This window comes from Lutjanus erythropterus, chromosome 5, assembly GCF_056507025.1.
Source record: "Lutjanus erythropterus isolate fLutEry1 chromosome 5, fLutEry1.hap2, whole genome shotgun sequence".
NCBI lineage: Eukaryota > Metazoa > Chordata > Actinopteri > Lutjaniformes > Lutjanidae > Lutjanus > Lutjanus erythropterus.
Genome location: NC_139321.1, coordinates 31,755,852 through 32,332,567, shown reverse-complemented (window position 1 = coordinate 32,332,567; position 576,716 = coordinate 31,755,852). Strand labels below are relative to the sequence as shown.

The following is a 576,716-nucleotide window of genomic DNA, read 5'->3' as shown; positions in this document are numbered from 1 at the left end:
GGATCATTGATTTCTTTTGCTAGTTTGGGTCCCACACCAACAAAAAAAATTGTTAAACCCACTAACCACATCATTTTTGGTCCTTTTCTAATATTCCATATTCCCCTGATATTATTTTAGTTATTTTCTAACGATTTATTATAATATTCCTTCTTGCATATCCTCATTATATGAGTTAATTTATTTTTTATATCTTTTATATTTATTTTCTGCTTCTCTAGTTCTATATTTTATGAATTCTTTATACAGTGTGTTCTTTCTTTTGCATGTATTTTGTAAACCCTCAGTGATCCATGGCTTAACCGTATATTTATTCTTCTTGTTTACTTCTGCTTTTGGGCAGTTTTTGTTATATAGTGCTATGAATGTATTTAAAAATGTGTCATAAGCTACATTAACATTATCCTCTTCATACAATTCTTTCCAGTTTTGTGTTAATAGATCACGTCTTAATGCCTCTATAGATTCATCCGTCCTCACTCTCCTATATTTAATTTTAGTATAATCCATATTCTTCACAATATCACAGTCATAAATTGCAAATACTGGTAAATGATCACTAATGTCATGTATTAATAGTCCAGTAAGTGTGTTTTTATCCATATTATTAGTAAATATGTTGTCTACTAAACATTTCCTGTATCTTACCTATATATGTTTCACGTATACGTTCCATACCATCATCAACAGTAACTGACATGCCTTCCAACACCTTGAAAATTGAGGTTTTTAACTATATAAAGTGCCACACCTCCTCCTTTTTTGTTTTCCCTGTTTATGTAATTCATTTCATATCCATCCACACCCTTCTCAGAGTTGAGCCATGTTTCAGATAATAACACTGAATGGTTTCTTGAATTGATGCTGTTAAAGTGAATAATTGATAATCCATGATCAGTTTTCACCTTTGTGTTAAACTGTTCCTCTGTATAGTAAGAACAATTATTGTTTATGTTGTTGAAAAAGTTATTTACAGGGTCAGTATTTTGTTCAAAGTTATACCTATGAGTTGTATATTCAATAGTTTTCAGATCCAATTTTTCATATTCTGTAAGGTGTTCTTGTAGATGTTCAGTATCTCCATGTGAAGATGTATTGTGTCTGCCAAGTCTCATGGAGTGTAAAAAGTGCTCATGTGCTGTTTGCACATCTGAGTTCATGTGATAAAGTAGATAAATTTACAATCAGTTTAACGTCTACAAAATCATTAAAGCTGCACCAGACTATGATTTTACAATCAAGAGATTTTATGTTTGATCCATTTTTTTCATTTTCAGTTGCTGCCACCTGCATTTTGTCCTCATGTTATATGTTGTTTGTGTGTGGATGAAGGGACAAAACTAGGCTTTCAAAAATATCCATGTTGGTGTGGACAAGTCCTCAATCAACCCAGTTTAGGATTAACCCAATTCATAACAAAAAAAGACAAACACATTAACAACCTTTTTAAGATTTAGCCTTATTAGAAGTGGAGCTCTTGCAGATTGTCCAACTTTCATTTCTTTATACAGGAAATGAGCACCCAGAAAAATACTTAAGCAGATACGGCAAGGACTTCACACAGAAACTTACATTTCAAATTAACTATTTTTATTTAGAACAAAATGTTTGTTTCAGTGGTCTCTGTAGTTGATGATGGTGATACAATACTCTGATACTCTCATCCTCATACTTGATCAAATTAGGAGCTCCACATAAAAACCCTTTAACGGGGAAAAACTGTGAGAAACCTCAAGAGGAGAGAGGAGGATTTCCTCAAGTTAAGTCAATGTTGTTTATATAGTGCCAAATTATATCAGATTGTATTAATTATTATCTCATTTATAATATTGTTTACAGAGACCAAACTATTGGTCCTGTCCTCCTGTGTGATTCAGAAGGGACAGAGGAATTTGGAGGATTGTAGCTCTCTAAGCAAGAACTACACAAGAATTTAAGTGTTTCTCAGTAGCTGTCTTGACACTTGCAATAATGGAAATTACAAAAACAAATCAAAAAACAAATCTCATCTTGCCTGGTCAGACCTGTGGATCCCCTCGTCTCCTGTGTCCCCATTGGAGACAGGTCTGGATGAGAATATGACAAAATATTTACATACAAAATGAAAGAAATCATAAAAGTAAAAGAAGAAAAGACAATGTATCAAGACACCGCCTTACAGTGGCCAGAAGAATATCAAGCTCTCTTGGAGAGAATTTCACAAGACTGACCCTGTTTCAAGGCAGATGTCTGGACACTTACAATGAGAAAATTTTAAAAAAATAAAATAAAGATAAAGCATCTTGTCTCACCTGCTCAGACCTGCAGACATCCTGACTCCTGTGTCCCCCTTGGAGAAAGGTTTGACTGCACACATTACAATTCTGCTCCATCAAAAAAAATACTGGTCACAATCATCTTGGACATCGCAAAGCCAAAGATGTAGCAATCTTGCATGAAGATGGCAAAATTCCTGCAAATGGAAATGTTGACATGCACAACATCTGAAATCCTGAAATTAAAAGATGAAAAGTCCTGCGTCTTCTTTGAAGAAAGGTCTGAATGCTCATATTATCATTCTGTTGCATCCAAATAAATGCTGCAGCTTTGTTGTATTCCTGTAAACTGATCACAATCATCTTCGACATCGCAAAGCCAAGGATGTGGAAATGTTTCCTCTGCAAAATAGCATTGGGAGGAACTCGTTAGGACGGAACATTTGCACGTACGGAGAGAAATCCTGGCATGAAGATGGCAAAATTTCTGCAAATGGAAATGTTGACATGCACAACATCTGAAATCCTGAAATTAAAAGAAATAAATGCTGCAGCTTCGTTGTATTCCTGTAAACTGATCACAGTCATCTTGGACATCGCAAAGCCAAGGATGTGGAAATGTTTCCTCTGCAAAATAGCATCAGGAGGAACTCTTTAGGACGGAACATTTGCACGTACGGAGAGAAATCCTGGCATGAAAATGGCAAAATTCCTGCAAATGGAAATGTTGACATGCACAACATCTGAAATCCTGAAATTAAAAGAAGAAAAGTCCTGCGTCTCCTTTGGAGAAAGGTCTGAATGAACACATTGTCATTATCTTGCATCCAAATAAATGCTGCAGCTTCGTTGTATTCCTGTAAACTGATCACAATCATCTTGGACATCGCAAAGCCAAGGATGTGGCAATGTTTCCTCTGCAAAATAGCATCGGGAGGAACTGGTTTTGACGGACAATCACTTGCGACGAGATGAATCCTGCCATGTAAATGAAGTGAAATGTTTACACAGAGAAGAACAAAAATCATAAAAATAATTAAAAAACTATGTGTCAAGACACCGCCTTATAGTGGCCAGGAGAAAGAGAAGCTCTCTTGGAGAGAACTGCACAAGACTGACCCTGTTTCAAGGCAGGTGTCTGGACACTTACAATGAGAAAAATTACCAAAAAGAAAAAAAAAAGAAATACAAACATCTCATCTCACCTGGTCAGACCTGCAGATCTCCTGACTCCTGTGTCCCCCTTGGAGAAAGGTTTGACTGCACACATTACAATTCTGCTCCATCGAAAAAAATGCTGGTCACAATCATCTTGGACATCGCAAAGCCAAGGATGTAGGAATGGTTTCTCTGCAAAATAGCATCGGGAGGAACTCGTTTGGACGTAACATTACATGTGATGAGATGAATCCTGGCATGAAAATGGCAAAAATTCTGTAAAGTCCTGCAAAATCAAATCTTCACATACGAGAATAAGATGGATCCTGTTTCAGAACAGGTGTAAAGTCAACATGAAAACACACCACACTAAAGTGGGCAAGGAAAATCGAAGTTCCATTATGAAGAGTTGCATAAAAAGGATCCTACTCCAAAATCAGTGTCTTGACACTCAAAATGACGGAAACTGTAACGACAAAATAAAAAATAAATCTAGTCTTACCTTGTCAGACCTACAGATGTCAATGTTGTCACTGAAGAGAGATTTGAAGTTTTGGCATTTTCTCCTGGTGTGACTTCCACTTGCCAATAACATTTCCTGACATCCAAGAGGTTGACATTGTGCAGTGTAAAACAACTGCCGTGTCTAAGTATTTCCCGAAGCTAAATCACTCGACAAAAGCTAATCATGACAGCCATCAAACAACAATCAAAATGCTAAAAGAGGCATCTTCTTCCCCTCCACAAAGGATGGAGGAATGTTACACATGTGCCTGTACAAACTGCAGCTATCAGAAAGTTTAGAAAAATCTTCAACAGCAAGAAAAAGTATGTCCAACCCAACCAGGTCCACTGTCTGACTGCCAAGTGTTTAAATCACAACCTTCCGTGTGTGTGAGTGTGTGTTCTAAGTTCTACTGTGATGTATCACAGTAGAACTTAGAACACACACGCACACACATCAAAAGATCAAATGCATACAGAATTCTGGACACGCGCGCACACACACACACACACACACGCACGCACGCACACACACCCACACACACATACATACATGTTTTGCAATGGGAAATTGTGATTTCCCGGAAGATAAAAGAAGAAATTTAAATAATAACCTTTCAGTTATACATATTTTATTTTGATTGGAATCACTGTCCTTAAAGGTGACATTTGATGCAGTCTTGCACAAACATTATGGAAATGCTTTGGGTATCTCCTCTTACTGTCCAATTTAATCTATAGGCCAAAATATGTTATATTTTAAATTTGGTTTTATTGTAGCATATGTGCAATATTATATTTGTGTACAGTTGGATTGTGTGTGTGTGTGTGTGTGTATAACACACATATATAAATTATGGCATGCCATTCAGGAAAGGAAATTATATATAGAATTTGAATATATGGAACGATTGAAACTTGAATATATGGAATGAAAGTCCGAATATATTGAATGAAAGTCTGAATATATCAAATGAAACTTGAATATATGGAATGAAATCTGATGTCATCCTACTGGCGCCACCTTGTGTTTTCAATGCGTGTTATCGCTTAGCTTGATGCTAACACGTAATGGGAATTACAATTAACATGCTAACTGCTTTAGCATTGTGATCATGGTAAGATTTTCTAAACAAACTTCATTTGACTTCACATGATAAACATAAAAGGACACGTGTGCTCATACTGTCAGTCATATATTCCCTCTGTGGAAACAAACTAACAGCTGCTGACTTAAACTCAGTCTGTTACTCTGGCTTCAACACTCCACACTGATCAGCTTCAGCAGCCTCAAAGGGTCGAAAGTGGCTTTAAATACAAGGTGGAGACATTTGAGAGGCAGTATACATGTATTTATATTTTTCTGTTTTAATAAGGATTTTCTTATGGCACTAATTTGAACAGCTAAATGTAGCGGTTTACTTTTAGAAAGTATTGTATTTATCTCTTAGCAATAATGCAGCTTAATTGAAAGTCATGAAGACTGACTGATGTGATGTAGTCTGTTATACATCCCATAGAAGTATGATGTAAAAAGGAAAATCCTGTTATTCATCATAATGAGAAACTAAATTTTAATGGCATAACAATATTTGCCACAAGAAGCAACATTTTTCAATTTAAATAGATTATGGGATATGACTGAATCAAATAATAGACACATGCATACATTTAAATAACAAAATATTGTTTATTTTGCATCAGTCTGACAATGGCACTATAAATCATAATAGTCGCTATATTCAAGCTTTCATAGAACTTTAAAAATTATTTAATTGTAATTATTCAAAGCGCAGCGTTTTGCCTGTCTGATTATGTTTACTTGCTCTGATTTTGTTCATTAAGTCCTCTTTCCTTGCTCTTTGTGCTTCTACCATGGATAAGCAGGCTACGCAGTTAAATTATTTATTTTCTGTCTGTCTTTATGATCGCGAGTCTGTCTGGAGTGCAAACTGCGATTAAATGTGTTAAACGCTTTTTAGACGCTTTTTTTTTTGTAATTAATTAATTGAAATTAATGTGTTAAAGTCCCACCCCTACTACACACACACACACATATATATAATTATAATAAAATATAATGCTACAGCCAAATATTTCAAATTTTGACTTATGAGTCCAGAGCACCTGCTCAAATTTTCCTGCACCCCCGTTTTTTGGCTGCAGTTCTTCCATGAAGACCACCTCTGGCCAGACTTCTCTGAACAGTAGATGGGTGTACCAGTGTCCCACTGGTTTCTGCTAGTTCTGAGCTGGTGGCACTGCTGGACATCTTCTGATTTGGATGGGAAGAAAGCATAATGTGTCTTTCATCTGCTGCACTAAGTTTCCTTGGCTGACCGCTGTGTCTGCGGTCCTCAACATTGCTCGTTTCTTTGTGCTTCTTCAAAAGAGCTTGAACAGCACATCTTGAAACCCGAGTCTGCTCTGAAATCTTTGCCTGGGAGAGACCTCGCTGATGCAGTATAACTACCTTTGTGTCTTGTTGCTGTGTTCAGTCTTGTCATGGTGTCTGACCTGTGACTTGAAACCATCTTCCACAACTTCACCTTGGTAGGAAAGTTTGTCTGTTCCCAGTTTTAAGCCTCCTACACAGCTGTTTCTGTTTCAGTTAATGACTGTGTTTCAACCTACATATGAAATTGATGATCATTAGCACTTGTTTGGTATAATTGGTTAATCAAACACCTGATTATGATCCTACAAAACCCCTGATTTTTTGCAAGTGTACCCAGAAGAATTGATGCTGTTTTGAAGGAAAAGGGTGGTCAAACCAAATATTGATTTGATTTAGATTTTTCTTCTGTTCACTCACTTTGCACTTTTTATAAATCACTTAAAAATAAACAATTAAATGTTATATTTTTGAAAGCATTCTTACCTTACAGCATTTCTTCACACCTGTCTAAAACGTTTGCACAATACTGTATACATATAATACTGTACACAACTTTACTCACTATCATGTAACTTTTAGACTGTACTGCACTGTCGGCTATATGTTGCTTGACTTTTCAATTTTACTTGAATAGTTAGAAGTTTTAGCTTCCCTTACATAATTTTATTTTCTATTCTTAACCACCATTGATTTCATGTTTGGTTCTAACTCTGTACTGTTTGTTTTAATGCTGCTGAACATTTGCCCTTGAGGCAATGAGGGTCAATTAAAAGTTTCTCTTAATGTTAACAAACTTAATTCTCAGTTCTTCATGTTGTAGCTAATCAAAGTAAATTATTAAGTCCTTTAAAATTGAACTAAACAACTGAAACCTGGCCAGAGAGTGTTTTAACTTTGGTGGGGAGGTGATTTACTCTTTGGAGTAAAACATAAACTGAACCACTAAAACTTTCCCACAGATCCTAATTTGATTGTTTCGGTGAAGAGGGTTTACTCAGGCCAAATTTTGAGAGCCTGAACTGAACTGAACTGTTTGTTTTTTTTGCTGTTTATTGCTGAAGACCTGAAAAGTTTTTTTTTTTTTTTATGTTGAACTCTTAAGAGTTTCAGAGAATATTTATTTTGGACTTGATTGAAAATGGCTTTATCTCTGATTAAATGTGGTTTTCATTGTCCCATCAATTCACTGATTTATACTGAACTAACTTGAAAATAGTGAGCAGGGGTAGAAGTAATGACAACTACTCAAACTACCATGATCTAAACACCCTTTCATAGACGAGGCCTCTTCAACAGTTTTTCCTGCAATTAGAAATGTAGTTACCCACATCCATCTTTTTTAGACATGTTTTCTTCTATTCTTTCAGTCTACTGACTGACGTTTTCTATTCTTTCAGTTGATCTGTGCTGCAGACTGTCATCACTGACTTAAACAGCCTGACTCTGGCCTCTTTGTCAGCAGCTGTCACAGGTAGGTTATTTTTAATACTATGAAACAGAGTTATTAAACATTTCTGAAAATAATTACTATGATTGTGGTTGGCATTATTTTCATACCTTCAAATGCATTCTGTTCTTAGTCAATCCTTAATTCAGGTTCATTTCTCATTGTTACATTTGCATTTTTAAATCATAGTTATTTATAATTATTAAAAATACAACTAAAAGTTTATGGTTTTATAGCTCTGGTATGATCTGGGACAATAAAGTAAAATATAATGCTTCCATAACTTGTCATAACCACTGGTGAGAGATCAAAAAAATGTGTTAATATATATATGCTGTTCAAAGAATATCAGCTGATATATTTCATGTAATTATAGAAGACAAAGATGAAATAATAATGTGGAAGGCAGGAATAATTTAAAACTGTAGTAATTAAAAAAAAATATGTATGTTTGCTGCAACTTTACTCACTGTCATTTAACTTTTAGACTGTACTGCACTATTGGCTTGAATTTATGTATGTTGCTTGACTTTTACTACCACTGATTTCATGTTTGGTTCTAACTCTCTGCTATATGTCCTAAAGGGACAGTTCAGCAAAAAATGAAAATTCAGTCATTCACTACTCACCCTCACGCTGATTGAAGGTCTGGTTTAGTTTTTTTTTTTTTTTTTTAGTCCACAAAACACTGCTAGGACTAAAGGGAAAACAGTGTTGCAGAATCTCCCAAACAGTTGAAGTTAATGATGACCAGTTTTCAAATGTTAAAAAAACCCGACAAAATAAAAATATGAAATGCCTCCATACTGCTTGTCTAGTGTAATCCAAGTCCCATAAAGCCCTGACATGCCAAGTTGACTAAAAAAATATTATTTACGTCATGTTTTTAGCCTAAATCCTCACTGTAGATCCTGGGTTTGGAGCCACATTCGTGTGTGCACTGTCTGAACTGGGTGTGTGTGGTGTGACGATGTGCAAACAGCATGTTGGGACTTTAGGAAACTTGGATTACACCAGATGAGCAGTATGGATGCCATATATATACACATGACATGACATGACACGACATAACATAACGGCTGCTGCAGGGAAGCATGCATGCGCATATGAACGCATGTTCATGCGCAATGCGGTTATCTTCTCTGAGCTCCATTCTCACCTCTGTCAGACAGAAAGTCACAGAGCAACCCTGGATGTGTCTGTAAGCAAGACACAGACAGACAGACAGACTGCAGCTCAGCTAACATCAGACAACTCAACTGTGAATGAATGATATCAAACTTGGAGAGGAAACACAAGTTTACCTGATTACTGTTCACCCCGTTCACTCGGCATATGTAATTTTCTCTTTAGTTCTGCTTCTCATCAATATTGTAAACACTGACACTAGATTTGCCACGAGGGAAAGGTGGGGCTCTTGCGTACCTCGCGGGGCCCTTCGCAACTTGTGTAGTGTGTGTGTAAGGGACCAACCAGCTCTGACTCAGGGAGATGGTCAGTCAGCAGTGACGATTTGAATGAGTCCCATTTAGTTTTCAGTAAAACCATGTCAGTTAGGTTTCTCTTAGTATAGTGCGTCTATATCGTGATGACATCAACAGCTTTTTATGCAAACTGTTGATTTGAGAGCAATCAGATTATTAAGTACGTCTGACTTATTATTATTTAATTGTGTTCATGTAACTGATTTTATCAAGTTTGAAGCCTGAGTCATGTGACACCTCTGTAGAGATGATAAACTTTGCTCAGTTGTGTTCAATGAGTTGGTTTTGTTCACACTGACTTGACAAATATAGAAGTATATAATATGATTTACAACATAAAATCTGTCTGTATCTTGTATGTTTACTTGCAGCAGAATAAGTTTAAAGCATGTAGGATAACTGGCTGTTGTATGTTGTGGTTTGTTAGGAAACTTGTTTTTTAATCACATCACCTTGGTGACAAAATGGTGACATCATAGACAAGTAAAAAGTGCAGCACACAGTGTTACTGGACCAAACTACTAATATTGTTCTACTAGAGGTCAGTGGGCAGAAAATCTGTGAATACAGCCTTCCAATTCAGTTAAAGCACTAGTTAGGCCAGTGGTTGTTTTCATTATTAGGTTTTACTGGGCTTCAGCCAGTGCAAGAGGGCGTTTATATTCTGCAGGCACAGCGAAATGTCACATTCAATCTGTACACTTTGTTTTCAAAAGGTCATAATTAGCGAGCAGTTTTGAAACAATTATGGCCAAAGTGCACCAATTTCCCTTGAAGCAAAAACATAGAATTACTGATGGAGAGTGAAACTGAACGGCGTGTATGTGTGAAACATTTGTGGTTTGGTGTTATTCTAACTTCTTAGTCCAGTATCAAATGCTTTGTCTTTGTATCAGCAGCAGAAGTCAAACGTAGTGTGAAAACACTGGCTGACTCTCCACCTTTAAATGTTTTTATCTTATCTTAGGTGACTGAGCATGAATGCTGTTAGATTTCAGTAATTTAACACTTTTTCGGAGCAGCTGAGAATAATTAGAATTCATTAGGCAGGTTGGAGGGAGTTAGGTGATAGGAGGGCACACACGAGGGAAATTAAACAGCAGCTGCAGAGAAACAGGACTGTGTAATTTATTCAGCATCATCATACCTGACCTGATCTGCCTGCCAGTTCAAAGATTTGGAAAAACAGTCCACCAGTTGTCACCAGGTGCTCTGTTGGCAAAGACAATTTTTAGATTTTTTTTTTTAACATTTTTTTTAGCACACAGATCATACAAAAGAGTAATGAAACGGTTTAACGATACTCTTAAACATCTGTTCTACAGAATTGGTTCAAAGTCAGAGTGGTAAACACCTTAAAATAAAACTGCTTTTTTCCCAAACTTTGTATGGATGTAAATAGTTCAAAATCCATGGTACACATTTCTAATAACTGTACGGTTAATTCACTTTTGAAATATTTTTCCTCTCCCACAATTTGTCACTACCAAAATGTGATAATAACTGTAATAAGAAGACTTATGTTGACATATTATGATTTTTTGCTTACGTGCAGTTTTTTTCTTAAAAAGTATAATTAAAAAAAAATTTAAGTGGACGTTTTGAGATTCATTGTATTTATTCTTTGTAAGGGGTATACAATCAATCACACTGATTTTAAAAGTTGAAGATTCATTAGTTTTAATATACACTGAGCCAAACACTGTTGTAGCCTTTTAGTTAAAATCCGTTTGTTTTTTTTGTTTTTTTCATTTTTCACAAAACATAAACATGTTTGGTAGTGACAGTTTTATAGTGTTATATTTCAGCTGGTATTCAAATGATGTCACATTATAGACATGGAGTTTTTACTAAAATACTGAATAATTGTCATAACTGGGGTATGTGTATTCTCCCACCATCTCAGTGTCAAAGCTCTGGATGTTCACTGGTGTAATCTGGGATGCCCTCCTGTGGAAGTTTATCACCATCTCCTTTGTCCCCTGGCGTTGATATGAAGATTGTTAAATTCACAGCGGTCGACAAAGTCAGTGATGACCGCTCTGTAAACAGGTGCAGACACATAAAAACAACAATTTGAACCAAAAAAGCTAAATCGCAGAAAATAGGTGCTCAGTTGTGACATTCCTTAAAATTACACCCTTTTCAGGCTTTTGAGGACTATTACTTCAAAATGATGGGGCCTATGTACTCACTGTGTAGCCATGAGAGAGAGAGAGGGACACGGACAAAAATCCTGATCAAGTGCAGGGGTGTAGAGATTAAAATCAGCCTCAGCCCCCCAAAATCATGTTAGAGTAATTTTCAGCAGTTGAAATTTAGGGGTTAGTGTTCCAGACAGCCGCCTCCCAATTCACGGTATCCTACAAATGATGATTTTATACATATTAAGTTTACTGCTATCTAAAATACTACTTTGGATTTTGGTTGTGGGACAGCAGTTTGCACCAGTTAAGTGAAATGGTCCATTTAGTTGTGTGTAAAATAAGAAATGTTTCATTTTTACTTTGCTGTCATGAAGAGGTCAAATGAGTGATGATAATGTTGTTGTTGCTAGGGCGGTCTGACCAGTTGCTATGCAGCAGCTTCAGCTGTTGTAAGAAATGGCTCTGGTTAAAGTTTGAAAGAAGGGAAGGAAAGAGGCTGATGTAGCCACATGGGTATTACTATGCCCTTGTGTGTGTACTTCTATGTAAGCATGTATTTGTGTACTGGGCATGTGTATATGCATCAGATGTGTGACTGTGCTTTTCTTTAGGATAAATGAATGCATGTGATTAAAGCATTTCTTTGTGTGCCTATACCTTTACTGTTTCTGCACATATACATATAATGTGTGTGTGTGTGTGTGTGTCAGTGTGCTAGTGTGTGAGTGTGTGTGTTTGTTGTAGTATGGCGGTCTCACCTCAAGCCTGAACCCAGCGCAGCCGCGGGGAGGGTTGGGCATTTATGAAGGAATTCTGTAATTTTCAAAACTGCGGTTTGAGTTTCACTCTTTTTAACAAGCTGGTTTGGGCACTGATAATGGAAAACGGCTGCACACAGAAACGGAGCAAGAGAGCGAGCGAGTGAGAGAGAGACTTTTGGCAGCCTTTGGACTCACTTCCCATTTCTCAAAATATGTTTTTGCCGTCTGCTATTCTGGGACTTTCTGCATTATCATCTCTGGCTAGTTAGACAGTAAACTGTGGACAGCAGCAGGAGATTCAGGATATAAAGTGAGCCCGAGAAACATTAAAGTTCATAAGTGGAATCCATCAATCTCTCTGAGTGCCACGGACATCTTGACTTCAAAGGCATAAAGACTTAGAGTACAATTTGAAAACTTGTCTGCCATTTTATTTACAAGTTTGTGTTGCTTTAGTGGGAACTACCTCTGAAAACAGGATTAAAGTGAGAATTTATTTTCACCTTGGCAGCTCTGTAATGGTAACCTTCTTGTAATGATTCCCTCAAAATTGACTGAACTGAATTTTCACACTTGATGTTTAGTGAATGTGGTGAATGTGTTTTCTTTTATTTGCTTGCCAGGAGGTTTTTAATGAAATCCTTCACACCAAATGACACTAAAAACAATGTTTTTCCCCAAAACGAATTTATTCATGTTTGTTTATCTACTGTGATATAAAAACCATCTTTTTATAGTGATCAGTTAGACCTGAACAAACATGATGAGTCCAGACCAGTTGAACTGTTTGAAATCAAAATTCTAATAAAGCTGTTATAGTAGAATTTTTAGGACCTACGTCAGACTTGAACTTTGATCCTTTCATGTGCTGTACCAGCTCTTAGATGTATGTCACTTTGGATAAAAGCATCGTAAATGAAACTGTAAATTGTAAATTGCAGAAGAGGGGAAAAGTAATGTACAATGTACCAGTGTCAGTGTACAGCTGAGCGTCGCTCACTGCTGACACTTGTTTTTTTGTGCTGATTATACTTTTTCTTTCTTTCTTTCTTCTATTTTTTATTTTTCTCCGCTAAAAGTGTTTGTGCGGTAAAAACCAAACTGACAAAAATCCACCAAAATTGGCAGGAGGGTTCAACTTCCACCCACTGCTCAGACAAAAATGACACTTTTTGGCCTCAAGTTGTCATTGTAATGGTAAAGTTTTGGGTTTTTTTTTGCAATTATCTTGAAAATGGCTTGTTGTAGACTAAAAATTCTTTCACCTTTTTAATTGTTTAATTTGTTTAATTTATCTGCATTTTTTTCTCAATTAGTTGTCTGCTTCAAAAATATCAACTTAATGACTGTTTCACAGTTTTATTCAAATTATTTTATTTATTTTCATAAACTTGTCTTCGACCATGGGGTTAATCATCTTGAAAAGGAGTCGGCATCATCTACAGACTTTGCTGATTGAAAGTCATCAAAAGAATTTTGATTTGTCACTTTCATTGTCACCTGTCTCCTACTACAACACAGTCATGCCGGTACTCTTGCAGCTGTATCAGCTTGCTTCATAAATGCATTTTGTAAGAAACAATCGCTGTGTTTCAAGCAGAACATCTTGTTCCACATCTGGATGCCAGGTAGTCTGACCCCCCGCCGCACCTAAACACACGCACATTGCCACACACACAAATACACACACATCGGTCCAAGCGACCACGGGGGCCTGTTAAGCTAACGGGAGATATTTAGCCCCCAGACTGGGAAAATAAAAAGTGTAATGTAATGGAGCCAGCTGTAAAAGCACTGAATGGTACAGAACAAAATGCAACAGGACATTGCCTAAACTAGTGTGACTTAGTGTAACCAAACCTGAGACTGGACTGATTCAGGGTCAGCTACGGCCTCAGCTCGCCCACTGATGACATCAGATGTCAGATAAAAGGTTGTAACAGGAGTGTGTGAGACTCCCTGATGGCAATGACACAATGAGATGATCTTGCTGAAAAAGGCATCTGAATATGAGTCTTTCAGTTGTGTTTTTTTTTTTAGTTAGGTAGTTGTTACCTCTGACAAGGAGGTTCTGTTTTCTGTGCTGTTTATCATTTTGTCAGCAGAGGGCAGATACGTTTTTCCCACTTTCTTTAACATAGCTAGCTATTTGGCAAACACTTTAAGATCCAGGTGGTAGTGAAGTTCAGTAATGACACAAGGCCAGTGTACTTTACTGTAGGACCAAAGGAGCCGGAGACACCAGCAAACTGATGCCTGTTATTGGCTGTAAACTGGACAACTTGTTTAACTGTGGTGGAGAGGAGTGCACTGAACAAACTGCCGTCCATTATGGATAACCCTGACCACCCTCTACAACACCTACTGGACAGACAAAAGCACTTTCTTCAAAAGACTGGTTCAGCTAAACTGTCACAAGGACAGACACAGGAAATCTTTCCTGTCCAGTGCAACAACTCTGCACAACACCTCACCTCTGTCTGACAGAAAGTGACTCACTCTTTTGCTGCTTCATTAAATTTGCTTATGGCTCTTTTGCACATTCTACTATTCCTTCCTCATTGTGTTTGTACTTTATAAAAAAAAAAAACTTGTTTATAAAAAATATGCACGTGTCTAATGTAGATAATGTAAATATTTCTATTTTATTATATCTGTGGTGTATAGTATATTCTATTATATTGTGTATTACATAGATATTCTGTGGGTACGCAAAAGCTCTTCCTACTATTTTGTATTGTGTATTCCAATTTATTTTTGTTTCCTAGTATACTCTTTTTCTATTGATATATATAATTCACTTTTCTTACATTAATGTATATTACTATGTAATTATTGTCTGTGTAACATCTGGATAACCTGCTGCTTTCACAAAGGATATTCCAAGTTTGAGATGAGTAAAGTACATCTATGTATTATCTGTACAAAATGTAATTGTAGCAATATGATGATTTGAGTCCTCTGGTGTAGCTGATATATGTAGCTTCCTAAACTTCATACAGAAAACAGTCATTATGGAGCTCTTGTGGACAGCGGTTTCATTTGAAAACTGGTACGTAACATCACCACTATTGTAACAACTCTTAATATAAGGTGTTGCCATGGAAATGTAACTACACACATATCACGCAGCTATATATCCATCAAAATGTGACTTGTCAACACCACTAGCAATACTAATGAAGAAATGTTCAAACTTAATGCTTCAGAACAGAACTTCAAGAACAAGTAATAATATTGACGTGAAGTTTGCACCTGCAGATTTGCAGATCACAGAAGAGTGGACTACTGGCCTTGGTGGAGGTCTGTGCTCTCAGAATACCCTTCTAGTTATTCAGTGTATTTGAAGTATCATTTCTTGATTTATTTTGCATAAAAGAGATTAAAATAAACTTAGTTTATAACTGCTTATACCTATTCCACTCTTGCAGCTCTTAAACTATGAAATGCTTACATTGATAATGTGTACAATTTATTTTCATTGTCTGTGCCATTACATAAAATTGGATTTTTTAAAACATATATATGAGGGTTTGAACAATGGTTGGCCATACAACATGAGTTTGTACGTATTATGTAAGCCATTTGATTGAATTGCCTTTTGGTGAAATACTGTGAGGGACTTGAAGTTCTTTTTAATGAACAGTTATGCAGTGTACTGTTTATGTATATGGCTCTTATTGTGAAAGGTTGATAACGGACAACAGGATCTGTATGCAGTGCCACTGACAATGTTTAAAGTGGTAACAAAGTTTGCAGTCTTGGTTCAAACTATATAGAGCCTAGTGTTATTTCATAACCTTCATAGGTTAAGGCGCAACCCATAACCCTCTGCTAAAATACACTATGCACGTCCAATTGGTCCTTCTCATGTGGCTATTTTTGTCCTTCTGTCCATCCATTATCTACAACCGCTTATCTTTGGAGCTGGGGATGGAGCCTAACCACACAAACACTGGACAAGAGGCGCAGTACACTTGGGACGAGGACATTTAGGCAATTTAACCTAATCTTCATGGCCTGAACACATGCAGTAAAGTGTCTGTACATAGAATTTCCCCAACTGTCCAGGTGTGGGTTTGAACCTCAAAGAGAAATATGTCAGTGCAACAAGCTGAAATAATATGGAGTTCTCGGTTTTCATGACTGTTCATCGTGAGTGATGAGAGAAAGAAAGCAGCTATGCGAGGAAACCTTCTTTCCTAGCGAGCATTTAGCATTAAACTTCTCTTAAACTAACTCTAAGAAGTGATTTTGTCACATTTATGAACATATGGGGGCTGCAAAATACAGCATGTGGAGAAGGAGGAGAAGCTCTGTCTGCATGTACAGTTGAGTATTTACTTGCTACTTGTGCCTGTGTGGGCCACTGGCACTGCTTAGTATCTTCAGTGCTGCTGTAAATAGTCTGTGTGTCTGGTGACTTTCTGAGGTGTTGTTTTTGTTCACTTTCCTGCTCTCTGTTCTGAGATGTTTCATTAAAAACATTAAAAATGAAAGTTTTCATAACAGCTATATTATTAACTTTATTTCTCACCCTGCCACAGTCTGAGGTAATGCAGAGCAAAGAGGAATTTTACGAGCACTTAACACTAATGTTACACTAATGCTGCAGTCATGAGCTCATGTTCTCAGCCCCCCCACCTTTCACACTCAGTCCATATATATCTCACTTTCTCTCACTCCCTCTGCACTCTTAAAGGTGTTGAACTCTGTTACAACCTTGGGTTGTATAATTTCCTGGCTATGATATCCTGTAAGTTCAAATATTGTTTATTTTATTGCTTTTTAAATGGCAAAAAATATTTCCTGCAGCCTAAAAGATTTAATCTGAATTGTTGTAAGATGTGTTTTATTTGCATTAATTTTATTCATACATTTTCTGTCACATTTGTCGCTCACTGCTTCTGTCTTTCAGCACACTGACACCTCTACAGTGCAATTTACAGTCCAAAAAATTCAAGACACTCCCTTTTGTCACACTTATAGGATTTTATTACCCCAAGTGGACATTTCCTTCCTTTCATTAATTAAAAAAAACTTGTTTTATGCTATACGGATGGAATATGTCATCATTCTGTGATTCTAAAGGTTACCGTGGCCACATCAGCCAAAAGTTTATTTTCTGCTCTCACTTTATTCTCTACCAAACCAAACATCTGTCCTGAGCCTTTTTCCCTGATGAGCTTCACCTTTGGAAAAATCTGTGGAAAAATCTACAGGAGAAAGTGTCTTTCGGTAGGCAGTGGACCAAAAGGGGAGTATGAAATCATTCAAAATGTAAAAACACACTAGTACAGGTGCTTCACCACAGTACTGGATCTCACTAACATTGACTGGACACTAACAGGCAACAGTGGTTATATTTTAATTTTTTTTTTTATTTTATCAAAGTTATTGCTATAGGGATAATTCAGTAATCCCTGAATACTGGTAGGGACATGTCCCTATCGTCCCTGTTCGATGCCCTTGGATATGTAAGGTTGCTAGATCAGTCAGTCCGTCAAAAACAGTGCATGCGTTTGTGGGCCTCCTGGTGGCTGTGGTGTCCTAAGCAACTGCAACATGCAGTGATGATGCTGATGCAAAATAGTGTTGATGTGCATGTGCACTTGGGAGGCGAGGTCTGGCATTAAAATGGCTAAATCACACAAGTAAACAGCTGCCAATTTGTTTACATTCATGCAATTAGCATCCCAGGCACTAATGTGCCATTTTCAGCATGTAGGTTGCAGCTTGAAGCACTGTTGTTGTTTCCTTTGGACTTGAAAAGATGGATAGCGGATGCTGCAATGCCAACTAAAACCAAGCAACCAATGGCAGGCTTATACCAACAGTGTGCATCCGGTGAGTCAGACTATAAGCACGTGTTCATCCTGGTATGCTACATCATTGGTGACAAGCTGTGTTATTTTATTTAAAATAAAAACAAAGAGCCACAGGCAGAGACATTTTTCAGATTTTTTGGGTTCATTCAGTAAAGTTCAGTCAGGACTGTATGACTGTAACACCTCACTCGCCCTCCATACTGCTTGCTAACCAGTAAATTTCTTTTTATCTCGTTCTTTCTTTCACACAGAAAGTCGCACACCCAGACCGAGACCCGGAGTTACCTCGTGTTTGTCCACCTGTAAATCAGTGTCCTGGTCCGAAGTTATCAGCCCGGCTTAACGGGCTGTATTTATTGGCTGTGAGTGTTGCTGCAGGTCCACAGGAATTCCACAGAATTACTTTGAGAATGACTTACTGCCTATTACTCTCTACGCACGCACACTCACACATTCACACATGAAAGTATGAAGTCACACATATAAGCCCATGCAGAGAGCCATTAATTTTTTATACTGTTTACCATTCCTGCAAAGGCCTAATCAGTTGATTTACAGGCTTCTTCAGATTGTATGTATTTCAACATTCTCCTTTATATTAGATTCAGGTTTCTGTTACATTTTACCTTGTTTTTATAGGCCAATTTAGAACCACTGAGCTGCCCCCCATTAATGCCTCAACATGCGTTGCAGCTCTGGTCCATAAAGCTTGTTTTAATAAAACTTTTTCTACCCACTCTGATGACAGAAGAACCACATGATGGTCTGCGTTCAGAATAACTGCTGCTGCTGTTTCACTCACTGTGATACTTTAACACTTGAATGATGCAACAAAAGTTTGGGAGGATGAATTGTTAGATGGATAAATGGAGTGATCACAGTTAATAAATCAATACATAAAAGAAGGAAGGTGTAAAGGAATTCTGACTTAAATTGGAACCAGGTAAATCTAATTAACCAATCTTACTTGAGTTATGGTAGTTACATGAGTGCAAGTTGGTCTGATGTATTCAGGTAAATCCCTGTATATTTTTAAAATTAGTTTAACCTGTTAGGCTCATTAAATGTCCACACAGGACTGAGTGGACCATTCACTGTGTCGTGTAATTATAATAACCCTAATCTGACATGAGTTTAGCATTTAGAAAATTAATCTGAAGCTGCTATTACAGCCCAAACCTGCAAAACTGCAGGCTTATTAACAGTTAGCTGGTTCATAATCAAGATCTTTCAGGGTGAATTCAATCCATTAGCTAATTTTCCAACCCTGTTCCCTAAAACTAATATTTATATATCACTAAATTGTTACCTTCACCTGCCTATATGATGCTCACAGGCAATGTTTCTTTAATGTTTCTTTGACGCATTAAATGTATACAATGTGCTGGATTCACAAGGAGGTAGTTGGGGTGGATAGTAGACATTCAAAGTGTGGGACGTTAACACCACAGTACAGATTGCGTCCAGACTCTTGCAACAAAAGTAATCCAGTTAAGGTAAAGATATATCTAAATTTTAGGTAGGTTTAGGGAAGCACTGTTCTTTTGGCTTAGGAAGGGACTGTGGTAGGTTTTGGCAACTAAAACACTTTGTCCGCCTGACTTCAATCCTCTTGCAGCTGCTTGCTCCAGTGGACCCATGCATGTGCTGACACACAGAACAGAGTCTGCTTTACCTGCTGTCTGCTTTTGGATTTCATCACAGTTAAAGTTATGGAAAGATCATCATTTCAGTGAAATGTTTATAACAAAATTCATGTCATGCCCACTGCTGTCTTTTGAAATATGCTGCAGGTGGTGCTTGGTTTGGCTTGTCCGTTCAGCAGGAAGGAATGACGGCCTGTGACCTTTTTCATATTATGGCACAGGCACATGTGCAAATCTGCCTCTTCACGTTGCATGGACTTCAACTTTGGTGAACTCTGACTGAAATTGCAGACTCAATCAATAGCAAAGATATGTGTCATTTGCCACAGCAGCCTACGGCTCACACTTGTCTCGGACTTCCAGGCCTTGGTTGCCTGTGCTTATATAAAACAACAAGAAAACTGAGCTGTCAGGTAAAGAGTGAGGGTTCACCTGTTTCCTCTCTGCTCTGGCTCCAGTTTGATCTGATGTTTGTGAGCCCTGTGTGTTGAATTAGACAGACTCAAACAAGGTAGCCCTGCCTTAAGCATTACCTGCTTTATTGTCTATTTTAAATGGGACAATAATTTTCAAAACCTGACCTCAAAATACTGATTGAGACCATAAGCTGAGATAATAAATAAAGAGGGAAGAAGGGTCATTTTGCCATAAGGGTGCATACAATCAGGCTTCTTTTTGCAGCCAATGCAGTCACCCCCTGTCTGCCATTAGGCAGAGTGCAGGTTTAAGACACTTAATGGCTTCACTTTTTAGTCCTGGATGCTTGTCCACTAATTCAAGATCAAGAGGACCTTTCCTGGTCATGTACCGGTTTATTTTCACTTTATTTTCTTTGTTACAGTATATGCTTTTTTTAGTGGTATTATTACTGCCTTAGTGGTAGCATCCAAATGAATAAATGAAATAAATAAATAAATAGTCTAGCTTCTCCCCTTGCAACAAGAAATGAATGCACCTCCAGCGAGTTGTTAATTTTAATAGAGTGAATGCTGTGTTTGTGGGAGAAAAAGTTTACAATTCCTAAAGGATTTTTCTCACTGACTACAAATTTCGTGATAAACACCATTTTGCTCAGTCAGTGTTGTTTGTTTCAAGGAAGTACTTATTTTAACTTATTTTAACCCAAACACTGATGTTTTCCCAAATCTAACCAAGTAGTTTTGTTGCATAGGTCTAACCAGACTTCACCGTCACCTGAAATGTCTCCCAGCAAACTTTGTTCTGAATGTCTTACTGAATTAGATCTTCACATTTTACTATATCGCAGACATTTCATCATTTTTGGGTGTGAGAGCCTACAAAACACCATCGCAGTTGATTATGAAAGAAAGTTTTAATAAAATGAAGGAAGTAAGTTGTTGAGCTTAATAAAAAAAAAGCTTTTCATGAGGGTGAGAAAGTGAGAATACAGCCAACACATCAAACTGTAGGGTTGTACCTCCAACATGCAATAAAGCAACTAAAAGCAATAACATTTTTTTTTCACTGTACTGGCTTGATTTAGAGATGACACATATAATTTGCACATTTACAGCAGTCTAAAAATGACTTGTTTTTAGTACTGAGAGAACCAGACATCACCAAATGTTCTTAGTGCTCAGAGCTCACACACATGTAAGTGACATTTAAATGGTGAAGTTCTCCCATTAAAGTTAAGCTACATTTGAAGGGCAAATGTTAAACTAGTTTATCATGACACAATATGGTTTGTTTCAGTCAAAATGTTTATTTTCTGTATTCTTGCATAACAGTTACACCATGTCAAATTATTCAACGCAGATGCACAAGTCCTACGCTACAAACCACAAATTAAGAAACTCATACATGTCTTTGATCTGATTGCTTGGTTGATAGACAGATGGTCCATCCAATCACTTGCCAAATGATTTTTGAAAATGCCTAAAAGTTTGTTATGGAAGAGCTGGACTTGGCCTGCACAGAGCCTCGAACCATTCGACACCATTTGGATGAACTGGAACACAGACAGCTAATCAGGCCTTATCATTCAACATCAGTGTCCAACATCTGCAATGTTTTTGTGTCTGGATATGAGCAAATCTCTGCAGCCAGGTTTCTAAAACCCTGTGGAAACCTTCCCAGAAAAGTGGATTTATAGTATAGTGGTTACAGCTACATATTGATGGGCTACATATCAATATAGCAACATTTTGGAGTGAAATGTTCAACACATCAAATATGGATGTAATGTAGTGTAGGTTGGTTAGTAACTGGCAGTTCATACTGACCTTAGCATTGTAGAGGGAAGTGTAGTTTTTGTGTTTGTTTGTTTACTTCTTATCTTCATAAAAGCTTCCTTTGTGCTGGTAACTGAGAAAACAACAGGAAACTCATGAACGATATGATGCTGCACAGCCCTGATCTCCTTCTCCACCTCTGCTCCTCATCTTTGCACACGATCACACACACACACCTCTGCCTTTCACAGCCACACTGAACGCACGGATGACAAAGCATCACTTTCTCCCCTCTTTCCCACTCGTAAACACACACGCAGACGCTGTGTCTCTGGAGAGATGGACATCTCTTGTCTGATCTCATTCTTATTTTCCCAGAGATCAGCTTCCTTAACGCCACACCTCTCACAATAGAGCTCCTGTCTGAGCCTGCGATAGGCCATCTCTACGGTGATAGTTACCGAGCAACGGCAGTGAAAACATCCTTTCTGTGATGCCAAAGTGTCTTGACCCCTGAGATATAGTAGCATGCGTGCGCACAAATATGTGTTGTAGATGCATAACGGACAAATTGCTTCAAAATATGGATGCAGTCAAAATTACACGGAAAGGTTAGATGTTCGGCACCAGCTGGTTGTATTATTACAATATGACAATTAAAATAAAGTTAAAATACAGCTTAACGGTCGCATTCAATATAAGTGATAAGAATTATTTCAGGTATCCAGGCATCCAAAAGAAAAGTCTTCTTCTTTTCTTGAAACACAGTATTCATCAGTAAAAAACATGAGCAGGGATGTTAGAGAATATCTGGTTCTTTGACACAAAGTAAAGTCAGGTACAAGTTCCAGGCCTGTGTGAATAAAAACCCAAGTAGAGAAATCAGCTATGACTCCCATTCAAAATTTTGGCTTTAAAAGTTTAAGAGTCTAAGATTATTCATTTCATCAACAAAAAACTGCATGCCTTAAGTACATTAAGTAAGTAAGGACATTCTTCAAAAATGCACCTATTTACAAATAACTTTTAGCTTATCTGATGGTTAAAAAAAAAAAACCAACGTAGTCCTTAAAATAGATGGATGGTTACTTTAATAGATTCTATCTAATTCATTATGCTTACATTCTTACATTGAAACAAAATACTTGTCTTCCAGCTCCTTACTGAGTTTAGGAATTCTAGTGTCGTTCACTCTAAAATTACAGATAACCTGCCTGTACTTTTGATTTTGAAACATCAGATAATTTTCCCAGTTTAAGATCTTGTTTAAATTCCACATTAATATCACATGATGTCATACATCTGAGCTCACTTTACCACCTTTGTTGCTGCATGGCTCATGGCCAAAAGCTGAACATGAAAGGATGGCAGAGGAGACACCCGCACACCAGTTTAGCTGGGCCAGAATGCCACAGAAAATGTCCACAGGCTCAGATAAATGCAAAAGATAATTTAATTCCGACAATGGTGCTGAGACAAAAGGTGCTTACAGAGCAAAAAATAAAGTGTGCCTAAAAACATCAGCACACTTATCAGTCCTTGACGAGCACTGATGTTTTCTGCCATTCTTTCATCTTTGCCTCTGTGACACACAAAAGATGTGGTCACATTTTTGTTAATGTTATTACCTAGGGTCAATAGTTACTGTATAATTATTCCAGCTCTTGTTGATATTTTTTTTAAGTCTTAAAAGACTTTTATTCAGTCTTTGTGGATTTTTCTTTTGGGGCAATACCCAGAACTGTCAGTAGGTGGCAGCAGGGCATTGGGCAGCTGTCTGAAACTCTGTTTTGTACTCTTGTTAGCTCTCCTGTCATTCTGCTACAAGAGGGCAATGCAGCAACAGCCTAACGTTGTCCTGTCTGCTCATTTCACACCCAAGAATTACTTTTTTTGGTGGCCCAAGTTGGCACATCAGCATACCAATGACTTTGCAGAAGCTAAATATTACACTTTAAACATTCAGCAGTTTAAATCAGTTCATATTTTGGATTTTAAGCTCATTTTGATAAATTAAGCCAATATGGCACAACACTTTGCTTCCAATTGCAACCAGAAATCATACTGAATTCATTCTAGCTCTTAGTCATGCCTCTGATTGGTTTCTTCTCCACAGCTTTGGTATCAAAGTATTGACAGCCATTCACAATTTAAAACTGATGTAAAAACATGATTCCTCAGACAAAAAATGAAAGAAACAATATAACTGTCGATAATATAAACCTCTACTGCTGGAACCACGACCTCCTCCCAGGTTGCAACACTATAACGTCACTGCTCCAAAAAAAAAAAAAAGAAAAAAAGAAAAAGAAAAAGAACAAAACAGACCAAAATGCCAAACTTGGTTGCTTTTATTTGTAAAAAGGTCTATTACATGTTTTCAGGAAAAAAAAAACCTGAACAAAAAACTGAGAATGTAAGTGGAGAACAGGACAACAGTGTAAATATTGGGACATAAGACACAGTTGAACAGCTGCTAATGTGCATTAATTCATTGTTAATGGATTGTAAAAGGCAAACAGCTTCCCCTCAACATGTACACAAACAATAACAGAAGGTTAACACACTCTTTTTCACTCTCATTAATGCAAGAAACAGCTCATTAATGCAAAAAACAATCGCACATGCATGCACAAACACACACACACACACACACACACACACACACACACACACACACACACACACACACACACACACTAGGATTCTGGTATAAGGACATTTACTTGTCCTTCGTTCTTCCAAGTCTGTGAAGTCCTCATGTATACCACTGAGGTTTCCTTATATTCAGGAAAAGCCAAAATACATGTATACAAACACACACACACACACACACACACACACACACACACACACACACACACACACACACACACACACACACACACACACGCACACACACGCACACACACACACACCGATGATACCCCAGACAAATGTATGCATCAGACAGATGGAGACAAAGAAACCTGCACAGGTACTGATAACTCACGCATGAAAGGTTGAAAATCACCCACACACACCTCTGTGTGTTTGTATGTTTGTTTCCATGGCTACTGCTCTTTGATCCTGGATGCAGCATCTTCGTTTACACCTGAGACTGAAGATTATTAGATTAGTGTTGCATTTTCTGTCTTGTTCTGTGTCACTGAGCAGTGTGGTCACTTTGTGTGTTTGATTATTTTAACATGTGCCGCTGTCCTGATTTATTTTCATGGTAACTCAGGATGGTGCTAAATAGAGCGACATCTTGAAGAACACAGAGAACTGGCAGCCAGACGCTGTGAATTAAGACACACGTCACCTTCATTCTCCTCTCTTCTAGCCAAAAACTCTAAATCAAGTCCTCTTTGGTGTTAAATGCTGCACCCTTGTCCTGTTCATTGTGGAGACATCAAACTGCACAATACCTGAAACCTGAACTAATGCCACAAAAATGTTTGTTATTCTTTGTTTTAGCTTGTTCCTGATGCTGTTACAAAGGCTTTCCCATCCTGCCAAGTGCAAACTTTCACAGTAAACAAAACACAGTGTCACATTTCTCATTATTTGAGACTGCAGGATGTAACACATGCAGAGAGAGAACATGTGCTAACCTGTATGTGTGTTGTAGGTAAGACCAGCTGCCCACTAGACAATTGGAACCAACCTTTCCAGAGTCCAGACTTTAGCCATTATGGAGCTTTATCGACCTCCCACTGTGAGAGAGGTGGCACATCCCTGTTCACTATAAATTCTGTCCAACATGTAATCCATGTTTACTGTAATCCCAGTCCCTTACTAAAGTTTAGACCTTGTCCTGGATGTCTTTAATGTAAATCAAACATGTTTCATATTTTTTGTTGATACTCCTGCAGTCAAAAAGGGCAGGTCATTACTTACGTTTATGGTGCAAATGATACCAGATAGCGTTATCTCCTGACGAAACGAGATCTACTGGGTGTGTGGCCCTTATATTTGACGGAAATAAAATTGAACCCCCCCTGAAATTGCAGCTAATACAACACTTGTTTTTGCCTCATGGTTGGTAAATAATACGTGGTGATCAGGAACAGTTTTTCTTTATTTTGACACCAGGAAGCCCCAGACCTGCCCTCTCAAATAGTCACAACAACCAAAGCCACATGCATGCAGAAATATAACTTCAGAGGTAAACCGTATGGAAAAAAAAAATTCTGTTGCCATCACTAGGAAATGTTTGTTTTATATGGATTATATGTCTTATTAGGTTGTGGCCCCTGTCACATTTTTCTCATACAACATAATTATCTAGTATGAATCAAACAGAGCGGCTGTGGTTGAGGTGGTAGAGTGGGTTCTCTGCAGATTGCAGGGTCTGCAGTTCAATCCCCACCTCCCCCTGGCCACACGTCTAAGTGTCCTTGGGCAAGACATGTAACCCCGTATGCTCCCTTGTCACTGTGGAAGCACAAGCCGGTCAACTCCCAAACTGCCAGATAAATATAATGCACGGCAAATTGATTCGTCCCGCCCCTTTTTGCTTTTACAGTTGAGTGAACTTGGTGTCTCAGTCAACTTCCTTCTTTCCTGTTTTTCTGTTCTATGTGCAGTATACAGTATAATAAGTTTCATATTACACAAAATTTACTAAGAACCTTGTATCTTGTTTGACATATTACTAAAAGGTTTCAGGTAAAATATATTTTCCATATGGGAAATGCACTTCACTTTATCACACATTTGCTATATCTTCGACATCAGATCTTACCTGAACGCACGCAACTACGTGCCAGAAAGGATTGCGCTTTCTGTCCCAGACCTCTCATTTCTTCGGTCTCCACACATTTCCCTTTGAAATGAAACCTTGTGCAGAATCTTGTAACAACTGTTTCCGAGACTCTAAAATGTAATTTTCATAAACGTTTATTTGCAAAGTTTTTAACTAGGTACTGCAAAGATTTCAGACAGCAGAATGAACTCTGTTGATTCTCTGTTTTTACTGGATTATGTTTCATGATTTCATTGACTGACTGATACAGATATTTTCTTCTATAATCTTCATCCTCCTCATCCCCCCTTTTCATCATTCATCTCTTTCTCCTCTTCCACCCCCTATTTAACTTCATTTGATTGTATTTATATTTGCTTTTTTACAATCGCCCTCACTTTTCTTTCTTGCTACATTGTTTACCTCATTACATTGTTGCTGTCATTGTTATTGGTATTGTCAATCACACTGTCAAGCCCTTTGTGTCCATATGTGGTCACCTTATCCCTGCACTTACTGTTACTACTGTATATCACCATGTCATGTCATTTTTGCTCTCACATTCTTCACATTTTATTCAGTCACATGTCACTCGTTTGGCTGCTTTGATCTTGTTTTCATGATATTTTATGTGCTTAAATGAATTCATTTATTTTCGTTCACCAGCTTGTTTACTCCCTCTGCTTCATTAGACTCGAGAGTAACTGTTGTTGTGGCAGCGCTGGCAGCCGTGCAATTTAACTAGTTCATAATGTGAATTTTAATGGAGAGATACTTCATGAGCCATTTGTTTATATTACCTCAACTCTGACAAAGCATAAACTTGGCCGTCGAGATTTCCCTAACTAATTAGACTAAATGTTCCCCCCGGCGGTACAGTTTTGGATTAGCACAGCCTCCGAGGAAAAACTATGACATATGCTTGGATGTATGTTATTTGTGTTTCTCTAATTGGGAGTAAATCTGGTCGAAATCTTTTAACGTGTATCCACCCTGCCTCTTGAACTCTGAGTGCTTACATCTGGGTGTAATCTGTTAGTTTTTCTTTGATGACGATAATCAGTGGAATGATGAAACCTGAGAGACCAGAACAAGACAGAGGAGGAGAGAACAGTTCAAAAAGGTATAACAGAAATAAACTGTGAGAGAAGAATGTTTTTTTTTAAATATGAAACAGGTCAAATTTAGCTTTTGAGCTCAGCTTTTAGGTAATTTAACCTGACTTTTACTCCTTATTTCTGTGTTTTTGCCATACAGGAATATGACAAAGCTGAAAACAGTCATGCTGGGAAAAATATAGTTAGATAGAGAGAATGAAAGACAGAAAGCTATGTAAGTCAAGAATGAAATATCTGGAAACAATGCTTTCTTTAATGGCAGTGATCAGTCACACGTAATGAAAACACAAAGAAACAAGTCAGTGAGGAAATGTAACATGAACTCCTGATTATAGAAGGTATTTGAATATACAGCATGTATGGAGGAGCTTTTTTAGGCCCCTGCAGCTGCTCATACATTTAATCATTTAATGTTTCACCTGTTTTATGTTGAATATATGCACATATAGTCATGCATTTACATGCTGCTCACACACAAACACAATCCTCTGACCTCTTTTCTCTGTATTCATTCTCTTGTACAGACATGTACTTTTAAACTTTGTCTTATTTCACAACATTAACAGGTGTGTATTTTTCTTAATGTTAGGGTTAATTTGACTAGTCTGCTCCTTCCATCTTCATTTTCCTTGCAGAATTTCTAAGTGAAGACCCACTGGAAGCGAGTCAATCCAGCAACACCCATCACTCCTTGCGTGTCGCTGTGGGCATGTCAACGCTCACAAGCTGGCTTGCTCGTTAGCATTGTGTAAATAACCATCTCCCGCTTTCGCCATCAATTTTCATGACTCTGTGACAAGCAGCACTTCATTTTGGTTTGCACATACCAGATGATGGATTCCAGAAACAACAATCACGATCTTCTCCTCCACAGATATTTATACTCACCTGCTAAAGGCTAAACTTCCTTTCTCACAGTTACATTACCCTTTCTCTTTCTTTTTCTACAATGGTATTTCAAGTTCTAACCTTTTTTGTGTGAAATTAAAAATTTGGACTTGTGATCCTCTCTCTTTTCACGTGACATTGGCTGGTCCTGTGATAGCCTTAAAAAGCGAGCCATTTGCGATCCATAGAAAAATGATTTGGGCAAGTTTTGCTTGACATTACGTTTTTGCATTTAATATAAATTTGGGGTTATTATTGAAGGTTACTGGTTTGTGTACTACTGTTTTGAGACCTCATGTTTGGCAGTATGGGGGTCACCATCTTGGTTTTTTGAACCAGAGCATGCACAGCACCGTTCACAGCGTGGAACCCTAACCCTAACCCACTTTTTTTTTTTTTAACAATGGTGACCTCCTGGTGGACGTAATAAAGGTCTTCCTCATATCATAACTAAACAGTAAACTAAAATATTTTTCTGAAAATATTTTAGTCAAGAAATATACAATATAGTAACAGAAAATTGATCCAGATTTGATCAGAAATGTCCAGTTTGACAGTTTGATCTGAGTTTTGCAAGCCCTGTGTGTTGCACTGGACGGACTCACTGAGAATGACACAAAGACCAGTGTCAGTCACAAAGTAGCCCCGCCCTAAAGCATATCATGCTTTATCATCTGTTTTACTCTAAATGGAACTATAATTTACAAAATGAGCATGCTGTATTGAAGAAAACTTGAAACTAGCAATGACTGAGACCATGAACTCATTAGGAAACGGTTTAATGAGATCATAAGTAGGGTCTTTTTTTTTCTTATAAGAGTCCATACAATCGTACTTCTTTGTGTAACCAGTGGAGTCGCCCCCTGCTGCCCATTAGAAAGAATGAAAGTTCAAGGCACTACTGCACTGGCTTCACTTTTCAGACCTGAAAGCTCCGTGCACTTCTTCTTCAGCTGTCTATGATTTTGAGGTTTTGGGTTTGGATTTGGAAATTAAAAATGTCTTTTTAATCCTTTTAGATCACATCCTCATTCAGATGAGAGGCCGACGTTGACTAAAGATGGACCTTAAATGAACAACTAAGTGTAATTTGCTTATTCGACTTATTTCTAAAAGATTCTAACCCAGCACTTAGCATGACCATGATTATGAACTGTAATGTAATGGCAGTGATGTTGGTAAACTGCATGCTCAATTTGCCCACCAGGGAGATGAGACGATAAAATTTTATGTCTTCAAAAGAGCCCTGCTTTTGTTTCTGGCTGACCAGATGGGTGTATTTTTAGTTATCTGGTCATCTCTTTTGTATCCCCCCACCATTTGTGGAAGACTTAGACTGTATGTGGCCTCTGTTAACCTCTAAACCAGACCTACCACAAACAAATTGAGCAATCATGAGCCGATTCCAAGCCGATAAGTAAAGTTACTGGAAGTTTAAATATAAACCTGATCCAGTGAGGCAGAATGACGCCGGGCAGCTGTAACTTTTCTAAATATGTTGGTTGTTGTGTCAAGACTCTGATCAGCCCTTTGATATACCAGTTTCTGAGATACGGATGTAAACTAACCTCTCTAGTATCAGAGAGTGTGATACTCTAAACGCATTGACTGGGTGGTCAGGGAACTCCCTGAAGGAGATATCAGATGATAAATGGGGCAGAAATCCTGTTTCGTGTCTGGTTATTCCATCTCATCACCTCCGTCTTGAAATTACAGAACATGATTAAATGGTCTCTCTCTCATATCTTTTACCTCTATGTGCACTTTGTTCTGCGTTCATCTCTCTTGATTTATGAGCCCCAAAAGTCTCTAATAATACTATTTTTCCACTTGTGAGCTTCAAAGTTTTTGCCACTTTTTTTTTTGTTGTTGTTGGCTCACCATCTCATTCTGTTATGTGTATCCCTGCCAATCAGATTGCAGACTTCAGCACGAGGTACCAGCATGAATGATTCCAGTCATGTTGGGCACAGTTTCGGGAAGTTTCTGGTCAAATGTACGGGTAAAACACAGCCTCATTTTATTGAATCGTTATTGAAAATATAATCCTCAATGCCCATGACAGGAGTTGGCAGAACATTGGTGGTGATGGTGGCTGAAAACCTCTCATCAGTGCTAGATTTTGACTCTGTCATTTTAAATATACTGTATAAAAAGATGGTTATAAGTGAAATATACTACTGAGGTAAAATACTGGACTGCTGGAGTCTCAGTAGAGTCATATGGTTTCACAAGTCTTGGATGAGGCCTTGTTTGGCTTAAAATAATATGTTCCTGGCCACTTTGGTTTGATGATATGACGGTGCACTAAAAACCTGCTTCTCTGGATGAGTTTACACATTATCTTTGGCTTAAAATGACTGTGTATAATGGAAGAAATCAGCTACATTATTAGGGAGGTTTTTAAAGGGGAAATATTATGCTTTTCCCTATTTTCTGACATATATATGCTATTATGTTACAGTGCTGGATGTTCATATTGAACGTGGCCAAAGTGTCAAATAATGAGATAAACATATGTTTTACCTAAACCCTGTGAGTAAAACACTCAGGGTTCAGACTGCTCTAAATGCAACATTTCCAATGGCTTTTTCTATTTGCAGTGATGGGCAGAAATTGGCACATTGTGGATGTTTTTGCACAGTCATCTGCTCCAGGCACAGCACAGCATGCACAAAACAGCCACCCACTCAGTCTGTCTTCATTCACCACTCTGCTCATTATGTTTGTGTATCAGAAAGATCGGTTAGAAAACAAAGGTTCATATATTTTGATTTTCCCTCTGATGTCGTGTGGCTGCTCAACTCTGTGATTTGCAGAGTTTCTGATGGACAGTTATCTTTACCTGTTGCTAAAGTAGCTAACAGCTACTGCTAGTTAGCTGTGCTTTCCTCCACTGTTAGACTCAGCAGCATGTAGGCTAACTGAGCTAACTAGCAGTTAGCAGCTAAAGTAGCAAACCACTAACAACAAGTAAAGCTTTGTCCATGCGGTAACTCTGTGAATCACAGAAAATTGAGGCAGAGCACCCAGAGGACATCAGAGGGAAAACCAAAAAAATATTTTCTGCAGAAAATATGATCCAGTTTCACCAAAATCAGTGAACAAAGTCAAAAAGTTGTGTGCCAGTAATCACTCCCCAGAAACACTCCACTGCCTCTCCCAGTTTCCAATCTAATCCTTGTCTCATTTGTGGTCTGATAAAAAGAAAATTTATTCAAGCCACTATTCACATTCAGCGCCCCACATCTCCACTTTCCATGTTTCGATAGTGCTCAGAAGCAATGGGTGCCGCATATCTTGCATACAGAGACCAATCTCTTTGCTTACTAGCCTACTAGTGTGACATTAGTTATGCAGGGAAAAGGAAAAATGACACTGCCATAGACAGGACAGCATAATGCAGACTCATAGGAACATATGACATATAACATATTTCACTTGTGTGCTATGCCTCAGCTCAAGTCAACTCTACTCTGCTCTTCTCATGCGTCTTTGGTTTTCCATTGTCAGCAGTTGTGGATAGTACCTGGAACATGGCACTGTTTTTGGTATCACCATGATTGAGGTCCCAGGCTAGCTGAGCAGGTGCTAAATGGTGGCAAGTAGTACTTGCTGAAGAATCAAATTTGACTTATGCAGCTCCACTTCTCTGGACCTTGTGGCACTTCACTCGAGGAACGATGCTAGGTAGAGTTTGGGAATAAATATCAGGATAAATCAATGAAACTGGCTGACTAAAAAGCTAGCTAACTACCCAACTAATCTACATAATTTTTTTGCTAGCTAGTTACATATGACTTTGTCTATGACTATGTCACTTTGACAAGTCACGCATATGAGCCTGGCACATAGCATATCTACAGGAAAAGGGAAAGAGAAAGCTGACTGAGGTTTTGCTAGGACCAAGCTAACTCAACTGTTATTGGAGCACAGAGCAAAATTGGGCGGGACTAAGGATATGTCAGTCTGACAGTGAAGCCAGAAAATAGACTATATTGATAAATAAATCATTGTACAGCATGTAAATGACAAAACACAGAACAGAGCAGGAAACCACAGAAAACATGATAACATCAGATGTGAAATGTGTTTGTGTGTATGCATTATAGGAATGATTATTCACAGTACATGAACAGAGAGGAGTACAGTGTGTCTGTGAGTGTGTGTGTGTGTGTGTGTGTACGTGGTGTGTTAGCAGGTGGTGTGTGTGTGTGTGTGTGTGTGTGTGTGTGTGTGGGCTTTCACTTTGACTTTTCATTATTTAAAATGGATCTAAAGCAGAAACATTCCCTTCCTATGTGGTCTGTATCACTCAACAAGCAGAGAATTAGACTCAACTTCATGTCTACACAGTGAGACGGTGTGTGTGTATGTGTGTGTGATGACGTGTGTTGGCTATAATATGTTTCTGCATCTGTGTTTTAATCTGCATTTGTATATATTAGATGTATGTGAACGTGTATGCCTGCATTGTGGAGGTCTTATCTTCAATTGTGCATATGTGAGAGTGAGAGCCTCCCTTCTTTACATTCAGAGATACAGTGTGTTGATAAAGCTTTGAAATTGAGCCAAAAATGTGAGGCAAAAAAAAAAAAAAAAAAAAAAATCTGCTGTTCTTTTTAAATAATTTCAGCTGCGATGGAAACATCATTAGTCATCCAGACATCAGTGCACATTATTCTTACTCTGGGGGAGGCGGGCAGAGGGGCCATCATTCTTCTAAACATTTTCCTGTACAAATGTTATGACAACCATGTCATTTTTCACATATTTTTAATACCGCAAACACTCTTAAATATTCCGTCTTGGGGAAGATAATCTGTTGGTTTGAGTTTTTGACAAAGCGCCAACAGTTACAACAGCTTTGACCTTCCTCGCTGTAGAGCTGACCTCCGTCCTGCCTGTTCACCTTTTCCTCTCGGTTTCTCACCTACTCTTCTCTTTCCTCCACCATTCTTCACTTCATCCCTGATTCAAACTGATGTTTCTTTGGGTAATCCTGTTGACACCTCCTGTGTGAAAATGTGTTTCTCGCCACCCTGTAAAAATAATAACAAAACTATTTCCTCTCTGTTTCAGGGTGAGGTTGTCACAAAGCCTTAAGTCATTACATATTGGAGTAACTTTGCCAATGAACAGTCCTTGGATAAAAGTTTGGTCTGTGGCCAACAAGTACTTTATTACTTATATGATTAAAGAGCTTCTCATTAAAAATTTACACGTTTCACCCAGCAAAGGATTTCCTCAAGAAATTTAAGAATGTTGGAAATATAAATTGTATTTTTTGCACATCAATGATTGATGTAGATTTGCTAGCTAGTTAGATATCTATCATTTTGAACTAATTAGCTAATTTCAGATGTGGCTATGTCACTTTTACAGGTCCCCAAGCAACATCTTTTATCTATCTTCAAAGTTTGGTTTTCTTTTCATCATAAACAGGTCTAGCATGTAGCAGAAAACAGAAAAAGAGACAGCTGACCAATGTTCCAAAAGTGTGAGACGTAAGAAGGATCAATTGGTTCTCCACTTCTTTTGTTATTTTTCTAACTGTTAACTATTTTTTTTTTTATCTCTCCTCTCTCTTTTTGCTCTTCTGTTCCAGCTTTTTCTTAATCTCTCTGCTGACTTCTCCCTTTCCTTCCTCCCTGAACTCCACCTCTCCCTCAATTTTTAACTCATCTATTCCCTCTCCCATCTAGTACCAACACTTTTCTTCTTGTAAGTTCATAAAACTGCAATCATTTGTTCTTTATTGGAGCCATCAGGCAGCTCAAATCAAGGGGGTGGAAGGAAAAAACGAAAACACATAGGGAGAAAGTCAGAGAAGGAAACTCAGAGACAAACAAGGAGCTGAAACAGATAATAATCAGCGGGCACGAAGATGAATCTGACATTGGAGAAACACAGAAAGATGGAGGGAGAAATGAGCACACAGATGTGAAGATGATTTCTCCTGGGATAGGGAAAGAAGATCCACTGCATTCACATCCAAAATCAGACACATTACAGAGATTTGCAGAGACGGGATGAAAGAAAAGATAGTAAAGATGTCTTATTCAGAGAGACTTCAGCTGATACAGAAAGAAAGATGCTTGAGTGAAAGACAGAAATACTGAAAGAGAAAAAAGAAGACCTGTCTTTGATCCTTCCCAGGCTGTGGCGACACTCCTGGTAATCTGAGGACTTGACTGAGAACACTTCATGTGATTGGTGTAATGTTAGCCTCTGCGACCTCCCCTAAGCACTTAACAAGGAAATGACCGCCACACTCTTGGTAATTTGTGCCAATTAGCTACCATGGCAACAACTGATGTAAGGATATCAGCTGTCCTTTAATCAGGGTACTGACATGGTCTCAGGTAATGCTGAGAAACGTGAGAATTTATGTACACATAATGACTCATAAAAACACATGTTCACCCACAGACAGTTTCTGTTACAGTAGACATTCCCATGGTGACCTCACTGAAACAAAACATACCAAAAAATAGGTTGTCAAAACCATATGCATGTAATTTATGAATGAAAGTAGGGTTTTCTAGTTTTCCAGGGTAACACAAATAACCTCAGAATTTAGAAGAAAATGATTTCTTACAACTTGGGTCTTATTTTTGGCCATTATTTCTTTCTATTATGACAACACTGTTCCCCCAGAAGTAACTGCTAAGATCTGGAAGCTATATAGGAAGCTATATATATATATATATATATATATATATATATATATATATATATATATATATATATATATATACATTACATTTATTTAAAGTCAAAATATCACTGAGAGCTGGCACTCATTACAATGGTTTACAACATGAATATTGTTCAATTATATACAAACACTAAAATAATTCAAGTAAAACAAATACAATCAGAGGTAGTGTGGTGACTTGAATTCACTTAGGGAAACCAGAATATTGATTTTTAGGGTGTTTTGTAAAGAGCTCCAGGTGGTCGGGGCACCAGGAGTACCTACAGTGTCTTGATATGTTGGGAGTGAGAACAGACTGTGTGGACATACACACGTGTGCTGGAAGCCACATATATAGCGAAGCTTCAGCAACTTTTGTCTTTTTCTGTCTTTTCACAGAACTTTAACCCCAGTTTCCAGGCTCCTTTGAGCAATCCATGCACCTGACCACCTCCATACTGTACATAGTTTTTCTCACTCTTTATAGTTCTAGACATCCAATCTAGATGCTCATGTCTCTGGTGTGGACAGGCTGTATATTTCAGAGGACAAGTGAAAACTTTTAACATGCTTGTGGGGTCAGAGGGAAAGTCAGGGGATCTCCAAAGTCATCAATATCCATCCTCTGGGCACCATGAATGCCTGGATGAAATTTCATGCCAATCCATCCTGTACAGGCCACTGATTTTTCAGTGTGGACCAAAGTTAGCCACCCTGTAAATCTCCTGAAAACACACCTGCTGCCAGTGGTAGAGGATGGGAAGGTGGAAGAGCTAAATTGCCTACAGCAGGCAGCGCTGCAGCATTGAAGGACGGGGTGATGTTTGACAGCCTAATAGGGACCATTATGATAATGAGGCACGAATAATTGAACCACATATGAAACATATGATAATGCACCTGCTTGAACTACCTTAATGCTTCATATATGATGGCTGAAATTATGACATTAGGTTGTATTTCCCTTATGAACTCTTAGAAATGTGTGTGAATATAATTTGTCATTAATGTATATTTCTTTAATGTTTTATAATATATTAATCATTTGAAAAAATGAACTTTCTCTGTATTTATATTGACAAACAGTCTGTATCAACTTCTCTTCCACTCTGTTTTGCATGATTTGCCTTTAAGCTGAATTTAGCTGTGAAACTGCTGGATTTCATCACACCCAGAGGGAAATAGCTGTAAGGCATAAAATTGGAAGTGTTTCACTGTGCACGAATCACACCACTACCATTATTCAAAATGACAGTTAAAACCTCTTGGAGCAGGTTTCTGCCGTTATCAAGGGTTGTTACTGGCTCCTGTCCCTCTTCTTACTTTTCAAAACACATTCACATGCCACAGGAAGCAACAGGGTTTACGGGAAACGTGGTCCTAATTTATGAGGGAAAAAAATGTTACAAGTAGCACCTTTAATATACTTTATGAGAACCAACTTAACACAATTGTTCTAACACAGTAAAGCCGACCCATGTGGTTCATAGCTGGACGAACGCCGGCTTGAATCCCTCTGCTCGCTTTGGAAATCTGTTTCAGGAAAGAATGAGTAATGCTCTCATTTCTTTCAGCAGTATGATATTGGGATGATTGCGGCAGGTAACCCCCAGCAGTAAAAGCAGAGGACTACGGTCAGTGATGGCAAAAGTATGCATGTTATTTAGTCAAGTAGGGGCACAGACACTTGTGGAGAAATGACTGGAATAGTATAACTGACAATTCAACTTCTTTATTCAAGTAAAAGTGAAAAGGTACAGGCTTTAAAATGTACTCAAAGTATAAAAGTTAAAAGTAGGACATTTACTGGCTGTTTCTTTGCAAAACTAACTGAATCCCATTTTTTCTGTGGTTGAGTTTACCTCTCTTTGTCATTATTTTCACCTCGTTATATCACGTCTTTTATGTTTTATTAAGTCTTTCACATCTTTTTTTGGGTCTTGTTTTGTGTTTTATGTGTTTTTCATCTTATGCTGTTTTTGTCTTTTTCATCATGACATCTTTTTCATCTTATGTCTTGTTAATTGTCATTACATCTTTTTTTTTGTCTTGTTACATATTTTACATCTTGTTATGTTGTTTTCATCTTGTTATGTCTTTCATGTTTTTTCTCTTGCTGTGTATTTTTAACATGGTTACGTCTTTCTTGTCTTGTATTTTGTTTTCTACATTTGTCTTGCGTGATATACACTGATAGATGCACCAAAGATCTTTTGTCTTTTGTCTCATTCATTCAGTCTGAAATTGGTCTTGATGTTCGGAAGGTAGAAATTAAGCAAAATGAAAATAATAATTCCCTTCAAATGCATTAAAACTAAAGTAATGAGCCTGTGTAGAAAGTGTGATGTTAATGTTGTAGAAAGTAAAAATAAAAAGTTGTCACTAAAATAAATACTCAAGTGAAGAACAGATACCAGAAAACTCTACTTAAGTACAGTAATTATTTATAATAATAAAGTATTTGTACTCAGTTGCTTCCTACCTCTGACTATATGGCTGTGGTTGTGTGGAGAAGAGGTTGCATGTTCAGCAAGCTTCCCCCGAATAAATAAAGGTTAAAAAGAAAGTCAACATGCCGATGTTTCCAGTCCAGCACTGACTCATCCCTGCTGGGGTTGGTCGTCCTTGTCAGCTTGTCTGGTGGCACGAGGCGAGAGCAGACGGATGACAATTCAGCATTTTTTGAGTGCTGTATACCTCCTCTCTTCCTCCTCGTCCTCTGCTCCTGAGCTCTCCACATGGTTTTAATTTTCTGCCCAGGCCGCAATGTCAGAAATCACTACATCTTTGGAAGTCTATCGCAAAAAGTAGTTTTGTTTTTCATCTATATTTAGTCTGCTTTTCAGTTTTTCGATCCACTACTGACAGATATTAAACAGATAGAAAAGGGGGAAAGAAACAGAGACCCCCTGAGGTGTTTCCAGTCTGTCTTTATCTCCACTGTGCTTCTGTCCATTGTGGCAGAGGGGAAGTGGTTTCTGCAGTGTGGGCCATGTTGGCTACAAACACCAGAGACAGACAGATAATTACACTGTCAGGCTGGGGAGATCCTGCCATTGTGCAATCCGTGTGCGCGCGTATGCAGACACATACATGCTAATGTGTTATTTGTTTTTAAGTGATAAAATTTGTCTCTGTTTTATTTGATCAGAAACCTTTTCACACTGAACCAGTCTGGGTCCAATAGCCTGTTTAAACCCTTTTAACCCGCTCCTCTTGACTCTGGCCTTTGTAGTGCTTCACACACATATTCTCGGGCTAAATCCCAAGTCTGGACTTCCCTGGGAGAGCTCCGACTCTGAACCGCACGCTTGCTAAACCGAGGCGAGCTGGGAGATGTCCCTCAGAAGAAAATGAACAACTCCAGGACGGCTCCCATGAGAATTTCTGGAGCTCTACATAAATTATGTGGCTTTTCAACACGTGACTGTCAGTGTTTCACCACACTGGGTGGCACTCTAACTTTCAGGAGACAGTTGTGAGGAACACTGCGAATGCTTCATTGCAAACCTTTGGAGAACATTTTGTTAACACAGAATCCAGTGGTTACATGTTTTTCTTGGTATCAAACTTGTGGAGCAACACTACCTAAATGTATAATTTGATAAAATACATATAATTTGGTCTTAAGCTGACATATAAATATTTTGTATCATACTGTACATGCATTTATTTATTTGAATCCTGAGACTACTGGTTAAAAAAGATATTAAAATGCTGTTTTTCTTTGACAGCTGCATTGAAGTGCCTTTATAGCTCCAGGCTGATTCAGTGAGACTGTTCAACAGCCAACAGAGAACTATGCAATAAGCTGCAAAAATGAAGCTGAACACACAGGCTATTAAAGCGATAGTTCACACAAAAATGAAAATTCACTCAATATCTATTCACCCCTGTGCTGATGTGAGGATGGGTGAAGATCTCCAGTTCACAAAACACTCCTGGAGCTTCAGCGGAAAATAGCGTTGCAGCCAGTGACTTCCTGTCAGGCTGTGCAAAGTAGGATCAGACTGAGCTCTGCAGGGGAAGACAACTCTTCACTGAAGACGAGCAAAAGTTAGAGAATTCTGATCCCATAAATTGTTTTTTACACTAAAGGAGCTTAAATGTGCTGTTCATCCTGCCCCTGGAAACAGCTTATTTTTATGGTTTATTTTTATGAATCATGCCAGTTATGTTTAATGTTGTAAACATTATAAACTCTTTCAAATGTGTCCAAAGCATTTACAACTAAATTGCAGCTTTTTAATACACTCAAATATCTGATTTATCTGTAAATCTTTGCACCACCGACCTAATTAGGTTGTTTAGTTAGTTAAGTTAATAAGTCAATTTAAAAATAAAGAATATTAAAGAAAGATAAGTTATGGGCCTCTTAATATTTATTCATTATATCTGATTAATAACGTTATTATTAAATTAAATTATTAAAGTCAGTTATGTGTTGTTATAAAATATAAGTATTTAAACCCCTATATGCATTTTTGGCTACAGCCACAAGGGGGTTCAGTGACCCATCTGAACTAATGCAAACTGAGCCTGTGCCTATTATCAGGGAAGAAAGTTGGTTTAAGTCAGGGATACTAATAATCGTTTACAGTGCCTTGCTCCGTAATAATAAATACAGAGGGTAAACTAATTGTGTGACTGACTATTTTTGTAAAACATTCGTTCTGGTTTAATTCTGTGGTACAGTAACCTGGATAAGCACTTTGGCACTCTTGCGGGTGCACAAATGACAGGCAATGAAAGAAGTAGACGCACAGACATAAGCATAGATATATAACTGCATTGGTCTTTGGATTGTACATCAGTGTCGCCGCTGGTAATACTTCTCGTACCTGCCTTACAGTACAGACCCTGTGTAACCCCAAATCAGATGGGTTGTTCCAGTGCCAAGTGGGCTGCTTGGGGTGGGGTCCTTCCAACCATAAACATTTTATACGTAGACAATAACTGCATCAGTTTGTTGCTGTATTATGTCAAAATTGACACCATATTGAACAGGACAAGACAGACTTGTGATCATCATCATCATCATCATCACCGTCATCTCCAGTGCCCTTGAGATCTGAGACACACGTTGCTTACACTGGTTTCTGTTTCTCATCACCACACCAAGTTCATTCACAGCCATTCCAGTGTCCCTAGTCAGACGATCTGAGTGTGGTGGACTCCTTACTGCAACAGCTGAGATGGGAGGACTTCCACCATAAATCTAAGCTTTTGTGGGGTGGTTCCTCCACAAGAGGCTCTGGACACGCATGAGAAGTCTTGTGTGTGTTCTGCTAAGACGATCCAGGAACTCTTTATTCATTGTCCATGTTTCAGTGCTGTAAAGAAGAATACTTTCCACATGGGCTTTGAAAAATTTGATCTTCATAGCTCTTGAGATGTTTGCCTGCCATACTGGTTGCACTCCAACCCTGTCCTTTCCCTGTCATGAAGTCTTTTCTGCTACTGACTACATATGATCTTAGGTATTTGAAGTCGCTGATATTTTTTAATCAGTACCGTTCATGGAGCGGACAGATGGATGATCCGCTTTTCGTTCAGAATCAGACATTCTGTCTTCTTGGCGTTTAGCAGGAGGCCCACATGCCTGTTCTTGTCAGAAATTCCTTGGTGGGACCATCAATGCTCTGGACAAAACAATAGGTTTCTCATACATCACTGCTATTGCTTTCACAAATCTCCTTTCTGGAATCATTCTTGTCAGCATCAGCGCTGATTCTTCCATCTGGATTTAAACCAGCCCGTCATTTGTTACAGTTGTAGCCACAGACAACTTGGATGACCTGGTGGTGGCAGGGGTTTTAACCCTGGTGTGACTACATTGTGTCTTCATCATTTTGTGGTTTACAATGGTGTACTGAAACGTGATGCGAGGGGCTAACGGGTATTTCACCTTGACCAAGGGTGACCCAGAACTATGTATTGCATGGAGCTACTTGAGGCTTAGATGAGACCACATACACAAACCTGTGAAGAAATATATGTAAATGGGGGATCGAAGACAATGTAATGATTAAAAATGAACTAAGGATCGATATGTTGCAAAAAATGCCTCTGGGTGCTTGCTGTCATGGCTAAACTGTTTAGTATTTTGGACTTGATAATATTTTGGATGATTCTGCACTAAATAGAGCCAGGAAAAAATGCATTGCATAAGGTAAGACTATTTTGGTATTATTTTAGGCTTATAAAGTCTTCCTGTGTCTAATGTATGTGACACCATAGCTTGCATAGCTAGCTCAGCTGCGTTTGTTTTTATTCATATTAGAGATGATTTATGGTTTGATTTATTGTGCTGTTGACTTTTAGTGTCCCTGTACTGTAAAATCCTATTGTGATGCAGGTGAATATATGTCTTAGCTAATTTTTATGATTACTGTGTTTAGAAGTACCTAAAATGACAGAAACCATGTTAGAGAAAAAAATATTTGCTGTTTACTTTGATGTTTGAGTTTGGCCGATGTCCTGTCTACTGGAATGGAGCATGTGGGATTTATGACCTGTACTGCAGCCAGCCACCAGGGGGTGATCAAGATGTTCTGGCTCCACTTTTGGGGAGCTCTCATGTTGACCACTCTATTAATGTTAATGGATGCCACGAGCCTGTATGGCTCACTTCTGGAGACACGCTACTAATTGGCATCTGTATCTGGTTTACTGTCTGGTTTTGCAGTTTGGGAGTTTGGTCTCTATGGTAATCCTCACAATACTCCATGACTCATTTAGCATATTAGTCAAGATATGAAAATGCACAATCAGTGCACCATGGAGCCTGTCTCACCCTTTGTCCGGCACTCCTTCACACTGTGAATTAAGAGTTTTTTTTTTACCAGTCCAGAGCTGGTGATTGTTGGAACAGTGGAAAGACAAACAAACATGTTTCAGTGAGTTTCATTTTGTTTCTATTGAATTTGAATGAAGCTGATGATGGTGATGATGTTAAACAGTTTTGTACAGGGCTTCTGTTTGTTGTTGGGAACAATAAAGCAGCTGTTTCTGGTGAAAAAACCTAAAAGTTCAAACAGCACCCATGATATTAGGGCTAGTTAAAAATATTAGAGTACAGGTCCAAGGTTAATGCATGGACATGGTTAACTAAGAATGTAACAGAATAAACCCAGACAATGTCTGAGAGTCACAACCTATAAATAGGTGAGTATTTCATTTTATTATTCTCTGTGCTCTCCTGGTTTCTTACATTCTTCCTTCAGACCTAAAGTATGTCGCAGGCATCACTTTGGGGCTTTGGTGTGGGTCCCTGAATAACAGAGCAGAGTTATTATTGTTATCCTGGCTAACGGGGTCAGTGACTTGTCTTGCTCAGGTTGTGGAATGAAAAATGTTGAAAGACCTGATCTAAGCCATCATTTGTGTATCTAACGCTCAGAAATGCAATTTTTCTGCCAAGCAGCACTCAGTCACAAAGATTTAACCAGCCAGCCCCAAACAATGGTCTCCTGTCAGCCTGATCAAACACTGGTAGGAAAACACAGAGTGGGTGCTTTCAGAACTCACAGCCAGGCTCAGGCCTAGAACAGTTAGTGGGCACACACACACACACACACACACACACACACACACACACACACACACACACACACACACACACAAATGTATAGACATCCCCATATCAGGTATGTGTCAAACATGCATGCATGCTTTCAATTCAAGACACAGCAGCCATGCACACTCACATGCATGGATGCACACATGTACTCCAGTGGTTGTGGTTGCTGTCTCCCCTCTAATCCTTGTTTCACTGGTGTACAAACAGCTTCACAGTTCTGCTCGACCCCTGATCGAGGTGCTCTGAATTGTTTGGGGAGCTTTAGTCCAGCCCAGAGTCATAGTTCACAGGAAGGTCAGTCTCACAGGACAAACAAGAAGCTGCTAATTCCACCACTGACCACATGTTTTTGACTAAAATAAAACATTAAATGGTATAGATCCAAAATGAGCTAATTTTTTACACTTTTTTAATGCATTATTATGGTTATAGGCCATTGTGGTGTAAATTCTACTCTTGAGTCTGTTTCTTGTTAATACTGCATATATTAGTCCAGAAAAAATCAAAAATTCCCCATTAAATCTTATACACTGGACCATTAATGTTACAACACAGGTAGTCCTTGATAAATGATTTGTTTAAGAGCAGTGGGGTTTAATTATCACCAAGCTTTTTAGCTGTACCAACAGGTTACCTGATATCCTTAGTTATCAACAGCAAGAAAGAATGCAGGTCTTACCTGAATGACAGTGAGCTTAAGTTCATTTTTTCTGTTGGCCCACAACGTCACTCACTTGACTGGGTGGGCTGAGCCAGGCCTGGCAATCCTCTTCTTGAAAACTGAGCTCAGGATTATTTTCTGATCATTTAGGTGAACAAATAGACACAGACAGAAACTAAACCAAAATACTTCAGGTATAAGGGTTCTTTGTCCATCACGATCTCAACAAAAAGTTGCTCTTGTTGCCGTTGTCTAGAGCACATCACTCTTACGCTTCCGTAACTCTGCTCATAGCTCCTGGCGTGTGCCCTCAAACCAATTCATATTACATAAGACCCGCCTTCTCGAGGCTTGGCAATCAATCAGAAATGACAAATGATAACCTGCCCTGACATATAACAGCTTTCAACAGCTTCCATAGCAACACAATCTTATCCTGAATCTTCCTCAGTGACAAGGTGATAGACAGATATATACAGCTGTATATTCCAGAAGAGCCTGCGCTGTGCATTCAGTATGAATGACATGTTATGAAGTGCTGCACTGCAGAAGGCCACAATCCTCAAATTGGGTGTCAGTTACCCAAACTGCATTGCTTCACACTGAGCAATAGATACACCACAAAAATAGTATGGTGAACTAATCTAATAAAGGACAACTGAAGCAGGACTGAAAATACTTTGTTGGCACATTAAGCTAACTATGGTCTGTACACAGAAAAATACAAGCTAAACTGAGTGGGCCTTGTTACAAAAAGTATTGTGTTACACAAAACATTGCAAAGTAAATGCTCTTACACATGTGTGGTCTGTAGGATAAATAATAGGCCAACATGATGGAGTATTTATATTTCATACAATATCTGTCAGGTTAGCATAGTTTAGCAAATTGAAGGGATTTGCTAGTCAGCTGCCTCCTCACAGCAGCTGACATCTCTCTCTCTCACCACTTCATCTCGTTGGTTGTTCAGCAGAGAGCGAGCTTCGAAACTTTGATGTTGAGTGACACAGTGATCCCTGTTTCCCAGTGTCTGCCAACAATCCGAGCAACAAACTGTGACTGTCTGATTTATTGTTGCATAAACTCTCACACTGAAAAAGGTTATGCAATGACTTACTACAGTGGTGATTTTGCAAAATATCCACCACTGTGGTTTATACAAGGGAATGGCTCAAGTGTGAAAAATGAAATATGATTTAAAATGTTGTAATCCATCACATTAGGCGATGGTGTTCTTCTGTGCAGCCACAGCTATTTCAGCTTTTTAATGATCCGATTTCTCTGGCTGAGAGGCTAGCTTGGCGTGGCTAAAGTAAAAATATGTGTTATGTGTGCAGTTGTTTCATTTTAAAGGGGTAGTTTGGATTATTTGAAGTTACATTTTTAGCCATGCAAAAAAGGCCTTATTAAACAAACCAAGATCAGTGTAAGTGATAATATTGTGTGCTATATTTAGAATATTTTCATTACATTACTTTGCCGATATCCTTTTCTGATGGGAAACTGGCCAGAAAAGGCAGATTTTTTTTAGGTGTGCCTTTTTTAAGTGGCTAAAATATGTTTTGTTGCTGACCTTGTCCACAGCAGTTCATCTCATAGCTTCCATACTGGTACTCCTCTCTGCTTCTCCTAATTATTACGTCTTGTATCTACAGTAGGCAATAAACTAAGTTACCTAAATACCTTATGTACATACCCTATATCAAATAATCTGAACTATCCCTTCAAAGCAACACTATATAACTTTTGAAAGAAGAAATAACACTTAAAAAGTTCAATAAATAGACAATAAAACACACCCTGGCTTAGCTACAGACTTTCCTCACCTGCTATGACCAGTAACTTATGGTGGCTAATTGTAGCTAATGTTAGCAAATGTCAGACGGATAATTCTGTGTAAATGGCTTTGGCAAAAGTTAAAGGCAGCTTGGCATACAGAATGACATGAAACACTCAGTTTGGCTTCACTTCAGGTTACTCATCAGTCCTCTGTCAGATGAAGCATCCCGTTGTGCATCATCATCTGTGTTTTTGTGTTAACTCGTGTGCCATGCATGGCTTTGCCGTGGCTTATCTCGTGTATTTATCCAGCGCTGATCCACTGGTGCTCTGCCTGGAAGCTGTAGCCTAGTCAGGAATTCAGAGTTGTGACAAGGTTTACGTTGGCCGAACCGCCTGAAACTGGAGCTGAGCGCCGCAATGCAGTCAAATAAATCATCTAAAGAGAGAGATGGCCCAGAGAAAGACAAACAAATAGTTTTTTTTTTTTTTTTTTTTACAAAACAGTGTTTCCAGCAATGGGTTTTTTGGCAAGAGACACTGAGAGACAGAGTGAAAGAGAGAGGGGCAGACAGGGAGAAAGAGATAGGGGTCCACTAACTCTAAATGCATGTCAGGTACTCTTTAAGTGAATTTATAGTAAAGACTTTAGTTGAAGATTGCGTTCCTCTGCGTCATTATGTGGTCAGCGGTTTCATTCATACCCTCAAGCTGTATAGCACCAGTTAGACAGCCGGTCTTCTAGAGTGTTTAGACAATGGTTGATTTTCTAGGAATCATCAACTGAATGGGGTCCAGGGAAAGAGACGAAGACAAACTTATAGACCGACAAACAGAGTAAGGACGACAGAGATAGAGGAGAGGGAAGATAGAGGATGGGAGAGAGATGTCGATGTGGCTCCACAAAAATCTGACTTTTTCGTCCAACAGACAGTTGCAAAATTTAAAAAAAAAAAGAAAAGAAAAAGAGAGGTGACGAGAGATGGATAAAAGGAGAGAAAAAGTAAAGAATTGTGAATGACATAGCAGAACCCAGGAGGCTGTGTAACAACAAGAGGTCTGATTGGAGCAAATTACTCCTCTCTTTTCCAATCAGTTTCAGCATGAATGAATCTGTTCCCTCTGGACAGCAGCCATCAAAGGCTCAATACAGAATTTGGAAATCCCCTCCCTCTCCTCAACAGTTGTTGTTAACGTGTTGACGTGCACAACTTCTGATTGTTGCTCAGTGGCTAATAGTTGTGTTTTCACTACACGGGTTACATGTGTATGTATGACAACCTCGTCTTCTGCCCAGTATATTTACATTCTGCTAATTTTCTTTGCTAGATATATTTTGAAGGAAATAATAATTGATGCTTTCAATCACTTTTTTTCTGTTCAGGAAGAGTAATATGTTGGACCAAAGTCACAGGGACACAGAGGCTGACTCAGGCTTTCTAAGGGGCAGGGGCAAAGGAATTTAAAAGGACCCCACCTGCATGTGGTGGGGCACCAGCTCACTGAAAGTTGTGATAGATTTATGGTCAAACAGTTCCAGTTCCTGGTTTAGATTAAAATTGATTTATTTTATTTTGATTTATTTTTTTTCTTTATAGGCACGTAGAGGCCAAATAATTCTAAGGACAGCCTATATGGCGCTGCATCGTGTTGCCCCCATCGTAAAGGCACCTTAAAGGGAACCTCATCACATTTTCTGCATTCGAGGGCAGCTAAAGGACACTTTATCATGTTTTCATGCAGAATATTTTTGTGTCATTTTTTTGAGCATGGGGACACCAACCAGGGGGAGACATCTTTATTTTCATTAAATCTTAAAAAAGTAAAGAGGTCCTATTGTGTCTCACTCTTCAAATGAGCATAGTCTCTTTCAACAATATATTTAAAGGTCCAGTGTGAGATTAAGAAGGAATAGATTAACAGAATATGGCAGAAATATAGTGATGCCTGCAGGCAAATCCTCTTAAATTAAGGCAGCCATGTTGCACTGCCATGTTTCTACACCAGCCCAGAACACTGGCTCTGGATAGGGCAATTTGTGGCCACCATAGGTTTTCCTAACTGTTTGGAAGGGGAGAGTGAGGCAAGGTGTTTGCAATCTGCAAGCTCACCACTAAATGCAACTAAATCCCAGTCCCTCCTGATCTTATCTACATCCTGTGAGTTGCCTAAACATAACAGTTAAGTGTTGCTTTAGCTGTAAGTTGTACTGTCAGAAGGAAAAAAACATATTGTCAGCAGTTTTGTCAGCAGTACTATGATAGGTTTTCAACATAATTCATTCCACTGGTTTACAAGTAGTAGGTATATGTAAATCTGGGGTGTTAAGTATAGTTTCTCATCGCAGACTGTACTTTCGGGTATCTGCTTTATTTTACTGTTTCATGTTTGCGTTCACCTGAGTATGAGTTGTGTTAAGCTGAAAACCCAAATTTCCTGATTTTACATGGAATCTTTATTGTGAAGAATTTATAGGAAGTAAAATGTGCACAGTTGTTTGACCCAGGAGTGAATGCTTTCCCATTGAAGACAAAAGCCAGATGTTAGTGGGTGTTAGTGATATTTTTTGTTTTGTTTGTTTTATTTGATATTTCCAGTGTAAAAGGGGTGAGAGTCCACCTTTGATTACCTTATGATGCAGTAAAGCAACTGTAATCAGTGACCTCATCATCATTTCTTCCTTAGAAATGAAAGATTTAAGAAAAGGAAGCAGCTGTGTTGTGAGCTTGTAAGGTTCAGAAAACAGTCAATGAGGAAATTCTGACAGCAGTCTGAAGAAAGAGTTTAGTATTAAAGGTCAGAGTCTGGCAGCAGAATGACTCAGAAATCATCGGTGTTGGAGTGTCTGTAACATCAGCAAGTGTTTTTAAGACACTCCCTGTTAGCAGGATGCACAATGAAGTGTTAGCAAAGACCCTGGTTGGAAAATGTGCTCTTTAGTGTCATTGCATCCTGAGCAGTTTCATTCCTGCCTCGAGGCTGTGTAGCAGCGTCCAGCAAGTCCTCCTCAGAGTTTAAACAAAGGCTGATTTTGTAAGAAACATCCACTGATGAAGGTCCAGGGAGACAGCGATAGATAGCCTGACTTTTCACAAACATGGTTCACTCCACACCCAATTTGGAAGTGATCTGACTTTCATGTACTGATATAATCCAGCCACAATGTGCAGTGACCCATTTTCAATAAAGCAAGAGCCGGAAAAAGTAATGTGGTCACATAATTAAATAAATGCGCCAAGGGAAACAGTGAACAGGTGTTCCCAGGCCATGAGTGGATTCACAGTGATGTGACTCAATAAATCTGAAATTTCTTGTCATAGCTTGAAAATTACAAAGTTGAAAACATTAAAGGAGCAATATGCAACAATTGCACATCCAAAAATGAATACAGCAGTCTAAATATCGAGCTGATACCAGGCTGCAGGAACACTGCAGGAGCACAACATTATAATATATAACCATCTGTCAGTGTAAAACTAAGCTTATTATCCTGAAAACAAAAAACCACTGCTCCGAAAAAATACTCACTCTGGAGTTTAGTCTCACTGCCTGCCAAAGTCCATTAACATAATGCTCAATTTAACCTTTATAAACATCTATTCCCTCTAAAAGGTTATTAATGATTTGTTACAACCCATAAACAGACATATAGACACAAATGCAAATATTCTGCATCCATTTTTAACTAAAATAATAATAAATGTGAAATAGCTACTAACTAAAACAGTTTATTGTAGCCCAAAAATAGAAATTCGACAGCACTGCAGCTGTTGTTGTCAGAGAAGCAAGTATTTCAACTTAGCATGTTCCATTAATCTCTAATGACATATCATAGTCGTTTTATGATAACTTACAGTAAATATATTACAGATTTCTCCTTTAAGTTTCAAACAACAAAATGTGTAGTTTAGCCTTTTTTAAAATTCACAAAATGTCTGATCTTGGCTTTATGATATGGACATGTGGGTTTAAGATTGAATATGTGTTCCCTCTGTTGGTCTGGTAATCTACTGTTACAGACACTGAACATGTGTGTGTCCTGGCTAATGTGAATGTATGAGTGTTATGATTGAGACTAATTTCACAATTACAGACTCACAGAAATAGTGGTCTCCCCCCACATTGTACTCATGTTATACTTCCTCTCTCTGTTTCTGTTTTGTTCTCGCCTCCTCATTAATCTTTCCTTTAACCTTAAAAGACTTATTTTCCTCTTTCTCCCCCTCTTTTCTGTCTCTCCTCTTCTTTATTTGATTTTGACTTCCTCTTGATGTCCTGGAGTATAAAGAACAACCTCAGGAAACATGCCTTTGATCCCTGATTGGCTCATTTCTAGACCTCTTGGACCAAGAGGATGGAGTGATAAAGTATCGGGCTCTTGAGCTTACAGGTTAATCTTTTGCTTTTACTGGATTTATCAGATGTCAGGCGGGTCAAAATTCTTGTCTGACTACAGTGAAAAAAGCAGTAAAAGCTCACCACCTTTTGATCATATATCATATACCATGTTAGCACTGCAGTACTTGTACAATGTATGGAATTGCTTTCACAAAGTAGTTTTTTTTTTCTTGTAGGGAGTTGTGGATTTCTCTGTGTCCTAACTGAATGCCAACTATCGAATCACATCACATAACAACAAACACTTTCTATCCACACAGAATCTGTTAAATATGCACTTCTGTTATATAATCAATCCTGTTTGCTTGATATCAGATTGAAGACCAATAGCCACTAAAACAACTTCCTACGTTTGTACTTTTTAAATGATGTAAAGGATGAAGTTTTTAACCAGATCACATCCCCAGTCATTTTGTGCACAAAAACACAATATATTAGCTTTTCTTATTGTAAACTAACTACTAACTGCCTTTAGTTCAGTTAGCCATGCAGCTAAGTTAGCTGACCATTGTACTGTGTTCCCTTTTTATCAGAACTCTGTTGCTCTCAAGAGGTGAGGTTTTCTTCCAGTCTGGGAAGAATGGGCCGCTGCAATAGCTGCACGGCTGTGTGTCCCTACTGGAAATATCATACAATAAGTACCATGTTATCAGAGATGGTTAATCACCTTGACAAACCAGCTCTCTGGCGATCTCCCTCCAGAGAGCTGCCAACTTATTTGGGATTTTGTAGTTAAAGGAGGAGGTATAAAAAAAAAAACCCTTCTCATTTTAACTTCACAAATGTTTAGCACCGCTTTCAACGGGAACAAATGGAATAAATACAAAATATTCAGTGCAAAACAGTGTTTTTCATGGCTAGTTAGGACATTGCTATGGAAAACAGGCACTCACTTGCATTGCATTCAGTTAAGACATGATGTGAACAAAAAAGGCAATTTATTTGATGAATCACAATAATATCCTGTCCGTTTTTGTCATCACTCTCTCTTGTTAGAAAAGTAACAAGAAATGAGTAAATCCCTGTGCCTCAAATAATGATTCTTAGGCAAGTTACAACTGTGTGTGTGTGTGTGTGTGTGTGTGTGTGTGTGTGTGTGTGTGTGTGTGTGCACAGCTCCATTCATGTTTTTTTTTCACCACATTGCTGTGCCATTGGTACCAGCCCACAATGGCCACTATCCAAATCTAAGAAAAATAGCCTTCACCTCTGTACATTCTACTCAATTACACGCCATTACATATGTGTAACCCATAAAAGTTAATAGAAAGTGTGATTAACTCAGTGTGCAGCAGTACACTGGCTGTGGTTGGAGCCTGACTGTGCTTCCACTGCAGTAAACTCAATTCAAGGTCACGATGTGCAGGCATCTGGATGTGGGTTAGGAGTCTGAGCAACAGCTGAAAAGATTTATTTGGAATAGCTGATCACTCCTTCTAGTAATGAATTGATAGTCAATTAATTAAATAAATTACTTTTTTCTGGATCACAGGTTGCTTTGGTCCTTGGCGAAAAACAACAATCACACAATCCCTAATCTTAATACAAATTTTTCTTCCCTTACTGCCTGTTTCTTACTTTCTCCACTGAGCTCCATGTTGTGACCACAGTACAGGAGCAATATTACAGAAATGTCTTAACTTGCAGATCCTATCTTAACTGTTTGGTAAGCATAGTAATAAGGCTAGGACCTGATGGAGAAGCTGAAAAAAAGCCATTGAAGATGAACAGGCCCTGAGTCAATGTGTATTACACAAACATCCTAACCTCCCAAAATCTTAAATAAACTTTAGGATAACCATTAAACTGTCCTAATTTTTCACTTCTCTATTTGTAGTAGTACTGAATGTACTTCTGGAACAACTTCTGGGTTTTACTCATAACTTTAGTAAAGTCCACACACAGCTCAGTACACGTTACACCTGCTCGAATCCCCATATCATCTTATACTGTCCCTCCCTGCTGTCGACCTCTTCCCCCAAAACAACAACTTACACTAGCTAACGGTAGTGTTTGCTAACCGTAGCTTACAGTATTGTTAAGTAACAGAAGCTAACTGCAGTATTAGGTAACAGTAGTTAATGGTAGTGTTAACTGACTTTTTAAATCTGTATGCTCTTTTATTGTTTTTCCACAATGGTGCAGCGGAGGCTGTGTCTGCTATCTTAGCCCACCCCCCTTTTTCTTTTATCTGCCAAATAGGCATTGTTGTAATTTCCCCAAACATCTTCTCTACAGATGTTACTAACAATGCATCTGTCTTGAATTTAAGTGCCAGTAGTTTTTCTTGTTCCATCTTTTGTATATTTCAGTGTATGTTTCCATGATTGTAAAATGGTTACAAATTTTTTTTAGCTCAGCGACATGAGAAAAATGGACTAGACCAGGACCAAAGCAGCCTACAAACAGCGAACCGAGGCAAGTTTGATGACAGGAAATAGTCTACAGTACTGCCGTACTGTGTCTCAATTCGTATGCTTCCGTTAGTATACTGTCATGTACTACAGTTTGCACACTATGGACTCATGTGTAGTGTGCAAATTTTAACAGGTAGTGCTGTCTCAAATCGAGGGTGAAGGATGGCCATTGTACCCTTTCCAGAAACGCCAATCACTGCTTCTTGCTTTGCTGCAACCTGCTAAAACAATTACTGACTTGTTTGTTTGTGTTCAATGTCACCTCATTCACCATGAATGTCCTTTTAATTCTGTGATTTTGTTTGCCCTCTGTTTCTCAGGAGGTTAAAAATACACTAAAATCTCTGTCAACGACAAAAATACATGCATGACTTATATCTGTATAATTCAGCATTCACTGCAGCCACTGTAGTATTCACAGCTGCTTCCTCGACTACCTGGGGCACCATGTTCAGTTTGGTAGCCCTGCCTCTTCCATTAAATAGACAAGATGGTAACCGTTGAGGGCGAGAAGTGTCCAGCGTTCCACACTCAACTTTTTGGCTGTTTTGAGTTCAACCTCCGGGTACTTATTTTTGCTCTAAATGTCAATGTGACACACTTATGCAATCAAAACAGGAAGTGTACATATATAAATATGTGAATTGAGACACAGCAATGGTGTTCTTGCTGGGTTTGGCTCCCAGCACCCTGGAACTAGCTGAGCTAACGGCAGTTAGCTAACCCAGAGCCAAGTGAGCTGACAGCTGTTAGCGGTAAGCTAATTGCCTGTAGCTCTGTTAGACCCAGGGAGCCAAACTCAGCAAGAAAACCACCTTGGTACTATACCATGCTAACTGTCTTTGGCTTGGTTAGCTCCAGGCTGCCTTGGTACAATCTTGGTACTGTATTCCTTGTTGGTCTTGGAGGCTTTGTTTGTCCTAACAATTAACAGTTATGATTAGCTACTTTACCAATGTAAGTAAGCTGCTAATGCTAGAATTAACTGTCTGTTATTAGGAAAGCTCTGCTATCACAGAGAGTTGAAGCTGAGCAGCCAGAGGATGTCAGCAGAAAAACCAGGAAACATTTGATCCAAAAAAATGTGATCCAGTTTCACACAAATCAGTATTTTAAATGATAAAGTTGTGCTTTTATACAGTGAGGCCCCGCCCCCAGAAACACTCCAGACTGCTCTGGTGAACAGATGTATTTGTCTTTCATGCTGCATCATAATTGAGAAAGTGTTTGATTGGATGCAAATATAGTATACGCCACTGTGCATGTTTGTATCATTAATTCCATTGAATAGTTTTCCAAGAAAAGCCAAATGCTGAAATTAAAATACAAAGCATATCTACAAAACCACTTTTTTGTCAGCACTGGGTCAGATACTGGCATATCAGTGATGTATAGATCAATATATATGTAATAAAAAAAAAAAACACTCAAACTCCAATTTTGACCTCATGGGAACTTTAAGAAAATTTAAGATATGAACTTTGTGTAATAAGGTGTCAGTAGAGTAAATCGATACTGTGTTGAATTTCATACAAGAAAGCTGCATCAGTAATGACATGAACCATATAGGCCTCTGTGCTTCGTCTGGTGTCTGAATACTGTAAGTTAAGCACAGTTCAAGAGGGGGGAGGAAAAAAAATCACTTTATTCCACAAGTGTTGCATTAAATTCAGTGAGTAAGCCGGGTGGAAATGAGGCTTACAAGAGCTTCAGCCTCCACTGTCACAGGAGACTAACATGGAGCCAGAGTGCATTTAGTGTTTCTTTTTTTTAACTTCTTTTTTTTAAAACTTTCTTTTCACGCCATTTCTCCTTCTAACTCGAACCATTCCACCTTGGCTGCCGGCTACCAGAGAACAGAGGTCGTTAATTGTGCTCTAGACTCACATGCACAGATGGAGGACTGATGCACACACACAGAAAAGTGCACACGGGCATAGACACACACACATACACACACACACACACACAGCGCATACACACACACACACACACACAGCAGAATGATAGTAATTGAAATCCTAAGTGTTGGGTATCCAAGAGTGAAAGCAGGAAGAAAGTCTTAAAACGCTGCTCTCCTGAGCATCCTAAAACGCTTTTATTGACTTTTATTGTGTGTTTGTCTTTGTGTGCATGTGTGTGTGTATGAAAGCTGCATATATAATTTTTTTTATTTTTTCCTGCACAGTGTGTTCTGGCATTGTTGCATGCACATGACACCATTTGGTTGTAAAATATGTACCAGAAGGGCTTGGGTATTGTTTGAGGGCTATCGAGAATGTTTCCCTGAGGATCATGGGATTGACTGAGGAGGCTGGCAGAGCGGCTAAATTACAGAGAACACTACACAGACCTCATCTCGGGGTGCAAAATCACTCTGAAAACAAATGATGTAGCAACATTTTGCATTTTATGAACCCGCAAGCTTATGGCTACAGCCTTAAAGAAGTGGCCTCGAGCTCATTTATTAGAATATGAAGGATGTTTTCCCTGAATGATGCCATCTCTTTCCATTTTCCATAAATTAAAACCTATAATTTGTTTCTCCAAAACAACACCAGCACACAAAGACTTCTAAGCAGTACTCTGAGGCCATTTGATCATATCTACACTAAATGTCCACACACACACACACACACACACACACACACACACACACACACACACACACACACACACACACATACACACACACTTGCACCAAACTAAATGCTTTTCACAGATTTGCAGTTTCACACTCACGGACCCAGCAGGCTAAAATACTAAAGCTCCACCAATCACAGCGCAGAGGTTTTAGCTCTCACAGGGGAGCCAGCCAATTAGAGAGACCGGTAATGTGGCCCATATGAGCAGGGGCTTCTGGGTAGTCCCAGCAGGTGTTGTCTTGATTATGATCTGACACTCTGGTCGGCTGCTAACTAGAAGCATTCCTGACATAGAGGAGTGAGTTCAACAACAAACTCTTGATGTGGAGTTACACTTGTCTTTTCACGTCTGTTCATAAAGATCGTTGACTTTGGGACCACACAAGAATTAGGAACAGCAGCTTCATTAACAAAGTCCAAATATTAAGCATCTTGACTTTAACCCTTGTAGTTCTGACACATCATAAGTAAGGTAGGGTACCAAACTCCGTCCTTTTAGGGTACAGACCGAATCACGTTGGCACTACTGGTTATGTGTATCTGGTTGAGAAAGTAACAAGAATATTGAAAGAGAGAGAAGGACAGAGTGTGGCATTGAAAGCGATTGCAAGTGAAGGTAAACATTTCAAAACTTGACTCATCACTTGCTGCAATATGTGCAATGTGAAATGCAAAGCTGGTGATGGTAACACATCTAACCAAAGACAGAAAGGTTATATTTAAAAGCTGAAGAGCGCACTGTGCCTCAAAGCCACAGCAGCTAACCTTAGTGTGATGGAGTCAGTGCTGATGGGGATTTGTGCATTTTAATATCGTTTTCCTGCATGTTTTAAATCATTTTTTGTGAGTGTTTATATGTTGCCATGTTTTCTTAATGATTTTATCAGTTGTTTTAGTGGAGGGTGTTTTTATATTTAATGTGATTTATTTGAATGCAGCATAGTTTTTTCCTTCTGCTCCTGAAGGCCACAGATACTGACCAATCCCAGGCAGGTGTAAGGGGACTACAAGTGTGGAGTGCAGGAGAACTGGAGATGATAGCAGGCAAGACAAAAGCTACAGTGAAGTCAGAGGGACAGAGGACAGAGCAACCCTTTACAATCAAGCATGTGTTTCAGCAACCATGTTTGGTTAAATACAGGTTAAATTATTCTACTATTCCACTGTCAATGTGACTTTGGAGATCTGATCAAAATACGTTACAACACTTGTTCTCATGATGTGTTATGCTCATCTCCTGTGGCTGTATTTAATTAAATGTCTCCACACCGCTTCTTCCTGCGCCGTCTCTGTGTTTACATTTTATGTCCTACATGGTGTCTGTAAACACTGCTCCCTCTGTTTTTTATGGAGGAGAAAACAAACGTCTGCTATCACTTCCATGCAGCCGCAGTGATAACACGCATCGCTCTGGAGTTTATTTGCAAGAATATGAATTGCTTTTCATTTTCCACATGGGTTTCTACATGCGCTTTCCATTATACACAAGGCAAAATAATATGTTCCTACCCAGTGGTTTTTGCCACACATGAAACAAGCACATAATGAGTTTTTGTTTAGATACTGTTTTTTCCATCTTTTCCCACACTATTACAAAGCTGTGTAAAAAATTGTCCTTATATGTCTTTATCTTTAATCTTCTGTTTATTTAAATATGCTCACCCACACCATGGAGCCACTGTCATTAAAATAAAAAAAATGTTTTTTTTGTTTTACTTTTTAAAAATATGTGTGACAAAGTCAGACAATATTGAGGGAGAAATTACCATCATATCACCATACCAGCAAAAACCAAATGACAGAGCAAGAGTCTTTCAACAGAGGGTGCCAAAAAGCAGCTCTAAAGTAGCCTCTAAATGTGAGCTGCAAAGACAGATATGCTCCAGCATGGTCTTAGAGGAATAGTTTGACATTCTGGGAAACAATAATTTACTTTCTTGCCAAGTGTTAGATTGAAATACTAATCCCATTCTCATGTTTTTGTGGTAAATGTAAGGCCACAGCCTGCAGTCGCATAGCTTTGCTTAGCATAAAGAGTGGAAACCAGCACCACTAAAGCTCATTAGTGTATTATACTTGCCCTCTGACAAGAGATACAGAAGTATCTGCTGCCATATCCACCAGACTACAGAGCACCTTCTTACCTTATGCTCTTCATTTATCCTTAGCGCTCCTCCATGTAAAATAGTTTGTGTTTTTTTAATTACTGGGATTTTCTATTTATTCACATAATCTACTGTATAGAATTTTTGTATATAACATAACATTAACCCTGTGTTGTAAAATGATAAATAATGGCCCTTACACAGAGCTGGCCTGGCTCGACTTGGTTTGACTCGGCATGTCAGCCCAGTTTACCTGAAGACAAGTTCGAGGTGGCTTGAGTTGAACGGCTGTGAAGTGGAGGATAAACTGTTCGTACACATCTCTGGGATAAACGTCCTGTCTCCTTAAATTCTTCACAATAAAGGTCCCCTGTTGTTTTGTCATTTAAACATTTTTATTATGAAGCAGCACAAACAGGAAATGTTTTCAGTCGTGGGTTTCATCAGCAGTAACTTAACACAATTCTGATGCAGTTGAAAGTGAATATGAAATGGCAAATGCAGATGTCACCGCAGCCCGCTTGGGAGCGGCTCTGGCTCGCTTTATCCCTACTCTAGAGAAGATCCATCTCGGGCGCAGCATGGCACAGCGTGGCTAAATGATAATGGAAATGCAATTCGGCACGGTACGGTTTGGCCGAGCACAGCCAAAAGCACCGGTGGAAAAGGCCTATAAGTCTACCTTGTACCTTGTTAAACTGTTTGTCTAATTGTACGAAACAGAATTAAGTTGTGGTTTTGGGAGCATTGTGTTTCTCTCTCTCTCTTTCTTTTTACAATAGCAGCAGAAATTTTTAACCAAATTTCCAAAAGACTCAAAATATATAAAAATGAGTGGATGAAAACAGACTTTATGATAGTTAAAAGGTCCAGTGTGTGAGGTTTAGGGGGATCTACTGTGCTTTTAGTTGCTTGAATTTGTCTGTAGCATGAAAAAAGATTTGTCTATGCGTCTTTTATTGTTACCGGTGCACATTATCAGAAATTTCAATCTTGCTGAGTTATATGTAAGCAGTTTTTTTAACACACATAAACACTTTCTCCACTTTGCTCCTCTGATATATGTTTGGATATGGAAGTGTTATCACTTATATTAGACTCTGTTCCTGCAAACATCAGCAGAGGAGATGTTATCCTGTCACTGCCCCCTCAAGGCATAGATAACAAAACAAAAACCTGCTGCACTGTGAGAGGTGTTTTGAGGGGTTTAGTGAGTAAAAATACCTTTCAAAAAGACACGTCTTTAACAACAACAACATGATGCCAAGGGTATGTGTAAAACTATGTTTCGTTTTATTTTCATTATATTTTCAATCTGAAAAACAATTCAATACAACGTTTTTTCTGACTCTTAGGCTTTAATCACAAGTACACATATATTATCTATTACCAGCAAATTATCACTAGAATTTTTGACTCTGTAGTGTTTCAGTGAAAGAAAACACACAAACAAGCTGCAGTTACATGAAATTTTCCCTCACCAGCAGCCCTTTAAGATCCATCTACAGACAACTGCACAATACATTTCAAATGGCCCTTATCTCTAACCAGGGCCATATGATGCCACAGGGGGAGGTAAATGTCTACTGCCTGGTGGTTTCATCTGAGGGAAGTTTGTTAAAGTCATCTATCCATGACATGACAGTCAGACCTCTAGCTGTGGTCGAAATCAAACACCCCCATCTTATCTGCACTTAAAGACCCCCTCCCCTAACCTCCTTACTTTGATCCTGAGTGATCTAAAGAGAAAGTAAAGAGGGAGCTGAGGTGAATAGGAGGAAGAGGAGGTTTGGTTCATGCAAAAAGGAGAGAAAAAATGTTTTTTCCATGGAAACAGAATGTATTGAAAGAGTGCCTGTTTATTTATTGTCAGTGCCAGCGTACATTTGTTATACTTTGTATGGAAAGTTTAGATGAGCTTGTGGACATTTCCCATGTTTCCATAGATATGAAGACACATGAGAAGGACACTAAACCTGATACCACCCACTCATTAGAAATCACTCTGTTTTTGAAGAACACTTAAATTCCTTGAGTGTAAAGGTTAATGTCTGAGGCTCAGCATGGGATTTTAGTATTTTTTTTCAGTTAGTTCATGCACCACAAATTATTAAAACAGAATAATAATGCTGCTGCAGGGCAGGGACTCTCAAATACAGCATTTTAACAGCCTAACTCAGTCTCTTCAATCTGTGTGCAAAAGACACAGATTTACACTTTCAATTTGACTTTAAAAGTCCAATTTTAATGAACAAATCCATAGTCAGGTGACTTTTGTAATCATGGTTTGAAAAAGGTTATCATGAAACAGTTATCTTTTGGTTAGGTTTAGACCAAAAAACTACTTTAAGTTTAGGAAAAGATCATGGTTGGGTTAGAATAAGCATGCTACATAAGTCAGGTGACCAGGTAATATTAGGTTATGTTATTCCTGTTTATGATCATGTTTTTGGAATCTCCTGGTTACGTTTTGTGCATGTCAATATTCTGGTTTCAGAAATCTGGATAAGGCCTTATTTGGTACCGAACAGAAAGGTTGAGATGGTGAGAGATCAAGATACAACTACACACAGTTGACCAGAAACCTGGATACTACTGGAGTCATGGAGGGTTACTAATAACCTGGTTTCTCATGTTCTATATAAACGTCATATTCCAAATATGATTAAAACACGGGTAAGAATCATAACCATGATACAGGATACAAACTGGTGAAATTTAAACTAAGGGGCATGCTGGTGATTTAGTAGTGAATTCCCATAAAGTCAAAAAAGAATTGTCAGAATCTGTATCTATATCTACAGAGGAGCAATGGACACAGAGGACAGGATAAAGGGAAGACAGACAGTCCACAAGACGACAGAGCAGCTGACAGTGTCACTGAACAACTGTAAACTGTCTAGGCCTTCAGGCTAACATTAGCTAGTAGCATGCTACTGTTTACAGACTGTGAGCAGCAGCATGCCAGTAGACCACATCTCCCTAACTGTTTTTTCATCCAGAACCATTTAGCCTTCTGCTTTTGTTTTTTCTCACTGAAACGCATCGCTGCAATAAACTGTTGCACCAGGTCTCCACTTCATTATGATGCTTCCCTGTGAGATCATGTTTCTCGTAACGTCACGTTCCCAGTGAGATGACACAAGATCATATTCTCTCTGGTACATAATCTTAATGATATAATGAGGCCTGACAGTAACCTGTAGCACTTTGAAGAAAATAAAACAGTAAAACAGTTATTTAATAGTTAGTGTTTTATTCTGAAAATACAAATTGGCAGGTCAGGCTTTAAAAGAATTTGAAGTGCATCTGCAATTTTTAGTCCCAGGTGCCCAAGCTGCTGCCTGCCAAATACCCACATTTTTCAAATTGTGTCACAATTTGCAAAAAGGCTTTTTTAAAACATATATATTTGTAGTTTCCAAGCCCAAGGTGAGATAACCCTTAGTGGGGTTATTTTTCAAACATTCAACAGTTCCTCCAGAGCCACAGACAGACATCATAAACCTTGTTTCAGCTGTGCTCCTCTTGATGAGCAAACTGAACTTCATGTGTAAAATGTGTGGAGTGCCCTTCTAAAAGAACTCCTGGAATGCTTGGAGTATCATAAATTGAGGATATCTAACTATAAAGAGGATCCAGGGGAGTGGGAGGTCTGTAAATTTAAAATGAAGAGGCACTTTAACCAAACAGGAGAGGTCCGCAGCACATAGCTGCATGGCAGAGTGTCAGTACATTCTCTGATTTAGTTAACTGGTAGGTGAAATAATACTGAAATGAAACTGTTCTTCATTTTTATTGGGGAACCGCAGGGTCTCCCTCGAGGACCTCTGATGGGTCCCCAGTCTCCACTCTGACCGTCACTGCAGCAGGAGGATGAAACACATCCACCAGATGTGGCAGGAACACTCTCCGCTGGCAGTTTTATCCACGCAGACGAATCTGACAGCCATGAAAGGGTCAATCCTTTGTGTTAGGTTATCAACACACTGCGTAAGGCTGATGGTTTTGTTCTACCAGGATCCTGGATCAGACTGTAACTGAATACAGGTGGGATTTCAGCACACGGACACATGTGACAGCAAGATAAACATACGTTTAAACACAAAAATGAGGAGCTGCACACTGGCCGCAGAGGGTGAGGTGGCATTTTAAGCACACGCACACACACACACACACACACACACACACACACACACACACAAACACACACCTACCTTTGCTTTTGCCCCACATCTGAAAGTAATTCTGGGTCTGTGTGTGTGTGTGTGTGTGTGTGTGCGGTGGGAGGCCTGCCGGATTCCAGGGCGACCCCCCTCACCAGGACGGCAGAGGAAAAGGGGAAGGAATGGAGGGTGGGTGGTGGTGGTGGTGGAGGGGAGGGTGGAGGTAGGTAAGCGTTTTGGGAAACGTGGAGGGAACAGCAATTAAAATCCCCTTTTCTCCGTCCTTTTGATGGAATTCCCAGCGGAGTGGACTCAAAGCGGGATTAATCACCAGCCCTCATCCCCCTGAAACCTACATCCCTTACTCCCTCTTTCTTTTCTCCTTCTTCCATCTCTTTTCTTTCTTTCTTTCTTTACAAGTATGTGTCATTTCCTCATTAATATCCTGGGAAAGGAAATCGAGGGCCTGGGCAAGGCAATGTAAACTGTTTTTTTTACCTCTTTCTTTGCTCAGAGGTTAAATAATTCTAACAAATGTTTAGCTGAAACTGCAAAGATCTGAGCTCTCTCTGCTATCTTCAGTAAACTGATGCAAAGATTATCACTAGATCTGGCTTTAACCCTTTAAAACCCTAACCCTGAACCTCAGAATCTTTTTCTTTGCATTTTTTATTATCTTTTTAATAACATACCCCACAGTTTTTTTTAATATGCCTCCTCCAAACATGCTTCATGGTAAAAGTATCAAAATTCATTACAAATACCAAATTAAAAAAGTCAAATACAGAGCTGACTTATTGAAGATAAAAATCAGCACAAATGTTTTTCGAAGGAATTAGATTATTTAATTTGTAAATTTATTATCTTGCCATCACTACCTTTAAATATCGATTCAACATTCGGTAGAGCGTGTTTTTTGACAGTAAAAAAAACCCCATAGTTTTTAAATTATTTCAGCTTATATAGATTGCAACAACATTAAAAATTTTTTTGTTCCATAGATAATTGTCAGTTTTAGCTTAGCTTCAACTACATTTGCTATAAATGATAGTTGGTGTTTTTTGACAGTAAAAAAAAATCATAAATATGAAATTATTTCAGCTTAAATACAATAGAATAACATATATAAACAACAATGAATGGTGAGTTTTTTTCCAGGGCAAATAGTCAAATTTAGCTTAGCTTCAGTATCTTTACGATAAAGTGACAAACAACCCGTTTGATATGATTTAGACAACAGAAAAATCATACTTAGGAAATTATTTCAGCCTCTATATAATGAAATAACACTAAATCTATCATATTGCCAACGGTGGTTGACAAGAAGTCTTGTATGTCATCGCAAATTTAAATTTAAATTAGGTTAGCTTCACTAGATTTATCGTATAACGACAAACAAACCATTTGGTAGAGCATGTTTTAAAGAAATTATTTGACTCTTATTAAACTTTTTTTGTTGTATCAACTTACATAATTTTGTTCAGTGTGATACCTCTGAGACTATAATATCAAGGAAAAAAAGTGCTTACCTTTTGTTTCGTGATCCAGCCCAGTCTCACTCCCAGCTTGTCAGACACCAACAAAACGTTACCACCCCTCTGTGACTCAGACAAACATGGATGGTCCCCACTTGCAGCTGAAACTGATGCGCTGCGCTTTTCGAGTAACTTCAATGTAAACCCGTCCATGACTGTAAGGCATGGCATAAAGAGTTAGAAAATCCACACATAGAGGAAGAGGAGTGGATGAATACCTCAAACAATCTCAGAACTTTCAGCATTTGTGTCCCATGGGAAACCAAAACTTTATTAAAATAGAAGTGCAGGGAAATGCACAATGTTACATGTGTCATGTGACTTTTGTGTTGCAAGTCGCTTCAGTAACATGTGACTTATGTACGTCACAAGACTTTCATGTTGTGAGTCATGTGACTTTTGTTGCTTGACAGTCACAGTAATGATAACCCCAAATGTGGTCTTAGCCTAAAGCTAACCATGTTGATTTTGTGCCTAAATGTTACCAAACTGTAACCCTTTCACAGTGTTAATCACATCTTCAAAAGGATACTTTCTGACCGCATCTGATACAGCAGCCAGAGAGTACCTTCTGCGTCAGTATTAGACACGAAGGGTTGGTGACATTTCTTCGGTACGTGACGGGTTGGGATGAAAACACACTGCCTGATTAAGAGCGAACTGAAAAGGCATCCTATTTAAAGACTAGTGATTTTCTTTTCGCAGAACATACCAAAATTGAGTGTTAGAGATTGCTCAATCAGGTTGAATTAAGTTCAACACATTTTTCAATAACTTGTAGTGACTCAGATGTGCTCTACCAAACAGTCGAGCTTTCTCTGCTCCCTTCAGTGAACTAATTCAAAGATTATGAGTGGATGTGGCCTTAATAGACTTTCATAGCAAAGTTAACAGTGTCGTCTTGTGTGTGCGAGGGTGTGTGTATACGTGATAATGACTTGTGTGCTTGTGTGCATGGGCACGGGCCAACCCTCTGACTCTTTCCCTTGTAGCCGAATGGCCTTGTTATCAATGTAAGCCATGCATTGTATTACAACCTGTAATTTAGTTTACATTGTGCTTGGGAAAGCAGTAAATTACACGGGTTTCTGCTCAAAATGAATAGCCGGCTGCTCCACAGTTGAGACAAATGTCTTTGCTTTTGCTACTCGAGGCAGAATTTTTTGCTAACAGTGCTCCGAAACATATAATTTTGTCCCAAACTCCTGGCTTTTAAAAGCAAAGTACAGTGAAATCTAATAAGCCACTTTCAAAAGGGGTTTTCTCCTGCTCTGTCAAATGAAGGCTCGTTATTTAGCTTTTCCCACTCACTTTTGGACAACGTTTCTACTTTTCTGCCCCTTTCACACTCATTCGTCTCCATCTGTCTTTCACTCTCCTTCTCTAAAACAAACATCCCAACAACCCTCGGGAAAAAAACTGTGGATGTGCATGCATTTCATCACTTCCATTAATAGAGTGTGTGACTCACAGACTTCTATTGATGTTTAACGGTATCAGTCATCTCGTTTTGGCATAAGAAGAAGAGACTCTGTTATTATGCAGCTTTAGTTTCTTAATAACTTGCACATTGAGAAACAACATTTGTCATCCTGGGAACACACAGGAGTGTGTACACATTTTGATGTATTCTAAACTGTTAATGTCTTGAGATATTTATTACTAATGTAGGTATAAACTCAGATAATACGCAATAGACTGACTCTGTTTCCAGTAAAGATTCACATAAATGATTTCCAGTAGTGTGTGCATCATTTTGGGATTTAACACGTCATCTTCTGGGATGTGAGATTCAAAGATCAGACCATCAACACGACTCAATAAAAACAAGCCCTTCCTTTGACCTCTTGTTAAAAAGGCTCAAATCCAAGTGTGAGAATGTGTTTGTGTGTGTGTGTCCAATCTTCTGGTGTTTCTTTTATTGACTTGATTTGATAAGAGAGGAAAAGATTCTGATCCAGTCATCAAAACTTTAACTGTATAACAATATTTATTAGTATAGGTGCAGAGAAAGTAACATTATTCTCTATAATGTGTCGTAAACTTCTTTATTACGTGTCTTTCTTAAATATTACACATCTTTGTTAAATACTTAATTCTGATTGGTCAATCACAGCATTTTAAGGTTTGTTATTTCTTTATAGCAGGCCGTTGCTATGTGTAACAGACTGTTGCTATGAAGAACAGACCGTTGCTTTGGATGCAGTCCTGATCATAGACACTGGAGGGGCAATAAATTCATCCTTAAATGCAAATTTTCTGTCAATTTATTGATTTTCTTGCAGTAAAAAAAACATGTAATAAGTGAGATAATGTACAGTGAGCAGGTCATTATTGTGAAATAAACCCTTTCAGGATGATTCAAGACCTGCACCATCCTGTCAGGGCTTATTAGTGTGTTCACATGGTGTCATGTTCATTGTGTTTACAAGATGAGTCCTTTTGAATGCCCCCTTCATGTTGTATTCATGACATTGTGAACTGGAAGTTTGCAGAAAGCTCTGAGTTCAGGACATGGTGTACATGACATCTGAGTCGTAATAATGAGTTCACGACTTCCATCTGAAAGCAGCATATTTCACAATAATGATCTGCTGGTTGTACATTATCCCTTACTTATTACAGTATTCTACATCTCTTCTTACTGGTATTTATGAATAGTAGCCTATTGCTATGAATGGCAGCAGCAGCAATATGATCAGTTTTACTTAAATAACATCATTTTCAAATCAATATTTTGTGTCTAATTATTGACTTTTTAAAGGAAGTAGCTGTGTAAAAAGCTGGATAAAGTACAGTGAGTGGGTCATTATTGCAAAAAAACCCCTTCAGGGTGAAAATGTTAAAACCCATGTGGCTCTGCACCATGCATTGCATTAATGAGCCCCTCACTGTACATTATCCCTTACATAAAACATAAATCCATGAGTATATACGATGGGGCAGGTGCTGTTGCTGGTGGAGTAAAGGCAATGAGTAGAAAGTTTAATTTTTCATCTGAATCTCTGAGTGAGTTGTGCAATAGTAAGACTGATGAAAGAATCACAAAAATATTTATAGAGCAACACCAATGACTGATGGGTTCATGAAATGAGGGGAAAAATCATTAGCTAGAAATTGTAACCAATGTGAATGAATGGGATAGTGTGAGAAGAAGGGAGAAGCTAAAAATGGAGGTTCTTGTGGTAAAAATAGCTAGAATTCACAAATAGAGGAATAAAGGTGAGAGACTGAACTCAGAAAAATGTTTATGTTGTTTTCTATGGTCAACTAACATTTCTGAAGACTAAAATTCATGTGAATGCTTATTTCACAAACACAGATGCCTGTGGTTGTGCAGCTTCATAATGTATGAAACTGAAATGAAATAAATGATTAAGGCTAAATCTGTCCTTTCATAGATAAAAATATAAAATCTATTAAGATTTTTTCTCCTTGGAATCTGTTCTTCACTGGGTGAATACTTTTTGACTTTGGATAACTTTCCACACAATCTAACAGCTACAATCTGAGTTCTTAAGCCACTCTCAAGCTAAAAACTGTACTGAACACCCCCAAAATCTAATGGTCAGATTACAATGACATTAAATGAAAACTGATTTTGGTCAGAGGATCATGTCTTTGTTATATTAATAATAATAATAAACTTTATGTATGTAGCACTTTTCTTAACAAGGTTACAAAGTGCTGCACAGAAAAAGAACACTTAAAACAGAAGATAAAACAGCAACAGATTAAAAAAAATCAGGAGCAGAGTGGTAAAACCCAGTGACTCATACTTAACAATTCATAAATGCCCTCATATAAAACAGGGTTTTAAGAATGGATTTAAAAGATTGTAATGATGTAGCCTGAATGATTTCAATAGCAAGATTGTTCCAGTATAACAGCAATTTTTACTGTGAGCCTCAAAACAGAGATCTGCGTCAAAAATAACTCTATATCTGGCAGTATGCTTCATATTTCTACCCACCAAACCAAGTTTACTGCGAAGCAGGCTGGTAGAAGGTGTTTGACCAAAGATCTCAGATTTGTTGTCATTCAGTTTGAAAAGGTTTTAAGATATACAACATTTTATATTGTGTGATTGGCATTAGTTTTCAAAAGTCAAACCACTAGGATAGAGGAGGAAGTGGGGAAAATTATGATCCACCAAATTCAAGCTATGGAGAAAGTAGGCCTAATATGATGGACACTACTACAAAGAAAAGGAAATAAGTCTACAGAAAGGCCTGGGAAATAATTTGTCTGTTGTCTAGCTCACATTTTGTGGCAAAATGTGATATAGAAATGTCTATTTTTTAAGTTAGATAGACATATCAAAAGGTTAGACCTCATCATTGGGAACGTGTCCCACATTGTCCTTCACAAACATGCTCTTTGTCCCACATTCTGACTGTTAGAATCTGATCACTCTACTGGACTGGACTGCAGAGGGACATATAGCTATGTATCATCTGTATAACAGAGATGGGAAAGAGCGTGGTTTTGAATTTCATTTTCTTTTTTTTTTCATTTTCTTTTGCTTTTCTAATAACAATAGTGACACTCAGGTACCATCACTTATTCCACCTCTTGCTGATTTAAGAAAGCTTGGACACGAGGGACAGTGTCCTCCTCTGAGCTCTAGATCAACTCTACCATATTTCCACTGAATTATGACAAGACGAAACCTGTATATGCTGTCAGTCTTCCAGCCTCTGTTTATGTAAGCACACTAACAACCATGCAAAATTAAGAGTCTATTGAGGCTTGGCACATCCCATATTTGCAGGATTGCGGGTTTGGCCTTTGGCACAGGATTAACTCTCTCTTCCCCCAATATTTCCTGTCTATATCCACCGTAAGATCCAGCAAAATCTCTCAAAAAAGAATAACAAATGACTATGAAAGAGTGCTGCTGTATCCATGCACCCCAAACTGCACCAAAACCCCTTAAATCTCCAGTCATGAGAACATACTCCAGATGAAATCTGCCTCCCCCGCTGCTTAAATTGTCCCTCATTTACTTTCTCAACTGTGCTCTATCCTCTTCATCCTCTCATCCATCCCTTCATCCATCGCCTCAGACGCCTCAAATCCTCTCTTCCTTATTCTTTCCTGCTGTTTTCTATATTTCCATCTTTATTTTGCTTTATCTGATCACTGCTAGCCCTCTTTCAATCTCCTTTATCCCCTCCTCCACACTCTTTCCATCCCTCCATCCATGCTCCCAATCCTACTTTAACCTTCCTACCTCTCGCATTCAATCCAAATTCATCTCTGTGTTTCATCCTCAGGAAGCCCTCCTATCTGGATGTTCTGTCTTTTTTATCCATCCATCTCTCTGTCAATTCAAGTCTAATGTAATCTGTTTCCAAAGCTTCACCAACAAAACCGCTTTGTGAAAATTGTTTTACAGATGAAAAATAAGACATATTTTCGTTCACCCATCCATCCGTCCTTCAATCTCTCCATCCAACCACGTCTCCTCGTTGTTTCACACTAAATATTTCCCCGCCTCGATGAGTGCAGGTGCTTTCCATTACATCCACACACAAACACATGCATGCATACAGTACGTGCACACACATCAACTTTGAAGTATGGGGGCTTCATCAGATCCAAACCGCAGGAAGGGAGATGGCGGATCAGAGATAAGCGAGCAGCTTGGAGCCGAGCATGTTCTCTTGTGTGTGTGTGTCCTGCCATGGGAGCTTGACTCCTGGTGAGATGGTGTTGCCTGTTACCAGCAGGCTGGTGGCTTTGATGTTGTGACTTCAGTGTCTCGGGCTTGCTCGAGTAAAAAACAGTGGAAATTACAGTGCAGTTACATTTATTTTATTAGCACTCAGCCAGTCTCATATTCACTGAAATGAAGCTGAATTCTAGGGAGGCCTGATAACGCAGATATAATGTAAACCCTGTGTGACTGGATTCATGCTTTCAGTGAAAGCTGCACCTCTGCACTCCAATCAAAATATAAGGAAGATGTTTTTGCTCTCACAGACTGAATGTAGTATTTTATTTGACAATCTCAAACAGTGTTGATTTCACTAACGAATAATTTTCCTCATATTTTTCATCAACACATTTTTTATCACTGTCATACACAAGATGATAACTACAATCACAATTCCAAAACAGATGACACATTGTGTAAAACATTAATAAAAACAGAAGGAAATGATTTGCAAATACATTTCAGCATAAAGACAAGATATTTAATGTTCAAACTGAATAACTTTATTGTCTTTTGTAAGTATGTACTCATTTTGAATTTGATGCGTGCAACACATTTCAAAAAAGTTCAGACAGGGGCAACAAGACACTTGGAAAGTTGTGGAATACTCTGGACTGATCATTCATAATGTAAAAAGGTTAACTGGTAACAGGATATAATATCATGACTGGGTATTAAAGGAGTGTCCTCGAAAGTCTCAATTGTTCACAAGCAAGGACAGGGTGAGGTTCACCACTTTGTGACAAATTGTGTTGGCGAATAGTCCAGTTTAAAAACAATGTTTCTCAACACATAACTGCAGGATTTCACCATCTACAATCCATAATGTCATTCAGACATTACATTCAGAAAATCTGGATAAATCTCTGCATGTAAGGGCCAATGCTGAAAACTCTCTACCTTGCAAAGCCATGCAAAGCCATAACTTCTCAGTGGCCCAGACTCATCTCTGATGGACTGACGCAAAGTGGACAAGTATCCTGTGTTCTGACTAGTCCATATTTTAAAATGTTTCTGGAAATCATGGATTGCATGTCCTCCACTCTAAAGAGGAAAAGGACCATCCAGATTGTTACCAGCGCTAACTTTAAAAGCCAGAGTCTGTGATGGTTTGGGGATGTGTTAGTGCCCATGGCATCATGGGTAACTGGCACACCTGTGAAGGCCCCACTAATGCTGAAAGGTACATACAAGTTTTGGAGCAACATATGCTGCCCTCCAGACAACGTCTATTTCAGAGACATCCCTGTGTATTCAAGCCATACTCTGCATGTGTTACAACAGTGTGGTTTCATAATAGAGTTCAGGTACTAAACTGACCCGCCTGCAGTTCAGACCTGTCTTTTGCATTATGATGTGCAAAATATGACAACAGAGACTCCAAGAGACATCAAGCAAGTATGAGAAAGAATTTCCCTTTGAGAACTTTAAGTTTCAGAACTTTAACAGAACTCATCAGTTCCCATATCACAGTGGTAAACATGCCCCTGTCCCAACTTTTTTGGCACATGTTGCAGACATCAAATTCAAAATGAGTGTATATTTACCAAAAACAAGCAAATGTATTACTTTGAACATTAAATATCCTGCCTCTGCACTGTATTCAATTGGATCTAGGCTGAACATCCCAATTGTTTTGGAACTGAGGTTGTAAAAGCAGTATTAAAAGTAGTCCATTTACCATATCACAAGACTACAGCTCTGTTTGAGGGAAAAGTACGAATGAGCTGTAGACTTTACAAGAAAGGTTGAAGATGATCAAGATACATTTTGCATAAATATTATGATATTATTAAATTGTTTTTTTAATGCCAATAAAAGCAAATATGTGGACATTTCATTATCGTATTATTGCTGCTGGTAAGTGCATAAATAAACCTATGATCACCACATCCTACAGTTAAGGGGATGAAGAAATGTGGTGTTGCTGAAACTGAGCCTGGTACTGCCCCATTCTCTTCTACAGGGATTGCTGGGGGATAGTCAGAGGAAGAAGGGTCACACATCAAACACACACACACACACACACACACACACACACACACACACACACACACACACACACACACACCTGGGAGCTGCCCAGTTCAAGTGTAATCTTGTAGGGTTGACCATGGAGCAGCTCCTCTGGAGCAGCTGGGGGTTCAGTGTTTTGCTTGAGGGCAATGAGTTTTTGTTGAGGGAGAAGAGAAGGGCAACCCTTGATATTATGAAGGAGAAGAGAGCATGTCTTCTTCATTTCCTTTTCCTGGATGTCTGTGCCTCACCTGACTGCTTCTGCTAAGGGTTTGACAACCAGTTATGGGATTCAAAATGATAACTTTCTGTTCTTACACTCTCAGCTCCGTCCAGAGAGCAGCTCTGGATTTTTCCCTCTTCCCTCTGTCATTCATTTCAAACATGTTTCCTCTTTTTATTTATTTTTTTTTGTCTGCCTGTCCATCCATTTTTTTCTATCTTTGATTCTCTTACTGAGTTGTCCTAGCTTTGTTTAATCTTCAAAATCAATAAGATGTTTCCTGTAAATGTTTGCATATTGACAAGTGGCATCGACCGTAATGATATGTTGGTGTCAAGACTGTTGTTTAAGGACCAATGTGTAGGATTTACTAACATCTAGCAGTTAGCTTTCAGGTATTGCACCCTCCCCTTCCAAACATGCAGGAGAACTTAATGGTGGCTGCGAAAACCTGTGTAAAACATGAAAGGCCATGTAGAGCCAGTGTTTGGTTTGTCCATTCTGGGCTACTGCTGAAACATGGCAGTGGAACACAGCATGGAAGAGGACCCATGGCATTAATTTTTTTAGCCCTTTTGTCTCTGATTGGCTGTGAGTGTGAGTGTAGATTTTGGCAGTTAGGATCACTTTAGCAAGGAAGTTGTGGAGGATGAATGGATCAAACAGAGGACTCTCAACCCGGAGACTGGGCTATGTGTCCTGTGTGAATTCCACTGTTAACTTTCTGTTAGACTTAGATGACTCATTATTTCAGTATATTTATATAATAAATATAAAGGGCTCATTCTAAGGTAACAAAAACACAACAAGTCTTATTTTCAGGTTATTAGACAGTAATGAAAATATGTTATTATATTTCATTTCTGCCCTATTCTGCCAATAAATCTTCTTGAATCTTACACACTGGACCTTTTAGAGCTATCCAGATACGTCATTATTTGTATTTGTATCAACATAATTTTCTGTCCCTGTATCCACTAGGGGACTCGAGAGCACCCCTGGTGCCCTTTTTTTATTTTTTTGCCCCTGTCTCTCAGACAGCCGGAGTATGCCCCTGTCTGCATGTGATTAAAGACCAGAGGTAACCTAATATTCACTGGCAATGTAATTGTTGTGCCTACAAAGCATCAAAATGATTTAATATTGGCATCCACATCCTCATACTGCACTTTTAATCTCTCTCTCTGTCTATCAGTGATTGATTAGGATAGATGCAACCTTCTTTAACTATGCCGAGGTAATCATGGAGCTGACTTTTTCTGAATAATAAGGAGCAAATTTATTTTAGCAGGTATATACTTTTCCATCACATTATTTGTGTTTTCCCCAATGACTTATTCAGATATGGCTGCATCCCTTGGAGCTTTAAGTATTAAAATGTAAAAATAACAAAAACCTGACAAAAAACTCAACATACGTTGAGGTATTCACGTCTCATACCAGGTTGAAAACTGCATGTTTGTAATCATATCTTCATAAATGGAGCAGATAGCAACACAGGGGGAAAACGCGGGGTGGAAATGAGATGCTGATAGGGTAATAGCATTACCACAGATCCTCGAACTCAGTCACATACACATACATACTGCCAGACACACACACACACACACATACACACACACCTGTGATGGTATTCCCTTGGTGGATCAGGTAACATGCTGTAAATTAGCCAGTGATCCATGCTGGCAGTTAAACGGGGCAAACTCAGCTCAAATTTGTGTCAAAGCATTTCACAAGTGCCAACTTTCATTACAGGTTCCTCTGCAGCAAAACATTTCACTCTGCTATGGTACGATTGTGATACTGATCTAAAACTTAAAAATAAAATCATCTGTTAATGTACAAACTGTTTTGCCCATGAGCATTTTTCCATGATGGAATCTGAGCTTCACACAATTATTTCTGTTACTGTAAATTATTAAGATCATATCACGAGAATTTGATATTTTTGAACTCTGAGATTGATATTAATACCAAAATAAATGCTTTCAGAATATGAAGACCTAATTTTAGCTTTTGCTGCTAAATTAACCTAAGACAGAAGTATAGTTTCCCCTGTAACACACCCACATGTGAGCGCACAAACACACACACAGTCCTTTGCTTTGGCATGGCTTTTATATCCGGCCACGATTTACGTCTGTTTTGATTGGCCTTCACAGCAGAGTCAGCCGGGTTTGGAGGTGGCGAAGAGGAATGCGTCCACACCACACAAGTGCGCACACACACACACACACACACACAACGACACACACCCCGATTTATTTTCGCATCACTTTCATATCTGTAAAAACACACGCCCGCACCTCGCAAAAACAGAGCCTGTCTTTCTTTCCCTTTCTCTGTGACACTCACGCAAACTAAAACACATCCGTTAACTTTACTTTCATATCTTAAACTCAAACACACACAGACACATAGCAGGCAGGAATGTGTTGTTGTTACGGTGGAGCTGTCGAGCTGCTGAGCACTCAGCGCCTCCACACTGATAAGACTTCAGCTATCTGATAGAGAAGAATGGAGACAGACAGACAGAAGAGCGCTGGACAGATGGATGGATGAAGGAAGGCAGGCAGGGAGAAAGTGGCGGGACCGGATAGGATAAAGTGATTAAAAGTCCAGATATGTTTATTCAGATTTCACACACTCATAAACCATATTAACTTTTCCAGTAAACACGGTCATTTTGCTCGTTAACACCTGAGCTACAACTGTGTGTTACAGATTTCTGTGTGTACAAAATCAAAGGGCTGACTTGTTATAGAAAATGGTACACATTTGCTCACAGTTCCCTTGTGTTGCTTTTCAACCTCGTCTCCTAGAGAGTATGTTTGTATATTTCGTTGTACTAAATTGTTTGCATTAGGGGTGGTGTGATACAGCAGTATTGATGATAATGATATTTAAGAAATTAAATATTGATATCGTGGACCTCGAAGCTTTGTCTTCCTCCCACAACACCCCACACAGAGCTTTTTCATGATCAATTGAAGCTGGGGTAAACATTCTTTTGGTATCAGTGAGTAATAATTTCATACTAACCTTTCAGCGTATTGTAAGTCAAGTTGTCTGAGACTTCTGCACCTCCTCTTGGCTCTGTTTTCAGCCTTTAGGGAATCTGGCCCACGATGGTAGACTTAAACCAATCACAGGTCATCTACTGTAGAGACCAGGCATTCTTATTGGCCGTTCTACTTGTGCAGCAGCGCGTGTACGTTCCTTTGGTGAGACCCTGAATCAGTGGCAGAAACTCCTGCAGGAAAAGTGTCTAACAGAAAGAGAATATTACAAAGAGTCCAGCTAATGGGCAACATGCTCAGCTCAGGAGCTCACCTGGTTACTTTTGACTTCACATTCAGGTGCGTTCATTAGCGTCTATCGCAGGCCTTTTGCCGGGGGCCAAGAGGACCAGGTGGAGCTGAGACACACAGCCAACAGACAGCTGCTTCTTAATGAATTAATATATGAATCTCTTGCCTCAAGTCACTGCTGACTTTTCCATAATGCTGTAGTCGCTACGACTGAAAACACATGAAATCAATTGTTAGTGAACATTTTACTGATGCACTCAGTATCAACACTGCAGGAGACTGGGCTGTGCTTTTTGTCCATCTTTCAGATATTTCTGTCAAAGTCCTGGTTTTCTCAGTCTGAATAAATGCTGCCAGCGTGTTTGATTGTTGGAACATTTTTACACTAATATTTTTTCAGACAGTTACGTGGCAAAAGTACAAATTTTCATGTATTTGTCAAATTTTGATACGTTCTAGTCCATTTTTGGGGTGTTAAGATTAAGTCAAAAATGTTTAGTCATGTCACATGGTCTACAACTCTTTGTAGACACTTAAAATCATAAAATAAACCAGATTCCTAGAATTTGGGGACTTTACTGTAACTCTGTCTTGTGTTGCAAACTTATTTTCATAACTGAAGAAGCCTCTTGGATGAGAGGCAAAATGTCTTCAAGAACTCTATCAAGTCCAATTGCCTATGACAACCCTTGCTACGAATACCATGACCTGGAGGACTGAGAATCTTCACAGACATATTGCAAAAGAGTACACTTGGAAAGTTCCCGGTATCATCAGCGTGAAATGACCAAATCATTTTTGCTGAAATGTTTATTCTAGCTGCCTTTAACACAAAGGCAGAAAGCTTACTTGAAGCTTGTGGGTGAAGCTCCAGGTCTGTGGTCTGTGTAATAAAACAAAAATAAACATGACAAATGAAGAGAAAAAGAAAACTAGGACAAAAGACAAAAGCTGTGAAGTCTTGTGTGAAGACTTTGTTTTGGACAAAGCAGCTCAGTAATTCTCCGTCAGCCGTCACCTGGTTATTTATAGACCTTATTAGACATCTGGCTTCCAATCAGTCTTCAGTCTCCTTCCCTGCCTCCTTTTACAATTTATCCTTTCATCCTTCTTTCCTCCTCTGCCTCCATTTGTATCACGACCTTTGACTGTTTCTTGTTAGGGAGGAAAAGGAAGAGGTTAACCTCTGCACTGGGTACACACAAACATGCGCTCACGCACACACACACAATTTCAGTGTCCGACAGTCTTTATTAATGTTCCCTGTGGTGTGTAGATCTACAAATCTAGATGTAGATAATTAGCTTTCAGTTTAAATTAACAGGAGACGTCACAGATTTATACAAATGGACTCTGCTCTAATTGAACTATGTTGGGTTAATTGAGGTCAGTGGACAGTCGTATCAAAAAATAATATATATATATTTCTTAAATTTATAAATAGATCATTGGCTATAACAGTAGTTGGTGTAGCTTCCATTATGACTTTGTTGGAGTGTTTTTTATCTCGATAACAGTAAACTTAAAACATGTTGTATATAACAGTGGCACTGTTGCAGCCATATATATATATATATATATATATGTATATATATATATATATATATATATATATATATATATATATATATATATATATATATATATATATACATATATATATATATACACATATATATACATATATATTAGTGGAAGAAGGGTGCACTCTCTCCAGCCCCACACAGAAACAGATGAAAAAATGCTTCAAATATTGTTACACAGACATTATATTAAAGTAATTTTGTACTGAAATACAGTTTATCTTTATAGATTATATTGATGCCGAATTGACAAGAAAATTGTTGATATTTAATGACTTTCATCTTGTGTTTCTAGAACTGTGTGTGTTCGCGGACATGTAAGGAACTGTTAATATAACCGATTTTTTTAAAATGAAGTTTAGTGTAATATTTTCATCAGAGAGTGCAGGGAGCTTTAGCTTAATTGGAACAACTGTATATTTTTGCGTTTTGTCACTACTACAGAGGCACAAGGTAACTGCTAAAGTATGATAAGGTTGTTGGACATTGACTGCTGTTTGCAACTGGCTGATTAATGGTTTAATAATGCATGTATTTATTACTGATGGTTGCTGATTAGCCTCATCATCAGCTAATTGTACTCAGTTGCATTGAACGGTCGCTCTGTGTACATGTATCTGTCACTCACTGCAGAAAGTACAGAACACAATATATTTATTGCTTCATAGTGAAACATCTTTATTGAGTGTGTGCTCTGTATTGGAGTAAATGGCACGTTCAGGTGTTAAGGGAGCAATATGTAACAAATGCACGTCCAACAACTGCAGTCCAAATAGTGAGTCGGAGCCACAGACTGTATATTAAATAGGCTGAAATCCAATTAAATATACAGTCTATGGTTGAAGTCAAACAATAATATAAGTTATGGGCTGGAACAGAAATTTCAAAGGAGAACACTGCAGCTATAGCATTGTTGTTGTGTTGCTGAGTAACAAGTATTTCAATTTAGCATGTTTCCTTAATCTCTGATGGCATAGCATGGTCATTTTAGGATTTATCACATTAAATATATTACAGATTGATCCTGTAATTAAATGAAAATATTATGTAGAACTAGCTGCCAATGGTCGTAACACTCACAGTAAAAAGATGCTTCAATCATTCCTGTCTACTCTAAGACAGGTAAAATAAAGCAGGCAAACATAAAACATTGAGAATATTCAAATTTTAATCCAGTCAAAGAGGTCATTGTCACACCAATCAAATCTATACAGGTGAACACACACTTCTATAAACAAATCCAGTGCTCTTACATTATATCTTGGTGCTTATTTTGAACATATTCAAGTTTTAAAGGAAATGTCAGGTCAAAGTCAGTGACAAACACATACACACAGTTCTGTTTTAAATAAAGTGTAACTTGAACATCTTCTACATCTTTCTTGTTATTTTGGCGACTTTTTTTTTTTTTTACCTTCATTTACTAAACTGTGTTTTTTTCCTGTCAGACAAACGGTTGTAAATGCAGTTATCAGGAAATTTGTGTGTTTTTCTTGTGGTTGGAACTGCCACTGCCCGTGTGAAGACAAATATTATACTTGGATACCAGAGCCATGCAGAACAACCTTTATATATCTTAATTCTCACTTTTTTCTTTGTCTGAATGTCTCTTTTATCTCCCTCAGACTCGAAACCACCGCTCACTGAAGCTGCATTTAAAGATGCTGTATTGATTCCAACTGTCAAAACATTAGCATAGCTGCCAAAGACTACAAGAAATAACTTTTATTTAAATCTTTGGAGAACTTGTCGTCTCAATATTCATGCCAACATCGGTGTGAGGAAATGAAAAAATGTGTAGTGTATCCAGAAAATGACTCTTAAAAACCAGCCGTTACACAAAAACGCACAAATGAGGCCTGTTTCCTGTCTTACTGTCTGTAGATAAATGCTGTTGTGTCTGTCAGTAAATAGCTTAGAGCTGTGGTACGACACACTAAATGCACACACACACACACATACACACAAAGGGTCAGCTGTGCAGATGTGCTGCTGCTCAATCAGTAGTTTAATCACAGAGGTTAAAGTTTAATGAGTTATTATTACTGAACCCTAAATCACACAAACACATGGCAGCCCAGCCATTATACACAGTGTGTACTGTACATGGGTTCAAGACCTGCAGTAAGTAACAAATAGCTTTGCAGCACTGCACTGTGTGGCTTCCTGATTTGTTTCCAGGTCTTTAAATCTGTGCACTCTATTTTTTTTTTCAATTACAAAAAACAACAACAAAAACAACATTTATTAAAGTTTTCAGACACCCATGGCAGAGAACTCTGCTGCCAGCCTTATACAGTGGGGGTGAATATAATATATTTTGTTATCTTTTCGTTAATTCATTTGTTTATGCTCATATTACAACCATAGTTCCAAAAAAGATGGCATGCTGTGTAAAAATAGATAGTCCCTTTTGACCTATATTCCACAGAATACAGTGGAAAGACAAGATATTTAAAGTGGACAAAGAAAACTTTTTTTTTGCTTTAGCTTATTAAGAAGTAGATGTTGATTGACACAGTTCATGAAAACAATTTAAGAATTTTGTGGCATTCATCAATACTTTTGTATTTTCCGTTTGTTCTTAGGTACGATCAAAATTTGCAGCTGCTCCAGAAAACTTGTACAAAGGCCAACTTGTGTTTTGTGTTGTGAAATTTTCATAATTGTTAAGAAAAAGTATTTACTTTGTAAAAACATGGAAGAAAATATTATAAAATTATTTATTCATTTTAAATGTTTACTCATAAAGATAATTAGGTTATTGAGACAGATTCTTTAAACCTATGTGTGGTCCTGGAGCCTCGATATATATGAGACAAAACCATCTAATCCACCTCATCTGCAGGTACTCATCACCATCAGTCTGCTGACCTTCCAAAGAGAGATTTGTGATAGGTCTGACGTATCAAAGAACACAAATTAACCAATATTTAAGATGGATTACTCACAGACAAACATACACACTCAGGTGGGTAAGAACAGACACACGTTTGATGCATCCCACACAGGCTTTTCTAAGTTTCCTGTCACTGCTTTGTTTAAGAACAAATCCAAGACAAAAGTGAGAAAACATTCATGCATGAGGTCAGTGACACCATCTGCGTTTAGATTGGTTTCTCTTTCATCGGTCTGCCACCAGGCTTGACTTTTATCATCTCCATTATCGACTACATGAACGAACAACTCATGCTTTAATAATAATGTCATCTCCTTAAGGTTACACCTCACCTTTGTGAGAAGTAATTATCTTTTTCCCATGCGCTGCACATCATGACAATCATTTATGTCTGTTTGCAAATTCATGCCTCTTTCTTCTCTCCTGTTGTCAAAGTGGTGTTGATCATTTCTTCATGGAGCTATGATCCAGTGTTGTGCCAAAGTGTGTTCCTCCATCAGAGAGATTGTTCTGTAGCAGTGCTCCCTGTGGTTGAGGAGTGGGTTATTGACATATTGATGACGCAACACCTCTGTTTGCCTCAGCCGTTTCATCTTTCGTGTTCAAACTAAATAACTTTATTGTTTTTTGTAAATGTACACACATTCTAAAATCTGTTTTATTTATGTTTTACACAGCATTCCAACTTCTTTCAAATGAGGATTGTACATTTAGAGTAAAAGAAATACAAAAAAAAGTGAGTGCAGTGAGATCTAGAGATTATCATGAGCTACTAAGAAAGAAAGAAAGACAGAAAGAGAAAGATCACAAAGTAAAAGATCATTTCAGTAGATTTTCTTCCAGGATTCTTGAAAGAGTCAAACACACTTTAACAGTATCACTAACTGAGCCTGTCCACAGACATTTGGATCTGCCGGGGCAAAATAAACCTTCTAACACACCACCAGGCTGTTGGTTTGGTGGTGTGTGTGTGTGTGTGTGTCTTTGTGTGTGTATGTGTCTTAGTGTGATATTCTGGTAAATTAGACCATCAATCAAACACAACATGGGAAGCAGCAAGAGAAAAAAAAAATATCCTCGCAATGAAACAAAGGCGCTGGAGCAACATGTGGCATTATTTAACTGCCCATTCAGAAACACAAGTGTGTGTCTGAGTATGCTTGTGTGTACTCGTATTACTGTGCTTGAAAAAAGCATTATTTAACTCTGAGCTGTGGGTTTTCAAGGGACAGAGTTTTATTAGAAACCTGGGGACTTTTTTGACCTGTCATCATAATGTAAAGAGACCATTCAGTAAAAATTATTAGAGTTACTTCTAACTGAAATTGGGCAGGTTGGAAGAAAGAGTTGAAATTAAAGCTCAGTTGGTCTGGAGGGATTTAGGTTAAATTTTTGATTAGAGTTAGATTAAAATAAAGGGCATAAAGAAGGACTATTTGGATTAAAATGAAGTTTAAAGACAAGAGCTCATGTGTGAGCTGGAAAACAGTCCTATAGTGTACCTGGTACATGCTCCTGTCTTGCTACAATTTTTAAATTTCCTGGTGTTTTAAGTCAGCAGAAAGTTGTGTTAAGTGTATTACTGTCAGCAGTTTTGGCTGACAGAGTTTGCTTTGGATAAGTTGAAATGGGTGTCTGGCAATTCATCCCACAGTGAGCATCAACTTTGACTACACACAACCTCAGCAATGCAACCTCTTTGCATATATAAAAGACACAGAGGAAGAAAAACAACACATGAGATAACATAAGCTATTATACATTTTATTTTATGGCACTTAATACATTAATTTATATGCAGAAGAGGTTTTACTATGGTTTGTATCAAGGCGGCCATAGATGTTTTTGTGACATCAGAAAACCTTCTTTAGATTTGCTGAGTTCAGAAGTAGGAATTCCAACTTTGAGAAGTGTTCCTTTATACTTTTTCTCCCAGGAAGTTGGAAATGTTCGAGTTCCAAGTTATTTGGAATGCAGCATTAATCCTACACACTGGTCCTTTAAAGTAACTACAAGGAACTTTCATATTGTGTTAATTTTGGAGGCCCCTGTGGACAAAAGCAGGAGTGTTTCCACCTTAATAACCATAAAATATAATGTGAAAAATAAATAAAAACCTCCTCCTTCTTCCTTTTAATTGGCTACTTGGGAAAATATAAGCACAGTCTCATTTCATTTCATTTAAAGCAGAATCCAACCCAGTGGTAGTCATTAAAAACAACTAAATAACTAATACTCTTGTATATGGTCTTCTTAATTTATATACATATAAAGGATTATTATTAAATTAAGACAGTTTCATAACTAATTAAAAACTCCTTGCAGTAGCTTTAAGTATAGGACAAGGATGGAAAGATGGAATAAAATATGTTAAGTTAGACGAGTTGGTCTAGAAGGAGAACTTAAGTAAAGAAAAGTTTGAGGAGATGAGAAGAAGCAAAAAGAAAGGGATGTATTGGTAAGGGGTTTTCCCCCCTCAAAATGCTTCAATTGCGGTCTGTTGTCATTACACATATGCATAATTATGTGTGTGAGTGTTCAAAGCGACATGGGGATGTTATGATAGCCCCCTTTAAAAGCTGGCTTTCTTTTCTCTTGCTCTGGCTCTGTCTCAGACACACACATGGAGGAAGTGTGTACACAGTGTATGGGGAGATAATAGCTTTGCAGGGGCCACGGTTGAGTGCAGCCAAAGATCTGTCTGGCTAAGAGATACATTAAACCACACACACACACACACACACACACACACACAAACTCACACTCACACACACACACACAAGGGCATACTTCATCACTGACATACAAAAAATACAAAATTAGGCGAGCAGACACCTACGCTAATACCAGTACAAAGCCTCAAGAACACACACATTTGCCAGCATTCAGCCACAGCTGTGTAGCATGAACCATTAATGTGCCATCAGATCAGATCAAACCATTTAAATCGATGAGGCCAAGAGTGGAGAGATGTCCAAACTTTCCACCAATTATTCTCTAATCTGTCCATTGCTGGCATGGAGGGAGAAAAGAGAAATGTAGGAGGGGGAGAGGAGAGGAACAGAGGAAAATATGTGAGAAGAAGAGGGAGCTGAGAGGCATGGACCATAAGGTGGAAGACTAAGACACAAGCTTCCAAAGGTAGATTCCTGTGCACCTGTTGTAAGGCACATTATCAGTTTGTGCATAAATAAAGCCTGAGTTGAAATGATGAAACAAAAATAATAATAATCATGAAATATTGCAAAAAAAAAAAAAAAAAAAAAAAAAATGGTGTTTACAACTGACTGAGGTAGAAAAGTTGGTGTATCGATAAAAGTAAACTGACTACACAATAAAGTGACTCAAATGTTCACTGATGAAAAGATTTAACATTCATATGTTTCAGACATTTAAAGGGAAGCGTTGGCACTTTTCATGTTGACGTCCAGTCAGTGTTAATGGTAAATGTAGTCAATGAAACAATACATTCAATGCATACAATACCAACCAAAAGACAGAATTTTCCTGCTCACAGAACCTGCAGTAAAGCCTACATGTACCAGGATGCACTGAGCTTATGACTTCCATACTCATGTTGCTGATAAACCAACTCGTAATAATTGTAGATAATAACAGAAGTTGATGGAGACAGAAAATACTTTGATTCTCTTTTGCCAGTTTTCTTGGAATTCAGTTAAATTTTGTGCTATATGGAAACCTACTTTGTAACACTAACATTGTAACAGAAAAAAATTACACCAAATTTAATTCATTTCAATAAAAGGAACACCTATTAGTACACCAGTGATCTGTGTTAAGTTAATGATGTAACTTTAGCTGGCTTCCATGTTTGTATTTGTAGACTATTTTGTTCACCTTTCTCTATTCTATTGTAAACTGGGTGGGACTGTATCCTTTTAAAATATGAACATTTTCCATCCACTGACAGATAAATGTTCACATTCACCAGACACTCAATAGAAAATCATTATTTTGCGTCAGAAATCTAACAGCCACTTTCATATTTTACCAGCATTTGGCTGGTAGCTGGTGGTAATTTCCTACCCTGATTGTAAGTGATATATATTTTTTTTACAGTATAGCTTAGTTACTCTAATAATAGAAATAATAAACTTTATTTAGACACACAAACACACAACACACAACACACAAACACATTTTACAAAGTGCTTCACACAAGAAAGCATGGCAGCAACTTCATAACAAGCAGATCATAAAAACAATTTCAGAGTAAATAAATAAAACTTGCAAAAGGGCAGTCAATAAAATTCAAGCAAATAAAACAGATAAAACTAACCAAAAAGGACTGTCTGTAACAATCAAAGCAATTACAACAAATAATTCCAGCAAATAACAGACAGTAAAAATCTAAGCGGATAAAACCTGTAAAACTAGTCAATAAAAATCATAAAGTAAAATCAGGAATAGCTCCCCAGTAAAAGTATTTTTGAGAAGATGACTGATTTTCTCTGGCAGCTTGTTCAATAACTGAGCTGTGACTGTGAATGCTGTCAACTCTAGTTTTAACACAACTACACTGTAACACAATGACACAATTAATGCCAATATCCAGATAAATGCTATTAATCACCCCAGTATTTAAATATGCTTTCCTCTGTGTTGTTGAATTTGTGTGTTGCTTGGCAACCATTCAGCTAAATGTCACTGGAAAACTACTTTGCTTATTAGGTCAAAGATTTTAGTTATCAATAAATTATAGCATTGTTTTTGTTGCTGTTTGTTTATTTTATGAAAACCTGTCAGTTGTATTTAGTAACTGTTTTACAAAAGCTATAAACCACAACCTCCTGGGACTTAATGTTTGATTTAAGGTTAAGAAAAAACTGCCATCATGGTGAAATACTTTAAAAAGCCAGAAATATTATGTAATTTTTTTTTTTAATTCAACATAAATTGTTAGCCAAGAACATCCTGCATTGGAACTGAACATTTGCACTGGATGTAAAATGTCTCCTCCATTATTATCCAATACAAAAGTAATTCCTGGGGAGCCTGGGCTGGAATATGTCTTTGTCTTATGCATGTTTGAGAGAGACTTGGTCAACAAAGAGGAAATTCCCTGTGACAGCATGATATTAATGTGTGCCTTGTTGTGTGTTGTTGAGTGTGTGTGTGTGTGTGTGTGTGTGTGAGCAGTGAAGCGTGAAGCTGTTACTCCGGTCACTAGCCCGGTCCTGAACCACAGAAAGATGCTAATTAGTAGCAAACTGTCTCTCAGCTCATAAAAATACAGCGACTGGGACAGAAGAAAGAGGGATGATGGGATACAGTGAAGGAAGAGAGGAATAAAAGGGGAACGTGCCGATGAGAAGCAGAGTGACAGGAAGAGAGGGAGAGGAAGTTTGAGAGATTAAAAGCAGACAGAATGAGACAGAGGGTTGAAAAGGGCACCCGGGGGATGCCAAGAGAAATGGTGAGGACAGAGAGAAAGAGAGATGGAAAGAGTGGCAGTAGTTATGTGGTGTGAGAAGTTCGGCATTAGCCAGCTCTGTTCACTTCACAAATGCTTAATGTCTCATTCTGCAAAGCAATGAATGTTTTTGGTTTTTCTGCTTAATTCACTAAAATAGAGTGGAGACTCCAGGACGAAATACTCAAGAAGGGATCGTGAATCAAAGCTCTTGAGCAAAATCTCAAACCCTCAACCTCAAAAGTTAATTACATGCATCTTATCCCAATGAGCCCAAACAAAGCCGTCAGAGAGCGGTTTCATACACTCATAAGTGGTGGTTTGTGTAAGGAAAAAGGACGATCACTCCTTCATTTTGAGTGTTTCAATGTGTTGTTTTTGTGGCGCTGCAATTATTTTCACTATTTGTTTGCAGAGATGGAACTTTTCCAGTTGACCTCTTATTTTTAAACATGTCTCCTAACCTTGTGGAAGAAACTGGTAGTCACTTTTCAATTTTCTCAATTTTAGCCAATTTGAAAATCGTGTTTGCGACATTTGAAATCACCCAAAATGTAAAACTGACAGGGATATGTTAATGTTTTGTTCAAATTTTCAGATTAGGCTTTCCAATGAACTAAATTATCCCACTGAGGAAAACTGAGATTCTTCAAACATCAGCAGAACTGACATGTAGTTGTTATTTTTCCAAAATGACTGACAGTATGTATTTAACTGGCAGCTTGGATAATGGAACAAACTCCCCCAGTAAAATATGTCAATTAAAATCAAAAGATGTATGTAGGTCAGAGGTTGTGTCAGACTTTTTTTGTTTATTATTATTGGGCATTTTGACAAAAAAGGTCAGAAAATTCTGTTTGTTTTTAACATTTATCGTTTTAGTCATTTTCATTTTTTAAAATAATGATAATGATGATAAACTTTAATGACAAAACTGATGTAACCCATGTTTTCCCAGAAGTTTTAGCAACTAGCTAGCAATGATTGGTGGAAAACACACTGTTATCTTGAATAAATAATGGATTTGTCTAGGTTTTAATGTTTCTGAATATAACTACACAACTCAACAAAATATATAACATATGTCTAACATTTTAAGAAATTTTAATGCATAAATTGTAGAAATTACAGATTTAATAGCAGTGAACTTTCAAAAACAACTTTATCACAATTACACACAGAACATAATATACACAACTTTTCATGTCAACACCACATGCAGATGATTATTATTATTTTTTTTTTTTTTTTGCAGTGACAGTGATAGGCACTAAAACACAGTGGCTAATATGATAGATGTAAATATGAATGATTCTCTGAATTTGGGATTAGGGTGACCAGGTGTCCCACATCATGTGGGACTGCGCAGAACTTTGATCCCTTGTCTCACCATCCCACATATTGAGACAATGTCTCACATTTTGGTTGGCTCTAATTCTCAAAAGGTAAATGACTCCAGAACAGACAGTTTCGCTGTGACAAAAGCAGGGAACGAGCTGGTCAACCTGTCACTGTCTTTGCTGCCTTCTACGTCTATCGGGAAAAATTGTGAATCACCACAAAGTCTCAAGCTATGCAGATTTAGGCAGAGTATAATGGAAACTCCCACAAAGAAACACAGCTACAACAAAGACTGGAAAATTATTGTGTGCTGCCCAGAGGGCAAAGCACAGACATGCTGCGAGCTACAGGGCGAGATAGAATTGACCACTTATTTTTTAATATGTCTTCTAACTACATGGAAGGAACCGTTAGTCACTATTCAATTTTCTCCACTTTAGCCAATTTACAAATTTTCGTTGTGACATTTGAAATCACCTAAAAATATAAAACTGACAAGGATGCATTAATGGTTTGTCCACATTTTCCGATTAGGCTTTTCTGTGAGCTAAATGATCCCTCTGAGGGAAACTGGGATTCTGTAAACATCAACAGAACTGACATGTAGTTGTTGTTTTCCAAAATGACTGAAGCTTGGATGACTAGCTAATGGAACAAACTCTCCAAGTAAAAAAAAAAACTATGTCAATTAGGATTAAAATCCAAAGAGAAAGATCTATGTAGGTCAGTGGTTGCTTTAGAGTTTTTTGTTGTCTGTAATTTTGATGGACAGGGTCAGAAAAATTCTGTCATAATTTTTACTTGTCATTTTAATAATTTTGTTTTTTTTAATGAAAATGGAACAGTTTTATGATGATGTGAAGTAGCGTGGGATCATGGGGATCATTTTTATCAGTTCCAAATAACCACAATAGCTGACAATGATAGCTGGCTGCCATAAATTAGCCAGATATCATTGTCATGCACATGGTAATATAAAGGTTTTATTTATGTGACATTTAGTCACGTTCACAGATGTTCTTCCTCACTTGTACAACATATCTCATGTTTTCCCATAAGTTCTAGCATTTAGCATCTAGCTAGCAACATGTTAACAGGAAACCCAACGTTATCCTGAATAAAATTGGGATTTCTGTGGGTTTAAATATTGTTTATATATTGATTTAATATTTTTTATACTAAAAATATATTACATATGTAGTATTTTAAGAAATTTTAAGGCTGATATGTTACCTCTCACCATTGGTAATGTTGGTAATGTCCCACACAAACTCACTCTTTGTCCCACATTTGGTTTGTTGGGATCTAGTCATTACTTAACTAGGAGTAACCTGTACCGGTCACAGACACACTCCGAGGCCTTCAGTCTGTACAACGTCCTGTCAGCACCCGGATAGTGAAAAGTGTTGAGCACGCTGTTGAGGTCAACGATGGTGCTGAAATGCTCAGAGGGCAATTCTTTTTTATAGACTTGGTTATCTCCACGATGTTGCTTGGATGTTTGACAGTTTTGCGTGTTAATTACTTAAAGTTATGGTAGATCCCCCTCAACGTTCCAATCTGTCAAAATGATGGGCAGCTTTTAGATTTTTCCATAATTGTTTAAAAAACATTCAGTCAATGATGGAATGTGACCCATGATGTATGTCACGCTGCCAGGAACGGCACTGCTTCTGAAGCAGCGGCCACTTGCGCACACTGGCCCAAATGTCATTCTTCCTATACACACTCATTAGAGAAGGAGCAACAGTAAAATAGCACGTTAATTTAATGACAGCACCAAAAAGACCCCCAAATTCAGATGGCCTCACAGACAGATATGATTATTTTTATCCCAGTCACACAGTGTGTGATGGAGCTTACAGGAATTCAGCTGGCTTGATGCATATTGTCTGAGTCGGCTTGTCTCAGAGAATGACTCTAGTTTTTGGAATATGCATCCAGAGAGCAATGGGGCGGCATCTTGGGAGAAACAGTGCCCAGTTTTACTTTATCAGTGGTATATGTGTCAGACAGAGTTGATTTTCTGTTTAATGTACCTGATGAGTGATGAAAATGTAGATATTTAATCATCCATGTGTACCAGTGAAAACACCGAACCACTAGAAACAAGAAGAAGAACAGTAAAGGGCAAGAGAATAAATCTGTTACCACACTGTTGTCAGAGTGATGAAAATCAGACTGACTTGTGAGTGTGTTCCTTCCTACAGTATCTTCCTATTCTTTGTTTCACTGTTTCCTCTCTCTCTCCCCCTCTCTCTTTACATCTCATATACAAAGTATGTACTGTATATTGTGTCCCTTTTATTCATTTAGTGGATATGCAACACATGGAGACAAAGCAACACCAGATGTTTCCACAAAACCATTATTTTTCTGTTTTGTATGGATTTAGATGTGCTCTCATTTCCTCCTAGTTATTCTCTACTCAGGCTTGTTAATTCTTTTACGTTTAAAGCTGGAGTCGAATGCTGTTTGGTTTTTTCACAGGGTCATAACCTCTAAATCCAACATAGCTTAACTGTATGTGACAGTACTGTATGTGTTGTAGCTCTGTTTTTCATGACAAAAGTGCAGATGAGTAGTATGCAGGGGCATGAACAACCAGAACTTGTTAGTGGAGCACATATGAAATTTATTAACAAGCATGTTGCCAAGTGTAAGTTTATGGGGAGACAGTTAGACCTGCCACTCACAACAATTTAATACATAACTTGCTCCCCTTTGTTTATCAAGTGTCCAGGCTTGATCTCAGCACTCCTCAAATGAGAGAGAAACATTCACCATATTCACACAGAGCTCATTTTCCTCTGATATCACACTCAGAGTGGGAAGCTCGAATGTTGCTCCAAAATGTAGAGAATCTGACAAATTGTCATTATTCCTCACTCCCCACTCTGCTTCCTGATTGATCAGCAACCGAAAAGACAATGGATAGTGAACATTTAGGGTGACATCAGACCATATTTCAAGACACAACAACATATTTGACAACCCATTAATGACCAAATTAATCCTGAAATATCAACACACATTGTGGTCACATTTATTTAAACTTGGAGGTAAAACACACTGGATGTGATCAAGCTCGTAATGTAGGCTAACATTAATGTTAACTGTCTCTCTGTCACCTCATGCATCTACTGTTTTTTCCAACCCAGTTTAGATGAACCCGTGCCCACTTCTGCATGACCAAAGCATCTGCAGTGTATGACAGCCAATGACAACTACAACAGGCTGGAAGTTTGTTTTTCTGTGGTTGATTTAAACAAACGGCCAACCATGGTGCTGATACAGTGAATTATGAGCTGGTAAATACATCGACCTCTCTGGCTGTGTCGGTCCCTCTCAACCGGCCTGCTGCTTCTCAGGAGCAGTCCTCCACTGCAGCTGCTCTTCACTGCCAGAGTGTCTTTGTTTGAGGCAGAGCAGACAGGATGGTTGTTTGCAGGGAGGGCTGCCGCTCCACACACACAAGCTTGGACAATTGATAGCCACAGCCACAAATACTTTGTTTTGCCGATGGTAGTGCCAAGACGGCGATCACAGGGTCCACCGAACAGCGGCTCCCCCAAGAGGAGCCACAGCAGCCTGGGCAAACTACGTCTCAGAACCCATTGTATGTCCCGCCACTGGCGGTTTGTTTTAGAAAACCAACCGCAAGAAAAACACAGACACAACCAGAGCTACACATGATCCAGCTTCTATTCTTGACTGAAACTGTTAACTCACTCCAAATTAACGTTTATCAACGTTTGCCATTACTAAACACTCTGAAAAACAGTAAACTCATGAAAATCAGTGCCAAAAGTTTCCATTTTTCAGTTGTCTTTAGAGCCATAGACTCTGATTGCCTGTCATATGCTGCGCCATGTGGACGTGGGCGCGGTTTTATCTAAACTGGGTTTTGCAGTTTTGTCTAAACTGGGTTGGAAAAACACTAGATGCATCTCTTCACCCAACCTCAGATATGTTCTGCTTCAGTCAGTAAGGTTTGTGACATTATGCTCATTGGAGAACATATTTCTGTGTAAGGTCATCAAACACAAAAGTTTTATCAGCATGAGAAGGAAAACATAAAACAGTGTTTTTTTCTTACAGGCTTAAATAAATGTGTCCAAAAAATGCATTGATATTTCAGAAATAATTCCTATTGTATCATATAACACTATTGAACGGCAATGTTAGCTAGGAAGTGGTTGAATGCTAATATTAGCAGTTGTTTCATGGTAGCTAATGAGACTCCTCCAGGTTTTCACTCTACTTCGTCTTTTCAGTAGCAGATCAGTCAGGAACAATTTGTCAGATTTTCAACTTATAACAGCAGTGTGACATTTGAGTTTGACGCTGAGGAAAATGGCTGCTGTGTGAATGAGAGAAACACAGAGACGCTGCAGTCTGTGGTTCATTTGTCAAATTAATTCACTTATTTTGAAACAGCAACACAGCAGACAGGTGAGAACCTCATTTTTACATTTGAAAACTTTACATTTAGAAAAATTCAGTCACAGATATAAGGCATTGCTTTGTTGTTTGTTGTAAATGTTGTCTGCTTCTCCATTAAGTTTTTTTTTTTTTTTTTTTACAAAATCTTATAAACTTTGTTAGGTTTTTACAAGCTAGTTAGCCAACAGTCAGCCAGCTAACATTTTGCTAATACCAGATTAATGATGTCTCACACAGAGTGAAAACATGTTTTGTTTCACATTTTAACATACAACTATAATACCAGTTAACATCCTTATCTAAGCTAACAGCTTAATGCTCTATTAACTAAACACAAAGTGTGTTCTGTTGAAATGGTTAACTATTGGATGTTTTACATTAGCTTGTGGTTTACGTTAGCTTAGTGAGCCTTGGGGATATTAGTGTTTTTTTATATTTAAATGGGAGCGTCCAGTAAATAAAATTCATCAAATTCACAGTGTCATTTCTTTGCTTTGCTGAATCTGTTGTGTCATCAGTTTTTGTTGAGTCCTATGTAACACCTTTTGTACACAGGCTCGTTGCTATTCATAGGTTTGCTATGCTCACTTTTCCTTAAAGAAACAGATGGGATTATGTGATGAAGGATTGTATCAGGTACTTATTGATAGTCAGTGAATTATTACAGTGGATTTCAGATGACAGGCCCCCATTTTGGAGAAGCAGAATACCAGCATGGATACTGTGCAATGTACTGCTGTAGACCAAGTCAGCAACAAAAGGTATTTTAGCCACTTAAAAAAAGGTGCACCTAAATAAAACCACATCGGTTTAAGTGTATACAAACTATAGGCTATATCTGAAATATTTTTTGTGTTTTACTTTGCTGTCACAGGGGCTTTTCTGAGGGGAAACCGCCATTGTATATGGAATGTATATAAAATGCATCTGATATGGATAAAACTGATTCTTTAGAAATAGAGTAAATTTAGATAAAATTGTATTTTGGTACCAATATTTTCTGGACAGGTTTTGAATGTCCTGTACATTGTGATAGCCATTAATGACTATTTGGCTATTCCCAAATGCTTTCACTTTGGGACGTATTTTTGCTACTGTATCACTGTTACGGCCTGACATGTGAACTCTTGGTGGTGATAACAACAAGATCTAAGTGTATGCGGCTGAAATGGGTTTTCTCCACAGAGAGGCCCGGCTTCTCTCCTTGCTGCTCACTCCTGTGGCTCCCTGGGCATTGCCAGCAGGGAGGAAACCTCAGGGCAGACCCAGGAAACTCGAGGGGGATTTAATTTCCCCATTTGCCAGGAGGCACCTGGGACTCCCCCAGGAGGAACTGGAGTAAGCTGCTGCGTAAAAGAGCTGTGCTTTTCTGTTTGTCCTGCTGCAGCCATCAATCTGAAACTGAGAGCACTTTCAAAGCAGCTTCTTTTCCTTCTGTCCCATCAATAGAGAATGGTACTGTGAGAAAAACATTTTCAATAAGTCAACTTTTGATGACACACAAACTGACATTCATTGATATGACTAAACCCTGTGTACATGTCTGTGTGTATGGTTTGATTAGTGTATAATCACCTGAAATTAATAAGCTTTTTTGTTCTGACTTGATTTCATTGAGCACGGCTGCAACTCTGCTGCCAGAGCTTTCCGTGGCCATTCTTGGCAATACTTGTGGTAATCACAAGAAGCACCAGAAGCGCCACAGCATGTCACAGAGGCAGCAGAGAATACGTGCAGAGTATTTCTGATGGAAGCCATGTCAAGCTGCACAGAGCAGATTGAGACAGGCAGGAAGTCACAGAAGACACAGAAAAGGCATTTTTATTTCATTTTTATTTATCCTTTATTTAGACCTGCTGAGATACTAGATTTCTTCCTCCAGTGTGTACTGGTCAAGATGGCAGCACATGTAGTTTCACATTTCACAGGTTAGAAAACATACATTGGGCTGCACTAACAAAAATTAATTTAATCTAAGATTTGTTCTAATCACAGTTTAGCAAAACTAGGTTTAAAATGAGTAAATTCAGATTTAAAAGTAAGCAGAGCTCTGTTGCACAGGTAAAACCGAAAATCAATTTAGTAAATCTAAGCTTGTAGATGTAAACTGAAATTAAATAGTTTAATCAACATGGAGATGTTTAGCCAAATTAGAACAGATGAAAAATAAAGTGCTGTTGGGACCTTCGAAGTATAAAAGGGGGTGGAAATGTGTGTTCCTTAACAAAATCTTGCATTGTTTGCTTGCTAGCCAAAAAGTTATCAAAACTTTATATTGTTTGCCAGTTAGCAAAAAGTTGGTTAGCTTAGTTGCCCAGCAAAAAGCAGCCAGTTTGTCTAACTTTAAAGTTAATATTGTATCACATTTAAAATTGGAGTTCGAAATTTTGGCGCAGCAAAATTAAATTTAATCTAGATTTAGAGCATCAATTAAAAGTTTAAAAGACAGGTTTAAATCTAATATTTTTCTTTATTTTCAGCTAGTATAAAATGGCACAAAATAAAAGTAAACCATGATGAAACAAATCAGGTTTAGAAATGAATTGTTGTTGGTGTAACCCAGTAATATAGTACATAAAAACAACACAAAGGAGATAATACATACAGGCTGTACCAGCGATATCCATATCACCTGGTCAAGGATTATGTAAAACAGCAACATGTTTCCTTTAAGGGAAGTTTGTAACAAACCTTTAAATGTATTTAAAAATGGGAATGCTTCTGAAGAAATGGTATATTGCAATTCATGCCATGCTCAGGGTGCATAAAAAGAAAAGGCAGTTTTACCAAGCTCTGTATGCACGCTGGGGGCATTTAAAAGAATCCAACTTGTAGATTTAGTGCTATAGTTGTTGGTATGATGGGACGAAAGGTTGGATATACTGTATATGTAGATAATTTACCTAACAGGCAGAGTGAATCCAGTAAATTTGCAAAATGAAACGCCCTGTGCAGACTCATAAAACAAACAAACAAACAAAAAAAACCGTTCAACTATAGCCTACTTATACATGATAGAAGGACAAAAATCAAGTGAGACTTACCAAATCAACAAAATGTGAGATCAGTACTTGGCGTGCAAAATGCTCTGCTTCTGAAACGCTCCCTGTGAGGAATGATTCTGTGTGAAAAACTGTATCAAACATGCAGTCTGCCTGGTGGAATCAAGGCACAAGAATGAGCATTTTATAGCCATCTTCTTCCATAGAGTCTGCAATGTTGCAGCGCAGTGTTTCTACAGAACCCCAGAGCGGGCAAACCTAACACTCTTCCTGGCCATGGTGCTTCTACATGCTTGGAAGGGGAGGGTGAGGTGAGTGGTATTCAGTTGACTGCAATCTGCTAAATCAATGCTAGATGCAACTAAATCCTACACACTGGTCCTTTAACTGGGAAAAAAATTAGACAGCAAATCTGATGTGATAATTGATAAGTCATGTTTTTCCTCTCCTCACCAACGACCATCGGTGTGTGTTTGAGCAGACAGAGGACTGGAAACTTTCAGGTCTGAATATTCATAACAGATATAGAGAGACACGCCATAAATAATATTTTAAATTAGACAAAGGACTTTAAATCTTAAACATAGAATGCATCTTAAACATGTTTATGAGAGTATCTTCTTCAGAATATTCAAATATTAAACTGGCCAAAACCTTGTCTCTGGTGGGTTTCCACCTGACAGGAGAACTGATGTTTTAATTATCTTGAGCCCCAGAATGAGACACTTGAATTACTCAGTTTGGGTTCCAGGCATTACAATATTTATGAACTTTCCTCTGTTCATAATGAACCGAGAACCTGCTGAGGAAAGAGCTTTTTTTTATTTTATTTTTTGACATTTCCAGCAAAATTCTTCAAATGAATTGAATTAATTTAGAGGATACTGATTTAATGAGAAGTTAAATTATTTTGTCAATGTAACTGCAAATTGATGAGTCTCCTCTGTTAGTAAATGGAAGTTTTCTCTTCTGCCAACAGAGGGCAGCAGCACTACTGCAACTTAGAGGAGGGCAACCACTTTGAAAAAGTCTTTTCACTTCAGTGCTGCTCCATCTGTCCCAGTGGGAAGAAATGTGTGGAAATCAGTGTAGTGACTAAGAATAGTTGCAGGATGAGCAGGAACTTTAACAGACTGTGTTAACAAATAATCTAGAAGATTTCCCTTAACTCAAATCAAGTCATATTTGAGAGTGGTCATGTCACCTAAATTATCTGCTGGTATCAATTGAAACTCAATCAAATAAGACTTAATCAAAGTTTGTTTTCTTTAGTTATTATGGACTCCATGACATTATAAGTTAAATTAAAGAGGAATTCTGTGATATATTTACTGTAATCATAAAACATAAAAACATAAAATTACCTTGACATGTTATAAGAAATTAAGGAAACATGCTGAAATACTTGCTACTCTGACAAAAGTACTTCAGCCGGGGTGTCCTCCTTTGAAGTTTCCATTCCAGGTTTGAATGACTGTTTTTGTTTGCCCATTTCACATTAATTAATGTTAAAATCAGAGTTTAAATTAATGCCGAATATTTGCACAATGATTAAATGTCTGTTTATGAATCATAAGAAATGAGTAATATTCTTTTAGGGGGAGTAGATGTTTATAACAGTTAAACTGAGCAAAATGTTAATGGAGTCTGGTAGTTGGAAGACAGGCAGCCACTTAACTCAAAGTCCAGACTATGCCTTTTCAGAGCTGTGGGCTTTTGTTTTCAGGATAACAGGCTTAGCTTTACACTGACAGACAGTTATAAACAGCTGATCAGCTTAGAGTGTAGGACTTGTTGTTGCTTGTTATTGTCACTTTACAATGTTGTGCTTGTCTTGTGCTCCTACAGCCTGCCTGAACTTCCTTGAATCTGGAGAGGAGGGGGCAGGGGGAACCATCTCTCTTCAACCACAGACTGTATGTTAAATAGGATTTCAACCTACGTTATATATAGTCTGTGACTTCAGCTCCCTATTTGGACTTCAGTACTCAGTTTTGGATGTGCAATGGTTACTCCTGTAAATCTTTTTTATATCAATTGGAACTCAGTCAAAAATCTCTTAGTTTTTTTAAAAAAAAATGTTGTTTCAAGACTTTGTGAACTTTATGCCGTTTGTCAACACAACAGAGGATTGATTCCAGAAGTTTAATTACATTTCTGACAAACTTTGACATATGAGACAGATTTTTGTGTCAGCTGCTGTTCAAGTATTAATCAATGAAGTAACCACACAGTGACTCCCCTGATGATGCACTGGACTGTTTGGAGAGATGGCTCATAAAAGACACAAATAAAAACCAGTGTATCATCACAAAAGTAAATCATTAAGATGATATATGGGCCATGACAAAAGAGGACGAGTTGCTGGGAAATGAGCTAAAATATGTTGTGTAATATGCAGGGGAAGAAGTAACAACGACTACTCAAATGATTGCAATTTAGTCTTTCTTTTGGCGTACTTTTACTTTTGTGAGTATTTCTTTCTTACCTGTAATTTCTCATCTTATTGTTAAGTATGTATTACACTGTATAATCTGCTGAGTTACCTTTTAAACCATAATTGTGTCATGAGTATAGTTTGAATAAGTCCAAACCTTTAATCTGCATTTTTGTAGCCAATAAGGCAATGATGAAAACCATGACAAATGTACAACCTACACGCCCCTGTAGACTGTAGATTTTAGAAGAATACTTTGTACTTTTACTTTTACATATTAGTTTTACATATAATTGAGTACTATTTCAGAAAAGTAACAGTACTTGAATACAGATTTTCTCTACTCTTTTCACCACGGATTAAAAAGTCAACAAAAAAAATAAATAAATAAAAAGAAAGAAACTGTCTTTTAATTGTCTTTCTGGTGCGTTTACTAACAGCTCGGACAGATCCCACTCGCTGTACTTTTAAGCTCTGCTACATTTTTGACACACTTTGATCTATCAGACAGATGATCTTTTTTGTTCTGTTAAAACATTAATCAATAAAGTACCCACATAAAGGCTCTACAATTATGGTGCATTTGGAGGATGGCGCATAAAAGACATGACGAAAGAACAGTGTATGATCACAAAAGTAAATCATTAAGATGATAGATGGGCCATGACAAAAGAGGACGAGCTGCTGGGAAATCAGCTTGACTATGTCCTGTAATATGTCTCTGCTGCTGCCATGGACTGACTGAGAGTTTTATTCCTCTTCTGTGTGGGAAAATATCCGAGTTTATACAGCAGCACAAAGTGTTTCTGTGGGGAAGATAAGGACGAGTGAAAGTTTGTAAAGCTCTCCTCGCACTCTCTTCTCCTCTGGTGACATCAACACACACACACACAGAGGGAGAGGGAGAGAGAGAGAAAGAGAGAGAGAGGGAGTATTTTGGGGGAAACCTCAGCTCAGTACAAATCTGTCTCTCACTCTCACAACCTCCAGGCGTACCAGTCTGTGTTGCGCCTCTGCTCTCTCAACTTTTTTTTTCTTCTGATTACAACTCCTCTGCACTGTAACTCTCACTTTTTCTCCCCTGGCTGGCAGCGGAGGGATGTTCTCTGGAAGGAGGTCACACCCGAGCTGAACATTTTCACCTTGGAAACTTGAGGAGTCAGGCTGATAAAACTTCTTCTTCCCGGAGAGTTTGTGAATGGGGAGCTTTTACGCATCGAGCCGAGTGACGCACGGCGAGATGTTTTAGGGAGAAAACTTTTTTTTTTCTTCTTTGCCAAGTGTAACATCCAAACACTCATTTTCTTCTTTTTCTTCAATGGCAAGGGAGCGTTTTAAGGAGATTCTCACTGAACGAGTCTCTGGAGAGAAACTTTGGTGAACTTCTGCAGCAGCGAACTTCCATCACTTCTTTCTTTTTTTTCAATTCTACCGCACAATCGATCGGCCTCTGTTGACCTCTTTCGGGATTCGTACTTCCACAACGACTACTATCACCACCCGCGGATATTCAATTAACTTCGCTTTGGGAGTAATCTGAGTGGATATCATGGCTCCGACCGGGCCGGGGAAGCGGGCAGCGCTCTGCCGGGTTTGGGCTCTGGCTCTGGCGCTGCTGCTGTGCGCTGCCTCGGTGACTGGATGCCCGCACAAGTGCAGCTGCTCCGGGTCGCATGTGGACTGCCAGGGTCTGGGTCTGAAGACTGTGCCTAAAGGAATACCGAGGAATGCCGAGCGCCTGTAAGTGAAATCTTTAATGACATTTAATCTAATCTTACTGTTCTGTCATCACGTATCTTAAATATCATCAAAGTGTGCCCTGTGGCCTTAAAGTGCGCTTTTCTCCCTTTACTTTTCTCCTGCAGTATTCCTGTATGGACAGCAGTTAATTTAGTGCAGCATGCTGTTCATGTAAAACTCTGTTCAAGACTTTTCATCAATGCAAACTTTTGCAAATTGAAATGCATTTCAACTCTGACCTACAGTCAATGATTATTACAAGACAGACAAGCAGTTTTATGTTCAGAGTAACGTTCATTAATGGTTTTATTTTGCATTGAAAGATTCTGCCCTGCTGGTTAACAGAACATTCAACTGACCAACTTATTTTGTTGCCATGATTTGTAAAAAACTACTAAAACGCTTGATAAAGTAACCTGATTTGAAATAGGGCTGCATGATTAGTAAGGGTGATCATTTTTGCATTGAAATTTTAATTTTCACTAAAAAAAAACTATTAAAATCATGATGGTGTGACATTTGTCAGGGTTTGTCCCAAACAAACATGTTCATGTAAATCTAGACAACAGGATTTGTAGGCCGGGGCATCTCCGCAGCACTACAGTACCACATTATAATGCTGTTTGTCACGCAACTTTCTTTTATCAACAAAACTGCAGCTCTTTTAAGAGCTGAATATTGTACCTGCAATTTCCATAATATTTCAAGACATTATGCAGCCTTTAGTTGAAATAAAGTGAGTTAAGGTGGGTGCTGGCTTTTAAAAAACACTTTAAGGGGTATTTAAGCTTGGTAAGGCTGATTAATGGCAAAATAACCCACTATTGCTATTATTGTATACCTCCAAGCTTAAAGCTTATACTGCAGCCACTTTGGTTTGGGGCTGCAGCTAAAGATTATTTTCATCATTGATTATTCTGTCAGTCAGTTTTTCAATTAACCTATCAGTTGTTTGGGACATAAAATGCCAGAGAATGCTGAAAATTTGTTGAAAAAATATCAAAAATTGGTGAAAAATGTTGATCACTGTTCCCCAAAGCACTAAACAACGTCCTCAAATGTCTTATTTTTTTGTCCACATCCCAGAGACTGACAGTGTACTGTTGTAGAGGAGTAATGAAAGCAGAAAATATTCACATTTGAGAAGCTGAAATCAGAGATTGCAGATATTTTTCTGAAAAAAAAAAAAGACTCAAATTGATCCATTGCTGTCAAAATAACATTCACATTCAAAATAAAATTCAATCAGCTAATCTTTGCAGCTCTGCTTTGATTATACACCTAAATAGATGGTGCACATGAAACTGCCCTGGAGTTCAGCAGTGACCCCAGTGAATGGAGGCAGTAAAGAAAACAGCCTTGCAGCAGCTTTTAGAGCGACTATTTAAGTTTTTAAACGGGTCAAAACGAAAGGTGAGAAGAAGCCGTGAGCTCCTTAAATCTTTTTATATTCTTCCGCCCTGCCTTTGCAGCGAGACTGTCCAAAGTTTTTTAAAGGTTACCGAAAGTTTGGCTGCATCCTCAGTGATTTCAGTAGAATCCTTAACAATGATTTTACTCTAAAAAAATATTTTCAGTGCTTTTTTTTCCAAACCTGGTGACAGTTTTTTAAATGATTTTCACTCCTAAGGCAGGGACAGACCCCTGATAGACGCTGCTGCCACCTCCAGCCTGATCTTGACACGTATGCACCCCCGCAACCACACACACGCACTCCCTCAAACACACACACACCTATGCTGTTAAGGTATGGAAGCGATTACGCGTGATAACGGAGCAGCCAAAAGCTCCGCAGGGGATCAACAACAGACCTAACCCTGAGACAACAAACACAATCAGTGGGCTGCAGGGGGACACGGAGGGCTGCGTTTGTGGATATGTGTGTGTGTGTGGTGGTGGGGGGTACAACTGGATATGAACATGTGATTAGCATTTGTGCATGCATACTTACTTTTAGGTTGTTTACATGTGTTTGTTTATGTATTTTTGCGCTGGCTTGTGTGATTGTGTTGCTTGCGTGCGTATGTGTGAGTGTGAACAACGAACCCCATACCTCTTCCATCCCACAGGGCTCCTGTGACCTCCCAGGACCTGTTGGCTTTTACACAGCAATCCCCCGAAGACATTTACACCCTAGGAAAATAAATAATTAGAGCGGGCTGTGATGGGGAGATGGGATAAGGGGGTCCCCTGCCTCTCGCTGGGGTCCCCGGGGTGGAATATTTGGGGTAGCAGCGCCCCCTCCCTCCCCTTTCACTCCAGAAACTATGTGTTTATGTTTCCCTGATTTATCCAGGTCAGTGTTTCAGCTGTGACTTTGGCCCAGAGTTGCTCTTTTCCTCCCTCTCTGCCTGCCTTCATCTTTCTCTCGCTCTGCAGATATATTTTAGGGAGTCTGAGATGGGAAACATTAAAATGGATGAGATTCCAACTCTAAAGGTTATGGCAGATGGGAAACTTTTTAGGAAAGAGAGATGAGCATTATTGCCCTGAGCAGGGATTTGGCTTTGACAGCTGGGATGAAGTCCATGAGGACAACAGATTCTAGTAACCAAAGTGCCAAGTCTCTTAAGTTAGAAGTAAAAATGCCTCATTTGCATCAAAGTTTCCCAACTTCTCAGCTTCAACTGATTTTTGACATTTCCTTAACTTTAGCATTCAGTGGGTTAGAAATACTTTTAAATGATCATATTATGTTAGAGATTCTCATGGTCAATGCCTTGATAAGATCAGTGCTCAAAATTAGGGGATGTCCCGTTGTTCCAGGGACAATAAAAATAGCGACAGTAAAGAAACTTATGATCACAAATGAATGTATTGTGTTTATTTGTCATGCATTTGAATTGTTAGGTGTGGTATATGGCGACGAAATTTTATTTATACACACTTTTAACATCATGGTAAATACTTTAATTTAAATTTAAACCCTATGGCAGTGTGTAAAACAGGAGTAGAGTGAATTAGAATCAGAAAATCAAATACGAGTGAGCATTTGCAACGCAGTTTACAGTGATATATGTATTGATCTCACAGAAATAAACAAGAAACTCAACACAAAGACTAAAAGAATAATGAAGACTGATTGTGGCCAAACACATAGAGTGATTTGAAATACAGGGAATTTCCATGGCAGAGCAGAGTGAGTTCATGATGTGATGCAAGTTACTGAAAGTTTTTAAAGTATGTTTATTATGAAGAATGGAAAAATGAACTTGACAGCTGTGAGACACAAAAAAAAGTCAGAAGTAAGATCCTGTTTCACTTTTTTAATGAGACTTATTTTGTTAACTATACATAGTGGCCAAAAGGGCAAAAGACAGGTGGAAAGCATGACCATGGAGCTAAATTCTGCTTCAGAACATTCACAGAATTATCATTTTGTAACCACTAAAAAGAAATTAGACTGGCGTATATGACGTATATGATTTTTCTGTGTGTGTCTGTTGATTATTTGCACAATTAATCGATCAATCATTTAGTCACAACAGAGTCAAAAAACTAAAAGAAAGCACTCATTACAGTTTCCTAGAGTCAAAAGTGACATTTTCAAGTTGCTTTTGTCCAGCCAGCAGTCTAAAATCCATCAGCTCTTAATTAATTGTCATAAATGTCATGTTTATGAAGCTGGAACTAACAAATGTTTGACATTTTAGCTTGAAAAATGACTGAAACGATTTATCGGTTATCAAAATATTTGGAAACTAATTTTCTTTTGATCGATTAATCGACTATTCATCGTAGCTCTATATGACAACATCAATATTAGGGTAAAAAAGAGACAGTTTTATAGTGATAAAAACTGGCAATCGCCATAGAAATTAAAGGTATAATCTGCAACATTTTCCTAAAGAAAATAATGAATAGACTCATTTGACATAATCCCTTTCAGTCCTCACATATGACCCACTAGAAGTATGTTGTGGTGACTGTATCTGCTGAGACCCTGCCCCCTGCCTGTATTTCCTTATTTTTTCTCATTGTTTTGATGTGGTTGGGATGTTTCACCAACCCAAACCATTGGTATTTGACATCGTGATGCGTTCAGGAATAGCTCGGACAAGTCCTACTGACTCTACCTGGAACCAAAGAGTCACAAATATATATTTAATTTCAAAAGTTTACTTGGCAGCAAGACGTTTAGTTTGGTCAAAGGTGATGCAATGTTGCAATGTTGAGGTAACGGTCTGGACACTGGTATGCATCAGTTTGGCCAGCAAAACTGTGCGCTGATGGACACAGGGGCTTAAAAGAATACTCTGGTGAAAACATGTTTATAGCGTGAAATGCTCACCTTGTAGGCTCTGAGAAGTTTGTAATTTGCTCTCTCATGGAAATTGCAGTCAGCTTGGATTCTCAACACGTACAATGGACTACATGATGACCAAAAAGTCATGGTGGAAAAAAAAGTCCAATAAAAATGTCCATGGAAACTTCCAAAGCTTTAAATCACTATCGTACTGTAGCATAATGACTACTCAGTGTGTTCCAAACACTCATATTTTGGATGTGACATTGCTAAATACAGTTTATTGTGTGGTTAGTTGTTTACCTTTGTAACAGTCAACTCTGTTTGCTTGTGTTGATTGTGAATGGAAAACAGGACAGGACACTGACTTGTTTATAGCTCTTGAAAGTAAAAATTCACCCTGCATTTAAACCTGAGAAATATTCTAATGGTGATACACCTTGCATTTCTGCTCTGATTTTGTTGCTTGGTTGTGTCTCATGTGGTTGGTTGATCTTACGGTGGCAACTAAAGATTATTATTTTCACACTGAATCGATTAGTAGTTTAGTCTATAAAATTCCAAACTGTCAAAAGCCCAAAGTGACATCTTTTAATTGCTTCTTTTGTCCCACCAACAGTCCAAAACCCAAAGATTCTTCATTTACTTCCTTAAACGACAAAGAAAAGCAGAAAAACCTTACATTTAAGAAGCTGGAGCCAGAAAATGTTTGACATTTTTGCTTGAAAAATGACTGAAACGATTAATCCATGATCAAAATACCTGGCAGCCAAGTGATCATTGCAGCTCTTGTTGATCCACAAACTAAAATCGTGTTTCAATGTTTCTTCAGAGACTCGCTGTTTTGCAGAAATGCTTTAACAGTTACATACAGAGAAATCCATAGAGAAGAGGCGGTACAGTTTTCTCCACCAATAGTAGTCTCACCGCACCAGAATACTATGCAACAAAACCACAAGACATGTGGCGTTCGAGTAAGGGACACGACTCTCGCCTTATCTTGAGTGGAAAATCTTTTTCGGCTACCACTCCACTGCCTCTTTTATCGCTCTCTTGAGCCACATGTACCAAATCAAACAAATTCAGCGAAGGTTACTGAAAACAAATGTAGAAATGTACATGACATAGATTGAGGGAAATCGGTCACAAGAAAAAAGTTAAGTACATGACTTCATAGTGAAATAACTTCAGAATATCCTGATATATAACATTGGATGGCAGACTTTTACTTTGAACGACCACCGCTGCCTAGAAGAAAGAAAGTCAGTCAAACAGGAAAATGGTTGGTACCGTAGAGTCACAGAATCACAGTGTGACTCTTGAAGCTTTAAAGTTTGTCCCCACTTGCTCTCTTTATTACACACAGTGTGTAACTTTGAATCCAGCTCGCTTCCACCACCTCCACGAGTAAGTCATGAGAGCAAAAGTCCACCTGTCATAACTACGGAATGAATCTCTTTAAAAACCCCGTTTTCTTCACTTTTGTAAACAGAGCATTTGGAAAGGTTAACGAGAGAAAAACAGTGGTGGCCTCATCTGTTCACTCAACACACACACACACACACACACACACACACACACACACATGCACTCGCAGGCAGCCTCACAGATTACCTCAGGCCAGTCAATTCCGTAATGTCCTCCTTGGGAAGCCACTTGAGACCTCATTTGCATCTAATTTGAGTGGAGGGTTTTGGGGGGGAGGCTTAACAGGCTTAACAATGCTGGGTAAAATGAATTGGAAAACAGGGACGGCTTTTCTCTCCCGTGTCCAATTCACACCTGCCCTACAGGGACCGCACAGACACACACACACACATACACACACATACCCTGGAGTGTTGATTTTTAGAGCTGCAAATTCCAAACTGTTGCCCCAACTGCTGTGAAATGTGTGGAAATTGAATGCTGTAAACTCTAGAGGGGGCCTTCAATTGATTGAGCTGCAATCAGGACATTTTTGTGTTAGTGTGTGTGTCAGAGTGTATCTATTTGCTTCAGCTGAAAAAACTTAGTGTCCCTGCTGCCTTAAAAGTTTAAGTTGACTGAATTTGAAAAGAAAAGTTGAGCTAATTTTGTAATGATTAAAAAAAGATAAACTTCTCTAATGGAATAAATTTGATATCTATTCAGTTTTAATTGAGGAAACATGTTCAATAAGGTTAAGATAATAAGTTGAACCAACAACTCTTCAATCACACTGAAGAACATTATACAGGAAAAGAAAAACTATTTGCTATTTAAGTTTACCAATCTGAAAATAGAAGTTGAAGTAATTTTGTAATAAGTTGGACCAATAACTCTTCAGTCACATTGATGAACATTGCAAACAATTTTTCTTTTAACATTTTCTCAGTTTGAGAAGTCAATTCTTCACTTCTTTTTATGGTCTCTTCAAACTATAAAAAAGAAAGTCTTTGGAGAGTTCAACTCTAACAATGCATGCTAGGAAATCTGCTATTATGTTGATCATATCATGCATCTTGTGCAAGTTGCATGTTATGTACGAAAGGTGCAATATAAACAAAAGTTATTATTTCTGTAGAAACTTAATTAAATGAGTTGATTGAACTCTGTGCAGTGCATTTATTTGACTCATCATAAGTTCTTCAAGTTAGCCTGTCTGAGCTTCTTTGCTTCTGGAAGGGGAGGGGGCAACTTGCTTCAACCGTAGACCATATATTAAACAGGGAATCAACCTATTTAATATAGAGTCTATAGCTACAACTTGCTATTTGAACTAATTGTACTATTCTATTATTTCTCCTTTAAGCTAATGAAAAAAGATGATTAAATTCCACTAAATTCCTGTATGATTTTTACAGCATTCTTACATCTAAATTTTTGTGTTTGATGCTTTTTTTTTTACATGTGTGTTTTATGTATGATCACATCTGTATGTCAAACTGAGTATGTGTATGTTGATGTTTGCAGTTGAATGAGTTCACTGCTGGAAGCGGCGAGCTGCCTGAGCCAACTTTACACAAACTAATTCTGATTTTAACTGCCTATTTTTCTGTTCCCTCGCTAACGGCACTTTGAGGAAGTTTTGGCAAGGTTTTTACGAGCAACACCTTCTCTACTTTCTCTAGCCTCGTCTGGCACGTTCTCTCCGCCTTTCTTTTTTATTTCCCTTCCCAACTCTTCATCTTTATCCCGACTTTGTTCCTCTTTCCTACATCTCTCGCTCTTTCTCCCCATCCCTCTACCTTCCCCTTTTCTTCTTTGCGTAACTTTCCTCTGTTTCTTTTTCTCACCCTTCCCTCACTCCACCTTCTTTTCTTCTCCCTTGCCTCCTCCCTGCTTCTCCTCACCAGTCTTTCTCTGACCTCCACCTCCCTCTCCAGCACACTCTCACACACACACCTTCGGTTTGCCAGCAGCATCTCTCTAGTAGAGTTTTCACAGCTCCCATTTCCCCTCAGCGTGCCAACCTACCACGGAGCACACAACAAAACGATCCTGCCGCTCTGTGTGTGTCTGTGCAAGCAAGCATCAGTGAGTTTGTGCTTTTGTGTGTGGAATGGACACATACACACATGTTCCAGCTTCTGCCTTTGGCTCTTATCAAAGCTGGGTGTTGATTGGTCAGTGGACGCTGTAACCACCACACCCACAGCTATGAAACGGCATTCCATGGTGGGACTGGAATCTTTCTGTGTGTGTGTGTGTGTGTGTGTGTGTGTGTGTGTGAGACCTTTGTTGCTAACCTGTGCATGAAGCAGACCAGCTAATTTGTGCTGACACAGTTCCCGTCCCCTAAATTTAGAATAATTTGATTGGATCAAGAGCAATCTGTAATCACTGAAATACTCACTTGAGTTTTGGCCGACCTCCTCTCAGTTGTGGCCTGGAGCATCCGCCTGAAGTCAGTGCAAATAATATAGTGTTTTATACAACTGCTGGCCACAGACAAGAGGTCATATAGGTCAAAGATTCACTACAGTTGTTTTGATAATTCCCCACAAATCTCTGCTAGCCATGTTTGTGGAAACCAGGGAGCTTATTTTACCATTTTTACACCAAAATTAGTGCATATATGTCTTTATTTAAATGCGGCCTGGTAAAAATGGGCAATTGACCCTTTTCTCATTGACAGTAGACCTGTTTGCCTTTCAGATTTTTCTGATATGCACTGGAGAGCAGGGAGAAAGGTGCTTTTAAAAGTCTCTGTGTGTTCTGTTCTCATTATTTTTGTAGCCTCCAACTAAATCTCTGTGGTTAGATGTTTAGTTTCTCTCCTTTCCCGTTTCATGTTTGCTTTCAGCTGTATAGTTGTGTTAGTAGTTGTGAGTGAGTTGTGTGGTTAAATACACATCTTCATGTTGGTGCAAACTCTGCTGATGCACAGTCAAGCCAAAACATTAGTGTGTGACAAAGGAGAGAAAGAGTTGCAGAAGTTACAGATGGAGGCAGCATACCTTCGCTGTTTCCATTACTTCCTGTGACTTTTGCAGAGTCATTTGACCAGGGAGTGAGTGCCGATTGTACCCTTTCCCAGACAAAAGCCAGATGTGAATGCGTGTTAGGGTTTTTTATGTCCAGTGTAAAAGGGGCTTTAGTGAAATATTTTGTTTGTGCAGTTTCTTTATACATAAACCACTCTGAGGGAAGCTTCAGTCAGCGCACATGATTTGGTAACTGCTGAATAAAAGCCATCATTCAATGAAGAGTGTTCTTTAGTGTTATCGTGGGTATGATGGTGATGTAATACATCTGACGAGCAGTCGAGTGTTATTGCTATAGCAGACAAGTCTAAACTAAGAAGTCAAAACCACAATGAGCTTGCTGTTCTCAAACGGCCTCTTAATGTCACGCCTATCATCTGTGGCCATCTCGTGGTAATCATTTTGTGCCCTTCCAACTATGTTTGAGTCAGTTATGGTATGCCAAATGGCACAAGTGAGGGTAACCAATATTTAGGCTCCAGTTCTAGGTCAGTGGGTGATGTTCTCTTCCCCAAGTTTCTCCAGTGTGCGGGCAGTTGACCTTTCTATATAATGACTTTCAGTCTGCCAAGGAGGCAGCCAGCTGGCACTGACAGCGGGCTCTGCCCTTCTGGGAAACAGAGCAAGCTGGCAGCTTTAAAACATGCTCACATACACTGTATCCACATGTTCTATACACACAAACAATATACACACAACAGGCAGAGAGGTGCACACACTCACTGGCATATGTATGAAAAATCAGGCACATACTTTATATGCAGACATTTAAAACTATGCATCAGCATTCATATAGCTGTACTGCACTTGTGAGGACCCTCACTGACATAATGCATTCCTAGGCCCTATCCCTAACCTTAACCCTCACAAGAATACCACAATCCAACACAGCCTAATTCTAAATTTAACCCTTAAAGGAAAGGTATGATTTATTTTAACCTGAGTCTTGTTTTTGTACAACCCCATTTCTAAAGAAGTTGGGATGCTGTGTAAAATGTGAATATAAACAGTATGCAATGATTTGCAAAACCTTTTCAACCAATAGTCAATTGAATACAGTACAAAGTTAAGATATTTAATGTTCAAACTGCTAAACTTTATTGGTTCATTGTAAAGATACACTTGTACTGAATTTGATGGCTGAAACATGTTCCAAAAAAGTTGGGACGAGGTCATGTTTACTACTGTGATCCCTTAGTGTTTCCCATTGTTGCTTGATATATGACTTTAGGTGCTCAACAGTTCAGGGTCCCTGTTGTTATATTTTACGCCTCTTAAAGCACCACACATTTTCAGTGGTAGACAGGTCTGGACTGCAGGCAGGCTGTTGTAAGACATGTAGAGGGTGTCCTGGCATTGTATTGCAGGCAGGGATGTCCCTGAAAAAGATGTTGTCTGGATGGCAGCATATGTTGCTCCAAAACCTGTATGTATCTTTCAGTGTCTTGGTTGTGGCTGCTGTTAGTCACCTTGGTACTGTGTTCTCTACTAACTAGCTAACTAGCTAATGGCAGCTAGAGCATCATTAGCAGCAGTGCAGTGAAAACTGACTTCTGTGTTACAAGAGAAAAAGTTACAACAACCCCCTGATAGTTTTGTACGAGCCCTAGTAAAGATTTTTCTCTCTGACTAGTGGTTTAGTCGCCCACCAGGGGGCAGCCCTATATATTTGCATATCGCATTGTACCAAAGTAATGGCTAAAACTGTGAATATTGCTAATAGAGAGCAGAGAAATAAGGTGTTAGATGATCAGACAGGCATTAAACAAGCCAACACAGTAAGCACACAGAAAAATTGTGTGTGCACACAACTACTGCAAGTATGGAAGGTCAAAGTTTGACCACAAAGGAGTCCCCTTAACTGTGATGGATGTTTGCAGAGAACAATTTGGGTGATTATTTCACAGTTTGGCTTAATTTTCTTTTCAAAGTAAGTTTTTCTAACCCGAGGGTGAGTTTAAAACAAACCTGTATGATTGTCTGACAGCTTGTGGTCCTGTGCTTTTAGATCTCAGCAATTAACTGTGATATTATTATGGATAGGAATGATGGTTTGATGGCCAAAACTACTAAAATAAGACCCAGGTTCTATGAAACTAGATTTTCTTTTCATCCTCAAACAACCCTTTGAAGTAGTGAGGAGGACTCGCCAAAATGTCCTCAGTCTCCAAAAATATTCTCAGTCTCAAGGTCTAAAAATGAGTCCTCACAAAACCCCACAGATACATGCACTCTTAGAAATAAAGATGCCCACTAGAACCATAAAAGGTTTTTTTGGCCTGTCCCTATAGGAGAAACCTTTTGGGTTCCTGGTAGAAAGGTTTCATTTGGAAGCCTTCTACCTAGAACCCAACATAAAGGTTATTCCAAGAACTGTCTGTGAAAGGTTTCACCCAGAACATGAGGCAATGGATCCATTCTGAACCCTCTCTGGGGCTTCCAGCCAGAATCATCACACCTTCTAAGGGAAAGGAAAGGGAACCCTTTCATATTCCAAGAGTTTTATCTAGAACCCATCCAGGGGGTTCAACCTTGAATATTATAGTAAAAAGAACCCTTGACTCACCTTTTCTTCAAAAAATGGTTCTTTAGAAATAAATTAATCATTTTATGTTGCAATGGTTCCATTCAGAATCCTCTCTGGACAGCCACAATCTTTCCATCTAGAGCCCACCCAGAGGGTTCTACTGAGAACCCTTTTATATGCAAATATTTTATCTAGAACCCACTCACATGGATCCTACTGAGAACCATCTAGAAATTCATATAGAACTCACCCAGGTTGTTCTACTGAGAACCCTTCATAGTCCAAGAGTTTTATCTAGAACCTACAAAGGGGGTTCAACCAAGAACCCTTTCATATTAAACAGAACCCTTGACAAAAGAGTTCTTCGAGGATTTCAACCATCCTTGAAGAACTCTATTCCAAAAATGGTTCTTAAAGCAGCTTCTGAAAGTTCTTCATAGAACCCTTTGTCTAAAATGAGCTCTTGACAAACCCTTTCCTCAAAAAATAGTTCTTTAGAAGCAACTGGGTAGAACCTGAGCCCTTCAGGAAGAACCTTTGTGGAACCTTTATTCCTGAGAGTGTGCATAGACACATGAAAAAAAAGTACATTTATGTTACAAATTGAAATACATACACTTAGATGGAAGCACACAGGAGAGTTTATGCACGCAGCCACACACATGCAGTATACACTCATCATTAGGCACAAACACACACGCACACACTCACACAGTGCACTCTCAAGCTTTCACCGGATTAACCATGCAATTGGTTGCCGTTGGAAACTCTGACATATAACGAGACCGAGAGAGACCGTGTCACATAGAAACTACCCGAAGTCACGAATGACCTTCTGTGACTTTCTGCTGAACAGAAGTCCTCAGCCTGGAGGACTTCAGAGCGTGTGTCATACTATAACTCCAGCCTGGGTTTGTGTGTGTGAGTGTGTGCAGTATGCTTGGAGTCGTTTGATGTTAACAAGCTATGCCACTGTTTTGTTAGGCCACTGTCACCAAAGCAACACATTAAATCCCTTCAGCAGCAGGGACTTTCTTCTCTCAGTGTGTGTCTCTGTGTGTCCCTCCACTAAATATGTGTGTGTTTGTGTTTATTTGTGTGCATGTACAGTTTGAGAGTGTGACTTACACCATAATTTTCCCTTTTCAGTGTGATGTTCAGCTAAGCTGAAAGTGACAGACTGTTTATGTTAGCCTGGAAGCTGATGGAGAAACTGGTCACTGCACTGAGTGTGCATGTGCCTCCATCCCTCCGTCTCTGTGCATGTGTGTGTTCCTCCTTTCCTCCGTCTCTGTGCATGAGTGTCTCCATCTCTCTGTCTCCCCCAAGCTTCGTCTCCATCACTCACTTTCTCTCATTCATCTCAACCTCTCTCGTTCTCTTATCCTCTCGTTCACTCACTCTCTTTTTTTTTTCTGTGTTGGCCTCCGTTGAGGAAGCAGCAGTCCTTGTTCTTGTCAAGTGGCCTCTCAGCGGCCAAATTACCCCTCCACCCCCACCTCACCCCTGCTCCTGCCCTATTCACTTACAGTACAGCAGTAGTAAATCTAGACAAAAGCAATGCAGCCCTATAAACTCCAGCAAAGAAAAGAGCTAACCAAATACAGCGCTGCTTTACAGCCCCTTTGGCTCGTGGCTCTCAAAGAAAAAGATGCTTGCAGGCGACTCCCTAATGTGGTCAAGCCTGCGTGGTTAGCAGCGACACCAAACTATGAGTTTCCTGAGGTTGAGTGGCATTAACATTGAATAGAGACCACGAGAGAGAGAGAGAGAGAGAGAGAGAGAGAGAGAGAGAGAGAGAGAGAGAGGAGTACATTGTGACAGACATAAAACAAAGCAATATATGATGAAACACAGAGAAGGAGACACATTACTCCCCCAGATTTCAACAAAATCTGATCAGTCTGGGATTTTAGCATAAAAGACAGACATGAGCTGGACAAAAATAGAGGAGATGAATGACACTGGATTAAAGCTAAAAGATGGACAGAAGACAGAAAAACAAAAACAATAGTCATGTAGGAAGCTAGAAAGAATGAGAGAAATACTAAATAGAGATCAAAATCAAAATAGCTTGAGCAAGAAGTTCAAGAAGTGAAGTGCAGATGAGACGGAGGGAGCTGTATTGCACATCATTCAGACAGGATTCCCCTTTATGGAGTGAAAGTGAACATCCTTCAGTCTGCTGTAGGGAAAATATTTCACTGACGGATGCCTCCTTTATCATCAGTGTCTCTCTTTCCTCTCTTTTTTTGGGAAAGAACTTCTCCAACCTTTTGTTTGGTTCCCCTTAGCATTGTTAGCATTCTAGACGTTGTGAGTGTCTTGAACAAGCCAAGATTTCTTATCCATTGTGACAAGTGTGTGGTGGGGAACTCTGGCCGGATAAAATGTTAAATGTCAAGTGTCAGAATGTTTCTGAGAAGCATTCGGAGCCTACACCAGAAACAATCTTCAACAGTAGGATCAGTGTTGTGTTGTTGTGGCTGTAAACTCATCACACCAGGCAATCCTTTGTCTTCTTGGCAGATTTGCCTCAGAGGTGTGAGCAAATGTTTGTTTTTGCAGTGTAAATTCTACTGTGGTTGAATTTGATGGCTGTGAATGTACTGCAGGCTTCTTTATACACATATGTAGGAAGCCAGGCTTGAATAATTTGGTTGCTTTTATTTCAAATTTATTTAATCACAGGAGCTGCTGAGTTTAATCAGATTGTTAAATAAGTCAGTAGATGAATCGACTAATCAAAAAGACTTTGAGAAGGATCATGTTTAATTTGAGTTATGTGTCTTTATATGATGGCTCTTGCAATTGTATCCATCACTGGGACAAATAAAGGGAGTGAAAGGTGGCATATGATCTAATGTTGGAAGCAGAAGAAATAAGAAATGCTGGGGAAAATAAAGAAGAAACAAGGAGTCAATGAAAGATACTGTGAGAAATACATATAGAGAAATATATCTAGTTTAAGCATAAGACCTCCAGTTGTTTGATATGAGCCATATAAATATCCCTCCCAGATGTTAGCATGTGTCTTTTCTCACATGCTCTCATTTGTACATGGCAGAAATTGTAAATAGTATTTTTCATTGAAATGTTCCACAGTCTCGCTGTCTGACTGTCTAAACGATGTTGCAAAGCTTTTGCCACACTGCCTTACATAACTCTGGTGCTGACACACTGAATCATTTTATTTATTTATGTTTGGGCTGAAAAATATGAAATTTAAGGATACCAACTTGCTTGTTCACATGCCTTCTGCTGCGTCAGTGTTTGTATGATGTGAGTGCCCAAAACTTCCTGGTGATGATAGCTGCGTATCCCAGAGAGCCGCTCGGTAACAGGAGAGAGTTCACTACCTATTACCATCACCGTGACAGAGATTCAAAACAGCAGTGAACGACTGCACAGGAGACCAGACGTTCGACAGAAACCCCCAAGTTTTCCAAAACTTGTAGACTCTTGTAGACAATACATGGTCTGCAAACAGAGACAGGGACTGAACATGTCGTTCTTTTGAATGTTTTCCATGATTACATCTTTGGATTTTAGAATTTATGTGACATATAATCGCATATACAGTAACTAAGGACAAGAAATTGAATTTTCTTCTTGATTGAATCAAGCTTTCTTCTTGTAAACATAACTTCTTCATCCTAAGTTTGTTACCTAAATATGTAAACTGCAATGTATAAGTTTCCTATCTGTAGAAAATGTTTGTTGTTGGTTATTGATTTGTGATTTATTAATTCTGTTTTGGGTTTTTTTTTGCAATCAGTTTGTTACTAACCAAGCTAACAATTATACTAACTGATTATACTACTGAAGCGTGTGTTGCTAATATAACATGCAACATTACTGTTAATTGCTGTTGGGCTAACTTATATATTTCACTCTTTTTACATGTGGACTAGTTTAATTACCATATTGTGTTTCCTATTGCAACTTCATGTTGATCTTTTGCTGGTGTTAAGCTCTTAGCACAACAACATTGTGATGGACATATATGATAGTGATTCCCATGCTCTGTTTGTCTCATTAGTTGTTGCAGTAGTTTTTGGGTTGATACCATCTAACCAACCATCTAACTGGTAAAAATGATCACAGATAAAGGAATACAATTTAGATCACTGAATATACAAAAGTGTCAGATTTCCAGTAATACCTAATTTATGCAAATTCAATACTGTTTAGGGACCCTTGTATGCAGGAAAATTCAAATAGAAAAGGTGAAAATAACATTTATACTGCATGCAAAAAACTCTGTGGGTTTACTGCATGAAATTAGCATAAAGTGGACATGTCTGTAAAGGGGGGACTCTTGGGTATCCACAGAAGCTCATTTTCATTCAGATATCTTGGGGCGAGCGGTTGAGGTACGCCTTTGAAAATAGCCATGCCAAAATCTAGCTTAACTTTGGAACGTTATTTAGTGTTTAAAACTGAGCTTGCTGCCATCTCTGAAAGACAGTAATGTCCGAGGACCAGGCGTCAACGCTTAATAAAATAATTTCAATATAACGTTATGCTGCCCCTGCCTTTCAAACTTCATATCAAGTGAGGTTACAGTTAGATATTAGAACATAAATGTCTGAGCAGGTGTTGCTGTCACATCCAAAGATTTGAAGTGGATGGACTGCAGCTGTAATGAGGGCTAATTCTGAAGCAGCTTGACGCCTGTCCCCTGCCTCTGGTGACAGACGCACTGGAGAGTGAGCGTGGAGCTCGCAGGAAAAGGAAGAAGGCAATTAGGATTCCTTACGTAACTGGGAGATTTAGAGAGCGAAATTGAGCATACCTATCTTAGACAGAGAGAAAGAGAGGGATGGAGAGCAAGAAAGGAGGAATGAGAAAGTGAAGTGCTACAAGAGATTTGTGGAAAATAACAGGAGATTAGGACAGGAAGCGAACGCATTCGGAAACGAAGCGTTGGACGGAGAACAACAAAGGATGAAAGGGAAAGGATGGAGGGATGGAGAGATAAGGATGCAGCGCCTGATAAAGTGGGAGAAAAAGTACAAGAACAAGGAAATGTCAGAGTGTTGGAGACAGATAGACAGAGACAGAACAGAGAGAGGAAACTGTTTGCAGCAGTTAGTCATTATTCCTCATTCTTGTGCAAAAAAGAGGGTAAAGGTCAAGAAAACAAAAACAGGACAGATTGAGATAGGAGGACAAGGAGAGTAAGACAGCTCACTGGCCCGCAACCCAAAGAGTCAAACATTTTAACTCATGTATTCTGTTAAAAGAGATATAAGTGAGTATAGCAGTGCAACTAGTGAGTTGGAGCCATAGTTTGTATATGAAACAGGTCTATGGTTGAATCATTTTGTTTCCCTGCCTACCAAACCCCATTAACATATTACTTAATTTAACCGTTATAAACATCTACATCTTCTACAGAACTAGTAATGATTTCTTACCACTCACTTACTGATGTGGTGAACATTCGGCGATAATTTCAACTCAGGCGAACTATAAAGAGTTGTTCTATCCCGAAATAGAAATTTCAAAGGGGGACACTGCTGCTGTAGTGTTGTTTTCACAGAAGGGAGTTCAACTTAACATGCATTCCCCTGATTTCTGATGACACATCATGGTCACTTTATGATGTATTAAAGTAAATATATTACAGATTTCTCCTTTAATTTTCACAGTTCACCACAGCGGTGGTCAGTCCAGCTTCTCATTCCACTGAGCTCCCGAGACTCTTTGTCACCTGATCTGTCATTTGTTTAACATTCCTCTCTCATAGTTATTTCTCTGTTTTTTCTCCATCTCTGTGGTGTAGCCAACCAATAAAGCTGTGCTGTAAATGAATCAGCCCCACACACGTTGAACCTGTGTGTGTGTGTAAAGTCAACCAGTGTGCCAAACCGTAAGGTTCACTGGTTTCAGTGGTCTGGGCGAAGACTTGGTCTGTTCCTTTGTGTGTGTGTGCGTGTGTGTATGTGTCTGCCTCATGTGTGTGTGTTGCATGGTGTATTAATTCCCCACACACCTGCTGTTTGCATTCTTGTCTTATCCCGTCGTCGCAAACACACGCACACATGCGCTCCTCATCTCTGCCTGTAATGGAAACAAATAGTGGTTAGAGCTTTTGTGCTAAAGCCTCTCGTTAGTTGTCTGTCTGCCAGCTGGTCAGTTAAATTTAAAGCTGAGTTAATCTTTATGGCTGGTTGGGTGGGGCGGACACCCACACTCCAACAGACCAGGTGCATAAAAATGGCCGCCTCGCTAGCTTGAAGTCATTCAGATCCTCAGCAGCCCCTTTTACTGCCTGAGAGTTTTTAATCATGGGTGCAAAATGTTCTGTACAGCACCGTTATACTAGTTTGAAGTGTAAGGCCCCCTTTCAAACAACTTTTCTCAAGCCTCCCCAGAATTTCTGTGTGAGACAGAGGCCTCACTGCATGGGATTATCTGAGTCCTTACATTAATGCACAGCACACTCATAAGGTAGTAAGAGTGGATGTATTAACTCCTGTAGAAGTGGTGGAGGCTGTTCCAGCTGATGAGTAATCTTCAAGCAGGTGTAAAGCTCGGAGATCATAAATTGGTGCTTTCCACTTCTATCCCCAATATCATTTTTGTAGCTTCAGTGAGAATTAGTCATAAATAGCTCTGGGGGAACATTTGTGCACACGAAGCAGAAGTACTTCCTTGTGATCACATGCAAGCACCTGCTTTTTATATGCGCAGATTTCGAGACTAATTAATTGCCATTGAGGAGCTCCATTTCTCACTCTTTATCAAGTGTTTTGCCTCTTTTTCATTGCAGCTGATGTAACGTCGCCGTCAAAAAACAAAGCGTTTTAATACTGATGTGAACATCAATTATCATGGAAATGGTAGAAGCTTCAAAGCATTCAGGTCGGCCCTATTGATCTCATACCAACATCGGTTGCAGATGCATTTCTGTCCACCCCAAGTCCTGCTCCTTATGTGCTAAGGTTTTGGTTTTTCTTTGAGGTTTTTGCAGGTAAATTAGGAGGGTAGACTTCTCCATCTTGTTGCTCTTAGACCTCCCTCAAGGAGCACAGCCATTTTCAACAAATCAACTATATAGCCATTTACTGAATGGTCAATACCTTAATGCAAGTGTCTGACCGAAAGTTATGCTGTAATTCAAGTTTTATAGCCCAAAATCACAGATAACAATTTGCCTCTGGGGCTTTATAGTCTGCCCAGTGTTCGACACCCTGTCCATAGATCCTCAATTCGGGTTAGGAAAAGCTCTGCCCAAAACAAACCTTTTAACAGGTAAAATCGAACAAACCTTTCGGAGAGATCCCTCTCTCAGGATGAACAGAAGATAAAAGTTGCATGCACAGAAAAACAAATCCAGTATATGTAAATTATACAATGTAAACAGTCCTGTGGAACGCCAAAATACCAAAATACAATCTTGGAACCCATCAGCTATCATCTGAAAAGGGTTTATTTTTTCTTCAGCTTTTTTGAAAATAATCTGCATTTATAAAGATTAGCCTCCAATTCAATTCTCATGGATGGATATCTGCCCCCAGGGGCTACATCATCATCAGACGATAGCCGATGGCTTCCCAGATTGTCTGAGAGAGTAAATCATGAATTAATGATTATTTGCATGACTAGAAATCATACTACACTTTTTTTTTTTTAAATTCTGAATACATTACTGTTGATTGGTGCTTTTTATTTGCCAATTTTATCATTTAATTTCACACCACATCTCATTTTACTCTGGCACTGGCCTTGACTTTCTCACTTCTCTGGCGGAGATGTTGGATAAGGGTAATGCCATCGCTCTCCACCTGGCCCTGTGTCCCCACTGTTTGTTTGTCTCCAGAAGCGGTTTCCCTGGTGAGAGCACAAGTTTCCACTGTGAACAAGAGAAAGATGGAGATAAGGATGGAGAGATTAGGGCAGACGGCAGAGAAAAAAAGAGAAGCGTAGGAAAAATGTAGCCAACTGTAAAAGAGTGAAAGATTGAGATAAAAGAGGAGAGATTAGGGTGAAAGAGAAAAACAGAGGAAGGCGAAGAAAAAGTGTTTAGTCAACTGTGAAACAGTGAAAGATAAGACAAGGGAGATTGAGAGAGCGGGAGACACTAAAAAGGGGAGATTAGAGAGAAAAAGAAAAACTGGAGAGGACGTCTGGGAAAACGGGGGTGAAGCTGGCTGTGAAGAACGGACAGATTGGCATTAAAGAGTAGTGGCTTGGGAAAGGAGCAATTTGGGATAGATGTAGGAAAGGAGGGAGGGAAGAAAGAAAAACTGAAAGACTGTAGCCAAATGTGACAAGTTACGGAGAGATTGGGAGCAGAGGGTTAAGACAGGGAGGAGAAGGTGGATGGAGGTGAAGCAGAACAGAAGTTCTCAGACTGGATTCTGCCACAGTCACTCAGAAGTGAGTGGATACCTAAAATTACAAATCAAGAAGAAAAAATGTGTTTCTTTCATCATGGAAGCAGCTCCTTCCTCAAGCTGAAAATGATAAATCAATGCTGTATTGAGTTTTTCACCACGTCCAAGAAGGCTTATCAAGCTGCCGTGCTTTCCAAGAAACTGGCAGTTACACACACGCTGAAAGCCTGTGACAAGAAGCAGCAGCATCCAGTCTGGATGATGGTGAAGTGGCTCGCTGTCAGAACCTTTATCTGGTCTCTTGAAGGTTCTGGCAAGATGGATGAGGCTCAGTTCATCATGAATTTCCTTTCTTTTTTTGTTATATTTTTTCATATCACTTAATGATGCAGGTTTATCTATGATTATAGTACCAAACCTCGGAAAATGTCTTTGAAATTCAATCAGATTTGTTTTTATTGTTTATGTTTCAGTCATTTCAGAATCTGTCAGGTTATTGGCAGATTGCAAAACTTAAAAAAAAATAGTTTGGCATTTTATGCTTTATTAGATTTTTGACAGGAAATGGAGAATGACATGTAACAGAACTTCCCAGCTGGTCTCAAAACAAGAAACCCCTGTCATCAAGATTGTAAAACTTCAAATTTAAAAATTAAATCATATTTTCTTGTAAAAACTGAATGTTGTTTGGCTGTATCATCGTGAGATTCTTTACCACTTTTTGCAGCACCAAAAATGGAAACACAAGCCTGAGACATCATCACCTTATAAAGTTGTTAGGGTGAATGTTTTAGAAAACAGTTGCCTGGCCACACAACCAGCAGAAACCCTGTCTTCAAATGAGACTTAACGTTCACACATTTTCACTTGACCGACCCTCAGTATTAGAAAATATAGTACAAATTATTTGCAGCCTTTGGTAGTAGCCACATTAGCCACAACATACCAATGCTGAGTTTAATCTTCAGTGAACACTAAAACAGCATAAAACACGGCAAAATTTCCTGGTTTGAAATCAGGTCACAGACAGACGTTATTGATCTATCACTGATCTTGAACTGTTATTTTTTGAACCATCGTTTTATTCATTCAACACACACTGTAGTGTGTAAAACAAGATGGGCCCGGCTCATGTAAAGAAGAAAAAACACTGGTTGTTCCTCCTTTTAGCTGTGTTTTGGTCACCACCAACTCCTGAGGGAAGTGTCTGACTCTTTTAGGTGTTAAATGCTTCACTATGTTCATCAGCAAATCACTAACGGTGTTCAGTGGGTTTATTTATATATTGAGGTTGCTTGCCATTCGCTGCAGTTGTCTTGTCAAAAGCGCGGCATTACAAAATTGTGTTTGAAAGTCCAAGCTGAAAAATGCTGTGTAGAGCTGAGAGCCACTTCTGAGTCTGGTGTTAATTCCTTGTGGGTTAGTCACTATGAGTTATCCCTTTGACAATGCACACAGTAATATGTAGAAGTACTTGTACTAACAAAACAATAGTTAGTAGTAATTTTGTAAGAAGAGATCTTCTCTTCTCTTCTCTTCTCTTCTCTTCTCTTCTCTTCTCTTCTCTTCTCTTCTCTTCTCTTCTCTTCTCTTCTCTTCTCCATATCAAAGAAGGATCCTCAGATACAAACCTCACTTGACCGGGACCTCATTCTGAGAACTTATTTGTTGTTTCTTATGCTTTAGATCACTGTCTGTACTGTAGTGGGTGGGAGCCTTTGATCACCAGTCATTTTATGTGATCTCCCGCTGTATCAGATGAGATATTGAAACTATTCATTACCCAGGAGCCCTTGCTAGGCCCCGTTGCGGACCCTGGACCACATTTTGGTCTTTGGGAAATGCTGCCCTCGCTCACACCAGCCCTCCCTGTCTCAGGCCGGGGTATGGCTCTTATTAGCGGTCCTTGCCATGGCTGCTTGGGGAAGCCTTTTGAAACCTAATATGGTCTTAAATCAGATTTATAAATGTTTAGGTGTATTATGAAAAACACACACGCAGGCCGTCTTGGCAAAACCAGACTTTGTTTATGTGTATGTGTGAGTGTGTGTGAGTGAGAGAGGGCAAGTGAAAGCTTACAAAGTGTGTGTGTGTGTGAAATAAGAGAGAAAATTGTGTGTGTTGTTTGTCTGTGCTCTCTTATGTGTGTTTTTTTTCCCTTGCTCTAATTCCTCCAGTACGACAGCGTTTCAATAAACAGCATACCCGTGTAAAGGGAACCAGTCTGTACACACACACACACACACACTCGGCAAGTCAGTTCATATTGCAGTGTGCATACATTGTGCAGCCATAGTTAAAACAGATTGAATGACAGCCAGGAAACACGATAAGCTTTTAAACTCTGATGATGGAAAGAGAAAATAATTTCATCCCACTTTCTTTTTTTTTGCTGGAAAATTTGCTTCTCAATAATTCGCAACAGCAGGAGTGTGTATGTGTGTGTGTGTGTGTGTGTGTGTGTGTGTGGGGGGGGGGGGGTTAGTGTGTGTGCTTAATTTTCCTGGTTCCTGTACGGTAGGAGTGTTTGTGTGTTTTGGTTTCTGTTTGTTTGTGTTTGTATGCTTGTGTGTGTGTGTGTGTGTGTGTGTGTGTGTGTGTGTGTGTGTGTGTGTGGGCTCATATGCTGTGGGGCATTCTCACGCTCTGTCCTGCTGCCACTTTCACTAATTTGACTCAGTGAGAACACACGTACACACACACTCAGTGATTCCTCACTGAAGTTCACTTGCTTTTGAAGAATTTTTACACCCTTTCAACATAAACCAGAAGAAGCAGAACCATCTGAAAAAGGTTTCATCCAGAACTTACTATCAGAGGTTTTAAAGGAGAACCCTTCTATGGTGTAATGAGTTACCCAGAACCCTCTGGGCATTCTATCCAAAATACTTCCACCTTCAAAGAGTGTTAACAAGAACCCACCCAGGGAGTTCTACCAAGAACAATTCCATATTGCTTGGGTTTTATCTAGAACTCAGAAAGAGGGTTCTACTGAGTATAGTTTATATTCCAAGGGTTTTATCTAGGACCCATCCGGGGGTTCTACTCAGAACCCTTTTAGTTTACAGTATAAAGACCCAATAACAAAGTCTTTCCTCCATAAAGTGTTCTTACCCTTACTCTTACAAAGAGGCCTTGACAAACCTTCTCTTCAAAAATGGGTTCTTCAAAAGCACATTGTTCTGGGTAGAACCTAAACCCTTCACAAAGAACCCTTGTGGAACCCTTTGGAACTTTTTGAGTGTATAATGAAGTCATCTGCACACAAGAAAAAATGTATTATATTAAGTGAATACTGTTAATTCATCATAATCTTATGAACGAACAGATTTGATGAATCAGAATTGTAACTCCTGTGTTTCTCTCTGTAGGGACCTGAACAGAAACAACATCACCAGAATCACTAAAGTCGACTTCTCTGGCATCAAGAACCTCAGGATTCTGTAAGTTTGTTTCTTTCCTTGTGTCTTTCAACATTTTGTGGTGATGCTGAAATGTCTCAGGCGTAGTTAGGTCACTCAGGTTCACGTCCAAAGACGATGGGCCTCTTGCAAAAACATTGTTGTATTCTGGTTCTAAACTTCTGTTGTGAGTTTCTCTGTAAAGTTTGTGTTCCAAATATAAGATAGTGGAAATACAAGAAAATTGGGTAATTTTAGAAATTGTCTAAATCACTCATATGTGCCTCAGATGTGTGATCTTTCCCGTACCTCGGACTAATAGATTTAGTTGTGTAAACTTAATCATACCTCAGCTACGTAACTGGCAGTGAGTAATTTATTTTTCTGGTGCTGTTAATGACCTATTTCGTCTTTTAGGCATGAGGACTTGATGTTAAATCTACCATGTACCAACAAGTCTATTATGACCTCTTTCTTTTTCCTCGCTGTGACCTGTATTCGCTTCTTTACAAGGAATCCCATTAACAAAAAACTGCCATGCTGGAACAATTAGGCAAATGCTATATTTACCTAATAGGCCTGCATATGGCTATAGGGGAAACAAGTCTCTATAAAATAGAGTTTCCCATCCTAATGAGGGATTTCAGTGCAGGAGAGAATGCAAGTGTCTTATCCAAGGAGTCGAATTTCGTAATTACAGAATATTTACGAGGTTAAATAATAGACTAATTGTGAGCTGACATGCCAGTAACAAGCAGCAAGAGCAGCAAGAGTCCCGTTTGTTAAACAAGCTGCACGGCAACAAGATGTTAAACTGCTGCGGGTGTGACGCAGAGATTAAAAAGATGAAAAAATGTTGCAATTCCTGTTTGCAAGAAATTATGAGTCATTGTTCATTTGAAACAGAAAGAAAAGATAATGTGAGTCGGAATTCAGTATTGCATCCTTTGTCCTTCTGAACAACAGTCAAGGAATGCTGACCTGTCAAAGTTTTGCAATATTGGGACATTAAGATATACCAGAATGCCTTTGAAATAAGCAACAGATTTTTGAGATGAATGATACACAAAAGAGGTTTGAATAGAATTGCGGACATATATTTCAACTACTAAATCACAACATGAATACATTATATTTCTCAAAAAATAAAATCATTGCTTTGCAGTTTTACAATGATTTGCCAACATGAAATGAAATGTAGAGGCAAACTGTGCAGGATTTTGCCATGTATACACTAAAATAATACCCCTCAATCATCAACCATGACCCACCAGAAGTGTGTAGCGGCACCTTCATCCACAGAGACCCTACCCTCCGCCCGTGTCTTCTGATTTTCTAATTATTGTTCTTTGTGTGGGTGAGTTTTATCAAGCCAAAACGTTGGTCTATTACGTGCTGAGAATGAGCCTCAACAATCAACTATGTTACTGGTGCGTTTACAAACTACCGTTTACCTTTTTTACAAGAACAGAATGCTCAGAATATGGATAAAGTATCATGAATTGAATAAGTAGGTGTTTACTGGATCAGATGACAAAACGCTTAAAGGATATGTTCACATTTTTTCAAGTCTATCCTGGAACGATACTCACATATCAATATGATCATTGAAGTGTTTTATGTTCACTGGAGCCTAAATGTTTCTCCTGTGCAAACAAAGAGACCCCTCTTAAAGCACAGTATGTGTTCAGCCTGAACTTTTAATTCCAGCCATTCTGATATACCATCTGTTCGGTAATTGTTTTGTTTAGGAGCCTCAAAAGGAGGATGAAACAGCGAGGGCTGGGTACCAAACTTTGCTACTTTTGTGGCACTGACCAAATTGCTTCAATCCCATTGAGTATTGAAAAATGTCTTGTCATTCAGTACCAAATTTCGATTCCTAAGGAATAAAGCACATCGGCATCAGTGAGCGATTAAGCATGCTTGTACCATCATCTAATAATGCTGCGACTGGCTGTCTAACGTTACATGTCACAGAGACATGCAGGAGAAACTACAATAATGTTACGCCCAGAGACAGGGATTATTGTTTTTATTTATTTAGTTTTTTTTACTGCCAGCTACTTGTCTGCAATAATGCGAACTTTGTGCTGTGTGTTAGCTAGCCAGTGCAGCTTACTGTTAGTTTACTTTGGAGTCTATTCACCAAACCGTCCCTGGTGTATCCCCTCCTCATCACCACAAGGATGGATGATCTTGAGCTGAGGCAGAGAACTTTTCTGACATGTTGCTTACAGACCAACTGATAAAAGTAGAGAAATACATAAGTTGAGACGGTGTTTTCAGAGCCAGACTTCTTGGATTAGGCAAACTACTGGTTGTTATTGTGTTCCTTTTGACAGTTATTTATATCTGTATATAGTGTAATACTTTTTTTGGCCTTTGTCTTTATTCTGATGGTGACAGCTGAAGATATGACAGAAAAGGGGGGGGGGGTTGACATGCAGTAAATGGGATGCAGGTGGAAGTCCGGCGGCCACTGCAAAGCACAAATAGCCTCAGTACATGGAATGCACACTCTACCTATACCTTTTTGTTAAAATGATTTTATTTTGTTTAAAACTAGCATTGAAAAAAGCGTCATTCAGTACTCTGTATTTAAGTATTTAAGTATGTTGAGTGGCACCTGGTCTTAGAAGCAGCTGAGCTGGACTGGTCACTGGTCCATTTCAAGGCAAAATTATTTCCTCAGGCAATTTATTGAGTACAGACTAAACATGTAGTTGTCAGAAAATATCTCAAATAGTCATTTTTTCCAAAGCGCAGGCCTCAAATATTCAATTTTCTTCCTTTATGCTAGAAAAATCCATTGACAGAATGAAGTTGTTACTGATGTTTCTTTTGCTTGTCTGACTTGTCATATCTAAACGTCTGCACTCAGTAGAGTGTGACTCCTTGTCTCCTCTCAGCTGTCCTAATTGACTTTAAGGGCTCTCTCACTCCTCTGCCTCAAGTGGCTCAAATGTGTGTGTGTCTGTGTGTTTGTGCATGTGTGTTAGGCCTATAATAACTATAATCACTGTTGGCTGCATGCAGCTTTCCTCCTCACTCTGTTTTAACCAGACCGGCAGATAAAAATACACTCCCAGCACAAACTACGCAGAGGAGTGGAAATTATGTTTATGCATGTGTGTGTGTTTGCATCCTTAAGTGCATTTGTTTAACTATAACCATACTTGTGAGGACCATGGGGGATTTTTTTCTTATGTCAGATAATGTTTCAGGTTTTATATTGTCTTATATGGGAAGAGAAATAAATAGAGAAAGAGCTTTATTTGTGTGCATCATGTGCACTTTAGACAGGGTGAGAGGGACCAAGGAAAAAGGCTGTGTGTGTGTGTGTGAGTGGGTGAGAGAGTGTGTGTGTTTGCGTGTGGTGGACCAGCAGCTTGTTTCATGTGGTTGGTGATAAACTGCTGTGACATTTCCCCACTCTAAATCTCTTAACGAAATGGGGAGGAGATGGCTTGGGAAAGAGTAGATAGTCTGAGAAAGTACACACTCAGATTCACGTACGTGCACGTGCACACACACACACACACACACAATTGCAAATGATACCAAGGGATGAACAAAAGCGTACGTGGTCACACAGAGTGTAGTCTTTACCCTTATCTGTAGTCAAATAGGTATTACTGTTACTTACCAGACCTACACACACACACACACACACACACACAAACACACACACACACACACACACACACACACACACACACACACACACACACAGATCCCTAGTTCTGGGATTCCTGCTCACTTAAGCCTTATGTATGTCCCATGGGAAAACTTTGCATGCAGTTTAAAGCTTCTAACATTCTTCCTCAGGAAAGCTAATAGCTACAGAAACTAAAGTGTTTCTCACTGCCCCTGCTTATATATAGACTGGTAATTATTGATAATTAGTCTTGTGAAAATACTTGACTCATTACATATGATCTGACCTCTGTTAAACACCTCTACCAAACTGACTTATAATTTATATTTAACACCACTATGTCATATCGGCTGCATGTCAGGTGCTAAATGATCTGGTTGTACAACCCCAGTTCCACAAAACGCAGACTGTGATATATCACCTTTTCTTTTAACAACACTCAGTAAGTGTTGGGAACTGAAGAAACTAAGTTTTGAAAGTGAAATTGCTTCTTATAGGACTTCAGGTGCTGAACAGTCCTGGGTCTCCATTGCATTTTGCTCTTCATAAAGTACCACACATTTTCAATAAGAGACAGATCTGGACTGCAGGCAAGTCAGTCTAGTACCTGAACTCTTTTACTAAGAAGCCACGCTGTTGTAACATGTGCAGAATGTATCTTGGCATTGTCTTGCTGAATTAAGCAGGGACGTCTCCGAAAAAGACATCACCTGGATGGCAGCATATGTTGCCCCAAAACCCTTTACGTACCTCTCAGCGTTAATTGGGTGACACCCATGATGCCATGGAGACTAACACATCCCCATACCATCACAGATGCTGGCTTTTAAAGTTAGTGCTGGAAACAATCTGAATGGTAATTTTTCTCTTTAGCCTGGAGGACATGACGACCACAGCACAACTTGTGATCAAATCATTATATTCTTTCAATGAATCATTACACAATGGACAACAAAATACAGAATTTTTGAATCGTTTAGAAAGTTTTCTTCATTCATTTTATTCTTATTTGCTGGCCATGTGAGAACAACAGTAAGCACCTAGTACAGCCTTTGTACTACATTCTTTCTTTACCAAAGAACCAATAAATAATTTCACCCAAACTCAGAAATACTCAAAAACAAAAATTTTGACCGTATTGTACTGCATCAGAATTTTCCAGGTCTTTCATCTTGGCTAGACCGTAGTAGCAGGGCAGCCCTACACTGTGGACCTCAATAATTACAGAATACAAGAAATAAAAATATGTTAATTGGACTAAATTGTTGATATATTACATCTTTAAACTTAGTATCTGACCTCATTAAAACATCTTATCCAGACTGCCTGCTGTAATCTGATTAAACTTTAAACAGAATTTAGTGTTCATCCAAAACCATCTAATCCAGTCCAGCAGTCTGAGTATTCTTTATTCTGGGCGGTCAAACCATTTTGCCACAATCACAGACCCAGCTTGTCTCTGCATGCATACTGAATACGCAACACTTAGCGTAACACTTTGGCAGCTTTACATCACAAGATTTCTTCCAGATTGTGGTGAAATTGAGTAATTCCAAACAAATTTAGATGTAGGTGAAAACTTGTGCTTGATATTGAACATTTGGCCCTGGAAAATTAATGTGGTTTCACCCATTGTGTGTAAACAACAAGTGAAGTTAATATCCCCTGAAGTATTTCCTTATTGTCAGCACAGGCCAAGTGCTCTGAGTGTGCCATAAGGTAGCGTGACATCATTGTGCTTTTTATAATGGTTGCTAAGACGTTCTAATATGGTTGAATGAAAGAGTTATTAGACACACCAGGCCCCACACACATGATATCAATACATGTTTTCTCTCTTTTCTCCATCCCCCTGTCGATGAGTAATGCCTGATACAGACGAATATAAAAACAATACCTCATCTGAACAATATGCCAGCATTGACTCCGTGCACCATGTGTTTGGCTTCGGACCCCCTGTCTTTCTAAACTTCATTCAATAAATCAGCATGCGGTTGATCCCTCATTTGGACAAATAAACTCTGATAGTTACTCAAAGTTATGTCTTGATAGCCCACTCCGGAGTTTACGAGATATGCTTTTATATCAAGATGAAGAAAATGCGGTGTGACTAGAATAAACATGTAGGCTTTTAATGCTGGCTGGACTGTAAATCATGACTGATGGGCTGGAGTCAGGACTGTGCACATGTTTACGTGCGTGTTTGGGTATTCTAGCTACCAGTGCATAACTCTGTACCTATGTTTACTCTCAACATGTCTGACATCGCTCATTAGTGCTGGGTGTGTATGCCCGTCCGTCTTCTGTACAGTATGTATTTGTGCCTGTCAGAGTGTTTGTTTCTGTTAGCTGAGAGTTCAGACTTTTTTCTCTCCAACTGTCATTACTTTTCTGGAGTGAATGTGTGCATTTGTGTGTGTTTTTGTCTGTTTGAAACACACAGTAGGTCAGTTATATTATATATCGCTATAGGCACATTAAAACAATAATAAAAGGCGGAATTTGATAAAGTAAGGTAACATGGGATCATGGTAGTTATATTCACTGTTAAACAACAACCACTGCTATTGAGCAAAAAAACTGAAGACAACTAAATTATAGTTGTTGAGCCTTGAAATTAGGTCAACTAACTATAACTTTACTGAAAAATAAGGCTAACAAGGCATTAACTCATCTAACAAACTTGAGATGAGAGGTGATAATTTGTATACTGGCTAAATAAAACTAACCCTAGTCCCCCATGATGTTAGAGCACTTGGTATGGTCCTTGGCTCCGCCCTCAACCCCAGCCTTTGCAAGACTCAGACCAGGAAGGTAAACTTGGTAGTCAGGTAACCCAAAGACAAAGACAAATGAATTAATATAACTTACAAAAGCAACTAGCTTAACTAACATGGCAAAACAGTGTAAACAAAATGTGTGTACTTCATCTAGAAAACAGTGTACTGTCTGATGATGTGTTGTAATTTAAGTGTCTACAAATGAAAGTAACTGAACATGTGACATAATGATGAAGGTAAGTGTGTGAACCATTCAGCGTTCTTTGTGTGGCTGTGGGCACTGCCTTCACACATTTTAATGCAGAAATGTGACCTATTGCAGCTTTAAGCATGCTGGATGTTTAAGCTGAATCTTAAAAGTTTTTTAGAGACACGCAGCAAAGGGACGCATGTGTAATCAAACCCAAGCCTCTGCTGAGGGCTCAGCTTCTCCCTACCAACTGAGCTACTGAGCGCTCATACTGTTTTTAAGAATATATGATTGGTTTTAACTAATTCTCTCCTGGAATGAAGCACCCTAAAGCTGTCATTGTTCCTGCTGTAAGAATATACAAAGAATGCAGCTCAGAAATACAAACTCATGATACAGACTTAACTGAAGAGAAAAATGGAGGGAATATGCTAACGAGCTTCTTATTGTGTACCAGAGTACCTTTAAATAATAAAGAAAACTAAACTTTATAGGCTATAAACATTAGACATTGTTTTCATTTCATCTGTTTTTAATTTGTCAAAATAAGGTGTAAATGCCAATTTTTAAAGTTTTTGAAATAAAAAAAACCCTGTTAGGAAATCAGGTTAGAATGTAAGTGTGCATGTATCTATGCATGTGTACACATTGTTTAAACATTGTTTTCTTTCTGTGCATGTCCACGATGTCCTATGAATTTAGTTTTTTTGCCAAGTGCATGTTTCAGTCCAACAGATTGCCTGTGTGTATGTGTGTGGGTTTGTGTGAAGAGTTGGTTAAAACAGATAATGGATTAATGGCTGCAGTTCAGCTGCATGTCTACACATTTTCTTTGAAAGAATATATAAAGGAAGGTCAGGCCAAAACAATTCAAAGTCCACATGGCAGGCCAGACATTGTCTCTTTTGATATATCATTATTAACAAAATATCTCTCACTCAATCACTCTTATCATTCTGGGTGTCTTCATCTGTTTCCTCTCTTTCTCTCTTCCTCCTCCTTTCTTTCGTCTCCTGTTTCTTCCTCCCTCCTCTCCTCCTCTCCTCCTTTGCCTCTCACATCAGCCCCTTTTTTCCTTCGATCGCCCCCCTCCCCTCCTCTCTCTCTCTCTCTCTCTCTCTCTCTCTCGAGATGTCACTCCTAACGTCCTCAGACAGAAAATATAAACACACATATCTGTGGAGATGTTCTCTCTCTCCTTTACTCTGTCCCATCTGGAAAACCTTAAATCGTCCCAAAAACATGACAACACACAGAGCAGGGGAGCGAAGAAGAGGAATATGCAGTACAGTGGGAGTGCCACTGGAAAGACAGCCGAGAAGTGGAGAAGGTCTCCACTGAGGCGTTGAAAAGGGATGGGTTGTTAATTGTTTGTTTTGGCTCTTTAGATTGTGACATTTGTAAAATTCTGCATGTCTTAAACCTGTTAAACTTCTGCTTCATGCCAAATTTATTTGATCAGTGAACTGATTGCTTGTTTATACCAGTAATTTTTAAAAAGTGCAAAGTGTCTTTCTCGATGTTTGAAATCTCTCTATTAAGATCTGGCAAGCAGCTGTTTGCACTGTCCAGAAAATCAGATTTATCTGGTGATTTTTCCTTTGGCTTGAAGCTCCAGGTCAGCCTGGAAAGCTGGCTGTGGAGAGGTATTCCCAGGCTACATGCTTGTCCCCCAGTTTGACATTTAAATTAAGACATTTTTAAAAAATGACTACTGCAACTGTGTAATGTTACTGACGATTCTTATCACCTCCTTTGACACTGCTGTTTCTCCCTTGCCACATAGTATTTCTACAGGAATGCTTTGGTTCAATTTTAATAGTAACCACAACTGTTGCTGTTTTCTCTGTGTCTTCATTCTCATTGCAACAGTCATCTGGAGGACAACCAAATCAGCGTTGTGGAGAGAGGAGCCTTTCAAGACCTCAGACTGCTGGAGAGACTGTGAGTATCTGGCTACCTGTTGTGTGAGTGAGAAAAAACAAGTGTTGCAAGCTTAACAAATTATACAAACATAAAAATATATTTCAGATTATTTAATGTGGGGTTGTCTGAGGTACTTATCAATAGTTTTAGAATATTTCCACTGCTTTACTTTGATGTCAGACAGCCTTTTCCAATGGGAATCTGTTATTATATAAGTCAAATATTGCTCTCTCTAAAACAACCAAACTCCATATGTAAAATCAGTAATTTTGCCTAACAGAACACAGGAGTTGCTGGCCTGCTGCTGCCTTGATCTGTTAGCTTGTTTGTGTCATTATGTGAATCTGAACTAACCTCATAAAACACAGAAGTCACACAATAATAGAAACAAACTAAAAGATCAAGGCAGCGGTAGACCAGCACCTCCTCTGTTTTGTGAGGTAAAATTAGTGATTTTTCGAATGGAGTTTAGTTGGTTTGGAGGAAGCGATATTTGGTTAATATAATGGCGGTTTCTGGACAGAAAATGCTGTCTGACAGCAAATTTCCCAAATATAGTGTAAACTGATGTTGATTTTCTTTAGTGGTAGTTGTTTTACTTTTTTAAGTAAAAACACATTTTGCCTCTGACCCTGTCCAGAGTGGTTCATTGCTGAGCTCCCATGCTGGTACTCCTCTCTGTTTCTCGAAACTGGGGGGCGTGCCAACCAACATCTACTGTAGGCAATACGCTGACTATAGATAAGTACCTCATTCCAACCCACATCAAATAATCTGAACTATCCCTTTGAAGTCTTTTGGCATGTAGAAACCCACCAGGCTACAAAAATACACACACCTTAACATCCCGAAATAGGCATTCATGCGTGGCTGCAAATACAAACTCGAACACATGCAAATATTTGACTTACTAAGGCTGATTTTCCATTTCGTCAAACATATACACATCTTTGACTTGCTGTCGTCCATTCTGTACCACAGTCACACAAAGAACGTACCTGGATGATACCCAAATCCATCCACTTCACACACATCCTTGGAATCTCTCATGAGTATTGCCTTGTTTAGTGTGTGTGTGTGTGTCTCTGTCAGCTCACACTAAGGCTCCAGTCAATAGAATCAAGGTGTCAGTGCACAACACAACACTTCCCACACACACACCTGCATGTTTATGAGTCTGTGTTGGAGGGATGACAGGAAGACAGCTCTGTAGGAAGATGTGCTTCCATGTTTCTGCTGCACAGAGCAATACACTGCATATTGCCAGACGCTAGCTCCTAAAAAAACATCACCGTATTTTACAGCTGAGGCTTTCAGATGATGTAACATACCTTCTAGTTGCCATATTAGAGATCTTCAACTGATGAGAACAGCATTTCAAAACTTGGGAACTGGCTGTCTTAATGGTGTGGAATTCATGATGGACTTGATGGAGCTGAGAATTTCCTCACTCATACATCTGTTTTGTTTCTCATATAACATCAGTTTATTAGCCTCATATTTAAGCACAGCAAGCTTTTTAATTTGCCACTGTCTTTCCATAATGTACTTCAGCAGTCTCATAGGTGATGAGCTTTGTCTAGATCCATAGGAGACAATGTAGATGTCTAGAGTTTTACAAGAGCAAGAGGGAGATGTTGTCACAGACGTGTGACAGAGACATACAGAGAGGGACTTAAGTCAATTCAGGTGACGGCAAACTCATCTGACAGTGGACAGAGGAGACACTGAGTGGCAGCGACATGTGCGTCTTTGTGAATGGAGGTCACACATCCAGCAGTGAAAGTTGGCGATGATGGGCTGCTTTAGTGTTAAAAGGCTCTTTAATGTGGTGTGTCAGGGAGGGTCAGATGTCAGGTCGGGGAAGGTGAGAGGGGGTAAGAAACTTTCATTTATCTATTTGAAAATATGCTTTTGTTCAGTCGTTCGATGCATGGCTGTTCAGAGCAGATCTTACTGCTTACCACTCGTCTGATCAACACTGCACTCCCTGGAAGAGTTGTCACAATACCAGAAATTTCAAAATCACTACTCGATACCTCATTTGATTCCTGAAATGAGGTCTTTATATCTTTGGTACTTTCGATACTATTGAATGTTAGTATTGTTATAGTAGACGTGGTATTGAAAAAGTATTGATGTACAGACACTTTTGACAAACTTTACTTCCTTTGGGTCCTCAGCAATGCATCTGCCAAGTGTGACATTAACTGGATAAAGGGCAGTCATACACGTGTCCTAATATCCATACATACAGACAAGCAGAAATTCCTTCATGGCCTGTAACACACTGTGAACGTGGGTGAAGACGTGCTTGACTGAGACGTGAAGCCCTGCCCCTGCTGCTGCACAGAGCGCTGTTACGTGTCCGAATTGAGCCAAATTTGACAGCGCACTTCCTTGGATCACTGGCAGTAGACGTGCCAAGTGTGAAATATATCAGATAAATGGTTCTCAAGATATACAAAGGACAAAATACATACAGACAGAGATCCCTTCCTTTACAGTAGGGCTGCACAATGTGATTAAAAAAATCATGTTGAGATTTTTTTGACAGATATGATTCAGGATTAGTGGAAATCATCATCCCTGCATCTCAATTTTCATTTACACTGAAAATCACACTGTAAATCTAAGAAAAAAGGTACATTTTCTCTGTTTTGGTGGAAAGCATTAAAGAGACACTCTGATTCCTCCTTACTCCTGATTTACTTCAGAGATAGTGATGAAATGCTTTTTAAAATGGTTAGCTGACAGGTTCTCTGATGTTGTGCCTGTCAGGGTGAAAGTTTAGGGGTGAGAGGTCGGGGTGCTGAGTCTGCGTGATTTATGGCGTCACAATGTGAAAAACATGGAGCTTATGCAGTCTTCTCCTTGGGCGAGGACATTCGTGCATGTCAACACATGAATAATGAAGTCATGGATATGGTCGTTTGGTAATTCAAGGAGTCAGAGTTGGCCTGAAATGTCAAGAAGCGATGATTAGCTGATTTTTAGACCTGAAGAAGCATCTAATCCGTGGATACTTTCCAAAATGAAGAGGGGATTTTTCATGTTTTTTCCATGTTTTCCTCACAAAAATATATCAAACCTCTGGATTTTGAGGCACTGGCCCAGTGAGATTAGTTCTTTTCAGTGTCCAAACCATTTCTGCTGGACGTCATTGTGATTCTGACTAATCGGGATAATTTTCCAAATTTTAAAAATATAGTGCCCATGGACTTGTGGTCTGGTGATATTTCAAAGGTTCCAAGTAGAATAAACTCTTCATTATTATTTGAAAGTGCACGAAGGATTCTTCTCTTAAAAACCATAAGCGAAAGTCTTAAAATGACTCATAAGTGTAATAGTAGCCGATTGTGCGCTTTACTTGTTGTAGCAGCAGTTATTTTCTGGGAGCAGGGGTCAATTATTTCAAATGGTGGATATCTCTTTTTGGACTGCAGCTCTCTTTCCGTTGGTGCACACACAGGAGCGAATGTCAGGGTCTTATTATCATTATCACAGGGGTTAAAAGGTTGGTGTCTGTGTCTTCTCCAGCACAGATTCTACTTTGTGACCCCCGTGACCCTCCGCCCGCCTTTTCTTTTCTTTTTCCCCTCCACGCCTCGTTTCTCAGCCAAATGCTTTGGTAGCTTGATAACACTTTCACTCCCTCTCGTCACACTGTCTTCATCTATCTCTGCTGCACCCAACCCCACCCTCCTGGTACACACACTCACATGGACACATCTTTCACCCTTACACACTCTGTCTCTCACTTTATCCTCACACACGTCTACCCGTTGGTCAACGGAGGCCTTTCGCTCTCTCCGTCTTCCTCTGCCTCTCATTCCTTTGTAAATAATTGCCATGTGTTCGTTCATGCTCAGTTCAACTCTCTCAAACAAGGAATGGTATTTTACATGTAAAATATAAGAAGGAATGAGGTATGTGAAGCTGCTCTGCTGTTTTCTTTTCGTGTAAGTCTAGAAACAGTCAATCATAGGAAGAAATGCCCAGATATGTTCATTGGAACCTTTGAAATATTACCAAGACTACAAAACCATGTCAAGTTGGTGATGAACCCAAACTATACTATTAGACTGAAGAAAATTAGATCCAGAGGGTCTTAAATAAGAGTTGTCTTTAAAGCTATAACATGTAACATTTCCACATTAAAATGTCTACAATTGCTAGACATATGTTATATAGTTTGTTAAGTTTTATACTTACATCATCCCAAATCTTTCCAACAATAGTCAAACTTGGAAAAATTCATTCCCAGTAATGGTATGTTTCCTACTGGCCCCTGTTGCTATATGTTTGGGAAAACACATGTTATGTTGAATACCCCAGAGAGTGAGGAAGGAAGTTGGCGAACGTGACTAAACGAAACATGAATAAAACTTAAATATGAACTTGCACATGATCATGATTTCTGCCTGAGTCATGTCAAATAGATTTTCTCTGGCAAAGGTGGCTGTTTAACAATGAAGACAACAACTCCCATGATCCCACTCTACTTCACAACTTCAAACTGAGAGTTTTTGCACAAAACCTTTTGGCTCTCACAACCTTTCTCCTGACTGGTCATTGCAGTTTGTCTGATGGTCTATTTAAGAATTAAATCATCTTTAATTCCTGCTGCTGCTGCTGATTTTTTGGATGACATTTTTCACATTTTATCACCATTTGCACCCGGAATATATCACAGTTCTCCCTTGGAATTTTTTTCAGGCCTGGTGCATGCACTGAAAATAATCTGATCATGACGAGGCGCATGGGGAGTTTATATTTGCTTTTTGTGTGCTTGGTATACATTTATGAAGTGATCACAAGGAAAGGTCATTTGCCGTCATTTTTGGCATCAAGAAAGAAGACCTTTGTACAATTATAGGGGAATCACTGCATCAATACTTTTTGGATGTAAAGACAAGCATCTTATATTTCTTTGGTAATTTTTGGGATTATTTCTGTGATATGGTACTGTTTGACAACTGTATGCTGGCTAAATGTACCTCACACTACTCAAAAAGTATGTATTCAAGAGCGCAAAACCTCTCAGACTTGTTTGTCTTGACTGATATAAGTTGATTTATGTAGGACAGATAAGATATGAGTTTTATGAGAAAAATGAAGTAAGTGTACATTCCTGGGCAAAGCTTTTGCATTTTGTGAATTTTTGTCCTATGAGAAAAAGCAGGCCACTGAGGTTAGGTTTATTTTAGTCATTTGGACACAGTAGTTCACTTTGCATTCTTGTAATCCCTTAAGTGACTGTACAGTCTTTTCCTTCTCATAAAATGACAAAACACTTTGGATATTTACCAAAATATATTGAAAATACATGAGTAGTGAATTACACTGACAAAAGCATGTAGAGATTACTGGACGCCAGGGACCCAAACTTGTTCATCTTTTCACTCCCAGGTCAAAGCACATGTGAGGATGATAGTGATACTTGGCTTCGCAGAGCTTACAGCACGATAACCTGTAACTGATGCACACTGGCACACACACACACACACACACACACACACACACACACACACACACACACACACAGAACACAGCATGATAACCTGCAGGTCGTGATCACAGGAAACCAGACAGACGTTCCCATGAGTTTGACCTTTGATCCATGAACCTGCTGACCTACAAGGTGATGCGGTGGCCTGGTTGGTGATAGTTCAATCAACACAAAAGCATGAATCTGAGTGATTGATGAGTGTGTGCTTTTGCCCTTTTCTGTTTATGCTGAGCTGGGTTCTACAACCCAAGTTGGGATGTTGTGTAACATAGATAGAAACAGAATGCAATCATTTGCAAAATTTTTCGACCTAAATTCAGTTGAATACAATACAACAAGGTCTTTAATGGTCAAACTGATGAGCTTTATTTTTTTTTGTAAATATACACAAATTCTAAATCTGATGCCTGCAACATGTTTCAAAAAAGGAGCATGTTTACCACTGTGATACATCACCTTTTCTTTTAACAACACTCAGTAAGTGTTTGGCAACAGAGGACACTAATTGCTGAAGTTTTGAAAGTGAAATTCCTTCTCATTCTTGCTTGATACACGACTTAAGGTGCAGGCAGCTCTGTCTAGTCCCTGAGCTCTTTTACTGTGAAGCCATGCTGTTGTAACACAGGCAGAATGAGTCTTGGCATTGTCTTGCTGAAATATGCAAGGACGTCTCTGAAGAAGACATCTGGATGGCAGCATATGTTGCTCCAAAACCTTTAGGTACTTTTCAGCATTAATGGGACCTTCACACATGAGACATTTATTCATGCCATGGGCACCAACACAGCCCCATAACATCACAGATGCTAGTTTTTGAAGTTAGTGCTGATAACAGTCCGGATGATCAACTCAGAATGAGTGTGTATTTACAAAAACAATGAGGTTTATCAGTATGAACATTAAATATCTTGTCTTTTTACTGTATTCTATTGAATACAGGTCAAATACAAGCAAATTATTGCATTCTGTTGTACTTGCATTTAACACAACGTCCCAACTTCATGGGAACTGGGGTTGTACAAAATGAAACCACTTAACTTGAAATGTATTTACATTCTTTTTCTCTCCACAGTCGTCTGAACAGAAACAAACTCCAGTTTCTCCCAGAGCTTCTCTTCCAGTCCAACCCCAAACTGGGACGACTGTGAGTACACCTTTCTTGTTTTTCCACCTCTCCATCCAGCGATCTTACTTTCCTCAGCTCTCCCATCCCTCTCGCTGGCCTTTTCTCTGTCTTTTGATGTGTTACGTGATCCATTTGAAAACACGGCCGTGGTGCAATGTCAGAACTTTTATCCGGGATGAGGGTTCAAGTCCCGCGCCAGGTGACACAGTGCCGCTCTGTGCTCCTGTCGAGAGGTGAAAAGGAGTGTGTGCGTCAGCTGTGTGTGTGTGTGCGCTCGATTTTAAGAGGTGAAAGTGCGCCTGGAGTGAATGTTTTGCTTGGACCTGTGAGGAATTTTTATTCGGGAATATGGAGTTTTCCCAGAGTATTCAGGGTGTAAGAGCAGGTCATACTGATGCGGAGAAGCCTCCCACTTGCCCTCCGTCTTTCTCTTTTTCATCTCACATTCCCAGACATGCTCTCTTTCTCTCTTTCTTCGTGTGTTTCAGTCCCATCGGTGCATCCACCCTGTCTCATTTTCTTCCCCTGTACTCTCTCTGTCTGCACTCCTTCTTTCCACTCAGGTTTTCTATTTGTCTTCTCCTCAGAGAGTCTCTGTCAGCTCAGGTTGAAGGTTGAAACACCTTCTAAACTTTATAGCTGTTTGGATTGGGCTGCCTTCAAGTAAAGCTAGAGGTAGAGCCTGCGTGTCTGTGTGTGTGTGTGTGTGTGTGTGTGTGTGCACGCTTGCTTTTGACTGTATATGAGTGCATTTTTTTTTATTATTATTGTATTCATTCTTGAGCTTATATGTAAGTGTGCACATGCACGCACCATATTAATACAGTGTCTCTGGATATCAGTGTGTGTAGTGTGTGTAGCGTGTGTTGCAAGGTGTTAGAATAGGGAATACTAGCACTGGGATATTAAACTTCTCACTTCTCTCATTCTCTTTTATGATGTTTCCATGAGGCAGAACGGCGTTGGAAGCTACTGTAACCTTTCTTTGTTAAAAAGATACACTCTTCTGTGTATGGACTTTTTGTTTTTAGGCCTCTGCACCAGTGACAACTGTGGCAGTATGTTTTTGGGTTGTCCGTCTGTCTGCCACATTCTTCACACAATGTCATATCTTGAGAAAGCCTTAAGGGACTTTCTTTAAACTTGGCACAAATGACCACTCACTAAGCTTATTAGATTTTAGTGGTCTAAGGTCAAGATCACTGTGACCTCATGTTCGTCTCAATCTTGTGAATGCAATATCTCAGGAATTCCTGGAGGGAATCTTCTCAAATTTGGTACAAACGTCCACTTGGACTCAAGGATGAGCTGATTATAATTTGGGTGGGCAATGGTCAAAGATCACTGTGACCTCACAGAACATGTTTGGCCACAACTCAAGAAGTCATATGCTAATTATGCCAACATTTAACACAGTTAGGATAAGATGATGAGGTGATGACATTTTATATCGAAAAAGTCAAAGGTCAGCTTCACTGTGACATCATAATGTCCAGCTCTCCATCAGTCCTCTGTCCTCCTCTGTGAAAATAGTCTCTAAGTGAAGACAGCGTGTTTTTCACTGGAAATGATTCACTGGAATAACTCCTATTTTACCCAGAAACTTACTAACTTGTACAAAATTCCCTCAAACATAGGTGTACACTGCAATGTGATTGGTTGGCGGAGGCACACGACCCTAAGGTGGTAATTCTAATTTTGACATCACTAGACATTTGCTAGACATTTTGACAGGAGTTTTAGGTTTAGGGTTCTTCCGATACTGATACCGGTATCAGTTTGTTTTAACCTGAGTCAGGTCATACAACAATACTAATCATATCACATCCATATAGAGTTAGCAATAAACAGCTGTTCAAAATAACATCAATATATACATTTTTTTTTAAATGTAATAGTGCCAAATCAGAACTCTGTATTGGCTGATGGGAAAAGTTCAGGTATTGGAATAGATATCAGTGAGGAAATAATCTCTATTTAAAGTATCAAAAAGCAAATTAGATCAACAAACAATTAAAGAAATGCACCACTGAATAGTTGAGCTTAAAAAATCCACTGTCTGTGGCCTTGAAAAGTGGGCTCATCTTTTTCCAGAGTGGCAGCTATTGTCAGTTTAAATTGGCAAAATTTATTGCCAAATCTCTCAAATGACTGCTGTTTGTTGATACGTAATCAGATAAGTTCCCAATAGTCGTGCTCGTGTTACAAAATAGCAAAATGTTGTTATGTTGTAATGTTGCGCTCCTATCTCGCTGTACCTTTAAAACTTTGTTGAAAGTAGCAGATTTAGTGGTTCACTGGTGGACATATTGATCACTTGGAGTGGCAGTAGAATATACTGCAGGAGTGTGAGAGACATTTCATTCCACTGTAAATGCTTTAAGTCCAAGCTCACTAAAGATACTCTCCTTTCAAGCCTTCGGGCAGTTTATACTCAAAAAATGGATTCCTTAAAGTGACAGCTCTTTGAGGATATTTAGACAAACGCTGCCTCACTGTGCGTTTGAGTTATTTTTTAAATTAACCATTAAATCTATGGTACAACAACTCTTCTGTCCACAGCACATGTCTTCCAACATTAATCTTATCTGCAGTAAGTAATAGATTGTTTCTGTCCAGAGGAAACCATTTTGTGCAGTTTTTAGGTTTTCAGATCAAGGATGAAATGCCCTTTTCTATAGGTTTAAGTAAATTCTCCATGCGTTTTGCAATAAAGATGCACAACCGTGAAAACATGTTGAAATACTTGTCCAGTGCTTTTCTTTGGAAAGTTATAAGATGCCCTTGTGTGCATTTATTTAAAGTAATTGTGAAATTTTCTCTTTCCACATCATCATTCTTTTGTCATCAGTGCTTGTATTTTGAAACGGAGTAAAGGCATGCAAAACACCCCCGACAAAAACAACAACAGATACAGTTATAAATAATGGTGGTTTGTGATGAGGATAATAAATTAACTTGTACTTTGTGTCGCTCTTTCTCAACATGATCCCTTGTGTTGGCAGAGAAGCCACAGAGAGATGAAACCCTCTCAGCGGGGTGCCCGCGGTGAAACCTCTCTTTAAAACTCTGGACAGACGGATCGGGTGTTTCATATATCTGTGGCGGTGCGTGATGTATCGCTGAAGACAGCAAAGCAGACCGTTATGGCTCAGAGCAAATTGTCATTTACGTCAGCTGTGGCTTCCAGGATCACACACAGGCAGAACCCCCTCATGTGAACATCAGGGACACACACACACAGTGACACATTCAAACACACACACACACTCTCTTGCTGTGTTTACCTCTTTTTTCCAGCTCTTTCTCTTGTTCTTCATGAGTGACAGTCTTATTTCCTGCACTGCCTGGCTTACTGTTCTATAAAACCTCTAATTGGTCTCGATAGCTCTTATTTATCACTGGGCGAATATGGATCCCTATAGAGCTCTCAGACAACTCCGTAAGAGAGTGGAAAGGGTGAACGTGTTCCAAACTTAACATTATAAATCTCATGTTCTTTATATCCCTACTTTGCCATCAGCACAATCTAAATTACAGTGTCTGGAGTTTCCTCCTGCTCTTTATTTATTTTTTTTCTTCTTTCCACTTTTCTCGTTTTTCTCTTCCCATTTTTCGGCACTTTTTATCCCGTCCTTGCCGTGTTTTTTCCCTGCAAATTAAGGAAGTGGTAGTAATGTGAATAGTAAGGTTTGTAGATGAGAGAGAGCATCAGGGACAAAGACAGAAGAAGAAGAAACGGAGGTAAGAATGACGACAGCAAAAAGAGCCTGAAGGAGAGGATAACAGCAGGAGGGTAAGAGGGAGGAGACAGGGAGGTTTGCTGGTGGCTTTCTGGTTTGGGTTCGTAACCTTCCTTTCTGTCAGCCTCGGTTAGATATTAAATGATGGCAGTGTGATAGGAATTACCTCTTAACCCTCCTATTAAAGCCCTGTGGTCTGAGGTTTGGAGACGGGGAGGAGAGGGAAGGAGCTGGACTAGCATTAAGGGAAAATAGGCATGGGTTGGAGGTTCTGCTCTTGAGGAGGGTGGGAGGTAAGCGCAAGAGGTATCAAGCTGGATAATAGTTTTCACCAGAGTCTTGGATTCTGCCGAGATCAACGAAGCGAACGAGTCAAAGAGGTTGGCTTTCAGTCTTATTGGAAAATGTTCTAATTGAGCAGTAAGTGCGGATGGTGAGTGCCTGACAAAGACAGATGAGTGATAGGTATTGGAGAGGTCATGTGAAGGATGATGAAAGGATACTTGTGGAGGATGAATTGGACTCTGAGGCTTCATCCACACGACTACATTTTAAAACGCATAAGTTTTGCTACATTTCCACAAAGGCGGGGGAGGGTGGGATAGATTCACTTCCCTTCAAATATCCAGATTCTTTTTGTATGATTGGTGGATTGTTGCGTTGCTGAATCATATTTTTTTAATTCTACAATTAATTAGCACTTAATCCTTTAGCTCGATGCTAACACATCATGGGAATTCCAGTTATAGTGCTAGAGGAAATTAGCATCAAAATTCCTTATCTTAGTTCACTTCAAAAATAATTTTTATGGACTTCTTTTAAATGCAGTATATCAGTGATGCTGCTGAAATGAAACTCAAAAAGACTCACTGAATGTGAATGTGATATGCTGTGTTTTTGGAAACATGACTCAAGATATACAGTCTCTGGTAAGTGTATGAGGCAACCTTATCACATGATCTAGTGTTAAAAAAAGCAAACAGAAATTGCAATAAATTGTAATATCAAAATGCACTACTTAAGAATAGCGTATTTATGTTTTAGAACATGTAAAATGGAGACGTTTGGAAACGTTGTTGGCCCAGTCAAAGTTTTAAAACTCTGGGTGTGCCTTTCAGTTTGGACAGGCAGAAACAGAGAAACAATGACGTAGACACCCGAGTGCCCTTCCTGAATGGATCAGTCACAGTGTGTCATCCCCTAATTCGTCACACCATACATAACACTTAAGCCCGCGAAGATTATTTGAAGAGCCGTCACATTACCCCAACTTGTCATTTTTAAGTCTCCAGGAAGAACATCGGGCTTGAAGCCACTTTGACATAATGGCCAAACCGTGATGCTCAAAAACTTTCCCCCATTGACTTACACTTACAGCAGCTGTAAAATGGTGGATAAATGTTTTTGAAAGTCACTACTCCTGCAGAAGAGTTTGATCCATCCGGTCCAGTAACAAATGGAAAGGCTAAACGGGCTACATGATTAAATCATTTTAGCCCATTCAAGTTAGTAGAGGCTAAATCGGAACTTAGTCGCTCAGCCAAAGGTTGTCTCTACTGCACTTGCTCTATGGGCTGCACCAAGTGGAAGCATGTTTGGAAGCTCTGACACTAAAGCTGGCTTCATGCACCAATGAGCGGCTCTCATAGGAATGAATGGAACTGTATCCTGTATTCTTTATAGTCCACCCATGTTTTTATCCTGTTGTCCTGGTATCTGACTGCTTCCTGTTTACACCTGCAGGCATATGTCCAGTGTACATGACTGATCATGTGAGATATGTTTTAGCTGTGTTTGTATGGACAGAGATTATTCCTGAAACACTGGCAAAATGCCTATCTGGACTGAAACCAATTTTTGTTCTAAAATTGCATTAAAAAAAGGAAAAAGTATAAGACACATAAAGCAAATGTAGTAGTGTGGATGAAGCCTTGGAGTCTGTGACCCCTCTAGGTGCTCGGTAGGAGGGAGAGGAAAACAGAGATAGTGATGGGGAGATAGATGGACTGGAGTCTGTGGGTTTCAGAGTGTGTAGTCTGTGGTTGTTTCCCCCCACAGTTTGCAGAGACTGTGGTCTCACAGCACATGCACCCACCAGACACACACCGACACACACACGCACACACACACACACAGTAAGATCAAGCTCGGAGGAGAATATATTTGCTAGAAAGGCAATGAATTTCTGGTCATGATGGCTCGAATGGAAAAATGCAAGCCATTGGTTTGGGGGCTTTTGTGCCTCAGTGCACATTTACAGTGTATCATGGAGGTTTACTTTGCTAAGTGACTTGATGGCTGTTAGTCTCCTGTCTAATAACACTGACCCAGACTGAGCCTCATCCTGTTATCTTCACTTTCTGCTCTGCTAGCTCGTGTGCGTGTGTGTGCATGTTTTATGTGCGCGTGCCTGCGCGAAAGTGTGTGAGTGTAAGTTGCGAGCAGGGGCCCCCAGCGCTGGTTTACTGCCAGTGATACTCATGAAGCAGCATCATTCTCCCCCATTAAAGCAGCTCAGGTTACAGCTGATTGGTTTGCATGAGAGGAGAGGGGTGCGATGAAGAAGAAAAATGAGAGAAACTTCAGATATTTCCTCTTTTCCTTCACCACTTTAGCTCCAGCAGGGCTTCAGATGCTGAGTGTTACATAATGTAGGAGGTGATTTTTGACCATGTTTCAAGATTTATGGACATGGAAATAAAAGCGCTGTCTGGCTGTAAATACAGTGTGTACTTCAGCTTTACTCTTTAAAGGGCAGATCCATTATTTTTGCTTTTATGAGGTTGCTTCCATACATATTCAAATACAAACAATGAAATTCTGGTTGAAGTACGTATGTTTTAGCATCACAATGCTATTTTCCCAAGCCTTTTTCATGTCACCTGATGAAAGTTTCTACGTGAGGATGTTCCTACAAATAAAAGCTCTAGGTTGAGCAGCTGGAAAAAAAATAATGTTTATTGTAAATTAGCATATGTGGTACTGTTATAATAAAGTTGACATTTCAGTAAGGAAACTGACAAAAGAACATGTAACCCAATTGGGTTTAGTTTGAAAACATGCTGTAGTCTTGTAAATGTGATCAATTTCTGTGTCTTTTTTTTTTAGTTTAGAGTTGTTTCAGCTTCTTCCTATTTTCTAACACTGCTGTGGACCCCCAGCATCCTCACTGCACCATATAAAATGCATCACAGCAGGGGTACCAGCAGCCAAACATTCAGCCCAAAAGGGTTTCTGGATGTTTAATGCAAAAGAGAAGTGAGTTCCTGTCCAGAGGGATGCTGGTGAAGGATTTTATCCGAAGTGTCCTTGAGAATGATGCTTAATGCCTACATGTTCACTCAGTGTGGGCCAGAAAGGGTAACAGCATTAGATACATTTCTAAAAAGTTGAGGTGTAGCTAAAGGTTGGGACAAAAGAGATAGCTGTGGGGAAGCTGGACTAAGAGAGGGAAGGATGGATACGTAGAGGCAGGAAAGTGACCGGCAAGAGTCTTATGGTCAACAAATGTCCTGGAAGGTTGCCAGTCTAAATCGCTGCACGATTAGATTACCCTTTGACCAAGGCGTTTAACCTCCAAGATGGTGGTGCTCCCAGATGTGAGTACGGACGTCACCCTTCCCAGTTACTGTAAGTACAACTTTACTGGTTCAGTCAGTGGAAAAGAAGCTGGACGGACGGAGCGAGGGAGGAATGAGAGCAGGAGGGAAGGCTGAGGGGAGCCGGGGGTCATTTGAGATGTCTTTTCCTCCTAATTAAGTTAATGGAGAAAGACGAGGAGGTTGCCTTTAATCTTGGCTAATTGTCCATTTAGAGGCGACTGCCATAGTTTACCTGCTGGAATGTTATGGTTAGTGTTACAGGAAGTGGGTGTACTCCGCGTGTCCAGTGATTGGCTGTGACAGACGGGCCTCAGTGGCGATTGGTGGGAATGGTCCGGACGGGTGAACAGTTGGACGTAAACTGCCTGAACTCACGTGTGTGTCTCCTCTGTTTCATCATGGGCCGGTTCACTCATTTACTTTCTTTTCCCTTTTACTCCTGTTTCATATGTGCTCCTTTCTGTTACACACAAACAGAACAAACAGCGTCACTGTTTGTATTGCTGTCAGGAATTGTTAGATTGTTTTCTTGTCACTAGGCTCCAGGCCCTTTGTTTGGTTTTCACGCCACTGGGTGCTGGCGAGAAACAAATAAGTCTCACACACACACACAGAGGCACACACAAGTGCATTTCTCTCTCTCACGCCACCTCTCCTGCTGATTTAACACCACAGGCGCTGGATGCAGAATCTGCGTGTGTGGGTCGTCGGTACATGGCAGGCTTTTTTACTAAACCACACACCCACGACAGAACTTCCTAATAATTAAACATGACTCAGAAGTACAAACCATGGTATGCAGCTACACCACAAGGCTCGTAGGACCTGACACACAAGCTGCACCACAGGGCCCATGCACAGCACATTTCGTGTGTGTTTCTAGCAAGTTTATCAATCTTACTTATGTTCAATCTCACTTGGCGTAATTGCTTTCTCAAAACAAGGGAAAAACATGTCAGTTGGTTGAAATGGCAGTGGGTGTTCTGGCATAGAGCTGCACCAGGAGGCCTATAGGCTCCAGAATGGAGCTGCACCACAGGGCACACACTGATTCACTGAGGGCTGAATACCAAACATCAATGCTTTTATGCTTTTATGGTAGAGATTGGATTACTTCAGTGCTATCAAAAAATGTCTTATTATTCAATACCTAAGAAGTTTTGACAGTTATTGATATTTTTATATAGTCCAGTACTGTATGGAGATTCCATCAGTGTCTTCATTTTAGTTTAGTTGTCCCGCTCAAAGTAAAAACATTTTCATCTTTCATCTTTAAAGTGAGTAATTGCACTGTGATGTGTACTGTAATTTTCATTTTGTTAAAATGGATTTTGGAAAAAGTAGCTTGTTATTAGGAAACCAGTATTGAATCCAAGGTATCGGCACTGATATTGAATTTTATTTAACAATACCTAGCCCTATGTTTGGGGAAGGGATGACTTTAGTATCATTCTGTAGCATCCCTGCAGTGTTCCTTATGTAGTCAAATCCAAACAAGCTGCATCAGGAGGCCCATAGACTCCAGGATGGAGGTGCACCACAGGGCCCACACTGAGATTCACTGGTTTTCGGGGGAAGGGAAGACTTTTTACAGAGGGAACCTGACCATAGCTCCTCTAAAATAAGGCTGCTCTCAGCGGCTTGTGTGTGTTTCAGTGTGTGTGTTTCCCACAGCCCAGACAGCAGTGTGATTTTGTTCCAAGACATATTTAGATAAATACACACTGCAGAGATACTGAAAACCAAGTGAAAGAGAGACAGAGAGAGAAAGAAAGAGAGAGAAAGTGATATCAGGATAATGTGAGAAATTTGGAAAAGCCAGGAGAAATCTCGAACATTCCTTCATTCTTGCCTGAAAATACTGTCTGACACTAGAGTAGAACATGTGATACATTTAGATGCACTTAATTAAACAGGTCACTTTTGGATTTCTGAAGTAAACCTTGTTTCCATAATCAGATTAGGGCAGTGTTTCCCAAACAGGTCTGTTTTCTATTGGGTCGGCAAATGGCAGAGTAAAATGCCTACCCCTTTTCCTCAAATAGTGACAAACAATGTGGAATAAAACTTTGAAACAACACAGTAAAATACAGCTGGGGTCGAGAAATGTAATGGCCACCTCACAAAAGGTGAAAGATATAAGCCAGCATAAAAATAACAATTATACTTCCTACATAAACCACAATGTTTTGAACAGACCATGGTGCAAACACTAAGAAAAAGTATGATTTGTATTTTGAAAAGTAAAAGATCAAACTTAAGACTACTCAGTCCAGGCATTGTGGGAAATATGTGCCTACAATATTTCAGTACAAAGCCTCATTTTGATCCGTTTCCATTTGCCCTGTTACCCATTGATTCCACTGAGCATGTTGAGTACACCATGGTTTTAATCTGACACACAGCTGCATGCCCCAACTGGAATGTTTCAGAAGCAAAGCATTTTGCACTTTGCACTTTGTTTACTTGCTCAGACTTTGTTGATTTGGTCCTTAATTTTTGTGCCACTGTAATGTCTGACTTCTTGCCCGCTCTGGTGGATGTAGTGATGTAGCATTGCTCAGTGGAGTCACGCTGTTAAAGTTACTCCATTACACTTTTAATATAACCTTGACTCTTTCTGTATCCATTTCAAAATAAAAGCCCTCTAGTGTTTCAGAGGACAGTGCAATTTGTTATGAGGTGGTGAGAAACTTAAAATTAAATTAAGCAAATTTGAGGTTTGCTCGTCTGAGTCTCGAGGTGATAGGGATTTAAAGAAACGTGATTTACCCATTGAGATTTCTCTTTAGAGAGCTGATGTCGTGGTCCTGTATTCACAGCTGTGAATGTAATTTTACACCTTTTACAGGTGTGTAGGACACAGAGGCACATTATCACTGTGACAGCAGTTCAGGAGAGTAAAAGAGAAGATCATCACACACGTCACACTGGTATCTGGTGCTGACATACACACTTCTCACTCCACTAACATTAACAGAGGAGGTTTCTTGCTTCTATTGAACATCCTGCTGTTTAAATGACTTTATTTCTCCTGCTTTGACTGCTGTGTGTTAGTGTGTATAGTGTTCATTCTCACACAACAGTTCTTTGCAAAGTTTGTGAATGAGAATGTGTAATTTCAGTTCAGTCCTTTGCTGTGAAAGCAGTCCAGAGGCCAAAAGTTATGAGTTTATCTGTGTTTTAGTGTCTGTGCGTGTCGTCCCATGTGGATAAAACAAGCCAAAGTGTGTGTTTGCAGGGTGAATTCACCAGCCAGGCGATCTTAAAGTTCACGGCAGCAACACCTTTCCCTTTCAGCTGCCTACTGTAGCAGCTAGCCACCTTGCTCGTTTGCCGAAGGGCCAGATCCTATGAAATGTTCGTGGGAGGCTGGGGGCCTGTAGATATATATATTTTTTGGTTTTGTTTTTTGTTATGGCAAAGAATTTTTATATGCTCACACTGAAATAGTGCAGAGGCTGCATGTGGTTGTAATTTAACCCTGCAAATAAAGGTGAGTTGGATGGGGGCTGCTAGTATACACAGTTAAAACTCACCCACTTTCCCCTTGCCCTGTGTGTGTCTATGATTTTGATTGAGGTTGTATGTCTTAGTGCGTGCAATTAGGGTATATATGAGCATGAATAGACAGTATGTAGTGTGTGTGTATGTGTATATTCTTATGCCCGCTAAAAGTGTATACACAGTTTAGTAATTCCCGTCTCTGCTTGCGTCTGCATATTTGCTTATATGTTTGTATACGTCCTGCATTTGTTTGTACATGTCTACTTATATGCATGTCTCTGGCTTTGCTCGTGTGTGTGTGTGTGTGTACATATATTTAAGAGCGAGGCAAACTTGATATGGGGCCAGACACACTCACACAGTGTTTGTTTAATCACAATTTAGGGTTTACATGAGAACGCTAATCAAAAGCAGACTCAGCTCCCTGGAAAGCTGGAGGAGGAGGAGGAGGAGGAGGAGGAGGAGGAGGAGGAGGAGGTTGGAGAAGAGAAGTGAGAGAGTAGGAGGAGATGAATGGGGGAGTCATGAGGGAAATGGGGAGGATGTGAGGGCAGACAGGTGAGGACAGAAGAAGGAGGGAGAGGAAAAGACAGAATAAAAATGAGAAATGGGAGATGAGGAGAAAATAGTGGAGTCGGTACTCTCTGTGAGTACAAGCTTTAAGAGAAAAGAAGCTTTTGTTGATTGTTTTTTTCCTTCTTACAGACCAGACTAATGATCTTCCTCTGATTCGAGATGCTTTAGTTTCCCTAAAGGATGCTTTAGAAACTGGCGTCTGGCCTGCTTCAGTGTGTATCTGTGTGTGCATGTGTTGACGGGGGTGGGTTTCAGTAGTACAATGGAGTCGTATACACACTCCACTCCATCACTGACAAAAGTCAAACCACTAAACAAATGTAATGTCCCCCATAATTACATTCATGTGTATAAGATGATAGAAAAGACAGATTCTTTCCTCAACAAAGCTTTCAGTTTTATGTCACTGTTGTACTTTTTAAAGTGGAACTGCAGACTGCTTGTTTCAAACAAATTTCCAGGGCAGCACAGTGAATTAGTGGGTAGAATGAAAGACTTGTAATGCAAAGGTCAGTGATGATCACCGCAGAGGGAAGAAAAAAATGCAGCAATAGTCAGTCTAACTAAACTATCCCCTGAAGTTCATTTTTCAATATATTTTTGGCATACGTGTCATAATGTTAGAAATCTTTTAAGAATATGTCATAGGTAAGGAATAATGTACAGTCAGCAGGTCATTATTGCGAATTATTACACGGCTTTGTTAAATACTCACTTCTAATTAAGTCAACTACAGCATTCTAAGGTCTGTTATTTCATACCTTTGCTATGGATACAGTTCTGATCATAGATTCTGGAGGAGCAATAAAATCATATTTACATCCATTGAATCATTGTAAATTAATAATTAGTGTCAAATGGTTGTTTTTTGTGGTAGGTAACCATGTAATAAATGTGATAATGTACAGTGGGCAGGTCATTATTGATAAACCCCTTCAGGATGATTCAAATCTATGTATGGGTTTATTTTGCAATAATGATGCTAACTATCGCTTACTTATTACAGTTTGTTTGTACTCTGGCCAATTATAGCATTCTAAGGTCTGTTATTTTTGAATAGTCATTATAAACAAGAGACCGTTGCTATGGACACAGTTCTGATCATAGACTCAAGCAGCAATTCACTGATTCCTATATCCATAAAATCATGTTAGAATTAATATTTTGTGTCAAATAATTGTTTTTTGCTAGGTAATAAGTATAATAGTGTAATAAGTGGGATAATGTACAGTGAGCAGGTCATTATTGTCAAATAAACCCCTTCAGGATGATTGCAATCCCTGTGTGGTCTTATTTCACAATGATGACCGCTCACTGTGCATTATTCCACTTATTGCATGGTGTCCCTGGCAACATTGTCTTATTTGTAGCAATAGATTCAGAAATCAATCTTAGAATGCCGTAATTGGTCAGTCAGAATAGAGTATTTAACAAAGCTGTGTAGACCTGCAACAGTTAATCGATTATGAATTGATTATTGAATTAATCACTGACTATTTTGATAAGCGATTAATTGTTTTGAGTCGTTTTTTTAAGGAAAAATTCCAGCTTCTCAGATGTAAATATTTTCAGATTTCTTTACTCCTTTATGATAGTAAACTGAATATATTTGGGTTATGGCCAAAACGAGACATATAAGGATGTCATTTTGGGCTTCAGGGAACACTGATCGACATTTTTCACCATTTTCTGACATTTTATAGACTAAACAACTAATTGATTCATCAAAAAGATAATCAACAGAATAATTAACAATGAAAATAATTGTTAGTTCTAGCTTTAAAGCTGTGTAATATTTGATTTAATTTTGTGATTAATCATTTTGTAAGGATGTCTCATTTTTCAAGTGGTGAATATCAAATATCAGAATGAAGCTCTTAAAGTATTGTAGCTTTTGAAAGCTGACCTACAGTCTGACTGTTGCTGTGGAGTTTTATGGTGATGTAACTGTGTCTGTGTTCAGTTTTCTCCTGGACTCTTGGAAACTGTGTTTCCAGGTTATTTACTGTAAGGTGACATGTGGTCTTACACACAGTATAAATTCAAGGTCCGGCTCAGTGTGGGGCCACAGAAGTGCTGAAACCGCTCCCTGTCTGTATGTATGTCAGGTTACATATTGTACAGGACTCCCACATGGCTGAGGGTTGTTTAATGCAGCTCTCCACTCATGGGAAAGTTCTGGGAAACTACAAAAATGATGACCTGTCCTCAAACAGTCCAGCAGTAGTATCCAAAAGAATTATGTCTGTATTGGATGATTATGCAGCTCATAATTTATGTTCACTGCCAACATTCAGTGTCAATACAGAAGGTAATGGGCCTTATGTATGGCAAAATGGAAACAGTGTGTTGGATGGGGGTGACTTTCATGTAGGTGACCAGAGAGTTTGTACCTTATTAACTGTAAAGTCTAGCACAGGCCCTGTAGAAAGTTTAAAAAATGTTGGCATATAAAAATAAGCTTCGTCATTGAGCATCGAGGGTTTTTCAGAAACATCCAATGCTAGTAATTTATTAGCTCTGAAATAGGAAAAAGCGTCCTGTATGCCAAATTTTATGGTCAGTGGAGGAGAGAAACACCAGCTTTACCTCGGTATCAGATCACATTGCAAAGTTGTGTTATTGTTGCCAGCTTGTGGTAAGCAGAAGGTCTCTGGAGTCTGTGCCAGGAGGAGGAATAATCTGGTGGACTGTGTGTTTGCCAGTCAGAGTTTCTCCAGGAGTTGAACCTGACTGACTAAATTACTGACTGACAGTCTGATCAATGGTACCATGAGTTCCCGGTGTTTATATTGTTCATAATCTTTGTTATTGAACTATAAATGCAGACCTTGTTGTTTCAAACTTTATTTCCTGAGTTGGTTTGGTTTTGAAGGGATCCGTGATGAAAACCCAGACTTTTCAAATTGTCTTCCTTTAGTTATTGTGAACTGGATCAACTGTTTGGAGTTTGTGGGGAGAACAAAATGGACTCTTTACTGAGTGGATAGAATTCTGAGATTTTAGTTTTTTATGCACTGACATCAGATGGGTACTTGCTATTAAATCCTATCAGGAAGAAAAATACGGTATCAGAACATCTCATTCTTATCTCATGATGGGGTCGACACAAAACATTTCTTTTGGAAAAATGACCAGGTTGTTAGATTAGCTGTCACTGCAAAATTGCAAAATTAATTTTGCACCAATCAGTTATGTCCAAACTACGCAAGCTTTAGATTTTAAGGATGCAGATGTTAAATTACAATCTGGTGTTAAATTTTAAGAAAACCCAACAATTACAGGTAATCGTGGGGCTGCAAATGCATAGATTTTGGACGAGGCTGAATAAATTTAGTGTCTGGTGGTCTCTAAAGGTAAAATTAGTGGGGTTTTTTCTGAGCTGTTTGTAAACTCACTATAAAGATGGTTGAGTGTTGAATTTGATTCCCAGCACGTCAAGTACAGACATTTTGCGATAGTAAGACGATCCAAGCACAAGAAAATAATGAGAAAACAAGGAAATACAGAGGGCGGGGTCTCTGTAGATACAGACACCACCACACACTTAAACAGTGTCGTTAGTGATGATTAAAAGAGATTATAAGAGAAATTATACCTTCAAATGAGAATTTAAAAATGGCAAATTAAAAAAAAAAAAAACTCAGACGTTAGTCATTAACTATGTGTATAATGTGTGTGATTTCTGACATATAGGCTTCAGTGAATGACAGTCAAAGGTTGTGTGTGCGTCTTAGTGTGTGTGTGTATTTGTGTGTAATATTTTAACTTTGTGGGAGGTCTACACAGCTACTGCTTTCATTGTTGACCATTATTATGGCTACAGAGTACATGGTTGGAACTGGCTAATGTCACACACATGGGCACACACATGGGCAGACACATGGAGGTGTCTACAGAGTCATACTTTCTGTGATTGTGAAAGTGTGTGTGTGCGTGTGTGTGTCAGGAGCTAGACTTGTGATTTATACTGTTTAAGTAAAGTCTGATTGTTACAAATGAACTCAAACTGTTGATTTTGCTCTGGTGTAATCAGAGTCTCACTCTCACGCACACAGAATGACCCACAGATACTCTCAGTATACAACTGTCACACATATACACACACACGCACAATAACAGAAACACTACAGATATACACACCGACCCACGCACGGCAGGGACACACAAACAAACACAAACCAGTGCTGTCGCTCTTTCATTCTCTCCTCATCTGTCTTTGTGTCGCACAAACACGTTCACGCAAAGGCTGAACTATCACATGTGTTACATCTGATTCTGAACTGATTTAAGAATCTAGTAGCTGTAATATTTCCTTTTGTCTTTTCCAAAAATGTCTCCTGGTGTGGTGTAAATCCTGCTGAAACACTACTGAGACTATGAACATTTAAATCAATCTAAATCAGTGGATATTTCATGCAACTGTTGGTGGGGACATGAGTCATGGGGCTGCTTCTTCTCGTCACTACAAAGCCTGCTGCAGCCGTGTTATCTATCGCCCTGTCTTGTTCTCCTTCTGTGTTCTCTGCCGGTTCTCTGTTTGCCTGTTGTCGCAAAGTTTCAGAGCCACAGAGTGTCCCCATGGCCATGCTAAAAGTTGTCAGTCTCTGGCACACGGTGCGAGAGAAGATGGAGAGATGCTGTCCTGCTGCCAGAGTGCTGACTAAGAATTACAGCCTGGGAATAAATGACAGAATAATAGATTTGTGTATATTTCTCACTTTTGTAAAGCACTGGCTGCATCTAGTATCTGGTGGAATTGTCTTCTGACTTGTCGCTAGCTGCTTAATTCATATATCATTTCACCCATTCTTCAGAATTGGGACAAATCATGTCAAGAAAACCAGTAAAAACTATTTAAACCAACACTCTAATCCCAATTTTTTGGGGTAATTATTCTTTAAAGACTTATCTATATGAAATATATGTAATTTATCAAATGTTTTGGTTTGCTTCTGCATTTCTAAACTTGCTCTCTGCTAGAAAACATGCTTGTCCCAGACAAAAATTCACAACTTCAAACAATATAAAAAATGTTTAAAGCCTTTAAAATCTAAACATAACAATACCTACTGATAGCACAGGTATAAAGATGTGCTATTTTAATCATCATAGATGCAAAATCAGATTGTTTATGAGAATGTTGAGTCACAGATTTCCATCAGCTCTGTCAGATTTTTATGAAAACATGATTTAATCAGGCATAAAAAGCCTTAGCTATACCCTAAAGACCACTGTCTCACTTCCTGGTTTGAAAAAGGCAGGAATACTGCTCAAGCACTGGTAAGCTTTCTATTTTTTGACAAATTCATTTAATAATATTGCTGTCAGATGTCTCAACCATAGCATGTCAACTCAGATCAAAGCTAAATAAGAATTATAGTTTAAAAATGTGAGTTTGATCAACATTAAAAGAAACTCTTTAAGATGTCAACTGTCAGATTTTCCATCTACATTTAATAACCTATTGAATCACTAGGAGGTTGGCCTGTTACAAGGTTTAATATCATGTTTTTGCATTTGAAAGAGATCCACGACTATAAGTAGGCAGTGGGCCAAACCACTGAGAGGCATAATTAGGAGGAGCAGGCAAACCAAAATCTAGAATCAGTGCAGGTGCTTGGTCACAATACTGAATCACATTAAATAATAATGACTAGACACTGACAGACAACAGTGATTATGTTTGAATTTTTTGATCCAAATTATTGCGAAGAACAACTCAGTAATCCCTGGATATTGGTAGAGAAAATTATATGCCCCTGATCTAAATAAACCAAGAATAATGATGTTCTTACTGTATGCAGCGGCTCCACATCAGTATTTCCCCTTCAGCTGAGTGTGAAATCTCCCTGTCCTGAGTAATTTGAACATCTTTTACTACTTGGTTTTATTGAGGATAATATCACGCTCAGTTCTTACTTTAAAGCAAAAAACATTTTGGAAATAAATCTTCCTGCAGTAAGCTACATAGTGTGACTGAAACAAAGTTTGTCTGTTTGTCATTATGTTACTATGGTGTAATATGCTGGCTATAAAGACTCAACTAACTCGGTCTAAAAGCTGGAAGCTTTTACATCATCCATGTACCGCTGCAGATGAGTCAACAGCAAAAATAACAAACATAAGCTGCGACATGCAACATTTTAATGTCACTAAATCATGTCCACATTGAGGCTGAAACATTGGAATAAACACCGCAGACAAAAAAAAAGCCCACCACAAAGAAGATTGCCAGCTTCAACGCAGCCTCAAAACTGAATTTAACTTTGTGTGCCACCTTGTCGATTTGGCTCTGCTGGATTTCTTTACAGTACAAATTTTAGATGGGGGTGCTGCTGCTCTTCCAGCACAAATGGAGCTGAAGTTTGCAGAGTTTCCGATCTAAGTGGAAGATAATAGATTGAGTTAAAGACATTTGATAAATCACTTCCAACATGATTTTCCTTTCTAAGAAGCAACCTTTGACTGAACAGCCAAAGATCCTCTTTGTAAATCTAAGCAGTGGGGCTAATGGGAAATGTGGTCTTTACTTTAGAAACATTTCCATTAACAATGGAAGCACAACAGAGGCGACCAATCCTCTTGATTTTCATGGTAACCATACCAAGCTGTAGCGGTAAATTTGACAATTATAATATGGAGAACTATATTGATATTAGGGTACATATTGCACCTTTAAACTCATGGAGTGTGAGAAATAACAGAGATTTATTATATAATTAAATCAAGCATGAGTTTTTTTAACTTGAGGTTGGTTCAACTTAATATCTTCAGTTTATTTCAACATCCCATGCACAACTGAATTAATATGAAGGTTATTTGACTAGAAAAGTTTTTTTTTTTTTTTTTAATAATTACTGAATTGCCTCAACTTGTCTTTTCAAATTTAGTCAACTTAAATGTAAGGCACCCTGAAGTTTTTACAGTTTATTCTTACAGTGAGTTAGTGGAGAACATATGGATAAGGGTTAACTGAATTGTCTGAGTAAGAAAAATATTTGAGTCTTGTGCTGTGATGTTTACTGTCACTGCAGCTCAGCCCAGTCAAGACTACTAAGTGCAATACATTTAGATGGTGTGTAACTAATGTCAAAACACCCACACCCATTGTTTTCTATGTAGGTTGGCTCACTGGCAGCGTTTTGACACACATAACCTCAACATGTCATACGTGGTACGCCCACAAAGCAGTTTAATTTCACTGGCTCCTGTTATTGGCACTGCTGGTGCATCTGGACTGATTCTTTTGGTATTGCGTGTTTGACGTGTCATCAGAAGGAAAGCAGCAACACTACACAGCTCAGAGCACAAAGACAAGGAAGCAGAAATAAAACTTATTTCAAAATAAAATTTCAAAATAAAATTTCAAAATGTTTCTAGGCAAAATCAGGTATTTTATCTAATGAACAAAAGTAAATTATATTGTATTCAAAACATAAGAGTTTTTAGTTGGGCTTGAAATGAAAAATTCAAAATGTTCCAGAGTATCCATTTATTAATAATGGTGCCTTGGATCTGTCCAGGCTGCCATCCATTACTTTGTTCTTTCATTTATCAGTAAACTGAACAGTCATTGTTTGTTTTATAATACATATTGTTTCACTTTTTTCTTTTTCTCTTCTTTTTTAAAGTATTACAGGCAGCATTTTATGTATATTTGATTATTTTTCTAAATTCAAATAGTTTTTTTTGTAGTGATGTATAATTATTAATTATATAAGTAATAATATTCTCATAATTATTAATTAGTATTGTCTCTTTGTATCTGGGTAAGAATAGGCGCACAATAGGAAATTCTGCTATTCATATCCAACCCCATTATTGTAGCTCTAAAGAGAAGCAGATTCATTGTTAAAAGCAGGCTGTGGTGGGTTAGTGTGTTAGTATGTGGTGGTAGGACTTGTCTGTCAGAGAGTGGGGAGTGAGTCCTGCCCTGGGCAAATTATTATTGCTTTCAGTTGCAGTTTAAGGTTAAGTTTAGGCTACTGAACTATAGTAAATTTAGCCATGTTTGCAATTAACTCCCAAGATGCAAATTGCATTGTTGTCTATGGACACCAAGCTGCATACACCCAGGTATACTCCACCCTGGGTGTAAATAGACACGTTGACTGTTCTAACTCTGGTGCAAATAGCATCCACCTTATAAAAAATACCAGTGAACATTTACTGTTTCATTGCCCTGATGTCATTTTTGAATTTTCTGAATTTTGTCTCTCCCTAATATCCATATCAGCCCCAGAAATTCTGTATTAGTCGAGCTCTTGTTTCAAAGTTAAGAAATTACAGTATCGTGACAACACTAATACAGAGAGGAACAGTTTGATGGTGGAATGAGAGGTGAGGAGAATGGAGATAGAGGAAATGAAAGACTCAGCAGAGGGAGCACACACACACACACACACACACACACACACACACACACACACACACACACACACACACACAGGGAGAGAGGGAGTCGGCCACATGAATGGGGTGAGAGGAGATTTAACCAGGCCTCCTCTAAATACAGAGCACCGCAAAGCCACTTTAAAACCTGTAGAGAGATATTTATACATCACACACAAATACACACAAACACACACACAGACTTGAAAACACACCGGCAGTATGTGCAGTTTCCCTGTTTGTTTCTGTCTCTCTCTCCGTCTCTAAAACAGGAATACACACACACACACACACACACACACACACACACACACACACACACACACACACACACACACACACACAGAAAACCCCAGTCAAGCCCGAGTCTGTCTCAAACATGACTTTAGACTTTTCTCATGTTATTATGTAACAGTTGACACTCCACCTGTTGAAGTCTGAAGCTTTGGAGTTTAAAACAACTCTACATTTGTTAATTTGATCTGCATTTAAAAAAATACTTACTCTGTTATTTCAGGCACAGACGTTATCTACACATGTCATGTTTGTATCTCAAATCATAATAATTATGTTGCATATGAAGATATGTTTAAAACTGAATCTGTACCCGGACAAATAAAGGCATACTGCAGTGGAAAAGAGGCTAAATTTGTTAAGGAAAATGAGAAAGAATACTGAGTATGGGAGCAAGTGGGAGATGGTTATTTTTAGGTTGAGAAAGATAATTAAAGATCTTAAAAAGCCCTGACAGTTTGTGTATGTTGTTTAAATCAAGTTACAAACATGAGGGTTTATCTTGTTTGGGTTGAAAATTCTTCTCACGGCTGAAAATGTGTGCAGATGTCACTGTGTGTGTTTGAGAGACATAGTATTAGCTGTTGTGTTTGTGCTAGTGTGAACTAAACAAGCGAAGCAGGAATGTGCATTTTTGTGTTCAAACGAAGAAATATGAAACCATGAAAAAAAAAATGCTCTCCCTCTCTCTTTCTCCTTATCTCGACTTCTTTCTTTTCTGTGTGCGAGTGTGTGCGCATGTATTTGTGCTGTTTGTTCAGGAGGAGCATCTGCTTGTGCACTCTGAGCTGACTGGCAGTGTGTGAGGGTTTATGTATGGGCATGCCTTGACTGAGCATGTGTCAGTGTGCTGCTCTAACCATCATCAGCAGCCAGACAGCAGTGTGTCTTCCACAGTTGTCAGATGCTCCCTTGACACTTATAAATATGCTTGTCCTATTTTAGGTGTGTGTGTGTGTGTGTCCACCTCTGTAAAAAAAAGCTGAATGTGACTTGTACTCACAAACTCTTTGAATGGGTTGCACCAAGAAGGACTCAGTTTTAAACCTGATCAAACCGTGGTTTAACTCTGTACTTTATGCTCTATAATTATCTTACACCAGACTTTAAAAGTAGCTTAAAATTAAGGAAGGTTAAAGTTAAACCTCAGGTTAGTTTTTACTCTAAACCTAGATTGTATTTAATTCTCTTGCACCAAAACTTTAAACTCTAATTTAAAATGTGATCCAGTGATAATTTTAAACTTAAACTCAAAAAAAGTGAAGGGACGGACTCAACCCAGTTTTGTTTTATAATGCGTCTCTTCTAGGCTAACTAGCTTTAGCACACAATGTAATGCTTTGTTAACTTTTTTAGCTGGCTAGAAAACAATGTTATATTTTGGTAGCTAGCTAGCAAACAGTGTACCGTTTTCAGAACTATAAGAACTATAAGAACTATATATATTTTGTTATTGATTTCAGAGCAACCAAAAGTTACCAGTTTTCCCCATTTTAATTTGGACAAGCAAGCATCTCCATATTGATTAAACTCTATTTAAATGCATTTTACATAAAATAAACTTGGATTTACTGAACTGAGATTAGTTTTTAATTGTGAAACACTGCTCTCCTTAACTGAAGTTTGGCTAAACTCTGATTGAGAGAATCAACATAATTCAAAAATAAAAAGAGAGTCTGATTTTGAAATTGTTTTCTGTATGGTCTGTGCCTGTATTTTGCAAAAAACAGTTTTCCTCACGTACCCCCCTTCATAACCTCTTGTACCTCTGGTTGTACGTCTATGACCCAGTTTGGGAATAGGGGATTTAAGTTAATTAATTAGTCTTTGACTAGAAACATATGTAATGTGTATATTTTAAAGAGTGATAAAAGAAGTCAATGTATATTTAGAAATAAGAGTAAAGAGAAACACATTGCTCTGTGTGTGTGTGTGTGTGTGTTTGTGTGTATGTACTCAGCCACACACATTGTTCTCTGCAAACTTGTCATCCTGAATTTTGGTCACTTTTACAAGCGCAGCGTCACGCTCGTGGTATAACCCCGTGGCCTTGTGTGTGCCTCAGCGTGCCTGTGATAGGTTTCTGTTTCAATCAAAGACAATAGGCTCCAGCGGCCTGCCCGCTAATTCGTAGCTTCGCTTTATAAGGCCACCAAGTCACCACAGACTCTCAAGTATAAAACAATAGAACTGCTACACATCCAGCTATCATGGATTATATGTGGATTACTTTACTTTGCTACTACTGCAGCAAAGTTGTTCCATCTTTTTGAATCATCATCATCTATTTTCCACAGATCTTGCATTAACACAGTGTAAAGTAAAACTCTTCAGTGAAGCCTGTAGTCTAAGGCTTTTACTACAAACACATCCATCAGTCTGTCAGCTTGTTGTTTTTAGCTACAATAATGGCATCTCCCTCCGGGTAATTTGTATAATTCTGGAAATGCTACGCTGCTGTGATAAGATGCGTTGTCTGTCTGAGTTCTGCCAACATTAAGTCAACGGTGTCTGAGATACTGGTCGAATAAAACAATGACCAAATATGTGACAGAAATAAAATCCCATCTGGGAGAGGGTTTAGACTCCGCTGCAGGTTTTATTTTCAGCTCAGAGTTGGTTATTCTGATTATACCACGACCACATACCAGATTGTTCATTATATTTTGGATTAAATTGGAACCTTGTGTTGGCACTAACTAGAAAACACTAATTTACTGCTCCATTAAGTGGTAGAAGCTGTAACAGCCAAAATAAGTAGTGATCTATGTGTGCATGGTTTTGCATAATAATTTAGAAAGAGGCCTCTGTGCTAAAGCTATAAGTGAAAATAACACACAAATAAATAAACAAACATACACTTTAGGGTCAATCTGGATTAGTATTCTGTATTGCTGGTTTACTACATCCATGATATTCATTCTGGTTCCAGTAAATGACCATTTCTATAGGTCGTTGGCCTAGAAAAACAAAAGGGAGACAGAATCAGCGAGAGGGAGAAAGAAAAACAAATCTGAAGTGCCAGCAGGAGATGATGATTATGGCAGAGGGATGTTTGATGTGTGGAAAAGTTTGTCTCCACCACTGAACATCAATAAACAGCCGGCTGCAGTTACCAACACTGACAAAAGAGAAATAAACTGTGGAGATAGAGACGCATACCAAGGGGAAGAAAGAGGAAAAATGATCACACAACAGATACAAAGACAGGGAGGGAAAAGAGAAAGACAAGATGAAAGAAATTAGACGAAAGAGACAGAAAGACACCAGCTTGGGTTCTGCAGGAAATCAGTTTGCAATGCCGCGAGACAGTAATCAGATTTCTCCTCTGACCAAACAGGAGGTTGTTTCCTGATTTAAGATTACCTCTTTAATTTTTTCCTGGGGTTTGATCATTTGGACTCAAAGCGCAGTGACAAAATGAGCACAGCAGTGAGAGTGTGCAGTTTTTCCTTACTCCATTACTCTGAATACAAGGATGCAGTGTTACATATAATGATCTCTCCTCTTATTTCAGTTGTCATGGATACTTTCAGAGTCTGCAGTATTTGTCATGTACATGCGCACATGTAAAAAGCAGGTGTATGTGGCCAAGAACTGGCTTTGACCAAGAGAAATCTAACTTAAGTAGTATAGTTTCTGTTATTCCTTACCTTGCTTATGAAATGAAAATCAGTTTAGATTTCTTGTTTGTGTGACACTGTGGCAATCACATCACTTCAGACTTCAGAAAACTGAGGTTAATCCACATAAATACATCTCTGTGCACCCTAATAATTGCTCAATCACAATAAAGATGCCTCATGTAATCACCTCAATCAGAACAGACTGATAGGAAGGAATTTTCAATTTAGTTGAGAGGGCTGGTGCCGGTTGATAATTCAGTTAATACAAAATATTAGCACCTTCTAACTATTTTAAGACTTTTCCTCTCTGGTTCTTTCTGTGCATGTTTACACCACATGTGGGTGATGAAGATAAGGGTTATGATGCAGAAAATGATGCCTGAAGTGATTTGTATTTAGCACAATGGGGAATATTTATGAGGACAAGAGGAGCTTCCTGGCAGGTTTAAATGCTGAGATTCTATGCTTCTTGTTTTACAAACTGCCCCTAATTGACTGACAGTATTAAAATATTCAGTGAACAGTTCTGATATTTGTTTAGCTATTTATATTATTTATATTTATTCTTTATTTTCTCTGTATTCATTTTCCTAATTGACCCTTCTCGCATCTTTTTACTCTTTTTTTTTAAGCTAGATGTGGCTCTATATGTCGCTTTTACAGGAAAAGGAGAACATTGACTGAGGTAGCAAGTTTGCTCAACTGTTATTGGAGCACAGAGCAAGAAGCGTGGGACTTAGGAACGTTAAACATGTTTTTTTTTTTTTAAAGTTACTTTTTGGGGCATTTTTGCCTTTATTGACAGTGACAGCTGAAGATATGACAGGAAAGGGGGGTGAAGAGACAGGGGATGACATGCAGCAAATGAGCCGCAGGCGGGATTCGAACCAGCGGCCGCTGCAGAGGACTAACAGCCTCAATATATGGTGCGCACGCTCTACCGACTGAGCTATAGGGGCGCCCTGGAACGTTAAACATGTTAAATAAAACATATAATATTCTCCAATAAAGTTATTTGTTCAATAAAACATCCTTCTGAGCATCTTTACATAGTCATGTTGGTGTAAAAACAGTGCACAATCCACATAAAAAATGTCCTTTTTTGTGAATTCAAAAATTCGCTTTATCAGCCACTGATTAAAATATTTAATCGGTATTGGTTTAAAAAAATTCTTATACTTATGAGAGTTATAAAATTATAACATGGAGGCGCTGTAGTCTGAAACAAGATGACACACTTTTTATTGCTTCCAGTCAACGGCAGTCTTGTTCCCTGCCTTCCACAATAAAGGCCTGTTTTTTTCAGACTTCACGATGAGTGATGCTCTCTTTTGGAGGAACACTGTGATCACATTCACACATTTACACATTTGTACCTGAAAAGTGTCCAGTACAACATAGTCTTGCTGGTTACTCAGCAGTTGGAGTTAATTGCTCAAGGGTAAGTCAGTAGTGGTAATGAGAGAAGAATGAGCAACTGGTTTCACTTTCCTCACCCAGATTTATTCTGCCGTTTGGAGGATCAAACTAGCAACATTACAGTTCCAAGCTTACTTTTCTAACCTTTTTTCAATAGAAGTTTATGAAAAACCTTAATAAAACAACTTAGAGTTTCATATAAACAGTTAAATTGGAATCTGTAATCAGAATTATTTCAATCTGGCAGAAAAAATATTGTCTATGTAACCACAGCTAGATATAAAGAGACACAGCAAAAAGAAGGAGAGGCTGTGGGAGAAAGAACCAGAGAGTGACAGACTGACAGAGAGAGACACAGAGAAAGAGAGCGTGTAATAGCTAGAAACACACAGACCAGAACAAATGATCATGTTGGTGATGGTGAGACGGAGAATGTCTAGGAGGGACACATGCTGTAGTGGGCAATGGAGGAAACAACAGAGCGAGCTCATGAGACAACAACAGAGAGGGACGAAGATCAAGAACCAAAGAGGAGGAGAGCAAATAAATGCCGGCACCAGTTAGTATCAGCGAGAGACCAAGCTAAATAAACGGCCACAGGCGTCAAGTGGAGCCGAGCGCTACTGAAGTCCACACCACCCACTGCATGGTGGCCACTTTCATGTGGTCACTTAAGAGATGATGTCAGTGGCCGCTCCTTGGCGGCGTTTCCACTGCGCTGCTGCAACTGCTTCTGCTCCTCCAGTTTCTGCGAGGGGATTAACGGGCTGATTCACACCAGATTTGCCCGACCAAAGGGATCTAGTAGCACTTAAAGGGGCTATGTGTCACATTTTAGCATCAGTAAATCATTAGCATGATATTTTATTTACCGTAAACACATGTGAGAATCTCTACAAAAGAGGATTAGGGCCACATGTGAAACATTCATTTGAATTCTGAGGATAAAGTCAGAATTTGGAGAAAATAAAAATAGAATTCTGACTTTTAACTCAGATCACAGGTTTTTCACATGTAACCTTTCTCAGAATTTGACTTTAAACTCATATTTCTGCCTTTTTTTCCTCATAATTCTGACATTAAAGTCAAAATTCAAGCTTTTCCTCGATTCTGACACATTTCTCAATATTCTGACTTTGAGTTCATAATTCTCTTTTCTTTAAATTCTATCTTTAGAATTATAACTTTAAACTCAATATGACTTAACAGCCAGAACTCAAATTAAGTTTTTCATGTGGCCATGTGATAGTTCACCCAAAAATGAAAATTCACTCAACATCTACTCTCCCCTGTGCTGATGTGAGGATGGGTGAAGATCTCCAGTTCACAAAACACTCCCGGAGCTTCAGCAGAAAACAGCGTTGCAGCCAAATCCAGTACAATTGAAGTTAACGGTGACCAGTTTTAAAATGTAAAAAAAGAACACAAAAAAACGTCTCCATACTGCTTGTGTGGTGTAATCCAAGTGTCTGTAAGCCGTGACATTAAAATTTGACCCAAAAAGAGACCATTTACACCATGTTTTTAGCCTAAATATCAACTATAGCCCCTTAGACCCGAGCTGTGTGGTCTTTCTCCGGGAGTGTTTTGTGAACTGGAGCTCTTCACCCATCCTCACATCAGCACAGGCGTGAATAGATATTGAATGAAATTTCATTTTTCGGTGAACTATCGCTTTAACCCTCTTCCGTACATCACATAGTCTCTTTTTGAATTTCAGACCCCAAGATATTCATTTCCTCTCTTTTTTTCCTAGAATTTGAGGTACTGGTTACATGTTTTCATCAAGATACATGACATAACTGTGATATAAATCGTCTCGACAGAAGAAAAAAAAATGACTTAAACCCACCACTACAACTGTTGGTGATCAAACTGTCAGTCATGTCACAGTTTTATGACACTGTTTGGGAAGCAAAGACAATTTTCTGTTAAAAAAAAAAGAAAGAAAAAAGATCTGTCGGCCTCTCTGAGCAGACACAGGGTCAGTTCTTTACAATGTGTTGGACACACTGCTGAGAAGCTGTTAGCTGACAAGAGCATGAGCATGTCCACACACACACACACACACACACACACACACACACACACACACAAATATACACATGCATATAAACACATTTATATCACCTCACTGACAAGGTGCTCACTGATCCTGCTGTCACGCATGTATGTGTGTGTGTGTGTTTCTCTTACACCAAAGTGCCTTGAAGCAGCCACAGACAGATCAGACATGTGTGTCAGTTTGTCTGCTAGATTGCACATGCATTCATAGCCAATGAAATCACTCCACAAACTTCAAGAAGTGCACCGATGCCAAACCTATTAAATAATCCTGTTAAATAAAAAATGCCCCCTTATTAAAGCATCAAGTGAGGGTTGGAACAGTTTTGTGCTTTAGTTTGATTTATCAGGATATTTATGCACTTAAGATCTGATATCTACAATTAGGGTCTCGTACCATTTGCTTCAGCCTTGTAACTCGGACATTTGGTGTCCCTCTCTTTCGTCTCCACTCCGTCTCATTCTCTCTCGTCTCTCATTCTTGCCCTCTCTCTGGCATATTTGGCATTTCTTCCATATTTGCCGTGAGTGAATCGAGTCTGAGTCACACAGACATGTGGCTTTCATCAGACTGCCTTTGTAGTGTTATTAAGATGAACGAATGCCCACAAATACACAAACACAGACAGGACAACATATGGATGCACATCGCTCAGGAATCTGCGGTGCATGTCATCAGTTTGTTTTATGAAAGGTGTTCAGGCACTGTTGTAGGAGATAAACTTAATGTGTGCGTGTGGTACAGTAATTCTCTCCTCAATGAGTAAACAGCACACCATCAGAGTAAACACATGTAATTGTTCTGCAAGGTCACTGTGGACAGTGTTATGTCAGATTTCCTCGTCCTCTTCTGATTTATTTGACTTTCTTAATAAAACTCAAGGACGTACCTGGATGAAAAATCATGACAGCTGATGTTCTTGTCCAGATCAACAAGACGTTCAAGCAGCGTTTGAGATGTCGGTGGCCTCAACTGCACAGAGAGATGGGTTCTCATTTCAAACAATGAGAATGCCTTTACTATCATGCTGTGGTCACATTCGACCTTCAAACAAAACTCTGACATGTTTCACCATCAAGCCTTCATCAGTTTGACTCCCTGACGAAGGCTTGATACTGAAACACGTCAGAGTTTTGTTTTAAGGTCTAACATGACCAAGCCATAAAAATGAAGGCTTTCTAATTGTTTTGAAAGAGCGTGCCTTTGAGTTTTTCTTGATTTTGTGTCTTTATCTAAAGTTCACCTTAAGCAAACTCAGTTGAAGTCCAGGAAGCGCTCATACCCAGCATTTTTTGATACCAAAAAGTTTCTTGTCCATGCTTGCTTCATCCAGTGATATTTGGACATCTTCCTTTCCATTGCAACTTTGCACCGATCTGCTGATGAATGTCATTTGAACCGATCAAAAGCTTTAAATGGATCTTGTATTGAACTGTTAAACGCAACATAAATACAGCTTTAACCGTGTTGTTGTGTAAACTGTCCCTCTCATATCGCTGCTCCATCAACATTGACCTCACCTTGACCAAATCAGACAATCAGTTGATAAGAGGCTGAAATCAGAGGACGGCTCAACACAGATTGTCGTTGTTGTTCGATCGGCGCCAGCAATCAGACAATCAGAGAGGGACAAAAAGTCAAGAGGCGTCACTTGCGTCACAACCTCGCAAGCACAAAGCATTGTGGGAAGCATAGAGGCGAGGAGAATTTAACATCGCTGGCTTCAAGAGACCACAGAGATGCCAAAGATTTGTGTGTGTGTATGTGTGTATACTTTACTGTGTATCATATTTTGTGCGCCTTTGAGTCTGTCTCTCTGTCTGTGTTTGTGTGTGTGTGCTTGCTTTTGCTTGTTTGTGTGTGTGTGTGTGATGACATGCAATAATGTCATGGATAGCGAACATAGCTGCGCTCTGAGGCTGTTCTGATTTTAATTAACACTGTCTCGTTAACACACGCAGTCACACACACAGTTACACACTCCTTCCTGGAACACCGTGGACCCACCACACACATATATGGATTATGTCTGAAATGACGGGAATAAAGCTTTGAACACACACACTCACACACTTTGGGGCCCCGATGCCCGCTCGCTTTGAAAACGTTGCCAAGTCTAGAGTGGCAGACATTGTGTGTGTGTGTGTGTGTTTCTGTTTCTGTGTGTGTACAATATGTTTTGTGTGTGTGCGAGTTTGACTCTCATCATCTAAAACATATCAGTGTGTATAATTACAGGCCTCCGGTTGGCCAGAAACATCTTCTGGAGTCAATTGGAGTGTCTAAGTACCCAATTTAGAGGACGCAACAGCGTGCTTCAGCATCATCGTCATCATCCGTGATTTTCTTCATCATTATGATCACCAACATTTGTTTTTCTTTTTTTTGCTGCTGCTTTTATTTTCCCTGAAGCTAAATAATCCTCTGCACTGCTCATGCTATCCACTGAGTGACAGAGTTATGATGTCAAAGTGTGTCTATTAAAATACCACAGATTTCTAGAAGTGTGTGGTGGCGGCTGCATCTGCAGAGAACCTGCGCTCTGCCTGTGTTTCTTTATTTTGTCAGTAATTTGCTGTGCTCGGGACGCTTTACCAAACTAAAACACCAGTTTATGTTGACGTTATTTAAACCAAATATCACTCTTTTCAGAGCTACCAAACTTCATAGGAGAAATCTGTAATTTTACCTCGCAGAACATGGGAGATGTTGATCTACTGCAGCCTTGATTGATTTGTGTGTTTGTGTTATTGAGTGACTTTGCTGTTTTCAAATGATAGTTTGGATTCACCAAAGTCACACAATTAGCGATCAAAGCAATGGTAGACCAACAACTCCTGTGTTCTTCAAAGTAATAATTATATAACAATGGTTTCCCTTCAGAAAAGGCGCCTGATGGCAAAGTAAAGCTATGAAAATATTTTAAATATACTGATAATGAAATTTAACTGATAATTATTTTTGTACCTTTTGCTGCTGACCCTGTCCAGAGCAGTACATTGTTTAGCTTCAAATAATCCAAACTATCTCTTTAAATGCTGTGTTTTAACTTTGGACAACTTTGGAGTAACCATTTCTTATATACAAATGATAATAGCAATAATTCAGTGTTGTGTAATACGAATTCTTGTTGTAAAATTCTACTTAAGTGTTCAGAGGTCAGAGGTCAAAATCAACAGCAAAACAAAAGTTTCTGGGTCTGCTGATAGAGATGTGTGTTTGCATGGTCTGATTTTGGGGACTTGGTAAGTTAAGTTGAACAAACAGAAAGAAAAACAGGTGGGGATTTAATATGTGTCTTCTTAAACTGGCTGGAACCTTTCTCTGTTTTCTCTTTCAACCAAAGGCTGAGTGGCAGTTTGTCAAAGTTAATTCAGAGGGCGATGTTTGTGTGTTTGTGTATGTACGAGAAAAGCCAAAATGAGAGCAGCGAGAGAGGAGTGAGAGATAAATGGGAGAATGTGGGGAGGGACGAGAGAAATGAGAGTGAGAGACAGCGAGAGTAAGTCAACAATCAACAACGGCATAAATCACAACCTGCTCTTCTGTTTCTTCTTCTTGTTCTTCTTCTTCTGCTCTTTGTCTCCACAAACATTCGTTGCCAGGGGCTGACATCCTGGAGAGGCACAGTTCACCTCCTATACCGTGTTTGTCCTGACATTTCACAAGATATAGATCATGTTGGAAATACTCTCACACTCACAAACACATGTGGTTTGAAATATATCACCTGAGCTGTCATGTGGTATTTGTCCTCTCCAGAGTCTTTCACCAAGACATGCCTGGATTTGACAAATATTACATGTACGTATTGTTTTGTATCTTGATTTCTCTTCAGTCTGTGGTGACATATCTGGGAGCTCTTATTTTTTTCAGCCTGGATACAATCCTCTCAGTTGTCTCCTCTGGGATTTTTGGGATAATTGGAGTTCCTTCCAGGCCATTGTCTGTGTGTCCAGTTCAAGAGGTTGACATTCTGTGTCCAATTTGTCCATGATGTCCATGATGAGTGCTCTTATTCATGATCTGCTTCCTGTTTCCCTGTGTGTGTTACAATTTGTAAGTGGAGTAAAAAAAAAGTTTGTGTGTCAGATACCAAAACATTGCCACCACTTTTCCTCTCTGCTAATGAGCTCCTAACTGTAAAGGCTGTGTCTCTCACTGCTAAGTACCATACACTTGTACAGAGAGACCATTAGTGACTACTATAAACACAGTGAGGGTTTTTTTTTTTGAATTTGCAAATTGGAGTGATTTTTACATAATTTACTAAAGAGTGACTCTTAGATAGATTCTCTGAGGATAAATGACAAATACCAGCTCTTTTCATTTATCCTCAGAGAATACAGATATTACACAATTAATGTATCTCTTTAACACTGTAAAAATAATTCTGATAATATATTATATATATATATATATATCATATATATATATAAATGTGCGGCACAGTGGTGCAGTGGTTAGCACTGCCGCCTCACAGCAAGAAGGTCCTGAGTTCGATCCCCCAGCTCCCTGGCTGGAGCTGGGCCTTTCTGTGTGGAGTTCGCATGTTCTCCCCGTGTCTGTGTGGGTTCTCTCCGGGTTCTCTGGCTTCCTCCCACAGTCCAAAGACATGCATGTTAGGTTAATTGGTGACTCTAAATTGCCTGTAGGTGTGAATGTGAGTGTGAGTGGTTGTCTGTCTATGTGTCAGCCCTGCGATGAACTGGCGACTTGTCCAGGGTGAACCCTGCCTCTCGCCCAATGTCAGCTGGGATAGGCTCCAGCAGCCCCGCGACCCTTACGGACTAAGCGGTTACAGAAAATGAATGAATGAATATATATATAAAAAACAAATAAACTTGACTTTAATCCAGCTGTACTTCAGTAAGCTTCAGATATTGTTATTGTATACTGTTATACATTATGTAATATAATATAATATAATATATTGCATGGCTTTGTTACGTACTGGATTCTGATTGGTCAATTACAGAATTGTCAGGTTTGATTTTTCTCTTATAGTAGACTGTTCAAGATTTAAGTCCTGCATCACCCTGTTGTGGTTTATTTTGCAATAATGAACTGCTCACTGTACAATATCCCTAATTGCTGTATATTATATATATTGTGAGTTGATTGAACTCTTAACAGTACATTTATTGAACTCATCATTTCAAGAAAAGAGACTTCACATTAGAAGAACTCACATCAGTTCTGAAAATAAATACTAAAAGTTTAAAGTTTAATTTACTTGAATAAATGAAATTTTAAGTCTGTGTTAAAGGAGCAATATGTACAATTCTGTGTCCAAAAAACTCTGCTGCTGTCCAAATAGTGAACTAAGGCAGGCTGCAGGAACACTGCAGGAGCGCAGGATAAGCATAACATTGTAAATTGATAACAAGAAGTGATGATGAGTCCTACACTGTAAGATGATCAACTGTTTAGAACTGTCAGTGGTCTGTCAGTGTGAAGTTCAACCTGTGATCCACAAACAAAAGCTCACTGCTCTGAAAATACACACACTGGAGCTGGAGTTCAGTGACTGCCTGTCTCACTGCCTGCCAGACATATTAACATTAGCATTAACATATTGCTCAGTTTAACTGTTTTAAACATCTACTCCTTCTAAAAGATATTGATAATTTCTGTTGACTTACAAACAGACACTTACTCATTTGGCAAGCATCCTGCATCAATTTGAACTCTAAGTGGCATGAAATGGGCAAACAATAAACACAAGTTACAGGCTGGAATAGAAATTTCAAAGGAGGACTCTGTGGCTGCAGCATTGTTGTTAGAGAGATTGTTTAATCTTGCATGTTTCCTTAATCTGTGATTACATAAAATGGCAATTTTATAATTTATAGTTAATATATTATAGATTTCTCCTCTAAGTTGATTCCACTAAATTACTGTGTGATTTCTTAGAATGAATCTGAAAATACAAAGAATCAGTTTTTCACATTCAAGCATGATTTTGCTTCATGAATCTTGTGACTCTTTCTTTTGTTTAGACTCTAAATAAGACCATTAGTGGGCTTGCCTTGAGCTGTAGTATAAATCACACTTCCTGTTTGAAGTGCTGAGATAACTGCAGTAACAAATGCTCCAAAAGTATCTCTGGATTTATACAAAGAGAGACTCCACACTAAATGGTTCACTTTGAGGTTTAAAATACTTAATGGGCAATAAAAGCAACGTCTCTCTTCCCCTCTGATAATCCCTCTTTCTCTCTAAAGTGTTTCCTTCTCTTTGTACTACTTAAAGCCACTTCCACCGCGCGCACACACACACACACTATAGACATATTATACACACACATACAGACCCTCTATTAATCACCAGTCTAATTCTGGAGGTAGATGTAGTAATAATAGCAGTTTCAGTACTTTGGCGGCACTCTGCTGGTAAATAGACCATTCTACCTTTCCGGAAAAGGCCATGAGATGAAAGACTCCTGGAGGAGCCACATTAATGAAATCTGCTGAGTGAAAACTGAACCGGGAGGAAGGGCCCTATACCTGGAAACACACACACACACACACGCACACAAGCGGAAGCAAGAGGCTTCTAGGTAAGGAGGCATGCAGATGTAGTCAGAACATACACGCAGGTTTCCATTGGAATATACATCCTGATGTGCACGTACACACACACACAAACACACAAACACACACACCTGACTGCAGTGCTGAGGGAGTTCTCTGCTGTCTTCAATGGGTCACTAAACAGCAGCCATGCAAGGAGAAGTACAGGCTTCCTGTTCATTCTGCAGTGTGTGTGTGTGTGTGTGTGTGTGTGTGTGTGTGTGTGTGGCACTTCTAAGTTAGTTAGGCACTGTAGCCACTTATTATCACAGCTTTAAATATATCCCATAATTAGCCTCCAGCCTAATTGGTCTAATCACAACTCTGACAACTTCTGCTGTGGAAACAGTTGCCATGACAACTTAGTAGGTTTTTTGGTACAGTAACCCCTTTTTTTATTTGTTTGTTGTATTTTGTAAAAAAACAGCCAGTTCATGTAAAATTTGGGGCTGCAGGAAATTGTTTACATGCGAGAGAACTTATTTGAAAATGGAGAAAACTTGGACTTTCGCTCTCGTCTAAGCTCTCTTCTGTATTTGTTTGTTTGTTTGTTGTGTCTTATTAAAGAATCAGTTTGCACCACTAATTGTGCAGTATGTAAACGCCCATGTCAAATCATTTCCCCCTGTTTTCCTTACTACAACTAGGATTTACTTGGAATACGTTTCCAGATGTTTGAGCTGCATAGTTTTAAAGGGATAATTTGGATTATTCAAAGTGGGGTTGAATGAGGCATTTATCGATAGTCAGTGTGTTAGCTACAGTAGATGCCAGTTGGCGTGCTCCCGATTTGGAGAAGCAGTAAGCAATGAATCAGTTGCTGTGGACAGGGTCAGCAACAACAGGTATTTCAGCCACTTTTGCAAGCCTTTTCTGAGAGGAAACCACTGTCAAACAAGCCAAATATTGTTCTCTCCATACCAACCAGACCCCATGGGTGAAATCAGTAGTTTTATTTTGCAGAAGACAGGAGTTTCTGCTCTACCTTTGCCTTGATCTGTTAGTTAGTCGATCCAAACTCTCTTTTTAAAAGACCAAAGTCACACCATACCACTAACTGAGGTCACACAATAACACAAACAAACAGAGCAGTAGAGCAGCACTTTCTGTGTTCTGCGATATAAAATGACTGATTTGGCCTGTGGAATTTGGTTGGTTTGGAGAGAGCAACATTTGACCTATTAAATGGCAGTTTCTCACCAGAAAAGGCTGTCCAATGGGAGAGTAAAGCAGTGGAAATATTCTAAACATAATGTACACCTAATAGGAGGGGGTCGTCCTTTTTTTTTTAAAGTGGTTAAAATACCTTTTGTTGCTGACTTTGTCCACAGCAGTACATTGCTTAGCCTCTGTGCTGGTGTCCCTCTCTTCTCCAGATTGGGGGCGACCAGCGTCTACTTCTAACAGTTTATACACTACCAAGTACCCCATACAACACCTACATCCTTTATTCTAAACTGTTCTTTTAAAGGGTCTGGTCAACCATAAATTAATCAGTGCAGGTGTACTGTCATTTTCTCTCAGTTTAAAGTTCTGTCTAGACTTCTGTTAGTCTCCAGCAGTGGGGTTCAACCTTTCCAGCAAGTCGTCTTGGATTCTGTGTCTTAGTGGATTTCCGTGTGAGATGATTCTGTCAGATTTAATTCTTTTCTTAGTTCACTCTGGGAAAAGGTCACAGCAATGACCTTCTCGCTGATTCACATACTATCCAGTGTCCTCCTGTGTGAGATAACTTAGCAAAAACCTTCAGCTGATGTGGCGCTGAGTCGCACAGAGACGCGTTTGCCTTGACTCGACCTGACACAGCACCCAAAGACTTGGGTGTTCTTGAAAATTGGTCATGGTCTGTGGGGTTAAAGTTCAAGAGCAGGCAGCAGTGCAGACGCCAGGAAGGTGACATATGACTCCCATGATGCCTTGCTGTCAGTGCTGACCCAAAAAGCCATTAAGTGGTGTCTGCCTGTGTACCTGACAGGGGTGAGAAGCACAGACGTGTGTGTGTGTACGTGATGGGTCAAGGCTACGGTTAAGTTGTTGCTGTTCCACCATTTTGTCTAAGTGCTCTTCCAGACAGATCAGGTTGTTTACCTTTAACATGCATGTGCACATACGTGTTCACCTGAGTCCCTAATAGACTTAACTGCACTGACGGCTCTGTGTGTCCAGACGAGGGTCGTTGCATAATTTCTGAACCCTGAAAGAAGTGTTCTGCCCTCTCCCTTCTTTTCCATTCCTTCACTCGCCTCCTTTACTCATGCTCTTCTTTGTATTCCTTCATATAGCACTACAGTAGTTGGTTTCTGTATACTGCTTGAAAGAATATCCATAGTAGATCGTTTGACTGCTTGGTAATGCTTAAAATACCTTACATATCCAATCAACTTCTGCATAAAGAACAATTATTTTGCCTAATGGTGAAGCATTCAATGAGGAAGATGAGGAACTTCTCTTATACCAAATTGGGAAAAAATGTTAGACTCTTCGTATTTTAACTGAAGACTGAAGATAAGAAGTTTCTGTATCATCTGGAAACAGAGCAATAAACCTTACTGAATACTACTTTCAAGTGTCTGACAGGACAACATATATATTTTACAAAGCGTTCAATTCTACACAGCTGCCTCCAGACACAGTTTCCTCTCTGTCCTCTCACCCACCCCACACAGACCAAAACTCATTTCTCCTGACATTTGTTTCCAATCTAAAGCGCCATCCTTACTTTTTCCACTCCGCAGACCTGCAATAAAAGAATTAACCTATGTGCCGAAATGGACCACAAGAGGATATCCCTCCGTCTGTTTTCTGTCTCCAGCTCGTCCCTGTCTGTCTCTCTTGTTGGCCGTGTCTGTCTACCTGTCTACATCTCTCACTTTTTTTCAGAGGCGCAAAGGTTTTTAATGCAGAAAAATCCCACATGCAGATCAGCTATATGTTTCTATCAGGTTTAATAAAGCAATTATTATCTTTTTCAGTTAACTTCCAAAGTCCAGAACGTCAAAACTTTGGAATTGTTGTTCAGTTAGGTTAAAAAACATTTAAAAATACATGAAGTATTTCTTTAACAAAATCAAAAAATCCAGAAGTGGATGTTAAACCTTCTTGGTGATACTGAAGGTCTTTTATTTCATAGAAGTCCTAGAAGGACTTTTGTTGCTCTCTGTTGTTCTTCCCTGTACCTCTCTCTGAGCCCTCAGTATTAACTGTAAAGTGCGAGGCTTTGGTGTCTTCCTTTCCTTTTATCTTTTTATTTCCCCTTTTCTTTTTGTCTGCCTCTGTCCTTTTCCTCTCTGTCCTTTCTTTGGAGGTGGATTAGTGGACATGTGCAGACGTTGCTGCCTTTGCAGCACCACAGCCAAGGAGGTATTATATACTATATAGAAAAGAATATTAGGACACTTTTCAACAATATGCATGAGACTTTTTGATGATCTCTTCTGATTTAAAGGACTCAAAATTGATAAATAATATAAAAATAAATAAATAATCAGATCAACTCTTTTGCCCATTGGTTGGCCGTGAAGCAGCTCCAGCTTGCATCGCAGTGACATTATCATGTGAGTTGTGGCTTCTGTTGCCACCACCTCTCAGAGAGACAAGTTCCTGCTCCCAAATCTCCAGTCAACTGTCCAAACTCATCGACATAACAGATGTGAAATCTGTTTTACGGTGGAAGAGGCTCCAGCACAGAAATATCATCAATTATCCTCCAGTCTTTCATCAGATGACCTCTCTCATTTCTGTGGTGCCTGACAGAGCAGCGTTTGTGGTCACTGTGTACGTGTCTGCCTGTGTATCTGCTCAAGTTTGCATTGAAGTCTTTTTTTGAGTGTTTGTGGACACGTGTTTGTGCATCTGTGCATGTGCTGTCTACATGTATTTAAAGCAATACAAACCCCCTCTATTAGCTTTCTCTCTGGTTTGATCCTGTCATCAGAGATTAATTTGTCATTTCTTCAAGTCATTTAAAACCGTTAGAGAGAAATGAGCACTTTTCCCTGTGGCTGACCAGTACATTAACAGCACAGCAGGAGACTCTCAGCCCCCTCTCACAGAACACGTCTGCTAAGCTCATTTACAGGGACGAGTATTAGCATATGCATGCAGTTGATTGAGTAATAAACCAGACATGGAGACAAATGTCAAAACTCTGGTCCAGGTAGGATTTTATTTTAAAGCGTTTAAGCATATTAAAAGTTAAATTGAAATATTTCCTCAGGCTTATTTTTCCTCTGAGAGCAGGCAGTTCACTCATCTTTGGTATTTTTGAAAATCAAAAGGCAGAAAAGTCAGGACAAAGGAGAATAAGTTTCACTGAGGAATCAATCCTCAATCAGCAGAATTGTCCAATAATATAGTATGTGGTTTCAGAAGCAGGGAAGCTTAACTTCACGCAACTAACTGAAAATAGGCATATTTATAAAAGGCAGACCTCCTCTGGGCTATCAAAAGTCTTTTTGTTTTCAGCTGTAACCGTGCTGCCTCTGTGGGGTAATCATTGCATTCTGCAGAATGCTGGAAAACAATGGTTTAATCGTTTTGATCCATATTCTGCAAAGCTTCATTAAAATCCTGTCAGCGGCGTTTCAGATATCACACGTGACATATGGAAAAATAAACAACCGCTTTGGCCAGTCAACTGTGAGCTGAAATCTGACTTTGCTGAAATGTAGTAATGAGGTTTGTTTTACACCACAGAAATATATGGCACCAGGAACAGGAAAAAAATTAGAAGAACTGAATTTATGCATGGTGACATGGAAAGGTATGATGGAAATAAAATTACAATGTAAGTGGCATTCTGAAACTCAAATGTGCACAATATATAATTGCATTTATTCATTATTTTCAGCTGCCACTGAGTTAGTGTGCATAGCTCTTGTTAAAATCCTTTATTAGTTTGCATTGTTTGAGTTGGGGTTTATGTGGTACTTATCAATAGTGTATTACTTGCAGTAGATGGTGGTCGATGCTCCCAGTTTGAAGAGGCAGGGGGGGGTTCCAACATCGAAGATAAGCAATGTACTGTTGTGGATGGGGTCAGCAACAAAAGGTATTTTAGCCACTTAAAAAAGGGTCCACCTCAAAAAATCATTGGCTGTTTAGGTGTATGCTATATTCAGAAAATTTTCACCACTTTACTTTGTCGTCAGACAGCCTTTTCTGGCAGGAAACCACTGCTATATGAGCCAAACATAGCTCTCCCCAGTGCAGCCAAACTCAATAAGCAAAATCAGTAATTTTACCTTGCAGAGAGGGAGCTGCTGGTCTACTGCTGCCTTGATCTGTTAGTTTTTTTGTCTCATTGTGTGACTTCAATGAATCCAAAATATCCTTCTAAAACATTAGTCACACAATAATGCAAACAAATTAACAGATTGAGGCCGTGGTATTCCAGCAACTCCTGTATTCTGTGATGTAAAATTACTTATTGATTTTGCTTATGAAGTTTGGTTAATTTGGAGAGGGTGATATTTGCCTGATTTAATAGTGCTTTCCTGCCAGAAATGGTGGTCTAACAGCAACATAAAGCATTGAAAATATTAAGTAAGTACACTTAAATTGATATTGATTGTTTTTTTTTTAGGTGGGTCATTTTTAAGTGGCTAAAATACAGCAGGACATTGCTTAGCTCACATTGTGGTCTGCTACTCCAAACTAGGGGTGTGCCAAGAGCCGTCTACTGTAGTTATGACTATGGATAAGTACCTCATACAACCCCACGTCAAATAATCCGAACTATCCCTTTAGTGTGGCAGTACAGTAACTATTTTACAATACATCATAAAATATTTAAACTGAAGTTAATACATTAAAGTAATGGGTGGAAAGCTGTAACCTTATCTATTCAAAACATTAACATCACTCATAAAACATTTTCTTAAATATGATGCTAGTGGTTATTCCAAGCCCAGGGTGCATTATAAAAAAGGCAGTTTTTCCAAGTTCATTAAAGAGTTTCCACCTTCACAATCTGGTGTCTTGAGTTACAGTTTCCATGTCGGGGCATTTTTCCTCTTCACTCAGGTACATGTCATGTTTAATTCAATAAAGGATGCAGACTGATGGATTGACCCTTCACAGCACCACTATCTGTCTGACTGGAGTCAGAGGAGAGGTCGCCTTTATTAGAGGAAAGGAAAAGACTATTTGTGGCCAGGAAAAGGGGTTTAGAAACCTCTGCAATGATTAAGTCCGTATTAAGTTTGTAATGGGACCATGAAAGTGTGTGTGTGTGTGCGTGCGTGTGTGTTTGTGTGTGTGTTACCCAATCCCTAAACCCACCAACATTGTGGGTTTTTTGGGGCGGAGGGGGGGTTTCTTAGTTGGAGGCCTTGAATTCAAAAGCGACTGTGGTTGTTTTAGGGGAGACACTGTCTGTCTGTCTGCTTCTGGGTCTGTCTGTCCATCTGTTTGTCTGTATATCTGTCTCACACTTTCACATGTTTTGTAAGCCTGTGTGTGTGTGTGTGTGTCAGGATGTTGGTTCGTGAGGTATTGTTTATGACTTATGTGGAATGAGAATAGAACAAAACAAGAAAATAACACTGTTTGCATCGGTGTGTTTGTGCCTCTGCTTGTGTGTGTGTGTGTGTGTGCATGTGTGTGTGTGTTCTGGCAGGCTCACCACTGGGCCAGATGGAGAGAGTTTTCTGTCTGCCCCCTCTCTGTCTCTTTCTTTCTCGCGCTCTCTCCTTTCTCTCTAATCACAGTTTTCCTTTAGCTGTAAATAGGCGGGTTGGGAAATCTATATGCACACACACACACACACACTCACACACACACACACACACACACACATACACACACAGCCACACAGATGTACACATATTTTGGCCTGTGCTGCTGGCTTGATGTAGCGTTTTTAAACCTCCCACGCTCATATGATCTAAAGGCAAAGGAAATGTGCATGCGTACACTCAATACACACACATACACACAAACACACAGAGTCAAGCTCATCATGCGCTTGCCCTTGTACTCACCCATGATCAGAGCAAGACACACACTCACACAGACCCAAACCGCATAGAGAGTACAGAGAGGAGCCGATTGCCCACAGCTTCCTCTTTTTACTGTCCGCTAAACTGAAATTGCACACACACACACACACACACACACACACACACACACACACACACACACACACACACACACACACGCACACACACTCTCTCACACACACACACACATCACCAACAACAACAACAGCAACTGGGACTGAAAAAAGAGTAATTATGCATCTAAGTTTTCATAGTCTGTAGATGAGATGCTACATCTCCATGTACCACATGTTACTCTCTATAGAAAATATATTTTGAGGCATATTCAACATCAGTGCTTCTCTTCTGGTGAAGCACATTATTGATGCAAAAATATTCATACTGTGCTGCACCAAAGCCCCACATTCAAACTAACAAAATGAAATAAATACTGAATGTATGCAGTGGATGGAGGTGAAACCAGTGAGAGATGGATGCAACCTGAGCAGTGCAGGTTGAGGTATCAACCCAACAGTGGGAACCAGGACCCAGTAAGCAATGGTTTGTCTGGAGTAAATTTACTTTTAGTTAGTCTGTCTTCCAAGTAACTGTTATTTCAGTTGCTTTTAATGACTCTATTTTATGATGTAGTTAGGAGCAGCTTCACATTGTGAATCAAATACTTTGTCCTCTCTTTGAAGCTACAAAAACAGTTTCCTTCCCAAAACACTGCTAGTCTTTAAATCATCCAAACAGCAGGCTTTTGCAGAGATGGACATCATTTAGTCTAAACAAATATGGTTGCTAAAAAGGAGAGTTAACCCCAGAATCAAAAATCTATACTGGTTTTCCTTTAGTGCTATTTATCCATCTAGATTGTTTTTGTGTCAGTTGCTGAATTTTGGAGATACTTAGAAGATGTGTGCCTTCTTGAGAATATAATGGAACTTGATGGCACTTTGGTTTGTGGTGCCCAAAACACACACACACACACACACACACACACACACACACACACACACACACACACACACACACACACACACACACACAAAACATTTAAAATACTCAACAACAGTGAGCAGTTTCATGTAATTATTTTCTGTTTGAGATCAATCATAGAACCATGCAGAACATAGCATGCATGTAGTCCTGGACGAGAGGCTTGTGCTTGTGACGGTGTGGGATGCAAACATTACTAGTGTCCTCAGCTGAGCTGTAACCTCTCATCCATGAGTAGATGCATGCTTACTTCTGCATGGTGATGTGGTAGGCTAGTGTAGAAGAAGACAGAAAACAGCTCCTTCATAAAACTGCTCACAACAAGGTCTGTGGATTATCTTGAGTGACATGGTCATAATTTCTGGAAACACACATTTGCTGTTGAGTTTTCCAAATATATTTTTGTGGTGCTTTGAACACCACAAACTGAGTGCCATTTAGTACCATTATATGCCAGAGAAGGAAGACATCTCTATGGCTGATATCTTGAATACTCAACAGTTTCTATCAAAACAGGGTAATCTTTTCACACTGCACTTATCCCCAGGCAGAGGGAGCTGTTATCTCCAGACTAGGAAAGCTTACTTTAGAAAGTAGGGTAACTCTGACTTTAACCTAGGGTTTACTGGCCCTGTTTCAGAGCAGGGTTAGCCCTGAAAAGCAGGGTTATCCTCTGAAAACTAAACCCAGGACTAAAAGGTGCTTGTGTGAAACCTCAGTTGCTGTACAAACAGATGTTTAACCCAGGGATAATACAATGTAGAAGTGCTGTGTGAATCTTGTGTGAAAAATGTGCAGTATGAAAAGCCCTATACTGGCACACCGCGAAGTGGGCTAACCACGACTTTGACAAAGGGCTTGCTGTCTCTGCTCTGAAGTAGGATTAGCCCAGAGTTTGTGGGGTTATCCCCTGAAAATCAACTCAACCCAGGGCTAAGGACAGCTCAGCCTATGAAAATGCAGTGTGAAAAACCCTCTACAGGTAAGAGGTAAAGTAATTAATTTTTGATTTGAGAACCGTCCCTTAAAGCAGTGAGCCTGAGGAACTAAGTCAGAATGAAATCAGCTTTATTCTCAGTTTCTCCAACATAGCATAACAAACAATCTCTTTCCTCCTGAGATAGACCATTACACCTGCCTGTTTTTAGGGCTAATGCTAATGTACCTGAACATAATTGCGCACATAAAGATCTTTGACTCCACTAATCATAATGACTGGGACTGTTCGCCCCAGCCGCGCTCGGTCAGGTCAGACTCTGACATCAAACTTAATTGCATGTCATCATGATGCTTTGCTGCAATTTTTCATGGTAAATGATCAAGCTGATGGAAAATTAAAATTTCCGCCACTCAGCTCTCGGGAAAAGAAATCGTCTGACTCCTCCTGTGCTTTTCCTCTTTCTCAGAAAATCTTTATTTGTACATATCTGTCTGTTTATCTGTCTGTCTCTTTCTCTAGTTATTGAGTCCAGATCTCCTTAGAAATGTCTCGGTCTTCAGTTTGTTTAAAAGCTTTCAGCCCTTCACACAGAGAGTCCATTTCATTTAGCCTGGAGGGCCTCTGTGTGTCCGTCTGTGTACACACACTCGTTTTCATTTGACTCTTCCTTTTTTTCTATTTTCTGTCTTTCACACCCTCCAAACCCACATCCCTCCGTCCATAGATGGCCCCTTTGTCACCAGGCGATTCCTCCAAAGAGCCTTGGTCCCACACTCACAATCGGGTGACTCGAACAATGTCTGACTGTATGTGTGTCGATGTGAGTGTGTTTGTGTTATACAATAAGAAACAGTTAACAAGTTGGGTGTTTGTACAGTATGTGCCGCCCTGTATTTGTGTGACTAATTTGTGACTGAGTTTAAGGCAATTTTATAGTTATAAAATGTCACAAAACAATGTTGTTTGGTGTGATTGATTGTGCCAGTTGTCACAGAACTTATGTTGGTCATATTATATTATTTTTTTCATGAAAACAAATACATTTTTATGACTACACAACCAAATGGGATGTCTCTGTAGGGACAGATCGCTTCAGAAAGTTTGGTGGATGTTTCTTTCTAATTTTTCAAACATTTTTGATTCACACTTTATCATACAGTACACTAATAAGATGTAAAAAAGTGGCATATGGTGGTTCAAAAATGAGTCGCATTTTATTTTACAGTACAATAATAAGACACAACAAGCCAAACTGTGTGTCAAATTATACAAAAACTAGAAATAATATGTTCTTTATTAGACAGTATTAGACTAGAGAGTAATTTGGGAAACATTACAAGAGAACTGTGCTGTAAATAAATGTATTGTTTCCTGCTGTTAGGTCCTAGAGGGTAATTACAAGAGTAAACTAAGTGTATTGTTTCCCACTATTATCTATCGACAGAATATTCCTCTGCCTCTATAATTTTGGTCTTTACTTGGTAGATCTGGTTCACATTTTCACCTTTTTTTTAAACAGAGAAATAGACATGGGATTTCATATAGCTCTGTTTTAATGTGTCCCAAATGACCCTCTAATGAAGTCTAATAAAAGTCTAACAGTGGGAAATAACACACTTTAGTTTACAGTAGAGTTCCCTTGTAATGTGTCCCTAATTACCTTATAATAAACTCTAATAATGGTCTAATAAATTGTCTAATACTGTTTAATGATGAACACATTATTTTTAGTTTTTGTCTAATTTGATACAAAGTATGGTTTGTGTTAAATAAAAAACATGTTATTTCTCTTTTGTTTTCATTTTTGAAACCAAGGCTTTTTATGTCCTATTAATGTACTGAATAATTAAATGCGACCCATATGCCGCTTTTGAGCTATAATGCAATGGATTTCTATGTAGCCTACATTTTTCTTTATATCTCTGTGCTTCTATTTAATTTCTTTATATATATATATATATGTATTTATACATATATATATATAAAAATATATATTTTTTAAGTAAAAATACATTTTAAAAAGTTTTATCTTAGTTTCAATTCAGCCATAGCTGAGATTCGAGCTTCTTCTAATTTAATAAGCAGAAATTTTGTAAGAAAAACAGATACAGAACAAACTATAGATGTGTGTGTTTCTGTGTCTCTGTGCCTTTGTACTGGCTTGTCTCCCTGTGTGTGTGTGTGTGTGTGTGTGTGTGTGTGTGTGTGTGTGTGTGTGTGTGTGTGGGTAGCAGCTGTGTCCGCCCGGCCCGGAGTGAATGGCTGTCCTCTCTAAGCTCCTCTAAAGACTGACAACAACACGACTGCTAAACGACTGGGAAAACTAAGTACCTCCATTCTCTGTCATTCTTCTTTTCTCTTCGCCTCCCATTCGCTCCGTCGCTCTGTTTGGTTTTCAGCAGAAGGACTGCAAGCTGCCACCGGCTCTGTTTGAGTTCCCTCAACTTTTAATGAGCAGTGAGGGAAGCTGCTTTCTTTTTGACTCACTAGCTCCTAATCGCGTCTTACTGTCTGTCTGTCTGTCTGCCTACTCTCTCCTTCCCTCACCTCTCCCTCTCTAACCGTCTGTAGCTACCAATTTTATTGTCTCCTCTTCTCTCTTCCGTTTTCTGGCTGCCAGCTGAAAGCCTTGCTGTATTTACCAGCTTAGTTTCCTAATCCCAGTACAAACTACTACCGCTAATGATTTTCTCACTGGTAGCGCTCTGGGTGGCATCGAGGAAAGAAGGGAAGAAGGAAAGAAAAGAAAGAAAGAAAGAAAAAAGAAAGAAATGGTTTTATGCAACAGTTCAAAAGGAGGTGAATGAGGAGAAAATAGGTGTTTTTTTCAGTTCTGCACAGTGCAGGTAGAGAGCAACAGGTAGTTGGTGCCCAGTCATGCATATCCCACAGAGTGTGTGTGTGTGTGTGTGTGTGTGTGTGTGTGTGTGTGTGTGTGTGTGTGTGTGTGTGTGACCCTGTGACCTCAGGTGCCCTGCAGGTGTGCGTCTCTGCATAACGGGGGGCAGGAAAACACAGACTGGGAAATCCTCATCAACTACATTCCTTACTGGTTTAGCTGGGGGAGGGAGAGAAGTGGACAAAGACGTGGTCTGTAAAAGACAGAGACAAAGTTTAAGAGAGACAAAGGAAGAGTTTTTAAACGGTAACTGCAGGGAAAACAATCAAACTACAAGACAAAATTAAATCAAATTTATTGATTTGATTATTGATTGAATGATTTAAAGATGAGAGGCCATGAAAATGAATTGGTTACTGTAAAATGATCTGGTTTCAGTTGAGACCAGAGGCGTTGTGAGACCTGTGTTGTAATGTGTGCACTTTGCTCATGGTAGTATATTGTTCTTTATTTTAAAATTGTAATCCTGCTAATTAATCCCCATCCCCCACAAACCTGCTTGTGTTTTAACTAGACTTTAACAATCACACCCCCTGGCCATTTTTTTCTCTCCTACATAAATAATATTTTGGCTCGGACGGAAGTCGACCTTTACTCTTTATTCTACCATCAGAAAAAACAGATATGAACATCTGTTCAGTAAAATACTTTCTTAAAGATGTCAGTGAAGTGCTAAGCGCTCTAAATAAGGACATTAATCTAGAACATTATACAAAACAATGAAATATGGTCTCCTATACAGAACAAAAAGTAGAATCATCTGAGCATGCAGGATTTAACACTGATACAAATGCATTCAGTGCCATGGTCCATGACAAATATGCCTTGGTCAGTCACCAGTGTTTTTGGTTAATGGTGGTTTATAAAGCATGCTCCACACACATTTACACCTCCGATTGGACTTGGAAATAATTTCTACACGGTGTCTCTGCTCTATCTTTAGGTTTTCCCTTATTTAAAGCCATGAAACACCCCCAATAAAGTGTTTTTCCACTCACAGAGTCCAGTGGCATCCACACTTGGCTGTCCACTTCCAGCTGAGCGCCCAGTCTATTATCGACTGTAGGTTGTGGCCTGATGCACAACCTGGAGAAAAAGTCAGACAGACAGACACTATGATGTATTAAAAGTATTTCTCACTATGACTGTAGAGCGGGCCGATTTAATTGATGAATCCTGCCTTTGAACAACTTTAATCCAGCTGTTTGATCATTTATAAATATGAAAAACAAGTATGTCATTGTGATTTTATTTAAATAACCTGCTAATATTGTAGGTTTATGGGTCTTTATATAGTTTATTAGAAGAACATTATTTTAATATTAGGCCAATTAGCCCATTTGTTTGTTGTGTCTTATTTTAAGCTTTTTAAGCAGAGGGATTGTGAAAACTAATAAGTGGAAAACACATTTAAATTCTTAACTTCACAAGTCAAACGTAGGGAATGTAACTGCCCAGGCCCTTGGCACTAATTCAGCTCTTCTAAAAAAATAATTGAATAGACCTGCTGTAAAGAATAAATAAAGAATATGAAACAAATAGTGATTTTCTTTTGTTGTTGTTGTTTTATTACAGTGATTTAAATTTATTGAAGAAATAACACTACATGCTCAGCACAGCTAGTTCAATCTCTTTGCACCACTTTTCAAAAGAGGCCTGGGTGTTATCCAACATTTCAGTCCAACACAATAATTCAATTTTCCCTTCATTTCTCCATTGTTGTACAACCAAGAGTCAGAGCTTTTCAGTTTTTTTCAGTATCGGTTACCACTGTTAACTAAAGCTAATACACATCGTCTTCTTAAAATTGATTTATTCTCATCACTTCATTCCTGTTTTGTTGCAGCAGTTTCATCAGGAAGCTGAAAAACATGTAGATGGAAAAGGAGTGAAATAAGAGGCAGAAAAAAGCTAAATCAACAGGAGGTGGAGAGGAGGGGAAGTGAATGAATCAAATGAACGGCGCCATTTATTATTTCCATTTCCTCTCTCGTGATTTCTGTCTGTTCATTGAGAGTTAACAGGTGTCGACTGTCAATAACTACTCTGTCTGTGGGACATTCTTACTGTGTGTATGTGTGTGCATGTATGTGTTTGTGTCGCTGACTGCTGCTTTGTTGCTGTTTCTGTCCACACACGAGAAAACCACAGGAGGAGGTGAGAACCAAACATTAAGGAGCAAAAGTGAGCAGCAAATGAGTAAAAATGTAGTTTGTGGAGAGAAGAAAGCATCCTGACTCCTGACTGTGACCTTTAGAGTAATAATCATCCCGCCTATGTGTAGCGTTATAAAGAAATCAATACAAGCTGGCACAACTTTGAGGATGTTTTTGTTATTAATGGCTGAAAATGAAGAATTTGAGCTTAGCTGCTGGGCTGTCTGTTTCTCTGCACTCTTACAAATAAAGGTGCCAACTGGAAACATTTAGGGTTCTTTGGTTTGTCCCCCATGATAGAACCTGTTTTGAAGAACCATTTCAGAGAGTGTCACCTGGAACTCAACATAGAAGGTTAAAACTAGAACAATCTGTACAAAATTTCACTCAAAACCCCACATAAGGGGTTCTACAGAGAATGCCTCTATTATGTAATGGTTCCACCCACAATCCTCTCTGAGGGTTCTATCTGTAATCTTTCCACCTTCTAACAAGAACCAATCCAGGGGGAGTTCTTCTGAGAGACCTTTCACACCCCAAAGGTGTCGTCTAGAACCTATGCAGGGGCTTCTACCAAGAATCATTTTATTTTATATTTGTGTTTTCTTTAGAACCCACCCAGGGGGATATAAAAATACTTTTTTTCACCTGTTACTCTATAACTTACATGAAAAGTGTTCTTAATGGAACCCTTAGTCTTACAAAGAACCCTTGTAGTACCCTTTATTTAAAAAAAAAAAACAATTATTCAGAAGTGAATGGGTCTAGACCTTTATTTCTAAGAGTGTTCTCTGTCTGTTCATCCAACTGTCACTGGGAACTTAAAAGTTGTTAGTGGAGTTAAGTAAGGCTTGTTTAAGTTTCCCTGGAGTGAGAGATCTCCAACTGTGACCCCCCTTTCACACACACACACACACACACACACACACACACACACACACACACACACACACACACACACACACACACACACACACACACACACACACACACACGTTTGCATGCCCGCAGACAACAAAAGGCTTCAGTGGAATCCCAGCAATGCCAATCATGTTACCCTTTCAAACCTCTTCCACTGTCTTTCTCTTTGTCTCTGCAGCCACATTTCCATCCGGCTGTCAACTGAATTTCATGCAAAAAGAGTGAAATGTTCCACAGAACAGACTTGAATTACATTGCTATTCATATATGTGGCGAAATTACATCCTGTATGTAATATCTAAATGTCATATTAAAGGAAAAATGAAATAATTGTTCTTGTTTTATGGTGTTGGACATATTTCTTGTGGTGAATTGGGAGTAAAAAACAATAAAAGTGCTCTTGGCAGTAAAATAAAACACCATCTAATATCAGTGTAGTTAAATCCAGCCCTCTGTTGTTATTCATTTAATTACGTTGTTTCTAGTTTCTTTATTGAACAGAGTACACTTTCAGAAATAGAGATGCTCACTAGAACCACAAAGGGTTCTTCAGCTTGTTCCCATAGGAGAACTCTTTTTTTGTTCCTGATCAAACCTTTTATAAAGGTTCCACTTAGAAGGTTTTAAAAAAGTTGTACCAACCATCTGTGAAGGGTTTCACTCAGAACCTGGGTGAGGTTCCACAGAGAACAGCTATATGGCGTAATGGTTCCACCCAGAACCCTCTGGGAGTTCTATCCAGAATCTTCCTACTTCTAAGGGTGCTAACAGAAACTCCCAGAGGGGGTTCTACCGAGAACCTTTTAATATTCCAAGGGTTTTATCTAGAAGCCTCCAAGGAGTTCTACTGAGAACCTTTCATAGTCCAAGTGTTTTATCTAGAACACACTCAAGAAGTTCTACCATGATCTTTGTTATATTTCCTACAGGGATCTGTGAGAGCCATTTTATATTCCAAGGGTTTTATCTAGAACACACACAGGCGGTTTTACCAAGAACCTTTTTATATTCCAGAAGCTTTTACAAGAATCCACTGAGGTGATTCTACTGAGAACCTTTTTTCTATTAACGTTTGAGTAAGGATCCTTGAAGATCTCATTCTTCCAAAACAGGTGCTTTGGATGACATGTGTTCTTCATGGAACCCTAGTGTTCCAAAGAGCCCTTGACAACACTTTCTTCAAAAAAGTTTTCAAGGTAGAACCTCGGCCAAATAATGTATCATTTTCTTTTTCCAACAAGACATTTTGAGCGCACAGGCTCTGCACACAAATAAAAAACACACTAACTGTTCTCCACAACACACCAGCAGACTTGTGATTTTAAGGAACAATGCTTTTGGAACCGTTATTTCTAAAAATCTTAAAAACAACATCAACATCTGTTTTTTGTCCCCTTTTCAAAACTGTCCACTTTGTCCATCTCTGTTTTTGCCACCAGTTCACTGTGTAGCCTGTCTCTCATTGTATCCTGTCTCGTTTTTATTATCTTGTTACAGAAATCAACTTGTTCACTCTGGAGGTGTGAAGTTGATGAATTAACCACGGTGTGTTTGTGTGAAGGTTCTCCAGTTCAGACATACAGTACATCAGAGAGGGAGGAGGGGAAGGAGGGAAGAAGGAGGCACACAGACAGAGTTAGGGAGTAGGAAAGGGGGAAATAAAAAAAAAAAAAGCTATAGAAGTGACAGAGACAGCTGATGAATAAGCATTCCTCTGAGAAACAACATAAACGAGCGTGTTGAGCCAAACAAACCTGTCTAGGCCTTGATGAGCGATGATCATGAGTCCTTCACCGCTCTGAGTTTGTCATCATGAAGCATCTGTTTACCCAGAACAACGATGCACTAAATTATGAGAAGCAGATCATTAGAATAACATTTTTTTTTGTTTTTTTCATTTTTGTATCAATAAATGTGCCACCTTCAAATTTAAAAAAATCTGACTGAAGCCACGTGTGCAGCAGCTCTGCAGAATAAACCACCAGAGAGAGCACAGTGAGAGTCTTAAACTGCTGTGGAAAATCTGATAGCACACGAGTGAACAAACACTCTAACCTGTTATTATTTAACAGCGACTGTTAAACATCCCTTTCACTGAGCTACTCAGGTGTGACAACAGCCCCCAGGTGTGAGAGGATGTGTGCAGCCTCCTCCTGCTGCTGGAGCACGTTACTGTGAGAATTCATGATGGTCTTCTTTAAAAAAAAAAAAAGAGATAAAAGATAGTAATGCATTGTTTGTTTACCTTTGTTTATATGACAGCGTGTGTTCTAGACTCTAAATCCAATTCACACATTATTCTGTGTGATGTGCATCTAGTGGCTGTCTTGACAGACGTGATACTGCAGATACAATCCAATGTAGATACTCAATGATTGATCAGCCAAGGTTGTTGATTTATGTAAGCCACCTTTTTGAATCAACACTTCATGCTTTTTCCTCAAAGAATCAGAGTTGAATTTTGTCTTAGTTTAAATAGTTTAATTAAATTATTATTTATAAGATATTTAAGGAAGTGGTAATGTGAAAAATGAATCATTCTGGCACAAAAATTGGCAGTGGATGTCACGATTGATTCATTGACTGACAATACAAATGTATATTTATGATCGATTATTTTTATATAATGAGGCAAGGTGCAAACCAAAGTGAAATATAACATAATATTTCTTTTCCCTCCCTTTCCATTGTTGGTGTGCTTTCCATTTTATGTTTTTTTTACATTATGTTTGTTAACAAAATACATTCAGAAATGTGGCCATTGTTTCTTAAGAGTTATTTAAGTCATTTATGAAGTTTGTGGCAGCTTTGAAAAGGCGCCAAAACATTAGTTCCAGTCAGAAAAAAACGAAGAACAACAAATCTTGATGGTATGTAAAGATTATTTCTTCACCTCACAGATAATGTAGTCATAGAATAGAACTGTATTTTAAAATCAACTTTATGTATTCTTCTGTGGACTGACAACATATTTGACTTCTCCAAGCACCACGTGTCAGATCATTTCTAACAAGCACTCTCTCCTGGTCCGGTCTTTTTGGGGGAACGGAATCTGAACCCGCTGAAAGTGAATTTTGACTCAGACACATCGCTGAGCTGATGTCTACTCACAAAGGAGGCCCGCATTGTGTTTTTCGCTCTTGCGTGGTGAAGAGGGAGGTAAAGGACTCCTCTTTTATTCTGCTGCAGCTCTGCGGGCTCTTTTGTATGTCTCATGTATCCCACCATCCACCTGCATTTGTTCATCTCTGCAGGCTAGGTGTCAGTGCATCACCATAGCATCGAAAGTGAGCGGCCATCTATCTGTCTATAGTGTAGGTGTTAGTGCATCACCATAGCTTCACGCATTCCAGCTTGTATGAGCAAGAGAAGAGCTGTATTTGCTTTTCCCCTCTGTTACTTGTGTCTGTGTGTGTGTGTGTGTGTGTGAGAGAGAGAGAGAGAGAGAGAGAGAGAGAGAGAGAGATTGTGTGCGATGCTTGCATGTTTAACTTTCTTGGACTTTGTGGCCCCAAAAGGCACTTTGATATAAATCTGCTGGAGGAGAACAGGCCAGAGGATACATGAGGTTATGGGAAGCTGTGAAGTAGTTTACATACACTATAGATGTGAGTTTTTTGTATGTGTGTGAGTAAGAAACACACGGGATTTCTGGGAGCTGATCAGTTCTTGTCTTATCCACAACAAGACCCAGGTGAGGAAGTGTGTTTTGAGAAGAAATCCTGTGCGTGTGTGGTAGAGAGTCAGTTGATATCTTCGTCCCTGCAGGAGTCTGCAGTTAGTCACCGATGGGTTTAAGTGACTCATGCTAGTCAAGGTTAAAGGCTGGTGGATTTAATTTCAGCCTGCTCTGTTTGCAAATCACCTTATGAGACTAATAAATTAACTAGAAAATAACATTTTCTTGTTTTGGAAAGCAACTACTGGCTTCATCCACTCACATTTCCCTGTGGATGATGCACTGTAAGCTGAGGATCACTTACTCCACCTTTGAAAAAGGCTGTGTAATACTTGCCAGTTGGCTAGTTGAGATTATGCAGGTTTGTGCAGGTTTCAATCCTGGTATTGTGCAGCAACAGATATATGCCGTGTGTGATTTATTATTTTGGCAACAGGCAAGCTTTGTAAAAGTTAGACCTGGGTTTCTTCAGACCACAAATAACAGCACATTTGAATTATAGCCCCAATTTTTAATATTTGATCACAGTCAAAGGTCCAGTGTGTATGATTTATGGGGCTCTACTGGCAGAATACGAATGCTGAAAACCAAGAAACGTATTGTCTGAGGCTTTTTGCATTTTCTTGGTGCTAAATGGTCAATGTTGAACTGCACTTTCTGGAATTTATATTGTCATAGGGTATTGCTGAGTGTTGTCAGCTGTCCCTTGTCAGCTGTCTAAGGTTGGGGGACTTATAAGAAACATATTTTAAAAAGACGTCTGAAGCAGCAGAGGCCGAGATATCCTTGTTTTTGATCCTTAACAATGGCATTCATTTTGATTAGTGTATAATGAAAATAAGAAAATAAGAATCATTTGTTCTTGTTTTATTAGAATGAGGCTTTTGTATGTACAGAGGGTGCAGATCTTCATCATTATATAGACTAAGCTGAACAAATGTGAGGATTTCTCCTCAGAGGACAACATCTTATCAAAGAAATAGGCTATTATTAACAATAATAATAGTAAATAAATAAATAAGTGCATATAAATGGTAACCTTTTCCAAAAATACTGCTGGTTCTGTGGTGTTGAAATTTTAAATCTGAAGCCTGCAGTTCCATAGAAGCTGTTCACCCTTTGTTAAATTGCTTTTTTTATGCTAAATGCAGTGCCTTTGAGGGTTTCTGGACAATATTTGGTGTTGTTTTTGGTTCATATCCCATTAAGGTACATTTTGAATAAATAAACAATGAGTGATTAATTTGCAATTAATCGTGATTAACTACACCCATGTGATTAATCACGATTAAATATTTGAATGGATTGACAGCCCTAGTATAAATATATAATTTACCACTGATATAATGGGCTGGAAAAGTTTGAAAATGCTCCTTGAAAATTCTTAAAAAATTGCAGCCTCACCACTAGATGGCACTAATTCCTACACACTGGTCCTTTAATTCACAGTCTATTGCATTCAGTTGCAGTTGGCCTTTATTGGCCAGTTTTTGTATCTGGCAGTCAGAATGTCCTTCATTCATCCCAGTGATTATACTAGACCATATTAACGCCAGAAGCTGAATTACTTCTCTTCTCCCTGTCCTGCTCTTACCCATAATTCATTCATTTTTTCTCACACATCAAACTTTTTCATTAGACTGTCTTCTCCTCCTCGCTTCCCTCTTTCTCTCCCTCCTCGTTTTCGCCCTCATTTCATTTTTTCAATCCTTATCTCATTTTCTTACCATATTTGTCCTTATGCTGTAACTAAGGCACAGGCTATATAAAATAGTGTGTGCATATAGATGGCTCATTATCTGTTAACTAGCAGCCCCCACACACAAGTGATGTATAGGAATCAGATAAATGCATTAGTAAATCAATAACGCTGGGGCTTAATTTAACCTGGCCTGCTGTGCAGATTTACATCTTGGACTGTAAAGTTATTGGATGAGTTCGGGGGGGTTTATATGTCTTCCTGAGAGGCTTGTTCACAGTAGGCGCTGAGGGACGGGCACTAAGCCAGTTCAGGGATCTGAACCTGTGACCTTCCAGTCATGAGCTCAGTTTTTTAACCTCCAGGCTACCTCCGACTGGTTTGACAGCCAGGATATAAATATTCAGCTCACGGAGGGGTATTATGGTATGCATTACATGACGTTATGTATTCACAGATGAAGGTGATGAAACTGGCAGGCGGATACTACTCTGACATCCCCAACACTCGCAGGAGGTTAGCTGTGATAGGTGTCAATTTCTCTCACCTAGTCTCTCTGTTTTGCTCCATCTCTCTCCTTATACACACACACATCCTCACCTAACTACTCTGACAGCCCTGCTCCCATTAGATTAGTAATGATTTGTTGCTCTCCAATCCAGGGCTGTCAAGGTCTCGCCGTTGGATTGTGGGCGGCGTTTGACAGCCAATACGGAAACACAGATTTCAGCCGAACTGTTTTGCAAATCTTTGCTGAGGGAATTAACTGGGAGAGGATGAAACAGATGTGTCCAAAGTGACTGAGGCTGAAGCAGAGGCCGTGGTGCAAGGATAGAGATTATGAAAGTTGCAACAAATCTTTGAAAAATACTTTCATAAGGGAGAGAGCCCTTTGGAAGGAGGTGAAGGGAGATTTCCAAATGAATTCTGGGTTGCAAATAAAAGGAAAGAAAGGGTCATGTTTTATGTTCCGCAAACCGTTTTACAAACGACACGATAATAGAGAGTATCGCAACCTCAGTTCTGAGAGAAATTAGTTGAATATCCCCAAGGTCATTCATAAAGTACTTCTTCTTCTGTCCTCTTCTTATTCATCCCTTTCTTCTTCATCTTCTTTTTTTGTTTTCTTTTTCTTCTGCTTCCTCTCATCATCTTCTTCTCCTTCTTCCTTATCATCATCTCCTTTTCTCCTTTATCTACTTCTTCGTTATCTTCTTCTTGGTCATCATCTTCATCTTCTTCTCCAACTACTTCCTACTTATCCTCTCCATCTTTTTCTCTTTCCTTCTGATCTTTTTCTTCTTCCTCATCTCCTTCTTCATTGTTCTCTCCTTCTTTTCCTTCTTCTTCTTCTACTTTAGGTAAGTAGGATTCATGTTCATGGATGATACAGACGCAGCAGCAAACAGAATGTGCAAGATCCAGTGCAGCAGGTTAGAAAGACAACTTTAGAGGATATGTTTTCGTCAGAAAGTAGAAAATCCTTTTAATAACTGAGAAGCTGAGACAATTCTTAATCCGTATTACTGTATCTTAATGAGATTTCTGTAATCGCATCAACATGTATTCTGCAGAAATATTAATTCAGGCCATGTAATCTGTTTAGTAAAGCCCAAGCTGATTTGAAAAATTCAAGAGTCAGTGTTTAGAAACTGAGACTGAATACAAAGCAGTAATTCTATATATATATATTTTAAATCATAATAATATATTATAGCACACTTTACTTGTAATATCAGTTTTACTGTGTGAATGATTTTGCATCCCAAGCTGTAAACTCACAGTCAACACATGTATTGCCCTGTTTACTGCCCATGCAATTATTCCAATTCAATTTATATACACTAGTAATCAGATTACTGTGATCCCAATACATGTAGTGGTTTGTTGCTCCATTTACTGCTTCACGACCATCTGTGTAGTGTAATGCCACTTAATAAAGAGTCCATTAGGAAAAGCAGAGCGACCCTGACTTCTTCCGTTATTAGAAACAGAATCAGCTTTAGTCTACTGCACTTCCTGATTTAAGGAACACACACTGACACACACACACACCTTAACCCTGTGGAAGCCTGCAGTTGGAGGTTGTACGTTAGTCTTAATTGATTGGCATCCAGAGCTCTGTAATTAAACCAATAATAAATCAGCTTCTCAGTTAATGAGAATGGCTGAATGTGACAGTTGACCCACACACACACACACACACACACACACAAAACGCACACACACTTTGGCGTTGCAGTTACAGCGTGAGTGGTCTCCGGTGTCGACACCAGAATAGCTCCGTGTCACTGCTATGACCCGTCGTTACCGCGGCGCCCCGGGCGGTCCCACCAATCACGGCTCTGTGTGAGATTCCGTTGCTGGGCGGATGTTTGAACCCTTTAATAACAGGTTGCCGCAGCTAATTTATGATTGGTTGATTGGGCTGTTGGAGCTCCAGTGGGGCTGAGGCATTGAGTCAACTGAACTATCCATCTTTTTAAACTGCTTTTATGTCTTCCTCAAAGACACGTTGAGTCAGTTCTGCTGCCAGGAAGGACAGCAAAGGTCTTTTTTTTAACGTTTTAAGGAACTATTTTGACTTTGCAAAGTACTTGTCACCGTGAAGGAAACTGTTCATCATCATTTTAATTCATCTGCTATTATAGATATCTTTAATGTGATCCATTAGATACCTCTTTGTTGCCAAAAAATTTTTTAAATCAGTGATTTTTTGAGCAGAGCAACCTTTACAAGTGTCCCTCTCCTTATATGTGTCATTTTTCATTGATCCTCCTCTCATCAACCATGGCTATGACTACCTATATGTGTAGGTTTAGGAGTAATTTTAATAATAATTTATTTGATGTTGCTTTCTTAAAATATACATTTAATAGTAGACATACTGCCAAGACACCTTAATCTTTGGTGTATTCTGTATAAGGGTGGATATTTCATGTCACTATGGGGGGGGGGGGTAAATAGAAAACTCCATAGCAGTTCCTGAAGGGATCACCAAAAGTGTTGCCCAAGGTTGTTGTATGCGTAAAAACGCTGTAAAGCCTGCTAGAAACATTTTAACATATCATGTCTTTTTTTTTTAAGTTTTCATTTACTTCCAAAATTATTTAACACTGTAAACCTGAATAACTTAGCATTACTCAGAATAAATTGAGGCAGTCAGTTGGAGGTTAACCTTTTGGAGTTAGTCTGACAAGTGCTCTGTGATTACATAAATTAAAGTTATTGATTAAACCAAATCAATTTTTTTTCAATAAATTCTACCCAGAATTTTCATTCATTCTCATTGCAAATAATTTAACAGACCAGAATATTTTTTGTATGAAAGCCCAGTATTTCATGTTCAGTAAACTCAATATTTATTTATTTTTAAAATCTCTTAATTACCCTTAACTCAAAAACATTGACTTAATGCAACACAAAATCATTACTTTAAAACTTAAAATGTTTGTGTCAACTGATTGCCTTAATTATAGTGAGTAAAGAGGGACCTCCTGTCACTATAGGCATACATGCATACACCACATGACTCCATAAATGCATTTTCTGATTACTATCATTGATTTCCTGTCAGGCAAAGAATAAAAAAGTTTGAGAGGGACATAAAAGTTGGTATCAAGTGCACCATACTTGTCCTTTCCCGCTGTGGAAGTAGTCCTTGAACAGTTTGTTGGGGCAGAAACAAAACTTACTCATCACGAAGCCCTGCGGTGTTTTTCGTTCTGCTTCCATCGCTCTCCTCGATCCTTATGACAGCTTCGGAAAACTCCTGTCAGGTCTACTTTGTCCTCTTTTGTGAAAACCTGCAATTTCAGCCGAACTACATCAAGATACAAACACAAACCAGCAATCTAACAATTGTCAAGTCACATAAAGTTGATATTTTTCTTGTTATGGCTGCAGCTGCTCCGTTGCTGTAAGACATGAAAGGTTTATTTTATTTTTTTTCATTTTATCACAGCGCTCAATGCCCTGTCAGCCTCGAGAAACACGTCGAGTTTGTGGCAGAAACAAACAGTAGAGCCAAGGAAAGAACGGTGATTCAAAATGAATGATGAATAATTTCCAGCCTTCCTTTCCCACTATTATGTGAGAGCCGTGACTGTTGTGTTCACAGGAGCCACTTGTAACATCATTGTGTTCTACAAGTGGATTTAGTGCTGCTCTGAAAGACTTAACCTACTCTCTTAGAAATACAGGTTTCAGAAGGGTTCTTCATGAAGGACTGAGGTTCCACCCAGAACCATTTGCTTCTGAATAAACCTTTTTGAGAAAAAGAGTTCTTTGAGGACTGTTAAAAGATCCTCACTCTCAGATGTAAAATGAAAATGCTCATCTATGTTTCAAATGGTGTTTCTAAATGTATCAGGAATCCCCTCTTCTGCCATGGTTGATCATTTTTGCCTCATCTGTTGAATACAGCATGGGTCTTACATTTGTAGAACCCCAAGACTAAAAAGGGCTAAAAAGAGTTAAAAGAGTTCTCTGTAGAACCCACTGAGTGGGTTCTAGATGAAACTACTGGAATGTAAAAGGATTCTCGGTGCAACATTCTCTGTGAATTCTAGATGAAACATTTAGGATACATAAGGGTTTCTCAGTAACGCCCACTTGTTGTGTTCTTGGTTGAAGGTGGAAAGGTTATGGATAGTGGAACCTTTTACAGATGATTCTAGGTATAACCCTTTATGTTGAATTCAAAGTAGAACCTTTGAAAAAGGTTCTATCAGAACCTAGAGCATTTGTTCTATATAAAACCTTTGAAAAAGGCAACTTAAAAGGGTTCTATGGGGACAAGCTAAAGAACCCTATAATGTTCTAGTTAGCACCTTTATTTCTAAGAGTGTAGCTATGGCAGCACAAAGCCTCCTTAGATGACTGAAACATGGACACACACACACACACACACACACACACACACACACACACACACACACACACACACACAGATGCAGGATAGGCAGACAAAAGCAATTCAGATGAAGGTATTTAAAGGAAGAGGAAATGTCAGTCAACAGGAGGATTCAGGGACTCTCTCACCGAGATAAAATTCTCTCCTCTTTCTTGTCCCTCATAATCACGTCTCTTTATCACTCTGCTGCATTTTTCTGTCTTCCTCTATCTCCTTTTTCCTTTTTCCTTCCCCTCTTCCTCCAACATTTCCTCCCTCTTGGTTGTTCTCGTTCCTCTTATCTGCATTTCTAAGCTTCCCTTCTCAAATATTTTCCCCCATCATGCCTTCCTTCCTCCCTTCCTCTCTGCGCTGTCACTTCTTTCCTGCCTTTCTCTTTGTAAGATTTCACTTTTCCTCCTTTCCCTCAGCGACACACTGTTGACGTTGGCCCCGGCTCATTTCTGTTGCATGGGCTTGTCAGCGGATGACAAATGACTTGGTGCTGCGTAGCGCAGCACGGCGCATTACGCCGCTTCTCACTTTTCACAGACAGGCATGCTTAATAGTATCACTGTGTCGCTCTGTTTGAAAGGCAGAGTTCAAGCAAACACTGATGTTGGCAAAATGTTTGACGACAAATGTCATCATCAGCCCCATTACATCACCAATCAGAATTGCCAAGACCTGAATATAAAAAGAGCAACTTTACACGGTCTCTTATTGGCTGCTGACCTTTAATTGTAGCACCCCTGTGGGTCAATTAGTATAAATTTGAAAATGTCAGAACTGAGTAAAGAGATATATAATTTACTTAAAAGGAAAAGTATTGTCTGACAGTTTTCTGGAGTTTAGTGCTAAATGGTCATTGCTGAACTGCACTTCCCAAAAATTACTTACAGCGGAGCGCTGATGTATGTTTGCCAGGCATACCTGCTGCTTATGCATAAAAAGATAATCCAGGAACTTAGTATGTACTTCCATTAGGTTGAAGGACTTCCAAGACACATGTTTAAAAAGAAAAGTGATGTACTGTAAAACACTGTATCCTTCATTTCCCATGATGCTAATCAGGGGCTAATTCACAAAAGGATTGCATGGCTTCTGATTCTCAAAGCACCGCAAAGGGTGAGATGCACCCCTAACTGTGCTAAGCAAATTGCGTCTTGTTGTTCCGGTGCTGTTTGCATGTACTTAACTTAGGTTTTATGCATTTTATGCATTTGGTGCAAAATTAGCCCAAATGGGGCAAATGAGGCTCATTGTGACAAAAAACAAAAACAAAAAACAGTGCAATTTACTGCAAACCTGTAACAGTCACTTAGCCACGCTCACCACTGATCTCACACCTCATCTTTTTCTCAGTTTATTTTGTGTTCATTATTAGCCCTTTTTGAAAAATACATTTCATTATCGTTTGCCTTCAGTCCGCGCCAAAAATGTGTGTTATTCGAATCTACTTCGGCTGCAGTCCATTTTTGGTGAATTCACCCACGAGTTGTGTGTTTTTGTTAGACCCTCTCCACCTGGTAAATGAGTACGTGTCTCATGCTCTGTCACCCCATACAGGCCTTGTGTCATAAATTTGTCTTCTCCAGGCCCGAACGGAGATAAGAGCCTCAGATGACATTGTACAACTGCTTTCACAGGCTGTCTTGTTCTAACCAGTAGGAGTAAACAGACTTTGATGTGTAAAATTGATAGAGTAGCCCTTTAAGTATCCAGTTCTTCTTCAGCTAACACCAAAACAAACAACTCCTGCAGAACAACATAAACACACCACTTGTAGTGCTGCAAGGAGCAGCGAAACGGACATTAAGTTATGTGAAAACATCTTTAATCATTATTTGAACTGGTCCTGACCCGTTCTTGTCTTGCTTGCTTGTAATGTCAGCGATATCGGAAGCGGAGCTCCTTCTGCCCTTTCCCTCATTATGAGCCACTTTCAGCTAAATAAACAACGTGTAAAACATGTAAAATGCAAATGGAGCCCATTATGTAGTTGCTACTGGCTTTAATATTCTCTCATTTTCCTCCTCCGCCACTGCCTCCGCTCTCTCCTTCTCTCTTTATATAATAACAAATAGTTTGACCTCTGACCCCTTTGTTATGATCCTGCAGATTCAGGGAGAAGGAAGGTGGGAGGGATGAGGGGTAGAAAGAAGTGTAGAGGAGATGAGGCCAGTTGATAAAAGTGACACTTTTAGGAAGAGGGATTCTTGACATTCCTCGGTGCTGCAACAAGAGCACACACACACAGACACACACACACATGCACGGAGAAAGAGTGACAGGTAGACTCCCATAATGACCAGAACAGACGCCACTCTGGGACATCTGGCCCGACTGGAAAACTTTCACCCCTGTCATGTTGCTTTCTGGCCTTGTATCCCCTTCTCTTGCTCTTTGTCTCGCTGCTTTGTATTTCTTCTTCTGTTTCACTGTTACTCTGCCTTTTTTCTTTCTTCCGCTCCTTCTCAACATGTCTAGCAGAGGGTTTGCACCTGGTTGGCTTATTGTACCGTAGACATGCAGACACGCACACAGTGAACCGGACATCCGAAGGTCTTGGTTGTAATTCTTTGCAATTATGTTTTAATTATCTTAATCAGTTGACTCTAAGAAGTTTAAATTCTTGCTCCCTCTAGCAGCTCTTTTTTTCTGTCTTTCTTCCTGTGTTTTTTTATATACACCTCCTTGTTTCTGCATTGCTCTCTCTTTTTTCTATTACCCCGTTTTAATGAAGCAGAGTCATTCAGGAAGCGTCTCAGTCTTCTGTGTCTTAAGAGGATCAGAATGATTTAAAATTGTATCCAGGGCCTCTTTGCTGGAAATATTACCATTTTTGTCTTGATGCCAAATATCAAAAATCTACGGAACTAAGAGACTGTAAGTCAAATTTCGATCATGCAACATCCATCAAAAATGCAGGACTACTCCTTTTCCTGTAAAGGCAGTTTTGAAGGCCTTTAAAGGATACTTATTTTAAAGGGCATTGTATGAGCTTCTTATCAACAGTCAGTGTATTACCTACAGTAGATGGTGCTCGCCGTGGCCCCAGTTTGGAGAATCAGCGGGAGTACTATCATCAATCAATATCAGTTTAAGCGTACACTATACAGGTTCACCGAAGTCACACAACAACACAAACAAACTATTTGATCAAGGGTTTTTTTAGGAGGCTGAGGTGAATCTGAACTAACCCTTTAAACCACTTAAGTCACAGAATAACACAAACAAAATAACGGATGGAAGCAGCAGTAGACTGCCAGGTAAGATGAATGTTTTTGCCAAAGGAGTCAGGTGGCCTAGAAGAGAACAATGTTTGGCTTATAGAATGGGGGTTTCATGTTGGAAAAATCTGTCTGATAACAAGGTAAAGAAGTGAAGTCATTCTAAATATAGCATACACTTTGACCACGGAAGATTTCTTTTAGGTGTATTTTTCTGCTGACCCTCTTGCCAACAGTACATTACTTATCTTCCTACTCTGTATACTACTGTTTCTTCTCTAAAATGAGGGCATGTAGGCTGCCATCCACTGTAGATAATACACTGACTATGGATATGGAACTCATACACACTTTATAAAACCTGAACTATCCCTTTACTGTGGTGAAAATCAGCATAAATCTGTGACTGTAGCAATGAGTTTAAAACATCTCGTTTTTTTGTAGTCTTGGTTGACATTTATGTTTGTTTAAGATAACTTTATGAGCTATAAAAGTATGATTAAGTAGACAACAGTGCTAACCTCTTACTTTTATTTGCTGGTAATAGTGCACTGGTTTCACTAATATGAGCTGAATGTTCTCATTTCCAGCGTTTAACCCTGCAGGATCCACATCCTCAGCAGAAAAGATAATATCCAACCCTGTTTTATTTGCTGTAATAACACCCGACTGGTGTTTTAACAGGCTCCTGTAGGCAGAGACGACAGATCCACTTTCACTGTGACACGAATATGGAAGCAGATTAACGCTGTTGCTGTAATTACTCCGGCCGGTTTGTCATCACACACTCAATCTAGTCGAGAGGGAAAAAGAGAGGTAGAAAGCGTGAGGCAGAGGCAGATTTAATAGATTAGCGCTTTCATTCATGGCCAGGACAATTTCCGCTTGATAATAACACTCATCCAGTGTCTTAAGCAATAAAGAGACGCAGACAGAGATAGAGAGAGTGAGTAATAAAAGAGACGCTCATTTAGCACCATTGTGTTTCATTGTGTCTTTAATTAAAAGAGTTGAACTCAGGGTGGCAGGCTCAATTACTGAGGAGCGCTATCTAAAAAGCTATCGTTGCACACGCAGACACATGCAAAGACCAAATCAGAGCAGGATCTACACACACACACACACACTCTCACATACTTACACACATGGTCAAGTAAATGTGCAACACATGAGAACAAACAGACAAAGTTGTTGCTCAATCTGCTCTGTTTATAATCATGACCGTAAACACATTTTTTACACTGCGCTCGCTGTCTTCTCAACTGTTTAATAACCAGACATGTGGACAGCGAAGACACACAAATATGTACACGCACATGCACAGATGCAGAAACAGACACACACAGAATTTGGATTCTTTTAATGTTCTTATTTCCATACAAAAGAATGTGAATATGATACAGGCTCTCACACACACACATTCCACCCGTCCATGAAAGTTCATATTGGTTAGCAGAGGAATGTATATGTGTGTGTGTGTGTGTGTGTGCGTGTGCGCTTTCCACTTAGCTTATTCTGAATGAGGAAATTCCCTTTGTGTGTTTCTTGTGCCTGGGTGGCATGAGGCACAGTATACTATTTCAGCCAAGTTTTTGTATGAGTGTGTGTGTGTGAGAGTGTGTGTATGTGGTGGGCAGGTCCTTCACTCCTAAACACTTTGTTGTTGTACACAGTTCTCTTACCCAGTGAGCTTTTTTTTCCATTGAAAAGATGTCAGAATAGGTTCAAAAGTGAAAGTTTTCATTGTTTGAAGATGTTGATTGAACATTTACATTTAGACCATATTTCCTCAGGATTTGCAACAGTGACTTTCATCATCCTCTACTAGTAATTAATGCAATTAATATAATAACATCACTTTGGACCCCACTAAAAACAAAACTACATCAAAATTTCTCAGATGGAAGAAAGGAAAAAAATGATACCACACTCAGGATTCGAACATCCTGAATGAAAATCCTGTATTTAGTCCACTCAACCACCACTTCTCTCTGTTAGACCAGAGTTTTTTGTGACATCCCGGTGCATATACTCGGAGTTGACAAAGCACTTGTGCATGCGTGGTAGGCTACAGCAAGAATTACATATGAACCATCAAACACTGAAAGCAGACAATGTCATGTCTGTGGCTTGAATTTCAGACACTGAAGAAGTAAAGGATATTGATGGTGTTTGGGGGGAAAAAGGACTTGTTTTAGTTGCCTCTGTAACTGGCTGAAGATCTGTCAGGATGCTCCTCGTCTTCTTCCTCACCATCTCTTTAAAAAGCTGGGTCAAAGGCTTTCGGGGGTTTGCCAATTATTTTACTTGCCATTGACACAATCCTAGAGAGGTTATTCGTAAGTTGACAATTTAGGTGACCATACCAGGAAAGATGGCTCGTTTGCATTTTCAACTTGTCAGATACAGATGTTTTCTCACCACCAGTCGACTGTGACTCATACAGAAGCTTACAGTACCAGTTTTTGGGCTGAAAGAGACTCACTGGTCTGTCGAGTGACTTCAGTGTAATCCCATCAACAGCTGTATTACACACATTAGGGTTTTGACAGTATAAAGAGGGAGAAAGTCTGCAGATGAAGGAGGTGGGGTGGATGCATGGCTCAAAGAAACACGGCACATTATTAAAAGTTTAAAGGCAGATGATTCTCCATGCACCATGTGGCTTTTTTGTTTTACCACTTCAGTGACGTCACATGATGTATACTACGTAACATACTTATTGTAATCCCAAACTATTGCTTTATCCTAAACCTCCCCAAGCAGTTTTGGTGCCTAAACCTTTCCAAACTGAGACAGTTTCACAAGTTAAATCACATGTTGAGCAGCTTTCTGGCAGGGCCTCATACAGCTGCCAAAGAGTAGCTTGTGCATCAGTACGAGACGCCGAAGGGCATGACAAAGCAGCGCCAGTAGTTGACAATCTGGAAAGAGAATGGGTTTGATGCTCACAGCGTTTTATTGCGCCACATGTGGGTCAATATTGGAGCAGCATGGTGCACCTCATCCAAACGCTGTGAGACACCAAGGGGCAGTGACAAAACTGCATTTGATGAGTTTCAAACTATAGTTTCAACAAAGGTTTCTTACATATTTTCTAAAAATCTTCCAAGTGACACTGAGGACACTGAGTTAGAAACACCTCTCAGAAATATACTCTGTATTTTCAGAGAAGCTTGCCTGGGAGTGCAGAACTGTACAAACTTACGTTAAGTTTTCCACAGTCTCAACATTTTGGCCATCAAGTGAAACTGGCTCACTTTCCGGATCTTGTTTTGTGCAAATAATTAAAAGGTTTTTGCACCTCGCTGTATCTCATGCTGTCAAATTAACCTCTGTGTCCCTCTCTCTTTCTTCTTCCTCCACATCCGTCTGTCTTTATCTTTCTCCAAACATGTTGTCATTCTCTCACTTTTCACCAGCTGCTGCTTGTTCACACTCTGATTTTCGGTGGCCCTCACACACACACACACACACACACACACACACACACACACACACACACACACACACACACACGCACATGGACACACGGACACATGCATGCACATACCCAGAGTGGTTTTGTGCAGGGTTGGTTATACAGAACATATAGATGTGGCTGTGAGCTGATTTGTTGCCTGCTGGCGTGTAAAACAGAGACAGCTCTCTTTGTCTACAAACATGCACACTGTCACAGGCACTGACATCCAGTGGGACGCACTCCTACATGCATTTTGCCCTTATACACACTCTAACCCACGCAGAGTATTGCACAGGCTTGTGCACATATAGAACAATATGGGCACACACACACACTCAACAATTGGTCAGAACCAATCACATATTTCCTCTACTATGGTTTTGGTCAAAAGGCTGCTGGGACTTTTTCGCTGGATAATGGCTGCTCTCATTTCCCCTCTCGCCGTCTTTCGATCTCATCCCTCCTTCTCCCTCTTTCTGCGTATGGTTTTAGTTTTCATCTCTTCTGTCCTATGTCCTTGGGGCATGTTCGCCGCCCAAACTTCTTGTGTGCGGTCTGTTTTCGAGCGCCTGTGTGTGCGCGTCTGTGTTTACGCAAATCTGAGACACTTTCTTCCCGTGTGTGCGAACGGAATCTATTTTCCGTAGCGAGAAAACGAAATGCAGAGAGAGGTAAAACTCTGTGAGGTCTTCGATATATTAGTTCCACTAACCAGGCTGGTTGTGAAACAAGCCAGCTCTGTGATCTGACATCTCTACGGGGAATACACTCTTTCTTTTTATCTCTCTCTTCTCCTCGTCCTCCTTTCTTCTTTCTCTCTGATTTTTTTTTCTCTAAAAATGCAGAAATGCCTCATGAATGTGTATGGAAAAATGAGAAACATATGGGCTCTGTAGAGAAACTCTCTGCCTCCCCCCAGAACGCAAATGTTGGCTTTAGGCTGTAACACACACTTACACACTTAGACCCACACACACAAGTACCCACTCTCAGATTTTGGCACACACATACATATATGTAGCTTGATAATTCCTACCTATATTCTCATGCACATAACGCCTTTTACATGAATTGATGTATTAGAGCAACAAACACTGAGCATTTGCACACACAGACATACACACACACTCATACACACAGTGACGGCATGCTTTATAGACCTATAATGTGTGCAATAATAGGAGTTGAGGTGCTAATATATGTGCTGCGTTTTAACATGAATATCACCTTAACACCTAAGGAGACTTTACAAAGGGGCATGTGTGTGTGTGTGTGTGTGTGTGTGTGTGTGTGTGTGTGTGCGTATGTGTGTGTAGCAGTTTTTTTTCTACTTGTGAGGACCTCATTATTAGCTTTTTGGCAACTGAAGGAAAAGCATGTGTGTGCAATGTAGACATTAAGTGCGTGTGTGTGTTTGAAATCTAAACTGTGTGTATGACTGTGTTTTCAAAGACCACCCAAAGTCATTTGCTTTCTTTAATACTTAATTCTACAGCATAAGGTGATGGTATGGCTGCTTTCATTGACTTCTAGTTATGACTTGTTATGTCAGTTTCTTCATCACCCTAGAGGACAGCAATGAACAGCCACAAGCAGTGGTCGCATTAGACTTTCTCATTGTCATGATGGACAGGGTTGGACAAGTACTGTTATAATCTGTTATTCCCTGTCATTTTTTTAATGATTATGAGACATTCATAACATTTCTTGGCACCTCACCTCCTAATAAAATGAATATCTGTACATTTTTATGCATCAATATTTTTTGATTTCTTTACATGAAGAATTTATACTATACAGATCCAGATACAGGGGTTACAACTCAATATATCGTGATGTAATGCAATACTTCAATGGCTAAATTCCACCAGGCGCGGCTGTGTCGTATTACTGCTGCACCACATCAGCCACAGCTGATCGCAGCCATTCTACACAATGATTATGATTCCACCAGCAGCGTCTCGGCAAGTCCGAGAAGCGGCTCTCCGCTTCACACACACACCAAGTCTATTTTTAACAGAGCAGATCAAACGGACAGGAAGTCAGACACAGAAAAGACAAGAATCCGATTAATTTTCAAAATAAAAGACCCCCTGCAGACTCACGATCATTAAGACAGACAGAAAAGAAACTTCTGAACTACATTGCCTGCTTATCAAAGGCAGAAGCACAAAGAGCAAGGAAAGAGGACCTCATCAACAAAGTCTGAGCAAGTAAACATAATCAGGCAGGTAAAACGCTCTGCTGCTGAAATGCTGCTGATGGCTGGTGGGGCTTGCAGTGATGCAGAGGATGGATCAGAACTGTGGCATAGACGGGCCGTGCTCGGTGGAATCAACTGGTAAGTGAGGTGAAACTCATTTTTAGACCGAGAGTGCTAGAATCCATCTTCAGTTCCTCATGCTCTGCCTTCCTCGCCAAAACTCAAGGCTATTTAATACATTAAGATGACACACATGTTTACATCTGACTTTTCACTATCTGCTTATGAGAAGTTTAAGGCACAGTCTTAAAAAATTGTTACAGGTGTTCATAATATCAAGAATTGGGTTTTAATTTTCCGATCATTTATTTGTTTTACATTGTTTAATAATCTTTCAAGAGAGAATCATTTCATTCTCAAAAACAACTTGATCACAATAACATTTAAAAAACAGAACAAACTTACAGCCTCAAGCCCTCTTTTCCATTTAGAGAGTGCGAGGATATGCATATTTCTTTTCTTCGAACTTTCACTAGCCTGTTATGCTGATGGCACAGTAACTGTATCCTCACAGTAACAGTAGACAAAAACAACAAAGCCTGCAGAGAAAGTAGTTAAAATAAAGGCCTAACAACCAGCTCTGACTGTGCAGTCATAAAAGATGATTCTCAATGAGGTAGTTAAGTGAAGGAAATTGTAGATTCAATGGCCCCTGATTACAGTAGTCATGTACACAGTAATAAATCAGATTTAGCCTCAAGACTCTCAAGAGTCCAGGACAGCCAGACAGAAAAAAAACTAAAGGAATCAAAATCTGTAGATACATTTTACAGCCAGGATTCAGAGCTTCAAATATGATCAGAGAAAAAGAAAGTGAGTTCTTCCCTGGTTTGAGCAGTCAGCGGTCATGTTGACCTCAGACCTCGTGTCAGATCACAGACCTGTGCAGCACCTTTGGCTCCAGTCTTCCCTTGGGCGCAACACTGACCTGACCTGAGTTACATTAACCCAGAAATAACTTGATTTCTCTTGTTTTTTAATGAAAGTGAATTCTTCTGTCTCAGTGGTTCTGTCAGGTTCCTGAAACAATTGTACTTAATTTCTTTTTTTGCTGGTTGTTAAAACACTGACTTATATCCACAACACAAATGTGCGCTGCAGTCTAAGACGATTGGAAAAACTATTTTTAGGAATATTTACAGACTGTATATTTACCTGTCTGTGACTAGACACTAAAACTTAACCTAAAAGCATATTTTTTTATTATATTTTGTGTTATTAAGCTGAATTAAGGATGTTCCTGGCAATTACACACACACACACACACACTTTAATTCATTTAAACCTAATTTAAAGGTAAGAAAACACTCAGAAAACAGTTCAAATTGAGCACAACTTGTTAACTGATAATCTTAAACATTGTCTGAAAGAATGTTGCATATATTATGAGACATTTTAAGCTATTAATCACATTCTTCAATAATCAAATCGTATTTTAAATGTCACTGAAATGTGTGCCACTTTGGTGCATGCAGTTGCCTGCTGAATCTGCAGCTCTGTCTAGTGGCAGGCGGCTGTGTAATATCTTACAGATACTTGCCATTGGACAAAATATTAATAAATATTTTAATCAACAGTATTTCTTTTGCAGATTAGCAAGGGTGATGGCATTTAATAATTTAGTCGACTAATGGCACACATCCCTGATCTGAATCTGCACAGTAACTACTTAGTTAATAAATACATGTAGAGGACTAAAATGAACAATATTTCCCTGAATTGTAGTAGAGTAGAAGAATAGAACAGCATAAATGAAAATACTCAAGTTCTGTACTTCCACACAATTTTGTGGTACTTGAACTGTACTTGAGTAAATGGACTTTTCCAGGCACCTATTGTACCTGTAATTCTACATAAAAATAATGTTTTTTTTTTTAAATTATTATTCAATATCCAGGTAAAGGTAGAATCAGTAGGATTTGTCCCACTTGTTCCTAAACATATGAGGACCTCAGATATTTTGGATTGGTGAAATGTCCCAATCACAGCAAAACAATGAGAAAAAACAAGGAAATACAGGCAGAGGGAGGGTCTATATCTAGTGATTGGAAGGGATTATGTTTATACATGTTTATACATATGAGTCAATACATTGTTTCTTTAGTGAAATGTTACCTTTTAATAATGTCCCCCTAAAGAATTCACATCATTGTATAAATCTCTACCTAGTCAATGTCTGATAGCTGTGTGAAACAAATGTAAAGTGTTTATTAAGTGAGCTCTGTGTGCGTTTTTTGGCTGCGTTTCAGAACTCAAGGAGCCATAAGTTTCAGTATTACTTTACAAACACAGTCGGTCGCTTCAGAAGTCGCCGGCATGTTTTGACGATCCAGACACCTCGAACATTCTCTGCTCTTTGATGAGGGATTCCTGTGGACTACAGGGCAACTATCGCTGGAGGGGGGAACACACACACACACACACACACACACACACACACATGCAGGCACACAAATCTAAACAGTCACGTACACGCCAGCACACACACAGAGTCAGGGACAGTCTCAGAAATGGATAGCTGTAGGGGGAAACACACACACAGGCAGACACACACAGAACGTGTCTAGGCAGGGAGCAGATGGAAGCTGGCTTTGATTGCTCCGTTGACCTCTGACCTCCAGGTGAAAAGGTACCGGAGGGTTCAGCAAGACAAACACACACTCACACACACACACACACACACATACACAAACTCCTTTTTTTTTACACACTCACACCCTCCAGCATTTTGCAGGAAGGTCTAGTTGTCGGGCCACAGTGTGTGTGTCGGCGGGTCGGTGGGTCACGTCCCACCGCATGGAGGTTAGGATCACTACCAGCTGGATTCACTTTGATCTATGAGAGAGAGACAGAGAAGGAGGGAGAGATCAGAGTGTCAAGGTCCTCTCTCTGCCTACCTCTGCTCATCTGTCACTCACCATCATCAGCCCGCCAAGACGGTTAGAGGTAATGAAACAAGGCATGAGTCACTTGTCTCTTCTTGTAGGCTCATATTCGCGAAGATGTATTTATTGTAATTTCACATAAATATTGTGTGATGTAGTCAATTTTAATAAGATAAAAGCATCATTTTCTGCCAGCAGAGGAAAAACACCATTTTTGAGAGGATCATTCCTGAAATTTGGTTCCACGTTTCTTTTATAGTTCCCATTAAAAAGTTGTATTGTGGCAGTCCAGTACTAACTTTAACCCTAACACTAACACTAGCAGGCTTATCTTAAGTTGTGTGGACAAATTTGATCAAGAACCTCAAAACTGATGCCACAGAAACTGAGAAATCCTGACTTTTAGTCCATCAAATGGGTTAAACTCGTGGAACACTGAATCCTTCGTTTCCCATGATGCAACTAATGCTAGATATTTCTCAATAAGACCCTCCCTGCCTGGTAAATGCCCTCTTTCTCAAAGTCTACGTACCCAATTTATAACTAGGAGTGTTGTAATATAGTGGTATTGATGAGAATCGTGAAATCATTAATAATACTCATATGATAATATTATGTTAATAATCTAGCACCTCTTAAACCACGTTTTGGTGATTTAAGAGCACCTTTTCCCCAATTTTGTACAGTTTTGTACAGTTATGATTGCAGACTCTCTCTCTCCACCTCTTTACACTTGTATTTTGAGTGTAATTCATTTAACAAATTAGAGATAATAGATTTTTTTTAAAGATACTACGATAATATTATCATTGTGAATTATTTAGGCATTGATAATCGGGAAGTGAAAATATCCTGACAGCACTATTTGTAAGACAGTTTTTTAAATCAGAGATTTGAATAATATTGAGTTGTTTTCCCAGTTTTGAGCTCCTTCAGAGCCACAGAGGTCATTATACATCTGTTTCGTCACATTTAATGGTGCTCCCCTCGAAGAGCAATTAATCTTGATGTGTAAAATTGATGGAGTTTGACTTTAATAAGCAATTTTCATGAAAATACAACATGAATAATTGCTTTGGTAAACTACCTGTGTGCAAATATGTTCGAGACTTAACAAGATTGCACAATTAATGGGATACTAAAGCAGTTTAGTGTTGCAGGTCCATTAAGTACAAAACTAAGAGACTGATTAGTTGAATGATGAAAATTGAGGCATCACTTCAAACTTTATAAAGCTCTCTCTACTAGGGGTATCAGTGCTAATACCACTTATCTTATTTATATTACTCAGCATTATTTTGTGCAAAAAACATGTTGATATTTGCAGTTTATTGATATTCATATATCATTATTGACTAGTCAGAAAACAGTAGCAGTTTAGTGCTGGTTCTCACTATCCATCCCTACTCTTGTTAATTGTCTCCTGTCTTTTAATATTAATAATGTTTAAGTTGTCTCCTCTTTTTGATTTGTACTATAGCAAGTGATAGGGAGGAGGGGTAACCTGCAACATGGACCCAGGGGTGTTGATGTTACATAAAGCCCTGACACGTCCTGGTGGTGTGGTTGCATGTAAGTGCGAGTGGCAGGACAATATGATTGCTTTGTACTTTGTTGCATCCTCTTTTTTTTTGATGTGCCACCATTTCCACTGAGCAATTTTTTTTTTTAATGAAAATTAAGCTTTTTTTTTGCCCCAATTTGGTAGCATTTCCACCTGGTCTTTAAATAAAATGAACCTAAGTGTGAGATGACATTTTCTTCCTTTCAGAGGGAGGAAACTGGTCATTGGTTTGATTTAAAGATTTAAAACCTGCATTAATTGCTCTATAATGTATATGCAGGGACATTATTTATCCTTCAACTGATATAAAAAGTACATTCTTCAGCGCTGATGAAAAGGGTCTGTGTTTTCTCACACATGCATGTTTCTGAGATGATCACAAACAGTGTTTGTGAAATCACTTAAAACTGTCAGAAAAGAAAGGAAGTGATTTGATGTTTTTTTTTCTCTCCTGACAACAATTTAATTGTCATGTCAAGTAATCAAAACAATATGTTTGTTCTTGTTAAACACACCGAGAGCCCCCCCTTTCCTGACACGTACGCACAAACACACGCCTGCACGGTTTACTGCTGCCCTTATCAAAGCTGCTTTTATACCTTCGCCCGGATCTGATTCAGTAGGTGTGTCATGTTTACAGACCCAGTTCCTCTATGAGCTCCACATGGCCGATGTTTACCGGCAGATGCCCGTTAAATTCTCGTTATAAACCCCCTCCACCCTCGCTAAGCAGCAGACATCAAACGGAAACGGCGATGTGTGACTTTGCGACTGATGGTTTGACCTGACAGACTGATAGAGCCGTCTGGACGAAGATGAGTGTGCGTCTGTGTGCGTTGTGGTAGTTTGACTGCGTGTGTTATTGATGGAGGGATCCTCTTAACTTGCTGCAGCTGTGACCAGAGCCGCATCAGTCTCCACTCAGCTCCGTCTTCATTAAGAGTTTGATTTATGGAGAAATCCAAAAGAACACAGATTTATTTTTCACGCCTAATGAAGTTGAATTTCCACAAAGTTAAAAAACTATTGTGGTTTACCCTTTCGTCCCCGTTCGTTTGACATTCGCTGTGACTAAACAATGCAGATGTTCCTACACCGTTAAAATCTTTTGGGGCTTCTAAAACTCAAAGATAAACTTTTTTTTAACTTAAAGGAGCAATATGTAGCATGCAAAAATGAGTTCTGAAGTCCAAATAGTCAGTTGGAGCTATAGACTGAACAATAAATAGGTTCAAATCCTATTTAATATACAATCTGTGGTTGAACAAGCTCTTTTCACCGACCCACTCCTCCCCACGCAAGATCCACACCACATTGTAAACTGACAATAACAAGCACGAATATCAGCCATTAATCAGCCATTTATAACCGTCAATTGTCTGTCATTGTAAAGTTAACTCCATTATTCTAAAACAAAAAGCCTGCTGCTCTGAACATACACACTCTGTGACTGCCTGTCTCACTGCCTGCCAGATTACATTAATATTTTGGTCTATTTAACTGTCACAATCTGCTCCTTCTAGAAGATATAATGATTTCTTACAACTCCTAAACAGACACCTACTTATTTGGTGAACATTTGGCATTACTACGAACTCTGATTAGCATGAAACAGGCAAACAAAAACAGCCCGTGATATAAATTTCAAAAGGGGACACTGCGGCTGCAGCGTTGTTGTAAGTATGTCAACAAAACATGTCTCCTTGATCTCTGATGACATATCGTGGTCGTTTTATGATTTATCACAGTAAATATGTTACAGATTTCTCCTTTAAGAGTTTGAGTTGGGCTCAAATCTCAAAAATCTTTCCCGACTTTTCTGTTTTTACAGTGTGCAAACTGAATATGAATCCTGGTTTCACCTACTGCTCTATTCACCCACCACAAAACGGTATAAATCTCATGTGATACAAAAAGAAGCGACTAATATATGTGACATTTACATGACTCATTCCCGTGGTTGAGCTCTGCACTTAAACATGCATCCTGTCTGGGACTCCAAAACCCAGACTCATGTTAATGTAATCTCAGCACAGTGTGTGTGTGCGTGTGTGTGTGTGTGCGGACGTCTTTCAGCAGCCCTACCCTGCAGCGATGCAAGTCTGATTAGGTTTTTGCAGTCAAACCCTCTCTATACTCTGTCATTAGTGTCATTTCACTAATGTTTGACTAAAAATACCCATAGGAGCACACTATTAAAACACAGCGGGGCAGTGTTAATCGTCTTGAAACACTAAACCCCGTTCTCTTTCTCTCTTCTGTCAGTCACTCCTGCCCTCGTGCTCACTCTCTAATACTTCGCTCTTGTTCTCTGTCATGTCACACAGACTTTTTTTTTTTTCAAATCTCTCCTTGTCTGCCTCTCATGAGTCCTATTACCAGATGCTATCGAGCTCCCGCTGAATGTGTCCCTCCACTCTCTAATGGTCCAGCTATTACAGATTATGTTGTGATGTAGAGACAGACAGACAGATGGACAGAAAGGGAAAGTGTGTGTGTGTGTGTGTGTGTGTGGTTGTCTGCGTACAGGTAATTACAGTATATTTTGGGAGGAGTTTCTTATGAATCATAGCACTGGCTTTAAGCTAGCTGACCATCGTTATTATTATTAGATCTGTGTCAGACCATCAAAAACGTGTTTTGAGGCAGTATGCCAAATAAAACATATCACCATGACAGCACATTGCCCTGAACTGTAGCTGTGCATTTGTGTGTGTGTGTGTGTGTGTGGCTAGGGTGGATGTTTGGCTGAGTAACTTTGGCCACTAGTTGTTGGAATCCATTAATTTAATATGAGAGTGCAACAACTTACTGACGTTTATGTTGCCATTGGGTGATGTCATTTTCTTCTTTGTTTGGGGAGGAAAAAGTTATTTAAAAAGTAACTTAAAGGGATAGTTCAGATTTTTTGAAGTGGACTTGTATGTTGCACCTACAGTAGATGCTTGTCAGGATGCCCCCAGTTTGGAGAAGCAGAGAGGAGTATCAGCAGAGAAGCTAAGCAATGCACTACTGTGGACAAAAAAAACAACAACTTAGAATCATTAAGAATGATTTCACCACTTTACTTTGCCATTAGACAGCCTTTGCCCACACAAAACTGCCATTATATAAGCCAAATATCACCTTCTCCAAACCAACCGAACTCCATAGAAGAAAACAGTAATTTTACAGCAACACAACATGGGAGTTGCTTGTCTCCTGCTGAGTCTACGTGTTAATTTAGTTTTATTGTGCGACTTTTGTTCGTTAAAAGGATAGTCTGGAATCACCAAAGTCACTCTATAACACATACAAAGTACCAGCAATAGACCAACAACTTCTGTGTTCTGCGAGGAAAAATGACTGATTTCGCCTATAGAGTTTGGTTGGTTTGGAGAGAGCAATATTTGGCTTATACAATGTGAATTTTCTGGCAGAAAAGGCTGTCTGACAGTAAAGTTAACTGGTAAAAATATACTGAATATAGTATGCACTTGAACTGATATTGATTTTTTTTTTTTTCGACCTAATATGTTTTGCTGCTGACTCTGTCCACAGCAGTACATTGATTAGCTTCTGTACTGGTGCCCCTCATTGCTTCTCCTAACTGATTGTGTGCTGACTAATATGTAGCTAACAGATGACTCTTGACAAGTACCTTGTACAATCCCACTTGAAAGAATCCAAAATACCACTTGAAGTGCAACACCTTTGGTTTATGTTGCCATCACTGATGTTATTTTGTTTTACAATTTGGGAGGGAAGAGTAATTAAAAAAAATTATCTTAACACTGAAAATATATGCATGAATTTATTCTTTTTTTATTTCTTTTCTGGAAATATCTCTCAAAAGAGGGATGCTGTGGGCTGCATGCACATGTGTGTCTTGAGATGTGCTTTAGCATATATACTACATGTGTTTGCAAGTGTACGTGTGCGTGCAGTGCACGTGTGTGTCTGTCTGTGAGCTGTGAGGTGTACGGCTGGGTGGAGAACTTCTGATGACACACAGAGTGTAGACAGCTGTGCTCCAGATGTACTCTGCAGAGTCACGTCTGAATCCCATTTGTTGTCTTTATGAATGGTGGACATCAGGACCGGTCTCATCCAACACTGCTGACCAGTGGACTCGCTGACCCCTCAGCTCGGCTACTGATCAATCAAACCGATGAGAAAACACACTGCGGGGAAGTGGTGGAGGCTTGGATGGAATGCCACACAAAGCTGATTTGAAAAAAAAGGCTGTAATTCCTCTCCTCTGATGTAAAAATATATAACTTTAGCCTATAAATTATCTAAAGCAAAGTGAAGTGCAGTATTTTATAGAGTTTTTTTTTATGTCTTAAAACTGCAGATGTAATAGACCGTGCTACCTGCAGTGATAAATGCAGCAATATTTCAACTGTGATGTTATCCAAAAACAGGTATTAAAGGTATCCTGTTTGTGTCTATGTTTACTTAAGATATCACAAAACTTGAACTGTGTGTAACTGTGAGGCCTAGCAACTGCTTGAGTGCATTTTCTTCCCCATACAATTATATAATAATACAATATTTTTTTTTATACCTGGATATTTTACAAATATGTTTAGAACCTCATGTTAGACCAACAGACCAACAAAATGATGACCCACTGACCAAAACAGTGCTCCATAGTGCCATCAATTATTTAAAAACAGCCTGCCTTCTAAATTATCATTTGTATAAATATTTTATACTTTAAGGTTAAAGTATCCAATAAATAGGAAAACTTTATTAGTCTCATTCTTTATTTGGACACTCGTTAGCTTCTACAAAGTGGTTGCTCATCTTCCTCATCTTCCTTGCTCATCCACACAAAACCAACAACAACAAAAAAGACAAACATTACAATTACACAGTATCAATTAGATAAGAAAATGAATTAATAAATAGATCAGAAAATATGTGAAATGGCTCAACACATGAAACCAACATAAAAGCAGCAACTAGGGTTGTAGATTTTGTGCATTTTCCTTAACTGATAGTTGACCACCGTATTGTCACAAACACATGGCACCAAAAATGAATAAAAACGAACAAAAGACTTCCACAACAAAATATCATTCGTGTGAGATTCATCCATTTTTTTTAGTTACTTCTGTTTTTGAAAGAAAATCAGAGCTCTGTGTTGAAAAATGATGTCTTTGTTTTTAATATAAAGCTGTACTCTTTAGTATATTTATCTTTAAGTCACTTTTATTCACAGTTATTTTCAATCAGTGAGGATGGAGTTTGGTGTTTTTGCATAAGGATGATCTGACAGGTCGCATTTTATAGGTCAATCTCCCCATCCACTAACCCAGAGGACCACCTGCCGAACCCGTCTGTCTCTTCACCTAACCATCTGTCTTTCCCCCCAATTTTCTGTCTATATCTGACTGATTGAGCCGTATGTAACCCAACACCCATCTGTTTTGTGTAGGCAGTTAAAAACCAATGCGGTCCAAATTAAGCTGCTTCACGCTACGTCTGACTGACATACTGAGTACGTTGACTGGTATGAGATGACCCAGTACGGATGCTTTGTGGGGGCAGTTAAAAACCAATCCAAGCTGGATTAGACTTTCTTTCACGCTGTGTCAGGTTTAGTGAAAGTCAAAAGTTTGTAATGGCCTAGAAATTGTGCTTACCAGTATTAGTACCCATGAATACTAGTCATGAAGAGACTATTTGAGCAGATGCATACATGAAACATAATACTGAATATAATAAAATGTTCCCACATCTTTGTCTACATGTAACAATTTTCAAAGTCCCTCCTGCGGTTCCTTCTTCTATTTCCAACTCAAGCTTGTAATGTTTCCATAAGAAAATGTTTTTGGTCAAATGTTTTAAACATAAAGTAGGATTTTGGTGTGTTTGAAGTGACTAAAAGGATGTGAATGGGTATGTTTATCATGTAAACATTTATATGACAAAAAGAAATGGCCTTTTCATGATTTGATTAGTACTTATGGCTATTTAGTTATGGACAGATTTCATGCTTTCATTTTAATTAACAGATAAATTAGATAATATAAGACTACGTAATCTTTTATTAGTCCCCTGATGGGGAAATTTGCAGTTAAAGTAGCAAAAGGAATAGAACAGTAGAAGAGAAACAGCAATAACAAGCAATAAATAATAATTAAGAAAACATGCAACATAAATGAGGAAATATTAAAAAAAAAAGAAGGAAACAATGCAAAAAAAAAAAAAATGCTCTTGGCAGTATTTTAACTGACTCTTCCCAAATCCCGCCTTTTTTGCTCTGTGCTCCAATAATAGTTGAGCTTTGTACAAGGCAGAACCTTAGTCAAGTTTCTCCTTTCCTGTTTCTGGTACTTAGACTGTATAGCAATTGTTAGCTAGCTAGTTAGTTAGCATTTTACTCCCAGCATTTTACTGCAGCGCAAGAAGTAATTATGTATATCACTTGCTAGCTAACATAAGATATGAATGTCTAAAGATCATTTTTACAAGTGCCCAGCAGGCCTAGCACATAACATATCTGAGAATAAGAAACCTGACTGAGGTTCCGCAAGGTACCAAGCCAAAAAAGGGGCGGGGCTTAGGAAGGGTAATTTGACCAGCTTACAGTCATTCAACTGCAATGAATGAACAGCGACAGCAGATACAGTATTTCAGGTCTGTCAAAAAATTTTACAGATAATATTTTGGAACATCCAAAGGTGATTTTAATTGCATTTAGTTCTCTGAAACTGATCCATTCATCAAGGAATAATTCATTCTGTTGATTTACAAACATCTTTATTGAAAAAGAAACATGATTAGATTGTAAAACATTCTTGGCAGTACTGAGAAAACTATAATTTTATTATATTCAATATATCATTCACAAAAAAAAGAAGCTTTGGCTTTTTCTCCATCAGTCACCAACTTTCCTCATCTCTCTTTTTCTTTTTAGAGCTGATATGCTCAAAATCTTCTTTGCCTTTTGCTCTTTATCTCTCCCTGTCTTGCTATTTCTTCATCTGTCTTTCTCTTTCCCCCCCGACTTTCTCCTCAGGTCGGGTCTGGTAGTGATCATGCACGCTGATCGCTTCAAAACCAGCAGAACTAATGCAGAGCAGAACAAGAGCTGTGATGTAGACGGTAGAGGAGAGCAGGGGGAGAAGGACTCAAGGAGTTAATAACAGAGAGGCCGAGAGAAAGTGGGAAACAGGGAGAGATGAGAGAGATTGTGTGTTGAGGTAATTCATCGCCCAGAGAAAACAGGCGGGTGTTACAAAGGAAAGAATAAAAGAGCGACAGTAATAATCCAAATATTTGTGCGCTCGGAGGTAAAGGCTGAGTGTGTGTGAGTGTTACATTATGATTGGCCATCGGGTTCCTATTTCATGTACTATAGACCACAGCTGGGACTGTATTTTAAACCATCTATTCATCCATCCGTCCATCGGCTGAGCACTCCATCTAGAGAACGACTTTTTCTGTCCATCCATCATCCCTTCATCCCTCCTTCCGGCCATTTATCAACATATTGATGAAAAGCGCTATAAAGCAACGTACGCTGGGCACGGCTTCTCTTTATTCCCCCTCACACTCTTAGAAATAAAGGTGCTAACAAGAACTAGAAAGGGTTCTTTGTCTTGGTCCTGCAGAAGAACCCTCTTTCTGGTAGAACCCTCTATAAAGAGTCTACCTAGAACCCAACATAAAGGTTTTACCCCAAACTATCTGTGAAAGGTTTCACCCAGAACCCCCTATGACAGGTTCTACAGAGAGAACCCTTCTGTGGTGCAATGGTTCCATCTAGAACCCTCCTTGGGGTTTTGATCCAGAACCCTTCCACCTTCTAAGGGTACTAACACAAACATTTTTATATTCCAAGGGTTTCATCTAGAACCCAACAAGAAGGTTCTCCTGAGAATCTTTTTAAATTCCAAGGGTTCTATCTAGAACCCACTTTCAAGGGGTTTTACCAAGAACCCACGATAGAACACAGTCGGGGGATTCTACCATTCTACCAAGAAATGTATGTATTCCATAGGTTTTGTCTTGAATACAGTCAAAGAGTTTCTACTAGGAACGTTTTAATAGTCCACAGGCCTCCCCAGGGGGTTCTACTGAGAACCTTTTTTATAATCCAAGGTTTTTATCTAGAACACACTCAGACAGCTTGACTGAGAACCTTTTTATATTCTGGGGATTTTACCAAGACCACACGCAGAGAACCCTTTTATATTATAGTACAAAGAACCCTTGACGAACCGTTGATAAGAGTTCTTCAAAGATTGTCGAAATCCTTGGTTCTTTAGATAAATAAAGTTCTTGTTTGACTTGCAAAGAACTCTTGGCAAACACTTTATTCAAAAAGGGGGTTCTTCAGTAGCAACTGGTTCTGGGTAGAACCTCAGCCCTTCAGGAGGAACCTTTTTGGAGACATTATTTCTAAGAGTGTATCTTCATCCATCTATCCCTTCATCCTTCCAGCTGTTCACCCCTCGGCTTCATCCATTCACATTCTGCGGCTGAGCTGATGTGCATTACCTCTCAATCATCCCCTCTGTATCATCCTCCCATCCATGAAACACACCACACAGCTGTACTTCTACGCCCGACTGCTCGTCATTTGTCATATCGTTCACATCGACTCACGTTTCCCTGCTGATAGACATTTATCTACCCATTCAAAACTCTTTTTATCTTCCTACATCCATGTTTCTGTTCTCCGTCTCCGGCCGTGATTCACTCAGAATCCTTCAGAAACTTTGTTTTATCTCCTCAGCGGAGTATTATTCAGGAATTGAGACAGATTAAGGGAAGATTTAACCTTCAATGTGAAAGCATTTCTTTCTTTGGAAATTTACAGAATATCTGAGAGGTTTTGATCCAAGCCTTTATGTCTTAAACGTGGAAGATTCATCAATAGAGCTGCAATCAATCAGTCAACTGAGAAAAAATTCATTCCTTCTATTTTGATGACTAATTGATAAAAAATGTCAAACATTTGCTGGTTCCAGATTCTTGTATGTGAGGATTTGCTGCTTGTCTTTGTCATTTATGACAGTAAATGAAGAGACTTTGAGTTCTGGACTGTAGGCTGGACAGAAAAAAAAAAAAAAAAGCAATTTGCAGATGTCACTTTGGACCCTGGGAAACTGTGATGAACATTTTACACATTTTTTTTTTTTGACATTTTCTGGACTAAATGAATTGACTGAAGGTGAATATGATCAGCAAATTAATCAATAACCAAAATAATTATTAATATCAGCCCTGTTCATCAATGATTTTTTTTTTCTGGGGGAGGACCCACAGAACCCCCACTTTGGTTTTTATAATCTTCCGTATTTTTGAGGTCTTAAGGTTGGCAAATATGATTCTAATATCCATCCTTCATTCCATAATCCACATATCAGCAGTGTGTTTTGTCTCCTTTTTATCCCTCTTTTCTTATTCCCACACTTCTTCCTTTCCCCTTCTTTAATATCTAGCTGTTTCCCATTAAAATAGCTGTGATTAAGTGGTGAGATCGGACTTTTCTTGGCTTTTAGCAAAGATAATAGAAGCGGACGATGACTAGCACATGTTAACAGAGATCAGTAAGAGATAAAGACGTGGAGGAGGAGGAGGAGGGGAAGGTGAAAGTGAAGGTTTATGACACAGAGAGGAGCAGGAAAGTCAGGGAGGAGGGAAGAGATGTTGAAAGATGACGTCACTCGTTCACATTACCTTGTTGTGGAAAGATTTTCACTGTTGTAAAATGTAAGTTATGTAGGAGAATGGAAGGGCAGGTCTATATTATTTTCAGCGTTCTTTACTCGCCACATCGCCTTTTTTCTTTACGTCTCAGTCTATTCTTTCTCTCAGTCTCAAACTCAGTTCACTTCTGCTCTGCTGGCATGAAAGCAAACAACTTGACCAAAGCAGCAAGGAGAAGATCAACATCGCCCTGTTTCTGTGTAACATATGTCTCTTTTTATCGCTGCCAGGGGATCATGTGATCACTTCCGTGTGTCCGTGTGTGACTACATGCTGAAGTCCCTCTGGGATTCAGAATTTTTGACAAAACTCTTTTTTTATGGCCCCACGCCAGCGACAGCCGTGGCCACAGAAATTATGTTTGCAGGTCGTCCCATTCTTGGGAACACAATATCTCAAGAACATTTGTAGGGAATTTCTTCAAACTTGGCACAATTGTCCACTTGGACTCAAGGACTACTCAACTATCAGTCTTCTGCACGCCTCTGTAAAAATAGAATGACATATGTATAGTGAGAATTTCAATTTTGCCAAAAACTTTTATTAAATTCCTTTAATTACAGGTCACTATAGTGGAAAGTTCCACATTAAATACCTTCCCAGTCTTCAACAACTGCTTCAGTTTGAAATCTTACTTTAGCTAGGGACAGTGTACAGTACCAGTCAAAAGAAAAGGAAACACACCTCTCATTATATGTTTTTTTCTTACTTTTTTATGAAAAATGGTAGAGATTATACCAAAAGTGTGCAAAGTTGTCATTAAAGCAAAAGGTGGCAACTTTGAAGAATCTCAAACGTCAAAGAGAAGAGCATAAGAGAAGACTGTGGGTCCACAATAAACACCAAAAAGACCCTCAAAATTGCATTTGTAATCAAAGATTAATCACAACAAAGTCATTATATCTTGTAAATCTTGACAGTGTGTCAGAATCTTTTAGATTCTTAAAAAGCAAAAACATATTTTGTTTTCGCATTTTTATCTTACATAATATTTCCATATAATTCACTCTGCTGGTTGCATCTTGGTTGGCATTTGTGTTGGCATTGCAGTAGGTGCTTCACCGTCTTTTGCCTGGCGAGGATCTGTGTTCACTCTTCTAGTTCTTCCTTTCTTGGTCATTGCAGTTGCTCTTCTTCTTTTGTAAGCATTCCCTCACCCCTGTCTTCTTCTTTGGAGTGTCAGCTTAATCTCCATTGACGTATCAATCATCACCGCTTTGTTCTCGTCTTTTTAACCCGGCATTTGTGTGTGTGCGCGTGCAAGCTCACAGCAGCACATGCGTGCATATGAATGGTGTAAAAATATTAACACGTCACCACGCTCCCCTCACTGTTGTTCATTGATGGTGATTAGTAGCAGGTGTTGGCCCTGAATTCAAAAACACACACAGAATAACACACACACACATGCACTGGAATGATAGGTGTGATTTATGGAGCTGGGACCTGTGGGCTGCTGGAACAACACAGTCTCACCCTCGAAGATAACATGTGAAGCACGCACATGCACGTAATGCACACGTATGCATGGCATAAACACATATAGGCAGACTCACACAGACATCCACACACATGGTGCATTTTTGTGTGACATGGCTGGCTCCTTTCAGCCCAGAGGTGAGCTCAGACATTAAAGATCGAGTGATGAAAACACTCCTCATGGAAACTGCACGGATTCATCTTCAGGAGGAGATACAGGACCTTCACTGCAACTTTTTATATCTCTGGCCTGTAGAAGCACCTGAAATAGCATTCCTGGACTGAGCAGACATATTTTAACGTCAAACTCAGCCTCTGAAATGGTTAATGGCTGTATCATTAATCCTTTAATCTTCTGACAGCTGAAAAAGAGAAGAAAATTGCCTGTAATGTGCTCATGTATTCCATGATTTAATACAAAGAAGAAGTCTAGTGAGAAGAATGCACTGAATAGTGTATAACTGATGATTGCTGGGCTGTATTTTACGAGGCTGCTACTTTGTTCAGCAGTGCATTTACACATAAGGACTCAACTGCCATCTTATGAATGAATAATAACGCACGCTCGGTTCAGTCTCATTGCACAACAGCTCAACAGTTCAAAAGTGGCTTTGGATGTTATGAAATCTATAAAAATTTCTGTCTATCACTCTATCCCGTAAATGTCACACATGCCGTCACTGTCCCATTCATAACATGCCTGTTGTGGTTTTCAGAAATTAACTGGTGTAACAGAATATTGCTCAAGGCAGAGGTTTTCAAAGTGGGAGGCGGGCCACCGCAGGGGGGTTTCACACACTTTCAGGGGAGGTTCAGTGAAGGAACATGAAAAAATATTACAGTAGTTATCAAAAGGAATTCATATAGATCAGACGGTCAAATCTAGTCCTTTAAAAACCTCAACCCGGTCCATGGATCATTTTTAAATATGAAAAAAATTCTAGAGTTGTGATTATATTTAAATAACCTGCTAACATTCTAAGTTTATGGGTGTTTACATTGTTTGTTAAAAGATCAACATTTTATTATGATTAATTTAAATAAATTAATAAATGAATACATACATTTTATTGGGTTAATTAGCTCATTTATTGGTTATATCTCTTGTTTAGCACAGAGGCACTAATGATTTAATTCAGTGCTGTGTTCAAGCAGAGGAAATTTAAATCGAATAAATATCAAAGATGACACAAATAAGAAATACAAAGATGCATTGTTTTTTTCCCCCCTGTAAATAATGTTGTTTTTCAACTGTGAAAACTAATACAGTGGAGAATAAATAAATAAATAGTTGCATCAGTTTATACATTTAAATTCCTAACTCTACAGGTCAGATATAGTAAATCCAAACATCCAGTCTGGAATTGGTTAAAGAGATATTTCAGATACAGTATTGGGCAATTTTCCCGTTTTTTCCCCTTTCCCAGAATCAGAAACTAATAAATTTGCCTGTGGACAGACCTTTTTTTTTAATGAATTTGATGTAGTCTGAAGTTATGTAAAACAGCAATATTGGAATTTGGCTCAATTGTTGAGTGTCTAAGGGATCAAATTAGATAACTGTCCAGGAATTAAGCAAAACTAAGCAAGTAAACCCAGAGGGTGGGTGTTTTTCCGAGCTTTGTCTGAAGATTCGCCCAGTTTCAAACTGAAAATCCCTGGCATGTCTTGTTTTAATCTTTGTATGAAAGGGAAACAAAATGTAACAGGACAGATCTGTTGGCTTGCTACCACACCTCACTTGATGTTAGCCAGGAGCAGGAGGAGAGGGAGAAATTAATAAATGATACATTTTTGGAAAATGTAAATTATTTTTTTGTTTATTTAGATTCAAATACTCACTTCTGACTCCATGATTTCAGTCTGTTGGTACAATGACCAACAAGGTAATGGTCAGGAGTGGGTTTATGTGATTAGTGGGTCTAACTTCACAATTGATTGCATAGATTGCATATTGCATATGTCTAATTTTTTACAGTGAATTAAAAATTTTACATCCTCATGTTTGAGTCCAGCCAATCTCAGAACCCATCACCGGGCATCTGATGACTGTTTTGTTTCTGGGGGCAACAGTCAATGTTTCAGGGCTTCGAGATGCCAAGACTTCCTCTTCCATGTGCCAGTCATTGTTTACAATTTAGTAACTGGGATGTGAGACTGGAGTTGGAGGCTCTCTAAACAGATATCTGCAGATAAATGCAGATACATTTGAAAGAGAGGCAATTAAAAAGCTAAATCAGCGTGAGATGATAGCTGATGGGTTTCAAGATTGCATTTCTTTCAAAACGTTCTGCCTCTTTTTCTCTCTGCATGGACTTTTTACCTGCATGAAACTGACGCCTGCTCAAATGTGACTGGTCAATATTTCTCGGACTACAAACAGAAACCAGAATATTTCTAATACCAAAATATAGTCCCTCACCTCCAGATTGTGCTTTCACATACAGATACCTACCTCATAAAGATAAGGCTCCCACCACAATTAAAAACATTAAGAAGCTACTTGGATTAGCAGAGAAATGTTACTGGGCAACCAGTCACATCTCCATACAGTGGATATAGTGTCACAACAGTAGTTTGAAAACGTACCAACATTTCTGTTTGACAAGCATGAAATGTGGTAAATGATATTATCTGTTCTTCCAGGATGCTCAACTAGCTTAGCAGCTGAAAACAAAAAAAAAACACAGCTTCGTGCACTCCTCATCTCCCAGTCGATGCAGTTTTATATATTTGAAGAACATAACGTTGGCGGGGCAACGGCAAAATTGCCAAAAAACTGATTACGTCCATTTGAAATTCTCTGCAGCTTTTACATGAAAAACTGCGAGTATAAATGTGTTCAAACTGAGTCTTTGAGGATGGCATCCAGTGGTGTGGTAACAAGGACAATCCTAAACATGAAATGACTCCTTAGCTGCACAAAGTCACTAAACAGATGATGCCTTTCACACAGTGAGGCAGAACACAGCGACCCGTGAACTAATCTGGCTGCAGTGTGAACTATAACAACTTATTCAATACTAATTAAGATAGTACCTCAATGTGTTTGTTTGTGTATTTTTTTTTCTCTGAGATTAAGAAAACTAATTAATTCTATTCAAACTAATTTGCGTTTCAGAGGTTGTCTCAACACTTGGATGGAAACGTAGTGATAGAGAGAAAAAGAACAACATAAAGAGAAAGGGAGGTAAACCCTGGAGTCTTCTCACTGAGTTCCAGTCTGCCAAGCTACAGACAGACCATTAGTACTACTGTCAGTACTAATTACTCCCCGTGGACATCACGCTATTCTCCGCTTCGCTTTGTCCCGACGTTCTGCATGTGCACACTCTGCTCAGTTTGACTGTTTTATTCATCTGCCTCCTTTTTTTCTGTCTGCGTTTGTTACCTGCTGCCTCTGTTTATCTGTAGCTCTCCGCAGGATTCGGAGCAGTACAGTTTGAAGTGATAATTTATTTTCTCTCAGTGCATTTCTTTTCTTCTGCCTCGTAATTCTCTGTAGTTTGTTTCGCGCTTATCTTTCAGTCCAGTTCACTTTTCTTCGGCAATTTTCCTTTGCTACAACTTCTCTGTTTAATTTCTGAATCAAAAAGTGAGCTAATTAATTAATTGATGATGAATTTTGAAACATATCCCACAGGAGAAAAATCACTCAGCAAATATGCACATAACACAGACAGAGATCTCAGTAATGATTCAACAAATGCTGTTATGTTAAAGGCATAGTAGGCAACATTTTCCTAAAAAATATTTTAAACCTAATACCTCTCAATCATCACTTCTGTCTGTATCTGCAAAGTCCCTGCCCTCTGCCTGTATTTCCCTATTTAACGTTAATTTAACATTGGTATCTTTCTGGTGTGTTTAAGAGCAGCTCGGACAAATATTATTGATTCTATACTTTAAAGAGAGCTAACACTGTTTCCCAAAGTGAAAAATTTCTCCCTCTGCAAATGACTAAGTTAGATGTCTAGGTTATTTATTAATAACTAACTTAATTTTCTTAAGTCAGCCTTGTTTCTGTATAATTGGAGGACAGATTTCTCCCAACACCTCCTCCTCCCCTTTTAGGATATCCCTTTAAAAATGTTGCTGTGCATAAATCATAAATTAGACTCTCAATCTCTCTGACTGCTGGCTGGAGGAGTGATGGAAGTGACAAAGACATTAGTGTTGATTTTGACCACAGAACATAGGCTGGAGGTGAAGCAACCAGTGGTCTGTGGTCTCATGTGCATCTGTTGTGAAGGACCTTGACATCAAAAAGTTTGGCCTGATCGCTGACACAGGGTGGATCATGACGGTTCAACATGGTGGCCTCTATGGAAGAAGACACACACCCTCTGTAAATATAAACGACTCTTATTTTCAGGTTATTATACACTGATGAAAACATAACTATGAATATTAAATTACATTTCTGCCATGTTCTGACAATAGAGCCCCCTAAATCTTACACACTGGACCTTAAATTCCTGTACTGATGTCAGTCTGTGCACATGTACTTCTATTAATCACTTTTTGGGGACTGACCTGTTCTCACATTGTGGGGACTCCTGTGCCATAGAGGGACAAAGTCCCCTCCTGGTCTCCACAAGGTTAACAATTTATTTATACTGTTGGTAAGATCATTTGGTTAAGTCAGCATAAGCTCTCAGAAGTGAATCAAAGTGAACACAATGTCCTCACAGCCTGCAAAAACAAGTCTTATGTGCTCCAACATGATTAACCATAGCTGCCTAATTTCAATGAGCCATGGTACAACATTATTTACATTTTAAATAAATATCTCCAGTATGTTAATGATATTCATGCATCACTGTTTAATGACAGCAATATATCTTTAATGGATTCTCACATTTAATACAGTTTAACGTATTATAAAATTTATCATCAACATGAAGAGAAGGAAATGAGGAGGAATGATAAGAATATGAGAAGCTAAACAGGCAGAGAGGTAACAACAAACGTGTCACGTGTCCTGCCCTTTTATTCTCCTTCCATAGTTCCTTTTGCACGTTGTGCTCTCAGCAATCCAATTAAGGTGGAAATTCCATGAAAGTATAAAAGAGAAATTAAATAAGGTGGGTTGTTTGTCGGGAAGAACCAAAGAAAGAAAGAAAGGGAAGGAAAGTTGCATAAAAAAGAGTGGAAACTTAACAATTAGCGTGTGTAATGAGGCAGGCGGTTTGTTTGGTGCTAAAGTGAGCGGGACTTTATGGGTGGTTGGTGTTCGACTATGTGGGATTGGCAAGGTGTTGGAGAGGGAGAGAGCTTTGAAGTTTGAAGGGAAAAAAGAGAAGTGGAGGAAGTGATAAACATGCTGTCACTTTGTGAAAGTAGATTGTGGGATAAGAGGGAGGGATGGAGGAGAGCAGAGTGAAATTACCTTTGATTCCTTAATTGTTTTGTGAATGTGAAGTAATAAACCACCTTTTTTATTTCCATAAGAGTCTTACCTTCATATATAAAAAATGTCAAGCCCTGTCTCTGAGAAATGATGTTTAATTTGCATTAGTAATTAAGTTTGAGGGAAATGTAATGCTAAGCAAAATGTGTTTTTTTAATATGTTTTCTCTTAAAATAATGGGGAAATGTTATTAATTAAACACACAATATGTAAATTCTCTTACATTAAAACAATAAAAAAAAAGATGTATGATGACGTATGTTAGTGTCAAGACAAAATTCAAGTTTTATTCATGTTATGTTTAGTCACATGCGCCAACGTCCCTCCTCAGTCTCTGACATATCCCGTCTTCTCTCAGAAGTTATAACAAGCAGATAACAATGGCTAGCAGGAAATACACCTTTGCCTTGAAAAAAATTGATTTCTCATTGTTTAAACATTGTTGGAAACATCTGGAATCTACACAATCTATGATCTATGATCCAAAACATTTACCTGTATACAGTTTATCATTTCCCATCACAGTCACTTACACATACTTCACAGGATGCAAAAACTTAAATGTGATTTGTAGCTTTAAAGCTTTTCATTTTCTAATATTGTATTTCAGGCTCTCCTCCTTCACTACAGTAATTAATGTCCCATGAATGATTTTGGCATCTCTATGTCACAACTTAACAATTGCATGTCTTATGAGACATGTAAAGTTCATCTGTGAAACTAAAGGGAAAAAAGATTAATAGAGAATAGAGGAAGGAGTAACTACTAGCTTATACGTTTGAAATATAAAAACGTTCTTTGTAATAAGTTTTGCAGTCTGACTCCATGGTAACTCATTGCAACTTACACTGTTTGGATTTTATGATGAAAGCATGATGATGAAAATGAGGGTAATAACATTTTAGTGTGTATGTGGTTACATGTATGCCAATTTGGAAAACTACATTATTAGTTTTTTTTGTTTTTTTTTTTAGAGTAAATGAAGAGTGTAACCTTTAAATGAGATTGCCTCCGCTTATAAAAAAGTAGTGATGTTTTGCCAACTCTTGTGAAAATAAAATGATCTGACATCATAAATCAATTTAGAAAAGTACATGTTAGTGGCTACTTAAGACCTCTGACTATTAAATGCTAAATGTTTGGAGCTACATTCATTTATTTAGGAATTTAAGATTATAAAAGACACGCAGCAAGTTCCAATATGCAGAATTACATTCTCTAAATTGAGCATGAAAGTGGCTCTCACGTTTTGGAACGGTGATGACTTTGAGTTGAAGTTTTCAAGTAACAAGACATTAACTGGGTTTCATTCTAAAGGTTTTCCACAAAAAAATACAAATCTGGCTACATAAAAGGAGAAATATGTAATGTTTTTTACTGTAATAAATCATAACAAATGACCATAATATGCCATCAGAAATTGAGGAAACATGCTAAGTTGACATACTCACTACTCTGACAACAGCACTACAGCTGCAGTGTCCTCCTTTGAAATTTCTATTCCAGCCTCTAACTGGTGTTATTGTTTGACTGTTTCACATTATTTAGAGTTCAAATTAATCCCAGATGTTCACAAAAATGAGTAAGTGTCTGTTTATGAGTTATAAAAAAATCATTAATAATCTTTTAGAAGGAGGAGATGCTTAGAACGGTTAAATTGAGCAATATGCTAATGAAATCTGGCAGGCAGATGGCAGGCAGTGACCAAGCTCAAACTCCAGTGGATGTTATTTCAGAGCAGCGGTCGTAGCTTAGTTTTAAAATGGCAGACAATTGACAGTTACAAACAGCTGATCAGCTTACAGTGTAGGACTTGTTATGAATTGTTATTGTCAAATTATAATGTGACACTTGTCTTACACTCCTGCAGTGCTGCTGCAGCCTGCCTGAGCTTCCTCGAGTCTGGGGAGGAAGGAGCACTTCAACAATAGGACTTCACCCTATTTAATATACTATTGATGGCTCCAACTTGCTATTTGGACTGCAGTACTCATTTTTGCATGCAAAATTGTTGCATATTGCGCCTTTAAAACAATATTGATTATACTTCCCCTTTAGAGTTATGTTTCATCTTAAGTAAACATCCTGTAAAATGTGGAAGATAATTTGTCTGTGGTTTTAAATTATCGACCAAAGCATTTTTAGGAAGTGTTTCCTGCCCCAACTGATTGTGTTGTGTTTTGCAACCAAGCGTGTTCGATCTAAATTCTCACTGAAAGGCATCAGCAGAATTTGACCCCCTGTCTGGCCGCTACATGCTGGTCTGAAAGATAAATCCATCAGGTTTACCGTTTCCACATTCAACTGATGCAGATTGATAGTCCTGCACGGAGAGGTGGACTCACACACCCACATGGACACACACACCTACACATAGTTAATCATGTGTGTGAGGGTCCAGTGGGGAGGAAGGAAAAGTCTGGAATACCAGTTGGACTCTGTCTTCCAAGTTTGTGTGTGTGTGTGTGTGTGTGTGTGTGTGTGTGCGTGTGTGTGTGTGTGTGTGTGTGTGTGTGTGTGTGTGTGTGTGTGTGTGTGTGTGACTTGGCCCTTTGCCCTGTCCCTCCACGAGCCACGCGGTAAGAGGTCCTGCTCAGGATTATCCCCATGAGTCTCACACACGCAGACACTTGCTAACCCTGCCAGTCCGCTGTGGGTCATCCACCAAACCGCCTGTCAGCCCTAAAGCCCGCCTCCAGCTGTCAGACGCTTCCTGTTCACTTCCTGTTTCTGTCAGATACAACACAGCGGCCTTCTTCTGCACATAGACGTCTCATTCATTCATCACCATTACCATTCATTCTAATAAGAGCTTCCTGATATAATGCTTTTTTCTACTCTTTCGGTGTCTTTCATCATATACCTGCTGCTACACACCGTCTGTCCATGCATGTGTGTGCGTGTGCTGAGAGAAGCCAGTGTACCCAGTATGCCCAGTAATGTTTAATTGGTGTAATTAACCTGTTACCATGGTAATTAACCTGGGCAACGGTTCTGTCAACATTATAATGACAAACAGATGGCACCACTGCTGCCAACCCTGACACTCGGACATGAACACACACTATCATACACACACATAATCTCACACACACATTCATATACAGACGCAAAGACAGTTACCTGTTCATAATGTATGTTCTTGCACTTTGATGTTGTAAAAACACAGGCTGCATATGTTCATGTAAAACAAGTCACTGTTGCATGCATGCACACAACAGCAGCAGCAATGCAAATACTGCAACACTAAGAAAAATGTTCATGTGCCCAGGATGTCATCTAACATGTGATTGATCTATTATTTTTTTAAGCATTGATTATATCGATGCTCGTATCTATCCTTAAAGCTAGATTTTGTATTGATCGCATTGATATTTTGGGGATCAAACAGTATCTGCAATATACGTTACAACTGATTGTCCACTGACAACCCAGCCTACAAAACAAACAAATTTCCCATAATAATTATATGTAAATTAAATACATTTTGAATTATGAACGGAAAACCAACCTTCTTCCACTGTAAAGGCCAGTCTTACTGCTGTGTGTAAAGACATTCCTGGACAAAGGTGTGGCTTTAGATTGGACCTGATAAAATCAAAGAAGCAACTTGATGTGAACTTGAGCCATCTGACTTGAAAATACCTACCTAAGTACAAATATTAAAGTTATTTAAAAAGTGTGAATCCACACATCAATCAATTTCCCTTCATTTCTTGAATTAACTAATGTTAAAGCTGTTATTCTCATCATGTTAACACTTAATTCCCCAGATCCACTTTATTTGAACCAATCCAACAGTATCCACTCAAGTTGCAGGAAAGAAAAAAGCTTTTGAGGCAAAAACTTGACAATTATTACTGACTTGAAAATCAAGTTATTTGGTCCTACCTCTGAAAAATAAACCTTGTTTTTTTAGCATTAATTCTTAACAATAAGGTTTCAAGCATTCAAGTTTAGCGCTTGAGTCACGGTTTGTACCTTTAAGAAATGACAACTTAACACATATTGAGCTTGGTTGATGTTTCAGGTACAGTTTCCATTCTGAGTATGATCAAATCTCAGTATGCCCATGATGGAAATAAGAAGCGCTGAGAGCTCACACTGCGGCTGCCATGAAAAGTCCCCATATGGAACCCAGTATTAATTGTGTGAGGATTTACAGTGTCACCACCACAGCTTCCCCTCGGATCTCTGTGCTGTTATCCCACTGACAAGCTGCATAAAGGTTTCCAATGGGAACAATACAAATTAAATGATTCTAGACCACATTGTCAGACAGTGTAATCAGCGGAGCATGATGGGGGCTTTGATTTGATTACTTCCTGGTGTTTCTGCCAATCAGGGCACATTTTTCGCTGCCATCGCGGTGTCTGATCCGATCATAAAAAGGCCCTGTCAGAGTTACGAAGGAGCTATTTTAATACATGATGAAGGGGAGGATTGAAAGAGATGGAGGCAGACAGCGAGATGAAGAGAAAAGCAGAAATGGAGATAGAGGAGAAGAAACAACATGGTGCTGATGGACAGACCCAGAGAGGGGGGCGGCTTATCTTGATGAAAAGCAGAACCCCATTAGTTTCCCTGTGTGTTTCCCTATATGTATGTGTGCAAGGGTGTGTGTGTGTGAGATAAGTCTTTATGGGGACAGTTTGATGACTGCTGGAATAGTTAACAGGCGGTCACGCTGCCTCCCTCCTCTCACCTCTAGCACGGCGGTCCAATCAGTTGGTTCCACCCTGACAAAAAGCAGGACACACATATTAACTCAATCACTTACTTTAATCACAGCAGGTTGGCAAAGTAGTGTCTGACACATATTATTTGTTGTGTTTTTGTCATGTGAATATTAGCCCTGCAAGGGGGTATTTACCTCTTTGTTGTATTATTGTGAACAATCACACTTCATCTAATCCTAAAATGCTGTATTTAATGTGCTTTTGTGATCATTTTAAAGGGTAACTACACCCAAAAATTCTGCAAGAGCACTGCATGTCAGCATGTTTTAAAAAATGCAACAGAGGAGTGGGGAGCAACGACCACTGGAGACGCTGACCTCGTGGCTACCTTGTGCGTGAGAGGATCAGAGGACGCAGGCGGACTGACTGAGTAATGCTCAGTGTAGCGTGGACAGCAATTTTGGGGCTAGTAGTCAGAGCTACTGTCAGATTCTCAGCGTCTCATACTGATGCATTTTTTAGTGGCTGTATGAGAAGCTGCCAGAGAGGCTCTTCAACATGTGGTTAACGTTGTGAAACGGTCAGAGTTTGGGTAGGTTTAGGCACCAAAACTGCAGTTAGGTTTAGGAAAAGAATCATGTTTTGGGTTATGATAAGTATGTTAGATTATGTCATGTGATGTGTTGCAAAATGACAGTCAGATTGACACAGGTCACGTTTGAAACTTTTAATAACATTTTGGTTTCACATGAAACACAATCCTCGATCTCCTTGGTGATAGTCCTGTTTGTGTGACCTGTCCATACACCCCATTTCCTTCACTCTTTATACTACGTTGAAAGAATTGTTGTAGTTGTCATTAAATTTTCTATAGTTTTTGAGTTTCCTAAAAATGTCATCAGGCCAGTTGTAACAGATAAATAGGAAAGTCTGATTTAAAGTTCTATCCTAAAAGTCTGGCGTAAGAAAAATAAAGTACCGAAATAATTCAAACTAATGTGTGTTTAAAACCAGGATTTAGAAGTTGATTTATGCAGGGTTCCACCTTGAGTTTAGGGTAGGAGGTGAGCTCAGAAGTTTGTGTGGTGATGACATGATCTACACACACACACACACACACACACACACACACACACACAGTCTGGAGGTGTCTTCAGGGAGCATTTGTGTCAGTCTGGGTCATGATGAGAGAAAGTGTCCACAGGGACAGTGAGGCGAGATAGGAAACAGACTCAGCTTCAGATAAACACAGTCATCCCAGTTGTCAAGGTCGCAGGGTGTATACGTGTGTGTATGTGTGAGTGTTTGCATGCAGCGTCTGTGTGGTTGCTGTATATGTTTGTGTGTGTGTGTGTGTGTGTGTGTGTGTGTGTGTGTGTGTGTGTGTGTGTGTGTGTGTCAGAGTCATTGAGGGCACATCTGGAGAAGTGTCACTACTTTTAAGCTTGATCTCTCTTTCTCCCTCCTCCAGTCATTTGTTTTGTTTAAAACAACATTTCTCTTCTTTATGTGGAAAAGAGTGAAAGTCAACGTTAGCCTTTGGCGATCATTTATGCAAACATTGTCAAACTTTGTCAAAACAGACTGGTTTTGAATTAGGCCTCAACAAACAAATGAAAATGTAAAGCTTCTTCTCATCTTGTTTGTTTTAATTGGCTCTCCTTTCAGTCCACCTGACTCTTTTTTTTATATATCCCTCTTATTCTTTATATTTTTCTGTTATAGACAGAGAATTTGATTAATCAAGAAAATTTGATGTAGGCCTTTATGTCTTTATATCTTTCATAAACTAAATGCTGTCAGGGAACGTGCAGTACGGTGTTTTGGAAATAAAGCTTTGACTGTGGAGCAAAAAACACAATTGATTGTTAATGTTACCAATAATTGATTATAGAAAGTGCTTAAAGTTTACAACCCAACCAGCGATTATTTTCTCAATTAACTGATAGGTTGTTTGGTCTATGATATGTCAGAAATGGGTAAAAGTGTCAAGCAGTGTTTCCCAAAGCCCACAACCTAAAGATATTCAGTTTACTGTCATAGACGAGTAAAGAAACCAGAAATTAGTCACATTTAAGAAGCTGGAATCACAGAATTTTTACTTTGTTTCTTTAAAAAATTACTCAAAGGGAATAATAAATTATCAAAGTAGTTGGCAAATTTATTAAATACTAATACTACTACTAATACTAATACTAAGTAATATCTCTACACTATAAAAACAAAAGAATGGGGAGGACTTAAAATTTCAGGGCAGGTTACTGCAACTGATGTGTGAGTTTTGAGCCCAAATAAGTTTTGAAAAAGTTTGATCAACTACTAATCAATTGATGAGATAGTTTACTTTTCTTCCTTAGACAAACCTGAACCTTTCAGTTTTAAAAAAAATGTATTGTATTGTCATTTAAGTGCAGGTAAATAATGGTTAATATTCCAGTCAAAACCATTTAATTTTCAGGAACCCAAATAATGACAAACAATTTTCACAACAAGCTGTGAAAAATTTTTGAGATACTTTCTTTTAGTTTATAAAACTCAAAGTTTATCTAAAGAAGTGAAGTTAATTATCTCAACTTAAGATTATAGGTTGGCAAAACTTTTTTTTTTTTTTTTAAACTTTATTTCACACCAGAAGAGTTTGAGTTTAGTTGAGTTTGAGTCTGGCATTCTTCAGTTCTTAACCTAGCATTATATTTTGATTTCATGTTGTCAGGGACAGTTAGTGTTATTAATGTCAAATGTAGAGTAAAGAATACTCTGTGGTTTTGCCTGTTGGAGTATTTGTTGAAGTCTTTTTAAAATATCTAAATTTCCCAGCAAGGCTGATGAGGTTGGTCGAATCATATTTTGAAAACTGTGTAATTATTCCTCAATGAAACCACAAGCCATAAAATGATGACTTAACCAAGTCCACGTCACGGTTGTCAAAGACTTTATTTTGACAGCAAGTGATATTTTTCAAGGCGTCTCTCGCTATTTTGCATGATTAACACAAACTGCAGCTGACAGGCAACTTCCTGGCTCAAGAAGTGTGTTTGCATTTCAATGTGTGTGTGTGTGTGTATGTGTGTGCGTGCGTGTGTGTGTGTCTTTATGTCCATATGAAACCATACAAGCAGCGTTAACAAACTAACAACACAAATAAATAAATAAATATAAATACACAGCCCCTGGGATTGTTTATGGGGTTGGTGAGGCAGTGAGGTGTTTTAGCATCCTTGGATGAAGTCGTGGTTGTGTTTCCTGCTTGTCTCCACCAGGTGGCGCTGTGCTGTAGTGTTTCCAGCCTCTTTGATGTGGGGGGTACAGGTGGAGCAGAGATGATACAGCAGTGAGGGTGTGTTGGGTTTGCTTCACCTCAGGGCCCGGCGGACAGACAGCAGTGGATGGATGCAGCAGTGTCGCCTCTGCAGCGTCAGCGCAGCCAGTCAGTCACTTTAAAGGGACTCCAGGTTGTTGATTGTGGCTGAAACTCTGCAGAGAACTAAACTGTGAACAGATGCAGAAGCTTTAGTGTCGGTCTGCTCTGTAAACCACACGGCCCGCTCCGTCTCGCTGTTTTTCAGTATGTTTTATTGTTTCTCTGCAGCTCTGTGCTGTTTTGTCTGTCTCTTTTTTTTCTGTCTTTGCCAAGCTAAGGCACTGTAAGCCTGCTTAATGCCCAGTCATGTAATCCACATGTAAATATGAAACACAATTATACTAATGCCTAATTCCAGTGAGCCTTAAAGAAGGCGGCATTAATTGAAACGGGACATATCTCTTTTGTGTGCACTTTTCTGTTTGTCTTTGTTTGGATGTGAGGATTTCTGGGATTTGTCTTTCTCTTCATACCTTCCTTTCTGTCTGAACATGTGTAGGTATTTTAGTGTGTGTGTGTGTGTGTGTGTGAACTCATGGAAATATTTGTCAAAGTTTCAGTTGTTTAATATCTACCAGACCAACACTCCGAAGCCAGAATTTTTCTCCCAAAGCTCTCGATTGAGTTAGCTCAGTGAAAGTACGTCTTAATGCTGGACAGTATAGACTGTTGTTAAGTCCATCTCGTCTTTTATACACATCTTTGAAGCATATTATGAGCTCTGAACACAGCATGGCCTGTGCCCTTTTCTTCACGAACCTCCATCTCTCTTTCACGTCATTTTCCCTCTTTCTTTCTTCTTTTTTCTTCCTCTCCCTTCCCTTGTCTCTCGTTACCAATAAAAACAATATATTGATGACATCATAGAACTGTAAATCCAATTTGTTGTGCATGTTTAGTGTCCTGCAAGTTCAATGTCCATTTTTCCAAACATTTTTCCTTTTATATTCCAAGGGTTTTATCAAGAACACACTCAGGGGGTTCCACTAAGAACCTTTTTGTATTGTAAGGGTTTAATCTGGAATACACTGAGGAGGTTCTATCGATAATCTTTTTATATTCTGCAGATTTTTATCTAGAACACAATCAGGGGGTTCTATAGAGAACCTTTTTACATTCCAAATTTCCTAGAACCCACCCAGGTTCAACCAAAAAATCTAGAACACACTTAGGGGGGTTCTACTGAGAACTTTTTTTATATTCTTAGGGTTTTTTTCTAGAACCCACAGGGGGTCCCACAAAGAACTTTTTTATTGTGTAGCACAAAGAACCTTTGATGAACCACTGACAAAAACTTTTCAACAATCCTTGAAGAACTCTTTCTTCTAAAACAGGTTCTCGCTCCTCTCAATGGAACCCTTAGTCTTACAAAGAACTCTTGACAAACGCTTAATTCAAAAAAGGGTTCTTCACAAGCAAGTGGTTCTGGGTAGAACCCAGTCCCTTTTGGAACCTTTATTTCTAAGAGTGTGGATGCTGTCACCACAGACATCAGATGGCGATTTTATTGTAACAACAAAACTCTGATCTCTCACCGAAGCAGTTCCTGAAACACCGACTGTGAGGGGGAGCGGAAGACGAACAGATGGACAAATTGGTAGGCAGGCAGACGGAGTGACAGAGAGTGATAGCTTCCCCACACCACTTCCAAATTATAGCGAAAGGAAATGAGACACAGAAAGAGAGAAATAACATAAAAGATAAAAGCAGGAATAAAAAGACAAAAGGGGAGCGAGGCGAGGAGAAGAAGCGGGGATTTCCAGTGAACTCAGTGTGGATTCCTGCAGTCTACGAGGGATTTGAAGTTAAATAAAAATGATTGGATCAAGGTGACGTGTGCTCGACTTGTTGGCAGAAGAGCAAGACATCATACTGTTTTTTTTTGGTCAGTTTTATCTGCATAAGGGTGGCTTTCCCTTTTATGCATATCTGGATGTCAGTAGGCTTGTTTTTCATTATTCTTTTTCTTCTTTCTGGGTTGCATTCCCCTCATCATATTCCTTGGTTTTATTCAGATTGACGCAGTTACATAAACATATGATATCACCCCGAGCCATTCTGGAAATTTTGGGGGCGATACCAACATTAGGGAGTTATTGATATGTCGGCTAATATTCTGTAAAAAAAAATAAAAAGAGTGTAGACCGACATAGCTGTGACAGACCAATATCAGGCCAATAGTATTGGTCAGGCTGTAGACTCATGTGGACATTTCCAGTGCATTCTGGGTGAGAAGACTGGAGCCGTTTTTGATTAGGAAATGACAAAAAATGCTGTCTCAGGGAGCAGCAGCACACAACATCATACACAAATAAAATAAAAACAAAAACAGGACACTCCCGCCACCACCAACAACAAAACACAATGAACCAGTTTGGGTTGGGATCATGGACAAACGTCAATCATTTTCTTTTCTTTAAAGTTCCCACCATTCTCAGATTGGGAAAGAAGTGCAGGTCATGAGCTAAATTGCAGCCTTGCATCGCAATTTATACACTGCTATGCAATGTAAATGCATTGTTTCACAGTACTAAAAAAATGCTGATAAATAGAATAAAATAGCCCCTAGAAGTCACACAAAGTATTCTCTGCAAAACAGAGAAAGTAAACAAAAATACCTTAATTCAAGAAAGATCTGAATAAATCTCAACTCTTCCTTTCTTAAGCCGTGTAATGACTGTAGCAAAATAGCCACCATATAAAAAAAACCCTTAAACAGCAGCTGTGAGATCAAGTGGCAGTGAAGCATCCTCTTTTTCATGGATTATTAAAAACACATAATGTAATTACTATGCATTATGTAAAAGAAGTGCACAATAAAATGAGAATATGTGATACAAAACTGGTGATGCTTTAAACCGTCTATAATGTAATGAAACAGTAGAAGGAGAAAATGCCTTGTTTTGCATATATTTATATTTAATGAATTATGGTGTTGCAGAGATAATCATTTCAACATCTCAGCTGGATCACCATATGTTTCCTCTCTGCCTCCTCCATTCTGCTCAATTTCTCTCTTTTCATTGTGGTTAATTTTGTTTGTCAGGAGAAAAACGCTCAACACTTGTTCCCGGTTACAGTTTTGTGATGTTTTTCTCATGTATTAAAATCTTAACGTTGACAATTTTGCTGAGTGTATACAAATATCCTGAGACCTTCTTAGTCTTTTTTTCTTTTCTCCTGTTTTCTGCATCTGCTTCTATCCCATAATAACACAGTTTATCACTGGGAAAGTTTGCCTTAATAAAGTTCCTTTGACTCTTCATACTTGGTAATTCTCCACCTTTCTTTTTCCCAGTCCTTAACTCTTTTTTATTATCTGCTTGTTACATATTTTGTTCCAAACCTGCTCTCTATCTGCTTCCAAAATGCCTTAGTTTCGCTGATTGCTGAAACAGCGCATCAGCAATATGCCCCTGTGTTGTGAAAACCATTACGGATCAGTTTCCTTTATCTGGAATTTATAGAAAAGATGCTCTATTTTCCAATGCGTTACGCTTGAAATTTGAGGCAATCATTCGCCGCAATTTTTCTTAAAAAGTTCTTAAATTCAAAAGAAAAAGAAAGTTTGAGGTTATCAGAGCTTAAACATTAATTTCATTCACCCCTCTCATTGCATTGCATCGTAATTTTAAATGTATATACAAAAAACATTTAACATTTAATGTTGAATAAAATTCATATTAATTGAAAATTCTGAGTTTAGTAAACACAAAAGAAAGAAAATTGTACCTGCAATCAACATTTTTTAAGTTAATAGAGCTTCTAAGCAAATTTTATTACAATGAATTAATCAGAGCATTTGTTTTTACAGTGGTGCACACATTTATCATCATTAACTGCATTAAAGTGATGACAAATAAAGATGTCATATAGATGTCATAAGTGTTATTCTGAAATTAACCCAAAATCAAGCTGAATCAGAATGTAAACTGTAAATCATTTCAACTTTATTATGTTATGATTCTTTAGCTATCGTTACAGTCAGTTTTTTTTTTTTTCAAACAAACCAAAATCCTTCAGTAACACATGGTCAGATTTGTGAGGAGAGATGACAAAAAATACATACAGAAAGCTGTAACACTTTGTTTTGCTTCTGATAGTGTTGGCTGCTTAAAATGTCGGCGAGTAAAGAGAGAAGTGACAGGAGTGACAGAGAGGAGGGAGGAACGAAATTTAATGAACAAAGAGAAGCAAGAAAGGAAGACAAGTGATGCAGCAAGGAGCGAAAAACAAGGAGAGGAATAGCACTTAAACAGTGTCATTCAGTCATTCAGTGCAAGTCTGATTGAAAGTCGTTCCTCTAATTAAAACTCAACAGTGTTCAGGATTTTGATTTGAACTTAATAGTCTGAGCATGATTAAAGGGTTTCTTCATTAAAGTGAGAAAGGTGTTAAATTCAGTCTTTCTCTCAGTCTAAGCCTCTCTCTTCTCTCGCTCCGTCGTGGTGCTCTTGATTGCCACAGCTGAGGTCACTCAGAAACACGTCTGACTGAGTTTTGAACCTCACACATCATAAAGTCGTCGTGAGTGAACGTCATGCCAGGCCAGATGAAAGTGCTCCGTGCCCCACAAATAACACCACATTTGCACAAGTGTAGACAGAGACGAGGCATGAAAGACACACAGATGACAGACGGACAGACGTGTGGGCAGACAGACAGACGGACCTCTGACTTTTAAGAAGTCAGTATAACAGAAACACAAATAATTTTTCTGTTAATATGTTGTCAAGTTTATTAAAATGTCAGTCAGTGCTTGAGTGAACATACTGTATTCAAGAAGATGTAAAGTAACACGATTACACAATATCTTTGGTACTGTGTACGGTGCTGCGTGTTGATGCGTGCATGTTTTAGAAAAGGAAAAGATGAGCACAACAACTGTCAAGCTGACAAAAGCTCCACTGCAAAAAACTGTTGGAGGAGCAAAACTCGATAGTATGGTGCATTGAACATAGAGTATGGATTTACTGCTGCATGTAAGAACGGCTGGGACGCACTGCAGTGCTTCTGATGGAATCTCTGTCCATCCATCCGTCCATCCATCCATCCATCTTCTGCTACTGCAGGATATTCCAGACATCGCTCTGCCCAGCAATGTTTTCTAGCTCCTCCTGGGAGATCCCGAGGCACTCCCAGGCCAGATGACATATAGATATATATATTTTCCTCCAGCATGTCCAGAAAACCTGTAAAGGGAGGCGCACAGGAGCCACTTCAACTTCTAAAGCAAAACAACAGGGGATATCTGAGCTCCTCAGCTTATCTCTCAATCAGCAATGCAAAGAAAGTTCACTGAGGAATCAACAGGCACAAAAACAAAATCTGCAGTCCAGTTCATCAGACCAAACACTGACACACTGACTGGTTTAAGCAGGGAAGGATATCTGGTAGACATAATGTCTGCAACGTGTGTGTATGCAGGGATGAGAGAAAAAGGCACACTTAAGAAAAGGTGTTTGCATTCCAGGTAGCTACTGTGGCTTTCCATTGCTGTAATAGAGGCACCCTGGTACACACACACACACACACACACACACACACACACACACACACACACACACACACACACACACACACACACACACACACACACACACCTTTACTTACACTCACACTTAAACTACAAAGATTGGAGAAGTGTGCAGGGAATGCTCAAACACACACACACACTTCCACTTCCTCATGTGCTGTTTAAACAGAGAGGGATGAACACACATGCTGTCACACCTCTTTGCTCTAGCGTGTGGCATGTGTGATGTTGCTCCGAACACACACACATGTGATTGTTAGTGTAAACTCCCCAGGGCTCGTTAGCATGGCAGCCCACCTTAATGGGGAGAGGGCATGTCTGGAGGAGCACATCTACAGCCTGATCAGCTAAGAGGGTCTCTGAGGGACCACGCCAGGGCTCCTGTACACCTCAACCTCCACATACATTATATAAAGTGAATGGTGTGACAGTTAGACAGGGTGGATTGATGATTAATATTTAGGTTTTGCTGCACCAGGGTTGCTACTTTTAAGTGTGTGTGTGTGTGTGTGTGCCTGTGGGCAGGAGAGAGCAAGCTGGGTAGGGAAAGACAGAAACAGAAAGAGAGAGAGATGAGTCGTGGAACAAAAGACTAATTAAATCCAATCATCATTCAGCTTAATCCACAGAACTAATTAGTTGGTTGCGTACCTGTCCTCACCCAGTAAAGACACACACCCACACACACACAGATAGACACATACAAACATAAAATGTTTCCTCTCTGACATTTTTTTTTGTTATTATTGCCTTTTTACCTGTCTATCATTTTTTGTGCATTTTATACAGACCTTGTCTCTTGAAGACATTCTCACTCCCGATGCGTCACATACAGCAGCTTGGTCTGTGCCCTGTGCTTCCAGCTATGACACTGTCAGCAGTGTCTTTGCTGGAGGCACCCCTCCAGCGTTATGTTTTAATGTGCCGTTGAAGTTCCGGTCCGACCCAAAGTCAACTGCTTTTTCAACCCCTGTAGGATGCTTTTGTTTCAAATAATGCCTAACTTTAGACAGTTTTTAACATTTAAGAGGCTCTCGAAGCAGAGAACACATTTTTGGCACTCGCACTGGGTATTTGACGGAATTTTGTCTTGAGGATTCTCCTCTGAGTACACTTTTAGATCAAACTAGTATCACTATAAATTTAAATCAATCAAAACAGACAACCACATTTCTTCCCTTGTTGTTCCAACTACCCAAAAATGTGAAAAAAAAGTTCAAATGTTCTTTGCCTCCTTTTGCTGGGGACCCTCCCATCCATTCAAAGGCCCCCAAAGTTCCCTGAAGTCCAGTCTGAACACCACAGGGTTAGAATGACTGTCCAGACTTTAGGCTCTGCTGCTGGGACATAAACCGAGGTCAGTGCAGTGATGTGAAGCAGAGCTTTCACATGTACCTATGAAACTGGAAATGACTAAGTTAGTGCATCTGTCAGTGAAAAAATAGCACAAAGCACCAAATACTCTAAAAGTTATCATGTTATACGCTCAGCATTTTTATTACAGGTTATTACATTATGAGACTATTACTTTTTTATTACATTATATGCCCCAGTTATTACATTATGCAAGGTTATTACTACTGCACGCATGCACATGTACCTTTTCCCCTCTTTCTGTAAAAAGGAAATCTCAAAAAAAAATGTACCAGTACAGCTTTTACCTTTCTCTCACTGAGAGTTTTTCTCAGCTTTTGTGGTGTGTGTGTGTGTCAGTGTGTGAAAATGTGTGTCTGCGCTGTTGGCCTAGTATTTTAGTTTCAGATGGAGAGGCTGATAACATCTTCTGGAGGTCAGCCAGGTCTGAGTCCTCTCTAACTTTTTTTACCTTTCTTGGCTTGTCGAGTGTGTTCGAGTGTGTGTATGTATGTGTGAAGCCTCCTTGGCTCTGACTCGAGAACAGTGGGTGGTTTTCTCTGTTTCCACTTTCTGCCAGCACTTCTTCAATCCCCTGCCTTGTCTCCTGCTTTATTTGTTCAGTCTGTCTTTTACACGTCCCTGTTGTTGTTGTCAAGGATTTACATCTTTGCATCCCACCCTCTAATGTTGTTAATTCTTTATTTTTTCGACTAATTTCTCTTTCTTTTCCATCCTCTATCTCACACCTTCTGTCTTTCTTCCTCTTTCCAGTCTTGCTCTTTCTTTCCCTCCCTCCTTCCCTCTCTCTGTGTCAGTGTCACCACCTCTTTTAATGGGTGTCACCTGCTAGAGTAATGGCCAGGGCTCAATGTGCCATAGCAGTAATTTAACACTGTCACACACATACACACACACATGCACAGTCACACACAGTGATGGATTACTCTGGGGACTGTTGCAGAAGTGCTGTTCGTAGGACGGTCCCGCATGGATATGACAGTAGTAAATTAGAGTGTGTGTGTGTTTGTGTGTGTGTCTGCGTCTGTGTGTGCAGCAGGAGTGACCACTACAAATTCAACATGCTATGAGAGGAGAAAGAGCTCTTACTGGTGTGTTTTTTAACTGGTTTCGCAGACGAGTTTGATTCCAGTTTTATGTGGTCGGGACCTGGCTTGAGTGGACTTTCGGTGGTTGCTGGAAGAAATCATTAAAGTAATAATCTGCGACATGGTAGGGTGAATAAATGTCTGTTTTGCCACTCACCATTAACATCTGATGTGACGTAACAAGGGTTGAATCTTAAAGCCAGTTTGGGATTTTATATTTTGTGATCCAAACACCGGAGGTGGGACCAAGTCATTCTAATGCTGTGAACTCGAAAACTTCTGTTCTCCTACAAGACAAAGTACAGTGAAATTCAATGTCAGACCCTGACTTCATGTAGAATCTGTTGTCAAACGTCACACAACAATGGCAGCACCCATGGAAGCCTAAAATAATACAGACATATACATATAGTGAAACCTGTTCTACAGGTAATATTATGTCAAAATAGGTCATTAATGTTATTAAGTGCCATAAAATAAAATGTATAATGGCGTATTTTAACCTCTCGATTGTTTTTCCTCCTCTATGTCATTTATGCAAGGAGGATACACTGCTGAGGGTTCAAATGAGTGCCACAGAAACTCATCAAATTTTAATGGTCAGCCATGATTTTTGTTTACTTATGGCACTGTGAACCTGGAACGCTTTGTGGTTGGAAGTTGAAAATTTCAACTGGGAAAGTCTGACCTCAGATGTTGTCTTGAAAGAAGTGTAAGTCTCAAGTCTTTGCACTCAAGTGCCAAAGGAAGACTGACAAGTCTTGTGTTACAAGTTCTAAACAAGTCATAATGTAACAAGTTTCCAGCCTCATTCATTTACAAAGTTACTTAGCTGTAAGTCAGTGTAGATTAGCTAAGTGATTTGCTAACTATAGTAAAGGTACAGTATGTAATAATGGATTAGTTGTTAGTGTTGATGTTATAATCTTTGGGCTCAAGTGAAATCATGAAATCAAGTGAAATCAAGTCATTGATATCCAGGAAGAGTTGCAAGTCTTTTTGAGTCCACACATCCGCCAAACACAAAGGTTTTATTTAAATTTCATCCTCTGAGTATCTGGTCGATGGAGTCTGGAAGTACTTTTCCTCTGGCGTACAAGAGGTTCTACATTTTATGTTCCCATTTGTTGCAAAAGTGGTTTGTTTGGGGCAACAAAAGAAAAACTGGGCAGCTGAACTTAGACACACAAACTGCCATGGTTCAACAAACTTAAAAAAGTGTGTGCAACCCATTAAAATTCAGACCCTGTGAACAGAATAGTCCAGAAAAAGACTCCACACTGTTTGACTGACACTGTTCTATGAGAAATGTGGTAGAAAAACACCAGGGCAAGATGCTGAGGACTGCCACTTCCATTATTTGCCCTGGCCTGGTCAGATGATTGATGCATTTTGAGTTTACCGTGAGCTGAGGTTGCAGGAGAGGGAGCATTACGTAGCGGTCGTACCGTAGGTGGTCGCAAACACGGTGAAACACGCGGAAAGACCCAAACATCTGAAGGCTGTGGGTCATTAACACCATGCACACATGCAGTCTCGACTTGAAAGCGGTGGCACGGTGGAACAGAAATGTTTTATGTTCCTTTTCAGCACCTGGTTGGGAAAATGAAAGAGAGACCAAGAGAGACATACTGGGGAGACAGGGAGTGTGGGACGGAAAACGGCTGCCAGTGACTTTTTGTGTGCCCGTATGATGCCTGTGTACCATGCAGGGTTTATCATCCATGCACAACTTTGGAGCTGCCTTCTCCTACAGAGGCTGGCAAGACATCAGTCAGTCACACACATATGAACACTCACTGCTGAAGTGGGAGTTTTTGCATATATGTGACTGTATGCACCATAGTTTTATGCATGTGAGTATTTTTGAGCATGTATGTGTTTTAAAGGAGAAATCTGTAATAAATTCACTGTAATAAATCATAAAATGGCCATGATATGTCATCATAGATTAAGGAAACATGCCAAGTTGAGTACTTGCTTCTCTGACAGCAACACTACAACCGTGGCGTCCTCCTTTAAGATTTTTTTGAGGTTACTGAACTCCAGAACTTGTATTTTTGGAGTTTGATGTCATGGCAGCTTTCCTAAAAAAAGGTGACATGTTGTAAGTTTTTTCTCTGCATCAAAAATCACAGGTTCTTTCGAAGAAAAGAGGGTTACAGACTGGCAGCGGCAGTGTTTTAATTCGTCTTCAGATTAATTAGTCGAGGCATTTAACAAGTTTACACCCACCAGGACTTATTGGACAGCGGCTGGCTGCGGTCTACAGGTGCACTCTGTGCATTTATTTCAGTTTTACATGGACTTACATGGAATTTTACGGACAGTTTCCAAAGTCGCTGCGGTCATTAGTGGATGATGTTGAGGACAGTGCATCCAAAAAAAGAGGGTAAGCATCAGCAAACTACTTGAACTCTGCATCATATTGGTTCTTTAGATGTTTACTTGTATCGAGCGGCTACTTTTCATGATGTGGTATTGGGTAGGATTTCAACCTATTTACTATACGGTCTATGGCTCCAACTTGCTACTTAGACTGCAGTGCTCATTTTTTGATGTGCATTTGTAACATATTGCTGCTTTTAATGCTCGGCTTTTTTGTATGAGAGGGTATTTAGACCAGTGTGTGTGTGTGAGAGTATGTGTGTGACTGAGTGTTTTCAAAAGGTCTTTGACAGTAGACTGACAGCTGAGGAAGATGGATGGGTTGCAGAAACCGGACAGTAGGGGATCTGAAAGGGTCTGTTGATTGTGTGTATTTGTGTGTTTGCTTGTGCATGAGCGTGCATCAGTGTGTGTATGTGTACGCGGCGGGGTGGGAGGGCGAAGGGGAGGGGGACACCTGCTGACTGATAGACATTTCAGTCTTTCAGGCTTTGGCAAGAAGAGATGAGATGACCATATGTGTGTCATAGATTTCCTCTTCAAATATGTATCCATAGCAGCGCCGCAGCACTCGACACAAAACAGAGACAGGCTCTGAACTCCAGAGAGCCACGATGGCTTCCAAATACCACTCGTCACCACCGTCAGCTGTTCGCCCAGTTTCTGTATTGTTCTCAAACGAGCAATCAACGTGGGAAGGCAAAGGATAAATACTGTTTTCACGCTGTCTTAATTTAAGAGATCTGTACTCACGGGACATCACACACTTTGTTGCTTCTTTGTCACTGTCATGCAGTTGGAAAATATTTTGCTACCTCGCCTCATTTCTGCGTGCCAGAGTACGAAAATGCTGGTCTCTTTGGTCTGAATAGTAAAACTTAAAGGGAGAGTCTGGATTATCTGAAGCGGGGTTGTATGAGGTAGTCATTGTATGAAGGAGAATAGATGGCTGGTATGCACCCGGTCTGGTGAAGCAGCAGAAGTACCACTGTAGGAATCACCATTCTCTTTCTCCGTCTCATCAGCTCAACATGTAGTAAACTGCTTCATCTTCTGGCTGAAGTTGCTGATTAACTAATATCTCAAACATTGGGTTGAAGATGGAATCTGTGCCAAGAATCAGGAAGAACATTCATTGCTTTATCTTTTATACAACTTCAAAAGGTTTGACAGGCAGTGATGAAGGATCAGTGATTGTCTCTTATCTCTGATGACAGTTGACTGGTCTCAGATGCAGATGTGTACGAATTAGTTTCCAAGAGTACAGAGTTTAAAATCCACCAACATTCTTTGATTGGTTTGTTTCGTCTGGCCAAGTCAAGCTCTTCTGTGTTTCTGCTTATTGTCTCCATTACAGCTGGATGTATTTACCATTAGATTATATAGAAAACACACGCACACACACACACACAAAACTCAGAAATGTTTCATGTTTTTCCAGCACTATCAAGTCCTCTCATTCCTCCACAAAATTGACCTAGAAATGTTTTGTTTTTGAGTCGGCGCTGCATGATAAACACATTATCATAACTACATGTTGTCAATGTCACAGAAACCACACATCTCCATTTTCAGAATTTTTGTAATCGATAGCTGCTGTGGCTCTGATAGTATTTAAAAAAATACACAATGACACAAAGCCAAACCACTGAAAATGTACTGCAACTACATAAAAAATTAACTGGCTACAATAGAAAAATTGAGCGGATATCTGCATTTCCAGATTATAGGGCTGTAGTGATGCAAAAAAAAAAAAAAAGTATTATGTCAGAGCACATTTCAAGAGAATTTTAATGCTATTTTAATATCTACAAGTTAAAGCTTGGATTATTTGAAGTGGGGTTGTATGAGGTACTTATCAATAATCAGTAACAAACCCCTCTCTCTTCAAACCAACCAGGCACCTTAAAGAAAACCACTTTACCTCACAGATCACAGGAACTACTGCTGCCTCGATTGGTTAGTTTTTAGTAATGTTACTGTTTGATTTCAGTGAATCTGAGCTATCCTTTAACATCACACAATAACACCAACAAACTAACCAATCAAGGCAGCGGCAGTCCAGCGACTCTTGTCTGCAAGGTGAAATTACAGTTTTTCCTTAAAGAGTGTGGTTTCTTTGGAGAGAGCAATATTTGGCTTTCATATCAACAGTGTCCTGTCAGATAAAGCTGCCTGATGGTAAGGTAAAGTGGTGAAACCATTCTAAATATTGCATACACTTTTTTTTTTTTAACATAAGTGGCTAAAATAGGTTTTGCTGCTAACCGTGTCCACAGCAGTACAATGCATTTTCTGTAGTCAAACTCTTAGCTTGCGCTGACAGTAACAGCCGTTGTTAAAGTCCCACTTCATGCATTTTAGACCTCTGATCTGCTGCATTAGTCCAGATGTTTTTGTCTTGAATATTGTACAAGCGAATAAATTTAAAACACAGCTTCATGTCAACCAAAACCATTCCTCGTAACGTCAAATGGCTGAAAAGAGAGCAAAACCTGACTTGAAGCTCAGCAAGGAATCAAACATGGAACACCTACAGTGACTCCATATTTGCCTGGTTTCCACTGCAGCCAGTAAAAACAATCTTTGTGCAATATTTGCAGAACATTTTATGTCTTCAACATATGTTGCTATTCGCCCGAAGAACAGGACATGAGAATATTTTGCTTTGTGGTGTAAAAGTATGATTTTCTGTACCGGCCATCTCGCCGAGCTGTTGGTGTGCGTTGATATATTCCATGATAGACTGCTAAATGAGGAAGGCAGTTAACCTACGACCTGCATTTGATGAGATGGGGATTGTTTGCCATAAATCATCCAGCTATAGTATGTGAGGCTGTTCTGATTATATCCAAGGCTGTGGTGTATTATTTCAGAAGAACAGATTTGATTAAATCATCTTTGGTATCCAAAAATCACCTTTTCATCCATATTACCTGTTTAGACTTTAGTGAATTTTGCTGCAGTAATTGCTGCTAGTGATCAACAAAAGAAATCAAACTTTACATGGCTTTTGGCTCCAAGTGTGCTAAAATGAAAAACACAAATACAGTAAAAAGTCACTTGTCCTGGTCAAACAAGTCTTCTGTCTTGGCTCCCTGGTCCTCTTCCTCTCTCACATCCAGACATTATTTTTTCTCTCTCTCTGCTTCTCTGTGTTGTTTTGTGCCCAAATTTAATAAAAATCAACCCAAAATTTCCCCTTAAAAGAACCTCAGTACCTGGCTACATCTACAGTTGAGATTAGAATCAGCTGTTGTTGGTCTGTTTTACACAACTTACAGTAAATCAGCTATTTCTCAATGTTTCAACGATCTGTGCATTCAAAAATCAGCTTATCAGCTGTTCTGGTATATGTTTTGAGCTGCAATTCTTGCAGAAGTGGCTTTATACTATATTTAAGGTTCTGAACATTTCAAGTTTTCATTTCTGGAACCATAAGAAGCATAATTTTGGTACTGGATGAGCTTGTATGTAAAGAAAATTTGAGCACTTTAGAAACATGTTAATTTCCTGCATATCCTGTGAAAACAGCATGAATTGTGTTCATGGTATGGCCCACATCAGATAAATGTTGTGTTAGTTGTGTGTCAGACCTCATCCGGGCCGGAAATGTCACGTCGGCATGACACGTGCATGACAACAGTGTTCACACCACACTGAAGTGTCTGCCTTGTCTACGCATTTCCAAGTGTCCAGCAGCAAATTAGCAAACGACCCCTCCGAGCAGTCTGCAATTTTCCTTCCATCGACTTCCTTCCTGATCCATTTTTCCATCAATTTGATGCATTAGCACCGCAGTGTGGGAGTGTGTGCATGGTGGTTGTGGTTTAGCAAAGATTGAAGGGGGAAAAAGAGAGTGCTGTGGTTGCGATCAGGACAAATAGGTGTTGCAGAGGGTTTAATAGCGAAGTTGTCTAGTGGCAGTAAATGTACAGTTCACCCATGAAAAAAACTGCAGAAAGAGTTCATAAATTTCCTGTCTTGCTTCCCAGCTGCTGGGTAAAGTGAAGGGAGAGTGTGTGTCAGAGTGAGCTGCTCTCTGGCTCAGAGCACACTCTGCTCTCCCTAGGTTACAAAATGTGAATAAGAGAAGTGTTTAGTGCCTTTTAGTTCGCACCATTGTTGCATTTCCTTGCATATTGATGAAAACGTAGACTTGGAAGGCTAAATAAATGCTTCAGGTTACATTTACGCTTGTCAGACGCAAGTGGGACTTGAAAAGCACAGTGCTTGTGCAGACAACTCTACAGATTAAAATGACAGCCTTTGTGTTGTGTGAAATATGAGTTAAAAAAAAAGTTGACTGACTAGCAGTAGAGACAGGACAGGACTAGAGCTTTGAATGTAACTACAGATTGGACAAATTGGTGTTAGCACTTGTGAAAAACTGTAACTCAGTGGATTCCCTCAACTGGCACTTGATCAGTCAATATTGTCATGGCTGGAAATGACTGCCAGACAATGTCAGTGTCAATGAGTGATTTTCATTCACCTTCCTCACCTGACTGAGACGTGGAAAAAGGGAGCGAGACGCTGGTAGTGACAGACAGTAAGTGCCATCTGGGTAAACCACCATTTACAATCATTATCAGAGCTCAACCACAAACAACACAACACTGCCCTGGCTCCCTCTTAGTCACCGTCTTTGTCTCATACACAAACACTTATCTCCCAAAACAGACAAACACACACACTCACACACACGGTGGTCTCGGTGAGATCAGAAGTGTCTGTCAGGAGAATTTGTGGCAGTGAGATGAGAGATCAGCATCATCAGTAGAGTACATCTTGGAGCCATTGGTTGGCTACCATTTAGAGACCACAGACAGAGGGGTAACCCCCCCCCCCCCCGAATTACACACTCACACACACATCCTACTTCTGCTTGTCTATTTGTTGTAGATCAGAAGTTCACATGAAACAAAAAGAGCAGCGATGCAGAGGCAGCACGTGAAGAAAAGGGAAGAAAAACTGAGACCAAAAGGGTGGACGACGAAGAAGAGAGGGCAAGATGAAAAGGAAATAAGATAGATGGATGAAAAGAGGAGAGAAGAAGAAAATCTGTGGTACAGGGGGGAGGGAGTCTGGGTTGAAAAAGAAAAGGGATGAGGTCCTGTCATCTCCTTGCCTGAATTGTTAGCCACATTGACCCTGAAGATGAAAGACTTGTAGCTTCATCCTGTCGTCCAGACACACACCGAGACACACGCTGAATCACCGCCTGGCATTCTCACACGTACAAACTGATACGCATGCACTCCCTCCTAACACGTACACACACACATGCACAGGTTCCCCCCCTGCTATTTTAACGACTTCTATTGTTCTGCGCAGTGCTTCTCCCTCCATATGACTTCCATATGGGGAGCCGAGGCTGGCTGTGAAAACTACTGTACTTCAGCTCCAATCTATACGACTCTATACAAGCCCCGCGTGGGTCCCACTGAGGTGTCAGGCCCAACGTACAACACATGGTAACCTGACCTTCACTACTACTATGTACCTTATGTCTCACAGGTGTCATTCATGCTATAGCCAGGCGCATGCTTGAAGCCATATGTGGGGCAGCAGTGTAAGAGTGAAACCATCAGTAGCTGAGAGCTGGAATAAATGTAGGTGCATTAAAATGTTAAATCGGTATCTGAAAGCACGGGCTAAGGTGACAAAGTTTCATGACGTGACTAACGTTTCAACACCAGATTGTCTTCACCAAAGTCAAACAAGACAGAGATTCACATCCTCTTAAATAACCGCATCTAATCACACACTCATTCAGCACAGGCTAGAGCAAGAGGCCAAAACACTGCAACAATTATACAATATCAAATACTTCAACAACAATTCATGACCAGAAGAAAGTGCACGTGTGTCAAAATATAAAACACAAAAAAATACTCACATCAAAAAGCATAAATATTGAGAATACCACTCTCGTACTGAGAAATATTGATTGATAATTGATAAAATGGGAAACTAAGAGATGCATGATGTAACGTGCAACTATAAACAGTAAACCCTCACTGACAGTCATAAATAGCCTGGCATCATGTGATATGGCATAATCACAAGTAGGCTTAAGAGATAGTTCACCCAATAATGAAAAGTCAATCATTATTTATTCATTCTCATGCCGATTGTAGGTCAGACTTAGTTTTTTAGTCCTCAAAACACTGCTGGAGTTTCACAGGAAAACAGCATTTCTGAATCCCCCAAACAATAAAATTACACACACACAAAAAAAGGCCTCCATACTGCTTGTCTTGTCTCCTAAAGCTCTAACATGCATTTCACTTGTGTGCACACTGAGACTTGGATTACAGACAAACATTTCGGAGGCTTTTTTTTTAGTTGTTGTTGTTTGTTTTTTCCATTTGAAAAGTGGTCGCCATTTACTTCAGTTGTTTAGGAGATTCTGCAGTGCTGTTTTCAAAGGAAAGTAAAAGTAAATATCTAAACAGTTATTCAGACATTTTATCTGGAAGCAAATACATAAGTGTCAAAATATAAATAATAAATGACTCTTCTCGAATACCACTGTGATAATGAGGAACTCCTCAGCAAAAACTAGAGGGGAGGGCAGCATGTAGAAAAACTTATGATCTAAAAAAGGGACATTTTTAAAGTGATATATGACATAACATCCAATCCAAGTAACCCCTTCCTTCATCTAATGTTCCTCTTCTTCCCAGCCACACTTTATTTTCTAAAACCATGTCATAGCCTTATACATTGATTTTCTACCTTTGACACAGCTACTGACTTCACTTTTTTTCAGTACAATATGGAAATCTATTTGTAGAGACCTAAAATTGCTCTGGAAAGGTAATCCATCATAGTGTGCATCATGTTTTCACGTTTTTGTCAGAGGTACTTGACCCTTCAATGAGTTCTTAGAGGCTCGAACATCTGAGATTTACTGTAAGAGTTGGCAACCAAAGAGCAAGCTGTTAAATGCAGAAGAGAAAGAAGAAAAAAAACCAGCAGAATAATATTTTCACAATGTGCATACAGGTTAATTGTTCATTGATGCAATTCTTCCCGGCAGCTGACGCTCGAATCCTCAAAGTTTGAGCTCTTAGCTGCGTCACTGTTTGGCAATAACATACTAAATTTCTATGTAAATCAGGCAAAAACACGATAGTTTACCACATTACAATCTTAAATTCCTATATTTTTGCTCCAACATCTTGTGGTATCTTTACTTTAATGGTCTATAACGCAGTATTTCATGTGCATCATGTGTATTTGGTGGTGCAGGTTAAGTGTCCAAGTCTTGAGTTGATTAGTGGTTATGTTGATGCTGTTGGACGTGGTTTCTGCACTGCTACGCCTCTGCTCTGGTATGTCTCTGCAGCCATATGTGTCCCATAAAGGTGTCAAGACCAATGCAACACATGCTAACCTAAGTTCAGCCACTTCTGTGGATCCTGTGGGTCACTTTTGTGAAAGCCTTTTATCCATAACATTAGGTGGTTATGACTTTTGATGAATTTCTTAACTTTTTCCTTAAAAAAAACTTAATAAAGCAGCATTTGCATGGCTCTTTATGCTCCATTTAAGTATTACAATAAATTAGACAGAGTTTTTTCTTTGGTGCAACCCCCTGTAGTCCAAGTAGAAGTGGCTTAAGAAATGATTCAGGGCACACAGAGCCACACACACATTCCCCTGGCATGGATACAACAGAGGGGACAAGCATAGCGTACAGATCAGGTGTGTGTGAGATGAGGAGGAAACAACAAAAGCAACAAACAAAAAAACGCCCAAGAGGCCACAGAGATCTGAGAAGGCACATATATATATAGAGAGAAAATAAAAAAAGAGAGAATAAACAGAAGGCCTGCAGACTTGGCATGTTTGTATAACGTCTCAATCCATGCACTCCAAACTTCACTAATATTTGACTCTAAACACTCAAATTACTGCCCGGCTCCATCATAAAAAATGAAAAACAAGCGTATCTATCCGTATTCTTGTAAAACGCAGGAATAGAATGACGAAATTGCAGAAATGGCAGACGGAAAATACTGAATAAAAAAGGGGGGAAAGAAGCCACATTAAAAAATCATAAAGATGTGGAGAGATTGTGGATATGTTGCGTTCTCTCTAGTTATTTATTTATAAGCGTCAGCTGCCTCCGAGCCGCCCCCACCCTCAGACTCAGCCCGCGCCGCCCCAAACTGGAACCAGATTTCTGGGAGGCCGGGAGGTGCTGGATGTTTTTCTGGGTCCTGAAGGAAAAATTGGATAAAGAAGGGGGAGATTTCATGGTTTTGAGGTTTTTGGGACAAAAAAAATATCAGGGGTGGTTGTATTTTTTCTTTTTTTTTTTTTTTTTTTTTGCTCTCAGGGCCTGAGGTTGACTGACAGAGGGTGAGCTTTAGAGTCTCCTTCCTTCAATCAGTCGGAGTTGGATGAACTAATGCAGAAAAGAAAATATTTTCAGAGGTTGAGTTACTTTATTGGCCAAGTACAATAAACATGCAGCGGTTTAATCTCCAGATTTCCAAGTACTGTATTAGCGTATTATTATTTGGCGTTAGTGTCTAAGTGTACATAATGATTGAAGAGTACTGCACTGCTCCAGATTTTTTATTTGAACCTTCCCATACTGGGTATAGTGTAATATAAATGCTACTTTTAGGTTGTTATTACTGATAAAAAATTCAGCCTCTATAATCTTTATATATTACCCGCACGACTCAAATATTTGGAGCCAGTATTAACAAGGCACCACATGTTTAAAGTACATTTTTATTTTGTTTTCACTCGACTATATCCTAAATCAGGAATGCTCAACCTACCTTGCTCAGAGGCCACTTTAGCCAAATGACAAGAGACCAGGGGCCAGTTAATAAACAATAAACAATATTTATTAGACAAAATTAAAATTAAAAGGCCTGTAATTCTTTGCTTTTAAATTAACTGACTATTTAAATTAACTTGGTATGAGGATTGACACTCAGCCTATTTATAAATATATTTTATGCATTTAATAGCTGCAACTGCATTTTAGCTGTAAATGCTTCAGTTACATTCTAAAGAGTTATATATTTTGGGGGCTGATGCTCACAGTAAGGAGTAAAAAATTAAATCGATATTGTGGCTGATATTTTTTATTCATGTGATACCAGTATACTCAGTGTAGACTGTTCTAGGCCGACTGATGTATCTGTCAGGCTTTAATAACATTAAACATAACTGCCCAGAACCTTTTTCATTATGCAGCCACTAAATTGTTGGATTCATGAGCACAAATATGCAATTTCCCAGACAACAGCCAAGGGACATTATTGAAAATTTACGACTATATAAACAAACAAAAAGATTCCCAGTGTGAATCAATTTATCCTCATTGTAAATTTTAAAATGATGAGAGCACCCTTTTGGGAGCCAGATTTGGCCCACGGGGAGCAAGTGGAATATCACTGACCAAAACCATTCATAACAGCGCAGCAAGTACGTGAATTGAAAACATAAAACTATAAAGATTCTGACAATTAATATAATAAAAACACTGAATGAAAACAAATGTGATTTCTGCCTCCCAAGGACTCACAATACTAAAGAATGCTCCCTTTAAATTTTCTGTTTTACTACTTTGGATAAAGTGCAGCATTTCAAGCCCAAACTGTCCGCACACCGATTGTAAAAATAAATGTACCCTGTACTTAAAATAGATTATATTATAAGCCTTTAAAAAATATATACTATATAGATGATGAGTTACAACCTGTTCAGAGACGGTGTTTTAAGCTCGTGTGTCTTTTTCTCGTGGAGCTGACTGTTCTGTGTGAAGGCTTTAGTGAAACTCTGTTGGCTCAGTTTGACACCGGCGAGCTCTTCTGTGGTTTAAGTGGAAACAGTAGGGGAGACAAAGACTGAAAATCACCTCTCCTTTTGTCAGCAGTGATGAGAGATCCTGTCTTTGTGTCCCTGCTTCTCTGCTCTCTCTTTCTTTTTTTAATCTCCTTTTTTTCCTGCTACATCTGTCTTCCTCCTTTTTTATCCTCTGTTCTTCCTTAGTTTCCTTAGGCTCGCTTTCTACTGTAACTCTGATCCCGTCTCATTCATAAAAAATGTCAATTTTTCCACTATCTATTGATGATTGATAAAACACAGCTTCACTTCAGACTGTGCGGCTCAAGAATGCCCTTACAAAAGACAAAATACTGAGCTATGTAGGAGGAGAAAACAATTGTTTTGTTTTATTTGGAAGGCAGGAACAGTGGTTTTTGAGGATAAAATTAAAATGCCTTAGCTACGACATTTGAGTTACACATTTCTGGGTAGCAGACGACGAAAGTCCCCACAGCAAAGAGCTCTCGGCGCCAAAGATACCATCAACATTTTGGATCCCAGTTAGAAATTCTTTATGGACGTTCAGGGGCAATGTAAAATTGTTGCTGCAAATAGAATATAATGGAGATCATCTGTAAAAAACTGAACATTTGGTAGTAAAACGAATTAAGTTAAATGTTATTGTCAAAAATGCCTACAAGGGTTCATTATCTTTTTAAAAGTTTTTCCTCGAAATTACCAAATTTCTTCAAGGGAGCCGATGGCTTTGAAGACATTGTTTGTTGCAATTTGCGATGAACAAGATGTTCTTATAATGAGGAAAACTTAAAATATACTTTTGAAAATAGAAAGTGAAGAGACAAATGTTATAAAACACAAATGTACTGCAGAATATGTGGCAGAATCCCTATAAGTAATTAGAAATTCAATAAATAGAGAAATTATGCATCAACTCAGCTACAGGTATTATTTTTCAACCTAATTTTCCTTTATATTTTTGTATTTTTTTATATTATTTGTCCAATTTTCAATTCTTTAAAAAATATTCAAACTTGATAGCAACACATAATAAACCACATACATAATCGTAATAAGATGAAAAGTAATATTGCACATGGTAATTAACATAATTTCTTATATTAATTGTAATGTTTTACATGGTACATGATAATAGTGAAGAATAATTTTGCACATTTTTGCACAATTACAATTTAATACCAAATTAGAGTGAGGTTCTGATGTGATTGATGTCATCTTTTTGTTAGGGTGTTCAGTTTCTGAACATCCAGCTCTGGTTCTCGTCTTAATTACCGCATTTTTGATGTTTTCCCTTTTGATGTGTTTTTCATCACCTCAATAACAGGAAGAGATAAAGCTGGAGCGTACGGAAAAAAGCTGAATATGATTGAATCCGGAAGTGACACTGTTAGCCGTGTATGGATGAGTGAGTGTGAGTGTGTGTACGCAAATGTGGCTGTGCCTGCTGTCCGTGTGTATGTGTGTGTGTGTGTGTGTGTGTGTGTGTGTAGCATTTGGATCAGAGAGCAGTGTGTGTGTTGGCTGAGGTTGGGGTGAAATGAGCCGTTTTAATGAGTTAGTTACTGTAGCTGTTTCTTCATGTGTGTGAGAGAACGTGTGTTGTGACGCCCACACAGCTCAGCATGAGTAGCTGCGTATCCGTGTGCACACACACACACACACACACACACACACATACACACATATATATATAAACTGTTCAAACATCAAATTATGTCGGTGCAGAAGAGTTTGTGAATTTACAGGAACACTCCAGCTGCATTTGTGCTTTGATTGCCATGTTACTGGCTCTTTATGTGACGCCTGCCAAACTTGTAAAAATATGACTGAAGCATAATGAACGTTTACAAAACTGAATATGTGAGGAATTATACAGTCCACAATAAGTATTTTTCCAGTTTCCTCTAAATTTAAGTTATTGCAAAGAGAAAGGCCAAGTCGACTGGCAATATGGAAGGAAATCTTTCACCAATTACTTTTAAATCAAACTGCAACCAGCGCAGGAAAGTAATTATTATAAAGACAATAAAAAGTTCCCTAATAGAGAAAGTTGACCAGATTTCAAGACTTAAATTTAAGTCAATGTTGCATCTCGAAAACAGCCCAAAGCTCATTTTGGTCCAGCTCTATGAAGTTAAAGGAGTTAAATGAGGAGTGGAGAAGTGGCTGCCTGGACCAAATTTATGTGGACTAATGTTTTTAAGGAAACATTACTGCTGTCTCTGGCTCAAATGAAGTCACAAAAATAATTACTTTGACTCCCTGGTGGCTCAGTTGGGTGATCCATCAGACTCACTTGGCAGTGCTGGAGGATTTTGATCGCTGCAACAAATCAGAATGACACATTTAAAATAACATGTGTGTCAAATGTTTTTTCTGTATAAATGTGTGTGTTATTGGCAACCTGTGTGCACTACACAAGCACCTGACAATACTTGAGTGGGACAAGTGGGTTAGAGTATACTGGAAGTATATAGTATAAAAAAAACAAAAAACAATTCGATCACGCCAGGAGACTGACGATCCTGGCGATGTCTTCCCATGGCCGCATGAGCGCAGATGAACAAGACACTAAGCTGCCATGACTTTTTTTGTTTGCAGACTATAAACGCCAGGAACGACTGTGTTTTTGAACCGCTTCTGACTCCACTACAAGGAAAGCGCCATGTGTGACGCTGCGTGATGTCACTTTGGTGTTGTGTGCTGCTCAGTGTTTTGAGACTTTACACTGACAATTGGTAATACTTTAAAGGTGCAGTGTGTGAGATTTACAAAAACACCTGATAGTGTTTTTGTTGCCTTAGAATGAACCCCTTATATCTGCACACGGTGTGGGTCCTTTTTCATGGAGGTCACCATGTTGCACTGCAATGTTTCTACAGTAGCCCAGAATGCAAAATACACTGGCTCATTTTTTTTCAGCCACTGCACACCGTAAAAATAAATTATCAAAGTTAGAATAAGTTGAATGAATTTGAAAAGACAAGTTGAAGTAATTTTGTAATGATTCAAAACAAATACACTTTTCTAGCCAAATAAACTTGATATTAATTCAGTTGTACTTGAAAAAAAAAAACATGTTCAGTAAACTTACGAGATCAAACACTTGAATCACTGTCGAATATTGCAAATTGAATTTGATTTCCTTTTGCATTTTCTCAGTTTGAAAGGTCTGTTCTTCGTTTCATGCAACAAACGTGCAGCTGCTTCTGTTGCTCCAGCATTAGAACAAAGACAATATGTGAAACTGCTCCCAGTGAATTTAATAAAATTTAAGGGGACTGAATTCAATACTATTGATTGCACTTTTTTCATTATTGTGAAAACAAGCAACCATGACTTCTCTTAAAGTGTAGAAGAGAACAACAGCAAGTTTTCATTATATATGTTTTCTTCAATCTATAGAAAAGAAGGGCCTCGAGAAAGTTTTATTTCTCAAACAAGGCATGCTGCTAATATGCTGATCATATTTCTTCAGGAAAATAATTTAAGAAATTTATTGAACTCTGTACAGTACATTCATTCAACTCATCATTTCAAGTCAAAAGACTGCAAGTTAGAAGAACTCATGTCTGTAGGTTCTGAAGTGTTCTGACAAACTTTTAGAAATTTTAAGTTTAATTAACTTGAATAAATAAAACTTGTATATTTATGTTAACATAATGAGAAAAGATTAGTTGATTCAATTAATTTCCATTCTGCACACTCACTGCTGTATGCCACCAAATCCTACACACGATTCCTTTAATGCAGTTTATTAAACTTTCAATGTAAAATCCAATTAATGCACAGATCAATCACCAACCTTGAATAATTTCAGCCTTAAAATGACTCTCTGCTTATTATTTTCTGTACACGGACACATCCTCACACATCCTGAAATCACACAGACTCACACACTTAGTGAGGTGAGAATAGGGGAGGTGGGGTGACCTCAGTTCATAATCCAGTACAGTGCACCTGGTTATGATGTAAATGGATCATATATCCTTACAGTTAATCATACACTCAGCTCTGGGACATTGTGTGTGTGCATGTGTGCGTGTGTGTGTGTGTGTGTGTGTGTACCAGCTGTAGGACACAAGTAGGGTGGAGGTCATTCATTCATTTTCTGTGAACATACTCTATTAGCTCTCCTTTCATCCTCTCTTGTGTCATTATTCCTCCTCCTTGTGTCTTTTCCTCCATATTTTTCCTCACTTCATCTGTTTCTTTTGGCATGTGTGCTTTTTTTTTACATTCTTCACCTCCCCTTCTCTTTTGACTTCCCCCTTCTTTTTTTTTTTTTTACCTCCTCCTTTCCTCTCCTTTCCTTGATCCCAATCTCCACCTCCTTTTCTTCTCCTTGCCACATCCCTTCCTCTCTCCTTCTGCCCTGCCTGCCTGCCTGCCTGCCTCCTTTTCCTTCCCGAGGGGGACTCCCTCTGCTCCACCCGGAGGCCTGTTTGTTTGAATATGCTTCTCAGCGCAGCGTGCATATAAATCAAGCCTACCTCATGATGTCATGATCACTGAGGTCACCTCAGACGGAGGCTGGCTGCCTGGGCCTCCTCACTCTCAAAGCAGCATTTCTCACATAAGTGTGTGTGCGTTTTTAGCCATACATGGGGGCAGTAACACACACACACACACGCCACCATGTCACAGAGGGACTCATACAAGCAGTGCAGTAGTTTGTCATTGTAGCAATTTACCTCTGTCTGTCTAATGCTCAGCCGGTCCACTTAACCCTCCCAACCTCTCTGTAAGTGACACTGAGAGTTTAATCGGCCCCAGAGGATACTCACTGGCCCATGCTGTTAAAAAAGAAAGAGTAGTATATCTACGATGCGAGGAAATTAATTTTCCACCGGGCAAAATGGTCAAATGCTCGCAACTGGTCCGCTTAGGCTCCACGACTTCTCCCTCGGTGGTGCTTAGCGCTGAGGTGGCCCACCTCCTGCACCGTGCGCGCACCAACTATATTTGGTGAACGGACCCTTTAAGAGGCAGACTTCAGTTTCTTATTGAATTAAATGATCCAATGCTTCACTTGTCCCCCCTGAAACTGCGCAGTCTGTCTCAGGGTAAGCAATCAAGTGCTCTGCTGTTTGACACAAATGATATTTGGGGAATTATGGGTTTAGAAATGGGCTTTTATTGAACCACCTACATAAGATACACTAATTCAGAGGGTCCACTTAACCTATTCAAACGTGCCATTTGGCACCAATTAACATTTAGATGGGCTGATTTATGAATGTCTTTTGTGTGTGTGTGTGTGTATTTTTTATAATCCCACCTCCCCCTCCGTCTCTCCTCTTCCATCTTTCCCTCTTTCTCTCCGTCCTCCCACATTTTCTCCAACAGGTCAAACAAGGCTGGCCTGCCCGGCTCTCTGCATCACTCTCTCCTGCTGCCCCCATCTTTCTTTTCCTCTACCAGCCCATTGAGACTTGACACAGGGATCGTATATTTGATTAGTGTCTAGATGGCCGACGGCGCCACATGTAATCTCAGTGGCTTTATACCTTTAGCCTGTCTAGGAGGAGAGCGTCTAACATTTACTCTAATACACAGACAAATAAATACAAGAAGATGAGTTACATGGTCAAACTGCAACACAAATTAAAAATTGCATCTACACTAAGTGAAGTGAAGTAATCCTTTTTTAAACCAGATTCAATTAGGGTTTAACTTTAAATTATGTGGCACCAAACTTAAAAAGAAGCTTAAAATGAAGAAATTTGCATTTAAACCTCTCCTTAAACCTAGTTTAGTTTTACTCTTACTAACTGTGTTGTTGTCCACTTTTTTAATCTTCTATTATTTGGCCAACAAGTTTTTCCAGAGGGGAAATTAGAGCTTCTCTGCTTCTCTTCATCATAAGAAGGCTTTTTAGCTAGCTACCAAACAATGTAATGTTTTGTTAATTAAGATAAGATGAGATAGAAATAGGAACCATATAAACAAGTGCAAGGAGACTGGGTCAAGAACATAAATACGGACAGTGCATCTGTTCAGACAAAGAGAAGAGAATGGTGAGGGGAAAAGAAACAGCACAAAATGACCTTTTAAAAGATTTCAACTCACTGACAAAAAAATGTCAATATATAATTAATCAAATTTTAATGAAGGAAAATCAGATGACTGGTTTGTTGACCTGTCACATCAAATGTTTATCAATTTATTTTATGTCCCATTTTTGCCTCAGTTATCCAACTTGAAAATGTAACTCAGGGGCAGTGCAGGAGAAGAGGCGTATCAGCTACAGAATTATACCACCTCTGTTGAAAACATTTTTGTAAGAGATGCTCACGGATGGGGAAGATTGAGAAGGAAATGTTTTGTTGCTTTTTGCTGCATTCTTGAGTGGAGTTGCAAGAAATTTCCATATTTCACCTCCTACAAACTGTCAACAATATTTACCTGCAGCGCTAGAAAGCATTTCTGTTTGCTTTTGAATTGCAGATTTTCTTTTTTTTTGCAGATCATGTGTCAACAGTTTGAACAGCTTGATGCCCAAAATATGACATGAAGAGTGAGGTTATATCTGAACAGGGTGTTAGTCGTGGCCGGTAGTGAGTGTGTTGCTGTCAATGTGACTGACTGTTCATTTCCTTCCTTTCTGTCAATGAGAGGGACAGATAGCATCAGTAGACCAAACAAGCACACACACACACACAGGAGCTCAGACGTGCAAACAGACCCTCGTATACACACACAGAGATGAACACACAAACCATGGTGTAATATGTCTCGAGGTGTGGGTTGTGAAGGGATTTCCTCTCTCTTTGGTGCAACTACACTTGGTAGATGTTTGAGTCGAGATAGCAGTGTGTGTGTGTGTTGGGGGGGGTGCGTGTGTTCACAGGAAACGGTGTCCTGTTCTACATGTTTCACTCTCACTGATTTGATTGAGGAAGAGAGATAATAAACTTAGTTTGGCTACCACTTCCTGGAAATCCCCAATAGACTCTACACTGACCCACATACACACACACTGTTTGGGCGATCTCCAATAACTTATACGTAATCATTTATTGTCATTAATATGTATGTATTCATGTTAAAGCAGCTTTTTAACCCGGGCATGCATTCTTTTCTGTGGATGTTCTGCCAATCCTGTAGAGATTTTTGCTGCTTGAACATACATTTAACATAATTTGCCTGCAAGATTTATTTTTAATTTTGCAATAATTATACTTTTAACAGCTGATAGGCATCCAAGTGTTGTCATTGAACACCTTATAATAGCCATCATTAATGAAATGTAAAGTAATAGTCAATTAATCTTTAGTTCAGTTATTTTACTATTAATCAATATAAAACATAATTTTGTATATGTTTTATAAACCATTTATTAAGCAAGTCAGTGCAGTTGCAACTTTATAATAGCCGTCCAAATCATGTTTATATATGGATTATATTAACCATTTACAAAGTATTAGAAACATCAGTTGCAACGTTGCAATAAACATCCAGGTAATGTTTATCCACAACACATTCTCAGCACGTCAAATATGTCAACATGCCAATTGATTTTTAAAGTACAGGTACAGAAACTATGTGTAGGTTTAGGCAACAAAATTACGTGGTGGGTTAAGGAAAAGATCATGGTTTGGGTTTGGCATGTAATAAGCAGGATAATGTACAGTGAGCAGGTCATTGTTGCAAAATAAAGCCCAACAGGGTGACGTAAAGTAACATAAAGCAAAGTAACTTAATGCAATATAATCATCAGTTGAAACAGCCATCCAAAGAATGTGTACAGATGTTTTATTAATATCTGGTCCATCTCTCTATGTGATTTTTTTTTTAAAGTTTTAAATCATTTGGTAATCACTATACTTAATATTGTTTGTTAACAGTAAAATAATTAACTAAAGTTTAATCAACTGTTACTTTGCCATGGTTTAATTCTGGTTATTAGAAACTGTTATCCTGATAGGTTACATGTCTTTTGTAATTTATATATGCCATGCTGAGCTGAAACATGGATTATATTACTTCCCAACCCTGCACACACACACACACACACACACACACACACACACACACACATAGAGAGCGTGCCACAGCCACGATGATGTGATGCTTTGTGCCTCCAGTGGAACTGAACATCAAGTCCAACAGATTGTTCGAGATAGATTTATTTGTTTCATAACTTTTCCATGACGAGACGTCAGATCTCGACAATGAAGTGTTGATATGCAAAACAGCGGCTTGTGTCGTGTTTGTTTTGCTGTTGTCATGGTGACGTCAGATTGCCAAAAGAAAAAGAGAGAAGGAGGAGATGAAATGAAAAGAATGGCACGAGGAGATGGTTCGGTTTGTATCAGTGCACTGAGGTTCTCTCTTATTGAGATCATTGTTCACTATCATGTTTGCTTGTCATGCGCTTGTCTGTTTCTCATTTACAGTTCAGTTTTGTATGTGTTACATTGCAGTTTCTACTTTTGATTTCTGGACGGTCAAATGCTGTTCAGATATACTTGAGTAGTATTATAAGATGTTGTCATATAAACATCATAACATAACAAGATGGGTCTTTTGTGCCAACTGATGGTGAACTGGAATAACACAATAGCTGTTCAGTCTGTCCCCAGCTGACTGTATGTATTAGTGATGAGTCCGTCTTGAGTTAAACTTTCCAATATCTCAAAAGAAAATCTAAGCTAAAAGTTGTGGCCAGTGATTAAAGGGATAGTTCAGACTATCTGAAGTGAGATTTTATGAGGTACTTATTGATAGTCAGTGTCTTAGCTACAGTAGATGCTGGTTGGCATGCCTCCAGTTAGGAGAAGCAGGGTACCAGCATGGATGGTAAGCAATGCCGGTCAGCAAACCTAAAAAAACTCAAAAAACAGCCTTTTCTGACATGACACAGCTGTCATATAAGCCAAATATCACTCCAACCAAAACCAACCAAACTCCACAGGCGGAGTCAGTGATTTAACCTCACAAAACCCTGGAGTTGCAGGTCGACCACTGCCTCGATCCATTAGTTTCTTTGTGTTGTTGTGTGACTTTTGTGTACAGATTCCCCAAAGTCACCAGAATTACCAAAATGCCTTTTGCTGCTGACTCTGTTCATGGATGTACATAGCTTTGGTCCTGGTACTCCTCTCTGATTCTCCAAACTGGGGGCATGTCAACCATTTAATGTAGCTAATACACCCTCATGCAACCCCACTTCAAATAATACAAATATCTCCTCAAGAATGAAATGAGCGGCTTTTTAAAGAGCTACCTTATATTTTAAAAAAGGACAATATATTATGTATCTTTTACTGAAGATGGTTTGTATCTCAGATATTGAGGATCACCTCTGTGCCACTTGATGGGTAGATGAGATTTATGGAGGGAGCTAAAATGAGATAAAGCATGACATGGAAAAAGGGAGGCAGAAGGGAAGAAGATGGAGGAATAAATGGGTGGACAGATGAGAGAAAGCAAAGAGAGCTGCAAGTATAAAACGGAAAAGCTGGTATAAGGAACATGGAGTGAAGAGAGAGACGGGCTGGTGACAGGTAGGAGCAGAAGGACGGATAAATTGGTAAAAGCACAGGTATAAAAGAGGATAAGAAAAGGAGGTGAAAAGGGAGAAGCAGGAGAGGAGGAGGATCAGAAAGAGGTGTGGAGGAAGAAGGGATGAATAGGAAGGCAGAGGAGTCGAGTCCCCCCATACTGAGATCTAATTTCCAGCTGTCTGATAATGCTGCTCTTCTTCGGCCCTAATCTCTACATGGAGGAAATGAGAAACACACACATGTACACACACAGAAACACCCTCTTGAGTAACCGTGCAAATACACACAATGATACACATGTATAGGCTTACAGACAGCACACACACAGTCACTACATGGGGGTACATGTTTCAACATGCGTGTTTATAGTACAAAAACATACATTAGATATACAAACATAACAGTATGTCTACAGAGATGTGTTTTCCCTCACACACACTCTCTGTCTCTCACACACACACACACACACACGTATTCCCTGCTCGGAGCCTATTAGTTTCTTGGTGTCATGAGGTGAGCAGAGGATAATGATTCACAGATCCCCCCAGTATCTGTCTTTCTTCTTTGTGGAGAGAAGAAAGACAGATACCGCGGACAAACTGACAGACGCAGGGAAAAGAGTGGGGGGCCTGAGAGGACACACAACAGGTGTGAAGAGAAGAAAAAAAAAAAAAGCAGACGCCCCCCTTTTCTTTTTTCTTTCTCCGTCTTCCCTCTCTCTGCCAACTCTGCCTTTCATTCGTCCGCTTAATGAACAACGTGTCAGTTTGATTCATGTCCGACAATGACAAATTTGGAGGGCATTTAGTGGGGAAATTATGCAGTGCTACGTCTGAATTGTTTTCGGAGTGCACCCACGCAGGCTAATGAAACATCTCATATAAATGACAATACGTGTAAATGCAAAGACACAAGACACGTTTACTCTCTCTGTCATGGCCTAATTCCTAATTTATGCAACCAGAATTATCTTTGTTCCTGAGTGCATTTAAAAGGAAGTTCACCAGGGTGGGAAATGGTGATTATTCATTTTTCTTTACCAAATAAAAATTATTTTTGAAAGGAAAATGTTTCCTCAAAAGAGGCGTAATCCTGTCTCTGAGTGCCAAGGATCTGCAAGTATTGACATTGATGAGCAGGCAGAGTGTGTGATACTGATCTGTATGCATTGATTGTTCTGAGAAGTACAGAGAAGCATTACAGCGCCATCTACTGTTTACTGGAAACCCTTTTGGTTACTGCAGGCAAGGTGCTCTGAGAGAGGCGGCCTACCTGCTGGGTGGGGTTTGAGCTCTACAGGGCGGCTTTCTGCCCATTCTATTCTATTCTATTTTATTCTATTCTGGGTACCACTTTGCAATAAGACTACCTTTCTAAAGTTTTATAATTAGGTTATTAATTACAGTTTAAATCATTAATAAGCTGTTACAACACATTACATAAAAAGGACAACAGTGACCTGTTGCTTGCCAATAGTGAGCCCACATTTAGATGGACTGTTCAGTCTCAGATCTCATATCTTTACTCTTGTCCACCGTGCATCATTTACACCTGTCAGCTTCATTAGATATTTGTTAATAAGTCAAAAGCAAGTCTCAATAGTCAAAAAGATTCATTTGGCGTTTATAATCAGTGTATCAAATTATCAGATTCATACACTAAGGCTTTGGAAACATTGTTTACCGTGACATTTTCAGGGTTGCTTGCAGCCTTTCTCATTATCATCACAGGTGTTGATATGAGATGAGTCATTAATAAAAGATGATCTACTTTAACTAAACCTTTCAACAAGCCTCCCCTTTGCCAGTTAGAGACTCATTATATTAAAGGAGAAACCAGTAATGCATTTACTGTAATAAATCATAAAATGCCCAGGATATGTCATCAGAAATTAAGAAAACATTTTAAGTTGAAATATTGGCTTCTCTGACAACAAAAAATGAAAGACTGAATGCCAAATGTTCACTGAATGAGTAAGTTTCTGTTTATGACTCATAAGAAATCTTCATTAATCTTTTAGAAGGAGCAGATTTTTATAACCGTTAAATTGAGCGATACATTAAAGGAGTCTTGCAGGCAGTGACTGAACTCAGAGGAGGCCCCAGAGTTTGTATTTTCAGAGCAGTGGGCTTTTGTTTTCAGGATAACGGGCCTAACTTTACATTGACAGACAACTGACAGTTACAAACAGTTGATCAGCTTACACTGTAGGACTCCTCCTCACTTGTTGATGTCAAATTATAATGATGCGCTCGTGCAGCCTGCCTGAGCTTCCTCGAGTCTGGGGAGGAAGGGGATAGAAGAAAACAACTCGTTTCAACCATAAACTTCACATTATATAGGATTTCAATAAATTTAATATACAGTTTATGGCTGAAACTCACTATTTGGACTGCTATACTTGTTTTTGGATGCGCAAGTGTGACATATTGTTCCTTTAATTAGTAGTAAACAGTAACTCAGTCTTACTTAATAGTGAGCTCACATTGATGTATTAAAACTGTGTTATAACTTGTTTATAATTAATTTATTCATGATTAATAAAGTGTTTACAACCTGATTAATAACCTTATTATAAACCATTTATGAAGGTATGGTAACCTATTCTGTTAAATATGATATTGTACTGCGTTAAATATTGCATGTTCATCTACATAAAGTGTTTTTCGTCAGCTTTCCTTTTCAAATAAGAGCTTTATTTCATAATTTCCTCAGTGACTGTGCTTTTGACCCTATCTCTTTCCTTGTCTGCTTTCCCTCAGCTGTAACTGTAATGGCTATTTGATTGCAGCGGCATGCCTGTGACCTGAGTGTGTAAGGGACCGCGGTCGCATGTATTCAAACTGTACATTACCTCATAAAGACGCAAACTGCTGCAGAGTTTCACTGTAATTTGGTATAATTGTCTAAGCTGCAGTGTAGTGTTGCATCTGTGTTTTCTTTTACCGACCTGTGAATCAAACGGCCAAACGCACGACGTTGTAGCTTGACATCGTATCCCGCTGCTGTTCAGTATCAGCACCAACATAATGGTCGGCTATCGTCTAACTTTGATTTATAGGGAGTTGGGACTTATTTTTTTACACTCTCGAGGACATGGGTGGAAGTGTTTTTGGGGGAAGTGATGTCTTTTTTTATAGCTATCGACTGTGAAAGGGGTAATTTAAGAGTTAGAGTTACATTTAATGTGCTTATGTTGAAGTTTCTCTGAGGTAAAGGCCTGTGAGGAAATGCAGTCTCACAGTCATACAGTAATGCACCAGTACAATACGCTGTGTGTTGTATGATTTGGACCTCTTAGCTAGTTGTTGTGTGTTGATGCCGTAGCTTAGATACTGTAATTTGCAGAGCTGGGGTCCTGTTTACTATCAAGATAATGGAGTTGCCATGTGGCTCTGCTCTGTTTGTGTTGCTCATAGCAGATTGTTGAGGTTTTGGTGCAGTTTCACAGGGTGTCTGCTTTTCAAACCCGTGTAGGAGTTTACCACTGTGGCCCAAGGTTCAATTTCCAACGGCAGATTGTATTTATAAACTGAAATGATCACAGACTCATGAGTCATGAAAATGATTTAAAACAATATGATATGATACAGTGCAATACAATGAAATCTGACAGTCTGACGATCGCTTCCCTCACAGGGCCACCCAGCCCGAATGAGGTGAGTTTACTTTGTTTTCACTGGAGAGTTTCAGCATCACACAAGTTACACAAAAAGGCTGTGAATTTGACATTTGAAACAAAAACATATAAGCAAAGAATTGGTAACATGTGGTTTAAAGATGACTCTTATTCTAAATTGACAGGACTGATTTAGCTGATAACTCATCAGCTCTTTCTGCAGCCCATCTAGGACCCTTGCCACGCCGCAGGACTGCACCGTATCTAAAGAGAAATCATGCTGTGATTATTGTCACAGCTGTTGTGATTGCGATATAATTCCCATAATCATAATGATTTTTGCTTCACAAATTTAATTTTCACTAAAACAAAATCACGATGATGTGACATTTGTTGGGGTCTGTCCCAAACAAAATGTTTTCTTACATCTAGACAGCAAGATTGCAGCTCTACAGCACTTCATTAAGGTTCTGTTTTTTTCTTTATCTTTTTTTAATTGGATATTGCACTTGGCCGTTATTTGATTTCAATAATATTTCAAATAATTGTGCAGTCTTTCTGCGTTACACTGCTGCAAAACAACATGCTGCCTGCAACTAACTACTCTTTTAATCATCCATTAACCTGTTGAGCATTTTCTCAATTAGCTGATTAATTGTTTGGTGTAAAAACCTCAGAAAATGGTAAAAAAAAAAATGTCCATCACAGTATTACAGAGCACCATTTGTGTGCTCTGGAGGTGGAGCGGATCGTCCACTGTTTGGAGAGTCGGCAGTTCGATCCCCGGCTCCTCCAGGCTGCATGTGAGAATGTCCTTGGGGAAAATACTGGACCCCAAATCATCCCTGATGGCTGTTTGATTTAGGAGAGCGTGTGAGTGAATATGCAAACGTGATATGCAGTTGTGAAAAGGCCTTAAGCAGTCCCTAAACTAGTAAATTGCTAAGTAAATACAAGTTCATTTTTTAACCTCTTCAAATGTGCTGTCTTGTCTGACCAATAGTGCAAAGCCCCAAAAATATTCATGGAGAACCTGAAAGTGATAAATATTGGTATTTTTGCTGAAATAATTACTTAAGTGATGATCACGATAATTTGATTAATCAACTGATCATTACAGATCTGTTGTTTTCTAACTAAATAATCTAACTTAATCTAAACTTAAAGGTCCAATGTGTAGGATTTAGACATCTGGATGTGAGGTTATAGATTGTAATGCCTCATCCTCCCCTTGATGCCGAATGTAGAGTGTTTAATACGTCATGGACTGTTTCATGGTCAGCAATAAGGCTGTGTGCTTAGTTTGCAACAAACATGTTGCTGTGTAGAAAACAGTATTATTTTTTGTCAAGATTTTTGTGTTTTTTGGCATTGACAATCCACACTGAATTATCCAAAGAACAAAACAAAAGTACTCCTGTTCTCATAAATTGAAAAAAGTGACCTACATGTGTTTATAGGTCAGGACAGGAGATTTTGGTTTGTTTTGTTGCTCAACAGTTCTTGTCAAAGAAGCAAACAGGAGTTCATGATGAGTTGTGTCCAAGCATCATGTGTTTGTTCTGTGTGTACAAAACAGTATTATTTTGTCATGTTATTTGTTTTTGGCACTGAGAATCCACAGTGGATTATTTAAAAACAAACTAATGTTCTCATCTGAAAATGGCAATTTGTGCATTTTTATTGGTTTATTTTATACCTGGCTGTTATGCAGCTAACACTTCTTGCCAAAGATAAAACAGGTATACAGGATGGGTTGTGTTCACAGCATCCCTGGTGTGATGCTTTAGTTTACCTGTACAGTATTTTCAATGACTCCTGCATAATTTAATGTTCTTAATAAGATGCTGTTTGGAATGATTTTCAATATAATAAATGCTGAAGACTAAGAGTAAGTGTACAGTATGTTTTCTATATTTAATCTTAGCGATAAAATTGAGGTACAGTGTGACAAAAATTTGTGCGGCCCCCGGCAACAATCAGGGCTTCTCATGTGGCCCCTTAGGAAAAATAATTGCCCACTCTTGCTCTAGAGATATAAAATGTTTATTCTAAGGTAGCAAAAACACAATGATTCTTATCCTCAGGTGATTATACACTGATGAAATCATACTTTTTAAAGTTATACTCAATTTCTGCCATATTCTGCCAATAAATCCCCCTAAATTTGACAAACTGGACCTTTAAAGGGGCACCGTGTGTCACTCTGTGAAGATGATTTGAAGAAATCTTTAGTCAAAGTACTTTACAGCTTAAACATAGATGGCTTCAGTTGGAAAAAAGCCTCCAAATCATTCACATACCCACAGTATTGCCCAATATCTGACAGAAAATTTAAACGAATAATTATATACATAAAAATAAAGTCTGCCTCTAATTTATTTTCTGTTTTATCTCTTTGGAGTGGTTGCAATGTGGTTGTCAGCCATTTTGTTGAGGTAAAGACATAAACTTGTGAAATTAGCCCGGCCTTGTAAAGACTGGTGTAGTTTTATCCTGGAAAACATTAACAGTCTGGGGCAATTACTTCTCAATGGCTGCCTTCTGCACAGGGTGTGTAAGAACATATCACTGTTTTTGTGTGCGTAAGGAACAATGAAGATGGTGTGTGTGTGTGTGTGTGATTGTGTTGTTGCACATGTACGTCATGTATGGAGTGTGTGCCCATCTGCATGTGAGTGTGTGTGTGTTTGAGAGAGAAAGAGTGTTTTGTGCACCATGTGATAGCAATATGTGCTGATTGTGCTCTCCTGGGCCCTGCCCTCCCAATGCCTCCACCCCAGGTTATTTCTCTAACACACACACACACACACACACACACACACACACACACACACACACACACACACACACACACACACACACACCACACTCACCTCCCATCATTTCACGATGTCCTTGACCTTTTTTTCTCCCTCTCTGCATTTTTGCTTTCTCACCTCTTTTGTCACATTTTACCGTCTTCTTTTGTCTTGCATTGTGTTCTTCTCCTCATCTTCATCTTGAAGCATCTTATGCCCTTTGCTCAAGAACAACTCATCTGTGTTCCTTCATCTTGGTTCTTTTACATCCTCATTTAGTCATGGTCTGTTGGTTCTGCGTTTTTTAATTTATTTACTTCTGTTCCATGTATCCTGTTCTGTGCTCAACTCCATCTTAGGACACCTCCACACAAATACATTTTTATTTATGCATACTTTTTGCTACTTTATGCCTAGCGTCCACACCGCTGCAACGTTTTAGACCCCTGAAATGGAGACTTTTGGAAATGCTGCTGACCTGGTATTAATTTGAAACCTTATTGATTACATTTTAGTCTGGAAGGATGTTACAGAAACTTTTGAAAACAGTGACACATTTGTTTCCTGATTGCTTTATATCAGTCACGACTTGTATTTCCTGATCTGTCACACCTTTATCATGTGACCCTGTTCCAGAAGAAAAAACAAAACAAAATGAGCTTTAATTACAAGTGGTTCAACGCTGATAATGAAATAGAGGCATTGAAATGTTACTTTTAGTAACACTGTAACATTTCATGGTAACATTTGCCAAAATGAGCCAAAAGTCTATTTTTTTTATCTGTTGTCCTTGGCCAAGGTGTTAAAAGGCTTCCTGAAATACCAACAAGCAAACGCAAACAGGGCAGGCAATTTAATGATAAGAAAATTACATACTGTTGTTAAAAGCAGTGCATACACACATGCTCTTACAAATGTCTAACCAAATAAAACTCTGGTCTTACTTTTGGCCATTTCAGTTCTTCATTCATAGTATTTACTGTAGACGAAGTTGTTGATTATTTGTAATATTTTATCTTGTACAGTGTGCTTTGGCAATTGTTGCATTCATTTCATGTTAATTTCCATTTATCATTTGTTTTAACTTCTACTTTAATTTGTTAAATAAGATTATTTGTTGGTGCATTTACTCTAGTTTGCTTCCTTTTTGTTATTGTTACTCTCCTCATCCCATAGCCATCTGGGTAACATAACAATACAAACAGATTATTTATATGAAACAGAGCTAAAACAGGTGTGGACGTAGATAGTTTTTGTTTTAAAACAGTTTTAAAATGAAAACGTATTGGTGTGGATGTAGCCTTACATTCATGTCCTTAGCCATTTGTCACACTGTTCTTCTTCTACTACTCCTCTTCATTCCTCTCTTCTCCTTTCCTCTTCTCTGTCCTCCCTGTCCTCCATCCATTCATCTGTCCTCAACCTTCATTCCTGCCATTGCTGTCCTTTCCCTTCTTCATCTTCTTTCCCTGCAACTCCTCCCCTTCCTCCTCCTCCCACTACCCTCCCACCCTGGCCCACGCCCCCCTCTCCATTAGCAGATTAGATTTAGTCCCATAATGCCGCTGGGCACCATGATTTTACCGGCTCTCATTACTCCTAAATCATCTTTTCCTTCTCTCTCCCTCTCTTTCTCTCTCTGTCTCCCATCTCCTGACTATAATATGCAAACACACACTTCTACACACGCACGCATGCTCACACACATACCCGCCATACGCCGCATGCCAAGGCCTGCACACCGTAACACCCCTGAATTAGCAGCGGCGCTGGTGATTTGTGATGCAGTGTGATTGGGTGGGAGGGAAGAATTTGGTTCAATTTCTGTCTGTCCACATCCATCCTTTATTCCTCTCCATATATTCCCCCAGGGCATGAATGATTTTCATATCACAACGTTTGAGGCGGACTACATTCGCTCGCATGCTGTTAAACAAGGTGTGTTGGAGCAGAATTTTCTGGAATGAAGGAATGGAGCAATAGAATTTTTGAAGGACAGGTCGTTTCTTTTTTTTGTCATGTACAGTAACTGATTACAGAGAGAAAAGACAGATGTGAAAGAGGAGATGGAGAAAAAAAACAAAAAGAGTCGGTTATATTTATGCATGCGTGTGAGCGACCGAGCAGCCATTAGTTCAGAGTGTTCATCATTCCCGTTGTGTCAGCGTCTTATCGTTTATTATGGCAGCGGGTGAGTTAGCTGTACTTTTACCCTATGTGACAAAACTGCTGATCACCACGTCCGTTTTAATCACACCACGACAGCTTCAAGCACATTTACTACATTCATCTACATGCTGCGCTGAATGTACCACACATTTAAATACCATCACGTACCAAGATAATCCACAGGCTATTAGCATTTGAGACATATTGTCCCCAGAATGAAATAAACGCTATTTGAAAAGCTGAGCAAATGTTGTTTTAAAGAAAAGCAGAATGTGGTCTTTCATTTTCAAAATGACTTTTGATCAGATTAATTAGTGTTTTTAAGTTTCACAAGGAAAGATTTGGACTGCTCAAGATGTACAGTTTATGTGAACATGATCAGTCATTTTTAGATTATCTATCCTACTGTGCTCATGATTTATTCATTTCATATGTTCAGGAACCAGTAGTGTGATGAGAGTCTACTATATCTATTTTTTCCCACTGAGTCCTTCAGAGCTTTGATGAACACGCAGGCAAAAAATGCAAAGAGATGCCTTGATGAATAAATTAAAAGGGGCAAAATAATTTAGCTTATATTTCTTTACATTTCCCATCTGTTTCTCGTTAAAACTATATTTACTGCATACTTAACTCTGTATAAAAGCAACAGTTTTGCTTTTTCTCCCATTTTTCATAAGTTGAAGTAAAAATCTAAGACTTAGTCAATATAATCCATCCACCTGACAGATGTGGCGTATCAAGATGCAGATTAAACAGCAGGATTATTGCACAGGTGTGCCTTGGACACAATAAAAAGTTCAGTTTTCTTGTGAAAAAAGACCCTGAATAAACTATGGCTATTTCCCACAGGGCAACAGATACCAAAATTTTCCCCAAGGACAAAGTCATGACCCGTCCTACTCTGCCTCTGATTGGCTTACCCTGATATTCTGACCCTAAGCCTAACCAATCACTCTCTACGCCAACCCAACCAATAAAGGCAACAAGCACAAGCCAATCAGAGGCAGAGCAGGGCAGGTCTTGACTTTACCCTCATGGGGAAAACAAAATTGGTATCTGCAGCTATAGTTCAATGCCAACAAAACGTCTTTAAAGTGCACATTTGAGATCTTTTTACACCAGTGTTTCTTTTTCGGATCAAGGTTTTTATAAAGTTTTGCGTCAGACATGGACACATCTGACCAATCAAACTGCATGTTGCTGATGTTGTCACATTCAGAACATTCAATATTGTGGATTGCTTGTTTCACAGACCTCTGTTTCTCATCATAAAACTACAGAGACAAGACAAGAACTACAGAGACACTGATTTCAAAGACAACATGTAGAGAGGAAGAGCAAATAAACTTCAGTGTGACGGTGGTGTGGATATCAAGCTTCAACAGTCTACATAAAACGTCTTTGTTTAAACTTTGTTTAGAAGTATGAGCCAAATGTGCACAGCTGGAACTGTTTACAAATCATATAATACATTTCACCTACAGTTAGCAGCTGAAATGTTTCCTCTGCTTCTTCAAACTTGGTGAAAAACGTCGCATCAACAAATGTTCAGCATTTTCTTTTCATCCCCGGTGTGAAAAGACCTTGAGAGTGGTCTTTTATTGTGACAGTGCGTGGCACACCTGGGTCAGAATCATGCAGTCAGATTTGAACAAATTTGTGAAAAGATTTGAGAGAAATAAACTCTTTGTGCGCAGAGAAGAAGTCAGCTGATGAGAAATTGGAGCTAAAACAAACTTTTATATTTTTGTTGATGGTACATTGCAGTTTCCTACTAATGATCTGATGTTAAACCCAATTTACTTTTTAACCCTGACTTTACCAGGCAAATTAGCTACAAATCCATTTCCTGCACCTGTTCTGTTTTTTTCAAACCGCAGAGAAAGCCTGCTGGAGAGGAACAATAGCACAGAATCTGGATCCACTCAATCTAATCTCTCAGCCTTAATGGGCACTGCTGCTTTTCAGACACACCCTGCAACACACACACACACGCACACACACACACACACACACACACACACACACACACACACACACAAGCTGAAAGTCATGAACACACGTACATGGAAGTGGTTGCAGGCATGATAACATTTATTCGACCAGTAGACACACACGAGTGTTGTCTTATAGGTAGACACTGACAGTCACAACAAGGATAGGGATACTGTCGAAGTCACACACACACAAACATTTACAAAGACGAACACACACACTCGCATAGATCCCTCTCTTCCAGTTAGCCCTGACATTAGCCACTCGCTGTTTCTAACTGGATCATGGGGCTTACTAAAGAGATTAGGGCCTAGAGACAGCATAGCAACCACACACACATACAGACACACACAAAAAAGTATTTTTTTTTCTTTCTCCCTGGTTGTCTCTTTTATTCCTCTCTTTCTCCATCTCCCCAACTTCTCTCTTTCTGTACCTCTTTCTGGCTCACACACACACACACACACACACACACACACACACACACACACACACTCAACCAGACAGGCCCTCAGGCTAAGAAGACAGCAGCCAGTAGCCATTGTGGAAGACAGTCTGTCAAAGGAATTAGCCTACCACTGCATGGGAAGGGAGGATGACAGTCTGCTCTGTTAGCCATCACAATCACTTTATTTCACCAAGTACACTCAGACAGATACAACCATTGTAAAAGCCTCCTTTTCTTTCTCTGCTTTTGCTTCGCAGCTGCATTACGAAGCACCGAAGAAGAATGTCGAGAAAACTTGAATTGAAAAATGCTTTTCAGACAGGGGAGTTCAAGATGAGGAGCTTGGCAGCAAATAATTTAAAAGGCAAAAGTTTTAACTCTTAAAACATGCTATTTAAATGCTACTAATAGTGGGTCAATAACGTCATTCATTTTCCCAGTTGTTTCCTTTAACATATTATAAAAATGTGTTATTTCCTTGACTGGGTTGCACCTGCACTTTGGGCTCGTACGGTTCAGTCTCTTTGAAGCTCTGTGGGATGTGATTTTCTATGACTGTTTTTTTTTTTTTATAGCTAAACTATGTTGCCAGTTGGCATTTGAGCTAATATGACCCACATTTGTGGGGATTTAGTTCCTTCACAGTTAACCCTTAGCAAACCTATTCATGTATTTTGCATCAAAAATAGCATCCCAGCTCCTCAGAGTCCTAACGAGTTATTATTTCATCATTTTCAAGGATAAACAACGATTAATCTACATAGAGAGGGTGTAAAAATTTCAATATTATATTGAAAATAATAGTAATTTGAGGAAGAGAACAACACTTCACAGAAGTCACAGTTGTGAGGTTGTCGAGCCAATTATTTATTAATTTTTCAAACTGTTAAACTGAATCAGGGTTTTGGAGAACTGTGACAGTTGAGATGATTTAGTTTCCTTTAGAAAAAAAAAAAAAGAATTTTTGAGTGTTAGAAAAAATGTATTTCAAAAATTGAGTAAATCTGTTAATAGAAAAGTGAATAATGCATAAAGATTTCATATTTTCAATTGAAACCATTTAATTTTTAAGAATTCAAAGAACCAAGTTTATCCAAAGAAGAAAACGCACATTAAGAGATTACAGGTTGGCAAAACATGCTTTACTTTATTACAAGATGTAAGATTCTAAGTTTGGTTTAAAACTCATGAATTTAGTTCAGCCAGAGTTTTCTCAACTCTTCATAAAAAGTGGCTGAGAATATTGAAAAAAGTGTTATAGACGAGGAAAACTGGTCGACAAAGGCCAAGAGGTTAAATTCCTTTGTCATGACATTTTTGGTGCTAGTACACCATTGTAGTGCTAATTGTAGTAGAATTATTAGTAAACAATAATCAGATATTTCATATCAGGCAATTTTCAGATCAGCTTTCAGACGTTCTTATGTTACATAATGAGATTTTAGTTCTAAGTGACTAAAGAACCTTCCTCTGCACACATGGGACTGCGTCAGCCTTTACACGGGAACACATTATGTCATCTCAGGCACGCAGGATCCACTAACATCTCGCCGTGCTCAGACTCACATTAACTCGCCTCTCGCCCTCAGCTGTGTTCTCCTCTCAGCATCATCAAAGGCCACACAGCCATCCCCCAAACATGCACTCTTCAAAATAAAGGCTCCAAAAGGATTCTTTTTGAAAGGCTGACGTTCTACCCAGACCAATATTCTTAGGACAAACCCTTTTTTATGAACAGGGTTTGTCAAGCGTTCTTTAGAAGACTAAGGGTTCCTTTAAGAAGAACCCTTTTTGGAAGAAAGAGCCCTTCAGGGATTGTTGAAGAACTCTTTGTACCATAGCATGAAAGGGTTCTCAGTAGAACCCCCTGAGTAAAAAGGTTCCCAGTAGAACCTCTTGGGTGGGTGCGTATTAGCACTAGTAGAAGTTCCTCTCAACCAGCGTGGGTGGGTTCACTAGATAGCACCGGGGTCCCAAGAACTGTGAACAGAACCAGTTCAAGAGCAGCTGTTTTGGTGGAAAAGGGAGGGTTCTGGGTGGAACCATTTCTACAACATAGAAGGATTCTTTGCAGAATTTTTCTTAGGGGGTTCTGGATGAAACTGTTGACAGAAGAAAGAAACAGATCTACCTGAAACTAAAGCCAAAGAACCCTTATTGGTTCTGTTTTGGCACCTTTATTTCAAAGCGTGAGAGACAACAAAGGCTTACTGTGTTTCTATTCTCTTACTTCCTTTCTTTCATACACACACTCAAACACTCACACACACACACACTGTCTCATTTTATCTCACACATCCTCTCTCTGCTTGTCGGTTTCTTTCAATACTAAACACACACACACACACACACAAACACACACTCTCTCGCTGTCTCTTTCTAACCCCGGCACCGTTGAGACACCTGCGCTGTTCTGTTCTGTTTCTGTGCTAAAAGTTAATTGGCCCACCGGCAAAATGGCCTGCAGTAACCTTGACAACGCTGACCTGCTGAGAGACGGATCAGAACTCAGAGATGCCTTACATACACACACACACACACACACACGCACACGGATGTACACACTCGGTGGGTGCGCACACAGACAATCTCAAAGACACACATTGTACAAGGCTGAACATGAAGTACAGAATATGATAATATGGACACACACCCAAAGCACACACACAGTAGTGCATATTCACTCTCACTCTGTGGCATACACACACACACACACAAACACACACACACACACAGTCCCCATCTTCTGTCCAATCTGCTAATTTGTGGTGTATTATTTATGGGTGCTGAGGTGCTCCCCAGATGCTTATAAAGGCAAAACGCCACAGTCAGCTTCTTTATTCACATCTCCTCCTCCTCCTCCCTCCTTCTCTCTATACCTCCATTACCCCTCCATTCCTCCCTTCATCCTTTACTCAAACCTACCTTTCTCTTGATTTTTTCCAATTTTCCCCCCACACCTTTCGATGTTTCCTTTCTTCTGTCCTTCAACTTATTTCTTTCTGTCACCCATTTTCCCTCCATCACCTGCTGGCGTCATGCCCCCTCCTCATTACTTCACCTCCTGTCGACCCTTGTCTTCCCTCTTGTCTTCTCCTCTTGCCTCCTTCCTCCTTTAACAGCTCATCTTCATCAGAACACGTCCGTCCCTGCTTCCATGACGGCGCTTCAGCCTTTGAGTGAGGAGTCCAGCAGGGGTTGTTGGGTTCATCCTCACACTAATGCAGCACCCATCTTCTGTTCCTACATCAACCAATTATCAGAGCGCTTCACCATTTAAGTTAAAGGCTTGCATAACCATTTACCACAGGGTTTAAATATTTAGCCAGCATTTATTCCTGCTTTTTCTTCTGTTTTCACTCTTCGCTTCTTTAATTCAAAATATCTTAATCCAATGCTTTTATTTTATTTTAATACCTGATGTAGCTGCGGATAAACAAGGATTGGCGTATCAAATCAGAGGTTTAGGCAACCGTCTACAGACTAAGGGGCTCTCAAATAGCCTTATGTTGGTTGAACAATTTCCCAAAGAACAAATCCATTTAGTCAAGGAGCTTTGGCCATTCTAAGAATGAGAATCCCCAGCCTAAATCCTCTATCACACATAATGCTTCAAATCCATTTCTCTTTCTCTGAGGATCATTCACTTCACATGGGAGAATCTATTACCAGTTTATCTTTTTGATGCAGATGTATTACATTGTGGATGCATTGCAATTATTCAGTTTAGGTGTCAAGTTTACATGCAAATGCTCAATCAAATGTCACTACAGCTTCTCTACTGCTTGTGAATGAAAAAAAAGAAAATTTACTTTGGAGTAGTTAATCATGATTAAGTAAACCTGATCAGCTTAATCCTTCTTAAACCATTTGACCCAAAGAAACCAAATTAGAGCCCGACCGATACTGGTATTTTGAGGCCGATGCAGATACAACTTGTAGGCTGAAAAAATCCATCTATTTAAAACTTTTATTTATTTATTTTATTTATAGTTTGTTTTTGTTATTGAAATATGCTTAAAAAATAAGAGACCACTCTGGCAAACATTTCATGTCAGTGTCTGTTGAATTCTGTTTTGGGGGAAAATATTATAATTAGTTTATAGAATAAAACAAACATGTTCATATTACTCAAACACACATGTATAATGCTTGAAAAAAAATATCTAATACAAATATAATACTGCTGTATGCAGTATGTTATGTAAAAATGAGAGGGGAAAATTTTTGATGATACTGATGCATGTCAAACAACATACACACCAAAACCAATATGCACCAATGTAACTGTGATTGGCCAATATTGGGCCAATCATATCAGCCAGCCGATATAACTGTATGGTTTCAGACCAAGTGAAAAGAAACATAGTCATTGTCATTTGGCAGCTTTGTGTAAACCACTGACATAGTATACTAGAAATGAACAACACGACAACATGACAGTGAAGTGAAGCTAAAGTAACTTGATCGCCCCCTGGTGGTGGGCTGCGGTATTGGCCATAAATCCTGCCTCCTCAGTGTTAAAATAGAGCACATGGGCCAAACTAAAAATTTCAAAATGTCAAATAAATTTTTCCCAAAGATGTTTTTTTTTAATCATGTTCAGTTCTTACCACACTGATGTTTGAAAATGGGGTTTCACTTCATGATTGACAGCTGAGTTCTGCTCACAGTTGACTCAGTAGGCTGTGTGGGTGGGAACTTGAAAGCGAGTTCCAACCATGACCACTACTGCACGGGCTCTGGCTCCAAATGACATCACCAGTGCAAGATGGCAGCGTTTCGGCTATATTTTTGATTCTGTTGTGTACAGTGGGAAAAAACTGAGTCACAGCATCCATCTTAGACCAAGAACCAGCATTAATGCTTTAGTAGTTCTACCACAGACAAGTCATCTAGGCTCCTTATTCAGTATAAGTGATAGATTTAACTATTCATTGTGTGTATCACTGAGCGTGCAATTATCTGTTGTTGGTAGGGACACAACCTTCTGTTGTTATTCTTGTCAAGGTTTTAAGAGATGAAGAAATAACCTGGTACGTAGCTGACATTGAATCCTTACAGAGCAGATAAGATATCACCGCTCCTTTGGTAAATCCCTCGTTTTGTGATTTTCATGTTTTAATTATAACTGAAGGATTACGACGTCCTCTGTGAGTTGAAGAAAATTCCTCAGCTTCTTTGGCTTTCAGAATACAGCAGATAAGCCAAGAAAAACACTTGAAAATAGTGATATCATCTCTCAGCAAACAGCTTCTGACATGTCAGTCAGGAATACAATAACGCGCTATTAAAGATATTTGATTTAGATACATAGGGCAGCTTTTTTTCTTCCAATAAACACATCAGAGTTGAACACTTGTTTGATTTTATACTGGATATTACCAAAGACACCTGAACAATGGAGCAAGTGGAGCAGCTGCACCCCCACTATTAGACTTGGAGGAGCAAACGTGTGCTTTTGCATCCCTGTCTCTGGATCATATAACTGAACTATTTTTAAACATTTGAGCTCATTCTAATCAAAAATATCTAATAATAATGATAAAAGCGCACATTTTTAATAATATTGGATAGTAGGTGCAATCTCTCCAGCAGCAAACCAAAAAAAATCTCCTCAAACAGCATCATACACACGATAGTCAGTGAATTAATAGTGCTATGAGTCAGTGTGGAACTTAGCAAATGTCTGATCCATCAACCAGCAGCTATTTTAGGGAGAAATCTTCATTTTTGAAACAGTTTGCCTTTCATTCCCACTGTCTTCTCCTGCTAAAATGGTGTAGCTCACCAACTGCGGCTGGTAACGATTTCAGGCGGCAAAATGCAAAGTTTGCGCAAAAATACATGGATTTCATTGTATTTCCTAAAAAAGAGTTTGATGTAATATTTTTCCCAGAGAGCGCAGAGAACTTTAGTTAACTAAAACTGGTTATACATATATTTTTTTTACATTTTGTTATCACTACAGAAAAAAAAGAAATCCTGCCATACTTCCCCTTGCCTGACAGAAATCTTGCACCCCAGTTTTAACTAACTAGGCGTCCATTTATGTTATGATAGTATACATTGATCTCATTACTGGGAAAGCAGCCTGAGTGAGCTTACAGTTAGGTTTTTAAGAGTTGGTGGAAATGCTAACAATCAGATTGTGGTTTGGTTAAGACTGCTCTCTGTCCTCTCTCTTAGATGTGCATGAGAGATACTAAATCTATTCCAATACAAAGACACAGAAATATCTTCCATCTGCCTGTCTCGAATCTTTCTATCCACCCATCCCTCCATCTATCGCCCTCTACTCTGTTTCTATCTTTTCTCGCCTGCCTGTTAATCCACCCTCCACTCCCCTCCATCTATCTCTCCTCCCTGCATCCATTCTAATGCCGTCTCTTGATCCTTTGCTGCTGAAGTTTTATTAGCTCCATAAATGTCCCTAAAAGCCTGCAATATCGCTTAGCTAAAGCACCAGAAGAAAAGGAAGAACTAACAAGAAAAAAAAAACGGAGAGTAGTAATATCGCTTTAGTCCTGTGGATGACAATTCAAATAAGAAAATGTATTAAAACAAAATGGCGTCGGGGACATTAAAGTGAATTAGCCAATTACAAATGACCATGTGTGCACCCCGCTGCCTTAACCTCTCCAACTATTTTTTTTTTTTTCCCCGATGGTAACTCATCTAAATTTGTTGGACGTCTTTCGGGCGTGGGGCCAGAAAAGCTTTTATATCCATAAAGGCCTATGGATCACAGAGAATTGCATTAAGCTGTCCAATTTAATTACAGTATCGACAAAACATAATAGATACTTACAGCCTTACGGAGAGCGATGGGTAGAGGAGGGGAAAGAGCAGAGGGGGAGAGAAACGAAAAGTGCAGACAATGTCCATTTATAATGCTGATGCAGTGTATGTATCGAAGGAGGCGTTTGAGGAATGTGTGCATGTGTGCGTGTGTCTATGTAGACGTGTGTGTCTCTAACGAAGGAGTTGCGAGGGCCCATGAGAGCTTTTGAGAACGCTTAGTTTGATTTAGATGCTACAGCTCCCCATTGGCCCTGATGGCTGTTTCACTGGCAAACACACACATACGGCAATCTGCACACATACGCCCACGCACAGTCTTACACAATGTCACTCGTAAACACACACCTGTCCACACACATACGCATACACTTACTTAGATCAGTGTAATGGAGCGAGTTAGGAGAGTGGCTGTCCCGTCCCGTCCCGTCCCAGCCAGCCCCAGCCTGTCATCCTCCCGTCTACCATGATCAATAGAGGGGGGCAATATTTTTATTCATAAAGCGCCCACTTAATTAAATCACAGGGAGTGGAGCGGGGGAGGGGGGAGGAGGTGGTGGGAGGTTTGAATAGAGGAGGAGGAGGAAGGATGAGACGGGGGGGGGGAGCACAAGACGAAGCAAGGGCAATGAGTCAAAAGACCGATGAAGAATTACAAAGACTGGAAAGAGACAGGCAAAAACAGAAAAGGAAGACCATTCTGTGTGACCGCCAGTAGACTGAAGTACACCAGGAGACAGACAGAGGACAAACTTCAAGGCGATCTGTGTCTGATGGGAAGTACTTTTTTGCAGCAACATTTTCCAGTTGCCTGAAAGTGACATTTATTATGTTATATAAAGAACAAGCTTTCAGGGAACACATGCAGTTTGGAAGAAATGCTAAAAAAGAGAGGTGGCAAAAGTACAAACATTCTTTACTCAAGTAGAAATAGATATTTGTGTAAAAAAGAAAAAAAGACTGATAAAAGAAGAAGTACTAATTCAGCATATTTACTCAAGTAAAAGTTAAAAATGGAATATTCTCAAAATATAAAGTAAAAAGTTGCTCTCTAAGGGGCATTTCTACCAGCTGTTTCTGTGCAAACCTAATTGAACCTCATCTTTTCTCTGTGTTTGAGTCTCCCTCTGTTTGTTTCATCTTGTTATGTGTTTTACATTGTTTTTTTGTGTTATTATGCCTTTTACGTCCTTTGTCATTTTTTGTATTGTTTTGTACTTTGTCATTTTTTACATCTTCCTCATCTTATGTCTTTTCTGTCTCATTGCATCATTTTTTATTTTGTTACATCTTGTTTGTTTTGTAATGAATTTTTGTCTTCTTATGTCTTGCTAGATCTTTTTGGTCTTTTTATGTCTTTTACATAATTTTTCCTCTTGTAACATGTTTTTCATCTTGTGTTATTTTCTTTTGTCTTGTTACATCTTTTTTGTTTGTTTTCTGGTTTGTTTAACGAGGCAAGAGATAATGAGGCAAAATAAAAATAATCAATAATTCCCCTTCAGTGCATTAAAACTTAAGCAAGCCTTCAAGCCTGTTTTGAAAATGTAAGCAGTAGCAAGCACAGATATTTGTGTAATAATGTAGACACTAAAAGTGAAAAGTGGTCAGAAAAATAAATGCTCAAGTATAAATATCTGAAAACCTCCTAAAGAACAATAACAAAGTATTTCTACCTTGTTACCTCCAAACCCTGAAAACTACTGAAAAGAATGAAACAAGAACTTGCAAACTTGGCAAAAGAGAAGAAATGTGAATGTACTCGAGTCCATAGACCATCATCAGTTTTGAGCCCAAACCAGTGACAAAATTTGGCAATGAAAAATCACTTTAAGCAATAAAAGTTTAAAATATCAAAAAAGTCCTCACTCCACAGTCCCTCATTGCAGTCCTACTGTCTGCAGTGCACTGCCAGCGTGTTGGATAATATATCCCCCCAGTTTGTTGGCACAGGCCAGAATCACTCAAGTAGAGTGGCTCTGTAGCCAAGGCTTGAAGACCGTGGTTGTAATGGGAAGGCTCCATTTTTGAATGCACAGAGTTATGTCTGAGCTATATGTCAGTGGCAGTGCCAAAATGCAGCATTTATAGTCAGTACGTTTTCCCAGGATAAATGAAGGTTATTGCTATAAGTTCCTTTCAACTTGCCCAATAAAATAACAGTTAGAGTATCATATACAAAGGCTGAGTTTGAGTTATTTCCACTCAGATGCCACACTGCAACAGCAGACCTCCCTGTTTGCTGTTGTAATGTGATAATATATATATCCATATTCGGTAGATCATATGACTGTATGTCTGCACTCACTGTGTGGTTACCGACAATAATCTGGATGAATCCATTCATTTATCAATGGACTGTTGTGCTCACATCAAGAGGATCCTGGGTTTGAATGTTGGTGTGTCCGTCTGGTCTTTGCATGTTCTCCTCATGTTTGCATGGTTTCCCTCCGGGTGCTCCATCAAAAACTGTCAGCGCCCTCGACCAAGGCACCGGCCTAGAACTTGAGGTCCCAGGCGCTGCCCTCTGCTCCTATCAGAGTCCTTGTTGTGTCACGTCACAAGTGGGTCTGAAGTCTTTTCACTCATGGGCCGTCAAGACCGTCAAGTCTCAAGTCAAGCCCCAAATCCCAAGCATTAACTTTTCAGTCCTAAAGAAGTCCAAACATATACAAACATCCAGAATTTTGTGCTATTCACCTGCTCCTCATGCTTTAGGATCTTATAAGACATGCATGCAGTAACCTTGCATGTCTATAGGTGCAGACAAAAAGCCAGGTTGATATACAGTAGATGTTTGCAGTTCATGATTTAATTTGAAACTCACGTGAACGAAATTTGTGTAAGAATTGATAAGCAAACTCAAAACAATGATTCCTTTGGAATTGTAATTTTGGAATTGATCCTTATTTGGAACTGGTTCTCGATGCTCAACTCTGATCCTGCAACTTGAATCTATCAGATGGTATCAAGTATTTTCAAGTCAAAAGACTCAAGTCCAAGTGAAGTCACAAGTTACTGGTATGAAAATCTACGTGCAAGTCTTTTTTGATTTTGTCAAGTTGAGTCTAAAGTCATCAAATCTGTGCGTCGAATCTGAGTCCGAGTCATGAGTCCACACCTCTGGCTCGTAATACTTGAGATGGGTCAGATGCAGAAAACATGTTTCGATATACACTTGTTTACCATTTCTCTTTAGTTTGTGCAACGTGACAGCAAACAAGACAAGAAAAAGTTTTAACTTCACCACTTAAAGTCATAACATGAATTGAATGAGTTATTCTGTTTTTACAGCTACAGAAATACATTTATACAATCTAACTCCAGGCATTAAACCCTTTCCATATATTTATTGTGACTTAAAGGCAGCACTTAACAGTAAGTTAAACTGGTATAAAGGACACTTTAATAGTTCCAGAGGTTACAGATACCACAGGATATTTAATCACTTCTACAGTACAGGCAGTGAGCTGTAATACCTGCTGCATGACTTTGGTCTTACCCTACAGTAGAGTGCCTTAAAAAACAAGGGGAATATGAGCTAGCCAGCAGTCGATATTTATTACTCTCTTTATGGAACAATATTAAATGCAGTTACAGCCCCCAAGGGAGAGAAAAAGAGACAGACAGAGGGAGAGAAAGTGAGATAGCAGGAAGGGTGGAAAAAGAAAGTGAGAGGAGAGGAAGAGGAGACAGGAAGAAGAGGCTCGAGGTATAACCATTGAAGGTCTCTCAGTTTTCAAAAAAAGAAATTGTGCCACCTCTGTCTTCCATCTCTGTCTCTTTTCTTCCTCTCCCTCGATTTTCCTCTGGTTGCTCTCCTCTCTCTGTTTCATCTCTCCCCTGGAGCCCAGCCAAGGGTCATCTCTCTTTCTTTCTTCCATTACAGTCACTCGTCTTTTAATAAAAGACACACAGAAACACACTCACAAAGATGCATACTGGACACTGTCGGCCGTCCACTCTCACTTGCCTGCTGTTTCTCTCACGCAGAGACACACAAATTCTGCCTGACACACAGATACACACCTTTGCCACCCTCCTTGTCATCTCTGTCTAAAGTGAGACCTCCTGTGATGCCACCTGACACGAGGCCACATGAAATCAAACAAGGCTGTTTCCACTCCCATGCTCGCAGGTTAATGGTGCAGAGTGGCCCTGGTTCATATCTGGACGAGCCTGAGGGTGGATCCGTCTAATATCTGGTGTCTACTGTTACATTAAAAAAGTGTAGGGTGAAATAGCCTGAGAGAAAAGTTAATTTGGTCTGTGTGTACACTCTCAGAAATAAGGGTTCCAAAAGTTCTTCCTGAAGAGCCGAGGTTCTTCTTAGAACCATTTGCTTCTGAAGAACCCTTTTTGGAAAAAGGGGTTTATTAAGGTTTCTTTGAAAGAGTTTCACTGTAAATTCTCATCCAAAGAACAGTTTTTAGGAGAAAGAGTTCTTCAAGGAGAACATCTTGTTCATCAAGGGTTCTTTGTACCCTAATATAAAAGGGTTCTTGCCAAAACCCCCCCTGGGAAGGTTCTAGATATAGCCGGTGGAATATAAAAAGTTCTGTGGTAGGTTGTTGTTAGCACCGTTCAAAGGTTGAAAAGATCTCTGGAGGTTTTTCACTCAAAACCGGTGGAGCTGCATGCTGGTTCACTACATAGCAACAAGGTCCCGGGAATTTTGAACAGAACCGGTTCAAGAACCAGAGCTTATTTGGTGGAAAAGAGTCCTGAAAGGTTCAGCGGAACAGTCTATTAAACAGTCTACCAGAAACCAAAAAGGGTTCTTCTATGGGGACCAGCTGAAGAGCCTTTGTGGTTCTAGTTGGCAACTTTATTCTAATAGTGACAGAAATAAAAAATTAGATGTGTGTGTGCATGTTTATGTTTTTATATCTGCATGTGTGTTACTGAGTGTACATGGGTACAAAAGTGTGTGTGTTAAGGGTTAACACCAGTGCCTAGGGAGGCAAAATGTGTCCCTTTTAACAGTGTGTGTGTGTGTGTGTGTGTGTGTGTGTGTGTGTGTGTGTGTGCATGCGTGCATTAAAGGGTTAACAGTAATATCCGAAGCGGCAAAGGGTGACCTGGCGACTGTTATTATTCTCCTCACATGAATAATGGAACTTAATATGGAGGAGGTGATAGCTGGGAGCACACACACACATAAACACACCCTTACACACCAACACGACCACCGCCACCACCACCACCACCACCACCACTACTACTACTCCAACCCAAGGAGGATCTTGCTGTCATCCTCAATCCTTCCAGACTTCTAGGGGCCACAGGGAGTCACCATGCCCAGAGAGGAGAGGCCTTGGCTGGGGAAACTCTAACCGAGGGTGGGGGGTCTCTGTGGTGAAAGGGGAAGGTCTGGAAGACATTTGGTCAAAATTCAATCAATTATACAGTACTTAGGAAGCCATGACAAACATGGAATGGATAATGGAAGATTGCTTTTTCTTCTTCTGTTGCTCCCGTTTCTTGTTCCTCCCCCTCTCCTCCTTTTTGTCTTCATTTTCTCCTTGTAATCATGGATACTAAACTTAGCTTCCTTGAACTTTTGTGAACTTTCGCATTGTTTGTCTTGTCTCCATCCAGCTCTTGAGATCCCCCAGTTCCTCAAAAGATATGCAGTTGTTTTCATAATCAGTATCACTATAATTCACAGAATTTGTCATCCTAATAGAACTGATGTATAATTCAAACAGCCATCCGTCTCTTTAATAGAATTTTTTGGAGATTAATTGCCCTCTCTCACAAATGCTGCAGCAATAGAGGAGGACCAAAATGGCTAAATCCAATAATTGAAATGTGGGAGCAGATTGCTAGACACTGGTATACAAACCATCCTGCTGTCCAAATGAGCCCTGTCTGTGCCTGCGCGTGTGTGTGTTCTTGTGTTTGTGTGGTTAGTCTATCAGTGAGTGTCCTTTTCAAGGATCACAGGCCAATCTCCTGTTGGTGATAGCCTTGGCTCTGCTCAAAGGTCAGCAGGTATGAGTCACAGAGACATGAGAGGGGGACAACTGTTTACATGAAGACATAACGTGGCTCTGGATGTCCAATGTGTCCAGACGTTAGTAATATAGTATGTTAGAAATTTTTTTTAATATACAACAGCATGTCAGATCATATAAAAAAATGTATGAAAGCCTGTTTCATCAGTCTGCTTCCTACTAGAAAATTAATTGCCATCTATTTTAATAATCAATTAATCATGTAAGTGATTTTCCGATCAAAAATACCAAACCTTTTCCAGTTCCAGTTTCCTAAATGTGATGATTTGCTGCTCTTCTTTGTCATTTATGACAGCAAACAAAGAGTCTTTGGACTTTGTAGGTTGGACAAAAGAAGCTATTTTAAGACGTCACTTTGGGAATTTTACACATTTTTTGGACATTTTAGACACTACAAGATAAATACATTAATTGTGAGAATGATCATTAGATTAATCAATATTGAAAATTAGTTGCAGCCCTAGCAGTTGGGTCCCAAATGAACACATCATTTTCTGCTTAAGTTTGTTTAGATTTCGTTATTCCGTGGGACAACTTTCCGTATTTGTTTTTCAGTCCACTAATTGGGTTTTAGAAACACAGAAAATGTGATGACAGTTGTTGGATTGTTTGCTTTTGTTAACCCGACCACTCTCAATCAAATGAGATCAAGTAAATTGCCAAGTTTTTGTGTATTAAACTTAAAGTAAATAATACTTTTCCCACTAACTCTTTGACTGTTGTACATTTCATTTTATAGAGAAATACTAATTTGAAACCATGTTTTCAGGGGCTTTAAGGCCTTCACTGTTTAGGAATTATACAAAGCGACTTCAATATGATATAAGTTTTGTCCACAAATCTGATTTATCTGTGTGCCTGGTGGAGCTGGAGGCAGTGACGGACTGGGATCAAAAAATGGCTGTGGGATTTGCAACAGATTGGCCCTGTTTTTAAGAGTCCGATCTGTTGGCCCCCCATCACCCCAGTCATTTGGAGCCCTGTTTCATTTTCTTTTAGCACAACTCTGACGTAACATTAAATGTTATGCCCACTCAATTTTAAAGGGACAGTTCACCCCAATATAAAAAAGATTTTCCTCTGGCCTGTAGTGCTATTTATCCATCTGGACGTTTTTGGTGCGAGTACAGTAATAGAGTTTTGGAAATATGAGCCTTAGAGATGTCTGCCTTCTTGTATAATGGGACGAAATGGCACTCGTGGTGCTTGTGGTGCTCAAACTGCCAAAAAACACATTTGAAAAATTGAAAACCAGTGTCTCTTTTCAAAAATCATAACCCAGTTACTTAAGATAATCCATGGTCTCTGTTGTGAGCATTTTCATGGAGAAACTACTTCCTAGTAGAAAGACAGGATTTCTGGTAGATTTTAAAGTAGTCACGGCATATTCTACAGCAGAACAAAAGAAGGTCTGCGGATTATCTTGAGTAACCGGGTCACGATTCCTGGACAGAAACACTGGCATTTTCTTTGGTCCTTTGAACACCACAAGCTGATTTAGTCCCATTATACATCTACAGCTGATATCTCCAAAACACTGCAACTCACACCAAAAAAATCTAGAGAGATAAATAGCACTACAGGCCATGGGAAAAATATTTGTTCTTTTTGGAGTGAATTGTTCCTTTAAATTACCACCCTCACCTTTCACATGCAACACTGAGGGGATCATGAGATGTGTTTAAAAAGTGCAGCTGTGCCAATCTCAAATGCTTTGGGCAGCATGCATAAAATACTTTTTGAATCAAATTCATCAAAGACAAAGTTATTTTATTATTGTTTTTTTTTATCAGCGCAATAGTGACCCATTCTGACAGGCCCGAGCAGCCCATAGTCGGATGGCCTTTCTGGCATTTGCCCACTTTCCAGATGGCCAGTCTGTTACTGGCTGGAGGTGGTGAAAACAGTCAACAATGACTATTAAATTCAGCCTTTTTGGGTAAAAGCATTCACTTTTTTTCATATTTTTTATGAATTCTTGTGCTTGCCAGTGACTACACCAGAATTTAGTTACTGCATACAAATCTGCTGCATCTGGCGTTGGGATGTTCTTCTCTGTTTCAAGCTGATAAGACCTGCTTTGCATTTGTACATAAAAATGTTTCCTCATACAGCTTTAAACAATTACCACACATTTATCAGACCGATACACATTTTAACTATAATATAAACACATTTTAGGGAAATCCCTCCTCACACTTATGCATTCAATCCTGTTGTGCTCATTAAATAAACAAATTATATTAGATTCCCATAAAATGTTGTTGAGATGTCCATGTTTTGTTTACACCTCCCAAAATGTCACACAAACAGTGAAGAGCGCTGGTTGCAGCTTGGACATAAAAAACATTTCCATAACCCTAAAAGCAGTTGCACAAATGGACAACCAGTAACCAGCCATATGATGAAATCTTCATTCAAAGCCTTGTGACATATGAGTTTTATTACGGCGGCCTAAAGCACGGACTGCTGGAGCTGGTGTCAGTCACTCAGCTGGAGTCATAAAGGCCGACTGAGAGACACACAGTCTCATAATAGCTTTTATTTGACTTGGATGGCTTTCCTTCTGTTAGAAGAAATAACAAATAAATATCATGGTGGGTAAACAAAACAATAAAAGATTTATTAGCCATGGAAGTTCTCTGAAATATGACTTTTTAATGTTTTTCTTTATCTTGTTCTCATTCTCGCGCTTTTTTTTCCCCTCTCCTTTTTCGTTATCATTCTCCACTCTGTTTGTCAGCCGACCATGGAGGGCAGGGTGATATAAAAGAAATGCAAATCATAGAGATAATAAGATGGATTTATGGATATAATTAGATACTTAGGTAGATTGAAGGAGAGAGTGATAGATAATGAATGATAGAGAAAAGAGAGTGACTGCGGGATAGAGAGTGATAAAAGCTTTGCTCTCTATCTGTTTCCTATTTGCTGTGTCAACGTCAGCCTGGGAGCAACAAAAACAAAAAAAAAAAACCTCTCAGAAAAATCCCATCCCAACCCAAAAAGTGTCAAAACCTTCAAAACAAGAAGTGTAAACACAAGGAATATTTTCCGGCTGTGCTGCACATTAAAATATCATAATACCATTCCTGTCTGTCAAATGTTTGCCTTTTTTGTGCTCCTTCGTTACCGCAAACGCTGAGCAAAATTGCACATAAAAGCACATATTTTCTTTGCCTAAAGAGTATACAATGCCAGGCACATACTTTTCCCATCAAGGCTCGCGGAGAGAAAAACGGGGGAACGCTCATCTCTTGTCAAACAAAAGGAATGAGCCAGAAAACACAGGGCTGAAAGGGAAACGTCCAAAACGATGAAACCTTGTTAGTTTGAGGAAATGAGTTTTCTGTTTTCCGAGCACGGCTGGCCAATTAACATTCAGAGCTCTAATAAAAGTTGATTGGCTCTGGAATAACGCACAACCAATTTTCCTCCTGTGTACGTGAATGTGTGCGTGAGTGTAAATTAGAGGGCGTAAGCATGTACAGTATGTATGTGAGGGTTTATGTATGCCTGACTGCATGTGTGAGTATGTTTATTCCAGCGTGTACGTGTGTGATTGTCTGCCTGTGAACGCTGACCAATGAGAAGCGGAGTTTCTTAGCTGCGTGACAGGAAAATGTTATGATTATGGTTTGTACATAATTACCTTTCTCCACAGAGGGGTTGGCTGATTTCCATGCTGTGTACTCAACATGTGTGTGTGTGTGTGTGTGTGTGTGTACTGTAAAAAAAATCATATAGGAATTTAGTGCTGTCAACTTAACTTTCCTGATTAACGTAACCTAAATCTAAAAGTTTTTTTTATTCAAGTTATAGTTATAATTTGCATTTTTCCCCCAGAAAAAAACAATGTATAGACTCATATAGACATGATCCCTTTTCAGTCATCACTTATGACCCATTAGATGTGTGTGGTGGTAGTTATATCTGCAGAGAACCTGCCCTTTGCCTATATATACTTATTTTCCCTCAGTACATGTCCTGGTATCTTTCCGTTGCATTTACTAACAGGTCAGACAAATTCTACTGATTCTACCTTTAATTAAACTTAAAATTTCTATTACATTTCTAAATTTAAATAAAAAAATTTTGAAGTCTTTTGACTTTAATTGATGAGTTGAATGAATGGCCTGTTCTGTACTGTGTACACTCATCCTGAGCACGCTCTCTCTTCTGGAAGTCATCACATTTGTAGCCTGGTTTTCCGACTGTTCAGACCAGGCTCAAAATGTAACCCACCACTGGTCCTGTGTGCAGCGTTTCACTTGATGTTGCCCAATCAGAATCTCAACAAAAGACACTGGTGTCGAAAAGCAGTAATGAGAAGAAAGAGGCAGAGGAGAAAACGGTGAAATTAGCTGGGGCAGAGTGGGTGGGGCTTTATGGCCACTGTGGCTGCAGGGTGAATCATTTTTTGAGGGGCATAAGGCCAAATTGAAGGGGCACAGTGGCCATGGCCAAACTCTCCTGACACCTTTCTTCTTATAGTTTGAAGAAAAAAATATATAATGGAAACTGTGAGTTTCTGTTTCTCTAGTACAGTTTAAGATAAGATTTTCCTACCGCCTTACACTTAAAATAAAGTAATAAATAAAGTAAAAAAAGCTACAACACTAGCAGCTGTAAGTTCTGTTTGGAAATGAAGATCTGACTGACTCAAACTGAGAAAATGTAAATCAAAACCAAAATTGTTTTCAATGTGTGTCAGTGTGACTGAAGAGTGTTTTGTTTCAACGTAATATCTTAAACTTATTAAACATATTTTCTCAATTACAATGTTTGTTTGACTAAAAACTATTTGTTGAGAATTATTACAAAATTATCTTAACAAATAGTTTACTTTTACAGTGAGTATCAAAGACAAACAGAAAAGTCCAGGCACTAGTTTGCCGCTCTGTTGTGTGTGTTTCCTATCTTATGCGTAGTCATGTTAAGTGTGTGCAGCTGCTGATTGGCTCTGTGAGCACATGTGTGTTCAGTATGTGTGTGTGTATCCAGCCCAGGCCTGACTGGCAGGACTATAGGGTGATTAGCTTGTCTGATATTTCATACCTCTCCTTCTCTCTCTCTCTAATTACATTGTGCTTTCTGAGCTGATTTTGCCTGCCAGGCCTTCTCCCTAACAAACAACACTAATAGAGTTAAGGCCAGGCTGTTGTGTCATGTCAAAAATCATTTGGCTCATATCAGTATTCATTACAGAGGAGGAAAAAAAAGGGGGGGGACTTTGTGTGTCTGTTGTGCAGTGTGTGTGTTAAAGAGGAAAAGAGTCATCATTGAGAAGAAAGAAAACACGTTGCTTGATGGTGGTATTAAAATATGTCTGTGTGTGTGTGTGTGTGTGTGTGTGTGTGTGTGTGTGTGTGTGTGTGTGTGTGTGTGTGTGTGTGTTCTCGGGTTTCTCAGAATAGACGTGATCGCTTCGTTTTTTGTTTTTTTTTCGCCAGAACAGCCCTGCACTCGCTGTTGGAGGGCTTAAGTTAAAAAAAAAAATCTTTTACATTAAAAACATGCGAGACACACACACACACTCTGGTCTTGTATTCTTTCTTCCTCTTTGCTCATTCTTTCCCTGCCACTGCCTCTCCATTAATCACACACACACACACGCATAAATGCGCACACACACTTCAAGGCAGCAGATGGACTCATGCCAGCAGTATTTCTGATAGTTCCTTTTGTCTTTGAAGCTCTTTGGACCAAATTGTTCCACTGATCATAAATGTCATATCATCCTTCCCCTCTCCCTCCCTCCATCTCTTTCTCCTTCTCTGCCTTTGTACTGTAATTGGCTGTGTGTGTGCGTGTGTGTGTGTGTGTGTGTGTGTGTGTGTGTGGCGTAGATCAAATGTTTGTGGTTTTGTTTATCATTTGACTCCATATATCTTTGAGTGCTTGGAATACCTCAACTAATGTCTCCTCCCCCTGTCTGTCTCTCTGTCTCTCTCTCTCCAGAGACCTCAGCGAGAACCAGATTCAGGCGGTTCCGAGGAAAGCTTTCAGAGGAATCACAAGTGTCAAGAACCTGTAAGCACAATTACTCCCATCTTTCTTCCTCCCACCTCACCCATCTTGTGTTCATGCACCTGCACAATCTGTTCCTCTCTGTTTTCTGTGCTCTTGAGCTTGAATTTTATTATCCCACATTCAAGTTTGACGCAACTGCTGCAGCAGTTAATTTTAATGTTTCCTTTTCAATCCAAGCTCAGCTGAGACAAACTTGTGCTGTTTAAACCTTTATCCAGTAGCTTTGTTTCAAGTAACAATAGCAAAAACAAAACTTTGCATGGAAAAGGGGAAACCCTGGGGTCTCACCTGCTCCCCACTGTCTTTTGTAATTTTCTGCCACGGCTCTCTCAAACTAACACCCGCTGTGTGGCTACGTTAACCCACACCCTAGCCTGACAGCCATGCAGGACAGCCAATAGGGAGACAACGTGTTATGAAAATAGTCAGAACTTAACAGGTCATACAGCTTTTCTGCGTCCCTGAACGGATATAATCAGCTTTGCTTGACATATTGACTGGATGTTATGACAGCATTGGACGGAAAAAATAAAGCAAATCCTGTTGAGCTGATTGGTGTATTCTTGTCACATGTCCTTGTGTGCGTTTTCTGTATTTGGAAAAGTTGAGATTCTTCCATCTTGGTGTTCAGCAGAACTTGTGCTTTGCAACAAATGCACCCTTTGATAGTATTGCTTTCGGTTTTGCTCGTCATGTATTGAAATTAATGATCATTTTTGCATGCAAATGACAAAACATCTGGACGGCCCCTTATTGTCAGTCCAAAATCAAAGCTATCAAAAAGGGGGAAACTGTAGTGATAATACATGAATTTAAAGGCATAATATGCAAAAAATAATGTGTAGACTCCTTTACGTGGATTTCCTTTTTTCTCATTATGTGGCTGTGCTCAGAACACTTGCGACCAACTCAAACTGTCTGTATTTGACATCTTTATCGTGTGTTTATGAAAACTGCTACTGATTCTGTATCTTTTAACCTGTATTATGTTCACAATTTGGATTTTATCCCAAAGAATTGGAGGAAATCTGTGATTCCTTGATATGGCATGAAAACTGAGCTTGAAAGTGCTTTATTTTCTCTTACAAGTGAAACCCCTTGATATATTTTCCAGTTCCTCATAATGTGTCAGTTATTTCCATTTTCCCTGCACCTCCCCCATTTATTTAGCATTCTGCCCTTTTTCTCCTCGCACCTTCTTCTCTACTTCTCTACTCTGCTTTTCCCACTCCCCCCCCCCCCCCCCCCCCCAATCTCTCTCTCTCCTCTCTTTCTGTCCGGAGAGGTTTTGTCCTCACGTCAAGCATTCAATAACCCCCTGTCATTTATTCATGATGTCCTAATCACCAATAGTGTGATCAATACGCTCCCAGATCAATGCCTCTCATCAATAACGGCTGATCAATCCGGCCTGATGCTGCATAGGAAACTGCTAGACAGACTCTTGGGGGTAAACAATGTCCTCACTGTGAGGGAGTTCGATACCGAGTTAGATAGTGTAGAAGCAAAGAAAACAGAACACAGTAACATAGTTTTAGAGTACAGTGACCAGGAGCAGATTGTGGTTGTGTAGGATGGTTCAGGTTTGTTACACAACGGGACAATATAAAGCTGAAAAAAAAGCAAACAGATTTGCTCAACAAATCCTTTCTGTGTAAATTAAAGTTTGCTGTTGTGTTTTATCAGCCATGACTGACATGACAGAGGGAAGGAATGGAGAATAGGAAAGAAAAACAGAGCAGAGTATAATAACTACAAGATGCAAAAAGATAATAACCCATCCTTCTGGATGCTCCCCAAGCCTTATTTCACTACCAGAGCTGTTGACTGACAGAGAAAAACAAACAATATTCTTTGGCTAAATGAGATGGAAAGAAAAATAGAGAGGGAATCAGAGAGTAAGGGCGTGATTGTGATCTTAATATACAGATTGAGCAGTTTTTTTTTAACAAATTCCATGTGTGGGCATTCACATAAAATAAGATAAGAAGTTTACAAAAAAGATTTTAACTTAGAAGTAAATCAATCATCACTGCAATCACTGATGCAAAGAGGGGTCATAATTGATTGCATTCCTCCTGTATCTGTCATATTTATCCTCTGGAGGAGCGATAGATGAAAATAAAACATCATTTATTTCATTCCAGTGTGCCAAAAGTTCCAGAACAGCTACAGAAAAAGAACTAGTGGTGAAATGATTTTCTTTCTTTGCACCAGTTTAAGATCCAAACATAACGCAAGCCAGACTACCTGTAGATGTGGTTGGGCAGATCTGATTACATTCGGCTCACGTAGCATTAACATTTTGCATCGACATGTGTTTTTCTTTACTTGGATAACTTGTCTTGATACAGATCACATTTTAATACGATGGAATGCAAGAGAAAATTCATCACTTTTTATGTGAATAGAGAAATAACAGACCGTAGAATGCTGTAATTGACCAATCAGAATCGAGTATTTAGCAAAGCTGTGAAATAACTGCTGCTATCTGCTGGTGATTATCAAAAGCTCCAGAGCAGCTACTTATTAAACCGTGTGGTGAGATTGTTTCCCCAACTACAAAAAAATATTCATCAGAGTTCTGCTATTTGGCATCCACGCTTAGTAGTCGTGTTTGTAACTATGATTAAGTTACTTTAGAAAGTAGTTCAGTTGCTCTTTTTCCACTGAGGTTTTATGTTATCTTGCACCTCCCAAGCGTACATCAAACTGTGTTTTCTCAACAAAAAGTAATGACTTCACATAGATTCTCACCAACAGAGAACTGGGCCCAGGTTTGGGTTGGCACAGTCATCACAATATTTCACCCCACTTGTAAAAACACTGATTAGCTAAGCTTAGAAAGCACACACAGACAATTACAGCAACTGCTTGAATTTACTTCCAGCACATCCGTACGATCAGCCAAATACATCACCTTAAAATGTAGAGTTTAGTGTCCTTGAACTGTGAAGATCTATGTGTTTCCAGCGCCTTTTCATTGGGCAATCTGTGAATTGATTAATATGCATTTTGCTACAAATCAGTAATTCACAGTTAGGCGACAGGCAAATGTGCTCTTCTGGTTAGTTTCCTCTCCCAAGTGTGATGTAAGTTCAATATGGCCGCCAAAGTCCACAGGAGATTATTACTCTTAAGTTAAATGGACCCGAAAGTGCCTGTACTCGGTGCTCTGTACTGCTGTGTGTGTGTGTGAGGGTGTTTGTGTGTGTATGTAAGTGAGTGAGTGTCAGTTCTCATGGCTGGGTTCCAAACCTTTGAGTTCAGGTTGGCCTCTGATCATCTAATCCACTCTCCCGTCTCACATCGGACACAATCCAAGCTAAACGCCACGCACCACCTTACCTCTTTCACCTCAGATTCACTCAAGTATTTCACAACCATCTAAAGTTCAGTGTCAGAAAACAACCAACTATAGAGCAAATCTCATCTTAGTAATGTAAATGTTACAGCACCTTGCATGTTGATATTAAAGGGATAGTCTGGATTATTTGAAGTGGGGTTGTATGAGGCTCTTATCTATAGTCAGTGTATTAGCTACAGTGGACAGTTTCTTCATGACTTTCTCCCCTCGAAAGCTAACGTTTGCCACGTCTTACACTTCAGGTAAGATAAAGTTGCAAGGGACAGCGATGTTGGTGTTGGTGATGTATATTGTGCGAGACGAGGCATTTAGTTCACTGAGTGGTTTCACACAAAATCACCTACCCTATCAAAAAGTTTAGCTACCTGAAAAAAGTCTGGCTGAATCAAAATCAGTTCAAGAGTACATTATATTTCAAATATTTCCACTGCTTTACCTTGCCAAAGCACCGAAACAGCCTCCTCTGAAGCCACCAGACTTCTTTGGCAAAAACATTAGTTTAGCCTTGCAGGGCTGTAAACAAAAGCTGCACTGATTGGTTAGGTTGTTGGTGTTATTGTGTAACTTTGGCGAATCCTGTCTTACCTTTTAAAACACCCAAGTTGCACAATAACACATACCAATCAAGACCAGCAAATCTCTATTCTGCATTGGTATCTACTGTAGGTAAGATAGGTAAGACACTGACCATCATGCAACCCCATTTCATATATTTTAAACTATCCCTTTAATGTCTTTAATCTGTGTTTATCCAAGGAAGGTTTGCTGAGCATGAAAGCTCTTCTTGGTATTTCCATGCATCACATTCATACATTTACACGCATTTACACCTGAAAGCCACCCAGTATAACCACAGTCTCCTATGGCTCTCCCACAGAGCAGCTCCGATGTACAGCAGATGAAATTTTATATGCGTTTCCAGACTTTTCACATTGGATATGTTCCACTCTAAAATGCTGCACCCTGCCCCTAGCTTTTTAATACCAGACTCTCTTCTAACATCTTCACTTTCTGCCAAAGCTATAAAGTCATATCAATCAAATTTGACGGTAAAATTGTCTCTTCCCCCGTTAAAATGTTTTGCGCTAAATTGCTTTGACCTACAAAGTGAATCATTTTACTTTTTTTTTCTGCCAAAATTAGGAGTGACTCAGACATCTAAAGATGGGTCACTTCTTCCTCCTCCTCCTCTCATCTTCCTTTCTCTAGTTACTCCTCTTGTCACCGCGTCTATCTTACGCTTTCTTCCTCCTCCTCAAATTGCATAACTTTACCTCTCCTCCTTCACCTTCCATCACCTCTTGCTCCCTCCCTTCATCTTCCTTTCATCATATCTTGATCCTCCTAGTGATTTCACTCTCCCTTCATCTATTGTTCGTCTTCTTGTCTCTCCCATCATCTGTCAGTCTTTTGTTTTCCCTCCTTCTCTCTCTTTTTCTTAAATCCCTCTTTCTTTCCTGTCTCCTCTCCTCTCCATCCATCCCACCCTGTATTGTTCACTCCATATGTACTCTCCATCTTTCCCCCACTCCTCCCTCCTTTTTCACCATCCCTCCATTCCCACTCCCTCCTCATAGATAGATAGATAGATAGATAGATAGATAGATAGATAGATAGATAGATAGATGGATACAATTTTTCAAACATGTTCCCGCCTGCACCAGAACCCTCAAAGCTGACCCACACTCGCACCCATGATTAAACACACATACAGTCACTCACTTGTCTCCCTGGTGTTCTTACTTGGCACAGTACTACTGCAGCACACTACATGTTTCCATAGTGATGACTAGCCTAGCTTGAAGCTATCAAAAACTAATACTTTTGAAACTTTTTACAAGCAGCAAAGGCACTGATGACGTTATTCTCACTGTCTTAGAGCGCATCAGAATCCTCCTAAATGTCCAGTTTAGCCTTTGGCTATCTAATGTTCACAATGTAGTATCATCCACTGGCTATTTTTACTTTTATGTCAGTTTAAGCTATTGCCTAGCCTACATCGCTGTCAGATCATATAGTGATGTTCTTTTGTTTGGCAGGATGTGCAGGAATCAAAGGTTATGTCATAGGCTTTGACACTAAGATCCTGCCAGCTGAGTAGACTTGACATTACTGTATTACATTTTAATTTCTGATTTCTTGTGGGAAAAAAACATAACATTGTTTTGTATGTGCTATAATACTGTTCTCACTTCCTCGCTTCCTGCCCCAGTGAATTTATTATTATTAAAGATTTATTTTACACAATGTTTTTGCGGGTTACGCAGTGAACACCCACAGGTACCTGACCCAGTTTTTATTTTTTTGTATTAGTTTTAAATTAATCATCCCCTCCCTTAAATTCTCTCACCCCTAACTTGGTCCATTTCCTTAAAGGCAAAATAGCATTTGATTTTCCCAGAAAACTATGCATAGACTCATGCAAAAATAATTCCTCTCAATTATCACCTAAGACCTACCAGAGGTGTGGCCTGCATCCACTGAGATCCCGCCTGTACCGTCTTACTTTGCTGTGTTCGGCACAATTTATCAACCCAAAACATCAGTGTTTGACGTCCAGAAATGAGACTCAACCATCCTTCTGGTGCATTTACAAACAGCAACTGACTAATCCTACATATTCTACTTTAATATTTCTCTCTCTTTTCTTTTTCGCACCTCCCTCCCCCATCCCTCCCTCCATTAGACAAGGTGACTCCTGCAGTAAAAAGGCTCCAGCCCTCCATTATACCACAGAGTAAAAAAAACGTCATGACATTCTGTCCCTGGTGGACACAGCATCGATTTCCTCGTATGTCTCTCTCTCTGCCTCTCACTTTGTCTCTCTCCATCTCTCCCTCTCACTTTCTCATCTGTCTCACTCTCTCTGTTTGTCAGAGGGCAGGGTCTCTATCTCCATCTCTCTTGGCTGTTCCCTTTCATGCTGCCCAGTGGCTAGCATAGCATCGTATGCTATTTATTGCACTTCTTTCACACACACACACACATGCATACACACATCCATGTGGACCCTTTCGACCCTCCTATCAGATTGACTGCTTTGCTGAAACTGCCAAGAAGCTGGCAAATACGATTACTGTAGGCTCCTGCTAACCTAAGGAGACAGGTATATGCCATACATCTGTGCGTAGGTGTTTGTGTGTACTCCCCTATACATTGTGCTGACTGCTGGTCCTGTCATTCCCCTAAACTCAACCTGTCAGTCAAACTACAGATCATAAAGGTAAATGTAGAGTTAGAGTGGATAGAAATTGCTGCGCCCAAATTCCTGTGATGCGCTCTGTTTTATAGTTTTATCTATGTGTCATATTCTGGATGCTTATCTTATGGTATCTAATCTTATCTAATCCAATTTTCTCTAATTTAATCTTGTCTGATCATGTCTTGTCTGGTCATGTCTTGTCTTGCCTGGGCTTGTCGGGAAAGTTGTCATGTTAACCACACCAGTGAATGTCCAACAACGTGGCTTTTTTGGCATCTACCACCTCTGAGGTCTTTGCAGCTCTAGGATGCAGCTTATCTGTTTTATTTTATTTATTTATTGTCTGTTCTTTTAGGTTGTATTTTATTTACTTTATGTGCTCCATGCGCCAGACATCGAGTCTCATTAGCAACTTGAGATGTAAGAAAGAAATTGGAGAGTATAAACAGATATCTGCGTGTGAATGCAGATGCAGCATGTTGCATGCCTCACATTAGTTAGTTGGTTTTTCTCAGCCTGTGTTGACACTTCATGCAGTGCAGCACAACCACTATCACCCCAGCTATTAGGCTGCATGCTAATAATGAAAAAACATTAATTGAACAGGACTCTGTTCTAAGGCAGGCCTGTTTGTTCATTCTGTGGATCGTTTCAAAGATAGGATATTTTTAAAATTTGCCATTTAAAAGTCCTCACCGCCAAGTGGAGTTAGCTAGAGTTAACTCAACCATGTGAAGAATGTTCAACAATAACATTTGGCCCCCGTGTGATATTTTTCCAAGGACATTGGAAGGTTCATTAAAGTAAAAAAATATATAAACAAGTCACAGCATTGTTTTGTTTCATGTATTGCAAAAACCTTGTTTATTCAGTTCAATTAAAATTTAATTCATCCCTCGGGGGGCAATTCAAGACAAATTGAGACAAGCTGGCTTACAAACATAACAGCATAACATCATGACAAACAATTAATTCACACACATAAATGCAATGTAAAAATGCTAAATATATTTGCATACAGATAAAAATCTAATAAAAGATTCATCACTGAAAATGTGAATTTTACAGGTGTTATGTTGAAAATGACACACCCCTCACCGTCTTTGAGCTGTCAGCATAGTGCCATCTGTCAACACAACATACACTAGGTTCAAATGGCACTTGCAAACATTTGCTGACATATTCAGTCTGAGGGCGGATATTTCATACAGCTGTTGGTGGGGACAACAAATACTGCATGTCCCAGTTGGAGCAAAAGTTACTTTCCCTAGTAATGATTTGATTCAGTTACTGGAAAGGTAATTAGTAAAGTAATAAGTAAAGTAATTCAGTTACTTTTGAAAGAAATTGTGCGGTGTGCAGGAGGCTCTGAGAAGAGTGATACTCTGCGTTTCATGAGTCTGGACTGGGACGTCTTTTGTCATCTCTCAAAAACATGAAACACAAGAGCACACATGTGGTGAATGGATTAAACTGTGTCTTCATCTGCTCTAAAATCATCTGCAAACATTAACATGTCCAGCTAACTAACACATTAGCTTAGCTCTTATCCCGGCTGTCTTCCGCAATCATGGTCTGGCTGGGTAACCAGTCTCAAAGTCCACTGCAATAATTGAGTTGCAGTGCTTCCTTTTCCCACGTTAATGAGTGTATTTCTGTCATCTATCATGTAGATATACCTGCTGTTTTTTCACCAATGTTTGCTGAGGCGTATTCTAGCTTTAGCCTTGGCCTTTTAGCATTAACGTTGTATCATGTACACAGCTGTCAAGTACCTAGACATTTGCATGTTCACAGGGTTCTTGTTTCAGAACGTGTCAGATGTTACCATTAAAATGTCAGCTGGAGACGGATTTCTCAGTCGACACGAAGTGTTAGCACTAGCTTACACCAACCATCTACACTTGAAATGAAATCTGCTTGTGAGGCATTATTTTAACCAACAAAATCCACCGGCGTCAGCAAGAATTGCGAAGCTGCTTTTGTTTATGTCTCTAAGGATTCAAAGACCTCATATTTCAACAATTACTCCCAGTTTCGATGTTAAATCTGCCACCGTTGTCACTGTAAACTGCATAAATGCAGTGCAGGAGTGGAAAGTTTGGCAGGTGTAGCAACAGTAACTACAGGAGGGCAGTGCTTAGCAGAGGGTCAGTTATTGCTAAGGACATGTCCCTACTATTCCTACCCAATTCTGTGGCCTTGATTTGGTCCCCTTCTGGCATACAGAACAGTTTTCACAGTCAGAGGAAAGTGTATTATAAATAATTAGATTTTTCTTTTTGCATCTTTTCAACCAGCCCGATACACTAAACCCCACCCAACCTGTGTCCCAAACAAGTAGCCAACAACAGCAGTAGAATACGATCCATCGTGTATCTAAAGGTTATAGAAGAATATTTAGGAGGTAGCTGCTGAAAGATGTCTGTTTCCAGTGAGGAGAGACAGAGAGGCAGAGATAAATTTGATCGACCGCAGATACTATACGTGTGTCATAGTCATGCTTAAATCACAACATATGTGACTCACTTGTGCTGGGAGGCATAAAGCTGTAGTTGGATTACAGGGAAGCATGGATGCATCAGATAAGGTAGAGCTGTTTCATATGCCCTCACATTACACCTCAGTGCCCACACAGACACGTTTTTTTTTATCTTCTGCAGCCATCACGTCCTCATATTGTACCTTGTTTTCCATCTGCCTGCCTTCTCGCTCTCTTACCCACTTTTTTATTGTGATAGAATTTAATTCATTTTCCCCACTGGGTCCACCCATGCTCGACATCTACACACTCACGGTACCTTCAGGTGCTTTGGAAGAATGTAATATGTAATTTCTTCAAACAATACAACCATACAGTGCATCGGAGTAAGAACAAAAAAGAACCCGCCCCGTGGCTTTACTTCTTTACCTTTCTCCTTCCTGTCATCCTCTCCTTTCTCTTCTCCCTCGTAAAACGCCTCCACGCTTCACGCTTCCCTACCCACAATGCAGTGCAGGATGGCCGTTTGTTTGAATTATGACTACAGCGCCTTAGAGAGAGGTGAGAACATTGTGTCGGCTGCGTGCACACGCACACACACAAGTTTCTGACCTGCGCCGCTGTGTGTCTCTGTCATTGCAGATATTTGCCTTCAGTTGTTTTTATGTTTACCACAGTTCCAACAAAAGATGACTAGAGGAGCCAGGAATATATGTAGTGAGAGTGTTTGAAAATCTAGAAAAAGATTAATAATTTGTTTCATTTTGATCTGTAAATGAAGGTGACAGCAGGAGTGATAATGCACACACATTCATGTCATTTCTTCCCAGCGAAAGCGTACCATGACTTGCACCAGAGATATAATGTGGAAGAAGACAGAAGACACAGTAGCCAGCTTCCGGAAACTGTTTACTCAGATTCCCATCATTTCACCAACCCCCTAAGTTCTTCTTTAAATGGCAGGATGTGGCTAATTCATTAAAGGTCGTGACCAGCCAAGACAGGAGGGAGAAAATGTCAATAGCTTCTGTCTGAATTGCAGCATATTTACCTAGACAGCAGTCTCCTAACAGTCACATTCTTTATCACAGTGTTAGGATTTGTGATCCAGTCTTCATGTAAAATTAAGTTAAAACACATATTCAGGAATCTACAGCCTTCAAAGTGGAGCTGTTGCAGTGAGGGAATCTCCCCTATGGTGATTTAGGCTGGTTCAACAGTGGAATATGTGGGATTAGCACCTTTTTTTGTTAGTATTTATGCAGTTTCACTTGGTAAAATAACTAAGCGTAATGTCATGTGTGGATGTCACCTCAAGTGCTTACTTTCCTTATGGTCCAAGTAAGCTAGCTGGTGGGCGCTAGCCATGGTGACACTACGCTGGCAAGCAAATGAATTCCTGCAGTTTGACCATTTCTTTTCCACACATGGCTTCATCAATACCTCTAGAGCATGTGTATCAAGTAAATTCAACAGTACATGCAACAGTAACACACACACACACACACACTCACACACACACACACGCACAGCTGAGCTAACTTTAGCAGCAGTTCAACATGGCCCTGCCCATGGTAGTAGTCACATTATCCACTCAACATGCTAATACCAAGTTCAACAGATTGTCTGACAAAGTAAACCCTAAAACAACATGAAACATGGCAAAATTTACTGTTTCCAAGTTTGGTCAGTCTATTAGCTTGAACTGTTGCTGGCCTTGTTATTGCTTGTACATGTTTTTGAACTGTTCATTTATGTACTTAGTAGGTATTTCAGTTATTGTGAGAGCCCTACGTGAAAGTGTTGTAAAAAGTTTTAGCGAGAGACAGAAATACTTCTTCTGCATGTTTTCCCACGGAGTATTCAATTAGATTGTAGAGTTGTTCAGGGTTGCCAGGTTTGACTTGAACTTTAACATTAGGCAAATGTGTTCCCATCTCTTTTCACTTTCCTCTTTCTAACAGAGTTATAAAAATGTGAAATCCACTTCAATCAAATCTAAGTTTTTTTTTCAGTTTGTCTAATTCGGTATGCAAAAGAGACTCAGGGTGGAAAGCCATTTGGTGTCCTTGACAGCATGAACCAATCTCAGTTTGGAACAGAGGTGGATTAGCTGGACATAATTATGTGAAAAACATGACATACCTTCCTGTACCCTTGACTATCACTAAAAGCAAACTCATCATTTGCAAGTCATAGCCTGCCATGTACTGTACAAATCATCAGTTACTGCTGGACACATGCAGGAGCATCCTTTGCAGTTGGGCTTAATGATTTTGAAGAAACATCTAATTGTAATTATTTTCATTGATATTGCAATTGCAATATGATTTGCCAGAATTTTCACATCATTATTCCCATTTTCATTGTTGTGTTATTTTTGTCAGGGATCTGGTTTAAACAAATGTGTTTTTTGCAGTAATGTGCAGAGTAATGTGTTGGCCAGGACACTTCTGCAGCACCACAATATTTAATATAAAATGGCATTTTGACACACATTTCGCCTTCAACAAATATTTGAAAATTGCAGTAGACCATACAGTGATTTTGATAACCTTTTGATTAATTGTTCAGTCCTACTTTGCTGATGTCAATCCACTCTGCATTAATCCGACATCAGTAGTACTAAAGGTTTTCCCAACATTTGATCTTGAGATGAAGCCACAACGCAGCAGCGCGAGCAGCCCATGCTTGTCTCACATAATACACAAATGCGTTAGTTTCATAATGTAATTTTTCATAGTAAAAAGAACCAGAGGAGACAGGGAGAGGTGAAGAGACGTATAAAAGCAAACAGAAAGGTTTTAAAGGACTGTTAAGAGCTAGAGGAAGAGAGAGACAAAGTGAGTCCTCTAATCAGCCCTTTATTGTTCACACATTCTCACATCTTTAATCCTCTTACGACCCCTCAACCCTCACCTCTCCTGTGTTCTTCAGTCTTTTACTTTTTCCTTCCATCTAAATCATTATATTCTCAAGTCTTTACTTTTAGCTTTTTCACAACCTCCGACCTCCTCCTCCTCTACTACTCTTTTGGTCCTTTGTTTTCCTCTCTCCAGCGGACCCCCACTTCTTTTATATTTCTTTCATTTCTCGAATCTCACTTTACTCAGTGTCTTGTTTCATGTGTCGTATCCTTCATTAGGTGGTCTTTTTATGTTTTCCCCATCATTCACCTGTACCTTTTCTTTGGATCCTTTCACCAGTTCTGCTTTTTCCTTTCTCCTTTCTCTGTTTGCCCATCTCACCCTCATCTTTCCTGGTATGTTTCTATCTAATGACAAGTGACAAAGCGATAGGCTCACTTGACAGACAGAAAATGGAAGATGGTAAGAGATCTTACTAGCTGACATTGAAATCTGCGCAGATTCAAAGTTTATGCAAATGTGCAGGAATGATGAATATTTTAAGGGACGTTTTGGTCACCAAGTGTTTTTCGACACTGTCCTCCTGAGAACAACAACAGCATCAGTCATTTCTGTCCTCAAAATGTGTTTACATTCAAGTGACGAAACCCTCGAGCTGGGATGTCGTTGTGGAGTGGCAAAGAGGGAAGGGAAGACATCGAAATGGATGGACCCATGTGGTATCTTTAACCACTTATCTTTTAGTTTGGAGGGTCGTGGGGGCTGGGGCTGATCCCAGCTGACACTGGGCGAGAGGTGGTGTACACTTTAGACAGGTTGACAGTCCGTCAAAGCACTAACGCATGGAGACAAACAACGTTTCACACTCACATTCACACCAATAGAGTTACCAATTAGCCCAATCTGCAGCAATTAGCCAAACCTAACTCTAACCCAAACCACGATCTTCCCTTTGTGTGCCTAAACATAACCAAGCCTTAAAGGAGAAAACCATAAAATGACCCTGATATGTCTTTAGAGATTAAGGAAATATGCTGCGTTGAAATACACACTTCTCTGACAACAACGCTACAGTTGTTAAACTGAGCAAAATGTTAATGGAGTCTGGCAGGCAGATTCAGGCAATCTCTTGAACCCAAACTCCAGAGTGTGTATTTTCAGAGAAGTGTGCTTTTATTTTCAGAATAAAGAGTTTTTTGCTTTATATTGATAGACAACTGACAGTTATAAACAGCTGATCAACATACAGTGAAGGACTCATCCTCGCCTGTTATTGTCAAATCACAAATGTTGCACTCATCTTGCAGGCCTGCATCCTGCCTGAGCTTCAGGGGGAACAACTCGCTTCAACTGTAGATCATGTATGAAATAGGATCTCAAACTATTTAATATACTGTCTATGGCTTCAACTCACTATTTGGACTGCAGTACTCGTTTTAGGATGTGCAGTTGTTACATACTGTTTCTTTAGCCACAGTGATCTCACATTATCAGATGTATTCATGTTTTGTAGTGGCAGTGATTACTGACGAGACAAATGATGTCCTCCTGCCGATAATGCCGACTTTTGTTGTGTTAAATTTGTTCTCATGAAGATGAAAGTCAGATTTAAACAAGCTTGCAAGAATTTGCAAGTTATTTCTTTTGTCATTTACTTCACAAAGCCTGCATTTGACCAAAACATACAAAGTGATCTACTGAAGTAGTAAAAGGAGACACAGCAAAGCCCATTCATTATTTATTCAATGTGTCTCCATCACTGTTCATTGTGTAATTTCTTTATCAACAAAAATGTTCTGCATCAGGCAAATGGGAGACATTTTTTGTCATTTCCATTTTGAAAAAGTGTGCTATTTGTATTCATTTTAAAAAAGGATGAGTCATTATTTGTTGATATTTATTGGATAGAAAGTAGTTAGCGTGTCTTCCTTCTCTTCCTCTGTCCTGTCATTAATTACTCAGTCAGTAGTGGTTGCTCACTGATGTCTTCATGGAGCGGCAGGGTTGCTGTGTGTGTGTGTGTGTGTGTGTGTGTGTGTGTGTGTGTGTGTGTGTGTGTGCTTCCCTCTGCTCCAGATGGTAGCAGAGGGAAGCATTGAATCAGTCTGCCAATAGGCCTTATGATAGACATGATTAAACACACTAACTAATTATATGAAGGGAAATTAAATTCTGGACCCCCGTTCTATCCCCTTTAACAAACATCTGAAAACATAAAAGCACACACAGACGCACACAGACACACACACACAAGAACTATGAATGCAACAAATGTAGAGAGCACACACACTAACACAGACACGCAAAGTACACCCTCATCCTAGATTGATACCAATCATGTCAGTGCTAATCAGTGCTTGGTGAACAAAGCTGTCAGAGGAATCCAATCTTATCAGAGATGATGGAATCGTTTACTGTGGATGAGGATGGAAGATGAAGTACATGGCCGCCAATGTGAATTCACCAGTTATTCTCAATTCTTGGAAAATTACAGATGTGAGGTTTCTGGGGCACAGTGGTAATATCTTCTCAAAATTATCATAACACAATCCAGCAGAGTTCAAGACATTTGATCACTTGTCTCACCGTCCTTGTCTTCAGAGTGGTGGGAATCCCCCGTCCTCACATCAAGAAGTTATGAGTCACTGCTGACATGGTGAGACAATGGAGGCAGATTAGTAGAGATTTGGCCCCCTCAATTTTCAGTTTGTAATCCAGTGATTTATTTTATGAACAACCAAAAAGGTAGTTTGTCAGTACCTTCTGAAACGACCCGTACAACCAAAAACAAAAGTTCAGCATACGAGTATTTTCTGATCTGCCAAGTTTAGGCGTGGTTAAATTTTAGGCCCTCTGAGGTTAGGGGAAGCTCCCACACTAACAGTGATTGTTGGTAGAAGACAGGATGTGACACCCAACCAGTCTTCCCAAACTCTTTCCTCAGCGGTTTTGGGTTTTGACAACTTAGAGTGGAGAACCACTATTTTTTTTTTAGCAAGAACAGGGGTCATTTTTAGCATTTTTTTTCCCTATCAGTGCTGTTGTTAAGAGGAGGACAGTCTCACATCTCAATACGACTAGTGCCAGACAGGAATACTGATACTGAAAGACTCTGCAAAACCTCCAGCTCATGTGTTCAGTGACATTTTTTTATGTCTGGTTTTAACATTTTTGAAATTCTTGCTTGCTGCAATATTTCCTCAAGGTTAGCAAAATACCACAGTTATGCCAAAATGCACTATGGTTAAAGTACAGTAAAGGATAGGCAACTGAAACACTTGGTAAAGGTCAGGGAGAGGTCATGAACAACTGTTGTTTTGCTGAGGTTAGCTAACTTAAGATGTTTGTTAAGTATGTTGCTTTTATGGGTCCTCCAGCAACATTACTTGACCATCTTAAAAACTGATTTTCTTTTCAACATAGATTAGCCTTAACATTGCAGGAAGTTTCCACTGGGTACCAGTCTTGCTCAACTGTTGGAACACAAAGTGAGAATTGGCAAGACTTAAGATGGGTCAGTTGCAAGATGTGAACATTTTCATGCAAGAAAATGTTATGTGCTACACACTAATTCACCACTCCAACCCACATTGGCAATGAACATCATCTCTGAATGTACATTGTGAATAGCAGAATTGTCAGATGGTTTGATAGGTAATTACTGATTACTGGACAATACTGCTTGGATGAACAGAATGACATGGATGGATTAAATAAGCCAAGCCTTGATAGAGATCTTTGTTCTCTAGAATAGCTCAACCTTAACCTTCAGTGTTACAAAAAAGAGCAGGACAAAAAATAGTGGCTTTAATAAGTGTAGTCAACTTTGGCAGTACCATGTGTCTCCATATGGCTAATCAGGCTGTGTGCCAGTTTGCTTTTCCTAAAAAAAAAACATGCTTTTTAATTACATAAAACACAAACATGGCACAGCCATATGTTGGTATGATCCCCAGACTCACTGTATTTTAGAGTCCAGTCATTTAACAGATGCTCACACTCACAGCTCCTCTTCTTCCAACAAGTAGCAGGAAAAGAAAAAAAATACTTTGATTAAAAACATGGCTTTTAACAAGAGCACACAACCCAATCAGATAATTTTTTTTATATCAAACAGAACACTTGTTTAGTGCTACACATTGGCAATCCAAGCAATCTTTACCAGTCGTGCTCAATTAATCATATCAAGACTGTAAACAACTTATCCCTAAATCACCTCTAAAATATAATTGGATTGCATCAAAGCAGATCAAAACATTTCATCAGTCTCTGGAAGCCTTTGGAGGGCCGAAAATAATTATGTAGGGAGCCAAACCTGGCCTGTGGGCACTGAGTTGTTTGGTGTTTACTGTCTTGAGTCCAAACTGAACTCCTGCCAGCCGCTAACCACCAGCAGTTGGTCAATATCTGGTAGAAACACACGAAAAAACGTGCTTGCTCTACTATGACCCTGTTGTGCACATCAGAGCTGCCTTGAGGAAATTTCAAAATAAGACTATGTTGATCAAATAAAGACAGTTACAGCATTTTGGCTTTATAGCTGCTTTTCCAGGTATTGTCTAAATGTATATGTCGTTTTTCAATTTGGTTTGATTTACAAATTGTAGTAGTGCTAGTTAAAGGAGGATCAAGTGATCAGATAAGAGGGACCTGAACACGATAAGATAATGATGTAGCCTGACATCACCAGACCAGTTCACAAATTTAAATTAGTCTTAGGCCTTCATTTGTTTCACTCTAAGAACATGCACCACACATTAGCCATCTCACTTATTAACCTCCACATCTCATAGCAGTTATTTTTGCTTTAATATATTTCAGCCTGCTATTGCTATATTCAGTCTGCATCTCCCTTCCTCGTTACGGCCTGTGAGCTGGTCATAACAAATTGGGGGTGTGATAGGTCCCAGGGTCAAATACAAGTTGAGCTCCTAATTTGTTACAACAAAGACAGGAGATGCATGAGTTTAATGGCTAATACGTGGTCTAAGGTGTCAGTGTGAAAGAAAATAAGGCAATGCAAAGATAAAGTGGAGCAGGGCTTGGTGAATGAACCGGTACTGGCATCTGGGTCGGTGGGCTTAGGTAGTTTGGGAACACTGGCCAGGTGTCCCCAGCTACTCTAATGGCCCCTTGGCTTCACCCGACCTCAGACCTAAACAACACACAAACACATTCACACAGTATGAAGGGCCCAGGCTCCGGGGCCGCCACACCTCTCAGTTAATTTTCAATCTCCAATGGTGATTATCAACGGATGCAGACCAAAATGCTTCCGCACTTAACTGCATAGACCAACCAGTCAGAACAAAATGTGTGATGTAGTGAGCCCAGCAGGGCCTGGTTGGTAAATTAAAATTTACCAATAGATATTTAGAATTATATATTAGATAAATGGTTCCAGGTCGGTTAGACATCTGTCTGAACGGGAGGGGGAGCAGGAGGATTTGCCAGAGCAAAGAAAAGTTTTCAGATTTGTCTGGTTCCCAGGCAAGTAACATTCCTCAATGTTAAGCGTGGGTGGACCAGAATAATGATTTAGGCTGGGAATCTAAGGTCATTCAAACATGTTTTGTGTTTGAGTCAGTGAGCTGCATTTTCATTAAGGTTGTGCGATGTCTACCAAATTGACATATGACGATATCCACAGTAAAAAAAAATATCAGAGGCCTTGTTGTTTGGGGTCTTGCAGCAGTTAGGATTGTGCAGAGGTGTGGGGGGGAAAAATATGTATATGTGCTTAGAAACAATCATTATCATTAACGTTAATAACATTTTATTTCTCTAATTCACCTATTTTCACCAATAGTCCCTCTTCTCCGTCAGTTGCGACCTTGCATGACCACAGCCGCAGTTTGTGTAAAAGATAGAGCTGCTTGCAGAAAAGAAACATTGAGCGTCTTGGCCTCTCCTAACTGGTCAGTTTTAATTAGAAAATAATTAACGGGACATGGAGGGTAACATTAGTGCAGTGACCAGCAGCAACGGCTCCTTTATATTTTCTCTCTCACCGACAACTCCTGCCTTGCAGCAACTCTGAGGAGACACACTACCTCAAATACAAAGGTCAGTTGTTACAATGATAGAGCATCGCCCATTAGCTCAACCCTAATTTCCATAATTTAGGCAACAGAAATAAATATTAATTGCCCCATATACAGTATAATTTTTGTGGATTTTTGGTGTGTTTGTGACATAACCTCTGAGCTCTGACTAGATGTGTGTTTATCATCATGAAACTCTGGTGGCGCTGAGTAACTACAGATACATCCACCTGACAGAAAAGAGCATAACGTAATTAAGAGTGTGGCATAATTAAGTTATGAAAAACTTAGAATCAACAGGTAGTTGTGATATGACATGCTGAGATCGGCCCTGCAAGTATGTTTTTAACACCAACCATGTCCCTCACGTGTGAAAATATCTGCGATTTTACAGCGTTTAGCAGCACTTTCCTCCTGGGCTTGTTGTGTTGATGTGCATGCAACTAATCATGTGTGATGGCAGAGAGAGATCATATCATCAGGCTAAAAGCAGGCAGGGGGCTGACAATCTATAGTGCTGAGGGACTGCAGCTGCCTTGTGTTGTTTCCTCTTTGATTTTCTTATTTCATTTAACATTTTAACTCTGGCTTCACGCTTCAGGCCAATTAACTTGCCAGAACACAGGGATTTTTCCTGGCACTGATGTACAGTAAACCTTTTAATGTCTATTTTTCATTTATCATATCTGAAGTCACTGCAATAGTGTCTTTCTGTGACCTGCCGTTTTTTTTTTAAATGCAGCTACATATTGAAGTGCACTTGAGGTGTACTCTAGCAAATACATTTTTCAGACACTCTGAGGACTTACCTCAGATTTTGTTCCCACCATACACTGACACAAACATGCACATATAAAAATAAACCAAAGAATAAGTTGCTCCTGAAGCCCTGATGTAATTTCTGTCGTCCTACAGAGGCAACCCAGCTCCTGCTTTGGGAAACCACCATCCTCAGGGTTAAAAGCTGACATGACTGATATAACAGGTGCCGCGCTGTGCCAACAGACACCAGGGCTATGTAGAGAAGAAGAAAAGGAGATTTAAAACGTTGATAAAAGAAAACAGGGAGAAGAAATGGATTAGCGATGGATAGATGGGGTGTGAGAGGAGAAAAGGTGAAGGGGAATCACAGATGAGAGCAGACGAGAGGGCACTAGAGGAGAAAAAAATGGATTATGAATGGAGAGACGGGAGAGAACATGAAAAATGGAGGAGATGGATGCTGGGAAATGAGGGGGTATAGAAGAAAAAAGTCAAAGAAAAAAAGGATTAGGGATGGAGGGATCTAGAGGAAGAGAGATGAGATGGGGAAGGGGACAAGGAGAAGAAGATTAAGGTGGAGTGATATGCTTTTATCTTCTAGTGTCTGGAGAGTAACTAGCCATTCTGTGTGTGTGTGTGTGTGTGTGTGTGTGTATGTGTCTATGAGGGTGTTTGTGGACCTTGATGATTACATGTGTTCGTCTGGGTGTGTGTTTCTGTAAGAGTGTCTGTGTGTCAGTGTTTTTTTTTTTTGACTGTGTTTAATTACGTCTTTTCCTCCATGTATTTGTGCATGAGTGTTATTAATGCTGCAGGGACATCAGGTTACACAGTCACATTGTGGGGACTCGCCGTCCTTATTGGGACAAAAGTCCCTGTAATGAAAATGATGAGGGTAAGTTTAAGTTTAAGTCAAGGTTAGGGTTGGGTTAGTGTTTTTCTGTTCAGGGATCTCTCTCTGATTCTGCTGCATTGCCCTACAGATTTGGACATCCTGTGGGGGAGTGGGGTAGGGCAGGGATGGGATGGGTTGGAGGAACAGTTTCTGGGGGTGAGAGTGAGGAATGAGTGTTATTAGTAACTGTTCCCCATCACCACCTGGTGGTTCACTTGGATGGACCTGCCTCCCTGTGTGGGAGGCTGGGGTTCAAATCCCGCCCTCTGCACTATGCAAGCAAATCCAAGCATGGTGTCCTTTTGGTAATCACATGACCACTTTGCAGGTGACTCCAGGGAGCAGACGGGCAAAGTGTTGTCTAAGGGTAGTTTTTGGCTGCCACCTGGGTGGGACAGTGTCAGGTACCAACTTGGTCAGACTAGGTCGGCCACATAGTTTACCATGAAATCAAAGAAGATCATATGGGTATATAGTACATATCTAAGAATATGTTTGAATGGCTTGGTGGCTGACCTGGATGAGCCTGCTCCCCCAAAGTGGGAGAAACGGGTTGGTACCCCAGATTCAGCCCAGTCTGGGCATGGTGCAATTTTGGTAGGCCTAGTGCCAGCCCCATGAGTCTAATATAGTTAGCCACATGGATCAGGGAACAGAGAGGCCGGTTGCTGTCTAGGGGTAAATTATTAAGTTCTTGGCTATTATCGGTGTCGGGAAGCGTAAAGCCTCAAGGTGTTCAGGTCGGGTATTCAGTCCAGTTATAGCATATGTGGAAGGATTAGGAGGCAATTTAATTTAAAAAAAAGAGATACATTTCAGGGTGTACCCTATAGTATCTCCAAGTATCCTTTTAGTATCTTTGGTATCCAGTGATGTTCTGGGTGGTTTTGATGATCCGCTGTACAGTTTTCCTGTCCTGGGTCCCACACATCGGCTGATGATGGTGGTGCCATCTGTGGACTTTACAATAGAGTTCCCTCCATGTTGGGGGCTGCAGTCATGAGTTTACAGCGTGAACAGGAGGGGGGTGGGTGTCAATACCGGTACAAATACCAGTATCCTGAAAGTGATATAGTAGTATTGGTAGTAATACCAATAGAGTACTCTATTCAAAACTTTTTTTACACAGTGCAGAAACACAGTGAAGTTTTCTTAATGCTTTATTAGGTGCTTCATCATGTTAGTCATATTCACAATTTTTCTTGAAATAATCTTTTCCCATTTTATTTTTATCAGACACCACAGGCATGTAATAAAGCTGCACTTTAAAACGTTTTGGTTGCAAAACCATGCACATACTTTTTCTAAATCTGGGTGCAAAAAGGGTTGAATTCATATTACATAATCCCTTTCAATCTCATAAGTGATGAACAACTATAAGTGTGTGGTGGTGGCTCTATCTGCAGTGACCCTCTGCCCTCATTTTTTTGCTGTGCTTGGGATATTTCACTAACCCAAAACGTTGATATTTGACGTCCTGATACCAACAGCTCAGACAAATCCTACTGATTCCACGGCTAAGGGTACTGAGTACTGATACCCAGCCCTACATATATGGTATTATTGGGGTGTTAATTATGTTAATTTACAAGTTTCATACACGTGCATGCAAATAAGCGCAGGTGGATCATTTACACAATTATCTGAAATTATGAGCACTTGCCGAATCTGTTGTGGCTCATTTGTATGAGGCCATTGCATGAAAAAAAGTAAGAGAAAGTTTGGATAAGAAAACGAAAATGTTTTTGCATGAGACCCTATGTAATGTTGTCTGAAGTGATGGAAGCACGACTGTCTGTGTGTGTATCCACCTGTCTGAGTGTGTGTGTGTAACAGTCTAAATGCCACTCATCCTTCCTGGTTAACTTAAAAAAAAACCAATACTTTTGAGCGTCTGCCCTTTTGTATCCTTCCATCTACAGTCCATCCATCAGCTCCTCCGCAGAAGAAGAACAAGAAGAAGAGAGGGGGAGGAGAGGAGACAGAGGGATGGATGGATGGGAGGGTGGGAGGGAGGGAGTGGAGGTTCCGGGGTTGTTGGGTTCATGGATGGAAGGATGGTTGGCGGCGGGTGGGTTGGGTGGGGGTTGAATACCTAGAGCCGAACAAATTAAAGTAAAAGCAAAGGATGGATGACGGTGGGGTACAGGGTGCATCTAGGAGTTCGGTGGACGACGCGTCGAGCGAGGGAACCGGGGAGGAGATTGGGGGGGGTTGGAGATGGAGAGAGGAAGGAAGGAGGACGGGAAAGAGAGGCAGAGTCGTGACTGTAGGTTGATTTACGGAGGCTTTCCTTTTAATGAAATTGTTTCAGTGACAGAGCCGGTAAAAGGCCCTTAATGGATTGGCTGGCCTAATGTAATGAAATTACTCCCTCTTTCACTACAGAGAGGGGAAAAAAAAGAATAAAAGAGGACATGGGGAGGAGGGGAAAGAAGGAGGAGGAGGAGGAGGGTGGAAGAGGAGAAAATGCAATTAATATTTACAGAACAGACAAGCAGGGTGGGCTTTAGTAGCTACAGCTCGCTCCCTCTCTTCTTCACTGTGTCTACCTCTCTCTTCCCTCTCTCTCCCGGTGGCCAGTGTGCGCCGGGCATGCAGCAGGGGAGGGAGGTGATAGGCTGACGCCAGGCAGGCCACTTCAGCGCACTGGTCTCTTCTCTCGCACTCTCCTTTTCCTCTCCTCCTCTCCTCAGGGCTGGCCATATCAGCGCCGAGGTGAGAGACTTAACCTTAGCTGGTGTGTGCTGTATCGTCTGGACTCCCTAGAGTGCTTGTGTGAGTGTGTGTGTGTGTGAATCTGAGTGTGTGACGCCGGTGTCTACCTTAAGCTCACTTACTGGGGTATCACCTCACACACACACACCCCCACACACTCATTCACGGAACCTGTCTTTTGTTAGTCCCTCCCCCAGCTGAGCGGAGCTTGCATACTTGCGCCTGACTCTCTCCCATCTCTCCCTCTCATCTGTGTGTGTTTGTCCCTGTCTGTGTGTGTATATGTGTGTGTGCACGGTGCAGGCAACTGGACAGCAACCACATCAGCTGCATCGAAGATGGAGCTTTCCGAGCGCTGCGCGATTTGGAGATTCTGTAAGTAGAGAAAAACCTCTCACTCCGGCTCCTCCATCTCTCTCCTCCTCCTCCTCCTCCTTCTCATCCTCTTCCTCCTCCTCCTCCTGCTGCTGCTGCTCTCATCCCCTCTTCGTCTCCCCTCTCCGCTGTTTCATGTGTTGTCTGTGAAGCAGGGACCCGTCCCGCTCTCTCCTCCTCTCGTTATCAGCTTTGTCTTATTCAGTTTCTTCATCCTTTCATGTAAAAATTTGCGTCTTCCTCTCCTCTCAGACTTACATGTCATTCCTTGTTCTTTCCCCTTCATCTACTTTTCTGTCTCATCTTTTTATCTATCATCTGCTCTGTGTGTTCAGTGTCGTCAAGAGCTTTAACTTAAAGATGGTTTTGTTGAGAAAATGTAGTTCTTTACATGTTTCTGTGTGTGAATTATCTTGTCCGTGAGAGCTGAGGTGCATGTCTCAGTGTTTGAGTGCATTGCTTGAAAGGATGAAGCGAACCTGTTCATTCACGGGCAAATGTGTCGTCCTTGACTTACAATACGCCGACACACACACACACACACACACACACACACAAAGAGTGAGGAAAAGAGTGTAGCAGCCACCTGCGCTGTCTCTGCACCATGTGTGTGTGTGTTAGTGCGTGTGGGTGATTCCCTCTGCAAACGGGAATATGTTGATGCTCTTGTGTGTTTGCCTCCAGCTGTGCGTGTCTGAGTTTTCTCTGTGTGTGAGTGTGTGTGCAAGTTTGTGCGACTGATCTGTCCACATTTTTAGAGCTGCTCATTTGTCACTATGCTCAGAGGTGTGACTGGCGACTGTTCAATTCTGGCTGGTGTTGGGAAAGGTGTCTACTTTCCCCACACTTGTATGTGTGTGCTGGTGTGCATCGTTGTACACAAATATGTGTGTGTCCATGGTGGGCATTTGCTCTCACACAAGCGGATGTTGTGCTGCGTTGTGTGTTGGGCTAAAATCTGTAAAGGTTATGGAGTTTTATCTTGTAGAAAGAATGAGCTGGAAATAAGTTAACAAATCAGGTTTTTTCCTTTGGTTGGCACCAGCATTGGTTCATTTGCCTGCAGGGTTGTTGGCAATGTATTCATATTCTGCTGTATGGTGCTGAGAGGTGAAAAGGTTAGTGGTATTGGTGCTGAATGTTTATTAGAGGGTAAAACTGTAAAGCAAATGAGGCAGGGACAAAGAGAAAGACAAGGAGAAGCACATAGACAAAGACAGACAGAGCGAGGTTATGAGACAAGACATCGAGACACCACAGGGGAGGACAAGATGATTGGAAGGAACCAACCCAGCATCACGCCAAGGCATGTAACAGACCCACTGGTCCATTAGACAATATGTGTCAGTGTCATGTTTTGCCTCACCTAGAAATGAAAATTACATCCGTTCTTATTTCGTGGTCAAATTAGCAATAATTTCTTTTAAAATAAAGCTTGCTGTAAAATATTACAGGTGACAGTCACAGGCTCTGAAACTACCTGGTTAGGTGTAGGGACCAAAGGTTTAGCATCCCAAGTCATCACATAGCAATGTTCAGTCACCGTCCCTCAGCATCTCATACAGGTGCACAAGGTGTACCCTTTAGCGGCTGTATGAAAAAGTCAAGTCAACTCAAATTATGTTTGTATAACCCAATATCAGAAATCACATTTTGCCTCAGGGGGCTTTTCAATCTGGACAATGTACGACACCTCCTGTCCTATAGACCCTCAAAAGAGTAAGGAAAAATTCCACCCCCAAAAACTTTTAATAATGGAAAAAATTGGAAGAAAGTTAAGGGGAAGCCACAGAGGAGGGATCTCCCTCCCAGGACGGACAGACATGCAATAGATGCCACATGTACAGAAGAGAGCAGCAAAAATACAATGTATGAAAACAGTATTTCTGTTTCATAGAATTATAATATATATGTGAAGAATCTGGGTCCAGGAGGACGTCGAACAACCTCAGGTTTCACCCGACCCAAACCGTGTTGAAAGTCTCTTTCAACAAGTGATTAACGTGAGATGCTCACAGTTTGGGTAGCTCAGGATAACACCGTGTTTAGGGTTACATTAACTACATTACATTTGTACGTCATGTGACGTCACTGAGGAGACTCACAAGATGAAAATCGCATTACGCATGTAACATTAACGTTTGGGTTTTCACATGAGATAGGAACGCTGCTTTCCTGGGCGAAATTTGTGTGTTTGCGCCGTCCACCCCAGACTTTATGCAGACATTCTCCCTCTTTATACTATAAAGCCTGGTGCATCTCATACAGGTGCCAACGGGTACCATCCAAATCGCCGAGAGGAAGTGACAAAACAGTGGTATGTGACAAGTTGGGAATGAGAACAGGCTTCGTTAAGCACTAAAACTACCGGTTAGGCCCTGACTGTTTAAAAATGCAGTACAACTGTTTCACACACTTTTTAAATTACTGTACAAATAAAATCACTACATTTCAAAGAGATTATAATACAGTACTGTGTCTGAAATGTAACTTACTGTAGATTAGCTGCTGCAAAAGCTGCAAAAGGAGACATTTTCCATTGAGAGAAAATTGGTTCATTTTCTCCATCTTGATTTCAACGTGTACGCAGCAACAGATGGGTTACCATTAACAAGTAAAGAAAAAATAAAGTAAAGAAGTAAAAAACTAATAAAATTACTGAAGTTTAATTTTTTCCCCCCATATAATGTCATTTCATTTGTATCAGAATGATTCTATCCCAATCTTTTTAATCCATATAAGCAGTTTGCACTGTATTTCCTGAAATCAGTCAATACTGAGTAAGGGTTTCACATGGGAAATGGACAGTCTCTTACATAAAAGTGTGTTTGACCCACCTATACACCCTGACCTCACCTTGCTATTGCAATTAACACTTTTCCGTGATCCCGGGCTGAAAGAACAAAAGCAGAAAAAGAAGAGAAGGCTGACAGTGCTGTCATAACCTCTAGTCTGTCTGTCCCCAGTCACAGATCACAGAGCTAAATGCCTGTTGATCATTAAGTGGACATGGCTGAGGTCCATAGGGAGACAAGAACAGACTTATAACACTAAAACAGTCTTGAAGTTGACATTTGAGCAGAAACAGGAATATGTTGATTCTCATGGTTTTTATGACAGTAGTCAAGTTTTTTTTTTTTTCTTCAGTTAGGCAGCCCAAATAAAGACTAGAACTCTAATTGGCTGCTTCTGGAGGAAATCTGTCTCATTATCACATAAAGATCTACTGTACCCAGCAACAATGTGGTAGACAGACCATTAAAACCAGAGACCATTATGTAAACAGCTTTAAAATCTGTGCTAAGAACATGATATGAACCAGAGCTCCACAAATTTTGTGGATACATGTGTTCTCTTACCAGATTTATGTAACATGGCAAAAGCAGAAACAAAGTCCTAATTTGTTATTGAACCCAGTGCCTCCACTTTTGTGCACAATGTACAATTTTATTTTCACTGAAATCACTTGTGTTTAAAAAATATGACGGGCTCAAGGATGAGATGAAAAGCATTTTTAGCGCAATATATAGCAGAACCCAGGTATTGGTGGTGTGAAAGCTTACAGATTCCCTACAGTATCAGGCGCATCCTGATGAGTATCCTGCTGTTGTAGGTGTGATTGTTCTTGGTGCAGTCTGGGGCTGCCTAATGTGTTCACATGAATGATTAAAGAGAGAAGAAGATACAGTGGAAAATGGTTCAATACACCTTGTGGACCACATTCCGCTTGAAATAAAATACCCTCGCAGCCTTTACAGTTAATCGGATAAATGTTAATGTTTTTATTTTAAAAGAAATTATTAATGTTTTTGTGTTAATATCAGTTTGGATTTATTTGAAATGCTGCAAAAAAAGCACGTTTTACCACCTGGGATTCAACCTTTCCCGATTCCCTTTCAAGGTTTTATTTCCTTTTAGCAAAGTTAGCTGTTTTGATTCCCCTGCCTCACTTTTAGCTCAGCGCACAATGGAAGTGATAGGGGGCAGATAGAGGGGGATCAGCAGTGCGAGATACAACATATTAGCAATTCATAAGACTCTGACAGCTGAGTACTCGGCAGGATTTACAATTCACTGTAAATACGCAGCCGTTCCCATTCACAGCAGACAGCATGACAGCACACAGTATATTCACTGAATGTGACGTTTTAATAAAGGCAGGTGTGTGCGTGTGTCTCTTTGTCTCTTTGTGTGTGTGTGTGTGTGTGTGTGCAAGTATTTGTGCACGTGTGCAAAGAGCATGAATGACAGTAAGCAATTCTGCCGCTGGACTGATCTTCATTTCAAGCATCTTAACACACACACACTCACGCACAGATGTTTGCGTATTCTCGCATATGCATACACACACACACATAAACACAGGCACAGCCCCATCTGTTCAGTTCCTGGGGTTGATTTCGTGACCGCAGTACAAAATGGGGTGATAGAGATAACAGTGATTGGAGGTCATGTGACTGCACCATCAGGTAGGTGCGTATTTCTGTGTGTTTGTGTGTGCACCTGGACACACAAACTGTTGCATGTAAGCGTGTGTATGTGTGTGTGTGCTCTATCATTGTTCTATCATTGTGAGGACCAGTTTGCATTTAAGACCTTCATAGCCACATCTTCTTGATTTGGTTTTAGGGTTCAGGTAAGAATGATTGTTTTTACATTAAATTTAAGATAAGCGCCGAACTGATTAGATGAATAATCCGTTATTTAATCCCGATGCTGGTTCCAGTCTGCTGCTCTTTTTCGGTTTCATATCATTGTGGATTGAATACTTTCGGTTTGGACTGTCAGTCAGACAAAACAAGCAATTTAAAGAGCAATGGGCAGGTCTCTGGGAAATCTTAAAGGAGTGATCTGTTGCAATTGCGCTTACAATCCAAATATCAAGTTGGAGCAATAGACGTTACTTTAAATAGATTGAAATCCCTTTTTATATACATTCTATGGTTGAAGTGTTTCCCATCCCCTCCTCCCTAGACTCAAGGAAGCTCAGGCAGGCTGCATGAACACCCCAGGAACACAAGATGAGTGCAACATTGTAATTTGATGAAAATGATCAAAAGATTTTTTGCACTGTTTAAGAATTTACGGTATGTTATTTTAGAGCAAATGTATATATAGAGATATATATTGTATATCATGCCATAGCCTGAAAATGTTGAAATATTGTTTATTAGCCATATAACTCAGCGCTACTCATACGTAGGAAAGAACATATGTGTGTGCAGGCATACAGTACGTGTGTTTGACTGTGGCTAGGTAGGTGGCAGCATCCTTTTGTGTTTTCCTGTGTGATCAATGTACATCTATGAATGTATGTGCTCTTTTGCCTGTTATTTGTGCGTGTTTTTTTCATCAGAAATTGTTCATTAATGCATGATGGCGCTTTAAGATGATGATTACTTCAAAAGATGTCTGTCTGCACAAGTGTGTGAATGTACTTTTCTATATTTTAATGTGACTGCTAAACATTAGTTATTGTATAAAACACTGTATGTAGGCTGGCAGGGAACTAGACACATTGTGTGTGTGTGCATGTGTGTTTCAGTCATTCGTCTGTGAACTGAACTGAAAGAAGCACTGTGTGTGTCTGTGTGTATGTGTGTGTGTGTGTGTGTGTATGTGTGTGTGTGTGTGTGTGTGTGTGTGTGTGCCACTAACGAATCTCCACATTAATTAATCTAGTCATTTTTAATTAGCTGCTGTTTCTTGGTAGACTAGGCTTTATCTGAGCTGCTTAATATGTTTCACAGGAGCAGTGTCGACGAGTCAAAATCTGAATGTTGGGGCGTCGGGCTCATTTTGAAAATGCTAAATGGATTTTAATTTGTTAGTTTCATTAATCTTGTTATAATTGTTGTCTGGTAATAAAGTGGAGTGATGTTTTTTTTTTTTCATTAAATTAGACAACATGTTCAAATTATGAGACATTTGAAAGGCTTGGATTTATAAAATATTTGACATAAATCAGAATGAAAAAACTTAAATGTATGTGTCTCTGCAAAGACGTAATCATTTATCTTTGTTGGACAAATGGATGTCTATTTATTAAGAATTAATAATAGAATTTTACAAATAGGAATGTATTGTTATATTACTGAATTTTCATTTATTTTGTTCCTTTTATTTTCCTAAAATGCAATTGAATTGCAACTAGTTTTTCCTCATGTTGAAGATATAATCTTCTATAACACCTTTGAGATCCTAAAGCCTCACTGAGCAATGTATGAAATGAAATGTCACATTGAAGTATATCAACCGACAGTCTTGCCATTAATGTGCTAATGTTGATCCAAAAACTAATTTCTATTTTATACAAGATTAAAGGAGAAATCTGCAACATATTTACTCTAATTTATCATAAAATTGCTATTCCGGGCCAGAATAACTGTTGAAGTTTACCAGCTTCGCATTAATTAGAGTTCAAATTGATGCCGAACTAGTAAGTGTCTGTTTATGAGTTGTAAAAAATCATACATAATTGTTTAGAAGGAGAAGACTGACTTAACTTCGATATCGATGGACAACTGACAGTTATACACAGCAGATCAACTTACAGTGGAGGAATTATAGTCGCTTGTTATTCTCAAATTATAATGTTGCTCTTGTCCTGCCTGAGCTTCCTCAAGTCTGGGGAGGAGGGGGCAGCGAGAAACAACTCACTTCAACCATAAATCAGATGTTAAATAAGGATTCAACTTATTTATCGCTATTTAGACTGCTGTACTTTCGGATGCGCAGTAGTTACATATTGCTCCTTTAACAGTTGCCATGAAGTTTAGGGTAAACCTTTTCACGCTGCTGTTTCTCTATGTTTCTATGTGACAGACGAGTTTTGCTTCCTGAAAAGGTTTATGAAGAAAGACGAATATGACTAAAGACACTTTTACATTCACCATTTCCTTTGATATCCTCTCTCTTTACTCATACATCCTTAGATAGTCCCTCTCACTTCCTCCTCTCTCTGCTCTCTCTTTCATGGCTGCCAGGATGAAAGTAGAGGATCGGTGTTGTAAAAGCGAGGCAGTGCTAGGCTATGATTTATTTAGACCCGAAAGGACTGCGGTTACTATCCTTTCCTCCTTTTTTTTTGCTAGGAGAGGCAAGAGACAAGAGAGATTTCAGGGGGTGGAGGGTGTTCACAAAATGGAAAAGGGAAGAAGGAGGGATTTGAAGGGAGTGAAAGAAAGGAGTGTGGTATCGGTGTTGTAAAAGCAGCCAGTTTCCTGGACATCATTTATTAATCTGCTGTTGGACCTGAGGAGAGGGAAGAGGAGAGAAACCAGGCGATACAGAGGAGGAGATGGGAAGAGAAGGAGGGAAATCCAGGGATGAGAAGCAGAGGGAGGCAATAGATTTAGAGATATATTTAGAGGAAAGGAAGGATAAGAGGTATAGGAAGATAAAGATAGGAGAAAGAGGAAGAAAGGGAAAGGGATCAGACAAACGCAAAAGACAAGACCATATTGGACACAAAGATGCAGATGAAAACTTAAGTCAGAGCAAGAGAGAAAAAAAGATGTAGGACTCAAAAGTGTAGAAGACATCAGAGAGCAAATAAGAGATGAAACAGGGGACAGGAAACCAGGAAGAAACACTGATGTGACGTTAGTGGGTAAAAAAAAAACAACAAAGACCAGTGATAGAAAATAGATTGAAAGGATCAGAGGGAGGAGAGCGGGGAGGCATTAATTATTGATGGAACAAATGTCTGACTGACTGACTCAATTTGGCCCTTTGTTGTTTCCAGACCACCAGGGCTGTCAGATAGACTCAGAACAGCGTTTCTCAAAGTAGGGATGGAGATCCCAGCTCGGTCACTGGTGTGTTGATTTTCTGTTTCCTTCTAAGTTTTATCAGTCGGGGTTGAAATGCATGTTTGGCCTCAAAATGCAGAGTTTATCTTATTGGGTTTAATTGAAAGTTACTCAATAAAATATAAGTGCAACATTTTTGTTTATCTTCGTTTGTTTAAAAAAATCTGCAACTTCTTCTGTACACACAAAAGGTTTATTTCTCTCTTTCCTGACTTTCTTCACAGATTTGTTTAAATCTTTAGTGAGTGAGCACTTCTCCTTTACCAAGATAATCCATCCACCTGGCAGGTGTTGCATGTGGAGATGCTGATTAAATAGTGATTACTGCACCTTAGATGTGCCTTAGATGGTCAGAAAAAAGGACCAACCCAACACCCTAAAATGTGCATTTTTTTTTCCTTGAAAAATTTATTAGGCACTGAACTATGGCTATCTCTCCTACGGCAGGGGTCTTATTATCAAAAGAGTCATTTTGTCCCAAAAAGAAAAAGATAATTTGTCTGAAGCCGTAACTAAATCCTCTATTTTCCACTATTAAGGGGAAGTGCTCACTAAGATGGATTTTAACCAATTTGTGAACAAAATTTGAAAGAAATAAAAGTCTTTTATGCACAGAAGAGAATTTTTTTACTTCATGAAAAATGAGAGCAAAAACAAAAGTGTGTTTATATTTTGTTGAATGTAGATTGATTTAATCTTTTTTTAATTTGACTGAAAACAATTTTAGGTTTCAAAGATTTTTTATACTTACCTAGAGTGCTAAGAGCTGCCACTCATGTTTTCAGTCCTTTAATTAGAGTGGGGAAAACATTTTAAAAAATGATAATCAGTAGATTCCTACAGTTCAATTATATTCAGTATTTTTATTTAATGTTGTGTAACAAACGAGCTGAATGTCAAACATTGATTGCAGTCAGTAAATTAATTAACTAAACTGAACCCAGCTAAACAGGTGTATTTGATAACTGCCCTCACAGTAGCCTTGAAAAGTGAGAGTCAGTGCGCTTAACAGTCACCCGTCAGCCATAAAGTCACAATTTAAGCCTCCATGCGACTTGTTATTAACTGTTGTCATAGCTTGGCTTTGAGCCCAACTTGACCCCGGCTGCAGGTCATCTCTTCTCCTGCCTTAATATCCGTCCAGTCATTTTCCACTGGCCTGTAATGAAGATAAACTCCACTACTGCCATGGTGAAAAATTAAAGGAGGAAATTAACATGCTCTGGTGATTTTAGGTAAGCTTTCATAGCCTGAAGATTAGAGGAGTGAGTCTGAGGCTGGGAAGTTGCCAGTTAATTTGTGGAAGTAACTTTTTGGCTTGTCCGCAAAGGCTTGTATTCTAACAAAATATTTCCTGCTGGGTGTCACTTTTTTTGTCAAAATAATGAATGTTTGACTAATTTGCCTAACCATACCTGTGCTCCAGTATGTCTTTATGTTGACAGAAAACAAAAAATGTTTTGTTGGGAGGCATAGAAACAGGCAGGCGATGTGATTTTTGATACAGAAATATTGTGCTGGTTTGAACTGTGTGCCTCGTGGTCAGAGGGCGCACCATGCAGAGCAGGGATGAAGTTTTAGAACAGGCCAAGACCAAAGACTGTATATCACTGTGGAGTTCAAATGTCACTGTTTTGAAACATAAACTGCAGTAGTGGGTGCACCATATCGATTCGTTGACTGACAAATGTAGCAGACATTTGGCATTTACTGTTGTGGGTGTCAATTTCAAACCACGTTATGTAATTTAAGCCCACACACTGGGTGGGGAAATGAAGAAACACTCTCATGCAGAATCTCTGAACATCAAGCATCAAGGGTGCCCTTTAGCAGAGTCTCTGCTCTGCTGGGAGATCCAGCTGTGAGGTGTGAATGATCGGCCAAGTTATCTCTTTAACATTATATTCACACTGGATGATTCTGCATTCTGACTTTTAAGTGTACGCCAGCTTTTAGTGCCTACGTGGGAAATAATGTGCCCCTTTATGCAGAGAGGTCAGGGTGCAGACATCAAGTTGGTGGATTGGCATGTAGTGCGTTTGACTTTAAAATCTGGGGCGGCCGAGTCACACCGTGTCAACGCCAGGCCTCCTTCTTCCACTGCACCACATTGCAATTCGGAGACTCATGTGTCCATAGTGCACACTTTCGGTGGTGGGAAGAGGTCAGCATGGACGCTCTAACCGGCCTGCAGATACGTTGCCCTATACACAGCAAGCTGCAATGCAATTAGGCCTTCTCCGCCAGCACTGAGCTGGACCTGTTCCAGTTTAAGCACCTAATTCAGAGCCTTTCAGAGCATTTCCACCACAATTAAATTGGTTCAAAGCCTGAAAAATTGCCATCTGGAACCAAAAAAGGTTTTCCTTGGGAAGTAATAGATGTGTCATATTCTACAGGAAGCCCTGGACACCTATGACCCAGTCGCCAGGTTGGTGGTTGTCCTTCACTGGACTAGCCACTACATACCGGGAGCACATGCAGTTTAGGAGATGATATCCGTCGCAATCTGCCTCTTGTCAAAGTCGCTCAGATCCTTACGCCTGCCCCTTTTTTTCTGCTGCCAACACACCATCTTTAAGAACTGGCTGACTTTTTACCTAATACATCACACTCTTTGACTCTCTTTGAAACAAGATGATCAATGTTATCCACCTCACCTGTCGGTTGTTTTAATGTTGTGGCTCAGTGTTTAAAATGCGACTGAAACACCTGGTTAAGCTTAACAAAGTATCATGGTTACGGTAAAAAACAAACAAAAAAATAAACTGTTTAAAGCAAAACTGAAACAATATGAAAGCTCCTCTTCTACAGAAAACAGACCCCTTTTTGAAAAATGGCAGCAAATCAAGCTGCTAAACCCAATGTTATTCTTTGTTTTACCAGACGAGTCAATCCATCGACATTCCTCTGCCTGTGCGCTGTGATGCCCTGCCAGGAATTAGTAGCCCTGATCACGTTATATGAAAACAGCTGTCGTTTCAAAGGTGTCCGCACTGGTTCAGTGATGGGACACTGAAGTGCCAAAACCAGTGTCCTTTAAAGATCAAAAAGCGCTGAAATATTCCCTGTGTCATCTACAAACACTGAGATAGACCTACACTTGACTCATTTGTCTTTCATGTAAAATCATGAACAGATTGCAAGCCAGGGTGGCCTTATCATATTTGTCATTAAACACCTATCAGAATCAATTAGAGCCACGCAATAATTCTAAACAAGTGATTTTCCTAATGGCGAATGCTATTGATGCATGACAGCGAGTCTCTTTGTTAAAATTAAACAAAAGGATTAATCTTAATCACTTGACAGCCCTTTTCATCTCAAGACAGGCTTTTGAAGGCTTCAGATTGAAGTTTATAAACACATTTTAAAAATTGGAACTTCCTCTGATTTTCTGCTGATTATTGAAAACAACAAATATAGAGGCTCTTTGGTCTCCGTATCCATTACAAAGGTCAGACCCTGCTCGAAGCTGCATGTCCTGAACAGCTTTTTTAGAGGACTTCCCATTGATGCATGACGGAGAAATGTGCTCTTCATAAAGGCAACAAAAACAAACGATTTCCCTGCTAATATTTCCATCTTGTGTTTTGATGGTCAAAGCTGCGATGCCGTCGCAAAAACCCATCCAGGGAAACGAGAAGACTTTCCTCCAATGCACGACTGAGACAAGCACCGAGCCCATTAAACTCAACAGCCCCGCTGTCGGCTTTCCCCCCTAATACTTTGATTCCACCTTTTTTTGAAAGCCTTTGATGGTTAAAGCTGTATGTGCTCAAACTTGTAAGGCCAATAAACACAGCAGAAGTGGAAATGTAATTATGTGATAAACACAGTCTTTATATTTGGCAGAGGAGCCGCTCGATCCACTTTGTCGGTTTGATTCCCGAGAATTCCTCGTCTTTGCAATCACGTCAGCGCAGATGGTAGGCATTCCTCCTGTAGCGACTAATGACTCTGTGTGCCAGCGTGTGTTTTTACTCAGTGAGAGCTAATTTAATGCCGAGAGCCAGCGCTGAATGCAGGCCAGCCCTCCTCCGCTGTACCCTGAAGTCCTTCCATATTATTGAGTTCATTTGTATCAACGAGGAATGCAGAATAACAGGAAAATCTTCCCTTTGTCACCAAAATATGAATTTGAATTTTGTTTATTCATTTTGTTCATGTACCGTTTGATATTGTTTCATTTGATTTAAACCTTTTGTAGCTTAATTAAGTGCAGAAGCAGTGGTGGACGAAGGTCTTCTGAGGGGCAGGGGCGAAAAAAATAGGGCAATGGCTTAATGCAATGGAAAGCCAGTACCAAAGGCCGTGATACATTTGATCACTTTTTGTCCAATGGACGTGCACTTTATATTGGTTTCTCCACTGAAAAGGCTCTATAGAGGCCACTTTTCCACTGAAAGAGCACTTTTGAGGGCACTTAGTCATGTTTTCTTAATTGAAAAGGTGATCTGGAGGACGCTTTATCATGATTCTTCCACTGGAGGGGCACTTTGGAGGGAACATTACCACATTTTGTCCACTGGAAGGGCACTTTAGGGGGCACTTTATAAGATTTTGTCCACTGGAACAGAACTCTAGAGGTTGTCTTGGATATCAGACCACTCTTGAGGGCATTTATCACGTTTGAGCTGCCATAGGGGCACCCTATGCTATGTTATGTTTTAACAAACACCCTCTGAGTCCACCAGTGCATAGAAACCTATTTGGTGTTCCTTTGTGGCCTGGGGATTTGAGCCACCAACGTGTAAAAAAAATTGTACTGCGGAGTTTATCTCCTCGATTTATTATTCTCTGTTCGGTTGCATTTGTCTGTAACAGTGCACAGTTTGTAGGTTGTTTGCATTCACAAGGGCAAACCAATCATTGCTAATGCCCTGCAATGTCTCAATCAATAATATATAATCTATTTTAAAACACTTACCACACAGCTAACGCCTGATTTGGAATTCCACTGTGTTTTAGCAAGTGTGTCTCTGAATGAGTTAATCCAGTTAGCGTGTGTGTCTGCCAGGCCACATCAGAATAAATGATGGGTCCCTGTGTGATGATGAATGGTAATTTAGATTTAACATAACTGGACTAACGAGCGCGCTAATGACTCCAAAGCTAGCCTGGACAGCTCTCACTCGACGGGCGCTCGCCTTGCATCCCAATGAGCTGGGGAAAGGGCACCCATTTACACACACGCAGAGGGACGCACACAGGGAGGAAAAACATGCAGAAGTGTTTTAATAAATGCATGCATACACAATCATAAATTCACAAATGGTTCTGGCAGGGGAACACACACGTACGCAGCCACACAAAGACACACATACACACAACTCACATGGTGGGGTCGCGTGTGTGTGTGTTTGTGTGCACATTTGTGTGTGTTTCTAAAGAGTCCATTGGAGAGCAGCGATGTCAGGCTAATATGAAGCTGATTAATTAATAATTATTCATAGGCCAGTTTTCAACCAGTTGAATTAGATGTGGTTTTCGTTCACTGATCTCTCGACTCAAGTTTTTTTCTCTGCTGACAACGAGGATTAATGAAAATAGATGATAAGTACTTGATCATTTTCAGATATAAATAGAATTAATCAGTTTCATTTTTCAAAAGGGCCTCTATCTCAGTCACAAAGTGTAAAGACGGTAAGTTTTCAGCAGATCGTTTATCTTCAGATCTACAAGCGGTTTATTTCTCAAGGTGTAGGGAATATACTTTATATCCCACTGCAAAGTCACTGCACTCTGTTGTACTGTTGGACTTTTTGCTTCTTTTCCACCATGGACACCATATCCGTAGACGTTACTCCTTCATTCTTGACTGACGTGTTCAAATATGGGCTGTGACTTTATGACAGTGTGTGTACATTACAAGTATGGATTTCTGAAGCCTCTTGTTGTCTCCATCTGTGTGCAACTCGATACCAACAGAAGTCAAATAATCCATACCTGTTAAGTCCCTGAAAAAAATCCAATATATGTCCATCAGCATTCAGCAGCTATTGAGCCAAAAACTCAATTCTTACCTGGTCACTAATTGTAAGAGTTTTAGTTGAATACCAAACACGCATTTGCACAAAGTACCTACTTGTCATCTGTAATCATTTTGGCAGGGTACGACTCTGTTTTCAATCAGATTCTCGTAGGAAAACATTTCTCAACAGCCTGTTTCATGACATTAAGATTAATTAAAGAGCAGTAGAAATACCAGTGCAGAATCTCCAAATATCAGCTCATCAAGTACGGCAGCTTGGTCAGCAGCCCATAAACCTCAAACGATGATGCTGTAAGTCCCCCTATAACCCAAAGGTAATTTGTTCATTGGTAGAATAGCTTGTGAGACTGGTTCTTTTTAGTAAGGCAGTTTGTTTTACTCACCCGCTATTAATGCTATTAATTTACACCTTTGTAAAATTAGATTTACAAGAAAAGAAAAAATCTCAGTGCACTTCCATTGCAACAGAAACCAAATATTTTGTAGATTCATGCTGGGACTGCTCACAAACATGAAACAGCAAATGTGCTGCAGATGAAAGACCGAGATAAAAGCAAAGGCTTTGCTAATAGCATCTTTAGCATGTTCAGATAAACTTTAAAGGGAAGATGCAACACTGTCTGGGTCTGTAGCCTTGTTTGATTACCTCCCGCAGGACAGCTTACCTTTCTGCTGACGCCACAGAAAAAACACACGAGGGACAAGGCGGTATTGAGCATGAAAGATGGCGAGAATGAATGAGAAGCAGGTCAGATGTCATGGAAAATAATGTCCGCTGAGCTGAAATGAATTCAGTTTTTCAGAAAGTGAAACTGTGGACCGGGACAGACAGGAACTCAGGGTGTGACAAAGAGAGACAGATGGGGAGAGGAGAGGTACGGCAGGATGGTTAGAGAAGTAAGAGAGAAAAGAGAGGACTCACACTGCCATTACATGACATGCCCACACACACACACACACACACACACACACACACACACACACACACACACATATAGAGTCAAGGGGTCTGAGAAGCACTCTAAAGAGCAGAGGAACAGCTGCATATTTTATGATCGCTTTTCTCCATGAAGCACAGTTTTCTGGATGAGGGTGTACCACTGAGAGAGTGAGAAAAAGATAGAGTATGAGAGACAGAGTGGAGTGAAATGTGTGCGTGTGTGTGTGTGTAGCAGAGGGGTTTTGGCCAACCAGTGACTGTCATAATTCATAAGGGGAGACAGACAGAGTTGCTCAGTGCACTGTAGCTCCACAAGGTGACTTTCACTCTGCCTGTAACTCTCTCTAACACACACTGACACACACACACACACACGCCAACACTTTTTTCAATTTTCCTCTCTTCTTCCTCTAACGTGTCTTCCCTCTTGTCGTCCAACCTGTTTTTTTTTTCTCTTCTCAACCTTTTTTCGCCTGCAAGATTCATTTCTCTCTCCATCTTTTCTGATCTCTCCTTCCCTCTCCTACGTTTCATCTCTCCTCCTCTTGTCTTTCTTTCTTCTCCTCCCCTCTTTGCTTCTGCCAGTTGTTCTACTATTTTTTGCCTTCATCATTTCCCACCTCTCTTTCCTCTTATTGGTGGTATTACAAAATCTACTGTGCCAGGTCATTTCACCTCCTCTCTGAACCAATTGGAGTTAGACTACACTGTAAAAAGTGCATTTCAATAACTTCAGTTAATGTAATGTTTTTAATGACTCCAATTCAGCTTTCTGCTTCAGTGATTGCAGTCTATCTTTGTGGATTAACTTGAAATTACATCCCATACCCTGAACCTGCTTTTCTTATTTCAGTAAAAGTCCATCAGTTGGTTTGTCTTAGTGTTGTACACCTGACCAGGGCCGTATCTAGAGGGGAACATGGGAGGCGGGGGGCACTGGTCATCCCAGAAATCTGATTGGCCACCCCAAAAGTTTAAGTTGTTTTCTTTTATTTTTTACAAGGTTAATTTAGTTCAATAGAATGGAGTAGATTTGAGGTACAAGTTCTTTTTGAGTATTTAAAGCATAGTATGGAAGTGTGGAAGTTTTATATTATATTTTTGTGGTGCCACTCTGTTGTGTTGTGATTGGTAGGACTATTTATCTGTTATATAAAAATTAAACACAGGGATGTAGGAAACTGTAAGATACTGCAATTTTAGTCATTAAAGTATGTTAGGAATGGTACATTAGCATGTGCATACATGTGTGTACATGCACATACTTTAACTATTAAAAATGCTTTTCCTGAACCCATGCTATTAGGTTGCTATGGAGCAGTATTTTACTTCCAGGTAAAGCAAATAATTGAATTGGAAAATTGTAAACTTTTAAATGAACTTAGTTTAAATTTAAGTCACATAAATGCAAAATGTTGATTTAGAAGCAATCATATTATTAAGTGCATCTGATTTAAAGCAACTGTGTTCATCTAACATGTTAACTTGATTAAAAAAAAAAAAAAAAAGAAAATAATAACAATTGTGTTACCAAGTAAAGTAATTTTTTGGTCCAACAATTCTCTTTTTTCTGTGCAGTCTGTGACATTGTCAAATCAAGGACGTGCAATAATCATTCAACCAAGCAGTGAGACCAGAATAACTTTTTTTAAACACAGAGAGGAGAGAGGAACAGCAAGAAAAACAGAGTGACGTGTATCAAGCTTGTAAGCTGGAGGCATGAATTGTATTTCCACCCACTGAGCTGTTGACTTCTCAGCCTCACTTCCACCAGCCTCCTAAACTTTCTTCTTTTTTCTGCCACATGCCAAAAACCTTCATGGCTTCACGTTTAAAAAATGGACTTTAACGAAGAAGTGGATGTGTTGGCATGGAAATCAGAGTGTTACCGTTACTCTTTAATGATGTTTCCAACAACACTGTTATAAAGAAATCATCCCATACACACACAAAGACTGCCAAAAGCATGTGCTTCCAAATTACTTGCACTTGGCCGGTTGTGCACACTATATAAGGAGGATGCACACTGGGAAAGCTCATGAAGCATTTTAATGAAAGCAAAAAACAAAATATGGATAATCCAGTCAAGATAGGAAAACAGTTATGATAAGTATTAAAATAAACATTTTAAGTTTAAAAATGAATTTTTTTGTATATTATGTAGATCTTCTTCTAACTGCTCTTGCAAACTGAACATTTGCTGCAGCTTCACATTAAGAGCATTTTCAAAACTTTTATTTTGAAGTATTCACAGGAATTGCAAGGTGTTTGTAAGTGAGTTTAGCAGTTATCAGTATAATTCATCAACAGTGCTTTTACAAAACGTCATCATTGTCAGCACTTTTGACAGCAGTTTGAAAAATGTCAAGCAGTAAAGGAACAGGAAGGAGCAGCCACAGTGAGCTGTTAGATGAAGAGCTGCAGGCGACAGGCTGCACATCTACAACAACGTAACTGGTTCTTTCACTGTTCCCTGCTGTCTGCAGATTCATGCCTTGTGGAGCATAAAATCAGATCACATAATGATGGGAAAAGGCAAGTTATTGTCCAAATTCTTTATTAAAACAACAGTAATTCTATTCTGCTTCCCTCAGAATTGTGCGACCTGTGGTATAAAACCTCATTTGCTGTTACCATCAGTAACTACAGGTGTCGCCAAATAATGTAAGTCATACAGTGACAAAATTGAGTTTCTGCAAATTATTGTTTAGTTTCGAATGAAGTGTTTCATTTTGCAAAAAGATCTGCGGAATTCTGGTACTTGTGTGTGAGGATGTGTGAACTGTGTGTACTGTTTTGACAAAATCAGCCCTGATTTCAAAATCGTGCTTAAGCAATATTAAAAAGCATGAATAAATTTAAAGCCTGTGTCATACTTTCACATCATCATTCAATTTTCTTTCAAAGAGAGTGAAAAAAAAGCATCAAGTAAGTTTAAACAAATTGTCTTTCACTTCAACAATGGCTCCAAATAAAATATATATTGTTTGCTGTTAAGTGTCTGTTGTCTTCAGCTATTGTGAAGAAATACAAAAGCCAGAAAGAGTTTGTATTTCTGCATGTTTGTCCCAAGAGTCATTTAGCTATGGTGAAATACCCTGGCTTTTTTTTTGTGTGTGTTTTTGCCTGTAGTGTAATTTGAACTTACATTATGGCCAAATGGAGTAGTTGTTTGTGCAACTCCACTGGTACAACTGTCAGAATTAAACAAGAGTTAGCGGGTAGAGAAAACTGTGTGTGTTTGCATTTGTGTGTGTGTGTGTGTGCTTGCCCTGCATGTCAGAATATCCCCAGTGCAGTTGGTGTGTGTCCAGCCTCAGCCGCCCCCAGTAACGATTGCATTTCTGTGGTCGGGTCCTGCCTCCAGATCTGTCTTATATCCCCGACGCGTGGGCGCTGGATGGAAGACCCCGAAACGAACCTTTGTTGAACCTAAAGTTTAGGAATACAAAGGCCGGTGTGTGTGTCTGTGTGTGTGTGTGTGTGTGTGTGTGTGTTTGTCTATGTATATGTAGGTGTGTGTTTGTACCAGTTGTAGAGGTTTCTGAGGAAGCAAATGCACTATAAGTGGATGCAAGTGCTGTTGTCGATGCTTGTCCATGTTTATACTCTATGTGTTCAACCACATCTTCTTGTGTGAGAGTATGCCCGTGTCTGTCCGAGTGAGTGTGTGTGAGTGTGTGTGTGTGTGTGTGGGTGTGTGTGTGTGTGTGTGTGTGCATGCATGGAGGGGTCAGAAGAGAACAGACGAGTGCAGCTTTCTGCTGTTCAGTGATTTTGGTTTGGCTGGCCTTTTGGCTTCTGTTTGAGTCAGCGGGCTCAGCAGAGCCATCACACCCTGGCAACAAGCAGCACCCTGGCAAACACAGAGGGTCTGACCTAGAGAGAGAAAGAGAGGGATGAGGCATTGTGGGAAAAAAAGAGAGAGAAAAGACAAGATGGAGGGTCAGAAATCAAGGAAACAAGAGAGAGTGAGCGTCAGAATTTGAAGTTTGGAAATATCTGTGTGAAATCTTCTGGGTGAGGAGGGGAAAGACAGAGGGGAAAAATAAAGCCAAGGGACGCTGGCGGAGATAAGAGTGTAAGGTTACTACTGTCTTCAAAATAATGACAGTGGTTTTAGACGTATTTGTTTGGGATTTAGAGAAAGTAGTTGAGGGAGAACGGGGTGGGGGGACAAGAAGAAAAGGGCCTGAAAAAGAGATAAAGAGAGACTGTGACAGTTGACTTGTTTCCATTGGAATAATGATAGTGGATTTATAAAGCTTTTTAGAGCCTGTTGGATTGGAGAGAGGCACAGAAAGAGGGTCAGAGGGGTTGAGGAGGCAGAAACATGAAAATGAGTAGGAGACAAAAGAGGTGAAGGAAAAAGAGGTGATACAGAAGGAAGGAGAAGGAGATACGGTAAAGTTAGCATTGCGATTCCTGTAAAATTGTTTAAACAAACCATTTAAAGAATCATTTTTTCTTCCCTCAACATTACAAGCGCACCAGCTACAGCAATCTCAAAGGTGAAGGAATGTTCATTTAAAAGCTCTGTTTCTTTTAAATAAAAATACCTAAGTGTAACACAAGACAAAATGATATTTTGAGATGCAGAGATTCCCAAAGCTTTGGCTGTGGCCCCCTAGTGGCCCATGAAGGTACTGCCAGTGGGCTGCGAGAGGACATTACAAAATAAACAAAATAAAGTTTTTCATTTTCAATTTTGTAACAAAATTTGAAATTACTGTAAAATATTTATAATTAAATATTTATATTTAAATAATATTATCAGACCTAATACAACAAAGCCACGGATACAAATTATCTTTTTTTTTTTTTTGTTTATCTGACCTATCAGGTAACAGGTGTTGCACCAGTAATACAGTATACATATAAATGAATAATGTGTCCAATCATATGAAATGCATGGTATAAACTGTATATAATATGTAATACCGTATATGATATCTAAAAAATATTCAGATATAATGAGTATAACTAGTAACATGATGTGCAGAAATAGTAGTAATTCCGATATATGACCAGGGAGAGAAAATTGTGCAAAGTAGTAGTAGCTAGAGCCACTGCAAGGGGACCGTTGATGACCCATGGGAGAAATATAGAGTAAGTTCACCTTGATTCCTCCTTTATTGGTTGCATTATTATTAATGATTGATCATAATGGTAGCATAACTTTTTTCAACTTCTGAAAGTGGGCATGCCAGAAAAGTTTGTCTTCCATCAGGACACACAAATGAGTGAGAGAGTATCAACAAAAGTTTGACTCAAACCATGCTGTAGAGGAGGGGGTGCTCACAACCCTAAACAGCCTCGCAGGTAACACATTAAGTCAGTAAGAGACGATTCACACAGAGGAGGGGAGGGTGGGGGGCGGTAACAGAGAGCTTATGCAGAGGTGGGAATGGCGTCAGATATTGGAAGAGCTGTGTGCCAGCAGTCTGACCCACTCACAATTAATCACATCCCACTGGGTGGCAGGACAGCAAAGAGGAGGAGAGATGGTGATGAGGGAGAGGAAGAGGAGGGGGAGAGGCGATTTAAGGTGGAAATCAAGCAGAGCTGAAAGACAATTGAGAAAAGATGAGAGCGGAGCAAAAGAAAGAGGAGGAGGAGAGTGGAGAAGGAGAGGCAATCTGCAATCTAATTTGTTCCCGTTTAAGGTGTAATGGTCTCATCAGTGGATTTTTATGTACATCTTTCTTCCTGTCTGTCTGCCTCCATCCCATATCGTTAGTCTGTTCTGTCTTTCTGTCTTTCTTTCTGTCCTTTTTTCTTTCTTTCTTGCAGACTTTCATTTTGAAAACGTGCAAATCATTTGTATTTGATCAGAATTCGTGGATGACATTTTGTTCCTAGAACCAACTCAAGGTGTTCTACCCTAGAACCGTTTCATATTCCAGAGGTTTCATCTGGAACCTACTCAGGAGGTTCTAGCGTTCTACCAGAAGTCAGTTTATATTCCAAGAGTTTTATCTACAACCCATCCACGAGGTTCTACCGAGAACCTTTCTGTATTCCAAGGGTTTAGTCTAGAACCCGCTTAGGGGATTGTACAGAGAACCCTTTTTTCTATGCAAGGGTTTTATCTAGAACCCCCCCAAGGGGTTCTACCAAGAGCCCTTTTATATTATGGTAGAAAGAACCCTTGACAAACCCTTGATAAAATAGTTTCAACAGTTCTTGGAGAACTCTGTTCTTTTCAGAGTTCTTTGGATGAAAAGGGGTCCTAATGGAATTAGTCTGCCAAAGAACCCTTGATGAAACTTTTCTTCAAAAAAGGGTTCTTCAGAAGCAAACGGTTCTGAGTAGAACCTCCACCCTTTGGGAAGAACCTTTTTGAAACTTGTATCTCTAAGAGTGTGTACTCTTGCTTACGTAGCATAAGTTGATTTGATTAAAATCGACATAATCAAATTTCAGATTGCAGCTTTTGGCAGCGTTTGTAACTTCACCCCTCATTCAGACTGTCATTTACACTCACTCAAAGAGCCATGATTCCTCACAAAGACACCTTTATGGTTCACTCTGTTGTAAGTCTTCGCCAGGAGCCTGATACATTATTGGACAAAGACTCTTCCTTTGTCCATGAGGCAGTCTGAAAAGCTTGCAGCGCTCAGCACCTACTGGTCTCAGCGAGGAATAATGCAAACATCCATTATTCAGTTAATTGAAGCACTGATACAGAAACGTTTTCTTGCCTCCATTTGTGCAATCACGTTTTCAGCAGAAAAATAACTGACCAGATTTTAAAATGTCAAGGTTTCACTTATTAAACAGTTTGTTTGTTTATTATTTGAGAGAAAAATCACCATTTTGTGTATTACCTGACCCGTCACATGCTCTTTTTGTCATAAATATAATTTTAGACTTGAAATGTGGCAAAGCTCAGGATTTGGTCACTACTAATTATCTCAACCCCTTTAGTGCTTTTTTGGTTTGGGTTGTAAACAGTTGAGCTTTCCCAGGGTGGTTTCCAACGGCAGCACTCTGGAAATGTCAATTTTCTCAGAGATGAGAGGAGTAAATTGCGTGACTTTGGTTGTTCAAACACTCAAGTTTATTAAACTGGCCCACACACACACACAAACTCACACATACACACACACACATATATGTATGCAGCAACACAAGCACTCACACACACACAAACAAAACACACTCAAGCATACACGATTTAACACCAGGCTGCCAGGTTAAAGCGGTAAAGCAGGCATTAAACCCCGTGGGAAAGTTCAAATATGAGACAATTGAACCCCTAAAAGCCCTTAACTCTTACACCTAAAGGCCCTTAAAGCCTGTTTGGAGACCTCTTAGTCCTTTAGAGTTCAATGGTGAAGTCAATAGAGTCAAAAATCACTTCAACTTACCAGCTGAAAGCTCATGATCAAAAGAGATGCACACTGAATGAAGGACAGGAGCATTCACTCGCATATCCCATTCTTTCTCTGTTTCTATGTGTCTCATAGTCTCTGCAACCACACACACACACACACACACACACACAAATGTCCAGTATTTACACTTATAAGGCTTTCATTCACAGAGTTACATCCTTGAAAACCCTGTGTTTGTCCTTGTCCCTTGAATGTACCCTTTTACACAAACAAATGGAAAAAATGCATTCTCAACTCTGCATGCACACACACTCAACTACATACTCCAACAGACACACACACCTGCATATACAGAGGGATAGCATCGGTCTGCGCCATTGTGTGACTCTCAGATGACTGATTACTTCAAGGGTCGGTGAGTCTCAGTGTCTGACTCAGCGAGACAGGATACAGCTGTCCGGCCTCCAACACACACACACACACACACACACTTATCTGAAGATCTACCTATAGACAGATCTCGAGGTTAAATGATCACGTGACCTGTTTGATTGAAAGACGTGCACTCTGAGGCCCCTCCGAGCTGCTCCTTTCCTCCACAGTGAAAGAGTGAATGGCGTGTGTGAAGGGGTTAAACAAATGAGTGACTGAAGGAGTGAAGTGTCTGTGCAGTTTCCCTTTTGCCTCCTCTCCTCCCCAAAGCTGTAATGAGGCCTCAAGGAAGATGCTGAGAGCTCTTCATTCAGCTCCGAGAGTCTTTCAGGCCTTTCGTCAGTTGGCCTCCTTTCAGTGTCTGTGTGGGAAAGCTTGCAGAGAAATAAATTCCTGTTAGAGCTCCTGTCAAAAACACCTGCAGCAGAACACACTCCACATTACTTTAGAAAAACAAAATGATATTTTATTGTTGAGATGAACAAAGTGATAATCTGTCCTCATCTACTCTTTATTGCCAATTATGCAACAACAGCTTAGCCTGTAGTTTCTTTGCTGTTGAATCTAAAGGCTACAGTACATTTCCAACACAAAGCTGCACATATTAGGTATTTATTCAAGTAAATTGATATTTGTGCAAAATAAATAAATAAATAAATTACAAAAATAGTCTTATACAAGCAGCAACCACTACGGTTGAGGAAGTGCCTTATGTTGCAGTTCTGTTTTTGCCAGTGGATGTTTGCTCCAAGAAAACTTTTGTCATAGAATGACTAAGAAACTTGCACAAACTCCTTTCAAAGAACTAGTTATTATAGTTGTACACGGGGGTTTGCCTGTTAAAGGAATAGTCTGACATTTTGGTAATTGTTCTCTTTCTTGCTGGGTCTCAACAGAAAAAAATATATCCCTACCAGCAGCTGGTTGGCTTAGATTACCACAAAGACAGGAAACATTGAGCCTGGCTCTGTCCAAATGCATCAGAATTGGCTCATTCTTACTAATTTACATGATGTATCTCATTAATATGTACAAAAACTGCAGAGGATAAGTGACATGTTTCAGTTTTACAGGGGGCTATGTGCTGCATGGTTGCCTGGCAACCTCACTTTCATGATAAGATGATAAGACTTCAGGGACGGTATTAAAGAAATTCCTTTCTTAAGTCTTAGGTTAAGAAAATCAACAATAGTAACTTAACTTCTGGAGGTGCTGGTAACATCTGTAAATAAATTAAGAATAGTTTTTAAACTTAATGATCCACCCTGTCACTGGATAAATTTAAAGCTGTTTACCACTCTTGATGCCACTCTTTGAAAATCAATATTTAACACTGGCTTCACAGTTTATCTTAATACACAATTTGAATGACAATCAACATTCCTCCCTGATACAATTTATACCTGCCTTAACCTGCTCACCCCGTTTGCTGTTCACCCCATTTTATTTTCTGCCAAATAACATTTTGCATTTAATCTTTCCAATCAATATCTTTTAGTCATGGCACTGGAATACCAATCTGAGTCCTGAAAAGATTCAATTTAGAAAACAGGAATGTCAGCTCGATTTAACTTGATAACATTAATTACAGCATAACCTTTTCTTTTGCATTTTATTTGAGGTATTGATTTTGAATGGTGTTCCACTCTGTTTTACACGTGATGTATTGAATGCATGAGGTTAGCTGGAGGTCTTGTACTTTCCTTGTGAACATTAATTATGATCCACATTTTTAACAGCATGCAGCTCGTACAAAGCACTAAATTTACATTTACTGCTGTATTTCTATCCCTTTTCACCTATCTAATTCTACACAAGTCAGGGACTTTCCGTAACAACCTGAGAAGAGAATAGAAGTTTTCACAAGAACGAACAAGTTCTTACTTAAAACATAAAACATCTTGTGGTTACATTACACTCTATTGGTCTATTGAGGCTCCTTTTGGTGGAAATTTTGCTGAGTATCTCTGCCATTGCTGTGGAGGAAGGAAAAATATTTATAGGGAAGCCCTTTGGTATCACGATTCTGATGGGCTGACTAATACAGAGGTAGAAATACTTTTACAGTTTTATTGAGTGTTCAGACAGATTTATATCACCCGAAGGTGGAGGCTACAGAAAAACATGTCCTCAGGCCACTTTAGAAAGAAAAAGTAATCTTTGTACTGTTTCTACAAACTATCAGCAAAAATAGGAACCTACAATAAAAACTAAGATGTAAGTATGTGAATGATGTTTAAAGGTGCTGTCAGACCACAAGCAATCACAGTGATCATCCATGTGTCCCCGTGAAGTAGGCGCTGCTAGAAGCATGTGTGAGGACAAACTCACAGGGCTAGTTGATGAACTGCTGTAGTTGTCGAGTTAACAATAACATGCTGGTTAGCTGGTAACCATAAGTGTAATCCTGCCGGAGCGCAGCGGTGCAGCGCCCTGCTGCAATTTTTTCTCCAAGTGAGGAAATAGAATATTTGCATATTCGCATTTACATTCTTTTTTAAGCACTTGAGAATCAAATCATAACTAAGATTTAAGGCCGACCTGACTGACTGCAGGCTTCTTTTCCAGCTCTTATATATCAGCAATAACCATTTTGCGTGCTGCCAATGTGCCCTAGGTGTCTCGAGACACAAGGGAGCCAATAAAAACAAATGAACTGAGTCAGTTAAATCAATTAAATATCAATTGAGTTGTCATATTGGTATTTAATTGATGAGGAAACTCTGGTGCAGACTCGCAGTGGCAGCAGAGACAGAAAGAGAGAGCTCTCCGACTGCTGCGTAATATTCTCAACATGACGAAACTTTTCATAAAATCAGTGTAACATTTGTGTGTGTGCTCTGTTACAGGTGACTAATTGTGGCTGAAACAAGCCACAGTTTAAGTGTGAGTGTATGCATTTGCATTTGCACTGCATTAGCGCTACACATCTACCTGTAATGTGGTAGTTGTAGTTGTTAATCACAGATATCTTGCTAAAGAGACTTTGAGTTCACGCAGTTTATTCCAGGGATTTTAAACTGCTGGGAATATAATCTGGCCTGCAAATAATTGTTTTTTTTTTTCATCTAATTTTGTTTTTAGTTGTTTCATTAAAATAAAAAAAACAATTCCATTCATATAATGTAGGTATGTATTTATGAAGGATTGTATGCTGAAATTTGTTGGTACTCTATGTCCAGAAAAATAGTTTGCTCAACAATATTTCTCTGTTGGCAAACACAGTGAAGTAGATTAGCAAGTTGCTGTGTCATTTATGGTCAGTTAGGTCAGTTAGAGCAGTTAGAGCTAGAGTTTTCCACGCATACTTTCTGCCATTTGGTGAAGGCAGACACAAAACCGACAATGCAATGGAAGCAAAAAGTACATTTTTAGAAATATCGTGCTTTCCTTTTCCCCTATGAGGTGACAGTACCATCAGAGGCTTCAAGCCAATTTGAGTTGCTTTGTTCAAAAGATGTATTTGTACCGTTAACTCATATCTCATAACTTTTTGTTTCTGACAAATAGATGCCACATTATCAAACTGAATATAAAAGAATCACGTGGGTTTTCTTTTCCTCCCAGGAAAATCCATTCAGAGTGGTGCTTCCACTGAAATGAATTGATTTTACTTTGTGACCAGATCTTAATCCTAATTCTAAAACCAGCTGCCTCTTTTCTAACCAGTTAGGTTGTTAATTGCATGCAATTGCTGAAACCAGTGAATGCATCTGACACAAGTGCCTTCCCAGAACATAGATGTGAGAGGAACTGTTGCTGGAGGACGTCAGTCTGCTTACTGTCAGCTTGTGTTCATCTGGTAAAACCCTGAAAAAAAAAACTGTGTGTGTTTCTGGAATTTTTGTTTTGTCCCATCAAAGATTTCTATATAATGTTTGCAATTATTACAGGCAGTTTGAATCAATTGCAGCAACAATGCCGTTATAAGTAGGGTCATAAAATTGCTTTGTTGTGCTTTCAGTTTGTGGTTTCATTCCCACAATGGAATATTGATTTCAGAGTAGGTCCAAGTGCTCCAGAAGGTTTTTACCCAGGGGTTCTATCTAAAATGAGACATCAATGCTAGAAAAAGTGAAGTCTAATGTTCTAAGATGACTGGAGAAAATTGAGATAAATTACTGTGTTTTTACATTGGTAGCAATCAAGTTTAGCCTCTGGTTTACAAAATGATAACACTACAAGTAGCTCCTTGTGTATTAGAAAAGCTGGGGAAATTATTATCAGATAGTAGCTCAGTTTTTCAATAAATGAAGTTTTAAAGTATTTAAATTCTTTTGCAGAGCGAGAATAATCATCTACTGTAATGTACAATAAAAGGCACTTAAACAACCATTCAGTAGTGTTACTTAAACGAACATTTATGATACATTTTACATTGTGTTTGGTGATTCAATCAGAGCTCTTCCTTCACTCTGTTCCTTTGCACAGACCATAACTAATGTTAGTGATTACAGGGGAGAATAATCGTATTGAACGCGAAGTCAATATTGGTTGTAATCACAGTCATAAAGTTACATTGTTGTGTTGTGTTTTAGAGGCTGTAGTAATTCAGACATTCTGTCAGTGTATTGATCTGTGTCTGTTAAGGCTGATTGAGCATAATAGAGACTAATAGAAAATTCACTTTATTACACACACACTCATTCAGACACATACAATGGCAGACTTTGTGGAGCAAAACACAATACAATATACAACTGAGCATAACTCAAGAGAAACCAGACAACTGTACAGTAAATAACGCATGCACACATGTAGGGATACATGCTTCTTTACTGACAGTAGTACAATGTCTAAAATAAAACTGTTATTGTTTGCAGATCTAGAGAAGTTTTCATTTACATGTAGCTCACTCAAAGGGACTCCGACAGGACAAACAGATGTTACAGGACACGTTGATCAAAACTGTGAACAGTTAGCGTCTTAAACCACGAGACCGCCTTGTGCTCTTTTCATAGCATCCTATCCTTAAGTTATGACATAGAACTTCATGATCACAGGGGTTTGATGTGGAATATTGGTTTTATGAATGAGAAATAAATCATTTTGACCCACAGAATAAAACATCACTTGGTTCTTCTCCACAGTAGCCACCACATCAGCAGGCTGACATTTTTTATATTTGCACCACTTGCTAATAGATTTAGATTTTTTTGCTAGCAACTGGAACAGATCAGATATGCATAATGACACACATATATGATTATATCATATGTAACATATAACATGTATTACAGGGGAAAGGTGCATGCAGTTTGTTTATTTGTTGTCCACCAAAGTTAAAAATTACATCAAACCTGACAGGGAATGCCAAACTTTCCAAACTTAAATGGATAGTTGGATTATTTGATTGGAGGGTTTTATGACGTACTTATTGATAGTGTATTACCTACAGTGAATGGCAGTCAAGAGCAGAGAGGAGTAGAGAGGAGCACAGAAATTAAGCAATGAAATTCTGTGAGCAGGGTCATCAGCTTTATGTATTTTAGCCCCTTGAAATGATCAATATCAGTTTAAATGTACACTATATTTGGAATATTTTCACCACTCTATCTTGTCATCAGACACCATTCTCTGACAGAAAACCAGCCAAATATCTTTCTGTCCAAACCAACCAAACTCCATGGATGAAATCAGCTACTTTGTTTGTGTTCTTGTGTGACTTTAAAAGGACAGTTCAGATTAATCAAAGTCACACAGTTACTTAAGAAACTAACAAATTCAGGCAGTGTTGGCAGGTAGACCAGCAACTCCCGTGTTCTGCAAGGTAAATTAGAGTCTGGTTGGTTTGAAGAGAACGATGTTTCACTTTCCCATCATAAAAGGCTGTCTGACATTGAGGGAAAGTGGTGAAAATAGTCAAAATCTAGTGTACACTTAAACTGATTCTGACTTTTTTCAGTGGACCTTTTCTGAAGTGACTAAAAAATGTTTCCCTGCTGACCCTGTACACAGCAGTAGATTGCTTAGCTTCCATGCAGGTACTCCTACACCTCCTGCTTCACCAAACCAAGGGCAAAGATAATCTGATGACGGAATATTTGATGCTTAAATGTGATCACATGATCTTAATGCTGACAAAGATTAACTCTTCAGAAGTGTCATGTGTCGTAACTCCTTGCACAACACATTTATCAAAGACTAAAAAGCAACCTCGTTGTCAAAAGCTGTTTTGGAGTATTTATTTATTATTTAAGGTATTTTTCATGCCTGGCTTGATAACCAGGGTCTAAAAAGTAGAGCAGAAGATGTTTGAACCTCTGCAAAATAGCCAGTTAATCTTCTGTGTGTTTCTGTGTGAGTCGCTGTGTGTCCGAGGGAGGAAAGATTGACGAGTAGAGCTCTGACCTCAGTGTGTAGGCTGCAGCAAAGACACATATGATAACATCACTCTCTTTCTCTCTCTCACACACACACACACACACACACACACAAACACACAAGCGATAGCATCTCCCTGGTGGGTTGCCTCTAAAGAGTCTCCTCCATCACTGACTGCAGAGGCCTTTTTACTGCAACAGAGAGACACTGCATCCAAAACACACACACGCGCAAGCATGTTCTGGACATGCTGACTCAAGAATACACACTTAATAGTAGCGCACACACACATACAGGTATGTATACACCAGCAAACACACACACACACACACACACACACACACACACACACACACACACACACATTCAGGGATCATGGATCTATCCTGCAATAACACTGCAGCGGTCACTGCAGCCTATCTCAAATTAAAAAGAAGAAAATAGAGCTGAATAGGCATTTTGTAATAGAAACATTGTGTGTTGCAAACAGTGTTGGAGCAGTCCTTGAGCTCTCTTTTACTGTGACTGCAAAAACAAAATCAAATAGGCTTTTCTCTTATAATTAATCTGCAGGACAGGAAGCTTCCAGTAAAATACGGGCTTTATACATCGGCTGTATTATGCAAAATCTATATATAAGATGAGTTTGGGTTTGTAATACGATGTAGAAATGTGAAGATGAAGAGTAGAAACACCTACTGTCTTAAAATGAATGACAGAACAAAGACGAAATACCACTCTTGAAAAACACCGTACTCATTTAATATCTTACAGTGTTAAATTCAAAACCTTAAAAGAGAAATCCATAGTATATTTAATGTAATTTATCATAAAATGACAATGATATGAAATATTTGCTTCTTCAGCAACAACACAGCTGCTGTGTCCTCCTTTGAAATTTCTCTTCCAGGCCACAACTTGTGTTATTTTTTGTTCAGTTTCATATAATGTGCTTGTTTTGTCATACAGATATGCCAAGGATATTTTAAAACTATTATTATTTGTAATTGTCCTGCTTTTTATATGAATTAATAATTAATCTTTGCTATTTTATTATTTTATTATTCTATTTCTACTCTATTTGGACATCATTAATATTTCATTACATATATTGCAATTAAATTGTAGTTATTTGCAGGCTGGATCCCATGTTACAGTTAGAGTGCTGCGGGAACGAACTAAAACATGCAAATAATTTAGCATTTTTGCACCTCTGGATCTGTCATCTCAGTCAGTGCAATTTTTTTTAATGTGTTTTGGTTAGATGGGTAAAGTCTGTGGTCAACATAACTGTAAGAGATTTGCACGTTATGTTGGTGTAGTTAAATTAAAAACATTATATACTGATATATTTTGTGTTTATAATTTCATTTTATAATTTTTATTTTATTCATGGTTGGTTGTTTCCCACACAGACTCTAGTCTGTAATGTAGTTCATACACTTCCTGCTGCATGATTGAAGAAAGTTTTTATTTTGTTTAGATCGACACTTCTGTCCATATTCTCATGCTCTCTCTCTCTCTCTCTCTCTCTCTCTCTCTCTCTCTCTCTTTCTGCTGTGTTCACACTGTATTTTAATCAGCTGACAATGTGAGCAGCGTTATCTCTCTAAAAAGTGAGTGACACTCACATTCATGTTCATTAATTACAATGTTAGCATGTTCAATGAATGCTGCTCTTTTAGCTTGTTCATGCACTGATAATCTTGCTGAACAAAATGTGTAAGTATCAGAAACTTTTGTTTACCACAGAGCTTATTTTCTGCGCTAATTCAGAATCCACAGGAAAAATCCCAGAGAGGAGCAGAGGGATGCTAACTTCAGGGTAGGCCTAGAAAAATACATCATCCCTGCAGTTCTCTATAGACTGGTGATCTTTTGATGTTCTGTACAAAAGGTTAAAGACTTAAGAATTACCTCAGAGCTCCCAAGGACGAGAGTCTGAACAGCATCCAGTAATATATATCTAGACATCTGTGTTTCTTTGAGCAGCTTATTTAACCTATAAATTATATCTTTACCTCTGTTGCTCCACGCAGCCTCAGAATATAAAGCTGTAAAATAAGTTCTGAAAGCAGACGAACAACAGTCAAAGGTTTTGTGAAAAAAATCTAGCTTTTTTCACTCAATGCATAACGTCACTTTGGAAGCAGCTGCAACATGGGATGCTAATACAAAGCACACAAAGTATTTTCCTCACCATATAACATCAGCTGTGAAACATTTGTATTTGTTGGGACTGCGACTACACAGCCAATGCTCCGGTCTGCGCTGTGTGATTTTGCGGTGGAAGTACAGTATGGTGTGTTGGGATCTGTCAAGGCTGCAGGATTATAAAATTTAGACTGACATAAGGTGGAGGGCAGAACCAGTGGAAAGTTCCCATCTGGTTTTACACTGCAAAAACAAAGATTCGCATCAAACATTGAGGAGATTCTCAGGTGAACAGAACGGACCATCACTCAGTGTCAGACCTCATCACACCATGAAAAGAAACAGGTAATTTCTGTGGGGTTTAAACTCAATATATAACAGTTCTGCATTAAAATGTCTAAAAATGCTCAACAAAAATAGTCCAAAATGTTGATCAGTGTTTCCAAAAGCCCATGGTAACGTCCTCACATGTCTTGTTTTGTCCACAACCCAAATCTATTCAGTTTACTGTCACAGAGGAGTAAAGGAACCAGAAAATATTCACATTTGAGAGACTGAAATCAGAGAATTCTGACATTTTTCTTACAAAATTAGTTACAATTAATCTATTTTTTTTTTTTTTTTTTAAAAAAGGTTAATCATTGCAGCTGTTATTTATTCATTTATTAGAATAAAAATATGCAAAGGTCTAGGAGGTAATGATCTGTTAATAATTGCAATAAAATTTGAAGTTGAAGTGTTTATGTTAGTTAAATTTAGTAAATATTTGCCCAAAATGAAAGCAAGCTGTAACACTTTAAAGTGTATCAAAGTCCTCGCTCGGCACACTGATTTCACTTTTACCGACTGGATCCGCTAAATCTCTGCAACATTAAATGATGGACTTCTTGAAACGATTTCTCTCTTTGCCAAAATGCACATATCCTTTTACGATCACTTCAAAACCAAGAGCATGTACGATTTTTTAAGAGTGCAGCCGTGGCAAGAGGCGTGTAAAATAAGCTGGGAAAAAAACGGCCACATTATAAAACATAGTTGTGGACTTCTAAATGATGTTTTTAGTGTTTATCTTGGCTTAAGTCAGTCCAGTCGCTACTTTATTAAGGCCGAGAGATACAGAGGGGGGCTGAGCGGAGTGAGTGGGAGAATAACTGACAGGGAAATTGCAGAGGGAAATTATTGTTATTTCACAATTAAATTATATATACTGGGTGGAATCACCCCTGACAGGGCTGACCATAGCAGCACTCCTGATGTGTGTGTGTGTATGTGAGAGTGAGTGTGAAACTTTATCCGTCTACCAAGGCCACTGAGGCTATGCTGGCAGGGAGGGGAACGTAGAAAGAGAATCGGAAGGAGGGAGAATTAAAGAGAAAGAAAAGTAGTAACATCAACAGAGCGAAGTAAAAACAGTCTATTTTAAGGCTGAGTGGGTGTTAGTAAAAACACAGCAAACCCCCGCTAATGACCCTATTCAGAACAGTTGTGACGACGGTGTGTAAAACAAACCGTGCTTGATTTTTGTCTGCGAAATCCGAACCCTCGCCATGGTCACGCGTGTGTGTTTAGGCACAAACATATTGCAGATGCTGTGAAAAAAAAAAAAAAAAAACCTCCCATCTTGAATTTGAGCCATTTTTCAAAGAGAACGCCGGCCTTGTCCTTGTCGGAAAGCATTAAAAACACATTGTCAAACGTGAAAAATGAATGGGTTTTCAGTTATAAAAAATGACCGCTCAGTCTTCATCCGTCCTGAAACAATGACTCTTTGAACACACAAGGTTTCGGGTGATATGTAAAGTAAACTAGCCCCTATTTTCTATCCAGTGAAATTAATGATCCATGAAACTTGGGCAAAAACAAAGCAGAGGGTTGCACTGACTTGTGTGGATGTTGGCTCCTGCAAGCCACCAGAAAAATTATACTGCAGTATAAATTTTAGAAATCCCTGGATTTTGTAATGTAACATGGATCTCTAATTTACTCATGTTTTCAGTGGTGAATTTCCTGTAAAAATTTGACTTCAGGCCATTTGAACAGTCTCACAAGTTATAATGAGGGGTCATTATTTTTATATTGTTGTATTTCTGGACGTCTCTGATTTTGATGATAAAATGAAATCAATAATACAACAGATTTTAAAAATATAATTTTCTGCTCTAAGTTTATTCAATAAATGGGAGATCTGGTGCATGACCAGTCATTTATTTGCATTATATCCCTTTTTCCTTTCACTTTAAAACACTGGAAACAATTTATGATCTGTAAATGTTGCAAGAGTTTTTATTTTAAACAATGGTCAATATCCTCATGCATTAGGAACAAACATTTTAGAGTGAAAATTGTTTGAAACCGAACTGTTCTTTCTTTGAAACATCTTGAATCAACAAAGATGAATTTATTCTAAGATTACTACTAATCAACATAAAGCAAAATTAGGTTTAAAATAAATAAATTCAACTATAAAATAAAGCAGAGCTCTGTTAGGCAATTAAAACTATTTTCTGTTTTGTAAATCCAAGTTTATTGGTGTAAACCGACATTAAATAGAGTTTAATCAGTATGGAAATGCTTGCTAACCCACATTCAAATAAATAAAAAATAAATCTGCTGTTGTAACCTACAAAGTGTTGTTAGCTAGCCAGCTAAAGAGTAAACAAAACATTACATTGTTTTCTAAGAAAGTAAAAAGAAGAAGATATGCTGTTTGTTAGCTATCTGAAAAGTTTTAAAAACAGGTTACAATGTTTGCTACCTAGCTAAAAATGTTGTTAGCTTAATTAGCCTAATCATGAGAGTTCAACAGTGAAACCATCCTTTAGCCAAAATAACAGAGCAATATGGCCTTAATCTTTATTTATTTTAAGCTCATTTGAAAGTTTGGTGCAACATAATTTAAAGTTAAGTCATGAGTAAATCAAGTCTAATGATTAATCCTCATTGAGACAGCTCGGTCTCAGGTTTTGTGTTGAAAATCAATGAAAACGTGATCCTTATAGGCAACAATGCCTCTGAGGATAACCTAATATATTTTCTGTCTTCCACCTAAAGTTCATTGCGTCATGACAACATAATATAAGTTGTTAGTCTTTGCCTGGTTTCGTGTTTTGCTGTGTTGTAATCGTAACGTGCATGTGTGCACTGCTTCAGTCATGAGGGACCTGCTTGTGTTCTGATACATACCCCCCTCCCACCGAGTGTTTTGTATATGCAGCTTCACCAGCTTGTACGAGTCTGTCAATGCAATCTGATCCCCCTGTGGATCGCTTTGATGGAATAGTTGTCTTTTCTGCATTTTTTTTCTCCTCTGCTCTCATTTCTGTCTCCATTTCTGTACATGAAAACCACAAAGAATCAATAGGCGTTGTGTTTCTTCAGCACACCAAGTGGGATTTCTTGTGTGTGTGTGTGTGTGTGTGTGTGTGTGTGTGTGTGTGTGTGTGTTTAGTTGTAATGACAGTCAACCTTGTTTTTCATTCTACTTTAGGTCGATACAACATATGAGACAGTGTGCTTTATGAGAGAGCTAATAGTTAGAGACAGCAGTGACCTGCTTCTGAGTTAGAGATTGAACAAACCCAGATCAAGGAGGGTTGTGTGTTTATATATGTGTGTGTGTGTGTGTGTGTGTGTGTGTGTGTGTGTATGTGTGTGTATGTGTGTGTGTGCATCAATAAATAATGAGTTAAAACTCTATGTGATGACTTGGCACAATAGCGGCACCCTGGACAGAGTATCAGGATTTGCAAATGCAGTGTGGTGCAGTTTTGATGATGTTTGAAATAGTACCAGAGATGTTTGTATAATTTCAACTCATGTCAAGTCAGTTTTATTCATTAAACCCAGAATAACAAATGTGTCCTAGTGGGCTTTACAATCCCTACATCATACAAACCCCCTTCTTCTAAGACCCTCAAATTCAGTTAAAGAAAAACTAAACTTTAACAGTAAAGAAGGAGAAACTTTGGGAATAGCAACAAAGAAGTGGTCTCTGCCAGAATAATAATGTTCTTAGTAAACTAAAAATCGTGTCATTTCCTACAGTCATAAAGTGTTCAGTTGTAGGGCTGGACAACATGAACAACCTCAGATATCACAATATTTTGACCAAATACCTCAATATAAAGTTTTGATAAAATATTGTAGGGATGACCATCAACTATTCACAATATATTAACACAATTAATTCATCATTAATTTTAAAAGTTCCTTAGTTAAGGTGGGCGGCGCGGTGGTGCAGTGGTTAGCACTGCCGCCTCACCGCAAGAAGGTTCTGCGGTCGATCCCCCAGCTCCCCGGCTGGGGCAGGGTCTTTCTGTGCGGAGTTTACATGTGTTCCCCGTGTCTGCGTGGGTTCTCTCCGGGTTCTCTGGCTTCCTCCCACAGTCCAAAGACATGCATGCTAGGTTAATTGGTGACTCTAAATTGCCCGTAGGTGTGAATTGAGTGGCGACTTGTCCAGGAGGAGGGGCAACTCACTTAAACTGTAGATCATATATTAAATAGGATTTCAACATTTTTAATATACAGTCTGTGGCTTCAGCGTTTACTGCAGTAGTCACTTTTGGATGTGTAGTTGTTATATATTGTTCCTTTAATATTATGCATATTGACCATGAGTGATTTTACTTTCTCAGACTGTTTAATTTGAAGAATTTTCCAAAATCTGAAGAGTTCAAATTATCCACTATTCCACAAGAAAATATGAAAGAAAGCCTGAAAAAAACATGTTTTGGTGTAGCAGAATATGTTTTTGATTTTTTGATATTCAATTAGCCATCTCAGGACCTCTCAGAAATCATTTTGCAACCCATTCAGTGGTTAACAGACACGGCCACAGGCAGAGGTTCTTGAAAGTATGACTCTTACACAAAAGTCACTAAACTTGGAGATGTTTTTTTCTATTTTCTCAGTGGGAGTTCAGGGAGAAGGTGACAGGGACTTGAACCTGCTTTCTGGATAGAATTTGATTTGATTTGCGTCAGAGTTGTAACCACCAAACCAATAAGTGGCACCATTGGACTTATTTCTCTAACAATCTGTTTTTCTCTTTTCTGTGTCTCTGTCCAGCACCCTCAACAACAACAACATCACCCTCATCCCCCTGTCCAGCTTCAACCACATGCCCAAACTGCGGACACTGTGAGTATAACACACACACACACACACACACACACACACACACACACACACACACACACACACACACACACACACAAATCTACTGGCATATACTACAGAAGCTCTCTCTCACACACACACACACTCTGTGGTTGCACATTAACACATACACACATGCAGAGATATATTAGTGCCTACTTTTTTTCAAACTGAGTAGACTTGCAGTGTGCACACATACACACGCACACGCCACAAACACACACACAGCGTGGCAGCAGGGTCTGTGTGTGATCATCTAATCATGCTATAATAAGAGACCATCTCTTTTATTGTTTCATGACTGTGAATAATCATGCTGCCATTACGTATACACACACACACACACACACACACACACACACACACACACACACACACACAGAGATGGATACAGTGAGAAATATGTGCACGAAACGCACACATACACACAGAGTAATGTTAACGTACTCAATACCACAAGAAAGGCTTGTTTATGCTCTACATTTCAATTTGCTTTGATTCATTAGGAGAAACATCCTTTACTGATGTTACTGATGTGAGCACAGATATAAAGATACACACACACACACACACACACACACACACACACACACACACACACAGTTGTGGCCAAGTCATCCTTTCTGATTGATCAGAGGGGGGCTTTGATTTGTGTGTCTATGTGTCTTTTTGTGTGTTTTTTTCTGTATGTAGTTGTGTGAAGATCTTACAGTTGCCAAGGCAATGGCACGACATCTCAAGGGAGGCTACCCATAATCCTGTGGGACAGTCATGAGAGGCAGCCCATTGGTTGAAATCCTGCTTGCCACACACTGTTAAAAAAGAAAAGTTGAGAAAACTTTAAGCATCCAACTGCAAAGCGTTTTTGGGTCAGCTTAGGTGTGGAAGTTGATACAAAGTGCTATCTGAAGTTTGTCAAACATAATATTACTATTCAGGTCTACTACATGTGCTACGCCTGACTTTGGGTTGTTCGGGGCAGTTCGCTATGCTGCTGTCCTGTAAGCGCCAGGAAGAATCCCAGTGTCTGTGATCAATCATCCAATTACAGAGGCTTCACAGTTGTTGTTGTTGCTTGGCATCACATTTGTTGACTGCATATTACCTTTCCAGATTCGCGGCTCCCCACTGCCATCAGGAGACCTCTGGTTTTAGGCTATTTTAATTTACTTTGTTCTGGTTTGTAGCTACCTTTTCTCAGTCTGGACCAATGCAGGAAAATGCTTTTACTCTTCTGTAGCAGCTAAAACAACACACAGTCTTTCAGTTATTATTATGCTGCAACCTGAGCTTATCTTCACACTGTACAGCTGACTAATATAACTTTATTACCTCTAACTATAGCTTAAAGCACTTTTCTTTGGCTGTGTTTTGATACTTCTCTCACACTGAGAGAGACTCGCTGTCACTTCCCACAACAAACCTGTTAGACAGCATCACGCAGACTTCAGCTCAGCCGGTAACAGACAAGAGTAACAAATCTGTGCCTCATCATGTAAATTAAATATTTAGAATATTACAGCATACGATACAACTTTATTTATGCCCCTTACCGACGCCAATTAAATTTATTAATCTATGTGTTACAGCTGTTTTTTCCTGCTTTGCCTCAGGATTCCCCCCCTGCAGATGCTGCCTATGCAACTTGCTATATTTTAAAATATACCTGGCATACGTATGTCGCTTATAAGCTTTGGATATTGCTTTGAATTTTTTTTTTCATCACATGCAATAAAAAGTTTTACTAAGCACATTTATAGATCTGAATAGTAAGTTTTACAAACTTAAGATTAGCGCTGTGAGTGAATTTCTTCTTTTAAATATGCACAACAAATTAGCCCTTAGTTGAATAAAGTCAAAAAGGGTGTGTAGCTGGTTTTTGTACTTTTTATGCTTTATTAAGTTTTCTGTTTTACAGTGCACTGGGGTTGAATTCCAGCAAAACCAGCATGTACAGACTGGGATTTCCTCTCTGAATCACCAGTTTTAAAAGGCACTTGTGCGGTCTAACAGCCCTACTTAACATTCAGAAATGGTGATTTCCAAATACACAACCCATCAGAGTACAAGCAGGGTAACAGTCACAGAGTTCCATTTATCTTCTGCGGCCATTTTCTCTGTTCAACTTTTGAACAACAGCGTCCATCAACAGCCAATCACATGGCGGGGTTTCTATATTTCCTGCATACTGCTGCAACTCTAGTGGCAATTCGGCTCAAAATCAGCCTCTTAAAATTGGATTCCAGGCGGCAGCACAGCCACACAGCATTGCCAGCAGATTGAGTGCAGACTTACCAATATCCAATATCTTTTAATCAGAAGCCCTCGTCTGCTTCTGTTTTCTGTCAACACTGAGTGACTGTCTCCTCTGATTTCCTCATTTGTCCTCCTCCTCCTTGTTATGTGTGCATCCCATTTCGCATTTCTTCCCTGTCTCTCCCTCCTTATTTTTTGCACTTTCCTCACTTAGTCCACTCTCTCCTCTCTTTCCAGCCTCTGCTGTCATGAATTCGATGTTTTCGCCATCATCACACTCTTTTCTTTGTGATGTCCTTCCTCCTATCAGCTCTTTTTGCTTCCTTTCCCTCTCAGTTTTATTCATCTGACTTATTCTGTCCTCTTGTGTTCCCTTTTCTCCCCCTCTTCTTCTTTCCCCTCTTCATTTTTGTCCCTCTCCCCTCTCTCCCCAGTGTCTCAGTCCACCCTCCCCCTCTTTGTCCTCTCTCCCTACCTCTTCCTCCACCTCCTCCTTGTTGCTGCCACCTCTGTATTAAATTTTGTGTCCGTTCTTTTTTGCCGCCCTCAGATCCCAGAATTGAATTTGCTGCTTTTATAAAAACGACTCATTCAATCAAATGTTTAGAGATGTCCCTGATTTGATTAGCGGGGGAAGTTGGAGAAGAGTGTGTGTGTGTGTGTGTATGTGTGTGGAAACTTCTTTCTAAATTAAATGCCTTACCTCTCCTGCTACCTTAAAGGAATAGTTTAGATTTTTTTGAAATGGTTTTGTACGCGCTACTTATCTGTGCTACCTACAGTAGATGGTGACAGGCACACCCCCAGTTTGGAGCAGCAGCAGGAGTATCGGTGTAGGAAGCTAAGCAATGTACTGCTGTTACATACACAAAATGTCGTTCTCTCCAAAGCTCCAAAGCCAAACTCCTTTGGCAAAAACAGTAATTTTACCCCACAGACCATGAGAATCGCTGGTCTACCTCTGCCTCGATCAGTTAGTTTGTGTGTCCTGTTGTGTTGGTTAGATCAGATTCACCGAAGTCACACGGTAACAAAAACAAACTAACCAATCAAGGCAGCAGTGGACCAGCAACTGCCATGTTCTGTGATGTAAAAACAATGCTTTTGGCAGTGGAGTTTGGTTGGTTTGAGGAGAGTGAAATTTAGCTTATACATCAGCAATTTCCCATGAGAAAATACTGTCTGGTGGCAAGGTACTGTGATGAAAATATTCTAAATATAATGTAATGTCACTTAAAATGTGTTTTGCTGCCGACCCTGTCCACAATACGTTGCTTAGGTCCCTATACTTGTACTCCCGCTACTTCTCCAAACTGTTGCTGTGCAGACTGTCATCTATTGTTGGTCATTCTAACAAGAGATCCAAACAATCCCTCTGATGTGCCTTTATTGTACAGTTGTTTTTACATATGCTTGGTTCCACTTTTTTCTCCAATTCTTTCTCTTTCCACTCATCTATCTCTCTCTCTTTTCCTTCCTTCTTTCCCTCTCTTTTTCTACACTATCCATTTTTTCTGTTAGCAGTAATGATATCACCTCATGGTGTCTCTCATTCAGAAACTTGAACCAGTGAAAATTAGAACTCCCACTACTTCTGTCTGTGTGTGTGGGGGGGGTGGGGGGTGTTTGTGTGTGTGATTCACTGTGCTAAAGATGTGCCCGGTAGCCCTCTGAAGCAAATAAACACACATATAGTACATACCAAACACACACACATTCACAGAAACACCAGTGCCCCTGGTCACCCGCAACCAATAAGCCCAAAAAACGCTATCACAGACTTACAGCTACACACACACACACACACAAACACAGCACTCTTCTCCATACCCCCTGCCTCCTCCCATTCTCCCCTGTGTTTTAATCCTACTTGTCAGTAATTAAGGCTGAGCCGGGGGTGGGCTGGGACGTGGCTATCTCCAGGCGGGGGTTTGACTATAAACTGGATTTATAATGGGAGAGCGGTATTAAAACCCACTGCCCCCGCTGCTAGCATCAATGAGCCCATCTCTGTTCCATAACAGGATTTGTCCTCTGCTTTATTACAAAGGGAGGCCTGTCTTCTGAAAGGCTAGATATCCCGGCTGGCATATAATACGCTGACAAGACATTCTGCTGTTCATCCGCCCTCCTTCTCTTCATCTCTCCCTCTCTCAGTCTCTCCTGAGGTGTCAGATCCAGCCAGTGAAGCCCGTAGAGAGTCTGAGCTCTCTGAAACATCACCTGATGCGTTCAGCAGTACCTTTTAATTAATGCCACAACTGAAATATGAAAGGGATATTAGTGTGAAAATGTTACTTAGAAAGCGTCTTGTGTAAAAATGAGACTCATGATTATCGTTACATTAGATTACTTTAATTTAGGTGAGCCTTTTATCCAAGGTGATTTATGATAAGTGCATTCAAGTATGGAGATACAACCAAAAATATGCAAGAATCATCAAAGTTCATCAACTTCATCAAATAAGCTGAACTGCTTAGTGTTAGAAACAATAAGAGATAGAGAAAGAGTTCTTTTGTTTTGGATTTTTCATGTACAGTGTTAACAGATGAGTTTTGTGAGGAGTTTCTGCTGATGTCAGAGGGTTGGAAATGGTAGCTCATCCTCCCTTGTAGCGAGTGAGCAACAAGCCAATTTATGGAAGAACACAGTGGTAAAGTTTGACCATGTCCTAGATGCAAGATGGGACTTTTCAGCACGGTATTATCATTTCATTTAAGTGGACGGTTGCAGTGTCACAAAATGTAATGCAAAGTGTAGCATAATGCACAATTTACAAAAACATCTCAATAAGTAAAAAAAATGAGATTTGTCTCCAACCTATTTCATTAGAGATCAACTGAATTTTGTTTTCGTCTCTCACATGGTGTGAAAATTACAGTTTTGAATGAAGAAAATCCAGCATTAGTGTCTCTTTCCAGTTACTCAGGATGCAGTTGAGTTCTTTCTTTCCAAATAAATAGTCCCAATGGAAGCTTTTGAATTGTCCCCAGCAAAAGGGACACTGACTCCTAAAAAAAGTTGCTGTTGAGCAGTGTTTCTGTAGAATGTTTTTCAACCTGGTGGTACGCACCAAATAAACAGGAAGCGCACGGGATGGCACACCAACGCGGTCAGCTTCAGTCAGATGGTGCAGCAGACAGTCTGCAATTTACATCCGCGTTCAATTTTTGTTCCCTTAATATATTCAAGATTTCAAACAAAGTGATCACAAAAAGATAAGCTGCATTTGTCACATGACAAAACAGCGCATCATGAACACTGTGTGCATGAGTCATTGCTGCACTTTATCTTCCATGACTTGGAGAAAAATTTCACCCCGGCATCATGATATGAAAATTTTGCCACACGCAACGAGATTCAGTTATAGCAGAAATGTGAACTTAACACATTTTCTTTTGTTTTCAGATTAGATGAAAGTTACCATGGGTAGTTGGAACAAGCTGCCTCAATCCTTTCAATCATTTATTTCTGGCATTGAATAAAAACATTTTATTTTTTGCTGGGGGTTTCCATTGTTCTGTACAGGAAAACACCGCGTTGAGTTTTCAATGCATTGGCCACCACACACAAAAACCTCATTCACCTCTGTGGTACTGGAGAGGAGGAAAGTCAGTGTAGATATCTGTAAACATGGGCATGTAAAAGAGGCAGAGGCATGTGGGAAAATATGCATTTCTGTAATCTTCGTGAACTGAACTTTTAAACCATTTTCATCTTGTGGTTAAGAGGTTCGCAGATCTAACACACATCTCACGTAATCACAATATTTCATGTCACTGAGCGAGCCACTATGAAATCCAAAACACTCCAAAGAAATAATCTCAATTTATTTATTTTCTCCTCTTGCTCATATTTTCATTCTATTTGTCGCTTCATATTAATTTTTCTCTTTTTCACTTTCATTCTTTGTGTCCACACTGTTCGTGTGCGGATCTCACCTTTCCAGAATTATAATCTTCTTCCTTCTCACCCCTGTCTCTGTCTCGCTTTCCTGCTGCTCTGTCCCTGTTGTTCTGTCTTTCTGAATAGCTTGTGATTTAGCCGAATGTGTCCTCCCTCTAAAGGGAGTCATATTGTCACAGACCTTGGGGAAATGAGAGCTGAGGATATTACTCTGTGTTTGTGTGTGAGTCCTGTTTGTTTGTGTGGTTCACCTAAGCAACAGCTTCATGATTCGGGCCAAGGATGTAAGCTGTGTGAGAGATAGAAGCTATTTGAATGCAGACCCAAATACATTTGCTCTTACTGTGCTGATGTGCTCTGTTTGAGAGACTTTTTACCCCAAAACATTTCAGACAGAATAATTATGAGTTTGTTGTGTTGTTTTTTCTTGTCTTGTGTCTCATTTTGAACTGATACCAGTATTTGATTGCACACAATTTCCTAAAAATGATAATCTGTTTTCCTCCATCTGTCTCAGGCGTCTGCACTCCAACAACCTCCACTGTGACTGTCACCTGTCCTGGCTCTCTGATTGGCTCAGAGCCAGGCGGGGCTTGGCTCCCTTCACTCAGTGCATGGCCCCCGCCCACATGAGAGGTCTCAATGTCCCAGATGTGCAGAAGAAGGATTTTGTCTGCAATGGTGAGCTCACATAAAGACACATATACTTGACATTCAACTGACACACTGATACCATTTAACAACAAGACTAACCTTATAAATGATTTATAAATAGGCTATTCATTAGGTTGTACACACTATAAATTGTTCTTCTTGTTCCTGTTAAATACTCAATTCTGATTGGTCAATTGCAGTATTCTAAGGTCTGTTGTTTATTGATCGCAGACCATCACTATGAAGAACAAAATGTTGCTATAGACACAGTTATGATCATAGATGCTGGAGGAACAATAAAATCATTTTGAATCAATATTTGGTGTCAAACTATTGATTTATTGTGTTAAGTAACCATGTATTAAGCAGGATAACATGTAGTGCAACGTTCATTATTGTGAAATAAAGCCCTGCATCACCCCATCTAGATTTATTTCACAATAATAACCTCCTCACTGTACATTATCCCCTTACTTAATAAGCTGTTAAAACACATTACATAAAAATGGCAACAGTTAACAAATCGTCAGCAAAAATGTATCAGTACTCCTGGGCTCTGATCCCAGGGGGGCACAGGGGAGCGTCCACCCCGAAATCTTAAAAAACAATTGTCCACTTTCTATATGTCTCAGCTCGTAGTAAAAGGTTGCATAATAAACAGAAGTGGCTATGCAGCAGTTCTGCTGTTCTCCCCATGTTATAATGAGATCTGCACACTTGTCTGTACCCTTGGGCCTCAGATGCCATTGCTTGCATAGCTTACTTTGTCTTCTCCATCAGCCAGCATGTATACCTATCAACTTGATCGGATATTTGTTTATAAGCTACCTGAATTTAACCACTGTCAGAATCTTTTAAATGTCAAAAAGTTTCATTTAGTATCAAATCAACACCAGTAACAGAACTGATTTCTAGTCCCTGTTGAGTCAGCGAACAACTTGCTTGCTAACGTTAATGCTTTTTAGAAGTTGTGAGATTTCCCAAACTGAATAAATACCTCTCATACAAAGACAACACTGCTTTGTTTGCTCAGCTTTGCTGTAACTAAGATATCTGGGAAAAAGTATTTGTCCATGGACAGATTTATCTACTATGTCCTCAAACTTAACATGAATTTCTAAGCTAGTAGCACTTGTCAGACTCACCAGCACAGCTAATGGACGATGCTGAACAGAATTTTTGAGCGATCCAAATATTTCTAATAACTCCAGAGCATTGTAAAATCTAAAAGTCAAAATATATTGAAGAGAGACAGATTTCCAAAATTCAAAGAAATAACCTAACAAGAGGTCAGAGTCTATGGAGGCCAGCTGTGGTGTCTGCGGTGATTTATTTTCAGGCACTCCCTCCTCTGGTAGGAGGGGCGAATACATGCATTATTTATGCTTATTATCACAGGACATGATGATGTAACTCTCTCTTATGTGAAAGTTTCATTTTTTTTTTTTAAATTGCCCCTGGAATAAAACCCATGAAGATATTTTTGGCACCAGTTTTGGCTCCACGTCAACTCCATCAAGCTGACACATGAGCTACACCACTTCAAGAGTGAAATCGAGCATCTAAAGTTATGTCTTCACTTTAAAATTGACACGGAATCGACCCACATCTATTCAGCAACAGCGATAAAAACATGACATACAGGGCAGATTCAAGTGGAAGCAGTTGTGCTGTTGTGACTCTTTGATGTAGAGGTATACAATGCAGAGAATGTAATAAAGGCCATTATTACAGGCGGCATTGTTATCAACTCCAGACAGCTCAGCATTGAGTTGATAGAACTGAAAGAATTACACCATGTAGAGCGCGTAATCAGCTAAAAGGCCAGTATAAGAGCAGTGCTGTTATCAGCTGTACGATAGTATAGGCCCTGTTTATAGGTGTCTGATTCAGCTCTCTGTGCTAATAGACTGTCAGCCTGTGCTCTCTTTATTAGCCTTTAGTCTCGTCTTTTCTGCCTACATCCTCCTCTTACTGCTCTTGTCTTCATCCCTGTCCCATATTGGAGGTATCAATAACACACCTATCTTTCTCTTGTTCTTTCTTTACTTTCTCCAGCCTCTCTTTTCCCCCCATCATCTCTATTTTGTCAACATCTATCTCATTTTCATGTTCCTGTCTCTCGCCTCATTTGTCTACCCTTCTATCTCACCTAATACTCATATCTAACAATATTTTTTTGCGTACAGACTGTGGCCAGATGATGTTTAGTACCAATATTCAGTTTAAATTGCAATTTCTTCCTGTTTCATACGAAAAGTTGGCACTTTATTCCTGGCAGGGTGTAAATTCTTCCGAAACAACATGGATATCATCATGGGGCACTAAAACACCCTGAAGCTGCTGACACTAATCCCATTGAGAGAAGCTGTGATAAAATATAGAAAATCATCATAAAGAATTTCAGGAATAAAACAGAAGCTAAAATTTGATTGCAAGATTTATAAAGTCTAGCTGCAGGCGTGGAGGAATTCCCTTTTCTCCTCTTCATATTTGGAAGCAGACCAAAGAAAGTGAGCTCATATTCAGCATCTGTATATTTTATCATCTGCATGTCGCTGTCCACAGGTCCAGCACAGACAGAGTCGAGGACTTGTGTCCCTCAGGTAGCCGTGTGTCCACTCAGCTGCAGCTGCAACAACAACATAGTGGACTGTCGCCGTAAAGGTCTGACTGAAATACCAGCCAATCTCCCTGAGGGCATCGTGGAAATGTAAGATGGCTTTATTTTACTTCAATGTTGTATGTTTTCAACATGTGTGCCACGTGTGGCATCAACTGACATGATCATGAAAAGAATTTTCCGTAGTAGTGATGTTTCTTGGTATTCCTACAGTCATCGGACACTTTTTACAATGATGATAATATGGTCGACATCTTTACATAAAAATTTGTCAGCTTTGACTGAGTTTGTGCATGAAGCGTGAAACAGAGTCTCAAACCTCAGCCTGCTGTTGCATCCTGCCAGCTCGGAGACACAACAGCTTGATCCTGTGGTGGAACAGGTCTCTCTGTGTGGCACAACAGTCACTGGTTTCCCGTCGCTTGGCTAGACTGAATCCCATTTCGTCAGTTTCATTTTCATGACCGGTAATTACCCAGGAGCAGCCTTAAATCTGAGCTGACGCATGGCTCTTGTCAACGAACTCCTCCACTTTTCTTGGTAGTCTGCAGCAGTGCATTCAGCTGATGTGATCTGATCACATCCTCTATTTTCTCTGCCTTGTTGCATCACATTATTTGCATTTGGACAACAAAATCATGTAACAATTTGCCTTTTTTCTCATTCTTTTTATATACTGAACACAAGATGTGTTGTTATTATACTGGTTAGGGTTGGGCAGAATACAGTAATCCAATATATTCACACAGGTGTGTGTGTGCCGCCACCTCCCACCTGACTTTCAGCCTGGAGACGTGTGTTTTTTTTTCCCCAGGAGACTCTCGTTTTTCAATGTCTTCTCCCAGTTTCCTCTCAGGGTCACAGTTCTCTCTTTTGTTTCCTGATTTGTGAAAGTTTTTCATTTTTTTCCCTTTTCATTATCACAACCTGTTTTGTCACTGGCACTCTGCAGCTCTGACATCCTGGAAGGAATTCCAGTTTCTTATGAAAAGTATTAAGGAAAAGGTCACATTTTTAAAATGTAAATAAAGAAAATACTCTCACAAAATATCATACACCCATTTCCCTTATTGAACAGAAAAATACAACCATTCATCTTCTGAATTCAAGTTTTGCTCTTTTACGAACTAAAATGAGCTTTAATTATCTTATTAACTCCACAAGAGACACTTCATTCAGACTTGACAGAAAAACAAAAAAACTCACAGAAAACATCTTGGTCAGTCTTTCCTCTGTCCCAACAATCACCAGCTCTGGTTTGGTTTAAATAAATTCTGAATTCACCGTATTAAATGTGAAAATATTCTGGCTGTACAGCCTGTTTTTCTTGCACTTGTCCTTCAGTTAAGTGGGTGTGTACTGTGCATCGCTGAGTAGCGGCTCTGACTCTGCAGACCATTAAATAAGCAAAGTAAAATTCCAATCTCCGATAACCAATATTTCTGTCACCTAAACCCTAACAACATTATATATGCAAATGTGTTTAAAATCGTAGAGAGCTTGTCTATTTTTTATCATAAAATGTAGGAATAACCATTTCAAAATTTTTTATAAGCAACAATGCAAAGTAATGAATGAAAAGTAAACATATAATAATCCAAACACACACATACACACATGCTGTCATACACTTATTTAGACCCTTTGATTCACCATGATAAACTAAATCACACACCTGCTGTGTCACACTGTGAGTTTTGCAGTGGAATCCTGTTTTAGATTGCAGCAAAACTCTTTCTTTTTCAAACACTTTGCCTCCTCTTTCTTTCTTCCTCCTCCTCTCTGTCTCTTAGACACATATTTAAACACACACACACACACTCACACACACACGCCACAGTGGGACGTGTTTGATATCCGTATTGATCGTTGTACCCTGTTTGTTTGTACGGAGGACAGCTGGTTGATTGCTCTGTGAGTAAGGAAGCAATTCTCCCCCGCAACGCTACACCAATACCGCTATACCTCCCCAGCATAAGTAATAGATTCACACTCACATACACACCAACGCACACGCATATATGCATACACACCAGTTTTGTTTGCGCAAACAAAGTACATACTTTTACACGCACACACACACATATTCTGACATTCTGAGAGGGTCAAACGCACACACATGCATAGCAATTGAGCCACAGGCACCAAAACATGTCTGATGAAATCTTTAGGACACACATACACACATGCACACACACACACACACACACACACACACACACACACACACAGAATTAGCATTGGATCCATTATAATAAATGTTGTTGCTGCAGCCAGAAACAATAGAGTATAATAGGATGATGTATTGTCAGTCCTCCAATAGGGACAAAGTCATCTTTCTGCATGCTGGTGGCAAGAATCACTGCCAAATGTGTGTGTGTGCACGCGCGTGTGTATGAATGCAATAGTGCACTTCCAAGTGTGTGTTTTAATCTGTCTCTTCAAGTCAAATATATTCATAAAGCAATTTAACAAAACAGGTTTGTCTCAAGGCGTTTAACTTCATTAGAACGTCAGCAGAGGCGTGTTTGAGTGAGCTCTTAAGAGTGTGTGCATGTGTGTGCGCACACACTGTGCAGCCCATTGTGAACATGCTCACTTGCCAAACCCATCTCCTATTTCAGTTGTCATTTAATCGCCACCTCACCTTATAGATTTTTTATATTGCCTCTCAAAATGTCTTCCCTTTAATACATCCTCTGATATTGAGCCTCTAAGTGTCTTTGCCTCAACCTTGTTTTAAAGCCCCCAGATATAATTTGTTAGCTGTTGTGACTGCAGATTGTCTTTGTCAGTATCTGTACATCCTTGATTTATTTTGACCCCTAAGTAGAAATAAGGTATTGTTGCTTGCCAGGGGGCGTGAGGTCTGGCAATTTAGAGAGGGACATGAGCCAAGAAACAGGCACCTGTAAGTGTTGTGTTGCATTCAAAGCCAGGAGCACGTAAGCATTTCATTTTAAAAACATAGTTACAGGGCAGCAGACACAAGTTGGTGCAATAAATCCAACCAAATTGCCTTTAATCCCAGTAAATGTGATCAAAACTTGGCTTTGAGTCCAAATATATTTGCTGTTTTAGGCTGTGAAGTGACTTACAAGATAGATAGATAGATAGATAGATAGATAGATAGATAGATAGATAGATAGATAGATAGATGTCAAGGGATAGGAGGAGAGAAAGGAAAAGAGAGGGATGAGAGTGGAGGTCAAGAGCAAGACAGGGTGGGGGCTGAAGAGGAGGAGGAGAGGAAGAAGAAGGGTGGATTAGTTCCCATTTATCATTCTGACAGCTGACCCTGTGGCTGGCCTTGGGACCTCACCGCATCCTCCTCTTTTCTGATTTTTCCTCCCCTCTCCCCAGTTGTCCACACTTTTCCAGGCCTCTGATTCCTCGGTTGTTGTCCTGATTCCCCACTCCCTTTTTATGATTTCTCTTCTCACCTTTTGTCCTTTCCCTTTTCATCTTTTCTTTCTCTCCAATTTTCTGCTACATGCCTATGACTTTTTTATTCTCTCCTCATCTCCTCCTCTGAGTCCTTTCCTTTCCTGCTTCCTTTCCACCTTTTCACCACAGCAACAAGGACACGAGAAGAATACATGAGCTACAGAGATGAATGTATTGCTTACACCATCAGGAGAGCAGGAACTAAACTACAGCACATTTCCCCAAATGTGGGCTTTGTGCCTGGTTCTGATGGCTCCCCACATGATAATAGAGTAATACTACCAGTATGGTGTAATGAGTCTGCAGTCTTCCAGAGAAAGAGATGCAATAAATTCCCTTTGGCCCTTAGCCTGAAAATGTTGAGGAATCTAATGTGTTCATAAATAAAAGTCTAACGTTGTGGCTCCATCAAAGAAATTTGTGAAAGATTTAAATAGAAAAATATGAGAAATTATGATTGGAAAATGCAAATTGTTAATGTCCCGCTGCCAGTTACAGTTAAAACAATTGCCCCGTGTGCAAACTGTGCACTAAAACCTGTATTTCACTGCAGTTGAGTGACAGCATGTTTGATATAACCGGTTGTCATGCTCCTGAACACTTTGGCCAGAGTCTCACTAAGCAAACAGGAACTGTGGTCAGCAGCAGTCCAGGTTTTGGTTGGTCCCATGTAAGCTCATTACCGCTGAGCTGCAAAATTCAACCCAACATTTCACACTGAGTGACCTTGACCAGCCCCTGCTGCAAAAGCACCGACCAGCCCACAGAAATATTGTGTAGATGTTGATTGGAACAGTCACCTTCTGAACTTTTTGGGCACTTGTGCTTGGCTGAGGTTGTGGGGCGTATAGGACTTCATGATCTCCGTCCTTGGTGAAGTTAAACACTGAAAGGAAAGAAAATTAACTATAATCTTATGCATGACATGCTGTTTTTCAAGTTGTGTGCAGATGTTCTCATTGTATGTCGTAAGGATAATGTTCTTTTTGATTTTTTGAAGGGATTGTTAAATATCATCTAATTTCCTCTTCTCTCACTCCCTCCTTTCTCTCTCTCTTGCAGTCGTTTGGAGCAGAACTTGATTAAAAGTGTCCCTGCAGGAGCCTTTTCTGCCTATAAGAAGCTCAAAAGGATGTAAGTCTGTCTGCAAACACACTCTCAAACACACACACATTCATGACCATGTATGCCTATGCATTCACACAAGCTGGCAAGCATACAAGCATGCACTGATATGCATGAACATGACTTATCTCACAGTAAGAGCTTTAAGATCTTGTTTTACTGGAATGACACATGGATGCATTAGTTTAAGTCAGCTACAACAACTGTATCATTTGCATAACAATGAGTAATAGTTTCATGTGAATTCAAGCCATCGCAGATGAGTTGTCCAAAGCATCACCAGCAGACCAGCAAAGTTTTTCCTGATCTATTTTTCCGTCAACACAATGCATACGATTGTGGCATGAACACGACAATGTGTATACGGCGTGTGACAAAGAAAGGGAAAGGAAAAAAGAGTGCTGGTCGTGGCGCTCAGAGCAGACAGGTGTTGGCGATCAGAGCAGAGGGATTAAAGTTTCACTGTGAAGTTGTCTAGTGGCAGTAAATGTTCAATATCCCCACAAATAAACACAGCAAGGTTTGTCTTGCTTCCCAGTTACTGGGTAAAATGAAGGGAGAATCTGTGCGATTGAACTGGAGCAGAGTGAACTACTCACTGGCTCTGGAGCACACTCTGCGCCACCTAGGTTATAAAATGCAGATATATATATATATATTAAGTGGGTTTTTACTGGATTCCAGTCTGGCATTTGTGCAATTGAGACAGAGAGTAAGAATTGAAATAATAAATTCTGCAGCAACTTTGACAAAGTATGGATTTAAATGGACAGGATCTTCACTTTCTTGTATTTTTTTTTTAAATAAAGCATTTAACTCAATAACAGAAAAATGTTTGAATCTAGAATTTAAATTAACAGACTTATAATCAGTTACTGATGTCTATAATATTTTCAGATTGCGAGTTATAGTGCTGTAGTCAAAAAGAAGGGTATATATCTCATCTGAAGTCCAAATCAGCCTGCACACACACACACACACACTCTCACAGTTCATCTCTTCTTGTCTCTTTCACACACACCCACAGACATAAAGCTCATTGGTGAAAAATGTCCTTATCATGCAAATTCCTGAAAATGCCATACTTGCAGACTTGTGCAAGGTTGTAAGGTTATCCACCCACCCACCCGACCACGCACACACATCCACACACGCGCTCACAGGCAGAGACACACAGATAGAGTTTTAACCTCCACAGAAGTGTTAAATAATATATCTTACAGCGGTGGAGGTGAATGACATGAACTGCACTTAACATGCCACCACTTCCTATTCCTCCCTCCCTCTCTGCTGTCGCTTCTCTTCTTCCCCTCACTCTGTCCATCACTCTCTATCTCACTTACTTACATATTCAGCCGGTCTTACTTTTTTTCCTCCTCCTGTCCCCTTGCCTTGACCTCTGCTGATGTATTCTCTCATGATCATTTGTCAGACAGTTCTAGGACATTCACATAGCATGAACCCCATTACTGTGTATTACAGTAATGCACTTATCTCCTCTCTCTCTGTCTCTCTCCCCAGTGATTTGAGTAAGAACCAGATTTCTGACATTGCTGCCGATGCTTTCAGCGGCCTTCGCTCACTCACCTCACTGTAAGTATGACACACATACATGCAAACGCACACACACACACACATCCAGACAGGAAAGTAATTGCATTTCCAGACATTTAGCAAATAAAAATGTTGTCACTGTCGATGTTGACAACTGGACCACAATGCTGCAGTGTGTGCGTGCGCGTACTGTATGTGTGTCTTTGTGTTTGCTGGCGTGTGTGTAATCACTGAGGGTGAATGCGATAAGAACATGAAGGACAGTTTAATTTGAATCAATCTGGAGCATGAAAATGAGACAGACAGACAGACAAGAAGGAGCAGACAAGGTGAACTCCACTGGGTGTTAAAAAACGAACACACACACGCAACACACAGGCAAGTCAGTTGAACCAGAATGTCACTGAGAGGCACGACCCCTGCAGTCAAGGCCAGCTGAGGCGTGATGTAGCAAAATATAAAACTGCTCAAGTGAATTAAATGGTTGCAACTGCAACTGGAAGCACATCTTAAATATTATTTTAGTTTTTGACAATCAGAAGAGATAAATGGTCTAATGGTGTGCTTATGCTTAGTGAGAAAAATGACTCTGCTGTGCATGTTTTTATAATCTGACAAAAAAAAATTAACAATTGCGCCATGCTGGAGACAATTTTGGCTCTTTGATTATAACACTTACTCAGTTCTTGTCCCTAAAATATTTTTTCCAACTCGGTGAGCATGATGTCTTTTTCTTGCCAAGCAGTTATATTTAGTGGAGCTACATTTTTAGTGGAATTTAATGGAAGATGTGCTGGTCAAGGGCAAAAGAAATAACAAAGGACATCTTGACTGAGAGCATGGTTCTTCAACAGAGGGCCTGAGACCCCTCAGGGGTCCTCAGAGTTACTGCAGGGTGTCCCCCAAATTATTGATGTTTTTTTTTCTTCAAAAATTAAATATGTCTGACAGCACATATTAACATACAATCAACATAGCAAAGACAGATCCATGACCACAAAATAGTTTTTATCATAGTTATTATATAGGTATCATAGTTTATAGTTTTTTAATTTATCATCTGGCTTAGAGTATTAATTTTAATGATTTGTGTTAAAATCTGTCTTCCATCTATCGATCATTTTTTGTTTTCTCTTTTTTCTTTTGTTGAATGATTTCCATCACATCTTAACTTTAAACTTAAATTGCCTCTGATTTACCTGAAAAATGCATTTCCCGAAAACTGTAAAGAGAACTTTTTTTTCTTTGCTAATGTAAAACTGAAATCTTGGAGACAGAGATGGTTTTCACAGGACAGCATCTAAAGCATGATTAATTCTTGATTTATACACTGTTTTCATCTTCATATCACAGTTATTTTCATGACATACAGACAAATGTTTGTGCAAAACCATATTTGCCACAAGAACATGAAAGCATGACTGCACTAAATAAGATAGAGGGCTGCAGAAGGTGACTGTGAAGGATACTGCTTAATTCTTCAAAACAGCATCTTCGTATCCTGGAAAAAGACCTGAAGTATCACCTTCTTATTCTTTGTAATCTGTTCCTCATACCAGTGACCAGAAAATTAAAATAAAAATGTCCCAAAAGTACACTTTAATAGGATAAAATACCATAAGACGCCACAACTTGCAGAGCCTTTAAGTGTGCTCACAGCCAGCTTAAGACCACATAAGTCTCACTATGTAAGGACAGCCTTGTGTACACTGTAACTAACATTATGTTGTTTTGTCTGTCCTGTCCAGGGTTTTATATGGCAACAAGATCACAGAGCTGCCCAAGGGATTGTTTGATGGACTGGTTTCCCTGCAGCTACTGTAAGTACTGTCTGTGCAGTCTATTGTTATGTGTGTACCTCTGTGTATGTGTGTGGTCTCCCCAGAAAACAATGAAATACATTATTCAGTAAACAAAAGAATATCACAATTAAACGTGGGGTGAACTACAAGGGGAAGAAAGGGGAAGTGTGGATTTCCAACAGTCTCGTATAGCATTTTGTTCAGCTACACGTTCTTTTAGAAAATGCAAAATCCAATGAGCATGTGAAATGTAAAATAAAGAAGAGCCTGCACATGCAAAGGGTCTTATTGCAGGTGATTCAACAGCAAGGGTTACAGCTGCTGTGTTTTTCAACCAGTGTTTGGGAAAACATGAAAAACTGGAATGGAAAAGTACTAGTAAGAGTCAGAAGTTATGAGCATCCTTCAAAATGTGCCATGCTGGATTCAGCCTTAACTCTCGCTCGATGGCCCGTGGCCACGAAAAGTTACTCTGTGGGTGAAGCTAAAACTGTTCACCGCACCACCTCAGCTCCACTAATGTAGACAGAGGTGTGCGTCTTTGCCTCCTTTCTCCACAAATCAACTCAGCTCTTTGGTTTTGCTGACGTCGAGCATTGGGTTGTTTTCTGTGCACCATTCTGCAAGATTGTTGATTTCCTTTTGATACGAAGTCTCATTGTGGCCAGTGCTTAAAAATATTAGCCTGTATCTCTGCCAGACTTTACCTGCAGTGTCCCCTAATCTTACCATCATAATTGCTCCAACTGGAGCATCATAATAATAAGTAGGTTTGGCTGTACTTGTGTTTAGTGTTGTACTTAATCTTCCCTGATTAAGATGATTTGGTGACTTAACATCAGGAAGTCGTATCTACGGTGCCATGATCGCAAGTAGGGCCAATGTTATAGGCCCTTATTGCTTCAATATAAAGTACTGTATGGTGGTAATTTTATGAGGAAGAGCAAATCTTGCTAATCATCACCACAGCACAGTGGCACAGCTATAGTAGAATCCCCTCTTCATGCATTACCCCTCCATCTGTCGTGCACTGTGTGTGTGAGTCTTTCTTAAATGATCAACATGGACTAAACTGGTGCACTGTAATAAAAACTGTAATCTCCCATAGTTCTTCTAACGTTTAGTGTCTACTAGGAGGAGAAAACTATTAATTCTGAATAATTTCTCATGGGCACAGGTTCAAGCTGCAGCAGTGGTTCAGCATGCAGTAAAAATCCTGTCTCCTATAACGGCTACATCAGTACTATATGTGGCATATGGTCCTTGCAAAATGCCGCAGTCCACTGCAGAAACAGCTAATGTTCTGGGCTTTTCCATCGTAAAGTGAAGCGAAGCAAAGAGAATGAGGATGAGTGAATCTAACCCACAAACACCTTTTACGGGCTTAGGTGGATCATTGGGATGCATGGTGCATAGTGAGACACAGAGAGGAAGAAAGGGGGAGGGAGGGCGGATGGATGGATAGATAAATTAATGGATGGAGACAGAGAGGTGGAAGAAAGACATACGGAAGAGGACAGATATAGAGAAACATATACATGCAGGTATGATTAGAAAAGAAATTGTGTGTTTTAATGTGTAATGTGACACAATTAACATTTAGCGTTCCCTGATTGGAGAAACATTTCTCTCAGACCTTGTCATGATGCTGCCGTCATTAAACCTTAAACAGTGAATGGTTTATATTTGTTTATACATGCTTCTGTTCCCTTAATAGGATAATCCATGACTATTTCTGGGCATTTGTGATGGCTTCAGTCAGTGAATAAATAAAGTACTGAATGACTAGTTAATATTCATGTCTTGCCACATCATTGGTCAATCCCACAAAGACAGTGCCTGCGGGTGTTAGCACTTGCTCAGCAGACGTAGGGAGGGAATATGTCTTCGGATATTTCAACCCTGACAGAGGAAAATCTAAAAAAAAAAGTCTGTCAGTTTGCTGGAAATTTTGAGACGCCGTCATTCTCCCTTCTTGTGCGATAATTATAGATTATATATAAACTTTCACAGGTGAATCAAGGAGCATGTCAGCCTGCGATGACAAAGATGTGTTTATTGCTTGGTATAGCTACCGGTCTGCTGTTTATATTGTCAGCGCTGCTTTGTTTTACTGGTGCAGTTTCAAGTAATTAGTTCCCCCGTGAGCTGCCTAATGAGGCGTGAATATGTCGCAGAGCAGCATGTGTGTGCGTGTGTCTGCCTGTTAGTGCGCGTGTGTCCATGTAGAAGTGGGTTATGACGGTACAGGCACTCGTTAGGATGACTTGAGAAGATTAGGCCGAGCTGCTGCAACAAGCACTGACTTAGTCACCCGTCAGACAATAAAGAAAGGTGGAAAATAGTGGAGTGAGAGAGGGACAAAGAAACACAGAATGAAAGAAAAGATGGTCGCACTTTATTTTACAGTAGGCTAATAAGATGTAACAACCATACTTTGTATCACATAAGACAAAAGCTGGAAATAATACCTTCCTTATTACACACTCATTACACTTAATTAGAGGGTAATTTGGGAAACATTACAGCAGAGCTGTACTGTAAACTAAAGTGTATTATTTCCCACTGTTAGACCCTTATTAGATTTTCTTTAAATAAATAAATTGAGGTAGAGACCTCATCTAGTATGTAGCCAATTAAAACTATTTTTTTTAAAAAAGCTCAGACACAAAGAAACACCAGTGATTAACTTACATAAGCGGCAATAAGAAGTCAAAAACAATAAAAGCTACAATAAAACTTTAACAATAAATAAAAGGGTTTAAAGTTTAAGGTGTGTGAATCAGCTAAAACGGAATATCGAAAGTAAAATGTGATTCAATTAAAGATTTAAATTGCCCTACAGACAAAAATTAGGAAAGCTTTAAATTAAAATTCTGCATGTTTCACCATGTTGCAGGTGCACAATATGAAAAACTGGGTTTTCCAGATTCAGTAAGAGTAGCCGGCACCTGCAGTGTAATCCAATGACTTTACCACTTTCTCAGTTTGATCAGAGCCAACAGTAGAAGAAAGCATTGAAGTGATGTAAGGAGGTAAAAGGCCAATAAGAGATTTATACATAACTAAAACCCAGTGTCTTTCACACCTTACAGAGACAGGGCCAGACTAACCTCAGCATACAGGTCACAGTGATGGGTATTATAATTATCTCCATTAATAAATCTTAAAGCAGTTTGATAGTCAGAGGGCTTAAGAGTCATAGCTGAGGGATGTATAAGATATCATCATTGTAAAATACTGATTTAAAAAAGTTCCTTAATAGGCATCTTTCTACAATGCAGGGGAAAAGGAACCAATTTTATTCCATAGGGCAGTCACCAGCTTTGATTTAAAAGTTAACTTTTCATCTATCCAAATAGTAAGACACTTATATTCTGTCACTCTTTTAATATTTATACCATTGCTGGTGGAGATGATGAGGTTGTCATAGTTTTATATGTCATATTTTTAATTCTGATGAACAACATCAATTTAGTCAGAAATATTTTATGATTATTAAGTGCAACTTGTAGAGATGCAGTGTCAGAGGGAATTAACAGCAAAGTGTGCATCATTTGCAGTACAATACGAAACTATGTCATCTGCATAAACAGGACTATTGCACCCAGTCACAGTCAAAGTAATATCATCTATGTAAAGGATAAACAGAAGGGACCCAGGAGTAAAGCTTGTGAGACACCTTTTGCTATTTGCACAAATTCAGATTTAATGTTTCCAATAGCCACACACTGCTGTCTGTCCCTGAGGTAACTCTGAAACCAATTAGAAGCCATATCATCAAATGCAAGTACAACGTCTTTTGTAAGAGCAATACATGATCTTAGTGGGTAATTTGGGGCACATTACAACTGTAAACTGAAGTGTTTACAGTTTTCCCACTGTTAGACCTTTATTCGACTTTATTAGGGGGTCATTTGGAACACATCACAGCAAACGTACTGTAAACTGAAGTGTATTACATCCCGCTATTAGACCCTTATTAGAAAATCACGTTTTTTTACCTCCCCATTAAAAAACAATATGTGAATCAGAGTTACCAAGTAAAAGCCACCATTATAGAGGTAAAGGAATATTTTCTCTATGGGTGACTCTGCTGTAGACTTATTGTAATACTGTAGGCAGATAATGTGACTATTTGTGATTATGATGTGATTAAAGAAGTAAAACTGGACTTGGCAAAACTGCAAATTGCACAGGACCAGCTGAACAAGGTGTGTGTCAAGTAGCAAATATGTGATTTCTCATTAGTTTACTGTACAGTTCTGTTATAACGTGCCTGATTACCCAAATTAGGGTCTAATAAATGGTTTAATACTGTCTAATAATTAACATATTATTTCTAGTTTTTGTCTAATTTGATTCTAAGTACAGCTTGTTATGTCTTATTATTGTTCTTTAAAATTAAGTTCAACTAAAACAACAGAAGGAGAAGGAGTGTTTGTGTGATAAAAGAAAAAAAAAGAAAGTACAGGCAAAAAGCTGTCAACTTGGCTATATTACCTAATGAAGAGCAGGTATGAAAGGACAGACAGATGGAGGAAAGGGTGGAGGTGCAAACCCTTCCTGTCATTTAACTAATCCCTCTATCACATTTCTCATTTCCCTTTCTCTCTCGCTCCTCCATTTCAGCTGTCAGCCCCCTTTCACTTAATTGTATATCTGTGTCACTCCGAGTTAAATTGTTGCCTGTCCCTTCACTGTCTCACTCCATTATTTCCTCCATTCCATCTCCATCCCTCCTTCTTTTCTTCCTTTTCCCCTCACCATCTGTCTCTTCCATCAAAACAAGATATTACACTCCCTCCCAATAGTACATATTCCCTTCCTGCTCCAGAAGAAGAAGAAGTGAAAATATATAAAACCGCAATTTTCAGATTTATGTGTCATGGCCAGAAAAAATATAATCATGACTGTGTAGAGAGGGTTGGAGAGGATATAGGGACGGACAGGGGAAGAAATAGTGAGGAGAAGAAGACGACAGGGGAGAAAAGTTGTGGTTTTGCAGTGGAGATGCATCTGAGGAAAATAAATTATCTCATTAACCGTTCATGTGTTTATCTTTTGTTTTTGCAGTGCACAGAGATAATAAAGCTAAATAAGTAAAACAAACACAGATAAATAACAAATGCTGAATGGTTCTTCCGTGTGTTTCAGGCTGCTGAACGCCAACAAAATTAACTGTTTGAGAGTCAACACCTTCCAAGACCTGCAGAACCTCAACCTGCTGTCGCTGTACGACAACAAACTGCAAACAATCAGCAAAGGACTGTTCGCCCCTCTGCGCTCCATCAAGACTCTGTAAGTATAGCTTGACTTCGAAGATTTTTTCATGGACCCACACACTGAAAATTGACCCAGTGTGGAGTCAATACAGCACTGACCTTAGTAACAATGGGATGTTTTGACAGAGTGTTATTTTAAAATTGCTGTTGAGTTACTGGATCAGACAACCCTTTTGTTGGGTGATTTTCTAACCATTGGTACTGGGTAAAATAAACCCAGTAAGTGCCATATTGATCCCATACTGGGAGTTTTAACACAGTATTTTTACGCTAGCGGGTATATTAACTAGCGCTGCAGTGATTAGTCAATTAATTGATTATTCAATCAACACAAAATTGAATCTGCGACCATTTCAATAATCAAGTGACCCTTACTAAGTCCCACACCTTTTTGTACCACACACGAACAGTAATGTAAAGGCTTTGATGAGTTTTGGTTGAATCCGGAATATTTTCTATCAGTCAGCAATGACGGGAGTCACGAAAAGGTTGCTAAGCGATATTAAAAAACATCATAACTGAGGCAACTGTCTCCTCTCTCTCTCTGTCTCAGTCATCTGGCCCAGAATCCCTTTATGTGTGACTGCCACCTGAAGTGGCTGGCAGACTACCTGTTTGACAACCCCATTGAGACCAGTGGAGCCCGCTGCAGCCACCCCAGAAGGCTGGCTAACAAACGCATCAGCCAGGTTAAAGGCAAGAAGTTCAGGTGCACAGGTAGGAGATGAGTTCACACAGACACACCTACAGTACAACACCCACAGACAAACATGCAGGCAGTCACGTCTGAAAGTTAATAAATGTCAGGATGCACAGATAAAACATTATAATGAACACATGTTGGTTTATGTGTGCAATTAGAAACTCGTATGAGTTTACTAGAACATTGACACAAGTATTCACAAAGTGTCTATCTGTCTCTGTGGTACTCTAGTGTTGTGTTACTGTTATTTCCTTTGATATGAGCCATGGGTCTCACTAATTACAACACAGACCAATTCAGTATACTGCAACAGCACAATAACCAACTCAGCTGGGACTGCCCATAGACTGTGATCGCCCACTTGTGTGAGCGTGTGAATGAGTGTGTGTCTGTGTATGTGTGTATGACTGTACACACTCAACATCCTCAGTGCCTCTCTGCAGTGTCTCTTCATGTTGTTTACTCTGTCTTAAATATAATGCCTTTTATGGATCACTGGAAAATGATTTTTTTTTTTTTTTTTCAAATCCCCCTACAGACATTTTACAAACTATTTGAATTGTGCAAGTGTGCAACTGTGGTGGAAAGAAAATAGTTGGTTTACAATGCAGCATTGACTTTTGTCAACCGTATTAGTTTAGGCAGTTTTGGCTACTTTTAGCTAATTATCTTTGATGAGCAGCAGCAGTAGCCTAATATCAGACTGAATCGACTCTTTCTAATTCTTACCCTTTTTCAGTCTGTGTTCCAAAAACAGTCTTGATACTTCGGTCAACTTACCCCTCTCCTGTTTTCTGTACCCATGGTATGTGCTAGGCTCGTCTATGTTGAAAAGAAAACCAAAGATGTTGCTGGGGGACCTGGGAAAGCAACATATAGTCACATCTAACGTTAGCCAGAGTTAGAAAAATGCAAGCTAACAAGCTACCGTATATAAATCAATTATTAGCTTGCTTGTTAGCTATGTTTTACAAACATAAACTAGCTAGTTAGCTACTGTTTTGCTAACATTAGCCAATTTAAGATAGGATAAGGGGAAAACTTCTGTGTTGGTTTAACAGTGAGCAACACGAAGTAACACAGTGTTTTAGTGGTGTTATCAAGTAGTCACCTTCTATTGAAGATGTTTTGCTGTCTTAGGAGCTATTTTACAGAAACCTCCTAAAATGCAGATCCAGAACTGTTTGGTAACCATAGTAATTATAATATATATATATATAATAATATATAATTAGGACCTGATTTAGAAAAAAAACCACAAATGAACAGTCCCAAACCTTTCCTAACTTAAGATAACCTATACATCTCAACTTAAAACTCTCCTAACTTTGGGATAAGTGTTAAGCTGTCCTAACTATCATTTTTCCAAATGTAGTAGTAGCTAACTTACTAACTAACTAGCTAGCCATAGCGTTCCCTAACAGTAGCTAACTGTAGTGTTAAGAGTTGTGTTAGGTAACAGTCGGTAGCGTTCTCTAACAGTAGGGTAGTGTTAGCTGATAATGGTAGCTAATGTTACTATTAGCAAACAGTAGCTAACGTTATTGTTAGCTAATAGTAGCCAACAATAATGTTTAATCTATATGGCTGTTTTTTAAATTGCTTTTATAAAATGGATGGCAGATACATTGCCTGCTATCTTAGCCCATTCTCTTCCTTTTATCTCCCAAATTAATGTTATTGGAAATTTCCCAAAAAGAACATTTTTGGATTTCTCTAAAGATGTCACCATCATGTTACTAACTCATCTGCCTTGAAGTTAGGTGCCCACTGTTGTTTTTGCTCTTTGTTTTTTTTTTGTTTTTTTTTGTATGTTTTGTATGTTGTATATTTCAGTGCATATTTTACTATAAATGACAACAAAGTTGTTTAGCTCTGTGAGATAAGAAAAATAGTGCCAGTTTCTGAGTAACACACATAAAAGCTGATAAGCAATGTTGGAGGTAGTATTTAGGAATGATAATGTTGGATTCCTATAGTTAATTAGGATGTGCTTCTGTAATACCAAATTGAGAAAAAAAAGTCCTATCTTAGACTCTTCCTATATCCTAAAGATAGGAACTTGCTGTAACAAGCTCCCTGAAACCTCAAGAAAAAAATATTACAGCAGGCCTATAATTATGAAACAGAAAAGCACACAGAATATTTGAAAATATATCAGTGTCCTTAAAGAAACATGCCTGTTACAGTAGGCTGACTATTTGGTGAATTTCACCCGTCCTCTTCTCTAAAGTGGTGTGTTCCAGCCTAAACTGGGCACACAATAAATAGCATAACCAATACTATTAATGGTGGAGGCTTTTATCCAAAGTGCTTTGCAGTACCATGAGCACATGTGGTACATTTTTAGCATGGCAGGTCTCAGTGGTAAGCAAACCCTTGATGTTAGTGCTCTGCCCATGGAGCTGAACAAGATAACTAGATTACAAATGCTCCTAAAGCTGGTTCTGGCGGTCCTCTTTGCTTCAGCCCTTCCTGTCTGCAGTCCCATGCCTCTCCTTGCATCTCCTCTTCCTCTCTGGACCTGTGTGGACATTTTTCGCTATTGGTGGCCAGTTCTGTGTGGATCTGCAGCTGTCTGTTGCCTCTCCTCTCCTGTATGGACCCTGCCCCCTGACTGATTGGTGCAGCTCTCTGTTGCCCCACCTTCCTCCTGTGTGGACCTGCATTCTGATTGATTCGTGCAGCTGTCTCTTGTGCTTGATCTAACCATGTGGCCCCGCCTACTGTGACATCACATGGTTCCGTCAAGCGCCAGGGACCGCCGAGCACACACCCACCTGCCTCTCCCAGCCAATCACACGCCTTGGAGCAAAAAAAAAAAAATTAAGGGCTAAATACTTTACTTCTGTTTGTTTGCATTTATGTGTAGGGCTTCTGATACATGGGACTATAACTGTGGTTGAAATAAATGGACATCAATGAGTTATAGATAATTAATCTAATATAAAATATAATATATACATACAGTCAGTGATAAAAATAAATCATTTAAACCATTCAGAAATATCCACCATGTAGACTCAACTGCTAGCATAAATTTTAGTTCAGTAGCACCGTTAACATGGTTTCCCTAAACCACAAAAAGAGAAATCCTTGTTTAAATGTAGTAACAAATTTTCAGTCTAAACGTATTATGGTATACCAGGAGATTAACAATCCCAATGGTATGATTTTCAGTACCCTCATAAAAATTATTTTACTATTTAACAGAAAGGGAGATGCTGTATTGTAGTGTGTCGCACACGCCACCAGGGGTCAGTCTCTAAGCTGAGAAACATGGCATCTAGGAGATAAAGTTACACGACTAACTAGAGAAGGAAAAAAAACAAAAAAAAAACGCCCTGTGAGTCAAGTTGAGCCTTTTTGCATAAGTTTTACACAAATATGTCATAGTACATTATGCCCCGGTAAAATGACAGGAGGGTATGAAGGTATGATATGGCCTAAGTCTGGTCTTTACTGCATTTTAATTTCATTTACCGTTGCAATTTGTCTCTCTCCACCTTTCTGTCCTCTGCCCTGTGTGCTTGCATTAATAGGCTCCACACACACACACACACACACACACACACACACACACACACACACACACACACACACACACACACACACACACAGCAGAGCAGAGAAGAGACAAGGGCAGGCATCACTGAACTCAGTGTCTGGGTTAGCATCCCCTGCTCTCATTCGTGTTAATTATCACCCAATACCGACATTCTGGGTTAGGTGCTCCCTCTGAGCTTTTGTCTAACATTAGCTATCAGATGTAACTTGCTAGCTAATGACTGATGTACTTTAGCTAGCTGGTTAGGTGGTGTTTTACTAACATTAGCTAACCTAAGATGTGAATATGTAACTTTTTTTTTACCATCATAAAAATGTTTTCAAATTAGACAGCCTTGCACATAGCATATCTAAGTACAAGAAACAGGACAGGAGAAAGTTGACCATGCTTTCTCATTTGTTATTGGAGCACAAAGTAAACGGGGCGGGACTTAGGAAGGGTCAATTAAGTGTTTGATAAGAAGCTGTATAATGTATAATATTGTGGACAGCTGTTGCTAACTCCTGCAGCTTATGCTCACAATCCCACCCACGGTCTGGTCACACCTGTGCACCTGCCTCCACTGTCCAATGACAGCGCAGACCGTTTCACCCTTTTCTGCTCATACTGAGGAACTTTAAAGAAAAAACCCTAAGCTAATAGTGTTATACTAGTGCCATCAATCTTTACTTCTTTCCTTTAGTAATAGAAACCTTCCCACCTGCAACTCTTTGTTCTCTTTCTCGCTTTCCTTCCTGTCAACTTGACAACCAACAGCCAGAGATATCATCTTAAAATATTCTGCCGCTGAAAGGAGCTAACCAGCCAATTCTCCCAGCAGATAGGCACCATTCACAGAGCAGTGATCATTTACTGAGTTTGCTGCAGATTACCCCTCCATACCTGTAGGTGGTCTTAGTTCTTTAACAATGACAAGTAGAAAACATATGAGCCATAAAAGGTGTGTGCCAGAAGACAAAGAATGAAAGAACAGATAGTGCCAATATAAGATCAGTCTGAAAACAGAAAAGGTTCCATTGACAGAGAACAGATAGACCAACAAGGGTGGAGAGAATTAGAGGAAGAGAAAGCAGTAATGATAACCGTGAGAACTATAAAGAGTATATGTGGTGCATGAATACAAGTGCAGCATGATGTTAACCAGGTCTACTCCACGGGCGCTAGCGGTCATAAATAATATCTGCTCACATTATATCTAAATAACAGAAGTGGTCTCTGGCTCACCTTGTTAAACGAAAACATCCAGGGTTAAACCACATTTATCTACAAAATCATTTCATAAAACCACAATATATCTGTTTGTTAATTTGATTTACAGTGGTACTGGCCATGCAGAATCACCCCTCCCTGCTTCAGCCCCGTGCCTGCTGCACATTGCCACACTGCAGCAGGATGGAGCCTGTTTTGTTTAATCGATGACGTAGATACAGTTCATTCATGGCCGGCTGGCTAATTATGTTTTACAGCATTTGACAGCTGAGATTAAAAAGAAAGAAAAGTAGGATTTTCCAAACAATTAAACGCCAATGAGAAACAGTTCAGACAGATATTGGAAATCTGTCAGTGGAAGCAAGACTTTTGGGTTAAACTTTATATTTAGGTGCTTGTAATAAATGTTATTTAATAGGTCATGAGGCCTTTATAAGATGCATATTAACATTAACATGTGTTACTAAGACTATATAAGTGTTAATAATAACATCAAACATATTTATTGTTAGATTATAAGACATTTCTAAGTGCTTACAAGAAACTCGTTATCAGTTTATAGACTACTTAAGAATAATAATAAAAAGCCTTATGATCATCTCATTTTTTATAATAGCATTGCAAAGAAATTTATTGAGTTTAACTAACTTACCTATAATGTCATTGTTAAACCGTCATTCTGAAAGAAGTGCCTAATAAATGATTTATAACTTTAATAAGCATTCACACTTTAGATCAGGTAGTTCCAACAGTTTATAACCGCATAATAAAATATTTTTTTAATAATGTAAAAACAAAATCATAGAAAAGGCTTAACAATGACATTAAAGGTAAGTTGTCATTATAAAAAAAAGAAACCAAAAGGGTTTAATTAACGCTCTTAAGCAGTCTAAACACTGTTAAGCAATACTTAAGGTTAATAAATCCTTTATTATGCATGATTATGCATTATTAGTAAGTTACTTAAATTCAGTAAATGTATTTCTAACACTATAATGAAAAATATGATAAATTCATAAGGATTTCATTGTAGACTATAAACTATTAACACGTTTTGTTTAAGTGCATAAATGGCTAATAGGCTAATTTTCTGTGAGCGTTGTGATGTTGTTATAAGCTTCTTGTAAGGGTCTTATTACCACTATCTAATGCTTACAAGCACCTTAATAGAAGGTGTTGCAGACCTTCAACATAGCTACATCTGAATATGCATATGCTCTTTTTTTCTGTTGGTTGTATATGGTGTAATATGATGACTGTTATTTAAAGATATAGAAAGAAACTTATTTGAGTCTGGCAATATGTAAGTGGGACAATATTTTTATTTTCTAACATTTAGAACTTTCTGTCTTTCTTTCTCTTTGTCTTGCTGTCTTCTCCTCCATCATTTTCCCTCTTACTTTCTGTCTCCCACTCCCTCTGCTGACTTAATTTATCTGGCTTTTCTTCTTCCCTTCCTTTTCCACCTGCTGTCCACCCTTTTTGTCTGTCCTCCCTCCCTCTCTCCTCTGCAGGTCAGGAGGACTATCGTAGTCGTCTCAGTGGGGAGTGTTTCCAGGATCTCGTGTGTCCGGAGAAATGTCGCTGTGAAGGCACCGTGGTCGACTGCTCCAATCTCAAACTGACCCGTATACCTCCACACATCCCTGAACACACCACAGACCTGTAAGTCAGTTTCCTTTTCACATATGTACACATTTATTATATGCAACACATGCTGAAATATCAGGTTGAAGGCCATGTGTTAGACGGCTTGAACCTGAAACTGTAAACCACCACACATCCTTTAACATGCCACAGAGCTGTCGAGAAGTTTTTCACATTCTCATGCACATGCAAGCACCAAAACACACACCCATACACGTAAAAATGTACATGCAATCATGGCTTGCATATATTGCAAAGGCATTTGCAAACACACAGATGCAATGCACGCGATGCACATGCCTGCCTTTTTCTGTCTGTCTCTCTGCCTCTCTCAGAGCAGTGTCATGAACGTTTTCACTTTTCATTTCTAACTCCCAGACCAAAATGCATTTCAACAGTCTTTTCCATCTCCCTCTAAGTCCCAAAGGAACCATCATCATGTCTGGCAAAGGGTCTCACACTAGAATACTGAGCAGTCCCATGGATCATTCATTTTTCCTACCAGAAAATGGAAAGGGAATCACAGATAACACGCAACAAGAATATAATAACCTGATTGTGACGAGGGTTAAAAAGTGACAGAATCTGTAAAAGTAACCGAAAAATAAACATGCTAGCAGTGGTATGTAGAGTAATAAAAATCTGTACTCAAGTAAAAGTACAGTAAAATGCTAGATATATGTTATATATTATATTCTTTATTATATTCTAATAATGCTCAAACACACATTTATTCAAGGTAATGATGCTTTACCTGCAAGCCTAGTTGTTAGCTGCTGTGATTTCCCGGAAAACGGAGAATGGAGACGTTGGACATTTCTGAGAGTAAGAAATGTGACTAAAAGTAAAAGTCTCATGATACCACACTTCTTCACAATATGATCAAACTCTGTCTTTTGTTATATGAGAGAGACCCCTAGCAGCAGAAACATTTTGTGTTTTATGCCAGCAAACATCAAAAATTAACGTTGCACATGAAAAATGAACACAGCCAACATTAGCTAGCTAACTGCATATTCACCCGCAGTATGTGAAATTTATTTTTATTCACTTGCTGAGATTAGAAGAGGAGTTTTTAAAAGCAGTTACGATTTGTGTGGCCAGATGTGGCCAGGGATTGTCACTGGAAGCTGCCTCTTGTTCTACGTTTTGCTCCGTCATATTGTATCATCATCACAAAGACACACAAACACACTCAAAACTGGCTTAAAAATATACTGCAGTAAAGCGTAAAAGTACGGTCTTAAAAAAAGGGGGAAATACAACGTTTTTACTGTTGTATGAGATGCAGTGTGCATTTTATTAGACATCAACTCCTCCCAAAAAGTAGTTGACTTGTCACAGGAAATAGCCATACTTTTCCTGAGTGTTTCTCATTTCCTGGTTTCCTCTCAGGTACACAGTTCTCTTGATGTTTTTTCACACCTTTTTTTTACCTAAACCTTGGAGCAAAGGTGCACATATTTTCTAAGAGCAGCCTAATAAGTATAGCCTTAGAGAACCATTAGTAAAATGGTTGTCTGTGATAAATTGACTACTAGGTAAGGTAAAACGCTGTGCTCCTGTTGTGTTTTCTAGCTGATAATTGTCAGCCACAAGTCAACTGCAGGCACAGTTTGCAAAGTTTGTTGCTTCTTTAAATGTCAGAAAAATACAGGTAACAAACTCAATTTTTTCAGGACCCTCACATATTGCTTTGGTTTTAAACCCCCCCCCCCCCCCCCCAAAAAAAAAGAAAGTATGATTGGAAAATATGGATATATCATGCTTTTTTCACCCAATAACAATGATCAATCCAAAAAAGGTCTCAAATACAACGAGTAAAAGGTTAACTAATGTATGCAGGGCCTACCTAGGGGCAGATTCAGTCCTCAATTGGCTCTTGAGAGACAAATGAGCCACAATCTGATTGAAATAAACCGCAGCAAGATTGTCTGAGCTGGAGATACAACAACTCAACTGCTTTCTTCAAAGAATGACGGGAGTCTTTCCTTACCTAAATATCTTAAGTTCTGTTTATTTAACCTTGCTGACCACAGATGAATGATCGGTCTTAAATGATGCACAGTGTCGACTGGTGGCTTTGATAGTCGACTGGTCAACTATTCTGTGAAACTCCCACCACCCATCCCGCATGTAAGCATGTATGAGGATGGTGAAAAATTATGCACAGAACTGTTTATAATTCATTTGAACTACAGAAAACAAATTCTACAATGTGATTTAAAAAAGAAATGGCTGAAGTCTTGAAAACTGTTCTTCAAAACTGTGACAGTGTGTGTTGCAGCAAAAAAAAACAAAAAAAAAAAAAAAAAACAGCCTGGCCCATTTTACTTTCAGCACCTGGCACTTTATCGAATATTCAATAAGCTAATATTTTCACACAGGAAATAGGAATCCGTCCGGAGGCAAAGTTTTGCCTAATAATGCAGAATCACTGGCAGCTTTAGGCAGTACGTGAAGGATGGAGTGCTCCTTCCATGGCTATCACTGTAGTACTAATGGAGAATAGCTGCAGGATGGCTGCCACAGTATTACTTACGGAGGTTAGTTGTATAATGGTGAATTCAACCATGTCTGCCACTTTAGATAACTAATAATGTCAGTATCCCACAGACCATTAGCCCCCACTTCCCCCCTCTCTCTCTCCGTGGTTCTGTTTCTGTCTGTGAACCCTCGTATCCTCCATTCCTCCCCCTTTTTACTCTCTATCTATTCCCCGGGTGCTTCATGTCAAAAATACAAACCCTGTCCTTTATGGTTGGTTAGAGGGCAAATCAAAGTTTCTACCATTTCTGACACCCCTCTCTCTTTCTCTTGCCTTTTCCTTAAGAACACAGCCAACCAGTGGGGCCACAAACATGCACACACACACAAACACACACAGCTGTGCCCCGTGTAACCTGCCTTATCAGGGGAAATCAGAGGAGGTTGTGGCTGAGCTGAAGGCTTATATATTTTCTGCTCTTTTTCTTTCTTGTCTATCTTTCTGTCTTTCTTTGTGATTCTTCCCACAAGCCACAAAAATCCTTGACATGGCCTTGAGAGTGTTCAATAAGTATGAAAGAATCAGTCTTAAGAGAATTATTTGCGCTCAATAAAACGTACTGTACATTCTGGGGTATTAATGAGGGCTCCGTGCCCGCTTAGATTTAACCATCTTAAATTTCAAACCTAAGTTTGTCCCTTAAGTAAAATATTACCCTAAGCTAACAGGGTCAGTTAAGAGCATTGCACAGAGGCTGCTGGGAAGTCTCCATGACTAATGCTGGGTTGTTCCAACAAGGATTAACTTTTATATCAGATTAAATCATGGTTTAACTTGAAAGTTTGTTGCCCCAAACTTTAGAACTAGCTCAAAATTTTGAAAAATGTTGATAATTGTTTCCCAAAGCCCAAGATGATGTCCTCATGTGTCTTGTCATCATGTTATGAGACAAGCAGTACTGTCACTTGTAAGCTAGCTTATCTAACACACTTTGTTAACCTGCGTCAGCTAGCGTCTCCAAAATAGAAAACAAAGAAAGAACAAAAAGAAAAAGAAGATGAGAAAGTTGTTCTCTTTGAAGAATATTAAAGAACAAGCAAATAATCCAAAGTAAATTCTACCCAGCTATAAAAAATGAACATAAGCAGGAGACAAGGAGTCAAGATGTAGCTGACAAAGTCTACTGTGAAACGAACCATATATGAAGAAATGAAGAAATGTGAACATATTTCTGTTAGCAGCAAGAAAGGGGATAGCCACACTTTGACACAAGTTGACAAAAACTGGTGAGTTTCAATAAAACACTTTTATATGAGACAAAGTTATGTTAACATGTGGCTAGCTAACTACAAAGCTGCTACTGCTAGCATCAAATCTACTCTGTAGCGCGTTTCTAGCATCGCTCATAGCGTCCAGTGGGGTTTCTCTGTCCTTAAAAATGTTCCTCCCCCTCTTCAGTCGCCATAAATTCAGCCATTGTCTTATGTTCCACATTTTTCTTTTTACTTTTAAGGGACTGTTTTCTGAGGAAAATAGTCAGTAAGGACTGTCTTACAGTGCATAAGGATATACTTAAAGGGACAATCATTAGGATTTGTCCAAGTTGATTGTTGAGTAGTAAGGACAAGGGGTCTCAAATACTAATGTTTTGAGGTGTTAAAGCATTTTGACCACAGAACCCTTCTATAGTGGATCATAAGTGATATATGAAAGGGGTGTTGATATGAGTCTATACATTGTTTTTAGGAAATAGCTAAGGGCTTAGAAATTAAAGGGCTTTCCCGTTACAGATCCTAAGGAAAACCTAGGAAAACTTACAATGATTTTTGTACTGTTTTCTTCAACCTGTGGTGAAAATGTAAGGGGAATCTTAGCCCAAGTTGTTTTATGCAGCTGGGCTCTGGAAGGTAAAGAGATTAGAAATGTTTAATCTACACTCTCTCCGTTCAAATATGCAAATCAACAAAGCAGTAAAAACGGCGTAATTTTCCTGCTGTTGCCAAACTTCGGATTTTGCAGTATGTTATTTTGGTTTGGTTTCATCCAGGTTGATCCATCTTTTAGATCCCCCTGTATCTCATTAGAAAGTGTCCCCTCCAGCTGAACTTTCACTTTCTTTCCTCAATTTCTCTCACTCTAGCTCTTTCACACACACACACACACACACACACACACACACACACACACACACACATACACAAAGAGCATCCTTTTAGCAGCACCCTTTTAGTACAAATTACCTCTATAAAGCAGATGTCTAGCTTACTATCTCTCAAACTGTTTTCCCTTGGCTTAGGGCAGTGTGGGTATTGATGACCGCATAGAAAAGATTCATTGCTCTTCTCTTCTCTTCTCCTCTCTTGTTTTTTTCTTCTCTTCCTTTTCTTTTTCTCCGATATGTTAAATTATGTTTCCCTGCTCGCCTCCTCCTGGGTTTGTGCTGCATCATACTTCAACAGTCACTAAAGGCCTCTTAACCTTCATGCGGTCATTCCTCCCTCACTTGTGTGTTGACTTCAAAGCAGTTAGTTTCATGAAAGAATAAATGTGTAACTCCCTCCCTCTATCTTTCTCTCTGCAGGAGGTTAAACGACAATGAGATTGCCGTCCTGGAGGCTGCAGGGATGTTTAAGAAGTTGCCGAACTTGAGGAAGATGTACGTATGCTTTCTTTTAAAGACTTCTCATTAATTTAATTTTCTTTGGTGCTGCTGTGGTTGTTGTTGTTTCTCTGTTTGCTTTTGCATTTATTCATTCATTGAAGTGTGCATGTATTTACCGAAGTTGTCCCCTCTAGTGGAGGTAAAGAGGACTATAGATGGGAGTGAAATGGGAGGATGACGATCTGGTTTGAAAATCTGTTTGAATGTTTAGGATGTTTCCTTGTCATTTTAATAGGAATTCAGTCTTTCCCCCTATTCTATACATTGGTGATAAAGGAAGGAAAGAGTAACATTTTATATTAACTGTCATTAATAATGGTAAATTAATAGTTAATTAAACTTTAGATAATCATTTCATTGTTAACAAACAATAAATAGCTAATTTTGTTTACTACTTGGTAGTAAAGCTGTATTTTTTATTTTGTTAATATGAAATAATTCTTGATCCTTGATGAAATTAGCAAATGATTTGTTAACCTTTAAGAAATCATTACATATAAAGATGGACCAGACCATTTGCTGCACTTTGTTAATGGTTAATAATTAGTTTGTAAACCTTCTATAAACATTACTTGGTTGTCTATAAAGGTTGCAACTGATGATTATAATATCTTATGTATGTTACATTAAAGAACTTTAGGTAACTAATACTTATTTAAAGACAAAGCATGATTTATTTTTTAAACCTTTATTTTGAAATTCTACCCAAAAGTTGCATATTTATTATTGCTAGCTTGATCACAGAGCCTTGCATGTGCAAAAAATGATGCAAGGAGTGTACCACATTTAGGGACCAAGCTGCCATGTTTGGCGAGTTGTTAGTGAGGACGTGTTGTCCATAAATATAATTTGGATGGTTTTTAAAGTAGAGGTGCCAGATCCCAAAAAGACCCGGGAACGAACTACCCAACCCCAAACCAGACCTGTCTATTTCACATCTGATTGCTATTAACAAGTTGATATTTACAGTTCATAAACTGTCAACACAAAATTTGTGCAGCTAATGGAGCGTTAGTAGCCTTTTCTCCTGTGCCTGTCCCTGAGGTAAATAATCCACTGCAACTGCAACATGCTTTAAATGAGAACAGGTGGATGAGAACAAGATAATGGATAAGGAAGAAGAACTATAAGTGAAAAAAGAGAGAAAGCAAAGGAATGAGGAACAAGAACATAAGGGAAAAAGAAAGGACAACATGAGAAAAGTAAAAAAAAAACAAACAAACAGAAAAATTAGTGAGAGGAAAAGAAGAGGAGTGGCTGAAGATGAGCAAGAGGACAGGACAGAGGGAGATGGAGAGGAAGGAAGTGTGGGTGGGAGGTATGGAGGAAGCGAATATTAAATCGAAATAGAAGATGGGCCTTCGGTTCAGATTTACAGTCAGTCCTTATCTACTCTACGTTTGTGTGTGTGTGTGTGTGTGTGTGTGTGTGTGTGTGTGTGTGTGTGTGTGTGTGTGTGTGTGTGTGTGTGTGTGTGTGTGTGTGTGTGCGTGTGTGTATGTGTGTGTCAGAGTGAGATAGAGAAAGACAGAGCAGAGACCAGCAGTTGATTTATTGGAGAGGAAATTGCTAACCATCTAGCAGTGTCACTGACAATATAGATTGGCTAACACTCATTTCCATTTTCCTTCTCTCAATTCCTTCCCTCTCTTCTTCATCTCCTCTCCTCTCCTCTTATCCTTGCATCTGCTCTGCTTCTTTCATTTTACGTTTTCACTTTAATTTTGTTTACAATCATTATTTCCTCACTTAGTTTTCAACTCGGCCATGTCCTCTTTTCAGAGGTGGGAAGTACAAATACTCAGTATTCAGGTGTCTTTATTTTACTTGAGTATTCATTTTTCTGACAGTTTTTTACTTTGACTTCCTATGTTTTAACAAATATACCTGTACTTTCTACTTTCATTGTGTGCTATGTTTCCATTATCAAGACATCAAGATTTCAACCTAAATGGATGAAACAATAACACATAGAAAAGAGAATTAGTGGTGTATCCATCAGTGCATATCAGGCACGACAGACGTAACAAGACAAAAACGACATAAAAGAAATAACAAGACAAAAACAATGTGAAACACATAGACCCAAGACCAAAAAGATGTAAGAAGCTGAAAAAGATACAACAAGAAGAAAAATATGTAATAAGACAAAAAATACGTAACAAGATAAAACTGACCTAACAGATGTAACAAGACAAAGAAGACGTAATGCGACAAAAATGACATAAAAAGACGAAAAAATACACCACAAGACCAACGACATGACGAGACAAAAAACAAGCAAAAGTTGTAATAAGTCGAAACAGACAGAGGGAGACTTGAGCAAGGACAAAATATGATGTTCAGTCAGCTTTGCACAGAAACAGCTGGTAGAAATGTCCTTCAGAGGGTGACTTTTAACTTTCATACTGTACTGTACTGTACTTTTTCACTTTTAGTTAAGTAACAAAGTTAAATAAGTACTTCAGCTTTTACCGGAGTCTTTTCTTACACAAATATCTGCACTTCTACCTGAGTAATGAACGTGTGTGCTTTTACCTCTCCTCCTCCTGTCTCCTCTTCCGTAAAGCTGATAACAGGAAACACAAAACTAGCTGTGGATGAAAGCTACAGCGGTTGTGATGCTATCACCTCAAGTTATTGTCTCTGTGGCTACATGCCCTCTTCTCATTTTAATTTTTCCCATTGTGTGTGTGAGGAAGAGAGATAGCAATCGTTTTCAGCTGTCTGTGACCACTTGTCTCATTTACTTTTGTGTGTGTGAGTGTACGTGTGCTTGTGTGTTATAGTAATGGCTTTAAGCTGTTACGAGAACACATTGTATGAGACGAGGATATTAAGATGTAAGAGTTAACATTTATTTGTTGAAGGGACATTGATTGATTACTGCAATTAAATTGGGAATATTGCGTATGTGTGTGTAATGCTTTGCTCATGTACTAAAATAAATAATTAGGAAACAAGCAGAAGAATCTAAATATGAAAAACAGCTAAATCTATTCATCAAAATTTCTTGCAGCAACCTAAGCAACAACAAGCTGAGGGACATCCGTGAGGGTGTGTTTGATGGAGCGGGTGGAGTTTTGGAGCTGCTGCTGACGGGGAACAAGCTAACTGGACTGCAGGGACGCATGTTCAGAGGCCTCACTGGCTTGAAAACTCTGTAAGTTGTGTTTGTAGTTGTGTTTGTGTGTGTTTGTAATTTATTTTTACAAAAACAAAGCATTTACAACTTATACATTTAGAGTATTTAGACTATTTAGTTTAGTTTAGGGTTGTACCCACCTCAGAATTTTGTCAGTCAAGTAAAATTTGGCTGTTCAATACAAAGACTTGACAATTTTTTCCTGTCCAGCACCATACTACACTCCTATATCAGCCTTCCCAAGTGTGTTTTACCAGTAAGATTCACATTTCAATGGCTTTCTTAGTCATCTGTGACATGAAAACATCAGATTTCCACGGTCAGAGAAAGTATTGCTCATTGTTGCGTTCAGAGCAGGTGATGCTGTGCTGTGCGCTCTGTAATGCGCTCGGGTGGCTGAAGTGGCTGACAGCGCATCACCTGACCTCTGTTTCTAACACACTTTCCCTGCTTCTGTTACAGTTTTGTGGTTTGTGGTGATTATGGCTTTGTAAATTTTTATAGCCTCTCATGTTGTTTAAGTGCTCTGTGACAATGATGCAGCCAATAAATGAGAGCTGAAACTTGTTTACCAACCACTCATTTCACCTTTTCTCATGAGTTAACCACCAGCACATTTTATTGAAGTTCACCAGCTAATATAGGGATATTTTTAAGATTGCTCTTCACTGTAATGTGCATTTTTATTCTGTTATTATAATGCACACTGACTGAATTTCAGTTGACTGAAGGCTCTCTGACTGATTTAAATCTTCAGCCATAGTTTACTTGTTCCTTTTCTTGTCTAAGTGCTATTCTTTTTACAAAATGGCCAGCAAGTGTCATCATGGCTGTGGCTGTTAAAACATGCAGACTATGACTTGTGTTAGCATCTGACTTATGGTGGACTTCATTAACTTTTTCCTCCCCAGACAGAAAAGAGAGGATTGTTTACTCACTCACCCTGAAATCAAGGCTAATGACACCATATTGTTGTTCCTCTAATTTGGGAACCCACCATAAATAGGCTAGTGTCCAATTAGGGGTTACAGGATAGTGTACAGAATCATGAGCTAATGTTGTCTGTGTATGCTCAGTAATGACTAGCTAATGCTATCATGTATATATATGCCGGCTAATGACTCACTAATGGCATCATGGCTGTCTCTGTATTATGTTAAGAGGCTCCCTGCTCCAGTAATAGCCTTGCTAACTAGGTTAGCCTGTCCCAGAGATTGCTAATGCTAACTAACTCAGTTAGCCTGCTCCCACATGGCTGCATGTCAAAAGCTAATGTCATATTACAGACTGTCACAGTTGTCCTGTGGGGACTGGTTTGAATTTACTCCTGCGTTCTGTTTCATCTTTTGTCTGTGTCATTATGGGCTGTATTCTTTTATCCTCTTTTTACCCCACATTCAGAGACACCGTTGCTCATTTTTCTATCAAGACAAACAGTAAGACTGCCTGTCTAAGAACATCCCCCAAGTTTAAGAAACATTACTGACTATAATAAGTTCAAGATTCATCAGTTTAATGTTTTGGCTTTAACCTGATTTATGGTTTTGGCGATGACACTGTAATTCTTTTTATTAATTACTTTATTTATTTTAAAGTTGAGAAATTTCGTAATTTCAAGGCAACTCACTTCAATATTTTTTTTTTAATTTTGAGGGCAACTCAAACTCCTAAAGGGACAGTTGAATCCAAAATCAAAAATACATATTTTCCCCCTGGCCTGTAGTGCTGTTTATCCAGCATTTTGGAGATATCAGCCTTCTCCCCAGTATAATGGAGTTAAATGCTACTCAACTTGTGATGTTCAAAGCACCAAAAAATACATCTGAAATATTCAAAACCAGTGTGTCCTTCCAATAATCTTGACAGAGTTGCTCAAGATAATTCACAGACCTTGTTGTGAGCAGTTTCATGTAAGAACTACTTTCCTTCGTTCTTCCACCTCTAATTCAGGTAGACTTTATTGCAATAAGAAAACAGTTTCTTCATGAAACTGCTCACAACAAGTTCTGTGGATGATTTTGATTTTTGGAAGGACACATTACTGTTGGGTTACTGTTTCAAAAGTAATATTTGGCACTTGAGCACCACAGGACTAGTGCCATCTAGTTTCATACTCATACTGGAGAGACAACAAAATCTCCAAAATCCTCCAAAACTAGGAAACACACACTAAAACAGTGTAGAAGATTAAATAGCACTACAAGCTGGAGGAAAAATACATATTTTAGATTTTGGGTCGAACTGTCCCTTTAAGTTAAAAGGTTTTTACCAACTACGGATGTTTTGTTGAGATAATTTAATTTTCTTCTTTAGATTAACTTGAATCTTTGAGTTTTAGAAAACCCCAAACAATGTATAAGATTGTTCAGTAAAAACAAAGAAAGATTAATGGTCGACAAAACTTTGTTTAATTTATTTCAAAGTTTAAGTCAGAACTCGAAAATCTAGTGAAAATATGAATTTGAGCAACTTTTTTTTTACAGTGAAGATTGAAGCATGAGTGAATGCTTTAAAGACAAGATTTTACTGTAATCACTAGTGTTCAAGTTCAACTTTTTAGCTTCTGTTCACTAAACATATCTATGCTATGTGTGTTTCCAGAATGCTACGGAGCAACCAGATCAGCTGCATCGACAACGGTACATTCACAGGTCTGAGCTCGGTGCGTCTGCTGTCACTATACGACAACAGGATCTCCAGCATCGCCCCAGGAGCCTTCTCCACCCTGCACTCCCTGTCCACCATGTGAGTCATATCTGACGGCTCTTTCTAGAGCCTAGAATCCCTGTTTCATTGTTTTTTTTTCATTTCCATCCCATTATAATCCCACAATATGTGCCACAATCTTTTTTTGTCTATCTTCGAATCAGACCGAATGCCCCCCTCCTTTGTCTTTGTCTCCTTCTTTCTCTCTTTCCCTGTCTCTGTTCTCTGTGATCTGGCCCAGCATGCAACACACACACACACACACACACACACACACACACACACACACACACACACACACACACACACACATTTGCACACATGTTGCTCTCTGGACACTGTTCTCCTCACAGATGCTCTCCATCATTATCGACTAGTTTGGTCTGGATCCCAGGACATTTGTTATCAAAGCTAAATATATCTCAGCATCTGCACACCCACACACACGTACACATGGACACACACACGAGCATCTGCAAGCTTGTTTTTATCATCCCCAAAATGTACTGTACACACCTGCTGTGGCCAAGACATGGACTCTTGTATGACATATTATTCTGACAGTGTATGAAAATGTTGAATGGTGTTCAGAAAAGTACAGAACCAACTGCCTTGAAGTTAAAGTTAGGACAAGTATGAACCTGCCACATAACATTAGAGGTAAGAAGGTAAGACTGGGAGGCATAGGTGTGTGTGTTTTCTGACAATGCAGATGTAAAGGTTATAAATAATAGATTTTCTCACCTCAATAAAACATTACAGGTTGATTCTTATGTGTTTTTTCCTTGCCGCGAACACGCAGACATGCCAAGCCAAAAAGAAGTCTCCCCACATCCTCTCCTCTCTCTTTCTTCTCCTCCATGTTTCTTTTCTTTCCTTTGTTCTGCATTTTGTTCTTGCTCGCTGTCCTGCTGTGTACCTGTCATCTTTGATTCAAACTTCTGCTGGAGTCTTTAGGGAGGAAAGGCGGGAGACAAGAAAGGAAAAATAAATGGGGACAGTGGAGATGGATGGATGGATGGATGGATGGATGGATGGATAGATAAATGGATAAATAAACTCAGGTTTTGCTCAGGCTGTAGGTGATTATCACTACTACAATGGAAAGATATTGTTACCCTCATTTTTATTTTTATTGGCCTTGTAGTATCAGTTGATTTTGCATGCAACATCTGCCTGCTGTTTGGTGTGAAATAAGGATGAATAGTTTTTATTTCTTGACACTTCCTCTGCTCAGCACCTTATCTTTGCTCTCTGTGTTTCTGCTGCTCCCTCACTCTCACTATTTCTAACATCTATCTCCATTTTTAGTGCGTTGTTTCCCGGTAGAGTTTGTCCATTTAATTAAAAGATTAACACATCGAAAAGGAAGGAAGGGATTTAGCTTAGGTCTGGTTGACACACAGCGAGGTCAATTCATTACTAGGAAATGAGGAAATAACTCGCCCCTATCTATAGCAGCACACCATTAATATCGTAGCACAAACAGCAGCCTTAAGGTTTATTAGTCCAGCAGACACAGTGAAAGGCAAGAGGCCACTCGCACATCCCTTGACTCCATTTGGAAACACAACATCATAATTAAAAGGAGACATGTACCTTTTTAATACTAGATTTGCTAGGTTTTCCACTAATACTTTCTTGTCAGTGAAAGGTAGGAAAAATGAAGGAAATGGTTGTTTCTCATAGTATGATACCACTTAATGTAACAGCAACCTGAAAGCTCTTTTTTATTAAACCTCACCTCATACCTTAAAAGTCATCACTGGCTGTGTTGCAGAAGGAAAATGTCACCACTCCGTAACAAAATCAGGGAGTTTACCTGTAATATGAAGATTTTGGGGTTGCAAAGATGCTTACATCGATGATTACATCGTAAAACATGGTTAAAGTCCACATGAACCTCTGCCCCTCTGGGCTAGGTTAGCAAGCTGCATAGTTAAGTAAGCTAATGACACTACAGTTAGTGGTTAAGTTAACTATCTTCTATCAAGAAAGGCTGTTTTTCCATCAGAAAGCTCTGTAAATCACTTTGGTACTGTATTCTCTTTTGTCTTGGAGGCTTTTGTTCAGTCCTGGTCCACTGTGGTCACTGAGAGGCTGCTGAACCTGGTTTTGTTGCTTGGTAACGGCAACTAGCAGAAACTCTGTAAATTACCCAGAATTGAAGCAGCTGCTCATAAGACATTCACTCAAAGGAAGTAAATTCTCGCCAGTAACTATGGTGTTTTGGGGAAACAGGACAAGGTTTGAGGTGGCAAACACCCAAAGATACACTGTTTTACTATACTGTTAGCTGGCAAACTAATTAATGTTAGCTCTGTGCCGCTAAAAGACTGATTGACAGATGGATGTTGTGATATTAATGGTTTAAATTAGTTGGATCAAGTTCATCTAAAAGGGTTAAATGCATTTTTCATTTCATCTGGACTTCAAGCTGGACCAGCCAGGAATTTATTATAAAATTTCATTTCATAATATTAATAAGAAAATGGGCTGCAGTAGAAAACAGTGTCCCAACATCCTTGATCATTTTTGGCCATCTCTACCCTGGATGTACCAGCAGAGTTAAGATGCCCAGAACAGCGTTAACTTAAGTGTAGTGTCTGTCTAGTGTGTGCTGCTGATGCTTCCTCCCACCGTGTTCAGTTTAAATATGGTTCAGCATAAATATAACATGAGCAATGTTACAAAAGCAACAAACTGCAATGAGAGGTGATTCAAAAATGAATAAATTATACAGATAACCTTTTCTCTTTTCTTTCTTTCACAATTTCTCACTCTGCCACCTTTTATTTTTCATTCTCCATGTCTTTTCTATTTTGCAAAATGAATAAAAACAGCTGATAACCTTTTCTCTTTGCCTCTCTTTTGTTCCCTTTCCCTCTTTGTCTTCCATCTAAATTTATTCAAGTGATTGAGTGATGGAAAAACAACAGTTATATCTGTTTGGTTTGGAGTATGCAGTATACAAATACAGAATATGCTATCATTATTGTTATTATTATTATTGTGAACATCTTATTCTGGGTCCTGTCTGCAAATCTGCAGTGAGTCTAGATGAATGGTATTTGTTCACTCACAGAATTTATCTATTAATATTTTATTTATGAGCACAAAGTACAGGGGAAACATGGAGATTTATGTGCATTGTTTTGTCATGATGAATTCATTATATTGTAGAATAATTTATATACTGTAACTATGAGCCACATGATTAAGAAGCGTCCAGTACTAGTGTCCATTTCTGTTGCTTTGCCCTGAACCTGTTTTAATGATTTCCTTCTCTCTGTTCCTCTTTATTTTCACAGTAACCTCCTGTCCAACCCATACGTGTGTGATTGTCATCTGGCCTGGCTGGGTCAGTGGCTGAAGAAGACCAGGGTGGTCAGTGGGAACCCTCGCTGTCAGAAGCCAGCCTTCCTGAAGGAGATCCCCATCCAAGATGTGGCTACCCCAGACTTCACATGTGACGGTGAGTCTGTCTTTGACTCTGCACTGACTCCATTAACGTGATTCGAAATAGCTATGCCTATAAATAAATCAAAATTAAAGAAGATTAACATTGAAATTATGTAGAACATGTATGGTGGGCTTTTTTTTTTCTTGCACTGAAGTGTCAGGAGACCTAAAAAGCCACAGCCTTAAACCTGAAACAAATGACACATGTCACTCTGCAGCCATGTGTCCTGTGCAGATAAGGGCATGAGTCAAATGACTGAAAGGCAAATTAAATGTGTTTTTGCGTCACGTTTACTCATCCCAATCACTGAATGCATTCTCCATTTTTTCAAGAACGACCTTTTAGAGGACGTTTCTTCAAGTCATGTTTTTTGTTAGGTGATAATGCCCTAACATAACTTTAATAAGGGTTAATGAAGTCTTTTGTGAGACATGAAGGTCGTCATAGGAGTGAAGGAAAATAATCTTTTCTGTGGGTCTTCTGACTTACAGTGAAACCTTAAATTGTCCTAAAAGTGACACAACTTCCTAACATACAACAAACTTGGCACCAATGACCACTAGGATGAACCGATCAGAGTCGTGATCTCATGTCTGTTACATTTTTGTCAACGCGAAAAGAAAAAAAAACATTTCAAGAAAGCCAGTTGGGCTCATAGATGAGCTTAGATTTTGGTGGCTAAAGATCAAAGATCACTAAACTAATTAAATTACAAAATAAATGTAATTGTTATCCTTTACAGTTACTGACAAAAACTATGTAATTAAATTATATATGACCACCACTACATACATACAATAACAGTTATGAATCAAAATGTTGGTGATTGCAAAGAGATTACATCCAGATATTAATTTCAGGATGTCTGGCTCTCTACTGAATGCACTCTTCTAGTCTAGTCATTACTAAAGTAATTTTCTTTTTTCTGCCTAGTTTTAATATAGTTGGACAGCATACTTACTTTTAACTCTCAAGAGCCTCCCATTTTCCTTCCAAACATCCTGCAGATTTACATAAGATTTGCCGATTCTCAACCTTGTAAATTATTCTCTCCTTGTCCACGTTCACTGCTGACTGGAGGGGAAACAGAAACGTCAAGGATATCTACATCGATTTTAAGCAAAGAAAATACATTTTAGAAGAAGGAAGTGCACAAAACTAGAAGCAGGGTGGCATTTTTTTTAAACAAGCGACATGTTGCTCAGCCTGTTTACTGATGCCCCGAGCAAGTTAGGACACCCTCATTGGAAAAAACTGGAACATCCTGATGTTCATTTGCATTGCCCCCAGTTAGGAAGCACTGTGAACCGTAATTCCTACATCTCACTAAAAAAATCATTTATTCTGACACAATGAAATTTAAAGGCATATCAGGTCTTTTTGGTTTGTACTGGACTCGACTGGCGACGTATTTTCAGTCCTGATTCTTGTCTCTCATTGTCAAACTTTAAGACGCCTTCCAGATACTCATTGCAAAAACTTCCATCATCCCGCGTTTTAAGCCAGTAGATACACACACACATGCACATCCTCAGCGGGGCATTGTGAGGACAGAATGATCGGTAACCACTGGCAAACAGCAGCCGTAGATGACATCAGCTTGTGGTTTCTACAGTGACGTTGCTGTTACCACGGCGAGGCCTGCCTATAGCGACTTTGGCTTGGCCGCCAAGTTTGACGCCATAGACAAAGTGTGGTCTGGCGCTCCTGTCTATTACATCTTTCTTTCTTTTTTCCCCGTTTTTCTTTCTTTATAGCTTTACACTTTAAACTCATTTCAGTCTCCCCTTTTGCTCTCTTTCCATCTCCTTCGGCTTCTCTCTCTCCTTCCTGAGTTTCTTTGAATTCATTACACTTTTCTAATTTCCTGTAGCTGTGCTGCAACCATTTACTGAAAATGACTTTGGAAAGTAGTTAGCCGGGTTGGCTCAAGTAAGGAAACTGGAAGATGGTATCAGATCTTAATATTCATTCTTGCATCTTACACAACCGCACACACATACACCTACCTTCAAACTCACTCAGCTGCGCAAACATAAATTCAAATGGCTGATAGTACACTCAAGCCCTTGTACTCTGTCCTCATGAGGACCGTACAAGAGTTACATAAAAAGCGTAATCTAAACTCTATGCCAATTCTAATATAGACCAACATATTACAGCAGAAAGTCATAGATATAAATTAATCTGTAAGAACTGAGGAGCAGCATTACAGATATAGACTACAGAAAATCATTTGGGCAAAATATTCAGTATGTTAGTAGGTACTTGACCCTGTAAACTTACAATTTAATGTGGATTTTAATTGCGTTGTCAAACACTATTGCTCGATGATGGAGATCAAAGATCTATAGAGAGAGAGAAAAAATGAGAGGATGCGCTGGAAAAATACTGCCCTTCACCAGATTTTATCATGTCTGAGACAAATTGTACACATTGAAATTGTAGTGAAAGGTGTCATGACTGTCAACAAATCATTTTCGCTGTGTATTTTTGCTCAGAACTGCACACAGAAAAAATACTTGAGACCCGGGGCAGGAATTTTACAGCAGCCATGGCCAATCAGCTTGGCCTTCAAAAAGTTACCTGCCCTCTGGCCACAGTGGCCTTGATGCCCCATCTGCACCCCCCTTCCTGTCAATACAGTTTTGTATTTGCTTGCTTTTGTTGAGATTCTGATTGGGCAACATCAAGTGAAATGCTGCACACATAACCAGTGGCGGGTTAGACTTGGAGTGTGGTATGATCTGCTGGAAAAACAGGCTGTTTGAGTGTGCACTCAGTAGCCAGAGAGAATATGGGCACAAGAAAGGGGGCGTGTTAATATGGGCAAAAGGTCAACATGGTATAAACTTTCTTTAATCATAAAGCCTGATGTTACTCTACAGTTCTGTGTTTTACACTGCAGACTGGGTGCTCTGTTAACAGAGGCAAACAGTTACATCTGCAATATAAACATACCACCTTAGAAAATATTAGGTTCTCCAAGTACCAGCATTATGTATGACATTAAAATACAGCAGTGCAGGCCTACCAGATGATACAATTATTTATAGTTAACTTCAGAGTAATCCAGCGACTTACTGCCATCGCAGTAAGTGACACAGTAGTAGTTGAAATGTTGTAGTGTTTTAATTGTATGTTTTTGAATTAATTTCTTTAATTTTGAGAATTTTAGGAGATTTCTCAGTGTACCACTAGATGGAGTCTGTCAAAATAATAAATTAAATAAATAAATAAATAAAAAAATAAATCATCTTTAACCCCTAAGTCAATTCATTCATTTCTATGGCCTTGAAGTCATTGTTTTATTGGATGACCTTGCTACCCTGGTATTTGGCCTTTGTGCCTTGAAAAAACTGACAACTCCAAAGTGGCCTTACCACCTGAAATTATGAAATTCAAGTCCTGCTTGAGGCGCTGAATCTCAAGATGAAGCATTGCTGAAGCAGCATGTAAAACGTGCTGTTCAACAGGGCTATGCGGCTGATTTAACCTATTAATATGTGCGCCTAAGTGAAAGAAAAGCATGAGGTTGCTTGTTGCTCAGGTTGCCAGTGTGGCCTGGATGTGAGCAGCAACATTACAGATCTTAAACTAAAGAAAATCATTTGTGTAATATGTATGTTTGTGGATATTCTGACTTTGTAAACCTATAAGTCATAGTCAAACACTATTGCTTGATGATGGAAAGATCTATATCATCACTGGCATCAAATCAATTGTTCCGTGGCTCAGTGCCCAACTTTGAAGATATCCTGCTGACAGTCAGACGAACAAACTACCGAACAGTGGCAACATATCCCTCTTACCGACAGTAAAATGTCCACTCTCCAAAGGTGTAAATTTCAAACTGGTTCCCAAAAAAAACAGAAGCAGAGAAACACACACACACACACAAAACCAGGGTCCACATGTCCAGTCTATTTATAGCTGAGTAAAATGACTGTTAAGTTGTCCAGAGGCAGCCGGGGGAAAGGTAAAGTTAATTGAATTTGTGAGAAGATATTTAGCGCACATTTAGATGTTAGTTCAATCAGCCAACTGTAGAGTGAGTCAGCCCACGGCTACACCTCCCTGTGGACTCACAAGCTACACACACACATCAGATGAGACACACACATATATAGTCGCACACACACACTACTCTATACACGGGCACGTAAGCACCCAATTTACTCAACATTTAGACATTAGCGCAATTAGAAAACTACAAAGTGAATGAGAAAATGGCAATAGGACAGGGGGAGGTAGCTATTTAACAAACTAAATGTGCACCACACTCAGCTTGTTCATACGCTTACACTTTCACACACGCATACACGTGTGTATCATTGCAGCACATGCAAAAAGGCACAAAGTACAAACATATAAACTTGGTCTTTCTCATTTTTAAGCTTTCTTTCTCTTTCCACACACACACACACACAAACTCAGATTGCAGTTGTGTTATGATTGGCTTAGTGTCCAGTCTTCATTATCCTTCATTATGTGTTTAACTCAGCTTGTTTTACATTTGGGACCACAGTTCAGCTATTTACATACTGCAGCGCTAGATTAAAGCAGTGTGTGTGTTTGTCTGTCAGTCAAGGAAATGGAAGTCGTGTTGAGCCAAGAAAAATGCTCGAGTCTGTGATCTTTCTTATCTCTGAGTGTTAAATGATTACAATCAGTTTTTTTCCCTGCCATGTGTGCCTGTGCATGTGTGTTTGTGTGAAACACTACAGTTTAAAGAGCCACCAAGAATGAGAACTATAACGATAACTATAAATAACTATAAATATGTTCCTCTAACTAATTTTTCTCAAGTTGATGGTGGACTCCATGAAACAACAGTGGTGAAAGATATTGTTGGGATCACTTTCAGAGCAATTTCATAAATGATTGAAACACTGACAGCCAATCAAAATACACCTGGATTTACAAGGGATAGCCTTCATGTAACATAATATTAGCCTGCAAATTTCCCACCAGAGACATACTCCCAATAGTAACAACCTTTGGTGCTGATGGGATCTCAGTTCGTTTGGTTGTTATTGATGAATTGTTGTTGACTCATACAAAAGCATGAATAAAATTTGTTTTCAGGAGACGACAACTTTCATAGAGTCACAGAGTATTAGATTCTCTCATGTCCTCTTTTAAGACATATGCTGTTTCATACCTTTATACCTTCCTGACATTTTGTGCAATATCATGGCGGTATTTGTGTAAAATGGCTCAGCTCTAATGCACTGCAGTGTTTGCTGGCTCACCTTTGCCAACAGGACTTAATCTTGTTGCAAAATATCAAGAGGTGTGTGTTGTATGTGTGTCTGATAGAAAGAGGAGCATTTGTATTTTTGATATTATTGAACATTTCTTAATACCCTGGTGTACCATAATACCTTTATACCACCCAAATCATATCATCAATATCCATTTTCCAAAGCTGCCAAAACAGCTGGGCATATATTTTCAGATAAATATAATATAATGTAATGAAGGACATTGATGACTTGGTATGAAAACACAATGCAGTAGTGGACACTGCTCTCAGTGAAACTCCCCTGATTAAATAAAGGTTAAAAAAAGAACAGGTAGTTTGGCTGCAGATGGTTGCAGGTGCATATTTTATTTTGTTGCTGTATTTACGTGACTTTTCAAAGTTCTTGCAGGCTGTCCTATCAACATCTGCTCAGTGTTTCTCTGAGGGTTTTTTTAATATCACTGTGACCTGCCTCCAGGTCCTGAGCCAGATGTTGAAACACACCAGTGTAGCTGACTCTAGCAGCCCCTGGTCATTTGATATGGATTATAAAGTCCTATTTAAAAGTGCTGAGTGCAGAGTTGAGTGGAATTGACCATGTGCCTCGCTTACAGTTCAGTCTTTATCTCTATGCATCGCTCTCTTTCTCTCTCTTTGTTCTCCCTTTTCTGTGTTTTCTCTCTCTTCTTTTGCCCTAACCTGCCTCAACCTCCTTCCCTCTGTCTGTTTCATTTCCTCCTCCTTTTTCCCCTCTCGCTCTTTTTCTCTCTTTCACCTCTGTCCATTTTTTAAATTTGTCTGTCCTTCTCCGTATCCTTCTCTTCCCTCTCCTTCTTTCTCTTTGTCTCTCCCTAATATCCCACTCTCTCGTTCTCTCTCTCTTCAGGTGCTGAGGATAATGGTTGTCTTCCTGCGTCTGGTTGTCCTGACGTCTGCACGTGCTCAGACGGCGTGGTGCGTTGCAGCAACAGAGGGCTGCTCTCTCTGCCCAAGGGCATTCCCAAGGACACCACGGAGCTGTGAGTCGGGCGTGCACACACACACACACACACACACACACACACACACACACACACAAACAAGCATGTACACATTCACTTTTGTTCAAACACACAACCGCCAATGAACATACCTGCAGACATTCACATACACACAAACAGAAATGGGCATTTTTGTCAATGCTTACACTCCAATAACATGCAAAGTCACAACCACACACACACGCACACACACACACACAAACACACACACACACTCACACACTGTCACACATTGCTGCAGTGCAATATTGATGCAGCAGTTTGCCCACTGCTGCTTTAGGAACTAACAAACCATTTAGTGAATACACACACACACAAAAACACACACACTCTCTCTCTTTATTTCTTCCTGTGTGACTTCATGGGTTTATGGTAAAGTGGGTGATGCAGGTGCTTGTGTGTTTATGCGTTTGTTTGGATCTTGATATCATAAATCTGTGAATCATCAGATATTTAAACAACATCTACAATGTGCAGTTAAATACTGTCTAATACATGATATAACATGGAGAGAGAGAAAGACAGCTTGATCATATATTCAACTGGTTTTTAACCTATTTAAAGTATTTAATGTCTATGGTTCCAACTCACTATTTGGACTGCTGTACTCATTTTTGGATTCTCAGTTATTACATATGGTTAAAGAAAGTATGCTAGGTCTGTATGCAAAATTCCACACCTTCTTTACTCAAGTACAAAAATACTGGTTTTCAGCTTCTTTACTGAATTAAAAGTAAAAATGGTCAGGCTCTGAAATGTACTCAAAGTATAAAAGTAAAAAGCTGCCTTCTGAAGGACAATAAGGACAAATGTCTTGTTGCAGCTGCCTTGTTGTGTGTCCTATTCACTGATGGATACACCAAGGAATCATCTATTCTGTTTGTTTTTCTCCCATTTGTTTAGGCTGAAATCTTGATGTCGGGAATGATGCAAAATAAAAATAATCAATAATTCCTCTCAAATGCACTGAAAAGTAATGACCCTGTTTTGAAAATGTAAGGAGTAGAGAGTACAGATATTTGGGTTGAAATACATGACATTAAGGCCAGTTTATGCCTTTAGATCCAAAAATAGATGTGTCCGTTTTAAACTGTCACCGACCACATACGTCCATGCATCCTTTACACTGACATGGATGTGAAGCAGTACATCCATAAGAGGGCGCTGCTCAGGGTCAAAGTTATCCCACAGAAGCATCAAAATGTGCTGCTCCTTTTCATCCATATCCATAAGCTTTCAGAAAACATGCAGATATATGGACAAAATGAATGCAGAGTAGAGTGATGTATAGTAAAGCAAAGATACCTAAAAACTCCACCAAAGTACTGTAACAAAGTTATTTCCCACCTCTTCCTGCATATAACCATCTGAAACAAATAATAATACTTTCATGATTATGTTTGCCTTGTGAGTTCCCTGTACATTACATCTTGTAACTTGTTTTGTCTTTTGTCATTTTAAGCTTGTAGAAATCCCTGTAATAAAGAAGGAGACCAATAAAGGAAATGTCTATAATGATAGTAATTGTTTGAATTGATGCAGGATAAAACAAGAGTAGAACAATGTTAATCAAGATTAGGAAATTTAGAAGAAAGTGGGAACAAAATCTCTTGTAGGGAAGGTGAATTATAGCACACGCACACACGCTCACCCACCCACACACACACACACATACAGGAACCCCGCTTGCTGTGAAATAGCTGCTCTGCAGGGTCAATAGCAGTGATTAGGTATTGATCAAGCTGAAGAAGACACTCCATCATACTGTCCACATGACCTACTTATGACCTGAGAGAGAGCCAGAGGAACAACGGATCATGAAATGTTTGTGTGTGTGTGTGTGTGTGTGTGTGTGTGTGTGTGTGTGTGTGTGTGTGTGTGTGTGTGTGTGTGTGTGTGTGCCAGAGTGTGTATATGTCTGTTAACTAAACACAGAAGGATTCATAGCTGAATATTGTATGTTTGCTGAGGTTGGAATTTGTGTTTAAAGCTACATGATGAAGCTGTTACTTTAGTGAAACCCTCCTTCTCCTCATTTGGGCAGCTTCACACCCCAGCACCTGTTATCTTGTCATCTTGTCCCGTCATTATTGGCTGCCTCGTGAATTCAGAGAGATAATATTCCTGTTGCTTACTTATGATAGAAAATGTAACATAGTTGCTACAATCCTGCCTGTACATCTTTGTATAAGCTAATTTGAGATGACAACACTGTCAAAAACGCAACATTTGCTTCACTATTGGAGTTTGTCTGGTGCCACAACCTCCCATGTGCTATCTGAGTTCATGTTACAAGTGATAAGCTGTGCTTTTTTTAAGGAAATAGTCCTTGTTTTGAGTTAGATGCAAACATACCACCCTTCCAGTCTGTCTGTAAGTCTGTAAGCTATATTCTTGAGTCAATTAACTTAGCTTAGCATGAAGACTGGAAGCAGGGGGAAACAGCTGGCCTGGTATTTTTGTTTGTTTGTTTACTCTGCACTCAAACCCAAATACAAAAACCACAACTCGTGGTTTTACAGGGAGCTATGTGCTGAAGTTATTTTTTGGCACAGTGACTCGCCAGAGTCCTGTGGTCACTGTGAGGTTGCCAAGCAACCTCCACAGAACCTGCGCCGGTTAGTGCCGGTTAGATGGATAAACTTTATATTATTGTTTGCTTTTTTCCTTAGAATTCAAGTTTAAAGTCTGTTTTTCAGTCGCAAGTCTCCAACTCGCTATTTGCACTGCTGCACTCATTTTTGGATGCTCACATTGCTCCTTTAATGTGACATATGTAATACATACTACATTAACGATGCACCTTTCCTTGCAGTTACCTGGAGGGCAATATGCTGACATCTGTGCCCAAGGAGCTGGCGGGGCTGAAGCAGCTGTCACTGGTGTATGTACCACTCACATAACCTTGAACAGAACACACATCCAGAGTCCTCGTGCAGACAGTTAAGAAACCTAACATGCATATGTGCCGTACGTTCTGTCTGTGTGTGCTGACCATATGCTTGCATCTACACAGGGACCTGAGCAACAACAGCATCAGCACATTGGCCCCGTACACCTTCAGCAACATGACTCAACTGGCCACACTGTAAGTTACCGTGGCAACGCACACACCCAGCAGCCCATGCACACATCCCCGCCCATGTCTTGATGTCATATATGGGCTGTGTGTGTGTGTAAGATTAAAAACCACCAGATAAATCAGTGTTTTCTTCTCTTAACTTTGATTAATCACCCTATCTTCTCTCCTCCCGCTCATATTTTCCTGCTTCTTCCTCTTTTCTCTCACATTTCTTGTCTGTGTCTTCATCTTTCTTTCCCTTTTTCATTTCATTTCATTTTTCATTCTTATTTCTCTCTTTCTATAGTTTCCACTTGTGTCCTCCATTTGCCTCAAATATTGCCTCACTCCTCTCCTTCTATGCTCTCTCTACCATCTCTGCAGACAAACCTGTTACATTACAAATCGCTTTACTCCTCTTAAATTCCTCTCACTTCAATTCTTTAATGCCATTCTATGTTACATAAAAAATAATTTTATTGCTGGTTCAGTCTGACGTTTGTCACTTTTTTATAGTCATGTGTCTTATCTATTTCATGGACTTTACATCAATATACACGATTTTGTGTGTCCAGGGAAAGTTGACTGTGCACATTCACTCTTTTCCAGCAACGCCTTGTTTCATATTTCATGCAGTTGCACTCATTCATGCCTGGGAGCTGCCCAGTTCAACCACAGGCTTCTACTGTTAGCCCCCAGATAGCATCAGTAGAAGGCTGAGTTAAATGCTTTGCTCAAGCACACCTCGCCAAGAGTTGAAGAGGTGGAGGTAGAGGAGAATGTTTCACTTTCCACGTTGGATTTTCTTAATCTGTTGATTTATTGTCTTTTAGGCTCATTTCTCTGACTTCTGCATTTGAGATGAGAAAGGTTTCTTTTTTACTCCTCCTTCCTCCGAGACACCTTTAGGCCTCTTGAAAATCAGTAATTATGATGAGGCACCACTTCATTGTAGACTGTCATGAGCTGAAAACTGCTGAGAACCAATTTCCTTGGCTACTGTTGTCTTAATGATACATATCAGACAGCAACAGTCAGCGTTTTACACCAGGATCATATGCTTAATAATGTTGAAATAAAGACTGTCAAAACAGTCAACTTAATCTCATTTGACACTGATCAGAAATCTGTCCTTAAAAATTTTTGCAGAGTGTCTATTTGCACCCAGGTCAAAATAAACACACAGCTTTTCACTCCCAACATCCTTACTTTATTAATAAAGACCGACAAATTCTCTGTAAGTTAGAGGTTGTGGTGAATGAAAAGGTTGAACAGACTCCACTGTTAGATAGAATTTAGAAGTCAATATTAACTTCTAGACAAGTGTATTTTTTGTGTACATTTTTTAAAGTTTTTCAATTGTATTTTCAGTTTTCTGTTGCAGTTTGGTTAGGTTTAAGAAGCAAAACTACTTGGTTAGGTTGAGGAGAAGATCATGGTCTATCTTTGCCATGCGGCCACAGCCAGGAGCAAATAGCATTAGCTGGCTCCAGACTCCTGGGTGCTTGTCTCTGCCATGCTAAGCTATATATGCCTGGGTGTAAATAGCAACATTGTTTATTCCACCCTAAGTGCAAATAGCATTGTTTACTATGGACACCTGAGTGCTTGTATCTGCTATGCTGGGCGATTCAAATAGTCACATTGGCTATTCCACCCTCGGTTAAAATAATCAGATTGGCTACTGACATCCCAGGTACAAATAGCAGGGTTAGGTATGGACTCCTGGGTGCTTGTCTCTGCCACGTTAAGGAATATACACCTAGGTGTAAATAGACACACTGGCTATTCCACTCCGGGTGCAAATAGAAATTGCCATTTTTGTCCCCTTCATTTTCATTCATTGTTAAACTTTATTCTTAATTCTTTAGCAGCTTAAAAAGGGGAAAACTTTTCTGTGTTGTGGAAGTTCGACTTTCTAAAAGCCTAAGCTTTGCCTCTGGCAATTTTTTCACTTTACTTTTTTTCTACTTAATTTGAAATGTGGTTCCCTTGTTTATTTCCCCTCATTTAACCTACAGTTGCAACAGGTTCTGCACTAAGTTGTTTTAAAATCAAATCTGCTGTGTCACCGCTCATGTCTTGCCTTTTCTTGTCTCTTTATCCTCCTGAACCTTCTAAATTAATTTTCACGTATATAAGATGTAGTCTGACAAGACAAGAGAAAATCATTTAAAATCAGAGAAAATAATATTGTGAAAAACAGCAAGTCTTGTGACCTTGTTCATGTCTTCTTTCTTCCAGCATCCTGAGTTATAACCAGATTCGCTGTATTCCAGTTCATGCCTTTGACGGGCTCAAGGCTCTTCGCCTGCTGTGAGTACCAAGCTTCATCTTCAAGTGCCGCAGTGGATTCAATATTCATACACTCTCTCTTTGCTAGTTATGGTACTGAGCTAAATCAAACTTTAATCACTCCCCTGGTGCCAGACCGAGCGCCATGTTAAGACCCAGTCACAAAATGAGTCACTGCCACCCAATCATTTGTTGTTTCAGGGTACTAAAAAAGATAAAAGTGACAATCTCTCATCTCCTCTTTAATACTCCCTCCCTATCTGCATGCTCTGGCCTCTCTTTCTCTCCCCTTGTGTCCTCTCACTCTGTCTCTCCCTCTCTCCGCCCAATGTTGTGTTTGACGAATCGACCTTCAGCCTCTGTTTCTCTCAGTCATCCATCTGCTTGTCCACCCTCTGTCTCACAAGCCCACATGCGCACACGCACAATGTGCACATTAATATTGCTGTCGGACCATCCTCTCACACACATTCAAGCAGCTCAACACACACACACACACAGGTAGTATGAACACACACTTGTACCTTCAGTGCTCACTGACAGCAGAATTTACTTTTTCTTCTACATGCCCAGCTGCAGCATTTCTAAATAATAAGTAATCGTTGTTAATCTAACCTCAGTTTGTTAAATGCAGCCGTGGTTAAAGAATATCTTGACACCAGACTAAAAAGCAATTTTTGCTGCCCTCTCTGCTGAAAAGTTTCCAGCCTGTTTCACCTCTGACCACTTCCACTGGCTTTGCTTTATTGGACCTATAACCAGACAAAATAAGCAATAGCAAACTATAATACTACGAAACACAAAAGGAGAATATTTACAAAAACATAAATCAGTGCAGCCAACCATTGTAGACATTCACAGTGACAAATCATGCTGTTGTCGACGACTTACTTAGCTTACTTAGCTATTTTACAAGTTTCATTTATTTATAATTTTACAACCCAGAGTTGCATAACAAGTTGTAGGCCCTTTATGCTACTCACAAAACAAAAATCATATTAATAGATGAATAAATGTCATGTAATACAAGGTTGATTTATTTATCATTTTATAACACAAGGTTGTATAATGAAATTTTAGTTGTAGGCCCATTATGCAGCTCACAAAACAAAAAATATATGAATGGTCGAATAAATAATTCATAGAAGTAAACAAGTTTTATGATGGAGTGCAATAAGAGACTTGGGATGAGCCAACAGTCTGAAGAAAGGCACACAAGCAAAGAAACAGTATGTAGGCGGGCTGGTAGCTCAGCTGATAGAGTGTGCGCCTCATGTACTGACGCTGTGAGTCCTCTGCAGTGACCGTGGGTTTGACTCCTGCCTGTGGTCCTTATCTGTATACCATCACCCAATCTTTACCCCTGTCCTGTCCTCACTTCAGCTGTCGTATCAAATAAAGGCATAAAAGCCCCCCCAAAATATGAGGGTTTCCTTCTAGACATGACCACATCAAAACGCGTTGTGAGGTAACATATTGCGAAACCATAGCAAAATGATGCAAGTTGTTTTGGAGTTCAGTAAAAACGAAGCTGTTAAGATACTCTTTAAGGTCATTTCTAGCATGTCTTAAAAGGCCTGTTTACTCAAATGACAAGAAAACATACACCACAAGATTCCTGATTTCCTGCTCTGAGATTTGCACGTCCACCCCAGTATGATAGAGCTAAATGGAATTTCTCTATAGACGTCTGTTTCTCTGGATAATCCACACCAGGATGATGTTTTATAGAAGAAAGTGATAACAAAAAAGCAACCCAAAAATATATTGTTTATTCATTTAATCTTCTGTGCTTTTGTTGTTGTTAGAGCAAGTGGCTCTCAAAAGTGAGAAGTGAGACTACGTTCTGTAATTTATTCCTTTAGATCAACACATGAGACCTTTTTGAAATCCTTAAGATGTTTTTCTAACTAGACCAAAAGAAATCATATCCAGAGGAGACATGTCACACATATTGGTCTTCTTTGTGCCAGAACAAAAATTCTGCCTAAATTTGATCATCTGGGAAAGGACACTTTATAATCTGGGACACCTGTATTAGTCTTAAGAAAGCCTATCCATTCGAAGCTCAATATCATCGCTTCATATAAAACAGGAGAAAAATGTCAGAAAGCTAAATAAAAAAAATATACATTATTAATAGAATATTCTATCATTCATATGAATTTATAATACATTACAGTATTTTTTTCACAGAGAACTTAGATAAAGACAGACAATTATGAGAATGTATTATTTTATTTCATTTTATTATTCTTAGAACTGTCTTAGAATGCTTGAAAAAATATGAATGCAATAATGCATATTTCCCCATTTCAAGTACCTAAATGACAGTCTCAGATTACCTGAAGCACGCTGTCCCACATCAGTCATATTTGATAAAATGAGTAAGCTAAAAATGTTTGAAAAAAGAAACACTCAAACACATTTTCAACACTTGAATGTACACTTTGTTTCTTAAATAGATCATAAATATAATTTAATTTTGCGCAATTAGGAACATCTGGCCGTTACCGTGGGAGCTTCCTGACTGACAAGTACCCGGCCCCTTTCTGTGACATCAACTCATCATCATGAGTTGAGAATCATGTGATTTCAGTTAAATTACATCTATGCTAAACCTATAATAAAAGTCCTGTTGACTAGATTGTGTTAGAACAGCAAATAAACACACTGAAGCTTTGGTGTCCCATGTTACCCACTGTCCTAGATCATCCGAAATCAACCTATAAAAGCTCTCACTGTGGTTACATTGGTAAAATATTGTTTTTTAGTGCAAAATCTGCAATTAAATACACGATGCCAACAGCAGAAAATCTTATATGTGAGCAATACTGTGGTTGGCTTAAAATTAAGAAAGTGAAGAGATATTGGTAGAATTTCACGTTTATTACAGATCACTTTGAACCTAAAGCAAAATTTAACATGAAATAATGATCGGAGATGTGATTTTTGCCTTGTATAATTCTCTAACCACATTTCTGTCCTAACATTGGCCACAATAGTTTGTTCAGAGAGGAAAAAGTCAGTGTTTCTCCCTCCATGAAGTCAGCTTTGTTTCTGGCCTTTTCTGCTTTTATTGACTGTATCTCTTCGTTTCTTTCACCTTGCAGAAGTTTAGTGATCACTTTTTTTTCCCCTTCCTTCCTTTCTTCCTTTCATTTTAGTTGATGTTGCCGTGGGGACTGATCCCTCTCTGCCCCCGCATAGCAACTGGTTGCCAGGCAGCCATCACTGTCACTTCCTCATTACCCACAACCCCCTCTGGGCCAGCCTTACGCGGGGGCTGTTAGACCACCATACATAGATGCACAAACACACAGACGCATAAAGTTGCACAGACACACACACTTGTGCACTTGCATGCAGGCTGGGACACACTGACCTGAACATGCACACACTGAATTATGCACACAAGAACGCACACACACACACACACGCACACGCACACACACACACACACACGCACACACACACACACACACAGTTTTCCAATAGTGCTGGTTTGATAGCTGTCCCCTGCTACAGCCCTTCGCTCTAATGGAATGTGAACTTATATCCAGCAGGCAACACACTCAAATGGCGAGACACAAAGGACACACACACACACACACACAAACACAGTCTCTGAGCCTTTGGAGACAAAAGTTTCAGACACACACACAGAGACAGCTACACAAACACATGCACAAAAACCCAAAGGCACAAAACATAAATGCACATGCTCACACCGATACACATCACAGGCTGCAGTTTGTCCCTGTGACATAAAGTTTTTTTCACATACACACACACACACACCACAGTCTGCCTGATGACCACATGAGACGGTTTATATTGTTTTCAGAGACCAGGACAAGCTTTATTGGCCAACAATGAAAATAAGCTTTCTGTTTATTTTGTGTTATTCTTTCATAAATATTTTATTTATTTTCCATTATAGAAGGGGATGATGGTGTGTCTGCAGCTGAGGAACCACAAATAATTTAAATAATTTAGCATGCAGCTAGTCAGGGTTGGTGTATTAGTTTGCTGAAATTTGAGTATTAGGCAGCTGGGCTGTCAGCTTCATTTACTTCTGATATGATGGATATGAGTCAGTAGGTTTATTTAGATATTTATTATAAAATTAGTTACTGTAATAGTGAATTTGTCATCTATGGACAAACCTATAGTTAGGGTTGTTGACGGTCAGTGTATTACCTGTAGTAGATGTCAGTCACACCCTCAGTTTGGAGAAGCAGAAAGGGGCACCAACACAGAAGCTAAGCAATGTACTGCTGTGGACAAGTCAGCAACGAAACATATTTTACCCACTAAAAAAATCAATATCACTTTAAGTGTAGGGTATATTTTGAGTATTTTTACCACTTTACCTTGCTGTCAGACTGTCTTTTCCAGTGAGAAAAATGCCATTATATAAACCAAATATTGCTCTCTCTCTCTTGCTGAACCAAACCTCATCAAGACAAAAATCAATAATTTTACCCACAGAACATAGGAGTTGCTGGTCATTTGATGGTTCAGTCTGTTATTTTTTTATTTTTTATTTTTTTGGTGTTACTGTGCAACTTCGGTCGATGCAAACTAACCTTACAAAACACGAGCATCACCATCTAACAAGAACACAAACAAACTAACAGCTCGGATCAACAGATGACCAGCATCTCCTGCGTCCTGTGAGGCATAATTACTGATTTTGCTAATAGAGTTTGGTTGAGTGAGGGAGAGCAATATTCGGCTTGCAACTGCCATTTCACCACAGAAAAGTCAAGTATTAAGTGAAAATATTGTACATATAGCGTACACTTAAACTCATTTAATTTTTTTAAATAGGCATTCATAGGTTGCTAAAATATGCTTCTGACCCCGTCCACTGCTTCAAACAATCCAGACTGTACCTTTAAATACAGCTTCAAGGTTTTGATCTAAACAGAACAGTCAGTTAATACCAGCAGCTCTGTCAGTATAAATATAAAATAAAAGGTCAAAATTCTGTTCCTCTCGCTGCAAAAAGAGAGATTATAAAGAAACACTGAATACTTCATCACATTAATTACTACACATTAAAAATGAACACTGGGTCAAAGTGACCTCTTGAATTTGTAACAAGGTCAGTTTTGTGTTTAATATTCATATACACTCTTGTTTTTCTTTTTATTTCTCCAGCACTCTCCATGGTAACGACCTCTCAACCATACCAGAAGGAGCTTTCAACCACCTCACCTCTCTGTCCCACCTGTGAGTACAGCCCCACACATCTGTCCGTGTGTGAACGACTGTTGTGGATTCTGCTTTTAATTGTGTGTTTGTGTGCGTAGGGCGCTCGGTGCCAACCCGCTGTACTGTAACTGTGACCTGCGCTGGCTTTCTCAGTGGGTCAAGGCTGGCTTCAAAGAGCCTGGTAAGAATAAAAATCACAACCAAGATACTACTGAAGCATAAACATTGCATTTTCTGCTCCATACATCTCATATTGTGTCTAAGAGAAGTTGTAAAGTATGCTATTGATGTCAACAAAGTGTGTTTTTGTAGGCATTGCTCGCTGTACTGGACCTCCTGACATGGCTGACAGGCTGCTGCTCACAACACCACTCAACAGATTTCAGTGTAAAGGTAAATATCCTCCTCTTTATTCTGCTCACTGCTACAGTGAGTCCTATTTTTTTGTCCATTCATATCAGTGTTGACCTGTTCTCAGTCTGGGTTAATCCCTGGATTCGGTCAGATTACTTTGCAGTAAGGTGTTTAAAACAGCGATAAGTGGCAGCAAGAATCATGTCGATATCAATTATCCTGAGAGTGAATCTCTTTCTGCAGCACCTGAACAGTTATGTTTTCCATCTCAGTCATATTATCCCAGTAAGGCCCTGATTAGATTGTTTAAACATTTTATCCTTGAAATTGTGGTGTATTAGGTTATCTGATTTATTTCCCTTCCACTGCTCTGGGGTTTTGTCTTTATGCTGTCTGCTGTTTTAGGTGAGCGGGGCTGCTAGTGGTTTTACATTTACATGATTATGTGATTTGCAGATCAGTGGCTCTGAGTGTGAACACAACTCACTGAACTCTGGTCTTTTTGTGCAGTTTATGGGTATTTTGTTATTCACAAGGATATGGAGTAGCTAATCCAAATTTAGTGGCCTCTGGCACGATCTAATGACATAATACCACCATATACACTGATCTTAAATGTTGTATATTTTGTTAGTTTACATGTTTGCCTATGGGCAGTCAGCAGGTATGATTAAAGAATGAACATTGATTTTGTTACACATAAAGAGGGAGAGAATGACTAGATGTAAACCATAAATAAAATGCATGATATGGAAAAACATATATACTTGATTATTAACATTACTGCAGGAAGTTACTATTAATCATGCTTTATTTTTTAAAACATGATTTGTGGCATCAGACATTAGTTTGCATAATTTGTCAACAGCAATAATACAGCCCATGTTTTCCTCATATGACACAGGCCTGTTGCTTTGATAACATTGGTTGTTTTAATGTGTTTGCAGTGTGTCTTGGATATGGTTCTGCTGTAAAAAGTATAATATAAATAATGGGAATTCACTCTTTTCTAAATTTATTAAGCCCATAAATATCTGTGTGTGCCTTTGCCAAGTATGTCTTTTCATTTTTAGAACAGCTGAAGATATGACGGGAAAGGGGGAGAGAGTTCAGGAGTGACATGTAGCTAAGGGCCGTAGGCGGGAGTCGATCCCAAGACCACTGCACAGAACTCATAGCCACAGTACATGGGGAAACCCTCTACCAACTGAGCTACCAGACCACTGAATAGCACCTTCTTAATCAAAATAAATTCATTATAATCAAAAGTGACTATAATGAATTAGCCAGCTTAAATGAGTAGCAGGCTGTCTGATCGTCAGCTGATGAAAAGCTCTGAAAACCAAAAAACAAAACTGCAAACTTTTAATTGCCCATTTGTTTAAAAGTCATTGTGACTGCATTTCTGTGTGTGTGACCTGTCTAAGGTCTACCCTGCCTCTCACCTGATGCATGCAGGGGCTGGCTCCAGCAGTGAAGAAGAGATTAAACATCTGCCCCCAGAACATGTTTCAGACGGTCTCCGTAGCCTTTCCGCCAAATCACATTGATGAGAGTGTTATTTATTTATTTATTTATTTTTAAACAAGTTAAGTTTATTGAGATGCTGCACATTTTCAGGCTCAGAGGCAGCGAACAGCTCAGATTAGGAGTGGAAGGCTTTAAAGCTAATCACATTATTTTGAATGAGCCACTTTCAGTTACCTCAAGGTGTTTGCGTGAATATTACAGTTGTTGCTTAGTTGCAATCAAGCCTTGCCAGACAATCAAGCCTTTATGTATCAAGGACTGCCGTTTAAAATGGTGGATCAGCACGGTCAGTCAAACAGACAATTGCTTAAGTTCACAGATAAAGACTGAGCGACAAAGACGTACGTTTCCCCTCAGCTGTATTTCACTCATACAGAACAGACTACAGGAGAGTCAACCTGCCTCAGGGCTCCCCTGCTATCAAACCAGAAGGAAAGAGAATTCAGAAGTAGATTTTTTACACACGAAAAAAATATAGAACTTAAGAACCATGGTCCTGCATGAATGAAGAAACACACGGACATAGTTTGCTGTGCATCATCACACTAAATCAAATACCCTCTTCCTCTTCCTCTTGCTTCTACATGCCCTGGCCCCTGAAACAAATCACATTTATTGGTCTGCTAAGCTCTTATTTCTCTTATCCTCTAAGACCTTTTCTTAGCACACCATCCATTAAATGAAGTCTGTGGGAGCGCCTTTTAGCACAATATGACTAAACATGTATGTCATTGGCTTTGACACTCTCTTTTTCTCCCTGTCTGTCTCCTTATCTTCATCCGTCCTTTCTCCCCCTCCTCTTTCTCCTCGTATATTCTTCTGTTTCTGCTCTCCTCCTCAGGTCCAGTAGATATCAGCTTGATGTCAAAGTGCGCCCCCTGCCTGGCAGCGCCTTGCCAAAACAATGGTACCTGTGTGTCCGACGCTACTGGGTCCTACCACTGCACCTGTCCATACGGATTCAAGGTGAGACGGTAGATCGCAGCAGGGAGAGACGCTTGTAGTTGAAGGGAGCAAATTATTAAATATATTGCTTTGAAACTGCAAAGTACCAATCAATAGTTTCTCTAAATTTATGAAAAGAAATGTTTCAATGCGTTGGCTGTGGTAAGTGAGTGGGTATTTTATTATGTTTGGTTTAGCTCTTACTAAAACTTGTGAGTTAAGTTACTTTTGTTGCCCGATTTCTGGAATTGGCTGCATGTGTGAAAGGTTTCTTACTGATCATTGGTTCCAAATCAGGTGTCGCCAACACTTCACAAGATGTTAAAAGTTTTTGAAAATATTTATACAGTTACAATCTCAGCTAGGCTTGTGGTGATATACCATACAATCAATAATAATAATTTTGATATTTAAACAATGAAATGTTAATATAATTTAATAATAGTATTGTATAAATAATCCAGTGCCTCTTTCTTTTATCATACACCTGCTGCGTTTTTTTTTGTGTAGTTGCAGTATTTTACACCTTTTTAGTCCCTAGACTTCTATTTTGAGTGTAATCCTTTGCAAAAAGAGACAAAACACACAATAAACAAAGTTAAAGATAAATTTGACTGAAAGCATTATGTTTTTTCAAAGATATTGCATCATTATTGTGAATTTTTTGGCCACAATAATCTAATAAATCTGATCTTCTGGAAGCTTTGATCCTGGCATTTTATTCCTTTCTGTGAAGGAAACTAAATGAAATTGTTATGTTCTAAATTTAGATTATTTAGATGATATATTGCAGTAAGATATGAGGATAAGGGCACAGTGCAGACTAAGCACAAGCTATATTCAGAGAGCCCTCACTGTCTGCCAAACAGCCTCTTCTTAAGTAAGAAAAGTACACAGTTAATAACAACCACAGAAATAATAGAAAAATGGCCATGTTTTAGGTAAAAGAAAACACTGACTGGCAAAAAAGAAGCCTGTTAAGTATATATGATTGTTATAAAATAAATAAAATGCAAAAGTAAGTAGTTCCTAAAAATATCAGAAAAACTCATCTCTGATGCAGTATTCACAGAAAATTATCTACTCAAATTCATTCAAATAACTTGTTTGACACAAATCTTCTGCAGGTATTACTTTCACAATATGTAAGTTCTGCTGTTAGGGGTCTCTCTCACATTACAACTATAAGAAAAGACTTATTTTGATGACATCTGAACTAGCATGGGATCATGGGAGTTGTTTTCTGCGTTAACCCCCATGACCCCCATGGCAGAAATCATGGTCATGGATGAGGTCATTAAAGTTTTATTAATGTCATAGTTAATCACCTTCAGTGGGTTTCTTTCTCGTTCACTGTCATACACTGTGTTTTCCTGGACGTTATAGCAACAAGCCAGCAACAGCTAGGAAACACACTGCTACTTTCAATAAATTTGACTATTGTTGGAAACATTTGAGATTTTACTATGGTAGTAATCTGTCTTGTGTTTTTAGACATTTTAATGTGGAAATATTACATATTATACCTTTAATTGTACACTCTATCAGTTGTTCTGCACTATTAGTTGAGTACAATATGAAATATCGAAAAAATATGTCACTTTCTCAGGGGTTGTGTACTCAGTGGTGGAGAAAGGGTCCCCTAAGGAAAAAGGTTGGGAACCGCCGCTATAGATGGACAGCCGTGCTGCATAAGCCCGTGGTATTAGCAGTATTATCAGGCTTAGCTTCGGCCTCGCATGCATAATGTATCCACTTGTTCATCAATAGAGAAATGATGACTGCAGCTGACTGCACTGGGGGTATCGACTGATCAAAAGACAGACGGTGGAATAATTGTCAAGACCTCTGCGTTGTACGGAAGACATGCAAATCTACTGGTGAAGGGAGGAGGGGGAGTATGTGTGGAATATATGTGAGTGTGTGCACATGTGTATGGATTACCCACCAGTTTGTTTGTGTGTGAGTGTGTGCGTTTGTGTGTGTGTGTGTGATAAGATACACTTATGGTCTCATGTGTACACACACGAACACACACACACACACCTCATAACCTTTGGGCTTTTACAGCAGGACAAAGACTTAATCTCGCTTTTAATTAAAACATCACTTGCCAAGGTCACAGACTGGGAAACAGGGACAGTTGGATGTGTGTGTGTGTGTGTGTGCATGTACATGTCTGTGTGTATGTTTTCCTTTCTGTGTCCACTGGGATGACGTTAATTAAAATGTGTTAGAGGAATCAAAGAAGGAGCAGCAGAGAACAAAGGAGGCAGAGAGAGGAGAGAGAAGTGAGGAAAACTTAAACTACGGGAGAGGTGGATCTATGAGAAAAGAGAAGTGTAGAGGGAAAATAAGAAAAAAACACAAGGAAAAAAGGAGCAGTGAGAAAGAGGGAGCAGTACAAAGAAAAAGTGAACAAAACGTGAACAAATAGCTAGAGTGAAAAAGAAAAGAGAGGAGGGAATAATGAAGATGGATGGAGAGGGAACACGAGCATAAACGTCCTCTTCTCAGCTTTGATCAGAGGAAGTGGGTGTGTTGGCGGCCAAAGGTTTGGCGGTTTGAAATTAAAACTACAGCCGCGGGGCTCGATGTGTGTGTGTGTGTGTGTGTTTGTGTGTGTGTGTAGGACTCTGATACATGATATAGTTCCCAGTGAAAGCTGTTTATTTAGAAAACAGGTGTGTGGTGAGAAGAGTAATGAATCAAGGCTGTAAGCTATCATGCATACATATGTGATTACTGCAAGGTATATATATATATATATGTGTGTGTGTGTGTGTGTGTGTGTGTGTGTGTGTGTGTGTGTGTGTGAGTGAGAGAGCTTCTAATTGTGAGTGTTTGTAAGAGGGGAGTGAGAAAACTGAAAACTTTGGAAAGTAGAGAGTGAAATAGCTGTACTTTTAGATTAACCAAGCAGAATAGATTTATTCAACCCTCTGTCTCTCTGCAGGCTATTTTCTGTGACTGCAATATTCAAAAAAATTTGTGGTCCGAAAGCAGAAAATTGGTTGTTAATTATGAGCGCAAAAAATAAATGGAAGCCTGCAAGTGGTGGAAAGATTTAAAGATTTAAAAAGATTTTTGTAGAAAAAATTTTAACACCTGAAGAAAGTCATGCAAACAAATTAATTGTAATTAGTGTTTAAATCAACATGATGTAAGATTTGGTACTGTATGACACAGATGCCATAAAAACATATAGCTGTACACTTGGAGATGCAAATGCAACACAAGACAAAACTTAGCAAGCCAGCTAATATCACTGGTCCAACAGCAAGAAGCCCAGCTCAGTGTCTGTCTCGCAGACGTTTATTTTCTGAAGGTCTCGCCAACAACTAAAAGCCAGTCCAGCATTTACTCATCTTGTCTGGTGGGCTTTTGCTCGGCCCATCTCGCCATTTCTCCGCTCAGCTCCTTTCATCAGTGTTGTCTTTGGTCTCATCGCATCTGTCATGATGTCTGTACCTGAAGCTGGGTAAACTCTGTGATTTTGGGCTGTCCCAGATGAAAGACGACCAATGTGAAAGAAATGTGGCGATATGTTTGGTCATGGCTCCAAATTGGTGGTTCTACTTGCACTGTGAGAGGAGTTCAAAGATAGATGTTGTCACAACCAAGGATAGCCCAGGACAAAATTCTGACAGTATCAGAAATTTAGGATAACCATCTCACATGGATCATGAAATGACCTACTTTTAAGTATGCTAAAAAAAAATGCCTAATGTTATGTCTAGCTCTCTTTGCAAAATTATTGCCCCAGGTTTGCCCCTTTTTACATAAATACCAATATTGCAAGGGCATGATTCTTGCTTAGCTTCATTGTTTACCACTATAGCAGCAACATCACTAAAATCTCCATTACGCTGCTCTCTGTCAGCATTCCCCTTCCCCACACATGAAAACCTCCTCCTCCAGAAAGTCCACAGCTCCTGTGCTAGCGGTGTAAACACCAACACCCCCTTTGTGCTCTGAGCTCCAAGTCTGGATGATATGGCTACGCTAAATAGCTACAGCAGGTACATTTAGCAGCAGTTCACTTCACTGTCCATCAGGAGAGAGAGTAGAGGCAGAGTGACCAGAGGACATCAGGGGGAAAAGCAGTAAAGCATTTTCTCCATAAAATATGATCTAGTTTCACCAAAATCAGTGTCATAGCTGGTGGTGTGTGACATAGTGCTGTAAAGCATTTCACACCTGTCATGTCCTGACCACCAAGTTAGCTTGATCCCTCAACAGCTTCCCGCCCCAAAACCAACTGTATAAAATCGTTTGACTGTTGCCAGGGATTGAATTTACGTCTCAACAGTGGGACTGAGCACTTTTGCCACTACACACCCCCTGCACCCATCAGTTAAGCTCTTTGTTTTTCAACCAGAAAGGGAGTTAAGGAAGAAGGAAAATGTGAGATTTAACTGAGAGGTTATCTCACAGGGTCTGTGTAAAAAAAAGTGCCAGAAGTGAAGTGATTTGAAAGCATCCATGGGCTGTATTGTCTCTGTTTGAATAGTGAAATTATCTCCAGAATGAAAATATCTGATATTCAATTATTAATTTCTTTGCCTTGCCTTGTCCTCTCCTCTTCTCCAGGGTCAAAACTGTGAAATACCCATCAATGCCTGTATTAGTTTCCCCTGCTCTAACGGAGGAACCTGCCACATTCAACCTGGCCATGAAGACCACTTCAGGTACAAAAGAAATATCAGTCACTGACTTGAGCAACACAACCATTCATGTTATTTTTACACTGCATGTAGGAGATTGAGAAACAGTCATTTGAAAGAAGTCCTTTGGGAATCCTTTTTACGCTGCGGGTCAAATCTTTTTGCCCTTTCTACCCTGCCGCCCCTCCATATGAGTGGAGGCGTTTTAAAAACTTCACCCTGAATTCTCATCTTAAGGGCAAATTAACTTTACTGTGTTCCCAGAAACATAGACAATGTGATTAGAGTGGACAGTCTTGCTTCACTGGACAATGCATTACCCGAGATAACAACTTACACTGACCTCATGATGTGTTTTCCTGCCTGTGTGTGTGTGTGTGTTGAGGGGTGGGGTGGTTACACAGGAAGAGAGGGGACCTTTCAAAGGAGAGAGCCCCCATTTGGACTGCTCATTAAATCCTTGTGCCCCCTCTGACCTCCTCACTCACTTAAAGGGATGTTTTAAACTTCTGTCAGTGTTTCTCAACTGATTCTTCATTAATCTGTCGACACACCATTTTCATAATGTACATGTTCAGGGATATATGCTATTATTTTTTAAGCACTGGCACTACGGGCCTCACAGCCCCTAAATTTGGTGGCCAGAGGTTTTTCTTTCTTTTTTTTTTGCGGGAAAGGCAATTTAATGCAAATTAACACAGCCATCCTTAACTGTGACACTTATGTTCGCTTTTCCTATGAATGTGATGTGGTGTTGGGGTGAAGGCACTGTTTCCGATGAAAAATGAGCAAGCTTCTCAGCTAATTGAGGAAACTGGTGGCAAACACAGCAGCATATTATGTATCATATTCTAGCCACTTACACTCCTGCTTCAATTCACTCCTAAATTTTGTTACCATTTCAATTTTAACACAGTCTGCCTTTTGTGTTTCTGTTTCTTCTGTAAGGATCACATTAGCAATTTGAGTAGGCTGAGTAAATCCAGACTTTAGTATGTACAAATTGCAATGTACATAACACAAGTCACTGTAAAGTAGATGCCAGATCCCAAGAAAGCACATAATAAAATTAAATAACCTGCATCCGATATAGGTTAGTTTAAATTTTATCACACATGAGAATTAACAAGATATGTATGGTCCTCATCTACTTTAGTTTTGCAGCCTGATATCAGCTGATAGACTATAACATAAGTAGAAACCACAGTCCATAATGTGTTTGACCCCTTTATTCCATCTGTATTCATTCAGAGAAACTGTGCAGCACTCGCTCACTTCTTTCCAGGAACCGCCTGTTTCACATTCATACAGTCTCACACATTCACACCTGGGAGCTGCCCAACACAATCACAGTTTGACTCTTGGCTGCAGAGCAGCTCCACTGGAGGCGTTAGAGGTCAAGAGCCTCTCAGTGGCAGTTGTTGAGGGAGCGGAGAGAGGAGCTCACACAGGTTCTCCAATTTGCTTCTCACACCTCTGGGCTTCTGCAGCTTTTATTCCACAATATGACAGCTTGAAGTGTTAGTTGTAAGTGTTTTGTTGAATTATGAAACAATGGCGAAATGCTTTTTGGCCACGACCAAAAGTATTAAACACTGCATTCCCCTGTCCCCCATCATCTCATGACTAATCCCTTTTGGACCAACAAACTAAATTGATTTGGAATAAGTTCCAGGAGACAAAATGTACCCCTGCTTGTAGACCACAGACCAATTGTAATCAAAATGGTCACCAATTGTTTAGAAATAAAATCAATTAAAAGCAGACTTTTTCATGTGGAGCATTTTTAGCAAAACAGCCATTACACTGAGACAAACCACATCAAATACACAATTTCTCAAGCTCTTTGAAAGGCAGCCTGCATGCCTGAACCTTTTCACATCTGGAAAGAAGGGGGTGAGGAGAAACAACTCGCTTAAACCATAGATTATGTATTAAATAGGGATTCAACCTATTTAGTATACAGCTTCTGGCTGTATATCAAACTGTACATTCTGTATGTGTAATAATTATCCATGCATATAGTGGGTGTATGCATGAGTATCCTTGTGCCTGCCAGGGTCATCAGTATCTGTCAAAAAAATCTGTCCTTGTCCCAGACTCATGACAAACAGCCACATTGATTGAAACAATTGTCATGAATATCTTAACCAGATCTGCCTCCTCCCCGAGCCCCTTAACAAGGCCTTTGCCCTTTGTAAAGCTTTGATGTGCGTCTGGCCTTTAACGTCCTGCGTGGTAATGCTATTAGGGGTCTCTTTACCCTTTACAGATCGTCTCTTAATGTTAATACCAACACAGGTATAGATGCTTGTGCCCTCTGAGAGACACGGAGAGAAGGACAGGAAGAGTGGGAGAGCAGACCCCTTTGACATTTTAACATGTTATGTAATCAGCTGGGAATATTCAGTAACTCCAATTAGCCTCACTTCTTAGCAGGGACCCATTTGTCAAACAACATACTTTAAATGTCAGGAGTGGGATTTGATTAGTGCTCTCTGACCCTGTCGGTTCCTCTCATTTGTATTTCTTTGTCTTTTGTTTCTCAAGGGAAAACTTAAAGGGATAGTCTGCATTTTTTGAATCGGGGTTGTATGAGGCACTTAATCATAGTGTATTACCTACAGTAGATGACAGACAACCTGCCCCCAGATTGGAGAAAAAATTGGAGATGACCTGGGACATGTTACCAAAACTGAGGGGTAGTCTGAAATTCTGATATTAAAAGATAAACATTTCTTTTCTGCCCCTTGGCTCATAACATCTCTACGCTTTGCCCTCTGGTTGATTCAGTAGCACACAGTATTCAATAGATGAGTAGTTTCCCAGTCTTTCTTGTAGCTGTGTTTTATTTTCTTTGTTGTAGTTTCCATCCTATTCCACCTTAATCTGAATAGCTTGTGACTTTGAGGTGACTCACAATTTTCCCTGTAGGGTGTAATGTAGCGAAGACGGTGACAGGTTAACCTGGACCCGAACCACAAGAGCAGTTTGACTGACATCGAAAACAGCCCTGTGATGACAGCCTTCCCTGCTTTCTTCACAGTCGTTGAATAAAAGCCAGATTTTAGAACAGCATCTGTCTTTCAGTGGTTTGAAACTAGAGCCAATCAAAATGTGGGATAAAAAGTAAAAATGCTGTGCAGTTCCACTTTAAGTGTAGGAAGCTAAGCAATGTGTTGCAGAGGGCAAGGTCAGCAGTAAAACACATTTTATCCAAAATGATTAGTATCAGTTTAAGTGTACTCTATAATATTATTACTACTTTATCTTGCTGTAATATTTTATTTTTTATTTTTCCGACAAGAAACCACCGTTATACAAGTCAAATATCGCTCTGACTCTTTTGAAAAAAAAAAAAATGTAGTTTTACCTCATAGGTCATGGGAGTCGCTGTTCTGCCACTGCCTTGATTGGATAGTTTGTTCAAGTTATTTAGTGAATTCCATGTTTTAAAAGGTTAGTTCAGATTCACAGTGGTAGACCAGCAACTCTTGTTTTCTTGTTGGTCTGGAGAGAGCAATATTTGGATTATATAATAATAGTTTTGTGTTGGAAAATGCTGTCTGATGGCAAGGTAAAGCAGTGAAAATATTCCAAAATATGTGGCTAAAATATGTTTTGCTGCTCACCCTTTCTACAGCTGTACATCACATATCTTTCTAAAGCAGTACTCATGCTGCTCATCAAAAACTGGGGGTGTGCTGACTGCCATCTGCTGTAGATAATACACTGACTATGGATACCTCATACAACCTCACTTAAAAAAATCCAAACTATCCCTTTAATATCTTTTTATGTCTTTCCTTCTTTCTTTTACTTTCTTTTATTAGCAGAAATTTACAAATGTTTTAAATGTGCATTAAGTGTTGTCGTCAGTGACATTGATTATGACCAGTTGATGCATCTGTGCTTTTAGCTCAGTATCTTAAGTTCTACTGACAAACACACTGAATATAGACAGATCTAAATGAGGAATATTTTTGGACTTTCCGTAGGATGTTCATGTTGTTCTGTGTTTGCTGGGTGTGCAAGTAAGTAACTGGATTCTAATAATATGTAAACACAGCTTTACATTTAGCTTTTCTGAAAGCAGCAGACAGACAGGGTGGAGGTAACCAATGACTATCATATCTAGTGTGGGAAGAGAGGGCGAGTGAGATGAGTGTTCGCATGAGAACAAGTTCCTGAGGCAGCAACTGTAGATTAGAAAAGTCAGAGTGAGAGTGAAACAAAAAGGAATCGAAAGTGAACAGAGTACGTTTTGCAGGTGCAGGCAAGTGGGAAGGTCTTAGGATACACTGTTTTACAAATAATTGTAACTTACATGTGTTTGCCTCCCCGTGCTTAATGTGTTATGATGACCTTGCTGCAGCTTGATTCTGTAAAGTGTAAGGAGAAAAGAGAGTCGTGGGAAAGGGCGAGCTGTTGGGTGCAGCTGTGGTCGGATTCTTCAGACGTTGCGCGTTTTGGTGTTGATCTTCATCTAAAGGTAGTGGGTGTTTTTGAGTGCATGTGATCTATTAAAAGGAGTTAACCGGACTGAGATACGGAGGGTGGGAAGAGAGCGGAGAGATCAAGGGCTGGTGAGAAGAGAGGAGGCTGAAATGAATCTAAAGATGAGGGGAGAAAAGACAGTGAGAGGAGGGAGGAAGATGAATGGAGGGGAGGAGGATGAGGACGCTTTGATAATTCCTTTAGAGTTACCCAGGTGGGCGGTGTCCAACAGGAATGGCATCAAATTAGAAAAAAAAAGTTTATCTCAGCGTGTTTCTTCTTAGCTCTGGGTAGGTTGTTTTCATTTTGTCCGGCAGTCCATTCATCCATCCCAATCTTGTGAACACAATATACAAATACACAAAACACATGGACATAATTTCTTAAAATTTTGCACAAATATCAATTTGGACTTGGGATGAGGTCATTAGAGTCGAAGTTTGAGGTCACTAATATTTCACAGCACATACTATATGAACACTGATGTAAACTGCAACTGGACTGGTTCACAGAGGCACAAAGGCAGTAATTCTAATTTCTTATTAAACAATAGAAACTGCTGAAACAACACTAATCAAATGACTGACTTTCTCCACATTTTAATGCAGAAGATGATAGTCAGGGAGTGTTTGTGTGCGGCAGTAATAGTTTAAACTTTGAATAGCCAAGTTAAAGTTTCATATCTGCTATAAAATGAGGCATGAAATGGTGTCCCTTGTTGGAACACTAAATATAGATATGCTTTGGCTCCAGTGGTGTGTAAGAACCAGGACAGGAATTGAAGAAAACCCTCTGGAATACAGATTAAATTGTTTTGCTTTAAAGCTCTTACAGGAGAATTTAAGGGGAAGTGAAGCCGAGCGGCTGATTGATTTTATTTCAGCAGGAGTGTGGCCCCGGTCACCATCTTATAACGCACTCTGTGTGTGTGTGTGTGTATGTGTGTGTGTGTGTGTGTGTGTGTGTGTGTGTGTGTGTGTGTGTGTGTGTGTGTGTGTGTAGCTGCGTGTGTCAGCCAGGATTTGAGGGCCAACGTTGTGAGATAAACCCAGACGACTGTGAAGACAACGACTGTGAGAACAACTCCACCTGCATCGATGGAATCAACAACTACACCTGCATCTGTCCACCCAACTACACAGGTACACTCGTACACACAGGCTGGAAGAGCTACTTTAAAAACGTATCTGATAATACTGGTGTGTTGTAATTACTAATTACCTGTTAAAAAATGTAGTCAGTAACCTAATCAATCTTATTATCTTATCAATACCTTATTCAGCAAGTGACATTGTCTAACAAAACAATGTCAAATGAGGTGCAATTACTGCCAGGCCGAAACACAAAGGGAGTAAAATGTGAGCTCCAGAGAAATGGTGCACAAAACGTACAACCCCAGTTCTAAAGAAGCTGCATAAAATGTAAATAAAAACATAATATCACATAATATAAAACATTAACTTACACTAAACAACTAAACACTAAAGAACTGTTGCAGCAATCATTGTTAACTATGTATTCACAGTAATACAGGGCAAGCAAGCTGGGCTAGCCAGTTAGCTTATCACTTACTGAGGCTAACTTCAGAACAGGCTAATTACTGAGACAAGCATGACAGCGCTACAATAAATAAACCTAACATTGACAAGACAGCAACATCCTGAACTACAGAGAGAGAACCAAGTTATTGTGCAACATGGACCTGACAGTACAACACCAGTGACTTCTGCAACAGAACAACAGTAGAAGGAAGTGGAAACAGCAAACTTCAAAATAAAATTTCAAAGCAAAAGTCTCTGAACATAAATGGTAGAGGAAACATTGAACCCATTCTGAATTTGATGGGAGGGGAATGTTGTGGAATTGGGTAAATGGTTAACAGTGATTCATTGATTAAACATTAAAGTAAATATTTCTTCAAATTAGATGTCAAGGCAGACATTCACTTTATTGTGATATCGTTCTTCTTTTATGATTTAAAGACAAGATCATCTTTCACTTGAGGCTATGATGTATCAGCTGTAAGATCAGAATTTTAGTGTATTGATCTTTATTTTAAAATGTATTGGCAATCTGATTATTAGTCCTTTTTTCTGTAAATGTAATGGTATATATTTACCTTTTTACTAATCCCCAAGCCTGCACACACACACACACACCATCTATTTCTACACTCAGTTATTGCTGAAACCCTCAGTCTTTGCTCCTAAGAGACTGTGAGGGTCACAGAGTCCCTTTACTACCACACACACACACGCATACACACATACAAAATCATATTTTCCACTTTACTGGATGGTAAGTTAGTAATGGACAGCCTCTCCGCAGTGACCTGAAACTGCTCCTACAGGAGGTTGAAGGACCAATCACACAGAAGAGAGGGAGAGAGGGGAAGAATGACAGAGAGATGGCAAAGAGGGAGCGAGTACGAGCAGGGGAAAGGAAGGAAAAATAAACATGGTGAGGGAAAAGGGTAAAGAAAGGGCCGATAAAGGGCAGGAGCAGAGAGGGAAGGAGATGGAGAAAGAGCCTCAGCATGGTGGAGTCCAGCAAGTTGGAGCTAAACTGCTGACTGAGAAGTTAAGTTTTTCTATCTGTGACAGTGTCCTCTAAAACACACACACACACACACACACACACACACACACACACAGCTGGTCCCCTTTGACACTGGATCTCAGTCAATATACACACACACTCACCCGCACACGCACCATGTCATTATCGTTGTTGGCAAAGAGCAGCCTCTCACACTGCCAGCCACCGTACCACATACAGCTGTTGCACACATACACACACACGCGCACACATAGACACACACACAGCTGGTTCCTTTGGCTCTGAACCTCCACTCAGCTCAGTGAACCGGGGCGTAATCATCAGGTGTCACATTAAGAGGACAGCCCTTCGCTAGTTGCTCAGCTTTCTCCGAACTCAGCAACTGGGACTGTCACGTCATATTTGCACCAGTGGGGGAAAAATTGAGATTTAAGGTCACAAGACCTTTTAAGCAGCTGATATAAGGTTTCTACAGGCTCCAAGATGAGAACACCACAGTTCTAAAAAATTGAAAAAAAAAAAAAATTGCCTGAATGTGCTAAATTCTGTCTCGTTGGAGACTGAGTGCAATTTTGACATTTCGACCACAGAGGAAAAGTCAGGAGGTCACCAAGATCTTTATCAATGTTTCTTAAGGGGACATTTAGTCAATAAGCTCATCAGGAATCATCCTCCTCGGACCATGAACAAAATTCACCTACTGAGTGAAAATTGTAATTCTCATGAAATCGTGACAAAACTCAACAGATCCGACGCAGGTCTTTAACCACCCTGAAGGGGGTTATTTTGCATTAATAACCTGCTCAATGTACATTTTCTAAAAAATAAGGTCATGGTGAAAGGGGAAACCTAGATTTGCAGGATTAAAGTTTACTTTTATGACTTCTACTACAAGTAGGTTGCAATGTCTGTATCTGCAGCGACCCCGCCCTCTACTGTATTTTCTTATTTTACTGGGACATTTCTAGGCATCAACTTTTGGGCAGTGATGTGTAGCACCCAGCCTATAACAGCGTGCAGGGTGAGAGGGTGGGACTCTGAGAAAACATAGCAACCAGGTTCCAGATCATAAGCACACCTCCAAGAGGAGCCGTTGAGCAGGGAGGGAGGGGCCAACACTGAATATTTTGTTTACAAACCGCAACCAAACAAATCCTGCATAGTCTGCCTTTAAATGTGAGTTGAACTTCAACATAATTGAATCATTCTTGCGACAGTTTTGCATGAAAGAGAATGAAGAACATCAGGCTCTGAATATTTTTCTGGTAACTCATCTTCAAAACCAAAACTGAGCCACAGAAAAACTTTTCAAAGTGTCTCACTATGGGGAAGAATTAAAGGCCAATGAGTAAATCACTTCCAACATGTTTATCATCTTCAGTAACCACCTTGACGATGGTCTCATTTGTGTATGCTAATTATACTAAGGTCTCACAGTTCATTTCACGTTGATAAATGAATGTTGGCACCTCTAACTAAGTGTCCAATGTGTGAAATAACCTGCCCTGGAGGCACCATTTAGATCTACTTTCATATCACACCGGTTTTTGTGCATTTGCTGCCGCTTAAAGGATTTCAGATGTCATCTTCCAGCAGATGCAGGAGTGCAGTGTGGGTCAGAACAACATACGACTATAAGTGACTTGAGAAACGAGTGTTGGAGACAGACAGGGTGGGAGTGAGGCGGCAGGATGAGATTAAAGGAGGCAGAGAACGATGGAAATGCGCTTGACCTTTCTCAATCCCCTCTTCCTTCATATGACCAGCTTCAGCTACTGCTTTTACACACACTGTTAACCCTTCTCACCCTTTGAGCATGAAAGTGTTTTTGTGTGTGTGTGTGTGTGTGTGTGTGTGTGTGTGTGTGTGTATATACTGCAGCCACTGTTAGAGAGCCTATTAACCCCCCTCTCCATCAGCTCTGAGAAAAAGCTGATAACGCTCTTCCCTGTGTGTGTGTACATGAAGGCTTCCACTGCATATTATCTGAGGCCTTGAGCAAGACAGACACATTTAAATGATCTTTTTCCACTCCTTGTTTTCATCATTTTCCGCTGTCATTTGAAGCTGACAGAGGACATGTGAAAAGGTTAGACTGGCCCTCTCCTCCAGTGTTTTTTCTTCCTCCTTTCTGTTGTCTGTCGTCCTTGTACTCTTCGTCTTTGTATCCCACTGCATTTTTTTTTTTGGTACAGAAAAACAGCTTTACATCCAAACCTTTTAATCGCTAAAGACATCGATATATTCTTTTCACTCTTTGTCACCAGGTGACCTGTGTGAGGAGGTGGTTGACCCCTGTCTCCACGGTTTCGACCCCTGTCAGCATGACTCAAAGTGTGTCCATGTTGGCCGCGGTTACAGGTGAGTGACAGCTTCGCAGGAGGTCAGCACTTAAAAGGGTCAGAGGTCACATCAAGAGAAGCGACAACAAAGTGACAGGAGCACAGAGGTCAAAAAGTTAAAAGCCGACTTTTTTGTGGGACAAGGAGAATCAGATTCATCGCTGTCATCTGATTTGAGGTCTTGATTAGACAAATACACAACCAGAGAGACGCACACCAATACAGACACTAACAAAGACGAAAACACAGGGTTTGTATTAATGAAGTCCTTGGGTCAGTGATATCATCATCTTCTTCTATAATGCTGGTTGAATTTTGTGTACTTTTTGGCAACATATCACTATTTTCTCATTATTATTATTTTTGCCCTCGCTATTTATTTTTCACTTGTCAAAAACGTGTATGTTAGATAAATTCTATAAGCTTTGAGTTTAATTCCTGATAATGGACACCTCGTTGGGCATTATATCTTACATAAGCTATACCTGTGTGGACTTCTGTGCATGAATGCATCCACTTAGATTGCGACGCCTGTTTTAGTTTGATGACAAATCAGTTTAGAGTTTATTTGATTATGAAAAGCTATATTAATGGACTACAGGGAAGCTGATGGTTGTGGCACCTGATAATGGACACCTCAAAGGACATCCCACTTATACTGTGGTCAACGGGAGGTATTTCTAGTGTGCTCAGCTCATAAAAAGGTTTGGCTCAGGTGTGAGCCAGGAAGCTAACATTATGCTAGCAAGATTTAAAGTCAATTACATTGAGAATTGTTGACAGTAAATCCAATTTGACAGAATGTTTAACAACAAGACTAGCTAATTATCTGGCAAGTCGCTCGTTTTGTTGTAATTATAGTGTTAAAACAAAAGAGTTACTGAAGCTCAAAATTTTAAGGAAACCCACTGGAATAAATTTCTTGAGTTTTGAGCCTGACTCAAACTCTTAAGTTCTGAAAAAAAATTAATAACTACTAATCTTTTGTTGAGATAATTTACTTCTTAAGATAAACTTGAAACTTTGAGTTTTAGAAACCCCCTAAATATGCATTTCAAAAATGACTTAGTATTTAATTTTCAGGCACCCACAAAAAGACAAATCAGGTTCACAGCTCACATGCTGCTGTGGTTACTCTTTCCAGTACATTAATTTAGAACGTTGAACTGACAGATTCACTGTCCATTATGAGGAATTAATGGACACCCTCTAGCCAATCAAAATCGGGTATTGACCCAGACCAAGTTATCAATGGAGAGTCCTCTTTTGAACATTTTATAAGTTAACAATTTGCCTAATTCTCTTATCAAGTTAAATTTACATTTTCTCCTCAAGAACTCCTCAAAGTTAATATAGAGAAAGAATATTTCTAAATGTGAAATGTCGTATTTACTGAGATAGTTTGCATTTACTTTGTAAAAATTAAACTCATCCAGAAGGAACTTAACAGTGAATAGAAAGTTTGGTGACCTGCTCGAGAATATTGTAGCAGGAAACTTTCTAAAAACATGGGCAGCTGAAGATTACTGAAAACTGTCAGGTGTTTGCACAGGAAAGCAGCTGTAATCATGAGGCCAACCTTGTCGCCCCCTCACACACACTCAGTAATCCCATCCATATTTCCATGTCATTCTAGGTGTGAGTGTTTACCCGGCTATGTGGGCCAACACTGTGAGCAGGACTATAATGATTGTCTGGAGAATAAGTGTCAACACGGAGCGGAGTGTGTGGACGCTGTCAACGGTTATACCTGCGTCTGTAAAGAGGGTTTCAGGTGAGAGTCATGGAAACACATCACCGGCAAATGGCTTGAACAGACACAAACACGGTGGCACACTGCAGGGCCAGACTGGGAGGAGATACAGATGGCACTTCATAATCAGACACTTGACTGTCTGCACCCACTGTGTGCAAGTGTGTGTGAGTGTGTGTGTGTGTGCAGCAGATGCAGCTCCATGTGGTTAATTATAGCAGAGACTGTTGGCATGAGAGAAACAAATTCATCACAAGGGACAGAGAGAAAGAGAGACAGCGAGGAAAGATATGGAGAAAGGAGACAGACAGCAGAAGAAAGTCAGACACTGTGTGGGCAAAAAGAGGAAGAACAAAGACAGGTTCGAAATTCCACAGATGCAAGAAGATACAGTAGAAGACAAGCAGATGTCCAGAATCTGATGACCAATTTGTGCTGATAAAACATGTCCATTTACTTCAGGAATATTACCTTAACTACTCCAGTTCAATCCTCAGGTGTAAAGCAACACGGCAAAATACAGAGCAAGTACCGCACAAGTTGTATCAGGGGAGGTGGACACAACAAATCACATCATTAAAGCTCTATGAATAAGTTATCTCCTGTTTAATCCCTTAGCGGGCTGTTCTGCGAGAACCCTCCGCCAATGATCTTGCTGCAGACCAGTCCCTGCGACCAATCGGACTGCCAGAATGGCGCACAGTGCCTGGTGGTTGCTGGGGAGCCCATCTGCCGCTGCATGCCCAGTTTCTACGGCAGCAAATGTGAAAAGATTGCCACCGTTCACTTCCTGGGTCGGGATGGGTATGTGGAGCTGCCAGGCACGAAGCTCCGCCCCACGGCGCACATTTCATTACAGGTATGGTTGCCCTTTAACCTCTGTTGTGTGGAAATCCTGCGGCCATGCAAGAAATGAACGGTCCTAAGTTTTGCCCCTTGCTAGATGCTTCAACAACACTTAAGCAAGCTTGATATCGGTTTCTGTTTCCTGTGTTTAGATATGTGTGCAAGACTCGTCTATGTCATACATGTCAACCCAGGATTCTCCTGTATTTTACCCCACTCTGTTTAAATGTTTTCTCTGAAAACCCCTGTATTTAAAACCTTTCAAAAAAGACAAAAAACACTTTGGCTTATAGAAGAGAGAGTGCAGTGGCTGCGCTCCGACAGACAGACAGGTGTCGATCAGGGCAGAGGGATAAAAGTTTAACAGTGAAGTTGTGGCAGTAAATGTGCAGTGAAGGTTACAGTTTGTCCATGAATGAACACCGCAGAAGAAGTTCAAGAAGTTCCCATGTCTTTCTTCCCCAAACACTGGGTAAAGTGAAAGGAGAGTCTGACTGAGGGATTACAAAGTGAGTTACAGAATGAGCTGTTCTCTGGCTCAGAGGCATACTCTGCTCTGTATGGGAGGCCATTTCTGCCAGTAAAAGAAAAAGAAATATCTCTATGGTAAGTCATAACTATAAGATTTACAAAAAGTTTACAATAATGAGATTACAAGAGGTGGCATCATGAGGTAAAAACTTATAATTAACAGTTAAAAGATTATTATGAGATAAAACAATAATTATGAGATTTTTAAAAAAGTCAGAAATTAGATTTTAAAAAGTTGAAACTATGAGTTTAAAAGTCAGCATAATTAGTTAACAAGTCATAATTATGAGATAAAAATCTAAATATGCTGTGTGAGACGTGCAGGTGGTCTAAATGGGTATGTGAACAGAGGTAAAGGAGGTGGGACACCAGAAAATCTCCCTTATTTTCAAATTCCACTGTTGGCTGGTTTGGTCCAGGTTGCAAAGACAACCAAATTATGAAGATGCTTAAAAGATATTGCTAAACATATATAAAAGCAACATATAGTCCCATCTTAAATTAGCTGATGTTAGCGAAACACAACTTAACTAACTACATAATTTACATCAATTGTTTACTGGCTAGTTTGGTAGCATTTTGCCAACATTAGCTAACTTAAGATGTGACTACATACATATGCCACTTTGTCATAAGTTTAAAAAGTTTTCTACCTTCTGTGTTTACTTCCTGGAGTTACAGCCCACTGAATATTAGTTTAAGTGTTTCCCACTTGACCCTGCTCGTGACTTCCAGCTCAGCCCATGGACTTTATATTGTGATGACATCACAGAATTTTAAATCTCTTTTCTTAGCTAAGAAAGTTTTACAAATATAAGAACTCCATGGTCATAATTGTCCTTGTTTGCAGTTTGAGGTGTCAACAGTTTGACAGATATCATCCTTATAATAGAGGACTGTGGGGGGGTAATGCTCTCTGGGACGTAAGGGATTGAAGGACTGCAATACCTCAAGTAGCCAGTGGGAAAAAATGGAGGCAAGGCTGAGCAGCAATGCCCTGTCTAGGTTTATATATTTAATGTGTGGGTTCCACCAGGAACCAAGCTTGCTCAAATGTTATTGGAGCACAGAGTGAAAAGGGGCAATTTATAGTAAAGTTCCTGTTTGAAATAAACTTAAAATGTGATGTTTCCTGTTTTTCTAAAGAATAAAAAGCCTGGTCTTGTAAAGTATGTCAACCTTTCAAAGTACAAAAGTCATATTCTGCTGCGCTACATGGAAAACGTTTTTGGGCTGCTTGAAATACAGCTGTGAGCTGCTCAAATCAAGCCTATAGAGTTGCACGACTTAGTGCCGACAAAGCAAAGCAAACATCTGCTACACCCTCTGTTTCCATTGCACACTGAGCAGTTGTACTCGCACGTACGCACGCACACACACGCACATTCACACAGAACATACATTCAGACACCTGAGAATTATATCCTAATGGAGACGTATTTTCCTCCTTTTTGGAAATGAGAGTGTGTGTGGGTGAAAGAGAAACAAGAAACAGAGAGCGGTCTAATTGATATTTACCACCTGTTTGGATCTGTGTGTGCATGTATGTGTGTGTGCGTGTGTGCATGTGCTTCTGCGTTCCTGCCAGGAGCATTCAATGTCAGTGCCAAGGCTGTTTAAACTCTACCAAGAGGCCCTGACTGAGAGGCAAGAGAGAGAAAATGAAAAAAGAGAATGAAAGGGCCACAGCACTTCATAAATCACTGGATGTTTTTTCTTCTTCTCTTTAACAGTTTCTCTCTTTTCTTTCAGTCTACATCGCAGTTCTCTCTTCACCCACTTTTCTATACCTCACTCTCTTCTTCCCTCCCCCTACTCTCTTTTGTTCTCTACATTTCTCCCTCCTTTTCTGCTCTCAGTCTGCCTCAATCTCCTCTTTTCTCCAGCAGCTTGTTAGCAGGTGTTGACTTGGCTATGCTCCATTGAATCCAAGAGTGTTAAGTGCTTGGCCCCTTGGCCCCATTTCCACTCGCTAGTTAGTTAGCGCTTAGCGGAGCACGCGAGCAAGTGTGACATGTCAAGTGCGTCGGTGTGTGAGGGAGGCGCGAGTGACCTCGTTTAGGGACGTGTGGAGAAATTTACATTTTCTCCTCATTTTTTTTTTATAGTCCTTTAGCAGTTTCACCATGTGACAGACCATTTTGAATCAAAAGTATTCAATTTCTCTTTGATTCAGAGCTACATTAACATTTGCAATGTTAAATCTAGCTCAGTGCCACTTAGGTGCTTTATCGGGTCTGAGAAACTTCAGGGTGAGACTGTACAGATGTTACCTGAGTTGCAGCAGTTAGTGGATTAACTGATTCACAACTGTTCAATTGTCAACTGTTTTGATAATTCATTAATCATTGTGAGTCATTTTCAAAGAAAAAAATATTAAAATTCTCTGGTTTCAGCTTCTCAAATGTGAAAATTTAAAGATGTCATCTTAGCCTTTGGGAAACAGTGATCAACATTTTTCACCATTTTCTGAGATTTTATGGACCAAACAACTTAATCAAGAAAACAACTGATAACATAATCACTAATGAAAAGGTAAAGAAATTGAACACGGTGGTAACCAAAACATTTCACCACGTTTTCAAGCTTTTGAAAACCATCTGAAAATGTAAAAAGGGATAAAAATAACTTGTGAAAGATCCCTAGTAGTTGCAGCTGACCTGTTGTTTTCATATCGTATCATACTTTACACTCCCACGTCATACTTGCCAGCAGAAGAGACGCAGACTTTGTTTCTTGCATTCTGGTGATGTTTGAAGAATGAAAATAACAAGATAAGTATGCTGCAGCAGCATTTTTATGTTAAATTAAATACTTTTATGTTTAATTCTCAGGAAAGAATACAGAATAATTTGCCCCTCTGAAATGAACTTAGGTAAATCTCTGGCACAAAGTAATATTCAGCAGTTTTCTTTCATGTATTTAATTTTTGCTCTGCCCATTAAAGAAAATTCATATGACAAATTTCAACTGGATGCCTCTGTCCTTCAAAACTTTGTTTAAGAAACAGAAGTTTTTCTTTCCAGTAAGTCTGGTTTGGTGTAACAGTAAACTTTTAGAGTTCTACAGTGTCAGAAACATGTTGTGTGAAAAGGAAACAAAACTGTCAGGAATAAATCAGGAGAAATACAAGAGAATTGTGATCCAGTGAGGAAATAGAAGGAGGGCAATGAAAAATGGGAAAATCTTGAGAGTTGGCAAGTATGCCCCAAATGTTAGCGTTTCCATTACTGTGCTTAATGTACATGCTAACAAATTACCTCTGTAGTTAGCGCCACACGACAAATACTATGTACTTAACTCTGTAGGTCAGGTCTCACAAATGTACCAGTAAAGATGAATGTAAACTGAGCTTATGTTTCCAGAGTTAAAGCATAAAAACTAAGCTAGCATTATGTGACAGAGAGATATAAAGAACATTACGAGTCAGTCTGATAGCAGCAGTGTAGAGCTGCTGAATGCTCAACCACAAGAACAAAGACAAAAGCACATAAACCGAAGGATGAAAAGTGGACCGGGCAAAATAAGGTGAATATGAGCTGGGAATGCTGGGAGGACGATTAATTAATTAAAAGTTTTATTCAGATGATGTGTTGCATGAACACAAGCTATACCAAATTGAGGCTGCAATGCTGTGTTTGCAGCTGTTTATGGTTTTATCATCAAAAGTGTGTGACTGTGTGTTTTAACCATTATTGTCTGCAAAATGAAAGATAAAGCAATTAAAATAACAGGTTTTCACAAACTCTCCATTCATCTATCTTGAAATATTTTGGTCTTTACTCAACTTATTCAACTTCTCTGCCTCTCCAGGTGGCTACAGATAAAGACAACGGTATTTTGTTGTACAAAGAGGACCACGACCCACTGGCCTTGGAGCTGTACCAGGGACACATACGACTCATCTACGACATTGCCAACTACCCACCCACCACTGTATACAGGTAGACCACACACACACACACACACACACACACACACACACACACACACACAGTAGACCACATACATATCTCTTGATTCGATTCTTCATCACATGCCTGTCAGCCTTGGACTTTTCATTTCAGCAGCATCAGTTCTATACTGCTTATGAAAGTAGAAAATATACGTTTTAAAGTAAACTTAAGCTGTTCCTGCTCATCAAACTTGTGCCTTATATTAGAAAATAATTAATAAAATAAGAAGTTATGCCAAAGTTAACAGAGCCTCTTAAATCTGCACACAGAACAAGTGTGAAAAAGTAAGATTCCTTAACATATGAAATTTGACTTTCTTATTCCACCTTTTACATTGTTCCTGCCTTTTACAGTTTTTAATTTTCTTTCTTTCTTTTACATTACATTTTGCGTTTTCGTCTTGTTGCATCTTTTATGTTGTTTTCATCTTGTTGCGTCCTTCACATTGTTTTCGTCTTGTCGATTCTTTTATGTTGTTTTTGTCTTATTGCGTTGCTTGCTGGTTTTCCTCTTGTCACAACTTTTACATTGTTTTTCTTTTTCTATGTGTTCTTGTTCCATTCATTTAGGTTGAAATTGATCGTGATGTTGGGAAGGCAATGAACAATGATTCAAAATGTAAGGAGTAGAATGTCCAGATATTTGTATTAAAGTGTAGGAAGTAAAAGTAAAAATTTTCAGAAAAATAAATAGTCAAGTAAAATACAGATACCTGAAAAATCTACTTAAGTACAATAACTAAGTATCTGTAATTAGTTACTTCCCATCTCTGCTAAAATGTCACAGCCCTCAGTCATTCGAGACTCTATTAGACTTTTTCCAGGACATTAAAGCCCGGATGTCCTAAAACTTCCCGATGCTTAATGAACTGCAAACCGACAACTTCAGATTTATTCCCTGGGTGGAGTTAGGCTCAGATCTGAGGGTGAAGTTACACTGTAAAGACTTTTCAGTAGGCTCTGATTTGTCCATGGTCACACAAATCCACACACACACGGTAACAGATCCATGTCTGAGCACTTCCCTCTATAAATAAACATGAACTCAGAAAAATTCCTTCACAATCCTGACGAGACAGTCGTGTCCCTGAGTGAAACCCACCAAAAGTCTCTCTAGGTAAAACTTCAAACAGTGGAAACAAAAGCCCTCATTCAGTGGGCTGGTCTGCTAAAGCCCCTGGATAGTATATATAATCAGCTACATTCAGAATTTCATAGGAATGGATATGCCGTGGTAAGCTATGGTAACAGCAACGCTAATCCAGGAAAAGAGCACGATAATAGTTTCAGTAGTTACTTACGGGAGGAAACTGGCATTTTTATGCAGTGTATGCAGAAATATGTGGCAGGATAAACAAACAGAAAAGACCAACATAAACTTACAATACAGCGACCACATAACATTACATATGTGCAAAAATGCAAATATAATCACACAGAAGGTTAGCAGAAATACAAACTCACATAATCATCACAGACACTGCCAAAACTTTTCCAGGCATTTTTTTTCTCACTTTTCAAACATTAAGGTCATTTTATCTTCTTAAAGTAAGAAGAAAAGTGAAGTTTTGAGTAACACAAGACACTCCCAGCCTGGTTTAATACACATCCACATACCATGATGTCAGTGCCTATTAAATGCAGTGACAAACTATGTAAGCTATTATTATATGATTTGATACAAGCCAGGCAGCTTGAACTCAGCATTTAAACCAGTTGTCCCTAACCCTAACTCTTACCATCACAGTCAAAAGCTTGTTATATATTCAGAACATATGTCCCTGGTTGACTTTTCGGAAAATAAAACGAACAGACTTATTTTAAGATAAACTGTCTTGATTTTCTTTCTTTTATGGTTGTTGAGAAGGATTTAAAAGTGTTCAGTCTCAGAGCCTGAGGGGTCGTAAGCAACCCACAGAAGACTACTGTATGTAATGATTCAAGAAAACAACACAAATGTAATCACAGGCTTTTGTCTTAGGATAGGTTCTCAATTCTTTCTGTCACAATATAGAAGATATATCAGGGAGCCCCTCATGTATGACCCTTGGATTAATGAGAGCTGCTTTGTACTCTTAATGGGTGGCATAGCACAGGGTGATGCCTGTTTGACTGGTGTAGAGCTGCTATGATTATTTTAATTGTCAATTAATCTGTAAGTTATTTTTGCAATTAATTAAATAGTTTTTTTGGTCTCTAAATTGTCTGCAATTGGTGAAAAATGTTTATCATTGTTTTTCAGAGCCCAGGATGAAGTCCTCACATGTCTTGTTTTGTCCACAACCCAAAGATATTAAGTTTACTGTGATAGAGGAGTAAATAAACCAGAAAATATTCACATTTTAGAAGCTGGAATCAGAGACATTGGACTTTTTTTCCTGAAAAAATTAACTGATCAATCAAATAGTTGACATTTAATTTGATATTTGATAACTGATTGATTAATAAATTAATCGTTACAGGTGGGAGGAGGATTTATGTATTTTTGATTAAGAGTTATATTTGTTATCTTGGAACATAATCTATAATCTTAATCTATTTTAGATTAAAAATTATCTTCATTATTTGTTGAATGAAGCCTTTCACACAAAATAAATTAATACATATATTTTTTTTATGTCATGGTCATTTAAATTCAATAATCTAAAAACGGAGCCCCTGGCAGAGTGACCCCTTTATAAGAATCAGTGCTTTATGTCCAAGACACATGATAAAGTGTCCTCTACTGTGTCCCTCTACTGGAGAAAACACAGTGCTGTGCCATATAGGCTGCCCTGTATGCTGGAAAATTAGCTGGCCTATACGCGCTTCTGAATAAAATAGTTCCCTGTGTGTTTTTATTACAGGTGTAGCAGTTGTTGAACTTTAATTCACATAATAAGACGATATTAATCCTATTTAAATTTCACCATAATTGCCTCACCACTCTGCCCCACCACAAATAGCTGGTGCCCTTTGTATGTTTTTTTGCCCCTGCCCCTCTGACAGTCTGAGTCCACCACTGATAAATGCAATTATTGTTTGGTTTCTGGTTTATGAATAATACTTGTTGTTGGTACCAGAGTTCAGAATTTGTAGATTAAGCTTCAGAAAATACTAAACATCTACAGCATTGCATGTACAATATGTATGTGTATGTGTGTGTTTCTGCCTCAACATGATCCCATATTGACTCAGTCTGTCCTCGCCACTTTAAAGAAGCACTCAAACCTGCCTGAAGTGTGGATTGAAAGGGGTCAGAGAGTGTGAAGAGAAGGTGTATGACAAAGAGAAAGGGGAAAAAAAGAAAGGAGAGAAAGAATGAGAAGAGAGACAGAAAAAAAAGGGGCTACCGGACTTTACGTTAAGAGTAGACAGTGAGAGAGGGAGAAAGGGCTCATGTCCATCTTCGTCTGGTGCTGATTGGCTCCTATTGATTCTGTCTGCTTCTCTGTCTACACTATCTGTGGCAGGAAGAAAGAGGGAGAGAGATGTGAGAGGGATATATGATACAAGATTGAATACCATGTATTGCCCTGAGGGATATTCATCTTGTAGCACAAGTACAAACAACAATGCAAACCATACAAAACACCTGATAACACATCATTTGAATAAATACCAACAACTAAAAGGACCAGTGGCAAGATGATTGTCCATCAGCCTATTTAGACTTCAGTAAGTGCTGATGAGAGACAGAAACAGTGGAAGAAAATATTGTATACTACATTACTGCTACTGCTACTACTTCATGGCTGCTTTGCAGCAACAAAGATTAATTTGAACCCTGTTTAAATCATAGCTTAACTTTAAATTAGTTTGCACCAAACATTTAAACTACTTTAGACTTAAGACAGATTTTTAGCTCTCGTCAAACGCCAGTTTAATTTTTACTCTAAATCTAGATTAAATTTAATTCTGTTGCACCAAAATTTTGAGGTTTAAGCTGCTTTATGAGATGGATTTGCAAAACAATCAGGTTACCTGCACAGAGTTAAGAGACATATTAAATATAAAATTGAGTTTTACGATGCTTCTTTCTTTCATTCCAGTTGATAATTTGACCAACAAGTTTTTGTCAAAGAAAGAGAAATTAGAGCCTCATGAGTAGACTAACTGGGCTAATTAACGTTTTAGCTAGCTAGCAAACAACATAATATTTTTTGTACTTTTTAGTTTGGTAGCAACCATGTAATGTTAAAATCATTAAACTTGGATAAACTGAGTACTGAAGTTTTTAATTTGCAACAGAGCTCTGCTTAGTTTTAAATCTAGATTTACTTGTTTAACCCTGGTTTTGTTGAACTCTGGTTGAACTGATCTTGGATTAAATTCATCTTTTTTGGTGCAGCCCAGTCTATGTCACAAAAGAGGTTGGTTTATTGCACACGGCAGCGAGTGGGCATTGCTCTGCCAGTCCAAATAGAGCTAAAGTTTCCAGAGTTTCTCGCAGCGGCAGATAATGGAAGGTGTTAAAGCCGGGTGGAAAAATCACTTCCAGCATGTAGTCCAGCTTGGAAAGGAACACGAAAACCCTTCAAGTTGAAAAAGCACCAACAATACCACTGGTGTGAGTCAGAGGCTACCAATCATCTTGACCAAGGTCTCTTTTTTATGGTAATTATACCAAGGTATTATATAGATACTGAAAATGCTTCTTTTACCACTTTTGAATGATCGCAGCAGTCAGTGTTATAATGCCAGCTGCAAATCATGGAGAGAGAGAGACAGATGTTAGTGTAATTGAATGAATTAAGGGAGAGAGGTCGGAGAGAAAAAAGTGACAGAAGATAGAGAGAGAAAGCAGGAGAAATGAGGGAGAGAGTTTATTGCTTTCTCATTTACTCACCCCTCTTCTCTCTATATATTTCAATCAGAGATTTTCTTAGCATGTGACGTCGTCTTGCTTTGTGGTTTTGGCTCCGCTCTGTTCTATTGTCTCTGTGGATAGAGACAAGGTCACAGGAGAAGGAGGAGGTGCTGCTAGTCTCACTGCTTCTGATGATAATATGCTGCTGCTTCATAATAAATTTGACTTTAGGATTAGGACATTACGTCATTTTATAAATCCTGCAAGTAGCTGCGGGAGAAGAAAATTGAAGCCACAATTTACTACGTCAAGGACAAGAAAGTTTCTGCATCAGGTATTTCAATAAGGATTAACTTAAACCCTCACATTTTTTATGTGCATATCTTCAGAATTTGTGCAAAAAATCATGTGCCCACAGGAAAATGTGCATATATTTTCAATTCTCCTTCTTGAAATTGCCTTATTCTGCAGTATTTTAAGTTACAGTGAGTAGCATATTAGCCAGTTAAAATGAAGCAGAGAGAAATTTTTATTTAATTTTTTTTTTATGTTTGACAGAATTTTTGGTTTAGGTGGTGGAAATACTGCTAAAATACTACAGCTTTTGTCCACAGGGGCCCTCAAAATAAAAAAAAAAAATGAAAGTTCTTTGTAGTAACTTTAAATTAGACTCATTGATCAGACAGTTTCAGATGAATCATGCAGCCAATCAGAAATTATATAAATGATATAAAAGCTATTTTAGGGTTAATGGACAGTTTCTCTTGGAGTCTGCATATATGAGTGCATGCACAGCCTGCTCAGTCATAAAATTTGAAGTTCTGCATTGACCATGCAGTCAGCATGTTGATTACAAAAAGTATAATTTGTGCTTCAGTAGTACAGAGAAGAGAGTACCATGTCATGACATATTCAGCAGTTGCAGTTATTTGTTATAGTGTAGCGCTGTGTTGGTCATTGCAAACTCACTAGTCTGTCTCCATCGACCTTTGATGAACTGATGCATATAAACAGCTTAATTATAATAATAATAATAATGTTGTGTTAAAGGTGAATTTCTTTCACTTTACTCCCACTCCAGAGAGGTCAGAGCACATGCAGGGTCAGCTGTATAACTGTAGTCTGGAGCTGGTAGAAACCATGACCTGTTCAAGGACGCTTGAGGCGGGTATATGCCAGGAGGTCGTCTGGGTAGAACGACAGTTTTGTAGGCCATAACAACAACTAACCACCCAGTCTAGTTTTCTGTTTTTTGCAGTCTGTGCACTTTCCATTTCTCTGCTGTGTCTTCACATCAATGAGACCGGTTTGTAATCTTGAAACCACTTATCCCAAATATGACCTTAACCAGAGTATGTTCTCATCGTGTTCACGATACATGACACATTGTGAAAGGCAAGAAGAGGACAAGAGGAAGGGATGGTTAGAGAGGAAGGAAGAATTGAATGAAAGAATGGAAACGATGGGGTGAATCTAATTAAGCAGATGGGGAGGGGTGGAGACTCGGTTGAAAAGGTTGAGTGGGAGAGAGACGAGGACAGTCTGAGGGATGTATGGATGCATAGAAAGACATTGATCAGCTGAGAGGCGGGCATAGATGGAGAGATATCCAGAAAGACAGACAGACAGACAGATGGATGGACCGATGCAGAAAGGAGGGCATGTGTGTAACAGCGCGATAAAGAGATAACTGGGAAGAATAGGTCGCCCGCCATGCAGAGGAGAAAACGGGAAGGGTAAAACAGATGGATAGAAGCGGTCGAAATGAAAAGACCATGAGACACGGTTGAACGGCGGGATGGATGGTAGAGGAGTGAGGGATGACAGAGGGATGGAGTGAAAGCGGGGGAAGAGCAGAGGGGAAAAGTAAACCACAGAGTGAGTCAGGGAATTATCCTTGTCTGGTCTCGTTAACTTGACACGGGCCACGCCTGAGAGGGAGACAGACAGACAGAAAGAGTGCGTGAAAAACTGAGAGAATCAGAGAAAGAAAGTGTAAAAGAGACAGATGAAGACAGAGAGAGACAAAGGAAGTGTACAGTAGCATGGAAAGGAAAGAGAAATAAAAAGCGTTGAGCTAGAAGACACAAATAGGGACAAGGGAGCAAAACGGGAACATGAGAGAGAGAAAAATGAAAGATTGAAAGAGGGAGAAAGAACCAGAGATCCATAGAATGAACCTCACAAGCTAAACACTAAGTAAACACTGTCTCTATATGTTATGTTTAGCATTAGCAAGGAGACGAGGCCCAGCGCCAAGCCTGGGCTCATTTTACCGCAAGTTAGTTCTACACTCTTAGAAATAAGGGTTCCAAAAGGGTTCCTCCTGAAGGTTTGAGGTTCCGCCAAGAACCATGTGTTCATCAATGGCTTTTTGTAAGACTGTGGGTTCCATTGAGACTTTTCATCCAAAGAATCATTTTTTGGAAGAGAGAGTTCCTCAAGGATTGTTGAAAGCCTTGAAGAACTCCATGGTCTTAGTGGTTTCTAGATAAAATTCTTTGAATGTAAAAAGGTTCTCAGTAGAACACCCCAGGTGAGTTAGAGATAAAAACATGTGTCCTTGGTAGAACCTTCTGGGTGGGTTCTAGATTAAACCCTTGAAATATAACCTAGAAGGCACCCAGGGGCTTCTACAGAGGGAAGCAGGTTCTAGATGACAATCCTTGACTATAAAAGGGTCCCTAGTAGGACTCCCTCAGTGGGTTCTAGATTTAATCCTTGGAATATAAAAAGGTTCTTAGTAGAAGTGTGTGGGCAGGTTCTAGATGAAGCCTTTAGAATACAAAAGTGCTCTTGGTAGAACCTTCTGGATGGATGAAACCCTTGGATTATAAAAGGGGTGGGTTCTTTTTAGCACCCTTAGAACCGTTACATGTTCTCTGTAGAACCTCTCATAGGAGGTTCAGAGTGGAACTTTTATAAAGGATCCTACCGGGAACCAAAAAGGGTTCTCCTGTGAGAACAAGCTGAAGACCTTTTATGGTTCTAGTTAGCACCTTTATTTCTAAGAGTGCATGTATTCCTTTGTATGTGCCATCTTTTGATTGCGTGAGTCTGAGTATTGCAAATGTTCTGTCTTATCTGCCCTAATTTGGAAATACATCGTAAACTGACTCCAACCACACAGCCAGGCAGGCACAGCAGAAAGTCCTGCCACCACTCAACTGATACTGTCCAGAATGGCGTAACCATTTAACCACCACAATCTGAGCACAGCAATTCTGGCAGATCCCGAACATGGCACTGTCCATACAGTTACTGCGGTTGTACAACTGAGGGCCAGGGACCGGTGCCAGTCCCTGGGATGTTTCTGAGCGATCCTTGGGTCGGTTATCTTGTGTAGAAACCAGAGAGCCAGGAAGGGCATTATGTTCTAGCCAGTTTTTGAAGACGAGCTGAAATGTAACAGTCGAGGCCAGATCAAGGCACACTGTGTAAAACTAGTGCTGGTAAAATGGGAGATTAAACAGTCACCTCAGTTTTAAAGGATCAATGTGTGACAATTACGAGTAGACTGCAGTTGAAGTGAGTTGTCTGCAAGACAAAGTTATAGTGTGACAACAAGAAGTAAGGACAAGTTGTACGCTGTAAATTGATCAGCCGTTGATGTAAAGTTAAGCCCACTATCCTGAAACAAAGACACACTGCTCTGGAGTTGGAGTTAAGTGACTGTCTCATTGTCTGCCAGACTCCATTAACAAATTGCCCAATTTAGCCGTTATGAACATCTACTCCTTCTAAAAGATTTTAAATGATTTATTATCTGTTATGAAACAAATATTTAGTCATTCAGCAAATGTTCAGCATTATTTTGACCTCTCATTAATGTAAAATGGTCATCATAATACAAACTAACATGATCTGCCTTTGCTACTGCTATGATACTTGGTATCATAGCAACCAAAGCATCTCAGCTGTTATAATGTGCCTCCAAAATGCTCTCATGCAGAAAAAAAGCTTTGATGAACACAGGGCAATAATGAACAATGCTAGTTGTAGTTGTATGACTGACTGTACTGTCATCATGTCAGGTCCAATATTCCTCTCTACCTCTCTCTGCTCCTTGAGTCATAGTGGAGGGGCCAACTGTTTACAAACAGCAACCAACAAATCCTGTATATTAAACTCTTAGGTTTTCTATAAGGGAGAGTGGTGTAGCAGGACAAAGACAAGGCCTGAAGCAGGCATCTAGGCTGAGGTACACATATTGTCAGCTGTACATGGACACACACAAGCATGAAGAAAGGATACAAAGCTAAATTATGCATGGGTATACACCTATAGACAGATGCACACTTGCCTAGATGACATCTGGATAGGAGGTACAACCTGCACTGAAACAGAGAAATTGGATTTTAAAATAGAGAGGGAGGATAAGAGAGGGCGAATACATCGAAGGAAGAAAAAAAAAAGAGGAGGGCTCTCAGCAGGGTGGACAGAAAGAGTCACGGTTTGGAAGGCAGAGGGAATGATAATGAAATAAAAAAGAGATGCACACAAGTTGGTGAGTATTGCATTTGTAGAGAAAAAGAAGAGGAGGGCGAGAGAGTGACAGAAAGAGCTATAGGGGAGGCTGCACAAGTCCTTCAATTTGCCCTCATTAGCAACAGATGAAAGTGGTTATGCATGCCCACTGTTACCTGAACATGCTTGTGTGTGCAGGAGAGACAGACAGCGTGTGTGTGTTTGTTGAGTATTAATGTGCTGCCCTTTGCTAATGCCACACTAATCTCCTGTCAGGTCAAAGAGAGGAAGAATCTACTGTTTGTCGTCAGGGGCAGCGGAGGGAGGGATGCAGGGATGGGATGTATACATGAAGGGAGGAAAGAGAAAGTGATGGATGGTAGAATGGACAGAATGGAGACAAAAAAGACAGAACTAGGGTGAGAAGGAATGATGATGGATGGTTGGAAAAGAGAAGATAAAGGTGAAGATGCTAACCCTACTGCACAAAGTAAACAATGAATACCTATGACCAAATATTTTACTGAATAACAATGAATATTAAGCAAAGGTATCACCTTTTTCATTTTGAGACAGTTGTGACAATTTGTATAAGAGAATAATGACTTAAATAATGACACCAGACAAACTTAGGTGTGAAACCAAACACTTTCCAGCCACTGCAGGGTTTAGTCCCTGGCTGCAGTGCTTCCATTCAGCATAGCTGGAAGTTTAAGTGGTTGGGAAGCCAGTGAGGGATCATACGCTGAAGATATAATCCGAGTAGGTTCAGATTCCTGTGCTGAGGTGTTCGGGATCTGACAGATGTCATGAATGTGCACAAACAATGGAGATAAATATTTATCTCATTTATAGTTTACAGTGCAAACCAGCTGCGTTTCAGAAGAGTTGGGTAGGAGTTCTTAATGAGTATTTACGGAAAAGATTCACGAAGACAGTAGCCGACTCATGTAAACAAACGGCTTGCCATGGTGTACAGCTTGGAAAATGAAGTGAAGCTAGTCCAGCGGTGTTGGAAAAATGAGGAAGCTTGAGGATACTAAAAAACAATACCCACCCAGCCACTACTTGTTCAGCCTGCTGCCATCTGGCAAGAAATACAGAAGTAGCCGCTGTCGTACCCCCAAGACTACAGAGCAACTTCTTTCATTAGATTGTGAGACTCCTCAATTCATCCTCAGCATTCCACCATGAATAAAAGTTTGCTTTTATGACTTAATTATTCAAGGATTGAAAAACAGTAAAAAGGGATGAGGAGGGTCTCATATCTGTGTTTGCCTCAGGCCACAAAATGACTAAATCCACCCCTGGGGCAACCTGCAATATTCAGTGTATGCCATGTGTCACTGTATAGCTACACCAACAAATGAACTCAGTGTCTCCTGATGTTTGGCGTCTAAAATAAGTAGAACATTGTGGACATTATGTAAAAAGGTTAAAGCTACTATATGTATATATACAGTCATAACTTAGACTGTAACTGCAACTACAACTTGTACAGGCAAGTTTCTATTCAGATACAAGTTTATACCCGATTTAGATGAGTGACTGAATGTCTGACCTGAATGCGGCTCTTACAAACCACAGGGCTGTGGTTAAAACAAACAATCAGACAATCCTTGAACATTATAAGTTTAAAATGCTCAGAGGCAATTCAGACATTCTAATACTGAAACCTAATAGGCCTGAAACAATGAGCTCTGCTTTCTCCTTCAGAACGCTGCGAATCCACTTCTGAAAAGTACAAATTTCATCTGAACTGGTCGTCCCGCTTTAATGAAAGCTGAAAAAAAAAAAGAAATGGAGAAAGAAAACAGTGAAGGAGCTCGCTGTTCAGCAGCTGCCGTCTCAGCAATGACTAATTGAGGTTACCACGGCAATATGGGACCGGGATGCCTGTCTGCTGAACATCATTTTAATCAGATTGGGCTGCTAAACACACACACACATACACACAAACACAGCCTTACACACACATATACACAGACACTTACATACATGCTCGCTCACAAACATGCGAATACATAGAGACACTAATGCACACATAGTTTATAAAGACAGCACATGTATGTACACACAGACAGGAAAACAAACACACACTTAAGAACGCACACATATATAAATATATAATCATTCACAAACACACAAGGTTCACTGTCAAATACACACACGGCATATGTGGTTCAGAAACATTGTAAGTAAATGATAGCGGTGCCTAATTAGATTTAACAGTGTAAGTGGATCTGCGCGGTTGTTTCTAATCCAAATGTTTTTTTTATTTTTTCAGTTTGCGATATACTCAACAACCTGTAATTACTTCTGGGTTTGTATTTGATTCAGTTATATTTTTTTTTTTAAAAAAGCCAGTTTTTGGTTTTTAGGAAGTTCTTTTTAAGTACCAAAGTTTATTTGTGTGTGTATATGCTCATTCATTCAGGGTGTATTTGATTCAGGACCGACAGGAAATTGACGTCTCTTGTGGGTTCGGGCGAACACAATGAGAGTAAAAGAGAGAGGCAGTCGGAATCTGTACGGCTGTGTGTTTGTTTTTTATTGAAGTCCATAATGGGCTGGATTTTTACTGATATGCAGGGCCAACACAGCCAACTTCAAAGAATCTGAAATACACACATAGGTATGCGCACACACGTAGATTCAGCTGTGTATTGATCATAAAAGTAGAAATGCTCCTCACACAGCATCCACAAAAATATATAGGGGACAATGAGGACTGCTGCTTTTTGCTTTCCTCTCAGTTATTCTATTTGGATGAGACCAACGAAATCTTTATACTTACAGCTGTCTGCTAGTTACCCATACCATTTAAAGACGATTATATATGACACATGGTTTGGAATGGTTAATTGAAAGGAAGAAGTCACATGTTGCAACTGACTCCAATCTCTCAATAAGCATAGTATTCTGAAAATGTGCATTGTTTTACCATGATATAATAATATTATTTATTTATTTAGCTTGGGAACAGCTGCAAAGATGTGTTTCAATCGCCCTCACTTTATCAGCTGTGACAAAACATCAACATTAGCTACACACATTGATTGAGACACAGGCTAACCAGAAGTCAAGAAAATAAGGATTCAAACTAAGTAAGCTTAGATTAATTCATACAGAAGGTCAGAACAGTGTGACAAAAATGCAGTTCATGAAGAAAAAAATAAGATTTGTTGCGACTGTCCCCTGTGTGCAGATGTCCCCAGTCTATCCTACTTAAACATGGGGTTATCAGAGATAACCAGTATTTATATATTCATATATTTGTAATATGTTAAACACACACACAAACATGTCTCAGTGGGGTTATGGAAAACATCTATCGGGCCAAACACTAATGAAGCCTGATACTGGCAAACATCAAACACACACAAACACACTCCCCTGCAGGTCTGGCATCTGCTCGGACGTGGGGAACCACTGACCATTAGTCCTCTACTGCCACCCGGTGGAGCTTCTGTGTCACACCAATTCACAGCTCAGAGAGTGTGTGCGTCTGTGTCCCAAAATGAGTGTGTGAAGTTCAAACCTGAGCACGAAATCAGTTTGAGAATGTCCTCAGCTGTGTGAGCAGCTTGTTTAATTTCGCTTTCCAGACACTTGAACAAATTTAAAAGGGGATGAAGTGCTTCAAGAATGAGAGCGGAGAAGCCTTAAAAGAGTAAAAGGAGTAGGAAGGACTCTTGTGAAGGGAGGGAAAGGAGGGCACAGCGGCACAAAAAGAGAAGAGAAGAAACCAGGAGATGAGGGGGATGATGTAGAGAAAGAAAGGAAAGAAGAGACAGATAGGAGATGTATGGAAAGAAGATAAAAGCCAAATCAAGAAAGGGAATACAAAGTGAAGATAGGGGAGGAGCACTGTGAGATAGTGAGCTAATCTTTCAGGCTAGCAGACCATCATTTTTGCTTGGTTGCAGCAGGCCTGTTTGAGATCATTATTAAATTACATGGCTCCTAATGGAAACCATGTATGTGTCTGCGTCGGCTCTGCAGTGAAGTAGAAGCTCTTATTTTAAAAACCGCCAGCTAAATGCTGAACTAGATTGATGTCCAGGAGAACAGTATGTTTTCTTGTTGCCATTGTTGATTGAATAAATGGTTTTGCTACTCATCTGTCCAAGCAACGCATCAATGCAAATTTGCATTCAGTTTATAAAGTTATTTCATTTCATAGATAGTCAAATACAGCGTACAAGCTAAATTATTGTTTGTTTATTACATGGCTTTGTTAAATTGGTCAGTTACAGCATTCAAAGGTCTGTCATTTCTGTATAGCAGACCGTTGCTATGAAGAACAGCTTATAGACTCTTGAGGAGCAATAAAATCATTTTTAAATCAGTGAAAATCATTTTTAAATTAATATTTCGTATCAAATTATTTTTGTAGTAAGTAGCTGCATAATAAGCTTCATGTTGGGGTCCTGCACCACCCTGTCAGGGTTTAATTGCAATATTGACCTGCTCATTGTACATTATCCCTTACATGTAATACCCACGTGTAAACCCACTGTGGCATCACCCATTAGTGTGTAGCTTTCTATTTTGAAGTCTTGAGTCTGGCTGATGCCATCTTTGTTGTTTTGGAAACAGAAGTCACCATACTTTGGACAAGAGTGTGGAGCTGGTGGGTGACGTACTGCGAGTTGGGAGGTGTTCGGTTTTGGCTCGTCCGTTCAGCAGGAAATAATAGTGACCCACCAGGTCACAGTTTTTCTTGTATTACAGCCAAACAGTGCACTAAAATATGTTTCTGCAAATATTGGTCACAAGAAATAGGCAAGACAGAATCTTGATCCATATTTGATCAGCGCTGCCTACTTTGACCATGCTGTTTGATTTTCATAAGCCTGGTGCTTTGCACCACACAAACTCACTGAGAATGACTTGTCAATCACAAGGTAGCCACACCGTAGAGCATACCCTGCTTCATCATCCACTTTACTTTTACTACAAATGGCACCTAAATTCACAAAATGAACATCATGCTGTATAGAAAAGGACTTGAAACTCAATAGCAAACGATTTACTGAGGTAATAAATAAAGCCAGCAGTGGGACATTTTGCCATAAGAGTGCATACAATCTTCCTTTTGAAACCAGTGGAGTCACAGGTTTAAATGGACAATTTGGATGAGGCAAAATCAAAAAGTATTCAGTGTTTCTTTATTATCACTCTTTCTGCAGTGAGGAGAAGAGTGAGAAACAGTACTTTGACCTTTCATTTCAGCTCAGAATGCTTCTAGTCATAACTGCTACTTATTCATTTAGTTACATTCATACTGTGACTAATGCTGGCATTATTACTTCTACTACTACTACTCTGCTTACACCGACACAGCTGCTAGTATTAACTGACTACTCTATATTTAGATCAAAGCCTTAAAACTGTATTTAAAGGGATTGTTAGTGTATTACCTATAGTAAATGCCTGTTGACATGCCCCCAGTTTGGAGAAGCAGAGCAGCACAGAAGCTTAGTAATGTACTGCTGTGGACAGAGTCAGTAACAAAACATACTGGAAAAAAATATTATCAGTTCAAGTCTATGCTATATTCAGAAATGTTTTCACTGCTTTACCTTCCCATCAGACAGCCTATTCCAGTGGGAAACTGACGTTATATTAGCCAATTATCACTCTGTCTTGTTCCACCAGACTGCATTAGGGAAATCAGTGATTTTACTTTGCAGAACACAGGAGTTGCTGATCTACCGCTGCCTCAGTTTGTTAGTTTTTGTGTTATTGTGTGACTGCGGTGAATCAAAACTATCCTTTTAAAACACAGAAGTCACACAATAACATAAACAAACTAACAGATTGAGGTAGCAGCAAAGTCTGTGTTCTGTGAGATAAAATTGCTGATTTCACCAATGGAGTTTGGTTGGTTTGGAGAGAGCAATATTTTTCACTCATATATTGGCAGTCTATCCTTATGGCAAGGTAAAGTCATGAAAATATTCTAGATATAGTGTGCTCTTAAATTGATATTATTCTTTTTAATTGGTTAAAATACTTTTTGTCCACAGCACTACATTGCTTGGCTCCTGTGCTGGTGCTTCCTCAAAGTGAGGGTTTGCAGGCCGCAGTCTACTGGAGATATTACACTGACTTTGTACCTCATACAACCCTATATCAAATAATCTATCCAGTATTCATTTTACAGCATATTGTAATACCCATTAACCTGTTAATTTGTTCTCATGAAATCCTTCTTAATGCTATACATGGAAAGCCAACATTAAAAAATCTAACTAAGGTCCCACCAATACAAAACATCACAGTATATGTTTATGTGCACAGTTGTACTAGATGACTATTAACTGCTGGGAATTGTTCTTCATTATTTTTTCATCTCATGTTTTCCATCCTCTTATTGTTCTACTTCTTTACCCTCGTAATCTTTTTCTCCATCTCTTTAATCATGATTATCTCTTCTCCTTCCTCTTCTCCTCATGTTACAGCATCTGCTCCGTTCCCTGTTTTTCTCCTTTTTTGTATGGTCAGCATTTTCTAGGAAAGTCACACTGGCCTGCCTCCAGAACTCACAACCCTGCTCCATTGGCTGTTAATGTAACATCACTGTAATCTGAATGCTTTGTAAACAGCTGTCAATCAAAGCTGACTGGAGGCTCCTTAGCTAGTTAGCCAGCAAGCGGCGGCAGACAAAGAGATGTATTGTCTTGATGTTTAGCTGTGGGAGTCTGAAGCAGACCACCAACTGAAAGGGGGGCGTCACTTGTTCTTTTGTGTTTTTGATGTTCTGCTTGCTCTCTCCGGGTTCAGGGCAGGAGGAACTTGGGTGAACGGAGGCACAGTCAACTTCACCACCCCGCCATCATCCACCTCTCTTTCCCTCTCTGTCTCTCGCTCTCCCTCTTTCGGCTTTGCCAAACCACTGTCTCTACAGCTGTCTGTCTCCCCTCCAGCAAAAACCGTTTAGTGGGGATCCTCTCAAAGACACATTCACACGCAAACACACACACTTTCTTCCCAGGGTCAGACATGGTGCAAAAGGTCACAATCTGGGTTCACTGCAGGCTCTTCTTCAGTGGAAACATTTACTTCTTCAAAAAAAATATCAGAACTCTAGTAAGAAAGTCTCTGTCTTTAACACAATGGTTTAAACTGGCTGGGGCTGACCATTAAAGGGATAGTTCGTAATATCTGAAGTGGTCCACCATGAGATTCTTAACAATAGTAAGTGTGTTACCTACAGTAGATGGCTTGATCCCTGTTAGGAGAAGCAGAGAGGAGTACTGGAAGTACATGGAAGCTAAGCAATGTACTGCTTTGGACAGGGTCAACAACAAAAGGTTCTTCAAGGAGAAATCTGTAATATATTTACTTTTATAACTTTCATAATAAGTTTCACATTAATTCATCTTAATGCCGAATGTTTACCAAATGAGTAAGTGTCTGTGTCTGAATCATAAGAAATCATGAATGATCTTTCAAAAGGAGCAGATGTTTATAATTCTTAAATTGAGCAATATGTTAATGGAGTCTGGCAGACAGTAAGACAGGCAGTTCCTGAGCTCCAACTCCAGAGTGTGTATTAACTTTAAATTGACAGACCACTGACAGTTATAAACATCTGATCAGTTTACTTAAAACCTTTAATGTAGGATTTATTTAATTGAACTTCCTATTTGGACTGCAGTACACATTTTAAGATGTGCGCTTGTTACATATTGCTCATTTAATAAAGGTCCACCCAAATAAAGTTAAAGTGAACACTACATTTACAATATTTTCACCGCTTTTCTTTGCCATCAGAAAGCCTTTTCTGATAGGAAACCATTGTGAAACAAGCCAAATATCACTCTCTCCAAATCAGCCAAACTCCACAGGCAAAATCAGTCATTTTACCCCTCAGAACACAGGTGTACCGCTGCCTGGTGTGATAGTTTTGTTTCTATTATTGTGTGCCTTTTGTCACACAGTAACACAAACAAACAAACAAATTTAAGCAGTAGTTAATCAGCAACTGCAGTATTCTGCTGGGTAAAATAATTAATTTCACCTATGGAGTTTGGTTGGTTTGGTGAGAGCAATATTTGTCTTATATAGCAATGGTTTCCTGTCTGACAGCAAAGTAAAGCTGTGAAAATGTTCTAAGCACAGTGCACACTTAAACTGGTACTGATTTTTTTAAGTGGCTAAAATATGTTTTGTTTCTGACCTTGTGCACAGATCGTTGCTTAGATTTTCTCCTCTCTGCTTCTCCAAACAAACATCTACTCTGTGTCCATAAGTATCTCATAAAAACTTACTCAAATGCTCCGAACTGTCCCTTTAAATTCTGTAAATTTAGTCTCAGCCCAAGAGAATAAACTACCCTGTTAGGGGACCCACTGTGGGCTTCAACCCCCATGTTAGGAAACAATGGCCTAGATCAGGAGCACATTTTAATCCCCCATCCAGAAAAGAACACTGCATCGAGGATGTAATCAGTCTGTTTAATGTCTGAGAATAACATTTCAACGCACATTTCCCTAATTTCTTTTTCATTTAGTTTGGTCGATTTGCAAACACAACAAAACAAAGAAAAAAAAATGTTTGACTTGAAAATGTTTGGAGTCTGTTTTGTGTCTAGCTTTTCCAATTTACTCCATCATGTTTTTTCCTCCCTAATTCTCCTGTCTGGTGTAGAATTCAACAGTAATTTATCATAATAGGAACCATACTGAAAATCTCTCCTTCCTGTGTGTGTGTGTGTGTTACAGCGTGGAGTCGGTGAATGACGGACTTTTCCACACGGTTGAGCTGTTGATTCAGAACCGTTCACTGAGCCTTGTGGTGGATAATGGTGCCCCAAAGAGTCTGGGCAAGCTAGCGCGCCAGCCCTCCGTCGACCACAACACCCAACTGTACATAGGAGGTACGCACACACCCACCCACCCACACACACACACACGAACACGCACGCACACACATCAATCCACATTCATAAACACATGTTCTGAACACACAGATGTTACTTTTGCCTGCCCTTAGCTTCCTTTTTGTGGTTTTGAGTACATGTTTTCCATGCATGAGTACATACAAATACAGTCACCCTCAACATGCATTCACATAGACATGCACACAAAATCACAGCAAAGGATGTGGTGAGGCGGTCGGCGACTGTTTTTGCTCAACTATTACTCAGAAAAGGGGAGAAAGAGAACTTTTTCTCAAGTAGTAGAAAGAAACACAATGTTATTGTTCAAAAGTGAGAGCTATGACGCTGTATTTGTGCTGGAACATTGTTTTGTTCTACAGCAATCAACCAAGAATGAAACCAGAGATGAGTGAAGTGTATTACAGTAATAAAGCAATCCTCCTTTCATGTTTCTTTCTTTTATTTTCTGTTTAACATGTTTTCTTCACATTCATTTCTCAACTCTAATTTCTCTTTCTTCTCCTTCTTTTTCATACCCTCCTGCCTCCTCTGTTACCCAGGCGTACCGTCTCAGGTGGTGGCTTCAGGCCTGCGACCTGGCCCTGAACGTTCCCCTCAGGCTTTTAATGGCTGCATTCACAATGTCCGAATCAACGGCGAGCCTCAGGATCTGAGTTTCAGAGCAGCAGGAGGAGCGCGACCACAGGGGGTCGAGGGCAAGGTAATTACATGGGCAAGATTCAAAAAGAGAAAAGTGCCCTTGTGTATATACTGTAGAATGTGAGCCAGTGTGCCAATTATACCATCGCTTATTACAAAACTGGTGACTCAGCGAGGAAACTGAACAGGATAAAGCTTTTTTCTGATCTTTGAGTTAAAGTGAGTGATGATATCGCGCTGCCATGCATCACTGGTGATGGCGAAATCCAAAAACCAAAAAAAAGGTTTTTCAAGTTTTTTCAAAAATTCCAAATCACAGTGGTTCTTCATTATACAGTCATGATGGTGCAAAACATAGGCTGATTGGTCCAGCAGTGTTTGACATTAGCTGCAGACAGTCTGTAGGTACAGTGATCTCACACACACACTCACCCACTCATTCACTCATGAACACACACATGGAAGCAAGAAAAGGAAAGAAGACGTCATCTCTCCACTTCAGAGCTATATTTGAACTGAACTTCCAGTGATGACGGAGGCTGTAGCATTCATGCAGCATCAGTACATTTGTAATGTTTTGTTCCTCTGTTCTTGTCAATTAAAAGGCCCTCCTACTCAGCCTCCACTCACAGTATTTTCTCTCTTCCTTGTTCTGTCACCAGGGTGATGCCATTCGTGCAGGGTGTCATTCCTGCAGTGTTTGTGCCCAGGGTGCGTGCAGGGAGGGAGGAGAGATGGGTGTAACGTGTGATTGTCCTCCAGGACGCACCGGTGCCCTGTGTGACCAGACGATAGCACCGAACCCCTGTCAGAACAGCAGGTAAGACAGCAGAAACTTAAGATGGTAACATGTTCTCAAACACTGTTTTAACAATCCTTGTATTTACATAGTGCTTTTCAGAACAAGCCAGTTGTACTCCCATAAATTATATTGATAAGAGAAAAAGGAAGTGTTGATATTTGAGCAGTTTTATGTCAGTTTTAAGTCTTATGTCCAAAACCTTTGATCAGCTTTCCTCACCACTCAATAGTACAGAAAAAAAATTACCCATCTTCTCCAACCTGTCTTACCTCTGTCCTTCTTCTTCCTCCAGATGTGCTCATGGTCTGTGTGTGCCGAAGGGTCAGTCTTACAGCTGTAAATGCAATGAAGGCTACCAGGGTCAGTACTGTGACCGACGGCAGGAGCCTCCGGCCTGCAGGGGGCAGCGCTGTGGACACGGGGAGTGTCGCGTGTCAGAGGGAGGAGAGCCCGTCTGCCACTGTCAGCCAGGGTACACCGGACCCACCTGTGACACAGGTACAGTGGAAACTATTAGAAGAGGTCATGTCTACATGGTACACCAAGATTTGGAGAATTCTCACTGGATTTGTAGGTGTTATCTCTTCATTCTGCCAGATGTACAAACTAATTATGTTTCATGTAAAGGATAATGTTCAGGTTATGATCGTGCAATAAACCCTGACTGTTCCTGAAGCAAAGGGGTCTTGAATTATTAGTCATCCTACTTATTACATGGTTACTAAGCATAGAAGTAAGGGTTTCAAAAAGGTTGACCCTGAAGGGCTGAGGTTCTACCCAGAACCATTTGCCTCTGAAGAAGCCTATTTTGAAGACAGGATTTGTCAAGGGTTCTTTGTAAGACTAAGTTATTAAGTTATTAAGAACCCTTTTCTTTCTTCCAATGAACCCTTTTGAGAAAAAAAAAGAGTTCTTCAGGGCTAAAAGGGCTCTTGGTAGATCTTCCTGAGTGTGTTCTAGATAAAAACACCCTAGAAGTGTTCTCTGTAGAACATTTCTATAGGAGTTTCTGGGTGAAACCTTTCAAAGATGGTTCTAGGTATAACCTTTTGTAGGTAGAGCTCTCTGAGAAGGTTTCAAGTGTGACCTTTCTTATTGGTTCTACGTTCCCTTAGGGGGACAAGCCAATGAACCCTTTATGGTTCTAGTTAGCATCTGTATTTATAAGACTGTAGAAATGTCTGTTCTTCTTCTTTTTATACAAAAATAACAAACCTTAATGACCTGACCAATTACAATATTTCTTCAATTGAGTATTTAACAAAGCCATGTAATAAATTCTTTTGTTGGGGTTACCATCTAGACTTGACCATTAGTGTAGGAGATAGCAATCAAGAGAAAATCATTTTGAGATCAGTCCATATAATGCATGTTTTATGCCCTCTCTCCTGTCCAGAGCTCACATGTCAAGGAGAGATGGTGAGGGAGCAGCTGAAGCGCCATCACCCGATGAGAACATGCACGTCCACCAGCAAGATTCCCCGCATGGATTGTCCCCGATCCTGCCAGGCGGCAGCACCCACAGGCGTTTGCTGCGGCGTCACCAAGAGCAGGAGGAGGAAGGTGGTTTTCCGCTGCACCGACGGCACCTCGTATTCCGAGGAGATGGAAACTGCTCTGGAATGCGGCTGCTCCAAGTGCCCGTTGTAACAGCAGCACCGCAGTTTGTTAGTTTGTTTTTGCAACACCCACCGCTGCCATTTTGTGAATTCTGCACGTCAACGAGGCTGTCGTTCTGAGATCTTTCCACGTCGACGAGCACCACCATTATGTGATTTTTTTTCTTCAGTTTGACCGCCACCAATTTGCTGCCAAGAGAAACCACAAACAAAAACAAAAATGGGACATGTGTGCGTGTTTTTTGACAGAGAGAAAATATATTGTAAGATATAAGTGAGAAAAAACATAGAACTTATTTTTATTATGGATTTTCTTTTCTAAAAGATGATAAAAGGACTGATAAGTTGTTTTTTAATATGTTGATTATATATTGTGTTATACATAGTATGAAAAGTTATTTTGTACCTTGTAAGGAGAAAAAATACACAGCAAAATAGATTAACATTCCTTAAAAGTATATGAATTTATATGTATGTATAAATCTATATAAATATATACCCTAACCCAATGAATTTTATATTTTCCAAGTGTATTTGCATGATGTTAATGTGAGTGCTGATGTGTGGGAGGCTTTGGACACTGAGAGAGGAGGGCTGAGAGAGAAGAGAGCCCTTGATTCCACAACAAGGAAAAGGCGGCAGTCTTTTGTTGCCTCCCTCTTGGAGAAAAAAGGGAACTGTATGTGCCTAGCTAACCTGCTTCACTATATAATGGACATCTTCCTCACATGTGAGTTCTTTGACAAAACATAAAAGACTCTTTTCACAGAGATGGTTTAACAGTTTGTTCTAATATTGTGTTATTCTTTAGTTTGCTGTTGCACACCAGACTTGGAGCCGCACAAGGTTTGACACAAAAATCTAAAGACATCTGCTATTCACTAACAGTTTCACATTATAAATCAGGAATTCCCATTCAAATCAACAATAGTGAAGTCATACTGAGCTGCTGAGATTTAAAATTAGTTTTAATTGACCGACCCATTCATATAACATAAGAGTAACTGAAAGGGAGAGGTGGGGTTATTTGAAGTGGGTTTGTATGAGGTACTTATTGATCGTCAGTGTATCACCTACAGTAGATGCCAGTCTATCTGTCCCCAGTCGGGAGAAGCAAAGAGGAGTGAACCGCTGTGGACAGGATCAGCAACAAAATGTGTATTAGCCACTTAAAAAATGTCCACCTAAAAAAACTGTCAGTGTAGGTGTGCACTATGTTTCAAATACTTTCACTGCATTACCTTTCTGTCAGACAGCCTTTTCTGATGGGACACCGGCCCACCAGCCACCAGACTCCTTTGGCAAAAACAGCAATTTTACCTTGCACAAAACAAGAGTTGCTGGGCGACCACTGCTTCAACCACTTAGTTTGTGTTACTGGGTGACTTTGGTGTTGTAAATGGTTAGTTTGGATTCACCAAAGTCACACAGTAACACTAAGAAATAATAATGGTAACGCACTAACTATAGGAACCTCATACAACTCCACCTCAAAAAATCCTAACTATCCATTTAAACCGCTGGTTTAATAACAGATAAAAACAACATTTTCAGCTGGTTTAAGTTTCTCTTTAAATGGCTGTTGAACATGAGATGCGTGGGCAGGGAAGCTATTTAGAATAAAGCCATTGTGCCAAAGTCAACTGTGTTTGCCTTAACAGATAAGTATGTCAAAAACTGATTTACTCAAGTTCAAGTGCCTTGGTGTACTTATTTTGAAATTCAGAAATGTTGCTGCAATATTGTCAACTGCTGCTACTGAGTGTTTGATCATGTTGGGCGGATAAAGGCATTGACATGTCACATGTGGCAGTAGACACCCGTCTCCATGACAACACAATCAAAATGCTATGGTGGCCTTCCTCTTGTTCCCTAACAGACTGATGCTTATGGCTGGGTTGCACAAACAAGGATTAACTTTTAAACATGATTAAATCATGGTTTAACTTAAAATTATGTTGAGCCAAACTTGTCTAAAATCAAGAAAGGTTAAAATTAAATATCTCTTTAAGCCTCAGTTTAGTTACCTAAACCTAGATCAAATTTATCTCTGTTGCACCAAAACTTTAAGCTCCAATTTAAAATGTAATCCAGTATTAACTTTGACTTAACACTTGAGGAGGTTTAACTTTTAAAATGGCTGCCTTTTTGACATGGATTTAGCACAATAATCAAGTTCTTTAAAAATTTTAAAGGGACAGACTCAACCCAGTTGTGCTCTATTGATTTGGCCAACATTTTTTCTCAAAGGAGGAGAAATTAGAACTTGTCATGTCAACATGAGTACGCTAACTAAGCTAATAAATATTTTAGCTACTTAGCAAACAATGTGAAGTTTTGTTAACTTTTTAGCTAAGTGATAAACAATATAATCTAAAAAAAAAAAAAAAGCTAGAAAACAAACAATGCAACATGCTGGTAATGTTTTAGCTAGCTAACAAACAATCTAACATTTGATAACTTTTAGCTAGCTAGCAAACCATGTAAAAGTTAGTTAAGGAATTCAGAGCATCAGAAAGTTTTATTTAATTTAATTTTGATGAGCAAGCATCTCCATACTGATTAGGCTAATCAATCACAATGATCATTAACTTTGGCTTTACTACACAGATTAGTTGGTGCAACAGAGCTCTGCTTAATTTTAGATCTGGATCAACTCATTTTAAACCTCATTTTGCTAAACAGTGACTAGAATTAATCTTAAATTAATCTTTGCTGATGCAACCCAGTCTACATTACATAAACATCTCCCTCTCCTTATCAGGCTTTGTGGACAGGTCCTATTAAAAGTGTAGAAATAAAAAAAAACAACAAAAGAAGCCTGAATCATGCAACAGTCCTTTTCATATGAATTATTTGCTGTAGAAACCATATCTTCATCACCTCATGTAGAATGTGAAATTGCAGCATCAACTACAGTATTCCAGTGTTAATATGTGATGCATTCAGTGTGTTATATGATGACATGATGCAGGTCTGATTCTTTGGTGGACCGTGATGTGCTTTAAAGTGCATATGTAACAAAACAAATATACTTCCACGGAGCATGTACTTTGAATATGTTCACTTTGCAGTTTAGGGTGAAGTTTTTTGATGATTTGTTCATGTCTTAAATTTCCACACTGACAGTTTTTTGGGGTTTTTTTTGTTTTTTTTAAATGGGGTTAACAGTTACTGACCAAAAGACAGAGTGCTCCAGTTTGATCGCAGCAAACCTCCACATTAACGGCTCAACCGCCTGCTGTGTCAAACTTTGTCTCGTGAAAGAATCAGATTTGGACCAAGGTGCTCCAACACAGCTGAAAAACTCTTTCCATAGATGACTAACATGATTAAAAGTATAACAAAAGACTATAATGTAACTACTACTGTATTGTTTACTTTATACATTGTTGCTTTGTTTACAACTGGTGCAAAGTATTGTCACACTTTTGCAGTTAATTTACAGCTCTGCTATTCTTGGTTTGAGACATATCAGTATTATCCTCGTCTGACTTCATCCCTCCCTGCTTCTCTCTGCCTTCCCCTGTGTTTTTATCCAAGATATCTCCTCTGTTTGCCCCAGTCATTCATCCCACCATCTCTTCCCCTTCTTCTTTCTCATTTTTTGCCTACATGACTGTTTTCAGAACAATTTGAGCTTTTAAATTTCCCCCCCTTCTCTGTTCTCCTCTCTCTTCCTACTTCCCTGATTCTAAAGATTTACTTCTTCATCGTGAACAGAATAAAACACCCTAGTTATTAGTTATTGACAAGAAAAAAAAATCCATTTTCCAAGTCTTAGGTTAAAAAAACATGATTATGTGAGTGATGATAATTGATACTTATGTTGAATGTTAAAATTAAACTACCATTGAAACTACACTAATCTGTATGTCTCAGTTCTTGAGAAATTAATCTTTGACTGCAAATGATTGAGGAATAATTCATTTTCCACATCTAATATACCTTTTTTTTTTTGCAGAAGTAGGTTGTAAAGCAATTTAATATGTGAGGTATTTATGATTTTTCTCATTTTTCTTCTCATGGTGGTAGCGCTACAGGGTACAAGTGAAAAATTGAGAAAAATCAAAATTTCAGGGCTTACTTTAATTGATTTTGAACTCTTTTCTTTTGCATATAAACTTGAATCTTTGAGTTTTTAATCATTTCACTTGCAACCATTTCATTTTTAATCGCCCATATAATGCCAAATGGGGTTCACAGCTCATTTTTTAACTGCTAATTTTCAACGACTCAAGTTTATCTACAAAAGAAAAATAAATTATCTCAGCAAAATTATATATGTCAGCAAATCTTACTTTATGTCAGAGTTTGATTTTGAATAAAAAATTTCAAAATCTAGTTATGCAGTGGTGAGTGAGGGACTTTGTATTTGTTATGAATGGAATGGGATGGATGCATGCATACACACGTCACCATAATCAATCACAGACAGAAAAGTAGCTTCTACAAGTTTTTTTCTCAGCACTGACAGTAGAACTAGATTTACTTCTAAAATAAAAGCCAGTCTTGACTTTAAGCCCCCTAACAGGAGTAGCAGTATATACTTTAAATGAAAGTTTCTCATCTATCCATACACCCACGTATTTATACGAAGAAGCCCTTTTAATGGATTTACTGTCAGATGTGAAAATGGTAAAATCATCAGGCAACTGTGCACAAGCTTTTGAGAAGACCATGAACTTTGTTTTCATTGACCTGTGTTGAGTATTTTACAGTTTTAAGTGGATTTTATACATAGGCTGTATATGTACGTATGTGTGGAGGGAGTTGGTGCAGGGGGTTTATTTCTTAGATACCCTTTTTTGACTTCTGAACATCCTGCTGCTAAAATAAGCGTGTGGCTGTAATTTAACTGGGCCCTGTTAATTAACAGCTGGTCCCAGTCTGGCCCTTTTAAACGGGCTGGAAGAGCGTGCTACCTTATTTCTTTAAGACTAACTTCATGGACTTCAATGATTTGGCTGGTCTGGTGACTTCCTCCACAGCGTGTGCAGCAGTGATATAGCATAACTAACTAAGGTAAACTGTTTCTAAACTGATGGTTAGACTAAAACAAGTCCACTGAGACCTCTGGTAGCTCTTCTCTTTTCACATCTCTGACCTCTACATGTTAGACTGGGGTCAGGTCACATGTACTCTGAATAATTACTGTCAGTGGCGGCCGGCCACCTGCTACATCTGTTACTGTAGGTGACTTTGGCTGTTGTTTTCTAGAAACTTTGACAAAGCTCTGTTACACAGTTCTGCAACACTATAAGTACAGACTAAGTGTCACTTTTAGCGAATATTTTAACATTTGTAAAACAATATGAATACAATATAAGCCTTTTATGTACTTAATTAGCTGTTTAATCTCTAGATAAATCATACAGACATTACTCTAATAAATCTAGCATGAGCAGTATGTATGAGTACATATTTTTGAAAAGAAACAATGGGTCAGACAATTGTGGGCAGTTGTGGCAGATAAATTTACTGACAATAGTCTTGTGTTAAATCAACTAGTTTTTATTATTTGCTTCTTGCCAGAAGATGGCAGCAGAGTACAGAACAGACAGAGAACGACAGCATCACCAGAGCTCACAAAATGTATCACATGTTTTATTCACATACAAATATTGCTGAACTGTTTTATAGAAATCTGGCCCTTAAAAAAGTAGTTGAATAGGTGTGCTTTATGATGTAGTTAGTCAATTTAAGAGACTTTAATCAGGTTTGGTATTCAGCTATATGGCAATAATCTGACAATATGTCTCATTTGTCTTGTGCCGACTGGTGTAAAGATTCAGTTTATATATGAGAGGTCTGTGTTTAGAGAAAATAAATGAAAATGTAGTCTGAACTGTAACAGAAAATTATTTGTTTTGTTGTTTTGTCTTGTTTTTTAAATCCCTTTTAATTAGGGTTGAACAATTAGTCAAATTTTTATCGAAACTGTAATTCCATTCCTGCAATTTTCAAATTGTGACTCAAAAAATGTGACTCAAAATACCATTTTGAATTAAATATTTTTATACTGCAGAGATGTTCTGACCTTCACATCATGTTTGACAGACCTCTTTGTTTAGTACAGATCATCCTAATCTGAATAATGATGTAAAGATTATTATTCCCAATAATCACAATTGCATTCAAAATAATCACAATTAATTATTTTGTTCTAAATTGTTCAGCCCTAATATTTATGTATAAATTTAAGTGATTAATGCTTTGTGATGCTGATCCTAAGAAAAGTTTCCCTATGGGGACAATAAAGTATCTTATCTTATGCAACAGAATATTTAAAACATGCTTGCATTTAACATTATTACACACAGGACAGAACACAGTATTACTTGATCATGAAAGTTAATTGTTTACCTCAGGAAAAGTATATGCATGTATGTACTGTATGTTTGTGTAAACTTAACTTCAGCTCCACTTCTTTTTCTCTGCTTTCCACCACGTCTCACACTCAGTGTTGCCAGATTGGTCTGTTTTGTGTTGCATTGTGCGGGTTAAAATGGGCGTAAGTGGGTGGACAGAATTTGGGCTGATTTACCAAGCACTGCAATGTTTTTTAAATGCATTAAAAATGACACTCTCTCCTTCTTCGTGTGTGTGTGTGTATGTGTGTGTATCACAGAAAAAGTCCTCCCTACAGTATCTGTGCCTCACAGGAGCCTGGCTGCATTACCTGAAGTGTAACAATGAGTCTGATAGCTTTTCTAAACCAGGGGTAGAAAAAGACATAGATGACGGGGTTAAGACAGGAATTAAAATACATCAGAAAACTCATAAAGGCCTCAGCTGTAGAGCCAATCAAGATTTTGCCACCTGTGAGAGCGAGACAGTAATATGGACAGTAACACATCAGAAACACAGCCACAACAATGCCAAGAGTCCTGGCTGCTTTCAGCTCAGACCTTTTCGCAGTCTGCGAACGCTGGAGTGTGACACCTGTGACATGCAGGCGCATGGCCCGAGCTTGAGAGACAGCCACCACAAACACTCTCAGATACAGAGCTATGATGATAGATATGGGTATAATAAAATTGAAAACAAGGTCCACATCCCCTGAAATATTAACCACACATTCTCCATAGCAAGAATTATACCTGCCTGGTTGTATCAGGTGCTCATATAGAAGAATAATGCTGACAAAAAAAGCATAAATCCAACACAGACAAATAAAAATTCGGACTGTTTTTAGAGTGAATTTGGTGGGGTAGTGAAGAGGGTAACAAATGGCCATGTAGCGGTCGACCGATATGAGAACCATGCATGCTACTGAGGCACAGATAATGATAAAGGGAAGCAAATAATACACAGCACACATGAGGTCACCCAAGAACCAGCAGGTCTCTGCTAAGATGATTTCAGCCGGCATCACCACGAGGCCCACAAGAAAGTCTGAGACAGCCAGAGAGAGGAGGGTGAGGTTTGTGGTGGTGTGGAGCTGCCTGAAGTGAGAGAATATCATCAGTGAATATTAACACCAACAGGATTATCACTAACAATGGTGGTTAAGTAATAGGAGCAGTGAAAGTCTGGATTAGACACAATAACGTCAATTGTCCTTCCTAAAGCTGCTTCCTCTCTTTGTGAGTGTGACTATAACAATATATTAGCATTGCTGAGGTGCATATCTCTGCCTGAAGTGGGAGATGGAGATGATGACCAGCAGGTTGAGAGCTGCGGTGAGCAGAGAGATGAAGGAGAGAAAGTTGAAGACCATAACTCCAGCGTGAGGTTGTGTCGGCTTCCTGCAGGAGGTGTTGAGCAGCTGTGGAAAGCAGAGTTGAGCTCCTTCCAGGGCGTCCATCATAAGAGAGAGGAGACGCTGCTGAGCTCTGGCAGCTTTCTGTCCCAGACTCTCATGCAGTCATACAGCTGATTTATCTCCTCTTGTTCCCCCACCACCCTCCTCTCCTGCCTCTCATGGACACTGACCTCCCTATTCCCTCGCTCTTTGCATCATGCTCATAGAACAACACCCCTCCACCCTGCATTTCAAACTTATGTTGTGCTCCAAATCACATACTTTCTCTTTTTACTTTTGGCACAAACTCTGATTCTAAAAGCTGGGATGCTGTTTAAAATGTAAATAAAAACATAATCCAATGATTTGCAAGTCCTTTTTGACCAAGATACATAATATTAAAACTGATCGACTTTATATTTCCTTTGATATATACACTACTTCTGCAAAACTTCGTGGACAAATATTCCAGCAGTTTGAGAACATTTTCAACCCAAACTTCATGGAATTAAGGATTTCACCATCTACAATCCATAATGTCATTAAAGATTCAGAGAATCTGGAGAAATCTCTGCACCTAAGGGGCAAGGCCGAAAACCAACATGTACACCTGTGACCCTTGACCCCTCAGGTGGCACCACATTAAAAACCTACACAATTGTATAAAGGATACTGCATGCTCAGGAACAACGCACAACTGTTGCAGTTAAACACAGTTTGTTGCTGCATCTACAAATGAAGACTTCACCATGCAAAGAGAATATATATCAACATTCAGAGATGCTGCCAGTATCTCTGGGGCTAAAGTTCATCTGAAAGAGGAGAAGGACCATCCAGATTGTAACCAGGGCAAAGATCAAAATCCAGAATCTGTAATGGTATGGGTTTGTGTTAGTGCCCATGGCATCATGGGTAACTGTCACATCTGTGATCACATTACATCATTAGATGCGGAAAGGTTTTGGAGTAACATATGCTGCCATGATGATGATGTCTTTTTCAGATGTCCCTGCTTTTTTTTAGCAAGACAATACCAAGATATATTCTGCAACGGCGTAGCTTCATAGTAAAAGAGTTCAAGTACTAAACTGACCTGCCTGCAGTCCAGACCTGTCTCCTGTTGAAAATGTGTGGTGCTTTATGAAGCACAAAATATGACAACGGAGACCCTGAACTGTTGAGCACCTGAAGTTGTGTATCAATCAAGAATGAGAAAGAGTTTCCCTTTCAAAACTAACAATTAGTGTCAACAATTAGTGTCCTTGGGTCCCAAACTGAGTGCTCCTAGAAGAAAAGGTGATGTATCACAGTGGTAAACACGCCCCTGTCCCAAGTTTTTTAGAACATGTTGCAGGCATCAAACTCAGAATGAGTGGATATTTACAGAAAACAATAAATGTTAATCAGTTTGAGCACAACGTCCCAGCCTTTTCAGAATTGGCTTTGTAGTACTTACTGCAGCTGCCTTCACAAAGTACATACTGTTGCATGCAGTATGCATGCAGTTAGGACAAAGGCCTACTACCTCCTCTGGACGATTCTGCTCTGTGATCCACCCTGTGGTCTGTGTTTATGTTTGTGTTGTTGCTGTATGTAAATCTATTTGATTGACATGCCCTGAAAGTAACGATGTAGCTATGTTTGATAAAGAAAACTGCAGGAATTCATTTTTAACATCATGTAACTACAACTAGCACCCAGCAGCTGCCTTATTCAGATCATGAAGTTACCCATAAGTTGCACTTGGGGTTAATGCACCAAATTACTTCATTTATCATGAGTGAACTTTGCAAAAACAAATGAAAGAACTTTACAAGTGTTGCATACCATGCTGTTGAGTAAATCTAAATAATCACAGAGGAAATTCCATCCCAACCCAGCAGGACATCCTGGTTTCCATTCGTTTTTGATATACTGTGTTTGACACACTATGTATTGGGACATATTACATCTTTTCTGGCATAGAAAGACATAGGCAGGACTCCAGCAGGATGAGGGGAGGGGGACTCTGTGTCTTAGGATGCTATGTGCGCAAACTCAAAGTTGATGGACAATGTTTTCCAGATGTCGACCATATTATCATCACCATCTTATTCAAAAAAATTCCCACAGAAAATTTCCCTTGGGGTTTGTATGTATATGTTTTATTTTGTATTTGTGTTTTGCTAATTTAACCTTAAACCTTTATTTCAATGACTTGTATACCTTTATATATTTATGACTGCAGGCATTATTTTTTCAGGTCATCCCAACCTTGTGAACACAATATATTGAGCACACTGACATTTCATCAAAGTTGGCACAAGTGTTCACTTCGCTTCAAAGATGAACTGATTAAAGTTTGGTTGTCAAAGGTCAAGGTCACTGTGACCTCACGTCCTTCCTGTTCTTGCGAACGTGATATCTCAAGAATGCCTTGAGGGAATTTCTGCAAACTTGGCTCAAATGTTTACTTTGACTCAAGGATGAACTGATTAGATTTTGGTGATCAAAGGTCACTGTGACCTCACTAAACACATTTTTGGCCATAACCTAAGATTTCTTATGCTAATGAAATAAAATGATGAGGTGATGACATTTTATATCCAAAAGGTGAAAGGTCAACTTTACTGTGACATCATAATGTTCAGCTCTCTATCAATTCTTTGTAAAAAAAATAAATAAATAAAATAAAAATAAATAATAATATAGGAGTAGAAAAAGGCATAGATAGCTGACTTCTCACTCTTCTGAACTGGCTGCTAGGGGACATAAGTGATCAACATCGGCTTCAGTTTGAAATCTTGTTTCAACTCGGGACAACGTATGTAGGGGTCATGTTATATTTTCAGAACTGCAAATCTCTGCTGGTTGCATTTGGCAGTTGTGGTGACATTGCAGTAGGTGCTTCACCATCTGTTGCCTGCCAGGGATCTGCACTTTACAGAGTGAGCTCTTGTAGTTGCTATTGTTTTGGAGTAATAAAATAAAATAAAACCTCAGCAAACCAGATCAAAAGTGTGTGGCTAGTTGTCATAAAGTTACAGGGTTGTATCCTTGTTCGTACAAAGAGATTACATCATGTGTTTATTTTGGAGCTTGTATTTTTGAACACCTTTGATTGCAGTGATGCACCCAGAGGCTGATATGTCATCATCAGGTGTGAAAATGCTCCTTAATCAAATACATACACCTTCATTAAGCGCAGCTAGTGATCCACACAGAGAGCTGGTTATCGCCTAGAGGCCAATTAAATGTGAGATCCTCATAGTATGAGCACGTGTGTGTTGCGTGTGTGTTGTGAAGTTGGTAATTTCCAAGTGAATCGCTGCTTCACTCAATATAGCCAAAAGTATGTGGACACCTCTGTCCAACTCTGTCTATGATCTGAGTTAGCCTCGTTCCATTGAATGAAATCTTTTTGCCAGAGCACAGTGATATTTTAAACAGTACGTTGTTTCCAACTTTAGGTAAGACACCTTACTGTTTGAACATGACAAAATGAGGTCTACAAGGAAACGTTTTTCCAAATTTGGTGTGGATCTATGAGGGGGACACGGCCTACACTGACCTACTCACCATTCAACACCTTACCAACATCAGTGCTCAACCTCACAAATTCTCTTGTAGTTGAATGACAGCAAATCCCTGCAGCCAGCATCCAAAATCTTGTTTCTGGGTGGAGGCTGTTACAGCAACATAATAATATCCATGCAAATGAAATGCATTTCATTTCCATATACAGGCCAGTAGCCAGGACATTGCCTCCACTTTTACAAGAAACATCTGAACCATTTATGTCAGTATGGTCACAACACATAACACATCGCCCTGAAATCAAAACTACTTTATCTCTGCAGTAGAATCTACCAGAACTACTTCAGGATCCACCGCAAGTTCCTACATGAAACTTCTTACAACAAGGTCTGTGGATTACAGCCGATATCTCCAAATCTCTGCAACTCACACCAAAAAAATTTAAATGGATAAACAGCACTACAGGCCAGGGGAAAATGGTCCTAAAGTAAAGCTAGATGACTAGCTGCAAAAACATCCCAGTCCATCCAGTACACCTGGAGATACTGAAACACAGGTGAGATGTAGATTAATATGTCTCTTCTATTTTCTAACTTATTACCTGTATACATATTTTGCAAAACACAAGAGACCAAGTAAGTGGTGTGCATCACTGGAAATAACTACACATGATATTAGGAATATGTCATTGAGTCTTTTTTTTAATCCCTAAACATAAAGTCATATAAACTTTATACTGACAACAGCTAAACTCCCTGGACATAAATGGAAGGTCATCGCCATAAGTGTCATCACAGGCTGCTTCAGTCATGACGTGCTCTTCCTGGGCCTTTGCTTGATAGGCAGTACCTGTATATTAGGTTTAAGTATAAGTACGGTTTGGTAGCACATAATAATGTATTTATATTTTATGATGTAACATACAACAACATACAACTGGTCGATTATGTGACATGAACTTGCAAGGATCAGGCCTGATTTGAGCCATTTACAACCAATGGAATGAAAATTTTGATTAAAAAAATTGTGAAAAATAAACAATATTAATGCGATATCATTTAGTTAACAGCTCTAAAAAACATGTTTAGTTTGCAATACCTCCTCAATAAATGGTTGATTTAAGCTGGTGACTTCATCCTTTATTTGTTAACTTATAAATTCAACTGTCGTACCAAAAGATGGCAGCAGTCTCAAGAGATTTAAGACAGTTATGTCCTCTGTGCACAATGTAGGCCAAGTAATTTGAATGACGGCTTAATCAAGTGTAACAATTCATTTTTAGCTCTCATAGTAGCTCTGTAGATCAGTGCATTGGTCCACAGAAATTCCCCATGTTTTGGTGGCCAGTTTTCAGCCTAGGAAGTCGTGTGTGTGTGTGTGTGTGTGTGTGTGTGTGTGTGTGTTCATAACAATAGGCTTAAAGGGCGATTTTCAGGCACTTGTGGGAGTCATCATTAGACTAAGCAGATTCATTTTTTGTTTGCCCTTCTCCCTATACTTTAGTTTTGCCTACTTTCAGAATTCATCAGCAGTCATAGAGAAGTCCAGCAGGGATTACTGCACTTAACAGAGAGTTCCTTTTTCCATCGGTGTGACGTAGTCCCACTCCCTTTATGTTGGTCATGTTGTTGTTTCTGCATATGAATGCATGCATACATAGTTGGATGAATGTATGTCGGTATAGCAGGTCGCAGCAAATTCACGCTGGTTAAAACATATTTTATCATAATTGCACAATTTTCAGTGTCACCATTAGTCTTAACTATTATTACTTTATGGTATTTACCACAAAATATAAAGAAAAACCATTTCACTGCCTGACAGTAACTACAAACCACAACATTTGATTTAAGATGATTTAAAAGAAGCATTCAAATATCACTTTAAATGCTGATAGGTGAAGCAGCAGGGGAGATGGGGGAGTTGCTGGTGGTGAAGCAGCAAGGATGCTCAGCATTAGTGTCTAAAGCCACAATGAGATTAGTGACAGGAAGGTTGTGGTCACTTGTGATTGGGCCATCTATTGAACATGTGAGGGAGGAGAATTCACACGCCAAGGAACCAAACGCAATAAAAGATTCAACAGCTTTTAGATACTTTGTCACTGAGCAGTGTCTGTGATACGGGTAAGTACATTTTTTATCACACGTGTTATGGGTTGAGTTATAGTGAACAGCAAAATAACATATTGTGTTTCTGTTTTTCTGCAGAAATCACAAATAAGCAAACAAGAAGAAAGAAGCCATCACGTTTCTATTATAAGCTTTTCAGCTATTTGTAATCCCTCTTCACTATTACAGTGTTAGTAAGTATTCACACAGGACATTTATCTTGTGGCTGTGGTTTTTTGCGTTTGGTCTGTGCAGCTTTCACTGCAGGTTTTTTTCTTATTTTGCTGTATGAATGTCACTAGTCAACTCTGGCCACAGACCTATTTGGTAACACTTGACTCTTAACTGCCTTGATAACACTTGAGCATTTAAAATGTATTTTTACCATCCTGACATTGTTATAAATCTCTGTACCAAATTGCATGTCAATCCAATATTCGCTGAGATATTTTTGTCCCAACCAAAGCAGTGATCAACGTTACCATGGCACTAGCTATCACCTGTGTCTTGAACTTTCTATTTCTCCTGCGTTGTCCTTGCCAGGGAATCATGAGGATCCAGTTTGTGTGTTTGATGCTGGTGCTGCTCACTGCCGCTGTGCTCTGTCTGGATGGAAACATCAATCACCAGTACGAGAAGTTCATAAGACAGCATATCGCTAGGCAGATGACTGCCGGTAGTTGTGATGCCATGATGAAAGAAAAAAAGATCAAAGCAAAAAACAACAAGTGCAAGAAGAAGAATACCTTCATCCTGTCCAACATTGAAGACGTGACATCCGTCTGTGGCGAGAACGGAGAGCCATATGGTAAAATGAGGAAAAGCAGCCTATCCTTTGACATTGTTGTCTGCACACTGAAAAAACAGAAACAGAAAAAGAAAGCTCTCAAATGTCAGTACAGTGGTGAAAAAAAGAAAAACAAGAAAATTATAATCAAATGTGGAGGCTTACCTGTGCACTATGATGGAGACATTGGTCACTGTGACAACTGATTGAACAGCTGATGTATACTTTACTTGTTTGTTCAATAAAATGCATTTGAAAGCTTATGTTTGTCTGTTTTAAAAAATTGTCCCTTTTTTTTCTCCACTGCCAAAATACCTTATTAATTATAAATTTCTTATGAATTTTATTTATCTGTTAAGTGTTATTTACACAGAAGTGTTCAGTTTTAGAGGTCCCTATTTTTTTTTTTTTTTTTTTTTTCTGTCTTTTGCCTGATTGGGCAAGCGGATCCAAAATGTACTTGCCTCAAGTCAATGTTTATTTACTCCTGTACAAATTGTTTTTCAGTGGTTATGAAGTAACAACAAAGACGATGGTTAATTGACTTGTGAGCCAATCAGAGGTTGTGTTCCTGATTTGTGTGTGACAGTGCTGATCCATAGATGCATTAATAGATCCGTGCAGTGATCTCAACATGAGGCTGACACTTCAAAATACAATTTTCAGTGTAATGGTAATGAGTACAACTTTCTAGGGTGTGCTATAAACTCGCTGAATAAATCTCTCCATAAAGCTACACGAGACGTTTGATCTTTATGTTGACCAGCAGCTCTGCAGCACTGGGAACACGCCATACAGGTTATGTCATTTACTGTTTCAGTGTGTTTAGAACCGTCTCTTTACCAAGATGTCAAATACCAGCATCATGCCCCTCTCCAAAACAGAAAGACACATGTAAACCCATCTGCGGCTGTATGAGACGCACCGGCCTTTCCACCAAGTATAAAGTATGACACAGTTCCCATACGGAGAGGCAGCATGGATGGATGGATGGATGGATGGATGGATGGATGGATGGATGGATGGCTCAAACAAACAGGACTTTTACCCAACAGACCAGGATTTGTGAACCATGTGAAGTACAAAACCTGATGTACTTCTTTTAACCCAAAACCTGAGCTTTTTCTAAACCTAACCAAGTACATAACCCTAAACTTAAATCTTCCCAAACTGTGACCATTTAACAACATTAATCACATGATATACAGACTTTCTGGGAGCATCTAGTACTCTTTGGTGGCATAAAGCTGCCCAAAGGTTACCTTGTGCATCAGTATGACAAAGCGTAGCACTTTTTCATCTTCATCATCTTTTTACACTCTGTTACAGGGATTTGCTGATGTTCATAGAACTAGAATAAATAAAATGATTACAGAATAATTGTATATTGTGATTCCTCATTCTGTGAAGAAGAAAGATTGTTTGACACCAAACTGTTTTTTGTAGGTTTATTGATCACAGCAGCCATTTAACTAAGTTTGTGCATCAGAATGTTGTCAGTATCATTACTGGTAAACAAAATGTAAATACAGCGAATTTGTAATGTGTCTAGTCTCACAACACTTTGTAGAGGTGATGTGGCACATCGTCCTCGGAAACAAGCAAAGCCACATGCAGCAACAATACTGAAGAACAATGACTGTGGCTGTGGTCATTTCTCACCCGTCTCAAATCTAACACTAAGTCTTCACAAGAGACTTGCCCATTGCTCCACAGGATATTGGAGGTTAGATGTGCAACAGAACTTGTGGTTGTGGGCCAGGTGCAAAAATGGTTGTGCATGAAGCTACTCTCAGTTTTTTGAAAGAAACTCTGTAGAGAGCCTTGCAGAGCCATCAAATAAATTCCTCTAATGGAATTTCTTACCTCGACATTAGTCATGATGGTTAGTGACCTTTGTTATCTCTTGATCCTTTGCACTGCATGGAAGAACCCCTCCTTCATTTCTATCATGTCTGGAACTCTTGTGGGTCTGGGGTACAGGCACAGGGAGAGCTCTAGAGACATATACCACTTGTCCACCACAACTGTCACATCATTTAATTTTCCCTCATGTTAACTGTACATTTGGGGGAAAAGCAGTCACTTTAAGTCTGTGTAAGGGAAAAACGGAGTCTTCTAAAGACTTGAATTTGAGAACATAGTTGCTATGTGGGGCTGAAGTGTGGAGTCCATAGACAATCCCAACAATGCCTTGGGCACAGATGCTGTTTTCCAGACTTGTGAGCCAATCAGAGGTTGTGTTCCTGATTTGTGTGTGACAGTCCTGATCCATAGATGCATTAATAGATCAGTGCAGTGATCTCAACATGAGGTTGACACTTGAAAATACAATTTTCAGTGAAATGGTAATGAGTACAACTTTCTAGGGTGTGCTATAAACTCGCTGAATAAATCTCTCCATAAAGCTACACGAGACGTTTGATCTTTATGTTGACCAGCAGCTCTGCAGCACTGGGAACACGCCATACAGGTTATGTCATTTACTGTTTCAGTGTGTTTAGAACCGTCTCTTTACCAAGATGTCAAATACCAGCATCATGCCCCTCTCCAAAACACAGAGACACATGTAAACCCATCTGCGGCTGTATGAGACACACCGGCCTTTCCACAAAGTATAAAGTACGACAGAGTCCCCATACGGAGAGGCAGCATGGATGGATGGATGGATGGATGGATGGATGGATGGCTCAAACAAACAGGACATTTACCCAACAGACCAGGATTTGTGAAGTACAAAATCTGATGTATTTCTTTTAACCCAAAACCTGAGCTTTTTCTAAACCTAACCAAGTACATAACCCTAAACTTAAATCTTCCCAAACTGTGACCATTTAACAACATTAATCACATGATATACAGACTTTCTGGGAGCATCTAGTACTCTTTGGTGGCATAAAGCTGCCCAAAGGTTACCTTGTGCATCAGTATGACAAAGCGTGGCACTTTTTCATCTTCATCATCTTTTTACACTCTGTTACAGGGATTTGCTGATGTTCATAGAACTAGAATAAATAAAATGATTACAGAATAATTGTATATTGTGATTCCTCATTCTGTGAAGAAGAAAGATTGTTTGACACCAAACTGTTTTTTGTAGGTTTATTGATCACAGCAGCCATTTAACTAAGTTTGTGCATCAGAATGTTGTCAGTATCATTACTGGTAAACAAAATGTAAATACAGCGAATTTGTAATGTGTCTAGTCTCACAACACTTTGTAGAGGTGATGTGGCACATCGTCCTCGGAAACAAGCAAAGCCACATGCAGCAAAAATACTGAAGAACAATGACTGTGGCTGTGGTCATTTCTCACCCGTCTCAAATCTAACACTAAGTCTTCACAAGAGACTTGCCCATTGCTCCACAGGATATTGGAGGTTAGATGTGCAACAGAACTTGTGGTTGTGGGCCAGGTGCAAAAATGGTTGTGCATGAAGCTACTCTCAGTTTTTTGAAAGAAACTCTGTAGAGAGCCTTGCAGAGCCATCAAATAAATTCCTCTAATGGAATTTCTTACCTCGACATTAGTCATGATGGTTAGTGACCTTTGTTATCTCTTGATCCTTTGCACTGCATGGAAGAACCCCTCCTTCATTTCTATCATGTCTGGAACTCTTGTGGGTCTGGGGTACAGGCACAGGGAGAGCTCTAGAGACATATACCACTTGTCCACCACAACTGTCACATCATTTAATTCTCCCTCATGTTAACTGTACATTTGGGGGATAAGCAGTCACTTTAAGTCTGTGTAAGGGAAAAATGGAGTCTTCTAAAGACTTGAATTTGAGAACATAGTTGCTATGTAGGGCTGAAGTGTGGAGTCCATAGACAATCCCAACAATGCCTTGGGCACAGATGCTGTTTTCCAGACTTGTGAGCCAATCAGAGGTTGTGTTCCTGATTTGTGTGTGACAGTGCTGATCCATAGATGCATTAATAGATCAGTGCAGTGATCTCAACATGAGGTTGACACTTCAAAATACAATTTTCAGTGAAATGGTAATGAGTACAACTTTCTAGGGTGTGCTATAAACTCGCTGAATAAATCTCTCCATAAAGGTACACGAGACGTTTGATCTTTATGTTGACCAGCAGCTCTGCAGCACTGGGAACACGCCATACAGGTTATGTCATTTACTGTTTTAGTGTGTTTAGAACCGTCTCTTTACCAAGATGTCAAATACCAGCATCATGCCCCTCTCCAAAACAGAGAGACACATGTAAACCCATCTGCGGCTGTATGAGACGCACTGGCCTTTCCACAAAGTATAAAGTACGACAGAGCCCCCATACGGAGAGGCAGCATGGATGGATGGATGGATGGATGGATGGATGGATGGCTCAAACAAACAGGACTTTTACCCAACAGACCAGGATTTGTGAAGTACAAAATCTGATGTATTTCTTTTAACCCAAAACCTGAGCTTTTTCTAAATCTAACCATGTACACCTTCCCAAACTGTGACCATTTAACAACATTAATCACATGATATACAGACTTTCTGGGAGCATCTAGTACTCTTTGGTGGCATAAAGCTGCCCAAAGGTTACCTTGTGCATCAGTATGACAAAGCGTGGCACTTTTTCATCTTCATCATCTTTTTACACTCTGTTACAGGGATTTGCTGATGTTCATAGAACTAGAATAAATAAAATGATTACAGAATAATTGTATATTGTGATTCCTCATTCTGTGAAGAAGAAAGATTGTTTGACACCAAACTGTTTTTTGTAGATTTGTTGATCACAGCAGCCATTTAATTAAGTTTGTGCATCAGAATGTTGTCAGTATCATTACTGGTAAACAAAATGTAAATACAGCAAATTTGTAATGTGTCTAGTCTCACAACACTTTGTAGAGGTGATGTGGCACATCGTCCTCGGAAACAAGCAAAGCCACATGCAGCAACAATACTGAAGAACAATGACTGTGGCTGTGGTCATTTCTCACCCGTCTCAAATCTAACACTAAGTCTTCACAAGAGACTTGCCCATTGCTCCACAGGATATTGGAGGTTAGATGTGCAACAGAACTTGTGGTTGTGGGCCAGGTGCAAAAATGGTTGTGCATGAAGCTACTCTCAGTTTTTTGAAAGAAACTCTGTAGAGAGCCTTGCAGAGCCATCAAATAAATTCCTCTAATGGAATTTCTTACCTCGACATTAGTCATGATGGTTAGTGACCTTTGTTATCTCTTGATCCTTTGCACTGCATGGAAGAACCCCTCCTTCATTTCTATCATGTCTGGAACTCTTGTGGGTCTGGGGTACAGGCACAGGGAGAGCTCTAGAGACATATACCACTTGTCCACCACAACTGTCACATCATTTAATTCTCCCTCATGTTAACTGTACATTTGGGGGATAAGCAGTCACTTTAAGTCTGTGTAAGGGAAAAATGGAGTCTTCTAAAGACTTGAATTTGAGAACATAGTTGCTATGTAGGGCTGAAGTGTGGAGTCCATAGACAATCCCAACAATGCCTTGGGCACAGATGCTGTTTTCCAGACTTGTGAGCCAATCAGAGGTTGTGTTCCTGATTTGTGTGTGACAGTGCTGATCCATAGATGCATTAATAGATCAGTGCAGTGATCTCAACATGAGGTTGACACTTCAAAATACAATTTTCAGTGAAATGGTAATGAGTACAACTTTCTAGGGTGTGCTATAAACTCGCTGAATAAATCTCTCCATAAAGGTACACGAGACGTTTGATCTTTATGTTGACCAGCAGCTCTGCAGCACTGGGAACACGCCATACAGGTTATGTCATTTACTGTTTTAGTGTGTTTAGAACCGTCTCTTTACCAAGATGTCAAATACCAGCATCATGCCCCTCTCCAAAACAGAGAGACACATGTAAACCCATCTGCGGCTGTATGAGACGCACTGGCCTTTCCACAAAGTATAAAGTACGACAGAGCCCCCATACGGAGAGGCAGCATGGATGGATGGATGGATGGATGGATGGATGGATGGCTCAAACAAACAGGACTTTTACCCAACAGACCAGGATTTGTGAAGTACAAAATCTGATGTATTTCTTTTAACCCAAAACCTGAGCTTTTTCTAAATCTAACCATGTACACCTTCCCAAACTGTGACCATTTAACAACATTAATCACATGATATACAGACTTTCTGGGAGCATCTAGTACTCTTTGGTGGCATAAAGCTGCCCAAAGGTTACCTTGTGCATCAGTATGACAAAGCGTAGCACTTTTTCATCTTCATCATCTTTTTACACTCTGTTACAGGGATTTGCTGATGTTCATAGAACTAGAATAAATAAAATGATTACAGAATAATTGTATATTGTGATTCCTCATTCTGTGAAGAAGAAAGAATGTTTGACACCAAACTGTTTTTTGTAGATTTGTTGATCACAGCAGCCATTTAATTAAGTTTGTGCATCAGAATGTTGTCAGTATCATTACTGGTAAACAAAATGTAAATACAGCAAATTTGTAATGTGTCTAGTCTCACAACACTTTGTAGAGGTGATGTGGCACATCGTCCTCGGAAACAAGCAAAGCCACATGCAGCAACAATACTGAAGAACAATGACTGTGGCTGTGGTCATTTCTCACCCGTCTCAAATCTAACACTAAGTCTTCACAAGAGACTTGCCCATTGCTCCACAGGATATTGGAGGTTAGATGTGCAACAGAACTTGTGGTTGTGGGCCAGGTGCAAAAATGGTTGTGCATGAAGCTACTCTCAGTTTTTTGAAAGAAACTCTGTAGAGAGCCTTGCAGAGCCATCAAACAAATTCCTCTAATGGAATTTCTTACCTCGACATTAGTCATGATGGTTAGTGACCTTTGTTATCTCTTGATCCTTTGCACTGCATGGAAGAACCCCTCCTTCATTTCTATCATGTCTGGAACTCTTGTGGGTCTGGGGTACAGGCACAGGGAGAGCTCTAGAGACATATACCACTTGTCCACCACAACTGTCACATCATTTAATTCTCCCTCATGTTAACTGTACATTTGGGGGATAAACAGTCACTTTAAGTCTGTGTAAAGGAAAAACTGAGTCTTCTAAAGACTTGAATTTGAGAACATAGTTGCTATGTGGGGCTGAAGTGTGGAGTTTGACCATGAAACTGTTGTTCAGGATTCATGTGCTCAGGATTGTTTGGGCAGACCTGAAGCATGACTCGATGATGTCCTGGAGCCATGGTCCCCTAACGCTGTATAAGCTCATGAACGGACATACAGATGACACAACCTCTCCCTCCTCTAATCCTTCCTAAGAGTCAGTTACAAAGCAGTTCACAGTGAGATTAATATATTTATTTTTATATATATTTGGGTCTAATCAATAATTCTGATATGGAAATCATGAAAAAAACAGTCAAAGGCAAGCGAGAGGGCTTGGCCAGAAAGACAAGTGTTTTACTGTTTTGATAAATATTTGCAATAAGTGTGATCTCAACCAGATTGGTCAGCACAGAGTTTTTTGATGTCCTGTGTCGTAAAAGCACATGATTCAGTTAAAGACGTGGGTCAGATCCTTGTTCAGAGAAGTTGTCTGTAACAGCAGTAAGTATGAAGAGCAGTGTTTCCAACCCATGGGCTTTGTGTCATTTTAATCTTGATAGTAAAAAAAAACAAAAGATATTTGAATATCGGAGCACTCCTGTAGTTCAGCTGGTAGAGCGCTCTATGTACTGAGGCTGTCAGTCCTCTGCAGCAGCTGCCCATTCAACTCCTGAAAGCAGCTCATTTGTTGCATGTCGTTCCCCCTCTCTGCCCCCTTTCTGTCATATCTTCAGCTGTCACCTATCAGATAAAGGCACAAGGCCTGTAGCTTTATTGTCCCTAAATGCAATCTCCATTTTATATTCAGGGGTTTGTGGACAGTTTGGGTGCAAATGCTTGGAGAAAAGAGTATTGTTATAAAGGCAGGAGAAGGATTCAGATTTTAAAATCATTATTTCCTTAAATTTGTTGAACTGTTACCCTACAGGGTGTACAGTTTGATCCCTGCAGACCCAGTTAAAAATGTGCAGTGCAAAAAAAGTGCAGTAAAGCTGATCAATTCTGTAAACAGGATAATTTTTGTTTTCTGCAGTTACAGATACGGCAATAAGTTTATATGTACTACCTTTTTTGACTCTGGGTGCTTTCAGATTTTCTCTCTAGCATTTCAGCAACACTAGACACAAATAGTCATCTGTATCTCTTAACACTGCTGCCATCTTGTGTGGGAAGCAGCTGCTTGATGATTTAGCCAAAAATGGGGGGTTAATTCATTTATTTCAAAGGGACCATTAATGTGTATATTAGATGTAAATATTGGTGTCTGTTATCTTAAGGGATTAAATCGATCGCAACTGGACTGGTAAAATTGTCTTAGAAGACGTTTCGCCTCTCATCCGAGCAGGCTTCATCAGTTCATGCTCATCAGACTAGATAGGACAGCTCTAGTCTGATCATCAGACTAGAGCTGTCTTAATCCCTTAAGATAACTATGACCTGGATGAATGAGAATATTCACAGGCATTGGTGTCTGTTGAATTTTATCAGATTTGGTGGATAGTTAATTTACATTTTCTTGCTTGGGTGACACAGCTCTGTTATGTCACTGCTGAACTTTGTTACTATTTGTGTTGTCTTGTTTCTGATAAGCTGACTTTGTATGATTAAACAAGCTTGCAATGCGAATGGACTTCCCACCGTGGTGTTGGGCCAAGAAATCAAAGGTCAAAACAAATTCTATAAATGAATCATCAGTTTTTGTCAACATCATTGTCACTGCGTTCATGATACAGGTAAATACGATTTTTTTTTTTTTTACTATAAAGTAAAATAACCATTAACCATTCATTTTACATTTTAAAGTAGTTTTGTTCTTACTCTCTCTTTAACATCCAGCTATAATAACAGTTTATACGGGACTGTGATCTCATGGCTGAGTTGCATTTTAGCTTTACAGATTTATCTGCTGGTCTGCAACACCTGCAAACTAAACACATAATATCTTATCATTAGTAGTGTCAATAATTTTTGTTATTTTAGAGTATTTAAAATATCTCTTGTGTGCAATTATTACATGTATGCACAGTATTTAAAATACTAATGAGACAATTGAAAGAGCATGTAGATTTAATTGTTTTCAGCTTTTGTGCTGAGCAAGATATCATGTAATAACTTTTGTGATGATGAGCTTCAATAGTCAGAAAGATGTATTTTAGTGATGAACAATATTATCTGCATGTCACCGGTATTGGCAGATAAAAGCTTTAAAATGAAATATCAGTATCTGCTCAAAATATTGATATTTCTGCTATTAAGATGACACGAATATGAAGTGTCTGAACCAGGGAATCTCTTGGATTCAGAGGGTTATAAACTATTATCCATTGCATCTCGATGCATCGACAGTTTAAAACTTTAAGTCAAAGCGTGCCAGTTGGATTGTATTTATCTGCTGCTGCTCACACTCAACCATCCTCATCAATGGGTGATGGCATAAAACTTATTCAAAAACACTTCAGGTTCATCTAGCAAACACAATTATTTATTATTTTTGTAGTGTCTGTGCATTGTAGACTGTCTGGGTGCTGCTTTACCCTCACAGCTAAATTTCACCTTTTCTGTTCTGTCAACATCATGTTAATTAACCTTTACAAAAATCAATTTTTGACATTTATGAATTGATTCAGAATCTTCCACGTCTGTTCGTGATGCATCTAAGAATCAAATATTTCCCTCACCCCTAGTCTGAATGGGTATCTAAGTTGGTATTCAGAGGAACCCAATCACATTCTTTCAGCACTTCAGATTTAATTTACCTTTTAAACAGCTGTCATCCTGATCATTATGACAGTGAAGAACAAGGAGAAAAAAACCTGTCAGCAGTTTTTGTCTAGTGAATGCTGTTTGTATTGTATTTTACTTTGAAAGGTATTGTATTTTATTTTAAAAAAGGATTGTATTTAATGTCTGCACCTGCCAGAGGGGCCATCACAAAAAGAATAGGATTAATAAAATGTTAATTCCAGACAACACTTAATAATATAGATGTATGTATATCAGCATCGGCAAATGGCCAAAATGAGTTGGAAAATACTGGCATATGGGATATCAGCAAAAATCCAATATTGTGCATCCTTAATGAATTTATAACTATGTTTAATTTACAAAAGCATTTGTAAACCACCAACTTGATTATAATATGAATAACATTCTGTCACTATACCCACAGCCTCAGGAAAAGTACGCATTTGCTTTTCATAAGAAAAATAATAATGTTTAAATTTTTCCCACATTCTCTTCACCAGGGAATCATGTGGATCCCATTTGCTTGTTTGCTGCTGGTTTCTGCCTCTGTGCTGGCTCAGGATGCAAGCGTGTCTCTACGTTACAGAAAGTTTATAAATCAGCATGTCAACGGGCAAATGAGTGTTACCAGGTGTGACGATGTGATACGAAGTAGAGACATCTCAAAAACTGACAGCAACGAGTGCAAGGAGACCAATACCTTCATCCGAGCCACCACCAACACCATCAGATACATCTGCCAGCAGGGAGGAGAGCCGTATGCCGGTGGCATGACCAGAAGCCTCCAGCCCTTCGACATTGTTGTCTGTACGCTGAAAAACCAGCAGGCCAGGCAACCTCGCTGTCAGTACCGTGGTCAAGCTCGCACTAGGAGAATTGCAATCAGATGTGAACAAGGCTATCCTGTGCACTTCGATAGAGACATTGTACACTTTGACAACTGATGAAACAGTAGCTCTGTTCAGTGTCCTGTTTTAAATAAAATTCATCTGACAGCTCACAGTTGTGTCTGTCTCTTAATATAGTTGTGCGATAACTGACAGTGGAAACAGGATCATTAATAATGTTTGCAGCATCCTTGGTCACTGAGCGTTTAGAAATTCTTCCTTTTCTCTAGGAGTAATAACTACTGTATAAGATCAGAATATATTGTGTTTTCCAAAAGACATTAACTACCTTTTTCATGGAAATGAGGAAAATAAAAACCTGTAACAGAGCCATGATTTATCCTCTGCACCTTTATGACGGATGGTGCACATTAAAGATGTCTTTATGATGCAAGCATAAAATGAATCACAATGTTTGTTTACAATAACGTCCATGTAGAATGTTCAATGTTCAATTATGCTAGGGGAATATATTTCAAAAGATTAAACTCTTGGCTATTAAACTTTGTAATGGCCCAACCTCCAAGTGATTCACTTTATTTAATAATTTAACATCTTGCAGAGTTGACAAAAAGAAATTTAATGTCACGGCATAGTCACATTGAGCAGCTGTTTTATTCTCTGAAGTTGCTCAGTGTCCTCTTAATGCTGATCAAAACAGACATTTTAAAATCCCAATCAATCAAAATTCTGCCACATTATTTTGTTGCCTGTTTTTTGTTGATTTGGTTCTCTTCCCTTCCTTTTTGTGCTTCTTCCATTAAAAAAATAAACTTGCTGTGTATTTGAAGCAGAGTAGACTGGCGAGCCGCTCCTGGGACGCACTGCGGCGCTGCTGGTGGAATCACAAGCTTTGTGTAGAACTGCAGCAGTCAGCTTCGATGGATTTGGTGCCACTGTAATGCAACACAGCCATGTGTGTAATCAAGCTGCTAGACTGCACTGAGACCAAGTCAGATGGTGCTGCGATTAGGAGGGGAGTGGGAGTTAGGTGATGCTTATTTGTTCTTTAAAAATAACTGCTGTGAAACAATAAAAAAAAAAGTTTATTTCTCTGATTGACTGATTTTTCTCACAACCACCACTCTTCCCATTCAGTCCCGATCACTGCTGCACTGACTCCCAGAGGAAGCTTCTCGGTGCCACTATGCAGCATAAACAGCACCCAGACACAGACGTCAAAGCTGGTTATCTGAAATAAACCAAGCAAGGAGACAACTGGGACTGTATCATTGTTTGGTTCATGAACTCAGGCTGGACAGTTTGCCAGTTTCAGAGATATTTCAGACTGAGTTAGTCTGACCGCTGATGAGATGTCACTGTTGGGTGGTTTATCAAAGATGCTAATAAAGCAACACAGTAAATAAAATAATCATAGCAGAAACATCAGATGGGTCCATGCAGGGATATGTGCATATGACAGCTTACATGTGAATTCATGTTAGAACAAACAACTAAAAGATGAAGCGTCAACCAGAGTTAAATCTGATACTTGAGTGGAAATATTACAGCAGGATAAACATATGATCCATATCATCAAGAATATTTAACCTACAACAATCTCATCTGCTAAGTCTGCTGAGACACTTTTTTATGCATACTTGCATTTTTTTCTTGTACTTTATTCAATATACATATGTGACTGTAAATTAATCACATTTTTCTGCATATGTTGAAAAACTCATGGTTCTCACGTTTTCCATGTGCAATAATGCGCAATTTTATTTCTCATCACAATGACACTTACAATACACATCAGCAGCTAAAAGAAGGTAACATATAAACATGAACTCATTTCGTCAAATGTTGTTTTTTCCTTCAATTGTGTCAAAAGTTTATTTCAGTTTGACTGTTGCAAAAACAATCACTTACAATCTGGGAACAGCGCTTTAAAATTGAACCCCAACAATCTTGATCACATCATATTGACACTACAGGTTAAAATCTGACAGGCGAACACAGCATGCAGGCATCCTGCCTGACAATATGTGTTTATCCTTAAAACTTTTTCATATTTGTATCCCTAGAGAATAATGCATCTACAAGCACTTGAACAGAAAATGTTGAAGTTATTTGTTTGTTTGTTTGTTTTTAATCAGTTTATTTAAAAAGGTAAGAAATCTTTCAAGTGAAGGCTGAAATAAAATGGACTAAATAAAATAATCTTAATAGACTAGTCTTTATGTGGTTCTTCTTCGCTGTAGTCAGTAACTGGACAATATGACTCAGCCAAAGTGCCTCATTATTTTGTTTCCTGATCATACTGAGATTAGGAGAATGTTTACAGTCCACTGGGTTCAAGGCTTCCCCAAAATCAAAACCAAACTTCAACAACAAACATTTGGATCAATCTGATTGAACCTGTTGCCTTCATATGTGTTGTGTTCTGATTCCTACCAAAAGATGGCAGCACTAGGAAGGGTTTATTTTAAACACAATAAAGGCCAGAAAGAAGCTGTCAGAGTCAAAAGAGGTTTGTAAGATGATTACTTGTAGTGGTTCATTCAGACTCCTTCTAAACACTGACAATGACATAAACACATTGACTGTATGATCCATTAAACGATTCACAAGCACATATGTGTAGTGGAAGTCCAGGGGCTGTAAACCTTTTTGATTCCATTATTTATTTGATTATTTGAGTTTTAATTATGTTGAGATTACTGGTCTGTTTACAGTTCACTAGTTTCAAGGCCTCCATGAACTCTAAAGCTGAACCAGTCAACAAACTTTTTTATTAGTTTGAATGAACTTGAACCTTCATTCTCACTGAGTCAAGAAAGCGTCTGCCATAAGATGGCAGCAAAGTAAACAGTACTTTGCTGCCCTCTCTCATCAAGAGTACAGTGGCCGTCAGTGGACAAAATGGCGAGCAAAAGCTATCTCACAACAAACTACAATTATGTGTGTAGGATGAATTACCTGTCCAGCAGAAAACAGGCAACCTCGGCGTCACTGTGAAGACATTTGTCCTCCATCAGCGATTTCCATCGTGTATACACTATGCCGATGTTGATTCGTGTTTTTGCCGTTTCCTGTCATGCTTGCGTTTACTTTCTTCGTGTCTCCACTTCTTGGATGACAGGGATTCACTGTCTGCTGTTTTTTGTTCTGGTACAGTGTATGTATGATCCTCCATTTGTCAAAACTGTGCCAGTCAAGGTTCACAACGCTAAATGGTCTGCCAGCAATCACCCGCGTCTATCCTCCCTGTCTACTTCCATGTTTACGCTGCGGCGTCTACGTAAGGTCGCCATGGGCTTCCCAAGACTCACTGTTAGTGCAGTTTGTCCGCTCTGCGCTGCCGTAGACGACGCAGGATGACGATCTCCGTAAGTCGACCCGACAGTATGTAACTATAAATGGCTATTTCTAAAGCAACGGGAACATATAGATTATGAGTTTACGTTGATTGATAATAATAAATAACATACTTATATATATCTCATTTATGTACATAAATTCCTGTAATTATTACACACTGATCCTTTAACTGAAAAGTGTAATGCCTAAGAATGTAATTATACACTAGAACTTAATTTTGGCACATTATTAGCATTTCTTTATTAATAGAACAAAAAAGAATGTGTTTTACAAGATACGAGAAGGCACCAAATCAATCAAACTCAGTAATAAATCAATCAGATTTCTTCTTCTCTAGTTTTGTTTTGCACAGGTTAACTGAACCATGACATGTACCCAGAAGTGACTCAGACAACAGTAAAGTTTATATCCATTCCAGCAAACTTTAACTTTAAGAGTTTTTTTTATTTATTTATTTGTGTGTGTGGGAGGGGGGGCAAATAAGTGGTTGTCATGTCACAATCTTCTTTGCAACAAAACATTTTTTGGTCAATCCCAATCAAGATAAGAGAAAAGAGGGAAGTCTCGTTTGCTGCTGACAACGTGATATGCTGTTTATTAACTTAACACAAGGTAACTAATTGCTAACGTAACATAACCTGCCAAATCAAGTTTAAGTGTCCACACATAACCTATAAAATCCTTCCCAACCTGTCTATAATGGAAATCGTTCCTGTCACAGTTCTGCAGGCCCAGTTTCCCTTGACCTATACCCCATTCTCCCAGTTTCCCTCCTGACCCTGTGCCTCAGTTATTTTCCACTTTCCCTGCCTCTGCTCCACTCTACCTGCCAGACACTCCCACCTCATCAGCCCAACTCTACCCACCTGCAAGCTCAGCTGCAGCTCACCCCCAATCAGCCCAGTATAAAGCCTCTCCAGCACGCTCACTCCTTGCCAGATTGTTCTTCAGTATTTCCCTGCACGACTCTCCAGCCCTTTTCCTGGATTGTTTTCCTGGTTGCCTACCCTGCCTTGCCTGGTTCCCAAATATATAGGTCTCCAGATCCTCCTACAGGGGATTGGTTAATGAGCACATCACCTTTTTCACCTCTTATGAGTTTGCAGGAGTTGCTACACCTGTGACTTTAACAAACACACTTAACAAATAAAACAAGCCCAAACATTAAGTCAGAACCACAAATTTATTTAATGAACAATGGTTCAGTCACTGTCAGGTTTCATCCACATACTTTCACATTCACTCTTCACTGGTATGAGCTGGTATTTTCTAATCAAGATGCCTAAACTTGCAGCAGCCCTATCTTGGATGTTGTAGGTCCCTTGGACTTTTCTTCCTGTCGTTTCTGGTTGACCCTCAGTATGTTAATAATAAGATGGTAAGTGTTCATGATAGTCTCTCTGTCCATGTTGACTGCCGACTGGAAGAGAATGTATTTGAAAGTCACGTTGTGAGAGTAAAGAGAGGAGGGATGTAAAGGAAAGAATTGACTTCTCTGGTGAGTTGGCAGTTTTGGCCCTACTGAGTCAAACCATGCTGCACTGATTTACATTTCCATTACCACTCTGGAGTACGGCCAAAAGGAGCCCATCCCACCTGGAAGTGGGATGCAGTCACGTCTCGCCGACCGCAGTCAAACCGTGACGACCCTCCTTTCTCCCCCTTGAACAAGCGACTGTTGTGATATTGAGCTTGTGTGTGCAGGGGAGCAACTGGAAATACATTTCTAAAAGTCTGTTTATGTTCAGCTCTCAGTATTTCTGTAACTTCAAACTGAATCTCTGTGTTTTGAAATGTAGTTTTTTCCCTCTGTCACTGTTAATCACACACAGCAGATGTCTGTCGGTCTGTGCTCGCTCACAATTGCCTCGGTAAACTGTTGCACATGCACATGAAATGCCGCTGGTCTGGTACGGAGAGCTCAGAATGGAGAAAACAAAATATAACTCAGATGAGAATCAGCTATTTTTTGGCTTTCTACCCACTGCAGCTTTAAGATGAATACAAACCTCATTTTCTGTGTTTCAGAATGACTTCCCTTCACCTCTACTCTGACGGATGACAGATTAATGTTTTCTTTTGCGTCAAAGTGAAACTCAGCTTCCGTGGGCTTGTTGTATTATGTCATTAGACTTAAATACATCAGATCCCTCTGAATTCTCATGAAAACTTTAGACGTGGGAGGTGTTGCAACTTAAAAATAATTTTCTCTCCTGCTTTGACAATGTGTTTAGACACAATTGAGAAAATATTCTTTGACTGAAACTAGAGATGAAATTGCACAGACAAATATTTGTCATTTGATAAAATGGTATTTTTATGTGGTTATATATATTTGCCTCCTTGGAGAGCAGAAGAGATACCACAAAAGAAATAACACCGGAAGCTGTCTTAGAAATTCAATGCAGTGTTTTAAATTAATTGCTATCTGGGTGAAAATGTTCTTCATTGTTCCACATTGCCTTGGTTCTTCTCAATCTCTGTGTGATCTGTGTGTTAATTATAGCAATGCATCATGTGTTTTCAACACACATAAAGTCAAAACCAAACTGCTGTCACTCTTGTGTGTGCAGATTGGAAAGACTTGATTGGTTTATTTCCACTTTGGTGGTACACCAACAAGCCAACACAATGACAGACCAATCAGATTGTTTGAAACATGTTCCCTCCCATTTGATGGAATCACATTAAGATTAATCATCCCACAGTAAAATCTAAATCAACTGCTGTCTCAAGTGGATTAACCAAAAAATGCTGATCATATTTTGTGTAGCTCTCGTGTTCATAATTGGGGGAAAGTATGGTTACAAAATTCTGTTTAATTTCTGCTGTGTTTCTATTACTGTCACCTTCTTAGGGTAACTTGAGTATAAATATATTGTATCTAGGATGCATAAATGACCAAAGCTTTGTAACAAAGACGGTTTGTCTTGGAGAAGATGTGACTCTGACATGTAGCCGCCAGTCTGAACCGATAGGATGGCATAGATAACATCATCAGTTCTGTCTGTCTGTCTGGCAGTTGGCTATGGCAACCCTTTCTCCAAATGCCGTGACCTGGATGGCCGAGAATCTTCACAGACGTGTGAGGAGTTGTGAAGATGTAAAGAGTGTCCACGGGAGCCGACACTCCATTGCGACAGATTAAGGTCGCGCAAAGTGACTTGAGTCCAGCTTTGCCCAAGTGAGTTCTTACATACTGACGTTTTTTTCTTTGTCAGTGACTCAACTTTCCCACCTTTGAACGTGTCGGGGAGGTCGGGGAGGTCGGTGCAGCGGGTGCAGCGGGTTGACTCCAGCTCAGCCAATCTCACGTTTGTTGCGAAACAAAAATTATGGCCTAATAAAAGGAAAAGACACATCAGAAGTGAATTTGTGCCCCTCTAATTTGACAAATGTTTGTCTCACAATCAAAGGAAAAATCAAAGTGAAAATGACTTAACAGTAGCCTACTATTATGTATTAATAAATAAGGTATAGTGACTAGTGGTCATGTTTAAGCTTTTTGGATAACATATGTAACTTCCAACATCATGGCAGCCGGCTGCCCAACCGATTACTTCTGCTCCCTTTTGTTGTATGGTATGAGCTTACCCACTGCTTTATTTTTAGCTATGTTTGCCCTGACTTCTGCATCATTTTGGATCATGTATTCACATTTGCTGACAAAGTCAATCTTATCTCTTTTATGGAATCCTGCCATTAGTTTTTCAAACTTATCTGAGCAAGCAATGGCAAGTTCTGGGAATGCCGCTTTACATCTCACCATCAGCTCTGTTATACCAGCGATTGCACATGCTTCGCCCAATTTCTTTCCACTGTTGTATGCCCTCAACACCCTTTTGTATATGGCAATGATCTCCGTGGGACGACAGGCTACAAAAGTAAGAGAAGAGTTAGTAAATAGGATGAACTGGTCAATCAACAAATCACAAAGTAGCGCACAACTACTGTGACATCACAACTTACAAACCCTAATGGCACAGCTGATAATTCACCATATCCCTTTGAACTTCTACAGCTGTGACTAGTCTCTTACACAGTGGCAGCTGGTCAACAGTCAATAAATTTTAAATGTAATGTTGCCGCGGTTGACCCTCGCAGCGGCAGGTAGCACGGAGTGTAACGTCAGACTGGGTCACTGCATTTTGTTGCATATAAGGGGGGATACGAGCGGCCCCTCCCAATTTGAACTGATCCATGCGTCTATTGAATGTGATTGACTCAGCCGCTCAGATGGTGACCGTTATTTTTCTGGAAAAAAAGAAAGAAAAAAGCAAGCAAGGTAGAGGAGATTTGCAAAGATGCTGAAAAGAAAGAAGCCACCAGAAAAAGATGTGTGGTGCAGATAACCGTAGGGCAAAAAAGAAAAAAAAGTTAATTGAGGATGCAGCCAAATGCACGAAACTGACAGATCTCTTCTGTCGTGGTGGGAGCAGCCAGGCCAGTGACGACACGGGTCTGAGCAGTAGCACGGCCACAGCAGGTAAACAAGCACTGTCTGCTGTAACACGGCACTATCATGATCTCAGACTTGAGACTAGGGTTGTCACAAGAACCAACACTACCAGTAATCTGAACGTGACCGAACCTGGATCCGCTCCAGCTGCTTGGTGTGGCCACAGCCACAGTTGAAGCCCATAAACATGACGCGCCATGTGTCTTTCTCCAGTCAGTTGTCATGGGAACAAGACGCTCTGATGGTGGTGCGCATTTAGACCATAATACATCCATGGTTTGGAGCAGAGACAAAACAAACGTGTGTGAATATATAAAACGGAGCTGAAGAATGAAACAAGTTTACACCAGTCAGTGGAAACAACCTGAAAGTGAGTGAATGAGAACAACAGTTCTATCATTGAACTACTAGGAGAATAATAATAATGACTACATAACTTCCTGTTTGTGTGGAGGCATATTTACCATTTTACCTCATGTTTTTGCCTGAGAAGTTGTTAAAGTGCAGCTTAGCCTAAAAACAAGTTTGATGTGTCAGTTGTTATAATAATTGTTGTTGTTGTTGTTGTTGTTCTTGTTGTTGTTATTATTAGGCCTATTATTATTATTATTTAATAAAGTAGCCTAATGATTTTAGAAGCACATGCTTTTTTTCAGTTGTGGTATCAAAAAGAGTATCGAGAATCGTGGAAATATACTAGTATTGGTATCGACTACTGAAATTCTGGTATTGTGACAACCCTACTTGAGACTTTGCATATAGTGTTTGTTTTTTTGGGTGTGTTCAGGGCACAGACAGAACATTAAAGATTACATGATTACATGATTACAAAGTTACATGCATTACAAATCATTAATTTTCTTGGTCAATTAAAAATAAAATCCATAGGCTTTACTATTATTATTATTATTATTATTATTATTATTATTATTAAGGATATATTGAGGAAGAGCAGCATAATGATGAGGCTGCGGTGGATGCTGAGGACATGGCGGTCAGCAGTAGGGATGAAGAGGGATTTCATTCTAATAATGACTTTGATACTACCATTGATGACTCTGAAGATGATGCCCAATATGAGCCGCAGGATGAGGTAAGTCTTTGTTTTGTTTTTTTTGTTACTGTTTTTGGGGGTTTTTTTTAACTTTGTTGCTGGGTCAAAAAAAAAAAATTGAATAACTTTTGTTCTCACATTTTTGCACAGGAAATTGCAAGTGAGGATGAGGCAACTGTTGGACTAGGCAAGCCCACTATTGGACTACACCCAAGCATATCCCTCAGATCCATTTCTTTTAAAAATGAAACTCTCAGCACAGCAAAAGTCAGAGCACTTGTCCAACATGGTCCATGTCAGCCTGGGTTAAAAGATAACTTTTCAGATTTTGTCAAAAATTCACGTGATGACAAGTTTAAAACACAATGGTACAAAAACACAAGTGGCAAAGTCAGTGTAGATAGACACTGGCTGGTCTTCTCTCCTCTTTCTGGCAAGATGTTTTGTTTTTGTTGTTGGCTTTTTGCTGAAAAGGGTGAACAAACCATTTGGTCTGACCCCAACAAAGGCTTGATGCTTTCCACAAAGGAATGGATAGGATAAAGCACCATGAAGCGTTAGAAGCACACCGAAAGGTGGAAAACACTTTATTCCTAACTAAATATTGCATCACTGAGGATAAAACTGTCATCGCAGGACTCGTGCGGGCAGAAAGACAGGCCATTGAGAAAAATAGGAGAGTACTTAAAAGGCTGGTGGATGTTACTCTGTTTTTAGCTAAGCAAGGCCTTCCCTTCAGGGGACATAGAGAGTATGCTGGCCTAGGAGCACCAACTGTTAACGAGGGCAGCTTTCTCGAACTATTAAAACTATTGGCAAAATATGACACTATCATCAATAACCACATCAGCGAAGCCAACAGGGGCTTTAAATACATTAGTCCGGAATCTCAAAATGAGCTCATCACATGCCTTGGCAATGAGACACTGCAAATGATTGTTAAAGAAATTAAGGATGCTGTTTTTTACTCTGAATCAACAATGACAACAATTGACATTTCTAGAGTGGATCAGTTTTCTTTGTCCATAAGGTATGTCAATAAGAGTGGTAAAAGTGTTGAGAGATTCATAAAATTTGATGAGGCGGCAATGCTGAATCATTTCATGACTCACTGATGAAAGCTCTCCAAGAACTTGGACTTAACGTTACCAATATGCGAGGACAGGCTTATGATGGCGCCAAAACTATGTCTGGTCACATATCAGGCCTTCAAAAGAGAATGAAAGACTCGTGTAGCTCTAAGGTTCTGTATGTGCACTGTTGTGCCCATAATCTAAACCTCATTCTTCTTGATTCTGCGACATCATGCACAGCAGGGAAACTCTTCTTTGGTACCCTTGAACAGTTGTATTGCTTTTTAACACTGAGTTTGCCTCGTTACAGAATACTAACAGAGCAACACGACAAATTGATACAGGACACAGCTTTAACATTGAAACGTCTCAGTGATACAAGGCGGGCATCGCGAAAGCGAGCCACCTAAGCCGTAATAAAGAGTATGCCAGCAATCATAGCAGCACTTGAAATAATTATTGATGATGCACACTCAGAACCAAAAGCTGTAGCAGATGCAACAGGTCTGCTAGCCACACTTAACACATTTGAGTTCATGTTCATGCTTAATTTCTGGAACATTGTTTTAGGAAAAACATATACTCATACATATACTACTTGACAGCTGTGCTATTGCTTTGAAAGATTTAAGATCTGAAGAGGGCTTTAATGATATTGAGGCATCTGCAAAAGAACAAGCAAAAGAATGTGACACATCCACCGAGTTCCAGGAGGTTAGAGTTCGAACAAGAAAATGTTTTGCAGACGAACTGGCCACAGATGAGCCTATACCTGACAGTAGAAGACGTTTTAAGGTGGAGACATTTTATTACATTTTAGATGTCTTTAACCAACAGTTTGTGACACGTTTTGCAGACCTTCACAACACAGCTGCTAAATTTCAAGTCCTTAGTGAAAGGCACTTTTTTGACACAAATTCAGTTGAGAGGATAAATCAATTGGGACAGTTTTATTCAGAGGATCTGAATGATGCAGAAAGTCTTGTTGATGAATACTGTGCTTTCAGGGACGTTTTCAAAGGCATGTTCCCCGATGGAACAGGGCTTTTCACTGCAGAGATTCTGCCCTTTATCATTGCAAATGACCTGCACTGGGCCTATCTGAACCTTGAAAAATTATATAGCATCTATCTGACTGTTCCAATAAGCAGTGCACAGGCAGAGCGCACTTTCAGTCGCCTTAAACTAATTAAATCATACCTGCACTCAACAATGAGTGAGTCTCATCTCTTAAACCTGGCATTACTTTTCATTGAGAGAGACCTTACTGAGAGGGCTAACTTTAACGATGTTGTTGAGACATTTGCTAGGATGAAGAAAAGAAAAACAAAGTTCTAGGCTAAGTCAAATAGTGGCAGAAATGCAAAGTTCTGAATTCATTTATTTTGTATTTTTTCAATAGCCCTTTTTGCTGTCATGCAGCTGCATTTTTATGTTAACCAATGTTTACTGAAGTTATTCTTAGATTTCAATGCCTGGTGGTGTAATGGCACCTTAAGTTATTTTATTGTAATTTTATTTTGTGTATTTATTTGTATCGGGATTGTGTTGGGAAAATGTTATTTATGTGTTGTTATTTATGTTATGGTGGTCATGTATGTCATTTATTTATTTATTAATTTAATATGCTTGTTTGTACAGGGTCTGGGGAAAGGGTGGGAATGGATGGCAATAAAACAAGGCAGCTATTGCAATTCTAATCACTGTCATGGTCTATTCCTGCCTTACTTATTCCTTACTATTTTCGCTTTTTTCTGTCCTCTATTCGAGTGTGCAATGTCAGGCCCCTTTGACCTCAAAACCCATGTGGAATACAGCCCAGTTACGCCACTGCTTTGGACTATCCTGGTAGGGCGTGCTGGTGGAAGATCTCCGGGACTGAGCTGCAGTGTTGCGCTGAACAGTTTTTATCCTCCAAGCCAAGTACCCAGATCCACTCTGTGGGTCATAGAAGTGTTCCTGTAATATTAAAAACATTAAATTGTAGAGTAAGTTCAGACCATATTACTACTTCATAAATTGATATACAAGCTTTTCATTTATAAACTTACATATCCATTGTCTGAGTATGGATCTCTGAGGCTGGGAAATAGAGAGATGATGCCCAAAGCATATTTACTTTGCACAGAGACAGGTGGGCTCCTCCTGAAAGATAAACATGACATTACTACTACAATTCCTTCAGTGCTTACAAATTTTTACTGTTGTTAGCTTCATTGAGTTTTAGTCTCTCTCAAACAGTTAGTTTTTGTATCATGTTTTAGCCATTTAGTATTTATCTCTTTCATAGGAGAAAATAAATAATAAGTTGCTTTACTAATATGCAATGTCCTAAAATAAGTGGGCCGTTAAAAAAAAATCTGTATTGAGTAAAGTATAAATATGAACAATGAAGTCTTACCCATGAATTTCAACCATGTCGGCCATAAGAAGGTTTACCAACTGTCTCCTTGTGCTATCCTTCAGTGTTTTCATTTTATTATATTCATCCAAAATAATCTGTCCACCCGGTTTATCCTTTAGAGCATCTCTCACCATCTAAAATATAAAGAATCATAAAGCAAATAAATTAGCAATTATATCCATCACCATCATCATTACATCCAACAACAAAACAGTTTAACACAGTTCAACTGCACAACATATTTGTGTGTGATATTTGATAACTAAGACCTCTTTTGCCGATTCCCGTTCAGCATGAGTTCTCTTCCCTCCATTTGTCTGAACAATCACTGTTGCATCTGATGAATCAGAGGATACTGCCAGGGAGTCTTCTGACACTGACACAGATGAGTTGTCTGATATGGGTGACTCCAATGAAGTATATGACAGATCATGATGAAGCACAACTGTAAACAGTTAAAAAAATGTATACACAAAAGGAAAAAATAATTAGTTCTCCACAATACTCTTTATTGACAATCCACTCCTGGCCTCACAAGTCTGAGTCTCACCTGTTGACTTCTCAGTTACCACCCTAACAGTAAGGTTCCCTGCTTGCAAAAGCTCCTCAAACACATCTGCATTGACTTCTGTCCCTGATTCATCTGTCAAGTGCAGCTCAGTCTCAAGTGGAAGATCTAGCTTTTGAATGACTGATAAAAAAAATATATTAAATTTAGAGCAATGGAAAAATTGCAATAAACAGAAATTTACTAAACGTTTTTTGCCCAACATTTTAGGTCAAGGGCACACAGGGCATTACCATTAGCTATCATAAACACAACTCCATAATATGAGACATTTACATATCACATAAATTTAGTAGATATTATAGGCAGTGTTTCCTCTACATTCATTTCTTTTTTTTTTTTTTTTTTTTTTTTATTGTAGACGCAAATACACCACCGCTGCATCTCTCCACCTTCAAAACAGACTCCTGTCGGGTACTTGCGAGCACTAAGGTAAACTGCAGATAACTATCTTGCTCAGTATGGAAATATACTTGCGCGTGCTCATTTGCATGATGCTAGCGTCGTTTGGGGGGCGCGGTCGTCAAGCACGTCAAGCACCTAGGCGACAGGGCAGAGTCAGAGGAGCGAATTCCCGAATTACAAATAAACAATAAAGCAGCGAATTACCGGCCGGAGAAGAGGTAGACATAAGTTATTAGCTTGAGATAACTCGACATAGATTTTACAAGTTAAACAGACGTTCACAATATGTTGATGACCAGCTAACGTTACGTAACTTATCGGTATTTTAAGTTAATTTGGCCCGGTGCCAACTCAGTGTCGCTAACGTGAGTAAACTAATTGATAGTATTAGGCTAACGTTAATATCTACACACCATTATGTAACAACTGACTGCATTTTTCAGATGAGTTTATTGAAATATTTCTCTAAGAAGAGAAACGGAACGCCTGCCCCCGCTGCTGAAAAAAAATCCTAGAGGAAACACTGATAGCAATTCGTCAATTTACACAAACATTCTGTGCACAATTAAAAGTGATGCCAACCTTTCTGAAGAAATGTGTTGAAGTCATCATAGCCATCTTCAGTCTCAGCCATACTTCTGCGTTTCTCCAAATCTCACCTTCACCAACATGATGTACTATAGAAAAAAACAGAAGAAAAGACATCCGCACTACGTCATCATTTACAGTATGTTCACCTTGGATGTGGAGAGACATGAAGATTTTGCCTTGCCTGAGTTCGACCGTCGTTTTGCGTTACTCACGAGTCATGCCAACTAGTCTCCACCTGGACAACGGGGGCCAGCACAATGACACTGTTACTAAAGCTCAGCCTGCCTGCTCTCATGACGGCTAACCTAGTTCTCCTGCTAACAACACAGACACTTGTCCACAAACACAAAGATACATGATCAACTTGTCTCTGTTAGTTTGGCAAAATAACGTCAACTGCAGGCATAAACATGACAGCAACATTATTGTTCATATGCATAGATAGCTAAAACACTGTGTAACTTTGAAGTTATAAAAACTCACCGGCATTTCAGATGTTTTTTATTACAGCAGCTGAGGGGGGCTCCGGTAACATTATTAGCTGCTGCTAACGTTAGATTGAGAAGCTAAAGTTAAGAATAAGTAAATAAATAAAATAAAATAAAATAATTAAATAATCTACTCCTGCCCATAAGAGCAGAGCTCGGTGTGGCTGGCGTGGTGGTCCGGTGTGTCTGTTTCTCCAGGAAGCCTACGGCAGCAACATGCTACCCGGCTCACAGAGCTAGTCTGACTTTTAGCAGTAGCAGCAGTCTCTGGGCAGACAGGAGCTCAACCCCCCGGCCCAGCCCCAGCTCTCTAACGTTACTCCATCGTTTGACACTTTCATCGAAACTAGACCATAGCTAATTAATTACTGTACGTGCACTTTGATGGCCTACAGATTTTTCCGACAGAGAATATTCAGTTAACGTGAGGCGTCGTGCACGTGCTACATCATTTTAGCTAGCTTTAACCTCTTACAAAAAATGTGCAGTTATATACCGTGTTATCGAAACGTGTAGCCTATACTTAAGTTAAGCAAGTTGCGTATATTCATCAACACACATATAAAATACTAATAGAAAGTATTATTAAATGGGCATGGCGCCTTTCATTTACTTACAGAAAGATACTCCGTGAAGTCTGGAGGTGAAAAGAAAGTCGTTCTCGGCTGACTCCGCTCGAGTCTCACTCCAAGTCGTCCCGCTCTTTAGACAGACACGTCACAGATCCGTTGGAATTCTGGGAGCAACACTGTTAACAGTGTTGTTTGGATTTAACTCCCTGGATTAACACCAGCTCTTTTGAGGAATTAACTCTCACATAGTTGAATTAAACTAAGCAAGTGTTGAATTAGCACTGTATTTTTAACACACAACACCAACACTGGAAATCTAACACTTTTGATTTTGCCGTGCAACTTTACAATAACCAGCTAAGAAATGTTTATAGATGGTTTATAAACCAAATATTAACCATTTACAAAGTGCTACAAATAAAATGTCTTCTATATATTTAATCTTTATAGATGTTTTACAACCAATTTCTTAAAGGTAAATAATTAACAAATGCTTAATATAGTGTTAAAAATGTTATAATGAGTGTAACTATAAATCGTTAATAAATAGTCCATTAATAATGAATAAACTTATTAATGATAATTTAATTGTTTGTTAATGGTAAAGTAACTATTAACTTACATTAATAAAATAAATATTTGCATTTAAAAATGATTGTTAAACATTAATAAATGATCAATTTACCATTTATAAGTGGTCCATATGCTGTTTATAAATGATTATTAAGCATTAATACACTATCTGTTAATCATTTGTAAATGGTCTCTTTACCATTTATAAATGATGGTAAAGTGTTACAGCCTCTTGGGCTTGTGACCCTTTTACAAAAAAGCAGTGTGTAGTTGTGTCCCATGTCACATTTCAGATGTGTTTGAGTTGGTAGAAGTTCCAACATGGAGATTTTGCCCTTAAAACTTTTCAGATAGTGTCATAAAATTAGCTGATCTTTCATAAAACAAAGCAAAAATCCTTTCCAAGTTCAAAAAATTAGCAAAGGTTTGTGTGGCATTAATCATCTTTCAACCTCTCATTCTTTGTGCTGTCACAGCAAAGTGATTCAACCACAGGATTTTTTGACAGTGGATGTGAGACACTTTAACACAAACCAGATGATGAAATTTTGCTGTTGTACATTGTTTGTAAACACATCATTCAAAGTTAAATAATAGAAAAAAGAATAAATAAATAATAGAAAATAATAAAATGCAGGCATACAGTTCTCTGCAGATACAACCACAACCACACGTGTCTCGTTGGTAACAAGTGATGATTTAAAGGGATTATTTTTAATACACAATACATTGTTTTCTTTTTTGTTTTGTTTTTCCTGCATAGTATGAATTCAAGATCATTTGGTAACCGTGATAACATTTAAGCAAAGCAGCAGGGTATTTCCCTCAATTCTCAGAAAAGGAAAATGGCTTAAAACAGTGGTGTGATATTTGCTTGCGCCCCGCTTCACACATGCAGCCATTTCCTTATTGAAAGTGGTTTTCATGAGTGAAAGGGAGCAATCACACATATAATTTATATGCAACTATTTCCTGCAATCATCCGGTGACAAAAGACACGTCCAGCTGCGGGGTTATATTAATGCCTGCACAAATTAAATCTGAACATAACAGTTTTGAGTGTTCAAACTTAATATTGTATGCTAAATGAAAAATTGTTTCAACTTGTATCTAATGGTGAGTTGAAATTCAATTTAACTCAGTGCAACATGTGAATTAATCCCATGAAAAAAGTGTTCAAAAAGTGTAAAGTGCCTTTACGGCCAGTTCACTCTACATGCTTTAGCAGTGCGTGTGTGTTACTTGTTTGTTTTTATTTTAGTATCCGTACTGACAGGTTAGAGCAGCCACACAGCGCTGCTCACACCCAGCAGCAACCACACTTCATCTACAGCTCAGTTCTCAAACTGTGGTACAAATACTACTGGTGGTACGCAAGCTGTCTATGTATGTCAAAAATATGTTTTAAAATTAAATTTCATAGTATTTCATACTAAACTGTACAAAACAAAGGAGGTACGTTGAAAGCTTTATTTTCTGAGGTGGTACGTAGTGTAAAAGGTTTGAGAAACACTGATCTGAGAGAAAAAACCCACAGCAAAAACCCACAGTGAAAATGACATACTGACAGTAATATCTAAATTATATCATCAAAATGACACCTTTCACTACAGTTTCATAACCTAGATCAGTAGAATATGTCACAGACAGGAAAAAAGGGTGTGAGGGGAAGCGCACCTTTTTCCTTTCTCTCTCTTCACTTTCTCACTCCCTTTCTATCCCCCTCTGTCCTTCTTTCTCTGAACAAAAGTAAAAATCAGCACTTTTCTTGGGTTCAAAACTCCTCAGCCATCAGTCTGGTTTAATTGTGGATATGTGTAGCTACAATGATGCAGGATGACAAGTCGCCAAAGCTGTTTTAAGAAAAATCCACCCAACTGCCCATTTTTCTCAGAAAACTTAATGATGCAGTTTTGCTTTGACCACAAAACCTCAAAGGTCATACAGAAGAAGAGTAACAGGAAATGTAACCGTGAAACCAGCCTGCTGTTCAAACAAGTGGTCTAGTCAGTCTTACATATCACGGCCCTTCTATATCATTACCTTTACTCTTTGAAAAACCAACAAAGATCAAACATCAAGATGATTCTTTTATGGATTACACTGATTCTTCTCCATCAAGGAAGTAAGTGCTATTTAATACTGTCCAAAACATTTTTTATTTGAGCTTTTATATTTTATATGGGAAGCAAACGGTGACTCTATTTCTCCTCAAAGCTGTTATGTCATTTTGTAGCACTATACCGTGACTGTTTTGCATTGCTAATCATACACTCCTCTTTGTCTTTTCATGCAGGTGCACTGATCCCTGTGACCACAGTTCAACTTGGTGAATCTGTGACTTTCACATGTTCTTTTGCTGATTCAGAGAACAGCAACAAACGAATCAAGTGGTACAAACAGGCTATTGGTGACACTCTCACACTGATTACGACACTGATGAAAGCTACTTTAAGTCCTACATTTGAACAAGGATTTCCTTCCTCACGATTTGATGCAAACCGTAGCACAACCATGAGCACTCTGACCATTTTGAAGACAATTCAAGAGGATGAGGCATTGTATCACTGTGGAGTCAGTACCTGGAGCAAGGATCAGTGGACTGCCACTTACTTGACTCTAAAAGGTATGTTTCAGTACATTTTTTGAGTTATAATACTGTGAATATCTATCATATCATTTGCCCATTCCCATTCTGATGTTCCAACTCTGCTTCTTAAATTATATAATAGAGATAGAGACTATCTTTCACAGTTTCCACTCTTTTGTATTTGTAGGAAACATTCAGAGGACATCAGACTTCACTGTTGTTCAATCACTGACGGCGTCTGAGCCGGTTCATCCAGGAGACTCTGTGACTCTGCAGTGCTCAGTCCTCTCTGACTCTCAGAAGACGTCCTGCCCAGGTGAACACAGCGTGCACTGGTTTGGAGTCAGATCGGATAAATTTCGGTCAAACGTCATTTACACTGATGGAAAAACACGTGACGAATGTGAAAAGGAACCTGATGCAAGTTCTCCTATAAAGAGCTGCGTTTATCGCTTCTCTAAGAACGTCAGCTCCTCTGACGCTGGGACTTATTACTGTGCTGTGGCCGCGTGTGGGGAGATATTATTTGGAGATGGAACAAAGCTGGACATCAAAGGTAACTATCATTATTCTGTTCAATTTCAATCAGTTTTCCCCTTTTATTGCCTCCTTAAAGGGTAATGTAACTTCAGCTCTGTTTACTCTTTTTTTCAATGTTTATGTGTCTAAATGACTAGTGGGGGTAGCAATTTTTGAAAATTTGCCAGTATTGAACAAGACTGCTGCAGCCATCAATGTAATCCTTATAGACAATTGCTCGCCTTCAAAATGCGTCCAATAAAAGCGACTCTTTTGCTACTTACAGACGTAGACTAACCTAAGTTTTGGTTAAATAGTAAGATCCTTTTAATGTAATCCTCCCAGCCGTGCTTATGACTCTCTAGAAGTGTGTGGTGGTCTCTGTATCTGTATCTGCCTGTATTTCTTCATTTTTTTGTCATTGTTTTGTTTAGGACGTTTCACCAATCCAATATGTTTGAAGTCCTGATGCATTTACAGCAAGTAACAGCTCAGACAAATCTTACTAACTCTGCCTTTATCCAGAAACAGCCAATTTATTGCTCTCGCCAAAAGCCCCCAGACTCCGCTTACAGAAACCGTTTAAATTTTAAAACACACTTCACTCAGTAATCTGAGGTCCTCTGATCAGGGTTTGTTGTTTGTGCCCAGGTTCAAAATAAAAGGAAACTGCTTATGAGTTTGTTGCCCCTACAGTTTGGAACTCCCCATTTGGACTGACAGATCTGCTTTTGTTTAATCTATTCTGTTCAGTTTTGTTTGTAGTTGGTTGTGTGCTTTAATATTCTGTCTCTTACTTACTCCTTTTTGCTTTTGTGAAGCACGATGTGACGTCTGCTCTTGAAAGGTGCTTTACAGTAAAACTTAAAAATTATCTATTCATACTAAGGCTGAATGATTTTGAGAAAATACCTCAGTGTGATTATTTTGACTTATATCACAATTGTGATATAATTTGATTTTAGAGAGAATGATAATTTTTTCACATCATTACTCTCATTTTCATCAAAAAACATGATTATGGTGTGAATTTGCCGGTTATCTGTAGCAAACAGATTTTTTTCTTAAGTCTAGAATATGATGTGTAAGTCATTTCTGCAGCATGAAAGTATTGAATTTAAAATGGCACTTTGACACGTTTTTAATACATAATGTGACAACAATCAGCAGCTCTGGTTTGGTCGAAATAAACTCAATTCACCACAGTAAATATGAAAATATTCTACCTGTACACTCCATTTCTCCCACGACTGTGGGAAATTAGTCTTCAAGGCTTCAACATGTACATTCTACTACAGTGTTTAACAAAAATAGCATAACAATAGTATAACCAATAATATATATAAAGTATGTAAAAACACAGCAGGAAACGTGTATATACATATAGAATACAATATATATTAGAAAAAATATTAGAAAAAATAGAAATGAATAAACGTCAAGCACTGATACTGAGGAATGCTGTCTAACAATTATGAAGTCTAAGAATTTAAAGTTATGTCAGACTAGAGAGTGAGTGAGTGAGTGTGCACTCGTAGTACCTCTGTAGTACCTCTCAGTTATCTGTGGTAAGTGGTGTGAAGGCAGTGCCCTTTTTAGTGGCTGAGTCAGGCTGTCTGAAGAGCAGGGGCAACCAGCTGTATGTGGTGGGGCAACAGCACACTGAAAGTTGTGCTCTGCTTCACGTTTTGTCCACCTGAAGGGCACAGTTTCCGTTTTTTTTTTTTTTAACAAAAAGATCTTGCTCTGATGCTTTCCATAATGGTGTCAGACACTTAGTATAAAAAACTGAGCCTGTCAGTGGCAAAAACCAGGCACTTTTTAGTGGAAATACTTTGACAATGTCCAAAGGGAAATGTTGAATGATAGAGAAATCATTATATTCCCACTGATAGCATAATTACATTACAGCTGATCCATCCCAAGGCTTACTGTTTTTTTGGTTTTGGTTTTTTATTGTTTTTTGTGGCTGCACGAATGGATATTCATTCATACACATCTCTCCCAAAGTCAGCATGTTGAATCTGGAAGCTTAAGGATAGAAAGGCTCTGAGAGTTTGAGAAATATTTGGCCACAGAGCAGGTTTGTGACGAACCACACACCAGCAAGTCAGTGAGGTTTTAGAGGTTGATAAGTGTTAATTAGTCCTGACTACAAGTCAGGTAAATTCCATTCAGAGTAGGTGTAAGCAAATATTTGTAACAAGTCAAATCATCTCTGCTGGAATAATATTTTCATTTATTTTTACTAAATGTCATCATGTGTTCATTTTCCTGTTTCAGGAAGCAGCTTGTGGTCCACTGCCTTTTCACAGAACAATAACATACTCTGGTTTTTGCTGTGTGCCGTCTTGGCCATAAGTGTGATTGTTATCGCCTTCCTCATTTACGCCATCAAAAGAAACCAGTGTGATTATTGCAATAAAAGAGGTAATAGAGGTTAACACATATATATCACACATTACTGAGCTAACACTATTATAAGTGTTATGACATAACTACAACTTTAAACAAGTGCATCCTTATTTATTTTTATCTGCTGATTTTTTTTTCATTGTAGCTGCTGTATCCCTGCAAGAAAATATTGCAAAAAGGAATTTCAAGGTAAGATCGACTTCCAAAAATACTAGGATGCATTTTGATTTGTATTTGTCATCTCACATAATTTGCAACACATTTCCACAGAGAGATCCAGACAGATGGATTTACTCTGCTGCCGTCTTCACCTTGATGAACACTGGCAGCGGTGGGAAGAAGGATGCCAAAGCCGTGAACAGAGAGAGGATCTACGCTGCTGTCAAGGCTTTTGGGTTGGATTCGTAGGTGAACTGGACTGTTCAGATCAGCTGATCAGGAAGCTGATCAGCTAGCATCCGTTATTGTTAAGCTGTTATTGTATGTAGCTATGTAATGTATAAACATCTTGCTTTAATATATTTTTTTCTTGTGCTTAAAACTACATTAGATGCTGCTTGTCACATCTACCTGGGTCAATTGATGATTATCAGCATTTTTTTCTTTCTCTTTATTTCTCATGTGACATTTGTTTATCTACTACATGAATATAAAGTAATGAAACAGGCAGCTTCGCTATCTGTTGAATTTTATGAGCAGTTTTAAAATTCAGTACAGCTGTTTCAAATGCCAACTCCACCTCAGCTGCCTCCCCACGTCTTTTCTTCAATACAGTCTTCTCTCTCTGTTTAAATCACTGAAACCATCTGATGGTTCTTGAAACTGTCCTCTCCCAGCCTCGCTACCAATCCCTCTGCCTTCTCCTTCACCAAGGGCGCACTCACTCTCATCCCAGCTCGTCGAATACCGATGCTGCTTCGCTACGTGCCCCAGCGTCTCATACTGATGCACAAGTGGCTGTGTGAGACGCTGCCAGAAGGCCTTTTTAACACATGGTTAAAACAGAAATCTTTAAGATATTTACTGTAATAAATCATGAAATGACCATGATATGTCATCAGAGATTAAGGAAACGTTAAGTTGAAAAACTCACTGCAGCTGAGTTCAAATCAATGCTGAATGTTTGGGTAAATGTCTGTTTAAGAGTCATAAGAAATCATCAGTAATCTTTTAGAAGGAGTATTTATTTATAACTGTAAATATACAAAATGTTAATGGAGTCTGGCAGACAGTAAGACAGCCACTAAACTCACTCCAGAGTGTGTATTTTCAGAGCAGTGGGCTTTTGTGATCAGGTTAATAAGCTTAACTTTACATTGACAGACATCTGACAGTTCTATACAGCTGGTCAACTTAAAGCGTAGGACTCATCCTTGCTTGTTATTGTCAGTTTACGATGTTGCGCTCATCTAGCGCCCCTGCAGAGCTCCTGCCTGCGGAGCTTCCCTGAGTCTGGGGAGGAGGGGGTGGGGGGGACAACTCACTTCAAACAGACTATTAAAAAAAAAGGATTTCAATTTATTTAATATATCATCTGTAGCCCCAACTCACTATGTGGACTGCAGTACTCATTAACATTGTGAATTGGTCGCAGACTTGGTCAGCCACCAAACAACTTTGTTAGGTTTAGAAAAAAGTAAAAATTGTGAAAAAAAAAGTATGTGACAATTGTGACATTATGTATCTTGAAACTTTAAATAACATTTTGGGCCATTAATCCAACCCATCACCTCCATATGTGGACTCTACTCTTTCCTCTTTGACTTGGCTCCTTACACTATGTCAAAAGCCAGTGCAGCACATACAGCAGCACATACAGTTTGTCAAAAGCTTTGAGACTATTCATTAAGAGAAATTTTTAATTTGCACACAGCAAACAGTGGCAGCAGCAGCAGTGGACGGGACACTGGGAGGCGTGGGGAAAAAAAAAAATCAGCCCCTTTTCATGTGTTGCCTTGTATGAAAAGAAAGTTTTTTCCTGTATCCATCTATGCTGCCGTCACACTGAGACGTTGCTGTCACGTGCACTTTCTCTGTTAATTTGGTTATTTTTAGTTATTTCATCTGGGGAAAAATGATTTAAGGTGGAATTTAATGTGTAATGTGGCCATGTGATTTATGTCCCAACTGCAAAGTTTTATTGTTTTCATTGTTTTATTGTTATTTATTGTTTTTGATAAGAAGTTATTGTGCTGGTTATTAAACTTCATGACAGAAAATACTAACCAGTCACAATGAAAGAACAAAAAAGTCAGTTCTAGGCCTGGTGCATCTGAAACAGAGACCACAAGGCAGGAAGCCGTTTTATTCAGCCAGTGTGTTGGTATAATAAAGGTGTTAAAAGTTGATGCACGTCACTTTTTCCACAGCTCACATTGTTTGACCAAACTGTTGTGCAATTGTGAATGTGATTCAGAAGTACAGCAAACCGCATAAGTGCATTAAAGTTGTTTTTTTTCCTTGCCTGATTTCTGATGTCGCTGTGAGAACCTGTCAAAAGAGTTTGCAGAGTCTGGCCACCACACACCACAATATACAAGAGCCATATTTTAATTTTATTTTATACTGTCACATACAATAATAGTCAGACAGTACTGGTATCCAGGTGGGAAAAAATCAATAATTCTGTTCACACTGATTTAGCATGGTTGATGCAAAGAACAGAATGGCCTGTGGGTGGTCTACTTTGTTTTTCAATTTTAAAAAAATTGTAGTATGGTTGTTTAGGTAAGTAGACTTTGTCGCATTTCTGTTTTCATCTGTAAGAATTATTATGAGAAATTACAACAAATGTATTTTTTCTCTTATTACCCTAAACATACTTACTGAGTGCACTGTAACACTATTTCCACACACTAATCATTTATATGTGGATGATAAAGTTCACACAAACACCTCGACTGCCAAACACTGACAGACAGCAGCTGTCAGTTGTTGAAATGCAGCGTGGAGCGAAAAGGGTGAGTTACACATGAGAGAAGTCAATGCTGTAACCTTACACCTAAATTAGGTGTGAGGTGCTTTAATGTAAAAGCATTACAAAAAACACAAAGGTGTACTTTATCATTGTAATAAGACAATGTAAACAGTGATTTCTGACAACAAAAAAACATTAGCCAAACAAAAATTAATTATTTATATCAATGTTTTATTCTGCAGTGGTTCTATACCCTGGCTTGTGTTAGTCTGAAAAGAAGTTTTATTTTTCTGTTTCTGACTCATGGTGTTCTGAGGACTGTGGCTGTTTTCACTCATGGCATTTTTGTCTGAAAGTAAAGCTACCTGGATCTCTTCATGTGACATCAGCTTTCTTCTTTCATATTGATTTATTCATTGCAGGATGCATCACAGAGCGTTATGTGCCTGATGTGCATTCTTGTCAGCTCGCTTTGGGTTGTCTTGTCACTTTTTGGATAAGTGAGCAAAACCATCACGTAAAAAGTTTGTAGGTAAGTTTAAAAAGTTTGTAACTTAAGACATAAAATTAGCTTTTACTTTGCCTCTAAGTTTTTTTCGTGTACTCAGACCACAGGCTGAAATGGTCCCAGTCAGCATCTGACTGCTACGTCCTGCAAAACCAAGGCAAATCCAAATACCAAGTTTTCAGGGAATCCTATGATGAGGTACTGAGTGTTCATTCTGCACTGAGAGCTAAACTTTGTTAAGATTCAAAAAATGTTCAGTTCAATTCAATGTTTGGGTAAAACACTGCGCTCGTCACGTCACTTTTTACTAGAGAACAAGAGTCTTAGACAAGTTTTCATTTATTTGTTAGTCACAGAGAAAAACAAAAAAACAAAATACAAGCTTCGTCTGAGAGTTATGCCTGCTGTTAGTCACAGGCTGGTTGCAACATAACCTTTATCATTTTGACAAGTCCACAAATATTGTTTTGTCTGTGAATACTGTGAAGTTAGAGGTTATTCATGCCTGTATTTTGAAAAACAAGGATGCACTGTGTTGAAATAAATTAGCATGTTCATTTTCCTTTCTGGTTGTTCAGTATAATTCAGTGGTAATAATTTTAGTAATAGTATTACTATGGCTGTTAACATTTAACAGGTGACTTACTATGTGCTCCCAAAATAAATATAATAATAATCAAAAATATATTATTATAATTAAATAATTAAATGAATATAATAAACATGCAACGACTGGCTAAAACTACTTGTTAGTTAATAAATCTTGAGTTGGGGGCAGCTCTCATTTTTTCCCAGCCATCCGATCACAGTGGAAGAGGAGCAGGACAAATAAGCTTCCACAAACTGTGTCCTGCTTGTACTCCTTGAACCAGTTAAACATCCAACCTCAGCTCTTAAGCCAAACTTTAGTACTCACTGAGATGTCCTTCAGCCATTCCCTTATCCAACGCACATACCCTACCTTGTGCTGACATTTTTACATACATTGTTGAGAACTCAAACTATCGGTTCTTTTTTAAACATATTTTTATTGGCATTTTGAACATACAGAACGGCCAAGAGAAAGAAAGAAAACAATGAGGAAGAAGAGAGAAAGTAATAACAATAATAACTATTAACTTTAGAGGAGCGCCTGGCATTTTCAGCTTGGTCAAAAATACTTTAGTGGACACACCCACTAGGGTTAAAGGTTAGGTTAGTGTGTTACTGCAGGGAGAATGTGTATTTTTGGAGCAATGGGAATTTGTTTTTGGGACAGTGGGATGTTACAAATGGGTCCAATAGGAAATTTTTCAGACAACTGGATTTTCTGGATAATTGGGCGGGTCTACAGAGAGGGGCGGTGCTGTTAGCGGTAGCTTCCTCTCACAGCAGAGTACACACACTCTTCTGGTGATGCTTTGTTTTTCTTTGCTTTTTTTGCTCTTCTTGTGGAGAAATCCAGTGCTGCATAGTTTACCGCCTCTGCATCATCATCCTGTGAATAAAAAAAAGTCTATTAATAATTAGATTATAACTATAAAAAGAACAGATCACAACCAAGTCTGAATGAATGAGCACAAAAAAAATGGCCTCATGGGGGCAGATTAACTGAGGACAAACTGCAGGTCTGTGGGTCGTTGGATGTTTAAGCCTGGGTGGGACAGTTAAAAGTAAAAAGTATTCTTCTCAAAAACTACTCAGTGTTAGTTTCTTTTTAACACTGTTGATGTTTAATGCATCACCAATAGGAGGAATTCCATTGAAAGGAGTTTCTGTTTCTAAATATCTTTAGTCTAAATTTCTCCAAACTCCTGTTTCTGCTCCTACTTTTTTTTTCATCCATATGTCATGGTGATCGGATACGAAAACACAAATGACAAGTCTGGATGTTAATTTATATTGTCGGCCTACTCTGTAGTGAATTATGATTTTAAAAGAATAAAAACATATAACATAGTGTCGTGCATACCTCAAAAAAGACTTAATAACAGTAACGTGAGTACTTCAACCCCTGGAACACAGAACTAAAGAAAAGACTTAAGATAAATAGGATCTCAGTTTGGTCATATTTACCAGGGCAGCTGATTGATCCACTGTCGACTTGTGATGTTCAGGATTATGCGGGGCATTCTTTCCTTCTGATGAAAAAGAAAAGACTTCAAAAAATGTATCAGTATATATCAATGTGACTTTTATCCACTTCACAAGACGTCACATTTTTATTTGTGTGCTTTACAGTTAACATTCACCTCTATGTATCTACAAACAACTACAGTCTTCTAATGTTGGACACCAAAGAGTTTCACTACAACATTCAGTTGTTCAGTGCTCCATTTTGCACAGTGCATCAGTTATGAGTTAAATCTATATGTTGACTTTTGTTTAAATACATTTTTTATTTATGCACCCAAGACATGGTCACTTATCAATATTAAAATTTATTACATAGCTTTGTTGAGTCGATTCTGGTTGGTCAGTTACCAAATTCTACTGTTTCATGCAATGAATAACAGGCTGTTATTCATGATCACACATTCTGACAGACTTAGCAGAAGCAATAAAAACATTTTTAAATCAGTAAAATCATTATCTGTGTAATTAATGGAATAATGTGCAGTGAACGGGTCATTATGGCAAAATAAACCCTGACAGAGTGGTTAAAGACCTCTCCCCTGCGATGGAGTCCTGCATCACCCCGTTGGGGTTACTTTGACATAATGATCTGCTCACTGTACATTATCCTTTACACATCATTTCAGGTAATATAATCAAAATTAGACCTGTCTATGTTTTTATTTGGACAACACACGCATTTGTGCTACTTATTATCACAAAATATTATAGTATATATTTTTTTTAATTTACCATTTTTCCCTTTTACATCTCAGAAATATATTTATTCTACTTATTTCACATTTAGCATGAAACTGTAGTTTTATATGAAAAGGGTATTGTGAGCTTGTAAAAGGGCAAAGAACAGACTCATAAATCAATGCCTAAAAAACTGAAGTTCATTTGAGGAACCTACCTTTACAATGTTCACAAACTCTCCTTCGATTTATGTAGACAATAAGGACGGTGATCACAATCACACAGCAGGCCAACAGTCCTCCAAGGACAAGGACAACTGGATCCATTTCTGATCCTGGAATTAGAAAAATGAGACAAAGAGACACCTCATTAATGTTTGTTAAGTTGTTGTTATACAAAATAGTCATTATTTACTGAGCCCCTCTGCTGACATATTGCATGGACACGTGAAGCAGATGTGATTTATGAATCCAAAATTAACTTAAAACTGACAGCATAGCCATGGACCAAAAGAGAAAAGCAAACAAAGAGTTTGAAGCCAGGAAATACATATTATTCAATGGAATAGTGACGTAACAATAAAGCCAGACGGGTCACTTAGGAGTGTGTCGCTATTGATTCCTCAGGACAGGGAAAGGTGGAACTGATAACATTAAGCCAAGAGCTGCAACAACTAAATTAAACCTTCTACATGGACTTTTTAACCAATTATGAAACAGTCTTAATTTAATACTAATGCCTCTATATGACCTACATAAGCAAACAAGACAATCAGTGAGAAGACTTATTTCTACATGGTTGTTCTTGACGCTTGCTGAGTCAAATTCTCCTTGAAATCTGATAAAAAATATTTTATGGCATACAGAGTGGAAGAGCCTATGTTTATATTTGTACAGGCAAAGTAACAGCTAAATAACCACCTATATAAATCCTTCTGCTTCTGTCAACAGAGGGACAAAATAAAAATTCCTTATAGCTGCTTTGATTAAATTATGCAATTATATATGAAAATGACTGCCATGAAAAAGGCCCATTAGCATATTTTAAGGTTACTAAATCTGATAAAATCTGACTACTTTTAATGCTTAAGTTTTATTAATAACTTCTGCACATTGACAATTAAGACTTTAAAAACATACCTGTCTTCACTTTAGTTCCTTCACCAAACAGGATCTTTCCACATGCGACCACAGCACAGTAATAAGTCCCAGTGTCAGAGGAGTCTCTGATAGTTTTAGACAGACTGTAGCCACAACTTCTTTCCTTTTCTTCATCACTCATGTTCCTGTAAACGATGGCTGGAGGAGATTCTCTTGATCCAGCTCTGAACCAGTACACACAGTTTCCACGTGGGCACTTTTCGTTGTTCATGGAGAGAAATGAACACTGTAGAGTCACCAGGTCTCCTGGCTGGACAGATGTTGTCTCTGGAGTTTGCTTCATGTTACCACCTTTCTTCTGATTATGATCTGTGTGATTCAGTAAAACAAAAATGTCAAAAGCAATTTCCAGTCTAAATTATTTGCATGACATGACACTGTACTGATGAGTGTCAGGACCAGAGACAAAAAAGAAACACATTTTACCGTTCACAGCCAAGTAGATGACATTAGTAAAACTCTGTAAATATGCAGTCCCGCTTTGACAAAAGTATGTTGCCTCGTCGTCTTTGCTGACATTTCTGATGATAAGCAAAAAATGATCCTTCTGCTCTGTGAGTTTGAAACGTGTGTTGTTAAATTTTGCATCAAGTGTTTGTCGGTCATAAGTTCCAGTGGCAACTGTTTGGACCGTAAATCCCAGAGGCAGCCGATACCAACTAAAGAATCTGGCTTCCTTCCCAGAAAATGGACATTTCAAAGAAACATTCCCACCCAGTTCAGCCACGGTCAAAGAGATCTGCTGAGGATCTTCTGCAGTTTGAATCAGGTCTGAAGAAGAGAGACAAAAACAAAAGACAACACAAAAACAATCAAAAACCTTAAATATATACCATCAGAAAGATTATTATCTTTTAATAACACTTTTACACAGTTCAGTATAAACATTTTGTTTGAAGTTGTACTTACACACTGTACTGAGAAGAATCAAAGCAGCCAGTTGTCCAATCATTGTGGTAAAGCTCTCTTGTCATGCACTACTGATGTCTTTTCACACAAATGAAGGTTTAGTCACAAGATCATCACAGTCTACAAAGTGGAAATCATCCTGATTGGCTGAAATGCAGAAAATGCACTTCCTCCTAAATTGAGCAAATCCGTTTTCTACTTTCAACTAATCTTAGATGTATATGTGTTGTTTCTGGTTGTTTTTACTGATAGACTAGACTGATATTTCCAAAGCATTTTAACTGAGTTAATTCTGGTTAAAATACAAGTCACTGCACTTGCTGTATTTCAGGATTTTCTGTGTGTGATCTTTTTGGTGATATGTGAAGATTTAATTAATGATTAAAGCGCAACAACATCTGTAGGAACTCTAGGAAACTCGAGACAAAAGGATAATAGCTTGTGGCCTGATTTTTTTTATTTGTTTTGTTTTATTTATTTTATTTTGAGAGCGTGAAGTGTGAAGGTTGTCTCAAATGTTGTATGCATGTTTTGTTTTGACTGGTGCTATGGTTATGTGCTTTTTGTTATGTCATTTGCTGTACAATGGAGGACTTTACTGTTTTTTTTTTTATCTTAGTGACTGTAAATACTGCTGTGCAATTTTTCTAAGAACTTTCATGTCAAAAATATCCTTCTATCTCAGGCCTGTGGCCGTAATCTTTATGTGTATTCTCCTGACTTTCCACCCCTGTAAAATTAGCCTAAAATGCAAATCAAAGGCATACCAAAACTAAACTGAAAGCTGTTCATTTCTACATTCATGAATGTTTTTTTAATCTCTTTTGAAAGTTAACAACAACATTTTTTTTCCCAGCAGAATCACTGTAAGTGGTACTGTCACTGAGTGATAAAAGTATGAATCAGGTGTTTATTTTTGGCCTTTTCTGCCAAAACATACCTGCCTTAGATAAATTTAGATAGTAAATTTTAATGTGATAACAATACCAAAAACAGATCATTGTATGAAACCTTGTTGAAACTGGAGTTTGTGCAGATAAAAATTTTCAGAACAAGTGCTTCATAGTGCAAGTGGATATAAAGACAAACTCGCAACAAACTATCCAAATGTACATAATGTCTCTCTTTTAGCTTGATATATAAAAATGACTTATGAAACAGGACTGTCTTTGTAGGAAAATTATCAATCACTGGAGTACTGTGAGTCTTCAGTGGTGAGTTGCTTCAGTTTTGTAATTGTTTGTTTGCTGGTTTGGGACACTGATTGTACCTGCTTATTGTGAGTGTATCTTGAAATGGTTGACATCGATTGAAACACAATAATCTCAGCTTTCAATCATTATGTTGCATCAGTAAACATGTTTACATAGTAGTTCTGTGTTTTGACAAAAATGGGTGCGAAAGTAACCATTAGCTGGCTGATTTGTGAAGTTTGTGGGGATAATTTTTACATGTGTTTTGGTCTGAATATGTTACTGGATTGGATCAATTGGATCTTTGCCAGTGTAACAAGACTGTTTTTGTCAGATTATTATTGATCGGTGGGTTACTTATGAATCTTCAAATGTGAGTTGCCTGAAATTTGTCTGTGGTGTTGATTGTACCTGCTGTTGTGATAGTATGTTGAAACGAATGGCATCAATGTAAACACAATAATCTCAGCTTTCTAATGGTATGTAGAATGGGTATACATGATTGCATACATATATATGTATATATATGTATATATATATATACAGGGGTCGCGTTAACCGAATATTTTCCGTTTTTTTAAAACGGTGACGGAAAAATCTGAAGGTCATCCGTCATGTTGACAGGTTGCAATTCACACCCCTGACCACTTGGTGGCGAGTGAGCATAATTAGCTATTAGGTGCGTTCGAGATGAACTGCGCCTCGCCTGGAGAGTAGACGAGATCAGGCGGCCACAGCAGGAGGTGGAGACAAAAAGCTGCAGTCAAGTCGGACAGTTTTCAGTAGACTCATGAGAGAGTAGAGGAAGAGACACGAACATCCTGTTAGATCACCTGTAGGTTACCTGTAGTCTGCAGATCATGATCATAGCTGAAGAAATAAAGTGCGTTCTTGATCGTTGATTTAAGTTAAAATAGAAGAGATCCTCCTTTTGACACATGTAACATCTGTTCTTTTATCTGCCTTGTAAAGCACTAAACTGTTCTTTTGATAAGTCATAACCTTTATTATTATCAGACACTAAACATCTGCTTGCTGACAGATTAAAACTTCATTGCACAACAGAAGATCGATATGTCCAGCATTAAATATTACAATTACACAGAAAATTAGTATTTTATACAACACGTGGTGTTTGTTGTCAAAATTAGGAGCCAATCAGAGCCTGTCAGCTTGTCAATCAGGTGACAGCCAGGCGTTTGCAGTCGGTGGAGAGCAGCTGCGGCATCTGGCTCTACAAACTGCCTCTGCCGCCTCGATCTCGTGAGGTTATCGTTGCCCACATGTGCATGACGTCAGAGCAAGTCGGGATCGAGTCGGGACACAAATGTAACCGGCATGCACTGTGCGGCGATCACAGCTGATCGATTCTGCGCAGGTCTGGATCATCTCGAACGCACCTAGTGTCATGGCAGCTGAGTGTCAGCAGCTGAAGTTTCTTCAAAAAGCCCAAAACGATGATGGTGTTGATAAAAAAAGGTACGGTGTGGATTCTCTGTTTAGCTTGTTCAGACTGAATATTAATTAAAAATGAATGAAAAGTAAATGCTATTGAATATGTAATTATTATCATTTTAAAAATTAAAGTGACAGGTAAAAATAGATTATGACGGGATTTTTATGACCCTGTCAGTCAAAATGACAGACAACGAAAAAGTCTAGCGCAACCTCTGTATGTATATATATATGTATATATATATATGTATATATATATATATGTATATATATATATATATATATATATATATATATATATATATATATATATATATATATATATACATATATGTATATAAATATAATATTTGGATTGAGGAGGCACTTGGCCGAAACCTAAATGATCTTTCTATATGCTATGTGGTTATTATAAGGCTGAATCTATTATTGAGTTATGCTTGTATCCCATGCTAACATTACAAAATCTGCATTTACCTTACTTAAGTCTTGATGAATATATATAGACAACAAATTAAATTTGTTATATGGTCTATGCACACATGAATACGCAACATGTTTTTATGACAAAATGTATCTGCTCTTACTTATGCTTTTGCCCAAATGTATTAACCAATCCATCTTATCATAACTTTAAAAAGTCATAGGAATTGACTATATGCTGCCAGAGCTTGACAAGGGATGACCACTTTGTCTTTCCTGTCTCAAAGCATTTTACAACAACATTTTGCATTGGTGTCTTTAAAACAACATACAAAGCCAGAAACAGAAGCTACACTGGCAGAGAAAAGCTGTGGTGGGCCATTTCTCACCTTTTGACCAATCACTAATGCTGTTTCCTCAGAAGAGACCTGTCTATGGGTGTCAACAGGATATGCAGTGAAGTTAGGGTGCAAGTAGGAAGAGGAGGCTAATTTTACTTTCACCAGCAAACCTGATTGCTTTAGCTTTACTTGCCTGTATATGTTCTCATTTATGGTGTAAAGAATTCTGTTTTTAAAAATTCAACCACATGCATATGGCTTTTGTTTCTAAAGCAAATGTATGAATGTTTATTTACCACACATCTTACAGTTCCATTCAGTCATAATATCACACTGGGCAGCCTACAGTATAGCGTTTATTACTGAGAGGAACTTCTGGTGTCTAAGATAGGCTTTTGCACCTACATGGTCTTGTTTTCTTTCTGTTTGTGGTTTTACCATCTCTCTGTTTCTCTTAGCCTCTTGTGGAAGGTGTCACTGTTCTAAACAGAGTCCACTGTGCAACTTAGCTCCGCCCCCTGTATTTTCAGCATGATGCTGTCAAAACCCACAGCACTTGTGTTAGTCATCACTGGACTAAGAAGAGTTCTTTTTTTATTAGTGATGGTTTGCTTCACCCTCTACACTCCTGTAAAACTCATGAACTGGTTGTCATACAACCTTGCAGCAGGCATCTGTGAACTTGGCAGACAGTTCCTTTTTATAATGGTATGACTTCATCCCACTCCTTGTACTTTCATGAGGTCAAGTAGTTGTAGTGTGTATTTGTGAATGCATGTGCATAGGTAAACAGCAATAGCTGGTCACAGCTATTGTGAGTTACTGCTTGTGCTCTTTTTGTTTTGAACTCTCTATGGACATTGGATCAGCCAATCAGCTTGCTCCACACTCAGGTTTGCATGTCAGCTCCTCTGTCACACCTTGATTCCAACGGGTGGAAAATTAGTGTCTCACATGTCTGTGCTTAAAGGAGCTAGAACAGGAAGGCAATTAGCTTAGCTTAGCATAAGGGCTTGAAACAGGGGGAAACTGCTAGTTTGACAACTGCTGGCTCTCTCCAAATTTTCCAAAACTACACCCATTATCAAACCTAAAGTTCAGTCTTTACATATCTGCTTTACTTAGTACATGTAGATTAATTCAAATGTGTGGTTTTATGGGGGATTATGTGCTTTAAAGGGACAGCTCACCCAAAAAAGAAAATCCAGTCAATTTCTACTGACTGCCATGCTAACTGAAGGTTAGGTTTAGGTTTTTGATTTGTTTTTTTTTTTTTAATTTAATCTGGTTAAGCAAACTTAACCTGATTAATTCTCTTCAGCATTAAAACATTATTATAACTTTAACAACATTATTTTATCTGCACCTTGCAAAATTTCAACTCCTCTTACAATCATAATCATAACATTAAGAGGTGATTTGTGGGTGTTTGTAGCTGTAGACTGAAAAATTCCCCAAATTCAGAGTAGAGTAAGAATTTAGGATTCATGATTAATTCATTTAAAAATGGCATATGTTTGGCTTTATACAAACTGATAATGACACACTTGCGATAAAGTCTGATTTAGCAGATAAAAAGATCAAAGCTTTCACATGTGGTAAAACCACAGCATGAAGATCTGCTCTGGCCTTAAATATGGGTGGGACCAGTGACACTCACACCCGGTAAAGAAAAGCTGTTAACCCACAAGCAATGAGAAATGTCAGTAACTTTAGTATCTCATTAGTATTACATGGTAAAACTAAGTGTATCCAAGCTTCTTCTGTACCTTTACACAGTTCTGCATTGTAAGCTTTTATGGTAGTTTTGTCAAATCTGAATGCACAAATATCAAATAATAATAAAGAAATAGGTAGGTGTGGCAGCAGATTAATGATATTAAACACTAATTTAATGCAACATTGCAACAAGTGTTATGCTGACAGAAAGGTAAGGCACAATTGCTTACTTTGAGTGATGCACACAGCCTACAACTGGTGGAAAACAATTTTTAATCAACATGTATTTCTTTTTTAAAATGACAGAAGAATAACAGTGAATTTTAGACATTTCTTAATAATTAATAATTATTCAAGGTACAGTCAATCTTCCAAGCATCAGTAGAAATATCCATTTTCCTCTTTTCAACAAAGCAAGATTAGCAAACACAAGATAAGGACTGGAGCTGGAGCTCCTTCAGCTGCCTCTGTGTACATAGGCGAAGTTTCATGGGGGTCATTCAGAGACATTTACATGGCTGTGTCTTTTATAATGGTATGACTTTTGAGCAGAGTTTGAATTACACAGTGGCTTTCAGGGGAGCCCTACTTTCCAGCGTGCACCACTTCTAAACATGTCATATGCATGTGCATACATAGAAGTATGTGGCAATGCTGTCAATGGACAGTGTTTTAAAGCTCTCCTTAAATGTCTCAAAGCAGGCTTTCAGAAGAGCTCCTGTCCCTTTCAGGGGAGCTGAGCTCCTGTAACTTGAACCATGTTTTTGAGTTTGTTTGTTTTTTTTGTCACTCCATGTCTGTTTTGAACCCATGCCCCGAATGGTCATTGGATCAGCCAATCAGCTTGCTTCACACAACACATTGTTGAGATTTGTGAAGTGTGCACGTTGTTTTACGATTAAACTGGGCACAGCTCTGTGATGTTCCAACCTCCACACACTGCCACACCCCACCAGGAGCCAGAGCATTTTGTAATTTTTCTGACTTACTCAGACTTTGTTGATTCACTCATTTTCCTTGATTCTTGTGCTTCTAGCGTGGATAAGTAGGCCCCATAGTTAGATGGGTTTTTAAGTCCATTTTACTCACTGGAGTCTGTACAGAGTGATTTATTTTGAAAAGTGACTGAAGCCATTCCCGTCTCTGACTTCCTGTCCTGCTCTTCTCTGTGAAGCTTAAGAGCATGTGTCAAAAATAGACTCCACATGCATTTTATGGAGAGCTGCTGGGATGCTCCTGGTGGAATCACAAGCATCATTTAGTATGGCTGCAATCAGCTCCTGTGGCCGCGTTGAAGTTGGAACATGATGCCTGCCCAGTGAAATCAAGCCATGGTTACCCATAATGCCTTTCTCTGTATACACCTGTACACATCTCTGTGTGTCTTCAAAGAAAATAATTCCAGCCTCACGTGAGAATAAACAATACATAACTAATCTCCTGTAAAATTAATAATGTGAACACACCGTACATGTTGAAGTTTTTCTTGACAGTCTGTGGATTTCTTTTCATGGTCACTGTGGTCTCTCCCTTGCTGCTTGCTATGATCCAGCAATGAAGAAGTTGAATGCCTCTCTATCACCAACCTAAAAATAATAGTTTTTTGTTAGATTAGATTAAAACAAGACTTAATAAAGGCTTTTTGTGATGTCCTGGATCTTGTCATAGAATTTTTAATTAACAATAGAATCTCTAAATACATTTTTCAAGTTAAAGTAATGTGTACAATCTTTGCAGTGTTACTAAACTTACCTTCAGTCTCTTGAGAAAATAAGGATGCCGATCACAATCACACACAGAGCCAACAGAATCCCGAGCACAATGATAATTGGGTCCTGTTCTTGTCCTGGGAAAAAAATGTCAGCAGATATTTAACTCTTTACTTTAACCTCATACATGACTCAACACTACATAGCTTACTTTGGTATTGTACATACCACAATAATGGATCGCTGCACATGGTGAAATAACTGAAAATAGGTTTAACAGGCCAAGAAACACAAGCTATCAGACAGCTTGTTAACAAGCTGCTGTTTAACCAGATTAACTATGACATTATCCGGAGGTAAAACAAAAACTGAGTGCACCTGTAATGCTGCTAATAATGGCTTATTACATAAAGAATAGATGTTTGTGTAAAATATTTATCATTAATCTTTCTGTTTGTTTTAAATTTTACCTACCTGAGGTTGCTTTACAACCTGCTTGATTGTCTGAACGCTCATGTTTCTTGCCCTGTCTGACCAATTTTAGCGATGTCATCACATCCGGATTAGGATTATTATATACAATTATAATTATTATAAATACAATATAGAAAAGTGCAAAGATTTTTGATACAGCTGTAACTACATACGTGTATGCACTTTAGTTCCTTCACCAAACAGGATCTTTCCACATGCGACCACAGCACAGTAATAAGTCCCAGTGTCAGAGGAGTCTCTGATAGTTTTAGACAGACTGTAGCCACAACTTCTTTCCTTTTCTTCATCACTCATGTTCCTGTAAACGATGGCTGGAGGAGATTCTCTTGATCCAGCTCTGAACCAGTACACACAGTTTCCACGTGGGCACTTTTCGTTGTTCATGGAGAGAAATGAACACTGTAGAGTCACCAGGTCTCCTGGCTGGACAGATGTTGTCTCTGGAGTTTGCTTCATGTTACCACCTTTCTGCTGATTATGATCTGTGTGATTCAGTAAAACAAAAATGTCAAAAGCAATTTCCAGTCTAAATTATCTGCATGACATGGCACTGTACTGATGACTGTCAGGACCAGAGACAAAAAAGAAACACATTTTACCGTTCACAGCCAAGTAGATGACATTAGTAAAACTCTGTAAATATGCAGTCCCGCTTTGACAAAAGTATGTTGCCTCGTCGTCTTTGCTGACATTTCTGATGATAAGCAAAAAATGATCCTTCTGCTCTGTGAGTTTGAAACGTGTGTTGTTAAATTTTGCATCAAGTGTTTGTCGGTCATAAGTTCCAGTGGCAACTGTTTGGACCGTAAATCCCAGAGGCAGCCGATACCAACTAAAGAATCTGGCTTCCTTCCCAGAAAATGGACATTTCAAAGAAACATTCCCACCCAGTTCAGCCACGATGAAAGAGATCTGCCGAGGATCTTCTGCAGTTTGAATCAGGTCTGAAGAAGAGAGACAAAAACAAAAGACAACACAAAAACAATCAAAATCCTTAAATATATACCATCAGAAAGATTATTATCTTTTAATAACACTTTTACACAGTTCAGTATAAACATTTTGTTTGAAGTTGTACTTACACACTGTACTGAGAAGAATCAAAGCAGCCAGTCGTCCAATCATTGTGGTGAAGCTGTCTTGTCATGCACTACTGATGTCTTTTCACACAAATGAAGGTTTAGTCACAAGATCATCACAGTCTACAAAGTGGAAATCATCCTGATTGGCTGAAATGCAGAAAATGCACTTCCTCCTAAATTGAGCAAATCCATGATCTACTTTCAACTAATCTTAGATGTATATGTGTTGTTTCTGGTTGTTTTTACTGATAGACTAGACTGATATTTCCAAAGCATTTTAACTGAGTTAATTCTGGTTAAAATACAAGTCACTGCACTTGCTGTATTTCAGGATTTTCTGTGTGTGATCTTTTTGGTGATATATGAAGATTTAATTAATGATTAAAGTGCAACAACATCTGTAGGAACTCTAGGAAACTCTAGAAAAATGATAATAGCTTGTAGCCTGATTTATTTTATGATGAGAGCGTGGAGCATGTAGGTTGTCTCAAATGTTGTATGTATGTTTTGTTTTGACTGGTGCTATGGTTATGTGCTTTTTGTTGTGTCATTTGTTGTATGTTGGAGGATTTTATTGTGTTTTATATCTTAGTGACTGTAAATACTGCTCCTCCCATCTCAGACCTATGGCCGTAATCTTTATGTGTAATCTCCTGACTTTCCACCCCTGTAAAATTAGCCTAAAATGCAAATCAAAGGCATACCCAAAGTAAACTGAAAGCTTTTCATTTCTACATGCATGAATGTTTTTTTTAATCTCTTTTGAAAGTTAACATCCTGAGGTTTTTTCCTCAACAGAATCACTGTAAGTGGTACTGTCACTAGGTGATAAAATGTAGGGTCCACAGCATATTTAGGGGCACGAGACACCCCCCTACCTCATGTATTATTATTTTTTTATTATTGTGGAATATTATTTAGTTCACTCATAAGCTGATGTATGTTTCCGCTGGTAATAGCAACTGTAATACTTTGGTAGATTTATGTGCGGTTATACGGAGTAAAGCTCACACAGGCACTTGGGGCAGCCTGGAGGTCCTTTATGGAGGATACAATGAGATACCCGTGTTATTCGGTATCCCCAGCCTGCAGTACGCCGCCACGTTACTGAAATGTGCTTGTGTTTCTGTGTTACCAGGTGAGCAAAAGTGATAAAATGACGTGTAAAAGTAGCAGAACAGATGTATTATAATGTGTGTGCAAGTAATGGACTATCAGTAACACAAATGTGAGATTTATATCAGAGTGTTGTGAGTGGAAGTCAGCGTGAAATGTAGTGCCTCACCTAGTAATCCATTACTGTGGAAAAACCGCAAAATGACTGCCTGTAGTCTGCTAGAGTATGAGTTGTATGAACCTGAAGAACATAATCAGTGTATTTGCAAGTTTATATGTTGTTAAATAGATGTTGTAGTGTCAGGGAAGTTTAATAGTGAGTGGAGGATACAATGAGATACCCGTGTTATTCGGTATCCCCAGCCTGCAGCACGCCGCCACGTTACTGAAATGTGCTTGTGTTTCTGTGTTACCAGGAAGAATAAAAAGTATTATTTTAACCTTTGCACGCCTGGAAGTCCGCTCTGTCCAAGTGTGCAACAAAAAGTATGAATCAGGTTTTTATTTTAGCTCTTTTTTTTGTCAAAAAATACCTGCAGATGGCCTATTACTGTCACTTATAAGTTGGAAAAAACTCTGGGACTACAGCATTTAGCCTTACCTAGTCCTAAATTTAAATGTGATAACAATACCAAAAACAGATCATTTTTTTTAAACCTTGTTGAAACTGGAGTTTTTGCAGATAAAATTTTCAGAAAAAGTGCTATGTAGTGCAAGTGGATATAAAGACAAACTCGCAGCAAAGTATCCAAATGTACATGATGTCTCTCTTTTAGCTTGATATATGAAAACAACTTATTGTCATTTTTGAGATTTCATTGCTTATCCAAAGGGCCATTCGTCCACACAATCAAGTCCAAGTGGCTCTGTCTTTACATAAGAGAAGAGAGGCAGGCACTTCCCTTCAGTGTGGACTCTAGTTGGTTATTGTTGGCTCAACTGAGTTCTCAGTCAACAGGCCAGTTTGCAGCAGCCATGTTGAGACCAAGAAACTGGCTCATTTGTGCAGTTTATCGATGGAAATAGTGTGTCGTAAAAATGTTACTGGACTGGATTGACTGGACCTGCCAATAAAACAGGACTGTCTTTGTAGGAAAATTATAAATCACTGATTTACTGTGAGTCTTCAGTGGTGAGTTGCTTCAGTTTTGTAATTGTTTGCTGGTTTGGGACACTGATTGTACCTGCTTATTGTGAGTGTATCTTGAAATGGTCTGCATTGATTGAAACACAATAATCTCAACTTTCTATCATTATGTTGCATCAGTATACATGTTTACATAGTAGTTCTGTGTTTTGACAAAAATGGGTGCGAAAATAACCATTAGCTGGCTGATTTGTGAAGTTTGTGGAGATATTTTTACGTGTGTTTTGGTCTGAATATGTCACTGGATTGGATCAATTGGATCTTTGCCAGTGTAACAAGACTGTTTTTGTCAGATTATTATTGATCGGTGGGCTATTTATGAATCTTCAAATGTGAGTTGCCTGAAATTTGTCTGTGGTGTTGATTGTACCTGCTGTTGTGATAGTATGTTGAAACGAATGGCATCAATGTAAACACAATAATCGCAGTTTTCTAATGGTATGTAGAATGGGTATACATGATTGCATAAATATATAATAATTTGGATTTAGGATTCAACAAGGCACTTGGCCGAAGCCTAAATGATCTATACGCTATGTGGTTATTATGAGGCTGAATCTATTATTGAGTTATGGTTGTATCCCATACTAACATTACAAAATCTGCATTTACCTTACTTACTCTACCTTACTTGATGAATATACATAGACAACAAATTCAATTATTTTCATCTTTGTTAAATGGTCTATGCACACATGAATACGCAACATGTTATTGTGACAAAATGCTTGTGCCCAAATGTATCAACTAATCCATCTTATCATAACTTTAAAAAGTCATAGGAATTGACTATATGCTGCCCAACAGCAGAAACATTACAACACAAATTTAACTGGAAGCATTTCCTCTCTAATGTTCTTGCTTGGTGTCCATTGTTATACTGTCTGGTTAAACACAATACCTCCTCAACACAGTGTGTTTGGCTCAGAATGAGTAAATGTAAGTCATGTGAGTAATGTAGACATTCCCAGGAGGAACTGTTCAAATGGACATAGGGCTTATTGTTAGTACTAATATTTGAAATGTAGATTTAAAATAACTATAGTAATGTTTTAGAAACCTTTATTTATAAGTCATCTGTATTTTGGTGTCTTTAGAACAACATACAAAGCCAGAGTGTGTGGGTGTGGTGGGCCATTTCTCACCTTTTGACCAATCACTAATGCTGTTTCCTTTAGAAGAGACCTGTCTATGGGTGTCAACAGGATATGCAGTGAAGTTAGGGTGCAAGTAGGAAGAGGAGGCTAATTTTACTTTCACCAGCAAACCTGATTGCTTTAGCTTTACTTGCCTGTATATGTTCTCATTTATGGTGTAAAGAATTCTGTTTTTAAAAATTCAACCACATGCATATGGCTTTTTGTTTCTAAAGCAAATGTATGACTGTTTATTTACCACACATCTTACAGTTCCATTCAGTCATAATATCACACTGGGCAGCCTACAGTATAGCGTTTATTACTGAGAGGAACTTCTGGTGTCTAAGATAGGCTTTTGCACCTACATGGTCTTGTTTTCTTTCTGTTTGTGGTTTTACCATCTCTCTGTTTCTCTTAGCCTCTTGTGGAAGGTGTCACTGTTCTAAACACAGTCCACTGTGCAACTTAGCTCCGCCCCCTGTATTTTCAGCACGATGCTGTCAAAACCCACAGCACTTGTGTTAGTCATCACTGGACTAAGAAGAGTTCTTTTTTATTAGTGATGGTTTGCCTCACCCTCTACACTCCTGTAGAGACCTACTATCACACCTACAGTTCAGTGTTTACATATGTGCTTTACTTAGTACATGTAGCTTAATTCAAATGTGTGGTTTTATGGGGGATTATGTGCTTTAAAGGGACAGCTCACCCAAAAAAGAAAATCCAGTCAATTTCTACTGACCAACATGCTGATTGAAGGTTGGGTTTAGGTTTTTGATTTTTTTGGTTTTTTGATTTAATCAGGTTAAGCAAACTTAACCTGATTAAATCTCTTCAGCATTAAAACATGCATTATTTTATCTGCACCTTGCACAATTTCAACTCCTCTTACAATCATACTCATAATCATAATATTAAGAGGTGATTTGTGGGTGTTTGTAGCTGTAGACTGAATAATTCCCCAAATTCAGAGTAGAGTGAGAGTTTAGGATTCATGATTAATTCATTTAAAAATGGCATATGTTCAGCTTTATACAAACTGATAATGACACACTTGCAGTAAAGTCTGATTTAGCAGATAAAAAGATCAAAGCTTTCACGTGTGGTAAAACCACGGCATGAAGATCTGCTCTGGCCTTAAATATGGGTGGGACCAGTGACTGAGTAGTACATCCCCTCTCTCACACACACCCCGTAAAGAAAAGCTGTTTAACCAAGAAGCAATGAGAACAATCAATAACTTTAGTATCACTATAGTATCATATGGTAAAACTAAGTGTATCTAAATGTTTCCTGTACCCTTATGCACTTCTGTATTGTAAGTTTTTATGGCGTTTTAATCAATGCAGATTTCTTCTTTAAAATAGCAGAATGACAGTGGATTTTTGACATATTTTAATTAATACTTTGAGTAACCATATACAGTCAAGCACTTTGTTGGGTGTAACGTGTTACTGTAATAAAATTACTTTTTTTAGTAACTAGTAGTGTAAGGCATTACTCGTCTGAAAATGGTAATATTATTACAGTTTTCCCAAGCTAGTTACTTGCGTTACATCTGCCAGTACCACCTTCATCACACACAACGCACACAACACAGAGAACAGAAGGGAAGGGGAGGGGGGCGTGAATGGAACAGTGATTGGTCTAGGTTTGGCATGAGGTATTATTTACCATCACCGATTGGTCGATACCCGGCAGCCGGCAGCAGAGCGGCACCCGCAAAGACAGATGAGAAAAAATGGAAGCGTCAACAATGGCAAGCTCTTTTTCAGAGGAAGGTTCCCAGCAGCAGAAAGCTAGTTTCGACGGGTGGAGATTCAGTCATTATTTTGAATATGTTCAACGGAAGGAAAATAACTTGATAGTGAAGTGCACACTCTGTCCGGGGAGAAAGCTGCTCTCCACTGCTTGTAACTCTACCTCCAACTTGAAGAAGCACCTGGAGCGACAGCACAGACACATCAAGCTCATTGCGAAGCGACGGAGTGACATGAACGAGCAGCCCCACAAGCAGCAAAAACTTTCATTTGAACATAAAGTACTACCAACATCAAAATCCGAGATAAATAAGCTTGTTGCCTCGTACATAGTAGAAGAAATGTTACCTCTTTCTACCGTGGAATCGCTGTCTTTTCGAAAGATAACTCCTTTGTCAGTTCTCCCTCCATCTGATGCATCTCAGGCAATTATAGAGTAATTAAGAAAAAAAATGTAACTAGTAATATAACTAGTAATATAACTAGTTACTTTCTCCAGGGAGTAATAAGGTAAAGTAAGGCATTACTATTCTTGAGAGTAATATGTAATATGTAATATATTACTTTTTTGAGTAACTAGCCCCAACACTGGTCAAGCATCAGTAGAAATATCCATTTCTAATATCTCAACAAAGCAACATTAGCAAACACAAGATAAGGCCCTGAGTGTTCCTCCAGCCATGCAGATGTCTCTGAACAGCTCCTGTGTGTGTAGGTGAAAATTCCCAGAGGTCTTGACAGTCGGAATTTCATCCAAACAGAGGTCTTCTGTAATCCTTGTTGCTTTCCATTCTAGAGAATCCAATGAGCATTTCAGTGCCTCTGTGTCACTGTTTTTAAAATAAAAGTTTAGATTTAGTTTGCTAGGACTTAAAGGCTCACTGGAATGAAAAATCTGTCTTCTGACAACATTATAGCAGCATTTCAATCAGGAGAGACTAAGAGTAAAAGAAAATGGTTTATTGGCACGTGCATTAGATAGACACTAGACACTGGTGGTGGTGGTGGTGAAGAGGTGCAAAGCAGAGACTGGTGAGGTGAGTGGCTCCGGACTCCTGCTGCCTGGACCTGAAGACTGGAGGAGAGGCGTCAGGGAGGATCGAGGTGAACATCTTCTGGTTACCTGGGTCCAATGACTGGAGGAGAGAGGGGTGGAGGAGGGTCTGACTGGAGGAGACTGACTGAAAGACAACTGATGGAGCAAAGACAGAGACGATTTAAAATTAGGCAGCAGCAAACTGACTGGCTACCGCGACCATGGCAAAATCTGATTGGATAGTAAAGACGAAGGTGAAAGCCCACAACAGCTGATCAGAGGGAATAGGAGGAGAGAGACGGAGTAAAGGAAAGTTGTGAATGAAGGCAGCGTAATAGAAGGTCTTCCTGATTGAACTTATGCCGAGCTTCATTTAATGCAAGACTTGAGCTTAATATACTGATTTATGTGTATATATGTAAAAATACATCCAAAAAGAATAAGACAAATGGGCTATGTGACTGAATCAAATTTCACATTAGTATATTTTACTGAAATGTAGCCAAGTCATTTCTCTTCTAAGGGACACTTTGAGAAAAGCCATGTTTCAAGCACTACTTATACTCAGCTGGTGGAAGCAACAGATTTTACATATTATTGTTGCTTAAAATTGGCCTTTCACATACATGCTGCGTAGGTCATAAGTGTGGTGTTTTCTTTATTGAAAAGTGTCAAAATGAGCTAAGTGGCAATTATTTCATGTTCCAAATTTAGTGAAAAGGTCCCCTGAATTCAAGACCAATGTTGTAGTAGTGAGACATTCTGAGACGTCCTGGATCCTTGTCCTGGATTTTTATAGAATCTGTAAATATTAGTTTTGTACTGCATCTTTGCAGTGTCACTAAACATACCTTCAGTCTCTTGAGAAAATAAGGATGCCAATCACAATCACACAGAGAACCAACAGTATCCCGAGCACAATGATAACTGGGTCCCATTCTTGTCCTGGAAAAAAAAAAACACTCTTTACTACTCCTTCACTTTGACTTCATCCTTGATTGTGACGGGACTCAACACTTAACAGCTTGAATACTACAGAGAAAATTTATCTTATTTTATTCTTTTTGAAAATTATTTTTACTGATTTTATGAGGAACTACTTAATTATGGCATTGAACTCACCACAGTAATGGATCTCTGAACATGCTGACATAATTGAAAATGGGGATTATAGAGAAATAAATAGTGATAGATTGTTATCAAGCTGTTGTTACTACATTATCTGGAGGTCAAACAAAAACTGAGTGCACCTGTAATGCGTCTAATAACTCCTTTTCACACAAACCATTCATTCTTCAGTAAAACTATTTATCAGTAGCCTTTTTTTCTTTTACACGTTTGTTAGATCAACCTGGGAGACTGTTTACAACCTGCTCGATCATCTGACTGCTCATGTTTCTTGGGCTCTCTCATCAATCTTAGTGGTATCATCACATATCACAGAAACGACTACAATGAGTGCAATGTTGTCCTAAATAATTGAACTGCAGTAATTTAAATACAATCATTAAAATATATAAACATGCAGTACACAAAAATATGTGTAGTTATTAAGGAAGGAGAGAAGAATGATCTCATAATTAATGAATTGTTTCTGAGTAGTTCCTGAATAACTCTGATTTGAGGACTTTAAAGTAATGATGAGATACAAGAGAACAGATTTCCCTCAATTATTATTACAATGCTAAGTAATAGTAAGATGATTATCAAGTAATGAGGAACCACTTAGTGACTACTCATTATGATGCATGAGAGTAACTACTGATGAATTAAGTAGTAATGAATGCGTTGTTACTAGTTTGTGTCCCTCAGTGACTGAGTCACAGTTATCAGTCCGGTGTGTAAGATTTAGGGGAATTTATAGGTAGAATGTGATAGAAATTCAATGTGTGTGTGTATAATTACCTGAAAATGAGAACTGTTGTGTTTTCTGTACGTTAAAAATGATCTGTTTATATCTGGCGAGGGCACAAGTCCTCTTCCACAGAGTCCACCATGTCACACCGCCAGAACAGACAAACCAGCCACTGGCTCAAGGGTCAAGTTATAAGTAATGTAGTTTAAGTAAAAGAGTAGGTTTTTTAAAGGAACAGGTAGTTTTTATGTTCTTTTTCGTAACTGTTCTTCTGCTCTTTACTCATGTATATTTTAAATCAAGGAGCATCTCTAAAAGATGCTACCTGCTTGGAAGAAGAATCACCACCTCCTGTCTTTTGACCACGATGCAATGATAACAGTGCGACAATTATCGGTCACATCTGGCCACACTTTTTATGCCAAAATTTAAAAAAGACAACAGTAACATGATGGAGAGCTTCTCGTACCTCTTGACAAACACTCAGATCTCTGTTTAAAAGCTCCTCTTTAAACCTCCGCAAGTACATTAAAGTAAGTTACACACACTGTAGGTGAAAATAATGGTATTGACTTGACATAAATTATTTTCTAATGGTCTGTTGGGCTTTTGTATTGTTGTGATGCCAGTTTAAATTAGCCAATTTTCATAACTGCAGTACACCCTAAAAATATCCAAATGCAAAGTAACTTAAATAGTCATTTTAACTGTTACTTGAGTAATTTCTTTCTCTGTGAGTAATTATACTTTTATCTAAGTATACTATTTCAGAACTCCACCCACTAATGGTAACTACTCACATTTTTTCCATACCATATTGTATAGAGTTATTTTAATACAGCTATAAAGACGTACTTGTCTCCAGTGTAGTTCCTCTGCCCGGCTGGACAGACGCTGTCTCTGGACCTTGTTTCGTGTTGACAGACTTCTGCTGATTGTTATTATCTGTGTGATTCACAAAAAGGCAGAAATGAATGAGTGGATTGTTTAGGTTTTGACACAAATCAAGAAAACACTGAAATGAAAATACTTTACCATTCACAGATAAAACTGTGCCATTTGTAAATTTTATCGCATATGCTGCTCCTGTTTGACAGATGTATGTTCCTTCATCTTCTTTACTAACATTTTTGATGGTAAGAAAATACAGAGTATTCACTTTTGTGATACTAAATCTTGAGTTGTTAAACTGTCCTTGAAGGGATGTTTTGTAAAGACTTCCTGCTGCAACGGTTTGGACCATATATCCAAACCTCAGTTTATACCAGTAGACCAACACAGTGTCATCCCCATGGATTGGACATGTCAGAGTCACATCATCACCAGATTCAGCCACAATCACAGGGATCTGGTGAGGAATGTCTGCAGTCTGAATCAGGGCTGAAGAAAAGACGCAAATAACAGGGTTACAAGACAACAGGACAAAACAATAAAAATGTCTAAAAAGACAATTAAATACAGTTTGTCAAAAACTTTTTTATGACTTAATTAAAAAAAAAAAAAACCTAGTACCAGCACTACAACCACAGTAGAACTCATTCTATAGTAGACAAGAAGTGCGCTTACACAGTGTCACGAGAAGAATCAAAGCAGTCTGTCTTCTGATCATTGTGGTATTCTCTTGCTCAACTGTTTCCCCACCCAAATGGAAGATGTAGTCACAACATGATCATGGTGACAAAGTAGAAGACATTAGGGATTGGCTGAAACACAGAAAATGCACATAGCCTTAAAGAGACCAACCCCCAAGGATGCTATTAAAATGACCCTTAAAATACTATTTTGAGGGTCTAAAAAACCTGGAAAACTCATCAAACTTGGCACACACATCAGCTGTGGTGAACATTTTTGTCTAATACATTTGTTTCACGGGTCAAGGATAGTAAAAAGTATAAATGCCTCCATACTGCTTGTCTAGTGTAATCAAAGTTTCCTAAAGCCCCAACATGTTGTTGACTTCTGTGTTTGCACACCGTCACACGACACACACGCTGTTTAGACAGTGTGCACACACACGGACAAATGCATTTTTCTTTGTTGAAGTGAAAGGCAAGCCAGTGTGCCTAGTTTGTGGCGAGGCGCTGGCAGTGATGAAAAAGACAAATGTTGAGTGCCATTACAGCTCGAAACATGCTAAACTTGACGAGTTGAGAGGACAAATGCGTTTGGATAAAATTAACACTCTTTGTCGGAGTTTAGGTGCTCAACAAGCAGCTTTCACACGACCACATACTGACAGAGAGAATATTACACGTGCAAGTTTTGTGGTGAGTGAATTAATAGCCATGAAGCTGAAACCTAATGCTGAAGGAGAGTTTGTGAATGAGTGTTTGTGCGTGGGATTACGGCCGAGTTTGAAACAAAGGAGGAGTTGCTGTCTTTGCAAGCCATGCATGGCACTACTAAAGGTGAGGATTTGTTCAATAAAGTTGTTGTGGCCGTGAACAAATTTGAACTGCCATTTGAAAAGTTGAGCAGCATCGCCACTGATGGAGCACCCGCAATGGTTGGCGCACAAAAAGGATTGACTGCATGACTTTTACAAACTGTACGTTTGTGCTGAGGATTTTCCCATCCTGAGGAGACGTGCCCTGAAGTTTGCATCTCTGTTTGGGACAACGTACCGCAGTTCGTTTCAAAACTGAAAGTTGCAAAGACTCGCTTCTGCTCAAAACTGACTGACCCAAACTTGGGAAACCAGCTTCCAGTAGCATCATCATCACTGCCAGCTGACATCAGATGCCTCGCCAAAGAGAAACAGTTCCAACCATCGCATTAGGTGAGTCTGACATGCGTAGAAATGCAGCAATCATGAGGCTTAGTAACACAGTGATTATAGACTTTTTTTTTGTCTTTTTTTTTTTTTGCATCCCTAGGTATGTGTTCATAATAGTATGGCCCTCGGAGGACTTTAGAAAAATTGAAATGGTCCTTGATATGAAGAAGGTTCCCCACCCCTGCTTTACAGCATTTCTTCACACCTGCCTAAAACTTTTGCACAGTACTGCATTTTTTCATATTTACATTCATGTGTGTCTGAATGTATCTGAATTCATTCAGTAGGTGGTGATGCTGTGTTTCTGTGTTGGTGATGCAGGTTGACAGTGTCTGATGCCACTTAATATATATTAAGCATATTAAGTGAACTCACACCACTACATCTGTAGTAGTCTGTCTGGAATAGCTGTGGTAAAATATTTGTCATGTAGGCCTAACTTACATGGGGTGTTCAGTGTGTTACTGAAGGCCCTGACTGAAACCCCATGGTACACTACTGCTTGTTTTCTATTTCAACATGTGTTAAATATGAGTTATGTGACATGTTGGGGACTTGCAGTTGTTTAAAGATATGTTTGACAAAGCTGGACTTAGTAACAAAATAAAGGATCACTCACTGGGGCTGCTTTGTTTCCTTCTTATTTGTCCAAATGTGAATCTGCTAATGGTCCACTGGTGGTGGTGGTTTTGACTGACAGCATAAAAAACTATCAGGATAACATGGTGTGTGTTCATCAATAAATGAAGTGAACTGTGTCACTGTGGTTCAGTGGTAGATTCATACTTTTAAAAAGTGCTGAATAACTATTCAGTTACCTCTGAACTAACCATGAGGGCAACTGAGCACTTGCCCTGGGGCCCAGAAGCTTTAAAGGGCACATGACCATGACTTGTCCGTATAGCAGTGCTCGTTGCAGCCTGCTCACACTGAGAGCTGACAGACTCTGTGTGGGTCAGCCCACTTCACACACATTTGTTCATGATGCATACAACTACACAGCACAGGAGTGGTGTTTACTCTGCAGTGCAGCACTGTGAGGCACATTTTTAAATGAATTTAACCTTTCTGCAATGCAGTACACAGTGGTGTATTTGTACTGTGCTACTGAGCTTTATGGATCAATGATCTGTTGAACTTTTTACCATACTTCTTCATTAAAATCTACTTGATAATCAATAATGTATAGTCCTGGGGAGGGGCACTTGAATGTTGTTGCCCAGGGGCACAGTGAAGCGTTAATCTGGCCCTGATCTGACCATCATTATAGTTAAAAATATATGCTAAATTCAAAGAGAGAGGGGGAGATAGCAGACAGACACACCTACAGTGGGTTGAGTCTGTAGATAGAAGCAGGAAGCGTTTATGTTGCAAGTGCATTCGATTTCTTTCAGGAACGTTTGAAACAATACCGTGTAAGGAAACATTTTCTGGGTACATCTGTTCTGTCTTTCTCATATCATGACTCTTTGTAAAGATAATGAGCACTGAGAACAACAAGCAAAGCCACATGCAACAGACAAAAGCTGCGGTGGGCCATTTCTCTGTCTTTGACCAACCACAGAGGCTGTTTACGCAGAAGAGACCTGACTCTGGGCTTCAACAGGATGTTTACTGAGGTTAGAGGCACAAGGCGGGTAGTGATACAAGAGATATGATAAAGTGCAGTATTTTTGTTTTTATTTTGTGTATTTTGAAGTGATATCAGTTAATCCTTTATTTAAACAGAACAAGAGAGACCTGAGCACAAGAGAAACACATAAAAACACAAACAGCACACCATTTAGTCAATAAACATTAGTTCCACATTAAAAGAAAACAAGTTGAATTTAAAATTCCTCAGTATAATGTCTTGAAATCTTTAAAAGCATTAAGAGATTTTACTCAGATCAACAGTCTTCCGAACTTACTACACTGATGCACACAGGTGCAGGTCCTTTTATAACAAAAACACTTTTTTTTATTCTAACAATGTATAGGTTTGCCACATGTAGTGTGCATGATACTGCAAAGAGAAGGAAAAGAGGGGACTTTTGAGTCAACCGAGTTCACCATAGTTTTCTTCTTTTATATTTTAATCCACAGTGGCAGCTGGCATGTGATAAAACTTCAATTTGGAGCCTTTTCTGCTTTGATTCTGACACCAACAACATGACAAGATGACACTAAAGCTTGATTATGTGGCCAACTACTTTGTGTTTGCCTCCAGTTTTTTTCTTCACTTTGCCACCTTACACTGTGATGTAATCATGAAGTCCGCCCAATACGTTGTAATGTGCGTGCACATTTTAGATTTTATTTATGGCATGATAAATAAATGATGTAGTATAAGATATGATGATTGTGAAGCAGTAGGTTAAAACATGAATATGCCGCACGCCTACATCGATCTGGGTCAGATCAGTCAATGTGTAGCTCTTCCCTATCGCTTAACAACAACCATCAAAGAAAACCAAACAAGTGCACCAAAAACACTCACTCACTGCATGAAGTACTGTATCACTAACACAGTTGTGCACCATGAAACTATCACCACTCCATCTGCTTTGCTGAAGAGACTTCATAAGCCCCTCTTCTCAAGGCCTAAATGGTGAGAATGACAGGAAGAGAAGAAAAGTGGCTTTGAAATCACACCTTATTTTTGCAGCCCAACCACAACCAGGCTCGACTTTCCATGCATCATTTGTTTGTCAGTGGTGACTGCGTGTGATACAGGGCAGCAAACACATCTGTTTATCACAATGCATTTATTTTCAATTATTATTTTGATTTTACAGTTGATTCCTTCTCTTTCTCTTCATATACTGTATATTTAACTGTACAGCACGGTATATTGCATAATTTACTATTATGGACACAAGATAAAGTCAAAAAAGTTTAGATTGGAGTGTTGTACTGGATTGCATTCAATTGTGAGGTTTATACAAGTGTACGTCCAACTTCACCACGTCACTGAACTTGTTTATTTAACTGCTGTATGTAAAAAGCCTCATTATTTAAAGTTTTTGCCACAGTCTTTCAGTGATTAATGTGTTGCCTCACAAGCAGGTCTCTGTCTGCTGTATTCTTTCTGTGTGGGCGGGTCGTCATGATGATGTGAAGCGCCTTAACTGCTCCTGTGTTATTTAAGGTGACTCCTCTGGCTTCCTCTTTGATTCTGTTTGATGGTCTCTGCCTCATTCTTTCATTCACACCGATCAGATCACTTAAAATCCCTTTCATTTGTTTTAATTGTCATAAGAAGTATAAATTTACTAATGTATTACATTACCTGGTTAATTAAAAGTGTTTTTTTTTTGTTTTATCTGTTTGTTTTCTTCATCTAGTTTTTGTCAGTAGATGGCAGTGAAGAGGATTTGTAGCACCGTTCAGGCCTGTAAATTCTCAATACAATGACAGTAAATGTGGGAGGCCAAAAGTGATGCAACTATAGAATTTTATGTTTCGTATAGTTAATGCTTTAATCCAAAATATTCCTTTGACCCAAAATAGTTTTGCAAGGGTTACACCCATCTAACCCTAAACTGGTAAGTGTCAATTAGTTCTCTTTCAAAAGACAAAACCGTCAAGTTGTTCAGGTGTCCAGTAAACATGGATGATTTTATCGTAAGTTATTATTATTTTTTTATTATTATTATTTTAGTCCTTAAAACACACTTATAAAGCTCACTAAAAATCTTTGTAAGTCTCTCAACTGTTCAATAGTCACCAGCTCTGGTTTGGTTGAAAATAAATCTTTTATCTGCTGCGTTGGATGTGAATATATTGTGGCTCCCTGCTGCCGCTCTGATGCCCGATCTCTCTTTTGCTTCCCTCCACTTCACATTTCTCCTGTCCTCGCCTGCCATCTGCATCTGCAGGTCTGGCCAGACTCCAGTTATATTAGAGCCTTTAGCTACACAGCAAACTGAGCTAACAGCAGCTAGGAGAGCAGCTACAGGAGAGTCACAGCAGAGAGTATAGTGAGCAGCAGCTAGCAGTTAGTTGTATCTGGTGATGCACTGCACCCTGTTTCTTTGGAGGTAACTTTGGTAACTTTTTCTTTCAACCTCAAGGGTTTATAAAGCATCATCATTGTGCAGAAAACTACATCACATCATGAGGGAAAAAGCTTTTACAATGACAAAACATTTTGACCCAAAATCCTATGTATTTCAACCAAAATCTGAGTGTTTGGGTTTGTATACATGAGGAACATTACCGTAAAGTGACAGAATGATATAAAAACCTCAAAACCACAAAAATTAATATAGTCGCCCTTTAATCAAGGATCATGATCCCGCTTAAACTAAATGCTAAACTAATTATAAATGTAGTCGGGGGCAACCAATTTGGGATTAAGAATTGAGCCAAATCCAGCTTTAGAGCCATTCTTTAGCCTCAATGAAGCTACAGAAAGAATCACTTCTTTAACAACTGCATTTCTAGACACATGAATCCTATTAATTTTTAACTTAACATATTTACACATAGTCTGGATGCCCAAGATCTGCACCAACAAAATAGCAGAGCTTTTAACACGTATGTAAACAGGTAAACAGCTTAGAGGACATTTTCAGATAAACTAGATGACCAAATAAAATAAAATTATTGTCATCCAATTCATATGGAAATAGAAATAAACTGTTGTAAAACTGAGTGAGGGAGAGTAATTCACGTCAAGATAAAGTGTCATTAGGAGGAAACATACTGCTTTCATTGTTGTTGATGTTTATCACAAGAGACATATTTTGAGCTACTGGTGTTGTTTCGTGTGCTGAGGATGGAAAGCAGTGAAACTACAATATAACCAATCAGCCAATCAGGTTTCTCTGAAATCGTTCCCTCCTACATGATATAATTATTAAAGTGAATCAGTTCACAGTACATTCTCAGTGCACAGCACTCTGATGTCTCAAACCCAGAAAATGCTCATTGTATTTTATCTACTGCTGATGCTCATAGTGGGACGTAAGTATATGTAGAAATATCAGAGTTTGTCCAGATATTCATTTAAAGTAGAGGGTGTGCATGACTTGTTTTGCTGTTAATTTAAAATGATGTCTTTTCAGGATGCAGAGTTGATCAGATCGTTGAGCAACAGACTTTTGGTGTTGGAGATTATGTGACACTGACATGCAACCCTGAGTCTTGGGAACGGATGGTTTGGATCCGACTTGTGTCTGGAAAACTTCCTGAAGTCTTAGGAAAAACATTTAGCTCTGAGAGTGTTGATCCTCGTGTTACAGCTAAAGTAGACTACAGATCATTTGTTCTGCGTATTAAAGGAGCAAAGCTAAGTGATTCTGCAGTTTACTACTGTATGACAATAGAAAGCAAAATGACATTTGTGAAAGGAGTGGAACTAAAAGTTAAAGGTAAATACATTAAAAAGCTTTCAGACCCTTAAAAGATGGCATGTTTGGGTGTAAAACTGAACAGCTTTCTTTTTAAAATGATATCAAAATTTCAAAAGGCTTTTTTTTCCTTCATCTGTTTTAATTTCTCAGGACCAGAACCTGATATAACTACAGTCCCTCCATCTCCGTCTGCTCCAGTCCGTCCAGGACACTCTGTGACTCTGCAGTGTTCGGTCCTCTCTGACTCTGAGAATAAAACGTGTGGAGGAGATCACAGTGTGTGCTGTTCAAGAGCTGGACTGGATGAATCAAATCCAAGTTTTAATTACATTGAAATAAACAGGGCTGAAGAATATGAAAAGATCCTGGACGAACTCTTTAAAAAGAAGTGTTTCTCCACTGATAACAGGACTTATTACTGTGCTGTGGCCGCATGTGGAGGGAGATTTTGTGGAAATGGAACAAAACTGGACACTGAAGGTGATTGCATAGTAGTTATATATAACTATATAATCATGAAATAAGCATAATTTTAAGATTAATTGGCTTTCAGGTAATTGTTATATAATAGCATAATACAATAATTGTATAGAAATAAGATGATGACCATTATTTAAAGTTAGTTACACTTTTACTAATGATTAATTTCCATTATTTGTTCTTTTTCAGTATTTTCAGCAGTCAGCACGTGGGATTCTCTCAAAACAGTTTCGTTCATGCTATGTGCTGCTTTGGCTATAAGTCTGATTGTCATAGCCTTCCTCGTTTGCTCCACAGAGGCTTGTGATTTTTGCAATGGTAAGGGAACAATACTTAATACCTTGTTCTACTTTTCACATTATTCACATTGGTGCTTAGGATAAATCAAACTGTTCCTTTAGTGAAATTCTATGAGTCATTTTTTGCTAATCTTTATTTATTTTTAGAGAATTTATAATACATTTCTCATTTTTTGGCCAACAGTTGCTGAAACCACTGATGGACAGAAAAATCAGCATGTCAGGAATTTACAGGTAAGATTAACTTTATACAAAAAAATTAGATTGGCAATGAACTTTCTTCAGAACAACAGATTCATCATGTATTATTATCATTATGTCTATTTATTGTAACAATGTATGTTTATTTATAATTATATAATATAATTTATCTATGACCTGTAGAACTTAGGCCACAGGTTGGGTTGGATGAGGGTTGGGGTAAAGAGCGCGCAAAGTAAAAGTTATGATCAAGGAAAGAGTATATATTTCTTTGCAATTACAGTTGAAACCAGAAGTTTACTACACTGTATAAAAAAACGTTTAGGAATAACATTTTTTTTCCTTACTGTCTGACCTTAAATCAGAATAAATTTTTACTGTTTTAGATCAGTTAGGATTACCAAAATAATTTCTATTTGCTAAATGCCAGAATAATTAGAGAGAGAATTTTCTAGATAATTTTTATTACTTTCTTCAAGTCACAAGTTTACATAGTATTTGGTTGCATTCCCTTTAAACTGTATGATTTAGGTCAAACATTTTGGGTATCCTTCCACAAGCTTCTTACAATACTTTGCTGGAAATTTGGCCCATTCCTCCTGACAGAACTGGTGTAACTGAGTCAGGTTTGTAGGCCGCCTTGCTCGCACACGCCTTTTCAGCTCCACTCCAAAACACTGACTTTGTTGTCCTTTAGCCACTTTGTAATGAATTTGGCTGTATGCTTAGGGCCATTGTCCATTTGGAAGACCCATTTGCACCTAAGCTTTAACTTTTTATGTTGCTTTTGGAGTAATGGCTTCTTACTCGCTGAGTGGCCTTTCAGCTCATGTTGGTACAGGACTCGTTTCACTGTGGATAGTGACACTCTCTTACCAGCTTCAGCCAGCATCTTCACAAAGTCTTTTGCTTTTGTTCTGTGGTTGATACGCACATTTCGCACCAAAACACATTCATCTCTAGGACACAGAACCCGTCTCCTTCCTGAGTGGTATGATGGCTGGACATTCCCATGATGTTCATACTTGCGTATAATTGTTTGAACAGATGAACGTGGCACCTTCAGGCATTTGGACATTGTACCCAAGAATGAACCAGACTTGTAGAGGTCCACAAGTCTCCTACTGATATCTTGGCTGATTTCTTTTGATTTTCCCATGATGTCACACAAGGAGGCAGTGTGTCTGAGGTGTGCCTTAAAATACATCCACAGGTTTGCCTCCAATTAACTTGAATGTTGTGAATTAACCTATCAAAAGCTTCCAAAGCCATGACATCATCATGTGGGCTTTCCCAAATTGTTTAAAGGCATAGTACCCCTAGTGTATGTAAATTTGTGACTTTGAAAAAAGTAAAAAAATATTACCTAGAAAATTCTCTCTCTCATTATTCTGGCATTTAGCAAATACAAATAAGTTTGGTAATCCTAACTGACCTAAAACAGGAAAAGTTTAGTCTGATTTAAGGTCACACAGTGAGGGAAAAAAAAAGGTTATGTGTCTTTTTATACAGTGTATGTAAACTTCTGATTTCAACTGTATCTTGAGAGTATTGAACATAATTTGCTATATATTTTTTCAGGTTTATTCTGCTGTCATCTTCACCACAATGGAAAGTGACAGAGGTAGAACGAGGGATGCAAAAGCAGTAGAGACAGAGAGGATCTACGCTGCTGTCAAGACCTTTGGGTTAAATTAGCAACTCAGTCATTTCCAGTGAAGAAAAACTCATCAAATACTTAATTTGTGACTCAACCTTTAAAGGTCCAGTGTGTAAGATTTAAGGCAGAAAATAACCTGAATGTAAGAGTTGTTGTGTTTTCATCTCCTGAATGAACCATTTGTATCTACAGAGGGCACGGGTCCCCTTCCATGGAGTCCTTCATGTTGGATTGTCATGCAAGCTACAGTAGCCTAGAACAGACAAACCAACTGGTTCTAGATACAGACTGACATGTTTTGTGTGAGTTTCGTGGCCACTGTAGATTGAAGGAGAGAGTGAGAGGAGATGTTTGCAGTTTGCAAACTCACCACTAACTGCACTGACATTGTCCAAATTCTGATAATATGCTAATGTACGTCCACTGTAGGGTAAACTTATATAGTCACTGACAGAGACCACGGGTCAGGACAAGAACAATTTATTTTTCAGCCTGGTGTACCAGTGTCCTGTAAGCAAATACAGCTGCAGCTTATGCAAAATCAATATTGATTTATCCAAAACTTGATGAAAAACTTCATAGCTATGTGTGCAGTTTTCTTATAGCATGTTATGTATGTTTTATGTCAACATTACTACAAGCTCTTTAAGTTCAAATGAAATCATATTTCTTTAAATTTATTGTTAATATTTTATTATATTAAAGGAAAAAAAAGGTTTTTGGGGAAGTAATCACATGCATAAAAAGACTGTTGATTCTTGATATCCCCATTCATGATTAAGAACTAACATGTGGTTACAAACACATACAGACATTATCCTAATCACAGGAAGGTTTACAGATTTTAAAAGAGTGTTAATTTTGAATTGGTACTCTATAATGCCCAGCATCTTGAGACTGTGTATCAGAGGGAGGGAGTATTGAGATTAGTCCACCTGTAGAAGTAAGTCTGCTGTATCTTCATTCTTCTTCATTCTACAGTTGACCTTTATTCTGTATGTACTCTGTTATAAATAAATACCTGGTGAACAAATGCACTTCCCTTCTTCTTTTGCTTCTTGTTGACACTTCTAATGGGTTAGTCTATTGTGTGTAGGTGTCTTATAGTTTATGCATCAGTTTCATGTAGATATTTCTAGAAGCAAAATTCTTCTCAATGGATTTTTCCCTCAATAGATTGTTTTCTTTTATTAAGAATTATTGATTATGATTAATGATTGATTATATGAAGACAATAAAACAACATAAGGCAACAGAGGTCTGCAGACATGTTGACAACATGTGACCCTGCAGAAATATGTGTCATGCAATGAATTAAAACAAAAGAACACTGTGCATCTATTTAATGGGACAGGTGTATAGAGGTGAGTGGACCAAATTAACTGAAATAACTTTATGGGTTTTATATTTTAGGTTATACTAGACACTTTTTTGCCTGATGAAGATATACTATGTTGCAAATAAATGTTAAATTGCAAGTTAGACTATGTAGGAGTTCTTTTACAGCAACACATAGAAAAAACAACTGAAAAGCTGGAACTTGACTCAGTGCAGAAAATATACACAACTGCTTTGTGTCTCTTTTGGTGGCAGTTGTGAATGAAATGTTAGATGTGATCGTCTGCTAACATAAGCTAAGTTAAAAGTTTTTACAAAGGACTGGGGGTCAGTTCACAGTCTGTGCTCTGCCAACATAGAGGGCAGTTGCTGGTTGTGGTAATCTGCTCTAACAACAGAGTACACACACTCATGTGGAGACGCTCTCTTCTTCTTTCCTCTTTTCACTTTCCTTGCAGAGAAATCCAGTGCTGCATAATGTGCTTATGTTGCTTCATTATCCTGCAAAACACAGACAAATATTTGTGTGTTAATGACAAACTCAGCATCCAGCTGTGATTCTTTTCATATTTTACAGGATTAATACACATTTGCAGGCCATTTAGATGTGGTAACAGATGCTTTAACTTGCAGTACTTGAATCTGACAACGTTTTCGACGAACTACTTTCATCTCATTTTAAATGTCAGGTGATCTCACTGCACAGCTGTTGTCAAAAACCAGAATCTTCTGAGAGCACATGGCTACAGACCTCTGGCATCCACAGTTGACATGAAACACGTGACCAGTGGTTGACAGTAGTGAAGTACATTTACTTGAGTACTGTACTTAAGTACATTTTTTGAGTATCTGTACTTTACTTGAGTATTTGTTTTTTTGGAAACTTCTGACTTTCACTCCACTACATTTCAAACACAAATATTGTACTTTTGACTGCACTACATTTGTAGGAAGGTTGTTGTTACTTTTTGACTGAGCTTTGAAGTCAGCTGTTGCTGTTTTTTTCTTTTCTAAAATGCAGTTGGTCACATGCTGTGTTTCTCACAGAAAGAGACCAATCACAATAGCTCCTCTCAAATGGGATTGATGTAAAAGTGGAAATACGTCCAGAAGCACTAACAAGCACAAGCAAGCTCTCCCTCTTTCATTCAAACAAAAAGCGATAATGGTGACGGCAGGAGAAAGACAAAATTAAATCTCAAGATGTTATTATAATTATTAATTATTCCAGGTAGCTTTTAAAGTTGGATTGTTTTATTGGGGTGAAAAATACCACATAATTCATGTATATATACTGCCTCTGAAGACAGAGAGAAATCTCAGTTATTTAACAGACTTGGAGAACTCCTTAGAGTTGGCTTCAATCTAATGTTATGCAGTGATTTTAATACAGTTACATCAGAAAATGACAATAACTGTTCCCTTGTATTGATTGTATTTCTATGCTGAAGTTTTTATAGGTGTTTCTATAGACTTTGTGTAGCAGAGTGGTTCTACAAGCAGGTCAGTGCATCATTAGATGGTTTCAGAGTTACAAGCTTCTGTAAATGCATCATGTAAACAATACAGTGTGTACTGATATTAGAAAATGTACTTTGTAATTTGTACTTTTGAATACTTCAGTATTTTTTAAAAACATGTACTTCTGAATACTTAAGTATTTTTAGAACCAAGTACTCTAGTACTTTAACTCAAATAAAATTTTGACTGAGCAACTTTCAGTTGTAGTTGAGTAATATTTGACCAGGAGTATCTATACTTTGTCTAAAGTACTGGGGTTGAGTACTTTGTCCACCACTGGACCTGCTGTACCAACACTGTTAAATCCTTCCTCTAAGTTAGACCAGGCGTGAATCCTACGCCCGGTCAGAAACAGCCATACAGGCCACTTATATTTATTTATTTATTTATGTTTATTTTATTTATTTATTTATTTTTTTTGCAGGGTGCCTAATACAGAACAAGGTGCCCAACCAAATAAAAGGGTTGGCCTGTTGTATTACCTCACTGATGACGTTACAGTTCACATATTTTTTTTTAGGTTATGTGAGCTCAGAGATGATGTCACCAGTTCAAAAGCATCAGCATGTGCTGTGACATCACAGATGATGACATCACAGATGATGTCACAGATGATGACGTCACAGTGATGTCACAGGTGCAGAAGTTAGTATATATAGGTCAAGCAGATGATTATAGACTAAGTTCAAGCCAACCCGCTCCCTTACAGGATGACTTGGGGGGCGGGTTGCCAACAGGCCCGTGGCTACGATGGTCGTACTCGTAGCCTGAGTGTTCCGTGTAGAACACTCATAGGGGCCTGTTGCACCAGGAAGGTCTAAGCCTTCCTCTGGCTGAACACAACCCGTTCCCTTACAGGATGACGGTCAAGGGCGGGTTGCAAAGGGGGTTCTTAGGGTAAGATGGAACCTGCTGCACCAACACTGTTGAAGCTTTCCTCTAACTTAGACCAGGCGTGAATCCTACGCCCAGTCAGAAACAGCCATACAGGCCGCTTTTATTTATTTATTTATTTATTTATGTTTATTTTATTTTATTTTATTTTATTTTTTTTGCAGGGTGCCTAATACAGAACAAGGTGCCCAACCAAATAAAAGGGTTGGCCTGTTGTATTACCTCACTGATGATGTTACAGTTCACATAGTTTTTTTTAGGTTATGTGAGCTCAGAGATGATGTCACCAGGTCAAAAGCATCAGCATGTGCTGTGACATCACAGATGATGACATCACAGATGATGTCACAGCTGATGACATCACAGTGATGTCACAGGTGCAGAAGTTAGTATATATAGGTCAAGCAGGTGATTATAGACTAAGTTCAAGCCAACCCGCTCCCTTGCAGGATGACTTGGGGGGCGGGTTGCCAACAGGCCCGTGGCTACGATGGTTGTACTCGTAGCCTGAGTGTTCCGTGTAGAACACTCATAGGGGCCTGTTGCACCAGGAAGGTCTAAGCCTTCCTCTGGCTGAACGCAACCCGTTCCCTTACAGGATGACAGTCAAGGGCAGGTTGCAAAGGGGGGTCTTAGGGTAGGATGGGACCTGCTCAGTGGTGGACAGTAGTGAAGTACATTTCCTTGAGTACTGTACTGAAGTATATTCTTTGTGTGTCTGTACTTCACTTGAGTATTTGTTTTTTTTGGAAACTTCTGACTTTCACTCCACTACATTTCAAAGACAAATATTGTACGTTTGACTCTGCTGCATTTGTAGGAAGGTACTTTTTGACTGAGCTTTGAAGTCAGCTGTTGCTGTTTTTTTTCTTTTCTAAAATGCAGTTGGTCACATGCTGTGTTTCTCACAAAAAGAGACCAATCACAGTAGCTCCTCTCAAATGGGACTGATGTAAAAGTGGAAATACATCATCCAGGCGCTCTCTGTAACAAGAACAAGCAAGCGCTCCCTCTTTCATTCAAACAAAAAGCGGTAATGGTGATGGCAGGAGAAAGAATTAAAATTAAATCTCAAGATGTTATTATAATTATTAATTATTCCAAGTAGCTTTTAAAGTTAGATTGTTTTATTGGGGTGAAAAATACAGCATAATTTATATATATACTGCCTCTGAAGCCAGAAAGAAATCTGTTATTTAACAGACTTGTTGAACTCCTCACAGTTATCTTCAATCTAATTTTATGATGTGATTTTAATACAATTACATCAGAAAATGACAATTACTGTCCTTTTTGGTTTTGATTGCATTTCTATGTTGAAGTTTTTATAGGTGTTTCTATAGACTTTGTGTAGCAGAGTGGTTCTACAAGCATCAGTGCATCATTAGATGATTTCAGAGTTACAAGCTTCTGTAAATGCATCATGAAAACAATACAGTGTGTATTGATATTAGAAAATGTACTTTGTAATTTGTACTTTTGAATACTTAAGTATTTTTAAAAACATGTACTTTTGAATACTTCAGTATTTTTAGAACCAAGTACTCTAGTACTTTAACTCAAATAAAATTTTGACTGAGCAACTTTCAGTTGTAGTTGAGTAATATTTGACCAGGAGTATCTATACTTTGTCTAAAGTACTGGGGTTGAGTACTTTGTCCACCACTGCACGTGACCTCAGCAGCGGAAGTTGTTCTTCTTGTTTTTTTTTTTTGAAGGCCACATTACCGTAATCACTCTTTGGTTCTCAAAATTTGCAATTTAGCTCACAGATTCAAAATATATGTACAAACAAGGTTTATTCATTATATATTTTAAAAAGATAAAGGCTTCAGACAATATTTTAAATTAAGGAGTAATTAGTACGGAGTCTTAAAAATGCGTCAATATGAAGTCATTACATCTTTAAAAAATCGCAATTTTTTAAAATGCTGTAATGTTTACATCAAATTTATTTGTTAATAAAAGCTTCAAGAGTGGACATTTTTGGTGTAGGTAACTTGAAATGTTTGAATTTTACTCTTAAATGTCATACAAACCCTAATGTTCACCAAATCACGTGACTGATCCACGGTTGACCTGCCATGTCCAAGATGATGGGCAGGACTTGATGCTCCTGTTAATAAAAGCAAAGTACGCACTATACTTACTGCTGGAACTTTCATAATATCTTGATTTTGACATAACCACTCATTTGTTTATGTAGGTCATATAGAGGCATCAGTGTTAAATTGAGACTGTTTCATAATCAGTTCAGAACTCCTTGTAGTAGATTTAATTAGACATGAATAATCAGTCTTGTAATGTTTGCTTTGAGCACTTAAAGGGACACTTTGTATAATTGGGCGTGGGGTTATAACCATAGTCTATTACCTACAGTAGATAGCTGGTCTGTAATGTATTGCTGTCGACAGGGTCAGCAACAAAACATATTTTAGCCACTTGAACAGGTCAAATATTGGTCTCAAAGCAACCAAACGCCATAGACAAAGTTTACTGTTGCCTTGGTTGGTTAGCTTGTTTGTGTTATTGTGTGACTTCGGTGGATCCAAACTTGCCTTTTCCAACACTTAAGTCAGACAATAACACAAACAAACTCCCATGTTTTGCAAAGAATAATTGCTACTTTTCCTTAAGTGGTCCAGTTGGTTTGGAGAGAGCAGTATTTGACTTACGTAACTTATTTCACATCAGAATTGTTTTTTGAAGGCACAGTAAAGCGGGAAAAATATGTCGTACATTGCTTATAATTAAAGTGATTGATTTTTTTTTAGGTGTGCCATTTTTAGTTTCTAAAATAGCTTTTCTTGCGGACCCTGTCCACAGCAGTTCATTGCTTAGCTCCCTTGTAGATACCCCTCCCTGCTTCTCCAAACTGGCAGCATGCTGGTTACCATCTGCTACAGGTAATATACTGACTAGTAGTAGTAGTAAAACCTAAAGCTCACAGTATAATTTTTCTCACACAAAATAAGAATAAGAATAAGAATAAGAATATTACTTACACACTGTGCTAAGAAGAATCAAAGCTGACAGTTTTCCGATCATTGTGCTACAGCACTCTTGTCTCGCTCAACTGATGTCCTCCCACCGAAATGGTTGATTTAGCCACATGATGATCAAAGTTTGCAAAGTAAAATCATCCTGATTGGCTGATACATAGAGAATGTACATCCCCCTAAATTTAGCAGAAGCACAATCCGGTTTCAATGAAATCAAGGTTTATATCAGTTTTTTCTAAAGCAACTGACTGACTTCTAATTCATCTGACTACTAATTGTGACTAAACTTGAGCTACAACAACAACAACAGCTGTCTTTCACTTTCTAGGAGTCTGAGGTTTCCAGTTCTTGTAACTTAGTTTAGCACAAACACTGAAACTCTTTTAACAATTGTAAAGATGTTTTATTTACACAAATGCTACATGCACCAGCTACAGTGTAGCTCACCACAGCCTATGTCAGTCAGTATAGCTGCTACACTGACTGACAGCCATTTTTCCACCCTTTGACCATCCATCAAGACTACTTATTGAGAATGGTCCTGACTGCGAGCTTCAACAGGAAGGTAAAGTTGCAGGGATGGAGATGCTACTAGAGGCCTCTGAAAGGTCGGTTTACTTTAACCAGCTAACCGGATTGTTCTAACAGTAATTTATTGAAATACTAACTATTAACAACTTTTTAGATGGTATAAACATTTTAAAAGTTTGCCAATGAAAAAGTGGACAAGTTCACAGTGACAGACAGACACATTCAAGGTCACATTGGCACCTTCCTCAGGTCATTTAGAGTTGCAGCTTGACTTGACTGCTTTTGGACTGTGGACCACACCATACAAACTTCACACTAACATTTTGGGTTGGTGAAACATCCTGAGCACAGCAAAATAATGAGAAAATGTTGTTATCATGTGTGTTGGGTGTTATGCACCAGTATCTGACCTATCAATGACAAAAAAGTCATTTTGTAAGTATTGTCTGGTGTTTTAATGGTATTTCAGAGTTTTTCAAAATGATTGGAAACTTTGATGACTCATCCTGTACCTGGGGGTGTTACTAAATTTGTGTCCAATAAACTGCTTGCTCACTTATGATGCAGGGGAACGTGGAGGAATATATCCCTTCACCAAAGTGGACTGGAGTGTTTTTGGGGAGCTGTACAAAAGCACAACTTAATAACTTTATTCACTGATTTCAGCAAAACTGGGTCATACTTTATGGAAAAAATATTTTCTGGGTTCCCCTCTGATGTCCTCCGGCTGCTCAGTTTCAACTCTCAGTTCTTTCATTACAGATTTTCCTGATGGACATATAGCTTTAACTTACCTTTTGCTAAAGTAGCTACCCGTGACTGTTAGCTGCTACAAGTCAGCAACAGAGCTGGTTCAGCAGCCCAATGAATATTACCAATCACTTGGACAAACACAGCCTCCAAGACCAACAGGAAATACAGTACAGAGTTTCCATATGGGAAGATAGCTTTACTTGGTGCTAAAGGAAGTTAGCTAACGACTAACTGCCATTAGCTTGGTGTGCTGTGACTCGGCCCCAGGGTGCTGGGAGCCAGACCAAGAAAAAAACACGTTAGTACTGCAGCCTAATCCCTGTCATCAAACTGGCTTCTGCTCTGGCTCTGGTCACTTCGTGCTCTCAGTCTTGGAGGAGTCAGCAAAGAGGAACGCTCTCCATCATGTCGTTACATCCATGGGCCGCTGTAGCTGCATGGCAGGTGGAGGACATAATGGTAATAATAGTCTTTCTCAAACTGCCTGGTTTATAGGAAACACCTCAGCAATAAGCACTCTGCTAGCTGTTTCATGGAACTTTAATATCATAACTGAATCCAGTAGTGGAACTACTGCTCATTGCTCACTTGCTAATTGGCTGACTGGCAGTGTCTGGCAGTGTCTGCAGTCCTTATCTTTAAACCAGCAATCTGCAGGATTATGTGACTTTTTTCACATCTGAATCAAGGCTGTATTGTTTTGTGTGCAATTTGTGTACCGAGCATGGTGCTGCAACTCGACAGCATCTTTTGCTTCAGATTACACTGACACTGTGATCTCTAATGCACAACTAATTGTCAGTTTCTTCTGTGAGGAGGCATTCCTGAATGTCTTTGTTGTGCAGACCTCGAGAGACGGCCAGCAAACTTAATTGTACAAAATACAGTGATGGGTACTCTAGGTATCGCCAGTGATGAACCTAAGAGCAGACTGATAAACCGCATCCAGTGGCTTAAGGGTTGTAACAGCAGCAGCATGTCTATAAATTACATCACCATAATCAAGAACAGGGAGTAAAAGAGATTCAACAGTTCTTTTCCTACTAAACATTGGGAAGCAAGATTTGTTTCTGTAGAAAAAGACAAGTTTTGTCTGCAGATGTTTAGCCAGATTATTAACGTGAACTTTGTAAGTCAGTTTCTCATCAATCCAGATGCCCAGATATTTGTAGTGTTGGACTCTTTCAATCGCTGTGCCTGATAAAGTGCTGATGTGACATATACTGTGATTGATTTTCCTAGATTTTGTGAATAGCATATATTTTGTTTTTTCTGCATTTAACTTGAGTTTGAGGCCAATGAGTGCCTCCTGAAGAATATTAAATGAAAATTGCAGCTTGTCAGTGACCAGCTGTATTGAATCTGCTCAACAGTATAAAATGGTATCGTCAGCATATAAATGAACTTTACAAATACTTCTTTATACTTTTTGATGATCCCATCAAAAACACTGAGCAGCACAGCAAATTTTTTCACTCACTTATTTCATTGGCCAGACCATACTGCTCAACTCTTTCCCATATGTTGTCCAGTCTTCCACTGTGCTATCAAAACTGTCCATGTGTCCCACACTTCCCAACATTTTCTCTTAGTTTCCTTTCCACAGCGCAATATCACTTCTTTTACCTCGATCTTTGTTTAACATACACCCCCACATGTAAACACGTGTTCACATGCAATGCATTTAACTTCTCTGAGCTACAGATAAATGGCGCTGCATGTTGGTGCTCATCAAACATGATAAATAGCTGTATTTCATTCTGACACAAAGTCATAGAATAGGATGTGGCTGTGAGCACGAAGCAAACAGACAGATTGCAGCTCAGTTAACATCAGACAGACAGACAGACAGAGGGAGGAGCATCACACACTGCAAACTATCACATCAACTTAATGTTTCTGTGAATGAATGATATCAAACTTGGAGAGGAGGAAACACAAGTTTACCTGATTACTGTTCATCCCGTTTACTCTCAGGATGTTACTTTCTCCTTAATTCTGCTTCATCCTCTAGTCAAAATTGTAAACACTGACACCTGCTTTACATGAGAGGGGCCCTACGCAATGTAGTGTATATACAGTGTAGACAGTGTTACACCTGCAGTGTCACCTGAAATACCATCTGTCTGTGGTTCCCTGGCGGCTGCTGCTGCTACTGATGTTCATTTTTCTGTGAATGGTGGTGCCAGTGGCTTTTTTAACAGTTTTGGATATCTGTACTCAATGACAAGTCCTAGTGAGAATGAAGCACTTCCACTTCAGGGCAGGCTACGGAGGCTACATGCCCTCTATATTAGACTCTAGTACTGCACATTGACACACACAATGAGAGACAACATGCCAGTGAAGTCAGCCACCCCCTAAATCCACCTCTGCTTTATACTGAATAGGATTATATTGTCAGGTGTTACTGTCCCTGTTATTATTCCCTTAGTCATGACATCACTTGCGACTTCTGGGTGTGGAATCTTGCTATTTATGCATCTTCACAGTTTTATACCTCTGTAGTTTAACAGCAAAAGGCAACTTGTAAAATTATCTTTTAAACAAATGTCATGTGTAATTCATGGTTCAGTTCAAACAGGATCAAAAAATCATTTACCTCTCACCATTGACTACAGTTCATATTTTTTCTAAAGTGAGGTCACATGGGTTTCCACTGGAAGGGTCATGACCTCTGACCTCTCTATTGCATAAATAAATCATTTCAAGCTATGGACATTGAACAGGCATTCATGAATTATGTTGAACTGCAGTAATGTTGACTGTGTGTGGGAAATGAGTTCACGTAAAGCTCAAATGACATGTGAAATGACAACACACCTTATGTGTTGTGTTCATATTTTTTACTGAAGTAGAGTCACATTGGTTTCCAATGGAAGGGTCGTGACTTTGCCTCTCTAGTGCATAAATAAATAAGTAAATAGATATAGACATTAACTATAGACACTGAACAGACATTCATGAATTTATGTGTTGTGTTTACTGTAAACATCCCACTGTAACTCACCCACAATGAGAATAAAACGTGCTGCTGGTGATGTTTCATGTGTTTCAGTTGGAAAGTTTTGGTTCACATATTTCCGCTGTGGTAGTTCAGTGAGGCGCCAACATAACGAGAAGCCAATCAGATTGCTCTGAACTTGTTCCCTCCCATTTGATAAGACTATATTAAGCTGAATCCAGTTACAGTACAGTCTAATTTAACTGTAGTCTCAAGTGGTGAGAAGAGAAAATGCTGATGATATTTCATGTACTGCTCCTGCTCACGACTGGACGTAAGTATTAAAGTCACATTTACTCCAGATATATGTTAAAAATATCAATGTGTCTCTGTTGTTAATCTTTGCTGTGTTTTAATTTTATTTTCAGGATGCACAGATGATCACATCTTTGAGACAAAGACTGTTGGTGTTGGACAAAGTGTGACTCTAACATGTCCCCGTCAGACATCGTGGCATTTAACATACTTATTTTGGATCAGGCTCGTCTCTGGGACATTTCCTGAATTTTTAGGAGGAACATTATCCTACGATTTAGAGTCTGTTCACAAGACTGATCACATAACAGCAAAGCAAGAGCCTGGAACATTTGTTCTGCACATTCACAAAACAAAGTCAAGTGATACTGCAGTCTACTACTGCATAAAAGTGAAAGATCGTAACATGACGTTTATGAAAGGAATATTTCTGAACATTAAAGGTAAAAACAATAGAGATTCAAGATGCCTTTAGAATTGTGAAATTAACTACAATCAAGTACAATTGAGTACAGCATGTTTATGATTTGTTGTGTTCATTATCTAGAACAAGAACCTGACATCACTGCTGTCATTCAAGTCCCTCCATCTGCTCCAGTCCGTCCAGGAGACTCAGTGACTCTGCAGTGTTCAGTCCTCTCTGAGTCTAAAAACACAGCCTGTCCAGGAGATCACAGTGTTTACTGGTTCAGAGTCAGATTAGATGAATCTCATCCCAGTTTAATTTATACTCATGGAAACAGTAATGATGAATGTGAGGAGAGTCCTGAGGATCAAACTCAACAGAAATGTGTCTACAGCTTCTCTAAGAACGTCAGCTCCTCTGATGCCGGGACTTATTACTGTGCTGTGGCCACATGTGGGGAGATATTATTTGGAAATGGAACAAAACTGGACATTGAAGGTAATTGTTGATATTTCTATATAATGGGGAAATTATCATCTTATAACGTAACAAATTATTTATTACTTCTGTTTAATCATTAATTTCTTTTCACAATGTTTCAGTTGTCAGCACATGTGAGTCACAAAAAGATATAATTGTCCTTCTGGCTGCTGCTTTGGCTACAAGTCTGATTGTTATCACCTTCCTTGTTTGTGTCATCTGTAAAAAATCCTGTGACTGTTGTAATGGTAAGAGATGTTACTCATGTGTCAATGTATTAAAGTGATAGTCCACCCAGAAATGAAAATTCAGTCATTATCTACTCAGTTTTTTTAGTCCACAGAATTTCACAGAAAAATAGTTTTGCAGAATCTTGCAAACAGTTTAAGTGAATGGTGACCAGTTTTCGAATGTAAAAAAAACCAACCAAAAAAAACCATGAAATGTCTCCATACTGCCTGTCTGGTCTAATCCAAGTCTTCTAAAGCTCTGACATGCTGTTAACTTGCATGTGCACACAGTCTCACCACAGAGACCCACTTAAGATGGTGTGTATATGCATATGAACATGGTACAAGCTAAGGATCTACAGTAAAGACTCAGACTAAAAACATGGTGAAAATGATGTCTTTCAAGTCAACTTGGCATGTTGGGGCTTTAGGAGACTTGGATTACACCATGACAAGCAGTACAGAGGCATTTTTTTGTTTTGTTTTTTTTTTACATTTGAAAACTGGTCACCGTTCATTTAAATTGTTTGGGAGATTCTGTAATGCTGTTTTCCTGTGAAAATCCAGCAGTGTTTTGTGGACTAAAAAACTAAATCCGACTTTCAATCAGCATAAGTAGGTATGGCTGGATTTTCATTTTTGAGTGAACTATCCCTTTAAGCTGAGTGATTCACATTCATGCTGTGCATAATTATAAAATACCATAAAATGAAATCCACTGTTTTTTACAATCCATTATTTATCATTTTTTAGCTGGCGTCACTCTGCAAACAAACGATGGAACAACCAGTGATGATCAGCAAAATCAGCAGGTAAAGAATTTAAAGATGTTGCTAAAAAATATATATATATACCATTATGTATTACAGTCTGTTGTCTCATTTTCAGTTTTGCACTTTATTTCCTCAGGGAAATGAGGAGACTTTAGTTTATTCTACACCAAACTTTACCAGGACGAAAGCTGGCAGAGCAGGAAGAAGAAGTGCAAGAAAGGAAGAGACGATCTACACTGATGTCAGGGCTTTTGTGATTGACTGACAAAGTAAACACTGGATTTGCTTGTTGATGCTTATAGTTGAATCATCTTTAGTAATTCTGTGACGTGGAAAGTGGAGGTTTGTTTCTCACTGGATTTGTCATCTATGAAACCATGTACTGTGCAGCACTGCAGGCCAAACCATTGAAAAAGTATTTTCCACCATGGTAGCTGTTTGGATTTGAGGCTCTCAAAAAGTTTGCGTGCATTTTCTTGATTGGCATGGGAGCTAAATTACTTTGTTAACCTTTATATAACAAATCTACTCAGAAACGGTCATGGCAGTGTTTGAAATGACCTAACTATTATGTCATTTCCTGCATCACACAGGACAGGAAATAATCTGCTTCGTCAGCAATAAGTGTTATGCATTATATTTACATATTTTATGTTATTATATTTTGAGTTCTGTTAGTTTAGAAAATGGTCACTTTAAATAGTCAGTCTTTTGGTGATGACCGTGGTAACTTTGTTAAATTTTCTACATTTTCTGTTTCTTAATCTTTTTTTTTATTTTGCATTTTATTTAAAAGATTTGTCTTGAAAGAGGCGTAAGAAATGTTGCCTTTATGCCTCTTTTATCTGTTCTGCACTTTTAAGGCTGTTAACTTCTACTATGACTCTCATCTATCAGTGTAATGTAAAACAATTGTACTAAATGTTACTGTTCAGTGTGGTGGCCTGCAGCTCAGTTGGTAGAGTATTTGCCCCGTGTACCGAGGCTGTGAGCCCTCTGCAGTGATCGTGGATTCAACTCCTGCCTGCAGCTCTGTGCTGCATGTCACCCACCCCTCATCCCTCCCTCCACTCTCTCCCCCTTTCCCATCATACCTTCAGCTGTCTGATCTAAATAAAGGCATAAAATGCTGAAAAAAAAGAATTGGTATGTGCACATGTTGTTTATAAACTGTATATAATGAACACTTCTTTTACTTCATTTACTTTAGGTGATTTACTTTACTGAATTTGACAAATCTGTGAACACAAAATACAATTTCTTTAATTCACTAGCAGTTAACCTTTTTCATTCCCATCAGCACCTCATAATCCAAGAATCTTTCCATTTTCGGTTGGAGAAAAACAAACACATGCTACTACACAAATAAAATTAGTATTGTTTATTAATTCCATAGAAACTAAAAATGGGACCACAGATGATCCCACCACAACTGATACATTCTTATCAACTACTGAACTACCATGATTAACAGAGGAGATGAACTCCCCCTTCACTCAAAAAGAAACTGAAAAAACCATCTCCTCATTGCAGTCTAATAAATCACCTGGTGAAGACTGGTCACATCCTGAATTTTATAAGAAGTTTAAAGATGTCCTTGTCCTTTTCTTTACCAATGTTTTAAATTTGGCAGCAGATTGAGATTTGAGATTGAGATTTCTCCTATCTTTATTTGAACGATGCTGTGCGTCCCCCTACACACAAACTGAACTTCATGATCTTGATGAAAAGGTGGAAAGTGATTTTATTTATAAGTGTGATTCAAAACATATCGGCTTAGTTCACACGACAGTGAAATGCGACCCAAATTCGATCTTTTTGCCTACATGCGACCCAGGTCTGATTTTTTCTTGACCGTGTGAACAGTTCAAGTCACTTGAAAGCTGAGTTTTTTAAAATCCGACCTGGGTCGCTTTTAGAGGTGGTATTATATCGGATACGTGTCTGAAATTTTGCAAGGCGCCTGTCGTCTAAACAATCATGTCGCGTTTAATGTGACTTTTACATCATTCTAGAGCGACTAAGTGACAATCGTCACAATTGTGCACCGGTTGTCAGTAAGACAATGGATATTTACAGTTTTTTAAATAGTGTAAATAGCCAATGTTCTTCTTTTCCACTCCCTTCAGAAATAATTATGCTGAAATATTAAGAGTTTTCCAATTCGTTTGGCTGCGATAGTAGATTTCGAACAGAGTGACGTAAGGGGTGCATTTCAAGGCAGAGGTGCATTTCTCGGCACAACACTGCAAACAGTGCGCTGCGTGTGACATCCTGATGTTTTTGTTATTGTTCTTCTGCGCATGCGGGTCTGTTCTGAGCCGCGGTCTGTTCACACGGAAATTAATGTAGGTCAAATATAGGTCACATTTAAAAAGTAATGTGGACCGCCAAACAAAAAAAACGGATCTGTGTAAAAAATCAGAATTGAGCATTAAGACCTGCCGTGTGAACTCAGCCATTGTCAGTAAAACCAAGAACCCACTCACTGTCCATCTGGTTAGATCACAGTATGAGGTTCATAGAATTATCAGAGTGAGGAATGATTTGTCTCCCAAAACACCTTTGTGGAAAAACAAACTCATACAAATGATCTCTGATAACAAAATGTTTAAGCTTTGGTATGACAGAGGGATAAGATACCTTGAACAGTGCTACAGAAGCAGCAAGTTCATGTCCTCTGAACAGCTAAAAAACAAGATATGATTTATCCAACAAACACTTCCTTTGTTATTTACAACTGAGAGCCTTCTTGAAAAAAGTTTGGGGGAACAAATGGCACTGCCTGATCTGACAAGGGTGGAGGAGGTCTTTCACTGTAACAGAGGTTCAGGGCATTTTATTAGCAGGGTATAATCAATAATGATGGAGGAATGTCCAAATCAAAACATACATTGATCAAAAGTGGGAATCTGACTTGGGCATCACCATAGATGAGGACCTGTGGTCTGATTTATGTCAGAACAGCTTGTTAGCCACTGTGAATGCCAGATTTAAATTGGTCAAGTACAATTTTCCTCATCAGCTTTACCTCACTCCTCCAAAACTACATCAGTATAAACCTACAGTTTCAAATACCTGTTTCAGATGCTGCATTGCTGAGAGTACCATGTTACACTGCACATATGTGACACAGTGACCAAAATCATGGATACACAGATCCCATTAGACCCAGGACTCTGTCTCCTGGGAAAAACAATAAACCTGAAACTAAATCAGAGCTCCAGGAAATTCAGTGATATAACTCTTGCTGTTTCCAGAAAATGTGTCACATTAACTTGGAAGTCAGATTCCTCTCTATATCAAAGTGGATATCAGAAATGATGAACTGTCTGCCCCTGGAGAAGATCACCTATGTTCTGAAGAACAGATAGGATGCCCTTTTAAATACCTGGCAGCCTTTTATTGAATATATAGAAAAGTTACCTTTATCAATTGTGACCTTTGACCTGGTCCATTGTAGACTAATACTAACATTCAGGTACAATAGTTGAGATATTTTAGTGACAAGCGTGTCACAACATAATAAATCTAGTTGATTGTGTTGCTTTTTTAAAACGTATTTATTTATTTATGTATTTTGTAATTTACTTTATTACTATTATTTTTATTTTATTTATTATTATTTCCTATAATGGCATCATCGGTCTGTGACCTCCAGCACTCACTGGTGCCTCTCTAGTGCATAAATAAATAAATAGACATAGACATAAACTATAGACACTGAATAGATATTTATGATTTCCACACAAGAGAAATGTTGTAAACAACTCATGTGTCGTGTTTACTGTAAACATCCCACTGTAACTCACCCACAATCAGAATAAAACGTGCTGCTGGTGATGTTTCATGTGTTTCAGTTGGAAAGTTTTGGTTCACATATTTCCGCTGTGGTAGTTCAGTGAGGCGCCAACATAACGAGAAGCCAATCAGATTGCTCTGAACTTGTTCCCTCCCATTTGATAAGATTACATTAAGCTGAATCCAGTTACAGTACAGTCTAATTTAACTGTAGTCTCAAGTGGTGAGAAGAGAAAATGCTGATGATATTTCATGTACTGCTCCTGCTCACGACTGGACGTAAGTATTAAAGTCACATTTACTCCAGATATATGTTAAAAATATCAATGTGTCTCTGTTGTTAATCTTTGCTGTGTTTTAATTTTATTTTCAGGATGCACAGATGATCTCATCTTTGAGACAAAGACTGTCGGTGTTGGACAAAGTGTGACTCTAACATGTCCCCGTCAGACATCGTGGCGTTTAACATACTTATTTTGGATCAGGGTCCTCTGTGGAAACTTTCCTGAATTTTTAGGAGGAACATTATCCTACAATTTAGAGTCTGTTCACAAAACTGATCACATAACAGCAAAGCAAGAGCCTGGAACATTTGTTCTGCACATTCACAAAACAGAGTCAAGTGACACTGCAGTCTACTACTGCATAAAAGTGAAAGATCGTGACATGACGTTTATGAAAGGAATATTTCTGAACATTAAAGGTAAAAACAACAATAGAGATTCAAGATGCCTTTAGAATTGTGAAATTATATATAATAACAGCAAATTTATCAACTTTTCAAGTACAATTGAGTACAGCATGTTTATGATTTGTTGTGTTCATTATCTAGAACAAGAACCCAACATCACTGCCGTCATTCAAGTCCCTCCATCTGCTCCAGTCCGTCCAGGAGACTCAGTGACTCTGCAGTGTTCAGTCCTCTCTGAGTCTAAAAACACAGCCTGTCCAGGAGATCACAGTGTGTACTGGTTTACAGCTGGATCAGATGAATCTCATCCCAGTTTAATTTATACTCATGGAAACAGTAATGATGAATGTGAGGAGAGTCCTGAGGATCAAACTCAACACAAATGTGTCTACAGCTTCTCTAAGAACGTCAGCTCCTCTGATGCTGGGACTTATTACTGTGCTGTGGCCACATGTGGGGAGATATTATTTGGAAATGGAACAAAACTGGACATTGAAGGTAATTGTTGATATTTCTATATAATGGAGAAATTATCATCTCATTACATAAAATAAATTATTTATTACTTTTCTTAACTTTAATCATTCATTTCTTTTCATAATGTTTCAGGTGTCAGTGCATGTGAGACACAGAAAGATATAATTGTCCTTTTGGCTGCTACTTTGGCTACAAGTCTGATTGTTATCACCTTCCTTATTTGTGCCATCTGTAAAAAATCCTGTGACTGTTGTAATGGTAAGAGATGTTACTCATGTCAATCTATTAAAGTGATAGTCCACCCAGAAATGAAAATTCAGTCATTATCTACTCATTTTTTTTAGTCCACAGAATTTCACAGAAAAATAGTTTTGCAGAATCTTGCAAACAATTTAAGTGAATGGTGACCAGTTTTCAAATGGAAAAAAACAACAACAAAAAAAACAAACATAAAATGTCTCCATACTGCCTGTCTGGTCTAATCCAAGTCTTCTTCTTCTCTGACATGCTGTTAACTTGCATGTGCACACAGTCTCACCACAGAGACCCACTTAAGATGGTGTGTATATGCATATGAACATGGTCCAAGCTAAGGATCTACAGTAAAGACTCAGACTAAAAACATGGTGTAAATGATGTCTTTCAAGTCAACTTGGCATGTTGGGGCTTTAGGAGACTTGGATTACAACATGACAAGCAGTACAGAGGCATTTTTTTTTACATTTGAAAACTGGTCACCGTTCATTTAAATTGTTTGGGAGATTCTGTAATGCTGTTTTCCTGTGAAAATCCAGCAGTATATTGTGGACTAAAAAACTAAATCCGACTTTCAATCAGCATAAGTAGGTATGGCTGGATTTTCATTTTTGAGTGAACTACCCCTTTAAGCTGAGTGATTCACATTCATGCTGTGCATAATTATAAAATACCATAAAATGAAATCCACTGTTTTTTACAATCCATTATTTATAATTTTTTAGCTGTTGTCACTCTGCAAACAAACGATGGAACAACCAGTGGTGATCAGCAGAATCAGCAGGTAAAGAATTTAAAGATGTAGCTAAAAAAAAAAAATACCAGCATGTAATCAAAAGTGTTTTCTTATTTTCAGTTTTGCACTTTATTTCCTCAGGGAAATGAGGAGACTTTAGTTTATTCTACACCAAACTTTACCAGGACGAAAGCTGGCAGAGCAGGAAGAAGAAGTGCAAGAAAGGAAGAGACGATCTACACTGATGTCAGGGCTTTTGTGATTGACTGACAAAGTAAACACTGGATTTGCTTGTTGATGCTTATAGTTGAATCATCTTTAGTAATTCTGTGACGTGGAAAGTGGAGGTTTATTTCTCAGTGGATTTGTCATCTATGAAACCATGTACTGTGCAGCACTGCAGGCCAAACCATTGAAAAAGTATTTTCCACCATGGTAGCTGTTTGGATTTGAGGCTCTCAAAAACTTTGCGTGCATTTTCTTGATTGGTATGGGAGCTAAATTACTTTGTTAACCTTTATATAACAAATCTACTCAGAAACGGTCATGGAAGTGATGGAAATGACCTAACTACTATGTCATTTCCTGCACCACACAGGACGGGAAATAATCTGCTTTGGCAGCAATAAGTGTTATGCATTATATTTACATATTTTATGTTATTATATTTTGAGTTCTGTTAGTTTAGAAAATGGTCACTTTAAATAGTTAATTTTTTGGTGATGACTGTGGTAACTTTGTTACATTTTCTACATTTTCTGTTTCTTAATCTTTTTTTTTATTTTGCATTTTATTTAAAAGATTTGTCTTGAAAGAGGCGTAAGAAATGTTGCCTTTATGCCTCTTTTATCTGTTCTGCACTTTTAAGGCTGTTAACTTCTACTATGACTCTCATCTATCAGTGTAATGTAAAACAATTGTACTAAATGTTACTGTTCAGTGTGGTGGCCTGCAGCTCAGTTGGTAGAGTATTTGCCCCATGTACCGAGGCTGTGAGCCCTCTGCAGTGGTCGTGGATTCAACTCCTGCCTGCAGCTCTGTGCTGCATGTCACACACCCCTCATCCCTCCCTCCACTCTCTCCCCCTTTCCCATCATACCTTCAGCTGTCCAATCTAAATAAAGACATAAAAATGCTCTAAAAAAAAAAAAAGAACTGGTATGTGCGCATGTTGTTTAAAAAGTTGTATATAATGAAAACCTTTTTTTACTTTACTGAACATTACTTTTTACTGAACTACCACGATTAACAGAGGAGATGAACTCCCCCTTCACTCAAAAAGAAACTGGAAAAGCCATCTCCTCATTGCAGTCTAATAAATCACCTGGTGAAGATTGGACCCATCCTGAATTTTATAAGAAGTTTAAAGATGTCCTTGTCCTTTTCTTTACCAATGTTTTAAATTTGGCAGCAGATTGAGATTTGAGATTGAGATTTCTCCTATCTTTATTTGAACGATGCTGTGCGTCCCCCTACACACAAACTGAACTTCATGATCTTGATGAAAAGGTGGAAAGTGATTTTATTTATAAGTGTGATTCAAAACATATCGGCTTAGTTCACACAACAGTGAAATGCGACCCAAATTCGATCTTTTTGCCTACATGCGACCCAGGTCTGATTTTTTCTTGACCGTGTGAACAGTTCAAGTCACTTGAAAGCTGAGTTTTTTAAAATCCGACCTGGGTCGCTTTCAGAGGTGGTATTATATCGGATACGTGTCTAAAATTTTGCAAGGCGCCTGTCGTCTAAACAATCATGTCGCGTTTAATGTGACTTTTACATCATTCTAGAGCGACTGAGTGACAATCGTCACAATTGTGCACCGGTTGTCAGTAAGACAATGGATATTTACAGTTTTTTAAATAGTGTAAATAGCCAATGTTCTTCTTTTCCACTCCCTTCAGAAATAATTATGCTGAAATATTAAGAGTTTTCCAATTCGTTTGGCTGCGATAGTAGATTTCGAACAGAGTGACGTAAGGGGTGCATTTCAAGGCAGAGGTGCATTTCTCGGCATAACACCGTAAACAGTGCGCTGCGTGTGACGTCCTGATGTCTTTGTTATTGTCTGTTCTGAGCCGTGGTCTTTTCACACGGGAATTAATGTAGGTCAAATATAGGTCACATTTAAAAAGTAATGTGAACCGCCAAACAAAAAAAATGGATCTGTGTAAAAAATCAGAATTGAGCATTAAGATCTGCCGTGTGAACTCAGCCATTGTCAGTAAAACCAAGAACCCACTCACTGTCCATCTGGTTAAATCAAGGTATGAGGTTCATCAAATTATCAGAGTGAGGAATGATTTGTCTCCCAAAACACCTTTGTGGAAAAACAAACTCATACAAATGATCTCTGATAACAAAATGTTTAAGCTTTGGTATGACAGAGGGATAAGATACCTTGAACAGTGCTACAGAAGCAGCAAGTTCATGTCCTCTGAACAGCTAAAAAACAAGATATGATTTATCCAACAAACACTTCTTTTGTTATTTACAACTGAGAGCCTTCTTGAAAAACATTTTGGGGAACAAATGGCACTGCCTGACCTGACAAGGGTGGAGGAGGTCTTTCACTGTAACAAAGGTTCAAGGCAATTTATTAGCAGGGTATAATCGATAATGATGGAGGAATGTCCAAAACAAAACATACATTGATCAAAAGTGGGAATCTGACTTGGGCATCACCATAGATGAGGACCTGTAGTCTGATTCATGTCAGAACAGCTTGTTAGCCACTGTGAATGCCAGATTTAAATTGGTCAAGTACAATTTTCATCATCAGCTTTACCGCACTCCTCCAAAACTACATCAGTATAAACCTACAGTTTCAAATACCTGTTTCAGATGATGCATTGCTGAGGGTACCATGTTACACTGCATGTGGCATTGTACTGAAGTGACATGATTTTAGTGTGACATATGTGACACAGTGACCAAAATCATGGATACACAGATCCCATTAGACCCAGGACTCTGTCTCCTGGGAAAAACAATAAACCTGAAACTAAATCAGAGCTCCAAGAAATTCAGTGATATAACTCTTGCTGTTTCCAGAAAATGTGTCACATTAACTTGGAAGTCAGATTCCTCTCTATATCAAAGTGGATATCAGAAATGATGAACTGTCTGCCCCTGGAGAAGATCACCTATGTTCTGAAGAACAGATAGGATGCCCTTTTAAATACCTGGCAGCCTTTTATTGAATATATAGAAAAGTTACCTTTATCAATTGTGACCTTTGACCTGGTCCATTGTAGACTAATACTAACATTCAGGTACAATAGTTGAGATATTTTAGTGACAAGAATGTCACATAATAAATATAAAACATTTATTCATTTATTTATTTATGTTGTAATTTACTTTATTACTATTATTTTTATTTTATTTATTATTATTTCCTATAATGGCATCATCGGTCTGTGACCTCCAGTGCTCACTGGATCATCCGAGTGTGAAGCAGCTGGGATGAGGATCAGCACATCTAAGTCTGAGGCCATGGTTCTCAGCAGGAAACCGGTGGATTGTCTACTCCGAGTAGAGAGTGAGTCCTTACCCCAAGTGAGGGAGTTCAAGTATCTCGGGGTCTTGTTCTCAAGTGACTTGTTCTGTTGTGATGAACAGCTTAGCTACTGGTCAATCTTTAGTTCCTGCTCTCACCTATGGTCATGAAGGGTGGGTCGTGACCGAAAGAATGAGATCGTGGATACAAGTGGCCGAAATGGGTTTTCTCAGGAGGGTGGTTGGCATCTCCCTTAGAGATACGGTGAGAAGCTCAGTCATCTGTGAGGAACTCGGAGTAGAGCTGCTGCTCCTTTGTGTAGAAAGGAGCCAGATGAGGTGGTTCAAACATCTTGTAAGGATCCCACCTGGTCGCCTCCCTAGAGAGGGGTTCCAGGCACATCCAGCTGGGAGGAGGCCACGGGCCAGACCAAGGACTAAGTGGAGGGATTATATCTCTGCCCTGGCCTGGGAACACCTTGGGATCCCCCAGTCAGAGCTGGCTAATGTAGCCAGGGAAAGGGATGTCTGGGGTCCCCTGCTGGTAGTGTTACCCCCATGACCCGATTTTGGATAAACAGTTGAAGATGGATGGATGGATTATTTCCTATTTTATTTATTTAATTCATGTAATTATTCTTTCACCTCATAGTGTTTTATTAACTTTGTATTTTTTATTATCGGATTATATTGGGAATAAGTTGCACTGTTCTTATTGAAAATAAAGTCTATAAAAAACAAACAAACAAATAAATAAATAAAATTAGTATGCAATAAAATTAATTTAGGCATCAATCAATATAATACCATCCAGTGTAATGGTTTGTATGTTAGCCCAAACAAATAGTGTTGTAGTAGTGGAGACCAGCCTCAAGACCACTTATTGAAGATCTCGTTACCGTCTTGGAATCAAATACATGTTTTGTGTCAGCCTCAGAGAAAGAGGATTTTATTTCCAGATCTGCCAAAACCACACCAGCAGGAATGTCAGTGAAGTTCCTGTGCATTGTCTGATTTACAACCCCAATATTAAAAAAACATCATTGGCTACAGTTCATATTTTTTACTCAAGTAGTCACATTGGTTTCCAGTGGAAGGGTCATGACTTTGTCTCTCTAGTGCATAAATAAATAAATAGACATAAACTATAGACACTGAACAGATATTTATGATTTCTTCACAAGAGAAATGTTGTAAACAACTTATGTGTTGTGTTTACTGTAAACATCCCACTGTAACTCACCCACAATCAGAATAAAACGTGCTGCTGGTGATGTTTCATGTGTTTCAGTTGGAAAGTTTTGGTTCACATATTTCCGCTGTGGTAGTTCAGTGAGGCGCCAACATAACGAGAAGCCAATCAGATTGCTCTGAACTTGTTCCCTCCCATTTGATAAGACTATATTAAGCTGAATCCAGTTACAGTACAGTCTAATTTAACTGTAGTCTCAAGTGGTGAGAAGAGAAAATGCTGATGATATTTCATGTACTGCTCCTGCTCACGACTGGACGTAAGTATTAAAGTCACATTTACTCCAGATATATGTTAAAAATATCAATGTGTCTCTGTTGTTAATCTTTGCTGTGTTTTAATTTTATTTTCAGGATGCACAGATGATCACATCTTTGAGACAAAGACTGTTGGTGTTGGACAAAGTGTGACTCTAACATGTCCCCGTCAGACATCGTGGCATTTAACATACTTATTTTGGATCAGGCTCGTCTCTGGAACCTTTCCTGAATTTTTAGGAGGAACAGTATCCTACGATTTAGAGTCTGTTCACAAGACTGATCACATAACAGCAAAGCAAGAGCCTGGAACATTTGTTCTGCACATTCACAAAACAAAGTCAAGTGACACTGCAGTCTACTACTGCATAAAAGTGAAAGATCGTGACATGACGTTTATGAAAGGAATATTTCTGAACATTAAAGGTAAAAACAACAATAGAGATTCAAGATGCCTTTAGAATTGTGAAATTAACTACAATCAAGTACAATTGAGTACAGCATGTTTATGATTTGTTGTGTTCATTATCTAGAACAAGAACCTGACATCACTGCTGTCATTCAAGTCCCTCCATCTGCTCCAGTCCGTCCAGGAGACTCAGTGACTCTGCAGTGTTCAGTCCTCTCTGAGTCTAAAAACACAGCCTGTCCAGGAGATCACAGTGTGTACTGGTTTACAGCTGGATCAGATGAATCTCATCCCAGTTTAATTTACGCTCATGGAAACAGTAATGATGAATGTGAGGAGAGTCCTGAGGATCAAACTCCACAGAAATGTGTCTACAGCTTCTCTAAGAACGTCAGCTCCTCTGATGCCGGGACTTATTACTGTGCTGTGGCCACATGTGGGGAGATATTATTTGGAGATGGAACAAAACTCGACATTGAAGGTAATTGTTGATATTTCTATATAATGGGGAAATTATCATCTTATAACATAACAAATTATTATTACTTCTGTTTAATCATTAATTTCTTTTCATAATGTTTCAGGTGTCAGTGCATGTGAGACACAGAAAGATATAATTGTCCTTCTGGCTGCTACTTTGGCTACAAGTCTGATTGTTATCACCTTCCTTATTTGTATCATCTGGAAAATATCCTGTGATTATTGTGATGGTAAGAGATGTTACTCATGTCAATCTATTAAAGTGATAGTCAACCCAGAAATGAAAATTGAGTCATTATCTACTCACTCTCATGCTGATGTAAGGTCTGGTTTAGGTGTTTTAGACCACAAAACACTGCTGGAGTTTCACAGAAAAACAGTTTTGTAGAATCACACAAACAAATAAAGTGAATGGTGACCAGTTTTCAAATGGAAAAAAAACAACAACAACAACAACAACAACAACAACAAAAAAAAAACATAAAATGTCTCCATACTGCCTGTCTGGTCTAATCCAAGTCTTCTAAAGCTCTGACATGCTGTTAACTTGCATGTGCACACAGTCTCACCACAGAGACCCACTTAAGATGGTTTGTATATGCATATGAACATGGTCCAAGCTAAGTATCTACAGTAAAGGCTCAGACTAAAAACATGGTGTAAATGATGTCTTTCAAGTCAACTTGGCATGTTGGGGCTTTAGCAGACTTGGATTACAACATGACAAGCAGTATTGATGCATTTTATGTTTTTTTTTGTTTGTTTTGTTTATTTCTTTTAATTCTAAAACTGGTATTTCAATTGTTTGGGAGATTCTAAACCCGACTTTCAATCAGCATGACAGTGAGTAGATATGCCTGAATTTTCATTTTTGAGTGAGCTATTCCTTTAAGCTTTGTGATTCACATTCATGCTGTGCATAATCATAAAACACAGTAAAATGAAATCCATTGTTTTTTACAATCCATTATTTATCATTTTTTAGCTGTTGTCACTCTGCAAACAAACGATGGAACAACCAGTGATGATCAGCAGAATCAGCAGGTAAAGAATTTAAAGATGTAGCTAAAAAAATATATATACCATTATGTATTACAGTCTGTTGTCTCATTTTCAGTTTTGCACTTTATTTCCTCAGGGAAATGAGGAGACTTTAGTTTATTCTACACCAAACTTCACCAGGACGAAAGCTGGCAGAGCAGGAAGAAGAAGTGCAAGAAAGGAAGAGACGATCTACACTGATGTCAGGGCTTTTGTGATTGACTGACAAAGTAAACACTGGAATTGCTTGTTGATGTTTATAGTTGAATCATCTTTAGTAATTCTGTGATGTGGAAAGTGGAGGTTTGTTTCTCAGTGGATTTGTCATCTATGAATGTTAAAAAACAAATTCAGCCTCCAGGCCCCTTGTGAAAATGAGGGCAAACTTTTTGAGAAATAAGAGGAGTGAATCTGGAGAATCAACAAATTCAGATAAAGAGTAGTTATAGTTAAATAAATAATCATTGTAAAGCTGCAAATTCATGTGAAATAGCTTGTTAAATTCTTTGCATTTCCATAAAGTGACCGCTGATATACAAAATATACACCAATGTTTACCAACAAACACCTTCATCGTTCAATTACATTGAATTCATTCAGAAATTTGGGTCACCTCCAGTAATTCTTTGACCATAGTGAAGGTTTGTTTCTCATCAACCACAATCATCAACCACTGTGACCCCTGAGATGACCTCTGTGTACGTACTCGTTGTTTTACTGTTTAGAACTCACCTCAGCATGGGCAGAGCTTTCATTATTTGTTTTAATAAATGGACTTTTCTGAGGTGAAATTTGGCGGCCATCTTGGATTTGAAGGTCAAAAATAGGTCACATCACCAAAGTGACATCAATTATGAATTTCTAGAGTCCTGAAATCCCAGAAACCATGTACTGTGCAGCCCTGCAGGCCAAACCACTGAAAAAGTATTTTCTACCATGGTAGCTGTTTGGATTTCAAGCTCTCAGAAAGTTTGCGTGCATTTTCTTGATTGGCATCTGAGCTAAATTAGTTTGTTAACCTTTACATGACAAATCTACTCAGACACGAGCCTCCACTTTCCACGGTCATGGCAGTGTTTGAAATGACCTAACTATTATGTTATTTCCTGCACCACACAGGATGGGAAATAATCTCCTTTGGCAGCAGTAATGCTTGATTTTCACCCTAAGAAAGTAATTAACATATTATAATAAATTGGACAAAACTAACATAAATTGTACATGTAATATTTACATATTTTACATTACTATATTTTGGGACCTGTTAGTGTAGAAAATGGTCACATTGAATACCTAATATTTTGGGGATAACATGTAGTAACTTTGTTAAATTTTCTTTTTTGTAAATCTTTTTTTTATTTTGCATTTTATTTTTAAAGATTTGTCTTGAAAGAGGAGTAAGAAATGTTGCCTTTATGCCTCTTTTATCTGTTCTGCACTTTTAAGGCTGTTAACTTCTACTATGACTCTCATGTATCAGTGTAATGTAAAACAATTGTACTAAATGTTACTGTTCAGTGTGGTGGCCTGCAGCTCAGTTGGTAGAGTATTTGCCCCGTGTACCGAGGCTGTGAGCCCTCTGCAGTGGTCGTGGATTCAACTCCTGCCTGCAGCTCTGTGCTGCATGTCACACACCCCTCATCCCTCCCTCCACTCTCTCCCCCTTTCCCATCATACCTTCAGCTGTCTGATCTAAATAAAGGCATAAAAATGCTCTAAAAAAAAAAAAAAACTCGTATGTGCACATGTTGTTTATAAACTGTATATAATGAACACTTCTTTTACTTCATTTACTTTAGGTAACTTACTTTACTGAATTTTATAAATCTTCATGGAAATCTGAGTTCATTTTGGGTTCAGTATTGTAGATTTTGAGTGGATCTTATCCAGGCTGCTTTTGGGGGGGTGTTGACTCAGAGGGCCTTTCCTTAAGGACCAGTCGCTGCTCGCCATTATGCCGACAGCAACCTGTCTAACAACAACAAATGCCTCTGCCGCATAATTTCTCATGGTTCCAGGTTAGTTTGGTGTATAAGCCCACTGACTGTCACAAGCATGAATTGTTATAATGTCGGTAAATGTTCTGAACGTATAGCCTAACTTTTATGTGCTTCTGAAAGGCTTTATATGAGTAAACAGTAGTGTTAGCAGCTAACATGTAGTCTATGTAGTAATGGACTGGTATGCATTGCTGTGTACAGGAACTCCCACTCCCATTTTAAACATCTGTAAATATAACTGGAAAGAGTCCCATCAGTTGTTTTTTTAGTGTGTTTCATTGTGTTGTATTTTATAAGCTGTTTTAAGATGTTTAGACATGGTTAGTAGTTAATCTCTCAGGTAATACTCAGTCTATTTTCAAAGTGTAATTCTCCCTCACACTAACACAGGTCAGAAGTGGATTAAATGTGTTTACATACACTGAAAGGGCAATTGCCAATGAATTGCAGTAGGATGAAGGTTAATATTCCTAACTGATTAAAGTAAAGACTGATACTGTATGTTTTTGAGTGTACAGACTGACCCATTTTTGTAGAGAAATACATGAGCTATTGTGCAGTAAATTTGTAGTATCCTTCTGCCAATTGTAGCAGCCCATTTAAAGGACAGCAGTATGACTGTTGATGTGTTGTTATTGTACAAACAATCTAAATGTGCAGATAAAATGACAGAAGCTGATGCTGAATTGAGTTTATTGTGTCGATAAATTATGCCAAGAATGACCTGTCCAACAAAAACAAATGCCTCTGCCACATCATTTCTCCTGTTTAACAGGACATTAATGTCTGGCTGCTCGTCCTGCCATCCAGGTCATGACTTTGCCTCCCTATTGCTTAAATACATAAATAGACATAGAAATTAACTATAGACACTGAACAGACATTCATGAATTATGCTGAACTGCAGGAATGTTGAGTGAGTATTGGACATGAGTTCACTTCAAGGTCAAATTTGCCATCGTTGTTGTTGTTGATTTCCACACAAGAGAAATGATGTAAACAACTAATGTGTTGTGTTTACTGTAAACATCCCACTGTAACTCACCCACAATCAGAATAAAACGTGCTGCTGGTGATGTTTCATGTGTTTCAGTTGGAAAGTTTTGGTTCACATATTTCCGCTGTGGTAGTTCAGTGAGGCGCCAACATAACGAGAAGCCAATCAGATTGCTCTGAACTTGTTCCCTCCCATTTGATAAGACTACATTAAGCTGAATCCAGTTACAGTACAGTCTAATTTAACTGTAGTCTCAAGTGGTGAGAAGAGAAAATGCTGATGATATTTCATGTACTGCTCCTGCTCACGACTGGACGTAAGTATTAAAGTCACATTTACTCCAGATATATGTTAAAAATATCAGTGTGTCTCTGTTGTTAATCTTTGCTGTGTTTTAATTTTATTTTCAGGATGCACAGATGATCACATCTTTGAGACAAAGACTGTTGGTGTTGGACAAAGTGTGACTCTAACATGTCCCCGTCAGACATCGTGGGGTTCAACATACTTATTTTGGATCAGGGTCATCTGTGGAAAAATTCCTGAATTTTTAGGAGGAACAATATCCTACGATTTAGAGTCTGTTCACAAAACTGATCACATAACAGCAAAGCAAGAGCCTGGAACATTTGTTCTGCACATTCACAAAACAAAGTCAAGTGATACTGCAGTCTACTACTGCATAAAAGTGAAAAGACATAACATGACATTTATGAAAGGAATATTTCTGAACATTAAAGGTAAAAACAACAATAGAGATTCAAGATGCCTTTAGAATTGTGAAATTATATATAATAACAGCAATTTTAAGTACAATTGAGTACAGCATGTTTATGATTTGTTGTGTTCATTACCTAGAACAAGAACCTGACATCACTGCTGTCATTCAAGTCCCTCCATCTGCTCCAGTCCGTCCAGGAGACTCAGTGACTCTGCAGTGTTCAGTCCTCTCTGAGTCTAAAAACACAGCCTGTCCAGGAGATCACAGTGTGTACTGGTTCAGAGTCGGAGCAGATGAATCTCATCCCAGTTTAATTTACACTCATGGAAACAGTAATGATGAATGTGAGGAGAGTCCTGAGGATCAAACTCCACAGAAATGTGTCTACAGCTTCTCTAAGAACGTCAGCTCCTCTGATGCCGGGACTTATTACTGTGCTGTGGCCACATGTGGGGAGATATTATTTGGAGATGGAACAAAACTGGAAATTGAAGGTAACTGTATCAAGTGTCAGGTATTAAGACAAGTAAAATCCTTTAGACAAACTATTATCAATTTTTACTTTACTTTAATTTTAAACGATTTAATCAGGAAGTAACAAACACAATCTACTTTTGCTCATTTGTATCTGTTTGTTTTTTCTTTTTAATAATGTTTCAGATAATGCTTCAGGAACCAGTGAGTGGTTGGACACAGCCAGTGCAGTTATTTTTGCCATCCTGGCTATATGTCTGATTGTTATAGCCAACTTCATTTACACCATCAAGTGTGATTGTTGCAACAGTAAGAGAATCTGTCACAGTTCTCCATAAAACAGTAAAAAATTTAAAATTAATTAAAACTACTGCATATTATTATTTATTGTTATCTATATATTTTCTGTTTTATAATCCAGCTGCTGCTGTTGCCGTGCAAAGAAACAGTGGTGGTCAGAAAAATCAGGTAAGAAATTTGAATGCAGGATTAACCATAAAACATTTACGAAGGTTTTTTTTAAACTTTGTCATCTCATATTTCTCAGAGACATGAGGACATGCAGGTTTATTCTGGTGTCGTCTTCACCATGATGAAAACTGACAGCGGTGCAATAAAGGATTCAACAGCAGCAGAGAGAGAGAGGATCTACGCGGCTGTCAAGACTTTTGGGTTGGATTAGAAAGTTAACAGGTCTGTTTGGCACTTATTGTACATTATCCCGTTTATTACAAGGTTACTCCTGCTTATGACATGTCAATAATTTGACACAAAATATTAAGTTTAACAGTAACAGTGACAGTAGTCAATGGTGAGAGACAGTTGTGTGTAATGTGCGCCTCTGAAGCTACAATGCCTGTGTGTTTTTGTACTGGAGTGTAGTCACACAAGCAACAGGTCTTGTTCTTTCTCTTACCGGTTTATAAATGGATGAGGAGATTCTGTATAAAACACTTCAGGAAAGACAAGACATGTAGTTTATTGAGCAGTTTCACACAAAACTAAACTATGACAAACCCACCCCACGACATGTATTGTCTTGTTAAATTAACTTTTTTAAATGACTGTATGTGGAATTCGTGTCAAAAAAGTATTTGGGCGCAACTTCACCTCTCTGTTACTGTAAGTGGCAGTAATTGTAAGTATGACATTTTATTTGTAGCCCAATTTTTTTTTCATTATTTCTATAAAAGACTGACTTATATGATGCTGGTTAGTAAAATGTGTTGGAGAAAAATTGACTGTAGTCAAAATAAAGGCCAAAAAGTTTGTATGCACCATTAGATCCTCTGGATCAGTGTTGGCACAGATATATGAATGTTTGTATTATGTTTATTGTTTTTTGTTCTTCTTCATGTTGTGCGACCACACAAAATGTTTGTGACATGATTTTATTAAACTATATCAAGAAATAAAATCTCTGTTTTCTAGTACCTGCTGACTGTTGACGTGATCTGTTACTGTGTAAAACAAGTGTTCGTTATTCTGTAGATTTTCTATCTCGTCAGAGTCACTGAAGTCCATCCAATATTTAAATATTACAATAAACATTATGTTTATTAAGTTTTTAAACTTGACAACTCCACAGACATATCACAGGTGTACTGTGTGTACATTTCTTGTACGGTAGTATTTGTGATGACCGAAGAAGAAAAGACACAATAATCATCAATTTTATGCCAACAAAACAACAAATGCAAACATAGGTCCACACAAATATACTGGCATATGTGCATGTATGCAACTGAAAAGCTTGAGCTCTCCCACAGAATTAGCTGAGTGTATATTTTTTGAAAATATAGACATTGAGATACACTACTACTTCATGTCTCTATTGGGTGTCAGGTCAGAATATGATGTTACATGTGAACATTTGTAACGAAGCTGAGGTCCATTGTAGAGAAGTGGGGAGCAGTTCACAGGTCCTGCTCTGCCTACAAAGAGAGGTGTTGCTGGTTGTGGTAATCTTCTGTAACAGCAGAGTAAATACACTCATGTGGCAACTCCCTCTTCTTCTTGCCTCTTTTCACTTTCCTTGCAGTGAAATCTAGTGCTGCATAGTTCACCTCCTTTGCTTCTCCATCCTGCAGAAAATATAAAAAATATTAATGACAGATATTTCACAGTTTAAGGCTGTAACATCAAGATCGAGTCTAGAATAAAGACTGAGGATGAAAGATATAATTGAAGATGTAAGTGGTAGAATTGCTTCACAGTGAGTTTAATATACTTTTTTGCTGTTTCTCAGCCATCAGTATTATATTTATACCTCCTAACTTTATCCCCCACTTTTTCTTGTATGTTGAGTATAATATTATGTCCTTTCAGCTAACTTAATATTATCACAGACCCACATCGCAATCACTACAGTTAACCACATATTTACAGTACCAGAAACATATTTACCAGATCATTTGACTGATCCACTGTTGAGTTGTCATGTTGAAGATGATGGGAAGCATTCATTGCTGCTGGTAAAAACAAAACAAAACACAGTCTTCAGTATGTGTGTCCACATGAGGAATGTGGTTACTGCTGACACAAAAGTGTCATCTTCTCATTAAAGAACATAGATACACAAGCAAAAGACATTAATTATATTATCGGTTTTTGGCATAACTCCACTACTGCTTTAACAGTCAGGGCTAAAGTAATGACATGATTGATGTAACACCTGAAGTTATTTATTGATGGACATAAGTAGGGGGAAATATTTCATTTCCTTTTGCTGAACATTTGGATAATGAAAGTTACTAAGTATTTCGCAAAACATTATTTTACATTAAAGGAGCAATACGTAGCAATTGCATGCGATCCAAAGAGTGAGTCATAGGGCCCTATCTAACGCTGATCTAATGTACAAGTTGAAAGCATGAGGCGCAATGGATTCAGATCCGGAGTTACCTGGAGGGAACAAAGAGAAAATATTTTCAGATGAGGAGACATTTCCTGGTTTGAGAAGTGAAAGATTTTGCACTTCGGCCAGATTTTGGCTGCTCTAAGGCACAAGTGCTTTTTACTTCAATGTGCCGAGCACAAGATAGCAAACGTGCCTGGCCACGCCTTCGTAGGGTCTAAAAATGAGGGCACAGACCAGGCTTGAGCATTTGCTATCATGTGGACATGGCAAAAATGACAATTGTGCTGGTGTGAGATAGCAAGGCCACATTCGCCTCCAGCACAATGGTTTTGCACTGGGTGTAATATAGGGCGCTTAGACTGTATATTAAATAGGCTGAAATTCTATTTAATATACTATCCATGGTTGAAGCAAGTTGTTTCCCTATTCCTCCTCTTCCCCAGATTTGAGGAAGCTCAGGCAGGCTACAGGAACACTGCAGGAGCCCGACAAACACAACACTGTAATGTAAGTTTATTAGTTGGTTATGTTGTCTGTCAATGTCAACTTAAGCCCATTATCTGTAAAAAAAAAAAAAAAAAGCCCACTTCTCTTAAAATACACACTGTGGAGTTTGAGTTCAGCATCTGTCTGCCTTCTGTCTGCCAAATTTTGGACATTAACTGAGAGTTAAAGTGCTGCAACAAAATGGGCTGTAATGTCATCCTTACAGGACACTGTGCACTGTCAATGTACCACCATTAAAAATGGCTCTGATTGTTATACTAAGTGTCTGACAACACTATGGAAAGGATCCCTACAGAGAGACCTTTTGATTAAAGAGTGTTACGTGCCACAGCGGGGCGGCACAGCAAGGTCCTGAGTTCGATACCCGGCTCGCTGGGGCACGGCCTTTCTGTGCGGAGTTTGCATGTTTTCTCTGGGTTCTCCGGTTTCCTTCCACAGTCCAAAGACATGCATGCTAGGTTAATTGGTGACTCTAAATTGATGAGTGTGAGTGGTTGTCTGTCTATCGACTTGTCCAGGGTGTGCCTCTCGCCCAATGTCAGCTGGGATAGGCTCCAGCAGCCCGCGACCCTTACGGAATAAGTGGTTACAGAAAATGAATGAATAAATGAACGTGCCACAGTGTCTGTGTGTTGCTGAACTCTCCTGTGCCCAGGTTCTGCCCCTCCTCCCCTGTGCAGCTGAAGTGATTGGCAGCAGGTGCAGTCACTCTGCTGGGAGGCTGCAGCCAGTCAGGGCCAGTGGGCCATTTGGCAGACTAGAGGACATCTCATAACAAATCTCATAACAAAGAGTAAGATCCTTTTCTTTAAGCACAAACAGCTGATTTATTCAACTTTCCAAACTCACCAGACTCCCTTTACAGAAACAGTCATTTTATCATGATCATCATTGTCATTTTTATTCAAACTTGGCTCGTCTTTCCACTTCTTAATAAACTATTTTCACCATTAAATAAAACGTAAAATAACAGGAGAGGAGCAAGATGGAGGTCTGATATCAGGGAGGCAGCAGGGAGAAATGGCATGTACAGCCAGAATATTTTCACATTTAACATACTGAATTGGCTGTTTCTGGTTTAACAAAAGGATCTTACTCTTTAACATAAAAATCTCTCTCTGTAGGGATCCCGTTCATAAATGTGTCAGACACTTAGAATAACTGAGTTTGTCAGTGGCAAAATAAAGCACTTTTAGTAGCCGAACTTTGATGGTACACAGTTTTCTGGGGGGATTGTGGCTTAGTTTCACTTCGTTTTAGTCACAAAGGCACAAGAACATGGGAAAATAGGGTACAGGATGAAAAATAGAATGTTACTGATTAAAACAGAATATGTGGGCTTCTGATTAGATGTTTCCACAACATTTTATATCGGCTACAACCGGATTATTTGGTAACATCCATACATCGTCTACATTCTGTACCTTTTGTTTCTACGTAACTAAATATGATGCAGGTGGCAATACTAAAATACTTAACCCAAGTAAAACTACCTCTGCAGCAGACTCAATAGTCTGCATGCAAAGGTATTGTACCCTTAAACAGCTTTAATGTCCTTTAACAGCAAAGCAATTTCATACATTAAGACCCTTATGATGAGTTCTCTAAAAGTTTAACTGAAATTAAAAGTAAAATATGGTAACTTTACCTTTGCAGTGTTCACAAACTTTCCTTTGATTGACGAAGAAAATCAGGATGACAATCACAGTCACACAGCAGGCCAACAGTACTCCAAGAACAAGGACAACTGGGTCCAGTTCTGATCTTGAATGCAATCCTGAGTCAGAAACAAAGAGACATTAACTGTTATTTAAAGGAGGAATCACTGTTTTTGTATGACTGTTTCACACTAATCAGAATTAAAATGAATGCCAAGTATTCACCGAATTGTTAAATATGTTAATGGTGTCTGGCAGGCAGTGAGACAGGCAGCCACTTTACTCAAAGTCCATGCGTATTTTTGTAGCAGTGGGCTTTTGTTTTCAGGATAACAGGCTTAACTTTACATGGACTCAAAACTGGTAGATATAAACAGCTGATCAAAGTGTAAGTTGCTTACATTTTAACAGACTAAATGGCTTCATGGGAGATGCATATATGATTTAATAAAACTGTAAGTACATACTTGTGTCCACTTTGGTTCCTTCACCAAACAGGATCTCTCCACATGTGACCACAGCACAGTAGTAAGTCCCAGTATCAGAGGAGTCTCTGATAGTTTTGGACAGACTGTAGGTACAACTTCTTCCCTCTTCTTCATCACTGCTGTGAGTGTGAATGATGGCTGGAGATTCTCCTGATCGAGGGCTGAACCAGTACACACTGTGTTTATCTGGACACTGGCCTGTGTTTTCTTTATTTGTGGAGAGAACTGAACACTGCAGAGTCACTGGGTCTCCCGGCTGGACCGATGATGTTTCTGGACTTTGCTTCACATTCACACATTTCTGCTGAGTATCATCTGTGTGATTCAGTAAAGAAGATGCCAAATTATTTGCATGACATAAAAACAGTGATCTTGCATATAGGCACAAACAATGAAAGATATTTTACCATTTACAGCCAAGAAGACGCCATTAACAAAACTCTGCGACAACACTCCTGCAATGTTACAGAAGTATGTTGCTTCATCCTCTTTGCTGATGTTGCTGATGGTGAGAAAATACTGAGAATCCACTTCTGAGGATGTGAAACGTGAGTCTTTAAATGGTTCAATAAGAGATATTCTGCCACCAATTACAGAAGCAACCATTTGAACCATATATCCAAGAGACTGCTTATACCAATAAAATTTATTTTTCGTCTCAGGGACTGGACATTTTAAAGTAACATTGTCACCAAGTTCAACCACAGTCACAGAGATCTGCTGAGGAACTTCTGCAGTTTGAATCAGGTCTGAAGAAAAGAGACAAACAATAACAGTGTTACAACATGAGACGACTAAATCAGTAAAAAGTATTTGCCATTGTAAAGATTATTACAGGGTCTTATCTGAAAGGCATAAACATGTTTTCACACATACAGTGCAAAAAAATTACATAAGTATTTTTAGCACTTACACAGTGTACTAAGAAGAATGAAAGCAGGCAGTCCTCCGATCATTGTGGCACAGCACTCTTCCTCATCTGATGTCATCTCACCCAAATGAAAGGTTTAGTCACAAGGTGATCAAGGTTTACAAAGTAGAAATCATAGTGATTGGCTGAAATGTAGAAAATCACCTCCCCCTACATATTTAGCAAACCTGTGATCCATTTTCATTGGATGAGAAATTCACATGTACTCAGCTGTTTTGGTGTTATTTCCAAAGCAGTGTGTTTAAGACTATATGACTGAATTTGACTTGTTTCTGTGAAAAACATTTTTTTTTGTGGTTAGTGCTTTGTTAACCACTGAAGCTGCCCTTTTTTGTATTTGTAGGTCACAATATGGCGTAATGTTTTTATATTGTATATTGGGTTCTACCAGTATACTCAGCCAGTTTTCATTCCCAACTTGTCAAATACAGAGATTTTGTCACTGCCTCTCAGTGCAGACATGTGCACAGTACCTGTTAGCGTCTGAAAGACACACCAGGCTTTTAACATATTATAAAGTGTAAGAAGTCAGCATCTGGAGGAGGTGGGGTGGATGGATGGTTCAAAGAAACACAGGACTGACTGAAGTTAGTTTCCCATATGAATACAAAACTGTAATAAATAGTTGAAAAGCACCCAATGTTTTGTGGATCATGTGACACAAATTGGTCAAATGAGCAAGTATGTAACATAATGTGACGTAACATAAAATAATGTTACATACTAAATGTAAACATGATCTTATTCAAAACCTACCCAAGTAGTTTTGTTGTCGAACTGTATCCAAGCCGTTTTTGTTCCTTAACCTACGCAAACCATCACACTGTTCTGCTGGTTAACAGTTGGTAGGAGTAACATGCCAAGAAACGCAACAGTGCCAAATGGTGAATGGTGTTTCATATGTTTCATGAAGAAGTTACACCTCAGAGACACAGTGTGTTTTGCTAAATATACGCAATAATGTGGTCTTTGACAATAAAATGCCACAGAAAGTTTTAAATAGAAATAGTAAAAAACCCTCTGCAGCTTGATGAGGAATTAATTTATAAACTGGAGGCGTATACTGACCAGCAACAACTGATCCCAATGGCTGCACTCAGTCAGCATTCAAGATTTGTGATTGGTTTCATGTTGGCATTAACCATTCAAAATTAATTGTCCACCAAATTCACCTGTTTGCAGATAAGACGGATTATTTTATCTGTTTCCCAAGGTATGAAGGCAAAGTAAGAGTTGACACATTTATCCTGAAACTTCATTTTTCCTCAACCATACAGAGTTTTTTATGCAGTAGCTTTTTTTTTTAATCTCATTTCCACATTAAACTGCAGAGCTGTCTGCTGAAATTGCTCACTTTAGCCCACAACATAAGCACCAATGACTGGATGTACTCAGTCATCACCAGGTGCCACTAGTTGCCATGGAATCAGTATCTTTCTTCAAGTTGTGATTTCTATCCTGACAGACAGTGGATGCAAGTTGACACAGTAGCTGAGTTGTCTATTAAACACACAACATATAAATTCTGCTACAAGTGTTTCCTATCTGCAAGTTAGCTGTTCTTCTTCCTGTGTTTGTGCTAAGCTAGGCTAAATTCATTGTGGAGTTTGTTTTGTTTTTGTAACTCATGCAAAACTGGGTTAATATCCTGAAGGACCAGATCAATTAAATAATGTTATATCTTTGTCTTGGACTTAGAAGAGATAAAGAGGATGTTTGAAACAGCGTAGGTGGTAGCTTGTGGGTTTGAGGGACAGTTGGAGGTGAAAGCTGAGAGAAAATGTGGCCAAAACCACTCAGAAAATCAAGACGTGGAGAACTATAGAGGTAAACATATGTGTGAGAGAAAGAGGGTTCTCATTGTTATTTATCAGCATTTAGCAATGTTGGAG

The 576,716-nt window shown here is 39.0% G+C and overlaps 11 protein-coding genes and 2 pseudogenes across 18 annotated transcripts; 7 read left to right on the top strand and 6 right to left on the bottom strand.

Moving 5' to 3' along the window:
* The window catches only part of LOC146327183 (tripartite motif-containing protein 16-like), a 26,122-nt pseudogene extending 3,856 nt beyond the window's left edge, over window positions 1–22,266 (bottom strand).
* Window positions 22,267–95,893: 73,627 nt separating this feature from the next.
* slit3 (slit homolog 3 (Drosophila)) lies at window positions 95,894–457,477 on the top strand. 2 transcript variants are annotated; one of them, XM_084719660.1, is made up of 38 exons: window positions 95,894–96,700; window positions 119,641–119,712; window positions 128,174–128,245; window positions 134,812–134,883; window positions 291,446–291,517; window positions 314,158–314,229; window positions 350,299–350,370; window positions 357,068–357,231; window positions 359,773–359,917; window positions 364,337–364,408; window positions 365,921–365,992; window positions 367,702–367,773; window positions 372,913–373,056; window positions 373,594–373,757; window positions 380,035–380,185; window positions 385,237–385,311; window positions 388,337–388,480; window positions 391,064–391,207; window positions 394,480–394,643; window positions 400,766–400,898; window positions 403,735–403,803; window positions 403,936–404,007; window positions 406,225–406,296; window positions 411,445–411,516; window positions 411,597–411,679; window positions 411,811–411,891; window positions 414,224–414,348; window positions 418,921–419,018; window positions 424,494–424,633; window positions 428,318–428,411; window positions 430,029–430,166; window positions 430,764–431,004; window positions 435,336–435,466; window positions 453,469–453,623; window positions 454,187–454,347; window positions 454,949–455,106; window positions 455,381–455,586; window positions 456,485–457,477. In XM_084719660.1, the coding sequence occupies exons 1-38, from the start codon at window positions 96,510–96,512 to the stop codon at window positions 456,736–456,738; spliced, it is 4,617 nt and encodes a 1,538-aa protein (XP_084575786.1). In that variant the 5' UTR covers window positions 95,894–96,509; the 3' UTR covers window positions 456,739–457,477. The 2 variants fall into 2 exon arrangements, with proteins under 2 accessions (XP_084575786.1, XP_084575787.1); XM_084719661.1 differs by lacking the exons at window positions 95,894–96,700; window positions 119,641–119,712; window positions 128,174–128,245; window positions 134,812–134,883; window positions 291,446–291,517 and adding an exon at window positions 313,682–313,854.
* Window positions 457,478–463,350: 5,873 nt separating this feature from the next.
* Window positions 463,351–464,695, bottom strand: LOC146327181 (trace amine-associated receptor 13c-like). Its single transcript, XM_084718456.1, has 2 exons — window positions 464,348–464,695; window positions 463,351–464,155 (listed from the first exon to the last, which is right to left on the bottom strand). Exons 1-2 carry the CDS (start codon window positions 464,518–464,520, stop codon window positions 463,351–463,353), a joined length of 978 nt encoding a protein of 325 aa, XP_084574582.1. The 5' UTR covers window positions 464,521–464,695.
* A 5,935-nt stretch (window positions 464,696–470,630) lies between these two features.
* Window positions 470,631–471,074, top strand: LOC146327180 (ribonuclease-like). The gene has a single exon (XM_084718296.1). It carries the CDS (start codon window positions 470,631–470,633, stop codon window positions 471,072–471,074), a length of 444 nt encoding a protein of 147 aa, XP_084574422.1.
* Window positions 471,075–479,508: 8,434 nt separating this feature from the next.
* LOC146327179 (ribonuclease-like 3) lies at window positions 479,509–481,666 on the top strand. Its single transcript, XM_084719656.1, has 2 exons — window positions 479,509–479,652; window positions 481,165–481,666. Exons 1-2 carry the CDS (start codon window positions 479,539–479,541, stop codon window positions 481,606–481,608), a joined length of 558 nt encoding a protein of 185 aa, XP_084575782.1. The 5' UTR covers window positions 479,509–479,538; the 3' UTR covers window positions 481,609–481,666.
* Window positions 481,667–493,240: 11,574 nt separating this feature from the next.
* LOC146327178 (uncharacterized) lies at window positions 493,241–495,509 on the bottom strand (annotated as a pseudogene).
* Window positions 495,510–499,054: 3,545 nt separating this feature from the next.
* LOC146327172 (signal-regulatory protein beta-2-like) lies at window positions 499,055–569,268 on the top strand. 6 transcript variants are annotated; one of them, XM_084719642.1, is made up of 7 exons: window positions 499,145–499,187; window positions 499,359–499,688; window positions 499,840–499,968; window positions 556,039–556,275; window positions 568,579–568,680; window positions 568,802–568,848; window positions 568,928–569,268. In XM_084719642.1, the coding sequence occupies exons 1-7, from the start codon at window positions 499,145–499,147 to the stop codon at window positions 569,060–569,062; spliced, it is 1,023 nt and encodes a 340-aa protein (XP_084575768.1). In that variant the 3' UTR covers window positions 569,063–569,268. The 6 variants fall into 6 exon arrangements, with proteins under 6 accessions (XP_084575762.1, XP_084575766.1, XP_084575768.1 ...); XM_084719636.1 differs by lacking the exons at window positions 556,039–556,275; window positions 568,579–568,680; window positions 568,802–568,848; window positions 568,928–569,268 and adding exons at window positions 502,455–502,601; window positions 502,732–502,775; window positions 502,857–504,391 and having other exon boundaries at window positions 499,055–499,187; window positions 499,840–500,208; XM_084719637.1 differs by lacking the exons at window positions 499,145–499,187; window positions 499,359–499,688; window positions 499,840–499,968; ... (1 more) ...; window positions 568,802–568,848; window positions 568,928–569,268 and adding exons at window positions 555,323–555,365; window positions 555,460–555,789; window positions 556,387–556,512; window positions 557,235–557,293; window positions 557,387–557,515 and having other exon boundaries at window positions 555,919–556,275.
* Window positions 507,342–510,993, bottom strand: LOC146327177 (uncharacterized). Its single transcript, XM_084719655.1, has 6 exons — window positions 510,874–510,993; window positions 510,391–510,735; window positions 509,944–510,273; window positions 509,022–509,138; window positions 508,067–508,131; window positions 507,342–507,488 (listed from the first exon to the last, which is right to left on the bottom strand). Exons 1-6 carry the CDS (start codon window positions 510,914–510,916, stop codon window positions 507,360–507,362), a joined length of 1,029 nt encoding a protein of 342 aa, XP_084575781.1. The 5' UTR covers window positions 510,917–510,993; the 3' UTR covers window positions 507,342–507,359.
* LOC146327176 (uncharacterized) lies at window positions 517,759–519,333 on the bottom strand. The gene is made up of 4 exons (XM_084719698.1): window positions 519,291–519,333; window positions 518,808–519,152; window positions 518,361–518,690; window positions 517,759–517,850 (listed from the first exon to the last, which is right to left on the bottom strand). The coding sequence occupies exons 1-4, from the start codon at window positions 519,331–519,333 to the stop codon at window positions 517,759–517,761; spliced, it is 810 nt and encodes a 269-aa protein (XP_084575824.1).
* On the top strand, window positions 535,009–536,570 carry LOC146327175 (uncharacterized). The gene is made up of 5 exons (XM_084719697.1): window positions 535,009–535,069; window positions 535,171–535,476; window positions 535,609–535,938; window positions 536,137–536,256; window positions 536,422–536,570. The coding sequence occupies exons 1-5, from the start codon at window positions 535,009–535,011 to the stop codon at window positions 536,568–536,570; spliced, it is 966 nt and encodes a 321-aa protein (XP_084575823.1).
* LOC146327174 (uncharacterized) lies at window positions 549,373–551,550 on the top strand. Its single transcript, XM_084719692.1, has 6 exons — window positions 549,373–549,415; window positions 549,510–549,839; window positions 549,944–550,300; window positions 550,405–550,530; window positions 551,266–551,324; window positions 551,422–551,550. Exons 1-6 carry the CDS (start codon window positions 549,373–549,375, stop codon window positions 551,548–551,550), a joined length of 1,044 nt encoding a protein of 347 aa, XP_084575818.1.
* Window positions 562,218–564,414, top strand: LOC146327173 (uncharacterized). The gene is made up of 6 exons (XM_084719691.1): window positions 562,218–562,260; window positions 562,355–562,684; window positions 562,792–563,148; window positions 563,252–563,377; window positions 564,133–564,191; window positions 564,286–564,414. Exons 1-6 carry the CDS (start codon window positions 562,218–562,220, stop codon window positions 564,412–564,414), a joined length of 1,044 nt encoding a protein of 347 aa, XP_084575817.1.
* Window positions 569,269–569,270: 2 nt separating the features above from the next.
* LOC146327171 (uncharacterized) lies at window positions 569,271–574,884 on the bottom strand. 2 transcript variants are annotated; one of them, XM_084719634.1, is made up of 6 exons: window positions 574,807–574,884; window positions 574,301–574,642; window positions 573,873–574,208; window positions 573,396–573,524; window positions 570,787–570,851; window positions 569,271–570,464 (listed from the first exon to the last, which is right to left on the bottom strand). In XM_084719634.1, the coding sequence occupies exons 1-6, from the start codon at window positions 574,880–574,882 to the stop codon at window positions 570,315–570,317; spliced, it is 1,098 nt and encodes a 365-aa protein (XP_084575760.1). In that variant the 5' UTR covers window positions 574,883–574,884; the 3' UTR covers window positions 569,271–570,314. The 2 variants fall into 2 exon arrangements, with proteins under 2 accessions (XP_084575760.1, XP_084575761.1); XM_084719635.1 differs by having other exon boundaries at window positions 570,787–570,848.
* Window positions 574,885–576,716: the final 1,832 nt, after the last annotated feature.

Excerpts from the sequence above, each read along its gene's own strand:
- LOC146327171 (XM_084719634.1), bottom strand. The coding sequence starts at position 574,882 with ATGACATCAGATGAGGAAGAGTGCTGTGCCACAATGATCGGAGGACTG. Across the intron at positions 574,209-574,300 it reads CGTCTTCTTGGCTGTAAATG|ATGATACTCAGCAGAAATGT; the intron begins GTAAAATATCTT and ends TGAATCACACAG. Across the intron at positions 570,465-570,786 it reads TGGATCAGTCAAATGATCTG|GATGGAGAAGCAAAGGAGGT; the intron begins GTAAATATGTTT and ends TATTTTCTGCAG.
- LOC146327179 (XM_084719656.1), top strand. The coding sequence starts at position 479,539 with ATGCGAATGGACTTCCCACCGTGGTGTTGGGCCAAGAAATCAAAGGTC. Across the intron at positions 479,653-481,164 it reads TCACTGCGTTCATGATACAG|GGAATCATGTGGATCCCATT; the intron begins GTAAATACGATT and ends TCTCTTCACCAG.
- LOC146327176 (XM_084719698.1), bottom strand. The coding sequence starts at position 519,333 with ATGATTGGACGACTGGCTGCTTTGATTCTTCTCAGTACAGTGT. Across the intron at positions 518,691-518,807 it reads CATCTACTTGGCTGTGAACG|ATCATAATCAGCAGAAAGGT; the intron begins GTAAAATGTGTT and ends TGAATCACACAG. Across the intron at positions 517,851-518,360 it reads AGGAACTAAAGTGCATACAC|GACAAGAACAGGACCCAATT; the intron begins GTATGTAGTTAC and ends TTTTTTTCCCAG.
- LOC146327174 (XM_084719692.1), top strand. The coding sequence starts at position 549,373 with ATGCTGATGATATTTCATGTACTGCTCCTGCTCACGACTGGAC. Across the intron at positions 549,416-549,509 it reads GCTCCTGCTCACGACTGGAC|GATGCACAGATGATCACATC; the intron begins GTAAGTATTAAA and ends TTTTATTTTCAG. Across the intron at positions 550,301-550,404 it reads AACAAAACTGGACATTGAAG|TTGTCAGCACATGTGAGTCA; the intron begins GTAATTGTTGAT and ends ACAATGTTTCAG.
- LOC146327173 (XM_084719691.1), top strand. The coding sequence starts at position 562,218 with ATGCTGATGATATTTCATGTACTGCTCCTGCTCACGACTGGAC. Across the intron at positions 562,261-562,354 it reads GCTCCTGCTCACGACTGGAC|GATGCACAGATGATCACATC; the intron begins GTAAGTATTAAA and ends TTTTATTTTCAG. Across the intron at positions 562,685-562,791 it reads AATATTTCTGAACATTAAAG|AACAAGAACCTGACATCACT; the intron begins GTAAAAACAACA and ends TTCATTATCTAG.
- LOC146327172 (XM_084719636.1), top strand. The coding sequence starts at position 499,145 with ATGATTCTTTTATGGATTACACTGATTCTTCTCCATCAAGGAA. Across the intron at positions 500,209-502,454 it reads AACAAAGCTGGACATCAAAG|GAAGCAGCTTGTGGTCCACT; the intron begins GTAACTATCATT and ends TTCCTGTTTCAG. Across the intron at positions 502,602-502,731 it reads TGATTATTGCAATAAAAGAG|CTGCTGTATCCCTGCAAGAA; the intron begins GTAATAGAGGTT and ends TTTTCATTGTAG.
- LOC146327175 (XM_084719697.1), top strand. The coding sequence starts at position 535,009 with ATGTCTCAAACCCAGAAAATGCTCATTGTATTTTATCTACTGCTGATG. Across the intron at positions 535,939-536,136 it reads AACAAAACTGGACACTGAAG|CAGTCAGCACGTGGGATTCT; the intron begins GTGATTGCATAG and ends CAGTATTTTCAG. Across the intron at positions 536,257-536,421 it reads GGCTTGTGATTTTTGCAATG|TTGCTGAAACCACTGATGGA; the intron begins GTAAGGGAACAA and ends TTTGGCCAACAG.
- slit3 (XM_084719660.1), top strand. The coding sequence starts at position 96,510 with ATGGCTCCGACCGGGCCGGGGAAGCGGGCAGCGCTCTGCCGGGTTTGG. Across the intron at positions 119,713-128,173 it reads ATCAAGAACCTCAGGATTCT|TCATCTGGAGGACAACCAAA; the intron begins GTAAGTTTGTTT and ends TCATTGCAACAG. Across the intron at positions 314,230-350,298 it reads CTGCGCGATTTGGAGATTCT|CACCCTCAACAACAACAACA; the intron begins GTAAGTAGAGAA and ends GTCTCTGTCCAG.
- LOC146327177 (XM_084719655.1), bottom strand. The coding sequence starts at position 510,916 with ATGATTGGACAACTGGCTGCTTTGATTCTTCTCAGTACAGTGT. Across the intron at positions 510,274-510,390 it reads CATCTACTTGGCTGTGAACG|ATCATAATCAGAAGAAAGGT; the intron begins GTAAAATGTGTT and ends TGAATCACACAG. Across the intron at positions 508,132-509,021 it reads AGTTTGTGAACATTGTAAAG|AAGGAAAGAATGCCCCGCAT; the intron begins GTAGGTTCCTCA and ends CTTTTTCATCAG.
- LOC146327181 (XM_084718456.1), bottom strand. The coding sequence starts at position 464,520 with ATGATGGACGCCCTGGAAGGAGCTCAACTCTGCTTTCCACAGCTGCTC. Across the intron at positions 464,156-464,347 it reads ATCTCCATCTCCCACTTCAG|GCAGCTCCACACCACCACAA; the intron begins GCAGAGATATGC and ends CTCTCACTTCAG.
- LOC146327180 (XM_084718296.1), top strand. The coding sequence starts at position 470,631 with ATGAGGATCCAGTTTGTGTGTTTGATGCTGGTGCTGCTCACTGCCGCT.